The sequence below is a fragment of the Rhea pennata genome, chromosome Z (genome assembly GCF_028389875.1).
Source record: "Rhea pennata isolate bPtePen1 chromosome Z, bPtePen1.pri, whole genome shotgun sequence".
NCBI classification, from domain to species: Eukaryota; Metazoa; Chordata; class Aves; order Rheiformes; family Rheidae; genus Rhea; species Rhea pennata.
In genome coordinates this window covers 47717970-48294685 of record NC_084702.1, presented here as the reverse complement: position 1 = coordinate 48294685, position 576716 = coordinate 47717970, and the positions used below count along the sequence as shown (strand labels likewise).

The 576716-nt window shown below is 37.9% G+C and overlaps 9 protein-coding genes across 17 annotated transcripts in view; 5 read left to right on the top strand and 4 right to left on the bottom strand.

Annotated features, from left to right (window-relative positions):
- The window catches only part of KIAA0825 (KIAA0825 ortholog), a 250949-nt gene extending 190508 nt beyond the window's left edge, over nucleotides 1-60441 (bottom strand). For 2 of the 3 annotated variants that reach the window (XM_062599053.1, XM_062599055.1), the window contains exons 1-7: nucleotides 60289-60441; nucleotides 48793-48866; nucleotides 47427-47571; nucleotides 35660-35708; nucleotides 26812-26951; nucleotides 15423-15591; nucleotides 9675-10338 (exon numbers count right to left, since the gene is read on the bottom strand). In XM_062599053.1, the coding sequence (XP_062455037.1) occupies nucleotides 9675-10338; nucleotides 15423-15591; nucleotides 26812-26942 (964 nt within the window). In that variant the 5' untranslated portion in view covers nucleotides 26943-26951; nucleotides 35660-35708; nucleotides 47427-47571; nucleotides 48793-48866; nucleotides 60289-60441. The remainder of the gene's footprint in view (nucleotides 1-9674; nucleotides 10339-15422; nucleotides 15592-26811; nucleotides 26952-35659; nucleotides 35709-47426; nucleotides 47572-48792; nucleotides 48867-60288) is intronic. The other variant, XM_062599054.1, reaches the window with a different exon arrangement.
- Nucleotides 60442-60557: 116 nt separating this feature from the next.
- Nucleotides 60558-95623, top strand: SLF1 (SMC5-SMC6 complex localization factor 1). 2 transcript variants are annotated; one of them, XM_062599058.1, is made up of 18 exons: nucleotides 60558-60677; nucleotides 60837-60950; nucleotides 61086-61161; nucleotides 63080-63323; nucleotides 65588-65744; nucleotides 71115-71243; nucleotides 72675-72728; nucleotides 74992-75150; nucleotides 75726-75892; nucleotides 77295-77432; nucleotides 78112-78277; nucleotides 84673-84820; nucleotides 86940-87085; nucleotides 88744-88913; nucleotides 89383-89510; nucleotides 91492-91584; nucleotides 91981-92163; nucleotides 94629-95623. In XM_062599058.1, exons 2-18 carry the CDS (start codon nucleotides 60837-60839, stop codon nucleotides 95129-95131), a joined length of 2775 nt encoding a protein of 924 aa, XP_062455042.1. In that variant the 5' UTR covers nucleotides 60558-60677; the 3' UTR covers nucleotides 95132-95623. The 2 variants fall into 2 exon arrangements, with proteins under 2 accessions (XP_062455042.1, XP_062455041.1); XM_062599057.1 differs by having other exon boundaries at nucleotides 71112-71243.
- Nucleotides 95624-108699: 13076 nt separating this feature from the next.
- On the bottom strand, nucleotides 108700-379030 carry MCTP1 (multiple C2 and transmembrane domain containing 1). The gene is made up of 20 exons (XM_062599028.1): nucleotides 378437-379030; nucleotides 279794-279908; nucleotides 264224-264366; nucleotides 261363-261442; nucleotides 260698-260806; nucleotides 239713-239883; nucleotides 236714-236844; nucleotides 224374-224560; nucleotides 219599-219692; nucleotides 207459-207561; nucleotides 205232-205334; nucleotides 204782-204883; nucleotides 204360-204434; nucleotides 202373-202492; nucleotides 160842-160961; nucleotides 146256-146309; nucleotides 118325-118434; nucleotides 115585-115694; nucleotides 111853-111950; nucleotides 108700-110682 (listed from the first exon to the last, which is right to left on the bottom strand). Exons 1-20 carry the CDS (start codon nucleotides 379016-379018, stop codon nucleotides 110611-110613), a joined length of 2679 nt encoding a protein of 892 aa, XP_062455012.1. The 5' UTR covers nucleotides 379019-379030; the 3' UTR covers nucleotides 108700-110610.
- A 29652-nt stretch (nucleotides 379031-408682) lies between these two features.
- Nucleotides 408683-434922, top strand: FAM81B (family with sequence similarity 81 member B). Its single transcript, XM_062600028.1, has 8 exons — nucleotides 408683-408929; nucleotides 415171-415414; nucleotides 419490-419608; nucleotides 423773-423902; nucleotides 426575-426681; nucleotides 429225-429360; nucleotides 431606-431801; nucleotides 434503-434922. Exons 2-8 carry the CDS (start codon nucleotides 415250-415252, stop codon nucleotides 434604-434606), a joined length of 957 nt encoding a protein of 318 aa, XP_062456012.1. The 5' UTR covers nucleotides 408683-408929; nucleotides 415171-415249; the 3' UTR covers nucleotides 434607-434922.
- A 3625-nt stretch (nucleotides 434923-438547) lies between these two features.
- On the bottom strand, nucleotides 438548-488118 carry SKIC3 (SKI3 subunit of superkiller complex). Of its 2 annotated transcripts, none has more exons than XM_062599893.1 (42): nucleotides 488091-488118; nucleotides 487538-487647; nucleotides 486430-486527; nucleotides 485787-485930; nucleotides 484614-484705; nucleotides 483810-483885; nucleotides 481650-481790; nucleotides 479963-480061; nucleotides 479765-479873; nucleotides 478707-478847; nucleotides 476239-476340; nucleotides 473361-473494; nucleotides 472530-472616; nucleotides 472340-472443; nucleotides 472108-472234; nucleotides 470901-471080; nucleotides 469978-470102; nucleotides 469271-469524; nucleotides 467313-467415; nucleotides 466304-466480; nucleotides 465126-465270; nucleotides 464890-464968; nucleotides 464720-464781; nucleotides 464538-464594; nucleotides 463367-463435; nucleotides 462385-462459; nucleotides 461614-461755; nucleotides 460306-460399; nucleotides 459576-459653; nucleotides 458204-458328; nucleotides 457192-457315; nucleotides 454290-454508; nucleotides 453485-453557; nucleotides 452398-452451; nucleotides 452177-452288; nucleotides 450736-450864; nucleotides 449967-450088; nucleotides 447778-447933; nucleotides 444859-445011; nucleotides 442844-442974; nucleotides 440889-441012; nucleotides 438548-439425 (listed from the first exon to the last, which is right to left on the bottom strand). In XM_062599893.1, exons 3-42 carry the CDS (start codon nucleotides 486517-486519, stop codon nucleotides 439348-439350), a joined length of 4686 nt encoding a protein of 1561 aa, XP_062455877.1. In that variant the 5' UTR covers nucleotides 486520-486527; nucleotides 487538-487647; nucleotides 488091-488118; the 3' UTR covers nucleotides 438548-439347. The 2 variants fall into 2 exon arrangements, with proteins under 2 accessions (XP_062455877.1, XP_062455878.1); XM_062599894.1 differs by having other exon boundaries at nucleotides 486430-486524.
- Nucleotides 488119-488316: 198 nt separating this feature from the next.
- Nucleotides 488317-512173, top strand: ARSK (arylsulfatase family member K). Of its 3 annotated transcripts, none has more exons than XM_062600116.1 (8): nucleotides 488317-488560; nucleotides 492875-493004; nucleotides 495096-495255; nucleotides 500982-501264; nucleotides 505110-505281; nucleotides 506733-506957; nucleotides 509938-510054; nucleotides 510249-512173. In XM_062600116.1, exons 1-8 carry the CDS (start codon nucleotides 488429-488431, stop codon nucleotides 510527-510529), a joined length of 1500 nt encoding a protein of 499 aa, XP_062456100.1. In that variant the 5' UTR covers nucleotides 488317-488428; the 3' UTR covers nucleotides 510530-512173. The 3 variants fall into 3 exon arrangements, with proteins under 3 accessions (XP_062456100.1, XP_062456099.1, XP_062456101.1); XM_062600115.1 differs by having other exon boundaries at nucleotides 509938-510162; XM_062600117.1 differs by having other exon boundaries at nucleotides 509938-510143; nucleotides 510249-510371.
- An 8742-nt stretch (nucleotides 512174-520915) lies between these two features.
- On the top strand, nucleotides 520916-528389 carry RFESD (Rieske Fe-S domain containing). 3 transcript variants are annotated; one of them, XR_009961224.1, is made up of 5 exons: nucleotides 520916-521892; nucleotides 522772-522949; nucleotides 523040-523074; nucleotides 523620-524819; nucleotides 524984-528389. XR_009961224.1 is itself a non-coding variant. In XM_062600174.1 (4 exons), the coding sequence occupies exons 1-4, from the start codon at nucleotides 521815-521817 to the stop codon at nucleotides 523887-523889; spliced, it is 561 nt and encodes a 186-aa protein (XP_062456158.1). In that variant the 5' UTR covers nucleotides 520916-521814; the 3' UTR covers nucleotides 523890-528389. The 3 variants fall into 3 exon arrangements, 1 of the variants encoding a protein (XP_062456158.1); XR_009961225.1 differs by having other exon boundaries at nucleotides 523620-525064; nucleotides 525602-528389; XM_062600174.1 differs by having other exon boundaries at nucleotides 523620-528389.
- Nucleotides 528390-533348: 4959 nt separating this feature from the next.
- On the bottom strand, nucleotides 533349-541411 carry LOC134153921 (carnitine O-palmitoyltransferase 2, mitochondrial-like). Its single transcript, XM_062600491.1, is given in 7 exon segments — nucleotides 533349-533677; nucleotides 535459-536760; nucleotides 538397-538503; nucleotides 539282-539362; nucleotides 540795-540851; nucleotides 540853-540880; nucleotides 541117-541411. Coding segments are annotated over 7 exon segments (2199 nt in total).
- Nucleotides 541412-547572: 6161 nt separating this feature from the next.
- Nucleotides 547573-576397, top strand: RHOBTB3 (Rho related BTB domain containing 3). Its single transcript, XM_062599698.1, has 12 exons — nucleotides 547573-547580; nucleotides 547738-547963; nucleotides 554038-554230; nucleotides 556640-556791; nucleotides 558277-558388; nucleotides 560461-560826; nucleotides 564011-564123; nucleotides 565662-565773; nucleotides 569265-569438; nucleotides 571099-571265; nucleotides 572882-572978; nucleotides 576187-576397. Exons 1-12 carry the CDS (start codon nucleotides 547573-547575, stop codon nucleotides 576300-576302), a joined length of 1836 nt encoding a protein of 611 aa, XP_062455682.1. The 3' UTR covers nucleotides 576303-576397.
- The last annotated feature ends 319 nt before the right edge of the window (nucleotides 576398-576716 follow it).

The following is a 576716-nucleotide window of genomic DNA, read 5'->3' as shown; positions in this document are numbered from 1 at the left end:
ATTTCTTGAAGACCACACACCCACAGAGAAAACCAAAGAAAGCAAAGAAAGTGTTTGAAAGAAAGCATAAGAAGTGAGGAACCCTGTAACAAACTGGAGATGGTACCTATTTTGAATAGGAGTCCTCACAGGACGCTTAGAAGTGGATGTTTTTCTTCAGTCTTTGCTGAAAGAGCAATCAACTTTCTCATGAAATTCAACTTTGATAGGACTTGCATATGTTTCCCTGTCATCCATTTAGAACACTTGGCTGATAAAAGACAATCATAATTCATATTCAGAATCACAGTAAGTAATATATTTATTTTAATAAGACTAAAATTTCTTTAATATCTGCAAACATAAGAATGTCTGCTACTCTGTTCCTATCCTCTGTACAGGCACTCACAATGGAATAGTTGGGTGCCGCACAAATTGGTTCATTACATCAGATCCACTCTCTTAAAAGTAGATTGTTAGGAACTTTCAGCCAATCAAGAATTTCTATCAGGTGTTCATCATTCCTTTGTGTTGTCTACAGATGATATTATGTGCTTCCCTAAATAATAGATTAAAGCGATTCTGTCACTTTTGCTTCCCTTACCCCTTTGGAATTTCCAAGATACAACAGAGGCAGACAGTGACAGCTTTTGTTCCAATAAGAGAAAACACTCAGAAAACTACTTATAAAGCTGGAGTCAATACTCATATTTCTGCTTTCTTCCTGTTGATATTTCAGAACGCTAGTTAGGCAAAATCACCACCAACTTCTCATGAATATTTTTCCAAGGAATATAAAAATGAGAAATAAGTTTAGGCATGCAGAAAAAAGGGCAGACATTGCCATTTAAGAACTTCTAGAGAGATATGTTTGGAAATTCATAACCTTTTAACAAATATTTTGTAGACAGACTAGAACATTCTCCTCATTACAAATAAAGGATATATCATATGTCAGAACAGATGTACATGTATAGGTTCCTACCCACTACTGAGACTACACTCTTAAAAACATCTCATTTTACATGAGCTGACAATACTGTATGATATTACAGAAATTGCTGGACTTTCCTAGCATACAAACAGGAGGTCTGTATGTCATCCCACTCCTTGCACTCAGATACAAACATTTGGATCTTAGCCACAGGATGACCAATGGATGAACCTATTGAGGAAAAGGATTTTTTTTTTGAGGCCCACAACTGATTAAATTCTACACAATCCCCAATGGTTAGGGGTACTAAAAATCTCCTGAGGCATTAGCTGCTAAATTTTGAACTAAAGAAGTTTCACTGCGTTATAACAATCTTTATTTTCTGTTAATCGGAAAGACAGGAGTCTGTATTGCCTTGCTACATTCAGCAAATGTTGTGAAAAGCATTTTAAAAGTACCTAAAGCTTTATGCTGTTTAATAATTCACTAGATGTGGCAACTCCTTGACTGAAGATGGAGGTTTTCTTTTGTTTTGTTTTGTTTTTTAATTTCTAAGTCTAAGTCACTATGAAAAATATATGCATGTTCTAACTGAGCATCTGTTGGGTAGATGTGACACACCCCCAATTTAAACAGATGTGATGGCAAACCAAACTATTGTGACTAAAATAATTTTGCCCCTTTTAAAGTTATATTTGCTCTGTGAATGTGCATTTTATGACAAATTTCTCTGTCTTGACAGAAATCACAGCCAGGACTATCTAATTAACTTGTGCTTATATGGTAGTAGACATATATGTTGAAAAGACTTCCATAATAATTTTCTTTTCAATCAATACTGCAGGAGGCTCTTTAGAAGACATTTTTGAAGTCTCCTCTTATCTGCCATTGTTCTACATACTTTTCTTCATACAGCCATATATAGTGAAGTAAAAGAGAACCTAGCTTAATAATTCCCCCTCAAATTCTTTGTCACCTTTTTTTTTATTGTTAAATAGAGTATTACAGTATATAAATCTCAAACTGACCTCTGACCACTCACAAAATATCAGACTGGAGAGCAAATCACTTTCATCTTTTAAACTTGGGAGGAGAATGTAATAATTAGGGGGCATGGTGAGTTAAATGCTCTCTTCATGCTGAGGAAGAACACCCAGGTGTGCTGAGAAAGCAAAAAGGAAGATAATTAGTTGCTGTTTGCTAATTGTGGACATTTCAAAAGCAGGAAATATACCAAGATTGGAATTACATTCATTTCAGCTTCAACAGAATTCAGGAAAAGGATTTAAGTTCTTGATGGCAAATGCAAAATGAAATAACTTCATCAGGATACAGTAGTTTAAAAAATATAACCTGAAAAGACTATCAACAATTTCATGTTTATAAATATACAAATAATTTGGAAAGTAAAGTTAGTGTTCACTTATCTTTCAAGTAAACCAAACATTATGATAATAAAAACCTGAAATGGACATCTTCTCCATATGACAAGGAGTCAATAATGAGATTTCACTGTCAGTCTTCATGTTACGGGCTTAATAAGTGAATTCAAGCAATGGCTCTAAAAAGAAGGAAGGTATTCAGGCATACTACCAGCTTTGAAATTCTGTCAGTTCAATTGGCATTTCAGTAACTTAGATACTGTTATCTTACCCCCTACTATAAGCTTAAAAAGTAACAAGCTTAATGCTTTTGTAATCTTTACGAAAATGTCATTCTCCCACTAGAAACACATTTGTGGTCCTAGGGTATTATGTTCATGTGGCCTTTAAAAAAGTGCCTCTCTTTTTATATTAAAACTTCAACTCTCTATGTTCAAACAGATGGTTTTATTTTCTCTTCAATACTACCCATATTTCCATTTAATATAATTGTGCTGTAGAAATCAAATATAATACTTGCAAGGATAAGAAATAAACAATATGTGACAAAGAGGTTATGAAACACATTATTTCCTATATTAAATGCAAAGACATTTATTTTGTTTCCCCTGAGTAATAGGATCTTGTTTTGGCTGTCAGAATTTTACAGGTTTCCCAAGGAACAAAGACAACTGCAGAAACTTGCTTCATATCTGTATGTGTGTTGTTTTTCTATTCAGCTTCCTAGCATAAATTCCTACCAACATTGTTTGTTCCATTTTTTCAAAATAGTTGCATATCTCAGTATTGATTGCTTCATAATACAAAATCAGGGATTTTTTCTCTGGTATTTATAAAGTTAAAAAAAAAAACTAATGAAGACCTGGATTTTTACTCATTCTAGAAGTAGGATCATATGCAACTTTCACTGATATTCTCATGTTTTCTGCAAAGGTTATCTGAACATATAAGAGAGACATGTTATGAGTCTTAATTGACAGGTGTTTCTTCCCATCTTTCACCCAGAGAAACTATAGGATTTCCATCTTGCCTGTACAGGATATTGGGAAGAACACACCATACCTCCCCATGTACTGCACAGCTCAAGGAACCAGTAAGCACAAGGTCCCATTCTTTCCAGCAACTGCCCCATGTCTTGTTTCATACAGACCCCTGAAGTCCTGCTCCTATAAAAGCTATTTTACTATGTGCTCCGCAGAGTGATAAGACAGCAAAACAGAAGAGAAAATCACATTCTGAAGGAGATGCCCAATGGGCAGAAAGACAGATGAAGCACATAAGCTATTGTTATCATAACAATACAAACTATAGGTCCATGGAGATGAGCAAAGCAGAGTATTGTGGAGCTGCTGTAAAAAAATTTAAAAAGGTGGAAACACAAGGCAGCAAGCATATATAGTTCCAGCTTCTTATTTATTTTTTCCTCATAATGTCTTAAAGTCACCTTTTCAAGTCTGCAAATCTTTAAATACATCTCCATAATTTATTCTAAAGTTTTTGACTTCTAAAATACTTGATCCTTAGTAACATATTATAGATATAAGTGAAAATTTGCTTGTATTAATGCAAGGATCTGGGCAATATAATGAACATGAACTGGTGAGGCAGGATGTGAAACTGGATATTATAATCTCTAATCCATACGGGCCATTTTAGAGTAGGCTGCCTTACCAGCACTTCAGAAAGATACAACAGCACTTTTGGGGACAAAATACTATCAAATCAAGTGATTCCTATACCTTTCTCCTTCCTCCTAATACTTCTTCAAAGCCTAGTATTAACAACAGATAACAGATAAGATGATGGAAAAGCAATTGTAACTACAACATAAATATTTTAAGTCATCTGCTATAGATCTGATATGGACAGAAATCTCAACAAAGATGCAAAGACCTAAATATTAATTGCATGAATCCCAGTCTGCGATTCTTCAATTTCCAGACACAAACGGGAAAATAAATTATATTAAAGTTATCAAGCCCTAATTATTCCCAGACATGAATAACTGATCTTTTTTCATCACACAGTCACTAAACCAGCAGGCATCAGTGCTATTTTAGGCATATTTTTGATAGATAACAAGAAGAGCATAGAAGATTGGTTGTAGGCAATAACTGTGGCTCAAGAGATCACAAACCAACTGAATTTATATTAAATGGAAAGATAAAAGCAAGTCTAAAACTAAGGTCCTTCATTTCAAAGGGAGAAAATGATAAACTAAGGGAAGTAAAGCTATGTGCACAGGAACATAGAGGAGGAATCGGATTTCTTTAGGACAAAGGCAAAAAAATGAAACTCGTATTTTAAGTTAGACAGAAAACAAACTGTTGGGAAAGAGTAAAGATGAGTGACCTCAGAATGATTTTTCTTCACCAAGTCTTTTAATATAATCCCCCAAAGCTACTTTCATTTCAAGAAGCTACTCCAAAGCCTGTTTCTCTTCTTGCTCTCAACTCCACTGCACAAATCCAGCTACTCAAAACAATATTAGTCCTTCTATACAAGCTCAGATATATACCATTTTCAGATAACATTCTATGAATACAATATATTCTTTAGGAACTCATGAATACTTAAAGATAATAAACAAAAAAGAACAAAATAATTTAAATCAGAGTTTGCACTTGAATGTATCTTCAGAAGAACATGGAAGCTCTTCGAATTTTAGACGAATAAAAGAGTAAGAAAACCTTTGGAATGATGAGTAAAAGCTTCATATGTTGGGGGAAAAGTGCAAAAACTGAATATTATACAATGCAGATGAAGGTGATATAACTACTTTGTAGCTAAAAACCTTAGGCCAATAAAGACCAATAAAGATTGGAAATTATAAATTGGAAATTGAAAATTTTCATTTCAGTTTACTTCCACTTTGCAATATGTTCTTAAAACTAACCTGCTACTGATTTGATAAAAAAAAAGTTTTGCTGCCTTTTTAGAAGAGAATCTCATTTAAGAATTTAAAATTTATTATTTATACAAACATTTATATCTCCTAATAAAGGTAAATGCTACTAAATTGGAGTTCCTATTCTGTTTGAGGGTCTCTGACAAATATGCTACTAAATGCAAATAATATAAGTCAATAGGCATACTAAAATTATGCACACCACAGAAAAAGAAAACCAAGTGTCTAAACTTCATTAAATTTTAGCCAAAGGAAATTGATAAATAGGCTAATAAGTGTGTATATGTCTAAATATACATATAAAATATATATTTTCTCTCTCTCTAATTATATAAATAAAACCAAATGAAACTTTTCCCTAATACATAAAATTTGTATAATTTCATGCTTTTTAAGTTTCTTTGGCTGCTGTCTTATCAATTACAAGAGAGCTATTTCTTCATCTAAAATGGATAAAGGATTAAGATAGATCAGTAAAGCCCGATTAAACTAGCTTAACATTTCTGTAAACAAAGAAATACAGAAAAGGTTCAAAAGGTAAAAGTACAATCCACATTCAATAGACTTACTGCCAGTAATTTCTGAGAAATATCACAGTGGAAATTGAAGCAAAAAAATCACAGAGGATAACCTGAAGTAAACAACATCTGTCTGCATGATTCATTACATGCTAAGTATGTTAAAAAATATATAATAATTTTAGTATTTCTTGAACTATTGTAACATTGTATAAGCTTTTGAGAGAAATATATGATTAATATGATAGAAAGGCTGAAACAGCACTTTACAAAAAAGTAAGCAAAAAATATTTGGGGGAAATACAACCCTGCCTTTGTATATTATTTTAACATATTGGAAACATCGATATCTTGCTGAGAGTGCACAAAGAAATGAGGCAGATCCATGCTGCCTAACAATCCATTGCAATAACATAGCCCAAATGCTAACGACTGAATCCTCTACTGTTAAAGGTAGTAAGAGTCACTGATTTAACTGGGAACTGGATCAAGTTATAACACAGAAGCACCTGCCGCCACTGAAGTTGGCAGTCAAAGATGCCAAGTTCCAAAAAAATTTGCCTTTTTTCACATATCATTTTGCCAGCTTCTCTCTCAAATATGCTCATCCTCAATCCAGATAAGCAGTTATACAGATATTACAGTATATTGCAAATAGCTGTTCTAACAGAACAAGAAAACAAAACTGCTAACACCTTATTTCATAAATATCGTTATATATGAAAGATTTTAAAGATTTATAGATCTGTTAAAGCTTGTCATAAACTGCCTTTATTTTCCACACAGAAGGAGGTCATCCATATAAGGTTTTCCAAGGTTCTAACATTGTTTCATTATTTTCTGTTATTTTTTAATCCGCTATATAATAAGATAGGGGATGTATAGTATAATAATTCTTATGAAAAAAAAAATCACATTTCCCTGAGGGCAGACTTAGTAAATATATATCTTTTTCACCTTTGGGATAATAGTCCCCACTGAATATCCTAGATTAAATTATTTTTTGGTTTGACATGCGCTGGTTTGGTAGTTTCCAGAAGGCAGAGGTAATGTGCATCAAAAAATAAGAAACATATTGGTAAAACTGTCTTTCAGCTAAGAAAGAAAAAAAACTTCCCTTTCTCCCCTCTCTCCTAATACCACAGCATGCTTATACTTTCTTACAAAACAGAGTCTTTCCATAGCAAATTAAATATCACTGTCAAACCAACCATTAAAGCTGTGTTTTAACCTATGTATAAGTACAGAATTTCATTCTCAACTGTGGGAGTGCAACAAAGGTATCCTGGGTCTCATCAGAATTTAATGAGTTCCAAGCTGGAAAAGCCACTTGATTCTAAGAACTTATGTACAGTTACAAACCTCCCAAAATAGTTATTCTGTAGAAATTTTTCCAGAATGGTTATTTCAGTGTGAATTCCCTTATGAACACTCTGATTTTAAGAGAAAAGTGCCTTTTCTCAATTTATTGTACAAACATAGTACTTCCAAACAATTTAGAAAGGAAAAATCTCTTTCCAGAAAAGAATCTCACCTGTGGCCACTCATTCAATTAGCTATTCAATAATATCTCTTCGGTAATGATAGAAGTATAAATTTCAATTGAGTTGATTAATAATTCCAATGCTATAGGCTGTGACTTGGCCACAAAATGAAAAAAAAAAAAAAAAAAAAACACCTATGTAACTTTGGCACAACTCTCATCTAGTATTTTCCTGACTGCTGACTTCACTGTTACCACTTCATTGTTTGGCTGCCTTCAGTCTATAAATTCAGATTTTCTGGAACTGCTTGATTCCGCAAAAAAAACTAGTACGAGACTGCAGGTGAATCATGCAGCCCTGCCATACAACCCACCGAAGTACAATAATGTGAAGTATTATACAGAGAACAGATGTAGATATAAACATGACAGCTACTGAGAAGAAAGTAATTTTGAGGCTTATATTGTATTAACAAGCAACACTTCTAAATAAACTTTACAGGTGCTAGATGGACAGTTGCTGCATCTGAAAATATGACATTGAAAATAGTTTTAAACAAAATAAAAATCTTCTGTAGGATTTATGAAATAGAGAGAGAGTTTGAAAGTAATTGCAGTAAATGTCCTAAAAGTTAAAAGTAGCTCCTAATATTTACTTTGTATATTTTTCATCTGTCTTTGTTCTTTTGAATTTATAATAGAAGCATGCACCAAAAATCAGCCCTGATAAATGTGCTGGCACAAGAGCCTGCAAAGAAACATCTTGTGGCAAAGAAAATTTAAGCAAAGCAAGTAAGTATCTTAATAGAATGAATGACTACACTTTTCCTTTATGTAATACAGGAAGAGTTAATGTGTGTGTTTTTAGAGAGCCATCCTTATGGTCACTTTAATTTCCATATCTTATCTGTTCAAAGGATAATTGAACTTTCTCATTTTTGTGATCTCAGACTGAAAGAAAAAATAAGTTACAAATTTTTAGTTACCTTGCTAGTCATTTTCCTCAGATAATTCATACCTGAATTGTTTTACTGGCTCCTATCATGCTGTCTAACTCAAAGATACACTTGTCACCCACTTCATAATTCAACATTACTCTGACACTACTAACAATCTTTTCGTTCCCCACCAACATTGCATTCCACTAATTGTATCAGCTTCTCAGCTTGTCACCTTTTCACTTTATTTGTCTGCATGCCTTTTCTCTTACTTTATCTTTCACATGTTCCATATTCCTCTATCTTTCAGCTCCTGTTGAACAATTATTTTTGCATTTCTTCCAGAGGAATTTCTAGCTTACATTAACACACAGACCAATTTTTAAAACTCAGGAGAATATAATATTCTTCTGCCTAGACCAGGCAAATAATTACCTTACTCATCCTATTTGTATGCTGTACCATCCAAAGATTTTCTGTTTCTATATCTTTCATATGTTTCTAAACTTCTAACACATTCTGTCTGCAAACTACTTCACCTTTAGGAAGGTGTATATTTTAAACAAACAACTCTTGCACAGAGAACTGCTCAAAACTCCACATTGGAAAAGCAATTATGTATAATCATGCAATTAAGTCGTGAAAATTTCCATTATGTACATTTTCCTAAAGCTTTCGTTCTTGCCTTTGGAAATTAGCATGTCAGATTCACCAAAAGGAAAAAGAAAATACAGAAAATACCTTGTTGTTAATGTCTTTGCTACCTTAAATTCCTTAGAACATGAAATGACCATTTAGCATTGACCCTAAATTATAGTACAAGAATAGGAATTTCCTTTTAATTGATTTTTTGTGTGTGTGTGAATTAGAATATGCATAGTAATCTTTCTGGGCTAGCTCTGATATATGAGTTAGTGTTTACTTGATGGTCACATTATTACAGTGACTTTGCCACAATCTCATTTAACCTTCTGTCAATCGAAAAAAAAGTGGGGGCCTCAAAAAAGTAGCCTCAAGGGTGCGTGTGTGTGTGTTTGTTTTTAAATCAGATTCAATAGTTTTTCATCTATTATATATATCAGCAGTTGGAATAAGTTAGACTGAAAAAACGATTATAACATAACAATATTATCCAATGAAAGTTTAGCTCAGTTGGTTAGAGCGTGGTGCTGCTAATGCTAAGGTCAGAGGTTCAATCCCCGTACAGGCTACACTGAGGGTTGGACTAGATGATCTCCAGAGGTCCCTTCCAACTTACTGTTGTATGATTCTATGATAACAAGGTTTCTACACATACAGGCCTAAGAAAATTTCCCTTAGTTTAAAACCTTTTTCACCACAATTCTGACAGTCTATAATTCAATAGCAGTAATATAGTTAAAACATAAAGTTGTAATTAATAATCTCAGACTCTTCTCTCCACAGGCAATAATCAGGCATATTGGCAAAAAGTAGCATAATTAAAATACAAAAATATACAACCAAAATGAACATAAAATAAGGCTAAAAGAACATAAAATAAGGCTACTAACCCACAGCATGAACTGTTCCTCTATGCTTCTTTGAAATCTTGCTTGCCTTAACAATATGTAGAGCATTTTCTTTGAACTGCAGCTCACAAAGTCTTTCAAGGAGAACTGTCATTTCTTCAGTGATGGTATTGAGATAAGTTTCATTAATAAACGTCAATGATGAAGAAGGATCAATAGCTTCACTTAGTACATACAAATCCTCTTTTATCATTGTGCACAATGTAGGTATGGAACTTTGGTACCCATGAACCACCTTATCAAAATTTGTCTCACCACAGCTAGACAGAAGACAGTTCTGTAGAAGATCACTAACCAGTTTCTTCTGCATATTTTGATACTTGGTTAGGACTTCTGATTCAGGGTAAAGAAACAAAAGCTGCTGTATGCACTGTGTTTTAAACTGCATTTGTTGTTGTAAAGTATTAGTTTCTTCTTGACTTTGCAGTCTATTAACTAAAAATCGCCGAAGATGTAATCTCACATCATCCCAAAGAGATTTAACATCCATGGTTGAATTATCCTCAATGGCATGAACAGAAGATGTTAACTCAAGAGATGTCCCACTTGGAGTACAAGGAAACGAGACACCACACTGACTAGAAAGATCCAGAAGGAAGTGAAGTATCATTTCTTCTTGATTTTGTTCATTCTTGAGCAAGGTTTGCTAACAAAAGTAAATCAGACAGTATTTTAGAAATGTTTTCTTAACACTAATAAAATTAAAAACTTTGTGTTACGGCACTAATTATTTTAACTGCTAATTATCTTACCAGCAAATAAGAGACTGAAACAAATAGCTTCATAAAAACCAAAACTAACAAAGGCTGTTTTCCCAAGGATTTATGCCCCAATCCATCTCCTTGTCCACCAACTCCAATAAACCCATGTTCCTCATATCCTCAACCGCTTTTCTCAATCCATTCTAACCTACAATTCAAGGGAAAGCCATAAACAAACACAGTTCATTAGACAAATCTTAGCAGATGATGAAGCCTATTTATTGTAGTCCTTGTATGCATCTTGGAAAGAAAAGGGCATGAAAAATTATTTAGGATTTATTAGGAAAATGACAAGTTTTGCTCACAAAAACAAGACAGGAATTTATAAAAGTATATGTTGTTGCTTTCTGTGTTCTGGTTCAGCAGACAACTATGACAAAGGCTGTTTTAAGAATAGAAAAAAATGCCCAGGACCTCTTAAAGAAATAAAACCAAAAACTTGTTAAGGCTTAGGTCACATAGTGCAAGAGAGTATGGAGCTATGCAAGCTATGCAAGGTCAAACCTAGATGCAGCCTTATACAAAGTACCAACCTCAAAATACACTTCAGCTATACGGGTTGGAGAAGAAGGAAGCTAGCTAACAAAGCAGATGAAGCCACATGGATGCATAAATTGCTTCTACTTCATCTGAATCTAAAGAGGCCCTTCTCTCTCTAATGTCAGAACTCTGAAGCTGCTCAAGGTCCAAGAGGCCACGCAGCAACTAGAAGCTGTCTTTTCAAAGCACAGTATCTTCAGATTGGCTCAGAATGACATAAATTAAAGCTGCAGGTTGCAACTTTCTTTAATACCTATGAAAAAAATCCTCTGCATGAACAAGGTGTGTCTGATACATAGAAGGCAAAGCAGAAGTCCCATGGTTGGGGATACCAAAATGTTATTTCTTCTATCAGTGAAGAACTCTTGTCTGTTACAAGCTCATTTCCCACATCTTCAACATTTTTTCCTTTTGGAGGTTGACTTTGGTCACAGCCCTAAGCCCTTCAAGCTTTCACTTCTAAAGACTGCTTCCAGTCCTCCCAGCTGCACTACAAATTTCCCAATCACAGTTAGAATAAAATTGACTTAAACTGGTTGTACTGTTGACCCTAGGCTTCAGACACCAAGAAGTCTAGTCCTGGGATCTAGAAGTCCTTTCTCTTGCTCCCCGCCCAACCACTTCTCCCTCAGATCTTCCAACAGAGAAATAGTCAAGGCAAATCACTCTAGGGTAGGATTTATATCCTTTAACTGGGTCTCCTAGCTATAGTCCATCCTATAAAATGAGGCTAGTTCAGTCAACTTTTCTGCATAGAACTGCTGATTCATTTAACCTGAACTATTTGCAGGAAATGACTAGTTTAAATTTCTTCCTCTCATTCTGAAAGAGAGAAAAAATCAAATTTGAATATTGTATTGTACTTAACTGTAACAATTTCAAAATACAAAATGTTCAAGCTGCTTCTGTACCAACCCTTCTTCAATATATAGTTTAATTTATAAGAAATGTGAAAAAAAGAGACAAAATTTAGAACAAAAGTTTTTGCTGGCCTGTTTTGCTTTTTTTCACGCTTTTGAGTGAAAAGAATTTTCAACATTCAAATTTTTGTCTTTGTTCAGGCTGAGTTAAAACTGTTGCACTCTTATGGAACAGAACAATACTTTCCTACTGCCTTCTATTTTGTAGTGTTTCATGATGCAAATTAAAAAATAAAAGAGTAGCACCACATTATCTAATTCTGAACAAAAGACAGAGACCAGGACTGTCTTCCATTAAAGGAAAATGTTAAAAACTTTTAACATTTTCCTTTATTTTTCTTCTTTTCTGCATCTCCATTTCAGGATGCTTCATATGAAATTTTTGGACTTATAAAGAGGACACAAATATGGTAGTCAGAAAGGAAATTACTGGTCCAGTAGGTGACATTCTATAAAAGCATGTGCATGTGATAGAAATATGTTTAACTAGACAATACCTTATATCATATAACCATAGACATATATACATAAAGTTGATGTAATTTTATTATCTACTAAAGCACTATTAAAAGCAAAGTGTGTCTCAGTTTGTAAATTTTGGAATCCTAATCACTAACTACTCTATAGAAGTGCCAAGTCTCAATGTGTAGGCTTCTGGAGTTCAAAAGTTAATTTTTATGAATTATGCTCAGATATTCTATTCTGAAACAGAAAAACACAAGAGAACTCTAAAAGCTTTCAAACTGCTGAATGTAAGTCATGCCTTTTAATGATGAATCCAGAACGTCGTCTTCTGAGTAAATCTCTATTGCTATTTCTTAAGCTTAAGCAAAATTATTTTTATTCACCTATAAGAATCTAAGTATTATTTCAAGCCCCCTGGAACATAAAACATAGCACTAAAAATAGGAAGTTTGACATCATGGACTTGCTGTTCCTCAGAAAAAGAGGTGTAGTGATCTTTGAAGCTCTGAAATAGTTTCATCAAGTCTCTGAACATTGTCTATATTGAGATAGGCTTTTCTATTTGAAAATTAATCTTTAAAATAGTTCAAAAGATGATGCCAAGTCCATTCAAAATAAATATATCCAAAGTAGCATCCAAAGGTCTTAGAGAAGCGTGAAAAGTTCTCTCACAAGCCCAAAAAGTTAGTGACAATAGCATACAAGAAAACATTCATGTCTACCTGCTAGCTCTGAATCAATAAACGTACTATAAGATAAAGATTTTGTTAAGAAAATGTGTTTAGCTGCAAGGGAATTGAATGAAGATGTGTTCATGTACATATTCAGCTTTTAGATATTTAGCATGTATAGCATACAGTGATGAAAATTTCACACACTAAAACATTTTCAAGCTTCATGAAGAACCTCTTAGGATTTCCACAGGGTTCGCAAATACGTGAGAATACTAGGCTAATAATACACCTAAATGCAGCACCTCAGCCAATGTACATGCTGTACTTTGCACTATTTTTAAAAACTGTTTGAGCAGTTGAAAAGATAAACAAAATCTCTAAAAAAATAAATACATATAACAAGGCATAATAATGGATAGGGATATTGTTCTGAAATAGGTGGAGGGTTACTATTACTGAAGATGTATTAGATGATTACTTAATTAAAAGTTTGGAAGTGAGGAATTAAGTCAGCTGAGTAATTAATTAAATTCAACGGATGAAAATACACAGTGAAGAAAGGTCAGATTGTAATGTTCTCATTAATGCTGACTATGACTGCAAATAATTTACTGAAGAACTGTTTATGGAATTAAGGATTATCTACTGTAAGTGCAACTTGCTATACATGGAGTGTCTGCATTTATGTATACACTTTTCATTTGCAGGCTTATCTACACAACAAACAGGCAGGATTGTGTGATGAGAAACCATGAGCTTGGAAACACTAAAGTTCCAGTTCCCACACTCCACAGATGTTCTCCTCACCAGCCGTGCAGAATTGAGGCTTCTAGGCTTCTCACACTTCTGCCATTTGTATAGCAGAGCCAATCTCTAGGCTCTGCTTGCCTCTAAAGCCCACAAGTCAGATCATCATGAAGTCAGGATTACAGGCACTGCTATACACCTGGGAAGCTGAAGAGCAAGAAAGCACATTTGATTTTAGATATGCCCAAAGTATTCCTGAGATGGCAACATTTTGGTGTTTAACAAACAAATGCCGCCACCTGGTGTTCAGGTGCACAGCTTGACTAGACCTAGGAGAAGGATGAGCATAGGAAATGGACACAGGTAGCACATTGCTATGCCCTCTTCTGAGAGTGTTAAGCAAGGGTCTAACTGGACTAACAAAAGACAGCACCTTCTGGGATTCACTCAATTTGTCCAGATCCAGTAAAATGAGTCTCTGATAACCTTAGGAAAGGTGATTATTAACAGTAATATTCATACAGACCATCAGTGCTAGAAGAGAATAAAATAATTTTGGGGGTGTAAGCGAGCCAAACATGTTTCTATCTTCTTCACTGCGCGAACATTAATGACTTTATATTCATACAGATGACTTCATTATTTGACACAGCTTAAACTAACCAGTGCTACAGGTCACGCAAGTATCCAATGGGTTCTAGGGCAACTGGAAGGCCAATAGCCAGTTCCAACAATTAAAAAAACTGGAGGGTGATTTGATGAACTTTGAGTTTTACTCAAAGGCTAGTCCTGAAGGAGAAAATACTCCACTTACTTGAACGAGTTTTTCTCTGACAATATAGCCACTTTTAGTCTAAAGATATTTGTGTCCTTCAATTAAACCAGGAAATGGAAGTGACCCATAATACCAATCCACTGGATACTGTTTTTGCTTATTTATTTTTACATTCATACATATGTACATCATACACACACACACACACATACATATATATATATATATATAGTTTATGTAACTTGCTATCTGTCATTTATTGAGGTATCATCCTTCACCTATGTAGCCCACTCAATTTTACAGAATTCCACTTCCACATATGCATTCTAAGGTTCAACTTTTCAGATAAATTTTGGATGAAAATGTTTTCCAGAATCATGGAATTAATCACTGAAGTGAAACTTGATTTCTGGCTATGTCTGGTTGTACTACTTGCTAGTAGCTCCCACATTTCTACTTAGAAAAAGTTTGTAGCAAGTTAATGCTTAAAGAATGCATAAAGGACAATTATCTATATTAGATGCATTTAATTCATACTGATAGAACTAAAGAATCAATAGAAACAATAGGAGTTTTGGTGTAGATAGTAACTTCAGACATTTTTACCAATTTGTCTTTATAAAACAGCCCCAAGTGGGTCTAGTTAAGACATGATCAAAGGGAAATGTAAACCTCAGCAATACCTGCTGTGGACATTGAATAAAAACAATACTGAGTCACATGTTAAAATTTCTGAACTATATTCATTTCAATGAAGACTGAAATAAGAACACTAATTGACATCAAAATAATAAACATCTTATAACCAACCTTCCCAAACGTAAAAATATTTAGTAAAGAATTTTTACCAGGGTCCGAAGGAACTCCATCAGCTCTCTGTGGTCTGTGGAAGAAGGTTTGAGAGAACTAAAATTGCAGTTATTTAGCCACTGAAGGCAATCAGTTGTATTTTGTAGTAGTTCATCAGTACATTTTTCATTTATTTCTGATTGTAGGTCTTTAAGACACTGTTCGACGCTAAAAAAAAAAAAGACAAAAAACATAGGGTTTCTTTCATGCTATTTTTCATGAGATTAAACCATTTTATGTATTCCACATTACAAAAGGAAAAATTACTTCAAATTAATGTAGTGCTAGTTCTTCTACTAGATTAAGTTACTCTCACAAAATAAAAGCTGAAACTGTATAATTAACATTTAAATATAGTTGAAGTAGATTTACAATAAATTTCCTCAAGGACAGACATACCACACTCAGTAAGAAGAAGAAGTATCTCACTTCTCAAATAATCTTGTAGTTTTTAATAAAGTAGTTAGTGAGTAAGACATCATTCAGGACCAATAGGTCCTCAGTACTTAATTGGCTAAAGTAAAGAATATAAACTGAACTACCATATTCAAAGTTGAATGTGCCATTTAGCTTCTTCATCAGTCAGTATTTGTTTTATAGCATACAACATATATTAACAACCTATTAAAGACCCATTGACCCATGACAGAAAATGCTGAAAAGAATTTTAGAGACAGTTGCTGAGAAGGCACATCTTTTCTTTCCTGTTTTTGTCATTAGAATATTTGAATGAAAATAGTTTGTTTTCAAGGACCTGATCCCCTCCTTAATGCTAATCATAATCCTGTTTGTGAAACAGTATGCAGCTGGTATGCTCATTATTGTGATTGTGGTTGCAAAAGTCACAACTTAGGAACAACAGCATTTCTAAAAAGATTTTATTTCTGTTTGTATGGACACTAGAAAAGAACGAAATTGAAAAATCTAGAAGCAATCTATATGATGTCCTAAAGAATTTTTCCTTATCCATGAACTACTTTTTCAAAGGCAATATTGCCTTTAAGAAGGCAATATTCAATATTTTATACAGTTTCAGTTAGAAAAAATAGTGTTAACTAAATCTAGGTAGGTCTAGGTTTAATACAAGCTGAGCTGGCAATAAAACTGATACTAGTTTCATTTTACTTGAGTAGCTTCTATTCTCATAATGCAAGACAGACAACTAGCTTACTTCTTGTACTTCTAGTCAGGTCTCTATTTTATAAAGATGAAGTCTGTTTCCTTAACTGTTCTCTAACATTCTCAAACTTGACTAATTCTGATAAAGGTTGGAGAAAGAGAAGGGCAGGCAAGAAGATAATGATGATGACAAGACGAGAAAAGATTAGGAGAAGTGCAAGAGGGGAAAAAGAGGAAAGAAGGAAAAAAAAAGGGAAGAAAATTTGCAAAGCAAAGTGTTAAGTGTATTACAAGCGGTGAAGAAAACCCACTAAACTAAAAAATCTCCAGTTTTCAAAAACAAATGCAAGACAGTATTTTTTAAAATTCAAGTGTAATCTAGAATAATTTTGTAATATTTTTACTTAAGACGTCTGTATGGAAAGATTCATTTTCTATGACTTGTCATATTTCAGGAGAAAACTATTTTTATTAAAAAGGTAATCTGTTCTGAATATGAGTAAAATAGAGATTTCAAACACTATTAATGAATATCAATTTGTAACAAGAAATTAGTGATGAAAGGCCATTTTGCTTATCACGTACTGACTGTAATTTTTTCATTTATTTCAACTTGAAGTAATGTTTCAATATGTGAAAAAAATATATACTTATTTTTCTCCTCCTTTATTGAGTGATTTATATTTTTCCTTTTCCGAATGTTATGCAATGTACCCTAAATTCCTATTAGCTATTTACTGTCTCATTCTGATCAAGAGCAATAAAATAAATGAGCGTCGTCCATAGCTCTGGAAATTGAGTCTGTTAGTGTGAACTGACATTTTAGAAAACTAGTGGAAAAACTAACCAAATGATCACACTAAATTAAGTTCACTGATAAACAGTAGACTGTACTTTCCTTTTATTTTTAAGTTACATGCAATAACAAAAGAAAGCAGTATATTTTTTCCAGAGAATGATTTTTAAAATCCAGTGAATGCAACCAGTGAATCAATACATATCACCTGTGACAGGTTTTGCTTTGTGCTTTTTGTTTCTTTAAAATATTTGTGGTAAATAATAACCAACCTGAAAAAGAAAAATGCACCGACTATATATACAGAATGTAAAGGCAGTAAGTACGTAAGTGCTGAATGACAGCAACATTTTGGAGGGGAGATAAAAAAAAGGAGATTTTAGATAAACTGTTACCAAAATAATTGCGACTACACAACTTATAAAACATACTGTCTTAAAATAAGCTGGTCATTTTGAGCAGTTCATCTTCCATACTTAATTATATTGCTTAAGAATTATGGGTATCTTTGCTTTATGTTTAACAGACATGAGGTAAACTGCTCAAAGTTTATTACTCTTTTGAAAAGAAGATGCACATTTTATGGCTGCATCATCTTCAGAAACCAAATTCACTAACTGTAATAAACGCTAATGTATTTAAAAACTTTTAAAAAATTAAGAAGGCAAAGTTCTCTAAAATTTTCTCTATACAAATGAAGTCTTTTCAAGAAAATTCTGAGTATGAGTGAGTTCAAAATAAAGTGCACTGAAGCAAATATCTTCTCAGCAACAAAAGTCCTTATCAGGAGCACAAAGGACTTCCATGAAAAACAATCTCTCTCTGCCTGTGGCCCACTCAGTCTCCTGATGGCATAGCCCAGCCACGAATATCAGTTCTAAACTTGATAAAAGATTTGCATGTACCCTTTTAACTTGTGAAACCTGTTCCCAGGACTATGAAACTAAATGCCTTGTTTATACACCTTGACCCTTGGAACAGTATCAAAGGATTTTCTTGTGGCAGGCCGATGTGTCTTATTCAGTCATACTCAAGATTGCATACCTACAGATTACAGCATCGTGCATTTTAAAGGGTCTACTCTTGTCAGTCGATGTCAATCTGCTTCAATGAGGAACCAGTTTTTAGACTCATCTTGCCACACTATAACTAAGCTGTACTCTTCACAAAGCCAGATATTTTAGTAATTTGTCCTAACACTGATTAAAAGATTATGCACATAGATTTCAGTGTACCTCTGTATAGGTACAAACCATGATAACTATATTCATTTTATTTAATCCTTTTATGTCAATAAAATAAACATCAAATTTGGACTAAAACTGGTTTTCACTGAATAAAATTATTTTCATACTGTTTACTTACAACATGTTGTAACTAAGTATGATCTAAAACCATTGCTATTTCTCTAATTTTTTTTTGTCAACAATTAATATTATATGAACATAGTTAATTATAGATGCTTATTCCATCACATGAATTACATCGTTAAACATCTAGGAATTTGGTTACCAATGAAAAAGCATTGTTTATGTATGTCATCAGACTTTAGAAAGCATTCATTTTAATTAAAACACTTCTGCCAAATAGGATTAAAATTATTCTGATAAAAAGTGTAGGCTAGTATTTAAGCCTTTGAAATTTCATATTAGTAGAGTCAGAATGAGTCTTTGATTCCCATTCTTTTTTTATAAAAGAGTCTGTTTTTCAAATTTGCTGAAGTTTAAAAAACTGTAAACAAAATCTGTATACAAACATGATGGGAAAAAGCATGCTTAATAAATTTAATGAATTACAACGTTAATAGTATGATTATATAAAACCATAGTAAGTACTAAATTCCAATCTCTTTTACTTTCAAATAATCACTTTTCATTAAGGGTTAATAAAAAAATACATTGCTGTAAGTTCAGTGCAGTAAATAAGTTCAGATTTTTTGAATAAATGGAGGCATCAACCCAGACAATGTCAACTGACATTAAGCCTCTGAGATGACAGCATGCACTGTCTTAAAATCATGTGCAGTCAATATAAAATATGGTTGCACACATGACATGACTGTATCTACATTAGGCATCCAAGATCTGCAGGAAATCAAACATAGTTTTGTCCTTAAAGTTTTTTCCCTGTTTACTACTGTTAACTGGTTCTTTACTTCATATCTATGTTCTGTGAATCTTCCTTGAAACATCTAACCCTAATGAAAAGATGAGGCATCCAGTTTGTGTTTTTAGAGTTCAGGTACCAAAGTTAGGTGTTGCTGTACCTAACCTGGAGGTGCTTAACTCTTCTGTTGGAAATTAGCCCATTTGTACTACAGTGGAATGGCTCTGCCTGGTCAGACTGAAATCCACATGTTCCCAACAGCAGTCATTAGGAGATGCCAAGAACATAAGAACAGGACCACATATACCAATATTTCTCAGAATAGCCTCATGATCTCTAGCAGTTTGTGACACGATGACTTAGAGCACAGCTAGTGTCTTAGTATTTAATAGCCCTCAACAAATTTTTCTTCCATTAATGTTTCCCCTTTGAATTCATGGAATTGTGTAGTCATAAACAGAAAACGATAGTCAACAAACTACTAAATTAGGACTGCAATACAAAAGCTCAAAGAAAAAAAATAAGCTTTCCCTGTAGCAAAGCAATCTGAAAGTTAAGCTCATATTCTTTTTTCTAAAATTAATGAGTTTTCCCAGAAAGATACGCTAAGTCTCATACTAGGAATAGCTTGAGCCTCTGAGGGCACAACAATGATTACAGTTAGTCCTACTGGTATACCATTAGACCAATGAAATTGTGATTTCACTGAAATAGTTTCTCTTTCTTAGAGATGAGGTTTTTCATAAACTAAATGAAGTTCTGTTATTTCATCTGTGTCCACAGTAGGAGTGCTTTTCTGGTGTAGCATGTCAGTACTGTTTGGTAAGTAGTCTCACTGTAGAGAGATAGAACATTTTTTTCTTCAAATAGAGAACTAATTGCTCTTATTTATTAAATTAATGACAGTTTTTAGGAATAATCTCATTGTGTGGAGAGATTACTTTGAAGTGACTGCATCAACTGACAAACTGGGGCACCTTTGAGCTGCAGATCAAGCACTATAATGGAACTGATAGTATAAGCAATGTCACCCTGATACAACGTTATTTTGGAAAACAGTGTAAAAATGAAAGGTTGCTATCCCCATGTATCATTTTCTATTGCCTGTATGTAAGATGAAGGATGAATTTTAACTCCTTTCAATTCCTAACAAGCATTGTTTCAATTTATTTCATATAGCATACGGAACAGTTACAAAACGACAGCGAAACTGGTTAAATTTGAACTGCTCAAGTACAAACTGAAATTATCTTTAAACTTTGTGTCACTTAATTACACTTAAGATACTTGTAGCCATTCAGATCTCCTTGTAGAATCAGAGTTTACACGTCTTTTATTAAGAACATCTAGACTGTTTCAAAATTAGTTAAATAATTGTTCCTCCAGTTTTTGAAGACAGGCACTAACATAACACTACTTTGTTATTACCATTTATATTCCAAAAAAGTTTGACTTCTAAAAAAATAGGGCATTTTATAGAAAATTCATCGTATCATTTGGAAAACTGTCTATGTCAGAAGACCATGAGTACACCATGAGTAATAAGAGACCTCTGAGGGAAACTTATACCAGTATAATTTGCACAAGCATATTCCTTAGTATACATTCTTCCATGTGGAAGCAAACATCTTGTTCTATTTTATGAAAATTGACCTACCAAAAAGAAAATACTAAGAAAATGTCCCATGATCTACAGGCCATTGGTGAGGTCATTGCTGGTGCCTAAGCATTACTGTGTGTTAATAAACAGCAATTTGGCCACAAATATGACTTGGTTTTGGGTAAAATTTTTAAACTGCTAGATACAGTCTAGCTGAAAAATCATAAAGATTCATATAGGGAGTACTTTGACAACGGGATCTTGAATAGAACAAGAAATCTTAACAAAAATGGCTATTTATCATTTGTCATGTTCCTTTGATACTTCTGATAACTTACAGTAATACTCATAGTACAAGTTATTTGCTAAGATTTCTGAAATTCTGGAAAAAAAGATGACTATTATAGTTCTAGAACTATAACGTTTATGGTGTTCCATTCTAGTCTACCGAATCAGCAGCTTATTCTTTCTGGAATGCCTGTTTTCTTACTCTTATTAACCCAACCATATAAGCTAATGAATGCTTCCATCTATTTTGTGTTCTTTATAGTGATAACCTCAACAGCAGAGGAGAAACCTGGGAAGTAAAGCAGCTTTTGCTATGAATTGTGTTATCACCTAATATTTGTGTGTGCCTTCAGTAAGCATTTCACACTTCCTATCACTTTATTCATATTTCATATCTAAATTATATTCCAAAAAAACAGACCAATAAAAATGAAGCTAAACGTATTCTTTCATAAATGAAGTCAAATGTATTATTTCATATTTCATTGTTTCATTTCATATTCTTTTATAACATTATTTCATAAGCATATTACTTCATTTCATTATTTCCTAAGCAGCAATACAGAACTGACAAAAAGACTTAACTGCATAAACTTTACCTCTTTAGAAAAGTGCTGTTAAGACAAATATGTCTTGATACCTTTTTTAAAAATCAACAAATTCTTTAAAATATGAGTCTGGAAAAGTGGCAGTCTTCTTACAATGCAAGAAGCCTTGCAAAAATCACTTCAAATTCTTCTTATTATAACCTTGGACCTTACAACTTAAAACAGAGGAGCAGCCTCTGCTTCAAGGAGTTAGCAAGCTATTTTATATCTCCAATTTAGCCACTTAAAAACATATTCACTGACTCTATAAAAGAACTTTATATAGTTGAAATCAGAAATAAGTACAATAGTTATGAATTTGCTGTACCTCTACCAGAGAAACTTACCAACAATTCCCATATCAGAACCATTATTTCTAACTGAACCACTGCATATCTTTAGAATAACTTCCAATGTTATTTTAAAGTCTTCAGGTATTTATATTCACAATATGTAAGCTTTGTCTTGATAAGTTATTTCAGAAGACTGGTAGTGAAAGGTAGGAGTCTTTTAACTCCACTGACCTGAACATGACAGTGAGAAATAATGGGTAAAAAACACTGTCTTCTGTTTACTCATATGAAATGATATGAAATGGGATATTTCACAATGCAGTCAAAGATGTGATTATAGCTTCTGTAGCTGTGCATGACAGCTAACTAACTAGACACTGACATAATTATAATCACTGTAGAATGGAGTTAAGAATGGGTATCTACTAAAATAGTCAGCCTCTGAGGAGCTCTGTGCTGTCCCAGCTAGCAAGATGATAAGGAGCAACTACCCTGATCTCAGTAATCAATCATAACAAAGTTGACACAGACTGAAAGCGAATAAAATAATTACATTCCTTTTTGAGTTCAATTATTCTTTTCTAGCAATTAACACAGTGTAGGTGGGTAGACAGATACTCTTCTGATAAAGATTTTAGTAACGTCATTCTAACATCTTTAGTAAGTACAAAATTCAAAATTAAATACCACAGGAATGTACTTTTACAATAAGTAGGCAAAATACACACAGGAGAGTCAAAGTTTCTCTGAGAGCTATGATAACTCTTGGGCCCAAGTGAGCATTATGAACATAATGACCTCTTGTCTTATTGGCTCTATTTGAAAATTCAAATATTTAACCACTCTTTGAGATTTTGCATGGAGATCCCAAGACTTTGTTAGTTGTCCGGAATAACAAGTAAGTGAGGTGTAAGAAGAACGACAGATTCCAGAAAGGAAGAACTACAAATTTCCTTCAAAATAAAAATGAGAAACATACCTCCTGCAGCACAACTCAGTTTAAAATAATATGAGCCCTTGCATGCTTCAGTACTGCTGCAGGAGAACGGAATGCGACAGGAGCGCTTGGGAACCTATCTGACTCCTCTCTCACCCTTAATCGTGAGGTATGGATGCAGGGAGGTATTTCCAAGCAGGTATAGTCAACAGCCAGAGGAAATGGGAAATGCCATACTACCATTCTGACTGTGACACTTCTCAGATATTCTAAGGTTTGCAAGGTAAGGATCTTGTTAGTTGATCAAATAATAATTACAATTTATATTAAACAGTTAGGAGACAAGTTGCAATGTTGTAAGTACTTATTAGTCATGACTCTACTGGGGTCCTTGAAACAGACCATCACCAATTTACTCTTCTCCCAGATGACTGAATTGCTGTTGAACAGACAGAAAGTCAGGTTGAAGTGTAATAGACTGAGGTCAAATTAAGCCTCACAAAGATATAGTCTCCAATGTATTAAAGAGGTACAGTTATTAGTGAATACCTTTGTTGAATTCTGAGTTGTAATTCTGCTGCAGGAGACCTAGAATACCTTGCACCTTCCTACAGCCTCCTATAACAGCTATCACCACTAAAAAGCAGCCAATCACGCATTGAAGGAAAAAGCCAAAGCTGAACAAACAAAAAACTTCAATTACTAAAGAGAGTTCACTCTCTCAGTCACCTCTTTTTCTGTAGTTGTATCAATTACTAATAGCAGTATTAAAAAATCGGCTGAAATTTTACTTCTGTGGATTTTTCATAAATTCACTGTTAAGAATTCTTAAACTTCCATGTTAGAAAACAAAAATTCAATCTCTTTTGAAAAACAGTGTAAGTGAGGGGAAAGACCGAAGAGAAATAGCAGTCCTGATGAAATTATGAATACAACTTCAGGCTTTAGAATAATCTGAGCCTATTGTGGCACATAAAAACATAAAAATACCAGCAATGACAATGGTTTTGAGAGTTCATATTTAGCTGCCTCTATAAAATACTGTAAAAATAAAGTTGACATTTAACTGTAATAGGAGTTCTGCTATGTAACAGTGAATGAATGAGCCACTTACTTACTTCCTTAAAACTTAGAAATAGAACAATTTCCCACCAATGGCCTCTGTTTTTTTTTTTTTTGTTGTTTTGTTTTTTGTTTTTTGTTTGTTGTTTTTTTTTTTTTTTTTTTTTGTTATGCCACCAAATAGAATTGGTACAATACAAAACTCCAGAAGGTAATTCAACTGTTGGAAAGCATATCTGATTTGTCGTGTCACACAATTTTATAAAAGCTATTCAGCTAGAAGGCAATAAATGGGTGCTCTAGTGATTTACACACTTTTGGATCATAATTTTTTACACTGTTTTATTTTTAAAAATATATATATGATGTATACTATTATGTTTATTCTCTGTGGTATAATAAAATCATAAATCTATCTGATGAAAATAGATTTTATTCCAATTGCATCACTGTAACACACAGAGCTGCTCTTATCATACCACTTACAAAGATCAATGGTAACTTGAAAATGATTTCATTCCATACTACCCCTAATATATTAGCAATAAAAATACTCTTTTTAATTTAAAAGTCACATCAGCTGCTGTCCATCTTCTTTTAAACTCCTCTCCATTTCTGAAACTGACATATTATAGAAGCAAATTATTACCTAGTAACCACAGGGCTACTTTCTGCCTTTTCTTATGAAAATCTATCGAAAAGCTAGTGTGTCAGTTCAGCAAAAACAGAAAGTTCTTCCTGACATGCATAGCTGTGCTAGCACACCCTAATGCAATCTCTTGCTTTCTTTGGATAAAATACCCTTTGGGTCTTACAGAACTTATAGCTGAATGCCATTCTATTTGTAGGAATAAAATTATGACAGATGCTCACAACTTTCTTAAAAAAATAAATAGTTTCTTTTGTTGTGATAATACTCCTTAAAATGTTATTAATTGATGTAAAATACTATTAAAAGGAGCTAACAGCTAGCCTCCCTTTTCACAAAAAGTTCAAAAGTTTTCTCAACCAGCAGCATACATCTACATATATTCAAAACAAAAAAACCCCCAAAAATATTAAGGCATCCATCCCAAAGACTCATCTTGATAATTATCATCCAAATTTTCAGACTGGCTCAGCCTAGCAATGACAAAAATCAATTTTAGCTGGTAGCTGAAAAGGTGACAATATCTAGTTTATATATCTGCCAAAAATACTGATGCTGTTTTTTTCTAGATCTGTAACACTATAGCAACTCAAAACTTAAATACCTATAACTCTGTGATAACATCAGCTAAAATCTTCAAAGCACACATCAACATTTCACTGATATCAAAAGCTTGGAAACTGCAATATGAAATTGCACTACAGAGGGGTCTAAAACAGCATACCTCACAGGTATTCTCTATTACTGCAACCCTGAGATTATTACTGTCACAACTAAGCATTTGTAAACACTAAGTTTTTCTAAAAGAAAATTGTGCAGAAAGTGGGATATGAATAATACAAAGACTGAAAAATCTCTCAGCTTGGTACAACCAATAAAGTAGCAATTCAGAGATCACTTAAATCAGTTTTCAGCAAGGTTTATTCTTCCTTGGAAAGCTGTTTGGGAGCAGTGGACAAAGACCTCTCACAAGTTTGAGCTTCGTTAGAGTAATATTAAACCAGATGTCATCAGATGCATTCTCTGAAATCATACATTTGTATGACATGCACTGCTATACAAAAGCAATTTTTCCCAATATCTTATATAAAAAATGTTACTTGTTATATCTCTGAATAAACACTAACTTTTCCCAGCAGTGATTACTTTTCTTGCTTAAAAGCACTTCCACAGATGAAAGTGCTTTACAGATAGTAAAGAGTTCAACCACAAAAACTCCCGCTACTTTTCAAAGTGGAAAGAATGCACAGAAAGTTGGATGATTTTTCTATAATGATACAAAAAAATCAGAACAAACAAAGAATTTATTCAGTACTCCAGTGTTTCTATAGCATTGATTTTTATGAACCAATATGGAACAAAATAAAAAATGAAATATATTACAAAACAAATGCTAGTTAGAAACTCCTCTATTATAGCACCAACATTTCTCTATTATAGTATCAATATTTTAACTGAAAGACGTAAAATAATGGATTATTTAACAAATAATACATTTATTAACTTACTTGCTTTTTCTACTTTCATGAGAAATGTTTAAAAAACATTATGGGTACAAATAGTTATTTTGTGTAAACTCCTGCACCTCTTTTAGTGAATAAAACTTCTACCTCATAGCTAGACAAAATACAATTGCCATGGGAATACACAATTTCTTCTTTATCTATCTCACCTTCTACAATAATTCCTAAGACAAAGGCGTTCTGAAGAACTATTTAAAATAGAGTACTTTTTAAAATACCATACGGAGAAAGACTAAAGTGTGGAAATTATATGGCATTAAAAATGCGTTAGGTACTCAAATCATTATGGTAGTTATGGTGAAATCATTACTGAAATAATTATTAGAATTTTAACCTATAACTACAAAAGAAACAAGAGAACAGTTGTATTTCCTTCTAAACATAATGGCTTTCACTAATATTTTGTATATAAAGAAAATAACATTTACCTAGAAGAATTCTTCTTTATTTTTTCATCAATATCATTAAGGATTTGTTGAAACTCCAATTCTCCAGGGAGAACATTTAACAAACAGTCTAAATTGGAAGAATCAAGAGAATACTCTCCTCCCCACTCCATGTTCAGAATCTGTAAAATACATATGGAAAAAATGGTTAAATCATGAAAAAAACGCAGACTATAAGCACCAAATTATACAACATTTTGCTCCTTTGCAACATTTAGATTAATAAACACAATATATTTGTGAGGGATTTTAAAATCAGTGTTGAATAATGAAACTCTTCCTTCTGAGTAGAGTTCTGTTGAGGGATATCAGTAAAAAAAATACAGAGTTACATTTAATGATAGCTTACATTTTTGGCTTAAAAATGAGTTATCTTCCCCTCAGTAAGTACAGTAGGTTTCTTCATTCTATATTTCTTTAAGATTTAGGAAAAAAAAATCTTACTACAATAATTTAAAAATATCTAAAAACAGCAACAAAAAATGTATGTTAGTGGGTAAATTCATTTTCTATGTGTGTATAATTTTTCTCCATGGAGAACCTGCTTTCTGGAATTTAAGCACACTATTGCAAGTACATAGAGTCTAAAAAAATTCAGACCAAAATACTATAAGGTACCATAAAACAAGAGAGATAATCATGAAAATATTTACCTTGAGATTTACTCAACAAACGCTTTGTCAGAACACAGATGAAACTCATTATCCTATTCAAACTAAATAAGAAGGTAGATCCTAAGATTCCTTATATCAGAAGAAAACTATTAGCTGCAATTTAATTCTGCCTTCATTTTACTGATAAGAAAGAATGAAATTCATTTGACAGGCTGTGATGACTTGCTTCTGGAGTTAAAGAAAGATTATATAAAAATGGAAACTTCTCAGTACCAGTACATTTAATGTCTAATTATTAGCATTTATTAATATTGTTTCTATTGCAGTAGCAATCTGAGGCACAAATGTGTGCATCCAAATTGTTATAATGTTTGGAAAACAAAACATACTTTATTTACAGTACTGAATTAAGAAATATACTGTTTTACTCACAGGCAATATTATTTTGTGAAGTAAATAAAATGTTGGTCAGTCACGATTATTTCAATTTTTTTCAGACTATGAGCTAGAATAGAAATGACAAACCGCATATGCAATTTTCCATACAAGGAAATCTTGAATGATCATAGAATTCATTTTATTTACACTGTGGGCCAAATCTAAGTTATGAAAAAAATCCACCAGTTACTGCATTGCTTTTTTTCACATTGGTTTCATCACATTTTCACCAATAAATCTGCTTTCTGGCATCACTGAGCCTCCCCGAAAAACAGTACATGACTCAGCATTCAAATGTAAACCTATCAAGACTGTTGTTTTTCCCTCAGATATTGCAAATTCCCATTTAGAATCAAAATCTCCAAAAGACTTAAACACTTAGCTGAGGAGAAAGATACTAAGTGGTCACATGAATCTTCAGTAGTGGTGGCACGAATAACACTTTCTAACGCCAGTTGCTAGCAGATAACCTTTCTTTCTTCTTCAAGGAAATCCCTCTTTATTCACATTTTTGGGAATTTACCTAGAGGCGCTACTAGAAAAATGGTTTGAGGGTTTCTAACTGAACAGTCAAAACACATTCTCAGAAAGAACATCGGATTAAGATGCAAAGTCAAGATAACAGTGTTGCGTGAATACGAGTGTAGACCTGTAAGCAGCAGAACTGCAGATTTCTTCAGCAGAAGCATCACTACTGAGATCGTCTTAGTTCTTTCAAAACAAAGAGTTAGAGTCCCAGGGTACTGCAGAGCCTGAGTTAACAGCGTGATACTAAGAAATATTTTGTGGCTATATCATTTTCTGAAACCCTTAGCAGCTACAGAATATTCATTTCCAAATAATAATTCAAAGACTTCAACAGTTTGGAATGTAGCTGAAACTCGGGCACCCTTCTGGTTAAAAAGTCTGGATGTAAACCAAATATATCACGTAACACATCGAGGAAAGATCACTCCTTGAACATAAGATTCAAACTATCTTAACAGATGTTACTGCAATTAGAGACACTGTAATTAAAAGCAGAAGTAAAAAGCACTCTCCCAAATGCTGAAATAGTTCACTCAGTCGCTGGCAGAAAGACCGTATGCCAACTTGGGGAGATTCTATCACCAATGGAAAAATGGAAAAAGATTAAACAGCCCTTTAAGAAATCTTGAGATAAAAGGAATATTGAAAATGCAGTTCACTAATATATGATACTATTCATATTCAGTCACGGTCACACAAATTACACCCTTAAAAAATACGTCAGACCTCACTGCAATACCTTTAAGTCAAACCCATCTTTTATTTATCTATGCTTGCAGAACAGTCAATGTTTGGTGTAAAATGTACTGCATAATAGATACATGTAGTGGAAAAAAAAAAAAGCATTAGTGAATGATTTTCATAAAATAGTTCTGCAATCAAAATCTGTTAATATATACATATATCCCTACGTCTTTTCCTTACAGGTTAGCCAAAAAACTCCTGTGTTCCACACAGATACCAGTTACTGTTTAACAAATTCATCATATGAAAAAATCGCCTTGTAAACATGACAGCTTAGTTTTTATGTATGCATGCCTATAAGACTTCTATGTCATACTTGTTCAGTTCACTTGTCAAAACAAGGTAATTATTTCCTTCAGTCTTGGTTTATGGGGGAAAAAGCAACATTTGGTTATCCCTGGCCGGCCCCACGGCCCTGCCTGGGCACAGCAGGGCTGCGTCCGACCCGGCTCATCCCCACCAGCTGCCTTGCGCTCCCAGCCGGACCTCGGACCTGCCGGGCCACCGCAGCCTCGCCTGCTGCTCCGGGCTGGGTGCTCGCCTGCCCCGCTCGCCCCGGCGCCCCAGGAGCCCCCAGAGCCCGGCCCCAGGCACCAGCCGGTCCCTGCTGCTCCCTGACAAGCAGCAGGAAACAGCCCTCCTCCTCTCATGGTAAAAACTAAATTTTGTTTCTTCACGTTTTTCATCTTTGCAATGATACGAGGGAAGACGTTGATTTTGAAACTACAAATTCTTTGCAAGTTATTTTAGACTGTAATAACTTATTGCTTCTGAAAGGAGATTAATCTGACAGTTGTTATTATGCTGCATAAATAGTATCATTCCATCATGTTTCTACTCGCTATCACAGTAAAATATCCTATGTTCTGAGAAAACCTGCCTGAGAAATAATTGGCCTTAGAAAGCTGCTTCACATGTAACTTCTGAAGGATCCCCACCCATAACAAGTAAAGTTCCTTCCAAAACAAACTAAAAGCCCATTCGTCAACACTAAAATGATGCAACTGTCTATCTTTCTGGTGGCTACTTGAAATACTTAGGCTATGCACAAGGTAGCTTAAAAAGAAATAATTTTCAGGTCTGTATTTTAACCCACAGTATTAATGCAAGTTTACTGTAACAATTCCCCACACAAAACACGTCTAAAAGCAAGAATTAACTTTTGTCAAGAACAATTAAGTCCATTTGAAGAAACATTATGGAATATTCAAATTGGTATAACAATCATGTATTTCTTGCTTTTTAAACTCATACAGCATTTACCATCTAAGAGCACTTCTTGTTTAACCATTCTCTTTTTCCATGTCAATCAAAAGGAAGTAATCTTTTTACAGAAGTCCTCTATAAAATGATAATTAGTTCAAATTTAATGTTTCTCCATTCTGCTGCAAAAATTTCATAAACATAATTGTTGTGAAACTTCTCCATTACAAACATACATCAAAATTCCATGGGATTTCTAAGAAGATTACGTAATGCTTATACTTACTCTAATAAACATTCATTTTGAGTAGTTTTTTGTATGAACACTTTTATTGAACGTATACATGTATAATATACATGTACACATGTATAAATAACTGTATTTATAGAGTCATATTATACTGTAAAAATGCAGGTATATAGACACCTCATACTTTCTGACAAAGGATTTTCTTTGTAAATATAAATTATGAGTACAGTAGTATTTTGTTACACTGGGCAAAACATTACTTGGCCATCTTTACAGCACACAAATCCATTTCAGTTTTTCTAGTAACTTTGTAAATGTTGTCAGATTTATTTATCAAAAAATATGCAGTATTGATATTCATTTATTTTGCTATGGCACTTCAGCCAGTTAGGATCCTTGTTTTGACTTCGACAGGCTTCAGATATCACAGGATAGCATCAATCATGGAGAATGGAAGGCAAATATTGTATTATAGTTACACAAAGCTGAGGAAAAAAAAAACACCTAAACACAGTTTTAAAATTATGTTTGCCTAGAATTTCCTCTGAATCAATTGCTAAGTCTCATGGAAAATTAATTAGCAGGGTCCTTAGGTCCTTTTGAAAAAAATTATAGTATATACCTATTCAAGAAAATCACAGCAGAATTGAAGTAGTAAGTTTAGACACAGTTGTTAATAATGTTTGATTACACTTTGTTAAACATTCAACTAAACTTTAAACTTTCTTAGGCTTTCTAATGCCCTGTATACATTAATGCAAACTCTAAGTAAACCAAGAAGTCTTAGTTCATATACCATTTCATACAATGTAGATTGAAAGAGAGATTGGCCCACTGTCTTCAAGCACTATAGCATCTAGTTGAGCAAGCAGCCGTTGGTCTTCAGAAAGAAGAAAAAACACTTAATTGTTCAATGAAATGCAGAGGTAGGTGTTCATACACATCCAGTGTGTATGAAATAATCTAAAGTTATACAAACTTACACATAATCTAAACAGAATCCTAGTACTTATAAACATTGGTAGGTATTTAATGGAATCAACAATTTATGGGCTGCCACATTAAATGAATCATGTATACTTCAGTAAGAGGTCTAGATTCCCAATATTTCTAACCTATCAAGGCCAGAATGTGAGGTAATATATAACATATGTATCCAAGCAGGTTGAAAATCAACAATTAACAATCTTAAATAAATTAATCCCAAATAATTTAAACATAAATAGTTTGACATAGATTGCAGGGAATGAAATACCAAGTCTGTGATAGCCGGCGAGTAAGATAAAGGGTCAGTTATGATGTATTTTATATAAAAAGACATCTTCAATCTGGTTATTGACTTCCTGACTTGCTGAGGAAACAATTTTTTTGCTTGTATTATAACTTCTATTATTCACCACAACTAGATAGATAAATCAGATAAAAGAAATGGTAGACTGATGTTGTTTTGTTCAAATCACTGATTTTTTAAATCTGGAGTTGTATAAGCTGTATCATACGAGTTTACAACTCCACAATTAAAAGTCTTTAGAAAGTCATTCAACATTTCAACAAGAATACATGACCTTTCCTTTTATTAATTTCTTTCAGTTAATGTCAGTGCACTGTTGTAGCTCATTTAATACAAGAAACTTACTTCCAAATACTTAAAATACTTTTAATGTATTTCAAAATAACTTAAATAACTTATTTTGAATTTAAACAATAACATGCACATGTAAAATGCTAAAAGATGGGCAATATTTAATACATTTATTCATTTAACAAGTTGCTCTTCACATACATTATTATTTCATACTTCATGTGCTGCATAAGCATAGTCAAAGCACCACAGCAATCAAGTTTTCTGGACTGTGATTTTAAAACCAGTCTAATTATTTGAAAACTTATTTTAACATTAAATGACTTCTTTTTCTCCTAGAGATCTCAATCCACTTCTGTTCAAGACAATGAAAGAAAATTTTTAACATTATTTTAAAAAAGAGAATGTCAATATGCCTGTCATTTGACAACAGGCATATTGCAAACTGCAGAGGTTTATGTAGAGAGAATTAGCCAAATCATTGAGGCACTTTTGGGGATACTGCCTCTTTATATTACAGGAGATCTCTTTTTATTGTACTATCCTTGTAAAATGAAGGGGGATAAAAAAATTGACTACAAGATTTTTCATCACTCAGCTTATACTTCCAAACTATCATCTTTACTTTGATTTCCTTCATCTATCTTTAGTTGCACAACTGTTCCGAGCCGCTTTAAAGCACAGAAGATGTCATCTACAACCACATGGCAGGCAGCAACAGAGACGGCAATGGCTTGAAATAATATAATTCAGTGTGAAATTCCTATTGTTCTGGACACATCCTCTGAATATTTAAAGTTTTGTCAGAAAATGCATAGGACTTGCACAGGAAGTAAATTTAAAAATCATAATTTCTGGAGCTCTACTCTGACATACTAAGAACTTTTTACCCAATTTCCTGCAGTAAAATTCCTCTCAAAATTGTATCACTTTTAAAAATAAAGACTGCTAAAATAAAAAAGTTAAAATTTCCATCTATAGAAGAACATAAACTTTTTGGTTCCATTAGTGGTTAAGTTCTGTGTACAGGCAGGTACAGAAGATCTCAGTTTAAATTTTGGCTAGCCAGATTTCTCTCTCCCCACTTCCCATTTGATTTTCATATGCAGCTTTTACAAAAATAGTTCTATTAAAAAAAATCTAATGTATACCAAAAATAGTCTTTATGAGGATAGTGTTTACATGGGATTTTGTATGCTGCAAATAACTTTGAAACAAGTTTTATTAAAAATCTCTAGTAATGTGTCTCATTCAGATTTTCTGCATTTATTGTTACCATAAATTTATATTTAAATGTTAGTTTTCAATTTATCAGTTATTGTTCACCATAGACGTATCACTTTTTCCTCAGTAATTTTCATAGAAATTTTCTCAGTACTTATACTTAAATTTGTAATCATGTTGGACCCATTTTCTTCTAAATTCTGCTATTGTAAAAGAAGACAAATAAGGGAGAGGGGATAGTACAGTATATCCTATTATTTTTAATATTTCTGGGTTTTTCAAAATATGTTGCTCAGCCCTATTTTCCAGACATCTGTACATGCAAGAATTTAAAATGAAGATCCATGAATCCTTGTTACTGCTTCTTCTCCACTCTTTGAGTCACACAAAGTAAAGTGCTGAGAATATAAAGCAAAGGAATCAGCACTCCTTTTTTAGATTTTCTGCTACTTGTGATTGGTAAGAGACATTCAAAGACAAGGAGAAAATTCTCATTTGCATAAACTTAATCAAACACTACTGGTCAAAGGCAATGACTTCAAAAGAGGAACATGCCATCTGGATTTGCAAAGAAACTCCTAAGAGTTATTTCAGAAGAAAGCAATAAAGCACAACATAATTTCATAACCTTAAGGAAAGAAGAAATGACTATTTTCTGAGTAGCTCTTGAGTGCCAAAATTTCAAGAATCCAAATTTTTGCCATGGCCACGTACACACAAACACAGAGCATAAAAAAATGCACATACCTTAACATTTTTGCATGCATTATATTTCTATCCTCTTCTGCCACTGTCACCCACTAAGACTACATAGATTAATCTCAGTGTGAAATAGATAAGCTTTATTAATGATGAATGTTTAAAAAATTATTTTCAATTATAAATTAATCACTAATTAGTAGACTAAAGTATCACCAATGCATAGACAAGACATGCTTAGAACCCTAGTTACAAATACCTTCTTTATCTTTTCTCATCACCCTTTTTTTGACTAATGGTGTTTGCCAAGAAAATACATGATAACTAGAATACTAATTTCAAAATAGCATATGGAATTTCATTTATTTTCTACTGTTACAGCTGGAGATCATAAGTATTGAGCAAATTTTGCATACTGGTATGTTCAGGAAGGAGGACTGCATGGCATTATTTCTTTCTTATGGACAAGAATATAAGAAATCTTCTATGTATGGGACTACCGGTGCAGTCACTGAAAATCCTCTTTCCAGTTGTGGCAACAGGAAACGGTATTTAGGGAGAACATGCAGGTTTTCTCACCTCTTGTGATGTAGTAGAAACATATAATGAGAAGACAATATGTTATAAGCCCCTAAATCCCACTCAGAACTGTGCTCTCAAGAACATATACCACAGCCTTCCTATCTTTCCTGTCATTAATTTCTAAAATTACACAGATTTATAAGCAATGCAGTGAAAGAACTGATCTTGTAACACACTGTGAAAGAACATAACATATACTATTTCCAAGTAAAAACCTTGCAAATACATGGTAGATACTTATATACTAGCCTATAAAAGCCTTTTCTTTTCTTGTTTATTGGAAAATCCTCCATCCCAACATAATACTCTTTCAGAACAATGGCATTTAAAGCAAACCAATTTCAAGATCTTTCAGGTCTTATAGTTCAGTAAATCAGATACAGAGTTGTGAGAATTTTAACAGAAAATAACCTTCAAGTGAAACTGTTACATTTAAAAGGAAATACACACAAGTCTGTGACCATTGCTTTTAAATGGTAGGCTCCATTTCAGTCTGTACACTCTTGAATGTTCATTTTTGCCAGTATTTCTCAACTTAATGCTGAGTCTGAAAAATGTCAGTTTTACACAAATGAAATACAGAAATCCTCCCTAGAGACCTCTCTTGCATATGCACGCTCTTAAGACTTGTTTAGTGGTACAGATGTTACAGATTTTTTTTTTCCCTCAGAATATTATTAAAGCTTCTTACTAAATTCCTCGTAGGGTCATATGCAGTCTTACTGACACCTGTATACATGTCCACTAAATTCCCCCTTCCAAACACATTTTTTAAAATCTTCCAATTCTTAAATCAAAAGTTGGGATCAATATTTGCTGGCAGAACTTAATTTGCAAAGGTTTCATGCCATTTTGCCTAGTGCTTAACACAACAATAATGTTCATTAAAAATTCCTATATAATAGTATATATCATTAAGATATTACAAGGTAACAATCACATATTGTTTCTTCAAATTCTTATTACCTGTGATTTTCAACTTCAAAAGCACCTTTAAGCTCCTGCTTCTCCTTCCCTTAAAAACAAAAGAAAATACAAAGTAATGACACTCTCTTTTATCATGTATCTCTTTTAGCATATATCACTATATATGCCAGAGTATACATGATCTAGTATGTGTCAAGATATTTTCAAGCTTGCAAGATAAGGTCTTGTTTGAATAATATTCATCTGCTTGCTTCTTCCATACCCCAGGTCTAGGACCGGCACATCCATGTAGCATCTTGGTCAGTTTCCCATCCAAATCTTCAAAGCAATCATTTGATCAAATAAGATTTATTTAAAGAAATAATTTTCACCTTTGAATTCCTGAGAAATCTGCACTGCCCACATTCAAAGTATATCACTGAACTCATGATGAAATCCAGGAAGGACACAACATATTTTGGTTGAGAAAATCTGGTTACATAACAAATCTTAAGAGGATAAAGCAAGACTATAACAATCTTCAAGACATCTACATTGCCTTCCCTTCAGAAAAAGGCTTTTCACCGTAGCAGAAGTGACACAACAATGACATGCCACCTATAATAACATCTTCCTCTTCACTCTGTTTACACCTTTTGTTTTTTAAGGCACGCATATTTGAAGTGGAAAGAAGTTATTTCATGCTTTTTTTTTTGTACTAAACTCTTTGTTACTTAATATACTAACTAACTGCTTTCTCATCTCCTATTCCTCTACTTCAATTTTTGTGCTCTTGCTTTTCAACCTAGTTTCCAAAGAAAATGCGGCTTATGAAACCACAATGTCTGTGCATCTTTCTCACCACTGTCCCAGGCTTACCCTCTTTCCAGTTTCAGCCAAGTTTTACAGAGTGGTAGAAGCATCAGAGATAATTATGTACTTATAAATTTCACGAAAGTAATTAGACAGACAGAAAATAAAACCCCTGTAAATGACTGTGTTGAAGCGAATCAAAATTTGCAATTGACAAAGAGACAAAGGCTTGCAACATTTAAGTATCACTCATTCAAAAAGCAGTCCTATTTTCTGAAGCTGGAGAATGTGGAAAAGTTTTAATCATTTTTTGCTTGCATAACTCCATTTCCTAAGGTTTCATGTCATAATGCCTAATGCTTAACATGACAATATTAACCCTGCTTAACATGACAACAGATCCTTAACACAACCCTATATCCTTAAATGCCAGGCGCAGGAAGAGGTTGGTATTTGGCAAAGTCATATGACAGAGATCAATCCTCCTTAAGGGATCATGATGACAAACAAAGCTGGGTCCTGATTTCAGCCTTCAGTGGTAACAGCTACTACTTTCTGTGTAGACAACCTTTATTCTTTTGGATTTGTGTTACAAGGAGGCCTTGGGAAACAGGAAAAGAGAGAGAGAGAGAGAGAGAGAGCCTCCAAAGTCTCCTTTTGCAAAAAGTTTACCAGATGAAAGTGTGAGTAAGAAAAGATCACATTGTGACTTATGTAAAAACATCCACTAGCCAAGGGACTGCCTGGACATCTAGATAAAGCATTTGGAAACCACCTTACCAAACATAAGGATGGGGAGGTCTTTAAGGCTCCCTACTGTGTACTGTGGGAAAATTAACTGATTGCAACTGAATTCCACATAGGATGCTTATTTTTGTCAGATGAATCACATCTGGAATGTTTTAAGTAGGAAATACACCAATAGCCAAAAGCAGAAAAAAGCAGTTTGATGGAGATTGTAAGACCCTTTGGAACGAATTACACTAAATACGTTAGAAGTGGACTTAGTACTGAAGACCAACCTCTGCCACATCCAGGGGAGTCTCCTTGACTCCACTCTTCCTAGTACCAAAGGAAACAATGAGAAGGTATCTGTGGTCCTTTCACTTCTTCAGATGCATCAGTAACCTGAGCTACAAGTTCTGTGCTAACACTCATCAGTCAAAAGGCCTCATGAGTGACCGGTGGAGTTGAGGAACTCTCAGAACAGTCAAGACAGTGCTGTGAAATGATCATGAAAGATATTTCCTGACATCAAACCTCTTTGGAAAACGTCAGCTACTGCACTCAAAAGTGTTCAGCTGACAAAAAGGACATGATTAAATCCAGCGAGTTTCATCAGATACTTCTCAAACCCCACTCAGAATCTGGACCTAAGTAACTGGCACACAGTATACCAGTCAGAAAGATGCTTCTCCTTCAAATTATAGAATCATATCGCCTTCCTCTAAATTTCTGTTTCTGAATAATTTTTCCAAAAATTACTTTTTGTATCGTTGCCTCATGTTGCATGAGAATTTATTCAGAAACACAGATTGGGAGGAAGGAAAAAAATCAATTAAAAAATCAAGACAACAATATGAGGGTGTTTGCAGATTCTTCCTGAAGACAATGAAAAGATTAAGTGCCAAAACTGTGTATGATATAAGACCCATAGCTATGAGAAAGCAATGTGTGTAAGAACAGATTCATTGCTTTATATAACTGAGAGGAACTGAAAAAGTTCCAGGTGCACAAACCACTTAAATTTGTGACGACCAAGAGAGTTCAAGCAGTGCTGAATTTTATACAAAAGAAAACCGAGAACTTCCAGAAGGATAAAGTATCACATCTCTTTTGGTGGGTAATATTGTCTAAATGCTCCTCTTTTTTGGAAAAAATATAATTACCACTATGATACACTGAGTCCTAATTGAGTTATAGAGTGGCAGGCCTATCTTCTTCTTTATCCAGAGAGTTAACAAATAGAAGAATTACTTCCTCCACATGTAGGGATTTTTCTTCTCTGTATATAAAGCTAAATTTAGATTTTGCAAAGTATTAAAAGTATAATATGCAAATTTTTGAAGCTGTTCTTAAATCTCTAAAATCAAAACAATTTTGATTATTATATTGTAAATGTTTTGTCTGATAGTTTGCATATTAAATTGTTTTAAATATTCAATTATGCCTTCTCTCAAGAAATAATATTTGACTAATAATGTTCTCAAATTCCTTTTTTTTAAAAAAAAAAAAATTGAGGCACTCAGAACAGTTCATTAGACAGGACTACACTGAAATTTATACTTAAAGCCAGAAATAAAATTTTCCATTTGGTATTTTAATAATTGTATTTCATCTTCAAAATTCAGTATGATACCTTTGAGGACACTAGTTTTTTAACAATAATGACCAAAGATTTACTAAATTTGTCTTGCAAAGGACTTTGTATTCACTTTGTTCTTCATTTTTGCTCCAGGTCTTATATTTAAGATCTCTGTAACTATTTATATATTTACATAGATAAACATTCCAAATTTCAAACAAAAATTCCTCTGTTACGTAAGCAGTAGGGTACTTCTATAAAAAAATATGAATTTAATAAATCAGTAACATTTTGCAAATAAACATTTTATAAACAAATATTTACAAACTTTAAAAATACATAAACATTATATGAATAAAATGCTATTGTTCTCTCTCTTCAGAATCAAATATTGCCAGACTGCCAAATATACGAGTTGCTAAGGTTGTGAAATCTTTTAAATTCTACTGTGTTTCTCATTGGCTGTATTCTTCACATACAACTCCAATTCTATCAAGTATAGCCAGTTAAAGAGGCAGACAAATCCCCAAAATCTGAGGCCTGAGGGACAGCATTTTATTCTTATCTATCACAGAACATTATTGCAAGAACAAAGACAAATTGAATAAACAGTAACTTAAAGAATTATTATCTGTATTTTTTTTTTTTTTTTAGAAAGGTGACTAAATAGAGCAAGCTTAGGAAGAGCTTAGATGTTAGATGTTAGAATTCTTATTTTGAGATATATTTATGAAAAGAAAGGTCTATTTCTGTTTGAAAGCAAAATACAGTAAGTCACCTGGCTTTGTCAAAGTAAAACAATAAAGGTAGAAAGTGTACAGCTATTTTGCGTATCCTAACCTGCCATATTTACGAAAAATAGATACTAAGAAACAAACGGGAGGTAGCCAAAAAAGATTATATGTGGATCTGAAAGGGTACTTGCTACCTCTCAAAACATCCAACTGGTCTTCTACCTTGAGATAGCTGCTATATGACCCAGAATCACTTCTGAATGTCTTTTTTTTTATAGACAACTATGTACTCTTATCAAATATAATTGAAATGACTCTTTAAAGAAAGACAATATGATACCATATGCCACTTATCTTGGCTTCATAGACCATAAACCACACTTTGACAGCTATTGACCTACTTGTTTATTTCAATTTGAGCAAACAGGGTAGTAAGTCACCTCCAAAAACTGAATATATGACATGAAAAAGGATAGTTAAAGGATAGTTAACTTTAGCTAAAGACGCAAAGAGATAGGAAAAAAAAAAAAAAAAAAAAAAAAGAACGCTTGGAAAACTTTAGAAATACTTACCTTCATTATTTGGAAATCCAAACTTATTGTTCATTTAAACTTAACCCCCTAACCCAAATGTTAGTTCAACACAGATCATGGTATTCTTTGTGTTAAACAACCCCCTCCCCAAACTAACCTAATGTAATTCCCCAGTAACAAAAATTGTAATCTGAGCTCTAAATGTTTTTCTAAATAGTATTCTATATTTTGTGCTATTTTTGAAATTCTGCATTTGGAAGTATTTGTGCACACAAAGCATTTAAAGAATACGACCACTGAATGATAACATTACCTATGATACTGCATGGAGAAAGAGAAGCTAGTATGAAGATATGTAGTTGACATTTGTCACCATTTGTCCCCAGATGAAATTAATTTATTGAGGGTAAAAAAAAAAAAAAGCTTCTAAGTTGCTTCAAAGTGACTGGCTCTCACTTGTACACTTTTATACCATCATCAAAAGTTAACAAAAGGCTACATAATACGCAGCTATAACACAATGATGTTTACAATGGAGTATGTCCTGTCAGTGCTCAAAAGAGGTAAGTCTGTCTAGATGCCAATAAATGCTTGGCCATGAAATGGCAGATCAGCCAGCTTGCTTTTCCCTCTCTCAGGGTAACCCTACTTCTCTCTAACTTCATTACTGGTTTTGTGCAGGTGAAAAACTGGCTATGGCTGAAGTGTGCTCTATCACCTCCCATTTACCCTAACACCTGAATGCCAGTTCACAGCTACCAATTCACACTAGAGTACAGTGCGGCCTGTGCTTCCAGGCAGAGCACATCAACCTTCACCAATTTAAGCGGAACATAATATTTGCTTGCACTGAAAAGAGACATAAGGTCACTGAAATAGCGTAACTGGTGACAGCACATAGCATTTTAACACCACTAATAGCATAATCTGTGACAACGTACAAGCATTTTGTGCTGCAGCTAAACAGAAGTATATAACTGCAAAGGGGCTAATAGAGATTTGTAACATGGCTGCACAAATGGCTTCAGGAAAACATCTGCAAGCAGTCAATTCTGCAACAAAAGAAGAAAGAAGAAATGCAACTCAATCAGGAAAGATGTCTGCTGGAACCAGAATAATCCTGCAGAATAAACAGAAAAGATGCCTGGCAAAACCAGTACGGGTCTGTTGAGAGCAGATGAGATCCTCCCTTTCTTTCTGAGGAGGAGAATGAGAAGCATAAAACACAAAGTATGATAGAGGAAACAGAAAAAAGTCTCCTATTTAGGTTCAGGCTTTCACCCATCAATGAGCTCAAGCAGACCACCTCAGTGACTAAGACCTCCAAGGATCCAAGCCAACAATGTTAGCTATCCAGCATTAACTCTACGGTATTGTATACTCACAGATCATGTAAGATAAGCAAGTTAAGGACTAATTGTTCTAGTATTGCATGTTCCCGGCTGTTAACAATTAAGAACCAACCACTGGTGATGTGTACTGTTAATAAAGGCTAAATCAGTAAAGTGTTGTTTTAAAGTTTGAAACTGGCCTGATTTATCAGTTTTCTAAACACTACCAGTAATCTGTAATTCTCTAAATGATAAATATTATATATATACATACATTCAGTTGCAAGTGTCATGCTCTTGTGAGCAGAGCACAATTCCTAGTTCTGCTACACACTTCATATGTAGAGCATGAGTTGGGTAAATCACCTATTCCTGTTCTTTAAATTTGGTGACAGGAATGCTATTTCCTTTCTCCTCTTTCCTTTGTCCTACTTATATTGTGAGCTCTTCAGATTAAGGATTGGCTTTTACCAGGTCTAGCATCAACCACAAATGATGCAGGATCTCAAGCTGGTAGCTGCTATTTACTTCAGAACAGAAAACTGTAATAGTCAGCTAAACTCAATGTACAGACATTGATGCACCAAGTCTGGGCAATACTAGTACAGGCTTTTGCAACTGCAGAACTATACATTTCATTTCTACCACTGCCTACCTTCTTCATTACACTAGTGGTTGTTTGTGACCCATACTCCCTCCTCCAGCCAATATCAGGGTCCTGTACCCTTCTCTCACAAGAGTTCTGTCTGCTCCTCACTTCTACCTCCTCTACCAGGGTTCCCTTAACAGCAAACTCATATTGTGTGGCATTCCTTATTTCGCAAGTATGCAAACAATATGTAATCTCATTTCCTATGCTCATTCTGCTTACCACTTTTGTTGTGGGAGATGAGTCAGTCTGGACGCTAATAACAATACTGTGAAGACAGATGAAGATGAGAGACAGACCTTGTAATACTGGCAAGCATTAACTATTCAAATATTAATTTTTAGCCATGATGTTCTTTGAAAGATACTTGAAGTGATGGCCATTCTAAATAATGGCAAAGGCTTTCATGTGTCACCTGTTTTCCTCCTTTCAGTTCTCTAATTTCCTATAAAATCACTAAGACTCTCCCCGGAATATTGCCCCAAAATTGAATTCTTCACAAAGGGCTTGTATTCAAAAACAGAAAAGGAAACTACATTGAAAAGAGAGCAATCTTTCAAACTTGACTAATGAGATGTCATATCTTTTGCACTGATTTGCCTATTGTTCAAAGATTGAAAGTTTACTATATAACCAAAGAGATAAAACAAAGGATTAAGATTAAATAATACATTGTATATTCACTAGACACCAAAAGATGCATACCGTATGCAGCTAATGTATCTCCAGCAATTAAAAATTCAGCTATATGAATATTGCAATGATTTAAGTTTTTGAATTATTTATTTCAAAGTGGCAGAAAAGATCACTATTTAAAAATAACATGCAACATGAAAGTCATGAAAAATTGATGTGCAACAGACAATCTTTAAGATTTGAGCTCCCTTTATGCAAAGCTATTAATGCTAAAAATTTCCTACCAAAATTCAAGTCCTTGGGAAAAGAAAACTTATGACCCGCTCCAGCAATTCCTAACACTCAGTTTTATTCCCTCCGAAGTATACTTGCAATTGTATGAACTCAAAAAGAAGTATAATGTGGTGCTGGTTAAATCAAACCACAAAGGAAAAAAAGGAAATTCTCACCAAAGCCACTCCCTTCTTTTCTTCATTTGCCTCTAGTCTCTCATCCTCTGCCATACTCCCGCCTCTCAGATTCCCCAATGAAAATAGATGCTGGATGGCTTCATGTTAAGTCAGAAAAATCATCACTGTAGCTACATTTTACTGTATTTGCTGCTTAACATATCCCAACAGTGAATCTAACATTTAGAATCTATCATATCAACATAGTCATCATGATCCAAGCAGCAAATAATAGAGAGTGTCAGTGTCAATTTTGCTTTCTCACACTTCCTTCCCTTCACTTCATCTGATTTTAATAATCCCTGTCAAACCACAAACAGTCCAAATTACCTTCTTGACACAGAAGCTTTCAAGGAAGAGACAGAATCTCAACTTTCATTTAGCAACTACAAAAGCAAGCTGTCCAACTGGACAAATATTATTTCCACTCTTGACAATCTCTACACTAAAGCATGCGGTTTAATTTTAACTGAAGCTGCCAAGAGTTTGATATAAGCTTCTTGTTTAGTGTAGACTGACTCACAGGATTAGCAGACCAACAACTGTAATTGTGTTTAGAGAAGCCAACACTCCCAGCTAAAAGAGAAAAAGCCACATGCAAGAGATGACAATTGCATGTTATAAGGGAACAATAAACCGAATTAAGAAAAAGATTATAAAAATAATTTCAATTAAGTAGATCTCATAAGGTCTGTTTCAAGAGCAATTTACATTTCTAAGATAGACCAAATGGTAGCTACCAAGATGTAATATAAATCAAACTTTTAGGGAACACAGAATTTGTAGCTTCATCTACATGGGTGACAGTCTAAGAAAGGTTAGCATTTGACAACAGGAAATATGTTCAACGCAAATACGCTTCCACAAAAGTACGTGATCTGTAATCATTTTCCTCTCTGTTAGTTTGTCTTCAAAGCAAGCTTGATAACATAACTCACTACCTCACGTAGATCAGTTTAAAGGTAATTGATTTCTCTGATGAGGCACAGTATTGTAAATTAGCATTCTATTTGAAGTTTATGTGGATTAATCAAAGCAGAATATATTTTTATATAAAATATTTTCTTCACAGAGACACAGCACTCTCTCTAATCATCTAGAAGTCTATAGCTTCTTCGTATTTTTAATTACTTAAAGTTGAAATCAGGTTTTGAAGTGTTACTAGCTATAAAAAAGCAAAACAGAATAACCAGGATGATTCCCACCAGAAGACTCATGTTGTAAAATATTTGTTTAAATACTTCAAATAGCCTGTCCCATGTACAGGCCTATTAAGACTAAACAAAGCTGCTTTAAAAGATTCTATGGTAACTAGTAAGAATATATCAAAATAATAAAAGCCTATCTTTGAGAAATCCATAAAATCACTTTATGAAATAGAGAGGTATATGCCTATGTGGTGTTTAGCGTTCCACACCAGGAGAATTATGCTTTCTATTAATCAGAACGCAGGCCTGAGTTAAGGGCTTTTTGTTTGTTTTTCTTTTCAACATATTGGGATAACAGCTGGATCTCTACAATCCACCCCCTTTCAGGGTAGGATATCTTCCTCCTCGTCTTATTATTTTGCTTCCCTTCCCAGAGAAGGTAAGTCTTACCAGACGGTTTTTTTTCTCTTTCAGCATTGGCTAGCTGACATACAATTTTGATATTTGGCAGCACATTGATCCTACCATACTAGGTCTACATCTGATTTGACCTATATTATCTTTTATCCTATATACACTGATGAATAAAATCCCCTAGACTTCTGCAGAAGAGAGAAAAAGGACTACTAACATTTAAACTTTGGATGCTCATAAGGGTAAAGTAGGCTAACCAAAAGGTAATAGAGGATTTTAAGAGTCTAGCAGAAGTCTCTCTCTGTTACATATAACTCTACAATAAAAGTTTGCATAACGGTAAAGTAGGTTAGAAGATCATTATCAAAGCATCTTAAAAAAGAAGCTAACTGTAACACACAGATAGATGTTATTCTCAATTTTAATTAAAAGCACACTGATTTACGTTTCTTTCAGCAGTGTTTAATTCCAGCCTTAACTGTCCTGAGTTCCAGTTAACCAGCACTTTGAATCCAGAGAACTCACAACTGACGTCACCTAGATTTCTGCATTAAAAAGTTCAAATCACACCTCTTGTAAAAGTTACACTTTTCATGATTATTACTTGCCCATTATCTTACTGGCTCATCCATTTCATTCAAATAAAATATAATTCCTTATAAGAGGTCTGCTACTATATCTGCCTCTCTCACTTTCCCTTAATATTTCTCTCACTTTCCATATTTTCTTGGCTTTTGGGAAGCTGAGACTTTCTCCTCTCTTCCCATTCAAACTTTGACCAGAACATTCAGCAAAAATAATCATCAATGTTGACAAACGTGTTTTAATGTTTTGCTGTTAAGATCTAAAAGGATGAACAGGACAATCACCATTGCCTACAAACTTGGGCAAACTTGTCACTATTTACGAACAGCAGCAGCCTCTTATTCTGTGTTACCACAACACCTTACTCCCGGAACACACTTGTTGTTCAGCATCACATAAAAGTGTTCCCAGGTGGCCATTTTCTCTGAATGTTTCCTGCCACAGTCTCTGGACACACTGCAAATAGCAAACATTGTTCAATACCATAATAAAGGCAATACATTTAAAAACACTGTGGGCATCCTTCTTGCCTCAAAGTTTTTTGTTTAACTCAACCTTATCTGGGCCTGAACATATTTATTTTCCTGGGAGAAGCTAGAATTTAGGAAGCTGGACTTTTTTCTCCAGGACAGGAGTTTCTTAGGTAATTCATAAGCCACATTTAACGTCTTTTTTTTCAACTAGTTGCTTGGAGTGAGCCTTCATTTTCCTATTGTACCCTATGCATAATCTTCCTACTGTACCCTAGGCATAATCTTTTCCGAAAAGTTTTGTATCATTTTTACCAACTTCTGTTATTAGATGTTATGTCTTTATTACTTTGCAAGAAGTGCAAGTCACTTCTATGATGCTATAGATACAACCAATTTGTAATAAAGTAGTATTTTAAAAGAATATTTACAAACATACTTTGTGCACACAAGATCTGTATGACACAGAATCAGTAAGGTTGAAAGGGATTTCTGGAGATCATCTAGTCCAACCTCCCAAACATCTCCTGGTGCTGGTTCCACTGGGGCTTGAACCCAGGACCTTCAGCATGTAAAGCAGATGTGACAACCACTACTCTATCCCTCACAGTATCTTTGCATTGCCACTGAAGAAGAAAGAAAGAAAAATAAGCAAATAGCTATAACGAAAGGAATTTTCTTCCTCTCAAGGATCTTTTAAATGACAGATTGCTCTCACACTCCACTCTTCTGGGGAAAAAGTGTTATTCAAGTTGAGACATGCAATTCCAGATGAAAAAAGAGCACCACTTTGAAGTTCCTGGTCACAGGGCAACTGCAGACTCATGCAGCTGGCAGCTCATGAAAGACACAACCTTTTTCAGGCAAATTCCTCTATCTCTGTATGCCATGTGTGTATGTACAAGAATATTAATGTGGCACTCAAATGGGTTCTGCCATCTCTTCCGGGAAGATGCTGTGTAAAGAGTATTATTTCTAAAGTTGATGTTTGTGTAAAAAGATGGGAAAGGGAATCATATGAAAACATGTTCTCACAAAGGAAGACAAATCTCTCTTTGGAACCAGACTAGGACAATAATTTATTGTACAAAGAAGAAAGAATCAGCTGTTTTGTGATGCAGAAAGGAGTTCCTCCTCCCTACTCTCTTAAACAACTTCTATAAGGATATTATACGAAATTTTCTACTGCAGAAAGCACTTAGCCTTTGGTTTCGTGATTAAAAGTGCTAGTGTTCATAAATATCTTATAAAGGAACACCATGCACTATATTATTCCTTACATAATTACAAGCCTCAGATGAACTGCGTGATCACCCAAGTGGAAATACAGTGTAAACATGCATACTGCTTGCTTATCGCCATGAAATAATATTGAATTGGAACATAGAAATCTACTTTTTTTTAAAAAAATGAGGACAGTATTTAGAGTTTCTAGAAAGAAAAGGAGGAAAAATTCACAGATTAAAGAAAAAAAGGAATAAAAAGTGTTTTCTAGGGTCACATTAACATTTTAGCAAATTTTTTTTCCTTAAATTAATCTTATAGCATTTTAGAACTTTTGTAAAGCAAAAATTTAATAAACCATATAAGATTCAAGCTGGGAACTTATATTACAATCAAGATTTTTAAGGTTCAATCTATATTTTTTGTAATTTAACTGCCTAAAACTGAGCATAGTGACAGCTCTGCCAGAACACTCTTCAGAAGAAAAAGCTGTGATTAAATCTATTTTTATTTTAAGTATTCTACAGTGAACTTACCTTAGAGTTGATATTCTGTTAATCTGCAAGATTAATTATGCTTATCCTGAGCCAATGAAAAGTAGGTGCTTGCAAGCCAAGACTCCCTTCACTGGTACAACACCAAAAGCAGTGTGGAAGATATCATTAGTCCAAACAATACCTCCTGTGAAAAAAGTAGTTAATGGTATGTATTCTGAGTAAGGAGGAAAGAGTTCAGGGATGGAAAGGGGAAAGAGCATTTCCTGAAACAACATTCTTTCTTTTTCTAGATGAGCTGGTAATAAGTGATATTACAATATTGTGGCTCATTGCTGACCTTTGAACACAATTCTGAACCTTTAAGTTTGTCACAAGTAACAGATTCAGAAACTTTAGCAGTTTATGCCACAGGCTGACATAGAATGAATGACTGGATTTTTAATACCATGATATACTGAAATTTGCCTTTCAATTTTTCTTCTATCACAATGTCAGGAATAAGTTTAGTCAAAGAACTGATTTGGCTATATTCCTCAACACCTTCTACATCTGCATTACCTGACATAACTCACATGCTCGCAGTCAAATGGCATCTTAAGTATCAAAAACAATGTATACCCTACTATTCACATTTCAAATAATCCACTTCTTAATCTGTGCTACTGGGTGATACAGCTTCATAAACCACTTTTTTTCCTAGGACAATTACAAGCTGTTACTCGAGTCAGATTTTTGTACTGCTATGCACCAATGACAATGCAATAATAAGAGCAGAAGGAAACAGATTGATTGTGCCAAGAAAACAGTTTCATAGACCTTGAGAGAGAGGCCACATTTGCAGACCTTTTATTCATAAGGTCAAGAGGAATTATTTTGGTTTTCTGTATAATACGGAACAGACAGTATTGTAAAAATGTAAAATGTAAATGTAAAAAATATTAGAAACTGCTGCAACTAATGAAATACACAGTTATAATAAACATTTCAACAACAGTGGTCTTAATCAGTTCTAAAGCAACCATGTATTCCTTTTGGCAAATAGATACATTGTTCAGATTTCTTCCCAAATTACACTAACTTGCATCCAGATTTCTTACCTACCCATTTCTGCATAGTTACAGCCTGTAGCCATTTTTTATATCTAGTGTAAAGAGATGAATTTTTAAAAGTGTTAATCTGAATAAAGCTTCCTTAAAACGTTTAAGAAAACCTTAAAATTAAATATAGCATCAGTTTCTCTTGCATTTTTCCTACATTTTGTTCAATCAATAAAAGTTCACATACATTCTTGACTAGAACCTATCAGCATCTTCCTATAAACGTCATAGGTTTCATTCTATTAGAACTTTATAAGCATTTATAGCAATTCAATTTTGGAAGATACCCAACTTACATAAATACATACCTTTAGTCAGTATGTTCTCTGTGTAACTGAAACTGTCTTCAGTTTTAAGTTTTCAGTACTATGGAAAAGTGGCCCTATGTAAAAAAGAAGGTAGTAAAATTACCACTAAGTAGCATTTGAGGAATTAATATTTTCACAGATAAAAATTCCAATTGCTCAAGTATTACATAAAATTGCTCATGCAATAAAAAGATACTTCTTCATTCCAACTGATGCATAATAGCCAAAGTTCCAAATGTTAAAAAAAAAAAAAAAAAAAAAAAAAAAAAAAAAAACAGTCTTAGGGGCCTTTATTTCAGTTGATACTTTTTCCATAAAGCATGATGATTATGTAATATTTCATTTTATTGTTCCAAAGGTAGCGAATCAATGCAGAGAAGATGGGATGGGAAATTAGAAGGTCAGAGAATCTGTCAAAATAGTGTATGGCACCTATAAGAAATGCTTAGGTAAGGTCCATTCAGCTCAGTAGTTGTTTCTGAAGCTTTATAGAAAAGTTTAATTGAGACTAATCTATATTGAGGTCACATACTTACAGAATAAGCAATTTAGAGAACAAAAGAGATTGAAGCTCGAGGAGAATATTTTATTACAAGAGTTAGACACTGACTACTAAACCCACTATCTTTTGTGGATACCCGTGTAATGAACCAAATCAGGTAGCTGAAAAGTAGCTTGGCAAAAAAGAATCCTATTATTCTTATGCACCAGGCACTCACTCCATGCAAGCCTGTGTACCTCCATTTATTCAGTAGCTGTATAAACACTAATGCTGGTACAGGTGGGGAGGTGATTACAATGAGCGTCTGATAGAAGGCTGTTTACTTGGCAGCAGTGTCAGTTCACACTAGATTAAATTGACCAGTCCGCTAGGAAAATCATAGACCGTATACATTAGGCTTATACAATACAGACCTTGAGAAATCATCTCTACAAAGACTTGAAGGACTGTGTTTACGCACACATGCTGAAGTCTCAGAATATAAAGTTCCATTACGTTTAACAGCCACAAAATAGGAAAATGTATGTAAGAAATAACAGGAAGTATCCTATTCACCAGCTTTGGTTTCATAGTATTTTAAGTAATTGAAAAAAAAATTTTTACAAGGCTTTCTACATGTATTGAATTCTTGTTTTATTCAGTACTCTTTAAGAAGAAATGTGGTTCTTTCTGTGGAAAAGCCCTGGGAACTATTAACACTTGCCAGGGTTTTAGCTGTAATATCCCAGGCCTAAAGTTTCCCTAACTGTTTCCCAAAAGTTCTATGGAAGAACAAGCAAAAGCTAGAGGAAAGGAAGTTCAAAACGATTATGTATATCCCTGTTCTTTGACCAATACTTTTACATCTGGTTTTAAATGAAGAACAAAACCGGTACTTCTTGCATTGCTTTCATTACTTTTCTGAAAACAGAGAGTATGCAAAAAGCTGTATCAAAAATGACAGTAAGGTTGCAACTCCAACCTATAAAAGCCAAGAAATTTAAAGTTAATCTGACATTCAATCCTTAAATCATGCAATTGTGCTTCTCTTTTAAAAAGCAACAATGCAAGTTAATGACAAGTTGTCAGCCCTAACTTTGAATTGCCTGAAGTTTGTCATGGGGTGTTTGTGTCACAACCTTAATGTTATTTAAATGTAGTTTTTAGTATCTATTATTTAAAAAGGTCTACTTCACGACAGCAAAAAGCTTTGATGGAGTAAACCTCAAAGTATACTGTAGTGCTGGTATGCCACTTCATTAGAAGTAGTGCATAAAACATATGCTGTTGACAAATCTAATTCATTAAAGGTGAGGTAGATGCACTTTAAAACAACTGGCTGGCATCATTATCTACAGTTCCTTTTATAAATTATTCTTCTTTTCCCTTTTGACTGAACTTGTCAGTGTTCCCTTTTCAGATTGTGAATGTTTTTGCCTTAAAATTCAATACCTTCAACATGTTTGGACAAGTTAAATAAGTAGCGTATTTGCTAAAACTGAGATTGTAAGCAGAAACATTCACACTGATTATTTCACCTATATTAACTAATGAGGATCAAAATTAAGTAACAATGTATAAGAGTTTCAGCTTTATCAAACATAAAATTTAAAAATGAAGAGAAAAGGAAATTACAAAGTAGAGCAGAGAACCATTCTGGCAGCTTTTTGCATTGCCATTCAGATGACTTGGATTCAGAATTGAATTGAATTCTGCAAGAAAGGAGGAGATCAGGCACATCACAGATCTGACAGCTAGCTGACATACTTAGTTTTAAAAGGAAAAATTGCTAACTGTATTACTCAGACTTTTGTAAAAGCCAAAATTGGTGTAAGAGCTAACAAGTATAAAATTGCCCATAAATAAGTTTAAACTGGGAATTGAAGAATGGCCCTACCCATCAGAGTGGTGAAGTGCTTGAACAGCCTTCCAACAGAAAAAAAAAAACAGATACAATTTGTCCAAAACTAATCAAACTCCATCTTTGGTTATCACTGCCTGTGCAAATATAATTTTTTTTCCCTCTTCAACATAGGGAGAGTGAAGTCCTTCCAGTTCTAGATCACTATAGTTTTTAGAAACCAAATCACAGTGCAGGAGCTTCATTGAATCAATTAAAGAAGAAAAAAGAACATTTTTGAGGAATAAATATAGAATACAATACAGTTAAGTTCCATGAATCACATATTCACCAACATTCTAAATCACATTGTATGTAAGGCAATTAAGGGAAAAAAAAATCTTAATCAAGGCTCTTTCTGTAACATAATTTTCCTTTTGATTCCTTATGAAGTGACCAAATAGTTATAGAAATCTTTGCACAGAATGCATAATAATATTTCAGTATGGCTACACTCCATACATGTATTTTTCAGTGATTTGGCTGGACCAACAAAGAATTTTGCCTTGCTCAAGAAAAAATCCTATATAAGATATAATACCATCCTGAATATTTTTATATAGACATGTGTATACAATATTCTATATTGTCTTTTCCTTAGTATGCCAGATATTTAAAGATCTCGGTTTCATAAAAATTTGTATTTGATTTCAATATAAGCTCTGATAATATTCTAGAGAAAACTCTTTCCCTCAGGAAACTGTCTCCCTCTTTAGCTTGGTCATTGCTTAAGAAAAGAAAGACAAAATAGTTAATCATAAAAAAAGGTGCTTATTCAGTTCACAATACAACTGACAGCTATCTGGAAATTTCTTACACACTGTGAGCCACTTTCTTTGAAATTCATCCCACCTGATAGAGGAGTCTGAATCTCCTCTCCCCTCCACTGCCCCCCAACTCTGTTCTACCAGGCACCAGCACCTGCTGTATTTGTTCTTATTATAAATCTAAGAAAAGATCCATGAAGAAAGAAAAAGAAAAAAAAGTAAGTATTTACAATGGCAAATATTATGAGACAATCTGTAATCACCCAGTATTACTCCTGATCCTTACTCAACTTTTTTCCTAGCAAATGAAATGTCTTCTAATTTGCCTATCAGGGAACGAAAGCACTGGTCACCAGCCACTAGGAAGCATCACCAGTTTCCTAATTTCTAACAGCGCTTTCCCAAAGGCAACAATTTCTACATAAAAAAAATAACATACTCAACAGAAAATTTAGACAAATAGATGATAATGGATAGTACTGATTACATATATTAAGTAGCAAGTGATTTAATTATCTCCTACTCTTCTCTACTTGCAGACAAGCTGGCTCCAATATAAGACTTACCCTGAAAACTTAAAAGGTGAACATTTTGCCTAGAAAAATTTGGCACAATGGTAACTTAAATACAGAACCATCTCCAAACACAATTCATTTCAGCCTATTTTATTCCTACATGGATTGCAGCAAATCAGTTTCTTCAAAAACTCTAAAAGAACTGACAAATTAATTTACCACATTTCAATTAGCATCTATCTTCCACCTCACTGGAGTTGTATCACGTATGTCCAATATACTACATATCTGCTTTTCCTAATTAAAGTTTCCCCATTACTCCTCATGCCATTCCTTTTCTCTTAGTTCCATCTCCTACCAGACTGCCTTTACCATCCTGTGAGTGGAACCGTCATATTTGTCCAAGCCTTCCCCCGCTAAAACAAGGGGATAGCGAGCTGCAGTTGCGCAGACTACAACGGTATTTCCACTCCAGGAGACACCTCCTCAAAGGCCACCTGTCCATAGAATCCCTAGTGAACTGAATTCATACTATTTCACTTAAAACAATTTTGTTACTAAAAAGATCCATATTCTATTGACTGTTGCTACTAGCAACTCATCTTGCAAAGTCATTTCTTAGATTTTGTACCAGAGGCCTCTGCTCCCTGTTAACATTATAGAAGTAGGACCTGGGAAACGCGCTTTCCATTTTGATTGGGCAGTACAGCAGCCTAGTAAATCTTTGAGGATCTTTATGGGAGTGGGGAGACAGGAAAGGAAGAAAAATAAATAGGGGCAGCAGGGGTAACATTCTTATACTTTATGCTTATAGAAGAGCCCTTAATGCCTTATTTTGCCAATATTTTTTAAGGTACTGTCTCCAGCCAGCGATTTCAGCCCTCGCCTTCCTAACTTTCTGATCATCTTTATAATCAGTAATGCTGCAAGGGGTATTGTCAATCTCACCCCCCTTCTGGCAATGCTGGCACTCCAGATGAGAGAAACCTGCATCTTCAAAAACTTTCTACACTGCTCCCATTGCTTCTTCGGGAAAGGGAAAAAAAGGAGGAGAAGACCTTATCTGTATCACTGCCTAAAAGGACATCTTCTATGCTTCTGTGTGTCAGGGACTGACCGGCTCACCTACTTGCATCCACCCGTTCTACAGGAGGTCTATCTCCCTTTTCTACGACCCTCAGTAGTCCTCACCAATTCTCAAAATGCTCCTGGGACTCCAGTGAACACGATGGGATGTTATTGCCCTTTTCCTTGAAGGTATATTTCCTCATAGCACTGAGTGGTATCCCTGGATGTGAGAATGACTTATATACCTTATTCCTGTGGACGCCAAAGCCAATGAGAATCATACAGCAATACTTTCCACCCGTCCAAATCAATCAGTCTTTATGTGAAACTTCTTGTTCATTCAGATGAATTCTTCACAAGACTTAGTGAGTAAAATATAAATGGTGGATGCTCAGCATATGAAACTGGCCTGATTATCAAACACTCAAACCCTGTCTGAATGGCAATAGGTTATTACATTAAAATGACCTATTTTCTGCTATTAATCTCACAGTGGATTTTGAAGTTATTTTTGGCAAATAGTGTCTCCTTTGTGAACCTAATAGCCAATAAGCTCTGATAAAAACAAACAAACAAAAAACAATTAATACATTAAGTTCAGTTTAGTCCTGAATGCTTCTACCATAGTTTTTCCAAGACTCTGAAGGAATAATGGTATCTCAAGATAAGCTTGCCATTGCCAGTTATTTGGAATTGTTAAGAAAAATGAAGGTATAAGAAATATAATAGTTATCTGGAAGATCTACTGATGACAGGGTTGTCCCTCAACTTAATGTGAAACTAAACAATAAGAAGGAATCTCTGCAGTACTCTGTAACCCTCATCTGAGAAAAACAGATTACCCTAAATATCAAATCTATATGTCTGTTACTTGTATTTCACAATTGTCTAAAATCTTCCAGTTATATGTTGATAAACTATATAGAGGCAGAGCTGTAACACACTGTAGGGTATTTTGGTAATACTCACGCTCTTCTTGTATCTTTATTTTCTTCCCCATTATAGTTCATGCCATGCTTTTTTCCCTAACAACTTTTTAGTACTTTTCTTTTTTTCTTCACAATCATCTGCTTCTTTTGCCTACCCTCTCTACAAAGACAATAAATTGTTGAGCAGGTAAGAAGTATACAAGCAATAGGTTACCCCACCAGTTTTATCACACTTAAACTTATTTTCTAAGATCTGTGAGCCAGGGTTCATGTACATCTGCAATCTGAGGCATCAATTATATTCTTGGTAACTACCTGATAAAAAAATAGAGCTTTTTTCAAATTGCAGATAAGAAACTACTCTTGAACATTCTGAATATATACTTTCTCATTTAACAGTATACAATTACTAAGATGAATGTAATTAGGAAGCTGCCTTTATGCACATTCACCACTCTGTAGTTACTTAGGGAAGAATAATACACAAAAGACAAAGAAAACACAAGGGATGGAAAGGGGGGAGAACTTTGATGAAGGAAAAGCTATTGACCGTATCAGAAATGACCTCCTGCACAGGAAAAAATATTACGAGGTCAGTGAGGGAAGTAGGTCCATTAAGTACTCCAGGCAAGTATAGCTGATCTAAGTCAGAGAACGAGAACAGTAACATGATAAGAAAGAAAAGCCAAGCAGCCAGGGGTTGTTAGGCAAGGACGAGAAATTTGAATTTTATGTGGCAGGAAAGAGAAGTATTAAATGCAGAAGGAAACCAATCTTCTTGCCATATATTAAGAACAACTAAAAAGCCAAACTCCAAGTCATTAGTTATTAATGAAAGAGCACTAAGGAAGTTCACTTCACTAGTTCACTAATAAATGAACTAATGATCTCAAACTAGTCCTCAGAATGATGTTACTGCAACTGTATATAAGGCTTGCTTGGCATCACTGACAGAAGAGATACTGAACAAATTGCTGAACACCACTCTGTCATCTACGCTTGTTCCTCAGCACTGGCTCACTGACATACATTAATGGGACACGTTATCTAGTGATGGTCCACTGTAAACAGTGGAATGACCAAAGTGGCATGAGTTGGACTTGTATCACACGCTGGACTTAGGACTCACTGAGGGGAGAAGGAGATTAATTAGTGTCTTTATGGGAATTGGCATACAGGCAGGTAAGTGCAAGGGGATAAGATCGTTTGAGCTTATAATAATCAGAAAGAAAAATGATCCATGTAAGAAAAATGGTGACAGGAAAGAAAAACAATTGATACCTCCTGGAAAGGCCATAAAAGAAGATGATTTTGAAAGTAAATACAAAATTGTGCTAATCAAGTGTTTACATAATCAGTAAAGCTTGGAGAAAAAGCAAAAATTTTGCTTTTTCATTCCTATATTGATCAGCACATGAAAGAAACTACAAGTATGTTTACAGAAGAACCATTGTTATTAAGATGAAATACTCTTCTAGCCGTTCTAGCTTTAGTGGATATTTTGTTTATGTTACTTCTAATTCTATTCATCCCTTGAAAAGAATTTAACATTTTTCCTTCACTGTATTGAAAGCCAAAGTCAGTGCTTCATACTGAAGACAGTTATAAAATGGATTTAAAACATGGCATGAACTTAGATTTTTCTCCACATGAAGGCAGTGTGGAGACACATCATACTGTATTAGTTTTTATGACTAAGTTTTCAGTGTAGCTTCTGGTTGTTTTACCAAAGCTGTGATTACGAAGTGTTTGACCACAATTTTCCAACAGCACTGTGATTTTTATTTTGTCAAATTCTATCTGTGTAAGTGAGCATACACATCTATCCGCACACAAACACGTGCCAACACACAGTGCCAACTGTATAAAAGGCAATAGATGTGAAAAAAAAGCTCTAAAGAACCCATTTTAATCTGATAGCTTTAAGCTTTCCATTTCTGTATGATGGAAAATATTCTATGCATATAATGGAAAATACCTTCTAGCAGATTAAATAGAAAGTGAGATCATGTTTCACAACAGAGATTTTTATGCATGGATTGTACCATTATCACAGTTACTGCAAAAGATTACATATCATTTTCTACATAACAGGTCAAACTGCTAGTGAAGGACAACCTCCAGCCAAAACCAAGCCCCAAGTGGCAAAACAAAGCATAAAGTGGTAAAGGCTTGCAGAAAGAGTTCTGATATCTAAGGATAAGGTGCAATAGCGACCAAACTGACCATGAAAACACCACTGAAGCTTGGACAAAGGTAACAGCAAATAGTATGAAAGTGAAATAGCTAGCTATGGAAAAATGTAAGAAGCAAAATTTCAAGGCACAAGACATGGTTGCTATATGATTATATACCGTACATAAAGGAAACAAATTGTAACACAGAAAACCAGAACAGCTGAATAAAAAAGAATAAAAAAGAACTTTTTTTCTCCCTTTCTCTCACTAAGAAATGAAATTGAGAAAACAGCACTTACAGAAGTCTGAAAGAGATGGGCACCTGAAATACCAGGTAACCCTGACTGAGAAAGGGAAAAAGGAATACTTATTTCTCTGATCTTGGTTTCTTGAAGAACTGAGGACACTGGTGTTGTACAGTCATTTTTGACATTCTATAAAATGTAATTAGAAATTGTATAAATGAAGTATCATTTGTGTAGCACTGAAAATCATGACTTTTGAATTTTCTTCAAAAAGAAGTCAGTTACATGCTAAGAGAAAGCAAACGGAAAAATGGACATCCATCTAAAACCCAGTGCCAAGCAATGAAAACATAGTTTATAATGATGAGCAACTGCACTATGTATTTGAAAATCACTTAACAGGAACAAAGAAAGAGAGAGTTATTGGAGGAGAATACTCCAATTAAATAAGCTGCCTGCCTAGATTAACCAGGACTAAGATTAACTCATGTAAATAAAAAATATTTAATGAAGTATGACATATTTGGCTACTATTATCAGAGCACAAGAAGGATGGAAAAGAATAAGAAAAGATTTCAGGCTTATTATGAAAAATTATAGAGTGAGAACATAAATGAAATGCAAACTTATTAGACTGCTAAAATAAAGGTAACTATATGGTCTTCTAAGTTGCATTTCAATAACAACGTATATTAAAGTCAAAATAAATATGAATGCTTGAAATTTTAATTATTTTGATTCCATGCATATTGTTTGTCAGATGGGAAAAAAGGCAAAATAAACTCCAGAAAATATTTAATATGCATGGATAACAAATGACCATCATATAAGTATGTGACTTTCTCACTAGTAGCTAGTTTCAACTAAAGTGTTGCAAATACAATATGCATAAGCATTCCGAAGTTTGTTAAGAGTCAAATGACATAAAGCTACTACTATTGGTTATTAGTTAAGTCATGACTAGTACTTAATAGTAGTTAATAACAAACTGTTAACTTTAAAAGATATTAACCCCCTAACTATTCGAGCTTTATCAGAATAAATAAATCCAGAATTATTTGTTCCTGTGAATTGCATCTAATTCTTTTCTAGTTTGTAAATAAGAGAACTTTGTGACAGTACCAAAGAAAAAGTATTTAGGGACAATAGATTAAGTGTAGTCTAAACTTCAGATTACAGCCTAGAAAATTTTTATGAAACAAAAAAAATAGACACATATTTTGGATTTTCTGCACTCCAGTTAAGCAAATTAATAGGAATTCCTTTACAGTGATGGTAACTCAACAGTGAAAGTATGAAGGTGAAACTGGTACAGAATAGCAAATGAACTAATTTTCATTACCAACAAAAATGCAAGCAATATATATACACCCATCTGACTGTAAACATTCAAGTTATGTAATGACTTTTCAGTGACAATTATATTAAAATTTAATGTCAGAGCTGGTTGATTGTTGTTTCTTCATCCTTACATACGAAAATATGGTTGCAATGTTGATGAAGTGGGGAATATTACAGTAAGTACAAGGAAATCAAGCCAGACCCACTCTCACTGTTTCTTCTCATGTTGTCATTGATTTTTCATTACTTTATCATGTGGTTATTTCCATAAGAAATAAGTCAGCAGAGAAGATAAACACTTTTTTTCTGATTAGATAACTATTCAGTATGTGACTCCATGTCTTATATGTAGCATGAAATCAAAATGTCACTCTTAATTCTAAATAAATGTCACCATCTCTTTCCTTAGATCAGTGGGGTATGAGAACACTCTATCAGTGGCATCACAATACCAACTTGAGGCCAGGCAGAATTATCTTTCTACTTCGATATCTAGGGAACTCAGAGAGATCTAGGCTCAAGCGTCCATTTCAACCTGCAGTCAAACATGAGATGTCCAAAGCCAGACTTTTTTCCCAAAGACTATTTCTATTTTACAGCACTGATAAGTTCAAAGCATTGCTTGAATTGATCTAAGTTGCCATTAAAAATACTCAGCATTTGTGAAAATTTTGCCATATATATCTCAGTCTTAGGGGACTTAAAAATGAAACAGCTACCACAATGAGCATGAAGTGATTTGTCCACTCTCAAATATTTCACAGAAGGGGTGAAAGGATTATTCAGTTCTCTAAGGATACAATTCAATTATCTTTCTTTTCTTGAATCAGGATGAGTGCCTTCTATGTTCCAACTGTAGGAATAAAAAAATAAAGTATTCTACAGAGCCAATTTTATTCACTAAATAGCACTAACCCATCTTGTGCATTATAAATGACACAGGAATCAAGTTAAGATAATCACATCTCCTATACACAAGGGACCAAAATAAGGTTTCACAGATGATCTTAGTTCTGGCATTCCTAATTTTCTAAATTTTGAGTGCTTGATGTACAATCATAGTATTATTTTAACCTTTTCATGTAGCTTTGCAACTTTTAAACAACACTGAATTCCATCGTGCAGCTAGAGCAAATCTGAAGGTTTAGAAGGGAAGGAGGAATCTTTAGACTTAAAGACTTGAGGATCTAACTGTAGCAGCGGGTAGTCATCTTGTACGAGGATCAGGCATCACGCAGAACAAGGCCCTTTGACAGGAAGTTTCTCTGGTGCTGAGAGAAAAGGGATACTGAGGGCTGGAAACGCTAGCTCCCATTTCTGATTCTGAAAGACAGTCTGTTCGAGAGACGAGACACTTCGATCTGGATCTACTGCAAACTCTGCTTAGTTGCTTTGCCAGCTTCCTCTACCAAGTGAAGTCTCTTCCGTCTTCCATCACCCATCCCTATAAGAGGGCTTGCTAGTCTTTTAAGTCTGTTGAGCAACAGAAAACGGGTTTTTCAGAGGCAAAAGGCACATCTCAGGCTGTAGCAAGACGCTCCACGCTGGCGTGCTCTCAAGCTGCTGCTCTCAACCAGGCATCCCAGGCTTCCCCATCCCTGGCTCCGCACACTGGCAAAGCAGCGCTCCCGGCCTCGGAAGCGGCTCGCTGGCCGCGGCTCGCCTCCCGGGGGGCGGAGCGGAGCGGAGCGGAGCGCTACGGGGGACACGGCAGCCGCGCCGCGGCCGGGGCAGGGCCGCGCTCCGCGCCGCCGCCACGGCGCCTCCCCTCACCCCCGCCCCGCCGCCACGCAGCGCGGGGGCCGCCAACGGCCGGGCCCAACCGTTGAGCAACTGCGTCACCACCAGCCTCGCCGGAGAGGGGCTGAGCTCCCTCCTCCACCTCCTCCACCGCCGTTACACACCGCAGCGCCGCGCCGCGCCGCGCCCGCTCCGGCCCTGGGCCGCGCCGGGGCCTCTCATCGTGCGGCTGCTCCGCACCCTCCGCCCCGCTCGGCTGGGCTCCAGCGCCGGGCGGGCCTGGCCCCGGCGGGAAGGGAGGGGGGAGAGGGCGGCCCCGCCAGGGCCACTTACCGGCCGGGCTCCCCCGCGGCGCGCTCGGCTCCGCGCCCACAACCGAGCGACGGCGGAGCGTCGGTGACAACGGCCCGGAACGGCGGCGCCGCCACATCCGGGGGCGGGACGGGGGGAGGCGGGAGCGGCCGCGGGGCCGCCCGCGCCGGGGGCGAGAGGGGGAGCCGCGGCAGCCCGCGCCGCCTCCCCGCCGAGGAGATGGCGGCTCTTCCCGCGCAGCCCGCTTCCCCTGCCGGCGCGGCGCCGCGGCGGCGCCGCTAGCGGCGCGGCCTGCCCCCGCCCCCGCCGCGGTGGGGCCGGAGCTGCTGCACGGCCTGTGCTGAGGGGGCTCGGCCCGCCGCGACCTGCCCCTCGGCGGGCCTCCGGCCTGCCTGCTTGCCGCCGCTCAGGTACGCCGGCCGCGGCGGGTAGTGACAGCCCCTCGGCGGTGCGTCCTGCCGCGGTACGACCGGGCGAGGAGCAGGAGGTATTAGCAAGAGCATGAGGAGTTTCATAACGTATATTCTGTGCGTTTTTGTTGCCTTTTTGTTTTTTTTTCCTTTCAACAGATGGCAAGTGGTGGCCAGAAACGGGTAATCCAATTAACTGGATTTAAAAAACGAGAAAAAAAGGCACTGCTTGAATTGTTGCTCAAGCTGGACTGTGTTCTTATTGATACTAAGGTATTGCTTTATATAAGCTCCCACTGGTGAGAGAAAGCAAGAAAAAATAAGGGGCTGTGTAGAAGCTTGTGTATTAGTAGCCAAAAAAGTTAATCTGTTTCCAGTGATGTGTGTTGTGTTTTCCTTTTTTGTTAGAAATACAGAAATTGTACACATCTTATAGCAAAACAGCTTTGCAAGAGTGAAAAGTTCTTAGCTGCATGTGCTGCAGGTGAGTAAAAGAACTGCTGTAAAATTTCATCAAATCATAATATTAAGATAGGAAAGGATCTTTAAAAGTCTTCTAGTTACATATTTCCATGTCATGAACTGGCTGTTTTATCAGCACTTACTCTTGTTCCCTAAGCCTTGATTATTAGCAAAGCACTACGTTCAAATTTAATTTACTTTATATATTTTTTTTGCATTATTCCTAAATAGTTTTCATGTCACCTTCCTTTATTTGCTCCCAAACCAAAACTTCTGTAATCTGTCAGTTACATTGTAAAGTCATATTCCAAATGATTTAAGTGCTTAAAAATAGATTACTTGAAAAAGGGTGGAGGACATACACACAGCTATAGTTGGCATGGATTTTTCACATCAAATTCACACATGCCATTTGTTAGTAAAGATCACTGTCTCTAAATTTCTGGTTATTCAGCAACAGAAAATTTCAAGCCCTTACCTCTGCCATTTTACTCTAGTCTTTTCTCTTTTGCTCTTAACTCCTTGTGCCTTATGAACTGTCATCAAGAAATAGAGTAAAAGTTTACATGAGAAAAGACACTTTAGACCTAAAATTTATAATAATGAGTTAATATCACTTTTGGAGATTTAAAACATCTGGAGATGTTTTCTTTGCACTAAGTGGAAATAGCATATGTATTGTCTGCTTGACAATGCAAAACTATGTCATGTTTCTATGTTCATAAATACTCCTCAATACTACTTAATACAGTTAGTACTACTTAATTCTGGAAGAGGTGCTCTTTTTTTATAGTTGTCATTTGATGGTGGAGAGAGAGTGTTCATTCCTAATGCAGTTTTCCCAAGTATAACAATCTTTAATCTCATTTAGAACTCTCTGGAAGTAAGCATAAATACTAATAGAAACATTGGTCTTCATGGACTTCTTAGCTGACTTACTTTTTGAGACAGAATTCTTGAAATTAAAGTTTTTCTAACACACAGGTTATATGCAGCATGCCTTTTTCAGTCATAAATACACTGGTACCTATGCTAGATTATGTAGAAGTACCATCTGTGCTCCTTTTCTGAGACATTCTGCCAGTCAACCCTGCTGTTCTGTGAAACCAATTAGGTTTACACAATTCCAGTCAGTTTCTCTTACAGTATTTTCTGTAGGTAGTGTTTCAATACAAGAGCAAGGTACTAACCACAGCCCTTGACCTGAATCTGAGAGAAGGGCGAGACCGCGAGAAAAAGGGGAAGATTATTACAGACAGTATCAAAAGTGTACGTGCCAAAGAAGAAAGAAGAGAGGCGGAGCAGGTGGAGCCAAGGGAGGAGAGAAAAGGATGTGGAAAAAAGAAAGGAGAAAGACAAAAGTCTAAAACCATATCCCCCTAATATTAGCACTCACTATGCTTACTATGCTAGTAATATCAAGCATTTACAAAATACATTCATTCTTCTTTTTAATCATATTTAATATATTACTTCAGTTTACTCAGACTATACCTTTTGCAAAAAAGGTGATTTGACAGCATTATTGCATGTTATATAAGTACATCAAGTGTACATCAAATCTATTTTAGTACATTTGAAAGTATGTCAAATGATTATTAAAAATAAAGTGTCAAGGAAGATTCTATCTGGAAAGTTGCAAACTTATGTTTGCAGATTTTTGAGAAGACAGGCAAGTATTTTACCTGGGAAGGGTAAAGAGGTAGCTCATCATTAAAAGAAAACAAGATGATCATTTTCAGTGGTATTGTGAGATTTCTGATTTTAAAACGTGAAGAAGAGCCCTCTTGCAGTAGGAAGAAGTTTTTAAAATGGTACTTACAATTCCAGCACTTATTTGCACAAGAAAGGTTGAAGTTAATTTTATATTAGATCGTCAACTGATTGCCATTTGTCTACACAAAAAATCTTCTGTGGCTGACAGTTCATTTGCTTTTTAGGAAAGTGGATACTAACTAAGGAGTACATAATTAATAGTGCCGAAAGTGGCAGATGGCTTGATGAAACAACGTATGAATGGGGATATAAAATTGAAAAAGACACCCATTATTCACCTCAAATGCAATCTGCACCTAAAAGATGGCGCGAAGAACTGACACACACTAGTGCTCCAGGGGCCTTCCACAGATGGAAAGTTGTCCTCCTTGTTAAGGAAGGTGATAAACGAAGGGATCCTATTACAAGGTAGGAGAATATGTCTTAAAGCTGAAGTAATGAAAGATAAAGCTCTTATTATATAATTGAAAGAGTTTTTGTTCTTCCTTCCCAGTTAATTTGGTCCATAACAACCTCAGGTCCTTCAACATATGAACTGTGTTCATTAATACTCTTCCACACATTTTTATAATAGTTGCACACTGGCTTTAAAATCACTGTTTTTCTAGCTTGCGTTCAGTATAGTGTCAAATATAACACACACTGTTACATATTTGAATCTTAAGTAATTGCTTACAGGAACTTTCTTCATGAAACAAGGTACATATGCTTATGTTTTTTTTTATGAATATTCTTTTATTTTGTCCTCACATTACATTCAACTGGTAGCCAGAACAGGATAAACTGTATCATGTGGGTGGGTGACCTGAGCCAGCCATGAGCTACGTCTTACTAATCTGTTTCACATTCTGACTAACCTGATCTTTCTGCGTTACATCTGTGCAACAGCTCCCCAATTCTGACGCCCTTATTTGTACTGTAACAAATCTTTATGATGTCATGTAAATACAGATAGTACAGAAGGGAAAGGGCAAAAATATAAAGGAAAAACAGAAAAGGAAAACAACAGGAAGTGCAAGAATTTTGGGACTACGTTTATTTTTATTTTTTCCAAACTTCCTACATAGCTGGATTCCCTGATTTATGTGCTACACTGAATCTCAAAAAGCATATTATGTAAAGTGTGCTCCTGAAACAGAGCTAATCATTACAAGATGTTGTTGCTCCTTTCAGGAAGATACACTATCCTACTGTCCTCTGTTGAAATCCAAGTTAGCTGGGAGCGCTTCCCAAGTCTGGATCTGTGCACATTGTGCACACCCTGATTCTCTATGGGGCATGAGAGCAAGGTGTATGTCACAGATGTACAGGCAAGCAGGGAGATGCAGTGTATCTAGTTGATCATGGTATCAGAGCTTCAAGGTGCATCACAGAGTAGCTGTGTGCAGTTCATAAAAACCGAATGAGAAGTTGCTGAAGTTATCATCTTCTAATATTATCAACTGAAGACATCTTGAGCAGGCTATTTCCTTAGCTGAGTGGAAAAGTTTACTATATGCTGTCTTCCAGAAAGATTCATTCGTTCTGCTACACTTCTGAAACACCATATTTGTTTCCAATGAAAACTGCTTCTGCAAGTCCTTGTGATAGTGCCATTGAAGTGCTGTCTCGCACAAGTCTGTTAACAGTAAAAGTAACCTTTAACAGGAACTACATCAGCAAGACAAATGAACGGGGAGTTTTGTGGAAGGAATCTTTTTTTCTTTTTTTTTCCAAGCAGTTTCCAGATTAGTAGGATCCCCACTAGCATGGGGATCCTTTAACTCAGGGAGAAAACATTGAAAGGTGGGTTTTCTTTTATCTCCAACAAGCATTGCCTTCAGTCATGAAGGCCACTGTCACTTTGAGAAATGATTTTTTTTCTTTTTTTTTCTCTAATACTTAAAACAGTCTGTCTTTCTCCCCTTTTATTCTTTTCTTGCCATTAATCCCTAGTTACTGGATATGTAAGCGTATGAGGCCAGCATCCTTTTCCTTTTACATATCTGCAATTTGAAAAATGAACATATATTCAACAATTCAGAAGACCTCCTTTCTTCTTCCACTGTCTAGTCTGTCATCTTTTCTAAAAAATATGAATCATTGCAGCAGTACCTCTCTGGAATTTCCTCTGAGGAAACTTGCATATAATGTTGCCCCAAACATAAACAAATCTGTTTTCTGTGTATAACACTGAGTGGCACCAAATGCTGTAGATGACTTTAAAATGAAGTCAAAAAGTATTTGCAATGTGAAAATACCATGTTACAATTCGGAAAAGCAGTGTTCCACTTTTGGTAAACCACTTGATTTATGGCCAATCTCCTAATTGGAAGACCCACTAATTACCATCATGGGGAACATAATGTAATAAATTATAGCTGTTGTCATCTAAGAATTTTATCTTTGAAAAAAAATCCTCAGAGAGAAGCTTTCTATCAGATATGGAGGAGGTGATTTTAATTAATAGTGTTAAATGGTGAAAAGACATGTTCTTGTTAAATGGGTTCCTTCCTTTGCTCAAGGCTCTTAAGTGCCATTTTTATCCACCTATTGAAGGCAGTGTAATGTCACACACCTAGAACCCTTATTCTCTTGCACTTGCATGCTTGTAGTTTGTGAACATTAATGTAGCTTTAAGCAACGTTAATATAATTCAGTAAGTACATCTTTCCAAATATATATTTATTTAGGGTTCTAGAAGCTGGAAAGGCAACCATATGTTCATCTCAGGATGCAGGAAGAGATATTACTCATATACTCATCGATGATAAGAGTTTTCCTACAAAAAAGCATTTATTTGAAGCTCAGTATTACCCTGTGCAGTATATAGGAGATTACCTTTTTGAGGTAAGTAAAAAAAAATACTTAAAATTCATTTTTCAATAGTATTGTTAGCAACTTATGTCATCTTTACTAATTACTCTATAATATAGCATTAATAATAGAAAAGAATACAATCAATCTGGATGTTTTGAAATTTAGTTAAAAACAAAACAGCTTTCTAATAGGAAAAATTCTCTCCCCCAAAGCAATATTTTGATTAAGACTAGTAGGTATAACACCAAGGAAGAAAACTCCTGAAAATTTCTTTTTCCTCTTTGTACTCCTCCTTGGTTCCTACTTGGTGTTATTACAACTGGAAAAATGGTTTAGACTTCAGGAAGAAATCCCAGTAGCTCTTCCAGAGTAGTACATTAAAATAATGTAGCTGATCACCAAATAAACAGTTAGCTAGCTAGTCATAAAACACCAAAAGAAAAATAACAGATCATCTTCTATATTCTCTTTATTTTGTAATGATTTCGCGTGTGTGTGTATGTGTGTGTGTGTGTATTTATATATGTGTGTATATACACACACGACTTTTATACTGAGTTGGGCACACACCGTTAAACTGCATTAAAATAGTATCCTCATATTTTCATGCTTCCGTATCAGTTTAATCACTTTTTTGTGAGCCGATCTCAACTGTTTACCTTTTCATTTATAACTTTACAAATTATGCTAAAATATTAAGATTCAGATGATTAACTCAAAATATGTTTGCTAGCAGCCCTTGGCTGGGAAAAATTGGTGGCTGTAACATGAATTCTGTAAGGGAATACTTGGCAGCAGAAATTCACTCAGAATATTTCTATTTTGGGAATCTATTACAAACTATTCATCTATATTCTCTGCTACTGAGATTAATGATGCTAGAATGAAGGTTTTTCATTTCCTAAAATAGGTGTATGAACTGCTTGCTATCTGAGCACACCTTCAACTCTCCATTACTGTGGAGAGATCATTCCATACTTGTCGACAAGTAAATTTAAATAAAACTATTTTAAATAAAGGACCGTATATGCAACCTTATGAAAACTGATTAGCATGCCAAGGACATCTTTCTAAGAACTTCTCGTATACCAACAGACTGCATAGTGTAATGTTTCTGCATTTGTAGTGCTCTTGTCTGTGGAATCAGAAAGGTGTGACATAATTGTCCTCATTTCAGAAAATATTCAGAAGTCCTTAAGATTAAAAATCATATTTCCAGCAAGATGGAGTTTTTGGCTGGAATGACTTAGCCAGCTGAGGCATCCAGTACAAATTCAGATTCTTCAGTGTTAGGTTTACAATTCAGCCAAAATAGAACAGAAGTTAAATTCGCTGTGATCCAAAAAGACAAGACAAAGGAAGAAAAACAGCTTGATTGACTTTCATCCCCCTGTTTGAACTGATGAGGGGACATGCAACTCTTAAGTGAGTTTCCCGGTGTGTAGAGTCCCTAGAACTAGAAATTATTCTTACGATTTACAGACAGACAGAGAAACCTTATAATTCCTAGTCCTTTCCTCACCAAGACCAGCATTGTCTTTTCTTACAGACCATTTTGATGACCCTATGGAGGTTAATACCATGAGCCTGCTACACATTCTTTTTTTACTGTATACTTTCTTCTCTCCATTCTGGAACAGTAGTACAATGTTTTTAGTTTGAAGCATTTAAATCCAGGATTACTCCTTAGCTAAGGCACTCATAATACAGACTGACAAAAATGTAAGTGGTGTCATCAACACCCATTAATTTTAAAATAAATAAATGAGTAGAAAATTAATAATGGCTACAGAAGAGACAGGTTTTAATTTTAAAAGAAAGCTTGTCTGTAAAGGATCAAGAAAAATGTTACCGGATTGTTTTTGAACAGTGTCTACGGTTGATGGGTTTGTTCTATCTGAAAGGAGAACATTAAAGTACATTTTTAGATTTCACCAAACAAAAAAGTAAATGTTTCCTAAACTTCTACAGCTTTATAAGCTATATTCTTGTCCCCAAAACTGGTATAAAGAATGATATAAAGAGGGATTTAAATCCCTATATTCCACTTCCAACTCTACAGAAAATTGTACGGGTATTATTCAGTCCAGTCAATTCTTTATTTGTACCTTTAAATTTTTGGACTTTGACTTCTAGTAGAAGAATCTGCATATTAATACACTTCAGTTAGGACAGCCTTGCCATATTTTATGCTAACAAATAACGTGAAGCTCATTCCAGTCAACTGTAAAGATTTCTTTGTGGGAATATACTTGTCGTAAGATCAAATTTACCACCAAACAACCACCTTGTGGACTGACTGGAAGCTTACGTAATAGACGCAGCTTCCAGGAAATTTTAAATACTGACTGAAAGCCTCGAGGCCTTGGAGGAGAGGGCTAGGAGGAAAGGAATTTAATCATCAAAAGAAAAAGCCAAATATCACAAATGCTATTTACAAGCAAGAATAAACAAGCATCCTTTGTTTTTTCCATAATGTGCATTAAATTCATGTATACTCTCAATATTTTCAACTCTTCTGCTTGTTTCAGGAAAATCAAAAAATTGTTACTTACATCACATTTGTGATGCAGTAAAAGGTTTCTGTCTTTTTAGGTGTTATAGCAGACCAAGGAGCAGAGTCAAATGTACTACTCAGGCTTTCTGCATTTGTTGATAATCTTCATAGCATTTTGATGTGGAAGTACTCAAAGGACTCAGAAGATTCCTTTAGACTATGAGCTCCTCAGACTATGGGATGACTTTACAGTCAACTGCTAAATAGAAAACGTTACTTCTGTCAGCAAGTAGGAATTAAAGCTGGGGTTGTTACTAGGAGTAACATACTTAACTTGAAATCCTTTGGATTTTCCAGATCCAAAATGCAGAGAATATTTCCTTTCTGGATTTTAATGAGATCAGTAAAGCTGCTGTGAAAAGGTTGAAGGGGACACTGAAAAGTCTTAGTGTATGCATCCTGAGTAAATAATACACATCAACATGGGATCTCAGCCTACTGCTTATCTCTTAATGAAACCTCTTCAGGGAAACTATTCTCTGTATCACCTTTTGGTTAAGACAGACATCATGTTATATTTAATAGAGGAATGAATGTTAAGTATTTATGGCTATCTCACCTTTTATTGATCTCCATGAGAATTAAATGTTTCTTGCTATGCACCCTGAATTCCTCGCAATGTGATAACAGTGTTCTGTCTTAACTAGTTCATTAACTTGCCTTTATCTTTTTTTCCTAGACTTTACTAAGTAATTCACGTTAGAAGCAAGGAGAACATTAGCTTTCTATTCAGATGCGTCTAAAGAACTCAGAAAACTGCCAAGAGACTAACTGCCTTAGTCTCTTAAAAGGAAAAGAAAACATAAGCAATCAAATCACAACACTTGTCTAAATATATTAGGCTTTATCAATAAACATTACAAACACACTCCTGTCTCTTTCTCCAAGAGGCACTTGGCACATATGTCATTAGGACATAACATAGAACATTCCAATGTTGAAAATCTGTAGAGCTGATACTTGACTGCTACTTCTAGTAGAAATAAATACCCTCGTCCCTGCAGTATACATGTGCACACGTCATCTAAGGCTTTGTATCCAAATCAAATGTTGAATTCAGCAAAGCAGTGTTATTCATTATTTCATTAGAGCTGCTTATAGTCATTCCTTTTCACACTATTCTATCACTGTTTTTGAATGAACGCATTGCTTCATCTTTTCATTTCAATATCTGTTCATTTAATTTCAACCTCATAACTTCCAGTGTGAAAATACTCTTGAGCGATTGTCATTAATGACTTGATCCCATAAGGTATCCAATGAATTGATTCAAGATGTTAAAGCACATACGTGATTTTAGGGAGCTATTCTTAAATTTAACACAGACTTCGAATGCTTTGTTGAATGCATATTGGAATTTATAACATCTTAGCAAGACAGTACTGGGATACTGTATATTGTCTGACTGTCAGTATTTTTAGGAGGATGTTGAAAATAAAGCAGAAGTGCCACAAGAAGTAAAGACTAGTTAATGTCTCAGAGAACTTCTGTTCTACTTTGGTGGAAATGTAGTTGTGCTTGCCTTATCAGAAGCTATTTAGAGCGCTTCTCAAATTACCTAAAGCATTTATCATACTTCTGTAATGTGCAAAAAACTTGTTACTTTTTAAAAAATGTGTAGTTACCCATATGCCAAATATTTTTGTTTTGAATTGCACATTTAAGGGAGCATTTGAAAATAGAATGAAATGTATGCAGCTTTTGAAGCTTTACATTGAAAATCTCTTAAAAGCATAAAATATTCGTAGCTTGCTTCTTCTCAGTACAGCCGCCATTGTGTTTATTCCCTGCTATTGTTTTCCATACAGTACATGTGTCCCCTTTTGGATTTAGGTGTTTGAAGCAGAAAGGCCAAAAGCCACCCTAAGCAAATTTATTTCGTTGTATTTGTATAATGTCCTTCCACACCTACTCTGAATAAAAAATGGCCATCAGTACAGTGACTAAGGGAGATTCTTCAGCAATATCTACAGTTACTGATCACATTTTACACTTCAAGAGCAGACTACTTTTTGTGTGTATCTGTCTAAAACAATGATGATGCTTCATTCTTAATCTGTGTACATTTGTTGAAAAAATCATATATTGAACCTTACCAAAATGTATTGTTCTCATATTCTGATATAATTTTTAAATACAATTTCTAGTTACTTTTTAATAACAAAAATACCTTCTGGCTTTGCTGAGAGTCTTCTGTATGGAAGTGTGTCTGGTTTCAGTGTGAATTATAGAACAGTACTTGCTCATTCCCTGTGCTGAAGAAACAACTAGAAATGACTAGGTGGACTTAGAGATTAAATTACTAAAATAAAGAACTTACTTAAAAATTTTAAATTGCTAGTTTTGTTCATCCTTATAGACAAGAACTGAAGGGATTTTATTGTAATGGCCTTTATAAAATGAGAGTCTAGTCTTGGTCAAATTGATGAAAATTTGTATTTAAAAAATCCTTATTATACTTTCTTCTAATGGAAAAGGTTTTGGTTTTAGCTTTCTAAAAGTCCAAAGAACAAATCCATTATGGAAACTCAGATTGCATTTCAGTGAGAGATTGGGCCAAGGTTGGAGACAATTACAAAAATAATTATGGGGAAGCTCATACTGATGATGCCCATGCTAGAACTACCTACAGCATTAATGACTTGTTTCTACAGCTGTTTTATCTGGCATGTAGTGTCGACTCTTGAAAAATACATGCATATGCACACATGAATTTACAACAGGGTATACTGAAAGACTTCAGCACATAAAGCTGTTTTGGAGTGTTAGTTTTCTATGCCATTTGAAATTAAATTGAATTGATGATGAATTGAAATGATGATTTGTTTTGATCTTCACAGAAGGAAATACAAAATACTGAAGTTATCCAAATTAATCATTTTCTAGCTGCACAAGAAACTAAACAAATCACATCTAACATGCAGCTTGTTGAAATGAAAAATGCTGTGATAAAACACATGTATTTTGCTCAGGTAGGTAACAATTAGTTTTACTTTCTTAGCATAAAATGTAAAATACATATAATTAAATTTCTTTCATCATAGACAATAGATATTTTTAAAGTTTCTGAAATTCGGATAACTTTCTAGCCTGCCGTGTTTAATAATACCCTATTTACTACAATCCAGCATTAACCAAAATATAATTTAGAAGGGTAAATGGTAGGCATGGGCATGGGGAAGACTTGGTGGACTATTTGAAATTTCAGTGTAATATGTCTGATAATAGCTAATATAGTCCAACAAAATGTTATATCAGATTATAGTCTTTCAATGACTTGTCTGTTATCTACCAAAATTACACTAACAAGCTTTTAAAACCTACCATATCCTAGGGCAAGCAAACTTTCTGTTGATTCTTATGAATGTTTTTTATTATAAGTAGAGAATAAAGCTAAATGTACTCTTTAATGTTGACACATACCTAATCATGGTAAACATAGTACATTAACAATTAAAAGCATTGTTTCATATCTAGAAACAACAATTAATTGCTTTGAGTCAGGATATGTTTTCTCTCTTTGCTACACAGACTCTAAATGATGTTGTGTAAATATTCTGATAGGAGCTCAGTTAAAAAGAACAACATATAATTTTGTAACTGCAGAATCAGATCCACAATGTATATTAATGTAAGTTCTCATAGCAAAAGAATTAGAATTTCTAAATGCTCAGTGTACAGTATATAAAACCAAAATTAACGAGTTGAAGGCACAAGCTGCTTAAATATGCACCCTCAAATACTCCATGGTTTATCAATAACATTTTTATCAAGATCATAGCCTCCAGACCTTTAAAAAATAAATGCATCCCTAATTTCTCATATATTGTACATACAACAGGTGCACTACTTAGCAGATTAGTTTTTCTTCAAACTCTTACATGGATCTGAGTAGAAGGATTAATCATAATCCCTAGGACAAACTCTTCTAAAAGACTTTTTGATAATACATATAAATAAGTGCATAACAGTAGGCCGTAACTGAAGTTAGTAATACATTTTTGCACCTACTGCCATGTCTTCAGGTTTCAGTTGAGTTGCAAGATGAATCCAAAATTTATATTTTGTCATAGAAAAACTGTAAAGAATAAAAACATTTAGCATCTATGTAAGTGGGCGAAAACTAATAAAACTGTCATTGTGTAGCAACTGGAGCAAAGAATAAAAGGAAAGCTAAGGAGGAGAAAACGTGCCTATATTATTTTCCTTTTAGGTCACTAATCCTCTATTTCAAAATTTTGTGATCTAAATATTAAAAAGATAAATATAAATAGACTGCTATGTAGAATTTTTTGCTTGAGTTGCGCTTGAAAAAGAAGTTAACGTTCTTTGTTTTTATGCAGTATTTACGGAATATGTCTGTTGGTATCCAATGCACAGGTTGATTTTATCCTGTTTTACAGACTGTTAAACATAATTCTACTCAAATAGACCTGCTGAATGAATGCAATTCAGAGGTAAGGATTCTTGCAAAAACAGCCTGCTGTGTACAAGAAATTTTATTCTGAGGTTAGACGAACACACTTCTGTTGTGAAATTAGCTAACAAATAAACATTTTAAAATACTTAGATTATCTCATCAGTCTAATAAAATTATTTAAGAGATAAATAGAACTTCATTAGAATACTGGATGTACATGAAGATTTGTTCTTTCTTGCAGTGCTTTCAGTACTGGCCTCTTTATCATAAAGAAACTCTTTAAGTACTATTGCTTAAGAGAGATTTACCTGTTACTGTGTAGAAAAGACAAAAAAAATATGGCCTGATGCGATTTAGGTTAAATTATAAAAAGACAGTATAAAAAGACAGATCCTGATAGCATCACCAGATGAGGGCCAGAAGTGACATACTCATCCATGCACAATATACTAAGTTATCTTCACACATCTGAAATCCATGCAACAGAGGAGTTGTTCTTTGAGCCATTAAACAGTTTATGGTTGCCCTTTAGATGTGCTGTTTGCATATAATTAGCATTACAAAGGTATGAATGCCACCATTATTTCCAAAGGAAATAACATGGAGATTTTAATAGTGCATATATAAATGAGAAAATTGAAATAAATGCAAGTTGCATAATCCGTATGCATAAAGACCTGATTAAAAGCAAATTGTCCAGATGAGCAGTTTTATTTATCATTAATATAAGGCTGGTGTACATTAGAATCTAATACAGGAATCTCAGAAATTATATCTTTGTAAAGAAACCAAGTTCCTAAGGCGGACATGGTGCTATGATTTAACTATGATTATGCTTTTTTTTCCACAGGTTTAACTTGATCTCTTAAAGTCTTTAGTCTATTACTAAAACATTTTCGGAAAATACTTGGCTAATACAAGTCTACTCTATAGACCTCAAAACTTCAGTTGGACTTGAAGTTTGTGTATTTCCTTGATTTTAAAACAATTGGTAGAATGTCTTCAGTAGCTTTATGTGTAATGTGCATTAGAAGCCAAGTTTCTTGGCAAATATCCTGAAGTCTACAAGGTGTTAGAGACTAAAGTAGTAATAAATGTATGTAACCTTTTAATTCCCAGCAGTTCAATTATCTCCTTTCCCTGCTTCTGCCTTTCACAGTTTGGGTTCCTTATCCCAGTTTATTTGAACTTACCAGAGCCTCAGGCAGTGTTGTCCTGAGAGGATTCTGCGAATATATCTATATTGGCCTGGACACTTGAGGCTTGGACTTATATGTGTACCCAAACTTTTTCATTGACTATGCTTGTCTGTATGCTGGTTCTTGTTGGCTTCAGCCTACAGCAAAGTAGCTGGATTTCAAACCTAGAAATTATCAGGCCCCAAGAAGCTGTGCTCTAGTAGAGGTATGGTTGCTGCTGGATTGTACCTCTTGGCTTTTGCTTGAACCTGGACTAGAGAACAGAGGTAAATAGCAATGTAACTGAGAACATCTTCACTAGCTCCTCTTGCATATCAGTAATCTACAGAAATAAAGGTTTGGTAAGCTCAAAGTACAGATGATAACAGGGAAATTGCAGAGCAGATAAAGCATTTCTTGAAAGCTGTTAGATCCTTATGGGTCCTCTGAAAGCTTGCAAAGTTAAGTGTTTTGCTGTCATAAATGGCAGAGAGTAAGAGGGGAGCCCTGTGCTGTTAAGAAGGTCTTTAGAGCTTTGTAATACACTGGGATCAGTACCTGCATTATCTGTAGCATTAGCTGCTTCCCTGATATGCTATATAGGAATAGGAGTGCTAGGGAGATAAAACAGCTATATGCTTTATAGATTTATAATGTTTGTTCATAAATTATATGTTTCATAATTTTACATTTTTCTTTCATTTTCAAACTGTTCCAGTGGTGCTAATTATCTTACTATTCCAGTCCTCATGTACTCTGTGCATGTGTAGAAATATTAACACTTACTTCTTTGCATACCTTTCAGGAATAAATTACAGGTAAGTTATTGAGTGTGTAAATGTAATTTTTTTTTTAAGGTTAAGTATATTCAGATCTTCTGAGATGATAAGCACATTATGAAAGGAACTATCTTTTTAATGAAAACCCAGTTCAGTAAGTGAAGGCCTTCTAGATGACAGCAACTTACTGAATCTGGCTATAAATAGTTATTTCAATTCTAATGTGTAATGTTCTCTTGCCTTACTATATTACCAATATTTCTTAGAAATTTCATATTAGTTTTTGTTTGTATTTGGTCTGTATTAAACTGTTCTCTTACTTACAAAGATATTTTATTTTTAGATTAAAAATACTGACCTGTCCAGAGGTACCCTTTGTATACTCGAAGGACTGGTAGAAGAGTATTTATTTCCTGATGTAGTCACAGAACTTGCAGCTGGTCAAAAGTACTGTATACCCCCTGTGCAACTTCTTCATTCTCTTCTAGAACATGTCTTGTTGGTGAGATCTGAAGCTTAACTATTACAAATATTAAACCAAGAAATGGAAATATTATAATCTTTGCTACTGTCAGTGTATTTTCTGTTTTTTTTCAAGTGAAATATTAACTCTTCACTTCCTATTCATCAAAGTGTTAGCCTTAATGCAGCCTATAGTCAAGGGAAAAATTTAATCTGTTTCCTTTTTATTATTTATAAGCCATAGGAATATAGTGCTCTAAAAATTATGAAAGAGCCAGCCCAGAATTCTTTCTGCTGCTTTGAGAAACAGCATATGTGTGATTTTTTTTTTTTTTTAACTTAGTAGGCCACAGATACTGAGTTCAATTCAAGGTTTGTTCTAAGCAATGATGCTGGAATACCAGAGTAGTGCAAGCTGTGCTTGTTTTTGTTCTTTCTTACGGAAATTCTGAATTTTGCTGTTTCTAGTTTTGCATTAAGTTGTATGTTAATTAACTGATCATAATTAAATTTTGTCACTTAGGATTATGCGGAATGAAGAAAATGTATAAATTCTTAGTGATCATCAATCTTTGGCCAATATGGAGCCAATATTATTTTCTCATTTTATTACAGGGAAATACTGATGCAATATTTTCTGCTAAACTTCTTCATATTTTGTATCTTGTTCTCCAACTTGATCCTCCTTGGAAGTCCCCTTCTGTGTTAAGGTATTATTTGGACCTTCTTCAGTGTCCTATTTGTAAGAAAGGTACATGGTCCTTGATAGAGATGCTTGTAAGGTAAGAAAATTTAATGAGGTATTAGACAGGTGTTATTTTACTTCAGATTGGGGCAAGGAAGGATAGTTGGCATTCTGTTGTACTTAAGTCACTTTTTCACCTGGATAAGTTAACTGTACATGAAGGTCTAGCATTATAATTGAGGTCTGGACCTTTCATTATATGTTTCAGTTTAGCATGCAGGTAGAGGTGTTTATTGGAAAGGGAAAAAAAAAACCTATGTTTGCTTCTTCTGTTTTGTTGTAGAATGTTTTATTTTTGTATTTTCACAAATTAGAATAATTTATATATTAGTGCTGTGCTGGTGTGTGGGTGTCCACCCCTATATCTATCTATATGTAACTGTCTGCAGTTGTGAAACAACTTCCAATTTTATGTTGCCAAACATGAAGCTTCATATTATATCTTTTAGTCATAGCATTACAATTTTATTCAACAAGTCTTATTAAATTCTATGTACCTACCCATTCTATGACTTTGCATATGTCAACTGTTTGGGTTGCTACTCCATTCTTTACCTTGGGATTTTCTTTTTCTTTTCTTTTTTTTTTTTTTTTTTTTTGTGACTTCCTTGAATAGAAATTAATTCAGTTGTTCCTTTGGAAGAGGAGCTGTACCTCATCTTACTGCTATCATACCATCTTAGGCAATATTTAAAAACTGACATAACAGTGATTACAAATACATGACTGTAAACATGCTCTTAGTCTTCAAAGGCATTAAATATGAATCATTGTAATTGAACATTTAACTATTTTGATTAGGAACATGTCACAGGCCACTTGAATGGAAAGTAATTTATCGTATAGATTAAGCTCTTAACTGTGCTTACTGGCAGAATATGAACACCCTGCAGTTGTGTACTTGCTCTTTTGCTTGTATGTGTTCATTCCAATATTCAAAATCCTATCCAAAAATATATTCTGCACTTCAAAATCATCTGTATCTTGTTAGACAATTATTAGATGTATTCTGCACTGTATGTTTATACTATATTCCTGTCAAACAGTGTCTGTGTGAAATGCTGTTCAAAGGTTTATAGGAAGTTACAGTGTAGTCTATAATACTAGACTACCTTGTAATGACAGGATTTTTAAGAATTACTGTTAAATTCAGTAATTGTAAAGTAAATCAAGTAGAGAAATTTAACAGATAAATAATTAAAATTACACTGTAGATAAAATCTTCATCTACAACATAAAGCCCCAGTAGCAAACATAGTTTTTTTTCCTGAAAATTTGGCTTTAAAAACATAAAAGTTTGGCATTACAATGATGAATGTTGCTGGGGAGCAAGGTATTTACTTGTCAAAATTGTCAAAAGTTAAAACTACTTTTTTTGCTGGTAAATCACAGTATCATTTTAATCATACAAATGTATATTTTTTGTGTTTATTTTTCAGGTCCTGCCTTTATTGCAAAACTATTTGTCATGCAGTCTCAGTTTCAGAAAAAGTAGATGAACAGAGGATGGTTCACAAAACATTATTGAAGTTTTTCTTAGACTTAGTAAAAGCTGAAGTAGAATTTCTAACAAAAAGGTGGGGGTTTATGGGAAAATTATTTCTTACTACTTTTCACAGTTTCACATGTGCTTCTGTATGTACAAGCGAGTTGTATTCTGATTTTAGTGTGTCCCTAATAAGATGTGGTTCTCACAGACATGTCTTTGCTTAGAATTTCTTTCTGTATTTCTCAATTCTTAGTTTGCTTATTGCAATTTGTATTGTTTTTTTCTAATTGTGTTTTAAGGTCTCCAGCTTAACATAAGCTGTTAACATAAGCTATTATTTGACTATATTACAGGGTTCAGTAGGCATTTAATTTTACTCATAAAGCTGCATTTTTGACTTTACAATACAATTTTTCATTCTTTAAGGTAGACAAGCAGGAGTTTGAACCTACTGATATTTTAAAATATTTCAATTAAATGTTATCTTTTACTAGGAAGATAATTATCTTTAGTTTATGAAGTGTAAAAAATATTGTTTTTGCTCTGACTGTACTTCACATAATATTAGCACGATATTAGAATTCCTATAGTTTGACTATAATAGTCACCATTATTTTACTTATTATTCATCAGAAATTGTGTCTGATCTTTCTATACTTAAAAATTGCCAAACCTTTGTGTGTTTTGACAGAAGATGAGGTTCCTGTCTGGTAACTATAGTAATCAAAGTGGCATGAAGATTCAGGTTCTTTTACTTTCTTTTACAGTTTGTTTGAAGGGGCCAATTCACAGCATCAGCAAGTCATGCCACAGACGGTTCTTCTGAAGACCTTTTGGCTGGGAAGCGAAACCTCAGTGCTTTTTACCAAACACATAAATATTCTAGCCGATTGGGTCATACTTTCCCATAGAGAAATGAACAGAACAAATGATGTGAGTATGAATTTTATGCTATAAAATAATGAAGACCAACATATTTTTTAAAAGGCATTCCTTTGTTCGTTTCTTTGTGAGGAATTATCTGTAAGTACCACAGCTGCTTGTTATATCTGCCTTTTGTTGTGAAGCATGCTGGGTTTTGCTCCACTAAAGGAAATGAATTGATCCATAAGATTCTCATATTGATCTGTAGAGAAGAAACGAACTGGAGTCACGAGTAGCTTGGTGGCTACATTCAGATGTTCACATGCCCTTACCAGCAGGTGTTACTGTAGTCATTAGGGACACAAGCTTAACACATCTTGTCGAACAATAAGGTTTAACAGATGATTATCTTATTTTACAGAGATTGTATTCAGGAAATGTTGGAAAGAAAAAGCTAACAAAACAAATTTTGTTGTTTTCTACAGCTCTGCATAATTTGATTTTAATAAATGCCCCAATTTTCTTCTCAAGTCCTTTAGTTTCATTTGTTATGTTCCCTAGATCTTTTCATAAAAATGGAATTGAAGGCAACTTAATTGCTGTTCTGTGACCTGCTGACCAGCAGGACATTGACCTAAAAGATATCGAGTGTCCTCTATACCACCTCTTTCTTTTCAGAAACTAGAGGCCTTCTAAAACATCTTTGACTTCTAGATTCTCACATAAAACACAAACTTACTGCTGTCTCTCCGTTCTCTTTTAAATTATTGTGAAAGCACAGAATAAATAGGTACCTCATTCACTTTTTCAATACAGTAGCAGAACAACAATAGAAAATCAAGTATTCCAGAGAAAAAAGCACTTTCAGTATAATACCTGCTAGTTTTTCATTATGTTAAGAAAGCAGAAAGATTAAACATAATGACAGCTTTACTCATTTTACCTAACCAGACCTCCTACCTTTTTTGAGGGATATCAAAGTAAGCCATACTGAAACAGTGCTGTCTTTTATCCTTGGTCGAGATATTAAAAAAGTAACTAAAATTAGGCTTCTAAACCCATATTTGTATTTAAACAACCTACCTTTTCAAAGGTACTGAGTGCCAAGCAGGCTTATATTCAGTTGATTTCCATGGCCATTCTGCTTCTTTGGAAAATGAGATGGCTTTCATGTGTTTCCTGGTGTTGAGTCTGCAGTTTAAATTTAGGCACCATTTTATTTTTTCTATCATGGCTTCTTTTGACAAGTTCCAGCACTGTAGACCATACCTGTTTCATAAACTGCTCTTTATATAAGCAGAACAATCACTTGTGGCAGATACGATACAAAGTATATAGAAAATAAATTTACAGAAAGAATAAAACACAACATAAAGCATGCAGAAACTTACCTCTTCTTTAGAGTTTATAGACACACATATATATGCATGTGTGTGTATACATATATACCTCCTCTCTCTCTCTTTTTATATATATATATATATATATATATATATATATATAAAAAAATTCTTTCAGCACAAACCCAAGATTCCTGTGGCTTTTCCAGTTTAATGTATAATATCCTAACAGATATGAATTCTTGCCCTAAAATATAGTCCCATTATACTCTTGCCTGATAATATCTGTTATTTTGTACATTCTTTCTTACAGCCTTATTCTTTAGCTTCATATTTATATATTGCATTTTATTTTCCCTGGCATTTTTGGCAAAAGTAAATTCTAAAACAAAATATTCACCACATTTTCACTTGCAAAAATTGCCATTATCCCTTTTTGCACTCTCAATTTTGGTATGCTAAAAGTTGAAATACTGTGTTTTTTTTTTATTTTTATTTTTTTTCAATTTATACCAAGAGCCTCAGTTCAAAATTCTGGGACATAGTTGAAAAGATCATTCAAAAAGCCACAGGAATAGATCCTCCCCAGCTATGTAGACAGAAGTGTTGTGTTTTCTTAAATTTTTAAAATTATTTTAGAGATGCATAAATAAAAACAGAGTATTTCCATGCTATTAAGTATGGCATATTGGATACAAAATTTTCCTTCCTTTTTTCAGTTTAGGTGTATGATGAATTGTTACCAACTTTGCTTTTTAGAAGCTGTTTGCTTAAGAAGCAACACATTGACAATATACACTTAATGCCACTCAGAAACTGAATTAAAGGAGCTACTTTGGCATTCCCACTGCCTGTATAGGGAAAGAAATAAAGCATTTGGTAGTACAGTGTAAGGAGGTGACCATGTCTCACAGCTTACAGAAGCTTAACTTGTGGGAAGAAGCAAACGTGTTAAATGCAATTTGCTGAATTTCTCACCCAATTCTCCAGTGAAACTATCTATGAATAAAAATAGAAAAATAATTTCATGAAATGCTTTTTCAGGCATATCTAACACATTCTCATCTAAGTGATAAAAGTGGACAATTTTTATTTTAGTTATTTAGAATCAGATGAGAAGTTTCTTCTTTTATGTGAATCAAAGAGATTGCAACAAATCAGCACTGGAGAGGAGAGGAAAGGTAAAATAAAATAAAATAAAATAATTAAAAAACAAGCCAGAAACAATTACAGTTTCCTAAGTTATAAGCTCCATGGTGAAATGCTGAACTGGGTTGATCAGGTTTTCTTGCTTAAATACCCTGAGGATATTTGTTTTTTCAGATCTGTAATAACCTGTATCAGAAACAATGAAAAATAAAAGAATGAAGGACTATAAGGGAATAGTTACATATCTGGGTGCATTTGCTTTCCTGTGATAGGTAGGATTTCGTTTATCTTGAAAGTACCAGAATAAAATTAGTGACAGGAAATTGGATCCCCTCAGTCATCACTGTGTTTATCCGCTGGGACAATTTAGTGCAATAAAATTGATACACTATCCTTGTAGTTAAAAATGCATTGCCAAAGGACATGGTAGTTTTTCCATCACTTGAAGTCTTTAAATCAATATCAAATGTAATTCTAGAAAATAAATGGTATAGCTCAAAGGTAAATAATAGATTTGATATGAAACTCCTCATCAAGGGTCCTTGAATCAAAGCTGTTAATTGAACTTTAGAATATACAAAGGAACAAACAGGTATTCTGTTTGTAACAGCTTGAGTAGAATTCAATCATTGAATGACTTTTCACAATTACTTTGTTATAATTGAATATTATTTGAAAGAATAGTTCTGCATGATTTTAAGAGGTTTTTTTATGCATTAAGTACTACATTTTATAGTAATACAGTGGGTTTTTTAAGCATTTTTTAGGTAGTAAACCTTAGGGACAGGATCAGAAGTTTCTGAATAGTCTCAATTTTGGTTGATTGAAGTGTCATGTTCCAGTGACTAATAGTCTGACAGTTTATCTACATGACAGTGTAAACAAAATCCTCTCTTTTAAAAAGATTTTCACTTAACCTGAAATTGCATCTGTTAATAAAATAGCAACTTATGTTGTTTATACGAGTAATTTATTATTTCACATCCAGGAATAAAAGTATTTGTATAATGTTCTGAATATTGCTTTTGTATGTACAAAAAAGTCAGTTAGCCTCTGTAAATTATTTTATTACAGATTGACATTCAGAGATCACTTAGCTTTATAAGACTTTATTCTTTAAAATGTCACTGGAAATTTTGTCATTTGTTGATATTTTTCCTTTTATTTTAGTTTGTAGTTGAAAATACTAATTAAATTTCAGAAAAAGACTATGGCTGTAAAACAGAAAGCAGTAGAGTTGAAAAACAGAATAGACTTTTCTTTAGTTTTAACCTCTTTAGTTGAATAACAGGAGCTATTTATGTGCACAGTGTTGTTTTGTCATACGTGGTAGCAATTCCTATACTTAATGGAAAAGTTTTCTTTGTTTTCCTTTGTAATATTGCATGTCTTTTTATTCCTGTTTCTATTATTTTGTGTTTGAAAAAATATTTTAATATGTTAAATATATTTAAGATAGATACTGCTTTCAGTAAATTATAGCACTTTTCCTTATTTTAATGTTGAGCCATTTATTTCCTGATATTATGTAGAAGCTCTTGTTTATACTACTGTTGTTTTATTATAATGTCAACCAAAAAGCCTGTGCCAGTTAGCATTATCTGAGCTGTCCTTGTCAGTGTGTAGAGATACTTAGATGTGCAGACGTAGTTGCAGCTTGGGTATCAGCCAGATTTCGTCTGCAACTGTATTTCTGACTTTGTGAAACATCATTAATACTTGTTGTATTAGCAGTAGTTATTTCAATGTAATGCCTCAAGGTCAGGTTTTCTTTTCTCCCCTTCCTTGTATCTGATTTCATAGATTCAGTAAGACAATCTAGTGATTGAAAACCAAGAAAAAGAATTTTAATAGTTGGGCTCTACATCTGTAGAGCAGAACATCTATATCTGCCTGAGACTATATTTGTATGGCCTTGATCCTGCAACTTACCTCTGTTAAAATTCTAATTTGCTGCATTTGTGTAGATTATTTACTTCGAAGAACTATGGACAGGATTAAATTATTCACCAGGATTTTGCTGTGGGGTCCAATGGTAAAGGAGATATGCATACTTAAAGAAGTCTAAGTGCATTTTAAATTGCTTCTTTACTTTCTATTCCTAAATCTTTAGGAGGTATGGAATAATAAAGATTTTAAAATATTTAAATATTAGTTGAAAAAATGGTTTTAAATATTGCTGACCTGTCATATCAATGTTCTCAGTTGTTCATCATCAGATTCTCAGATCCCATAGTTCATCCAAAATGAATTATTAGGATATAGTAAAGAGAGAGGCAAACTAAATCAGTCAAAGAGTTAAATAGAACATGAGAAAGTACAGCTGGAAGGGATCTCAAACATCATGTAGGCTATCTAGCCTAGAGCCATTTCTCATAGATGTTTGTCTAACTAGTTCTTAAAAACCTCCAATGATGGAGATTCCACAGCCTCTCCAGGCAAGCTGTAGTAGGTATGTTTATTCCTTTTCTTTTGAATGACAACAAAGTCTATTGTTGCTGTTAATTATATGAACAGTATTTATGTAGGTTTTCCACAAATGGGTTTGTAGTTTTTCTATAATAAATCTCAACTAGCCATGGTCTCTGTTGCTCGTACGTATGTCTATTTGATTTACTGATGAAACTCAAACTGTTTCAGTCACTGGTGCTTCTCAGCTCCTGAGAGAATCCTATTAAATTATTTTAAACTGATCTTTGAACGTATTTTGTTCTCAAAGGAATATCAGAAAAACAATTCATTGTGATATTACAGCACAACAAAAGACAGAATAGTTCTGTTTCCTTTAAGTAATTCTGTAAAACCTCAAGTTGAGAGATAAGTACTTACTCACTTGTCTGTCTCTTGTCCAAAATTTTCTGTTGTCCAGTATGTCCAAGCATACAGTCTCTTCTACAAGAACACGTGTAGCAGGATTTAGCAGACAGTGAAGGGGCTGCGTGTCCCAGTAGCGATTTACCAGTAGAACCTTAGTTAGCTGGCTTTTAGCAACTGAATTTCATGTATTGCTACCATGTGTCACATACTCTTCCAGGTTACACTTCTTTCAAAACTACATACAAACATTGGGACTTTGCTGTGTCGGAGGAGTAACATATTTCAGAATTATGGCATAAATATTTCTACATTGTACATAAGTGTTGTGTAGCAAGATCCAACTTACCTTTGAATTGACTAACTCCAGTGCTAGCAACTGCTGCTCTATCCAGTCATTATTAAGCAAAATACTTATTCTGGTGAATAAACAGTTTCCTCTATCTCACAATACTTGTTAGATAGCATGTTAACAAAGAGCTGTATATTGTCTTGATACCTCCATAAGAAAATCTGCTATGATTTCTTTATTTGCGCATGGCAATTTTGTGCAAGTTCTGGGAAGAAAAGAATAAGGCTAATATCTATGCTTTGTTTTTTCAAAATATGTAGCTGCTAGTCCAGTTAGAATTTTTGATAGCACAAGAAAATTTCCTGCTCCCAAATACTTGGTTGCCAAAGTTTTTCTGAACAGAGGAATAGCACCTTGCATGCTTTCCCTCTTTTGGCACAGATGTACACAGCTAGTCATCACCAGGGCTTTACTTTTGTGATGATATCTTTAGAAGAGAATCCTAATAGAAGGGGGAGAATCAGATCTCTATACTAATAAAGCAAGACAAAAGGTTATCTAGCCTCAGTACAGTACTTGAACTCCTATAGTTAAGCAAAACCTTATTCAAAAAGAAAGCCCATTTTGTACTTCTAAGCACTGATTTCATTTTGTATTAACATGGCTGTTTGTTTTAGAGTATATACAATAATTTGTATTTCTCCAGTGCCAAATCTTAATTTGGCACTGAAGAAAGGCAACGAAGGAATGATTTGGCAATACAGTAGGATTTTTGTCTAAATGTATTCTTTAGTATTATTGCTAATTTATTACCAGCATGGATTTGTTGTATAATACCGGTCTATTAATGCTCTTTTTCTTCCTTTTAGGCTTTCAGACGTGAAATAGCTAATCTGTTAAATGCAATTCTTGGAACTGTAGTGGAATATTGGATCCTTTCAGGTTTCCTTATGGACAGAAACGTGTTTCGTCAAGTAGCTGATGATTTGGCACAATACATTGCCATTTCATGTGATGGTGAGTGTTTGAAATGCATCTCAGAGCATTTCATCAGATACACTAAAGTCCCAACTAAAATCCTTGATTTATGCTTAAGTCATATTTACCTTCTGTTGCAGCCATGCAGTCTCATGGTGTGATGTGTTTTTGTCCAAGCAACTATTTTGTGTGTGTGTGTGTGTGTGTGTGTGTGTGTGTGTGTGTGCACGCGCGTCTGTCTCAAGCAAAAACCAAGTAGTACAGGCCTTCCTTTTAACATTCAGTTAAATAAATCTGAATAGGTTTTAACGTTAAATCAATATTACACAATGTGAAAAAGAAAAAAAAAAGCAAGTTCTGCGGAGCTCAGTTGTCAGTTTAGGAAGAGATTTAAGCCTATTAATCATGGTAAGCCATAACTTGAGACACACACCTGAAGACACCTTAGTAAGGCCAATTCTCAAACAAGACTTTAGCTTTTTACTCCACAAACTCATTCTTCTTTGTTAAGGACACTTCAGCAGTAAGTCCAAAAGTTAACCTGGGCTCTCTGACCCATACAGACTTCAAATGGAGACAGTATCTCATTCCAAATCCTTAGATTGTTAGCCAAAGAATTTGGGGAGAGGGCTTGGGACGGGGAGTAATATGAATGTTGTATCACTATTCCTCCTGTCCGTTAAACAGGCTAGATAAAAATGAATGCCACAACCTAAATGAACCATCATTATCCAACATGGAACATCTTTTGGGGCATCTGTCCTTTCAGCAACTAGGGGAAGAGAAACCTAAAAAGGTTCCAAAGCTGTTTGGGTTTTTTTTTGTTTTGTTTTTTTTTTAATAAGAAATTAAGCGGAAGACTGTGATTCAGCTATTACACCTCTGTGGGTATATTGGTTTCAGTCATCATTTTCTCATCATTTTCCTCTAGAGGCAGGTGCAGACTTCATGTAAAAATTTGTTGCTTTTCCTACCTGGAAATTTGACAAGAACTATCCTGAAAACATTCAACAAAAATCTTAGTATCTAGACAAATAGTTGTACTCCACTCTCACAAAAATAAAATGATCCAAAGTATTATAGCCTGCCTTAGATCTTAAGAGGCCAGACCAGTTGGAACTTTATAGCTGAATAGAGCCCCTAGTATCTGCAACTATTGCAGCCTCTCCAAAGGATTTTATCTCTTTCATAAATGGGGAAGAATCTTGTGTGTGTATGTGTGTGTGTGTGTGTGTGTATATACATATGTATATACACACACACACACACATATACGTATTTATATACAGTATATAGATAGTAAGACTTTCTCACTTGCCTGTTCGCAAATGGAAAATGATACTCTTTAAGCTGTCCTTCATCCATTCAGAGCATTCACAAGAATGATCATAGTCTGATTATAAAGAATAAAGATTCTCTGACGAATTGATGATCACTGCCACTTAGTTCAGTCCACAGCACTTAAAGCCCAAAAAACTATTGCAAAATTCTTCTCCTAAGATTCTGTTAACCTTACAGGAGAAAACATCTATACTTCTAAATCTTGTTCTATTTTAATTTAGGCTATACAGTAGTTACAGAGGGAGTAGTTCTCAAAAGAACAAAATACTCCCTTAATATAGTAAAGACTTTCCTCATCTTCAGAGACCTTGTTTTCCACCTGTTTCAGTGACTATTTTGACAAAACACTTTTGCTAGAATCAAAATACAAAGATCAGCCTAAGAAAAAACAGCCATTCTGTTGCTTTGCAAAAAAAAAAAAAAAAAAAAAAGGAAGTACAGTACAGCAGACATAAACCTGATATAGGCCCACATTTTTCTACAATAGTTTCTTGTGTGTGCGTATGTATATTTTTTCTTTTTTAAAAACAGTGTGAAAGATTTGGAACATCAGAATGATGTTGAAATCTGCTTAAGGTCACTTTTCATAACTTTCCCAAATAAATAATTTCCTTCTCAAAATCATGATGCAACTTTTATATGATTATATATGATTATTTATATGAATATATTTAGAGCATTTTTTAGAAGTTCATTAATACAAGCAGTGTTTTGCCTTTTAAAATACGATGAACATTGTTTCAGAAACTGGACTCTTTATAAGATGATAACATACTCTGATTTTAAAGGCTTTTTTCCCCCCTTTGCTTTTATCCAGACTTTTCAATACATGAATTAAAATCGTTCATTTGTTCCATACCATCTCTCTGGCTTCAAATGTTTGTTGCAGAAGCAGTTTTTAAAAAAATATGTTTACAGAGGAATATATCTATTTCTACAGAACCTCTTTCTCTTCAGAAAATAGTAAGTAACTCTTGTACTCCTTAATAACCTAGCATACTTAAGTATGCAACAAGTAATAGATTCATAAGAGAATCTTGAAAAACATCTCCTTTTGTTGTGGTTTAAAGTCATGCTCGTTGCGTACATCTTATTCCACCTGTACAAAAACTCTACCACGTTTAAATTGTTTTACCTCAGATCAGGCTTCAAAACAATGGTAAAATTTTTCCTGCCAAACAATCTGTAATACTTGTACAAATTAATGTGTTTTCATGCAGGTAATGTGAAAAGTCACAGTGCAAGCTTTTAAAAATTATCTTTGATGTAAATACTTTATTGCAATATTACATTTATAATTAAGGAAAATTCCAAACATTGCATTATTTAACTTGTTTTTTTTTTCTTCAGATTTTTTTAAAGGGGTAATTTCTGTTATTCTGGTATGTCTAGGCAGTTAATTGATACAAGCTGTTATGATTCTGAACCACAGTGAATTCCTGTAAATTTCTTCTCTTGAAGATTTTCTCCTACTTGCAAACTTCTACCTGCCTTCAAATCACAATTTTGATAGTTGATGAGGAAATACACGTGATGAAAATTGTAAAAGAAATTCTCAAAAGCATGACTGCTGGCAGGATGCAGACAAATCAGAGAGAGGACACTGTAATGACGTGCCCTGACTTACAGTTACATTTCAGTAACCTTAACACTAATGTGTAACCACGATATGGAATCCATCACTGTTTCTCTATGACCTAAAATTCAGATGAAATCAAAGCAAGACAACTTTACACTTTCATACATTTTTCTAAACAGAGGTTTCCCTGAATTTTATAGGAGCTTATTATGAACAGAGATCATTTTTTATCATACATGATGTTTAACCACAGCTTGAACAAAAGACTATCAGAAGTTTAAAAATAAAACAGCTATATATCTAACATAAAGCCTTCTAACTTAAAGTTTTCTTTAAGTATCTTTCTTTTGACGTGGTGACATGTAATCTGCTTCCACTTCTGGATAATCATTGAATGAGTCCCCTTACTGAACTATTTCCTGTGCTTTTGCCAAACTGGAACAACTTATATGTCTTTGTAGAGACATATATAGGTGGATTGGAGCCTCTGAATTGCTGGAACGAAGCCAAAATATCTATGCCATCCTAGGTTATCCTAAGTGAGAGAGCACCTAAGAGGTAACTTGCTTATTGTCTACCCAAGGCCCACAGGCTTAGTCCTCATCTTACAGGAATGGTATTTCTTTGCCAAATTGCTCCCTGGATTTGGAGCAGAAAGGCTCGTAAATACTTCCATTAAGTACCTGAGAATCAGTTAGCTTTGCTGTAGGACTACAGCTGTCCAACTCAACAGATTAAAATTTTCTCAGCTGCCAAAAAATCCCGAGAGAAGCCTAGAATTTCCCACTTACTTCTGAGGCCAGCATACAAGAGTGAAATACTGAGTAAAGTATGTTAAACTAGCAATATAGTAAAGACTGCAGAAGACATTTTTAAACAATCTATATATGCAAACATCATTTAGGGATCATATTTTCAAAAACTTAGATAAAGCAAGCTGTGGGTGGTGGATGACTGCTTTATGTGAAGTACAACAGAAGAAATTTGACTACATATGAATTTACTGTATACATGGTCATTGATAATGTTCCTTTTGCAACAGGTCTGTTGCTATTTGCCTGCTTTAGGAGAGATAGGCATGTGTGAGACAAGGAAGATGGAGAAAGCAAAGAGAAAGAAAATAGGGCAATGGCCATGCCCTGAGTCTCAGAGGGCATTATTGATGCTAAATGGTGAAAAGCAGAACCAAGTCGAAGTGCTGCCTGATCTACCGTAAGTAATACCTATAACATCACCAGTTTTATTCTGCTTTGGGGGACAGCTTCTGACCTGACACATTTTTTGAACTTTATGTGACCTGTTTTGTTGTCTACAAATTACTGAGTCTGACAGAAAGCTCCATCGTAAACCTGTAACACCTATAGGCTGGGGTTCCCCCTTACCCTTCATCCTCCATATATGCAGACTGATGTATTTTCCCAATATTAAATTTAATAGAGACATAGAAGGGTTAAACCATTCATAGTATTACCTTTAAAAAAGTTAATTGTGGGAAGTGTACTTTTATTACTGTTTTTAATACAGTTAAAAGACTGAGAAATTACATAGTTAAGACATTTCAGAAAAAACTCTGAAATGCACACATCTGACATTTATATGCTCTAACAATATTAAGTATATATACAATATCTTAAAATATAATATACAGGTTTTAAACGTGTCCACTTTGCTGTCTTTTCAGTGAGTTATTCTTTAATGAGTGCCCTCCGTTAGCAAAGAAACTTAAAGCAGAAGTTAAGGTTTCATACGCCAAAGAGAATTGCTACCTTTTGGCTGAAGAGGTACATTTTTACAAGAAAAATATTAAAGGTATTTTATTATCTAATTTATGTTAAGAACTTTAAATGTGTAGAATCAACAGTTTCATGTTTAAAAATCTTGTCCTTATGGATGCTGAACTAAAATGACCGCTTATGTCCAAGAAATATTTTCTTATGATTCACGTTTCTTTTTTTCAATATCTGTTTGAAAGGAGGAATTGTATATATGGTGGAATAAAGCTGCCTTCTTCATTCCCCTCCCCCCCCCGAGATATTAAATACAGTGTACAGCTTGTGTGAGCTCATTCCAGTCCTGCCTGCCTTACTTTGCTAATCCACCTCAACCTGTGCTTGGTAGGATCAACGTCTTCTGATTTGAAAGTATAATTCAGTCTTCATCTCTTTCAGTCCTAGACATTTTGTGAACAAAGACTGAGGAGTATGCTATGTTACATAGCTGTGTTAAGCATATGGACTGTTTTCTTCCAGGCATTCAGCCCAGACTATGAAAGGCATTTGGCTTTTGTCTTAGCTATACTGGAACCCAAGTACCTAAAGAATAAAACAGCACTGCAGTAATTCATTTGGGTCCCACTTATTACACAAATTTAATAAAACATACTTTACATAAGGCTTTACCTGAACAGAATTATTTGCTGGAACTACTTTTTACCATCATCATCAGAAATTTACCTACATCATTTAAAATACAACTATATTAATAATGACACCTATGAGAAGACTTAGAAAAAACTGGCAAAAGCAAGCTATGATCATTCAAAAAACTATAATCAGAATTGTGTCACAAACACTGAAGGACATAAAACCTCACCCTCTTTTGGGATTTAAGCGAGCTTCAGTAACAGAGCCAGACCATGCATTTTTAAAATTGGTTCCTTTTCTCTTTATTGCTTTTGCAAGTAAAATTGATGTGAATTATTACATACTGACTTTTACAAAGAAAAGTGAGCTGAAGGACTAGGGCAAAAAAAACCTGCTTTTTTTTCCTATTCTTCCCCTGCCAAAATTGTAAGTAGTATCTTCTGCTGAAAAGAATGAGTATGGAGCAGACAGATTTACACAGTGAAAGTATTAATATAACAAAATATACCATGCTAATCTTATCACAAAGGCTGAGAGATTTAGCCTAAGATTTTTTTCATTTCTAAGAGGTTTGTTGCGTCATCTTTCACCTGGCATCAAGATTTTCCTCTGGCTCTTGTTCAAACCTAATCACTTAGTGAAAGCAAAATAGCATTTAGAATGGGTCTGAAGTTCTTATCATGCAGAGACTAATGGTATCTTTACCTATAAACAGCATTTGTCAGTTGCTTGCTGTTCAATTTTTCACACTTACTTCAGCTTTACATAGTACTAAGACTTGGGGGTTTTTATTCCAGAGGATTTTCTCTCGTCCCCCTTCTTCTTTTTTTTTTTTTTTAATTTATTAAGACCCTCTCATTTATTTCTCTCTTTCCCCCCTTCCTTGCTACTGTAGCCAAGTCAGACAGCCTATTGAGAAACAGCAAACCATCTGTTAACGGATTTGAAGTTCTGAATTATACTTGAGTGTGTAGAGGCACTCGTGCTTAGCCAGAAACATTCATTTGAATTAAGCTATAAATGCTGTGTAAAAAGAACCATACATTTTAACGTAGGTTCATGAATAAATTTAAGGGAGGGCAACTGCACTCTCAAGTTTTATTGCTTCAAAACCCAGTATTTTTGGTGTTCTGTGATCACTTGGTGCTTTTATAGTGTGATTGAAGCTTTAAACCTTGAACTGGGGGGAGATAATTCCTGTGTTAAACCTTTTGCAGTACAATTTCATTGCTAGATCTCTGGTGGAACAGAAGCTCTGTGGGTTTTTTGAATTTTCTTAAAAGATAGTTAAACAGGACAAAGGAAAATCTTACTCATTATTGAATTTTCTGGCATATAGCCAGGTCTCCTAGTTCCATGCACTTTGATTATTTTCCTTAGTTGCTATCTTGCCTAGTCTAGTGTAATCTATTAATTTTTTATGGTAGGCGAGACAGCCCTGCATAAAGCTTGCGTAAGAAACAAAGTGGAGAGATTGATTCAGCTTCTCTCTTCTCCTGGAACAGACATTAATGTTAAAGGTAAGTTCTTCATTTTCTCTACAAAACTAAAAAATTAAGCCAGATAAAGAACTAAAATAATATCTATTTGAAAATAAAGTTTACATTTATAGCATGAAAATTGTTTTAATTATTTTAAATAACACAAAATCAGGACTTTAAAGCAAAAATTGATGAAAGGCTAATTTATAACGCAAGTGTGTGGTAACGCTCATCACATTTCCTATTGATTTAAAAAAAAGACATTTAATTTTTTTCCAATGTTTTTCAATCAAATTTCCTTTTTGAAATCACCAACTGCCATTGTATCCATAACGAATATTAAAAAGTAAAGTGTTTTGTGGTCTAGTGAATTACAATATTAACATTTTAGTACTACTTCTGCTGTTTTAAAACTTCCCTTGATTTATAATTCAGACTATGCTGGCTGGACGCCTTTGCATGAAGCCTGTAACCATGGCAGCACAGTGTGTGTCCGTGAAATTCTGCAGCGTTGTCCAGAGGTAGACCTGCTCAGTCAAGTGGACGGGGTGACTCCTTTGCATGATGCACTGTCAAACGGACATGTAGAAATTGGCAAGCTGCTACTTCAGCATGGGGGTGAGTGTGTTTATGCTAAACTGGTTTAGGGAAATTATCCACTGTTCTGAGCCCATACGAAGTTCGTAGTGTTTTTCTTAATAGTTGCTTAAAATACAATGTTATTATAAAATATTTATTTTAAAACATTTTTAAGCCAGGCTGTTTTGGTCACAATAAAAATATTACTGTTTTCACACTATCTTGATCAGCTGAATATGAAATTAACCAGGATTTTCACATTTTTTTCCAATATGGTAATGTTTTTATTCTGCATTTTACACCATATGTATTGTAACTATATTCTCCAAACTCATTAATGAACATAAAGATTACCTAGTCACCAAGCAGTGCTAAGGATTTTCTTTTGTTTTGATCTATTTTTACCGTAGCTTGCAAAAATAGATCCTTAAATCTCTATATAATCATGTATTTCAACATAAATTTGTTCAGCATTTATGAAAATTAATGTGATGGTCTTTGAAGAACACAATCAGCTTGGCAATTAGTTTAAGAAAGGACTCTATATTGTAATTGTGATAACTGCTGTTTAGGGATAATAGTGGGAGGGATGCCTTAGTTTCTAAAAAAAGATACATTGCCCCTTAGAGGCAGACACATGATAAACATTTTGAACATATTTTTCCTTCAGTGACAGGGAACATGTATCTTGTCTTGAAATATATTGTATCAATATAATTAACATAACATGTTTTTTAAAAAAGCAGATGCAAAAAATGGACTTGGATATCAACTGCTTTTATTCGTTTACTAAAATTTGTGATATTCTTTCTGTTGACCTACTGTGTGAATTTAATCTCTGTGTATTATATCTCGAGTCCAGATTTTTTCAAAAAAAGTCATTTTGCATACAGCCATAAGGCAAAAGAATGCACTGTATTTAGATGGCCTATTAATTAACCTAGAGAAACAACATTTTATTGCATTCTTGGCATAAGATCTCTGTATTTGCAGTCTTCTCCTGCCCCCTAAAGGCTATTTCCTGTGTCTGTTGTGCAAGCACCATCTCATAACCAATACGTTCCTCTGCAGTTCTACCTCTCTGTTTGCTGAGCTTCAGTTCTGTGGCTCCCAGGTGTTTTATATATTTCCTGAACCACGTATCTGACCTGCGGAGCCAATACCTAGGCTCGCTTCAATCGGTCTAAGTGTTGCAGTAGCTAATACTATAGTAAGCCCAGCACCTCAACTGAAAACGGCAGTGCGCTGACGGTCAGGCATTTTTTTCGGGCTGTTGTGAAGAATAGTCAGTGGATGATCCTGTTGTCCTAGGGGAAGAGATCTACTTGCACTTGCATTCATCAAGGTTTTCTGGCAACTCTACAGGCTGCACGTACCTTTATCCTTGCCTTTGTCACACTCTGGGCTTTGGCCTGTCAAATAGCTGACAACACTTTGGTAGAAAGTGTGTTACACATTCAGGGTGTGTTTACTCAGCTCAGTAATTTAGAGTACATCCTTGCAATATCTTTTTACTCCCCCCCCCCCAAATGCTTCAGCTTGCAAGAGTTATTTATTTTACATAATCATAGATGGATTAAAAAAGTACTGCTGTAATCACTCTGATAAGGGGTAATATGGGGAAATACCACTTGTAATTAAAATATATTTTTGAAAATATATTCAAGTTATAAAATTGCATCATTACTTTATCATCAGAGCCCAAATTTTCATAAGATGATTTCTGCTGTGCTCTCCTATGGAAATCACCACTGTTGTTTGTTAACTCCTTTTTTTCTTACAGGTGTGGCATTCCATAAACTTATCAAGACATCTGCAAACTGTTTAAATATTAACAGCTCCATTGTACTAATAAAAAGGAAATACTAAAAAGAATCTAATATAATCTGACCAGGTTAAACATCCTACTTAATTACTTTGTATCTATTTATTACAGTGTTTAATTTTTGCATTTCAGAAATTTGCTAAGAACAAACTTTGTAACTTAGTTGTTGAGGGAGAACAGGATTTATGCCAAAACTGTTTATCTTGCTTGACAGCCTAGGACAAAGGCAGCCACACCATCCAGAAAGGTAAAATAAAGACCATCATAAGGAAATCCCTATAATTTGGAATCAGTTTCAGCAAATCTAGTTGCCTGTAGAACGTTTAATGAAATTCGACATCAGCAGTAACATTCAGCTTCTGCATTTTCTATATATTGCTGCTTGAAATTTTAGGATAAAACACATTTGACTGTCTTCCATTTCTATGTAAATAATGTTTGTCTTTCAATCAAGCAAAATCAGTAAAAAAAAATTAAGGTAAATATCATAAAGAAACTGTTCTAAACTCTACTTCTTCTAGATTGTATTGTAAATATGTGACCCATCAGTTGCATCAACCTGATTTAGTACAAAAAGGAATTTAAATGGACTCCAAGCTGCTGGCAAAAAACAACCCAAAATCTTGTTCAATTGCCAAACTGAATATGCTGTTACTACGAATGTTTGTTTTTCCTGCAGGACCAGTGCTTCTACAGCAGAGGGACTCCAATGGAAAATTGCCACTGGATTATGTTGAGTCCCTGCCAGTAAAACAAGAACTTTTGAATGTTGTTCATCCAGAAGAGACAATTGAAAGCTTCTCTGAACGCACAGATCAAGACTTCCACAGTCAGCAGATAGAACTGTGGTTAATTTTATTTAATAAGATGCTACTAAATTTTTGTTCAGTTTATAATCTGTCTTCCCCCTTTACTTTTGCTCTCAGAGACATAGTCTGTTCAAATACATTTCCAGTAATGGCTAGCGATGATTCTAAGTTGAAAAATAAATTTTCTGCTGATTGGCTAGTAGATACATATCTTAGAGAGCTAGAAACTTTCCAAAAGCTTCCACAGTTTTTTCAAGAAATACCTGCAAACATTATTGTTTTTTCTGGAGAACAGATGAAGGCTTTATTAGCAACACTGGAAACTATGGCCATGGCAAATCAGCTGTCTACTTTACATGTTTCTACCAATTAACTTCCAGGCCAATTCTGCCAGTTAAGCCTTGACTGTTAACTATTGGTATTAGGCTAACGTTATTTTTGTGGCAACTAAGGAAGTAGAAATTTCACAGCCCTACATGAAACTACAGTAGCACCTCCCATGATATCAGTACTTCCTCTAATGGAACCTGGAAGTGAGATGCACTGATTCAGTGCGTTTTTATAGCCCAGAATTTTCCACTGCTGATGCCTTCTAGGTCTCAGACGTATCTGGATGTCCGTGACAAACTCAGGAGGATGCTATGTCATTTGCACTACGTTGAACATTGTTTTTTCTCTCCTGGAAATCTTTCTTTGTTACCACTCCTGTGCCTTAGTCCACTTCAGCTTTGAAAGGTACCTGAATTTGACACCGTAATGAGCCATTTTTTCTTATGATACAAGTATATACCTACATATTTTAATAAATTTTAATAAAACTAATGTTCTGAATATCTATCAATAAACCAAATATATGGAAAAGCAACATCTATTTTTTTCTTATTCTGTCCTTAGGAATACATCTTTTAGAAGCTAAAAGTAACAACAGAAGTTAGTATATGTATTTACAGAATCAGTTTGCTGGCATTTTCCACAGTTTCTTTAATTTCCTAGAAATGGTCACGCAAAAGTGTCTAGAAAACTTCTGCCTGCTCCCCCAGCACTGCGGCACTCTCGTGGTCACGTTCCTTTGTGCAGGAACCACATTGGAGACAGGCTCCAATACTCAGGTGTTTTACAGAACTCCAGTTGTGACAACTGACTAGAGGTCCCAAACCATCAAGTCATCTTCCTCCTTCCCAGACTAGTGATGCTGCGAAGGGCTGGACTGGCCCTCAGTGCAACTTGTGGTATTATTGGCTCTGCTCTAACTCATGCTGGCTTGCAATGTTTTGATAAATTCATTACACTGGCAATCTGTAAAACGATCTGGTAATGTTCTTGGGATTCTCTGAAATAAAGATACTGGTGGAAGTAATGGCACAAATGTAGTTATGTTGGTAGGGGAATTTACAAAGGATTAGACAAGACACTGGGCATCAGATTCTGACGCTAAGTATGGATCTCCTTAAAAATTACACCCCATTTAATATTAGAATTTTGTTCTTCAGCCTATGAATACATGTAAGCTACAGATGATAAATCCTCTAAACTAATCCTCTAACCTAATTTAGAATTGTGTGCTACATATTCTATCAGATGGTCCTTTTAATTAGTTAAGAAAAAAAAAATCCTGCACTGTTCTTTAAAGGTATTGAGGCTCTTGAGGCAGCTGAACTGTATAAGACTGCTGCATAAGAAGGCTGGGAATGGGCAAGAGTTACATGTTCTGGAGAGCTCCTGTCGCACATCTCTACGGCAATGAATATTCTTGCCTTGCATCTTTGCATAGATCCGGGGCCAAATGCAGTTCAGACTAGGTTCTGAGAAGAGACAGGCTTCTAAGGCAAAAAGAGAAGAAAGTGCTGCTCTAGAATACAGATATTTCATTTTTTAATGGATTCAATAATGGAGTAGGAATAATTTAAAATCTTAGCCTTCAAAGGGAAAGTACTAATTAGTAGCATTTCCAATTGCAATTCTTCTGTAATAGCAATTTATAATATTTAAAAAAGAATCCTAAAAGAAAGGGTGTGGATAATAACTGCTTCTGAAATTGATGTTGCTTGACTAGAGGGAATAAGTTACATTGATGCAGCTGGCTTGCAGCACATTAAAACTTCCATTTAGCCTTTCTGCAGCTGAGATATATGATCTCATAGCAATTAATCCACTGAAGATGCTCAGACTGGTTTGGTCTTGGAACCAGATCTTCGTAACAAATATTCAGTGTTTATTACTGATTGATTATTGCTTTTATACATGCATGCAGAACAGCCTGCTCTAATAAATTAAAGGGTCAGCTCATAGTGGATTTGTGTCTGTTTGTGCACTTCTTAGTTTCTGCAATAAGATAATTAGAGTAAGAAAGCAATACAAAAAAAGTCTCTGTTGTGTGATATGAGATGGACTAAAATCAAACTTCAGTATTCCTTATTGCAGGGCATGATGAAAGAAATACTATCTACAGAATGCAAAATGTGCAGATAAATTGCCAATTTTTAAGTTTTCTTTAATTATGAACTAGAGAGATGATTGGGAATCAAAAATAATTGAGACTTGGAAAACTACAGCAAGAGAATGACAATGGATCTGGAAAGGCAAATGCTTCAGAATATTCATATCTATTCTTAAGGCAATATATTAGTGGTACAAATGAAAGCCACAAGAGCATTACTTTGGTCTGATAAGGAGACAATTCCATTAAATTACTCTCTAAGTCATTAAGTAACTTCCGTTAAGTTACTCTCTAAAAACACTTGCTATAATGTTGTTCAAGGGAAAAAAAAGGCATCTATCATTTATCTATCTAGTCCTTATCTATTTAAACTAATTGCAAGTACATCTCTCCAAGATACTGTAAAGAAAAGATCATATGCCAATGAACATTATTTATATGGCAAAATTAAACATTCAAAAGTTTGCAAACATCAGAATTCGTATTTCCCGTGTAACACTAACTTAAAGATTCAGTGGGTATGCAGTCCTTAGTTGGGTGGTGACACTATTTTTCCCTAATGTTCTCTCCCTTTGAGTAAGAATCACGTATTGAAAAACTCCCTGACCAGTCCCAAGTTACATGTTTCAGTTCCCATTTGCAGGGAGAGCCTATGAAAGTGATTTCGCAGCTCTTTTCCCCCAATTTCTGCATCGGAAAACTTTCTGGAGCTAGATCTTTCTACATCATTTTAGCATTTTATTTTTTTTAATCCAGCAAGCACCTTGTAAAGAATCAGAGTGCTTCATATTTCAGTTAAAATTTGTTGTGAAGCATCTTATTCAAAGAAAAAAAACCTTTTCCTGTTATTGCCTAGTTGCACTCTTAACAGAATTCAGAATTATGCACATACAGTTCTGTATATATTCAAGGTTGCAAACTCCATATCCTTAATTATCCTAAATATCCCTAAATATCCTTAATTATCTTAATTTTATGGTAAATAAGACCACAATGTACCTACACGCTTTATCAGGGAAAACCTGTTCTCTTTCAAAATAGCAAATCTCGCCTGTTAAATCACAATTGCAGTAAAATCAGATCCGGTAAACGTCTGTTTTTAAAGATAACCTTTTCTTTCTTGATAGGTAGACTATTTCCCACTTCTTTACTTAGTTAAAAACCAAAAAAGCCCCAAGCAAACAGACCCCTCCACTCGGCACACACCTTCTTTTCCTTTATAACCCCCTGTTTCACAAGCCCATGTGCTTCATGGGCTTCTTCATCCTCAACCAAACCAAAGTGTTTTTCCCAGGCATTTTAACAATTCTTTAGTAGTCTCCACTTTGTGCCCACAGTCTGGGAATCTCAAGTTTTTCACATGTGTCCAGACAGGAGCGTGGCCAGTAGTAGTCAGCTGCGCCACACTCGGGGGCAACAGACCAGCAGGTAGGAGCACACTGGGATACGCAGTCAGTAATTATCATGGCATACAAAGATGCTGCTCAAACTTCAAAACTTGCCAAGAAAAGGTTGCCTTAGCCCAAATGTCAGTGTTATATTTTCCCTGACACACACGTTTTTGTTACGCATTACAGACAGAAGCGCATCAGTTTACGTGCAAAAATCTCCGAGACATTTCACAGGACCCATTTTGATCCCAAAGGGTCTCACTCATTAGCAAACAAATCACTAATACCAGCATACTAAGAGCCTGGGCTCCAGGGCTCACCTACGATCTTCACTGATGCTGAACTACCGCGTTCAGAGAGGGCAGCATCACCGGTGCCTCGCGCAGAGCTCGCCGCAACCCTCCGGCTCCGTTCGCTGCTCCTTTGCGCACGTATTCAAGGGCCACGCTGAGCCGTTTTGCCTCAGCATCGTGCCAGGCTCCCGCGCGCCCAGGAGAGCCTCCTCGACGCAGGAGCCCGCTAGGCAGGCACGGCCCCGGCCCGGGCTCCTGGGTGCAACTCGCGCGGGCCGCGGTGGGACACGTTTTGTTCGCAGACGAGTCTGGGTGAGCGGCCGTCTCCGTCTCACCGCCTCCCGCGCCACCCGCAAACGTCAACGGGGGCGACCGCGCATTGGCACCGCTGGGGAAAAGCGCGAGGCTGAGCACCGATCCCACCACAACGCCGCGAGAAACCTTCCCTGTTCAGCGACCAGTCCCCACCGAGCAGCGCTTCAGATCTGTCAGACACCCCCCTTTTCATCTGTTAACATGCACATTAAGTAGTTTTATCCTGTATTAAGCATCAAAACTGCAATCCTTACAAATTCATAGATTTATCATATTTACCCAGACTTGAGATGCTGCCTCTTCAGGAAGACTGTTCTAACAGATAGCCTTGCCAAATATTCACCTCTGCTCTCATATTCAAATAAAGGCATCACTGCAAATGTATTTAATTTAACATCCAAACTTGTAATCTCTATGAAAAAGAAAAGGGGTTCGGGTTTGTCTTGTAAGCTGTTTTAGTAAGTCAGGATATCACTAGATACTATTCTAGTACCATAATTATGCAGTTCTAGAAGTGTAGAGCATCTCCTTTTAGGAAAAAGATAAGCTGAGTAATATTTAGTGGAATTTGTCCTGCAGGCAGGCAGGAAATCCTTGCAAAACAGATGAAATGTTAAAGCTACAGGACTCTAGTAACACTATCTGCATAGGCATCTGTGAACCAGGTGTTCTGAGAGCAGGATAAAATGCCTCCAAAAATAACTGATTAGAAATATTTAAAAGCTCTAAGTGCCTAAAGCTGATGATAACATAAAAAGGGAAAAACAGACTGTTTTACTGGTTGATAACAACATTAGGAACAACTATTACCTTCCACATTCAAAGAGACTGCTGGCTAGCGAGGGAAGAAAAAAGAAGAAAAGCAGCGCAAAAGTACTACGCAAGTCCAGTTAAGAAACTGAGATCCAACTTCAGAGTTCTTCTTTTAATACAAGTTTCATCACTCTTTCAGGAGGACTAACCTTACTGATGTCGGAAAATGGTCAACAGTCCTGAACGTAGCAGAAGTGAAAACAAAACACCGAAAGCCTGAGCAGTCAGCGTATACGAGTGCTAAGAGTGCCGACGCGGGGAGGTTTGCCTTCTGTGGCTTGTCGCTTACAAACAGCTGAAGTCTCACTAATCCGTAATTCTCATCTCACCTAAACGAGCAGGTACCACGTTTGCTAAGTGTCACAGTTTTTCAGCGGAATCACGTAAAGATTTCATTCTTGTCTAACGGCCAATGCACCTAAATTGCATTGCTCTTGTATTTAAAACTAGTGCATGTTTTGCTAAAATGTGTAACCATTTATACACCAGCTTAGCTAAGCAGTGATACTTTTGAAAAATGAACAAAGCTAATTAGTTTAATGCTTTTTTCTAAAAAAGAAAATCAAATGTTTTAAAAAACATCACACAAAATTGCAATCTAAACAGTTTAGCTTCTTCATTTGTCTCACTTGTCCATTCAGTCTTAAAATTTAACATTGGCTGTTTCTCACTCAGGCTCCAACTCCGGTTTTTCTACGGAGGTTTTCGTGTGCTGTCCTGTCGACCCTAACCTGCACGCGTACGCCCGTCGAAATTTTCCTCCGAGGACAAGTAAGATGCGGCAGCTCGAGGTGGTCAACCAGAGGCGGCATCCCTTGGAGCTTTTCAAAGCACGCCCGCCCCGTGTGGGGCGCACGCTCTCTGCAACGGCTCTCAAACGACTGAACCTCCTACGGATACCGGGCGCCTCGGTGGTAACGTATCTTCTCCATCAACCCCTTCTGATTTTAGGGGTGCTCACAGAACGTGAAGAATTACTCGTTCCCCCAAGGGTCTTTTCAAACTCAACACAAAAAAGCAGGGAGGGAACTGATACGATTAAACGATGGGTACAGTCATCCAAGGCTCTAGCACAGCTCTATTTATAGGGAGTTCACTGCCATTATTAAATTAAGGGTTTTTTCCTTTTTTTCTCTTTGACAAATCCAGAAAAATCCTTTCAAATGCATATGGTGCCACAGCAGCTATACGGTTTAAGGGACAAAGCTTTGATACGGCGTTACCTGGTTTGCCCATGGCGAATGCCGGCTGCTAGTAAAACTGAGCGTTTACCGGTCCGTCTGAGGGTGCTGCCTTGGCCTTCCGAAGGGGAGAGCATGAAAACTTCCCCTTTTGCAGACAGGCTGCAAACAGGTAAGCAGGCTGCCGTTTCAGATGTCCCCCTTCTACACACTCAAGCACCTTTTTTCTCAGCCGGTGCAGAATTTGGAAGTAAAGGCACGTTGAGTAACGCACGGAGCTGCTTGCACATCACTATCTCTGCAAGAACTACTCTGTGAAAATTACATAAACATTTATCAATTTAGTCATAAAAGCATTACCCTCGAGGCAGTCCTCCTTCTGCCTCTGCCATCTCTTGTACGAGGAATCTTGAATTTTCTGCATCAAGCTACAGCCGCAAGAGGACCAACCATGTAATTAGGTCCCCTCTTCCTTCCCTCCCCTCCATCTGAACAGCCACGTATCTAACAGATCATTCTTCAAGGAAACAGGCAGTGTGTGGTCCAGTCCACTATGGCTAAAAACAAAACAAAACCCGGGCCTCCCCTCCATCCTGGGCAAGCACCATGCCCACTATAACATTAAAGAAAATTATCGTCAGCACTGTCACCTCCCGCTAACTATCAGACCAAGGCCTTTGGGAAAGCAGCAGAGTGCCTTAAGCAACATGGCCTAAATGTGAGAAACGTGAGAAGTTGAGCCTGTTTGCCTGTCAGGTGCAAGGGAGTATTGTTTTCTGCAAAACAGAAAAATCTTTCTTATCTAGAAATAGGATGGATGGACGGAAGGATGGACGGAAGGAAGGTGTCCAGGCATCTACAGAGTTAATGTGCTTCGCACTGGATGAGCTCCACACTATCTGAGCAAAGACGCCGACCCTGGGCCGAGGTTCCTGCATTCAAGCACCTTTGCTCGCTGCAGGGAGGCACCTGCTCTACAGCTGTAACACGCTGCTGAATGCTGAATTCAGGGTCTGAGCAAACATCCCTTTCAGCTGCTGCCTCCTGGCTCTGTTAACACAGCTAGATGTTTTTCTGATGCAACAAGCCTAGAAAAGCTTTTACAATTTATGAGAAATTTACAGTATTTTATCGGACCATATGGAAACACGGTCTTTGTTTTAAAAGAGCTATTATGTGAGACTGCTTTTCCCATTCAGATTTTCTTTGACAAATGGGAAGTACAAAAGATTTTATGCTGCCAACGCCTCCGCATAACCCCTTGTTAGGATTTCAGATGGGAGGTGGGTGAGAGGATGCATTCAGATCTGCTCTGAACCTTGCCAATTTTTCTGCCTTCTCCTTCTTCCACCGTTCAAAAGACATGTACTTTTGAAGACCCAATCTACATTCTAAAAAAGTTCTCTAACGCAATGAGCTACTCATCCACCCACCAAGCTCCAAGCTATTCACATTTTTATGCTGACTTCCAACCAGGTAACAGGTTGCCCCTCTCAGAGGCACCAACTGCACTCTTGCCTGCCCACCACGTCAGTTTAACCCTATCCTCTGCCTTAACCAGACCAATTATGGGTTAAGAATGAAAGTTTCTTTCCTTATTTAATTGCAGAGTTTATTACACAGAGTCTACACACACCTGATGCATCTAGTTCTTCATTCGGTGGCTAAACTCCTGCCTTTGGTAATAGGCTGAACAGGTCTGAAATGAAAAGACAAGCTGTCAAACATATTTCACTGCTGAAGGTAAGGTCTGAGAAATTATTTTTAAAACAAATTATTTGAATATAACACTAGAATTTGGGTACACTTCTCATCATTGAATTTAGCCACCAGATGAGAGAATTTGGTGCGAGATGTGCAGTGTTTCCTTGTTGCATGGATATAAAACATAAGGTGAAAGGTTTTTGTTCAGCATCAAAGCTGAATACTCACCCTGTAGGGGTCTGTGCAAATGAACGAAAAAAAAAATATCAGTATAGGAACTGGTATTTTTAAAAGCTCAGAACTTGTCAGGTAGCTATAGCAGAGTGTGTCACATTTCCTCAACTGTGCATTCAAAGCAGAGAAAGAGTTTAATGCTCAGGGTGAGACAGAGAAAACCCAGGAAATTCTGAATTAAGGCTGAGAGTTCGTCCTTCACTCACACAATTGCCATTTTCTTTTTCTTTTTTTTTTTTTAATCGGTAATTTAAATTAATGCTCACAAAACGCAATAAAACTAATGCACCAGCCTGAGACAGGGCAGCAGGGCAGACGTTACACAAACCTCTTCATACGAACAGAATGGTGCACCTAATGCCTCATTTGTTATAACCCTGCTCTTCTAATCTTGGGTACTGTCAGTTGCACAGAGTTTCTGCGGCTCCAGGGATAGCAAACACCAAGCTCACAATTTCTCCTCTCAGTAATATGTGAGGCCAATTTCCTACCGACGACAGGTTGGTGCAAATGCACCGCATGACTCCGGATCCTCTCTTCACCTCTCCCTTTGCTTTATCATAACTTAAATCAAAAGGTAAATCGAAACCCTAGCTCTAAACTTCCTGGCATTTGACAGTTTCAGCATCAACCCTAAGTGTCAGCTACCTCAAAAAAAAAAATCATTTCTTTTTTAAAATGCCACTACTTGCTCTGGAGAGTGGCTGGTCAAAGTGCAGCCTCTGCATTACCCTGTAGAGAAAGAGGCCAAACCGCAAAAATCATAGCACTGTATTTAATTATAAACCTAAGACAAAGAACAGCAAACTGCACAGGAAAAAACACTTTTCTATGACGGAGAATTCAACTAACCGATACTTTGCTGCAATTGACTGCTTTGAATACAGTCCCCTTCACAAGCTACAGGTTTTCTGTTTTGCTATGGCTTTTTCTTAATTTTTTCCAAAATAGGATACCCATTTTGATACGATTTCTAGGCATACAGAGATACAAATTTCTTAGCTGGAGTACAGCAAAACTGAGAACCAGGAAACAGACAGCAAGATGCATATACATTACAGAAACAGTTAAACGAGTTTCAGAGAAGGATTTCCTTCCTTTTATTCCTCAAACGTGGATTTCTTGTATTTTTCATTTCTGCATTAACTTGCACGAGGAACCATTTCAAAACCTCTTGCAGCCGACCTGCATCCACCGCTGCAGTAAAACCGCACGGAGGACCAGAAAAGCTGCGGCCGGGACACGCAGCGCAGGCAGCGCCTCGTTCTCGCTGAGGTTCCCCGTAGAGGATGCTCTGCGCGCTGCGTCTAGCGGCACGTCAGAGACTTCAGCCAGTACGCGCTCTGGAAACACGATCTCCACCCATCCGTCTAAATACCTGTTCCACAGAGCCTGTATCTGACGCAAAGGCGAGACGTAATTTTTTTCCCAGCGCTTTTCCAAGATGCCACCTGCTCTTTCCAAACTTGCACGCTGCTGCGATGAACCGCTGCAGCTGAACTTTCTTTTTAGATTAAGCCATTTACTTTCAGAAAGTACTGCACAAAGACTTTTGTTCTTTAACGGAAACCCAGTCTTTTAAAATATTTCTGCCAGAACTAGAACTATATTTGATAGTCATTCAACTTCCAAGTCGCTTTTTTTTTTTTTAATTATTTAAACAATGGACTTACAAATACACCAGGCCTTACCTAGCTCTCTATTTCTCCTCCCCAATACAGTCTTTTAGGGGACCTCAGCTTTTGCCCAGCTTGGGGAATAGAAGCGTAGCCTAGAGAAGGAACTGCTTTAGTCTCTAGGGGCTTTTCTCCTGACCAAGCCTGCGAACGACGACTCCTAAAGATACGAGTAGGACTCCGTACGTATCTTGTTACGTATCTCAAGGCTAGCAATCTTGGGGGCAAAGAAAAAAGCTTTTTGATCTTGTTACCATGTTTGTTTAGGAGGGAGAGGAAAATCTTCCTTTATGTAACACCGCAAGGACAGACCCGCACTTAGTTAGTTTTTAAATGCAGACTAGCGGAAGCGAGAGGTGGTCAGTGCGCTATGTAAACACCAATCGAAGGGGCCACTTCTGCAGTATTACAGAAACAAAACTGCAAAAGTGATCCTTTAAAGGAACGTCCTAGCACTTGTTTCAGAAGCTAAAAGCCAGTTTTTCCACTTACCCGTCGGCGAGAGGGCGGCAGAGGCTCAGCGGAGCGCGCGGGCCTGCCGGCCCAGGCGGTGCACATCAGCGCAGCGCGGGCTCCCGCAGCCCCTCGGTCGTGCCCGGAAGGCGCTGCGGCCGTGTCAAACCACCACCAGCACGGGCTAGTTGCACCTCGTGCCTCCTTTCTTCCAGTAATACCTAGGAACGGCCTAACATTGATGGCACAGCAGGTGTTTGGTATCTTCATTTTCCGTTCGAAGTTCTGAGACTGGTGGCAATCCTGGCGACACCCACTAACGCACGCTGGGAAGCGCCCGAGTTCCAGCTCACGTTCTCTTCATTGCAACTGTTCAATACTTAACACTTCAGACAAATTTGACCATGTTTTGGCACTAACTGTTCAACGCAGTTGCCTCTTCTTGCTTGGCTGCTTTTAGCCGGGGATGCTTCTTATGCTTCTTTATCAACTGCAGATCTAAAAGTTTTTTTTTTTTTTTTTTTTTGGTAACATTCATTCCTACAAAAAGATCACAAGCAGTAACGAACAATTACGCAGAGTAAACTTTTTCGGAACAGATCTTTACGTCAGGCGTAGCAGGTCAAAAAACACCAACTTATTAAATGGCTCCAGAAAATATTAATCAGCATTCTTTAATCCAAAAGACATCAGCGATCACTTCTGCAGCCTTTTCTTTAATCATTTGCTGTAACTTAATTAAAGTCCAACTGGGAAAAAGCAGTTTTGATTATATTAAATTTTGATTATATTAAAAATGCTTATTATAAGGGTTCCAGACTTTTCTATTATGCAACATGAAACAAAAAGAAGTTTTACCATTTAAATTTTATTCTGTATTAGGACTGACGAGAAACACAGCTGTATTTTTTTGCCCTCTTAGCAAAAGGATTCCATTTAAACCTGTCAGAATGCTAAACCGGACATTCAAGATACATTGATGTGCAATTTGTCCAATTCAAAATATGGCTAAGATCTTACATTCTGAGCATTAAATTCTTACAGAGCAAAATGAAACCATCTTTAAGCACAATTCCCTAAGCAATGGGTAGTTAAAAGATTTATTTTTTGCACAATGATAGTTTCTGGAAAATGTTTTTTTTTCAAAGTCATTACTTTATCTAAAAAATCTTCATTTCAGAAACATACCTTCTTGATTGATTACTGTGATAAGAAATGGGAAACTTCTAGTGCCCCTTGCAGCAAAAAGGATCTAACCTCCGATCTGACAACTTGACCTATACTTGTTCACATCTTCTGTGGCAGGCAACAGCTGTGCAACATGATTTTCTTTTTCTTTTTTTTTTTTTTTTTTTTGAGGGGCTGCTTTTAGGGGAACAGATGCGTCTGGCCAACTGAGGCAGCTCTCCATATTTTCAGTGTGAAGAAAAATGGAGAAACTGACAGTTTAGGAGAGCTAAATTAGCTTCCTAGTATGAAGGACTCTCTTAAGATCTTCTCTTTCTCCACCAAGCGAGCGTAGAGGGAGACCATGTCCTCAGGGTCAGCCCTCCTTGGTACCCCCTGCGCCTACCTGCACTTGCCTCGGGCTGTTCCTCACCCTCGTTCCTTCTGCGTCTCCTTCAACTCACTCACCAACTGTATGATGTTTTCAGCTGGTTGCATTTCACCCACTTCTGGAAGTGAAAGAGCACAGAACAGTATGTTTTTGTGAAACCTCCACATTCTTCCAGGTTTATGTCTACAGAGCCTGTTCTATTTGGCAGCAGTAGATTTCTCCTCTCAGGAGTGAGAAGACTCTGTGATTAGGCAGAAGGCAATGTAAACCCAGAGTTTCACACTGAAGAAGCCCTCTAATTGCAAGTCTCTTTCACTCTGAAAGCTTTGGTTTTTCACCTTTGCAAGACTTCAGAAAAATTCTGGAGGAGGCGGCATTTGCTGAAAATTAGCAGTCGCAGGATTTTGGTGGGGGTGGGGAGAGGAGTTGCCAGCCTGCCTTCAATAGAGGCAGCTGCGCGGCAACTGGGGAATTAGCCCAGCTGGGAGAAAAAAGTTTGTCTTCCAAAGAGAAGCAGGCTCAGAAATGGGAAGAGGCTTGTGTCTGCCTGTCAGCAACGACTCCTGCAGCTGAGTAAGCGAAGGAGGTTTAGGTGGTAAGTGCTCTGCTGCTGCGAGATGGGGATCTCCTGCCGCTCACGGGAGTGCCAAAGGTTTCATCCCACCTTGTGGGCCTGTTGTGGGATTTAATGCTTATTTATTAGAGAAAGAATTTTTCCTCTCTCTCCTTGCTTTGTGTTGTTGGAGAATCCTGGAACAAAATACTCTACTGCCAAGTAGTGTGTTTGCTTAGCAGATCTAAGAGCTCCTCTTGCCATCAAAGCCCACGCTCGGAGGGCCCGCATGAGCGGACACCCTGCTTCAGTACACAGCTTTGTAATTAACTCCTCATCATCCCACCAACATTTAAACTGCAACAGGAAAACGTACTTTTGTACTCCATGTGGATTTAAAATGCTAACTACAGCATAGTAACCCTTTCGGTTAAAGCTCACTGCTACTCTGACAAACATTTATCTGTTCCTTGCTACAAGGTGAAACCACCGCACGCGAGCTCTGCACCCTGAGCTATTAGCGGCAACGTAACTGGAACCCCAAACTCCTCAGCCAACCAACCTCTCGCAAATCCGTGCGCTTTCGCACTTACTTGAAGCGTGGACCAAAATTACGTTACTCGTTTTCAGTAGATCAGAATGAAGTTCTTTAACTTTCCTCTCCTGAAGCAAAAAGTTTCTTGATAACGCATTTGCATTTTTTTTCCTGATTGTTGATGAATGGGCAAGTTGCCTAGGAATATGTCAGACAAATTTAACAGGCTTAGAAATTAACTCCAGAACTAATCAAGAAATGGAAGATTCATTGAAATATCTACAGTGTTATGCGGGACTATCTTCTAAAGAGGCCTCTCACACAAAGCAATATAGACAAGCTTCAGATACTGAAAATGGGTTCGCAAATTATTAAAAATGTGATATTAAAAAAGACTTACTTTTTGGAGCTGGAGAACCATACTTAATCAAAGTGCACTCTTAGTCAATGCTGCTTTTGTGTGTTACATTATCAGTGAGATCTACTCTGAACAATTAAGGCATTAAAGTAGTTTAACTATTTTCAAAAAAAGATCATCTCCCCTTATCCCCTCCACTTACATGTTTGGGGATTAAAATACTGAAATGCTACACACAGAAATACAATGTTTTCATTCACTTGCCTTCCATACTTGGGCATACTTGTGGAAAAACGATAGCGTAGGACTTCAAAGAAAAAAAGCTGCCTAATACCTAATGTACAGAGATGCTTAAAACTATGTTTAATGCAATAAATGTATATAACTCAAGACATTATCAAACTAAACATTTGAAACTTAGTACAAAAAAAACACAACAGGAAATTTTACACAGAACAATGGATAATATTTAGAAGGTACAAGGCTTGCAATATATCAGAAGGACTTTGCAAAATTGACAATTGGGAACAAATATTCACACATTGTCAAACAAAGTTTTTTTTAAAGCAAAAAAAGGCTCATCTGTGATTCTGACTTCCTCAATTTTATGTTGCTCTTCAGGCAACAGACAGTGAAAAGGTGGGTATGACGTAACCTTTGTAAATAAATTTCTGGAAAATCATGATCTAGCAAAAGCATATTTAAGTCCAAGACTTTCTACAGAACATTAATTGGATTGGCATTCTTTCAAACGTACAAACAAATAGATCAAAATAATTGTAATATAAGAAATTAGTTAAAATAAATTCAGAATGATCTTTCATGAGTAATGCATCCAACAAATAATTCTTTAGTCAAGTCTGTATACATTTGCCTGCAAAGTATTTCTAAATAATCTTTTCAAAAAGTATTGTTAGACTGGTGCAATATAACTTTCCCAGCAATTGCAACAAATGAAAGGTACCCCACAGAGAACAACAGGAGAAATTTTTCTCTTGAGGGTATAGTCCTGCAGTTCTCACTTGGGCAAAACCCCCCCCCTTTGATGTCATGGGGAGCTATGACTAAGAGCTGTGCACAGATAGTCTCTTAGGAATGAATTTTCTGCTCACTATGGGGGCAGCTGGGTGTGGAACTCTACATGCAGAAATATGAGAATATATCTTTAAGGGGTCCTATGCAGTGGCCATTAAAACATTTGAAATGTAAACATTCATTCTGTATGTTCCATTTAACCTATAAAAAATAATGCAGTTTCCATGCAGTAGGGCACAACTGCATCAGAAGAACTGTTAACATTATCAGCTAAGGAAATAAAACTGGTGTATCAGTTTTAGCACAAAAAAAAATTGCCTTTTTTTTTTTGTCTATACTATATTTCACATTTGGTAACAGGTAAAATGTTCCACCATAAGCATGTTAATATGATCTTGTGATTTGAAAGCAAAAATATTTTCTGCAAGATTTCTGTATTAAAATAGTTATGTGCACAAAAGGTATAGATAGCCTGACACCCAAAGCAATATGGAGTTAGTTTGATGGTACTTCCATTACAGCAGAACTATGGACTCATTCACTAAACTATGTAGTACAAATTAAGATTACTGGTACATATATATATATATATTAAAAAAAAAAAAAAAATCAGATAGGCAATCAGTTACAAACCTGGCAGTATTTTGAGAGAAAAAGATTTTTAAGTCTTATAATGGAATGATTAAAACATCAGGAACTTCTTTTGGGAGCTCCAGTAAAAGATTTGCACTTGGTGTGTTCATTAGCTTATAAGCAGCCCTACTGCACAGGAATACATTGCACCAGGAGCTAATATCAGGGTCTAGAGTTCAAAAAATCTCCTAAAACTTAAGTGCAGTAGGTTCCACTACACTGTATTTCTGTTGAAATGTATAAAACATAGAAAATTGTAATGGTGACATACTGGATAAAAATATTAATGTTCACAGATAAAACCTGACTAGTTTTTTTGAGTCAGATTTAAATTTACATCTTTTGCAGATTTAATTGATATGATTTGAATATTTAAGGTATCTTTGACCATCAAGTAACAGTACATATTTACCGTTTTACACTGATTCCCTTAATGTGTTATGCTATTTCTAACTAGGCTTTCCAACAGCAAAGCCCTACTGGAAACCTTGATCAAATATGTCTTTACACTCTAAGTATATATTCAATGAGAAATGCCTTTATACAATATTTACACATTCTCTCCATTAGATAAAAAGGCAAAATAAATAAAAAGCTTAAAGAAAGGAAATGCTGCTTAGGCTGTAGTCTTTTGCTTTTATCTTCTCCCAGCAGATGCTAGTCTCTTCAGTACATGAAGTTGGCTAGCCAGGATTGTTTTTCTTCCTCTTACTTGGGCTGTGACTGGTATCTTGTTTCAGTTCATGATATTGCACCTGTTTAAACACAACATTCAGAAAGAAACTGGTCAGGTGGCCACTTGCTAGGAAAAAGAAAGAAAGAAAGAATTCTATTTTTTTTCCCAAAGCAAAAAAAGAGGGGAAAAAAATAAGAAAAGAAAACTCTTGTCCTGCAAGCTAGATGGAATCTGCAGCTGCGATGCAACAACAACAGAATGATAGATCCAGAGTAAGAACGGAAAACAGCATTAGCAGAATCCTGCCAGGAAATCAAACAGCGTGCTGATGTAAACTTTTTAGAAAATCTTTTTTTCCATGAGATGTAACACAGAAAATAAACAGTATCCACTTTAAAGACTTGGATGAATATCCTTTGCAATCCGTTTCTTAAAAATACATTTATTTTCAAAGGCCTACCACAGAGGGATCAGATTCAGACTGGGTATGTGCACATGTACCTCTTATTTATGCCAGTTCTGAATTGAAACCATCAGCTAGAAATATGGAAAATATATAATCTTTGTGATACTGGAGGTGATTTATCTGCACAGCGTATCTTAATGCTTACACCTTCGCATGAGATTGTGTACTACAGTATAAAAGCTTATAATTCATAGCCTGCTTATTTTTGAAGGGGTTCCTGATCACAGGTGAAGTGTGATCAAAACAAAGATCTTCATTAGGAAAAAAAAACCAAAAGTTCCAGCACCTTGTCACAAGAGAGCACAAGTTCTGGGCAAAGCAGCCTGCCACTGACCGCCCAAGTGCAGCTCCTTCCCTTCACCTCCGCCCTGCACATCCCCATGGGCTCAGGCAGAGCACTTCCGACAAGAAACCCCGGCAATGCCTTATTCCAGTGATACGCACGTGGTCCCAGGAGGATGGCTAATACAAACCTCAGCACCCACTCCCATCTCCCAAATAGTTGCCTTTTTACTGATTGCCCCGAAAGACCTCAAAGGCATTACTGTGGCAGTAGCTAATTCCTTACTGGCAAAAAGTATTACAGACTCCTTAAGTTTTACAGACTATCCCCAGCTGGAGTTTTAATTTCTTCATGCCAAAAAATATAAAGTCAATATAAAGTCAATATAAAGCCACTTCTTTAAAATTAGTTTAAAAAAATATCAGAAAATCATGATGCCATATATTAAAATATATATATTAAAATAACTACTTTATGGACACTTTATAAGGTATACACACCACTTGCACATCTGATGGAACTCTGGACAGAAAATCAAGTAGCTCATTGTTATCAATTGCATATGGACTTCGAAGCTTCTTTGTAAATTTATTGATGCCTGCAAAAGTGAGAGTTCAAATGTTACTATCATCATCTTGTTAAAATACGTATTTCTGGCAAAATTCTGAGAAAGATTTTAAGATCCATTTCAAAGTCTGACATTAGCACTGAATTAATGAAAGAATGAACTGTAAATTCAGTCTCTATGCTGATGTGGTTTCCTCTGCTTCAAAATGCAAACCTGCTAGCAACATATCCAAACTCCTGTAATAGTATTTTTAAAACACATTTTGACTTCAGGCTACATTTAGAAAAGAAAGGGGTTCTTTTTTTTTTGGAAAACAAAACTTGTACTGGCTTGGTAAGTCTCTAAACATGTAACAGTTGCAAAAAGGAAAGGAACAATGTGTATTCCATCTCTGTGGTGGACAGGACAAGTAATAACGGGTTTAATTGCAGAATGGAAGATTCAGGTTAGATACCAGAAAAATCTTTCTGATGTTAAAGACGCTGAAGAACTTGGAAAGTTCTAAAGTCTGTGAAGGCTTTAAGCAAAGATTATACAAACCTCTGCCAGGGAATGACAGATACAGATGATCCAACTGCAAAGCAGAGAAGGGCCAAGATACCTTCTTTAGACATCACAGTCTTATAATTATAATTGACAGTGTTTAAAAAAACCAAGACCCAACCCTCCAATTAAGCTAAAACTAGATTTTTAATTATACTTGTTTTCATATCATTACACACCAGCTCAGATTCATATACTTCTCATGACAAAACCTAGTGTGCGCGCTATGTGAACACAGATCTAAAACATCACCAGGAATGCTACAAATCACTTGATTCTCGAATGAACAGAAGAAAGCTGGCACAATATTTGAAAACATGTAGCTGCTGTTCTGTGTAATTTATCCAGCCTATGTCAGAGAAGAGATAATTCAGTTTATGTTCCAAAAAGTCTTTGTTGCTTAGGTCTTTCAGGAAGTTGTAGAAAGGACATGAAACTTCAACAGTCTGGATAACATCCCTGGTCTCCCAGAGAATGATTCTTAGCTGTTCTGTAAGGATAGGAGATGGCTACTATTCTTTTATCCAGCAATTAAACAATGAGTACTGAGAATATTGGAGATCCAAACACACTTGTTTAAGAAGATTCTTTATATCATCAAGTTACTAAGAAATAAAAAGTTTACCACACTATTTACTGAACATGGCCACCAGACCAGCCATTGCGGAATTCAGGAAGAGTCGATACAGTCTCACCTTATCCCTTCCTGCTCACAAAGGAGGGAAACAGTTACCACATGAAAATAAATGCACGAATAAATCAAGGTCAGGGCTCAAGAGAAGAGAACAGCAAAATTGATAAGATGGTGACTACAGGAAAAGAAAAGATGACAAGGAGATTAGGTCCTTTCTCAAAGCTTGACATTTTTCAGATTAAAATCATTTTCTTGATACTAGTTTCTACATTTAGCTATAGCAGTTACCAGAACGCAATATTGTTTCAAACGAGATTAGAGTGCAAAGGTTTTTCCTACTCTACTGGGGCCAATGTGGTATAAATTCAAGGACCAGCAGTCTACCCAGGGAGAAGAAGGGTTGGGAGGGAAAGAACCAAGAGTCTGTTGCAACAGCAGGCTTAAAGAAGCAGTCCCTATGGATGTACAGAAGACAGACAGCTTTACATATGGCCAGCCATAGCACGGAGGAATTTTCGTAAAAAAAACATCTGCCTTCCCAAAGAGCTAAATGGGCAGACACAGCTAGAGAACAGCTCAAAGTTTCCTACGGATGAAAGTCAAACAACAGAGATCACTTGCTCTCAGATGCAGGATACGTGAACAGGATGAAGAAATGAATATACACTAGGGAGGCCAGTAACATAAAATAATGGGGAAAACAGGTACGTATGTGTTTGGAATGTTACATTTTCAAGGCAGTTTCCTAGGCTGAAGGAAGAGTGGCTCAAAGCTACACACAGTATTGTACTGCTCTGTGTTAATGCATTTCATCCCTAAGAAAATTTGGAACCCCACCTATGCAGTACGTGTCCCATCTCCAAACAGAACACAAAAGGAGAAAGACGTATCTAAAGAAAAAAATCCCTAGACACTAGCTAAGCAAGAAGTCATCTAAACTGAAGTGCAGAAGAAAAACGTGGAGATGGACCCTCTTATGAACATAGGCACTTAAAAGTCGTATCAATGACTAGCTAGATAGCTTGTGAGGTGGGGGAAGAAAAAACAGTGTGCATGAGAGAGAGCATGAGCATGAGCAAGATGCATCTAAAACACTTAGTCATTATGCTGTACCCATGGTCCGGGAGGTGCGGACTGGAGTTTAAGAGTCTGCCCTACCTGAAACAGAGACTTGGACTTATACTTTTGTGGGAAGTCTAATATCTCCAGGGGTATTGTAGGCTACGTGTCTTTTAATGTAACCTTTCAAACAACAGTGCTGATTCTATAGTTTTGAGGGTCTTGGAAAGGTATTATAAGCTCAAGTTCTTGCATGAAACCAAGATGTATGAGGCCAACTGTCCAAGATGCCAAGTCTGCAAAAACCACTAGAAAAAGGATATAGACCAAGTAGGTTAAAATTCTGTAAAACAAAAGGCCTATCATATTTTATATGCTAAGAGGAATGCAATTTTGGGAACAATCTAAGAGGTTGTGTTGGGTATGGAAAATAAATAAGACAAGAAAAGACCCTAAGCCCGCATATTTGCTTCTTCAGTTCTATAGATTTCCTTTCTTGGCCAAACTCTCCTTATTATTCCCCTCCCCATTTTGTATATTGCGTTACATTTATCTGTAGAGACTCTGTAAGAATATTACTGAGTTATATCTAAAAAACACACTGTCCAAAGTCAGTTCAACGAATTTATGTTGTCTCTCACACTCAAAGGTTTTTCTGTCTTCAGAAAGAAAATCTAGTCACAGATTTAACTGACACAGTTCTCTTCAGAGGTTTACACTGCTGAACAAGGGTACAGCTGCTAGTGATGCAGAACTGTATTAAAAATGAACAAATGAGAACTTAGAGCATTATTTACAACAGATGTGCTAATGGTAGCTGTCTAAAATCAGCGTAAGGAATAAATATAAGGATAACTGGGGGGAACTTAGCTCAGTCACAACATATACACCCCTCCACCCAACCCCCCCTTCCCCATCTCCCCGTTTCTGTTCCTCATCAATTGGCCAAATACCGCATATAGCTTTCTGTCAGACTAAAGGTGACCTTTTAAACAGGTTTCTTGTTGCTAGGTTTACATACACTTTCAAAAGATAAAGTACTGCAGTAAAAAAAAGGTATATTGTCCTAAATGCACTATATAGATTGAAACGCCTCTGTTTGTGTATAAGTGGTGAGAATAAATCAGAGTAATATCTAGACAAAGCTACACTTTGATATATGAAGAATCTTCATGGCTCCATGTTTATAGTATGATGAAGTCTCGAATGCCAGCCAAGAAAAATGCATTTTGCAGGTGAGCTTAAATCTTTACACAGTTGTGATTTTTAACTAACCTGTCTGTTTCCATCATGGAGCAGCTTCATGACCATAAATACAGAAAAGTACTGACAATATAACTCATCCCTTAAAAAACATTTTTTTCTAAGTGGCACAGAGAGTTAAAAAAAAAAAAAAAAGAAAGAAAGAAAAAAAAAGGCTTTACTTACCCCAGACAAGGACAATGTATCTCAGTGGAATGAAATACAGGATGATTGTGAACACAGAGAGGGCAACAATTGCCAGCCAGCTTAAGAATGGGACAGTCCAGTTGAATGTACTAAGTGAAAAATTAACATAAGTCAGAACACCGGCCACCCAAAAGAGCTAATAAAAGAACAAATAATGAGCAGGCAGGCTATAGCTCTGCGAAAGGGTGGAACTACTAGCCTTCACCAGGGAGAACCAACTGAAATCATGCGTGAATATACAGATTGGGATAAAAAGAGGGAATGACATAACATCAAGTACATTACAGATAAAGGGAAGAAAAATTGCATCATTCTAGACGAAATTAAAATACGTAAGAATTATGTCTTCATGGACAAAGGAAAAGAGAACTTCTGGGATCCCATCAGAATTTCAATGCATTGGCTTTCTAGAAAGGTCTCAGATTAATATGTTAATAAGAGTCCCAAATTCTACACTGTGATAAAAATCTGCTGATCACCTCATTTTGCAAAGGCTGAGGTATGGGCAAAGAGGAAGTGCAAGCTAATGAGTCTTGAAGCAGCTACACTGTGGTTCCCCAATCTCTGTACAGAGAAGAGAAAAAAAGTCAGACGGCCAATTTGTGTGCATCTCAGGGGAACTTTGGTTAAAGGGAGCTTGGCAAAATGGGATTATTCCATACAGGCACCACCATGCCAAAGGTGTCCTATGACATTTATCCAGAAGGAGAACATGGGTTTGGCTCCAAATAGCCTGATGATACCTTTTAAGGTATTACCATTAGCTACATAACCCAACCACATTGGTTAAATTATTTTGGCTTCTCTGGCTGAATAATTGCAATTATCTGAATTGCTGGCCATATTTTTCACAGTGAGCTCTGGCTTCCTGTATTTATTTGTCTTTTTTTCTCCCCGGCAATTTTGACATGGCTCCAGAGTGAACATTATGTTAGTGTCACTTGGTAGAGGATCACTCCCTTTCTCCTCAGGAGACACCTGCTCTTTTCCCTTCTTCTGCATGCATTTGGGCTGAACAGAAGGTTGAGGGTCTGCTCGTGTTCCTGTGACTCGGCTCTGTGCGATGGATCACAGACACGCCATGTGTGGGAACACTGGCTCCTCACTTAGCAAACCTCCTTCTGTGCTGTGTTAGCACAGCACTCAGTACACGTTTCCCATTATAGTTTTAGGAACAAATTACAGAGATTTATAGGAAGATTCAGTCTCACTTTGTTTAGAAAATTGTATCACTCATCTTGTACATAATAGAACAAACTCTACATTCAAAAGGCACAATTAAAGGAACTTAATCATCAAGATGACTTCCACGAAGAGCCTGTTGATAAAAGACTTGGTTCACAGAGAGGCTCATCCTGCTTGTTTTGAAAACTCATGCACTGTTACGTGCTTACGCCTGCCTCTGCTGCTGCGGTAAGGCCTGTTTGGAAGTACCCCTATGCGAACATTTTCCCAGGTTTGCCTGTTACGGTCTTTGCCCTTAAATGCATAAATGGCAACTTTCTCTTTACCCTGACTCTGATGTGCATTCCCCTGCTGACAGATTAAAACACAAAAAACAAACAAAAGGCAAAACAGGTTAAGAGATTACACTCATATTTCCTGTAGGCTGACCTCTAGCCAACGCATCAATTTCCTAAAATTCACTTCCAGGAATATTTATTTTGGGGCCGTACCTTCAGCACGGCCTACAATCCCATAAATATGGGATACCAATATATATACATTGCACTGAGCAGTGGAAAAGACAGTTGCCTTTACAGACGTTTACAGATAATAGCTGAAACAAGCAGGAACGCACTGCTTTAACTTTCCTTTAAGATGTGCTGAGTGCCTCAAAAGAAACTTTACAGCAAAGACTCTTGTGAAGCCGTTCTAACTCGGTATGGCTCCCAGGTCAGCTTTTTGCCTTCTCTTTCTGCTGCAGAGGAAAGGAGGTTGCGAATTCACTGCTCCCAGCTTTTCATCTCGAGAGGCTTTGCGCTAGGCTTTCGGAGGGCAGAGAGCCAAGTCAATTCTGTCCCTGTTTCGGAGCTGAGAGAATCTTTCTGGAGCCTTTCTGATCTCAAATAATAAAATTATTGTTTGCTGACCATGCCAAAAATATACCAAACTTCCTGCCCTAGGCCTCATAGTTGCTTTCTCATATATACTGTAAAGCTCACAACCTCTCTTGCTTAAGGTTTAAATTTTTTGGTGATTCTTATTCCATGTATTAGGCATTATAAGCTACATATAATCTATGAGGAGAAGTTTTGTTAACTTACATGAATAAAACATTTCTGGCAACAGAACATACATACATCCTTAAAATCTGAAACCTCTACGCAACTCTGCTTATTTCCTTTATCAAAACTTTGCATTTTTTATTATTACTTTTAAATAATTACTGCTGTGCCTCACAAGAAAATTGTGGTCTTTTTTACTTCAAAGCCTCAGTTCTGACTTTTTTCTCCCCAGTTAGTATATTTCTAAATTCCAAAATTAATACGACAGGATTTTCAGAGAACTCAGGGCTTTCAAAAAGCAAAATAAAGAATGATGAGTTTTTAGAAATGAATCATACAAAATTGGAGTCCCTTCCTCCCCCCTTCCCCCCCCCCCCCCCCCCAAAAAAAAAAAAAAAAAAAAAAAAAAGTCATCTAACACTTTGCACCTCAGCTTGGAAAAAATACGAACAGCAGAGAGCTAACCCGCACCAGTGTGTCTCAGCACTTACTTCTTTATCCTTTCTCCAAAGGAAGCCACTTCATCAAGGACATTCTGGACACTGACACACACCTCCTGGATGGCATAAAGTTTATTCATAAATCCTTTTTTCTCACTGTCCTAAGGGAAAAAATAGTAGCAATTGTGTAAAAAGATTTCTAGTCGCAGCAAATATGCTATGTATCTATCAGTTAAGTTTCAAAATTGCACGTTATAGATAAATCTAAAAGTCATTAATAAAATTGGCATTCAGAGATTATTTGCTTGTCCTTTAAACAGTGCACATTGAAAACAAAGATAGCTTAGCACACACATTTAGCACCGCATAATTTCATTTGTCATTACAATAGTTTCTAAACACGTATTCAATAATGCAGCTCTCTGGCCTGAGGTGGTTGAAGGCGCCAGCAGTGCGTGTTGCGCACGCTTTCAAGGGACGAGTCAAAAGACAGGGGAAGAGCCACTTTTCGGGATGCCCCTTCTCGAGCTGAGGTAGGCACCAAGCAGATGAATGCACCTCTGGAAGCACTGAGAGCAGCAAAGCAGAGGCACGTCAGCTCCTCAGGGCACGGTTCCCTTCGCTCGCTCAGCCTCGGTACGACGTTTCCGCCTCCCCCGCTCCGCCAGCCTCCGCTGGGCCCGAAGGCTGGGATCAAAGAGGGAAGGCCGGAGGCGCCCGTCCCGGCACGACGCAAAGGCGCGCGGCTCTTCCTGGGTTAGCGGAGCTACGCCACTTAGCCGGGCAAGGAGAGATGCCGCATTTAGCCGCTCCTCTCGCACTCAGGCGGTCATTTTAGGGGCTGTTTAGGGTGCAGCAGCACGCCCGGCGGGCCTCCCTTATCCTATCCCCCCCTAGCAGCAGGGCATTAGGCTGCCCCTAGTCCACCCGCAGCGTCTCCGCACCGCTCAGATGCAGAAAAGCTGCTAAATACGTGTTTAAGTTGTCAGACATACCCGGCCCTCTATAATCACTCTATTCCGCCATTCGACTCGGCCAACCAACACGCACTCGCTCGCTCTCCCTTTTTTCTTTTTCATTAACATTCAAGCGCATGATATATAATATGCATGAAACACACGTGAGGTGCAACTCCAGCTTCCCCACAACGTGTTTAGCACAGTCTGCGGTTCTGAAAGCTTACAAACGCCAGCCACTGAACCACCGAAAGATGCCACAGAGGTGGCACTGTAGGAAGGCATTTCATTATCTCCTTATTTATCCAGGCTTCTGCGTGCTATTGGACTTTTATTCACAAAGCCACTTATTCATGGTAAGGTAAAAGTCTAACCGTAATTTCATCTCTGTTAAATATCAGGATCCTTTTTTCAATTTAGAAAGTGTTTTTCAGAAATCGAGTGATCAAGTGAAAAGCAGGAACCGCTCTCATTTCGATCTCTTCAGGGGTCTCTGATAGCTTTGCGATGGGCAAGTGTTCTCCTTTCTGCCAGCTCCAGCTGACTCTGCCTCCTGGAAGAAGCGTCTATCAGAGGAACAGAAGAAGCCAACACCATGCTGGCCAGGGACACGTGCGCCCTGTCCCACTCTGACAGTCTATTCCCTGTCCCCAAAAGCTTTCTGTTTATCTCCTAATTCAATCAGTCTGCAGCATCAAATCCACACAGAGCCAACAGTGCTCTCACAGAAATGCTGTATTTGACAGGTTTAAAATCAGGCATCACAACAGACAAAAATGACAATTTCTCTCGATTTTTCTCAGATTATATGCAAGTCAGAAGTTCATACTCAACATTTCCAATGGACTGGTGCCACATTATCCTGCCTAGTTTGATTTTGGTTGGTGTTTTCTCAAAATTAGAAACAGAAATAAAAATAACCCAAGATTATCAAAGAACAGCAAAATACATGATTAAAAAAATTAATATTTTGCTGTTTCAAGCCACACACTGCAACAGTCTCTATAACTGGCCCCAAAACCCCATACCTAAGAAACTGGCTTATATTGCACTTCATTCCTCTTTTTTTTTCCTGATGTTCAATACTTTATTAGCAGACAGAATATTGGTTTACTTATTTTATTTGTTTTTTGCTTTCTTTATAAACCAGCTTGGGTAAGGAAAATATCATTTAATCATCCAAAGGTATTCTAGCGATACTAGCTCTGCAACTATATTGTCAAGATTTCTTCTGAGGATCTTAAAAGCATTTAGCTGCTACAAAAGACAGATTGGCTATAAATAAACAATCGACAGGGGATAGAGAGAGAGCGCGCACGCGCGAAACTATTTCCAGTAACTTGGTGCAATTTTAAAAGCCAAATACTTCAGAGATAGCAAAACATTCACAGTTTCTCTGGGAACATGAAAGACCTTATGCTGTTGGTTAACAGTAATAATCATCTATATCTCAAAAAATGTTTTTGGTTTTGAAAATGACCGTAACCACAACCACTGAAACCAACTACATCCAATGTCAAACATGCACCATTGTATAGTCATTTTTGAAGTTATTTCTTAATATTGGTTTCATTCTTGAAGCCTTGGCAATGATAGTATTATTGGCTTGCGGTATGCAACTTCCTAGGTGGTACCGTATACAGCCAGTGTGTTTCATTTATGTTTATTTGTACTACTACAAAATCATCAGGAAAGAGAGAGTGGCTCTATCCACTCATGTAAAACGCATACTTCCAGCACTGGGAAAACAGGAAAATAATCTGTTTTTTAATATATTAGTAGCAAGCAACTGTGAGCTGTACAGAAATCACAAATACTTCTCTGCTTTGGCAGTACATGCAATTTTTGTCTCTTCAGTTTAAATTCATAGATTCTGCCATCTCTGTAAAGCTATCTTGATTTATAACCAAATTGTGTGAGAAAAGAATTGTATCAGTGTAACAAAAACAGTACTCTTTGCAACATCTCCAGAACTCAACAGAGATTACTTTAAGAGGTCCTGAGGCTGTTTTTCTTTACAAATATTTTACAAGACAAACTTGTACCTTTTTTGAAAATGCATCTGTTTTAAATCATTCTCTAAAAAAAAAAAAAAAAAAAAAAAAAGAGAGAGAGAGAAAGAGAGAAAGAAAGAGACAGAGAAAGAATCATTATTTCCAGTCCCCCCCCCCCACCTTCTGAGATTAAAGAAATTTGTTGACATATTCTGAAGCAGGCACAGACAAAATAGCACAGGAAAGAGGAGGCGGTCAGAAAGATCAGGGTTTGGGCTTGCCTAAACTAATTCCACATGCCCTGCAAGCCATTAGCTGTTTTTTATTTCCTGCTCCAAAGATTTGTGGAGAAAATAATCTGGGCTAGGGAAAAGCTCCACTTATTTTCTTCCAGCGAGATGCTGTGTTAGCAAATACAACATATGAGCCACCTTGAGTGAACCAAGGTTCTTAATAATCCATTTTTCAAATACTAGTGGTATTTCCTTTCCAAAGGACGATGGGCTGTGACTGGAATCAGTTTCATCATTTGTACAGCTACAATTGCCAAGTTTCTGGAAATAATTGCCATTTAAATACTAGATAAATTTATTTACAAAACTAACAACAGTTTTATTACTATTTGATTTCCATGATTTGTTTGTTTGCAGGAGGCTTAAGGTATCCGAAAAGCAAGATGTTTGCTGTGGGATGACTTTAAGCATAAATTGTGAAAGCAATGTCAAATTGATGTTGATAGTCTGACTTACAAAAGGGAATGAACCCAAAGTAAAGACTGAGATTGTCTCCTCCTCCTACTTCATAGGAAAGTGTAGACTACAATTTGATATACTGCTTGGCCAATAATAATACTTAACCATTGTAGACTGATTTTCAGCCACAACTAGATTTTACATTTGGGAAAACCAAGGCAAAATAAAACAAAAAACATGCCCTTAGACTGTATAGATCTAGTTCAAAGGAAAACCAGAATATAACCCATATTGTCTCTTTATTCAGTGAGCTATGCTTGTGACACCACGATAAAACAGGGCCATTTAGAAGAGAATTACATCTCTAACCCCAAATCCCTCTCTTCTTTGGGTTAAAGTGCAATTCTGAAATGCACATTTCAAAAGACAGGGAAAGCAAAAGAAATAAATAAGCCAGACTCAAAAGTAAACTTTGCTGAAGTTATTGGAATTAGACCAGTGAAAAGAAACAGCTTTAAGTGAACAGTGACTTTTTTTTTAGTACAGAAAATAAAGCTCTGAATAGCTTGTGGTAGGTAACTGTCCTATTAATAACTGGTAAGTTGGCGATAAAGGCACACATCATAAAAACAAAAATCATAGAAGAGTTTTGCCAAGAATAGAAGCAATTTTTGACTTTTAGGAGATACTGTTTGGGAAAGATAGAGACTCCAGATGGATCTTCCAAAAATATCTTTCGTCTCCTGAGCAAGTATGATAGAGCACTTCTGTACCAACAGAAGTGACTGAGACACAGCCTGGCTCGCTTGTAATAGGTGCAGAGAAAGGAAGGACACTTAGCTGTCACCAGCAGTATCCACCAGGTATCCGGTAAGAAATTGTTATGGCCCTGTCACTTGGCTGCAATGAAGATGTATGTGCTATTCGTTCCTCGTGTCACACTGGACTACCTGTGGCTACATAAATACAGGCGCGCAGCTATCAGTGAGGAATCGCTCTTTTGACCTTCTGCAACAAACCCATAAATCTCTATCAGTTGAACAGAAAAATATCTCAGTGAGGAAACCATAGCAAATTATTTTAACTAATGTAACAAAGCAGGACCCTCTAGACCCTACATAGCAGCCCTTTTACTATGCATTCATGCTAACTCTGGAGCCTACTGTTCACTTGTGTGGGGTGTTTCTGAATCGCTCTTCAGAGTGGAAAGCTGGGGCAGGCTTGGAAGCAGAGCTGAGCCACCCTTATGGAAAGCGGCAGCGCTGCCTTCCTTGGCCACGCTCACGCTCGCGTGCCTTGGAGACCTCTGCTCAGACACGGACGAAGCAGACCCAGAAGCGCTGGGGGGAAATGCATTAGCCCTTTACTGGCAGAAATCGTTAACATCTCTCCGGGAGGGCAAGCAGCCAGCTCCTGTTAAATACCATCCTGTGGTCTGGCCACTACTCAAAAACCTGTCACCGGGGATTAATGGCCTCACCAATTACCTCCTAGACTTTAACCTCTGATTTCTGGGAAGGTCACTAAGAGCAAGCCAGTAAGCCAATAGTATGTCAGCTCAGGAGGCACTTCATCTCCTCCAGTTCTTCTGAATCCCTATCAAAAGGCCTTCAGACTTGATGATAGATACACAGGTAACTTATTATCTTAGCATTTTCTCAAGGAAATGGAAAGGAGTCAGACAACCAAGTTGACTTGGGAAGTGTGATCATAAGGTTCAGCTGATTCGTCTAGAAGACCATGAGAGGTACAAAGAGTGACCTACAATTGGCCTCCTCCACTACGTCTGTAATGAACCAAAAGCGTTAGGTTGTTTTAACTGCTCTTCCCTCTTGACGGCTGCCACTTGCGGAGTACTGTAACAGTTCACTCTTGTCACTCTTTAGCACGGGAAAACTGTTGTGGAGATAGTGAAAAGCTCTCAAGGGAAGTCTAACGATTTACGTAACCCACCCTTCAAGGCAGCCAGCCAGTAACTCTTTGGGTTCTAGACTTTTAGTCATTTTAAATAGCGACTGACTATATGCCAGAGAGGCAGGTACTAGAGTATTTTCTCCCAAGAGCATGACCAAGAAAAAGGCCTGGATAGTACTTGCACGATCAAAAGTAGACTGGCATGATTTAACATTGGACATCAAATCCTAGGGTTACATTAGATAACCAGAATTGCGTCTTTAAACTGCGGACTTGACTCCTGCATATACTACCTGGTACAGCCCCTTCAACGACTGCCTTTTAAAAGACCATCAGTTGTGTTCACAAATGCTAAATATTTCATCTCTGAAGTCTACCTGCTAACATGGGTCTTTACACGTACATTTTACCACAGAGAGCACTGCATGTAGACAAGGTCTAAAAATAGTTGGTCATGCCCAAATGGATATCAGCCTGAGAATTTCTAAAATATGGAGAACACCACATAATTATTACAACAGTAGTGCTGTACAGAGAAAGTGATATTTGTGGTTGTCATTATTAAAGAAAGAAGCAATAAAACGTTATTGCCTGGTGAGCATGCAATATTTAAAACAGCAGAAAGTAGGCACAATAGAAACCATACAAACATGCGGACGAAAACATTGAAGATTCACTGTTTATGAAGACACTATGCCTGTGAGCATGAATATTACAACAATCTGTTCTGCCTCAAACATACACTGAGAGTTGATAAAAATCATTTTGAACCTTCTGTGACTTTTTGGCATGACTACCTATATAATGAATTAGACTTTTTGTGTGTAATGAACTGCTGCAGTGCTAGAACGTAAATATAAATTCAGAAAAAAAAGGCAATTATATTGAGTGGAAAAAAAAAAGAACACTTAAATGGCAATTCTTTAAGTGAGGATTTTTTTGCCAGGGCTTTTTATTTTCCCTAAATTCCACAGTATTATCCAATGCTATTTATGTCTGTCTCTTCCTGATTTTGCTTTCACTGCACATTTTAATACAGTAAAGATAACTGTTCAGATACAATAAAAAAACCCATGAAGGCAATGGTGCCAATTAATGGAGTGACATGCCATTCCACTGCAAAGCCATCTAATGGGAGAGTAGGGTGTAGGTGAGAAAAGGACACATGACAACAAAAACATAAATTTAAATATAGAAGAAAAAGAATTAAGTATTTATGCAAGATATTGTGTGGTTAAGCACTGGAACGATGAGAATCTACCAAATACATTTTTCTTTCCAGCTTGACAGTGATCTTCTGTGACCTCCTCCGTTATATTTCTCTTGCATTCAATCATGTTGATGTCACCTGACAAGAGCTAAAGAAGAAATCTCGATGTATCACCCAGTGGTTGTTTGGGATAGCTAATCTAATCAAAACACAGTCTCGAAGTTCGACTAACTAAAAAATTTTGACTGTGTTTTAAAGTCATCTTTGTAAATTCCAGTGGTTCTGGCACCCTTTACTTGTGAATGGCTGAGAAGACATTGACCATAATTGGTCTCTATTTGCAGTAAATGCAAAACTGCAATTAACATTCATTAATGTATGTGCTCTTCAAATTCTGGTCTACTATGATCTAATGTGAGAGAAGATGAATTTAAAAGTAACATCTCAAAGCTCAAATAATGAAAAATAGGCAAGAAGAATGCTTGCTAGTTCTTTTCGGAAGAAGAGTTATTTTCTCTAAGAATGGCACTATTTTGCAAGAGCCTGGAAAGAATGCAAGGTGAAAACAAGCTATACAGGCTACTATGAAGATTTTAAGTTCAGGTAGGGGAAAAGGGAAAAAGCAGGAGAAGTCAGAAAGGGAATGATGAAGGATTGTGGTTAATGAAGCACCTGAACTTTGAGATGCTTATTTAAATCAGACCTACACATTCTTTGTTTACTCTTTACCAGCATGAGAGCCTCATCAAAATAATAAATTACTCTGTTTTGAATGTTTAAAGTAATCTAAAAAATTGTCTTTCAATAAACATCTATACAGCTGTCAGTGATCTTTATAAAAGGAAGATTATGGTGTTCTGCTGGAGTTAACACTCATTTAAAATTTCAGTTGCAGTTCTGAAATACACTGGCTTGAATGCAGCGGACTGAAAAGTTAATTTGATGTTTTAGTGCACCCCTAGAACATAATTTTCATTTTCTCTTTGAAAACATTATGATGACAAACATGCTCTTGGGCAGAGGATAAAAAGTAACTACTCACGATCACCTCTAAACAGAGTTAGGACACTATCTCAGAGCCAAAGTATGTTTTCAGATTTACTTTACTGTCTCTGGAAGTTTCCCAGTCCTGTGTTGACAGGATATTATGATCTTATAATTCTTATATAAGTCATTCAACTAAACAGAGATAATGATTCTACACTAAGTTACTGGCTAGACCTGGCAAGCTTAAGAGATATCTGTTGCAACTGCTTCTGCTGCCAAAAGATCTGCATCTCCAATGCAGCACTAAGACAGTAACCTAAAAGATGACACCACGATAGATAGCTGAAGCACAGCAAAGAAAAGGGAGACACACATTGATCTAAAATATGATTCAGCAATATAGCCTTAGATCTCCATCTTAGAGTTATTGTGAACTACTTTCTAACAGTGTCAGTATTCCTCCACTCTTCTGAAGGAGAGGAACATTATCTTCAACAACTACCTTGAGTCAGACATTTAAACTACAGATTATTAATATTGCTGAGATGAGTTTGCTCCTTCCCTCCTTTGGTTGAGCAAGCTAAAAATTCCAGCTTCTTTTCAATCAATGCTATTGCTCTGATATTTCTCTCTTATGTTCACTGTTATTAACAGTATGGTTAAAGTAACCATACACAATTTTGCATTCCAAAATTCATATGGTTGCGTGTTGGACTGCTGACGTTTTTGGTTCATAAAAACAAAAGAGGTTTCTCCCTGGAAATTCCCATACCCAAACACACATACACATATCAAATTACTTGGGTCTGGTCACACAGACTATGGAGCAGAGGAACCTAGACATGCCTTTACCACTGGTGTTTGCCACCCAAACAGTGCTCTTTGGTGACTATCAACCAAACGTTTTTGGCCACTTAAGAGTCCAGTGATTTAATGCAATGACAAATTGTTATGAAAAAAAGGCAAAAGAAACTGTTTTCTCAAGGACACTATTTGTAAAGGGCAACCATTCAGAGACTTGAAAATAACAGGCCAGAATCTCAGCTGATGTATGCTATCCTGAGGTCAAGAAAACCCAGATGATTTATACCAGTTAAAGATCTAATCGTAAAATCTGAAATACCTAATTGCTGTCAAGTACTCAATGATTAAACAAAATTCCATTTTTGTTTTTGGGGGGTCTAATTCTTAGCTAAGCTAACAAGTATACGTTATCTGAAATCTTTCATTCAAAGTGTGAATCTATAGCAAGAAGGATGAAAATAGTAATATGTGAGATCTGGTCGACTTCATTCATGAGAGGCTTGTGTTTAAAGAAAATCATCTTGAAAACAGTTTGGGATTGAATCACAAAGCAGTGCCCGAGATGATGGCTATGAGACCCACAAATGCTCCAAAGCAAAAAGCATAATGCTATGATCATGCCAGCTCACAAGAAATCCTATCATTTCTAGAGCAAGAAAGATTAAGTAACATTCCTAAGATAATGCAGATATATACATTTCAAATGGTAGGTACAATTATTCCAGGAATCTATCAAATAAGTGTATTGAAGAAAGCCTTTCAAATATGTTGCTTTTTTCTAAAATTCCCCCGGATAAAAGGATGTAGTGGGCAAGGAGTGACACATGAACCAAAAACTTTATCTGTGGTCTCTTAGGAGAAAGAATGCAGAGGAAAGCTTGAAAAGGCTCCACTGTTGATTTTCTCTGTATCTGTTTATTTCACCGAAATGTTAAGGAAAAAGCAGTCCCTCCTAATATATTAGAAAGTTCTGAAATTTTGGACCAGATCTAAATCTAGACCACCTAGCAAAGATGCTCTGGGGCCATGAATATGCAAAATCACAATGTAGGGCAATTTGTAACAATGTTATCTTGATGTCTAGCCATTACAGTAGTCTGTTCTACATTCATTTTAAATACGCTCCAGCATGTTAATGTCTCAGAAGGAAAGGAGCACATATTTATGCTGGACCACAGTAAAATATACTCTGACTGAAAACTCTAAGAGGTGTTCAGGATTTGTATTACAGGATACAATACAAGAAAGAAAGAGTTGCTCAAAGGCAACATCTTTTACAAAAACATCTTTGTTATTTCAGAAAAACAAACATTTGTAGCTGAAGTGAAAGCTGTATACTGTATGCACATACCTGTTACTTTACAATAAAAGATGTAGAAAAAGCTACTAGCTTATTCGCAGTCATCTTACACAAATTTGCTTTTGAGAAACGAAACTCACTTAGTTGAAACGATAATGAATGGGGATATTTTAGAGGAAAACATGTAAGCAAACTACTGATAAAATTACATACAAAACCCCTATGATTAATGTGATGTTGGAATAGTAGCTGATAAAATAAGTGGCAGGAAATACCTCTTTTCTTTTTTTTTAATTCTTCAGGCAATATTAACTTGACATTGACTGCTCATGACATGGAAAACATACTGGATCAGAGATGATACTATTTATATTAAATCCCAAGCAAAGAAGAAAAAAGCCAGCTGAGATATCTAATTTACAGAAGATAAAGAACATGGAATTTATCCGCCTTTCTAACGAAACAAACAAGCAAACAACTTTATCCAGTCACTGTGTCACATGCATTTCCCCACTCTACTTTTTTCTCATCATCTCTTAACTTCCACATTGTCATCTGAAAACTTAGAAGTACCAAGACCCACAAATACACAAATGCTGGAGGAAGAGGGCTAGGAAACCTGCAGGGACTGAAGAGCTTAACAGCAAACTAACAAGTCATTGTAGCTTAACACTTCAGAGTGGATCTTGGGCATTAGGAAAAGGAATGCATGACACATGACTGTACTAGCGGGCAAAAAGGGCAATCAGCAGCATTTGGCACTTGAAAGGAGGAAGAAAGAGTTGGTGTTCAAAGCATGATGCACTGCTGGAAGTGGACCCTTTTGAGCATAGGGTTACCTTCAGGATAGAAAATAGGGTATCATACAGACAAAGACAGAGCATCTTTCCCTTCCTAAATCCCTGATCCTTCCCTGACATTTTCACAAAAGCCTTCACAAATGCCAGAGATCCATGTAGGATGACATCAGCTTCAAAGGTTTGTTCGAGCCAGCTGTTTGCAGATGCCTGAGCGCTGTGCTGCCTCCTGTTTCTCCAGTTCTGCCATTGCCATCTAATTGATGGTGTTACATAGTGCATGATCTCTAACAAGGTGTGATCTATTTAGAATAACCGATTTTATTCCCATAGGCTTTTTTGGTAGAGAACACAAATTAGTCCTCCATATTAAAAAAAACAACAACAACTTTTTTCTTCCAAAACTCATTGCTCGTTTAAGTGACACTCACAAAAGAAACCACCACCAGCCAGAGTGCAAGAATTCAACGACAGCTCTCATCTTCAACTTTCAGCAAACACTTCTTGTATTATTTATTGTCTAGTAAATAAAGTTTAAATGCTTTTCAGCCTTGCTTGCAAACTTCCTACCCATTTGCAGTCCAACCACAGCAGGGAATAAAGCTGCCATCATACAACGTCTTTTTTCTCCTTTGTGTGCCTGCTTTCCATAGATTTCATTATTTCTCCTGGATCTGCACTCATTGTCATATCTAGGCCACAGCAATACTAAGTAAACAGGAAGAAGGTTTGTGAAATTTTTATCATCCCTGAAACAACCGGTTGGGAGGATATACTGTATTCAACCTTTTCCAAAGAAAACAAGGAAAAGAGCAGGTGCTATTCCTCTAGAAAAAAGATCTACGCTATTTTAGTCTGACAGTTTGAGATGAAGCACACAAACACTGAGATATTTGGACTTTGTGGCATAACAGTTAGCAATAGACTGCAGAGAGCAACTGCACTGGGTTAAAATTTGTGAAGGGCCAAACGTACAATACAGATAGATAGAAATACCCAGACTTCTGCTAAAGTTGTTTGCTATTAAACGCATGCCAGGATTATTTGTGCAGGGCATCAGATGGGGGAAATGCCCATACTCCTGAAACAGAGAGAAGGGTCAACAGCAGAGACCAAGAGAAAAGTGCAAGCAGAGGTCAAAGACGTACTGAGACTTCCCAGAGCATCTTTCAAGGCTTCAGAAAACTGTGGTTCAAAAGCATCCAGAGCAAAAGGGCAGTTCCCTATTTGTACTAACTCTCAATGGATTTTTCTTCCACGAGTCTGTTGAATCTCCGTTTGAACCTACACAAGCGTTAAGCCTCTGCCCCGCAGTCAGTAGTTCAGCTATTTCACTGCCAGCTCCATTAGAGTTTCTGGGCAAGCGCCATCCAGCCCGGAGAATTTGTTATTGCTCATTTTGATTTGTTCTATAACGTCTTTTACCAATGCACTGATTCAAAGCAGATCCTCTGTCACAACCCCTATGGGAACCTCCCCAACTCTTCCACAATGAACAAATTTGCAAAAAATTAGAAGTAAAGCTTAAATACACGGCCCTCATGTAGCATATTTTTAAATGTTCCTGCTCCCATATGTAAGGTTATCTAGAAATTTCAATTTATGACTAAATTTATTGAAACATTTTAGAATATAAGAACAGCCCAATCAATATTGTAAAAGCAAATGATAATTTACATTTTCTTAGAGAATCTTTTATGAAGTCTCTAAAAGAAAAAGGGTATTAAAATAACTCCTAAGTCAGGGGAAAGAGGTAAAACAGCACATATATTTCAGAAGATTAATAGTGAACTATCATAAAATTTGGTACTAGAGCTGATGTTATTTAATATATTTATTAATCCACATCAAAAAGAAGGAAGGCTGGAATGACAAAATTTATATGCGACAGAATTACCTAAGGTGGTGACGACAAATTTCTGAAGACTGTAACAAAGTTAGATGAATGACTAACACTAGTAGGTTAACTTCACTTAATGCCACTATAACCTAATGAAACATTTTCAGCTGAAATACTGAATCCAAGTCAAAAAATAAAGGTTAAAAAAAAGAAGATCCAGAAAAAATGGAGACTGAAGCCACTGAAATCATGAAAATTGCGGAAGAAAAATAAGACAATGAGCAATAAAGGACTGGGACATTTTAATTTACACAGAAGATGAACAAACATAATCAAGACATACAAAATAACAAATGGTTTAGGGAAAGTAAACTGGGACTCCTAATTATTCTCATATGGAGTTAGTGTGAAATGTTGCATGAACTTGAAAAGGCAGCAGAGGTAAAACCGATGAAAGCAAATTCTTTCTTTCATACAACATGAAACTCATTTGTGGAACTTGCCGCTCAAACAGCGTTAACATGAACAGATTAATAAAATTAATAGCAGTATTAAGCACACATATGGACACTTCCCTGTGAAATAGATATCAAAAGAGTAGGTATAACAACCACCCTTCACTTGAGATAAAAATATGACAGTTAAAATCGGTCATGGAAGTAAAACAAAAAAGAGTCTCCAGTCAGAACAACAGAATAAGTTACTATGAAAGTTAAGCATATGCAACACACATAAGCTGAAAAGCTTTTTACCTGAAATACTTGCATATTTGTCAAAAGGAACCAGAGTCAGAGGAGCAGTAAGAGACCAAGAAATCAATAGACAGAACCATGGAACCACAAAGTCTCTTCTTTCAAATTCTTCTTACAGGGAAATCAGAACTTCCAATAGACTTGCTAAATGAAGACCATCATATAAATATCTTCCAACTCTGGCACTAATTTCTTCTAGTAGGAAGAAAAACTCTACTTTCGAAAAACCGTTCCCAACCCAGCAGAATAAATGGTTAGTTTTATCTTTTTTTTTTTGGTTAAGGAAATTGGAATTAAGAAAATGAATGACATGCTCGTTAATCAATCACACTGAAAGTTGTATCCTAAGACCTATTTTGTGTTTCCTTCTCTTTCTTCTGCAAATCCACGCTTTGAAATAGACTGTATTACCACATTTATTTTATTTACTTATTTTGGTACCATTTTGATTATGGTTGTACAATAGTATGGATGAAAATAAAATATTTAAGAGAATATTCACCATTCTTGAGAAGCTGGGGGGAAGGGGATCAGAATATCTTCCACCCGTTTTCAAAATGAAAATCACCTCTCCTGAAAACCCCTATGATATATACAAAAATATGATAGTATTTTTCTTTGTTTTGGATATTGTCTCCATGATTTTTGGATTATGATTATTTGGATTTTATTTATATTTATTTACATGATGAAAGAGCTTAAAAAACAGTTCCTTCCAGTCAATGCCTCAAAATTTAGTACGAATTTCTTTCTCATCCTAAAGTATTGAGCTTTACTTTCACGATGACTCCAAGCTTTGGAGAAGCCAGTAGTCCTGAGTTTACAGCTCCCACACAGCATCATACCGTATCGCCTGAGCCCAGAAATTTCATTCCCTTTGTATTGAATTTAGCTCTTTTGATTCCTGCACAGTGGAAAATACTAATTCATGCAGTGGAAAAATATTAATGTAGTGCTATGGAGGGAGGGAAAGGGAGGGAATTCGCTAACAAGGCTTATTCAAAAACACCAGAGTGTAGGCTCTAGGAACATGTAGGGAGCAAAGGATTGGTCTGCGGTACCTGGAAGCACCCGGGAAATCCTGGCATGGTGCTACGCTAACGCAAAGGGGATGTGAGGAAGTCCCCTTGGCAACCGCAGCTGGCATGGTCTGACTGGAGACCCTTCAAGGGCTTCATCCGCAATCGCTCCCCACCGTGGGCACAGGGACCAAGCACTTGATTAGTGCAAGCATTAATATTCATCCGTAACAAGATTAATAATATTATTAATTATAATATTAACAACCATAATTATTAAGACTTCTTTTGTTGTTGGCTCTAGGAAAAGGAAAGGGGAATGGTGGCACCAGAGTCAAGTGGGCATCAGCAGCCTCTAAGAAGGAGCCTACCTTAAAGTAGGGGGCAGAAAAGCAGGTAGCTACATCAAAGCTATTATTTAACATACCCTTCCATACATTCATTTCTTTCTAACGTTTTTATTTGCTACTTGTATGGCACAAAGTCTCTTGGCTGGTTCCGAGATTATTATCACTTCAGAGCTGTTGTGTTGAGCTTTCCCCTCCTCATCTTATCTAAAATTACGGAGCAAAATGCAAGTCTCTTAATTAGGAAGGATTTATATTATTAAAGGAAAGACCTAAATTATTCATTTGGAATATTATTAGAAAGCAATATGTTTTAATTTCATTCACATGTTCAATTTTCCTCATTGTTACTATAAATGTTACTTTCAATAAAAAAAAAGAAAACTCAGCCGCAATTTAAGTAGTTTAAAGAGAAATCTAAATCTGCAAAATGACAGGGATGACTGAACTGCAAATTATATATAGTTTTTAGCACAGGTATTTTAGTACATCTAATCACAGTTCCAGTTTCCCTCTAGAGTGTAAAAAGTAGGAAGAATTGTACACAAGATAAGGAGGGAGAAGGAAGAAAAGAACAATTTCCTAAGTGCAAAAACATTTGAAAGTACTAATAGAAGGCAAGCTAGCTAGCATATGGAGGGCTCTGGCCATGCTTCCGCGAAGCCCAATCCTCCTTGTAGGCTTTTGTCAGGCAACAGCTCTGAAGAACGACACTGACCAAGCCCAGAAGAAATGCAGAAAGCCTGCGAGCTATTGCCACCTCCGAAGGGAAAGAGCCGCCCCCACCTCAACTCACCACCTACAGCGTAGGTGCCCCTTCTGGGGGAGAAGGAATATTTTAACAGCACCATGGAGACTTTGGTTTTTTTGTAGGGTAAAATCCCCTTGACTGCGGGCTCTTATTTTTCACATAACTTTTTGAAGGAAGTACAGTTTTTCAGGTTCAAAGTGTGAAAATTAATTCCTCTAACTCTTTGTCTTACCGGGGAGCTGACAGGAAGTACAGGAACAATCTGCAACGGCATGCAGTAATGAATGTAGGAAAACAAAACTGAACAAAAATGCATCTTTTACATTTCAAAAACCTAGTATCAGTTTTGAGACCAATTTTGGTTAAAAATAATCATCAGGTTATCATCATACGGAAGCATGCATGTAGACTTCAGTTCTAATAGTGACGATGGGCATAGTAAACCTCATTATCTGCAAATATTTTGAGGCTTTTAAATAAATAAGGGCATTTTATTTTGGGCAGCACACACAACATACAGTGCTCATTGACATCAAACACACCAAGGGTTCTCCAAAATCTCCCTGCATTTGCATCAAAATCTACAGAGCCCTCATCATGATGTCCTGTGAGCTTCTCTATCTGAACATGGGAATAGTCCTACATGTTTGGCTACTTTTTTTTTTTGTTTTCAAGTCTGATGTATTATTTTACCAAGAATAAAAGCAGGGGGTGGGGAGGAAGAAGCCATTATCATCAGGATCAATCTCCTCGTCATTTCTGAAAATGGGAAGCAAATTTTTCTCAATTCTTTCAGCACTTATTTTGCCATGAGTTTTGAAAAATAAATGTTAGTAGAACAGTAAGATTGTTGGATAATTACATTAATAGTTTAAGCATCGCTATTTCCCCAAAATAGTCTCCAGAAATTATCATGTCTCCTTTGTAACTTATTTTTTCCATTTTCGGTTCCTGAAAACATTTTTATAGGATGTCCAGTATCAGATTGGTTTTAAATAATTTTATCTCCCTCCTCATATGGTAGGGGTATATTGTTTCTCTGGCATTTTTTTTTTATCATTGTTAAATTTGTAGAAACCCCTTTTTATTTATTCCCTTTGTGCCTTTTAACTGATTAATTTGTCCCCTTTCTGCTCTCCTTGACCTCTTCCCATAGAAAGCTCTAATCAACTGTATAATCTAGTTTGGCCACAAATTCTTTTTTCATTTTCAGTACACTTTTTTTAAACCTTGGATTTTTAAGTAGTTTCTCATGAACCTAACATAGATAGGGTATTTCTGAATTCTGTTCCACCTAGAAGAATTATGAATTAACAGAGATCACTTTGGTTTTCTGAACTTTAATATAATTTATGGGGGAAAAATAATCTCTGATATACTGAATTCTATGTACTTGGCCACAAATTCCAAATTGCTGTGTGTATTATCTTGGAGATCGAATTTGGACAAATTCTATCTATACGGTTGAAATGCTCTAGAAATGCAGAGTCCTGCAGGAAATTTGCTTGGGAATTCTTCATTGATTGTCCTCACATATCTAAGGGAAACACAACGAAGTATACAGCCATTTTCTTTTTTTCTTTCCTTTCTGCCTTTGCCAACCTTTTTCCTCTGACTCACTCCCCCTATACTTGCTCACATAAAAGTCAACTGTGCTGTTCCTTATCAAACTGTAATTTCCTAGAACTATTAATATTTTTGACAAATGACACCATTCATGGACTTACTATCTCCTGGAGTTTGGAGCTCTGCCTAGCCAATGCATGGGAAATAAGCAGCAGAAGAAATGCTTAAAGAAAAGAGACAGAAGAGAAAACCCTTTTTTTTTCCCACTATTTTTTCACTATTCAAGTTCTAGACACAGTAATAGACCTATGAATTTTAACAGTCAACTGAAATCACACATTAAAACGTTCACATTTCGTATTAAAATGAGAATGAAGAAAAAATATCTGTAAAACTTTGCTTTGAAATTTACGTACTTCCATTTGTTAATGACCTAAAAGCATAATAGTAAAGCTTTTTTTTCCTACAAAATCTGAAAGAAAAAAAAAATCCATTCAAAGATCTGAGTCATTGGCATCAAAATGTAAATTACAGACCAGAAGTGTGAAGATTTGGAATGGGGGGAGGTCAAGGGGGTAGAGAGTGGGGAAAATTAGTGATTTTACTCAAACCTTAGAGAGAAGGAAAAAAAAAAACAAAAAGGAATAGCAAATGAAGCTTCTTCCACTGTTCTGACAATAAAAAATAAATACCGTATTGGTAGGAAAAATTTTTTAACACTCCAATAAAACCTCCTTTTCTACTTTTTAGAGTTACCCTGATTTAGTTATCTGAAGAAATACCAGGCTACGTTCTACAAACCACATCAGATCTTACAAAATGTTTTACTTGTTCTTGCTTTTTAATTCTGTCATGCTTCTAGCAAATGATATTTATTCAATATCCAACAGAGTATACCTACCTGTGGTGACATCTGAGCATCTGAGTACATACGAAATCTCTTTACAGAACTGTAATTTGGAGGTATAGATATGCTGAACTTTCCCTGTTTCTCTCTCAAGAAAGGGCTCCAGGAGTGTGACTACATCAGCAGGCATGGACTTGCTCATCTGGACTATCAGCGTTGCACGGTTTCTCATAGAACTTTTGGGGGAGGCTTCCACAGCGAGAGGTGCCTTTCCTTGACTTGTTGGCTAGGAAGTCACTGCACGACTGCATTTGCAGAGAAGGTTGATGGCAAGAGCTGTATGAAGATTTGGTAAACCATGCCAATTAGGAGTGAAGTAATATATATCATACACAGTTTGGTCTTTTGGGGGGGTTTCACTAGAGCTGTCACCCAATTCCACTGTCCTAAGTGAGATGAGTCACTGAAAAAGCAGATGTAAAATGAAAGGATCTGAAATGCTCGAGATCAGAAGGAAGAAGGAACAGTTAAAGATGGTAGTTAAAGCTCAAGGGAGCATAAAAATCAAAAAGATGAGCAGAGACAATCAAGCTCCTGAGTGAATACCTTAGTAGACCTTTTTCTCTTGGGGTGGCAGGGGACAGGCTGGTTGACTACGGTCAATGAATGAACAGTCCCTTAAGTCTTACTGCCACCAGAGGAAGATGCAGTATGAATCAAACCTGCCATATTTTCCTTTCAAAGAGAGAGAAAATGAGGGTTTTCTAATGGTCTCTACCTTACGGAGGTAAGATGCAGACTCCTCAAATATACTGTCTTCAAAAGATTAGTATTACAAATCTTAAAGTTATTGTTGTTTGCTTAGTGGGCTGTTTCTTCCCTTAAACACTATTAATTGAATTCTTGTTTAAATTCTTTTGAAAAGCACCTTAAATCTTATTTAAAAATCAACTTTTACTAAGCCTCTGTAGTCCCTCTCCTAATATACAGATTATTGATTTGCAAACCAATAAAATCTATGAACTACACATAGCTGCGATCTGAATACTCTGACCATTTTTGAAATGTACCGAGAAAATTTCACTAGAGGAAAAAAAGAACTTCAGCATTTACAGGAAATGCTATTTCCATATTCATGCACTAAGACTCCAAAATTCAGCAGAGAACTTGTTTAAAAAAAACATTGTGTAAGAACATATCCTTTCTGAATCAATACATACTGAAGACGATGGGGAAAAAGGATTATGCTGCATAATAGATGTTTTTAAAAATTTAGTAACAAATCTGCTCTTGAGCTATAACACCATATAATATAATTTTTGATAATGCAACTTTAAAGCTCCCCTGAATAGACTATAAGATCTTACTTTTTAATGGAGTGTCCAGAAACTACAACTATTACTATGTAAAACATTCCTCTATTAAAATGCATGGCTGTATATTGTACTTCAGAAAATAGCTGACTAAACTTTTTCTTAATCTTCACTATATGCTATGTATTGATCTAAATATTCCGGCAGCATTTGTGCTTTCAGACCGGAAAGGAAAGCAGCCCTGGACTTCACAAAATAGACAAGAAGATGCTTTAGTGTACACAGACACACAAATTTCAAATTCCACTCTAAATTTAAACAGTCCAACCATCAATTAACCGTCTAATTAGCAGAAGAGAATGTATTGCATAGGAATAACATCCACTTTCCCCCCTGCAGTTACTGGTGTTTAACATTTTGATCAAACAATAATTAAGGGCCAAAAAATAACTTTGCTGTGCTTAACTTTAAATCACAGTTAATGCCACAGTTAATGAATTAAAGGGATAACGAAACACCGTCACATACACCAAAGGTAGACGCAATTGCAAAGTTTTTTTTAGTGTAAAACACCAAAAAAGCCTATTTGTTGACCAATTGATTTTAAGCTACTATTTCTGATTACAAGAATGTTTCCTATTAGCAATGATATTTTCACTTTTTTACACTATTGAAGAAAAACAGAATGTAATAGTTAGTAGTTTGATAACATAAAATACGTTCTCCACGTCCTAGACTTCATTACTTCCAAGACTTGAGCAAACTAACACAAATAAAAAAGATGGGGGCAGAGAAGGAAAACAGGAGAAAGGAAGGAAACAATACTTAAATATTTAATAAATTTCTCCCTCTCTTATGGTTTTAGAAATGTATGAAAATAATCCATATTCATTCTTCAGCTCAATTGCTTACAAATAAGTTATCTATAGAATCAAGTAAATCTGTCAGCTGTGCAAGTTGACTTCTCCATGTGCTATCTTGAGATAAGCAAGCCAGTAATATTAGATTTCCACTGACATAATTGTGCATGAATTCTGATCTGATTTACTATTACGTGGTGCAAAAGGTGACACATTCTCTTTAATACAGCCTATTAGAAAAGGAAAGGAATTGCTCGTGCATGAAATCTGAGGAGTTTGATTGAACGACTGTGGGACTTTGAGGTCAACTCCGTGGAAAAGTAACTTGGCTCAACTACCCCAGGCACTAAGCACTGTGACAAGCAAACTTAACACCCAGCGTAGTTACTCAGTCAGACAATCAATAAAAACATTACATTATCTGACTGCTACAGCTGTACGTTAACCTATTGCATTACCTCGTCTGTTCCCAAACAAGCCAAACACGCATTTACTGCTCAGGCAGATAATACAGATACCACCCCAATCCTTATGTCCCATTTAATACTAAGCCAGAGTGCTAAAACTACTGTATTGTTTTTCCATTTGTCACAAGTTCTAATTTCAAGTATATCTAAACTGTACACCAAAGCTACACGAAAAGCGTCACAGAGGCGGCACAGCCCACGACTTCAAGGTACGCCAGAGGTCGGGTCAGCTCTGCGCGGACGCCTGCAGACGACACGAGTTCTGCGTGTCACCTGTCTGTCTGGTTATTCTCAGGTCTCTGCTAACCACTGCAGAGGAGGTAGATACTCACAAAAATATTTTTTCCATATTGAAAAGCAATATATTCTTCCCTGCACTTATGCTTAGAAATGTACAGAACTGTTTCAATTGGAAGTTCCCATGCTTAGCGAATTGGCTCCTAGGGCAGTGCTGGGGGAACACCTGGAAACAAAATTCCTGCTGGAAAGTCTCTAGGAATCTAAAAGTATCTGCGAATTAGGAGCTGCATGTCCTAGAGCTTCTGCTGGGAGGGGTGGAACGAGTCACCCTACCAGAACAGAAGCATATTTGAGGCTTTCTGAAGGAAATTTATTCAGGGGATAAAACTACCATGGTAAACTGCCACACCTCTGGAGCTTCTATGGTGCTTACCAGTAGATGTATAAAACTCCTACCTATAAAATGAAAAGGAAGTAAAATGAAGCTAATTATACGCAGCACTTGTCCATAAGTTTCACTGATGCCAAATTTGCTTCTCCGGCTGCTAGTTGACGAAGGCTCAGTAGCCGCAGCCTCTGCTTTCTGTTATGCTGAGTTCTGTCCTTGCGCTTGCTGCTGCACAAAACCAGGTTTGTAATTCCATTCCACATTTATCTAGAGGGAATTTTGTACTTAAATTCTTTGGCATGGGCCAGTTTCATTCAGTCAGGATTGTATTTTGGCTGGATGATCTATCCAGCAACCTCTTTACTGGATGTAAAACAGATTCCCAAATCAACATTTATAGTAAACAGTATGAAATCTTCTACTGACATATCTGTACTTCAAACAGCACAGAATATATACACATTGTTTGCAAACTCCTGCAATTTGTTTTTCTATATTCTCATGTCTTATTAATGGCAACCGCATAAAGCACACAAATGCCCAATCAACTGTGCTGCCAAATTTCTGTAGTTCAAATCACAACTTTTTTTTTTTAAAAAAAAAAACAAATATTTCAGTGAAGTGGAAGTCACATACCCAGCTCAAAGGGTAGGTACTCAGTTGTGCTGAGCTGTGAGCCTCAGCCGCAAACCTCAACTGAGAAAGCAGACCACGATCTGCCTCCCGTTTTGAATAGATCCATGTTGCTGTGCATGCCATAAGACTTTGTATTCTCACTTAGCGTTACCTTCTGCCAACATTTCATTCACATGGACTATATCACTTGCATGTCTCTCTACCAGGGACTGAGTCCATCCAGCACTCATCCTTATGCTGCCATATGACAAACTATCTCAATTCTTCTATAAGGTTTCCAAAATTGTGCCTTACCATGTCTCTGCTTTTGGTAGGACTTGGAAAAAGAATTGTTCTGTACCGTGGACTTTGGATTGCCCTGTTTTTTCTGGAGGTTCCTGGATAGCAAGTTCAAAAAGCATCTAATGCAGGTATTATGGACTGCTCTTTGAAAGGCAGAAGAGAGAAGTATATAAATAAATAAATAAAACTTAAAGAGATATTCAGGTGTCTGACAAATACTCAAGTATCGGTAAATGCCTGTCTTGCTTACAATCACAAAAGAGGTTTGTTGCAGTAGCTAAAACAGAACTCAGGTCTCAGGGCTCTGTGTGAAAGTGTGTTTAAAAATTCTGATAGAGAATGAGAAGTGGCCCATTCCTCCTGCTTTTTTAAAGCTACGTAGCAACTGAATGCCTTTGGAACTATGGAGCCAAATGGCCTGCACACACAGAGAGGTTTCCAAGAGAGCCCAGCAGTAAAAGTTCTTGCTCTTTTCCTTCAGTACTCATCATTTCTTTTCCTAGTCAGAGAAGATCATACAGGTATTTTTACCACTTCCATTTTATAAACTCACTTTTTGAGTAGCTAGGTTAAAAAAAAAACAAAACAAAAAAAAAAAAACAAACAAAGAAAAAAAAACCAACACTTTTACTTGTCTCAAAGAACTCCAATCTGTTTAGTTATATTAATCAATAATATTAAAGAGAGAGAAAAGTGCAGGGCAAAATTATGTTGCATTCCAAAAAAACCAATACAATTAAGACATACTCCTCATTTGATTAAATAATCTATTCAATTATACTTGGATTACTTAATAAATGAAGAATATTACCTGTACTACATCAGTCACAGATAAAAAAATTACACACACGAATGATTATAATTCATTCAACAGTTTATAGACCTACAGTCCCCCCAGAGACTATCATACACACATATCCTTGAGTGCCAGACTTTGGATATAACTCTCAGAGATTCTGATTTCACTAATTTTGATTTAACTCCAGTAATTTTGATAACATTTCAGAACTGCACCCAGGTAAAGTAATCTGACTTCACTAAGAACAAAACTTCTCAGAAGGCTTTCCAAGTTAGCTGTCCGCAAAGGTACACCATTTGGTCATGAAGCACATTCGATGCCCCGTACCGGGCAGGATGAAAACTGCTTTTTCATGCAAGCACCTAGGCAATAGGCCCACACAGTCCATGCAAATTCCAGCTAACCAGCATCAAGAAAATGAGCTCAATGACTGAGAATCAGGATGATCCAGTGATCAGAAAAGAGCATCAGTTGCTATTCCAGTCTACAGGCTGAAGTAGTATACCCCATCACCCTATGCTATGATTACTACATAAATCTTATGTCCCCTATTGCCCAAAGCACAGTGATCAAGTGATGACCAATAGAAATAATTAAATTTAGCCAAATTGTACTGAGAAGTTTCTCTGTCATTCCAGCTACATATTTTTTGCAGCTTGTTCTATTGTAGGTTTAGTTTGATACATACATATAGATAGTCTAACTTACTTTCTTTCTTTTTTTTTTTTTTTTTTTTTTTTTTTTAAAGGAGGACAGCATTTTTATATGCAGCTACAAATTTAACTGGAAGCTGTTATTAGAGTCTGCATTTACAGCTATTATGTAGGTGCTATCCACATGTAGAATCTAAGGTACAGATATTCTTCATTTCAATTCAATTTAATTTCATTCAATTTCTTCATTAAATTCTGATTTTTGTTTTTTTTTTTCCCCTCTATTCCCTCCACTCACTCCCTACTTTATTGATTTTCTATAAGGCATTTATTTTATAGAAAATAATTGCCAGTACAATAGGATTACAATCTTCTCTTTAATACTCCATGGTTTTGTATTCTGTATCAGAGTTATCTTTCTTTCTCCTCATGATCTATTCGTGGTAGAAAATGCAGGGCATGCTTCTGAGACAAATTACAAATGTATCTTGGCTTGAAAACAAAGCTAGTACTTCTCAGCAGAGATGATTACAAACTTTTAAATATATTTTAATTCGACTACATAACATTATAAAATCTTTGAGTTATCTTGGAAAAAAAAAACTGACTGATATCTGCTAGGAATTTTTCAAATAATTACAGCCTAGACAGAGTAGCCAAAGGTGCAAGCTATTTTAATATTTTGTATTAATAAAATATTGTTACTGTTAACAAGAAGTTAAAAGAGCATAGTGCCCGTACCGTGCGTCTTCCACCACTTAAATCTGCAGTATTAGTCACTGGCTTGATTCTGCGGCATGCTGTGGGCTTCTCACAAAACGCTGAGCTGGAATTCTTTGTGTTTATCTGAAATCTCATGTGGAACTTGTTCAAAGAATAAAGCTATGTGGGAAGCATTATCTAAATTTCTTAAATGACGAAGAAAAACCTTTATTATATGCATACATTATGCACATTGACCACTACATTGTTATTACCTAACTGTAAAAATCCATTTGATAGTTTGTTGATAACTTGACTTCATGTAATTTAACTGACCCTTATTTGCTAAGGCCTGTATAAGCCAGAGTTTGGAAGGGAGCCAAAAAAAGAGAGAGAAATCAGATTAAACTGTAGATCTGTAGTTGGCATAGGTTTAGCAAGCAGTACAGAATATACGGAATGCACAATCTCATGCTATTTCTTTGAAACACTAGCATTAAATTTATGAGAAATGCCTGAACCAAACAAACTACAGCATTTTTTCCAGCTCTTAAAGACATAATATGACAAAGAAATGAAATTAGACAACAGCAGTCCACTATTAAACACCAGTTGACAACTGAGATAACAGGAAGTATTCTTGCCATTTTAGTTTTAGTCATATTGCAATTGAAGACGAAAGTTCGTATTCTCTAGCTAAAAAAACATCCTTATGACCTTAAATCTACAGTCCCACCTACCCTAACCACAGCATGGCATTAAAAAAAAAAAAAAAAAAAAGGTTAATAAAACACAGACCATTCTGATGAAGCAAATAATATACCGATTGCTATTGATAAAATGTATTACTTTTACTAAATACCTACGTTTGAATACTTATCATCCTCAGTTTATTACTTCTGAACTCTGCAGTTCGGGAATGTCAAGAAACAGTCCTCCATCACACGTCCCCAAGCCCCCATCAGCGCGCGCCCACACGGACCTCATCAAGTAGCCCAAGAGCTGCCCTTTCACTGCGAGTAAGTGACTAATATCTAAGCTGGCTCTAAAGAAAGACACTTTTCATAATCGCCCAACAATCTGCTAAGTGAAAACATATGGGTAGGCTTAGGTAAAGCCTGCCAGGGGTCTTTACTGAATGGGAAACAGGTGCTCCAGTTTTGTGCCATGGAACACCCCATTTACCGTTAAGTCCAAAGGTTACAGGACTAATAGCTGCCTTGCGGTAATCAAGGAAAGCAAAGACACCAGCCATGGTCAAACATCTGGGACATATTTTACATACTTGCAACATATGCTTCAGTTTCAATTAAAGTGAGGCTTTGGCACATTTATTAATCTTTTTACTTTTATCACATAAGAAGACCCATTGACCTGACTTTTCTATTATACCATATGAAAAAACAGAGAAATAATAAAAGCCAGAGGTCACTGCCAGCTGGTATTACAAAATGTGCATTTCTTTCCTCACAAAGCTTCATTCTGCACAAAGCTTTAGAAATACACACACACATGAACTAAAATAATATGAAACTGTGCTCCTTCTATTTTGATGCACAGATATAAAAAGAACAGCAGTGGTTAACAGAGGAGGACTGAGCATCAAAAAACCCCGAAACACCAAAAACCTCACGCTAACAGAACTCTAAGGAAAAACATGCAGTCCTAATTATACACTTAGATTCTACCATTTAGCTCAAAGCAATACAATGCCCACTCCACGGACTACTGAATGTACATGGTAGCCCATACATTTTTATTAAAAAAAAAAAGTTACTTTCCATTCAAATGGGGTTTTTGACAGCATATTAAGTTATGAGAACTCAAATGAATTGTATTAATGAAGATAGCTTTGAATTTATAAAAGTCAACCTAAACAACTTCTGCATAGGAAGATAGCTTTTAAATATTCAATAAAAAGCCTCACTGAATACATACGGCAATCTTAAATATTCACTTTTATTTAACCTTGGTAACTATATCCAAAGAAATGTTAGAAATCTGGCATCAATTTCAGAAAGCTAAATATTAGATCAGAACATTAAAACCCAGAGCGCTATTTCTGACGGGGTATGTTTTACTGGGCATCTCTTAATAGCCACAAAATACGGATTTTTTTCATCCCTATCCCCATTCTCCCTTTTATGGAGTCTGTTTAGCAATTTCCAAAGACAACTAAGTGGTAACTAAGTAGGCTGGCTTAAACTACAAGCAGTGAAGCGTTGTTTGTGAACTAATCATAGTTATTAACATTTCCAAGAATACACATACCGTTGGGATGATACTCTTGCACTAGGCTCTAATAATAAAGCAGGAACAAGCAAGAGAAAACGGCCATAAATGGATGGCAGATCAGTGTTTATCAGAAGAGAAATGATGATTCAAAGCCAGCATGTTGAGTTAAAATACAAGCTCTCCACAGCTACATGACTGACCTTTGCAATAAATCATATATTTTATTGCCAGAAGTGTATGTTCATATCATTTAGTGTTAAAAACCATCACATACGTGTTTTGTAAAAGGAGGTTTTGTTACTACAGTGTTTGCTGATTCTGAAACGATGTAGCTAACGATTTAAGTGATGTATAGAAGAATTCCACATAATATCTTTCTGTCAGTTGTAAAATGTTTGAACTGGTAATGGAATGAGGAAAATACTCATTTTTTTATCATCTCTCAAATCTTAGGTGTTAGCTAACAGAAAAATAATCATTCAGGGATTAACTAATCATGGTGAATTTTCTGACATTTCAAATGCTGCTGCCAGCATATGAATTCTTACAGAGGTATATAACTGTACATCTCAACTAGAAACAAAGGTCAAAGGCATAAATTAAGATACACTGTTTTTCTCCTCTCAAAAAAAAAAAAAATCATTGCTTTATTACAACAGAGGTGGGGAAACATCTGTGAAGGTCAAACTCATCTGTATTTTAATTCAGAACTGTTGTAAAATTATCTTTTTTTTCCTCTCTTTTCTTTCACAAATATCATCTTACTGCTAAGAAAATGCCAGAAACAACAGGGTTATCTTCACTGTACTTGTCTCACCAGAAAGCTGTCCTGCCAGTGCTAGCCATTGCTTCAGTGGTGCAAGGTCATTGTAATTTCTTTTTTCTGGTTCTTTCCCTCTCCCTGGGGGACAACCAATCCAAGCAGTCCCATAGCTTGGCTCAATAAGACATGGAAAACGAGCTGTTATTTACTGTGGTTGCAATCCTCAACCCAACCAGCAGCCTCCAAACTGTACCACATTTTCTCAAATAGCTGAATGATCTGCAGCAGTTTCCCGGCTTGCTGGGCCACAATGCCAACTCCAAACCAAGTGGACGTCTATGAGAATTGTGATTATTTAAATGTCATACAGAGTGCAAAACATTTCAGCCATTCCTCTACCAAGTAATTCTTTGAAAATTACAGACGTCAATATCCCATCTTTAACCAGTATGGAGTTGCTATTTTTACACATTTCTTCCCCTAAAGTGCAGCCCTATCTGTAATACTCAAGACAGGACAAATTTTTGTCCTTCAAAAACAGTTGTCACTGCAGTTATCTTCACAAGAGCTATCAAGCTCCAGACAAGTGGAATTATTTTTGTTCCTGGCAGAAAAAATACTTGACCCAGCTCTGGACCAAGGGGGGAAAAAAAAAAGGCAAAAGAAAAAAAAAGGAAAAAAGATGTAGCAGGATTTATAGACCTCTATCCTTTCCTGCAACACACAGTAGCATTGTTAGGATGATAAACAGCTCTGTCCAATTTTCTGGACTAAAACACTTCAACTCCTTTTTTAACTGTCTGTAAAAACAGTGTCATGTCTAAATTCTCCCATCCCCAGGTACCCAAGTGCTAGGAAAGATAATTACCTTGTCATCTCTGTCATCTTCTTCTTCCTCGTCCTCTAGCATGTCCTCCACTACCTGCAGACAGAAACAGTAGTAGTTGTCATGATTTAAAAAGGAAGAGTTTTGTTCTGTCAATTGTAAACCTTTTGTAGATGAAAACTTTATTAACATTTGAAATAAATGCACAGAAGAAAAATGTACAACTAGAAAAAACACTTGATCTAGAGAATCAAATTTAGGAAAGTGTTACAGCTTTAATTGACCTATATTAGGGAATTATATACTGAAAACGTTGCCTGTAAAAAAAAAAATGCTTGCTTGACAATTTAAGTATTTAAAAGGTAGTTCAAAATTCAAAGTATGATAGATTTAACTAAAGGAATCTTTTGTCAGCTGTACTGGTGGGTATACAGTACACACAAATGCTTGCTTTAAATTTACTGATACCTGGAGAAACATGCAACTTTTTTTTTTTTTTTTTTTTTGTTTTTTTTTTTAATAGATTTGCCAATATTCACCAAGAGATTTTTGAAGAATTCAATGCCAAGAATAAATTCATACTAGCTTGTCTCTTTATGATCTGCAGTGATATGTACCATACGTTCCACTATTTTCTTAATAGTGATTTTATACAAACTGTGCATCTTTCTGCACATTCACTGCTAACTGTAGTTACGTGTATGCATCAATGCATTTCTTCCATCTAAACAAATCCATTTCAGTCTAACATTCTGAAATACATAAATATATACATGATTCTTTTTATAAGTATTAACAATTATTAATCACAGCATAAGCATGGAATGAACCACTACTAAACCTACTTTACAGAGAGGAAATGACTTTCAAAAGATGGTCAGTGGCAGATTCAGACTTAAAACTCAAAAATTCCTCTCATAACAGTGTGATCAAAGCCTGCAGCCTACCCTATGGGGAAACTTCTCTGTTAATGAAATTGAAATAAAGTTGTACCTCTTTATACAAGATAAGAATATGGCTCTCTATATTATTATTATTTTATTAAAATACAAGAACATCCATAATGAAACTGAGCAAAGATCCACCTAGCCCAATGTTCTGTGAATGCCTAGCAAAAAAATGTATATTACATGTTATAAAATATAAATAGTCAAGAAACTATAAACTCTTCGATGCAACACATTAACTTTTTGACTTTTTAGAATAAGTTTCCAGCAATTGAAATAATACTTCCTTTTTTTTATATAGGTGAAGGTACAAATCACCATTCAGTATCATTTTAGTGTACCTTGTCATTTAAAATAACACATTAAAATTATAACTTTGTAATTTCTCCCCACACACAGCTGCACAGATATTCCCATCAAATTCAAATCCATGTGCAAGCAATAAAGAACTTTAACACTATCCAAGGGCCAAATTCAGAGTGTAAAAGAAAAGAAAGAAAAAAAGAAAGAAACGAGTAGGGAGATAACACAATGCTGAATATCAGTTCAAGCATCTGGCCTTTGGAATGGCAGGGCTGGATAACCATCAAGAAGATCCTAATTAGTCATGCTACATGATCACACGCACGGACAACTCTAAACATGTACATTACGACTTGATTCAACATGCAAATAGGTCACCCTGCGTATGTGTAAATCAACTGCATAGGGCAAAAAATACTGAAGTCAGTATCTGGTTTCAGATGCTTTTTTTTTTTTTTTTTTTTTTTTTTTTTTTTTTTTTTTGAATTCAGTAATACACAATACACTAATACACTTCTAACGAACTGAAGGACTGGGAGAGTGAGGAGTCAACACTATTTACTTGCTACTCTGTTCTGGAGTTGAGAGTCAAAGAAACACAGTGAAAAGCAAGCACATTCTCTAGCTCAGCACAAGGAAGAAGAATGGCCCAAGCAACCAATGAAAATTAATCCTGAACTTATTCCTGCAAAACAGAACCATTTCAAGAGGCGTATGACCACACCTTCCGCAACCTAGAATGGTCTCTGACCTGATACTGGTCTTTACGGAAAGAACGCAGGTGTGAGCCTCGCCAGGCTGTAGGAGGAATCGGACCTGTGTTCTAGCTCCCTTTCTGTAGAAAGACAGACATTTTCATTTCCCCATGCACCTGCTTCGTCTTCAACTGCTTGCTCCTGTCCTCTCGCTGTAGCTCACTGTCTTCTTAATTTTGCAGTTCCAAGTGTTTGTGGAGCTGAGATATAAACTACATCACTGGAATTATCAAGGTATTTTTTCCTAAATCTACTCTAAAACTTTTAACTCGGATCATTTCAGCAACCCAGTTTACAGAACAGCTCCAGAAACACTTACACGAGCTCTACTGATGAAAGGGTGAACTGAGAAGAGAGAATGAAAACAAGCTGTTAAGGACTGCAAAGAGATGGAAACCTTTTAAATCAGTTTTGCCTCACATGCACCAGTCTCTAATTACATCATTTCATGACTAAAGCCCAAAGTATAAACCTGAATCAGTTGACGCCTACACCTGGCGCTAACTAAACTCAACAGGTTTCTTACTTTTCCACATTAGTATCCCCCAGACATTTAAAGATCTCTTCTATGTACACCCAGAAATTCCTAGTCTTGACAGGATTGAGCAGCAGAATGCTTATCCCACGTTAGTGCTAAAGTTAGCATGGAGACAATTAGATGAATCGGAAACCTCTAAAAACTGTTGCAAATGATGGCACCTCACTGAAATCACTTACACGACAATATCCATTCTAAACTATCTGGATAATAATACTTCTAACTTGCACTTTTTTCCTCTTCTAATGATTTCAAAATACTTTACGAGCTTTTAGAGTGGCAAAATTTTAACTTGTTCAAAGACACAGAAAGTCCTTTGAAATCCCTTGAAGCCAAGGACTGAGCCTCGATTTACAACTTCTCCATTCCATTTTTTTAATTCAAAAGCTACCAATCTACGCTCTTGTTCCAGGTTAGACATATCATCAATCTCATTAAGCTTTAGAGTATCAAATTGTCTGGAGAAGAAATCTGAATTCAATTATTGCAGCAAAACAAAATATAGTAGTATTTCCATGTCTAAGAGGTTTAAACTGTTCTTTAGAATAAATGATATAGTCTATGCTTTCACTCATCTTGAAACTCAAAAGGAAGAGTTAAAAAAATATATATTGTTCAGACATAATGATACAATAATACAATTGATTAAACCACCAAGACCAAGTTACTTCAGTACTTTGTTATACAAGTTAAACAAGGAAAATAGGTACTTTATAATCATATACTCTATGAAGAACTGGTATGCTGAAGCCACCGAAGTACAATCTATTTTTGCAGAAGAACAAAGCAAGGGTTTGCAAGATGGGTACAGTGAATCTGAGCAACAGATTTCAGTTTAACATTGTACTTAGAATACCATAACAACAAAAGACCACAGTGGATTTTTTTTTCTGTAGTTCTGGCTTGCTGCTATTCAAATAAACTACATGTGTGCTGTTTTGGTTTGAAGCAACATAGATAGTACAGTTATTCAGATCTCTACATCAACATTAAACCTTTTCAATGGAGGGAGGGAGAAAGGAGGAAAGGGAGGGAAGGAGGCAGGGAGGGGGGAGCAAGGGAGAGAACAGGAAAAAGCACATGAAGATAAAATGGAACATTAGAGTTATTTTAATAAAAGTTCTATGGCAAAAATCTTAGATTGCCTCTAGAATACTCACTCTAAATTATGCCTTCCGATACCTTGCCTGAAATCAAGTAGTATTAATCAAACAAAGGAAGGGCACTGGGGAAATCAGAAAGATCTAATGCAAGCAGTTAGAAGTGACATGACCTTCTGTAATGTCACTTGTCACAGACTTATATGCCGCATACTGGTAGAAGGTCTTGAAAGAACCTGATTCTTGGTACTGTTCCTTGAATGTAATACTAATACAGATGACATTTCAAAAAACACACGTAGACAGCCTCAAATACGGCATGGCAGCTACTTCATGGCCAAACAGTAAGCAGATGATGTTCAAATATTGCAAAATAACATCCTCTCTGTGCAAAATAGTCCTATTAAAAACTAACTGATCAGAAACAGCCTACACTAATTTGTACATAGTGCCACTGTTCTTGACCCATCCCACCTTCTTTGAAGTGAAAGAACTCTGTCTATAAATATTGTATAATTCATACATACTACCGGAGTGATTGCTCTGTAGCAATGGTAAATCAGATTACCAGAAGCAGCATAACCATCATCTTTGCATGATGGAGAAAACCATATACCAGTGGACCAGAATGCACTCCTGATAACAAGCTGACAACTTGTATTTATCCTAAAAATGATCTAGTAGTGACTAGCTATTTATTAATTACGTATTACAGGATAGCATTTTCGAGAAAATAATTCATTTTGACTTCAAACATCAACACCTGCAAAATATGGTTGGATTCTAGTTATTTACCAGCATCTTAAATCCCAGTTCCATGATTGTATGTGATTTTAAAATACATCCTGAATCTAAACATTCCATGCAAAAACAAGACACTGGCACTTAACAGCATGATGAAAGTGTCTTTTCTCTTACTGAGTACCAGCCTGCTGTTTCTGATACATAATGTGCAATCACCAACTCGCTTCATGATTATCTTCTGTTGCAATTTCTTTGGCTTATCCTGCTCAGAAGATACTTTCACACCTTCATATGTTAACCATACCAGATTTCTGTTTTGCACTAATAGGCAAAATAAAAAATTAAGGGAGAGGCACTACTACACTGCAGATATGCCTGTTTGACTGCTACACTAGTATACATTTTTTTTATTTTTAACATTTTTATTAATGGCTCAGTTTTGTAAAGTGCATAATGAACTATTATTAGTGTTCCTCCAGATTTGCTTATATTTTACTGAATTTAGTCCTTCAGAAATAGATGGTTTCAAATGAAAAACAAAACACTTTCTCTGCTATAACATGTTACAATGTCAAACTCTGCAGATATTTGTATTTTCACATAAAGATTTTAACATTCAGAAGCTTTGGTGAAATAAAAGAGAGAATGAGATTTGGGTCCGATTTAAATACATATTAGAAATGTAAAGAATGTGGTTAGAATTGTACTGTTCAGGACTTTGGATTTCATTTAACTCGTTTTGTCTGGACATAAACTGCACCATATGTTTGCATGTCACTCAATTTACAGTGTTTATGTGTAAATGTAATATAAAATTATGCATTGTGTGTGCATTAAGAAGGATGCATAAAACCACTCAGGCATTTTCAGCTCATTTCTAAGTGTTCAAGATGAAGCAAAGACTTCTGTCATCAATAAGGCTCTTATAACTGTGTTTTTGTGGTCATTTTCACAATATGATGCTTCTTCTGCAGAATTGCTGAGAAACTATACACAAGATACAACTTAATTAAAATGTTGTCCACCTTTTTAATATTGTATTTATAGAAAAAATAAAAATCATATGAACAGATTCCAATTTAGTAGCATAGTATATGTGGAATGCAGCCAATTCTGATTTATACCATTAATATTTTGACCTTGGAGTATTTCATCTGCAGCAATCATCAAGATAACTGAACCACTAGATGTAATAATAATTAGCATGATAAGCTTGCCAGTAAGGTTAAATATATTGAAGTACGAAGACAGCAGACTAAAAAGAAAAGCATTAGTACTTTACTGCTAAAATACTTCCTGATTTTTACAGACGCACTCAAATACAATTATTTCTTCTTACAGAATGCATTCTGTTAGCTTATTCTGGGAAGTGCTCATGTTGTAATTTAGTCTGATTCTTAATAGGAAATGAGACTTTAATATGGCTATCAGATGCTTTTTGGTGCATGCTACTGATTACATGTAGTTCTGTAATATCAACAACAGAATTTTTATTTGCAGTATAATACGTTTCTTGGCAACATGCATGGGCAGTAAATACAGTTTATTATACAAGAACATGTAACCTCTTTCCTGTTGTCAGCTTTATATGCCCACAAAATTCAGTTGCTAATGTAGTTAAGACTAAGTCATTTTTAACAAAAAATGACCTAAGTAGTAGGATTTTTCACTATATTTCTTTCAATATTTGGTTCTCAATTATTTTAGCTCTTTCTTGGATTTACACAATGTACTACGAACTGAATATTAGGTGTTTATTTGAAGTATGTCTCCATCTAAAGGCTTCAGTATGTACTGTACATTCTTGAAAAATATCAGATTTTTCTGGCTTCAGAATGCTTGATTTTTAATTCAGCAGAACAAAAAAATATTCTTTGCTTGGCTAAGTACCAAGAGAAATTTTACTATTACCAGTTTGAGAAAGTAACACTTTCACAAAATTGTCAGCTAGCATTCTGAGGCAAAATCTCATGATAAAACAGCTTCCTATGTATGTCAACAGTATAAACAGATAATTCCTCGTTTTCATTTTGAGTATGAATTGTCTTCAGCTACTTCTATGATTTTAGAAGGCCAAATACCTTTCTCATATAAAACAATGTTTATTCAAATAATTTTAAGTTCGTGGGTGTGACAAAATCCGCCCAAAGTTGGGGCTGACGAGCTTTTTATTAGGAGGCTTTTGTGTATGTTATTTGATAAAGTATATAATACACATATTATTGAAATTTTATATATTTTTTTAAAATATGGTAGTGATACATTTTGACAAATCTATCAACACTGCAATGCAACTCTAAAGTCATTACTCCGAATTAGAGCATTCTAAAACAAAATAAAACCAAACCAAAGCTGAATGTAACTACTGCAGGACTATGAGATTTTTTTTTAGCTACAAACTAAACTGATCTCAGTTTACAAAATATTGCTTACTTATACAATCATTGCAGCCTGTCAAATCAATCTTCTTGCCATGTAAATCTCAATGCAAATACAAAAAATGTTTCTCATTGGAAAAAAAAAGTCTCTATGTACAGTGCACTATAATTTTATTTTAGATACTGATGATACTGCAAGAATTTATTTGAAGTGTGGCAAAACTAAAAAATAAAATAGTGTGGCAAATTAAAAAAATTGTTTGTAATAGAAAAAAATCAACTTTTTTAGGCAGCAAATGTTTAGAATAGGATTTGGGTTTTAGCGTTTTGTCTTCAAGTGACCAAATCCAGCCAGAACAGTCTCATTCTGTAGTGCAATTTTTTATGCCATTGGGATGAGAACAGCTGGGTAGTTCTAGCAAGGAGTTAATGTGTACCATCATACCATATGTAAACCTCTGAAGCAGGGGATTATAATTGCAGCACAGTCTCTTTAACTGCAGCACCACAAATAGCCAATTGCAATATTACATTCGATTACGTTGCAGAAGAGAAATGCTTCCTGCCTAACTTATATCTTCATATACTGTACTGTGAGATTGTTAAATTAGTGCATAATGCATTTAAAATATTTATAGTACCAACATTTAGTTAAATAACCTTTATGTAAGATTTATGTTGATTTGTTCATTTCTCATTTAATGGCAAATTATGAAGAGCATGTTTCATAAAGATAATTCTCCATTTAAATTCAGCAGGCCATTAAATATTAAAATTATGTTTCTGATGCAATCTAGAGCAAATTTGTCCAGCTTCAGTGATTATTTGCTCTCATAAAAATTAGACTTGATTAATAAAACTTAAACGCTTGATTAAGCCGACATTTTCATGTTTCTTTCTGATCTGTTAAAAAAAAAGCCCCTGTCCCATAGCGGGGCAGTACGGTGAGTTTCTCCGCCCTCCCTCATAGAGAGACCACGCAGCTGGATGAGGACAGCAGTGGTTCTCAGCAGGCTACTTACTCTCCTGGCACGTGTTGCCCGCGGTCCTGGCGTTCCGAGAGCATCCAGACCGAACACGCAGCCAGACGACGACCTGTTTACAAAAGCCTTTCCAACTTATCTTGCTAAGGATAACAAAAGGAGAGCAAGTTTGCAATTCTGATTAATTTGGGGAAAGCAAGGAAGGCCGATTGCTTTAAGGAAACCTCGTGTACTTTCCTGCACGGCTCAGAGCGGCGTGCTGAACGCCATCTGGCTCACGCAGAAACAGAACGAGCGTCACTTTCTATTCCGAGTGTGCAAAACCCTTGCTGTATAATGTTGGAAATCGTTCTATAAAAGCAATTGGATTTTCCTTACTTTCAGAGGTATAATACATTAAACTAGTTTTACATATTGTCCTATGTGCAACTCCTTTCTCAAGCCCTTACGTTTTGGAAAATTTGTTGCTGCTTTGCTGTTGCTATTTTATTGAAGGCAAAACTTCTCAGCAAAGGAGGCCCCAAACTGAAAATCAAGGTGATATTCCCAATCTAACACCTCTGTGAAATCTTGGGCAAGTGACATATTCCAACCTCTCTCTAGCTACACCACGAGAACAATAATACTTATTTTTCCTACAAATTCACAGCGAAAATTTAGTCCACAGACAGAAATCATTGCAGACTGCCTGGCAGAAGAGACATTGGATTTCAAGAACATGCACACAAAACAATTCCGTACAATGGATCGGAAAATGTTTGGTGTTTTTCCTATATTCTAGCTATGGAAATCCTTTTGAACTTAGAGCTTATGGACCCTGCTTCCAAGCTTTAAGTCAGTAATGCAGAGAAACACACCGAAAGCAACACTGCCTTGTAACTGCATTTTCAGTTTGCAGAAGAACAAGTGATTAGAGTCAAGTATTTTCTTGGTAAGATTAGTTTATCTACACTTTTTAATATATTTATATATGCACAGCAAAGTAGCACTCTGCTTCAACTGGGAGCAGCAACAACTCTGTTGCCTTGCCCCCAGTGGAAAATGATTTGGACTGCAATCGTAAAACCTCTTGTAACTGCAACTGAGCTGGGGTTGCACTATCAGCTCACGCTCTTGTCACACCTACCACCCTTCCTTGAGGGAAAAGGGAATCAAATGAGATGGAAATATTCATATGCAGCTTCCCCTCTCCCCCTTTATTTTTCTTCATGTTGTAATTTCTAGAACACAGCATAAAGACAGTTGAAAAAATCTGAATATACACATACTGATTTTTGTAAAAAAGTACTATGTAAAAGCCAGATACTCCATAACTTCATCTTTTTAAAATCAGAGAAAAATCCTCAATTGCCTTCTGATAAACTAAGTGAATAGTACTCCAGGAAACTAAATAAAAAGTACCAATAGAAACTGGTTAAAAACTCAAAATGAAGTTATCTTTTATAAAAGTTATTTTTCTTCCGTTCTCAAGCTTTAATTCTAAATGTGTCCAGCTCTACCTTTCAATAGAAACATACACTCTAGAAATTTAAGTCACCAAAGCCTATTTTGCAAAAAATCTTCAGTGAAATTAAAAGACGTATTGTACCATATTATATCACTCTTACAAGATTAATATTATGTGTATACTCTGTTATACAGACTTGTAAGAATTTGTTTATGGCACATTAACTTCCAGCTGCTCACCATCATTTTCTATGCAATGATATGTGCAACTTGAAACTTCAAGAGGAAATTAGCTATTTAATATTTCTTTAAATGCTCTAAGTATTAACCATAAATGCAGGATATGAACTGATTACATGTCTTCTCCACAGGGCTATCTATGGCAGAAGACACAGCTAACTCTAAGCATGTGGGACCTCACTAAAAGTGCCTAGCTCAAGTCAATGTGACTGTACTCAACAGATGATGAACAAATTGCTAATTACTCAGGAGTGCCAAACTCTCATTTGACAGAATCACTGAATGGTTGAGCTTGAAAGGGGCCCCTGGAGATCATCAAAGCAGGGGTAGCTAGAGCAGGTTGTTCAGGACCGTGTCCAGTCAGTGTCCAAGCATCTCCAAGGACTCCACAACTCCAAACACATTCCAGCATTTGACCATGCTCACAGGAAAAAAGAAAAAAAGAAGAAAAAAAAACTCAATGTCCTGCGTCTCATGCCCCGTCTCTTGCCCTGTCCTTTGGCACCACTGAGAAGAGTCTAGCTCCATCTTGTTCACACTCTCCCATGAGATACTTACACATATTCGTAAGATCATCACCACCATCCCAAGTCTTCTCTTTCTCCAGGCTGAACAGTCCCAGCTCTCTCAGCCTCTCCTCATATAACAGATACTCCAGTCTCTTAATTGCTTTTGTGGCCATTTACTGGGCTTCAGCCAGTACATCCATGTCTTTGTTGTACTGGGGGAACCCAGAACTGAACTCAGTGTTTCAGATGTGTCTCACCAGGGGTGAGCAGAGGAAAAGGTTCACCTCTTCCTTGACCTGTTGGCCATGCTCTTCCTCATGCAGCTCAGGACACTGTTGGACTCCTTAGCTGCAAGGGTACATTGATCAATGTTCACATTCGATTTGCTGTCCACCAGGACCCCTACAGCCTTTTCTGCAAAGGTATTTTCCAGCCAGTCAGCCCCCAGCCCATACTAGTGCAAAGGGTTATTCCTCCCCAGGTGCAGAACTTGCCATTTCCCTTGACTGAACTTTACAGAATTCCTGTCAGTTCATTCCTGCAGTCTGTTGAGACCCCTCCAAATAGCAGCACTACCACCTGACCTATCAGCCACTGCTCCCAGCTCTGTTACGTGGAGATCTGAAATCTCCACTCTTGGTGGAGATTATTATTTCATTAGGTCAGACATCTAAAAGTATTGTTATAAAGAAATGTATTTACGTATTACAGGTAATACATATATGAACATACGAACTATGTTATAAGGATATGGGTAGTGTTTCTTAAAGTGAAGCAAACATCCACAGAGAAATAGTTAAGTAAGCTTCAAGTAAAAACACTCTGCAAATGTTCTGCAAAACCCAGAGGAAAGCATTAAGAATGCCATTTTAGTTATTTTACTTAAGTTCCTTGTTCACTATTGAAAGAAAATATTCATTCTGTGATTTTCTACTCCTACCACATGACTCAAAGCCAGAAGTTCATTCATTTTAGATCAGTTCTGATTCCTACAGATTCATTCAAAGGGAGCCCACTAAATCTGTATCTAGCTTGCTCCTCCTACGCTTCCTGTCTATCACAGGCCATAAAATCTCATCCAGTTACCCCAATATTTAATGCAAGAATTTGTATTTGATAAAAGCATAACTTTAAGACAAACAACAAATCTTGATCTTAATCTATGACAGATAGGGAATCTCACACTTCTCTTGTAAGTTTGTGCCAGTGTATGACCAAAACTGTGATGATGATCAATCATACAAAGTCCAACTGAATCCTTAAAAGAAATAATGCCATGTATGCTTCACTTCTCCCTAGACTTTTCCAATAGACTTATCTCCCACAACTATGTATACTCCTCCTTGTCCCAACCTCATTTCATTTCTATTTCAAGTAAGAACTTGCATGCACAATTTATGAGTCAGAGTAAGCAGCACAGTAATCATCCTCATGGTTAAATGAGCAGGAGTAGCTCATGTTATGACTGAATACCTCAGATGATTTCACATTATTCCACAAGAAAGGAAGTTCCAAAATACTTCAAAGATCCTGATGCCTGAGAGGACAAAGCAAATGATACCTTGGTTGTAAAGATATTCAAATAAAGATGAGTTAAGACTCGTTCATCACAGAAACTTAGTGAATGATTTCACTGATCTGCAGAAGAGTGCAGTCTCTAATGCTTCAACTGATTATATGACTGATATTGTTATCTAGTATGGTTACTACAATGGAAAAGAACTCTTCCAAACTACTTTTGAGACTGGCAATTTAAATATTTTCCATGCTTATGAGGCAAGTCTGAAGTGCATACAATTTTCAATTAAGTTTGTCTCATGTTAATAGATTAAAAACAAAACCAAACCCCAAAATATTTATTTTTTTGTCTTATAACTTGAGGATTTCAAAGCAACTTCTAAAAACTGATTATATCTCTAACTTAAGATAAGTAGTCAATGATTTTTCTGAGGCACACAAGAAATCTCTGACAACCTGGGAATAGAATCTAGATCATCTGAATTCTAAGGCAATCTCTAGCCACTAGAAAACACTGCTTAATTAATTTACTTAATATTTACACTCCAAATAGGAAAACAGAAGTATTCTAAATCATTCCTAATTTAATGACACTGCGTTAATGACCTGATCTTAGGACTTACAATATTACTAAAGATTACGAGTTAATTAGAAAAACATCCAGCAAGTCTACAAATTACATCATAGCAGACAGATGCTAACCATGATGATAATCAAACTCAATTCATTAAAAATGAGGTCTCAGCTTACTTGTTATAAACCAAAAACTGTAACTAGTAGAACAAATATAAAAAAACAGGGAAGAACTCTATTGGTTGATAAAGTTGTATTGAACTTAGTCCGAAACAATCTTAGTGAGAGAAACACTTTTAGAGCAGCATTTGGTGTCCTCATCAGGCAGCCCATCAATAGCTTCATTATTCTGTTAGAAAAGTTGTCTGACCCAAATAATCTTTACATGCAGGAGGTATTTTAGAGAAAAATGAAGTACACCCCAGCTCACAAGTGAAATCTCTCCTTTCACAAGAGATTTCAATTATCCATAAAACTCTCAGGCTGAAAAGCTTTAAGAGCTTCAGGAAGCTAGAGGCTAAAGGCTATGATTTAAGAAATGCATCTTTTACATCTTGATTGCAAATCTTAGATTTTTCTCCATAAATGTAACAACCTTCGCGGTTTACCTTTGGGAATATCTCTAGCTTCCTCATACTTAATTTTAGATGACTCTAGGGGTTACAACAGTCTTAGTGATGTGGACAGGTAATACCGATGTCAGGATCAGAGTTATATCAGTTCCACTCATCACTAGTAATTTCAGTTGCTGGACATTAGGGTCATAGAATCATTCAGGCTGGAACAGATCTCCGAAGATCTCTAAGCTAACCACCTGCCTAAAGCAGGGTCAGGCATGAGGTCAGACCAGGTTGCTCTAGGCTTCATCCAGTTGGGTCCTGAAAACCTCCAAGAATGGAGGTTGCACAACTTCCCTGGACAACCTGTTCCTCTGCCCATCTGTCCTCATGACAAAAAAGGGTCTCCTTACATATCCATCTGAATGTCTCTCTTTTCAGCTTATGCCCATTGTCTCTTGTCCTCCCACTATGCACCACTGAAGAGCCTGGCTCCATCTTCTTGATAACCTTCCTATAGGTAGTAGCAGCCTGCTATTAGATCCCCTTTAAAACCTTCTCTTTTCCAGGCTTCTTCAAGACCAGTTCCCTCAGCTTCTCCTGAAAGGACAAATGCTCCAGCCCCACTGACCATCTTGGTGGCCCTCCACAGAACTTGCTCAAATTTATCAACATCCTTCTCAAACTGAGGTGCCCAAAACTGGACATTATCCTAGATGCAGTCTAGCAAGTGCTGAGTAATTATTCCCCTCAATCTACTGGCTATGCTCCTATTAATGCAGCTTGGGATGCTGTTGTTGCTCTTGGCTGCCAGAGCACACTGTTGGCTCCCATTCATCTTTCATCAAGATGTCCTGCTCCTTTTCAGTGGAGCTGCTGCCCAGACAGTCAGTCTCCAGATTGAATTATTCAACAGGCATTATTTCCATTGAACATTCCCCCTGGGCAATAGGGTTATTCCTACCCAAGGGCTGGTCTTCTCATTTATCATCGTTGAATTGTAGGAGGTTCCTGTTGGTTCATATCTCCAGCTTCTCTAGGTCTTTCTGAATTGCAGCCCTGCCCTCCAGCATATCAGCTGGTCCTGCCTCATCTTGGTGTCATCTGCAAACATGACAGAGTGCACCCCATCACCTCCTCCAGGTCACTGATAAATGTTCTAAACAGGACAGATCCCAGTACAGATCACTGTGGTACTCCACTCGTTATCAACGTCCAGGTAGAGTATGATTCATTAACCGCTACCACTACTCTCAGAGATCAACCATCCAGTTTTCTTCTCATCTAGATATCCATCCAGACCATAATGTCTTAGACAGCACACTGCTTTTGGAATATGAATATTGAATCTAACATCAAGTTTACACGGCTCAAGAGTTACACATATGCAAAACCTTTAAGCTGCCTGGATACTATAAAATTTACACAGCACAGAATACAACTTCAACTTTTGATGTATACTTCTGGAAGTCTGAACCACACTTTCATTATTAATAAATATCATATTAGCAAATGTTTGTTACTTTATATCCCAACTATATGCATTTATTAAAATACATTAAATGCAAAGAAGAAAGAAAGAAAAGGCTTGTATTAAGATCACTGAGCGTAACATGACACTGAAAAAAATGATAAATCCAACGTGATACATTTTGAAACTGTTAACAATTTCGAATCACTTTAACCTTGAACTTCAGGAAATGAATGAAAAAGTGATATGCACTTAGCCATATACAACCACTTTCAAAGAATTTGTCTTCTCCTGACCAGTAAGCCTCTCCTCTCTTCTCCCACACAAACCAGATTCTGAGGATGGTACATGTTCTACCATAATTTTAAATGTCATTTTCAAGAAAACAGACACATTTATTGGACAGCTGGAGAAGAATTAAATTGCAGGTGGGAAAATTGTCCATCAAGCATCGTGAACTGAAACATTTTCTAAAAAATGTCATATTTAAAAACTCAGTTAAAAAATTTTATCTCTTAGTTAAAAAAGAAAAGGACATATATGTGCTTAAAGTAGAAAAGACTTACTGTATCGTGTTGCCTGTTATCTTTCCCTGATATGATCAAGAAGTAGTTCCATGCCAACAGCAACAAGAAAGCCAGTGGTATCATGTAGAGCTCAAAGTTCCAAACCACAAAAAGAAAAAGCTAAAAGACAGAGGAGAAAAATGTGATTCAACACTCTACTACATTAACTCTTATGCATAGTTAAGATCAATGAATTAGAACAATTCTAAACAAAATCCTCTCTCCTTAGGCAGGCAACAAGAACATTTGTTTTACTATTTTGCTGACTAGCCACTTACCTGTGTAAAACAATTGCTACATTTTTTATTTCTTTGTACCTTAATTCTTCTGAAAGGAAAGCTGATGTAGTGTAGCCTAACAGCATTAATTGTTCTCTGGTGAAATAATGTTTATGTGGACAAAATAATACAAAATGACATAAAAATAAGATCACAACATGATAAAGAAAAGGTTGGATAATTTCTATAGATTAAAATAATTTGTTGTTCCAAAGAAAGAACTTAATTTTTTTTTTAGTAATGTCACACAGATGAATAGAAGATGTAAACATTACAATGAAAATCTGAAAGATTCATTTGTACAGAAGACTCAAAAATCATAGTAAAACAAAGTCTAAACATTTGAATAAAATGGTAACACAAAAATGACCACAGAACCATAGAAAATGGGATTAAAAAGAATAGTAAGAAGCTATTCAAGGCTTCTTTGAAAAGCCCTTTGGCCCTTTGAAAAAATTCGATTGTTGAATTTGTAGTATTTCTTCAAAATGTCCTGAGCACTCTTTGATCCACGTCTAGGGGCTGACATAAGCATGAGCTGGCTATATATCCCAGGGGCTGCTCTCTTGCACTGAGCCCTTGGAAGCATGGAGATCGTGGTCCAGCAAGAAACTGATCTTCACTGCACACACCACTGCTCTGTGCCACGGAGCTGTGAAAAGCTTGATACTGTGGACTTCTGTCTCTGGTCTGTCAGGCTGGGAGCTAGCTCGATAGCTAGGCTGTCAGAGCCAGCTTCTGACACCTCGAAGTTGTAAGTATTTGTCAGAGTCCATAGCTGTCTAGCAGAGACGCTTCCAGGGAGATACTGCTCCCTGGTGATTCTGTAACAAAATTATCGATTTTTCAGGAAAAAAAAATAAAAATATTTGGACTTAGGTTCAAACTAAAGCCATTTTGACATCCATTTTTCCCCCACAAACAAGAAGCCCTGTGTTTTAATCACCTCTGGTCATAATATAACTTGGTTTATTTTCCTCTCATATGACAAAAGTCAAAAATGAAAATATTATGGTAAATTACACTATTTACCACAGCTGGACATACACCTACTCATTCAAATACTGTAACTTAAGCTTTTGAGTATTTTTGGCTTTATTATGTTTTTGGTTTTATAACCTACTAAAATTAATGAAGGTGTTATGTCACAGAACTAGCAAACCTAAAGCAAAACCAAGTAAACAAACTAAAAATTGACACATTTTGCCAAAACCAATCATCTAGATGGATATAAATTTGAATAAGAACAAAATGTCGATTCTGATTATCTTTTGCTGTGAGGATTTCTGTTTAGAGTTGAAAAAAAACCACTTACCAAATACAAACATCCTCATAAAAGAAAAAGAAAATCAGTATTTTAAGAAATCTACTATCTCAAGATCAGCTAACCTACCTTCCCTCCCCTACTTTCTATAACTAAGTGCTTTGTATCTAGAAGTCTTACGAAACTGCAAGACAAACATGAATACTGAAAGAATTGAAAAAGCTGTTTGTGTAACATACACAAGAGTATGTTACATATGTGTAACATACATATTGGCACTGTTAACAGTTAATATTTCATTTGAAAGAAAATTTTGGTTTTTAGGTTATTTAGTTTCAGAGTAAATTTGTTACAAATGGTAATGAAAAAGAAGCAAACAACAGTTCACAGAATTCTAGAGTTCTTCTAGGAGCTTGCTCACTACTGCTTTCAAATCAGTATCTAAAGGGATTTGATTTGGTATATTTGATATAGCCAACCTAAACAAAATTCTAATCTCAAAGGAAATGCAAAGAATCCTTGCATCGATTAACCCCATAAATGCCCTACATCGACGCTGAGGTGAGCTCTGAAAGTTGGTGAATAATATCCAACAATTAGAAAATGGATTCTAGAGACTATCTGTCGAAAAATACCAATGCATATAGCCTGCCTTATGTTCCCATTTTAAATTTGGTTAAAAAGACGTAAAGAAAATTTCAGGTAATATTCAAACAATCCATGGCTCTAGGGAAAAAAAAAACCCAGCAACCTGGGGAGATATTTAGAAGTGTCTAAGTCCACCTCCTGCTCACAGCAGGGTGACTAACGAATTCAGACAAGGTTGCTCAGGGCTTTGCCCAGTTGCATCCTGTAAACCCCCAAGGATGAAGGGAGACTGCACAACCTCTCTGGGCATCCTCTTCCACTGCTGGACTGTCACCAGGAGAAAAACATTTTGCCTTTTGGAATTCTACTGTCTCTCATTCTTCCTCTATTCACCTCCGTAAAGACCCTAGCTCTTCGCAGGAGCATCTTGTCGGCATGGGCAGGCTGCTGATAGGTCTCCCCAAAGTGGTCTCTTCTCCGAGCTGAACCAGGCCAGCTCCCTCAGCCTTTCGTCATCGGGCTTGTGCTCCAGCCCCTGACTACTTTGCGGTGACTCTGCTAAACTCGTTCAAGTGTATCGACATTCAATACTTTCTCAAACTGGCAGGGAGAGTGGAGTAAAACTGGACACAGTAATCTAGATGTGATCTAAGGAGTATGAAAACAGTGACAGAAAATTGTTCATCTAGAAGGATAGACAGGTATCAGAAAAGGTGCCAAAACAGAATCTGAAAAGCTCTGAATTCACAAAAGTTCTTTAATTCTCTTTAAGACTTGTATGGACATACCTTTTGAAAAGATGGACAATACACTTGCCATCTCCTCTGAATGATTTCTCTGACCTGCCAGCTTCATTTCCATCTAGTCTGGCTGAATTTTAACTGGTTCCTTCTTTCAGGCACCTGTCTCAGCCAGGCACTAGGAAAACAAGGACTCTGTATTTGCAACACAAATGTGATGCATGCTGTGTGAAACTGGCACAGTGCTAGCACCACAAAGTGAAATTGCCTCACTATCTCCCCCAGAAGCAAAATGCACTCACACAAACACACAAGGGAGAAAACAAACAGATTCCCCATATTAGGCAAAGACTTTTAAGTAAACATAGCTACCCCCAAAACTTGTGCAGAACAAGAAAATCCCGGGGCTCAGTTCTTATGCATAAAGGATCTTACAGCTAGGGGGAGAGAGAAGAAGGGAAGCTGTATGCATGAATCTATTCCCTCAACTTTATTTCATCCACGAAGGGGAGGAAAGCTACACATCCACCCATTAAACAAGTAGAGGGAGAAAAAGCCGAGCAGAAAAGCACAGGAACAGGTACAAAAGGCCAGTTCTGGGACCTGCCCATGCCTGTAAAGCATCCAGTGGAACATGGATTGTATCTGGTATGATCTCTTTCAAAGGAATAATGGCTCTACTCAGTCTAAAAAAGGATCCTCATCACTACTGAAACAAGCCAACTATTTTAAGGGAGAAGTGGGAGTCTCAAAGGTTACAGTTTAATATAGCTGCCATTTCCTACACAGAAAACTGTAAGGGAGGACTTTTTTTCTTCCCCCTACCCCGTGAGATCAAGATTTTAAGAATCACAGGCATGAACTGGCCATTTACAACATCACATCAGTTGATACTCTTAGTGAGAGACACATGCATTACTGATCATTCAGCAAGACACATGACACTATCCCTGGTGTACAACACTTCAAAAAATAATTTAAGTTGGAATATTGAATATCCTATTCTTTTGCAAACTACAGTATATTTTAAAAAGAAATCTCATCCAAAATGATTAACACTTCCTACTGTTCAGAAAAAAAGCCTGCCCTTTCAGACTAGCAGCTGTGGATCATTAGCTTTCCAGTGATGAGATGTGTTTGATGAGTATTTTTCTTTCTAATTAAGAGATGAGATTCTCTATCTGACTCCTTCTTCAGACAGAAGTGAAGAGAAAGATTTCTCCCTATGTGGAAAGGCAGTATTCTACAGAACAATTATTTCAGATTTCTTTTTATCTACCTCCACCCAGTTTCATTTCATTTTTAACAGAACCCTGTTTGCACCCACAGACTTCACAGTATTAACCCTTATGTTTCTCAGTTCTTTTTCTTTTGCTTCTAATTTTGAGTGGAAAAGAATATATAGAAAAACTGATCACCCCACACAGGAGATGCTGACCCATATTGACAGGTGCAGAAGAGACCAAAGTGCAGCTGAAGAGGGAATGCTGCAAGTTGCATCTGTTTGAGAACTTCCCAACAAAATTAGAAAATACTCTTTTCACAGAAAAGCCCAGATTCAATGAAAGTCACAAAACTGAGCATAAGATGCTTCCAGCTGACATATACAGAGCTTTCCAGGACCTGCAGCCTCAGAGCAACCTTGATATGTGGATTCCCTTGAGACAAGGAGCAAAGGGGACTTGACAGCATTCCCGCTCTTAAGAGTCCCGTGGCTTCCAGTCTGAAAGCCTAAGTAAATGAATCACCTCGCAAGTCCCAAGACTGACACAGGAACCTTGAAATTTGCATTCACAGTACCCACTGTCCTGAGCTGTAATGCGTTTAGCAGTACAGTGAGATACGGCCATTCCCACGACCGTCACGTCACACAGTGCATGCCACTCATACTGCAGCCTCCCCTTCAACATATGGCTGCCTCCGTTCATTTTTAAAGAGGATTCTTATAGCTTCATTTATATATTATCTATACGCTTGCATTATATGCATTACCCAGCTCCTGATTACCCTGGAAATTCACAAGTTGGCTGTATGAAGTTTTGGCACAATCACAAAAAGAGCCTGTTTGCAACTCCTAACACTACACTCTAATCATAAGATCATTTGTAAGATCATTCACCCTTTAAGCTTAAAAGGACAATAGCGTGTCCCGATGCTTTGTCCCTTGGATGTATTCTCAGAAGACTAGAAACACTGAAAGATAACCCACATATCTGCATGGTACAGACTCTCAGTTAATACTGCAGGTTTAAGGCTCCAGTAAAATTCTGCATGGTGTTTACACTGTAAAACATTGAAAAATACATTTCACTGTACCTTGAAGTGCAGTCAGGAATCTCTCATTCATTAAAAAAAATTAGTCTGCTGCTTCCAATTATCATGACTCTGCTTAACTTGTGTGACACTTTATTTTTTTTTAAAAAAAGTATTTCCTCTAGCTGCATTAAATTCCAAACACACTAATAGTATTAAAGTAAACATTTATGAGAATCCATATGGAACATAGTGCCCTAAATTAGGTACATCTGCAAGAAATATGCCTTTTGAACATATTTTAAAGCATTCTCCAACATTCTTTTTTTTTTAAGCACTCTTACAATTTCAAGTCCAGTCACCTAAGTGTCAGTAAAAGGTGAGACCTGGAAGGTGTGAGTCTTAAATACATTATCTACTACCGTCTGAACAGACAGAAGCCAACTTGAAAACAGCAGCAGCACTGGTCTTGTAAAAAATACAGAAAAAAAAATCATGCCATTCCTGGGTATGTTATTTTGACAAATCTCTAGTTTAACCTTAGACAAATGCTGGTTCTCCTTTTTATATTGCAGAGGCCTTGGCAGTCTGAATAATTAGTATTCTTGATCCTAGAAGAACATTTCCTTCAACTCAGAAACAAACTTAAGAGATTTCCAGCATTTCCTCTCTTTTTGCTGGAATAATAAAAGAGCAGTCTAGTTCACTGTAATTTAGATTTTGTCTCTCATCCTCTCTACTTATTCCATGTAGAGCAAGAAAATGGAGATACCTTCAGACTAAAAAAGAGTAGTGAGATCTTAACTGACTGGACTAATTACTATTTTAATCCCAGTCTTGATAAGGAAAATTCCTACTGAAAAATTTAGAGCAGCTCTAGCTAGAATACTTCAGTTCCATACCTAGATGAACACCGAACAAAAATATTTTCATTTCTTGCTAGGCATGACATTTCTGCTCCTGTTTTTTTCATGTTGATTACATGCATGATAAACTCGTGGTTTTACTACACTTGAATTCTTTCATCTAGAGATGGTATAATAATTATTAAAGAAGCGACTCTGACAATTAGATACGATTCACTTCATGTATTTCAACCTACGTCATTTTTTGAAACACATCTATAGCTAAATGGACTTACTCCACCTGGACAACCTCCAAGATGATACTATCATCCAGTCATACCATAATGTATGCTACCTGATTCTTGACAAGACTGTCAGCTCCAATAAAATCTTCTAGTCAGAAGCTTGAAAGCTTTCACTTATTTTATTTTTTTCCTTTTCTACCTACAACTTGTACTGGCATTTCACATCATTTTCCTGAAGTCACAGATGAAAGTGCTATGACTTTGCTCTAAAAATGCTGACAATTCCAAGAAAGTGAACCCCAGAGCATGAATATAGCAGCATTTTAAACAGCGCATGAATTACTGATATTAAATTCATGCCACTGTTTGTAGTTTCACATAGCAAACATTAGGTGGAAATAAAAGTGAAATACTTTTGAAAAATTCTGTAAATCTTTATAAAATGTTGAGTCTCTTGGGTCATTTTTCCCTTTCAGTTAACAATTTCTGAGCTGCATTAGTAGAGCTGCAGAGTTAGTGGCCAGGTTGAAATTAGAAAAGCAAAATGTGGTTCGCTGAGGCCACCACCAAACACAAAGCTTATTGCCATTCTCAGCTGCAATTCCACTCAGTTGTTCTCTCAGACTTCTAAAATGCAGACAAACTAAGAGAAATTGATATTTTTTTCCCTATGAGCAGTAACATCTGGTATCAGGTGCCAAATGCCCTACTAGGATACAAAAGATCAAAGGCATGCCTGAAACGGGGCTATTAGGTTCATCGAACCTTGTCCCTTTTTAGTATTCCATTTTCTCCACAATATCCAATTGTTTACTGAATGACCCACGTCTTTGTTTCACCAACATTACCTAGAAGGCTATTTTACACATTAATTATTTTCTAAGTAAAAAAATGCTTTTAATGCCAGTCCTCAATTTGCTTTTGCTATGCCTTTATGTATACCTTTTAAACTGATTTACCCTTTTTAGTATAGTTCTGCTGAGAGGGGTAATCACCAGCTATAAGATTCAAACCGTTTTATAATTCAAAGTGTCTGATTTTAGTTTGGGTTTAAAAAAAAAAGCAGTATTTTAATCCTCTCCCCACCACACATGCCTTTTCCATTTGAAATCAATCAAGTCCTTCCTAATTTTAAAATTCCTTAACAACTGCCTAACATACTTAGAGTTGAACATGCCATTTCATTCAGTAGCACCATACTACAAAAAATATCATTCTAAAAAGTACATTTCATAGCACTTTAGAGATATTTTTCAACACACAAATCTGTATCACAAAATCCATGTTCATGTTCTGTTTACAGAAACAAATTGGAATTTGGTATAATTCTCCTCTATTACTATTGCCTTGATATAAGGGTGAGAATATTGAAAGTAGAAATATCTGTGTCATTTTAGAAGCAAAATCTGAAGTGTTGGCTTTGAAAGTGTAAAATCACAACATGGATCATGCTTAATAACTACAGGTATTTTTGTAATGAATTCCTCCCTTCCCTCCTCATAGCTTGGGTAACTGAGCAGTGGCTGAAGGGCTTTGAACTTGTCTCTTCCCAAATTCCTGCAAACAATATCTATTGTCTGTCAAGAGCCATCACTATTGGTTAAGCTGAGTTCAGAGAAAAGAAAAAAAAATACTGGGTTATCTTCTTCTTCAGTTTACTAAGCAAGGCTTTACTTTTGATTTACTGTAGTCCAAACTAACAGAAAAGTATCAGAGCTTTTTATCCATACTGTACAAATGCTCTTTCCAAATGATGTGTTTTTGTTTATATCCCATACTGGATTAGATTCATTCTTTCATCATTGCTCGCAGTCCCTTATTCTCTGTCCATTTTTGTATATGAAGGAAAAATCATTCAGCATTCTCAGGCAAGAATGAAAACACTAAAAAAGCCCCATCATAACATGCCAGAAAACCACCATTACCCAAACACTAGAATATAAATACTTGCAGACCTGCTGAATGTGAATTACTTAAACTTAACAAATGCTTATGTTCTGTTTATCTTTGTGCAAGGAAAAAACTAAACGACCATCCCCATCATTCAATTACAAATAACCTTTGTATCCTAATGCTTCATTTTTAAAAGTGAAGTCTAGTCCCTGAAAAGTCCTGAGGCTGTAGGGAAATCTAGGTTTTGCCAACTGTTGGTCAGAAATTAAAAGGGTAGTAATGACATTTAAGTTGTGTAAATCAGGATTAGAGTCACTTGTCTATGAGGAACATGGGAGCAGTCTGTGACTTCCAGCAGAGACAATAAAATGCAAACATACTGATTCATATTTTGGTAAGCTTTCTCATGCTTGGAACAAACAAATACCTATAAAAAAGCAAAGACACTTCCGTAAATCATTCTGCAGTCTTATTTCACTAACTGGAACTGTACTGCCCTTATTGCATTGAAGACACTCTGAATTAAATTTTCAGTTAAGGCTAATCCTATATTTTGTTTCCACAACTATTTGGGGACAGCTGCATCCACAAACTGGTTTCTCTGATATCCTAGAGATGTCAGCTGCTCATACAAAGAATTCCTCCTGCTGAAACTGTACCTTCACTCAGAGCGAAAAGTAAGGTTGAATCAAGTAGTCTTTCTGCTTCTTCCATTTTCTTTCTGTTCTTAAAAAAAAAAAAATCTGATTTATTTGGGGTTTTTTTGGAAGGAGAGGACAGAGACACAGTGGAATAGGCTGATGCAAGAACCATCAAAAGGCAGGATTGCTGCTTTTAAAAACTACAAAACATCCCTTCGTTAGAGTGCTAATACAAATACAGTAGACAAATACAGATTTCTCTAGTGATTTCTTTAAAATATATTAGGTTCCCTCTTGAAAGGTGCCACTTGTCATCAACTATAACTTGATATCAAGTAATTTAGTGTAATGTTGGCTTATTTTCAATTTTAAAGACCATCAATCAACTTTAGTGAGCTTTCTCTGCTGATTTTTATGCTTCTGATTGATGACCCATTTCGTTTTGGTTTTCTGAAAGGTCTGGAGTATTGGTACAACACAATTATACTGTATTGTAATTATACATTATATGGTACCATACAATTACAATTATAATTGTAAAATAATAAATAAATAAATGTCCAAGAGTCTTTCACTTTTGATTGTCCTGCTTTCCTTAAGTATTTATTCCTCAACCTTATTCAAAGTAGGAAAGCATCTTTTCCCCGCTTTTATATACTTCACTGTAAGTACATCTTAAGGAATAATAATATATTTCAGATATCTTAACACTGTTGCCCAATTTGTCTTGTAATTTTCTAATTTTCTCCTTCACTGATCTCAAGACTTTTCCCCACCACTTCAGTTCTGAAAAAAACATGCAGAGTTATGTTTAGCATCTCTAGCCATGTATGCCTGTTTCTATTTGCAACTCTAATATTAATCCAGAGCTGACATAACTGGTTTCTCTTCTCCTTCAATGTTTTACTCTATCTTTCCCCATAGGCATCATGTAGTGAGTCCTTTCCCCCCACCCTACCTCGACTGATCTGGTTAAACTTACTTAGATACTAGAGATTTCTCTATGTTCGTATACAAGGTATATTTTTCTTCGGTATTTACCAAGTCTGTTAACTTTCTTGCATAGAATAAGGCTTGGACTGTAGAAATGAGAAATAAGTAGGGAGTACTAGTTTCGACTTTAGAGCAATGCAGCTCTAAGTGTCTGAACAACCTGAATTCTGTAGTAAAAACACTGCCCCTGGGCCAAGCCCACTGAGACAAGCAAGTATTTTTAGTTCCCTGGAAGGATAGCTATAATTATATCCTGCAATGCTTTCTTTAAACAAAATGTAAAATAAAACCCTCTGAATTTGTTTTAAGCTGCAAGCTTTCTTTAGAAGACTAAAAGAGATTCTAAGAAAGCCAGAGTATGTCCATGTCTTTCTATGTAAAGGTGGAAAAAATGCAATATAAATTGAACAACAATAACTATTATTAACATAAACAATATAAACACCAAATATTTCAATAAGATAAATACTATAAAAGTTAAAATACAGTTCATAGAGTGCAAGGTGTATTGTACATTTTCAATTTGAGACCATTATTATTGTAAAACATACCACAAAGGGATGGAAAGACAGGTATTAATCCCTTTATGAATTAGTAGCAACAGACATGACTGGGATAATAAAATAAAAAAAAAAATAAAGAACAACTAATCTATTTACTATTGCACCACCACTCAAACGGCTGGATGACTTTAGTTCTTTGTGCCTCTGCTAAACTTCTCTGGCATTCAAAACTCCCTTCAGGTGAATCTCAATACTGACATCAGATTCTTACAGCATTTCTTGCAAGAACAAGAAATGGAAGTGAAGTATTTAGTTAAGATATATGCTAATAAGCCATGCTTAATGATGGCTAGTGCACTTTTATTCTTGTAAGGAGATTCTCTCAATATCCACTTAACTGGGGAAGCAGAGATCTGATTTATTACCCTTCTCTGTGGGGAAAGCAATGGAGGAGATGCATATCTGCTCTTGAAATAGAATGCATCGGAGAGAAACCAAAGGTACGACGCGAAGAAAAGAGAACGTGAAGCGTAGACTTGCAAAACAGGAAAGTGACTTCTTTTTGTTAAGAAACTACAGAAAGAACCTGATATTCTTGCTAGAGTTAAGTAACAACTCATATAAGATGCTGGAAAAATAGAAGTGAAGACTGAAAGAAAAAACAAAGGTGGACAACATCCAGAAGCTCACAGCAATAACAATAAGCTCTGTGGACACCAAACAAGCTAGGTAGGGCACAACTCCTCTAAAAGAAAGATGTTTTCTATGAAAAATACCATGTAATCATGCAAGCTGACAAATCTGCACCAAAAAAAAAAAAAAAAAAAAATCTGAGATTTTTAAATCTGATTTTTAAGATTCACTATTGTCAGCTATATTGAGAAATGAAATCTATAATTTATAATGTAATTTGTCAAGGAGAACAAATTCAGAAAAAAACATGAGTTACTTTCTTATGATCCTAAGTGGAAAACTGTGCCCTACTGATTTTGCTGAAGTAATGCTACCACAGGGAAATGTTTATTTTCATGCTATTAAAAAACAAACGTGCCCTTCCAATTGCTTCTCTGTAATAAATTGAATTAATTTTGTATTTCCAAAACTATATTAAATCATATTTATCACAGGGAGGTGTGCCCTGGCAACTTTCCTGTTGTTTTTATAGTATTTTTCCAGCCAACAAACACTGCAATCCAAGCTCTCTCTCTTTACAGTCAGCTTTCTCCACGCTGTATTAGCCTGCAGAAAGCACAGCTGTGCACTCCAAATACATGATACTTTACAGAATTTTCCTTACCTTTCAGTAGTTCCCTGTTTCAGCAACATTACACTTAATTTATTTCGATATCTGTCACTCCAACATGCTTAGTCATACTTTAACATAGAAATGTTCCATATCTCTAACAAAACCATTTTTTGAACCAGTAACATCAAACTTTACTAACCAGTGAAGGATGCTGCATTTTATAGATGCTCATTTCAAAGCACCTGCTTACAAAATGAGTAAGAGAACATATTTTATTGCTACCTAAAAAACACTATGCCATCATTCTTGATAGCTATTGCTACATTCTGAACTTGCTTTTTTATTTATTTTTTTTTTTAATGTACCATACATACCAGGGAGAGGAGTATTCTCCTAGAAGGGACCACACTCTAGGATTAGACATTTCACAAAGTTAAGTGAGCAGAACTTCAGACTTGGAATTCCTATACATTGCTCCTAAACCTTAACAGCCTACTCATTCTCAAAATTTTTCAGCCAAATCAAAGCAACTGAATAAGGTATTACAGAAGCTCTCATGACTAAGTTGCCTAATACTGGCCATTCTAAAAGATTTTTGCAGTTTTTAAAGAAACTCTAATGCATTTATTTAATCATAATGGGTCTTTGAAATTCAGCAAGAAGTCATCCCTAGGGCAAGAGGAACACGTTTTCTTTTTCCAGCACAAAATCACGAACATTTAGTTGAGTTACAGACTACTGAAAAATCTCACTTCCTTATTCTCTTAAGCACTCTTAGCATGCCAAAATAATAATGACAATGAAAATCCAAGACTAAGACTTGGCCTTGTCACTCATAGTGAAAGCAGCTGAAGTATGCAAGGTATAACTACCAACAGTTTGCACATTAAGATGCAAGGGAGTAGACTTGAGGTCTGAGAAGGCAACCTTTCTTCTGGTGTTACTCTTTGTTCTCCAACTACCTGACCTCTTCCTAAGCTTTTGTTGACAGAAGGGAGAAGAAGGCAGGGGCAGTTTTAGCTAAAATGTTCAAAGTCTTACAAAGCATTGACTTATCGTGTTGAAGTAGATCGATGGCTTACGGTATCAGGAACTCCAAAGCTGCAACACAATATTCTATCGCTTCAGCTAACACTGTACAACATAATAGCAGTACTTGGCTGCTGTCTTCATAGAAACAGCATATGAAAATGAGCTGTTTTGCAAATGTTCATCATAGCCATTTTCAAGATCCTCAACTGGCTCTAATTGATATACTTCTCATATTGTTCCCTTATTTTCTACCTGTTCTGCCTTCCCTCTCCTGCAGGAGGGAAGCTGTGCCCATTCCCCGCAACTGTGTTTCACTTAACTGCTCTCTCCTCTCTTTCTCTTGTTCTTGCCTCTCTTCTCTGGTTCTGTTACGATGCTCCACAGAATCTTAAGTTGTCCCTTTCCCTCAAACAACATCCCATTCTTACAGGATCTCATCCCATTATTCCACATCCCTCTTCCTAACCTCCAAAAAACCACCCTAATTTCAAATCACAATTCTTACTCCCTTTTCTTGCCTGGACAACAACTAGAGGAGCCCTAAGAGAACATGGGGGATTTTCTCTCTCTCCATTCCTGCATCTGGCTTTTCCCCATACCTGCTCAGGAAAATCATTTTCAAACCTTGATACTTCAGGTTGGAGCACAGACGCTACTAGTAGAGAAAAGGAACATATACAAGAGCTCGGTAGCCAAATTCAGAACGGATTTTAACTTGTATTTCTCAGCACACAGACAGTGTAGTTTTCTAGAACAGGCCATTCTGTGTCACTACTCAGGCAGAAAGTAACAAGCAAAATACTGATAGTACATGATGCTTTTTAGGAAATCATGGAAAGTTTAAAAAGGCAAGAATATGTCCTCAAAATTACTGAAAGTATTTTAATGTGAGCAAAAATATGTAATTTTCCTACTTCTCTTCAGAAGCAAATGAACTACATTACTACAATGGCTCAATGAAAAGTTTCCACCGAAGAATTTAAAGGTTGACAAAGTCAAACACAACTGAAGAGATTACAGGTAGATCCTAACTGCAGAAATAACCCATAATAAATATTAGGCAGAAAGAAGGTATTCGGGTGTATAACCAGAACAGGAACTGAGTTATTGGAAAAATTCTCCATGGAGATCAAAGTTAATCCCAAAAGCTCTCTTCCTCATTAACAGCTTCACAGCAGTACTGTTCATCCAAAATAGAACAAACTATCCAGAATCTTTTCTTATATTCTTATATAATCTCTTATATTCTTACACTATCTCTTTTTATATTCTCTTGTTGTATCTTAAAAGCAGGCAACTTCCAAGCCAACACACTAACTCATTCACCTAGAGCTTTCAGTTTTTCCTTTGTAGCTTTTGGTCAGCAAATCTTTCACTCAAAGTCTCAGCTGCACTGTGTGTCAGCTCCGGAAGGCACTTCCTTTTGGGTCTTTGAAAACCTGCAATGGGATTTAACTAGAAAGGATGTATTGTTGTCTGTTTTTACAGTTCTTTTTCTTTGAAATATCAGTGAGGTGGAAAACACCATAGCTGGAAGAGACCTGTCATGGCACCAGAAGAAATATATACCAACTGGCAGCAGAAATGAATGAGCCCCAAATAAAGAGATTACATCATGCACATATCTTACTTGTATAAATATAAATATGTATTTTCATTATGCAGTATGCATTTCCCTATTCCATTTTTAAACCTTTACATAGGTACTTTGGGCCATATATGGCATTTAGTGACACCTTTGTCAAGACGAGACTTCATTCCTTGGAACCTCATTTCATCATTTACAACCTTACACAGTTAAGAAATGAGACAAAATAAAAAAGCCCCCTCTACTACTTTGCACTTGTTCTGTCCAAGTATAAATGATGTATTTACTCCTGTCAAAAAAGAAAATATTTTTCACCCTACTTTATACTCCCATTTTTCTAGGGGTGCCAGAATACTTTGTATTGTCTGGGCTTTCAATTAACCAGGAGCAAAACAAATCAAAGGCAGCAACCTGTTTGGTGCTTCGTGAAAACACAGACAGTGCTAAAGCTGAAGGAAGATTGTTCTCTCCATTGTTCTGACTTTGATTTGCAATTTCCTCAAACGCAATGGCAGGACAAATGGTGAAACAGATGGCAACACCCTCCGTTCTGATGAGGAACAGTTTTGCCCCCATCTATGGCTATATATGGTGCAAAGCAATGAAAAAAATCAATGGGATATTCTTATCTGAAAGAAACGTACAGAGCAACTCAGAAATTAACACAAAACAGTTTTCACGCTTCCCAGGCCTTGGGCTAGTTTAGACCAGGCCTGGAGACAGCTTATGCTAGCTTTTTGTGACTCTGACGTCCATGCCAGCAATCTGGCAGAGAAATACTGGGTACAAGGTTCAGTACATCCCTTTTTGACAGGTTTCACAAGAATGGTGAGCAGAGTGGCTCTGCACCAGCAGGCTCTCCCCCAGGCTGGGGTCCTTCTCCTGACCGCCCACGCTAAGGACAGCTCCGTACTCAATGTGTACTGCAGAGGACTCTGGCCCTAGGGACAAGCTGCGCCGCACCGCAAGCCCAGAGCAGAACAGGTGCGTTGTTCAGGGTAAGTGCTGATAGAAAAAAAGGTCACGTAAGATCGGGACAGCTACAATCCTCTAAGCAGCGTGTCTAACTTCCGTAACAGCTCTACTCACACCATTAAGTCACAACTTTCTAAGATTCAAGACAGCCATGCCATCGCTACAACCAACTGCACTTTATATATGTTTTTTCTCTACTTCCTCACCTTCATTCAGCGGCATTACATTAAAGAGTAAACGAACAGAAGAACGAACTACCAGGCAGTTAAAGGCCTCCAAATGAGTTAGGAACAGTGTGAAGTATGAGAATTAAAAAAGCCTATGGCTTACATTCGAAAAAAACATTCTTAAAAGACTTTGCAAGACATCTTTCTACCATTTCTGCCAATTTTATACATAAGGTTGTTTCTTTATTTCTTATTTCTTTTGCTTCATTAGAGCATCCTTTTTCCCCCCCTCAATACGATTTCCTAGTGGATAAGCACGTATTAAGAAGTCATGGGGTTTTTATTTTGATGTTGCATTAACAGTTAACAATTGGGTAGTCACTTTTGGAACCTTGTATAAACACAACAAGAAACATACTACACAGATGTGGGTAAACAGACGAAATTCAAAATGCGGTGACAAGGAATATTGCTGTTTTACCTTCTTCTATGAATTCTAAATGCTTTTTACCATGCTACAGGCAACAAACCTCTGAAAATCTGATTGAATATTTTCCCTCAGGCAGTGGTTAAGAACAACCACGCACCAATTGATTGTGTTTCTTAAAACTATTTAATTATTGTTCAGAGTGCTTTAGCACCATTCTTTAAATATTTGCATGTATCACCCAAAATCTTTCATCAAGTCCTGCTGCAGTGAAGTACACTACAGTGAAAACATTGGAATAACTTTACACTGAAGATTCATCAACAAAGCACAGGAACAATGTTGGATGCAGGGAGTAAAATCGGGATACCGCTACCCCACAACTATACCCCCCGACTGGGAGTTACAAAATCTGGTTCCCTAACATGCTCTCTCCTGTCCTACTGATCTTGCAATCTGTACTCAAAGATGGTAGAAAAGAAACCACGCATATAGCTTTTGCTATGAAAAGCTGGGACTTAGGAGAGATGGGGGGAAAAATTGCCAGTAATAGTAGAAGCATAAAATCCTTAACTCATAGCAGTTTCAGATCTTGTAAAGAAAGCCCTAGCGCAAGATGTGCCAAAGCAGCCACCACCACGTTCTCGAAGGCCTCGTGCACACATATACACGAGGCCTTCGAGCACATATCCAAGAAAACTGGATAACCTCTTTTATCTCTGCTTCAGAAGGACGAAGACTTGCTCTGATTGCCAAGCAGGCTATGTAATGACGAGACAGCATGCCGCGAGTGAGTTATTCACCTTAACTTCAAATCATTCAGGACGTGGATATACCTCAGTGAGTCTGTACTGCCTAGAGCACTGCTTCTCAAGCGTTTGAAATGAGAGGCCATTTTAAGTTATCACAGTTTCTTCCAGACTACCACGCAACCTTATCATCAAACTTTTAAATACACACCGTTTAATATGGATTTACAACTGGAAAGCACTTTCTATGGAAAGTGACTACAAATTATAGTTTGAGAACTAGCGGCTTTGCAGGTTATTATATAGCCCAATAAAAGATAAAGAAAGCAAGGGAAAAAAAAAATACAATCAAAAAAGAAGGAAATAATAATGAAGTAAAAAGAAGTAATGTTAGTAAGTATAAAGGTGATGGAAGTTGTATGTATTCCTTATGCTTTAATGCTCATCAGCCCATGTAGTTACAAAAATAATGTCAAAATACCATCCAGTAATTTATTAACTCTTTCCTTCTAGTCATTTTGTTACCTAGCATTCAGTACTACACTAATGGGGTTTTATTTGTGAATTAATTGACTTTAAAATTAATTGACTTTAAAATGAACACAGTATAATACGCTATGCCAAATCAGCTGCTATTATGAGGCACTTCAGTTTTCTTTAACATGACTTTAGTGCAGGCAGTGTTGAGAGGTAGAAAACCAGAAATTTATAAATATGTATTTTGTAACTATAACTATGTTTTAGCTATATCTCTCCAAATGAATAACAATTTTGTTTCTAAGAATAAAAAGAAAGACAATTGGTTGAATTATTCCTATAGTGTATTTTTAAACTTGAACATATTACTATTACTTTTACAGAATTTTTTCTCAAGCTCTGATGGTAATCTTTGAATATTTTAGTAGGTGGGTGGTTTCTGTTGTTTTTTTCTTCTTCTTCACACCACCACCATGAAACTGTCATTCCTACTTCAGAAAAAAAAAAAAAAATCAAAAAAGCAGAAGTTTTCTAATAGTACTCTGACACACACACACACACAATAGTATGATGATGATAGTTATCTAAACCCACACTGCAACTTGAACTAAAATGAATTGAGAGAAAGAGGGAAACATTTTCTTAACATACATGTGGTATTCAGGTAGACAAGGAATTCCTGAAAAGAACCAAATCAAATCAAAAAATAATCAAAAATTTGAATACAAAAGAAAACAACTCTTCCCTCTATAAATGCTTTGCTTTACTTAAAATCTCTTTCAAATCTCTCTCCACGGTTTTTAAATATCCATTTTAAAAATAGTCTTAAGGCCGATTTTTGTGCAACTGAAATTTAAACCTACAAACATGCATAAGCAAATGTTGGCTTTACAGAGACCAAGTAACAGGCATACATCCCGTCTCCAATCTAGGAAAACGATGCAATTCTTCCTTCTTGTAATTCCTTTCAGAAAGATGCCTGTACACACGTGTATGTGCATGAAAGCACATGCATAGGAAGAGGAGAGGGACCGAGCATATACTGTACCCTCGTCAGGCAAGTCACTTTTTATTTCAGCACCTATGTACAAATCTCAGTGTCTAAGGGCCCACAGCTCAGTTACTGCCTTTAAAATGCAGGGAAGAAAAGAAAAAAAAATTAGTAACTCTTCAGCTACTTCCAGCCCTTCCAGAAGACTGTAGCACCAGGGAGAATTCATTTCAGTCACGAAGATTGTGACATATCTGCAGAAAGCTCTATTTGCAATTGTCGGAATATCATTTGCTCTGACTACGCCCGCTTCAAACGTCAGAAAACAAAAGCTTATTTTCGATGCTTCCATGTGAAAGCATGAAGCCCCCAATGCTGTAGAATTATTTTCAGTGTCAATTTCTTGCTTATCACATTTTCCACCCTATCTATTTTTTAGTATCTGATAAGTCTCCCTGGGATCTAGATACACCTCTGATAAAGAGCTGTTTGATGACTGCATTCTCAACAAAGCTTTCTTATGTACATTTTATCTCCATGTAAATACACAAAAAAGGCATGAAACATATTTACAAGTATAGGTGTCCCTGTTGTTATATTCAAACACAAAGTAAATGTATGCATGCACTCGTATACATACAGTGATACAATGGGATTTCCATAGGGAAATGCGAAAGTTATTGTTAAAATGTCTGTCATCCATGTAAGAGGAACAGAAATGAGCTGGGCATTAAATTTGCATACAGCCCCAAGCACAGAGGTTCCTCTATGTGCAGCGTTCTCCGGTTCTTGATGATGGGCATATCTGGCAGGAAGATTCTGTCAGGATTAGCTCAGGAAAAAACACCCCCAAGGAGATAATTTGAAGACACACTGAGAATTTGCCTCAGTACATGAAAATAAACACGAAATCCACTGCAAACTACGCACACTAAAAGTTACCGCAAACACTACGCCACACACCAGGGGATAATCTATTTCAGCTAATTAACACACAGCCATGCACAACACTGCTGGAAATGGTTGCCACTTAGGATTGATTTAGGTCTTGCATTGCTTAAATAGACTTGGAAAGAAAAGGTCTTAAACATTAAGACAGGAAAAAAAACCAAAAGGTAAAATTAAAGTAGCTGTGAAATAAATAGGCTCAGATTCATTTGATGGCTTAGCTTCATAGACAGTAGCAATACAATGTTACAACATTATTACTGCTTTTATAATAAATACCAAAAGGTACAGTGTCCTTCTTGATTTTAACCCTGCTGTTGTCAAAATCAATCTAACAATCTATGCTCCAAGGTACAAATCAGGATTTTTTTTTTTTAATATACAAAACTGTGTTAATAAAGCATGTTTTTAACAAGACTGGCAGTTGAGGTAGAACTTCTCTTAAAATTTAAGGAGAAAACAGATACATACTAGAATGTATATGATTTTGTTCTTAAAAATTTTATTACCAACATGCAGGGGAAAAAAAAAAAAAGCTTGAACTGAAATCACCTCAGGTAAGAGTAAGAAGTATTTCTCTTCTTCCTTCCTTCTCACTTCTGCTAACCCAACCCTCTTTTCCTTAGAGCTTTCCTTGCTAGGAGAGAAAGCATGATGCTGCTTCATCATACCTACATTCTTAACACACAGATGATGGAAGGAACAGCATACCGTATCAAAATCAGGACAAGAAAGCGCATCTCCAAATGTTCATAGCTGCACATCACGTTTAATACTTTTAGTACTCTTGAACAGTATCTGAAGTTATTTCCAGAGATCTTAAGCCCTTCCACGCTGGCACAGTAACATAATTAAAGTTACTTTATGGTCAGCTCACACACATCATTGAAGGGAGGGGTGAGGAAAAAAAAATTTGCTGAAGATTATTACTCACCTACCCACAAGAAGTTGAAAGCAAGCACCAAAAGAAACCAAAGAGTATGTTAGCTCAGCAACATTATTAGGTAAGATCAAGACGGATAACAGAAGGAAAAGTGAAGCGGTTTCTGTAGCGCGCTCAGCTGGGCTTGACTTTTCTCACATCATGGTGCTTAAGCCAGTTGCCCTCTGCAGAGGCACAGCCAGAGTTTGAGCCAGCCAAGTTTGACTGCCAAGTGCCCAAGCATCTCTGTGTGGTTCAGCAGCCGCACGCTCGAGATCTGAAACGGTGATTGCTGTCCTGCCAACAGCGTGGGCAGGCAGCACACTTGGGCTTGACCGTAATCCGGAGCCCCAAGCAAACAGGACAGAAAAACATGCCGAAGTGCATTAAAGAGAGGGGAACAAGACTATAATACAAGAACGTGAATCAAATCTAAATACAAACAATGAGAAAGGGTATCTTCCAATACAGACATGTAACCCCCAAACTGAAAATGAATTCCCAGTGTCCAAAATGGCAAATTTCAGAATTCGCTAACAAAATCACTTGTGAAAAGCACTGGATAGATCACAAGAGCTTCAGTGTAATTAGTTAGCAAGCACTGTTATGAAACTGTCCCTAAGTAAGAGATATCTGAACATATGGATGCAAGGACTTAACTATGCAACTTCCCCTTTGGAAAGGAATCGTTTCCAGGTGGTACCGAACAATCAGCACCCAGCTAAAACCTGGCAAAGGCAAGGAAGGAAGGTAGTTGTTTGGATAATGCCTGAGCACTGCGTACTTCCAACCGCATTGACCCTGTTCACCAAAACTATTACCCCAGCAAGCAGGCATCGTCTATGGTAGCAAGGTAAACACGCTTTAGGAATATTTCCGGAGACAAGGGCCAGACTCCACCTACTGTTTCCCAAGTGCCTCTGTGGATCTAACGGGAGCCAGCAGGAAACACTGGCCGATACGCTTTTATCCGGTAAATTTAGTCCATTAGAACTTGGGGCCAGGCGGGGACCAAACATGGACCTCCTGGGATCATGCTTAGTACCACCACTAGACAGTCCTTCCATTTCACTGCCAGCCGTCTTTCGCTTCCTCTCCTTCTCTATGTAGTTCCTAACAACTATTGACATTTGCCTTTTTTTTTTTTCTTTTTTCAGAAAATCTGTTATTTCATCCTAAGCGGCCTGAGAAAAGAACGTAAGCAACAGAACGAATGATGCCTTCTCAGGTGGTTGGTTGCAGCTAGTCATGGGGGGGGAGAAAAGCAGCTGTTCTGGGTAACTAGGACAAAGGGAAACTGATAGTTTTTTTATTCCTGTTGTTAGCAGGAAAACAAAATAGAACTTTTTGTTCAAAAGACAAGCGATCCTTCCAGTAAAAGAGAAATAACAGAAGGATGGCTCACCTAATACCTTCAGAGAAGCAAGGGTGAGAACTAGAAATTTTGAAAAGGCTGTTCTGCTACTTACTATTTCATTAACCATGTTTATCCTTAATACTAAAGTTACTTAACTTACAGGCTTATTTCTGTTCCTGCAAGTGAGTACTCTAGTGGTACAGAAAGAAAGATTGAGTGGCAGATTCATTGACTGGTGGCAGAAATTAATACATTTCACCTCAGAGCAAAATGATTACTCTGGTCTGAGAGCAGAGGGACAGGAAAGTTTTAACGTGGTCATACTATTGACTGGTTTTCTTTTTGAAGACTTCAGATTAGAAGAAAATTCAGTAACTACCAAAATATTTTAAAATGGGAACACTTGAGGTTTACTAATTAGAGTAGGAAGGACTTACTTGGCAAAAAGGGGTTTTTTAATTTCAAGGTTGCAACTGCATCTTGGGACTCTCAATCAAGCCTGACTAACTTCTGTACGAACACCAGAGACTACCTGGAAATAGGACAGGAGCGATGTAAGCAAGGTCCTTCGCTGATTAACTTGCAATTACATATGAGAACTGTCAGGTTTCCAAACAACATTTTTTTTGTTTTCGAAATACCTGACTATTTTACACTAAAGGTTGTTAGTAGATTTCTCACTACAGATGGGTGAAAAATCTGATGATTTTCGTTTTCTGGAGGCATGAATAACCTGAAAAGGTCTAGCTACTTCAGAAGGCAAAAGCTAAAAACTAAGCAGTGTAAGTTTACATATCACTCTAAAATATTACCACATTAAAATCAAAGATTTAGGCTTATAACTGGCTGTAATTCTCTATAACTCTCTTTAAGAATTTTTTTATTCTTTTATACTACAACTTGAGGCAATAGCTTCCCAACACCAGAAAATGAAAGTCCTTGACTAGCCAGGAAAGTATCTTACAAATGACAGAAATTCAGATACTGGTAGTAATCTAGAGATAGCCCTTCTGATGTCAGAAATCTAGAAATTGGTGCAGTCTAGATCTCATCAACACTGATTTTAAACTAACTGAAGGTGTCATTACCAAAAATGTAATCCTTTCCCTCCTAAAGGGCTAAAGGAATAGTTACCAGCAACTTTATCTAAAAATGATACAAACTAGGGAAAATTCAATAAAGTCAAATCCTGATGTAAAACTAGCCTAATGTGAAGAGAATCTGGCCTCAGGTTTTTCACATCACAAAGTAATACTAGTAATCCCCTGAAACAGTACTTCAATAATGTTTATTCATGTCAGATTTCAAAAAGAAAAATACATTAAAAGGAGGACCACAATACTCAGTGTCTACTTTGTGAAAGCTTGTGATTGCATTCCAATTTTTTCCTTAGAAAATTTGATCTTGTGTCTTGACAGTGACAAATCACCTGTTCTTTGCTCAGTGGACCTTCCTGATAATAGAAGATATTCTTCCCCAAGAGAAGGAATATTTCAGGTAAACACATTCACATGGACTAAGTCTGCCCTTTACTGAGAAAGGGTTTGATCTAATTGCTTGAATGTCATCAAAAGACAGAACATCTTAAAATAGATTATCAGGTAAATTTTAAATGACTACAAACACTAAAAATGCCTCTTTTTGTTAAATTACTTTTCATGGTATCTGTGATACAGAAGTTTTACATCACCCTAATACCCCATGCATGGTGAGAGCTATCTGGTATTCATACCCTGAATAATTCCTGGAAAATAATTAGTTCACTTAAGAAAAAATAAAAATAAAAAAAACAGAAAAATGGGGTAGGAAGTCAAAATTGCACTACAGCAATTTTAGCATTATAGTAGTTTTAGCATAAGTTTATCAAGAGATGTTTTATTCTCTCTCAAGATTTTCTTTTAAGTTTAGAGGAATATAAAGTAGCATCGTAACTGTATTCCTCTACGATCTTCCTGCCACAGACCCAATAGATTTCTACCTACTGCTATATAACTATGAAAAGTTGAAAAGGACATCTTATAGCATATCATCCTTCAAATCAAGTAGTTAAATACTCTTCTGTCACATTTTATGTAGTTTTTTTTTCTTGTTGAGAATAGAAATATAGAGAAATAAACACAAAGAAAAAAAAATGACCAGCCACGTCTGTACACAGTTATTTCTTGTTACGCAAATTGGTAACTATATGATCTCTGTATCAAATATCCAACACAAAGACATGTATCATCACAAGCACATAACAGAAGACTTGCAAAATAAAACACTACTAGAACAAGTGGGGTTTTTTTGTTTGTTTGTTTTTAATCTAGAGACAGAAAAGCCTCCTTTTCTCACACTAAAACTTTTCCTTCCCCTTTCTAGGAGTAGCTGCCTGTGTTTGACAGAGCTCAGTGCTAATGAAGTCCTCCACCCAGCCTGCTCCTTCCCCCAGCACCCCCGTGCTGCTGCAGGATGACTCCCTTGGTCCAGCCACTTGCTATGAGCACCAGCAGCCTTTCGACTTGGCTCCTGACACTGGCAGTTGAAGCGGGGCCTTCAAAAACAGGTCAGCTCTTCTTGTTAACCATGGCTGCACCCGCCCAGGCAAAACAAGGAGGTTTGCATCTTATAAAAATCGCAGAGAGCAGCAGTGTGTGTGTGGGGGGGGGGGGGACGACACACGACTCTATCTGCGCTTCTTTCCTCTATGACAAAACTGCATTCTGTTCTAGGAAAAAAAGAAAGGCTGGAAACTCCGATAATCTGATCGGGCTGAAAGGCTGATAATCCCGAGGTTTTTTTCTTTTTCTTTTCTTTTTTTCTTTTTTGCTGCTACAGTGATTCAAGAGTTAGTTCCCTCCCACCTGCATATGACTTTGGGTGTTCTAATATACAATGAAACATTCAGATAATATGATTAAAAAGGAGTTTGTTCATAGGAGGCTCTCGGCATACAGCGCTCATTTCTCAAACCTTCAGTCCACTGAGAAAACAATAAATTTGTACATTAATAAGAGCTCTGTATGATTTTTTTAAAGCTTACTTAGCAAATTCCAGCAAAATTAAATACAGTCTTAGCCAATAAGCAAATAAATAAAAGAAAAATGATGTGCATATTAGGTCTATTTTTAATGGCAAGTTACAGGAATGTAACTATCCTCGGTGCTTTATTGTCAGATAATGAAATAGAGTAAATGTCAACGTTTTTTTTTTTAGCATACCATAATTGTGAATTAGGACAATAATCAGATCTTCTTTGGCAGTACCAATTTAGTTACTAAGAGAGTAACAAACCTAGAGACATTCTGCATTAAGCAACTCCAAAAGAAAAACTCTCATTTTAAGAGAAGGTGCACTACTGCTGGGCTGTAGAAACAGAAGCAGTGACATTAGCAGGCACGTACCGAGGCACAAGTAATAAAGTTAAACTCTAAAGATAATTTGCAGGATAATCTTCTAGCTGAAAACTCCTAGATTTAAAAGTAATATCTATAGTAAATCTTTTGCTACTGTATAGTCCAAAACGTTGAAAAAGCAGATAAAAACACCACCAGCAAAGGGTAATCGCCTCATATGGACAAGGAGCATTCTGAGAAAGGCTGATCCTGCACTGCAGTGACACTGCAGTGAAACTCGGGCACCATCGAGCCAGGAGAGGACAACTCAAAGGATAGCTGCTGACTCAAATAAACATTGCATCAAGTCCACAGTGAAAAGGAGGAACAAGAGCAAAAGAAGCAACTGAGAGTTTGTTTACAGTCATAGAATTTGCCTTGCTGATGAGCTGAAAGAGATCAAGTATCACCGAGTTTGCAGAACAGAGAAGAAAATGTTATACGTAATTGTAGAATTACACACATGTATTAATACCTGATGGACAGTCTGTTAAAAGAAATAATTACAAGGTACCTTCAAGATTCCTCATTACAGTGTTCTGTTGTGCCTTTCCTCTACCAGTTCCAAAGAAAAAAAAGGATATGCTTAAGATAGAAGTGAATTATAAGGCCAAACAACGTAATGTGTAATCTTTAGGCTACTGTCTTAAGATCACAGATTGTCATCAAAGTCTGGAAATTATGCAAATAATACTAGTTACATTTAGAGGTCTGCACAAGTAAAGGCTTCCCGACCTAAATAGTGATTGTGTCTCAGAAAAAGCAGTGTCTTTTGTGATGCAAGGCCGCTACCTACAGGTTTCACTGGAGAATGACACTCGGGAGATTAGGGGAGAAAAAAAAAATCCTATTTTTATGAGAAAATAGCTAACATTAGCATTATTAAATTAAATCCTTATTAACTTCAAGGTAAACACCATACGTTACATTGAAAAAAGTTCTTTTTTTTTAATCGATACTCTTGAAGGTTTTTGGTTAATTCAATTTAAGTCTTAGACTGGTGCAGATTTTTTTAAATCTATATTTAAATTATTTTAGTATCATAAAAAATGCTCTTTTTTAATCAACAAGAAAACAACATCCAACTCCTTCTAACACAAATTTCAGAGATTAAGGTGACAAATAATTTTGGCCCTAACTGTTTAAAGATCACAATTCAGTGCTTGCACTTGCAAATCATTAATTTTCTGACAAGAAATATTTGTACCCCATAAAAATATTTCCATCCAGTATCCATATTATAATTGATACTCCATAGAATAATCACATTGAGAGCTATTTGCAAAAGCTTAACTATAACGGTATTTCCAAAATTTTTAAGATTAAGAGATGCTTGGGAAGCTTCAGGAATTTATGTGCATGTTTTTTCTTCCCTAAATCTTTTACCTGTTCCTTTCTTTCTCTGTTCAGGTCAGATATAACAAATAACTTACACATGATTTGAATTTGGTGGAACAGGCTCAGATTGTTAAGTCTTCAAACCAGGGGCCATGTGATGAGCCCAGTATACCAAAGATGCTGCTGGAATACAAACAATAAGTAAGAACAGTAGTAACAGCAGCAGCAGCATTTTCTTGCATTTAATGAACTAAGACTCAGGCAACCCATACAATACAAGTATGTTCTGGCTTTTGTATGAATTAGCCACACTTTTTTTTTTTTCTTTTTTTTTAAGAAAAAAAAAAACATGTCCTCAGGTAGTATAAATATCAAAAAAAGATGAAGATTATTAAATGCATTTTATATTACAGAGTAATAACTGAGAATTTATTTTTCCTTTCAGATACAGAGTTCAGCACTTTTGTATTTAAAGGCTATATTTTTATATCCACAGCGACAAAAGGACATCAACCTGTCAAAAGTACAATTAAATACTTATTAATATCACTACAATGCTATGAGAGGGAGTATTTTAAAATGAGTTATTTCTGTGCCCATTTGTCCAACTCCTGAATACCTTTCACTGACTACATGTGAAGATATGCTTCTATTTGCTTCAATTAATTATGGAATTTAAAAATAGTAATCCAGTGAGCTGGAAAATGCATTTTTTCTCCTTTTTTTTCTTTCTTTTCTTTTTTATTTTTTTTTAAAGAGTCCTAGTTGTACAGAGCATAAGATCCAAGCACATTTCTGAAATAGTTAGAACACATTATTAACTAATTCCAGCTTAGTTAGAAAGAAGAAAAAAAAGAAATAAGATTTAATTAAAAAAAATTGAATCCCAGGAAAAAAACCACACTATTGATCTATTGATTCTAGATATATTATAAAATAAAAAATATTCAGCAATGATAAATAACTTCATTGCTTTTCTCTCAGGTAACTAAAATACATTTTAGCGGCAAAATATTTTGATCCTACTAATCTTGTTACTGATTTTTAAACTCAAACAATTTAAAACATTCAATTATTCACAGTTTTCAGATGAAATTTCAAGTATAGCATTATCAGTTGTTCTTTTCTCATTTTTAGAAACTGTAAATTGTTTATGTTATTTTAATGACACTCTCCTATATATAATAATATAATTACATCACAATTAAATGAGCTCAATTCTATTTTAATTAAGGAGATAATCCTGAATCATTCTTTTTAATAGAAATGTCTCACTATAATTAAACTGTTCAGACGACGTGATAATGAACATTGAACCACATAAGCTATAACAGTACATTCATAACAAATTTGCCCTGAAATTAATATTTAAAAATACTTTATGCCTCCTATATAGTTGTCTGTAAATTATTTTAAGTTGCCTTTCCCACTGATTGAACTTATTCATATTTTATTTAGTTCTCCCTATTTTTAATTGTGTCACAAGCTCCACGAGCACAGTCAGTGGTGACACTCACAGGTTGCTAGAGAAGCATCAATAAAAGGGAAAGTTCCTACTAGTAGTTTCATTAGGCAACCTAAATTTTAAACCACATGCTCAAATTATTATTTACTTGTCTGGGATAAACTAATGTAGCAACATGGAATCTCATCTAATATTTTAGAAGAAAAGCTTTTTTTTTTTTCCTTCAGACTTTCTAAATCCACCACCAATATTGAATTCTTTCTAAAAATGAGGATGGCAGGTGATTGCAACACCCTTATGTTATGGTCAAAGAAAACAGTGGCCTGTTGATTACTGTAAAAATATTTCTGATTAAAAAAATAATAAAAATAGATCAGTATCACGCAAATATTCTTTATTTTGCTGAACAAATGAATTTAACTTGTAAAAGTTAATTGCCATGCTATAAATCACAACTGACTTAACATGCAAAAGAATTGCTAAGTATTTTTACTTTGTTCTTGTACTGTATACGTGTCCTAACATTCATTTCCTCCTTGAACTGCAGTAACATTATGCTGCATAAAGTTTCCATCAGGAAAACTGCTGTCCCTTTTTCCTTTGTACTTTTTGCCTGAAACGCTCATAAAGTTCTTCAAAACACTCATCAAAACTTAAAAGGCAAAATAAAAACGTTTCCTTTATGAAAGCTTGCTGACCTTGACATCATTCACTATTTAGAAACCCATAAAAGAACAGATAAGAAATATATGACTCACAAATTATCAATTATGAAAAATAATCTGAGGTAGAATGCTGCCCTAATGCAAAAAGATGGATTACTTGTCATAAACCAATAAAGCTTTTATTTGCGAATCCAGTATCTCATTTCTTCCCTTCGTGTTGGGAAACTTAAAATGATTTTTAAACTGCATTAACTTAAAAAAAAGAATGCATGTATCACCAAGGTGAACACAGAGAATACCTCCAGAAATAATCTTTTTTTTTTTTTTTTTTTTTAACCCATTCATAGCTTAGCTCCTCGTAAGCTCTGCTGCGTTACTACACGACGCGTTATTCAGGTACCAGCTGTAAAAATCACGTCAGCAGAGAGGAGCTTCCCGAGGCAGCAGCTCGCGAGCCGCGGGGGCGGCCCCGCGTCCCGGAGCGCGGCCGCCGTCACCGCCAGGCAGCCAGCAGAGCTTGACCAGCCCGCCCCAAAGCGCTCCTCAGCCCCCGCGCGAGGGTCCTCGGGGCTCGCGCTTTACTGCGCTCTCTGTAATCTGGGGAAAGCGATCAGTTGGGTTTTTCCTCCTTGCAAGAGGAGATGCCTAGAAAATAAAATGAGCGCCAGCCTCGGAGTACTACGGTGCAGTGTCATCAGCTGTCGAGGGGTTACCTATGAAAAACCCCCTCGCCGGTGATGCAGCAGAGAATTCATTGCTTTCTCCGACTGGAAATGACAGGATTGCTCAGATCAGGAGATAAAGCAAGCTGAGCTCTCTTTCCATCCTGAACTCGCAACCCCCCCCCGGCTCAGGCTGCTCATCCTCTCGCCTTCTCCGCAAACTGCGGCACCAGCGCTTGTAGCACAACGCGATGGAAAAACCAGCGGCAGGAATGCCGCTGATACACCTATATGCAAGGACAGCCAGGATGACGCTGCGTTCTAGTTTAATGTGCGATCCCCATTTCACAAACGACTTTTGCTTTGCCCGCTTCAGAATCTGCAGTCATCTTTGGCTAACTAATTTTGGTCCAATCGAGTCAAGACATCCAATTTTTCAGCCCTGTCAGCTACAGCTCATACCTATCCTGCATCGCGAGAAGCAGTTGAATGATTTAATTAAAATAATTTAATTTAAATTAGGCATATTAGCCATTCTAAGTATAGGAGCAGCAGGGCGAGTTCAGTGAACCGGAGGCAATGAAGCATGCTAAACAGAGATCCCCCGGTTCAAATCCTGGGTCAGACGCTCAGTGCCTGCTCTCAGAGCGCCTGGAGGTGGCTTTCGCTGCTTTGGGGAGATCGGAGGCGCGGGCTTGCGCGTCGGGGGGGATTAACTACGTTGTCACTCACTAATGACAGCTGCCAGCTGATTAGAAACCACATTAAGTTCTTACCTTTAACTTCCCTGAGCGGTAAGATCCAACTGCCATAACTTGCATGGGTTTTTTTCCATCATAAAAAGGAAAAATAAAAGAATATAAGAAAAGCAGGTTGCATGTTTGCTACCTAATCAGAACGAAAGGGAGTGAACAAGCATACAACGGTAAAAATGAACTTTGATAAAATACAATACCGTGGCTGATTTAGACCTACTTCATCAGCGCCATTTGCAAAGGCTTAGCTCTTCTAGACGTACAGGAGAAGGGTTTTAAACAACTAAAATTATTATTTTCTCCTGTCAAATGTTAACAATTAAGACTCAATCTATACAAGGTAAATCTTACTTGAGCATTTTGACACATTCTTCAAGAAAGCAGAACATGAGAAGAACAAGGCCATTATATCTATTGTAAAAAGGGAAGAAACAAATCTTGCAACAAGCGATCCGCATAGTCTTTATTTGTAATCGTTCACTGGGTAGGCTGTTAGGCAAGGCAATATTCGTATTCACTTCCAGGGAACTTAAGAGTTTTGGCATATTCACCATATAGACAGAAACCTTTCTTCTTCAACAGTACTTTTAAGTAAATTCAAAACAGATGCTTAATGCTAAGGCTGTAATGAAAATATTTCCTTTGCAACCTACAGCTCTGATAAGGCTGCTTTCAGAAATATAATGGTTACATATCCCTTTTAGGGCTTTAACAAACCCTTATTTTCTGTCTTGCATTCTATACAATGTAGACTCTATTTGCACCCATTCAGTACTAAATTACAGATAAAGTTACAGCAAATTTGTTTTCTCAGAAAAGCGGTGAGGCCTAATATCCCTTGAGTAATAACAGCCTTGTCTTCCTTTCAAAAGTCGGACTAGAATAATTTTCTCCCAGAAACAAACGCTGCTTCTCATGACAATAGACCTGTTCTTAAAGCCCTGAATGGGGGACAGCTCACTTTGCAGGTGTTCAGGGAGAAGGTAAGAGGGCACTTGACCCTGGTGGACAGCTCTTGCTGTGGTAGGTAACTTCAGTGCAGGCTCTCATCCCATTAGACTGCCTGCCAGACTTCTCAAGTCTGAATAAGTGAAAAAGTAATGCTCAAGTGAATCCATAATTCAGAGAGATATATCCTGTTCATTCGGATGGAATCAAAATACCTAATAAAAACCTGAAGCAGCTTTAGAACAAAGCAAAAATGTCTTACGAGGTTAAACCACCACACACACGCCTCCCCCTCACCCCCAGTGACTCTCGTATGTGAAAGGAATACTCGTATAAGGACTTATCAGTGTAGCAAAGAGATTTTCCAAATGCTTTAGCTAATAGACTGTGATGAATAAATATTTTTAATGTGTTTCAGTGGAGTTGCACTAGGGAATATTAATATCCAATACTCAAACCACTACTCAGATTCATTTCAAGTTGCAATGCTAGGAACATACTGACATGATACAGAACACTCAAAATAACAAGTCAAAACATGCTCTAAAAAGGTTTCATTAGTTACTTCCTCTTTAAAATGTATCACTAAAATGTTTCAGTGTTTATCTGTTACAGTATTAAAACACCATTCCTGAAAGATGGAATTAAAACATTTAGGGATTTAGCATTGAGTATTGTTAACGTGGCCTTACTGTTAATCATTAACTTGGGAAAATTACATTGTGTTTTATATACTAATACTATGACATTTTTATTAACTCATAATCTCTCTGCTAACAGTGGTGCTTTAAGCAAGTAATAATTAAGATGGCAGCAAATATTAAAAACACCTACTTTCAAATTCATCAGTCCTGTTAAAGGACTACATTTTTTTCTGGCACTAGATCTTCTTTAAGGAAAAAGAGTAAAAAGAATGATGTATTTAAGACAAAATAGTTATTCTTGCTTTACCTAAAAGTACATTTAAATAGTCATTAACCATATTCCTTACAGCACCGATCACCCATCTTCAAAGGAATTAGCTAACCTTAATTACCAAAAATACATCTTTCTCTGGCAATTTAAGAATTTGTCATTGGGAAATAGAGTTCCAAATGAGTATACGTCTGCCTCTGGTCCGAGATAAGGATGAGATTTTCCGGCTCTTTTATAAATCAGAATCAGAAAAAAGGTATCTCAGAAAGAACAAAAATATGATTCCCGCTGACTTCATTAAGATGAGAACAATATAGAAAGGAGAATCTCAAACTAAACACAAACACACACATATACCAGACATTCATATACATATAGAAATATGTATATGTATGTATACATATACAACGACAAAAACATGGCAAAATGGCAAAAAGCCATGCATTTGTACTGTCGTTGCTACTATTAGAGATTTGGCTTCAGTTTTCTATGTTTACCCCTCAAGTTATGATTTACAAGAGAGATACTGAGTGTAGAGGATCACACATATGCACTAACACTGACTTGAGGTTTTTTTTTTTTAAATCGTAGCTTTCCCAAATATACAGTACCACTTTCCAAATATACAGTACTGATGAATACAAAATATATATGCAGTGTATCAAAACAATTTATCTTATTCATATTTCTCTACTATTTTTTTTCCTTCTAATGGGCTTAGAAAGCGTCCGTCTGTTCATTAATGAGCAGTGTCTACTTAAGGAGGCTAGTCAATTAGAATGGGAATACAGGCCTGCCTAATCACAGCTACTATACAGTTGTGGAGAGAAAAATCATGTCTACTATTCAGGCAGTACTGCACACTAATTGCCCAAGAAGTTCCAGTTGCACAGTACCAGTTATAACACACAACTCTGCAGTGCTAACGACAGCTGAGAGCGCAGTGGTCAATCTCAAACCCGACTACGTTATGCCAATATCTGCTTTTTCAAGATAGTGGTTTCTTTCTGTAGTGTTTGCATCTCTGGAAAGCAGTTGGTATCTTGCAACCTCAGAGCGACAGTAATTCTGCTGAGGTTACTCGTGGAAACGAACAAAACCCTGAAGATTTGCTGTGCAGTTGCAAGTCTACTCAGTATCACGTGCAACCATTTGGCTTGGAGTTATTAGTTGTTCTTTCTCTTCAGTAACAATTCTGATCAGAAATTCAGATTCATTTCCACTGAATAACTGTTAACACTTGGATTATTTTGACTCGGCTAGTAATCTGGAATAAATAAAATCTACCAATGAAACGAAAATAAATTATGCATTTGCTAGGTCTTCTTTAGTGTAAACAGATTTTGGGATATAATCCCTTATTAATTTTATTTTGTAATTTATATAGCTAAAGAAACTAATAAAACGGTTGTTTATATCAAACCAGTGGCTATGAGGTTTACAGGCATTTTGTTTCAAGGTCAACTGCAATTCTACTTTCCTGCAGAAGGTAAATCACTCAAACATGACACTTGGTAAAAAACTAACATTCCCCTGTAGTCTGGAAAAGCAGTTTCATGTATTGAAAAACTACTTAAACAACATTGTTTGGTGCAATGACAGTTAACTGAAAGGATCTTTGAGGCAGTTTTTCCGGCGTTTTGTACTGCTGTGACCAGTAAAACATGCACGTGCGCAAGACAGGCCACCATAGACACCCAAACTTTACCAATAACGCAACTAGGGCAATGCTAGGATTTTCCTCTGTTGGTTTGGCCCCTTATTTAAGAAATTTAAAAGCAGTCGTTCTCACTGAACTGTAATCTTCTCATCGAAGCCTCATCACCAAGAACTGCAGCTGCTGGCAATGGACAACAGCCAAGAATGTCCAAGGGTCTCAGAGAGCAAAGGGGGGAAACAACGTGGACGGGTGGTTCACAGAGGCATCAAGGTAACTATTTTATACGAGAATGGCTTTAATCTTAGGTCTTCAGATATGGAAAACAATCTGTGAGGAAACAACGCTTAACCTGACTACTCTATAAAATAAAGATTATGCTACTAATGTGCTGAAGAGCTCATGCCTAATTTAAAAGAATAAATGAAAAAAAACCAGCACTTCTGATCTCTGTAAGTATTCTTCTGCAACATCATGCTTCCGGGGTTTCGCACTTGACACACAAACATTATGACAAGCAAGGGACAAACTACTGCTTTTTTCCCCATATTTTTGTCAGAAAGAAGTTTCTCCAATTGTGAAAAAAGAAGTTTTCTTAGTCCAGGTCTAAGTGCCCAGTTGCTTCACAGTACTTTCCCACGTATGTTTTATTGCAATTCAGGTGAGTCTTACTGTATGAAAAGTGCGCCGTTTGCTGAGGAACAAGGCAGAAGGCCACAAGGAAGGGAAGAGCAGAATGACACCTGCCAGTGTCTGAACGCAAGGAGCTACAAAGAGCTGAGCAGCTACCGACACCACCATGGGGCACAGCTTCAGATCTGAGAGAGAATGTCTCGTACGTGCCTCTTCCACTCCCATTTCCTGCTGTCCCAGGAGATACAGGGAATAGATTAGTCAGTCATGTTTCATGCCAGTTCTGCTAGTTTGGGCTGTCATACACCACAAGCAACATCACCTATCACCATTCTCCTGTTATCGCCAAAGTTCGAAGAAAGTTTTCAAGCTCTCTCTGGCCCAACCTGATCATTTTGGAAGTGGGACACATGCAAACCTCTTTTACTAAAATTAAAAAAAAAAGTAGAATGAAACTGCACAGCAAATTGTACTACATTAGGCCTATGCCGTGCAAATTCCTGGATAAGTTTTGCTGTGGTTACTAAAGGTTATTTTTGAGACTTTATTTACAACATCAATAAAATCAATTACTGTTAGTCATACAGCATGTACTACAATCATGGTTTTATAGCACTAGCAGGAGCAAAACATGTTTTAAGTCTTCTTTTCTGATTAATAGCCTGGATTACAGTTTCTACAACCCAAACTGAAATTATAAAATGGGGTGTTAAATATAAACAGGACAAACATTTTAATTATATATATTTGAAACATTACAAAGCTACCTTAAGTGCTTTCTCTCAAGTAAAACTGAACATATTGAAAATTATTTCTTTTTTTTTTAATTCTTCCACTCAGCCATTGTAGCTTATAGTATCACCTAACATGCACATACTTACTATACAAGCAACTATTATACAGAGATAAGCACACTGAAGATTCCTTAAATAGTATTAGGAATAAATCAGTAAACTTCATTTCTGTCTTATAACCTTCTTGCATGTTTTGTTTTCAAAAGCTTGGAAATGCTACTTCTCTGATTGATTGTCCTTAGTTTAGCTTCTCTCATAAGCATACTATGAATCCAGTTATTGTCTTTTTCTCTATTATACTGAAACTCTTTATGAAACATTAGTGTATATTAACTTCTGAATGTTCCAGTAAAATCAGCATTGCCAATAATCCTTCTGCTTCAGGGCAGACCACTATAACACACACTGCTGCTACAATAAAAAAACAACACACTCGCTTTGTAACCTGATTTTACACGTTGGTTCTCATATGACTCAACTAAAAGAGGATGAAAAAGTAAGATATTTTGTAATTCACCCACATACACTATTTAAATAACCGAAGTTTAAGCGGCTAACATTTCCTGCAGTGAGAGCAAAACAGAATCTCAGGGAACCCCACACTGGCAAGGTACAGAACTACGTTTTCCTCAGGACACCGTTACTAAACAGTTACCCAAATCTGGTATCATTACTACCTGAAATCTTCCAACTGCCATGTTTTTTGCTCAGGAGAGTTTTGGACAGTGCGAGTAGGAATAGGCCACGCTTGCTCGTGCCGCCTCTCCTCCAGGCGCGCGGACACCCGGCGCCAAGCGCAACCCGCCGGTGCCCCAGGCCTCCAAGAACGCCCGCCGAGCAGCGGCAGCATCGCGGTAACAAGCCTGCCCTTGTCCTTCCTCCTCCGCATCCACGTTAAGCGTGGCTAAAAGCCAACAAAAGCCTGTTCCTATTTATTTCTAAGGTGGCCTACCTGAGAACCAAATTTTCTTTATTTACCTATGATACAGCACTTAATGTTTGTGTGAATTATGGTAATATAAAGTCAACACTTCTAAATTCGGCTTATCACAAATTACACTAGCTTTTTCTCTGACATTTACTCTCTGGGTGTTGGACTGTTTACAGCACATCACTAATTTTCTGTCATTGGGATCTGTAAATTTTATTTAGCATTAATTTTATCCAACCAAAGCACTTCCATTTCCCCTTACTTATAATCCTGCATAAGTGTATGTGTATAAGACCTTTTAGTATATTAACCTTCTTTCATTTCCTACAGTATCATGTAAAAAACTTTGAAAAGCAAGTACGTTCAGCGCACAGTTGTTAATTTGCTAATTTTGAGAAAAGGAAAAGTATCTAGAATAGATTTACAGGTAAAACAAACAACTAGAAAGCAACTCTAGTGCCTAAAGATAGAGCTAGCACCATTTTAGATGCCCTGGAGCATCCAAGTCATCTCGTTGTCTGCACAGTGAGAGCAGATGCAGTAGAGAACCTAAGACGGCCCCTGTGCCCACCTGGAATGGCAGCTGAAGGGCAAATAGGACGTTCTGCATTATCTAAAATGGCAGCAGCTCTGTGCTTAGACAACAAAGCACGCTCCTACACTGCTTTAATAAATATGTATTTACTCTAAGTTAAAGTAATTTTTTTAAAATAAAACACTAGAGAAGAACATTAAAGGTATAAATACTGTCCACACATGCAAGCGCACAATATGGCAAATGTACATTGACCCAAAACTTGGCACAGTGCTGGAGTAGACATGGATTGATGAGATCAAGTATTTCCACATCAGTATTGCATCTTGATGGGTGTAGTAAGCACAGAGTTTAAGGGCAATTGGTGCTGGTGTGTTCTTAAGGTGTGAAGGGTGGCTGATAGATCCTGGTAATATATGATTGTGTGGGATCTATCAGCCATGCATCCGTTCACTTTCTATTGTACTTTCCAAAATATGGCATGGAGTACAGCGAAGTGTTGCAGAAAGCTCCCATCCTACTGTATTTCTCGGCAGCAGTCCCACATTAGTTCTGCTGGTTCATGGAAAGTCAAGAAAGTGGATTGAGATGCTTGTTCTTTTTTTTGCCTGTTCTACTTTTAAAAGAAGAAAAGGACAGCAGCCTGGCATAGTACATCTCTTTCTGGTTGATGAAGACACAGCTGACAAAAAGCTGAAAAGACCCTTGCACACATGTGCCTTGCATCAGAAATGGATTTTGTACCTGGCTTTGCCACTGCCGTGTCACTCTGCCTTTGCAAACCTCTCTTTTGAGAGTAGATCGTTTTGACAGCAACAGGAATTTTTAGAAAGCATTTTTTAGGATATGAGAGGTTTCTGCAGCCACTGTAACAGTACCTCCTCCAATTTAAAATTCTGGACAACAGGTGGCAAAGATGTACCACATTTAATCTAATGGACTGCCTCACCCAGGTTTAGTAAAAAGCAATTTGAAGATGTTTATATGTTATACCCTCAAAAATGGCATTGACAATGGAAATATCTATGAGCTCTTAAAAATACCTGCAAAATACCTGTTATCTTGCATTTACCGTACATTGGGAAAATATTTAATAATCAACAAGCACACTAGCACATTCACACTCCTGACAGTACCATATCAGCTCACTTCCAAAATACAAGCTTTACCCTTCAGCTTCTGGCAAAAAACAAAACAAAAAAACAAAAACAAAAAAGAACAAAAACAAAAAAACCCCCACCTTCCAAAATATGTAGCACTGAACATTTTCCTTAACAAAAGCTAAGCTAGTTGGCAGAATTACTGTCTCATTTCCTAAGAAAGACCATCTTTTCTTTCTTTTTTGCTTCCTTTTTGCTTCCTTTTTGGTTTCAATTAATTAGCATCACACCACTTCTAAATGGTTTATGTACAAGAGAACTAACACTTAATCAAAGGCTAGAGAGACTATTATGCCATTTTCACATATGAGTTGTGTAACATTAGAAGCCAAAGCGAAGGTGAGTTAGACCTGACAAATGACTTGGATGCAGGGTGAGTCATTTTATCAATATTTCAAAGCCCAAGAAAGAAAAATATTTCCTGTGTACACACATGCACATGTATAGAAATATTCAGAGAAATAATAATAGTAGGAAAAGAAGAATATGTTTATAGAAAGATTTAATTTGAGGAAACTGAAAAGTATGTGTCCGATTGGACAAAGGTACTTTGCTTCCAAATGAGAAAGGAAACAAGTTTATTTTATGAGTAACAGTTAAATGTTCAAGCAGGCAATTAAAGTGCTTTACTGAGGCCATTTTGGGACACCAAATACTTTGAAGATTAGACATTCCCTCACATGTCATGTTCAATGTTCCTCTAAGTAAAATATGTGGTTCCCTTTAGTTATTCAGTTATGAATTGTGCTTTAAAGGCAAGGGGACATCTTTGGTAATGCACATCTTAAACTTTTCATTAAACTACCAAATTTAAATTCTACCTTTTTGTGCACTCTGACATTTTTGTCTGGCATTTTCATTAATTTTGCGACATACATAAATGTAGCTGAAATGTTAACTGATCAATACTTTGTCTCTCTCATGTAGCACTAGAGCGAAGCTCCCCAAGGACCACGCAGCAGTACAGAAATTAAATGTGTAAAATATCAAATGTTAATGTTAAACACAGCAGCACTTACTGTATAACGACTGAAAAGGCTAAAAGAATTCCAAATGGACAGATGGTAGCACAAATTATCTACAATCACATTTAAAGATTAAAGTTTGTCCCGTAAAATAATTCATTGACTCATGTTGAAGTGTGTCCTTTTACTGATAGCTCAGTTGTCCAATTATTTCTGTGCTCATTACGGTGAGAAATGACAGTACTGGAAAAAAGAGTATACACTTTTTTCCCCTCTACATTGCACCCACTGACATCTGCAAGAACACAAATGTCTGGTCAAGAGGCTGATGGAAATTAGGCCCAATTTACTAGACATTTCAGTGCCCACAGTCGATTAATATGAAGAAAAAAAATCTACTTTTGCATACTCTAGCACAGTTCTTATGCGTGAAACATACTGTATTAATTACTGAATTAAAATCTCTACAAAAAACCTGTTAAATTACCTAAAGATCTGTTTTAAATACAGAAAATCAAATGAATTTATGGCAAATGCTCTCTCTATAGATTCTGTTCTTTTCATTGTGTTTAGGTGCTAAAGAAGCATAAGCATAAAGAGGTAAGACCCAACACACAGGGCTATTTATGATACAAAAATGCAGTTTTGGAACCGAAACATTAATTTAACATTATTGATATTCACTGCCATTAGTTAATAGAAAAGAACAGATAAAGGAAAGAGAGGGAGAGAATACCAAATCTCCTGATATTTCAGATCCAAGATCACATCATTCTAGACAAAATCAACCCTTTGTTTCATAAGCTGTTTACAAACATTTTTGAACATCTGAAAATAAAGCCTTAATAAGTGTCACAATAATGTCAAAGCCCAAAAAAAAAAAAAAAAAAAGGCAGTCTTCTACTGAGAATTACTGAGGCAAAAAATAAAAAACAGTCAAAACTTAGTTATTCAGTTATTCAGGTAAAATCCCAGTGAAGGCAATGAGGTTACAAAGTACAAGAGAGACTGGTAATACACTGTTTAGTCTAGGAAATGCATAATCCAGAATGTTAAAAACTTAATTTCCAGGTCTCTAGACAGAATGTGCAACAGCAGTGGTTGAGCTGATACCTTCTGATATCTTTGAGAAAAAAAAAATGAAGGAAAGGCACCATAATAAAACTTTAATAAAGCACTTTTTAGACACACACAAGCTCTGGAATATAAACAATCAACAGGCCATTTCAAGGGAAGCTATCACTACTACTAACATTGTGACTATCCAAGAAGAATGACTTTAATAAGAGCTGTGGTGAGCACTTCAATGTGCAAAGAACAAAGCAGATGGCTGTTTCTTATTACAGAGTCACCACATTAATCAAGGCTTTCTGTGGGTTTCCAGAAGTAGCCTTCCCCCCCCCCCCCCAGACTTCTCTTATTTTATTAGCTATGACCATCTTTGCAGAGTTGTAAAAACTGAGATAGTCTGCCACAATTTTTTTCACATGCAGTCTTCTGCAATAGCAGCTACATTGGAAAGTAAAGACACAGGGTGAAGTGAGAAGAAAAGGGTACCTGTGATTTTAAGACTAAGAATTTGGGGGCAATACAAGATCTGAAAAATCAACCCGAACATACCAACTTATGTGAAAAGGCCATAAATCTGCACTGTGATGTCATTCAATGTATATCTTCAAATCCACTACTAGGAAAGAAGAACCGAAGTTTTCTACTGCTACGTTATTCTTTAGGCTGCCTACAGAGCTGGAAACCTACAAAACGGCCTATTTCTCCTCCCCTTTCTGGCACTGACCTTTCACTGTAACATTCTGTAATCTCTGGTAGACAGCTTCAAGAAGAGGTACAATCTGTGTAATACGGAAGAGATGAAAATGATACATGCAAGTTCTGCGTTATTACAGAGCCTATTGAATTCCAGCACAACCTTAACACCAGCATAACTCAGTATTACACGTGCAAGTGAATCATTCCCAAGAAAGATATTTGATGTTTTGGGGACACATAATAGCTACGGAACGCCAGAAAAAGCATCTAAAACCAAACTTCCACTGTCTTTGCAACCATGGTAGAAGCTCACACAGATGTGGCTTAGCTAACAAAAACTTATGCTACAAATGTTTTGTTGGACAGAGGGATGCTTTGATCCTGGGAAAGGGTAACGAAGGCCAAGTTGACAAGCACAGGCCAAAATTCCTCACCGGGCAAGAACACACCTTTGAAGTCACAGCACTGAGGCAGACACAATGTATCTCTAACTAACCCAGAGCAAAATAACTACTAAGAGGAAGCCATCAAAAAGAAAAGCGAGCCTAAGCTTATACAATTAGAAACAGGTTTCCGCCTCAATGCACTGTAACGACAGTAATAAAGTATATTCACTACGGCTCAAAAAAGAGATCTGTGTTACGTACTTGCAAGTATCTGTTATGACACTGAATTTGTTCTATGATCAGAAACAATTATGATTTAACAGCATCACAACTTTTTTCGTGGCCACAGTAGTGCTCCAAGAGAAAGAAACCATTTCAATTGCCACAAAGAACAGGATGTCATCCCATTTCCCTTTCTTCCACTGATAACAGATGAGTGTTTCACACACATATTAAAAACAGAACTGGACAGATGAGCATTTACTAATCCGAGCAGTAAAAGCAACATGGACATTTGAGTAGAAGCATATGTAGAAACATTACTGGAAACACAAGTAGAAGTTTACGTGAAACAATGAGACATCATCCCTCTAAAATAAACAGCAGCAAGTATATTTACATATTTGCAGATAATCAAATTACTACAGATATCAATAAAAGCTTGCTTGTATCCTTTAATAGGCTGCAAGAAGTTTAACAACTCACTTAGTACAAATTAGGCCCTGCTAGGAGAAACTTCCTGCGAAACAGCATGACTCATTGAAGGTCCAAAACATCCAGATTTTGCTGCTAAGCCAGGCAGCTCCAATGCCAAGTTTGATTTCTCCAAATTTCAGGCACTTGAGCTTTGAGGACCTCAGCTAGCAGCATCATCACCAAGCTCCTGCTGTAATTACCCCAAGTGATACTCTTTGTTGGCCATATATATGGTGGTGGATACGCTCGCAACTTCAGTATTTCAGCCAACTTCATAAATTCAGATGTTCCAGAAAGTGTATTCATGCATACTTTTTTACCCATAGTGAAAAATCATACAAGCAAAGTTTGCTCGCACTTACAATTTTTAGAATTTGTTTTTTCAACCAAAACTATTAAATGTCTTCTGTGCTTCTAAAAAAATTATTTTAAGTGGTCCACTACAAGTGAACCAGACAGAAATGGACAGAAATAAGGAGCAAGATGATCAAGATGTATCTATAGTTTGTCAACTGTATCACACACTTACCTATTGTAAAATTATAAATTAAAGCAACTTTTTTTTTATTCCTGTGACATTTTAGACTTTTTTTTTAATGTGAATAAAGAAGATCTGTGATATCTTCATAAGGCAATGACATAAAATAACCCTCCCCCCCCCACACACACATGCACACTGGATTATTTCTCAGCCTAGAACACAAATACGTTATGACGAGATAAAAAAAAATATATATATATAAAGCGTTACAAAAGATCATACCAAAAAAGCAGCGAGACTTCTCGGGGGTGAATCCCAGTCGAAGCAACTGTTAACGTAATAGGCAGCATTTATGAGCACCACGACACAACGCTTCATGCGGATAAAGTTTCTTAACAGCAGCTATGAAAAAGATGAAAAAATGGAAATATTTTAAAACAGAAAAAGCTTCACAACAGGGTCATGCTTGCAATATTGCCATTCTTAATTTGGGTAAAGACTGAGGAAATAATGCATTAAGTTCTTTAGCTCATAGATTGAGAATAATATTTTAATATTTTAAAGACTTGGAAAAGAGTGTTTAGTTAGCTAAAAAGGTCATTTATCCTTTGTTGAATTGCATTCTAAACGATAAACGAATTGTCTTCATTTCTGGAACTGGAGATAAATTTTAAAAAGACACTTGCAAAGTTTCAAGAATTACTTTTTTTTATTAAGACTTCAGAATTTTATTTATTAAACAAGCAAGAGGTTTCCTGTTCCATAGTATCTTGAAAATTCTCATCTTTCTTAATAAAAAGATGCTGTAGGACACTAACCCGAAACTATGCCAGAATACTGCTCTAATCACACTAAGATCACCTATATCCATTACATCCATTTTTTCCACCATTTGTAGCAAATTGGTCTTCCATGATGTCTTTTTGATCACCATGTGTTTTACAGTATTTAAAGCAACTTACTGCTTACATTTAGCTCTATAAAGTTGAGATACAAAGGGACTAGGTTTCAATTTTGGAAGAATACTCTTAAATCCTCTAGAACGGCAATAAACTTCAATTCATCCAAATAAATGAACAAAGCAATGAATCATTTACTAGACAGCACACAAAATGTTAGATAGGAAAGACACTTTCAAATTGTCAGAAAATTTGGCTATTTTAGAATGCTGCTTCATCAGTCATCTGTAAAGATTCCTTTACTTAGTTTAAGTGGTCTTGGGCTGGGATATTCTGTGCAAGCTGATATCAAAAAAACAAAAGTGGGTATTTAAAGTTTACCACTCTTGCCATCTGCAAGAAAGCACAATGCCATTTTCTATTATGCAAGTGGGGAAAAGAATGAATCTTGAATAAAAGGCCTTCTTGTTTCTTGGTTGGATTATGGATGAAAAATGCAGCTCTAGTAGCTGCTTTACTTGCAACAGCGAAGAAAGGAACACTCTGCGTTTTGAATTCTTTTTAATGAAATAAATCGGACAATGTACATAAAATTCATCCAGCATATAATTTAAATTATGCTCACGTTTAACGGTTCATTACTACTTCTATAAGGGTGCTGCAAAACATGAAAAAGTTTTAAGATTTCTGCCTTTCTACTGCAAACAACAAAAATCCTGTTCCCAGAGTCCAATCAAAAGCCCAGTTCTCCCCAGATAAAACACCTCACTCATGGTATGTAATCAAATTTAAGGAGAGAAAAAGATGAGATGTGTGTTTAAACAGTTTTTACCAAACTATCAGAACTCTCAGTGGCAAAAATACCTGGGGGAAGAGAAAAAAAAGGTGTGCTGTGGGGGGGCACAGACTTCCTACGCAGGTGGCTCTTGAAGAATAAACAAACTGTTTCAGTTTTTTTTTCCACCTGAGTCTCAAACCTTGCTCAACTTATTTAAAATTTGGCTAGAAGAATGCTGAGAGCCTCTCCACCCTTGAAAAAAAGGGAGATCTTTCAGGTGAAGGTTAACAGCAAAAATTTATGCAAGACTTAGTTTACATGCACCTGTGCTATAATCTGATATGTGTGGAACCCAATGGTTTCAACTGCGTTCTTATTCACATATTTCACGGAAATCAAGCTGCAATTTGTAAAGAGGAGATAGAATAAACCCCCGTATTTTGTTTCTGTCTTTTCCTATGTATCATGCATTTTTTTTAAACAGGTGATGGAAATGTTATTCTTTACCTCTAGCAGTCTGATATGAGATATTTAGATGTGCACGCTTAATATTAAGGCTTTCCAAAAGGATTAGTGTTTCCTTGCTCTTTACCTGTTTAGACAGTCTGTTTTCCTCTTCAATGTACTTCTGCTCTTTGGGCATTAAGGTTCGTATGCTGGCTTTCACCTATGCATTAAAACGTATGTCAGTATTTCAGGCTCGCTTGTTAGTAAGTAACACCACGCTATTCAATTTGCGAAAATTAGGAAGTTTCCAAGTCGCGGCTGCCAAGCCGACGAGGTTTCAGCATATACACGGGCAGGAGCTGCTATTTCTTACATTAGCAGCAATAGCCGCGGCGGCAGCAGCAACAAAAAGAGCGGGTGTGCCAGGCAGCGGCAGGCAGTATTCTGCAGCGTACGTCAAGGTTTAGAGAAAATGAGGAATGACAGAAATTCTCTACAAATCAGGAACAAAAGCTTTCACGAAACCAAACTCTTTAGCGGTACAAAAAAGCCAAAGTTAAGACTTACAGCATTAAAAATCACATCTATTTCAAGATAGATGACCCCCTTTGTTGGCCCTGTCAGCTGCTTGTTTTTCAAGACGTAGGCTTTCTGTTCACCATTTTGAATCTGCAGGAAAAGGACATGACAGCCGTCTGTCTGGCGGTCTCCGCTGAATACCCCCCGCCGACCTCCGACCCCCGGCTGCCGGAGCTGACAGCGGACCCAAAACAACTGTGGCAAGCCTGACAAGTACCTGTTCATTACCAGGGCCCGGTCTGTCAGGAAAAATTAACTATCATGGGATTCAACATGGCCGCGAATTGAGGATGTTAAAAATTTTAGTGTTCTTATTACAGACCTTGGTGGAGAAGTGACAGACACGGAGCTGCGATTTTTTTTTTCCCCCCTTTTAAATCCCCCCTCCTTCAGCAAGGAAAATACAGAGCAGCAGCGTGGCAGGTGAAAGCAACTTACAGACAGCAGCGGTATAGCAACTTTGCCTAGGAAGTCGGCGCTGCGATCGCGGTCTTCATCATAAACTGTCACTTCAAGAACCGAGTGGATGTCTTTAATATTGCTACAAAGGAAAAGGTATGCACAGAAGAGAGGAGGGAGAAAAAAGGAAAGAAAAAAAAAAAGGAGCATCACCTATACAGGCAGTTATCAAGGACAAAAGCATATAAGGTTAGCAAAAACAGATACCCATGTGCTTTTCCCAACCAGAACAGAGAACAGGAGTAAATAAAACGACCCTCAGCACAACCAAACGCTTTCTAAGCGACAGAGCACCTGCTCTGCCCGCGACGCTTTGCCAGCAGAAGTTTTTAGGAGGACGATTCTTTAAATCCCCTCCCTGGCGCGGGTGCTGCGCCTGCTGCGAGGAGCGCCGGCCCAGAGGAGCACCGGGGATTTACGGAGGCAAGCAGCAGGGCTGAGAGCCATCACCGAGCATCCCTCAAACGCTGCCATCCTCGCGGTAATTCTTACCGCAGATCAAGGGATATCTGGACATCTATAAATGAAAATAATTTACGAGCTACTTGAGGCACATCCTTGGACTGAGGATGAGCTCTCTGATTTCAAAATCCTGATCTAATGCAAAATATACAGCAGCCACACTACAAGAAATTGGGAACAAGCAGTAAGAAATGATGTATTTTTCAGCTGTTACTGCTTTTCACCTACACGCTATTAAACACTCCACCACTTTGCAAAACAACTGTCACACTGCAAACTAACAAGTGAAAAATCCATCTTTCTCATTCAGAGAAAAGAAACAAAATTGTTTGAGAGTACTCATATTTGATCATATTGCTAATGCAAAAAACACAAATTGACAGTTCAACTTGAGTAAAACACGTATTTCTAGATGAAACTGCATTTCAAGCCCAGAATTAATGATCAAATTTCAGGATAAGGAAAATAGTCAATGCAAACATATGTATTAGAGGGGGAAAAAAACCCTCTCCTTGAAGGTCTTTCCAAGTTTTTCTGTTTGATTGCCTATTAGTCTTTTGTCCTCTACAAAAACATGCAATTCCTTATGCAGAGAACACTGGCGAGCAGGGGAGCTTATAGTTACTGGCTCTCTTAGTAGATAATTAAAAATACATTAATGAAGAATTTGGTGTGCTTTTGCAGGTACATAAATGAAAACTCTGTTAACATGCTAATGAGAAGTACAGTTGTTGTGGGATTCTTCTTTTGTTCTGAATTCATTCCTGAGAGACCACTGCGGTGTAAGGAAAGCTATGCTGTACACATCCTGTTAGACAGATGCCAAACACGTGACTGATAAATTTAGAGGAAAAAAATACAAAAATTAAAATCAGACACTGTTTTGAGATCAAGAGCAGAGCATAATATTCTCATTTATGACAGGCTAAAATATACACAAAGCTAAAACTTCTGCTGGTTTTACTGTGGACCGTTAGCTGATTTTAGCAGCAGGGAAACCTGCAGCTGATCAGTTTTCTACTTGTTCATGTCATACTGCAATCAGACAGAAAAAGAGACATGCAAAAAAGAAACAAAAGGAACATTTTATTTGTAGGAAGACTTTTCTGGCTATTTTGTCAGAGTCTTTTACTGTCTTCAGAAAAACAACTGCGTCACTTCCCAATAAACTGAATGCTTAAGTCTGCTTTTTATCCAATAGCAGTATTGCACTATTATCACACTGGATAGTATTGTGAGAAGTGCAGTTGGCAAATGAAAGGACAATGTGCAAAACACAAAGGAAGAGAATCCATAAAAATATAACAGCATTTAATTTTTTTCTTTTTATATTTAGCTAATGCTCATTAAAATTAATAATCACATTATAATGAAGTTCATAACCTCACGATACGTTTTTCCCCACAAAAAAGACTTCAAGACCAAATCCACTGTAATGAGCTCTCAAAACTCTCGCTGAAGCTCTCTTTTGGAATGCCCAGCACTTCCCATTTCCAGTCTCCAGAAACACACGTTGTTTTTCTTTTCTTTAAATCTTTTAAAATGGTACCTTTTCTCTCTTTTTTTTTTTTTAATTTAAACCTCCCAAAGCATTCAGCTATTTGATTTAGAAATATTAGTATGTCACTGCAATACTACTTTTGAATTAGCAGTAGTATGATTTGCACACATATCCTCTTCAAAAAAAAAAAAGAAAGAAAGAAAGAAAAAATAAAAAAGCACTCCACAAAACCCAAACACCTACAATGTGAAGATTTTGTTCCATTCAGGATTGAGGTTCTTGTAGACAGTATGTGTCAGCAGTCTGTCATTGTTCAATTCAACTACACAAAATGGATCACTTTTACCTGCAAAGACAGAATTCGGAATAAAATGTGTGAACTGACAAAAGGCAACATGAGCAAGCTTTAAATCAAAATTAGATTTTTCTTCTTCCAAGCTACATTGTAATTCACACAATGTCCAATAAATAAATGAATAAAGAAACATGTAGGAAGGTATGTAGGAAGCACATTATTCCACATTTGTAAAAACATCACACCTATAATACTTAACTAAAGATTATCCCTACACATTTTATGCTGTACAAAATCTCTCCCCCCCAAATCAAAAAGCCTTAAAGACACTCTATACCTCACAGAATCATATAAAAGCCTAAGACAAGAGAAAATGGAAAAGTACAATTAAACAATAAGACAATTTCAGCTGGAAAGACGGGCTGCGGTCCCAGCACAGCAGAAGCTCAAATATAGTTGAGATCTCTATCCGTTGCAGCACAAAAAAGTGGCTTGGCATATATTTACAAGAAGGTCCCTCAGATTGAAAGTCACAAGAGGAGAAAGCATGAAGATGCTGCTCTGGAAATCTAATATATAGATAATCGAAGTTGTATCCCTAGACTACAGACGGAAATTTGTTTGGTTTTCTGTCTAAAGAATAAGGAAAAGAAGTGGGGGCGAGTCCCCAAACATGAAATAAATAGCTTATATCTAATAATAAAAGATGAACAGTGCACAGACACCAGCCAAAGGGAAAGCAAGTGAAACCATGTAGACAAGAAGTTGAGGGATAAGATTGAAAAGTTACATTCAGATGTTTCTTAGATATCCACAAGGCCAAGGTTTGTGGTTGGAAAGCAGAAGAAAGGAAGCAGATGTGCAAGTCTCTTGCATAACATTTTATATGAGTAAACAGAGAAGTGAAGGCATAAAGGACAAGACTCTATGAAACCCTAAAATCTACTGAAAGGAGAAAAAAGGTGTCGTGAGGAAGACCTGAGGAACAGCTATGAAGGGTGGAGCAGGTAGAAAGACAAGGGGAATGATGGGAAGACATTTACAAAAGTCAATGAAGAGAAAAATACGCAGTCTGGAGTAAATTATGAAATTGTTATTTCAAATTAGGACACTAATGACAACGATAATTGTTGGGGAGCACAGAGAGACGATGACCCTCCTTTCAACTATTCTGATTTCTACTGACAATTGTAAAGCATGACCTGATGCTGCATCAGTCATTTTGTATCCTACCTATTAGCAAACCAAAACTGATAGACAAACAGGTACCTGGCAGGTAAATTTAAACAACGATGATTCTCCTAGCCTGTCTGCCTTTCATGCCTGCTTACACCTCTGTCTTTGGCACAGAATAAAAGTGTACGTATTATTTTCATTTAAGGCTGCAAATATATTAGTACAAAGCTGTGAAATAAACTGCTACTCTCAGAACCCAAGGGAACTTTGAAGAAAGGTTGCAGCTGAACTCCATACTACAGAGCGGCTCCTCCTCGTCTCTGGACTTTCTCTGGACAGCAAAGTGTTTGAATGTTACTGAGTACACTAAGCAATTGTATTTCACAATGTCTTCATTTCTGCTGTAATGCTATGTCACACATTTTAAGAAGCCATAAATTCAGTAGCTCAATGGGGCTACATTAATGATATTAGAAAGGCATGTAATTTGTATCATACCTTATACAAACGACAATGAAATCAATATTTAGACAAAGCCACCAGGGGTCACGTCTTCTGAACTGCAATATTGATTCAAACTACATCAGAGGTTAATGTGAATATTATTAACTTTAATGATAAAGAATAATTGTTTTAAACACATTGTGAATTACAGTCAGTAGATGTTTGCCTTCTCTAGAAAACTGCATACAGCTGAATCATTTCTATTAAACTTGAAAAGAATTAATCAGTCACCAAAGATAGCTATATCATGAATCTCAATGTTTTCCTACTTCACAGTAAGTCTAGAAGGTTGTAAGAAATTATAATAATTCATGTTTATTCAGGTTTCCTAGGTTTCAGGATTTGAAAAGAAAACACGATAGATACAATTATGGGGTAGAAGTGATATAGAAGGTGAGCTAGGTCATATTATTTTACAGCCTTTTTCTTTTCTTTTTTTTTTTAAACAGTATCTTCAGCCATATTTGCATGTGATTGTACAATGTGATTTGTGCTTACTAGTTGTATACAGACACAAAGATTTAGACACTGCAGTGTCTAAATGCCTTTTCTGTAAAAAACGGGAAAGTATTTGATAAGCTGTTTTCAGTATCAGTTGACATGCACTTTTTCAATGACTCATCTTAAAATTTTATACAGATATCCAACCAGTTAACAAATTAAGTGTATCATTAATCCCAAAGGTCCTTGATCAAACCAAGGACAAATCACTTTCAGAAAGATTCCCTTCTCTCATACTCAACATTTCAACTCTTTGCTCTCACTCCAAAAAACAAGTCGAAAACAATTCAAGATTCATGTTGACAAAAGGAAATATTGTGAAAATACACAAGGAGAGGCCCAAATATTGTGCTTCATAAGCATGCGCTTCCCCACTACATACATCTCTGCTAAGGAATACTGCTTTTACCATTTGAGTAGGCTACAAACTTTGCATCTGGCCATCTCCTCACTATCCTCTACAGGTGCTTTCTCCAGTGCTAAAACACTCATAATTAAACTGCATATCTGAAAGACAAAATGCCTCAGCTACATGCTCAGGGCTGTACTACCCTATTCAGCATTTGCTCGACCCAGTGGCTCACAGCCTAAAGGTCCCTTCCTTTTGAACCTGCATGAGTGATTTAGCATCATGAGGCTGGGGCCGGTGAACCCCTTCTTACTGCGTTCTGCCAGAGAGTGGAAAAATCGTACCTCCTACAAATACAGCATCACCTCCAAACATACTGTATGTGCAAACGTTATTTGAAGCTGGGTATCAAGCTAAATAAGTAACCCAAATACAGGAGCCAGAAAGACAGTATCAGAGCAATGTACAAGTATTTGGTGAAACTCTAATCCATTTGTCATCTTTCAATTTCTCATTATTTGGAATAATAACTATAGTTTTAACGCTCTCTGACAGCCATCACCTGCACACTGTGAGAGTATTTAAAGCAATGAGACCACTTCTGATGAAAGCCTGAAGGCAGCACCAAAATATTCAAAGTGTCTTAGATCTCCTTAGTCTCTAGCAGGATCAAGGAAATCTACAAACTTACCTTTTAACATATATCCATTACTATGCTATTCAAAACCAATATCTTAAAGTATAACACGTTCTAATCAAGCCAACCTCAGACAACTTCTGCCTAGTTACAACTGGCATTTTCAAAAAAAGATAAATTCTTTCACTCATTTTTATATTAAAGAACTATGCTTGCTCATAAATGTATGTGATGTCCATCTCAGAATTCAAAAAATATATTTAAAACTTTTCCATTAAAATTGCCCTGCCTAAGCTCAATTATATTGGTCTAAACTACATTGTCATCAGAAGTATGCCAGTCCCTGCAGACTACATGGATGCTGCCACACATATCACTTACTGAAAGAAATTCTACCGAAGTCCATGCACCTACTGTGGTTGCTCTAACTGCCTCCTCTCTCTGAGCCTTTTCTAGGCCTCCCAACTTCTCATCCGACAACTCAGAGGTGCTTAGCCTCTCTATTGACGAGCCAGACTGACAAATTTAATCGCCCTGACTTTGTCCCTAACTGTGCGCTCAGTGCTGTACAAGAACTGAGAAGACAACCACCCGCTTGAGGAATTCACACATTATCAGCATGTTCCAAGCACCACTGAAATCAGCACTTACAATTATGAGTAATCCCATGACCTCAGTGGGACTAATCAGACTACTAACTATTACACCTAGCACTGTTTGAAGGAATTTATAAGCCAAGTAGGCAATAAAACTGGTGAAGTACACCTTCCCTCTGACTGAAATCAGACCTGCCGTAAACCTCAATGAGAAGTAAAACAAATCTCATTAATCCATCCTGTTGCTCTAATGTCTCATGCTTTTTAGATTCTACTTGTATAACCCTAACGGCTCCTGAAAGGACAGAAATAAAGAGCTAGTTTAAATAATACTTATGATAATCTGGAAGAGAAATAAGCTTCTCTTTTGACTGATTCCTCTCGCCCTTTTTAACCATTATTCATGACAAAGCCGAACTGTCTCAGAACATTATCAGGTATTGTACCTTGTAATATAAGCTCCCATTAAAAAAAAAAAAAAAAAAAAAAAAAAAAAGAAAGAAAAAGAAAAACTATATATCTGTTGAAATGTTCCATTTTATTCATTATGCCACCTCTTTAATCTAATTTAATATATATCCTTGTTTGTGTTATATTGTACTTTATTTCCTCTCTAGGCAGTCAGCAAGACGGGAGTGCAAACTTGGATTACTTTAGTTAGATCCAACTAAATTACTTCATTTAGATCAGCACTATGTACCTCACATGGCACAATATACACACATTAATGAAAGCATTAGACTTCCACTTGTCACTTTAAAACCATCAGAACTGGCTCTCTGCTGAAGAGACTAACCAGGAACTACAGAGATCTTATTTGTTGTCTGCTTCAACACTCTTGAAGTCCTCCACTGTCCAAGAAGTCCTTCACAAAAGAAAAATTTCTGGAGCTCAGAAGTTTGACCACTGGTGTAAGTTTTAGCTTCTGTAAGGTATACCATAAACAACCAAAAAACCAACATTCCTCCCCCCCAAAAAAATGTGCTAAACTAGTGACAATTTTGAATTGTTTTTCAAACTATTTAGAAAACCCAAAAGACAATTAAACTCCAACTGCCACCCAGTTTTAGCTTCTCGAACAGCTATAGTAACACATTTTGCTATGTTTTACATCTGGAAAAGTTTGGAAAAGGACCCTTGATCAGCTGGTTCACTATGCTGAAACTCATTAGTAAGTTGCTCAGTTTAGTAGCTTGTGACTCTTCAAGTACTGATGTCCTAGTCCTGGTAGAAATCTACATGACACACCGATCTCAGAGCCACATGTCACTGGAGTCCATTTCAACCCATCTTCCAGGCTAGATGTGGGCTAGCTTCTGTCCAGAATGCCAATTCTAGTTGGCAACAGAAACACCAAAAGTTTCACTTTATGTCAAATTCAATTCCTAAAATTTCCTTTTTTCATGAAAATTTCCACGGCATTTGACTGATTCAGATACTAGTACCTTTGTATACCTACACATACAGATTTCATCTGACTGTTGGAATTGTTGAATTGCAAAATTACTTTTTGCTGCTGGTCAAGTTAAATGGTCATGTACTTCAATACTCCCTTCCATCAAATTCTAACCCAATACGGTGAATTTGTCAGAGAACACATACTTGATTCTTAGTATATTGTCTTCCCAGCAAAAATTTTTTTGTTTCACTTCTCCCAAACAAGGACATTAATTCAACATAATTGCACTTCTGCACTCACTTTCTATTTACAAGCAAATGGGAATTTTCCTTGGTAAAAGCCTACCATAGCTTAAATTTAAATTTCTTGCTCACTGTATTCTGTGTAAGTATTCTGATGTCTTTTGTTCTCAAACACTATTAAGCATATGCACATCTCCAGAAAAATGCCTATCAGCTGTATAATATTATCCAGTTAATAGGTTAAAAGAGGAGACTTGAATAAACATATATACAGAAACATACACATTTTATGCAGCAAGATGATTCCCTGTGCTGCACTGGAAAAAAAAAACTGTAAATAATTATTAGCATCATGCTTTATTGTTTTCGATCTTTGTTTGAAAATCCAGTTTGTCAGAGAGAGAATAAAACAAAAACAAAAAGAGCATCAGTCATCCTCCAAGGGCTCTTATTTTCTTCATCAGAGCTGCCATGGACTCTTACAAGAAACAACCACATTCACTATTGTTCTTCAGATCAGATCCAAGCCGATAAGCATATGGTTGAACCACCTGTGCTCTAAAAAACCTCCTGTAATTCATGAGGATCAACACTTGCAAGGGAAGACTAATAGCATAGGGCTAGCTCCCCAGGAGAGGAGGAGATACTTCTGCAGTGGCTATAAAAAGTGCTCATTGATTCAGTGTATGCCCATACACACAAATCATTTCCTTACGTTGTTTCTCCAGCAGTTTTCTCGACGAAAGGAACCCTATGGCAGGCTAAATCTAGACTGTCCCTTAACATTTACCTGCTCCTGGTCTGCTCATAGAGTTATATGAACTGACAGAAATCCAACTGCAGACTTTGCTGGATTGTGAACTGATTTTAAGCTGATCGTCAGCTCTACTCCAAACAAAACATTACACAGATTTTTGCATTACTCAAATTACACCTCAAAACTGAACTACAGTCAGAAAGACTGATAAAACTTTTTGGATAGTTTAAAAATTTAATAGAAGAATTCAATTCCACTTCTAGTTTGTGAAATCAGTTTCATAAAGTCACGACTTCAAAGTTCAACCTGGTTATGAAGGCTGCAATATTGTTTGAATATTTCATAGGTTATTAAGATTCTGCCTGACTGCTGCCCGTTCCTGTGCATTATGGAGCTAACTCCCCACAGCCAAAAAATGCCTTTATTTGGCGGGGGGAAGACAAGACAGCCAGTTCATGACTCTGGGGGGCAGTGCCACTCATGCAGACACTAATGTCACTAGCGTTGTTCCGAGCTCGCTGCCAGCCAGCTGCCTGCGACAGCGCAGGCAGGGTGACCTTTGGCCACAAGGAGGAATGGCTCAATAGCATGAGAAGCCGCCTTATCTAATGGATTAAGCACAGGAGCCAAGCCAAATGCCAGCTTTGACAAGGACTTGCTCCGTGGGCCTTCGCCAAGCCAGTTAACCTCTCCTACTCCTCCATCTAGAAGATGGAAATGGTAATTCCTCTTCTAACAGTGTTGTTGCAAGTCGCAACAACAAGTCGCAATGGTTTAATTTCATGAACGTTCAAGGTATCTTATCAGGCGATCCAGGGCAAAAATTATGTTCGACTCACTTCTGTAGAAAATATATAGGAAAAAAACATACAAGTTGTTAAACACAAATCATTTAGTTAGATCCATAATTCTGGCTGTGGCAGTTAATCAAAAACGGTTTTTAAAACCCGGTTTTGCCATCAGTAATTTAAAACCACAGTTTTCTTTCAAAGAAGTGTAAGTTTTTGAAAAAACAATTACATACCAGACTGATGTCTTCAGGTACCTACACAGATAGGATCAAGTGAGATTTTTATCCACTGTAAAATACTGCCCACCTACTAGATTTGGTTATTTTGTGAAGATAATTCAACTGTATATTGAAATTTGCTTGCACTAATGAACAGCGCAAATTACCTTTAGAGTCATATTTCTAAAGGGCTCTAAATTGCTTCAACTTTACATGCATAGATGTCTAAAACTTTCTGAATTTAACATTTGTTTACATCACTGACACTTGATAACATCTGAGGAACAACTTCACAGACTTTTTACAAATGTGGTATTAGGTTATCTTAGTAGAACAGATTATGAAAAAAATCACAAAGTCTGCACGCTTAGTCATCTTGTTATCTTCACCCTACTTTCAACCCCTTTAATCAAAATTTTAACACGGAATTTCCTTAGAACAGAGGCTGAATTCCACATTTAAAACTCACAAAGAAAAAAAAATCTCTCTCATTTTCTGTATTTAGTTTCTGCCCTTAAGAGGAGGAGACCAGGACGAAACCTGAAATGCTTTTGATTGTAAATCTACAGATCACTGAGCTCTGTAAGAAAACCTGCCTTATACTCCAGGCTCTGAAATCTCAGTACCCCCCAAAACACAGACAACTGGTTAATAATGAAGTCAGAAATACAAATAAACCTGCTTCTAATGAAGGCTGGAGACACAGTAATCAAAGTGTTAAAAATTCATTTCATGCATATCTCATTTGCCTCTCGGCTGATATTTATCATGTACTTCTGTGAGAAAGTAGAGGCCTAAGATGCTCCAGATAAATGTCTCAATTAATTGTACAGAGGTAGCCCTCTTTGAGCTGAACCAGAGCTGTGAGCTCTTTATTAAAAGCACTATTCTGTAGCCTGTAACCTTGTTCCTTGACTCCTCTCTAGTTTCCAATTTAAACAAGTCCCCATGCGGCCCGCTCTAAAGGGCTTTGTCTCCCTATCATTGTTCGGAGCGCCGAGGCATCCTGGAAGTGTGAAATCAGACCTCATGAGCTGAACGGTTCCCCAGGGAACGCCGGACCGCGCAGAAGGTCAAAGTCATGGGCCGGACCATCTGAAAGCGCCTGATCGCCGGTCTGTGACACAGCAAGTGGGTGGGGGGGAGTGGGAGAAAGGAGCAAGGGGACTAGAATTGAACACATCTTAATTAAAGCCCACGGACAGCAAAACAAACTCTTTTCTAGGCAGGCTGCTTAGATTTTGCTCTACTAATGAATCTGAGTTGCTAACTATCATTCTTCAAAATAACAGAACTTTCACTGAAGTTGGTAGAAACCTGTAATATCTTTTCTCATCGTGCTTTCTTCCTTCAATAACCTGCCATCAGTAAGGTGACAAGTTTTTTTTGTTCCTTTGTTTGTTTGTTTGTTTTGGGAAAAGATGAATGTGTCTACAGCAATAAGGGAGGCACAATCATTACCTGTTAAAACAGCAGGCTTCTACCCCGCCCCTCCTATATGCAGCTTTTCTCCAGAAAGAATTCATTTTTACCTGACTATTGCTTTCACTGGCACTATTTTGTTTGTGAAAGGTTTATTGCTTTCCAGAACTCATAGGGGGGAGGTAAACAGAGTATGTATTAATTTGAGAGGTCAACTGACACGACGAATCCACTATACTTTACGTTCTACTACCCAGCTAGAATATTTCTTCATTTAAAGTTTCACTGTAGCATATATGCTACAACGTCAGTGCTTTGCTAAGAGCTGAAGTCTTCAGGAAGACTGTACGTCTTCCAGGGGAACCACAAGCAAGTGGAAGAGAAATGGAGCAAAGTGAAAATAGAACTTCTTTCAACAACAGTTTTATGTGAAAAACAACATTGCACTGAATAGTTAAAACACAATAGAAGATTTAAATGAAAATTTCTTCTCAGGAAAAAAAGGAAAAGTAAACAGCACACTCAGTATTCCTTCCATTCATTCATTCCACTTCTTAGATTATAATTTCAAATAAAATGAAATATACTTATTTTTCCAGGAAACGACTTTTGGTGTGATCACAATCTGCAAAAGAATGTAATTTTGTACTGCTGAAAGCCCTAAAATTATTTTTGATTGATGACAAGAATTGTATGTTGGAGGGATGTTGTTATTTCAGGGGAAACATCCTTATAAACTAGCTAGTTCTTTTAAAAGCCCCAGGCCTGAAAGATGCCCCTTCTTCCAGGTCTCCCTGAAACCCAGGCTAAACTCCAAGCACCTGCTGGAAAAGCTAGTTTCCAGTTCTTCAATGGCTACCCCTTTTGTAGATATCCTTACAAGCAGGCTGAACAAAGAGTTTTATTTTGCTTTTCTTCCCCAAATATTTTTCATTTTTCAAGCCTGGTTACTGTGCACTTCAACAGCACCCAGGTTTCGCAGCAGTAGTGCCCACTTTCCCAGGCCGTGCAAACCTGCCCACAGCTCTCTGAAATATTATTTCAACGCACGTGTATGTGTGGGAGTTGCAAACTGAGGCCTTAACCATCACCGTTAATCTCTCCTCCCTTTTCCCCCCCCTCCTCTTTTTTTTTTTTTTTTTTTTAAATCTGTATTAACCTTAACGATTTGAAGTGCACTGTCCAACTCTGGGCTACTGAGACTGAAGAAAACACTACCCTCAACTATCAACAGTTTATTAGGGGCTTAACTGAAGTGACCTACTGTAGCAGTATTCAGCTGAACAAGGCTACGGGCTTTCTGCGGGAAGGAGAAGAATTGAGGGTTTCATTAAAAAGTAATTTGTGCTTTTTACTCTTTCATTCAACAGGCGTCTCAATTGCTTTTTATTCACACAGTGTTAATACAGTGTTACAATGCTTCTCAATGAACGTATGGTAACAAAGGAAAAATTTTACTTCTTGAAAGGAAAAAAAAGTCTTTGCAACTGTAGTAAGATTGATGACTACTAAAAAGATTATAGAAATCTTTTGCCGCTTATGCTTAATGACGGAATATTATGGATTTTTTAAAATCCATTCAGCCCAAACTAAAAAATTTTGATTTATCACTTCATATGAAAAAACGCCTGGAAGTGAAATGGGATGGGCTCAACAGACAGGAAACAGAGCAAATCACACAAGTACCATACAGGTGTTTCAGCTGCTTTTCCAACTCAGGGGAGGGCAAAAAATTAACTCTGAAAAAATGATATATCAAGAAGAACAAGCTGGTCCTTAGATTTTGCTCACCTAAGCAATCCTTAATCACGTAAGTTACATCACCGATGACAGTACTCTCCACTCATACTAATAAGTATTACTCATCTGAATAAATGTAGAGGATGAAGATTTATATAATCTTCAAAAATGTGCTTTATTGGCAGGATTACAAATCAACAATCACCAAATAACTACTTTATTACGCGTAATTTCTAAATACTGCTATTCAACTTTTAATCTGAAGATGAATTATCCATACATGTCTACAGGTTACTAAGAACAGCTATAAATTACTATGTTAGCTAATAAAAAGCCTTTGCTCTCTTTTTGAAATACCAAATACCATCATCCAAGCTATACAATGATTTCTGTAATGTTTGAAAGGCACAGCCTTTTTAAAAAGCACTTATACTGTATGAATGCTTTTTTCTTGCTAAAGCAAAAAATATTCAGGAAAGAGGAAGGTACAGCGTGTTCTCCCCAGTCTTCCTGAACATTATTCTAAATGCACCATCTGAAAATTCTGGTAGCTCTGTACATCTTTAATTGAATCAAACATATTTCCCCCCAAAATTTGTTCAACCAGCACAAATGACATGTTGATCTGGAAAAGTCGAAGCCTGAACGAGGTCAGGGACTGAATTATCCCATTTGCCCCTGAATAACTTAATCTCTCTCTCTGTTCAGACCACATTGATTACAAGGTCAAAGCAGAGTGAGGAATCTTTAGAAGCATTTCTCCAACCTTCACCGAAAACAGAATCTCTTATTCCGCGTGCCAAAAACTGGACGATCAACTTCAAGAAATGTTTGTCCTGTTACCTTTTTTAAAAAAGAAATAAAAAACCCTATTCTCTAATATTTACTCTGGTCTACACAAAACCATTGAAAAGTGAGTAACTTGCTATAAATTTACATCCGCTCCAGTAACAGAACATTTATGTCCAAACTGCAGTTAAACCAGTAAGATTAGCATAGATTAAGTATTTTCTCTTTTTAACTACAGCAGTGATGGCTATTTTCTGACACAGGACAAGCTCATTTTGCTTTCAGGAGATAACTTGGGTATTTCTGAAGAAAAGAAGTGAGTATGGCTGAAATATTTTCTTTATTTTAAAAAAGCAAAATATTAGGCTACTCACTTAGCTTATGTATTTTAAAATATAGAATTTTAAAAAGTGCTTTCTTATTTCCCTTCCGAAACAGACAGGCATTAGTTACAAGAAGTTTTGCATTCGCTTGAAATATTTGAAACCAAAAGCAGCCTTACAAAAAAACCAAAAGCAGCCAAAGCCTTGGCAAGTTCCAAAAGGTTATTCTGGCAACAACTTTAAAGCAGTATATGAGCCTATCATCTTTCCTTGCCTTATCCTCTGGAATCCAGCTTGAATTTTGATAATTTTGTATATTGCATCTATCAGAAAAAGACATCTTGAATATCCATCTCATGCAATGTTTTTGCAGCAGGACCACTGATGGAGAAAACAGTGTATTTCTCCTTTCTCAAAAACAACCTATATAAGGACCTGTTAGCATTAGAATGATTTGCTCCCTTGTTTACAAAGGTTTTGTTTGTTTGTCTGAGGAATTTTTCCTTAATGAGCAGGTGATGAGACTGTGCAAACAGACAACGGTATTTAGTTGAACTGCTGTTTTAAATACCTTTCTCCATTTTGAAAAATGCCCAGTCTTTTACGGTAGTATTTACTATCTCAGAAACTAAACAAGTTCTTGCCTGTGACATCAGCTGCCATCAATGCTTCGGCTCTGATGACCTTCACCTGCAGAAATCCCACGTCCTTTATGTTATGGAACATTCTCATTAGACTCTAAATAACAATAAAAAGAAGAATCATTCTAAACTGCTGAAAAAAGGAAAAAAGGAAAAAGAAAGCAATATTAATTCTTGTAACTTCAACTTACTCAGAAAGAAGTAGAGCACAAGCGACTAAATATAATGCTAATCTTAGTAATTTAATGCTAAACCTCTAATAGTACCTATCTGTACAACTGTATATCACAATTTTAAATGCTGTCAGCTTATTTAGAATATTAACATTAATACGAACAATCACATATTTGCTCTCTGAATACTTTTGTGAAATCCATGTTCCTCACATCTCCCTCACAATGGCTCCAGAATATTCTGAATAATGATTTAGGGCATCTAATTTTTTGTTGTAGTTGATCAACATATGCAAGCATTTTATGTGAACGATACATCTATCAATAAGAGCAAAAATAATCAGAAGAGAATACTAAAAAATTATTAATTTTCATAATAATCCCATGTGAAAAGATTAAGAAATCCAAGTGCAAGAAACTCTTACAAGTAAATCTTTTCCTCCACAATTAATTTCTGCAATAGGCAGGTATATTAAAAAATGGAATGAAAAAATTAAAAGATATGCAAAAAGAGTATAACAACTTGCATTTATTCATCTTATGAAGTTTTAGAAAGCTGCTTTGAAATAGCATTCTGTTGCTGCTGTTTTTTTCCTCAAAAACCTAAAAGTAACATTCTCAGGGGGTTTGCAAGTCTTATTCACAAATGTTAGCACTTACTACCTTTACTTCTAAGTATTTTAAAATCTGGACTGGCACATTTAATGCCAGTGGCCTTTATGAATGTTCTCAGGCAAAGCAAGTGAAACCTTTTCCACTGTTTTTAATACGGTCTAGACTTCCAGAATATGCAAACATGAGGTAAAAAACCAACTCAACAATTCAGAGCTTTGTTATGAGAACAAAGCTGACTTAAGTAAAATCAGAACAACATTACTGCTCTGAAAAATCAGTGTTGCTGCTTGAATGTAATTTTAAATGTTAAGTTGTTGGAAAATTGGACATATCTATTCATAAATAACATACTCATTAAGGTGTTGGACATGTGTTCTTGTCTTACTAATAAAAAGATAATTTTAACAGTCAAATCACACACTGATATTAATTTCACAAGCCTCAACTAACTACTTACTATTTACAGTGAAGGTCTGACCTTGGTATGCTAAACTGCAGAAATCCAGTTACATGTACTACCACACACTCTGCATATATACAAAGATAAGCAAGCATGCTATCACAGGATAATGTTTAATCATTTTTAATACGTCTATCATCTGAAATGTGGTTTTCAAATACTGATGGTCAACTTTAATCAGCACACACTCAACCCTCCACTTACAAGCTGAGAGTGGCAGAGGTGATGTTACAGATAACAGCGGTGTTTTGATTCAAATGTGTGTTGGCACCATCTCTCATTTATTACAGTAATCAAGTTTTGGAAGCTTCATATCAGAGCTGTTACCATAATACAGATAATTCTCCTTTAATACCCTCATGGAGGTGACGGGATTTCCAAACGGGTTTCCTTACCATCATTTTTGGAAGCTATTTTACTTAAGTATCCCAGCAACTGAAACAAACACCAACCCACCGAAGGAAAACAAAGCAAAAACCAAACTACGGCAAACAAATGCCCCTTTTCTGCAACGCTGTACCTTTCTCTTTTCTCCATATTTCATCCTGGTAAGCTCTTTCTGCCAAAAGGCACTGTTACTGCATTTCACTTCACTACCTTTATTCACACCCCACAGAATAGCTATTTTTGAACTTTCAGTTTCAGCAAGTCAGCTGATTTAGATTCATTTACTGCACATTGTCACAGTCAAGACTAGCGAAATAATATACAATGTTACTATAGAGATTCTGGGAGAAGCAAATTACTTTAATACATTACTCTAAATACATAACTTTAATGATTTAGCAGACGATATTCTGACTTCTTTCTTATGATTTAGCAGATGATATTCTGACTTCTTTCTTATGATTATTGTTGAAGGCCTCCAAACCTGTACGGTTTCTGAAGCCTGAAATTTCCATAGCAGAAGAATCTGTGATTTGCAGTGAATCTTTTCAGCCCTCAATAGATGGGAAAAGATTGAAATGCTCTGGAGATGAGTCCTCTTTATTTTTTTAATGAAAGGCTGTATAATATATTTTCTGTATGGCTGCAGCAGCAGCTGTCAGGGAGAGCATCTCAGTTCAGCTCTATTATGGGAGAAGCAATACCCCATCCTATGGCATCGAGATACACTGAGGGGCCAGTACTGATTGACAGCTTGTCACCATGACGTCTTATTCCATCTCTGTTATGGAGAAAATTAATGTCACACCACCAGCCTTATGACTCGCTGTCATCTTAGAACTGCTCACCTTTTATCAATGCTCTAAATAACATTTCAAGCCCATCGTCTCACGGTGGACAATCTGGTCAAGGGACATTAAATCGGATGACTGTGAAATGTCATAATAAAAATGGAATGCTAACAACTTCTTTTCTAAACTAGCTCCTCTGGTTTTTAAACTGTGACAAGGGGGACCGCGGGTTCAGCACACCCGTTCTGAAAAGGTCACACGATCTCCCTTGGTCTGCACCCATTAATGCGCCCCCCTCCTCACCCCAAAAGGAATTAATCTTTTCAGACAATTGTGGTAAAATAATGGTTCAAACAGTAATGCCTGTTTAATTTGTAAGGCTCTGATGTTCAGCTACAAATGGTTAAATGACAGTAATAGAGTCATTTTCCAAGGCTATTTGATCTGATGGCAAGGTCAGCTCATTAACTGTTTTTGGCTGCAGAAAGGGTGCAAAATACGTTTCTCAAATGGAGGCTAGTTTTTTTGTTTTGTTTTGCTTTTTGAGGATGACCCTCCCTCCCCAATATACAGTCACTGAGTGGGAACAGCACATCTTGCTAATTGCGTATCATTTCTTTGTAGCAGTAGAGACGTACAGATGTAAATTCCTAAGATAAACCAAATATCCGTGATAAAAATACTATCTGAATTTTGTTAATCTTTGTTGTCCTTCTGCTGCTATCCACAGGTCATTTTAATAAAATAGTGCAGTTTCTCAGAAGGTACCATCAATCTTACAATTTCCAATTACACGTAATGATAAATTTCTGCTTTTGCAACATGAACATTTTCCAAAATATTAATATATGCATTTGAAAACATTTCTGTATTTTCTTTTTAATAAAAAGACTCACAGCAATGAGTACATAAGAAACGGATCAATCTCAAACCACATAATTATGCTTTACATTAGGGAGGAAAAATAGAGAATTTAGGAAACGTGAGTAGTAATACAGAGCCATAACATGTTTCTATATTGCTACTAAACTATCAAAACCATCAGTATCGCTTGACTTCCATCGTATCATCACGCACAATAATCCACAGAAATACAGTATTGTTACTCTTGGTGGAGAAAAGTGTGTCATTTCAAAAATGGATCCACCAGAAATGTATCATATTTATAAAGATCAATTCTGACAACCACAGCCTGTCTTGGTGGATACCAGAATGTGAAATAATTCTCTTAATTGTAATTATTTTTCAGACATGGTGCACAATACCTTAGCTCTCAGCTGATTTAGAAATATAACGTTTAGCCTCACTAAGTCACCTCTATTAAACTGTGTTTATGATAACACTATTGGTGTATGAGTTGTACAAGCATTAGCAGACAGCTGATTCAGTGGAGATAGTCAGAATAAATTTGCTGAAGCGCACATCCTGCTAATCTGTTTGAAGAATATTGTACAGCATTAGTACCAGCACTTCATGTTATCTGCACAGCCTGATAAGGTACATCTTTATTAAATTCAGTTATTGAAAGGATGTCAGTCATGGAATAGGAATATTTTAAAATCAAAAAAAAAAAAAAAATTAAGCAGCTCTTTGTTAGTCAGAGCCTGGTTTAATGGCTGAGTGTCTAGAGAAGCCTTTCTAAACACCTGGCAGCATTGTACAATAAAAGCTTTGTAATTTTAAGTGGAAATAGCTTTCCCTCTCCCCACCCCATGTGTAGTGAGACAGTTACGTTTAGTGATTTAGGTATTAATAAACGCTGGAGTAAGAGCTCCCCTCTCTGTTGCTTTGATAAAACTACACAGACGCTGTGTAATGTGAGGATGCTGGGAAATAAAAATAATTTGCTTCAGAATATTTTAAAATGGAAATATTACTTAAAACAATCACTTTCACAACACAACATACTGCTCTAACCCCTAATGCCTAGTTAAAAACGAGCTTTCTTTCCCTTACTATGCACTTAAAAAAACATAATAAAAAAATAACTGTTGGCATTTCAAATCAGCTGGTAAGAATACTCTCACTAAAAACTACACAGTTACTAAATAACACTGCAGTTACTTTGCACTTGGCAAGAATAAGCATCAGAAGTCTGTAAGGCAATAAAACTAACTTCGTTATCACATAAATAAAATAGCTGAATTACTATGTAAACAACAGCTTACAGGATAAACAGGGTCTGTAAACTTCCTGATGCTACCTATATCAGCTGCAAAAATATTAATAGCTAGCTTAAATGGTTGTCCCTGGGTGAGTGAGGGAAAAGTTTAGATTTTTTTTCTCTGATACTTGTTAACTACTTTCGTAAGGCATTATGCAACCGAAGGGCAAGAGAAAAGAACTCCGTACATATCTCTTCAGTATTTCCTCTCGCTCTTTCTGGTCCTCCAAGGAGTTGACAGAGAGGTCAGAGATACTGACTGCAGCTGAGGCTGTCAGAGTGACCAGCAGTACCAGGCATCCCTCGCCCTCCTCCAGCGGCATCTCCAGCTTGTGAGTTTGTTCTTTACTTAGAGCCGACAGGTCAACCTGGCACCTAGAAACAAACATTCCCAGTCAGCACGTGGGTTTCTTCACAATATCAAACAAGAGCATATTAGCTTACTTCCTTTTCACTTGGATCCAAAAAAAAAAAAATAAATAAAAAAATAAAATTTAAAAAAGTAAATTAATTTTCTTCTTCCTACTTGTCCTTTTTTGTTGTTTTCTATAGTAACAACTCACTGTGCTGCATGTTAACAATAAAAATACTTAGAAGAATATACAGACTCTAGAGATAGTTATAGCTAAAACCCATTGCTTGAGCCTCCCTCCTCCTCCCCCCCAAAAAAGATTCAGATGCAAATTTTATTTTTTTCATCATTCCTCTTGCATAAACATTAAGCATAACGTTCGGCGACTGTTTTTGAAACCATTCATCTAACAAGATTAAAAGCATTCCTTTAGAAAAACAGTGTGGACTTCACTGTGATGGAGTTAACGTGACTGAACGTGGGAAAACAAGGCTTGCGTGCCACCCAAAAGGCTAAACTCTCTTGAAGCAGGCTGTGCGTGGCTCAGGGTCGAAGTTTTATGCAGGTGTCCAGTATAAAATTTGACACTGCCAACTTCTCTATATAACAAGTTGTCTCACTTTGTAATCAACAGGGATGACTTGTATTCTCAGGAGCAGAGTGGCTGAAGCAAACTGGCCCTGCTTGATCCTTCCCTGAATAACTTTGGCTGCATGGGCACATGCACTGCGTGGCTACACCATACATTGGACTTATGGAGAACGGCTCTGGGCATGCAGGCCAGCAGAAATAGCTGTGCAAGTGTTGACACATCTTTAAAATGAAAGAGAAAGCCAGAAAGGAAATTATTATTTCTTACAAACAGCTGACCGTAAACTTTTAATTGAAACATGAATACCCTAGGGTCAGTAGTTACATTATGCATACCTTGTTTAATATTTTTATGCCTATATGTCATAAGTTTAAACTTTCCTAAGACTGCAGCTCTGAACATGTCCAGAAATTCAACAATTGTTTCAAATGAAATTTCGCACCTTGTAAGAATTTCTGTGAAAAAGCACCATTTACAATACAGCCTCCTGCTACTTACAGCCTTCTCTATTAATATTTTGCCAATTAATCACCCCATGAAAACAAAAATGAAACAAAGAAACAAAGTAAACAAGTATATTTCACATAGGGTTAGCTCACAGAATGCTCTAGTTTTAACATCAATTATTTAATGTGACAAGCATGCGTTCTGTATGCTACTCTCACTAAGCTAAATATCTAGCAAATTCCTTTTTATAAAATGTCAATTGATTTTGAAGAGAAAGATAATGTGGTGACCGCAGGGCCAATAAACTGAGAAAAAGGTGGCAGACATGAATAAATAGGCATTTAAGGACAGGAAATAGCCAATTATGGGAATAAATGTGGCCTCGTAAAATGGGCACTGTGCTATCACAAGCAGATTAGATTCGCTACAGGATTTTTTTTTTTTTAAACATTTATTGTTTGTTGTGTAGTTGTCAAAATTAAACTACCGCAAATCTCATAGTTGCAAGGTTCAATTATTTCACAAAGAAAAAATTTTCTAACTGATAGAGCTTTCTGAGTTTAATGCTTACCTTTAATTTCAAACTCTGGATGGTAAGGAGTTAGAAATGAAACGAGTAAGGAAAGGCTGAAGTTGTTGCTGTCAGTGTAGACTCATGGTCAACACAAGTTCAGTACGTATGTATAGGCTGTAAAATTTTTGCTTAGGCTGCAGTGAGGAATATATAGCTCTCTTTAAGACAGTAAATGATGTATATCAAGCATTCAAAGGTGGAGTAGGTTAAGAAGCAAGCCCTTAGTGTTAAATATTCTTCAACAGTTTATTTCAAAATAGACACACCTCAAAAATACCTTTCTGGAACAATATTGCTGTCTTGACAAATAATCCTTAAAAGACTCAGTTTAAATACTCTTAAAGTCAGTAAAATAATTAAGTCTTTATGAAGTAGTCCAAACCTTCCCAAAAAGGAAAAACAAAAGCCACCGTCACTCCAACCAAAAAAAATGGTACATGCATGTAGATAGCTTCCTCAAAAATATTGAGTGTAAAAATACAGTGATTATATCAGAACTACAAGCTCCAACTTCTTAAATTCCTGAAGTTACAGTACTCTTTGCAACATGAGTAATCCACGCTGTTATTCAGTTTTGAGATTGAAAGGAGAGAATTGCCAAACTGACAATCCAAATTTACCTGTAGTCCACGCACTTTTCCTATAGCTATATATAAAAGAAAATCCTAATTGCACCATATCTAAAATATGCACTATGTCTCTATCCTGCTTGATAGATTTTCTTGAACAATCAGTCACTACTTTGCTATTTCCTGAAACCATACAATGTGGGTAGGGAGTGATCTGAAAACTTTCGCACAGAAAAGCCTTACTCATTTTACAGGAAAACATCCTCCAAACATCCCTCAAATAATTTGATGAAAAACCGAGATTATTCCATTAAGAAATGTCACCACTGCGCTTAATGGAAATCTAGACTAAGTGTCTCACTATCCTTAAAACGTTAGGTGAAAGCACATCTCTCATCCTGTACTACGTCCCCTGCTCTGGGGGGGGAGGCAGCACCTCCTAGGAGATGCAGCCTGCATGTGCCTAACTCGTGGAGGATGCCGGGGCTCGAGGAGCATTCGTCACGAGGCAAGCGCCTCAGTGGCGCACGCACTTCAGTCCCAAGAGCAAACACTCCAATTTACAGACACTAAAGGAAAAATTGTGATTTTCCCATTACTATAGGCTTTCTCCTGGGGGGGGGGGGGGGGAGGGGGGAGGAAGGGGAGGAATAGTTTGCTCTTTCACCAAATTTTCCCATTAAAAAAAAAATAGAGTTCTTTGGTTAGTTTTATTGCTTGCTCTCACCAGATCTTTGCATGGGACAATAACATCAATGGAAATCTGTTTACAGTGAGCCTAAGCACTAATCCTGTCCCAAAACTGATGACCTCTATCATCAATTGTAGAAAGCCACAAAATTATTTTATGGATTAAATTTCCTCACAAAAACTGGAATTCATAAAATACTTAAAAATAAAACAGTTTCAGAAAGTTCAAACTGACAAGACATTGTTTTATAATCAAGATAGAGATGGAAAATGCTACATATAAAGTCATACATAGCTGAGATGATGGACTCAATATTCCCCCTCACTTTTAAGGAAGAAATATTTTGAACTTTGAAGCTTTAGCAATGCTGACTTTTATAGGTAGTATCCTAGTCTTTAAAGCAGAAAATACACCTAAAAACTTAGTGGTAAAGGGCTTGTGATTATGCGGCAATGGCAACTGTTGTGTAGTTGACATTTCTGTCCCTTTGTCACAAGTATGTTTGATCTCGTAAAATAAATATTACTGTGAATTTTCTGAAGTTATACAGATACAAAACATGGCTCATAATTTTGCTTTCCCCAGAGAAAAAAAAAAAAAAAAAAGAACTTTTGCAGCAGAACAGAGTGCAGACACCTTGAAGCTTCCATGGGAAGTGAAAACAGGGTGATTACACTGCTTTTTAAAGATACCTTCCACTGCCTCTTGACCTTTCTGCCCCAACAACAACTTGACGAAGAAAACTACAAAAGAGAAGTGATATTTCAAATAAAAGTCAGGCAGTTTACCATTTTTCCATTCCCATCTCCACTCTTTGATGAGTCCACGTGGATATAATGACTTAAAATGTATTATACTTATTTTTTGTAACTGCAAAACTTTCACAAAGTAGACACTTCTGGAGAAGCTGACTACTTTCATAAAGCCTCTGTAGGACAGAGCACAGCTGCAGCCACAGACTCCTCTCCTTTAAAATATGGCCTTAAACATCTGCCACCTCCAACTATTTCCATGAAGAAAAAAGATGTCTTGAGTATGAAGGCGAACTTGCATGTTACCAGAAAGTGGTGCAGAACAAGCAGGTGGTGGTAGAAACCTGTCTCGCATCCTCAGCTAAAGACCATGAAAAATCATAGCCATTTTGAGAAGGCTATGGCTTGCCTATGACCCAAATCTTATTGAAAACAGGAGATAGTAGTGATTTTGGGAGCATTCAGTTTCGTATAGAATTGCTATTCACATGCTGCCGGTCAAAGCAGTTCACTGTTGAAGACAGATCAGTATGAGGAATTATAGCAAGAGCAGCTGTTAACTCTACAGATGGATTTTTAAGCAGAGCTATAAATCACATTTCAGTGAATATTAATTTTTAGTGAGTATTTAGTTTCAGTATTTTGCATTATTCTGCTACTGAGCCTACCTGCACACTGCATGGTCCTTTCAGAGCACATGTCTGACAGCATGACAAATTCTAAGAAGGAACAACGGAAAAATTGCTCTGTCTAGCTGACAGATTCAGAAAGAGAACCAAATATACGTCCTCCCTAATACCAGCTCGGCACGTGAACACTGTCAGGCACCAGGTTTGATATAGATATTTAGGTCTTGATACATTATAAAGGAGAAAAATCATGTAAGCTCCTCAAGCTCACATGCTGAAGTATTATAGTAAGTAGCTGCAGAAACATGGTACAGCTTCCAGAACGGAAGATTTTCAGATTTAAGGGGAATCCACCACTTCCTTTGAAAATGTGTTCAATGTGTTAATCACCCACACCATTAGAAATATATTCCTGATTTATCTCCAATTTGAATATATTGAATATATCTGGCCTTAGGTTCTTTTTATGCCTCTCTCTACTAGGTTAAAAAAAAAAAAAAAAAAAAAAAAAAAAAAAAAAAGCCTTCAGCACCCCATATCTTGTTCTAGTGAAGGTACTCATATACCATAATCATATCTCTTCTTGATCTTCTTTTTGATATGTTAAACAGATTCAGCTCCCTATATATTTTTTTCCCTTGGAACACATTTTCTACAGCCCTCAAATGACTTTTTGTAACTTTTCTGATCCAGTGAGATTTTCCTGCAACCTTTTTAAAGGGTGGAAACCAGAACTATATGTAGTATTTTATGATCAGCATGTGTAAGAGGTAAAAATCACCTCCCTCTCTAGTTCTAACAGAACTGGGAATGTAAGACCACTTTGGCACCCTGGTGAAATATCTTTGCTAATGAATGGCTTACAAAGGTAGCAACATGACATAGCAGGCCTCTTAAAAGCCAGGTGGCCAGGCAAGGGAGAGACAGCCGATAGCTAGATCATTTTCTCACATGACAAAATAAAGCATAAAAGAGGAATTGGCACAATCCTAAGTGATAGGGACAGAAAAGCACCACTTGGCTACAACCCAGGCAACTTAATTATCATCACGACTTGTTTAAGACGACAGCCTTTTAACTCCACTACAATCCAGGTCCATGCCGCTCCAAAGGATGCCAAGGAAAGGGAACTGTGCAATTCTGCAATTAGAACAGAGCTGGACGTACATCAGAAGTGAAGCACGAACTGCTGCAGTTTGTGAGACTCCATATCCTTCATGGATACCCACTGTACAACGTTCCAGTAAAACCAAAAAACAAATGGTGAGGGAAAATTCTGCAAGGCACTGACAGATATGGCTCAAAAAGACAGACTATTATAATGCGAGGTTCTTGGAAGAACTCAATTTGAGAGTGGCATTTATAAGCATAAAGATAATGAGAAAGAAATAAAATTACAGACTCCACACAACGAAGGGCCTTAGTTCTCTCAAGAGAAGTGGGTTGGTTCTTTCTTAAGTCTTTACAGAGGTGACAGACTAAAAACCAAGAGGGCTCTCAAAGACTTGGAGACGAGGACTCAGCTGAGCAGGAGACAGAGGGTCACAAGACGCATCTATAAATATAATCCGGTTTGTGCACAGTACTCTATGTTTGAAACTAATAAATGAAGGAATTCTAGCAATTCTGCAAAATTATGACAACAACTTTAACAAAAGTTGTCAAAAATAACATATCTGATAGCACAAAACTAATGAAGATTAGTGAGCTAAAACTGACCCTTTTTTACCTTCTAATGAAGTAGCTGTGTCATTATTAGAAACAGTTAAAATGTGCAGAGATGGAATAAATATGGCTTGGAAAATCTGAAGGCCAAATTTTGAGACGTACTATTTGCATCTAGCTCTCTTTGAAAACAATCAGAAATGGAGATGGCTCAGCACATCACAGGATTTGTCAACGTGGCAGGCCTGCCAGTACCATTTTTAGATGTTAATGCTCCTGGCAAAATCTTCATTTTACGCAGAGACTTGCATCTGCAATAATTTCACTTCAGTCATCAAGTATAATCAACAAACTATTATACACACAAGCTGTTGGTTACATGCTTGTCTGCGTTTACACAGAACTACTGTGTAACTCATGTGCACACAGCTCAAAATCCAAATCACAACAGGATATTATCCATCAGATTTTCAACTTCAAAAAAAATAAGTTGTCTTTCCAAAGCTGCCTTGGGATGCGGAAATCTTCAAATCACATGTGAAAAAGTATTTGAAATACCACCATAATAAAATATTGCAAGTTGATAAAACTTCTACATTTAGTGATTCCAACATAAAGGCTGCACACAGACCTCCACAACTACTACTCAAAAATTCTTCACCAGGCAACGATATTAACGAAAAAAAATACTATCAGTGTTTTACTAAAATTGCATCTCCACAGGCAGCTCTAGAAAACAGACCTACAAAGAAACATTAGCAATAGCATATTTAGTGTCCTTCACTTGACTTCACACGCATGTTGGAGAACTGATACACAGCTTAAGAGCACGACTCAGCTCTTTGCTGGTAACATTCAGTCTCCCATAGTGAAATTATACAAATCTGAACTCAGATATAAATATTTTTTTAAAATAATCTCCTTTAGTTTAGAACTTTGAGTGATGTACATTGTGCTTTCAGATAATAATGAAGCAGTATAGTTCTCACATTGCTTCTATTTACGTGCAGCCCTAAAAAAAGCTCTACAGCTTTATTATTATGAAAAAATTATTAGACCAAATCTAACAGATTAGATGTTAAAAATGTAAATACTTAATTTTCAGTGTTTTAACTTTTGGTTTTCATAGCATCTATTCTAACAAGACAAAATTAAACAAATACTATACAGTGTGTACCCATATACACACACAAACAGGCTGAATTATAATGGCAGTATTCAGACTATAGGACTTTCAGTTTTCTACAGATATAATTAATACACAGCTCTAATGAAAACATAATACACAAGGTCTTCTTCTTTTGCACCAGATAGGAAAAAAAGACAGTAACATTTATATTTATAAATGTTGAAAAATTTCTGATGAAAACATATAGATAAAGTCAACAGTAATCTCCTGGCATAAAATATGAGTAAGATCAATGTCATTTTAAAAATAAACATGCACTTTTCATACCAATTAAATAATGCTATAAATCCTGCTGTACTGGACTGCACATGACTTCAGCTGAATAAAAACTGCATGATATAGGATTTACTTATCCTGTATGTTCACAGAAACAACTTGTTCTCTGACAGCACTCATTCTTGGCAATTTATTGCAGCTGTCAGCAGCCAATTTGTTCAGATTACTGCTATGCATAAAGGTGTAACAATCATGAGGATTTATTAGCCGATTACTGTAAAGGTGACAGTCCAGATCGCCTTCGGAAACAGGGATGATAAGAAAGTTAAATAATTACATCAAGATTAAAATCATTTCACCTTCATTTTGGTCTTAATATTAGCTACCTAAACTTACTACCATATATGCTTTCCATCACAGTAGTCTATTGACTCAGTATGGAAGAGGAATGATTTACTTGTAAAAAGCAAACATGGGAGTATGTGAATATTTAATTTAGCCAAACTGCACAACATACACACGTATATACACACGTGCGAGTATATCAAGCATAATTATTACACCCATATTATGGGAATAATTCTAATTATCAAGTGCTATAATGGCTAATACTGTGAGTTCACATATTCATTTGAACTTATCGAGGCTGGTGCTATGAAAGTGTTGGTGCTTTCCAGAAAAAGAACTAGACTACCTTGGACTCCTACATATCTTTGCTGCTTGGAAGGTTTTAGATTCCACTCCCCTCCCCCGCCCCCGCCGCCCCCTTTTTTGTTTTTTAAGGTCTTCAGAAGAGTATCAGAATTTGATCTCTCACTCCGTTCCTCACCACAATTTCAGTGCAGAATTGCACTTCTGGTCAAGCCCAAGGTTTTCTCATGTGAATCTGCACATCATTCGAAATACATTTTTCTTAGCACTTTTGCATTAGGTCTTTTCTGGGGGAGAGACCTGCTGGCTTTTAAAATGCCAAAATAGAAACCAAAGTGGTTCTAGGATTGCACATTTTTAGGGTACTCTGAGAGGGAAGTTCACCATGTGCTACATCCTTTCTACTCACACAGATGGGAGAACGCATACAATTCAAACTCATATGTAAGGCTAGATGGAAATCCAGAATGTTAGGTTAAGAATGGAAATAAAACAGTCAGCATCACACTTCAGAAACTGTCAGACTCATTGGGTTTGGGTACCACAATGAACACTGAGCTATATGCTAGTTCTGGGAGACAGATCTTCTTCATGCCATGGAGAGCACTTGCCATGCTGTTACTCTCACTCTCTTAATACCTTCCTCTCTCTTATAAGCCACCCTTCCACTTCCATCATCCTGCCGTCACAGAGTCCCCAAGCCAGAATCTCACTTGCATGCCTTCAGTCTATTCTAAAAATCTTTCTTTCATCTTTCTGTCCTTCAAAAAAGATCCCCAGCCCTACCCCTGACAGATGTAGTCTCCATGTCATATTCTGTACTTCATCCTGGTCCCGCTACCAGGTCCCAAAGGGCCCACAAAAAAAAATTTCTTTCTTGATTTCTCAGTTTCTGTCTCACTGAAGCGCAGTTGAGGGAAAATATCATGCCAGGAGAAATTACAACATTCTACTTTGGAAGAAAATCTGTAAGTTACAGAGTTCAGCTTAGAGAGAGTATTTCAATTCCAGAGGGCTTCTGATGCCCTTTACTGCAAGGTACCTGGAGGTCTGTGAATCTTTCACCGAAGTATCCTGATTTGCAGGATAACATTAACATCTGCTAACATTAGAGTTCAAAGAGTTTTCAGTTCCCACCCTGCAGCTATGACTCCAGATCTCACGGCATTCAAGATCACCACTGGCCTCTGACCCAACCTAGCAAGATGTCAAACAGGCAGCTATTAGAAAGCTGCACATCTTTCACGACAATTTCATCAATACCACTACAAATGGGGAACAGGGAAGCTCCCTTTCTGCCTCCTCACACTCGGTTTGGAAACTCTGAAAGTTTTAGAGCTGGTGTTCTAACGGAGACCTTCCCCCAGCTCCACAAAGCAGCTTGCTATTGCCTATTTTCACATGAAATTCTGTTGATCTTCACATGTGATCTGTGAATAGATGAATATGGAGCATGCAAAAACAAACAAAAAACCCCCCAAACCCCAGCGTGGATGAGAGATGAGAACTGGCCCTTAAACAAACTTTTTTATTCTTTTTCCTCAATTTAGTCCGGTGTTTCCTTCAACAAGTAGAATCTCTCCAATCAAGGACAGCTTCTCCCTAACCATACTTTGGGCAGTTTCTTAAGAACAAACTCTAACATTCATTTAATAAAAATCTTTCTAAATAACTGCTACTGCCTAAACTGTATTCAAGAAAGTGGGAAATTCACAAGATGATGAAAGGGATTATTCTCTACCATTGAGTCCTGCTAGAATACTATCGGGATGTCTTTCGTTTCCCTCCTACAGCCTTATTATTACCTTTCTTGGAACTTGAATCAAAACATTCCATTTTTTTTTTATGTGCCTTGAGTGTGCCACAGACTTAGTCACAGACAAGAATTCAATTATATTTTCAAAAAAAAAAAAGCAATACACGTTTAGCATATCCCCCACTTACGTGCACAAACAGAGCAAAAGCAGAGGGTCTGCAATCTGACTGACTGAACGTATGCTGTACTAGTCTATGGGATGATTATATTCTAGATGTGTTGAAATTCCATGCATATGTGAAAAAAAAAAATCCGATACTTCCAGGACCTGATGGATCTACAGGTCATATGCTGGGCATCAAATCATTAGATTTGCTGTGAATATGTTACACTGTTTATGTATACATCTCTCTGGAAGATTCCAGCTAGAGATAAGGTGAATCTAAAAAAAGAGGTGTAGCTACTTGAATCAATGTAAAGGCTGCAACTTTAAAAAGTTACCCCAAAAGTATCTGCAGCTTTTAGACACAACCTCAAAACGAAAAACTGGGGAAGAGTGATATTTACCCACAGTGACTAGAAAAGAATAATCAGGCAGGGGAGAATATTAAGACCTATTTTTTTATTCATACTGAGCTTGACAAATAACAAATTTTTTCATGGACAAGAATTTGTTTGCAGGTTGCATTATCCAGAGATGGCACCTTATCTCTGGATAATGTAAGGTGAAATAAGAGGATATCTAAAAAGATATGCTGCAGAAGTGATTTTATATAGGAAGGCATAGAACCTATTCCTCCTGAAGAAAAGAAACACATTCGGTGGGCCCAAATAAAACACAGAAATCGGTCATTATTTGAAGAATAGCTTGCTGTTACTAAAAAGAAATATAATTGAACTTAAAACACTTTTTTTTTAAGGTATCAAAAGAACTACCTAAGCAGCTTATACGTAACATACGTCACAAATTTTTCTTCTCGTTTTCTAGTTTCTGATTATCTAGATCTGAAGTTCCTTGGAGCAAAGACTATTTTATGTAATGCTCTTAAAAGTACTTTAAATATACTAATTATAATTACTGATAATAGTAATAATGTAAGTGCTACTTTGATGAAAGTGTTCTAAAAAGTTGCATGTGAAAATTCTGAATCTCAATCTTTTGGCAAAGAAGGTTAAAGATGAACAGAAAATAGAAACTAATTCCCAAGGTATATCACATATTGACACAGTACTGAACCATTATGTTGCTTCAGAAAAATAGTTATTGTTACCATTTGCGCTAACTGAAATCAATAAAGAGACAAAGATGTAAACTCCAAATACAAGCTTATCACCCCACCATCAAATTTCATTGTATAACACAGAATCCTACTGAGTATACTTTTTAAAAGTGGTTTTGCCTGATGTCAAGGTCATTTGTTTGCCAAAGAACGTGAATCTATCCCGACTTCCCATGACTTATGGTAGGAAATAAATGCAACTGGTCTAACCTGATAAACAAAGCCATTACTCTAAACAGAAGCAGAGGGAGGAAAAGATCGGCAGAAACATAACCACACTGATATCAGAAGTGTGGGATTTTCATTCCAGTTTCTACTGCAAAAAGTAAGTAATTCCACTAACAGTATTATGTCCTAGTGAAAGCACCCACGACTCTCTAATATTCTAACAATCAACGTTGTGGATGGATGCGTATCAATGAACAAAGTACATGTGATATAAGCACACCTCTAAGCTCTCAAAATAGTGCTGAGCTTGCACAGTAACCATAAACAACTAAGATCGGGGGGGGGGTCTTCCCCACTAATTCACAGCTAATGCAAAGGTTAAAAAAAAAACATGCATTTTAGCATCTATTACCTGCTAATGCAATAAAGTAGAGCAGAATCACACATATTTATACCATTTCCTAAATGCTGAGAAAGATTCCCAAGATTCACTTTCCTGTGAATAAACTAGGTGAATGATCTTATTTCTTTGTATGAAAAGCTTGTGCAGAAGATTCTCATTTCCTTTAACAAGCAGATCAAAGAGCAAGAACACCATTTTGGTCTTACTGGCATATTACAATACATGATATTTATCTCTTCACTAATGCAGAAAACGTTGCTATATGGAACCTCCTGCATCTTGATTATACCATTAAATGTAGGATTTTCGTTTTGGAAAACGAAAGCCCATCAATTGGTAGAATCTGCCACCTACTGGTCAAGCAAAAAACTCTTTTACACCATTAAAGAATAAAACCAAAGCACCAAACTGCACTGATACTTTGTAAGTCCTTCCTCCTCCCTTTTTTTTCTTTTTTTTTTTTTTTTGGGGGGGGGGGGGTGGGCAACAAGAACAAATGGTTGTGAAAAAATACTTTCAATGGTTCAATGGCAAGGCTCATTTCAATCATTTGCTCTCATCCCCAGAGAACTAAAAGGCTGTAATTGCACAAACCTGCCAATAAAATCATCCCTTTTGCCAGCATCTTTGTCCCACACGGTAATATCAATAATTCCACCTCGTTCTTCATAAAGATGAAAGTCAAACTGCTCCCTCCACTGAGGATTCAAAGTTTTTGGCACAATCTGAAAGAACAAAAAGAAAGTCATACTGCATTGTGCAGGCATGCTCTTTCTTGAATGGTAAAATTGATCTTTAGTATTTTTGCAGTTTATCTTAAGCAGTGAGAGTTAAAAAAAATAATAATTAAAAAAGGACTATCGGTCAGTTCTTTCACGCCTTTCTGATTCATCAGCAACCTCCAAAATCTTGCAACCTGTCACCTTCAAAAACCTCCAGAAAAAAAGAATTTACCCTGGGAATGGATCCATTTTTCTATAGAATAATTATGCCCTATCTTGAGTGACAGTTAGCTACCAGGTTATCTTTCTCAGCCAAAAGGAAAACAAAGCACCCAAAATGACAAGTAGATAGTGACTGAAAGTATTTAAACAGAAACAATTTGATCTTCTCCTCTTTCTACAGCTACTGTAATATTGGGAAAAGGAAGAATTCAACTTTGCTGTGGTTGACTTTTTACAGAAGAATGGCTTTTAAACTGCATTGCACTCCCTTTTCTGTATAATTTAGATAAAAGTAGCCTTGGGAATCGTTTTCACTCCAGTTACCTCTGGCAAAAGATCTAAGCCACGGTTGGTAGAACAGAAGGCCTGCAGTAGCAGGAGCCACAGCACAGCAGCAGCAGGAGTCACACCTGTCCTGAACAAGAACACAGTCGGCCCCAGAGCCACCCAAAGAAGCAATCACTGCTTTCAAAGTCCACCAGCTCCACTGGCTTGAAAAGTGGAAAAATTAGAAAGGATTAAGAACCAGAAGTACTACAAAAATAAGTCCTGAAAGTATAGGCATCTTCATTTTGATTGGTACATAAAAATGCGTACAAAGTTAGGGTTTTTTCGAAATGAGTAACATCCATCATAACACTGAGAAAGTTTCACGAAAAAACAAACTAAAAAACCCACAAACGAGAATGGCAGACAAAAATCTACTATTATTGGTAGATAATTGGTATTATCTACCAATTGAAAAATCTGTCAGTTAGTCCATATGCATTCTATTGCTTTTGGTTTGCTTTATGATTAAAAAAATAAAACAAAAAAACACTTTTGACTTTTCCTGTGCAGTAAATCTTTAAGTTAACCTTTACCTTGCTCAGGTTAGTCAAAACACACAGTTACAAATAATAGTTCTTTCAGTATCACTTTTTCAAAAGCATCTTTGCTCTATTTCAATCTGAAAAGAGCATCTTCTGATTGTTTCCAAGATGTCTGAAGTGTATTTCTTCAGTTTCTCTGCAATACTGTTTGCCTTAAAATGTCCTGTTGAAAAGCACCCATGTGAACACTTTAAAAAGAATATTTTCTTCAGAGTTCTATAATCCAAACAACGACAGAGAAACAGTGACCAATCTCCTACCTGATTTTGAAAAAGAATAAAAATATAAACGGAAGTGAAGAGGAAATCTTGAAGTGACTCCTTTGCTGGCCAATTCAAACCCAGGACAGAAACTAGAATCTGAATTAACATCTCTCTTCCCTGAAATTTAATACTAGCGGCATACAATTTCAAAAGCCAATTTAAACAAATTTGTAAAGATGCATTAAAAGCAATTTGTCCACTTATATTTGCACTTAAAAACCCTATCTGAAACCAAACACAGCGATTGCAGTACTGATTGGTTCACTTGCCTAAGTGAAGGTGGCAACTAAACGACCCTCCCCTCCCCCCCCCAAAAAAAGATCAACTTTAGCAGAGGCATTGGATATATGTGTTTTAAAAGCACCTGCCTTCCAATTAAAATCCGTCAGTTTGTTAGGAAAAAAGTATAAAAAAACAAGATTTAAAATTTTAAAAATTAAAATTAAAAATATATAAAAAAAATCTGTGTACAAATAAATTTAAAATGGCAATTAGGCTGTCTTTTGTCCTGTTAGTAGAGGAAACTGATTGTTTTTCCATTATGCTTTCCCTCAGTTAAAAAAAAAAAAAGGAAAGACTTTATTATCCAAGGGGAACTGGACAGTTTATGAGCAGTGTGTGGGAATCAACTATTCCTCCATAAGTCTAACTTCAGATTAGAAGACCTAAGGATGTCTCACGGGTCTAGGCAAAAGTAGGCACCTAAATGCTCATGGCCTCTTCCTCACTTTGCCTTTCCTCCAGCTCTGCAAAACCACACTGGCAGTCATGGCCACTGCGAGAGGAAGGTCACACGTGAGCCGTGGTCCCAGCACCTTCCAGAAGCAGAAGTCAGCATCGGCAGCCTCCTCCCTCCACGCACACGACCAGGGAACTAACCAGACTCGCTTCAGAGAGTGGGATGGGAATTTCTACTGGACAAGGTCAGCCTTTGCCCCAGTGGGATTTTACATTTTCCCCAGATCTTCAGTGATGAGGCAATTTGCAAACCAAACAGCAATGACAGAAATTAAAGATACCAGCAAGAAAGCAAAACAACTCTCCACGACTATTTTCTCCTTGATCAACACCCTCCAGCTGGTGCCCAAATACATATACATAGCTTTAATGAGGCTCATTGCAAGGACACAATGAGAAAAGTGGGAATACAAACATAAGCTTGGAGGATAAGAACATGCAAAGGATCCAAAAGGCTACGGGCATCAAACCATCAGAATCACTTTAAAGACCTACACCAACACCTTGTCCAATGACCACGGACACTAGACAGAACAGTCAGTCTGGAAAATAAGCTCCCCCCGCCCTCCCTTCAGTCCTACATTTTCCTGTATAAGTTTATTATTTTTGTTTATACTGAAACAGAAAACAACATCTAAGCAAAACTCTAGGAGCTTCAGCAGCTAACTAACATAACAAACCTTCAACAGTATTTAAATAATCATGCAGGCAGAAATCACAAACAGAAGCAAAACGGGCTTCAAATAACTTACAGTTCAGGTCACAGTTAAAATTACCTTGCTCTTGTACTTCTGGTGTCCCAGCCGGAACTTCACGTAGGGATCACTCAGCCCGTTTGCATCCATTGCCTTAAGCTCACGACCTTCTATTAAAGTAATGCTAACTATACCCCTCCATAGCTGAGACTTTCTGTGCAGATCTGAGAGACGCAAGCTCTGGGTCTGAAACTTTAGGGAATAAAAACATAGATTTAGTTAAACAAGCCTACATGTTTCCTTTGCATTTTAATGTTCAAGTTTTTATAGAAGTGAAAGAATCATCTTAACCCATTTTGAAATAATTTGACAGTACATATGTGAACTACATCATGAAGAATTATTTGGAGAGAAATCAAACTGACAAATATGCAGGTAATATCACATGCTGCTTTTGCAAAGCCAAGCAGCACTAATGCTGCTCAAGGAAACGTTTGAAAAAATTATTTTGTCTGCTTCACTTCCTCCTCTCTGCCTATAGAGCCAACAACATTATAAAAAATTTTATGAGGTCTCTTTTATTAGCTAGGTATGAGTGAAACACACACCCAAACCACTTTTATTAAAATAATACAAACCCAGCATGACAAGTACAGAACCAGGAAAAAGACAGCAATAAGCATTCAGAACTCCTGTACCACATGGCACCGACTACCTGCAGCCCCTAAAATCACGTGGAATTCGCAGAAACTGCAAAGAAAATGGAATTAACGATCAACATACTATTTCAACGTTTTCACAGCAGCATTTTGCTGAGTCTCTCTTCAACACGTGATAAGCAGAACTGCGAGGAAACTTGCAGACTGTGAACTCCCGCTTTCAGGGTAAGGAAATTCTCCCTCCCCCCATACCGCTGCCACAAATAGCAATCACATCCAACTTGCTACTGAACCTGACCCTAGCCTCCTAAACATTAACTTGCAGACTAAAAATTTGGGAGAAAAATATTTTTAGCTAAAGTTCAAATGCTGTTTCACAGTGCTGTGTTATTTTTCACATTTTATTTTTAATGGCGCACAGACCCAGGAAATCCACGCACGCTAGTATCCCTCAGCTTGCTGTGATCTTTGAGACAATAATCCAGCTGAGCTCGTAACATGGACTTGCCACCTGATCCAAAGAAGAGGGATGCCACAGAGATGATCAAGAACAGAGACTCCAGTGTTTTTGACAGGGACAGTATATGCCATACTGCATAAAGGGTCCCAACAGCACCCAGGTAAGATGCTTTCTGCCTTGGTGCAAAGGAGGACTAGACTATTAAAACAGCAACTGCAAAGCAAGGGATATCAAGAATTCTAGTAATCTTCCTGTGTCTTTATCAGTAGACATTTGATATACACCAAAGCCAGCAGTGGGACAGCAGAGAGCAGAAACCCTGTGAAAATTAGGGTACAAATGGGAAAGAGAAGAAATTTCATTTACAACACGGTATCATTATTAAACTTGTGAATATTTTCTCACCACAAATACCTCTTAGTAGGTAGGCTAGAGTCAACACTTCTGAAGACTTGTCCCACGAATAAGTGGTAGGGTTTTTTTTGTTGTTGTTCCAGTTTCTTAGATAGTTTAGAGTAAAAGAAAAGCTGAATAGTAATTAACCAAAACTAACTCTGCCCTGAACATAAGGTGATGGGAAACTTAGGTTGATGAGTCAAAATGAGGATCAAGATACGTTTCGAAAGAGAGTTTATACTGGAATAGAAGTAATGGTATAGTTGAGACTTTGGGTTCTGCAAAGAACATGTAGTTTTTCTTTGGAGCTGAGTGGGAAAACCAACAATTTCATAGTCTCCTTTAGGATACTATCATGTAATTTGCATTTACTACTGTACACGCATACATGCAAGTAGTACATACAGTGCATGTACTACTGTCCATGTACTACTAGCAGTAGTTTGCATTTACTGCTGAATTCTTTTAAAGAAAAACTTCCCAAAACAATACCAAGCATTACAGTATAGCTCTATACCTCACTAATCACAAATGAGGCAGTAAATCATTTAGAGAATACACCTGATCCAAAGTCCATATTTTCAACAGCCCTTAAAATAATTTGCTGCATTACAGCAGCTGCCACCACATTAAAGTATTGGTTTTTTATGACCAGGAGGGAGTTTCATCAACCAAGATAATTTACATACGAGGTGGCAGGGCAAGATCTAAACGATCAAGCACAGAGTGTAAAGTGATAGATGGGTCAAACAGGAGTTTACAAGAGTCAGGCAGAAAACCTGAGAACAAACATTCATGTTTTCTTTGAGAAAGCCCTTTTGGGCCACAGCCAGATCTGAACAGCTTACGACACGCAAAGAGACTGTTAGAGCCCACTGGTATGTTGACTGACAGTAAAGCTATAAAATCTAAATTTCAGCCTGCTGGAATGAAGGAAGCTGGCTCCTAAAAGTAAAGTGGTATGAGCTAGTTGTTACCGTTTCTTCTTTGAGATTGGGAAATTTGGACCATAGTGGCGCTCTTTTCTCCCCATCTTTATCGGCAACACACATACGATCCATGAAAAAGCAAGTTGCAAAAGGAAAGCCTACTAAAACAACAAGGCAACAGCTAGCTGGAGCTAAAGCTTTTGAGATATCCTGGAAATGAAAGACAGGCTGTTTTGCCTTCTCCAAAGCCATCCTTTATCCTGAGAAATTACAGATATTGACATGACCCCTAGTTTCATAAGACCATTTTCATAAGATTTTAAGGCAAATTTGCCAAATAAGCTGATAAATAGAAAAAAAAAAAGACAGACTTCACATTGTAGACTTCTTTCCCTGTAAATTCACTGCACTAGGTTACTCTGATACATTTTTATAATTATCTAAATATTCTTCAAAAATTCAGTCCATACCAAGTTAGTTATAATGCCAGAAAAGAGAACACTATAGTAAAATGTAGAAATCTACACAGATCTTTCCAAACTCTTCCTATTAAAGAATGTTTCTTGAGATTAGCTCTCACACAACTTATTTCCCTTAGAAAGTAGGCAGTGCATATAGAACCTGGCTTCACTCTGCTGTCTCAAACAAACAAAAACGTAACGAAAATGCATAGCTTTTAATTCCTCTGGATATAGGTGGAAAGTTAAACTTAATAATAGTTCCATCTGGAAATGACCGTACTATCTAATTCATGCTCCAATTGTAGAAGAAGCAAGGTCAAGATTTCAGGTCACAACTAGCTGTTATTAACATGATATTATTATTTACAATTATGCACTTATATTACATATTATATATTCTATTTGTATTTATATTGTGCATTATATTACAATTATGCACAGAGACTCTCACCTGCCATATTCTAAACCAAAAATAAGGCAGTTTGCATACTGTGAAGCATTCTCTCTCTAAAAGGAAATGAGAATTAGACTTTTGAAAAAAAAAAAAGTCTTTCATGTCAAAGGATATTCGAAACTGCTTAAGATCTTTGCATACCATACACTGTCTGATCTAGTCCTTCTACTATAAGCAACATATAAAAATAATAATTTCTTATCTGATAGACCTAGCTTTTACTTGTGTTCCAACTATTCTGTTTACATGCAAGGTAGTGGGAAGGCTAGAGATACAAACAGCAAAAAAACTCTTGACATAACAGTGGAATTGCTACCTATATTAAATATGATTAATAGAGTTAGCATACAGTTGCAGAGCCAAAAAATGACCTTGCAGCATGGCTAATATTCTGTATACGGTCACACACTACTGGGTAACATGTGCATCTAAACCATCTAGGCTTAGCCGGAACATAGATGTCATTTCTAGTTCTGGGTATTTGTTGCACATTCCTAAAATCAGACTTCTTCAGCGGCGCCCGCTGCGGGACACAGCGCAGTGAAGTCTTGTTGCCTTTCAGGAAGGCATCTTGTCAGATGGACCAAGGCTTCTGCACGGTGTCTATGCCCTGCACTCAAGCTGTGAACTGGGCTTCTGTTTTATCCCCCTTTGAGAGCCAACGCTGCAAGAACACACTCTTAACGAATGTTCTAGTCACCACCACTTTATTGTTACTTTCTTCAAAAGAAGAGTTAATCAGTACTTTTGAAAATCCTACAAGTATCTAAGTACATCTTTAGGTATCCAAGTAACCTTTGGAAAACCTAGACCAAAGCGAGTTAGAGAAGCCTCGAGATCTGTCCTCTCCAAACCTACCTCACCCTTTCAGCGATGAACCTTTGCGCTGTGCAAAGTTCCACCTCTTGCACTTGCACGTCTTTGTGCCCCCGCGGTGACGGGAGCAGACTCTGCTCTTACTACGCCTCCCTCTCGTCACACACATTACCAGGACATGCTGCTACGTGCTACACTAGAACAGAAACTCTCTCATTCAAGAATAGTTCAGCAGTTAAGAGCTGAAAGAAGCTAACGGGCACATATTGCTTCCAGGGAGTAATTTTTCATTTATCTTGCTAGATTACTAAATTGTCTGAAATTAAATGCAACAATACATCCTCACATGATTTACTGCCTAACACAAAAGAGATTTCATACCTACTTTGATAAAGACACTTTCCCTTCTGTCATGAATACATCTGTGCAACTCCCTTAAAAATACAGAGTACCTATGGGTGCAATTGAAGACAGAATTTGAAGAGTGTACCTAACACAAACTTTTATTTAAAATAAAAGTTCTAAAAATTAAATAATGCAGTTGTATGACCTGCAGAGACATCCCTAAAAGTTTTTTTTTTTTCTGGGAATCTTTAAATATCAATCAAGAAAATAAGATGAGAATAATACTCCTCTCCCTTGTGAATGGTTCAGCACACATACAAATACAAAAGAATGAAACAAGACCAGCATGGTAGAAGACTGCTGAAATTCAAGTCAGAATTCTTCTCCACAAACTTCTAGGATGCTTGCATGGCTTGGACAAAGTCTTTAGAATAAAGTTTGAGAATGTCAACAAACACAGCTGCTTCTACGTACCTTGCCTACTTGGGAGAAAAAAAGTCAAGGGAATGTCAGATGCATAAAACTGCATTCACAATACTTTTCCTCTATTGAAAACTACGTAAAGAATAACACTTGGAGAAGTCAGCCACATATGGACCTTAAGTTACAAAATGATCTTCAACAGGATAATAAGATTCTTTTAAAGGTTTGCTCTATTGTGACTGAATGAGTTTCAAAAACTAATTAGTACTGACAACTACCATAATAAAGAACATTTATCTTAATTTCCTACCAATAACAATTTACAACTTTAGGATCTACAAAATGCAACATCATATTAATACTTAATTCTAGGGGAAATGAACTTAATCGATTCAGAAGCTGAGAAATTTACAGTTTTTAAACATGTCAGTCACGTTAAACCTGGTTTAGGATATTTGCTATAAAAACTTGATATCGTTGCTATAATACCAATATTAAGATAACATTGTAATATTTGTAATAAGAGCCCTTTTTTTGCAGTATTTCATGTATTGTTACGGTTTGCAAAGTCCAACAATTGTGCATTCTTTGTAAGTGCTGGGAAAGCTAAAAACTGCATTTACTGGAGCCAGCTCAGGTGTAATATGATGAAGGTGGTGACTAAATCAAGAGGAATTGAAGCACTCACTGTGCCTTAGATTTCCTGAAAAAGGACAGAAACATTTATACAAGACAAAGATGCACTGGCAAGAGATGCTGTGTCAGCACATCCCTAACCTTCACCCTTCTCTTCCTCCTAGTAATTCCTCTTGGACATTATAGCTGCTCTACGTGAGTAAACTGATCTCCTGCTGACCCTGCTATTGCCTAGGATGACCATCAGTGTCACCACTGTCCCAGCCCAGAAATGAACCGGACGCAAAGTAGCACAGTGGCTTCCACGACTTAATGGGCTCTCCCTGCGTTTTTGCAATCACGAGTGTGAACACAGAAAAACTCTCACTGAAATCCTACTCAACTGTTTTGATTGTTAACCACATTGGCTGTTATCTTTCACATACATGTAATGCAAATACAAGCCTCACCAAATATTTGCATAATTTTTATAACCAGATGTCTAACAGCTACTATTTGCAGGGGTATCTGTTCTGACATCTTTTTTTTTTTTTTACTTCTATTCCATTATTTAGTAGATTTCCTTCAAGCACTATTTACTGCTGCTAAATTGACATCCAGAATCTCATGGCTCACACAAGCAAGAATCTTCTCAATCATAAAATATTTTTCTTAAAAACACAGAGCAAATAACCCCACCTCCTATTCTGAATTTCTACACAGCTTTGATTGAAAGATTCTGATTTGATTGCAAATTCCTTCAATTAAGAAATACTACACAACTCTATGCTTTCATTTACCACTGCAATCCTTAAACTACGATCTTGCTATTTTCAATTTCTTCTCTACTCAAAAAGCATCTCATCCCAGTGGAAAAACATTTTTTCAATTTTAAAATAGTAAAAATGCTTCATAAAACTTTTTATATTAAGAAAAGACAAATCAGTGATCACTAAATATTCACTAACTAAATATTTCAAGTTAGGCACAAAAGTAATTAGACCATAGCTTTGGGCATTTTAGTTTGTGCAACTGGGACAGGCTTCTTTTAAGAAAAGCATATAAAATAAATTTTAAAAATAAGCAGCAATGAGGAACTGAAAGCACATGATATTTAACAACATTTTTGTTTAAAATGTAATTCTTCTCTTCAAATATATGTAAAATTTCTTCTAATGTTGACTAAAATCTTAACAGTAATCTAAATGCAAATTAAAAATTACTGTAATTCAATTGCTGTATGCAGTAAATATACTTTTATCATAAATTGTGATTAATTGAAAGTAGCTTCTCAGTTATGACTTCCAGATAAAATGTTTTTACTCTTAGTTTATACATAACCTATTGCAAACTCAGACTCCATTTCTGAGAAGAATAGATCTTTTGTTCCTACTGATCAGTCACATTCTCAGCACATATTAATAATCTAAAGTAAGATTATTACATTTAATTTAGTGTTCTTATATTTAGAGTCCTAAGCCTATCCATTGATATAACAAGACATTTCTCCTCCAGAATATACCAGAATACTATGGTTTGATGAGATACAGCCAATAAATGCTATGGGTCTTTTCCTCCCCCCCAACTATGTTTGGCTAAAGAGGGCAAATCATTTGTTTCTCTCCTTGTCCTTAAATTAAAGCACTCAAAAGGTTTTACTGATGTGTTCTTAGTGTGCCATTAGTGCAGCAAGTTTAAATATGCCCTCCAGACTTAAGGTCTGGTCCTGCCTGAATTCAGTCCAAAGGCAATTCTGTTTAAGATGTAAAAGACAACAGTAGACCCTTATTCAGCTGCAAATAATTTTTAGTTAAATGAGCAGTATTTCTGACAGAGCTTTCTTAGCATAAGGCTCTGTCTTCATTAAAATTCCTTTCCTCAATTAATTATCCTTACATAGCAAAAGATGGTAAAAGCTAAACTTATTCCTTTGCATACAGATTGTAAATAAAGGTACTGAGCATGCCGACTGGATATTTGTAAGAGTAGGATTTACCAAAATAAGCTATTTATTTGGGACAGTACCTCACTTACCCTCCAGCTCAGCTGGTCAAAATTTTTCCAGTTAACCAGCTTACCATCAGGAAATGCTGTTCAGAGAAAATCCAAATGCTATGCGAGAACATGCCGATTGCGTCAGCGCTTTTAACGGGAACGGGGAATACAAATAACCAGGTTGGCCCATCTTCCTGGCTTTTGGCTACCGGTCCTCCTTTCCAGTACCCACAGGCTCACGAGCTCATCGGCACACTGCTCAGCGAACACAGGAGCCGTACGAGGTCCCGGGTTCTTCACTGCACCCTTCACCTCCAAGCTGGCAGCTAGGGAGGACAACAGTTGCCTACGAGGTAAGATGATCACACGCCAAAACTACACTCGCTCTCACGCTGGAAGAGCAAAACTACCACCGAGACACTGGCCTTGGTCACTCCCACAGTGCAGCCCTAGAAATTAAGCCAGCAAAAAGGGAGGACATGTCGACAACTGAACCAACCTTAATTTCTGAATGCGTGCCTACCTGAAAACCCAGAATGAGAAGACACAGGGGCTGCACTCTCTTCTTAATTACAGAGCTAACCATGGATATTCTGCTTATTTATGTAATATGCTACATGCACCCTACATAAAATCAGCTTGGCTGATATCATCCCTTGGTACACTCATCTTGGACCGTGTGTTTTGTTTTCCTGTGGAGGTTCTGAGATGAAAGCCAAACAGGTTTGTCACCTCTTTTTTCTGGGAATGCGCAATAACCTCACATTATGTAAAATCTCTTTATTTTACAGCACAAGCTGGGAGACATAAAGCACCTGTAAACATTATGCAGAGTTTCAGTCTTCTACAGAGAGGCTTTCTACATGCCTTTCAGTTATTAATGACTTAACATCCAGCAACAATTGCGAGTAAACCAGTCTGACCAATAACTTCACCTGACCTGTTAATTTCCCCCATTTTCTCACTTTCCATTCTCATTTTTTCAGGTTACAGTGAAACATTACTCCAAATACCATTGCTATGTTTCCTCTTACATGCTATTTCATTAATACTTGAACATTACAAAATTCTCCTCCAAATTAAAAGAAAGTATAATTTTTTCATTCCAACTCTAAAATGCGTATATAAATTGTGCCCAAATCACTGCAATAAAACATATCCATCCGTGCCTAGGGAAGAGACTAGCTTAATTTACATCATGGGATGTACTGTGAGGGGCAAAACCAGCTCTGATGGAAATGGTAGTTAAGCACTGGAATCGACTCTCTAGGGAGGTTGCAGAATATCCATCACTGCAGATTTTTATGGACAGACTAGACAAACACCTGTCAAACGTAGTTTAGCTACTGTTGTTCCTGCTGGAGGGTAGGAAGACAACTTTCAGGGTGATAGTCTTATTCTCTGTATTTTTCACCTCTGTCTTACACACGGATTTTTAAATATCCAAGACACCTGAAATTCTGGGAAATGAGGTTCGGTCTGTTCACCACCGCACTCTGCCTTGCCATTGGCCCCATCTCCCTCTTTCTCTCTCTCAGACAGCCCTGTTCCCTTCCAAGGTTAAACTTCCAAAGCAAATTATATCCATTATCCTTTGGTAAAATAGCACCATCTAAAGCCACTATCCCCTTACCCTCTCCTGAATTAACTTCCTGTAAGCATATAACAAACTGTACAGCAACAAAAGAACAGATGATAAAATATTTACTATCTTCATATTCCTCTCAAAAGAGTCCACCTGCTCTGCAAAAAGAATGTAATGTTCTTTAAAAGAGAAAATCTCAAAGAAAAGGCTTCTGCTTAAATTAAATGAAACAAGAATTGTCAAATGCTGATAAATTTACTTGGCAACTCTTATTAATAATAATGAACTGCATATACCTGAAAAGCATAACATTTTACTCTTCTAGAGAGAATACTGTCCACAAAGTCACTCACTAACTAGAAGTTAACGACCATAAAAATTTTGATGTTTCACAACAAAAAGAAACATTTTTGTTTTTTAAATGCATGCAGGCTCTTCCCCATCTCTGAAGTATAATTATTGTTTCATTGACCACAAGTCTGCTGTTTATCCTCCTGATTTCAACACCACTCCACACTATGCAAGTGCTAGAAGCAGTAAGCTTTTATCTGGAAGAAAAAGGAAAAAGCTGTTGGCAGTGAAGGAAAGACAAAAAAATACCTCAGGAAATTTCATCATGAGAAGCTAAGATTAAGAACAAGCAGGAAGTATTTAATTTAAAGAGAACGTCTTCATTTCATACAAGGGAAAAATACTACATTTAAAGGGTCTCATCTTTCCTCTGTCATGAGCTTTAGGATTAATAATGGTAAAGACAGTTTTAAGTTTTTATTTTATTTTATTTTATTTTATTTTTTTAAGACAGCACTGCACTGAACATAATATACAAATGACAAGGAGATAATAATGTAATAATGTGCATTTCTTATTCAGTACTATGCTGCCTATTTTAACAGGCTCCCTTCCCATATCTTTTCATTAGCTATTAAGAGTCTGTGCTGTGCAGAAATAGTAAATAAGGAGTTAGAATTGATTTTTTTCTAAATGTTTTCATAAGGAAGCATTAACAGGACATTAACATTTTTCTTTCAAGAGTAAAAGGGAGAAAACTTCTCATTTCATCTGTGCTGGCTCATGCTAGAAGTAGTAATGTCTTCTTTCTCAAATAACTTGTAATTTGAGGATCCTGTAATGGAAATCACCACAAGCAGCAGCACTATCCACCACACTGTCACAGACAGTGTTGACTATGAGTACTGCTCTGGCAAGTTTGGGCATTTTTGTACTCCTGCTCTATTTAAAGCACAATGTAACAGTGTTTGATCAAATTAGATATGGTATCTAGAAAATTTGGAAAGCAATACAGATTTCTTCCCCCCTCCCCCCAACCAAATAGCAAGAGCAGTCAGTACAGTTGCCAGGAACTGCCAGGAATGAAATGAAAGAAATATTAAAAAAAAAAAAAAAAAAAAGAAAGAAAGAAAATTCTTCATGGGTGGGAGAAGCCCAGCTAGAAAAACAGGTGAAGTGGATGGGCACAAAAAGAAACTTCCATCCCATTAAAGGGTTTATAGAGAGAAAACAGGCTGCAGGTCATAACCCAGGAGATATAGCAAGTAGAGAGAAAAGGCTTTATCTTAAACAGGATAACTATGTACAAACAAAAAACTTGTCCTAATGAAAAATTGTGCTGGAAGAAAGCAGAATAGGCCAGTTTCCATACATGAAGTAGAAAGTCCATTTGCACAGATGAAAGCTTTTCTAGTAGCTGCATAAGAAAATAAAAATAAGAAAGTAAGAAAGTTTAAAAATCTTCTATTTGACTTAAATTTGACTTCTATTTGACTTAATCTGCTAACCTACAAAATATCTAAGGAATTGACCCCTAAACCTTAGGAACAGAGACATGGACACATGGAGATTAGTTGGTCAAACCTCCAGTTCACAGATACATTCATAAAACGTTAAATAACCTACTTCCCTTTTGACATGAGGTGTAATAAATCTTACTACAGAACAAGTAGTAATCATTCTTCAAACTGCTAGAAATTAAGCTACTACTTCTACCAGACTACTCAGGAGAAGTCATTCCTGGGAAGCTGTCATCACTGAGCAGCAGTTTGATTCAGTCCAACATCAAGATTGTGGCAGAGGAAAGCAGTCAACTGAGGCAGAACAGTCAACTGATGGCAGAACTGAATGCAATTTGTAATCTCCCACCAAAGCTGATATAGTCTTTTTTGTTTGTTTGTTTGTTGTTGTTACTGTTTTTCATAGTCTGTTGGGAATCCCCTTTTGCTGAAGACAAGAAGGTTGATTTTCTTCATAGGACTGACTTTTAAATCGCTGAATTTCACTTTTGCTAGATTCAGGGAAAGGTAAGTTGTCTCTCTGCCTGAGACAGTTTGAGTGATCTATCTCCTATTAACTTTTATCACAAGGATGATTGTAATAAAGCAAACAAGAAAGGGAAAAAAAATCATCAGAAGTAGAAAACATATTAGTGCAACACCACTAGTGTTGTGCAAACACAAGTTTACACACAAAATAGGTAAGATACATAGGTGCATTTACCTGGATATTTCATGAGCTCCTAACTTAATCTCTAAGGTGCACACAGGGAGCAGAATTTGGAATAGAAATTCAGAATTTGGCCAAGTAATTTTTCATATGTATATGAATACTGTTGAGATTTAAGATTAGCTACCATTCATTTTACAGCTATTACTCAGGCTAGATGGAACAACAAGCAAGTAATGCAGATCACGAACGCCAGTGATGCCATACTGCTCTGCATAATCACATCTCAGCTTTAGGCTATATATGCTACAGAAAAGCTTCATCTGTAAAATCCTATTAATAGAAATGCCATTATAATGACTTTGGAGAGTTAAGAGAATACATTTAGGAAGTTTTATGAAGATATCTACAAATAAAGACTTAAATTTAATACTCAGTTTTGTCAGCTTTCAGAAATGTAAGACAAATATTTCCTCAAGAAAAAAGGATCTCACATAGGAGGTTCTCTCTATTATTTAATAGGATAAAGTACCTGTTTCTAAACGTCTCTTAAATTTGTCAGTGATGTCTCATGTAATATTGACCATCCTGCACTGTAAGCACAGCACTTTTTTTGAGGGCATTCTTCACAATTAAAAAGCTTTAAAACTTTTTCATTTGTTTTAATGACAGACATTCAAAGATTTGGAATTCCAAGAGACTCCCACAGTAGAAGGGAGCAGATGACAAAGGTGACTTCAATAATAAAACAATGCAGTTTATCACACAGTTCTGTAGTGTAACTGAGAAATATCATCAAGAACTTCTGTTGATACATCATATACTTTACATACATATAGTATTCTATTTGCATTGCATATGTAGGTAAAATTATGAATTTAACTAAGAGAAATGTCATATTTAAATTCAGACTTTTGATTCTGTTGTCAAATCTCCCAATATGCCTCTCTTTGTGAATGGCAACTATTGAATGAAGTGTTATCAAATGAATGTAACAAAAAATAACACATACAAGTAATTCAACTGAGTAGTTCTGAAGAATTCCAACTATCATTTTGTACCACTCATTCAGGATTATCAAGACTGACAACTGCATCAGTTACAAATAAAGTATGGGAAAATTCTTCATAAACTAAGTTTACAACTATAACCCCCAACCACGTTCAGAACATCAGAAGTCAGTGTATCATTTGCAAAATGTGAAACAGCTCTACACTTCACCAGTCCTGTAACTCTTCATCCACTCTTCAGAAGTTCAAGCATCTTATGAATTTCAGAAAAACTTGATGAACAAGTTATTATATGTTCTCCAAATATCTTTTTATTATAGATTTCAAAAAGGAAATGGAGATTAAGTACTGCCACATATCTCATAGCCATTTCGGTGAAAACCCCATGTGGAACCCAAGAATTATTAACCCTGCTCTCTCTTTTCTTATAAAAAATAGCTATAAAATATTACACAAATACGTCAGTGAACCGAATGTTTATTGTTGACTTTCCATTTAAATTTGTACATCAATATATTAGAAAAGTAAATCACTTGTTTTACAAACTAAAATCACCCTATATAGCTATTTCATTTTTTCCATTCTAACACTTACACAATAGTATCTTAGAAAAACTGATCTACCAATCAAGTTGAGGTCTTTGAGTTAGCTGAATGCTATTTTTATTTACACAAAGAGAGCTGAAAAAATGCTCCAAAGCAGCATGACAGCAGTAGGTAAGAGGGGCCAGGAAACATTGTCATTATCTTCTCAGAAGCACATACAGGAAAGTAAAAATGAACTGTATTCTACCATAGTCAAGCTCCCAGTCTAATCCCAGTGAGAAGAAACACACACTTCTACAGTGAGATACTAAATGTGCCTCAAGACGTATCTAAAGAATTGTCTAAAGCAGAGGCTGGGCTGGATTTCTTAAGCACTTTACTTTTGGCAAACCTGGCTACTACAGCTCAGGGTGTGCATGTCCCATGACGACGGAAATTTATCCTTGAGAACCAGTCTGAAAATTTTGACACACACAAAAATTCTAACTATTGACAGTAAGTAGTAATAGGACAGCAAGAGTGACCACTTGTCAATAATTCTTTATGTTAACACTAGGCTTAAAAGAAACTGTATAGATATGACAGATAAAGGTATTTGAAAAAGAATTAGGATACCTTTACCATTTATTAATTGAAGTTGCTGGATGACTCCAAGATAGGCTAAAATGCTATAACAAAGTTCAAGGATTTAATGATTACATTACAAGTTCATCTCGACTGTCATACAAAACACAATTTGAAAAAGAATAAATCGTTTTCCACAAGTTTTCAGTCCTAGAAAACATTTGGTAAAACATCATAGTTGTTCTTAAAAAATGCCAGAAGACCATATGCTAGAAGTTACCTTACTTGATCTTTTCCAACTCTTCCTCATTAGCATTGTCTGAAAATAAAATAGAGCGTTTTAATTACCTTTTACTGTGAAATACAGAAAAGGAGGCCAACTGTCTTCCAATGGGACAATCCACATTTAACCACCACTACAGCTGAAGCAGCAACACATACACTCCAATCACAACTACACAAGACTGAAATCAAACCAGACAACTAGAAGCACTGTTTACACCCAGGCATACTTTCTGGGTAGTACGTATTTCTTATTTCTGGAGGCAATGCAGTAATGTATGTGAAAATGTATTTAAAAAAAAAAAAGAAAAAGGCAGAAGTAAGCAATGAAAAACATCAGAAAAACTACTGACAGTGACTTACATTTTGAGTGATACTGTCAATAATTGTTCTTTAATATACTCTAATTCTTCAGAACACTATTGTTTAGTTCACCTGTGTAGTCACAAAGTTTAATCCTACATAGGGATTATTAGATGACATACTTGTATCTAAAGCTTTAAGGTTACCACTGCTACATAGGTCCACAGTAATGAAAATAGTTGTATTTTTTTTGATTATTATACCCATGGGCTACAACAAAATTCATACCTTAAGTTCAATTTCTAGAATTTGAGTAAGCTTTAGTTTTTACTCGCCAAAAATAATTCTAGAGCCAAGTATTGTTAAATAATTAGATTTATTCATAGCTATAAACATTCAAGACCAGATGACAGGACTGTATCTACTGGATGACTGAGGAAGAGGAAGGCTGCTGTCATTTCACATGACCTATAACAACAAAAAAGCTTTTTCTCTGATTAACACCACCACCAACCACCACCTTTTTCATAAAAATTGGTGCTGGGTATGTGGGCAGGGGAACAGGTAGCCCTCCAGTATCCTCCTTGACTGCTGGCTACTAGGTCCATTTGAACTACTCTTTCTCTAGGACAATCTCTGGAGGAGGCACATCAACATTGAACCTGGTGCTCCCCAATACTGCCTACTGAAACTCTGCCTAGTCTACCAACTTCTTTCAAACTTCCTTCCTTTGCCCTGGATAAATGTCCATGACAATTGCCTGTGCTTTATTTCTTTTGATAAAGTTCTTAATTTCTGCAGTTATGTTAAACATTTTGATCACTTCAGTTATATATCATCAGAGAACACAGAGAAAACCTGTGTAATACAAGGTTTTGTATATCGGTGGGTTCACACAGACTGGTGGTAAGGTATTACATTTACTGAAATTGATGTTATAATCTTTTATTAATGACACTTTTCATTTTCCAGTTGTCAATTTATGAAGCTGTTATACTTTTCTTGACTCTTAAAAATAAAACACACCAAAAAAACCACTCCAACAACACAGTAGCCTATTACCCAAATTATTTGTAAAAACTTGGCACTGCTAGAGATAACGCTTTGTCATGCTGGCATGTAACGTGTCCACTGACACGGATTCCTAATCATTACATAAAACAGATACACCAGTCAAGATGGACACGGACAATTTATCTGTGAAAACAACTGCTGTTTAAAGCAGTGCTGTGGAAATGCAAAGAGATTAGTTTGCACAATTTAACAACATTTAGTAGCCCCTGCTTACCCTGAGCAAGAATAAATCAAAGGGCATTAATTTCTGCTGCAACTTCTTTATCTCAAAAATAAGCATAACATTTTATTGCACTATCGCTAAAATACTTTTGGGTTTTTATAATTGTAAAGCATACAGAAATTTTACATCTAAACACAGCTTGTTGGGAGGAGAAAAACAATTACTTTGTCAGAAAGCTTTTGGGCTGCCCTGAATAGTTAAAGCCTAAAGGCTCAAGTTCTGCCAGAAGTCAGTGATAAGTATAACACTGTGACACTGGCAAATGTACAAAGATACTAAGTGTTTTAAAAAGCTGAAGACATTCTACTCATTTTTATAGGTAGAATAAAAGAGGTATATAAAAATTAAGTAGCCTGAGGTGAACAGCAGTCCTTGGACAAGAACTCAGAGTTCCTCGGTCCTATCCCAGGACCTGTGTCACCTACACTATAGCATTTCCCGTTCTTGTAGATGCTTCATCCTACACACCTACAAGTCAGAGCAACAAATTCAGCTTCACTGGGATTTGAATCAGACTGTAAGGAAGGAGGCGAGTTTGGCCCAAAATCAGAATCAACTACATATCTAATATTATTTCAGCTTTGAGCAGTTAAGTTTATGTAGTAGCTATGGAAACATATGACTGTACTGTTGAATGCACTGGCATTATCACCAATTATAGCAGAATAAGCCAAAACAATCATAAGTATCCTTAGAAGCCAATAAAATAAATAAACGGCATAGAACAGACTAAGATGAATGACCTGCATGGAACTATTTCATACAGAAATATTCCATGCCCAGAGTCCAATTCTGTCATTCTTTTTTTCTATGATATTATTATTCTTTTGACGGATAAAAAAAAGGTTAATTACATTGTAAGATTTAAGACAAGCAAACTGCAGCATATTAATGTTGTTAATATTTTTACATGAAGCAAACAAGTACTAAGCATCACTTAGGATAAATGATTTAAGGCATGAAAAAATAATCCAATGAATTTTATTCTCATTAAATAGCAACCTCTAAGTAACATTCATATGTTTCATTTGCTCCCTTTTCTATTTCTCAAGCAGCTGGCAGCTGTAGAACAGTAATTCCCAATCTCTGCTCGCCACAAGGCAACTGTTCTGATCAAGTAACTGTATTTCTAATTTCCATAGCCAAGAGTTGGAAAATACTGTTCTAGAGAATATATGGGAGACATGCAGCTCAAATGAACTCACTGTTACTCTGCAAGTTCTCCAGTGATGAAATCTGTGCACTGAATTCTGCTAGGGAAAGAGCCAAAAAAAAAAAAACACCTTACATGCACTACAGCACCAGTGATTACAACACAGAACAAATCTGCAGACATCACATAAACAGTTTTAATTGACATGCACAGAACTACAAACGACACATTTGCATGCATAATACAATACGTATTCAAAAATAAAGATTAATAGAACACAATCTGTATTTAAAAAACAAAATCAAACAAGCTTCATTTGAGCATGTCTGAAAATTTTAAATCATTATACTCTTTAAAAAGAGTAATTAATGTAAAATCATATATACAGTACATCATACACGTCTTTTAGAATTAAAGTTAAAACAGTGTATTTTTTCTAGTTCTCACATGTTTTACATGTTTTAAACTACGCATATAATCATATACTTTTTTTTTTTAAGGTCTTCTTTGTTTACATAGGTTCTCTAAGCTATCTGTGCTCACAAGCAAAATCATTAATACCGCTATATTAATGTAAAGGACAAGTATTAACCAGACAGCAAATGGAAATAAATTATTGGAACTAGTGCTACTGTAATTTACTTGTGTCAGGCTGGATTTTGGAGGACAACAAAATATTATAGTATCATTGCTACTAAATACTAAAGGTGTTCTTATTTCTGTATTTGCATAAGAATAATTCAGTTATGAATTTTGAATCCAATTTTATTAAAGTTAAAAAAATTAGCATGAATCAGGTTGTCTTCACTTCAATAAAATTCAAAAGAATAAGAGATCTTTTCATGTACATGGCTCAACCATGCAATCATATTACAAAATTATTAATTTTACATGTTGTGTGAGTTACATGGGTATGTCTTTACAAAGGCATTAGGTTGAAAAAGGCAAAGTTATTTAGCAAACAAGTTTTTATCTTATGAAATACGACCTTTTAGCAACAAACTGTAAGGAAGAACATCTCACCAGTCAGCGTAATGGAAATCTGCATCTCATCACAACTTCCTTCAGACGGATAAGATACTCTTTCATTAGTACTGCTCATTTTTTAAATTATTTGCCATAGCACTGCAATTTAATGGTCTCTCCTCTTTCTCAAAGACAGGGAATAATATACACTAATTACCCCCCCTTCCATTTTATATCATTTCACTCCATGCTTCCAGCTAGAATATCTTAATCCTCCAACACAGGTGCTAAAAGCCTCAGTATTTATCTCACAAGGTAACCAGATGCATTCTTCTGCAGTACACAGCTACATTATTCTGACATATCAACAAAATGCATTCCTACAAGACTTGCTTTTCATCTACACCCTAATCCTGAATATGTAAACTCCAAAAAGCTCCCAACCTCTCCAATTTAAGTAGCTAAGGATCTTCTTGCAAAGTCCAATCTGCATCACAAGCTTACCAAACCATACGTTCACAAATAGCAAGTTTTGTTCACGAATGGCTGAGATCTGCATTATTAGTACAGAGCTGCCCAATATAGAGGGTCACATTCAATGCTACTCTTATGCTAGAACCATTTGGGAAACCTAAAATTTCTTCGGTTGATGCTTCCCCCCCCCTTTCCCCTCCAATGGTCTTAAGAGGCATTTCTCAATTTAAGTATATGAAATACAAGTTCTTTAAGTACAGCAATGGATTTCTGAATTCAGCTTGATTAAATTTAACAACTTTCCACCATGTACATGACAATATGCACAAGCAGGTTAGAGTTATCCACTGAGCAAGTTAAAAATTATTCAGAAGAAAATGTATCTGCAAAATATAGCTGATGAGGAGTATCAAACCAACAGGATTTAAGAATATTGTTAGGCTATCAGGGGAAAAAAATGCATGTAATCTGGACACTTTGCTATTTCTTGCATTCAGTAATTATTAAAGTATATTTAGAGGGACTCACAATTTTTTATATCTAGCCAAAATATATCTCAATTGATATTATTTAAATTATGGCCGATATACAGAGAGCTGAGTAGAAAAGAAGCAGTAATAATTCAAGCAGCACATTACGTAATTTGGGAATGTAGGAATTACTTTAACTATTATTTTTTATGGTCCACATTTGCATAGCAGTAAGTACAGGCAAAAATTAGACTTAACCCTCTAATAGAACATTGGAAAATTTATTCATCTCAACTATATTAAATTTAATCAAAACTATACTATTATAAGGCATTTTAAGAACAACCAAGGATAACAATTTAATTGGAGTGATATATCTTGTAATATGTCTGCTTCCTAGAAAGCAAATAAAAATCTAATAAGTAAATTAACATGCGACCTGAATAAAAGATATTTATGCTTTGAATTATTAAACCCATAACACATTTTTATGCAGCAAATCAATATTAGATCAAAAAATTTTGTAGGTCATCTTCCCCTCACAGGGATACAAATTCTTTAATTCTACTGGAATTCTTGTGAGAACTGTTCTGATACACATAACTGGGAAGATTGAGTTCTAGTAAGAAATACAAAACTTCAGATTAAGAATCAGGTACTGAATCTTGAACATTTTCAGAATTCAGTTTGATATAACAGCAGTTTAAATAAAAAGAAAAGCTAGTCACTTCAGGTAAACAGTTCAGTTTACTAAATAGAAAACTAACAACATATAATACTGTTAAACCAATTATTCCTCTTATTCTAATAAGAGGCAACTGGGTACACAAAAGGTTGCATCCAGCAATTCTACACACTCCCACAACCTCTCAGATTCAGGTACTGATCTGCTGAATGAATATTCCTATAGGAAAGATGTTACTGCAGTGTCATAGTTTGATTTTTTTCCCACTGTGATTTTCTTTAGCTCTCTACATAATAGATTATAGTCTTCCTTAACACTAAACAGCACAGTATCTGTCCTATCCGCACGATAAAAAGAGGGAACAAACCTACTTCTTCTGTCCGCATTAATGGTTGCCTGGATAAAAGCATAATATTTCTTGGCCTCACGACCTTGGATTATGGGAGGATAATGCCAAAGTAGGTGGGACGACAAGGCTATTACCAGCTGACTCAGAAAGGCTGGTTTTATTCAAACACAAAGAAAAAAGAATAGTGTAATCAAATATGTTTTCCAATTTAAGCAATAAACACTCTAGTGATGCAAACTTGCAAGATGTTGTTCTTAGTTGTTCAGATGAAGTTATTGCTTAAAGAAACAATAATACTTTTATTAAAAAAGTTTCCAGGATATTATTATCATCTTCCGTTATTTTTGAAATGTGAAAGAAGGTTAACAGATGAGAAAGCCATTTCCAAAACTCTAAATCTCTGTCATGCCAAATACCAAACACCTAATTCCAATAATCGACTTAATTAGAGCTAGTAAAAAAGCAGAAAAAGAACAATACAACAAACCATTAATCTTCCTCATGTTGGGTATTCAACAGGATGATGTGTCATACTAACGATCCATATCATCAACATACATATAAAACCCATATAGCTGACCACATCGTATTTACAGAACAGAGACTGAATTTGAATGGAGAATTTCAGATTAATATTTTTTTCTTGACTTTTCTGATACCAAAGAAATCCCAAGTTATTTTACAACCTCTGAACAGGAGTCTGCTGTATTTCTACCATATATGTGGCCACTACTACTCAAGTCAAAAGTCAACAGAAAATGAGTAAAATACATCCAACTAAATTCAAAATTCATCACAACTAACAAGACCTATAAAACTGGAAACTATTTTCAGTAACAATTAAGCAGCTAAGAAAACTAAGATTGATGAAGGAATTACAACAAACAGGAAAATGTGCAATTTTATAATTCGGAACTGTTCATAAAATTGCAAAATGTCAAATAGTACTTCATTGTTAAATGCCAAGAAGCAGAAATACTACTTTTCTCAAGTTTTTCTTTTCAGTGGGGAACAGGATTCAATCATTTGTATCTGGAGACAGCAGCACTAGCTCCAAAATTCCTTGGCAGTAATAAAACTGGTTTATTGATGTTCTTCCACATTAATCACCAGCATTCTCCTGCAACTGACTTCACTCGAACTGCTGAACACTTATATTCAGTCTAGATCCCTCACTGCTAGCATACAGAGGATCCAATTTGAAGCAGATTAAGCATGCTGTACTGTATTAGAAATACTGCTTAACACCATCTTAAGAGCTAAAAAATCAAACTTGTTTCAGCATATTTGTTTTACTCTCGCAGCAGTTTAAATCATCCAGTCATAAGGGCCACAAGATTGCAAACAGTTGTGAAAACACTTAAACTTACTACTTCTCGTTGTTCTTCTCTAGGAGCCAACAGAACCGATAACAATATACTTCCCAGATCATGGTCAGGGTAGCGAGGATCCTTCAGACTCAAGGTAACCTCTGTTTGCCTACAAGACAAAAACATAAGCACGTATTTTGATTTCAGGTTCTCACATAATGGAATTCTGAATCATGAAAACTAATGGAATAAGCATTTATAGAAAGTTACTTGAAAATAATTTCATAAATTTAGCCTTATGTCTACTTTTAAGAATTACAGTCTGAATATTCATAAATAAATAAATATTAAACAGCTACTCTGTGCTAAGTACTTATACACACCGAAGTAATTAAATCTGAACTATAATATTAATTTCAATTAAAAGAGAAGAAAAATAAATTAAACAGTAGGTGTTAAAGCTGTGAATGAAGACAATAGAGAACAGGAATAAAGTGGTTACAAAACCAATCTCGCTTTAGGCACTGTCACAAAAATTTTTACACAATCAGTTAATATATTGTTAAAATTACACTAATTCTCTAAACCTAAAGGGTTTTTCCTCTGCTAGCTTTATGTAAAAGAAGTTTATTATTTTTATGCATAATGTTCTATTTGCAGTTCTACAAATATGAAATTAGCAGACCACCATAAGAAATTACTCCATGGGCTTGTTTGTGCCATACCTGTTTAATTCTAATGAAGTAAGATCCAAAAATGCTGAACCAATAAAGTCATCTTGAAGTCCAAAGTCATAATCAAAGACCTAAGATGCACAGGAGATGAAAGCATTTTCCAGTATTAGTTCTATTTTCTTCCCCTCTCTTTTTTTTTTTTTTTTTTTTTTTTAAAAACCTCATGTATGGTTCTTGAAACTCAATATCCAGAGCTAAACTACATTTCCCACACGTTAAATCAGGCCTAGCTAAAACTAAACTGAAATTTACTGGCTGCTAAATAAAGTTTGAAGCTTCTTTTTTAAAGGTCAGAACATGCGAAGTACAGACACATGGGATATAATACTACTATTTGATGGAAACATCAATTTTATAACAAAAAAAAATTTTTTATGAACACAGGCATTAAAAGAAGATAACCTAAAAAAACAAGAAAAGTAAGAAGTGGAATCACAGATTTGTAATGCATTAGTTGATACACTAACAAGTTTTATAAAACACAAGGCACAAGGGCAGCATATAACTGAAAAAGTAGATTACTGTAGCACTTGCATCAGTATTAGGAATGATAAAATTGCATCAGACTAACTTTTGAAGATTTTATAAATTTCTAGTTTTTACAGATTGTATCATCTAAGATTAAAAAAAAAAATCATGGATATATGCAGGCAGATATTGACATTTGTTATTCCACTATGAGAAGCCTGCCTGCTAAGTAGCTACCAAGTTAAGAAAGCATCCAGACAAGCTTGCAGAAATTTAGACAGGAAGCTGTGACTAGTACGTTGAATGGTACCAATAATTTGAGATGGATTATGCCTTCTCAAGTCAGAGGGACGAACTGATTTAGGGGCGGCTTTTAGAGGGAAAGAAACAAACAAAAAAAGGAAAAAGCAATCAAGAAAAGTAATGACATGCTACAAAAATCAAGAACAGGAAAATGTTAATTATCAAAATCAAACTTTCTGAACAAGTTAAGCTCCGTGGCCAATACTGTCATGAGAATTTCTGAGAACTGGAATATACTTTCAGCTCTAAGCAGGAGCAAGAGACACTCACAAATAGCTAGTAATGAGAATATTTAATCAAGATGTGGCAGCCTGTATTATGCATTACTGTATAATGGAATCTCTTTTCCAGGCAGTTAAAACTGCTCGTCTTACACAAATATCTTAATATGCACCAGCTTAAGACAGAAGTAAACAGCAGTTGCATAGCTCAGTGGTTACAGCACTGCTGCGGGACACAGGATCGAATCAAAGTATAAGGAACGTAAGTCCCACATATGCAATCTACCTGAGCGCATATGCTCAGGGTTTTGATATCTAATTATCATTCTAATGTGGAAAGAAAACAAAAGGATAAAAAACTCATCTTATGTTGCAAAATAGAGTTGTTTCTCCCCATAAAAATCGTCAAGTAAACATCAAATGAATGATTTCAGCTGAGTTAGTATAGCTTAATCCTGTCTTAGAATACCTGAATAAGCTATGATAATTTAAATATCAGATGGTGCAGTCAGAATGCAAACGCGAGTATTTACATATTATATCGATGACACATTTCCTTGAAAAACCAAAACTATATATTCCTTTTCCCTTGTGACCTTATTGGAGGTTTTGGGTATAAAGAAATCAAAACAGGCAGCTACGGTGTAGCTGCGCCTCTTTGAATCTGCTTCCCTTTTTCTCAGTCCTGGGCGCATACTAATTCCTTCAGAATTGCTCAGAGTAATACAAGCAGTAAAGTAATAGCAAAGAAATTATAGTTAATTTTAACAGTTTCTGATAATGATGCACATTATCTGGGCAGAATATATGAAATCACTGGATGAGTCTGCCAATACAGAGACATACTCAAAGACCTTTTCCTGTGTCATTGATCTAATAACAGTTCTGTAATTCTATATTTTTGTCATCTATTTCAGATTCAGATTAATACTAACATGAAGCATTATATCATTTCAGACAAATTAAAAGGAATATATAGGTATGATCTAATTTTCTAATATTTCTCAGAAAACTATCGATCTATGTACGTTCTAATTAGCGTAAGACTAAATTTTTTTCCCTACAAAAAATTCAATCCTGAAAAAGTTATCTATTTTGTTTTATAAAATTACTGATCACTTTTGGAAACACATCACCATAAGACATTTGGGTTAGAAAGTGATTTTCCATTCCAAGCCTGTAAAACGATGACCTGGATCTTTTCAAGTTCAGGGACTTCTACATTCCATTTCAATATAGGTAACTGCAAAATATTAGGGCATTACTACTAATTACTTTGTATACTGTTGGCCTCTCTTTGATTTAAACTAAAGCAACTTGATTTTTTTGAAGAAATAATGCCTCTCATGGTAAAACCGTCCTCACTTGCAATATACTCAGAGCAGTCAAAAGGAAAAAAAAAACACTAAAAAGCAAATATAAGCAAATATATTGTGCTCAGAGTATAGATTATAAAGTTTGTAGACCAAACAAGAATTGTGTGATTAGTTCTCAAATTACTCTCAGTAAAGATTAGCTTTGAATTAGATTATGCTTCATGTCAGAATTATCAGAATCATGCAAACATATTTCTACAAATAAAATGAGTGGCATCAATATGAAACAGTTTTGGTTTTCTCCCAAGAATATAGGAAAAAAATAAAATAATTGTGGCCTGAAAGAAAGAAAAATTCTTGTACTTACATTATTTCTTTAAAAATTCTTTCATCATTATACAAATTTACTTTAAGTTTACCCCAAAATGCTATGGTATTGCAGTATTACACAATAATTTTTTCAGTGTACAGAAATTACAAAATGTAAAATCTTTCAGTAACTGTTCTGTTGTAACTTCACAGACAAACTAAGCAAGCGTCTCACCTTTATATACAAAGGTTCTCTGGTATGATCTATAGGAATGCAAGTTTTTTCTTCCCACACAGGATTGAGGTTCTTGTGTATTGTCTTACTTCTAAATACCTCTTTTCCTCCAACTTTGAATTTGACATACGGATCACTGGTTCCTGTTAAAAACAGGTATATGGATACAGCTAATTACATCTTTTTCATAAATTAACAGAAAAAGAGATTAAATTATCTTAAACAGAACTGAGTGCAACCTTTCCTGATTGTCAAATTAAAAACAGAAAGAACTAAAATTTTTGTTTTACTATCACATTTTGTTTTACACAGTGTGATTACTCAGGTAATACCGTGTGCAATACAGATCACAAAAGTTAGATTGCAAGATCAAAACATAGAGATATGTTTTCCATATCTCTAATTATATTATGTCTTCAAAAAGGGTCAGGAAAACACTAGGAATGGTTCCACTGACGTGACGACTGTAACTCCCACCGACGTTACTGTACCCGGGAATCTCACTTCAACCACGAAGACTTCTCACAACGCTCTCGATGAGCAAATTCACTTCAAGTCGCTCTGCAAAGTTCACATACACCTGCTGCAGCAACCCGAACTGCAGGAGAGGGCAGGAGCTAAGCTTCCCAGCACAACTAAGTAACAACTTACTACGGCTAGAAGGATAATCCCACTGAGAAACAGAAACGTTAAAATTGGCATGAACAGGGAGCGGATAGGGAACATCTGGGTGTGAAAGCGTCAAAGGGAACGGCTGGCAGGAGGAGGACTGCAACACGGGCACGTGTTGAGGGCGCCCAGATTAGATCCAGGCACGCATCTACATCTGCTTCTGGAGACAGCCAGACTGGGAGAGAAAGACAGTAAGGGAAAACCTTTCACCTACACAGAGGTGGAACACGACAGAGAGAGAAATCACTGCCAGCTCAGGTACGAAACGGCATCTCCAAAACGTGGTCACCACATCCAAACCGTCACGTAGGTCCATCCTGTAAGAGCCCTGGGGATGCGAGGGGGTCTCGCCGGCCAGCGCCCCCTTCCCTCAGGAGGGGTCTTGGACAAACACATCCTGGTGCTTGTGAGTGCGCGAGTGGGAAAGCGCAAGCTGAAATCAGTTCTGCTCTGAAACAAGCTCGCTTTCCCCTCCGGCGAGGTTTCGCGTGGAGATCTGCTACGGTTTTGCTACCACGCTGCAACACGGTTTCCTACAACCGGACCTCAGCTCAGGCCTGCGTGGACTAGGGCTAACGCGTGGGAAGAGGGAGGACGGCGGGGAAAGGGCCGAGCGCGCAGGAGGGGACGCGCCTCCGCGGTGCGCGTCCGGCAGTCGGGCGGGCTCCGGAAACCAGCCACCAGCCTCCGCTTCGATCAGCGCGTCTGCCGGCTTACGCCAGCGCCGCTGCTGAAAAAAGCAACCGCGGGCCGCTCCTCCGCAAACGAGCGCTCCCTTCCGCCCCTTCCACTGCCTTCCCGCCGCGTGCTGGGGCGCGCGTCTGGGCAGCCAGCCGGTAAAGTGGATTAGGGAACTGATCCAGCTGAGAAATGCAGTTACTTTGCAGCTGGATGGGTTCCTGTTTCGAGTTTATCGTACAGCTACAAGGAGCAGTAGCTGTGCCAGCTTCATTCCTTACAACGCTGCCGCCAAAGGAGGAGGAGGAAGACTACTGATCTATTCCTGTGTTTTTAAATACAAAAATATAAGTTGCACCTTTAAAAAGCTGGGGAGAAAATTCAAACTAGTACCTTCCCTAAAATGCCAATTGATGCGATTTTCCTTTTATGCAAGTGAAAATCATTTCATGGGAAGTACTGGATGGAATTCACACTTTACTCCTGTCACTCTCCACAATCATTATTTTCCAGTCTGATTGATGCAAGTCTCTTAAAATAAACATAATTCATCTAACATGAATAAAATTATGTTTTCATGAGTAATAGCTAACCTATGAGGCAGAATTTTTTCCCATTTTTAACACATTTCTCGAGTTCCTCATATTCTAGCGGTCTGTGTTTACATTCACACCAAAAAGCAGTGAATGCTGCAATGTGCTTCTAAACGGGAAGCCCGGTAAGACCGGGCCTCTCTGCACTATTTTATGGAGCCACGAGATGTCACTACTCCTTACCTAAAAGCACATATCCTATTTCAACCTGTAGCTGTGGAAAAGTGGGCTCTTGCATTTAATGTGGTTACAGTCACTCTCCTGTATAATCAGTCGCTCATTTGTTTGGTCCAGCAACAGAAATGAGTTGAATAACTTGATCCTTAGTTCTTCTAGGAGCCATAGATTAACTTGCCTTTCAGCAATACTTTTTATTCTGCAAGCTTCACAAATGTAAAAACCCTTTTTGAAGTTTGAGATCAACATAAGACACTGTTGTGCAATATATTATACATATAATGAATATTTTAAGATCAAGATGTTAAGAGGTTTAATACTGATTAACATGTAAGTGTCAAATTTAGTAGAAGAGTGGGTCAAATGTTAGGTCCACTTGAAATAATCTTGCATATATACTGCCTTGGATCACCATGCTGTAAGTGCCAGAAATGCAACCATTGAGAATCTTGATTTAAAATATCTATACTTTTAAAAAGTAAGAACTCATTAGATCCATTTAGTTAGAAACAATATGCTCTTCACAGGCCTTTCACCATGAGGAAGAGAGAAAGAGGAGAAGGTGGGAAAAAACAAACTCCACAGCCATCTAATCCTTCACTAATACTCGGCAAACTTGATACAAACCTTAAGCATGGTCTTTTTAAGCATCAAACTCAGTAGTCAACTCAACTTTTTTTTTCCAACCCGTGACTCCCCAGAGTTCAGACAAAGAACACCACACAAAGAAGCAGAAGCCTTTTCTGGAGCAGATCTAGAGCATTATGTTTGAGCAGCAAGGAGGGCAGAAGGAAGAGCTGCACAGGATCCAAACTCAGTCCTAGGGAGAGGTTTCTACTGAACAGCATCAAGCCACCTCCAACACAGCTCTGGGTCACAGGGTCTGGTGATCTAACGATACACGTGTATGTCCAGGTATACACACACACACACAGATTTGTATTTTTTAGTTTTAAAAAATATGAACAGTTCAGTTTATATATGCAATAGTTTCGCTCTTTTAAAAGGGGAAAAAAATCAGTTTACTCAGTATCATAACTCTTAAAGTGACTACAAGTTCATCACACAAAAACAGAAGAATTCAAACACCCTTCAGAATTAGCCTTGAATACCCTGTCACAGATTCCTCTAATTGAAGTCTCAGACTTTTAATTGGTTTCCTTTTTACTAAAGGATATCAGTGGGTTCACATGATTCTGGTATATTAAAGACTAACTGTACACAGGCTTGTCTTAGCTGTAGAAGTTAAGAATATAGTAACATTCCTGCCTTCATTCACGAGTTTAAAATCTTTCTTTGGAAAAACCACCCCATGAGATACAGCTATTTGGCTGACAGATCATCGCTGCCACCGTAAAGGCGATGTGGATTTTTCTGCACACGGTGGCAGCCTCTCTTTTCCTATGAAACGGCAGCACAGCAGGCACCTGAAGATGCTGCCAACAGAAGCTAGCTGCAGTACCTGCACCCTCTGTTACTTGATCCTGTAAAAGAAAGAGCCTTCCCAGCCTGCAAACCAAACTCACCAGCGCTCAAGGAGGGGCCACCAGACCACGCGGGGCACATCCTCTCGCTGCACGCAGGCGTCACCTAAGCTGCATTTTGTTTTGCACGTTTAGGGCACAATTAGGTCTCTTGAGCAGACACAGAAGATGATAGAAATATTTTACTGGAAATACATTCAAGACATTTGTTAAAATTAATACTAAATTCCCTTCCAGAGGTAGAGAACCATGGTAGCGTAATTAGAGTGAAAACACAACTAAGGCAAATTTAGTGAGAATAACTCTCTGAGAAGAGCTGAGAAAAAGAACGTAGGAGCTCTGTAAAGTCTAGACTTTCCCCTAACCAAGTTCCTGAGGCTTCACATCAGGCCTTCAGCATTGCTAGGCTACCTGTTGGACCAACTGTTTTTCCTTTATGAAGTCGTATTTAATGTAATGTGATAACCTGCTAACCAAAGAAAATCCAATAAAGTACCAATAAGCACAGGGATAAATGCAACCACAAGACCAAGCTGTGAACGTGAAACTGTTCCCCCTAAACTGGTGCCAATGAGAGAAGGAGGATAAGGCAACCTCCTCCGTATTTCCCTAGAATATTTTTGTACTTAATGTGAAAGAAACTCCAATTCCCAGCACATCTGAAAATCCTCCGCTGAAGAGCTACCTGTAACATACGCAATGGGAACTAGACATCCAAATCCTAAAGGCAAATTTTAAGATCTTACACTGAAGAGAGAAATTACAGGCAAGAGGTATTCATGCTATTATATAAAAAACAAACAAAAAATCCAGTAAAACTAATCATAGGTGAACAACATACAAAAAACAGCAGCCTTTTAGCCCTCACTTTATCTTGTACCTCACATTTTTTAAAAGCTTTTTTTACATTTTAGGAAAACAGTGAGTTAGCAAGTGCATTTATTACACAAGTTAGTTATTTTACTAAATGCTTCATTACTTAATACTAAAAATTTTACTAACCATAACTAAATGCACCAATTTTTCCACCACTGCTATCTATTGACTTATTCAGAGTTATTCAGAATAACTTCTGAAATTGAATATAAAGCCATGTGGGAGCCTTTTCCAAAAAAAGAAGAGTGACTTTACCCCTAAAAGCTTTTCCATAGTTCCATCTATAGATGCTCAGCACTGCCCAACTAAAATTCTGCTTTTAATTTTAGGGAGGGTTTGAGGGAGAGGGGGCCTGTTTGGTGGGGTTTTTTTGTTTGTTTTGGTTTGGGTTTTTTACAGTTATTTTCACAGACCTTCAGGTACAATTACTAAGCTTTTAATTTTCTGCCTGTGAACACCTGGTTTGCAGAAGAATAAGGAAAAGACTTCACAACAGAAGGAAGAACAGGTCTGAGAAACCGATCTTCTTCCCTGCTCCCTAAGGCTCTAGTCACAGGGAAAAAAAAGCAAACTGGCTCCTTACGGTGCTGCTTGCAGGTAGCTATCATGGCTGCAAAATGGGTCCCATGGACACAAGAAGGTCTGCACTTACCTCCACCAAGCCAAACACGCTCAACTTAGGGAACTTTGCTTAATTTATTGCCAATTAACACAAGCTTTTAATTACTGATTCAGCTACTGAGAAAAAATTAAGATGACAATTAAGCAAATATTTAGGTAAAAACCTTTCCTGCAGCGCTGGTTCCCCTGTGGGCCTCCATCCTTAGTGGCCTCACTGCCCCACCATGGTTCCTCCTCCAGAAATGGGCCTCTTCACATGCCCTCCTGGACCTCCCCTTGTGCCTCCTGTCACGTCTCCTGTGCCTCGCCATGTCCATCTCCTGCCCCAAAGGCTTGCCTCCATCTTGAACACCTCTGAGTGGCGGTCTTGCCTGCTCCCCTGCTAGTGGGGGTTTTGGGGGGCAATGGGGCATTTACAGCAGAGTTGGAGCCAGCTGGTGCTGGCTGTGACCAGCCCAGGACAGCTCCTGACCTTCTCTCCACCACCGAGCACCCCTGTAGTCCCACTACCCAAACCCTCTCTGTGCCCCCCTCCCCAGATTGCCTCCCTGCCCAGGTGCTAAGGCAACTGCCAGCCTCCTCCGGAGGCACCTCACGCACGCCCAGTAAACGCCCCGCACTGTGAATTGCGGGCACAGTCCCTGCTCTCAAGGGCTCACTCATACGCAAGGCAACACAGCTCAGCGTGCCCTGGAGCGGCTGGCTGACGCTAACCCGCCGGTGCTACCTCAGCCCTCCATATCTCATACCAGCACACATGAGGGAGGCTGAAGCTCCCCACGAATGGGCATTCGCAGCCACCACCCCAGGGGATGGCGTCTCCACACTACCCAATGGAAAATATCTTCTGTACTTGCATGGAAACCTACCTGCTCAATCCTAGCCCATGGTTCACAGACACCTTCTGGGAGTCTGAGGACATCCTGCCTCCCACCACACACAAACACTATCACCAATGCATTAGTAAACTCACCAAGTTCATAGTTGCATGATTCCTCACATTTGCAGTAAGCCCTGAAGCTAGAAGCCAACATCAAGAAAAGCTCCACTGAATCACAACGAGCATTCAAATAGGGATTAGGAGGACTCTCCAGCATCCAAATCCCACTCATTCATCTTTCCCCAAACATGCCCATTCTGCTTAGGCTCCTGCTTAGCCAAGAATTAATGATAATGTTGTAGAGGCAGGGCAACACCAGTACCCACAGGCAATGACCCAGGCTGCCACGTTCACAGGATAGAGGTACCTACTCAAGTCAAATCTGAAAAAGAGCGTAGCGTTTGGCTCAACTGTGTTAAACCTCTGAGCATGCCACCTTTCCGTCCATGGTCATCAGCGTGCCCCGAAGCACAGACATGCATGAAGTTAACAACTGCCCACATATCTGACTGCCCTGAAAGGTTTTTTATGCTAACAGACTGTCATTTCCCCTTCTTTAAGATGACAGACATAAAAGCTTCCTGAAGCTTTAGGTGATGCACTTCAACTTGATTCAGCCTAATGGTTTAAATAGATACAAGCTTTAAAAAAAATTACCCGAAAGTCATCGTATCTAAATAGGACTTGCTGTTGTACAGCACATATGAGCAATATTACAGGAATATTATAACACCAGGTAAAAAAGCAATAGCTATGCAAAAAATATGGGGGAATGGATTTCTTGATGATTGCAAACATGCTGGCAACACACACTTCTAGAAGCAAAAGGCCAAAGCATGTTATTAAACAGTTCATTCCTGCTGAGAACTATAATTAAGCCTCTGTCACGCCCTTCTGTTATTCTTCTATTTTACTTTCCATTTGGAAATGCTTCATTTAATCTACAATTATTAGCAAAAGGAAGCAAACAGCTAAAGGTGTAGCACTAGAGTCTAGATTGTGAAAGTGTCCTATGTACATTGGGATGATTGACCCCATAACTATTCCTTACAGTCAACCCTATTCCTCTTTCAGATCTCCTCGTACCCATTAAAGGAACAGAGGCATTGCTCAAAGAACAACTCCTGAACTTCCCGTGCTTTTGCACTGCCTAGTGCAATGAGCCAACAGCAAAAAGTTGGCTTTAATTCACCAGGTAGTAATTCTTTGTGGTTCAGATGACTCAGCTACCACTGCCAAAGCTGAGACTTCCAGAAAAGGAAGGGCAGTAACCCATTAACTGCCTACCATCTCTGCACATACATCTGAGCTTTTGTTCATCCTTAATACACAAGGTTTTGTTCATCCTTAATATACAAGGTAGCCTCAACCACCTTCTCACACAGGACATTATTAGATTGTTTTTTACCTGTAGTTATCTGATCACAAAGTAACCATTATATAAATAAATCTATTATAGAAAAACTAATCAGGACATTCCTTACATCTTTTTTTCTGGGCTACAAATGTTAATTATTTATTCCATGCTAACTATATAGGATCATAGACATGTAAAATAACTTCGAAGTCGTATTACCTGCAAAGTTTAACCGTTAATAAAAAAAAAATCTTGGTCTAGTTTGGTCCCATGCAGAATTCTCTCACTGACATCCATTTCTTTTCCCTTCTTTCTGACTCCATACACACACATTCCCTCAAGTGTTTTAGCCTCCTGCTAACTATGCTACACTCCAAGGCATGAAAATATTGGGGGAGAATTCTCATTTGAGTATCTTAAGTAAAACACCTATCTGTTCAATAATATTTCACATAACTTATATTTCCAAGTTCTAATACAAGAGCCTCGCAGCTAAAAAGAAAGGTAGCATTATCCACTCAAGTCTCCTACAAGGGATACTTATTATTTCAAATGATGCAGAGCACTTCTGGACTACCTAATAGCCTAAAAATGAAGACATCAATTACAAATTCACAGTGCCCATCCACATGGATACTACAGAATGCAGAGTTCCTTTCCTCAAAAAACAACAGGAATAATTAAAATTTTAATTATTTGGTGCCAATTTTTAAAAAAGTTGGCTGTAGCAATCACATCTGTTCAGTTTTCTTTTAAAGACTCACTTCCACTCTAAATTAATGTAGCTTAAGCACCGTGTTTCAATGTAGCCCACAATACGCGGCTTTGTTTAATAAACACTCAGTAATTTAATAATTTAATAATTATTATGTTTGTGAAACAGTAACATAAAAAAGGTATAGTATTTGACTGCTGTGGCTTAAGCATACTAAGTAGCCATTATTGTCATACGTTTACTGGCAGTGAACCCAAAATTCGATCTGCCCCATTTCAGAGAACTGTCCCACGGATGCCCGGTCCTCTGAACTCGTTGTCTATTGTGTCAATTACCCCTCATGCTCTATTCTCACCTGCCTTTCATCAAGAAGTTCCTGTTGAATATCCAACATTCCCAATCCTAGTTAATTAAAAGAAAAGAAAGAAAAGAGGTACAGCCCCTCTCCCATGCCAAAAAAAACATGTGGCATCTTATTTTGGGAATGTCATTGCAGTAAGAGATTACCTCAGGAAGAGAAGCAAATGCTTTTTTAAAAAATTTCTTTTTCCAAATGTAGCAAAAGCTTCTAAGTAGATTAAATGTTTCAGATGGAACAACTAGTATCAGTCCTGCATCTCATCTTGAAGTAGCTATTAAAAAAAAAAATGTATTTCAAATTAGCCAGCAATATGAATTCAGAGTAGATTATCTGAATCAAACTAAACTTCTTTGTAGACACCTGATATAGAATTAATATCCTTAATTAAGACCCAGCATAAAGGTCACAGTGATCTGAACCAGATGGCTGATACAAAGAGAAGTAATGCCATTTAAGTAATTCACTTAAAAGTGAATTTAGATTAATTTTCCTGACTGTTCCAATATTAAATAACTTTTCTTTTAAGCATTAACTTTTTATGAGGGCCTTTTTTAAACTAGATTATTCCCACTGTCTGCTGCGCCTCTGCACTTTCTAGCCTACAATGAATCTGCAGGTCTTACAAGATTAAAAAAGTACAATACGCATTTAACACTTCATTTGAACTTGATATTCGCTGCATATGCATTCCCACCGAAGTCATGTGAAGGAGACCCTACACTGCCAGGAAACATCCACAGAAACTGAGCATACAAAACAGGCCTTTAGCTAGCAACTACATTAAATTCTTAGAACAGTATTTTAATTTATTTTCTTACTTGCATATACTCATCTAAAAAGAACAGATACAGTAATAGTGTTATGTGTGGCTTTGTATTCCTGAAGTTGTAAGACAGAGAGGTGTAACAGCCCTTCTAAGGACTTCAAGCTAACAGACGAGATCCTTTTGTCTGAATCAGAGGATGATGCAGAAGTCCCAAGCCAAGCTGTTGGTAGCAGTGGTAAGTCAGCTTAGGCTACACTACTAGTAAAACCAAACAGCGGTGCTACTGGAACAGAGGGGACCACTGACATGCTATACAATTCCCTCTAGCTAATAGAAAATCTGACCTGTCTTTTTAATCTCAGCATCAATTCCCACTGTGATGGTCCACTCAGGGGCATCACCCAACACCTGACACAGATTTCCACATTTTCCATAGCAAGGATGGGGACTGGGTAGGAGGGGCAGCATATTACAGAAAATAAAAACCCAGTACAGTTGTCATGCAGCAGCTACCCCATAGCCACCGTGATGAACAGAAGTATAGGCTTTTTGCCAGTTCAAAATTTGTAAACCACAGCATTCTAATTACACATTATATGCTTATGCATTACAGGCTGCAGTTGACTTGAAAGCCTACGAAACTTCCCACCTCCTTTTTCAGTACCATGAAAGTATTCTTGCTTTATCTCCATTCCTTTTTTACTAGTGGAGTCAGACAACTTAAATCTTCGTGGAAATGTTTACAACTTGGAAAGGTACCCCCAGTTCACATCAATATCTATAAGATGATCTAGAGATGTATTCAGGAACATACATGTTTCTTCTCCTCTCATGCTTATTCATATGTTCTTTAAAAGCAGAAGCTATTAAAAAGGAATGAAAGTTTAGCCTCTACAAACATCACCAACAAAAATTCTGCAGTCTACAATGTTAGCATCGCATTCCACTTATCTAGAAAAAAGTCCATTTAACTGCACAACATAGTGTTGTGAAATTGAAGTGAATATCAAACAAGTTCCTACAACACTTGAAGGACAAGTAACATGGCAATGAAACCGAAGGATGGGAAATTGTTTGAGATTCATTATTGAATAAATGCAGTTACCGAATAATGAATTCTGTGGTGCATTCACCATGGAAGAGAAAAGGACGGAATACCTTTTACTCACTTAAATCAGACACAGCAATTTCTAATTGATGGTTAAAAAAAAAAAAAGAGAGAGAGAAAATGAACACACATGAAGATTAAAAAGCTAGAGCAAAAAGAAAGCTCTCTAGTGTTATTATTGGAATCTTTTGTCAGGCAAACAGAGCACATTTAAATTATTTTTATTCTTTCCAAAACAAAAATGGAACCACAGTTACAATTTTCTAGCTTGCAAGGAAAAAGTTCCATGAGAATTGACAAGGAAGAACTCGAATACAGATAGAAACCTATGTCATGCATGCTTTGAATTAGCTGTATTGGTTAACTGTTACTCCTACCTCAATAAATCCTAACACATAGAAATAATGGTAGTGCAATAGGAAGCCCCTCCACATTATATTCTACAAGCATCTTGTGGTGCCCCTACAAGACCAGAGGGGAAAGGCCTCTGGCACAAATTTGGGCTCATCTACACTGGATTGCCACCACTCAACTCAGTCCTTCCTTTCTTGCCAATCTCAGGGTTATATCTCACATCAAAGTCTCCGGATTGTGCTACTTCTGTGAAAAGTGAGGCTCTCCAGGTGAAACAAAGTAAAGTTTTGTACTTCAACTGTCTGTATCTGTTTTTTGACTATTTCTATATGCTTAGATTATAAATGCAGCATGGAAAGGACTGTCCTCTCTATAAGGGTCCATGAGGCCCTAATTGGGACCTGACAACAAATAAATAAAAATACAAGCTTAGGAAGAGTTTTAGATCATCTCAGAAGAAATACAGCAGCCCTAAGTTTGAGGTTCTGTGCAGTCCAGTTGAAACTTGAGGATCATATTACAGAGAACAACATTGGTTTGGTTTTCCTGGGTTGAAATCAAACTCTGAGCACAGTTGTTACTGAAATCATTTATTTTTAGACAGACTAGCTCTGAAATTTTATGGCTACAAAATCTGACACAAAATAGAGGCAGTCTCAGGAATGCAGTGTTTTGAGTCATCTGGTTTTGCCAGGCCTTAATAACAGATTTTTATTGTTCTTAGCCAGAAGGGTTATTTTCCAATCACTGCCATCTTTTGGCCTTTAGCTTATTTATGTGGCAATTGTTATTCACCAAACTCTATGTAATAAGCAATTAATAATATTGACGATACACAACAATCAAACAGGGAATATTTACAGTAGCATCAATAACCTCTCCTATTAGCAAAACTTCAATTTATTATGAACGCTGACATGAATATGACCGTAGGAAATCAGGCAGAAATTATTACAGCAGGCAAACGTCATCCTAACAGATGCCAGAATACAGTATTTTGAGTGAAAATAAGCTAACTTCTTAAAATTTCCATAGTTTGAAGAAGAGTTGATACTCCCAAGCAAACTGATTTAAAAAACCTTCCTGTGTGCATATTAGGTCACCACCACTCTCACATCCTGGTGTCCTCCATGAATTCTTTGAATTTTAGTGCTTGGCTTTCAACATTTAATGAGTTTTTTTACTATAGTTCTAGTGTACGATAACATTATTACATGGTTCCTAATAGTAAAGGACTTTTGCTGGGTTTATTCCTAACATCTTTTAAATAAAACATCCTGTAAATATTTTTATACAGTACAAATGCCGCATGCACTATGTCCAAACAGCTACGTGAATTTTACCATAATAAGAATGTCAACCTGTTATTTCTGGTTTCAGCATCTTATCCTCAGTATCTCCATAATTAAGAAACATAGCTTTTAAAAAATTATTTCTTCCAGGCATTTACACTCCCTGGAGTTCTTAAAAATATGCATTATTAAGTATGTTTCTGATTCAAATAAAACTTAATATAATCCCTTTGAAACACATTGGTTTAACATTCTTACAGAGTCTGCCTTATAAATGTTTTCATCAGTTACGGAATCTTGCATATTATTTCAGTTCTAAATATCAACACAATTGCCATCTAAAACCTAATCATTTTTGATCTCCTTTGTATTAAATACTGTTCAAATTCAACACTTACAATATTGAAAAATATATATAACTATTAAAAAACATATGTAACTAAAGAGTTATTTTGATGAATATTCTCATTCAGTGGCATAACAATACTGATCTAAAAGACCTTTCAAGAATAACTTAGCTTCTGGCTATCTGTTTTACATACAAAGGCTTGGAAAATGTATCTTCAAACCTAAGCATATGGCTTCCTTTAGGAAGGGCAAAACTAAGCAGATGTTATAAACCCATTTAAGGTCACGACAGTATTTTGCCAGAAGTAAACACGTAAACTGTCTTACCGCAGAGCTGAGCTGCAGCTAGCGCATCACAGCACAATGGTACTTGGATAGAAAGCTGGATCAACTTTAAGATAGAATTTCTTGTAAAGATAAGGTTAAAATAAATAATTGTATTTCCTTCTGTCATAATGCACAAACGGGAGCACAAATATTGCCTGTGACAATGGCAGCTTTTAAATTTCCAGGATTTGAGAATGCAAATGCAAGATGTCGGTCCTCTCATGAAGAAAGGATGTTCTGTTCCTCTTTTGTTAGGATTATCAACACCACTATTTATCAACTAACAGTCATGATTAATGCAGGCCCTGCTAGCAACATAAATACAGCTGCAATGTTTCTCCTTTCCTTTTAAGCATGCTACGGTCTCTTTTTTGGGGGATGAATTTGGGGAAAACAAGTTTGCAGAACATTCAAAATATAAGCATTCAAGTTTGAATTCCAATACTGCAATATGTTCAGTAGCAGGTTTTTGAGAAGATATGTGGAATTTAGTTAAAACACACAAGAACAGAAAGCCAAAATTAAAACCGAATTCTCTTCCACCACATACAGCTCAAGTATTCCTTTAGAGTGAAATTCACGGTACTGAGAAATGTCAAGTCTCAGGCTTTAAGTAGGGGATCTGGAAAAAGATCAGGAGGAAAGGGTTGTTATGTTGTTGTCTTACAGTACAAGACTTCCCTGAGACAGTTCTGTGGCAAAACACTCAACAGTTAGTTTTTAATATCTAACTTATAGTCTTACAAGCTCCATTTAACATTTGGATTCCTAAAGAAGCTTCCTGTGGACTGTCCCATAACTACTTTCTGACTTGTGACGCCTAATAGGAACCCTGCTGCAGCTGGAGCTAGTGGCACAGAAACACCGGTACTGGCTCTTAAAGCAGGTGCCTACAGAAAAAACAGAACAGGTCATGCATACATATCACCTCTCTCAACATCCTCCTAGACGCCAAGGATTTGGAGCAGAGCGCGAGAGAGGATTTAGACAAAAATGACTTCCGAAATCAACCATCTTCCTCTCACACTTACTATTCAGCAGCTATCTCAACCCGTTAAGCGCCAGCCTACTGGCCGCGAAGCTCCCCAGACCCCAGGTCTGCGAACACTCAGAATTTCTCACTCCAAGCAGCTATGAGCAAAAGGGAAAACGAGCAGGGACACAGCGCAGGACAGCCACGCCATTCAGTCACAAGTGGATGGGTCCTAGCTTGGGTCCTCCATACAAAGTACTGTTTCTGGAAGCAAGGTCCTGGGAGCACAGTCTCAACTCCGAGTTTCTGCAGCCTGATCGCTTGGGAGCAGGAGGGAGCATGTCTGCAGCACCCCACCCGGCCTAAAGCATCTTCTGTACTTTCCTATCTAGGGATAATTTTGGAAAAATGGCAATGCACATTCTCCTTCCTGACAGACAAACTTAGAGCAACTTGTTAAAACATCCTTTTGATTGCTGAGACAGAGGGCTGAGCTTTTTCAGGAGCAGGAAAAGATTCAGAAAGGGGGCAGTTTCAAAAGCAAAACCAGTACTTGCTCAGTCTTTGGAAATAAGCTTGTAGGGGTCCTACCACCCAAAGAGAATTACAGGCTCCTAAACAGAAGGACAAGTACGCAATCCAACTCTAGCGTCTAGGCTCCAGGACTAACAGACACTGAAAAAACTCCCTTCTCGTGATGTTTCCTCACAGGTAGTTCGAAGAGATTTCCTTGCTGCTTGACTGGTAGGCCTTTGAATTGACCTTAAAATGCTTAACATCTTACATAGTACACCTAGTGTTTCATTTGGAACCTCGGATTCCCCCTCAAGCAACAGATTTCTTATCCTGTGTTGATTCTAGGCCTAGGCTGTTTTACCTCACATATGAATCATCACATTTATGATCGCATTTTTATTCACTTTTAAATATCATGAATGATGAATATAAATGAATTACAACACCTGTCATTCAGAAACCAAGCAAGTTTCATGGATGTGCCTCTAGATCATGAAGCAAAAACATCTGGGTATGTATTTTTAATTAATGTCAGGCAAAGTTTGCTAGGATATCAATCCAGCCAGAGCAAGAACATAATAATTATTCTTGCAACTGTGAATATATTAAAATTTCAGTTTCAAGGGCATAAATATGGAGTAATTTCCCACTAATGTAAACATGTGCTCCAGGTTTTTTACTGCTGTATTTGAGATCTGAACTTGGCCAAGTAACTCCACCAAGTTAGTATTGAAAGTTCTGTACAATACTATTTTTACAGTTAAAATTCTACTATGGCGCTCTCTCTCACAAGGAATATATTATAGCAAATCCAAAATAAACTGTAAGTCAGATTTATCACACTCAGCTTGCAGTTCAGGAAATGGATTACTGACTGATCTACTTTTAAATATAAACTGCAGTTGCACATCCAGAATCACTAAGGACTGCCAACCGTTTTCCTGTGGGTCAAAACACCTTTTTAGGAATCCTTTGTGTCTAAACTACAGTGTGCAGCATGTATTTCAGCGCAAATTATAAAATATCAATCTGATCAGCAGACTGACCAACAGGTAATGACTGAATTCATCATATATTTTGTTGGTTGTTTTTTAAACACATCTCCATTATTTACCAGTTAAACAGTCAAGTAACAAAAGTAGCTAGCAAGCAAGGCAGCAAAAATCTGTTCAGTTAGACTATCGCACCTTTTTTACAATGCAATAGTCCTAAAAGATAGCAAAATTAGCAAACAGTTGGAATAAACCATTATTAACTAAAATCTCATTAACACTCCTGTGTGGGTTTATATAGCTTTAGTTCCTTTTACTCAGTGCTTCTGAGAGAACCTTTACATAATTTTAAGCAGAGTTTAGCTAACACACTTGAAATTCAAATCTTTCTCTCTCAAAATTCAAGTTTATATGAGAATATTAATCAACGAACAGACGACTTGAGAAATACTGAGGCAATGTTTACCAGCACACACGTACCTCCACGATCCCGTGCTGCTAAATTCTGTCCTCTTCTTAAAGTAATGTCCAACTGGTACATACCGGGATCCGCAGAGGGAAAATCTGCATTACTAGTTCCAACTGAATTTGTTCTCTAGAGAAAGGAAAAAAAAAATCCAGTTACTGATGTTCCTGAAAGTTTCAGGTAAGGTATATTTCTTCCTCCGGTATTTGCATTTTGTGGAATTTAAGACACAGCCTTCAGGAACACAAGCCTGTCCTCAGCACAACCACCCCGAGCATCGAACCCACTAATTCACATATCGCAGCCATACGCTCCTGGTCTGCTGGAGTGGAACCAGGAAGGCAAAACCTACCTAGAGCTTACACTCCTACTTGGAGTGGTAACTACCTGTACTCTCAAACCCTCTATGTAATGGTAATAATCTAGGCACTGAATAAACATCTCTCTTCTGGCTATCCATAAATGCATTGTGATTTTTCCAGCTACTAGATTACTTTGTAAAATGTGTGTTTTGCTAGAGAGTTAGGGGAGAAAGGGGGGGGGGGCACATCATTAAATTCAGTTGTAGCTCTTCATTTGTAATCTGTGCCTTCTTAGCTTGAGGAAATGGTTCCTGTTTGCCAGGGCAAAGACAAGACTCCAAAAGCAGTTATTTGTATAAGCTGTAACTTGAAAAAATAAATAAAAAGCCAGAACCAAAGGAAGCTTCTGGACTGCATGTAGCCAGGCTTCAGTTCCACATGACAGCAGAGAGAAAATAATTTCCTGGTATACTTTTGGAAAACAGGTCTTAATACATTCCTTTATAAATGCCTTCTGAATACACTTCTTGCCTGAAACATCATATTTAAAACTAGAATGGCTATGTCTATTATACATTCACAGTATCACAGAAGCTTCATATATTACACACATGCCATCACCACACTGTTTCATGCTAAGATATAAATTTTTAAGACTAATACTATCAATAATTTATTAAGTCCTCTACAAAGCAGGGAGGGAAGCAGTGATAGAGACATCTCAGAGAAGAACACAGGTCCTACACTACTCCAAGAAGACATTTTTCTTGTATTTCTCTTCCTAACTCTCTCCTCCTCCCACCTTAAGGGTAATAATAAATCTAAAATATTAACAAAAATCACAAAATAAAGCAAATTTAACACATGCTTTAGCCTTGTATGTCAGAGTCATGACCCTGAGCCTAACATACTACCTTCTGTTGCAACACACACACTGCTGGGCAAACCACACACTGACATGCTCATCAGTTCCACAGAAACAAACTTCCTTACAACCACTGCACTTGAGAATAATTTGGTTAGCTTTGATATCTTCTTTTTTTGCAGGGGAGGGAGGCAGAGGGTAGTAAGGAAATCTCTCAGTATTTATCTTACAGTTTTGCGGTGCCTTGGTCCTTTTAAAGTTTAACTGTTAAAGCAAGTCTGAAATTATCGTGAGACCTCAGGAGACTCCCACAGAAGTCACCCACAGCCTTTTTCTAAGTAAACATCTCCTCACTCATCGTCTTGCTTTTTCTTTTTCTTTCTTTTTCCCCCTCTCTAATGTACTGACCTCAAAGAGATACAAGGCTGACAATAAGCAAAACTGAAATTCCTCCCTGCTCCTGCCAGTCCTCATGCTCTTGCACAGCCAGAGCATGTACAAGACCACGCTGCCCTGAGCCACAGCCTCACCCGAGGGCCAGGAACAACTCATCAGGGCATTATGCAAGAAGAAACTTGGGTTTGGGAGTAAATAATGAGCACTGAGATTTCCTCTTTCCTTCCTCTTTCTTGTCCTTCTATATGAGCTTGCAAATATAAAAGAAAAAAAAAGAAAAAAAAGTGCTCTCAGCCCACATTTCTGATCTCCTCCCCGATTCCTTCCCACAGCAGTAGCTGCACCAACAACAAAGCCAAACAGCTGTGCAATTTTACAGTAAATCCAGTACTCCTACTGTGCCAAGTATTCACTGGTCAGAGCACAGTTTCAACTCAGTCAGGAAGAAAAATGAGGCCATTCTGCAACTGATGGGATTACTAAAATCACCACCATTCCCACACATCATTTTTATAGTTCATTAAAAACACACTGTGAAACAAAAATAAAAGTTAGAGTTATGATGATCAAGTCCTAAAAAACACTTTGACATATGCTAGTGTTCTGGTTGATGGCAAGACAGCAAAAGCTGAGGAACTTCTGAAGTAAGAAGAACTAAACCTCTTTTTAGCTCATTCAACCTAATTTCTTTACTCCACAGGTAAATAACCAGCTGTAAGAAGTGAGTGCATTTCAATACAAACATAAAAGAGGATTCTAAATATTATTGGAAATGTGCAGAGATTATTAACAGCATGTTATACAGGCTATCAACTGGCTTTCTGATTAACCACTTGTGCTTCAGATGGGACTTGCTACTGTTGGAGTTTGTCACATAGCAGATTTTTCCCACACATATGATATGACTGTTTTTAACTAGTATGTAAAGCTTCAATTGCAGTTATCAAGATTTTGATTCGGATAAAAGGTATTGATGAACTGTAGTCGGACTTTGCATATCTGTACAAATAAGTACAAATTTAAGATCATTTCTGCGGAATACAAACATCACTTAATTTAGCATCACATCATATATGTACACATTTATATGTCAATGTCCTGAATATGACTAGTTTACAACTCCAGGACATTCACTGTGGAGTTATAACTGTGTACAATGTCCGTCTTATCTTTTCTGTGAAAAGGTTACAGAAAAAAAGATTAAAGAAACCTTTCAAGAATCAAATACCAACACTGACCATTTATACCTTCAGAACAAGTGGAATATTTTTATTGCAACATCTGTACTAATTGCTGATTTTGTCTGAAAGCAATAAAAAAGCAAACTACTTATTTTCAGTATCAAACCATTTACTTTTGACAGCTTGCTAGATTTCCTTCTGCAAACTCAAATAGATGCACAAATAATAGCAAAAGATGTAAGCATATCAACATTTTTAAAGTTTTGGCATACATAAGTACACCTCCAATTGCTTGTTTCAGTTGAAGTACTAATCCAGCCCGGCAGCAAAGGAAAGCAAGCCACTATCGGTACTGACAAAGCAATCAGAAGAGATACAGCCAGGCTACATTGGTCATATTGGGATGGAAAGATCTCAGTTTGCCACCATCCGTTCGTTCAAAGCCTATTACAAAATTTCACATCCCTGTAGTTTCACTTTGAGACTAAGGTAGTGAAACAGGCATAAAACAGAACAACCACCAAGCCCCCTTCCTCCAGAGTGGTCAATTTATGCTTGAGTAAAGCAATCACAACTTATTTTTGCACACTTCATCCTACCCCCCTGCTCCCTCAACACAGGTCATCATGCCCCCTTGCTGCATCACGAACTGGAAGCTCTTGACCTGGACTCTGCTCCATGAGAAGTGGCTGCTGCAACCATCTTCTAGGTTCATCATGGTCCCTTACAGTCACAAAAGTTCACCTACACACAAGAAATAGGCGCAGGGATTCAGACTAAGCTTTTCAAGGACTGAAGAAAGTCTGTTTTCTTATTTCAGTAAGAACTGACAAGTCTTCTCTGTTTTCTAACTATTTTTCCTCTTTTGACTCATATAAGTATTTTGCCTCAAACTCTTAGGTTGTTACTTCTGTGAAAATTAACATTGCGAACTACCATTTCAGAAAATTAATGCAAGTAAAAAAATTACAACATGGTGGTAAAATCTGGTATAAATAGAAGCTTCAAAAGTACGGGAGGAAAAGTTTTTAAATATATTACGAAAATTGTCTTGCCTTTATCACATATAAAGTTTAACGTGTTTATTCATGCAAATCTGAAAGCTAAGTCCACAGAAAAAGAATTTTTTCCTGACTGCATATAGTCATCTCAGCTTATTTGTACTAAAGCACAAGAAAAGCTTTATTCTTCTGTGACCAAAAGCACAAAAATTCTGATTTTAGTTCAGTGACTAAGAAAATATCAGAACTGTATTCTATATAGTCCCTAATACCTTGAGATAAGTACAGATCTTTTCTGACAGTTTTATTCTTTGCAACAAACAGAGGATGAGGACTTGGCAGATATTTCAACGGAAAAATATAAAGAAAGGTGGGCAGGCTTTTCAAAAAAAAAAAAAAAAAACTTTCAGATTTTTCTTGAAAACAGCAAAAATAAATTGAGGAAATTCTTTCAAGACATTTGTAACTGATCTTGATTTACAAAATAACTTGTTTTTCAGTAGTGAAGGTACAAACCAGGGGCAACTCTTTTTGACATGTTTCCAGAAGTATCTTTCCTTGCTGCATGGATTCTAGTAACCATACTAAAGAGAATCACTGAATATAAATACAGTATCAGAAGTATAATTACTCATCAGGGACTCTACTTGAATGAAGCAAAGAATTTGCAAGCGGCAATTAAAATTGGATGTCGCTGATTTGATCTGAAGAAAACACTTCCAAAAACTGGAAACTAAATTCATCCTAAGCCATATTCAGGTCAAGTCTACACTCAAAAACACGGAATACTAAGATTCTTCATTACAGACACTTCTGAAGTCTCTAAACAAAACACTGTCTTTGTTCCTTTAAATATGTTTTCTTGTACCATGCTTGGTCTTAATAAGTTTGGGAGGTCAGCTAGTCTATTCCCATGTATAATCTATATTTTCTTTAGGTAGATTCCACAAAGAGGCACTCATTTTTGAGTCTTAACATTTGCCCAATTTATTGTAAAATGTTAGGAGCACGGACCTAAAAAAGTAACTTGCCGTTGACATCTCTTGCCGATGTACTGATATCCCAGTACAAAGTTCAGCACATCCTTCATACAGCTGCATTCTCTTTTATTCTCTTTTACAGACCTATTCCAAATCTACTTTTCAAAGCCAGACTTTTATATTCAAGTGTGTTGAGATCCATTCATGCACGTTAATTTTTACTAAAACTATAACTTTACAGCTAATATACTGTCCATGCAACCTCCTAACCTCAGCAGAGACGCCCACTGCATAACCACTTATAACAGAATGAGATGCAAAATAACGACTGCATATACTTTTTCTGCAATCATCTCTCCAACTAGATAGCTAAGCATCTTGGAGGCTGAGAACCTTAGTCTGCCTGGAAGGTGCCAATTAAGGAGTAATTTACTGTTTCTAATTTTGAACATGATAAAAAGTAGTCTTCCATACTGGAAATACGCATAAAACTAAGGTTGAACAGCTGGAAGGAAAAAAAAAAAAAAAATCATACCTTTTCTCCTACACTGCAAAGCCAGAATTCTTAAATGATACTTTAAGATACTCCTCCACTTGTCATAACTGATTAAACTGTTTAAGTACAGGGAAAAAATTAACGGATGTTTTCCTGAGTTGGGAGCTCTAATGGCCAAGAACTTCAAAATTAGCATTCGTGTTACTGATGATCCATAATGAAGAACTCCACACTGGGAAGGGTGACTGAAACTGAAGTGTGGTATTACAGGCCACGATGCTAAAGATTTCAGTTCTTCAGAATGAGGCTTTTCAAATTTCTAGGCATATATTTACTGCTCAGACCTGTCAATAGCTTAACAGAGGCCCCAATGATTAGAGCCTGCTGGTACAGAAGTGCTATTGTAGGTCTACTGTTCTTTGACCCCATCCTAATAAACACACGCAGTTCCCAGGAGGGAACACACTTGTGGAGTGGGATACAGTTTACAAGGAAAAGGAGTGGTGGCTTTTTGGCAGGAGAGCAGGAGCATGCCCAGTTCTCTGGTGGTAAACACCACTGTTCCCTGGGCAATGCCTAACACAAAAAAGCACACCTGATCTTTCAAAGAATGAGCAAACCGCTTACATTTCAGCTCCATCACTGGCTGGCATAAGATGAAAAAAGGGAGGAAGTAATGTGGTCAGAAGTTCTCAAAAGTGTCTAAAAGCTTGTCAAAATTGAGACTGTACAGTATCAAACTCCTTAAGAATCTACTGGAATCTTGTACTAATTTATCACATATTAAAGGGGAAGAAATATCTATTCAAGACAACAAAATCCAAACTCTTGCTAATTTCCTAAGTAAAAATGAATCCTTTATGAGCAGCAGTATCCACCAGAGAGAGAAGTGTTCTGCAGCGTACATATCTGCTTAGGGACTGGCATTACCAAATGCCAGATAAAATGGAAAAGTCCTTTTCAGTGAGCATTACTTAGTGCCTTTCTGGCAAGCATCAGAAAATGACAGGCTAACTTCCAGCCTCCAGAATAAACCTCTACTGCCATAAATTATTAATCAGGGTCAGAGCAAATGAAATGAAATGCAGACAGTTTTCAAATAGAAAGTCAGTCAGTAGACTGGTGAAGCAAAGATGAAGCTCTTCAGATAAGCCAATAAAAGATGCAGAATGTTTTCCCTTAAAAGAATTATGGCTTCTTTTCTGCTAGCAATCTTCAATGATAGGTTCTTTTCAATAATCATAAAAATAGTAAAATAATTTTTAAAAGTTGAAATTGTTTCTTCAGCTGTATCTTAAAATACCTGCGTTTCTAGGCAGTGAAAAGATGCTTAACCTTTGATGACTCCTGGAAGCTTGCCCACTGGTTGTTTATCAATTTTCCAAGGTGCCAGTGGTTGCATTCTTTGAGTTTGTATTGTATGCATCTAACAAGCACTTCTTCTCAGCCTGCTTGACAAAACAGTCACATATTCATGCCGATAAAAGTTGTTTTCTAGTCCTGACAGGTTTTCAACAAAACACAATCGAAGAGAACTTCATATATTGAAAAGCGTGGACAGCCAACAATCTCAGAGTGAACGATTTCTTAGGGCGAGTATCAGGCAGCGCAGCGACTCTCTTTGATCAGTCATGGAAGATCTTCCAATTGCTTCCAGCTATAGGCAATGGGCTGTTACCACAGCTTCATCTGGAGACGGATGAAGAATTGTGTTATTAGCTGTTTTAGGCCTTGAATTTCTTAAGTGGGCAGCTTATGTTCAAGACTTAACTCTTCTGAAAGATGTTTCCCTTCTCAGTTCATGAGAAGATACAGTTCTGATTCGTTAATAAATTTGGAAATCTAGTCTTGTAATAATGACGCCCAAGGAGCCCCAACTTTTTAAAAGCGTTGAGAACTAACTACTCCCAAAGGACACCAGTGATAAGAATACATATATGAACCCATATATGAACCCTTATTTATTTACCAACTCTCCTTTTAAGAAACTTTTCCAAGCATAAGAGCAGCAAAAATAACACACTGTCATTTTTCAGGAGACAACCGTTTGTAATGTCCTGTGAATTTATATTGTTAAAAAAATTCTGGTCATTTCCTTAATGCAAATAGTGTCATCATCACAAAAATAAGCACAGTTCTCTGAAGATATGTTTGTTTTAGCATCTTTGATTAAAGGGTATCACTACAGTAATATAAAGAATTTCCAGAAGCAAATTAGTTCGTGAGCACCAATAAAGCCAGCATCATTCTAACTGCACAGGCTAATTACGAATGGACAATATTGGGAAATGAAGCAGAAGTAATGTACACTTAGTACCACTGGAATAAATATTCCCATCAACTGAGTTGATGCTAGCCTAACAATAATGCCAAAACCAAGCTGCAAATAGCCAGCTTTGCTGAAGTTGATTGACATAAGTGACAGGTTACCACTAGAAGGGATCCGTGGAATATGCAACTCTGGAGGACTAGTACCAGCATTGGTGATAGGTGAATATTTTCTACATTTCAGTGTATATGTTACTGATATAATCTAAACATTGTCCATCTTTTTAAAATAACTAATTACCACCATATTATTCAGCCTCCCTGAAAGCATATAGGAGTATTACAGTTCTCGGTCTTGCATCCAGACTGGAACAGTCACTGCCCAGACAGAGCGACCACTGCGTGGAAGAGTGGCTAGGGAGAACTGAAGAGAAAGACACTCCTCCTCCACACTCTACCGTAAATTTGATCAGACCATTCACAGGTAGCTGTTCCTTATTAGTTCATCCCAGATCCACCCTGCAGACAGTGGCTCACATCAGGCTGGTTAGAGAGGCAATCGTCTACAGCGCAACAGGCATCTTGTGTTGCTGACAGTTAAGCTCACAATGAGTTCCCCAATGGGCAACATAATCTCAACTCCAGAATTCGATAAAATAAAAATGGAAGAAAAAGCAAATCAACTGACTGCTAGCTACAAAGTGTTAAGGAGAGCAGAAGATACGGACTTGGAGAAATGAAGTGCTTTGACTCAAGCTCTAGCTATTGAGAAGGAAATGGCTTACGCTTAGGAGTTATTTCTTCCTGTGTACCATCAATGGATGCAAGTATCTCCAATTTTGCCTCATTCATCAAAGCTGATTAGGCAGTTCTTCAGTTCAAGTGGACTGGCACATAGCCAAACAGTGTGGAACAAGAGGAAGAACCGATCTTCTTCCACAAGCAGACAGCTTGCTAAAAAACTCATGGATAGTCCCAAATAATCAGGGGCCTCTCAAATTTCGGTGGACTCCCAGAGGAAGGGCTTTCTTTGCACTGTTACTGATACACTTCATTTGACCTAGCTATGTGCAGTGGTTTTTCCACCTGGGTTAATCCTTTCAAGGAGGATCATTAGAACAGAATAGGAAGTATTCACGGCAGTTTGGTCAACAGTCTACTGGGATTTTTTGCAGGATCATTCCTTCTAATCCCATTCCTTATCCTGCCCCTTTTTTCCACTTTTATTTTAGAGGGAAATTGGGCAAAAATTGTTGATAAGAAAAACCTAGAGTCACAAGGGAGGCAGATTTGCTCTTAGCTCTGGAGATGCTAGAAAGAATAAAACTACCCTTCATTAACTACTAAGTTAGTATACTAAATAAGGTGCGTAGTATTCCTAGGGCAAATTTTATCATCAGATTATTCATCTTCCTTATGAGAAAAGTTACCAACAGAGTATCTTCCACAGGAACGTTGATTTGTTTACTGGCCTGTCTTATATTTACCAGAATCTCTCACGACTGCTTACAAAATAAGCATCTCTAAATAAAATCTTAAAATACACTAAATATGTAAAAGACTGATGAATTAGAGAGTTGCACTTTAAAACATATTTCAAATATAAAATAAAACCTCAAATAAAGCTGTAAAATGTAAATGTAAATATGTAAAATAATTGTTCATGACCCCTGTTTATTTTTCACAAGTTCATTTTTCACTTTTAGCAGGTCACTTGCAATTCATTATATAAAATGTATTTTATACATGCGCACGCACGCGTGTGTGTGTGTGTACGTGCGCACACACAGAATAAACAAAGTGTCTGCTGACTTCAGCTACCTCTTCTCAAAGCACTGTTGTACCTTCCAGTTTTGGTCAGGCTGGTAAAGCACTGCTGCCGCTGGTATTCAGAACAGGCTTGCTTTCTACCCTCTCAAGAGCAGATGGTTAAGACATGCATAAACACTGAATACTTCAAAATAAGCACATTTTATGGCATGCCTTTACATTGCGATGCTCCCATACACTAATTTAACCCTTTCTCCCTAGACACTCCAGTCTTATTTTCCTGTAAAGCAATCCATTATTTTCAATGGTAGAGAAAGACATATTGCATATTGCTATATTAATATGAAGTTGCTTCCTTGATAAAGATCTAACATACCATGGTTCCTAAGTAAAAATAAAAAACAGCACCAAGTTGTCAGAGCTAATTTTTACATCATTTAGTCAGTAAGTATTGTGCAAATATTTACATTATCAATTACTTAACCCCCACCACCACCACCACACACACTAGCCACAGTTCCAATAAGTTAACAGCAGGAAAAAATAAAATTTAAAAAACACCTCTTAATACAAAATATACTCCATGATCATGTGTTACTTTTTGAGAAAACACTATAGCTGTAGGATATCCATATGTCATGAGATCTTCTGCGCAGACCATATATGATCCATAAATCTAAGAGACAATATGACAGCATAAGCATTTTTTTTTCTCCAGTGGAGCAATTAAGTAACAGATTCTCTAAGGTCATTAAATCAAATTCATTTCCAGTGTAATTCTAGTCAACTTAATGTATTTGCACCAAGAATAAATTTGCTTTTAAATTACTTCACAGAATCTTAAAAAGGTCTTTAAATTCACCCCACTTAGAAAAATCCCAATAGTATAATCATTTTCAAAAGTGAAAAAAAAAATCTGCTTCTGTAGAAGAAATGGAAAGCATCATGAAACAAATTTGATCTGATTTTCATCTGGGCAAAGTACTCAGTTCCCAGGACGATAAAAGAAAGAGTACTCCTGTGCCATTTTAGTTTTAAGGAGGTTACTGGAAGTTGCACAGGCTAAGTACATTTTTGCAAGCACACATGAACTTGCCCTTCTCTCTATGTGATGCACCAAGTGCCTGTACGAAAGGGAAACCAAAACTGGTCTCTAAAGGGATTACACTCAGGTTCCTTTTGTATTCAAAAAGAATGTTAAAAGCCTAAAAACATCATTTCTTGAAGCATTAAAATCATCTCTGCACTTGCTTTTTCTATTTTTACCAAAGACTAAGTCTCAAGCACGTATAGCACTACCTGGTTTCTGACAGCTAGCGTTTCTGTTACCTCCAAAGAAACTCGCAATAGTCAAGCACAGACATCCTCTCCCTGGCCTGAAGAGTGCAGAATCACACCGCAAGCTCCCTCCAACACTGCACACGAAGGATAACTCAGTCAGGAACTGGAGACAGGCGTCACATCCATATCAAAGTAGGACCTAGGAACGATGAGCTGTCTCCATTTCAAAAGGAGATAAATACCTGCAGCCAACCTGTGCTGTATTCATCACTCCCTCCCTCCTGAGGACTCATCATCACTCGCTGTGGACTACATACACTGTCTGCATTTTCACAGCAGAAAATCATACTAAAATATCTCCGATAAGTTTATCCTTATTACTAATAATAAAGAATACACACACAAGTAACTCAGGTTACTCAGTAGCAGTTTTATAACAGGATTATAATATAAACCTAGTAAAATACAGCTACTGGAACACAGCACTGGAACTATACTGAATTAAGATACAGTGACAGAGTTGCTATAAAACAAGACTAAACTGATGCTAAAGGAAACTTCCTTACTGCTTTTTGCACTTGTAGTTCAAAAGATAAATGTTAGAGGACAACCCTAGAATATAAATTACAAGTGGCAAAAATATATTAAAAGAAGATTCCAATGTCAGTAAAAGCTGACAGTAAAAGCTAGATTTAACTGAGCATGCATTGCCTAGATACTTAGATATTTTCAGTTACTATTAAAGAATGAAAGTGTTACAGCCATAAAATTATTTAAAAATCCATAAATCCCTAGACAGAATTTGAGTATTTGAGAGTAACGGGGAAGAGGGAAGGGCAATCTTCAATCAAGCCCGTAAGCAATTTTGTAAACAGATGTTTCTGTTAACCCAGAGAGCTCAGCATGAGAATGACAAAGGTGATACAGCCGTACTGGCTTTTGGAGACAGAAAGCCTCCTTATTCTAAACTAGAGCCAACACGAGGGTGCCCAGAAGCAACTGGGGCTACTTGCTCTCCATTACCTTCGATTTCTGTACATTTTAAACTGAAGAATTATTTTTCCTCATTCTGTATTATCCACTGAGGGCATGCAACTTCCATCAAAAGCATACAAACCCACAGTTTTAAACTACCTACATTTTGAAACATTTTAAAGCAGAATGCATTTAACGTTACATCAGAGCACGATACACTTCACAAAGAAACCAAATTCCTACCTTATCGCGTGCAAACCGAGAAGTTCCTTCCGCTTTCAGCTCTCTCAAATAGTGTCACAGGAGGGAATCAAACATCTTTTGCTGCACAAAGATACTTGCAAAGCTAAACTACCCTTCGGAGCTGACAACCTGCTCAGCAACACCGCTCACTCCTGGCTGGTGGCAACAGCTCTGTGCAAACAGCCCTCAACTACTGCTACGAACCGAGTGCTACTCGGAATGAAAGTAAGATGAAGTCTCGATACGCGAGTAGGTTTCCACACATATTCGGAGGAAATGACTCAACTACCTCCGCATCTTTAAATGCCGAAAACTGCCTCCTTCCTCTTCCCCCAGTGCAGAAGATAGCACACACTGCAAGGTTTGGTTACTTGTTTATTAAATAGTGGCATGAACCAAATATGAAAGATTCACCTGCGGAGCATTTAACTTCAGAACAGCCACGCACAGGTTTTTTTTAAAGAATACTTGAAGTGGGGAAATAAATATTTGTTTTAATAAATGAATACATGTTTGTTTTATATAAATGAAAGAAAATACATACTTTTTTTTATCTCTTCATACTATCTCTGAAAATATTCTGAAATTAAAAAACAATATTCAGACAGCATCTAATATTGATCTCTGTACGTAAACATCAGAGAAATTTCTTTTTGGTCATTACACTCACAGAAACACCAGAAGCTGAAAAAGAAGGAATCAAGACGAGAATTATGAAGTGAAAAATAAAAGAACAGTGTAGATTTTATTTAAATGAGTCTCAATATTCACTGCTCTAACCAAGTAAGTACAAGTATTCCACTGATAGCTGACAGGCATCATTATTTTCATGGCATTAAAGTCTATCCAGTTTTACATACCTTTACTATGACATTTAACTGGATTTCTTTAATTTTTCACCCAGAGAAAAAAAATCTCGTTTTAATTCAACTTGAACCACTCCTTAAAACCCCTGCATTTCTTTTACACTTTGTGGTCAGTTCTATTTCTTTAGCATCTCTGTATCTCAGACCAGACTGTTTCTAATATAAAGGATCTGTTTTCTAAATTTTAGTTTGCCTTCATCAAGCATAATCCTCCCCAGCAGATGAGAAATTAGAACAGTTCTGAAATGCAGATTCTCTTCCTGCCTCCCCACTCTTGTAGAGGCCACTTGATCATTAGGACACCCTCTTGGATTGGCACAGTTTACAGTGGAATATGTCAGTTTAATTTAAAAATTCAGTGATGTGACTTTGAAGTACTGGTTTTAAACGGTATGGATGGCCAGAAAGCACTCAGCCTGTGGCCAAAGACCCAAATCATTTCTCTTATGAAGTCCTTAGGGGGGAAAGAAACACTAAAATAACTGTGTTTATATAAATATATATACACATACATCACTCACGGGCCTAATGAAAATCCATTAAAAGTTCCAGGCTGTTCCTCAGTAGAACCTTTTGACAAAAGGAAACACAGTTTGGCACAGTTATTTACTTCATATCAACCACCTGGTCTCGTACGCAAGCTGGCTACAAAGTCGGAACAGTCCACCTCTCTTTCTTAGATCAGTTTATGACTTCAAAACGGTGAAGTTTAGTATGGTTTTGGCACTCGCTTCAGGAACAACAACCACCAAAAAAGGTCCAAAAACCCCACAGCCCTAAGGAAAACAGACCAAAGATCAGATTCTCTTAGAGAACCAGGCAGTGACTACAGGTCCCGAAAGACTTGGATCATATAAGATGCACTAAAATAATACATATCACAGGAAATAAATGTGGAAGAAATCTCAAAACACCATCACTCGCATGGCACGGGGGAAGATCAGTTACATAAGATATTACTGAAATACCTGAAGATAGCTTACATTTTGGCAGTCTACTTTCAACTACTAGAAGTAATGCAACGAGTACAATATCTCCTTTCCCTACTACAAAAATATGCTTCTCTATAACAGCAAAGTTTTATTATAAGTAAACGATAGGCAGCAATGGTTTTGCTTTTAAAATAAGGATCTGTACAGCTTCTCAGGCTTCGGCTTCATACATGTGCCCTTGCATACATCACTTAACCCCTCCACGTCTCATTTTCCATCACTGAAAGCACAGTAGTTAGTCTCCCTCACAGTACAGATGACCAGCACAGCTCTCAGAGACTGCTGTGGAGGGCCCACAAAAGGAACAGGAACCCTTGTTATCTCCCTTTCTCATTTAACAAGGCTGCAGCTCCAGAGAACAGTGAATTCATTTTAGTAGCACATGTCACTGTTCTCACCTAATGGCCATTTCTAAAGAATCTCCTATTTTCCAAAATGGAAAAACAAGCAACAGAGGACAAAGCACTACAGAAAGCAAGAAAAATTAAGCTTTGTATTTGTTTTGTTTTCTTAAAAAGTAATGCCATCTAACACTGCTGTTCGTCCTCAAAATTATGAGGGATAGTGCTCCTAACTAAAAAACACTAAAAGATACACTCTTAAACATGGCCAAAATCCTTCTGGGCAGAGCTGTGTGTGGAAGTGGCTGGAAAGATGATGAAATAGCCATTGCCTTTTATGAAGATAAAAGGCACTTGGCTGCTCACAACCTTAACACCACACTGGAACGGAGATGCCATTGACAGGGACTCCAACAAGCTCCTTAATTTTGCGGATAAAATGGGGGAGGGAGAGATCACTAGCTTCACCCTCAGGTCCACCCTTACACCAGTAATCCTGTCCCAGGTACCCCCTTCTTGGTGGATACCTCCCAGCTGCCTCCCCTCCCACGCCAGAACTTGTGGGGCAAGCATTAGTGGAGGCCACCTGCACCAAAATCCACCCTGCCTGGCCGAGAGGTCTATGCACAAGCCATCCCAGCCTCCTGCCACCTCCTCAGCACTCCTCGTGCATCTCCTGGTTGCTCATGCCAAGGGCTTCCCTCAAAGCCACTCATCACCCTCTCCTCCATGCCAGCAAAGGCGGAGGAGAAGGAAATGACTATGCACTGAAAAATACTGTCCTCAAGTGCTCAAATAGTATTTGAAAGAGAGCATATTATAATGAATACCTTGCAGTACTCTACACAACTATGGGAGAATGGGAAGTTATTTTTTGGTCTCAGTTTTCTCCTTTTCAAAGGCGCCTCTCTCCTCAGTTTCTAAAAGCAGATGGCAATGTATTGTTATGCTGATTAACATTCTGCAAATTTGATTTTAAAACCATACAACAGAGGATGAGAAATCAGCTATTTTACTACTTGCGTGAAGCAAAGTAGTCTCAGAGCTCTCTGCTATGAGAAATTAAGCAGCAGACAGTGAACCTATGATACTGAGTAAAATGTTTTTAAAACACACAATTTTAGCTGAAGTTCTTAAACTCCAATCACTGTCTAAAGACTATCTGGAAATTTCAGTTAGATGACTGCTTTTGAAACTGAAATTAGAAGTGTTTTTACCCACCCACAGCTGGACATATTTAAAAAAAAATCAACTTTGATTAACCATAATCTAGTCATCTGAATAAAGCACAATGGTTAAAACAGTGTACATTAACCTGAAACAGTGGAACAACTTATTTCAGTTAATACTTAGAAGATAGCGATGTTACTTGCCTGCAGAAAACGCAAGAGCTCCATAAGCAGCATGAGACTTTCAAGAATTTGTTGCACAGCCCAAAAGAAAAACATGAATTTTGGTACCTTTATTCTCCATTTAGCATTCTAAATTAACTCAGAATAAATGAGATAGCTCACAGTATTTGTATGTTAAGGGACACATCATTTTCAATACACGAAAAGATTATAATTGTAACACTAAAATAACATCCAGTTGGAAGAATATATGCATATTGCATTCAATACTAGAAGCAGTATATTTGCATTTCACCTCAAGAAGAACTTTGCTTAAAATGAGTTAGCATTTTCTTCTCTCAATTTCCCAGAATACAAATACTTTTACTACTGATGAAAGTCTAATCTAATCTCTTACAAGCAAATTTAGCACTATCTGAACGCAACAGAGCTGCCTCTTCACAGTACAGAACAATTTTTCAGACCACTCTGCTTATGGTACTGAGAATCCAGTTAAGGTCAGTACCTCTTCATCCCACAGGGTCTTTAACTTGGTAACTGAGAAACAGAACAGTAACCATAGACATTAATGATAACAACTGACAATAACGAGAGCAGAACTATGACATAACTACTGTAAGTGATTTATCTCAGCTCAAACTACTAATGCAAATTGCCCTGTATCTTGACTAATGCCTCTGAGTATTTTCTGCTGCCTAGAGCAGTGGCAGCACACTTCGCTCTGTATTACTTGCATCTGCCCACATGAACCATTTCTGCAGATGAAATCAAATACGCTTCTCTCAGATATCGAGTTTCCTACTGAAACATAAGGGGAAAATAAAAAACAAAATGAAATCTCTACTAACATTATTGATTATGTAGACCTCTTAAAGGCCACCAGCCTTGTTCACACGGACCACTGAGCAATCAGCTGGTACCAGTTGAAAAAAACTGAAAATAGTCGTTCCTAGTACACACAGAACTCTTGGAAATAATTACACTAGCCCTGTCTGTTGCCAGCCTGCTTCTCAGAACGGTAACCACACAAGTGAGACGTTCCTTCAGAGCTTGGAGACTGGAGTTCTCGTAACCCTCCTCTCGAAGCCCTGGAGGAGAGGGTTTTTCTATAGGTAGAACTAGCAAGTCTGGAGAACATTTGTAACATCACCCAGGGATGATACTATCAACTGCACACACTTCCAGAACTAAGCTATACTGGTATGCATCCCACTGCATATACTATTACACTGCTAACAAACAAGTGAAAATGCTTCTTTTTATAGGTCATCCTTGCAAGAACAGCCTGGAGCAGGGCTAACAGAGAGGTCATAAAGCAGTACTTGAAAGAGGAAGATATAAGCACACAGTGTTCAGAACACGAATACCTCTGAAAGGACTGGGGTAATCACTGCAAAGAGACATTGACACCGTCCCAGTATCCTTTGCCAGTATGTTTGGGGCACAACTTGGTTTAACTTCTGCAGCAAGCACACTTACTCAGCCTACGAAACAATAAACTTCACAGTAAATCTTTAAGACGTGAGGAAGATTTAAATGCTTGGTACAGTTCAGCCAGTATACTGAATGGCAACATGAAGACTGCGGGAGAGGGGAGGTGGGAAAAAAAAAATAGGCAGCAGCTTTGCTAATTTATTTTGCTTTTCACATGACTAATGTCAAGTTTACAAGAGTCATCTGATTCTCTCCAATGTATAAGTACTTAAAAAAATTGAAACTCCACAGTGAAACAGCAGTTCTGCTTACCTACTCCTCTAGTAGAGAAAAAGCCTCTTTTATTATTCAGTGTGGGAACTGGCATCCACTCGCTCTTTGCTAATTTGAGAAAGCATATTTACATGCCAGATACAGGGAACCTGAAACAACGACCAGATGCCATAATTTCTCTGCCAAATTCATGGTTTGCGCGTGTCTGCAGGTAAGCGCTCCCTCGTGATCCAGTTTCAGAAACAAAGATACGGATGCCGCCTTTAAAAAAGGAAATTATCAGAGTCTTTCTCGAGAAGTGCCACCTACTGAGAACTGACTTCCTCAGCCTGGAGCGAGCCTGGGAGACTCCCGGGCGCAGGGCTTCCCCGCAGCGCGGCGCAGCTCGCTCGGCGCCCCGCCAGCCCGGGAACCGGCCACGGAGCGCAGGCGCCTGTCGGGGGCCACGGCTGCTATTCCGGACCACGTACACACCCCTTCTGCGGCCGCTCTTCAGCGCGGGAAGCCTCCCTCCGGAGGGTCCTCTGCCTCGCTGGAGCCTCGCCGAGAGGCCGGCGCACGGGACCCGGGTTGCTCATCACGGAGGGCAACCTGCAGAGCCAGGTGCACCTCAGCTGCAGGCAACGCCGAGGTCCGCGCCCCCCACCTCACCCAGGGAAACTCGGCCGTGAAAGCCTGCGCCGTCGCAGCATCAGCCTGAGGCCAAACTGCACGAATTCAAGCTGGTATCTGATAGGCAAGAAACAAAAACTGACAAATATTCAAGCCTACATCCTACCAGCTAAATGCCTCCAGCATTAGTAAAAATACTTTACTCCGCCTTACCCGATTATTAATAATAGCCTTTCCATCGCAATAAGATCAGTGGAGATGCCAGAGTGGAAAACAGACAGCTTTGGAAACTCTTATGGGAGACTGTCAAACCATGGATCTGCCTCAAAAGCAACTGCATGCATTCGGTTCGTATATAATTTTGGAGGATCATAGAACCATAAGGCTGGAAGGGACCTCTGGAGATCATCTAGTCCAACCCCCCTGCTCAAGCAGGGTCACCTACAGCACGTTAGACAGGGTTGCAGCAACAAGGACACCCCCCCTTGCTGAAGCCCAGGTTTGAACCAGGGACCTTTAGATCTTAGTACGTCTCCTTGGCTAGGGAAACACTTAAAGACAGCTCACCTATTACCTCTTAAAAACCTGTAACTAAAGTATTTAAGTGTTTAGAATAACAGCTCCTGAAAGATAACATCAAAACCTTTACCTTCATCTTTTTACATTGCCTCTTATCTGGCAAGGTAACAAGAAAAGAACTGTTTGAAGACCCTCTGGCTACAGCCTCATTTTTTCCAGGCAATTCAAGCCTGGGTTAGTCTTCCTAACAAAACTGATTTTTTAAAAAAAGAGTAATAGTTGGTGCATAGAAAAACACACATTCAGGAAAGAAATAACAATGCAGATACATACACACACATACATGTGACATTACATGTGACATTACATTATTTAACATGCTGGTTTCCCAAGGGCTTTAATCTTTAATCAAAGTGACTGCTTTGTTAAAAATGACAGGATAGTGCATTTGCTTGCCCCCGAAGGTATTCGGAAGCAGCTCATTTCAGCAGAACGGGCTGCCGCGCGCAGAAATGCTCACAGGTATTGCCAACACACCCGCCGGCCCACTGCTCACACGCAGAGCTCAAACCATATGCACTGGAGGCTGTACAAACTGCGAGTCTCCACTGCAAACCCACACAGCGATTTAAAGGTTTGCTTGGGTTTAGTTAAGGTTCTTTTCCAAAGCAGCTTGTTCACCTTAAAGGACTAAATGGTCAAACGGTGGTAGGTCAGGGACAAGGGCAGGCAACCTGACCAGTTTAAGATTTAGTCACCTGATAAAATCGCTCCTGCTACAGTACAGGTGAACCCATCAATTTCTAGGTTATAGGCAGGCTGTATACAAAAAGCTCACCTTGGCTGCTCAATAGAAATGACAAATTTAGCTACTGGACTATTGGCCATTTGACTTGGACTATATTCTGTTCCAGACCTCAATCACTACGAATCAAATACTGTACTTTACACTTCTGAGAACAGGGAAGTAGGATTTCATTAACTAGGAAGTTCCATCAACTTCAAGAATCTTTTTTCAGTAAATGGATTGAAAAAACAAATACCATATATTTCATTATTAGTTTGGGTGGTTTTTTTAGTAAAAGAATTATATCTATGATGATTTGATACTGATGGAATATTGTCAAAGAAAAAAATGGTTAAACTGTAATTACCATGTTTATATTTTAATCCACAGGAATTAATTCCTGTAGATTTATGTATTTCATTTATCTTATTACTGGCACATACATCAACCTGTAAAGAGTCATCCCAAGATGACATCTGACTTTAAACCCACTGAGGAAAAGTCAAGCTAACAGAAGCTGTATTATTTCTATTGCTTATATAAAAAGGAGTTAATAGGCACAACCTACAGAGAGGCTGACGCAACAAATGTGCGTTTTGAAAATCAAATGGAACTGCAATTTCTCTCCTCTCCAAAAGATACTCCATTAAACTAATCTTTTCACAACATGGGGTAATTTAAACTGTATACAGTTCACAGAAGACAGTAAAGAAAATGCTATGTAAAAGCACATTCCTCCTGAAGAAGAAAACGGAATTTTGCTTGAACTGGAGAATGTGCAAGTTATGCTGACACAAATATATTATGAACGGATGCACTCTAGTAAGAGGCTCCATGCCTAAGTTACGAGAGACAAAAGAGTACTGAAACCTCTTCTTCTTGTCTCACTTCCTAGGGAAAGCTGGTAAGAAAAGACGACATCTTGCAAACTCCTGCTGAATCAGGGGGTTTGACCAGCAAAATGCATTCTGTTGCATTCAAAACTCAGGCCCAGAAAAGCTGCTGCTGAGAACTACTGGAGTTCTATTTATTTATTCAAAATAAATTTACTCGTACTCAATTAAGAATTGAATTTCACTGACTATCCTGGAAACATTCCTCAGTTTAGATGGGCAGACCTGCTGCAACATCATCACTTTCACAGAATCATAGAATGGTAAGGTTGGAAGGGACCTCTGGAGATCACCTAGTCCAACCCTCAGCGTAGCCCTTACGGGGAATGAACCCGCAACCTTGGCATTAGCAGCACCATGCTCTGATCAACTGAGCTAGGCCTGCTTTTTTTAACTGAAGATAAGAACTTGGAATAAGGGGACTCTCTCAGGATATGGGACTGGTTCACACCTCCTCATTTTAACCATTGAAAACAAAGTCTGATTCAAGTGCAACTTCATAGGTTGCGCATCTTATCAGGTGATTTCTTTCTTTGTATATGTCAGTCTTTCCTACTGTTTAAAAAAGTCATTTCAAGTTGGGGTATAACTTTAATTTTATTGCTGAGGGTACAGCTGAGATATGGACTGAACAGCTTAGTTGTGACTGAATCCCAAACCAGAAGAAAAAATGCCCACAGAGAAGTATGACAGAGGCCACTTTTGCTATAAAGAGGTCATAGTAAAAGAAAGGAAGTCTGTGCTAAGTCGAAGAATTGTGAAGCTATGCTATAATTACTGAAAAATAATTCAAAACTCAGCAATTTTTAACTAAACTGAGTATTTCTGGATAGGTTTCACTTTACATCAGTGTCTCCCAAGATGCTGACTACATATTTTCTTTCTTTATCCTATAAAGATCATAACAATTGTAGGATCATCTATGTAGTTCCATATACAGCTGAGAGAACAGGACTTTTGACACTCAACTGAACACACCTAAAATTGAAGTGAAACACTTTAATTTGTACCCTTTGACATTCAGCTCCAACAATTCCTGATAAATGAAAAAATCTGGAGCAAAAATTAATAGCAATGCCCATTTTTCCCTCCTCAAGCATGCCTTTATATGATTTAAGGTATATATTATTGTCAGGGGGAGGGGAAGGCATAAATATGACTGCTGTCATATGTATAATATGACATTTAAAAAAAACTATTTCAGAAATTCATTTTTATGAATTTTTATTTATATGTACCATATGTTGTGTGTCAGCTACTTGCTGCTCATTCCCAAGTTAATCCTAAAAAGTTTAGTCAAGCACAAGTTTTCAGTAGCTTTACAGACTCGTATTCAGATCAGTTTGTAGAAAACACCCCCCATGGCCATCAATTATATTGCTTACAAATTTAAGACAAAACAAACATATTTCTTGAAGTGATTAAACAAACACTTCCCAAAACACAAATCTTGTTAACGTAAGAGTTGCTCCTTTGCAACCCTTGGCTTTATAAATGTGTACTTTGTCCTTTATTGTCTAATAAAACAGTCATCTTCAGTATATCAAAGATATGACTACCATGAAAGTGTGCAGTTAACCTTCAGGACTTTCCTTTTATAACCACCACAGTGAAGAGGATGAAACCTGGGACACAGCCACTTCACAGAAAGGACAAAAAGCTTTAGAGTAAGTAATTTAAAATTCATAAAGATATTTCCTCCAAATTGATCTAGCACTGTATTTTAGCTTTTGTATTAAAGACTCTCCTTCCAAAAGCCTAAATTGGACTGTGGGAGGTCTTTATAAATAGTACCGCACCTTATATATCGTATGTAAGTAAGAACTGGAGAGGTGACGCTTTTCCGCCGGCACTGGATGACAGAAAGGACTGGCAGTTTCTCTCTTTTTGAGGGAAAGAGGTGAGATACCCTGCAGAAGAGGTGCTGGCCTGCGACTTCCAGGAGCACCTCTCTGATGTATGGCTCCTCAGCCTGTAGAGGTACATGATTTAAGATGTTTTGGGAAGTTTCTCACAGAGAAATTCAGTATTAACTCATTATTAACTACTACTAACTTGGTTCTATATGCTTCATCATAGCCACCTGCATTATATGGAAGGTCTACCTGCCTAAATCTGGGTTGTAATTTCTGGTATCACACTAGGCACATACAAGTGAACCTTGTTAAAAACCATATTCAGTTGCCAGTATAACCTCTGGGCACTTCTGAAATTTACTGTAGGTATTCTCAGGCACCTTTGAGAGCTTCAAAGGCTTAAAATCTAACTACGTGCCTTGTTTAATTATTGTTAGAAAGCTCCAGTACAAAAAAAGCTGCATCTTCTGTCCATTACCTACTTTTAATGGACTTTTAGATAATTCATCTTAGATTGTATAGAATACAAGTACAAAAACACAAAACCCATGTAACATAAAAATGTACTTTGTGCTAAGCCTTATTCTTGAAAAAGGCAACGTGCAGTTTCTCATTTTAGTAGATTGCACATTTTTATTTTCAAAGAGTTTTCCCATGATTGCCTGTATGGCTTTTTCTTCATTTCCATAATGATTTTTTCAAACAATCAGACAGCAGAATTTATCATGAGCTTGGGGAAAGACTAGACACAAGAGGTTTCAATAATTGAACAGACTGAGCAAAGCTTTGGTTTGCTAGGACAGCCATTCCCAGTCCAGAAACTGGAAGAGAAGCTCCTTTTCTATTCACGTGTAAAGGCATTTATGACACCTCCCCAGATATTTTATCCCAAAAGAATCTATGCTAGATGTACAGCGTTTGTGTAAATACAAGTAAGTAAAACAGACTGCTAGAGACAGCATTGAATCAAATGGCAGCCCGACTGCTTTCAAAACAGCTATTGAAAGGGCACCATATATTTTGTTCAGTGGAGCACTGCGGACATTTTTTAGAAGAGAATAGAGATACAAATCCTCATCTGCCACTGAAGTAGAACACCTCAGAAAAGCATCATTTTAAAAGGCTGCATTTTAGAACTACATTTTAATTTGTTCTTTGTAGGTAAGAAGTAATACATTTAGAAGAAACATTTAATCTCAAAGAAAGGCAGAGATGACTTTTTACTTAAATAAAGCAAAAAAGTCAAAGCTTATCAATCTACCAATCATTTACAGAATTGCTTCTGAACGCGTACGTGCACACATTTGCATCTTTTCTTAAGACAACTCCAGATTACTTGGAAAGAAAAGCATTCCTGCCTCATGCTCAGTTTTCATCTTTCCTCATGCTCTAATTAGCTACTTAATTTAGCAAAGTCTTAGAATGTATGAATGGGCCAACATAGGAGTTGCTTCTTAAGCAAAACATTGGTCTGTCCATCAGCATAAATACAAGCCTGCCTTTTGACCATGGAGGAAAGAATTCAGTGGGTCTGGGAACAGGAGGAGAAGGCAGCAGCAGGGGGAAAGCAGCTGACTCTAGACCAGCTATTTAAGTCTAATCTCTACAAAATGAGATAAATTCCTATAACCTGGGGAAATGGGAAGGAATGAGAACTATGTACATACAGCGCGACCACAGGCAGGTAATTCAAGGATGTTTTATACTTGTATCTGACATTCTCATAGAAATCACTTGCCTCCAAATGAAACTTGACGCTGCTGAGAGATGTGAGACAACAGCAATTTTTTTGAAGGATGAAACAGAACTAGAAGCATGGGAGAAACAATAGGGTGCTAGCAACCCTTGAAAGAAGTCAGACAAAACCACTACTGTACCTTTCAAAAAAACCCATAAAGATACGAACATTTCTTAAATGTTGATTTTTACTATAGCAATTAAAATTAAGACCTTTCAGAAAATGAATATCCTGAACACATTGTAACTAATGCTATTTTGTAAGAAGCATGATAATTCATATTATTAGTCAGTTTGCTCCACAAATACCAATTAGACCAAACCCAGAATACTATTTCTGTATTCAAGACAGAAAAAGAGGCCCATTTCATCTCCTAGCATCTATGATTTAAAATAAGTTAATTTTCCCTATTTTCTTTTAATTCACACCAAAATGCAATTTTTGTATACAAATTAGTTCAAACATCTGAACATAAAATGTAAAGCTGTTGTTGTGTGTACTTCTCCAAACATTGCATAAATACTGTGAAACCTGCAACATTTTCAGCAACCTGGAATAATGGAGAGTTAGCAGGAGGCAACCACAGGTAGAACGCTGACTGAGCAGATGAAACGCTTTGGTTTAACTAGAACTCATACTGGTCAACTATGCAAAAAACCACCGGTCTCAGTGCGAACAGTATTGCTGACATACATAAGAGCAAGCTCTCTAACACTATGAAGTTTGTGTTAATTATGTGACAGTACTTACAAGGTATTCAGCTTAAAAAAGAGAGTAACAGGATTTGCAATTGCTGCATGTCTTTCTTGCACTACAAATTGGGGGCGGGAGGGGAGAAAAAAATATATCAGTATAGCAGTGCAGGCATACAGAAGCCACTACTGAAAAAAGCACAGTTTTAACATTCTCTGCTCAATGCTCACACTGCAACCATCATCTCTCTCAGGATATTGTCACGTAACCTTCACGTCAGAAGGACATCTCATCTAACAAATACCTTAGAAAAATTATCAGTTCAAAATATTAAAATGCTTTGTCTCCAATCTGTTTTGTTTTCAACCACAATGGATTCCAAACCAGTATATGTGCCTTGCAGACAACAAAATCAACACTTCATAGAACACAGGAAACAGTGGTCTAAATGCTTCTTAAATAATATACCACCCTAGGCACCTTGATGGAGCCATTAGTGAGCAAAAAGAACGAGCAGCGAGGAGATATTTTGTCTCTATTCCAAATAGCACTGAGTATTTTCTTAGAGAGGAAACCTGAGCTCATTCCAAAGTTGTGTTGGTTGGCAGAAGGTAGTGGCTTTATGGACTGACGACCACAATGATGAGCAGTGCTGGTCACCAGAGCTCCGACCCTAAATCACTTCAGTCCACCGTGGCGAAGGGGTCACACAGAGGACGTGAGTAAGGGTAGTCCAGCTTGGGGTCACATTCTGCAGAACAGAAAGTTCTGCATTCAGTACTCATGCAAAGGGGTACATTAGCTAGGTTGCGTATAATTTACTATAGTCTCTGGGAAATTTGGGAGCGTACAAGAAATCCTTGAATAGCCAAAGAGAAAAGGAGAATGTATGATCTTAACCAGCATAATGTAAGAAAGGAGACCAGAACAATCCTGTTGTAGCTAAGCCTAAGGAGCATATATAGACCAAACCTCTATGACTCGTTTATAGTTACGGAAAAGCAACTTAACTGTTGTTTAGCAGTCTTTTTGATATGTTTATGTGACCTCCTCTAAGATTGGACACTGCTCAATTAGGTAATGCTTTACTGGCAAACTTTTGATGTGCTTATGTGACTAAATTCAGACAGCTTCCCAGTAAAGCATTACCTAATTGAGCAGTGTCTGACCTTAAAAGAGAAGTTTTGTTCCTGAGTAATGAAGCACGCACCAATGTAACAACGGTTTCATGTTCTTAAGCTACAAGACAAAACATCTAGCCACAGGCTACAAGGCACTGAGAAAGTGGTAGTTGCAACACGTGACTGAAAGAAGAAATTATGCATGCTAATGCAAAAAAAATACATATGAGAGAGAGTGTGAGGGAGCTCTTCCTTCTTCTCACCCCTTGCTTCCTCAGGCCTCACTGACCCTGCACCTATATGATTCAATGCTATCGCAGCTGGCAGTACCCTGATCCGTTTCTGTTAGCTGCTCCTTCCAGGAGCTGCCTCTCCGGCTGCCTGGCTGTGCCACCAACTCACGCTGGCACCCACGGGGACCTCAGCCACCATGCGCACGCCAGGGCAGACTAAGTGTGGCTGCTCACCCTGGCCACAGTTAACTGTTCCTCCATCTGCTCATCTCTTCCCAGTGGCCAAACTTGCTCAGCGTTGACCAGCCACTCAGCTGGACTTTGGGCCAGATGTGGCGTGCAGGTTTCAGGACCGTACACACGCAGAACGCACGCCAAAAACCACGATGCCACGACCAAGGAGCACACAGCGACATCCACCTCTTCCTCCCTCCGAAGAGCCCAACATACCACATATATTAAATACATTTTTAGTGCATCATATCACATATGCTATACTGTTTATTGTCACCTACTAGGTGCTGATTACTTTCTACTTGGTTAATTACCATAACCAAATGTGAAATGCTGCTTTAGCCTGGTTTTGGTATCTGTATCAAGAAAGACTGCTTACTCCTACTCGTTGTCTTAGAAAGATGAGGGAAGCCTTTTTATGGTCTTGCCAGTGACATTGCTTTCTCCTCCAAAGCAAGGGAGACAAGAAGGGAAAGAAAAGCTACCAAGCCTAAGCTTTTCCCTGTGTCTCATCAGAAATAAAGCACTGATCTAACATCTAGGAAGTTTTCCTAAGGGATAAAACAGGAAAGGGGCACTGTCAATCCCTGCACAGCAGATTAAAAATGATTTTTGACAAATCCAAAGCCACTGTGGTGGATTTCAAGTTTTCACAGGACAGAAAAAAAAGGTTAGCACCAATCCTTTATGAAGCGTCTGACAATTTTTCATTTTCTAGCACTTCAAAAATAGATAGCTGGATGCTAGCCAAGCAACAGTAGAGACAGGAAAAAAAAAAGAAGAAAGAAAACCCACACCCATAACCCTGCTACTAGAAGCAAGTGTGCGCCTTACAGCAACTGAAGGGAAACAGCTCAGAAACAAGCCAAATGCTGCAAGAATCTTTCAGTCATTCATCAACTACATATTCAGTTTCACACAACTTCTTCTGTCTGAAGGATTAATCAGTCTCTTAGATTCGTGGCAACAGAAGCTTAACATGGATTCAACAGTTTGCCTCCCAGATGGAGAGGGTACATACAGTAGGTAACTTAAAGAGAGCACACTGGCACTCCACAACTCCATTTTGTAAGGATCAAAGCAGCTAACATATGAACACAGATCCATTTTGTTGACAAAATTATGGATTCACATGGATACGAGCATCTTCGCATGCTGCAAGTGTCCAGTTCTGCAGTAAGTTACGCATAGGCAGATGTCAAAGTCCGCCTGTGGAAAAAAGGGTCTCCTCGACTACAGCTTATCGAAAACAAGAGACTGCAGCCTGGAAACCGCCCGCGCTGATTTAGTTCTGAGGGTGCTAAGAAGCCACGATTATCTCAGCAATTAGAAGCAAGCATCCCTCACCACTCTTAGCCATTAGTGAAATCTTAATTTATTACACGCCACTGACTTCCTCTTGGGGAAGCAAAGCCAATAACAAAGCTACCTCCAAAAGAACTATTTTGGATCATTATTGAAGAGACTCAGCAGTCTGGCAGGAAATTATGTTCTACACTTTCACAGTACTTTTTATACTTCACAATAAATATGTGCTAGGAACTTTCAAAAAGATCGTACAAATTTTGCTTTGATATTCCTAATATCTATTTCCATTCTCTCTTTCAGGAAGACCAGTCCTTTTCTCCAATATTTTACGAAATGCAACAAAACTTGTATCTTTTCCACTGAAAATAGTCACTCTATGTTAACAAATAAATTGTACCTATCAGAGAACTGTGTTGCACAAAGCCTCTATGTTTCATTCCTAAAGTAAAATGTACCTATAAAGGCAAAGTGAATCAGTGAAATGCTATCGCCATGGAACTATTAAAGCATCAGAACAGTTTGTCACTTAAACAATTCTCAAATATATTTTGAAGTTTGGAGCATTAAAAAAAAGCAAGATGGCTGCACTTAAATTAAGATTCTGGGCTCCTTTTATTACATGTAGTTAAATTTTTAATACAGGGAGAAAGCTGAATGATAAAAGTATGTAATTTCATGTCAAGAGTTCACAAGATTATTGTACTAGAACAAGCATGAACATGTAAGCAAAATCATAAAACCCCAAAATATGACAGCAGTCTTAAAAACGACTTCTGGAGACAAACCAACACGTGAGTTTAGCTTATGCATATAAAACCATAAGGGCAGGCATGAACACACACATAATTCACCTGGTATATTTGAGTGGCACCATATAATTCTCAATTTTGAGGTCCAACAATTGGTTTTATATTGGAGTAGATCTGCTGATTTATCTGTTGTGTTTCAGGGACTTTTTTTGAAAACTATCCTATGTTATTGGTAACCTGTTCATTTGCTATTCCTTTTGTTACATCTCCCCTAAAATAGGAGATTTGGGGAGAAACTCCATCCCAATATTCTGCGATTGTCTATCTCAAAATTGCAGGATCAAATATGAGCAGATTGCACTTCTGTGCTTTGTTAAATTTTTTCAGATAGTGGATAGAAATCATGCATTTTTAATTTCTTCAGATCTGTCTCATACTTGCAGCCCTGCAACATCACTTCATAAGCCTTTGTAAGCATCTGGAGCTTCATTTTCACTATGTTTGACTCAGATCACCATTAAGCATCTCTGTCAATTCTTGGCAGATACTCTTCAAGCCATTTTTCAAGCTGTAAGTAACAGTGAAGATGTACACCTACAAAGCTGACATCTCTAAGGTACAGGAACTCCTAGTTTTCATGCTCTTTTCCTGCTCTCTTCCTCTTAACAGCAATGCTTCCTTCACTTTTAGAAGAGTTTATAGAATAAGGCTAAAGAGAAAGTACCCTTTTTGCAGGATCCTCCATGCGCCAGCAGGTAAAAGTAGGAAACAGTTATATGGGAAAGATACTGATTTTTATACCTAATTGCTTTAAGCATTTTTCCACCCTGTATGATAGTAAAGTCTGCAAACAATCTTACATGCAGGGAAAAAAAAAAAATGTTAAGCAGAATTTGTCCTTAAATCAGTTCACTAATGTAGAGGAGTATATAGTGTAGTAAGTGATCAAGGAGTGTCATATTTTTAAGAATATATCAGGTGACAAAAACCTCAGTTCTTTTCCTAAGAATCTTCCTTATCTCTTCCTAAATTTCTTCCATAATTTTCCTATATATCTGGGATGAGAAGTCATGACTATAATTTCAGTTAAAGAAATTGTGGAGGGTCTCTTGTACTGAATAGAAAATGCTAACTCATACTTGGCCTATCAGTACCCATTAGAGAAAAAATGCTTTAAACTTGCTAAATAGGAAAAAAAATCTTCTCATGAAGTAATTCTTAATCATTATTATGCTTCTTTTTCTACCCACATCCCATTTAAGACAGATATTTTCAGTCTCTAAGAAACCATGAAGAGTGATCATCAGAACCTGTGATTGCTGCCTGGCTTCTCCCCCACACTATACCCTACACCGTGCTTCCTCCACCGCTCCTTGGTGGAGCGGTCAATGACTCTACCAATGACTCTAAGTCAATGGTCCTGAACTTAGGTGGTCCAGCAAGGGCCAAACACTGAGCTATTGGCCAAGACGCTAAGAATGCTCAGGGATCACCAGCTATAGATGCTGCCATTTTAGCAAATGAAGTCAAAACATGCACACACAGAACCCAACATATCATGTAATTCCAGTCCTTGTGGTTTTAAGAAGAAAACCTCCTGCAAGCCAGGCACAAAAAAGTCACTATAATGTAAAGCTAAACTCAAAAGTCACACAAAGATGTCACATCTGCTTCAACAAAACATACGTGTCAACATTAACTATTCCACTGATGCCTCTAACAGAAATGCCGCGCTGGAGCGACAGCCTATTCACCGCTGTCAAAGTGACCGGCTGCACTCTTCTGTTAGACTTTTGGCAAGGGAAATTAGCAATTAAATGCATTCTTTCATCTTCCAAATGTAAAGATTTGTTTTGAAGAGACAGAAGAAAAAAAATCTTCCCTTGCCACCACATCTAAAACCTCAGTTGCTGCCTTGGTGCATGAGGCCTGTACTTCCTCTTACTAAATATAGAGCAAAAAGCACATACATACTGAATTATGAAATGACAGTATTATTCACATTTAACTCAGCAAGTAACAGGCATGCTGCTTCCAGCTTAACATACAAGAAAAAGAACTTTGCACGGTTTTGATTTTGCTGTCAGGTTCTTAGAAGGTCATGAACAGTGCTGAGACAGAAGCTTTTCCAAACCCTTCGCACAAATAATTGTTTTTAAATGTTCAGATACAGTACAGTTCTTATGAGCCACAGCAGCCTATGCAAATTCTGAGAAGTACCCTCAAGTACAAATTACTTGAGTATTTATCAACAGTATTTTGTGGTAATTATAAAAATGTGTGAAATAAATTTTGGATAATTATGAAAACAATGCTGTGATTGAAGAATTAAAGATCTTTAATTGGGGCGGGGGGGGGAGTTCACCATTCAATGTTAAATTCAACATAATTCAAACACTTTCAGTCCTACTATGTTACTAATTTCCCTTAAATACAGCACTTCTGACTACCTATTCTTCAGTCACAGCATTGTTTTCATGATTATCCAAAATTTCATACATTTTATAATATTTATGATTGTTTCTACATAGAATAAATATTACGAGGCAATTAAAACCTGCATTTTACAAAAGCAGATTTAGTACAAGAAATTGTCTGTAAGGGAAAACTGTAAATGACTCATGAAACAGCAGGAAGCAAGCAGAACGCTGATGCAGGCAAATAAACACTGAATCAAAGCAGTATATTAAGTCCTAAAGAAGAATTCGCTTCTAAATCATGTCTTAATAGCATGTATATTAGGAAGTGCGAGACAACAGCTACACATTCAACAGTAATAAATTTGTTTTGAATTACTCTCCTTTACGTATATGCTACTGACTAAGTTACAGAGAAGCATTTCAGCTGTCATTAAAGTGACATAAAATTGCAAATCATCTCAGTTGCCCCAAACTTACAGCCAGGACAACTGACGCGCGATTCTCGAGCAAACTGCCGAAAGGCAGCCTGACACCAGCAGAGCTTCGCGGCCTCGCTCTTGGGCTCCCGCCCGGGCCCTCCGCAACGCCCCGAGGCGGGCGCTGCCCGGGCGGCGCGAAGGCAGCCCCGCCGGCACAGGGACCTGCCGCAGGACGCGGAGCTGGAGATGGGCCACGCTCCAAGACGAACGCCAGGCCAGAAACGCACACCAAAGCTCCTGGTGCCCCTGCCACCAGCGCCAACAGCGAAGGCAGCAGCACGCAGCTGCTCGCAGCTGAGCGGTCCCCGTCTCCAGGGACGGTCATACTTCTGAAAGCCACAAATTACTCTCCTTATAAACCAAATTTAAAACAGTGTAAGTAGCAAGAGGTAGTAATTACTCACTGCAGCATTAAGGCTCAGCTTTTTGCATCTCTTAATTAGATGCTGCTAAAAATATAAACTCGTCATGTGAGAACAGAATTTAATAACCCCCAACTCAAGAGAGTACAGGTGGCCCAATTCAAAAATAAGTAAATCACTGAACCCAACGCACTGCTATTAAAAATAGCACTACTTTCCCTAGCACTATATCTTGATACTGCAGGAGTAGCAGTGATTCTAAAATTTGTATTAGGTACAACAAATTTATCACAGATGAAAACAAGTGAAACCCATCCAAACTCCCAAAATGTTTTTAATCAAGAATATGAGCCAACAATAAGAACACTTATAATTCAAGAAGTAAAATGACTTCATCATTAACTCCTTTCAGAGAAGAATGACATTTATATATTTATATGCAATCAACTTCTTGGCTCAGTTGGAACTGCAGTCTCAGCACAGTTCATTGAAAATAAAGCCACCTTTGAACTATATGGTTTTTAATTAATCGTTTTACCCCTACTGCAACCTTTGATTAAAAGAACACTGCAACACAAGAAAAACTTCTTTAGAAAGACACAGGTGGTTAAAGAAACATCAAAACCAGGCAGTTAGATTTGAGACTATTTGAGTACTAATAGATGATGACAGTGAGTAATTTTCTATAACATACTTTTATTTCTTTCCTGTCTTTATCATCCATATTTTTCCAGCCAAGTTCAACAACTAGCAAATCAACATTTAAACACAAAAAGCTCATACTGGCATGTTGTAGCAATTAAAAATAAAAATGTGAGTCTAAGATATGTTGCCTTGCTTAGTTTTCCTATTAAAAATTCTGATTTTATTAGATGGTAAAAACAGAATTAGATAAGTAAAAGAGGCAGAAAGTATTACATAACACAAGACTGTCAGAAAAGAAATCTTATATTCACTACTGATTATTCCAAAAGCACAAATTGAATTACACTTGTGATGAAAAGATGAAATCTCCTTAATTCATTTATTCTGTACAGAAACCTGTATCATTTCTTCTGAAATAAGCTTAACTTGTAAATTATACTGTTAATCCATCAAACTCAGAGTAGAATAGGTACAGTTTTATAGTCATTAGGGATTCACTTATAAAACTGACAATCTGGCACAGTTTGTACTCAGCATCACAGGACAAACTGGGATGAAAGTTGAATCATACGGAGAAGCAAGTTCAAACTGAATATAAAGAATCATGACAGCACAGCAATAAAAGGACACTAATTTTTTTCAATATGTGGTTGAACTCAAACAAGTATATTTTGTTTCAGCACTGTCATCTTCAGGATTGCACATTATAAGTAACACATACAAGACTACTTTCATAAGTATTAAAAAGACTATGGCCACAATTCTGGAGTGTTTTGATTCAAATATACATTTCAACACACCTACACAGAGTCCTTGGGAATCAAAGACTGGCTTTAAGACTTACCTGTGTACAGTAAATTGCAAGAATAAAATCGTAAGGGAAGTTGTTCACGGACAAGCAAAGAGGGAAAAGGGGAGAATGGAAGCAACACTGCCAAATCTGATATATGAAGGCCTTTGGCAATGCAACTAGCAGTCAAAATTGAACTTTTTCAGCTGAGCACCTTCAGATAAACATATAAAACAAATTAGTTTGTAATACAGACCAGGCGGGAAATTCTGGTGTCTCCCGTTACATGGGGAAGGGACAGTAGAGATGGAATTTGCACGCTGTTCTGCTTAGGAGTAACTTTTAAGGTTTTATTTCAGCTGGAAGTGTGTTTTTTGAGCTCTTACGTGGAGTATTACTTGTCTGTTCATAAAGATCACATTGGAAGCTCCTGCAATACCTTTATGGATTCAACTACATCTTTCACCTTGTGCGTTTTTGCTTTACTTTGCATTCTTTTCAGGTGTAAGTTACCTATCACCAGGAATTTGATGTGCAACAGAACGTAATTCATTTTGCTCTCCCTCTGACACACTCTCCAGTATAAAAAAAAAAAAAGTGCCTGTTTAACACATACAAACCCTACATAGATTCATGACCTAGAAAGAGAACACAAAACCAGCACTTGCAATATTGTGGACAGGGAAAGAGAACACAAAACCAGCACTTGCAATATTGTGGACAGGGAAAACCATAGCACTACCATATTTGTAAAATATTCACAACTAATAAATTGTCTATATCTTCAATATTCTGTAAATAAGATGACTCAAATGCCTTATGGGAACGTACTTTTATTCTTGAGAAATCATTCTTCTAATCACTACCTTACTTGTACTAGCTCAAAAACACCATTTGCCGTGTTTGGATATAGTCTTCATTCTTCCACTGATGTGATGCAAAGCACCACAAGAAACAAACCCAACAACAAAAGGCTATTAACCACTGCATAGGAAACATTCAGGACCATTTTTCTAAGCATCACTTCATCTAAAGCTCCCTGCTGACTCAGGGAAATAAAGTTGCAGGAGGAGGAACAAAAACCACTCCTCTCTCCACAGCAAACCAGAAAAACCTGAATTTATAGAGCATTTGCATCAGTTTCCATTCTCCAGAAGCAAGTATCAGCTTTCCAGTGCTTCAGTTCTGTGTTAGTAGGTCAGGAACTGCTCGGAGAGGAGATTTCATAGTGTTCTCCAGAAAAGCAAGCCCCAACAACAGCATGTTTATCAAGGTCTCAGTCCTAAAGGGACACAGAATATAAAACCTTTGTGGCAGCCACTACTGCTCTGGCTCTTCTGCAGCCCTAGCTTTTCACAGATTATTTCTCTGGCACAACATCCTCACTCCTCAACTCTTTTCTCAGTTTCCTACTCAAGACAGTCTAGAAGTTTTCTTGCTTTATTTTTTTAGCCTACCTTCATTCTCCTTCAGAAAACAGACACATCCCACCGCACAGAACAAGCTCAACAACAGCTTCCCGAAATATTTAAAGCTGAATATTAGTCATTCATCTGCTTCTCCTTCAAACAGAAGTGGGCATTTGTTCTGCACCCAGGTTTCCATATGGACTGCCTCAATCCTCTCTACCATATTCCTTTACCCTCAACACCATCTGCTTCTGATTAAACTAAATACCTTACTCGAGATTTTTTGAGATCAACCCTTAAAGAATGAGGAAAATAAAAAGGACTCAGGTTTACTCACTGACCTCAGTAAAAGACTGTTCTCATTTTCAGATCTTTCCTTTTCCTGTTATATTTCCATAAATGCCTTCAAGATGCTGTTCCTCAACAGAAGCAATAAAACACTATTAATTGTTAATAAACTTTATTGAAGAAAAAAAAATATACCTATTATGTTAGATCCATCTGTTTCATTAATGCGAAATGAAAAGGTTTAGAAAAGCCACTGGCTTTCTGTATGGATGTTCTGCCTGGCTTGATTTATTACTGTCAACTTAGGTTTATCATACAACAGTTAACCTTGAACAGTACAAAATATGCACCAAAAATACACCCACTATGAAGATGGATAACTAATTCAAATCTTATTCTAAATTCTCAAAACCATCCTATTGAAGTCCTGGTGTGTCTCATTCATTTCTCATGGGTGAAGAAGACTGATTTAGTAAATAGGCTAAAGCTTCAGAGTGGATGCAATCAGTGTGCCAGACAAAAATATATTCTGTGAAAAAGCGATTCTGAGGTGTTTAGAAGAACACTATGAAAGACGTTGTAATAAAGATAGATATAATGGACTGTGGCAGGAATCCTCAACTCAATCATGTACTTCATGTATATCCTGCATATGGGAAATATGAACTGTTTCCTTGTTCCCAAACTGACAGGAACAAGGCAGGAGACAAAGATACATTGGGGCAGTACTCTTCATAAGAAAGCACAATATGCTTGACAACCAGACTGCCATCTGTACACCAAAAACATCTGGCCCAGAAGCATATTTGCATTCTGAGCTTTTTGAGAGAATTCATGGACAAGCCATGATGAGTATTTTTAGCCATGTTTACTCTCAATTTGCAGTACAAATACACAGAAAAGCAAGGAAACTTGTATTTTGAGCAGGATTTTACTAGTATTAAAAAAAAAAAAAAAAAAAAAAAAAGGAGAAGGGAAAAAATAAAAGAGAAGATAAAGTTTCCCTAACAGATAATCTGTTGTAGAATCTTTCCTAATAAGCCCATCTTGACAATGAAAGCTGTATTTAGGAAATGGCATACAACACATCTTTGAGTGTAGCTTGGTTAGGCAGCTTGTCTAGAAGAGGTTCCTATCAAAAGCGTATGAACAGCTGCATTTTTTTAACCATTTAGAGAGCATAAAAGGCAGGAAAGAAGAGACTAGTCTACGTGAAAGGTGTCTCCAAATTCGTGAAACAGTGTTTACACTGAATGCACAGTTCACTATGCAGCACTGCTGCCAAAATTTAGCAGAGAAATATACCATTCCCTAAACTTCAAAATACCTAAAAGCAACACTACGATCAGAGCAGAAAAACACCTTTTACAGAAGTAAGGGGTATGTATATCGTTCTGTCCCTTAGCATGATCTGAAACATGATGGAAGAGCCACAGCTGGTGACAAAGGGAAGGGTCAGTGGCCTCCGGCAGCTCGATGCTTTAGCAAAGTAGAGGAATAGCTCATAGGACAACTGTGGACAGATGCTTTCTTGTCATTGTTCCTCCCATCTGAAAAAACATTTAATCCTTTCTAAAGCAGAGTGTCCTCCATTCTGGAGGAGTATTCTGCTTTAGAAAAGGGATTAAAAAATACATATTATTTGACAAGCAGTTCTGAATACGTTCTATGCAGTACTGCACTCAAGTTTTCTGCTTCCAAATGAGCTTATAAGACTGTTGTACATCTGTGCTCTACTTATTTCTCCTTTATTCTACTCTAAATTCATTTCATATTTCATGTGAACGATGACATTATTAGGAGAAAATAAATCATAACAATAGATACTGCAATTTCAGATTAATATAGCTGGGCAACGATCATCTGACCCACTGGCTTACTGCCTTCGAAAGCCAGGCCAGAAATTTTTCCTGGCTTCTTCATACAGATAAAGAAGAGAAAAGATGATACATTTGATTTCCTCTAGGAAGAAAAAGCAGTCACCCCAAACCACCCCCTGAAGTAACTCAGTGCAATAAGCAGAGAGCAGCCCTTCCAGGATGCCCAGTATATCAACAGCACTTTATGACATATAGCACTGAGTTCACAGACTGAGCATCATTATCAAAAGTCTGTGGCCTTGAACATCACTAGAAGATTAAATTTTCACTGTTGCCAGTAACCTCAAAAGATATGTACAGTGCAAATAACTTCACCTCATAATTGTCACGTATGCTATTTTTCCAAAAATACATGGATCTGTAACAGATCTGTTATCCTTCCTTGTTACCTCCTCACCCCTTCAATTTATAGCAAAATACCAAGCTTTTTTTTTTTTTTATTGGATCACTTGGACAAAAGTTGCTGATTTTGATGCTGAATTCTTTTGTGTGTTTTTGAAATCATGCTAAATTTTTTAGCAAGTGAAGTGCTAATTTCATATTCAAGTTTGAGGCTACCTATGCTCAAATAGACAAACAGATAATTCATCTGCAGCTGTTTTAAGAACTGTGAATGTTAGTAACAAAACAGTGAACCCAGTTTATCTCATTTACAACTTTCTCTTTTGTAGTCTAATATTTTCAGTTGCAGTATAGACCAGTTTAGGGCCCATTTTTATGTACTGCATAAACTTCATTCATTCACTTGAATGTTCTTCTTGATTTTAGACACAGAAAATATCAGTAGAATCAATACCTTTTTTTGTGAACATTTTATCTTCACTTGAAAATTTTCTTCTTTAACAGTCTGATACTGCAAACATCACCTCAGGAAACAATTTTAGTCAAAGGTACAGTCTCTTCTGGGTGCTAGAAGGTGCAGCGCTGTGCTTCAATGCAGGAAAAAGAAGAAACAAGACCAAAATTGCAACGCAGTCCTCCCTCTAAGCTGTTTTGGAGATGTATGAAATCTTCGGAAAAGAAAGCCCCAGGAATTAGGAAAGACAAGCATATAATGCATCATCTGAATTGTTATGTATTTAACTAAAATACTAGCACAACAACTTGATGTATTTTCAACAAAAAGTTACTTCTGAACAAGATGCAGGACTCACGACCATACTATGTCAAATACACAACAGCTAAATTATTTAGCTAATAATGAAAATCTAAATTATGCTGAGTTATGCAGAACTTGGAAAAAAAAACATGCCAATTTTAAGGAAGTTAAGCAGAGGCTTAATGTCATGAAACAGAACAGTCTAGGAGTGACTTTCAAGATCATGATAATCCAGAGTTATAACAAGACATTTGAGATTTTAACTGATAAAACAGAAAGGAAGGATTGACTGGATAGCATATAGAAAAGGTCAGCCTAACTCTAGGACTACTAGGTGTTTTTTTGTAAAGCAGATTACACGATCCATATCTCTTTAGAGCATACTGTAAACAACTACCATGAATATGGTTGAAGGAGCTGGCAGATGTTATTGCTAGGCCACTCTCCATCATCTTTGAAAGGACATGGAGAACATGGAAAGGTGCCTGAGAACTGGAAGAAAGCCAGTGTCACTCCAGTCTTCAAGAAGGGCAAGAAGTGGGACCCAGGAAACTACAGGCCAGTCAGCCTCATCTCCATCCCTGGAAAGGGGATGGGACAGCTTGTTCTGGATGTCATCTCCAAGCACGTGGAGGAAAAGAAAGAGTGATTAGGAGTAGTCAGCATGGATTCACCAAAGGGAAATCCTGCTTAACCAATCTGACAGCCTCTTGCAATGGCATGACTGGCTGGGTAGGTGAGAGTAGTGGCTGCTGTCTACCTTGACTTCAGCAAGGCTTTCAACATTGTCTCCCATAACATTCTCATAGGTAAGGTCAGGAAGTGCAGGCTAGATGAGCAGACAGTGAGGTAGACTGAGAACTGACTCAACAGCAGAGCTCTGAGGGTGATCATCAGTAGCACAGTTTAGCTGGGGGCTTGTAGCTAAGCAGCGTCCCCCAGGGGTCAGTACTGGATCCAGTCTTGTTCAACTAATTCATCCTGGATGCTAATTCAACTAATTCATGACCTGGATGAAGCGGTAGGAATAACCCCACGTACCAGTACAGGCTGGAGGCTCACCTGCTGGAGAGCAGCTCTGCAGAGAAGGGCCTGGGAGTCCTGGTGGATAAGTAAACCATGAGCCAATGTGCCCTTCTGGCCAAAATGATCAAGAGTATCTTGGGGTGCATTAGGAAGGGTGTTGCCAGCAGGTCGAGGGAGGTGATCCTGCCCCTCTACTCAGCCCTGGTGAGGCCTCATCTCGAGTACTGTGTCCAGTTCTGGGCTCCCCAGTACAAGAGAGACATGGAGCTACTGGAGAGAGTCCAGTGTAGGGCTACAAAGACTATCAGAGGACTGCAGCATCTCCTCTGATGAGGAAAGACTGCAAGAGCTGGGCCTGTTTAGCCTGGAGAAGAAAAGACTGAGAGGGGATCTTATCCATGTCTATAAATATCTTAAGGGAGAGTGTCAAGAGGATGGGGCCAGACTCTTCTCAGTGGTGCCAAGCAACATGGCAAGAGGCAATGGCCACAAACTGAAACACAGGAAGCTCCGCCTGAATAGGAGGAAAAACTTCTTCACTGTGAGGGTAACAGAGTACTGGGACAGGTTGCCCAGAGAGGCTGTGGAGTCTCCTTCTCTAGAGATATTCAAAACCCACCTGGACACAATCCTGTGCAATGTGCTCTAGCAGGAAGATGGGACTAGGTGATCTCCAGGGGTCCCTTCCAGCCTCCACCATTCTGTGATTGTGATCTATGTAACAATACCAGAATGCGACTTCCTAAGGAACACAGACTTCTCTAGCTGCATTTTAAATCATCTACATCTCTATTTACTAGCGACATTCTTTCCTCATAGGAAAACTCATTTGTAGCTCAGTTCATTGCCATGTATTGCCAGGCAATGCAACTGAAATGCAAGCATTTTCTTCACTTTCTAATCAAAAAAGTCTCCCATTTTGAAAAGGACAAAAAGAAACAAAAGAAAAAATAATAAGGAGACTATTTTATAATGTTTCAGAGAATCAGATTATTTGTAGTTGCAATAAGACTTAACAGTTTAGCATAGTTTAATATATCCAAGGGCATAAAAATTGGAAATTGTAACAGTAAACATGCACTGCTAAATATGCCTATCAAAATTTTAGGTTACCTGCAGACTTTATGGTATTTAGGTCAGCAAGGACAGACTGCACATTCACAAAGCAGGTTGATCCAGCAGTGGACCAGGGAACAGCCCCCTCCTTCTCTTACAACTCCCTGAAACCCCATGTACTACAAGCCACGTTCCCTCCATATCTAATGCTTCTGAAGCACAGTGATTCAAATTACACCTGCTTTGTTAAAAAGAGAAAAATCAAGTAATGTAATACCTTTCTTCTCATTAGCGAAAGAAAGACATTTTAAATAATTCAAAATTTGCAAGTAAATTATTCTCGTCCTCCTATCACTATGCAGCTCTAAAACGTTAAATGTTACAAGCAGGCCCCATTACTCAAGGCAAGCATTTTCAGGGCCTAGCACTATATACATGTTTTCTTTAATAAATGAATACATAAAAAAACCAACATCTCACCCCCAAAAGGTACTAAAATACAAAATTCAACTCTCAAAAGCAGGTAAGCACCAAAATTAAATGCTTATTAAAAATATTCTTTCAAATGTACTTCCTGTTGACTGCTATCCGGTAGGCTATCAATAACTAATCTTTCACAGCACTATTTTAATGTCACAGAATCCCGTGATGAATGATGGTTTTGTTGCACTGATTTCACAGACAGGATCTTTCTGGGACAATGAACGCTGTAACACCAAGCAAACCACAGCCAGGCACTTCAGCACCCAAACAATACAAAACTCACTGACAAAAGGGTGACTTAACATTAGATAATCATCAGCTTCCAGAACTCTGTGACAGAGTAAGAAAACAATACATTCTCCCTGTCCACATTTAAATATCTCAACCTTAGACCACTGTTCTCTTCCTGAATTCTCTCATTTACTTTCATAACTACATTTGCTGAAGAAATGGAGAGAAGGATTTCTAGAAAAGCATCATTCATAGCATGCCCAATTCATTCCAAACTACCCAGTTTGTCTTCAGCAAGTGTGTCATGATATCACAAGAAGCAAAAAAAAATTTAAAAAAGCACATGATCCTGTATCTAAAGATAGGATAACTCAATTTGGAATGCTTGACTGAAATTAATACACCTTCACTTTTTTAATATTATAAAAACTAAGAACATAGTTGCATAACATACCATATTTTATCACATCTGTCACCTTCATGTACAATTAAGAGCTGATCAAGTGCTTTTTAAATAGTATATTCTGTGCAATAACTTCAATTGCCTATTATTCAAATAAATGCTTTTAACCTAAGATATGCTGTTAAGTGTTTTACTTCTAACAAGTAATTTTCAGCTTTGGAAGTAATACTTGATGCTTAGAGCACTCCAGTTACACACACACATACACACACACGCACACACACGCACTCTCTCTACATATAGATAAATACACACACACACACACTTAGAGCATTCCAGTTACTATAAAAATAATTAGCTAAATCAAGCAGTAGAGGTAAGATGGCAAGAGTGTCATTAACATTGCAGCGTCCCATTAATACACACTAATGCTCAAGTACTTTTAGCAAGCACTGCAAAATCTATGCTACCTAAAAGTCATACACAAGCCTAGTACTCTATTATTTTTGTTTCTACTAATATGACTATATTCTGAGGCCATTCCTGACATAAATCAGGCTTATTTGATCTCTGTGGCCAAAAAGAATTAGTTTTCAATCATGCCCTTCCTCAAGGGCAAGGCTCTGAAGGAGCTACAAGATAGAGAAGTGATTAATAGAAGGTCTGACAAGAATGCTTATCCAAATGCATCCAGGGATACAATAAATCGCTTTAAAAAAAAGCAGTGCATAGCACTCCGCTAGGAAGTTATGCGCAGGACTATCCCCTCAATAATTGTCAGCAACCACTTCTGCCACCACAACTTGCACTTTCCCTTTTTATAAGCAGGCTAGCCAACTTGCTCCTCCCCTAGTATGCAGACTTGAATCTCCAGTCCATCATAGATGTTTGGATGGCCCCACTAAAGCTGAGGAGGAGGAGGAGGAGGAGAAGGCTTTTGGCAGATGAACACTGTGCGGTGTTCCCCCGGCAAGGTGAGGCGGTCACTGTTCCAGCAGGCCATCTCGTGCGCTGTTGGCACCACGAAGGAACAGGAGACAACCGCTGTTCAACTGGTCCTGCAGCTAGAGGATGCTGAAGCTGCTCAAAGCCAGGCAGGTGCAGATGAGGCATGACATGTGTGTTCTCTCTCCTTTCCCTTCAAGACCAGCGATGACTTATTACTTCCTAGCACAGAATAATCTCAAAAAAGGCCAACAACTTCCTCTCTACAAAGTTAATGCTCTTCTCCTCCATCCTCAGTGTTTCCACTACTTTTTAGCCTATGTTCTTTGAACTTCTTTCAGACCGTTTTTGTTTTCTTAGATAAAATGATCCTGCTAGCTGTTGATTATCATTTAATTCTTTCTAGAAGAATACTTTGGCAAAAGACTGGGTTTTCCAGCCTTGCAAAAGTAGGTAGGAACATGAAAAAAGTTTTATTGTCTCACCTCTTGCTGCTCATGGCAGAATATAATCCATTTTATGTGCCTTTCGTGGTCCTCTGAAACGTGAGCTCAAAGTCTGGGAAAGTTCTAAAAAAGGAAGGACAGCATGGCCGGACTCATCATACACCGTGCAACCAGAATGGGAGCAACCACCACTAGAAAATCCAGCAAAGCAAAGCAGCAACAAACCAGCCAACCAAAATCACAGGAGGACACAAAACAGTCTACGGAAATGAAAAGTTTTTTGCAAGATTACCTCAGTTACTGAAATCAAATTAAGAAAACAAAAGTGAAAGGAATGATAAAACTTGGTATTACAGAAACTCACAGATTACAGACAGTAAAAACAAAAAAGTCCCCCCCAAACCCACTCTATACTCTATATTCCTTAAAAATAATAAAAATAAATATAATTTAAATTACATAATCTTAATCAAAAAAGCCCCAAGTTCTTAGAAAATCCAGCTCATTATATTTTACATATACTGAACGAGCTCTATTTTTATTTTAAAAACTTGGCTCCTTAAATTCTCATTAGTTTCAAAGAGTCTCTTTCTTGGACTCCAACAATTCTATAACTTGTGTTAAGTAAAATGTCAACCAGCATCTGCAAAGGAGGTAATCATAATTTTTTCTTGTCCCTTGTATTTTGATCTATATCTAGAATAAGGCTATCATTTATTATTTTTCAAGTTTTTTTAAACCGATGGCACTGAGAGCACCAAAAAAATGCAAGAGAGTGCACTGCAAATTCCTATACACAGTGAAAACTCTTGTCCTAATCTAAAATGCATTTGTTAATCCAGTTTTTGATCTTCCTTAAAATACACTATTTGAAGAAACTGGTTCTGCATTTCCAATCACATCCAATTCACTTCCCCTTTTAAGGGTCCTACAAGGAATCTCAGGAAAGACTGCTGCCTGACCGGTCCACCGGAAATACAGTTTCCTCTCCTCCTTCATAAGCTCCGTCTGCACCCAAGTGCACACACCTTGCAGTCACTGCTCCCCTCAGTAACAACATTAATCTGCAGACATGGGTAGTTCAGGGACAGCTGGTGTCTTTAGAACATCAATGGTGCTTTATGCTAGAAGCCCTATCAGGAGGGCATGTTAGCATTAAACAAATTAAAAATTTCTTCCAAGCATTATAGCTGAAACTCATTCCACAGATTAAAAGTTTCCTTAAGTTTCTACACACCTACAAATGATCTGCTGGTTTATTCCCCTTCCAATCTTCTCCAAAATGCTTCTCCCTCAGTTACTACACACAAAATTCAGAACAGCAATAATACTCATCTCCTCATTACTTCCCACTGTATAATGGGTTTGCATTTAATGAAAAACTAGAGTCTAAAAATAAAAACCTATCACACATTTATGCACGCGCACTGATCTACAATATGTCTTAACTCCTAGGAGACCAGTAACAAGTTGATGTTCTATTGAAATACACTCTTTTGCTAACCTAGAGCAAATATTCTGTGAAAAATACTGAGATAAAACTAAAATTGTACGAGTACTGCATATTATACTAAAAAAAAATGCAACATTATTGTAACTAAAACACAGCCTCTATGCCAGGTTACATTAGCTGTTCTGGAAGTTCGTAACCTAACACTGAAGTGACTAGAACTGGTATTTAAGTTGAAGTAAACTAGTTTTAGAAATAATACTTCTCAGGCAAGAGAAAAATAAATAGGATCCTGTAAATATTTTTTCCAAGAGTAATCTTTGCCAGGATTTGAATACCTTATCATATCTCCCATTTAAGAAGTTGATGAATATAGCATGGCTACTAATTCTATATCCATAGTTGCCATTAATACCACAAATAATTCTAGTAGAGATCCTAATTGAAATGGTGGCCCTCACACATTAGGCTTGCAACTGTAAGCAGATTTATGAAAACATTTCACCCTCGCCCTTCACAAAGGATATAGCAAAGAATAAGGTATTACAGAAATCTACAGTTTTCAAAGCAAGCAAAATAAATGAAGCTGTTTTACTTAATAAACAATTTTTTTAAAAAAAGTTTTCCCTTCCTGGCTCAAGTTTCAACGGAATCAAACACAACATATTACGTAGCCTAAAAAATTCAGAGCAAAAACTCATACTTTTCAACATCCGTCTTGCAGAGAGCATAAAATGTTTCTAAGAATGGCACAGGATTACAGGTCAGTAGCTTACAGCCATGATAACGTTAAATAATACCTAAAAACCACCAGGAAAAAAGCTCATGTTCCCACATAGTAACTTTTAAGTATTATTAACCTGTCAGCTAAATTAAAAGATAATTTTGTATCCTCTGTAATAATCATCACCAGAACATATAATTTCTCTGGCATGTTCAATATTTCATGACTGAATATTAAAAGTGTATTTTAAGTTTACCCTAACTATGTTTCCTACCTTTCAAATAAGAAATACTGCACAGCGGTCAGCACCGCTACCTGAACAGAGAAGCTGTCTCCCATGTTGGATTCAAACGCACACAAAAGGCAGCCCTGCCCAGGCAGCGCAGATTACGTTGCGGTAATGAAGCAGTAAGCCAAGAAGCACGCAGAGCCACTCGGCAGATAAGATGATTACAGCCAGATTTAAACGCAGTCGGGCGCAGCGGGCAGACTGGATTGGAGCCTGGCATGCCTGGTGACAGCAGCCGGGGAGTCACCTCCACTCTGCACTTCACACTGCAGCGAGCCTCCGCTCCGAGGAGGCTCACAGATATTTCTCGCTCTAATTATTCACTCCCAAGCCCCAACTGGAAGTAGTCTGATTGTGCAAGTAGTTGATCCTATTTTTAAGGACCTTAGTTCCACTCACTATGCACCCTATGATAGGTTCTTCTGCCCCCCCTAAGAAACCTGCAAAATTTTCTTTGAGCATCAAAGCATGAAAGTATACAGATATAACAAACACCACAATCATTAGAAAGCCAAGGAAGGCAATTGGAGATGCTTAAACGAATACAGTGGAAGGAATTGGGAATCTGCACAAAGAGAATCATAAAAAGAAAACAAAAATACATTTTAACACAGCCAAGCTTATTTTTCCTCCAGTGTTTCATGGAATACATAACCCTGAATCAGTTCACATCTCCCTTCCACAATGTAAGAAGAAATTTAAGCACCTCAGAATGGGATTTCACATAAACTGACAGCTAAGTGGCAGTCTGCCTAATGGTAGCTGCTAATGAGAGGGCAATTGCTTAATCTCCACCCTTCTTAGGGAAGGGAGCATCTAATCCAGTGGTGCAGGAAAGCACCTGTCATGAATCAGGATCCAAAGCTTCAAGCTGACACTAAAGTTGAAGGGAAAGTTGCTCCGCTTCTCTCCCAGTAGCATTGTCTCAGCTAAAATTATTTGCCTGAGCAACCAGAGATTCTTGCTTAAATCCTTCCTGTTTGAGAAACTTAGACCTCTAACTCAGATCTCCAAGGGAACCTCAACCTATCAATATAATAAATAATTAGAAGCACCCAATCCATGTGTTTGCACCAAGCAGTCCAAGTACAAAGCCGTAGAAAGAAACCAAGCAATTGTCACCTCTTTAATTAAAGAAAGCCTCTTCATTTGAAAAAACTCTGCTTTTCTAAAAAACAAAACAAAAAACCCTACACACAGAGGCAATTCACAACTGACACGAAGTTTCATTTTCAACTCCTGATTAATTAAAGTCTCAGATCCTGAAAAGTCTTTTTTCCTTAATTAAAGCAGACAGCAACTAACAAATGCAAACATTCTTCCTCTAAGAAGTGAAGGAGTAAGGAAAAGCTTGGCCTTACCAAGCTTATTTCAATCTTCACTAAATCAAAAGATAATCACTGTGCTATAACTTTATAACAATTGTAAGGATGTCAGCAATGTCTCTTTTGTCAGGGAACAACAGCAGCTGACAACTTTGAGTTAACTTAAGGATGTGCTCCCACAAATATTCAGGAACTTTTACAATAAAAGGTGTGAGGGCAATAGCACACGCTGACATAAAAATCATACTCTAAGAAATTAAGCTCTGGAAGATGCGTGTCAAGTTTTTTTCTACTAAAAAAAATCAATCCACAGCTCAAAAGCACATTGCTGACTGGCTCTTTCCATGGAGAACACAACAGACATTGAGGAATTGTCTGTCTCATAACACTGAAGCTTCTAATAACACTTCGACTAACGTGTTAAGCTCTATAACATCTTACTTCAGTGGGTCCCTAGAAGCCTGCATATATTTTTATCGTTCATAATGTGCCCTACTGGTTTCTCCTATTCCCATGACTTTCACATAGGGCTCTGCCAGTAATTGCTGCTCTCTCGCCTCTCAGCTAATTACATTCTTCCCCCCAAGTAGGGTTCGGAAAGCTCTCATCTCCTGCAACAGCAGTTTCATTGACGAATAGAAAATACACCTTTGAAAGGCAGCTTATATGTTCTAGTTAACAAAACTTTAGTCAGGTTGATTTCTACACTCCAGCACTTCAAATAGGTTAGTCTAGATACACCTCACTCTCTGTATCTGCTCAGTGGTGGTGGCTGGGTTTTTCAGGAACCCTGTCCTGAAAAGCAAGCCTGAAGTACATTGGGAAATTCTGAAAAAAAAACACCCAAGCAATATTAAAAGAATCATATTCCCTGGGAGCACTAACAGCTTTAGAAATCTACTTCTATACATCTCACCCAGCTTAGGATACACATGTCTAACCTTTGGATGCGTTATCCAGGTTCGATGGGAATTCACAAGGCTACATGAGAACGTACCACTCTCGCACTTTAAAGGAGAACTGCAGGAGAGGTAACACGGAAGGTTTCTGTGCATGCTAGAAGAGTATGTCAGAAAGGCAGGACACCTGGGGCCCACAGAAAATTCTTGGGGGTATTTGAGCATCAGATCCAAACCAGATTCAACATCTAAAGATCCTAAGCACTTGCATCGGCTATGCGAAAAGGACAGAGCACCCGGCAGCAAGGTCCCCTCAGTCAGCTGTACACAGCAATGACTGTTTGCAAGCTAGTCTCTCTACAGATAAAATACAAGCATATACAGAGATAGGAGGCCTTTAGAAACACTGACATACTTTTTCCTGAGGTCAAGCAGTAAAGTTCCATACTATTAGTAATGGTGGGCTCAACAGGAGATGACAGTCAGCCAAATTACTTGATACTGGTACAGCTCCTTTTCTTCATCTACTGAGAAGTATTCATTACTGTAGTAATGAATAACACTCCTGTTATATTTCTAGTGATTCACCTGGTTAGTGGCTCAGGAAATGGCTAGTTTTCCTGTGTTTTCAAATACAAGTTTGATGATGAGGTGATCCAAACTGTCATGTTCTCATTAAGGGCTTTAATTGCCCTCACCCTGTCCCACCGGACCTCCTCCCAACACTGCATTGGCTGGTGTGAGGATCACCACCATCTGCTTCCTCTCTGCGTCCCACTACGTGCGAAAGGTAAAGCTCTCTACTGTCATCTCTAGGTAGGTAAACTCTTCTCAGGAGTACAGCAAGGGTACTATATAATGTTCTGGCTAGCTTGCAATAATGTTAAAACAAGCAATATTCACTTACCTAGGCAAAACTGCAAGGCTTAGGAAAGACTAAGAGGCAGGAAGATATCCAAAGAGATGTTATCAGCAATTTAATCAGCGGGGGAAGGGGTCTTCTTCAAATAGAGATGACACACTTGCATTGTGATGGACTTATCACAGATGTGTTTTGTAATGAGCTGTTTAAAACATTTGTCATACAAAAATAAATTTATACTTCTCTATTGATGAAATGCATATGTAACACTGATGACTCAATTAGTGGGCAGTAAACATATAGTGAATTTGTTAATTTTATAAGAGATTCTTGGAAGGCTGAGTTCAGGAAGACCTAGCAGCTTTTCATATGAAATAAGAAAAAATAAGAAAACATTAAACAGAAGATTCCTGGCAACTGAGTATTCTAAAACTCACAAAATAGAAACAAAATGGATTAGAGAGAGAACACCAAAATACAGCAAGTGAGACGTGCTCAGCAGAGGTGAGGTTTGAAACTGGTCAAGTCGAGAGCGCGCAAGATATTGCCCCTATATCCAATCTCCTTCAGGATTTTTTCCTTTCTCAAGCAATGAATCATATCAGGTATTTCAAGGTCTTCATTTATAACCCCAAGTCTCTGTTTTCATGTATATATGAAACTAACATAGAATTATTAAAGTACTTGCTCAGACTGTGTTGTTTCCGAAAGATACTGAAGAGAAACCAGTCTGCCATATCAGCTTGGAGAGTCTATTAAATATTCAGTTAACCTAATTCCTGAGAGAATGTGAATTTTTAATATAATTTTAATTGTACAGGAGTGCATTACCTCTCTGCTAAAATTTTTATGAACCACTCACTTTGAATATATAGATGATGCATTGTTTATGAATAGACAATTTCAAAGTACATTACGTACCTACGCATTTTAAAGATGATTTAATGTGAACCTGACACACATAAAAGTAATTTTAAAACAGTTGCTATTAACTATTTAATGAGTAGCCCTAGCAAGGGAATAGGTTGGCTTTGCTATTTCCAATCCTTTATTCCAGAGGCAAATATTTAACTAAACGTAAGTTGAAAAGCAAACTAGGTACTGCCCAGTAAATGCAAAAACACGTACCACAAAATTGAGATGAACTACACAAAGAGCAGCAAATGCTAAGGACTGTGATCAGACATTTTAATACCAGGTGCCTCTGATATTCAGAGTGTTTAACCTGAAGTATATGATGGACCAAACAGTAAAAAGGCTATAAAATCTGATTATGTTTCAGAAGAAAACAATAGACTAATTTTAGCAATATATTCAATAAAATTTTAGACAATTTTATTTTTCAAGTATGTATGAAAATGATGGCATAAACTCAGCACTGAAATGTGCTATACTACTGCTCTATTTTCTTTCCAAGCAGAAAGAAAATTAGGCCAGATTCCTCTTTGTCTTGAAAAAATCTCCATGGAAAAATCTCCATGGATCAATGGAGAACTACTCATATTGCCCTATCAGGACAAAAGCAATCATGACAATCGTAGTGAGAGCCTCCAAAATATTAGGGGGAAATCAAAGGAACTGGATGATACATACACATCAAATTTTACAGATGTCAAGACACTGGAAAAGATCATACAATGGCCATTTCTGGGCCACATTTCTTAAATGGTTCCTTTTAGAGTTCCTTATAAATAGATCTACCTGCGAATGAAACCATTCTTGAAACAAGCTGTAGATCTCCAAAATCCATTAGTTCTTACACATAGGGGGTTGGAGAGGCGGAAGGGGGGGGGAATAGGGCAGGAACCGTTCATATGATGTCTTAATGTATTTTATGGACAAGATATTTAATAGAGAAGAAAATAAGACTTTAGAGCTTCCTGACAAAACGTGAAGACTCTTCTTATAGAGTCTCTTCTTATAGAGACTCTTTATAGAGAAATCATGTGCTCCCTTATAGCTTTAATCTGCTTTGAACAAAAGGAAGAAAACCATTGGGTTTCTTAACACGTTAAAGCTAAGTCATGCCTCTTACCTAGACCGTGTGCCTTGTGCCTGATGTTACACATAGGATAGCGATACTTCTGGTTTTCCTTGAGAAGGACATTGAAGGATACTAGAGAATACAGGGCCACATGTCCAGATATTACATCGTTTAGACACATACTTTTAAAAAAACATAGAACTTCCATTGTTAGGTTTCACAAGTGCATTTGCATACAGGGAAAGCCTTGAACACCTGGAAAAAAGGGCTGGTGAACAATAATGCCATGGAATACCATGAATACCATGAATTACTATTCATTTCTTCTACATGATAGTTTTAGAGAAACTACATCATCTACGGTAAGGGCATTCTTGATGATGATTTCCAATCACCTCTAAACTGCCTTCTATAAGCCAGAATAAATTTCAACACTAAAAAATGCCAAGTCTAGATGGGGTGCCAGGAGTAGAAAAAGTGACCACAGGTTACACTTCAAGATTGAAAATTGAGTATTCTGGGATATCTTTATTTTGCCTTTACTTGTTCCTGGTTTTAACTCTTTACCGTTACAAAAGAAAAGAACTAACTCTGTAGGATGTTACTCCATGCTTTCTGGTGTCTGTTAAGACTTCAGCAATATAATGCTTTGATCAAAATAATTCAGATAACTAATAAACCTGTCCTACTTTTTTCATAAGACATTCAAAAAGATGATAATGTATAAAAATAAGATTAATTCAGTAAGTTAAAATTTGAAGTTTTCTTCCTAAGATGATGCAATCTCTATAGAGAAACAATCTCTGTAGAACAATGCTCATCTAGTCATACATCAATGTGTCTTAGATCATCCCCTAGTGATCCTGCTACCTATACATATACACAATCAAGATGTAAACTAATGACAAATCATTTTTGGTAAATTAAGAAGTTTTTCCATTATGCGAATACCTAGTGTAGCACTGAATGGAAAACTACAAGGATAACTTTCAGAGTTCATGTCTCTGTGCTTGAAGACACAGGAGCAAACTCTCACGTTTGAAGAGTTTGGAGAAGTACCTAACTTTGAGTGTTTTTCTGACAAAGCAGCTATCAAATGCATATCCTCTTAAACATATGTACTAGCCCCAACCTGGGCACAAATTTATAAAAATCAATTCAAGGAATCTGCCTAAGACGCACTATATATGGTATAATTCATTGTACAATATAATAAATCCAGGAAGCAGGATATTCATTTAAAACCATCGCATTACAAACCACTGAAACAAATGCCTCAGCACTCACAGTCTATGAACTTGGCTCTTCTCAAATGCTATTTGTAAATAATGGCCATTTGTGTGTGTGTTTGTGTGTGTGTGTGTCATGGTTACAATAAATATCATAGCAGAGCGTGGTTGTGCTCTAATTAAGGTTGAGAGCTGTTCACTGTTTAAAAAGGTTATTTTAAGTCTTCCAAATCCCACGTGCTTAAACTGTTGCACCTCAGTGATAGGAATAATGCTTCAATTTTAGGATGATTTGATTTAAATTTCAGATATCATTTACTGCTTGTGCTGTACATTACAAAAATACCACCTAATGCTCCTAATATTTTTTGAATACACCTTCTTCAGAAGTTATTCTGCACAATAACTGTATCAAAATAATTAAAAATTAACAGATCAGGAATCAAAGTAGACCTCAGTCTCTCTCCATCCTGAATCCAATAGCCTCTACTTTACTAATTCAATTCAATCCATTGGGATTGAACAAGAAAGTAAATTGAGAAGTGGTAGTTACAGCTGGTTGAGCTGCCACTGATGGCACAATACAGGCTCTCTGCCCGAAAGACCACTAAATGAAAACTGGCCATTTGTTGCGATTTCACACTTCAGCCATCACCCACAACACGAGGGTAGTGGTGATCCGCACATGGACTTCCTGAAGAACAACTAACAAAGCTCTTTAGGTACAATTGCTGCAGGTGTCAGGGATCTGTTTTTAATTCATTGGATGAAGTATCAGAAAGCATATCAAGAAGAATTCAATACAAAAATCATATGGATTTAAAAATAGGACTTTGCTATTCCTGCAGAGAGGGAACCACCTTGTTACAGTTTGTGCAGAGCCCAGCAATGTGCACTTGTTCCTTGGCATTACCCCAGTTCAAGAAAACATGGGGGTGGGGAGGGGGCAACTTGTAGTAATGCTGGAAACAAAACTATTCCATATCAAGACATTTCTGGGGAGGAAGGGAGGGCACAGTCGCACTATCAGCTGATCATCAGATTCTTGGCAGAGCTGAGCGAGCAGGAAAACCTCCTGTCAAAGCTAATGATCAGCCAGTCTTTTAAAAAGAGACAAGTAGAGCTTGCCTTCTTCAGCTTAGGAAAATATCAAGTCTCAACCATGTAAAGTGTATCATTATTAACAGCCATTTAATAGTATTTGTTCTGTCTAAAGCGCAGAAGGAGGTCTTTCTTGTGCTTTAAAGTACTTTTGACTCAGGTATGTAAGTTAAATGATTAAAATGTTACTTATTTAAAATCTGTTCATTTAGGTATGTATTACAGTCAGTCAAGTGTCACACTGACATCAATGAAAAGGACACCGCAACTGTCACTTTTTTTTAAATAAAAGAAACACCAGAGAAATGGCACATATAAGCAATTCAGCTTTTTAAGAAGAACACTCAGATGTATTTAGGCATAGATGATTCATTTATCATTTGGAGAGGAAGGCCCTTTAGACTTGATCAACTTTAACATAAAATGTAATTTACCTCCCCTCTCCCTCCCCCCAAAAAACAGTGAGTGTCGTCCAATTCCTAAGTTCTAAGGCACAACAATGAAAAAAAAAAATAAACAGCAAAAAAAATGTGTACAAGTTTCCCCCAGCCCCACAGACCTTAGAACTCAGCATGACTATTAAGTCACCCATGGGAGCTACAACACAGAAATACATGGGCCAGTCACTGCACCCACCACGTTGTTTGGCTAAAACAGATGTTCTCTGTGTGCAAAGAGATAGCAAGTCTGCCACAACCTTGGTAGTTTGTTCTAAAAGCTAATCATCTGTATAAAAACGTGTTAGGTTGGAGTTTTGCAGGCCTTGCATAACAGGAACTCGACTGACTGACAGGCTTGGATTTACGTAATGTTGTAGATGCAAAGACAACACTTTCTCCCTTTCCCCCGTTTCTCTCTACTAACAGTCTTTCAGGGGAAAAGAGCCTAGTAGAGAGATCCTTCTGGTCTGCCAAGGTACTGCCCTGCGTTACAGTCATTCTCTACCCTCCTTTGGGTCAGCTAAGCTTATTGAATTCTAAGGTTTTCTCTGCTTGGCATTTTCTTCAGTCTGCAAATCATTTACATGTCAGCACAAAACTCAGTTTCTCAAAATCTTTCTAAAGACACAGATACTGCCTGCAGTACTCCAACATCCAGTGAAGCCACATCCTCTCAGAGTCTCAAGATCACTATACATCACTGTGCTGCCGTGTTACACTAGCTTCTCTGTTTCTGGCCAAATCACTTGTAAAAGATGATCCCTACATCCCTTTTATAATTTCTGCTTTCCTGGATACCATTTCTCATGCCTCAATGTATAAGCAAACACTAGATTTGACTGCATTAAAAAAGTGCACTTGGTTTGAACAAGACTATATTACAAAGTCACTCTGCATAGCCAAGCTGTCATCTTTGCCTTTCTGCAATCCATGTCATTTACCAATTTTATTAACGGCAACTGTTACTTGCTTCTACGTAACTCAATGAAGCGTTGAAGAGCAGTGGATGGGATGCCTTGAAAACCCACAGCAGAAATATTCCTAAACCAGTGCTGCTAGACAACGACTATTTTATGTGCAAGTCTATTTTTAACATGACTTTCAATGATATTGCGCAGCACAAGTATTTAGTTACCATTGTGCAGTATTAGATCAGCCCCCTGCACTGCTCCCACGGGCATGAAAGCAGCCGCCTTAGCCTCCGCCTCAAATCGCCCACTCCCGCCCTCAGCCCAAGCTCACCTGCAGCCAGGGCGAGCTGACAGATCCTCCTGGGCACCTCCTCTCCCTCCCAGACCGGCACCATACGGCCACCACGGGCCTTGGCTGCTCGCAGCATTTCACTGCGCCGATTCGGTGCTGCTCGGGGATCTCCTCCGCACGTGCACGTTCAAGCATAACAGATGACATTGCGAGATACCTCCTGGTGCATTAGGAGGAGAGGACTGGACCTTTCACTATAGCATCAACATTTCAAAGGCACTTTAGGCAGATACTCCCCAACTGAACGAGCACTAATAATCCTTTTGTCGATACACTTCAGATCTACGTCAACAGGAGCACAGTTACGAACTTCTGCTCGCTCTGTGACCATCTACTATATTTAAGCATGCCAGATCTGCAACATGAAACCACTGAGTTCGTCTGGCTCTCACATTGAATAATACATGGCAAGAGAACTGTGAGTCAACATTTGTCTTTGTCAACATTATTTTTCACACAGGTTCTTCTTAAAGGTATTTGGTATCTTTGTGTTTCAACAGTCACTTAAACCCACTTAATTAAGACCAATTTCTCTCCAGGATAAAAATGAAGTTGTAATAAGCTACATTACCTATCACAGCCTACATTAGTTATGATCTGTACTGAGAAAATATTCTAATACTCATAGTAGAAAATGTTACAGGCCAGCAATATCAGATTACAAATCCCATTATTACACACCGCACATGCATACAAGTTCAAAAGCAATCTATTGCAGTGCTTTACAGAAAGCTGCCCTGTCCAAAAGATGTTTTTCACGATTCATTGAATGCCTAGGACTAACACTTACCAAAACAAACTGAAGCCACTGGCTCTGCACAATTCAATTAATAGCTCAACCCAAAACATAATTTTTCCTCCTGTACAAGCATAGGCTAACAGGACGTGGGGAGCAGCCTAAAACTACCCAGGAGAGGCAGGGGAAGGGAGAGAAAGACTACTTAGAGGCATATATTTCTGAAGAAAATATGAATGGGCATGCATGCACAGACATGTATTTCTTACACATGCAGAGTAATAAGAGATATAATTCTAGTACTAAAATCCCTATCCCTCACAAATAACCTGAAGAAAAGAAAAAGCTAAAAACATTCCATTAAGTTGAAAAACTAACAAATCTCAGCCTCCCATGAGAAAGGTGAGCTCAGACCTATAGGAACGTGTACCCTGAGGACATCTAGTAAATAAATAAAACTAACAGTCAAAATCCTAGAAATGTTTCTGAGATTAATCTCATTTCATCTCCTCTCCAGCCATACCATCCTCAGGAGGACTGTGTTCCAGAAACAGATGTCTGGGTACAAAGCCAGCAAAACTCTATGACCCAAAAAAAATCACCTGGCATGAATCTGAGAGAATGTCCTTTAGTCTAGTAACAAGAAGCTACAAACAGATGCTACCTATACAAAATTTGCACAGGAATTATAGTATCCAGTAACAGGGCCATTCACATCAACCTATGAACATTATAATAGAAAATTGGACACACTAACAAAAAGACTAAAATAGATGACCAAAAAGCCACGAAGAGTCCAAAGCAGTAAAACGCACAGTCATTTTTTGGACTAGTTCACACTAGTTAGACCTGACAGTTCTGCGTATAACAAGCTTCTAAACATTTTCCAGAATTCACATCTTCCAATATATAAATAAAATGCAAATCACAGTAACTACAAGAATCTAAGACAAAAAAATAGTGTTTCAGTTGACTTGCTTTCAACAGTAAAATGTAAAACAAAAGTAATCTGCTTGTTCTACTAGACTCCAAGCAAATAAAAGACTGAATAAGTAGTAAATTTGCAAGCGAATTTAAAAGACCAGTTCATTTTCATATATTCAACTCCCAGGTACTTTTGAATAGTTTACAAGGTGCTTTAATTTTAAAAAAGGACATTTTGATGAACAGTATGAATTCATTTAAGAATCTAATTCAGACTTACTATTTCAGAAATCACTTTACTGACAGGTTTCTGTATTATTTCAGACATTTTTAGAACCATTTCCATTTTTGAAAGGTAATTGGGAACAAAGAAGAGAGCCAGCATTTACACAAGCAGAACCCGACATCCTACGACACCAGCTCTGCTTTTACTTTCACAGGGCATCAAGTAACTTAAGCTCTTCGTGAAAGCTCCGCGTGCCACATGCAGCTAGCTCCTGCGCTGCACGCGCAGCCTTATGTTCACAAAGATTTCAACAGGTTCCTGGAGAACGCTGTCAGTAATCCACTTGCTGTTCTCACTGCGGTGGATGTTTACAACAGAAAAAAAAATCAATTACTGATGCTTATTAAAGTGCTGCTAGAGTACAACAGTTCTGAAACTGTACACATTACCAGTTTAAAAAAAAAAAATCTTCTTGTTCACTTACTAATTGCCACTGAAAATAAGCAAATGGAGGTCAGATAAAATTCCAGTACGGGCAGCACACACGCTTCAGAAGAATTTACAGCTGTAGTTTCAGGAGTGATATTAGCATTTTGTTCCTTAGTAGTCACAAGGAATAGTCAGCTCACACCTATAATGGTTACCTGAAAAACATTTGAAATATTTTCAAGAACTATGGCTATCATACAGTAAGTACAGCTTTCTCTTGTGAAAAGTTAGCATTACTTCATTTTACTAATTTTTACCTGCATCTTCCAGTGATGAGGAATAAAAACCAGCTATTCATAGCTCCTGTTAAAGAATTTTTTTCTCCCAAAGACTTCTGATAAGTTTAGTTAAACAGAAAATTAAGATGAAGCATGACTTATGTAATGCTGTAGGATTTTTTTAAGAACAATTACATAATGATACAATTAAAACAATGATACAGTTTATTCAACGTATATCAGTGTTCCAACAGATCTCCATCTCCTTTTAACATGTTTTGTCCTGCAAGGAGGACAAGAGTCAACTGAACAACTCTTCATCACTATCACTGTTGCGTCTTACCCATATAAATGGGATGTTTGCAAACAGGGAAAATACGTGGCATTATCTCTGAGTTTGCTTACTGGATTAGGTATACTGTAAGAACTTTGATTTTGACAAATAAAGGTCTGGCTTAAAACCTGCCTGCTTAATGTTACTACTTCCCTATCAGATCCCAGTATCTGCAGGTCAGCAAGTTACCCTCTTCTCCCTGTCCCTTGATGAATATGAAGCAGCTGCTGCTAGAGCACTCACCCTGCAAGGCTGCTATTCCAGCTGCTCAGCAATAGCACAAGGAGTGGTATTTATATGTCCAAGATATCCACATAACAGAGTAGCATTCTTCACAAAGCAACAAAACAGCTAATAAAAACAGGGAATCATCACTGAAAAGGGGGAGAGATTTAGGGTGGATTCTTTCCAACATCATGCAACATCTGGAGAGCAGTTAAAACTTCTTCTGTTGTGACATGCACAAAAGATGTACCTCAGGTACACATGTACCCCTACATGCAAATGTAGGGATGTATGTGCATACTTCCATAAGTATTTTGCGAGATTGCACATCTGCAAGGGTCAAAAATTTCTCAGAAAAATTAAATCTAAACATAACCACATTAAATTACCTAACTGCCAACCTTATACGCTATAAAATATTCATAGGTTAACAAAGAAATGCTACATGCACAGAGATTTCTTCCTATTACACTGTGAGCTGAAAAAAAACCCTACATTCTCTTTGCATACCAATCTTTCTACAGGAGACAGTTAAACCCAATATATATCCATTGCTGAATACCTTAGAGTCTATCTCTCTGCAGCAAAGACTTAAAGAACCCTTGGAAAGACTGGAGTAATTGCTATGGAACCAGAGCACCTCCATACAACTCCATACGCACAATGCGTATTGTAATCACCCATCGTCGCTACTCACCGAAGTATTTGAGACGGATAAGAGAGGTGCTTCATTTAGAGATATCATCAACCTAAAACTTGCAAAAAGTCTCCAAGTTTAAATAGCAGAGAAACCACAGGATCACTCTGTTAGCAAAGAATATTTTTTTTCTAGAAAGATTTTTTATTTTTGCTTTATTCTTAGAACTTGGCTAAATGTCTGCTCTACAGATACCTGTTCCCAGCTATTTGACAGAATTCTCAAAAATTTAATAATAGACAATATAAATATAGTAGACCGAAATTATTAATGTACTTGGTCACTGTAGATAAAGAACATACTTTAAAAGCAAAATACAACCTCCTGACTACATTTTTTGCACAGCACAAGAACAAAAATGTAAATATAAATTAAGAGCCAGGATCTGGAATGTATCTGCTTTCGGAAATTGATTTTGTAATACAATGTCAGTTTATTTATGAAGTAATAACATACGTACGCACATAAATGTTTTTTGTAATATTCTTACACTAGAAGAGGTTATAGACTTCTTTTCTGGAACTGAATATCAGCATCACTTTAGAGCTAGTACGTAATTTCTATTGAAGAATCATTTTAAAGGCTTTCCTCCCACTACTGCATTACTCTTAGTTAAAATATATTTATATAGAAATGCTCTAATTTTGTTATGAAAATACATGCTGCACATTTGAACACACGCACTTTTCCTAAGTGCTTCATATTTGTGAAAGGTTACTAACTAGACTTTATGCTTAACATAAATGACTTCTAAAACAACACTGAAAATACAAAAATATTTGTTTTCAGAGCATGATTATACCAGATTACCAGAATTCAGTATAGTTCATATCTGTTCATTATTATTTATTCAACAGAACAGAGATTCAGCATACACCTACCGGCTTTGGGTCAAAAATTTGCAAGGTCAAATACTCTTCTGGGAGCAAAGAAACAAGAAGGGCCTGCTGTTCTCTGGCACCTGAATGCAAATACATGAAACTCCTTCCCTATATAATTATATACATGCTGAAGTATTTTACTGGACTGATGTCACAGTTGTAAGAAAGCTTCTACAGTGGAGGATTTACATAAAGATTCATGTAAAGATAAGCATCTGGAGATTCTGAAGTCCACTGCCTAGTCCATTCCAGACAACCAAGTAGCACATTTTTACTGCACTGCACTTCAGGTAACAGTACACTGCAAAGTTCAGTGTATATTACTATTTAAACAGTAAGTTACAGAGCCAAGTCTCCTAATTTTGGCTTGAATGCCAGTAGTTTTTAAGCTGTGATATGCCTTGAAGGGGCTGGAGCTGGTTGAGATCTAACATAACAGCATTCAACGAGATAGGCCAAGTGGGGAATTGAGTTTAGCCCAGGCTGAACAAACCAGTAAGGGAATCTGGAGCAATACTCATGCTAGTTAGCCTATGCTGAGATCCTCACTGTTGAAGCTATGATAACTGATAGAGAAATTGGTGGTTAATAATTAACTCATGATTACCACCATGACATTGATGAGTAAGGCACACTATTATCATAGAAACAGAAGCAGAAAAATATGATTTGTTCAAATGATTTGAGAGTGAGTGACAGGATGCAGGTCTCCCAGCACACAGATTAGCACCCTACCCACAGAACCCCATTACCTGCTAACAGAAAAGCCTTCATGTTACTTGAATCTACATAAACAACACAGGCTTAACACAATGCAGGAAAAGTGTAGGAGAGAAGATTCAAAAAACCTCAAAGAATTATTAAATTACTAAGTTCAAATGGCAATACATACAAAAACAGTCTAATAGAAAAGCTCACACGGGAAGTAATCAGAAGCACATCACAATTATTTTCTTTTACCTATTTAAACCATTTGCTCGTCTTAGCAAGAAACTTGTCTTCGTACACGTACGTAAAGCCCAAAAATCACTTCTGGAACCATACATCTATTCATGTACTTTCATAACACAGCTGCCTCCTTCTTCAGTTCTGCAAACTGGAAAATACTTTTGCTTATCCTGTAGGCAAAAAAAAAGCAAGGAGTAGCTTGAGGCTGTAGAATTAAGATTTACAAAAGGTACTCGCAGCACGGTTTGAATGTGCCTTGAGAGCAGAGCAAGCACAAGCTCTGCTGTTTCAGCGCTGTGTGACAAAGCAACTTACTAAGTTCTGGTTGCTCCACCACGACTGTGACCTTCAAATAAGCTAAACTTGGCAAGTGAGCTAAAGAGCCCACCTCGGAGAGGGAGTTCGGACACAGTGCAGCCTTGTCACGCGATCGATGAACACGTCCTACAGAACTGCTGTCCTGAAAATTATCTTCTAGAATATCTAAAACTTCTGCTGGAAATAAAACAGAACACCAACACAGCAACTGATGTCCCTGAAAAAGCAGACATATAGCGATCAGTTTGTATTTCCATTTCTCCTAGCTGGCAAATAAACAAAAATAATACCTGCAGTGCTGAGCTGATGCAAAATTTTATTTCCAGAATGCGCACATGTAGGCAGTAATACGCTCTGCCAAATACAGCTCTGATTTTCTGCTACAAAATTCCACCTTACCACATTTTTATCAGCTAATATATATATATATATATATATATATGGCCATTAGTAGAGTTACAGAAGAGTTATGGACCGTTACCTTTTCAGTAAACAGATGACTGCGCTCTGACAGATCAGTAAAGCACTTTGGCCTATGCCTTGATGCCAAACGCTGCTGAACCAGGCCCTACTGCCATTTCTTCTGAATGAACAGTTCCAGGGCATTTTTTCAGATACATATCAGCGCTTCAGAAGTACCACAAACATTTTTCAACATCTAAATGGCACTGATATGTGAAAAACACTAGCAGATAGGAACTCAGCTTGTGTAAATCTGAGCCAACAGAAATAGAAATTTAAAGTAGATGGAAATGGCAGTGGAAATTTTTATAGGTGCTAACAATTTGCAGCAGGTCTGTTTTTCTTACTCAAGTTAACAGCCCAGGCTTCAGGGCCCCAAATGGCTTCTCAAATTCTAAGTTCCAGGACTCATTTTTCTTCTCGATCTGCTTTTTAAAGGCATTAATAGAAAAAATTCAGAGACAATTCCACTCTTTGCTTTTAAAGCTTGGTTAGTTTCCTTTCTGTTGTTTTCTTTGGTTGTTTTTTCTACTTGCTGATCTTAACAACAAAAACTTTAATATTAAAGTTCTCCCAATGAAGAAGAGTTAATTTAGTCAAAAAATTGTTTTGCAAAAAGATCAACCTCCTAAAATATTTAAAATTTTACTCAAAAAGCTTCTTTTCTGGTAAGAGCTTAGAGCAAACAGCCAGGTTTAAAATCATTTCTCTTTATATACACCTGTGCAAAATAACTCATCTCTTCTAACAACTTGATGTTCTGTCAGTATCAGATTTTATGATCTTATAGGTTTTGGGAGGTTCAGAAACATTATTGGTTTTAGAACTCCTCACTAAATTTTAGGGACATAATATCCAAATAACCTATGCTCTTGGAGTAAACTTTTTTGCTTGTTCTTTCAAATCCAAGGAATTCAGGAAGATGAAGTGGTAACAATTTTGCCTCCTAACACTTAAGAAAAATGCTTGAAAAAATACTTTTTTTTTTTTAATCATTTTTCCTCTCAGGCATACAAGCTATTACCACAGTTCACACACTTGTTTCTAGGCATTTGTTTTAAAATGTATCAGTTCTATTGATTTTATTTCTTCCAGAAGTTTAATAATGCACAGTAGGTATAACAGAATTTTCCAGTCCTCAATTTTATCCATTTTCCAATGCTACAGGATACAATCTGCTATTAAAGGAAAAACTCTTCCTGCTGTCCGTTCAATAAAAGTAACCATTCTTTTACTTGTTCTATAAATGGCTTCTTTTTAACTCTTGCAGCTAGATTTTTAATAGATTGTGGTAGATCATAAATCAGTCTACTGACTTCTCAAAAGTCCAAAGTTTTTTTTCAAAAGCCAAATATCTTCAACAGAATTAAAACCCCTGCAAGCAAAGTAACAGCATATGATTTTACTATTCTTTTATTCTTCCATTTGATTTAGGTGAATCTTCAGTATGTCCTACTCCAGTAGCTCTCCCTTTCTAGTAGTTTGTACAGTGACACTATGATATATCCTATTATGTTATCTTTTCATATACATGAGTTTATATAAATAGTATAAACATCAAGATTTTAACTTTCTGAAACCTTGAATTCAGTTATTTTTGCCACATTTTGATCTTACAAACTCTAAATTGAAACTTTAAAAGTTTACAGCTCTAATTAGTACAGAGAAAGCTAGTTTCAGTAAATCTTCCCGCAAATAGGTAGTATTCTTCATTACTGAAATTCTGTAATTTCTTTCTGCAGGGAGAGAATGAGCCAATACCTAGCACTGCCAGACCAGAACATCAAGACCCCCATATTCATGGCAAGGAAATAATTCATATCCTGGCTGACAAAAGAGAAGTTTTGGTACAGGAGGTTTTCACCCACTTTCGGCAGGGATGGCTTTTCTTGATGTTAAAAACCAGAATTCACTCCCTCATGCCACATTCAGGACAGGGGCAGCTGCGCGAGCACCTCTGCCCCGCGGCTGGCCCTCGCCAGCGATCCGCAGCCCGCGGCTCCGGCCAGGCTCCTGCAGGCAGCGGCTCCCGCCTTGGCCTCTGCTCCCAGGCTGAGCGCCCGCTCCGGACAGACGCTGCAGGGACCACTGAAATACAGCCAGGCTCCCAACTCAGTCCTCTCCAGGAGGAAGTACTCCTTCCAAGCAGTACCACTTCATGCTTTCCTTGGCAGCAGCACAGCAAATAAATTCCAACATCTGCTGATCATTCAGTCTTTGGTCTCTGCAATAGACCATCAGCCTAAATATTTAGCTAAACCATACTAATTGCAAGTTTCCATACATAAAGAAAGCGTCATTAACTCTAAGGGCAGGGTCTCCACCGTGCAGATGGAGATCTACTGTGGGTAAACTGCTGACACACAACCAGGCGTGGGAATGGGGAAGCTGCTTATGAAACGTGCATACGAGCCCGTTAATCCATACACAGACACCACGTGGTAAGTTGGGTTGAAACTCCTTTTCTAGGACAGAGCACAAAAAGTCATGACTGCTTACTCATTAGATCAAGTCCAGGCTGACAGGAACTAACCAGTATTTTAAATCAGTTATCTCACCCTATTGCTGTCTAAACATTACATTTTATCATCTGCTGAAAGGCAGAACACACAAACACAGTTACGACATGAAACAGGCATCTGGCTGCGAACGTGGCTGCTCCATGCACACAGAGGCAGATGAAGCCCCAGCCACGTCCGTCAGAGAGGCAGGTAACGCTGCCAGCACGGACAAAAGTTTTTCTTTCGCATTCTGGCTCAAGAACAGAACGTGTTGTATTCAAGGTGACTAATAAACATCATTCAAGGTGACTAATAAACATCAGCTTGTTTTCAAAAGGTCACCACATGTTGCTGCAAAACTTCTGCCTGGTGCATAGCTCCCAACAAGGCTAAACCTTGAACTTGAGGCGTTCAAGCTCTGTTGCTTTTGCTGGAAGACTCATGGGAGAAAACAGAACTGCTGACACCAGCCATCCAGCCTCTCCATCCTTGCAAAAAAATGAAGCTCGAGGCTACAAGGGCACAATTTGCAGGGAGCCCCTAGAAAGCCTAGCCACACAGCATGCTCTCTGGCACTACGACACTCGCCTGGAAAGACTGCATTACTTGGCACACAGACCAGGGAATACTTTCCACTGCTACCCTCTGTGCCTTTTCAGTGCTTCATGCTAACAGATTGCTCTGTCTCCTTATCTCCTTTCTATTCTTCCTGCCTTCTATATCTCCCTTCTTTTTTCGCTCCTGAAACAATCTCCATCATGCAAAAAATAAAAATACCCCAGAACCTGCAAGCAAACAAACAAACAAAAGGTCATCTAGGATAATATTTCAGAGACTTAATAAAACCTTAAACTGCAGTCCAATAAAATCTTGAGTTTAATTAAAGACCTTATTTAATTAAATTTGCAATTGTTAAAAATCTCAGTTTCTCAAGGGCTTTATGCAAAACTGTAAAATATAATCACCAGAAACTGGTAAAGTGGATTTAAACAGAAACAAACACTACAGAATGACCTCATTTCTACCTTTTTTGTGTAATGAATCCTTCCTCGACTCCTCCTTTATCATATCAAATTCCAAATCACGCCATACAAGATCTATTTCACTGCCCTTGGTTAATATGTGCGTAGCTACAAATACAGTTGCCATAACTTTGTAAGTGGTATAACAAAAAGAACAGAATGAACAGTCACCTATAACCAGAAATGCCTGAATTACCTGAAATTCCAGACAATGCAGTTTGATCTATTATGCACACTAGAAACAGTTGGAATACTTTCAAATTGCATTTTGTGAAAGCACAAACAGTCCACCAGGACTCCTTTTGTCCATTTTGACAAAGTTCTCCTTGGAAAGTGTTCCCGTCTAGATACGTGAGGGGAAGGAACAAAAAACTGGTGACATCCATACAACAGGTGCCTCGAACGTAACAAACGTGACACAGTCCAAGAGGAAACGCAAGTTTGCGTACGAGACACTTTGCTACGATTCTCCTCGCCCTCCAAGTCAGCAAAGGACTCTCCTCGCCCTCCTTCCTGCAAAGGTGGCACTGCTAACACCTGCTTGCCATTGTAATTGAGCTTATGATTTGTAACGGGTTTGTATCACAAGCAGCACACTAACTCACATTAGCGAATACAAATACTTTTCGCTTGATAATCAGCTAACCTACGTAATGCACCCTGAGCTGTGATACGGATAGTTCCACCTTGTACCAGCATTGGAGGAGTCTCTATCCTATCCCCACTGTGGAGGAATACACATGTCCCTGTGTACCTTACCATGCCACAACAGCCTCTTTTTCTAGGTGGACAGAGTGAAGCAAGAGCCCCTTGAATTTATGTACCCACAGCATAAAAATAGTTAGGCATATTCATGAATACAGTGAGTCATATTCATGAATATAATACCGATGTCTTCCATATTCTTCACACTAGTATACAGCAGCCAAAGCCAACTGTCACCTTGCAAAACATGACAATTATTTTTTTAGTGCTGCAAATAGCATACCAGCATTTATAGAAAGCAACCAACTAAATCCGGCTTCATGGTCATCCTCATTACTCTGTCAACATAGTGAGGTGTACGCACACACACAAGAAGGGGCATCCCATGAAGTATCTGGAAAAAATACCCCTTAATGTATAGCTAGTAATCCTGAAGTGAAAATGCATCAGAAATCGCAAAGGAATCAAAGAAATTACGGCAAGAGAAAGAGAGAAGGAATTATTAGGACTGGCAAACAACACTACCTGCAGAAGCACAGCCTGAAGAAAATCTTTACACACTGGAGAGGTCCACGTGGAATTCTACATGACTATTTACAGGCCAGCACAAAAGATGCTTGAAAATTGTCTCATATAAAAAAATATATAATTAAACAGCAGTGAGATTTACTGATCCCCAGCAGAGGCACTCGTGAGCTTTCTCCACTGCAGGTCCAGGTTAATTACACAAACTAGCTTAAATACCTTTAATAAACAACATTTAGTGCAGATCTTTCTGAAGGAACTGAGAGAACAAATTCACAGACATGACAAGAGATGCAACTTTGAGACTGGGCAGCGCAGATCAACCATGGGTAGGTACCTCTTAAAGTAACCACTACCAGAACAGCTGCCCAACTAGCTGTAAGCCCATAAAACCCTTCAGAGATTTTTGTATGTAAAGACAGAGAGACAGGTAAAGGTTTAAATCATCTTAGTAGCCTTCAGCTTTACCAATTTGTACTTTTTAAAAAAAAAAAAAAAAAAAAAAAAAAAACTTCTGAAATTTGAACAAATTCAGATAGGTTGGATCAAAAACACCAAGAAAATACAATAATATTTTGTTAAACAAACAGCTCAAATCCAGAAAGAGCAGCATGACCCAAGCAGTTATTCCAGCTGACCCGCCTCATTAAGATATCTATTTTGCCAGTTTCAATTACAATATACACAAAAAATTGCTCATGGCCAGCTGGTATCAACTAAAATAAGAAATATGGTATTATTTTCCTTTTTTCCACCATGTGAATAATCTATTAGTGTCTGAGAACATCTGAACCATATCAGCCTTGAAAGGAACAAAATAACACAAACATTTTTGACTCAACAGAAACAGGCAGTCCAGAATCTGGTGCTAAAAATTTGGTAATTTTACATTGTTATGTCTGAAGAGAGGTTTTAAGATAAATTTTTATTTAACAACAACACATTTTTTGTCTGCCGTTTCTCTGTGCTTCAAAATTAGTCTATACAAATACCCAAAACAACCTTGCTTCACAGGCACAGAGGAGAATGGTAGAAGACTGAACCATACATCCTTTTCTTAGGCCAGTCTAGAATTTAACATGTATTTTCATAAGCAATCTACTCAATTATTAAAAAAAGAATTCAATATTTTAAAAAGACACGTTCATTTATACTGGTTAGACTTTACCAATTGTACTTTTGGAATAATAAGTATGCAAATATATCCATTTGTCAAATAGGTCACATCACACTGCAAAGATTAATCTAATTACAGGTGGATTTCAGATTACTGAGGCATCTGGATTTTGCTAACAACTTAACTATAGTTAGTGTGACAAACTAATATAGAAACTCAGCATAATTTTTAATAGTATTCAGCAGCCACAAACCATGAAAAGCAATTCCTTTGTATATAAAATCATCAAGAGCTATTCATCAAATAAAATTTAGTAACAGTACTGGGTAAACAACAGTGATTTTACCAAGTCAAACAGAGAAAATTGAGAACGTAACAGTATAGATATTCCTCATTATTAATTTGGTAGCACAATCTGATAATCTCCCTAACACCAAAGGCATCTCTGTACTACAGAGCCTTCGCTACACTAGCAGAGAGCCATTTAAAGACTCCTGACAGCTTTTCCGATGCTCCAGGGCAACAGGAATGAGAAGCAGCGCTGCGTGACAGGGGCAGGCTGCAGGTAGGGGGGACACAGATACACACACTACAGGAAAGTATAGCTGAAATGTATCTCCAAAGTGTCCAAAGATGCATCTTCACATTTTAAGGAGAAGCAGCCACAAGCAGTAGCTTGAGGAATTTGCTTGTTCTACTGAATTGATTTCAGCTTCTTAGGCATTCTGCTCTGAAATAATTTTGTCGAATTCTTCACATATTCAGGAGACGTTGAAAAAATTAAAAAGCAAATTGGTGTATCTAAATAGCATAAATTATATTATGAAATATTTTAATTACTTATACAGAGTTTATTAGATTATTTGATTATGAAAAGCACATCACCATCACTCAAAAGTTAATATGAAAAAATCACCTGCTGCTTAACTTCATTGAACAACAGGAGCAGCTCCAACTTTCCAAGGTTCTAAGCAAAAGAAAATAAAATGATGGCTCCAGCAAACCTCTTGCAGGTAGAAATTCATCATATTCACACACCATCATCACCAACTCTAATCCCATAGCTATTTCCTGTTGTTTCTTTTTTTTTTTTTTTTTGGTGGTGGTTTATTAGTTTCATTTTTTTTCTGCTTGTTTTGTTTTCAAACTCACTGACCAGCAACCAAACCCCTTTCCTCATCAAGTGCTGCTTTCCCAGAATAAGCGGTGAAACTGAGGTTGCTGAGTTCTGAACTGGAAAGGGAAGATAAGAAAAGTCAATCTTAACACTGCAACCTTCAGAAAGCAGCACCATGGGGGGGGAGGAGGTGCACTGGTCACTATATCACCACAAAACATTATAATTGGTTTGTTGAATTTGAAAATATGAAAAAAGCAAGCTCAAAATAACATACGATAATCAACAAGTAATTTTCAGATTTCAAATAAATTGAAAATTTAATTTGCTTTCCAATAAAATGAACTAAGAAGGTAGAGACAACTACTAGAGTCTCATTTTAAGTTCAGTAAGTTAAACATAACTAAATAAAATACAGTTCTTCCTCAAGAGAAAGAATAAAACGAGAAGCATAAATGATAACATCTCCTTAAATAACTTGTTTCAAAATATTTTAAAATTTTTCATTTTTCTTGTTTTTTACAAGTGTATTCACTTATAAAATCGCTAGTAACATAACATTTCTCTAACATATTAAATTTTTCCAAGTAAATAGAACACATCGGATCTAAATTTGACAAACAAGAACCATACCACCTTGAAAGCTTAAGATAACCTGAAATCCTTCAGCTCCACAGCTATTTACCATGATCAGCAAAATTCCATTCATTCAGCCCTTGGCATAAACATGCACCATAGCCTATGGGATGATTTGTAAAGCTTTCTGAAGCTAGAATATTTGGTTATTTTCCACTGTCTGAAGTTCGAGCAATGATCAAGAGTGAGGGGGAAAAGTACATTAAGGCTACACTGAAAAGGAGTTTATCAGTCACTGTCCTGAAAATAAGCTCCCTTTTCTTCTGGGTTCCTTAACTTCTTTTAATGGAGAATTGCAGCTCTAAAGACAATCACTGGCCCCTCTAATCTCTTAAAGTCTGTCTATGCAAACACAATATACATACCAAAAAAATAAATAGCACATGAACAGAGGGAACATTTTGCTTGGACACATATTGAGATATAAAGGCCTTCCTATGTCTCCAGGATGTCTGATCACCACGGAAGGGCATAGGAAGCGATTCTGCAAGCTTCAGAGAAAGCAGCAAGCAAGAGTGAACATGAGCTGCTGGGCCTTCTCCTGCTCTCACTTCCGCATCAGCCACCCGTTTACTCTCCTGAAACGGAACAGGCAAAAAGTTTGTCTTGCTCAGCAGTTCCTCCTTCTCCCTCTTGTCACAGATGTACACACCAGTAATCATAAATTTCTGACTTACTGCAGCTTTTAGTTGACATACTAATTGACCTGTGAAAACATCCTCAGCCCATCACAAATGGAAAATAAAATTTGCTCTAGTAACCTCACTGACAGCAGCTATCTGTACAAATCCCCTAATTTTGCAACAACATAACTGCTTGCAAAGTCACTGTGATTTTTTCCATATACTGAATTTGACATTTTTCTTTAGGGTGCTTGTTCTGCTGGGTGTTCCCTGCACTTCCAAGCATATGCACGCAGTACTGTCATGCTGAATGATGATACATGGCCTCAACAAGGTCCTCTTTGTTCCACAGGCAGCCACAAGCCTTGGTGCAGCTGCAAACATGATAGGAACATTTTATTTAGTTAAATGAAAGAGCAGTTAGATTACTTCTTATCCAAAACTGAACACTAGTACTCCGGAGACTGATGACAAATGCCACATCATGAGACTGAATGCAAACACAAAGCTAGGAACTCATTTGGATGCAGCTGTACATCCGTGGCAGAAGCAATCATAGAAACAAAGCCAAGGTGACAGCCAAAAAACATTTTGGAAGAGTGCGTGAGTGTGCATAGTTCTCTAAATTAATGGATCATATTAAAGAAATGGCTGACTCATGAGTTTTTCTTCTAATGATCTACAAAGGCTCAAAAGCCATTTAGAACCATTCAGAGCTAAAGAACAGGAAAGTTTGTATTACATCAGATTTTTAAACCTAGTATCTTAAAGCTGAAGAGAAGCTCAGGCTAGAAATTTAGACCATTATTTCTCTGGTGCCCACTACTTCTGGTTTACCAGAACCTACTAACTACATGCTCTGAATTTACAGTACGCGTCTAGACTATATACAGTTTTATGTAATGCTATTAAGCGTTATGTGTGATCCCTGAACTACGTATCATAAATTTGAAATGCAATGGCTACTTTAGCCCTGTTAAAGGTAACTAACCTGGCTGTACTCTCTTCTAGATGTTAAAAAACAGACAAACAAGCGGAGAAACAAAATTCTGGCTCATTGGCTACTTCACTGCAAACTGCCTACATGCACACACTCATCCTGCTAATACCCATCCACAGACAAAGCAGCTCACTTCTTTCTCACAAAATATGTGGAGAAAGATCATAAGCAAAGGCAATTATCAAAAATAACTAATGAGTTGCAAGTTTATACTCTAATGTTTCAGTGTAGTCTGGGGAAATGCATCCCCAAATCTACATTTTAAAGATCTGAAGGTTTTTTCCATCCAATTCTACCTTGGAGTAGAACATAAAACAGAGCATAATACATCTCAAATCTAGGAATTAATGCAGGCAATTAAACCTTGCAGGCACTCAAAACTTGTCTAGCTGTGTTACAGGATGGTTAATTATATTTAAGAGTCTTGAATGCTCTGATTAATGTGACAAATAAACCCATTATTCACTCGTATTATTTGCACAGCACTTAAGTATGCAAGAAACTTAGCAAGCACAGAGGTAAAATATAGGCCATTTGATAAACATCAATTTTGTTTTTTAATACTGTGGTGGCATAAATAAATTTATCCCTCTCTTCCCCTCCTCTTATCCCACTTCAATAAATCACTCTGGCCTGGCCAGTTTTATTTTGGTTTCTCTCTTGTCCCTTCTTAATACAACAATTCTATGCGTTAAGATAAACCAACCAAAAGTTTACAGCTAGCACTTGGTTAAGAAATACAAACTATACAAAGAGCGATAACAACTCTAGAACTATAACATTCAGAACTTAACTGGCTCTCCTCTGACCTTTTGAACATAACCATCTAAGTTTCCTTCCACTGTCTATGGATCAGGATGTGAACCTTGGAGCCCTGAAAATACCTTCATGTTAAAGCTGCAAATGAATCAAAGATCTGGACTGCCTGAACTGCTTCATCTCCAAGGCATGGTGCAGTGGTAGCTGTACGGATAGCTAGGAAGCCAGAAACCCTCTGCATATGCTAACTAGAAGAACAGAAAACCTCAACAGGTACATGCGGACTTAATATCTGCTTCCTCACATTCTTATTTTTGTTGGAACCATCTCAGCTGTGTCTATGTTCAAAATTTAAAGGTTATGCTTAATGATAAGGTTATGCCTAATGACAAAAGGGTTCCTATTGCAAATAGTTGCAGAAAAGGTCACCTCATTCTTCCTTTTGTTCGTATTCCTTAAATGCTTTTGCTTGCACACTTACTTCACTTCATATGTAAGACTCTAATAAACAACATTTGGAAAAGACATTAAAACATCTTCAGTCTGTCTATTCACATTTATTTGCATAGTACACTGTGGGACTTTTCTATTGTACCATATGGAATCATATTTGACAAATTTGTTCAGTGTTAAGGACACCTCAGTTTTGTCATGGGTCTCATCATATTCTGATCTTTTATTTAGAGCTCCTGTAATCCATACATCACAGTGAAATATTAAATCTCAGGGTAAAGAAATATTTCTTTTTTAATTACAGAACTCTTGATTCTGAAGACTGAGAAATTAATGTTTCCTAAAAGCCAAAGAGAAGCCTCAGAATGCACACAAAATAAAACATTTTTCACTCTCAATTTTAAGCTTTGAATTCAAAGTGTGACTCATTTTTGAACACTCATGGATGGCAGTATAATATTGCAGTACAAGATCAAAGCATGATTACCATTTTTAAATTAGTTCTTAGCATGCTCAGTGCTTTAAGTGGTTACTACAAGTCTACATGTACCCCACAACATGACAACACTTCTGCTCCATGTGTTTCCAGGTAATTGTCTGAAATGACTTCTCCCCAGCAACTTACCTGTTTCTCAATGAGAAAAGTTGTGATGCTCTTCAATTTATGTAATGCATGTGTTTTAAAAGCATATGTTCTTTTCTTGTAACAGGAAGAAACTTTTCAGCCTGACAATTTTCAGCATCACTGACACAGAGAAAATGTTTCGACTTATCTTGCAAGTACATACAGAGTAGCTTGTCCACAGGCCAGCAGCCTTCATATAAACAGTTACAGGTTTGTATTTTCTGGGGGATGGTTTGTTTTCACAAAGTTGTTTTCACAACTTTTAAATAGAAAGCAATTTCCAAGGCCAGATTCTCCTGACTGGTAAGCTGAACATCTTACAGAATCTGGCAGACTAAGGATATATAGGTAATTTTACACCAGTTGTAAACTTAGCAGCTCTGGGCCAGCCACACCGTTGCTCAAAGCTGCCATAAGACCAAGTTACACCTCGATTTCTAGGACAAGGAGAATACTCAGCAGGGGTAGCAAGCAGGGGCTACTGGGAGGTACAGCTGTCTAACATATATATCTTTTTCTCTCTGAAAACACCTCTTGTACACTATAGCTCTAAAAGCTGATAGCATGCTTCTGCAACACTTAACACCCAGGAATTCCTCTTCCACACTGGGAATTCATTAGGAACTGGAAAGGATCATCCCAACAGCCTGACTATTACAGTAATGTAAACCAGCAGGCTTAAAGCCTCTAAAGGCTTTAATAAGAGTCATCGTCACAATTCCAGATGAGTAAGAGTATTTGTATCAGTATATAGATTCCTCCAAAAATGAGGTAACGACAATATTAATGTGAGCAATGTTACAGATACTTTAGAAGCATAGCGATAGGATTCTTTAACCTTCTGTTTCAGTTTTTATTTACTCAGAATATACTACTAGAGCCATAAGTATCCTACTTTCCTATAGGTGTGTCTCTACGTTCTTATTTCTTCTAAAACCAGCCTCTAACATTTTGAGAAGCTCTGCTGTAGATAGGTGTCTCTGGAAAGGAGCAAAGAGTTGACAATATACCTATGAGCCTAAAGGAAAGAAACATGGTAATATTCTCTCTGCCTCTTTTTTCTCCTGTTTCCTTTTCTTATACCCATCCCCTCTACTTCTCAACAAGGACTTTTTCATAAGTTCTTGCAAAATATTAGATCTGGTCAGAGAGACCATGCCATGCCGTATGTAAAAAACAGCACTAAGGTAACTCTGACCACAGAGCAGGAGAAATATCATTCGGTTCTCCATAGTAAGCACAAGAAAATGCCTAAAATGCCTTGACAAAGCAACACAGGACTGTGTAAAGCACGAGCACTCCAAAGATTTAGACCAAGTTTCTCTTTTTTCCATTGTAAAGCAGCTCTCCCACCAGCCCCCCAGGCCCAGGTATGGAAGTGTCCACTCTCTAGGCTGGCCTTGCACCAGCCCCACTGCACTCCTCTGCCCTGCTGCAGGCTCCCCAGGCATGGCCCTGAAGCCTGAAACTCCAGCCTTCCTCCAACCACACCAGTTCAAAATGAATACACTCTTCACAGAGGTGCTGGGAAAGATGGTGGACAGCCAAAGAGACAAAGAAGAAAGAAGGGAGGAGGAAGGCCAGAAGAATTTTTTACCCATCTCTTTCTCCTCACCCCTAGCCATATCTCCACTTCTTCCCTGCCTCCCAGGGAGGCCTGTCTCTACCAGAGGATGCCAGTGTGTGAAAGAAAATAAAAGATCATACATGCTAGAAGCTAGCACCTTTTACACACAGAGACCCCTCCTCCTTCCTCCAGGCTAACTGCCCTTTATGTGAGCAGCCCTAGTGAGTGCAGCTTCGGGAAACACAGAGCATGGGAAAAGGCACCCGCTCTACTGCTACAGCAGCAAGCCCTCCTGCTTCCCTCTGCTCTGGGAGGGAACTGTTAGGAGACGGCAAACGACAGCAAAGTGGGCATGGAAGGCAGCACCTACCTCTGCAGAAGTGAGATGCTGTTCCACTGAAGTATTTCTATGAAAACGAAAAGGAAAGCTGACGGCCCCAAAGCATTTACTACCTACCAGGTACTGTTTCCAGACAGAGAGGTGTAGCCATGAAGGCAACCCCAAGAGAGCAGGTTAATTACCAGCTCCATCGGAGCACATCGCCTCTGTACGCAGCACTTCATGTGGTGCCACCCACTGTGGAGGCGATTTTGCAAACCATCATGTTCTGCCTGCCACCCTCCTGTCACTAGATTTCTTTTTCTCATGCTACACTATGTTTTAATATACTAATTGGCAACTAACGCTGATCATGCGGACTCAGAAATGCCAAACCGTGCTCCTTACGAGCATCACTGTCCACCCCTGCTGTACAGAAACACTCTTCAATCCTAAGTGAATAAACAGTGAAAAATACCATTTAGAGAGGATACTATTTTAGGGCCAAACAATTCCATTTGATCTCCTGGAGAGGACAAAGGAGGTTTGGAAATCACTCCTGAATCCCAATCCTTTGGAAAATCCCTATCTGTCCTGATCAGGAAGCAGCCATGCCACTGAAAGCCTGGCTGCAGCTTGTACTCAAACATGACATCAGGAAGCTGCTCCAAAGGCAACTTTTCTGACAGCAGATTCTTCCTTCAGTACACAGAACACATATGTTGCCACTCACCATTTAAAGCTTATGATTAGCTGAAGAATATGAACCACATTGTCCATAAAACCTCTCATTTCTCTCCATTACTGTGTGGCCTTTCCACTAAGCTGTTGCATTAAAAGACGCCTGCAACCACAGGTAGCACCAAGGACTGTTGATTGATCTTTTGGGCTAACATTTCAAGACAAGCAACAACACCTTTTGGAGAAATTATGTAATTTCCTAAGAATAAAGGACTTTTTCTTTAAGCAGAAATACTGTCTAACAATGACTATAAACTGTGCACAAAATCTTTTTTTTTTTTTTTTAATGAACTCTCAAGTCAGACACACCTGTATTTCAGTACTTATAGTGGCTTGATTTTGGAAATTCAGAGTATTCATTCAGGCCTATTCACAATGTAAGTTGCTGAACACCTCAAAAATCACTTCTCTTATGGAAGTGTTAAAACATGGACATTAGAACTTAAGTGAACTACCCTTATTCAAGAAGTGTTTCAAGTCTATACAGGTATTACAGTTTCATTCCATCTCAGTAAGAGAATGTGTAATACACCACATAAAAATAACCTTTAACAGTATTTTTTAAATCTGGTCAGAATACCACATGAGTGTACTTGCTGTAATGCACATAATATTGTTTTTCTTTTAATGTATCACAATATTTATAGCTTTTTGGTAGAAATAGATTCTTAGTCCAAGGTAAAAATAGTTATTGGTTTCACAGTCACTACTAAAAAAAGCCATTTAGCATCTCTAAGGGTGAATAGGTAGAGACTCTGAAAATCATTCCATTGGAGAAAAAAGTACAGTTTCAAATTTTTACTTATTTTTCATTTTGTCTTCTACAATCCATTATAAAATTGCATTTGCCATGTAAATGTTATTCTATCAGAGTATGTAAAAAAAGAAAATGTAATCTTTAGCATTTATTACTTGCAAAATTTAGCTTTGATACACTAAACATCTGATTTCTCAACAAAAAGAAATAAAAGATCTATGATCCCAAACTCTACATTGTGATACAGTATAACCATACTCATTAATGAGCATCATAATAATGTATAATGCAAGAAAGAAAATGAAAATGTAACAAACATCACAATCTTTACTCCATTAAATAAAAAACTAAAGTATCAAATTAATTTTAACAGAGTACAGAGAACAACATTTCTTGTAATTCAGTATTATAGAACTGGGACATCTTCTAATATGAAATATTAGAACATTTCAAATCATCATAACTGGAAAAATTACCTACCTTTCATTTGATAGTTTATAGGTTCAGTATAATCAATCTCTTAATAACACATATAATAGCAGTTTTTAGGTCACTAAAAGTTTTCCAGAAATGTAAATAAAAATAGAATTTTTTTTTTTAATGTGGTTACTAGGCTTACTTAAGTAGTCTGGGCAACCTGTTCCAGTGCTCCATCACTCTCACAGTGAAGAAATATCATATGACATTTTAAGTTCTTAAAAAAAAAAAAAAAAAAAGACATTTTTAATAGGCTGTTCACACCTTAAAAGAAATGAGGAGGAAGAATAAAATGATTCTTCAGTACACTTCATTTCAGCAACAGCTGTAGTGACACCCAGAAGACTAAAGAACCAATAAGTTCCATTGAGTGGAAAAAGTTCATAAAAGAGAGAACAGAGATCCTCTGAAAGATTAGGTTCTGAAACTTTGAGAAGTAAAATAATATTGTAATTGGTGGTTAAAAAATATTATGAAGCTTAAATGATTATAAAATTCAAAAAACATGACTGTTGTCAAACACAAGTTATCTACAAGTGATTAAACTATTTTTCTGATATTTTTAGATCAGCTTTTCCTTAAGAGTCAAAGCCCTTTTCCAGGAGCTTTGTAATAAGCATTCACAAAGGATTAAATTAGGGAGATCTTCTTCAATGTTTTCCATACCAAATGCTTACAGTTCCCCCAACTGCTATAAAAAATAGCTCCAGATCAAAAAATACGCATGGCTCCTTCCGTCTACTGCGTTATCATCATCAATAGAAGTTCTCACAGGGAACAGAGCGATCTTTTTCCCCACTGAAATTAAATAACAACCAACATAAAGGCAACTTCTTCAGGCCAAATTCTGCCTGCCAAGGATGCAAGACTGCCAGCAGAAAAATCTGCAGGCAGATGGAGATCTCCTTGGGTTAACTTTCTCCTCTCGCTTTGTTTCTCAAGACAAGCACACCACTACATTTCCTGACATAGGTGCTCCGCATCAGGGGGACGATCCACAGGCAAGGACGAAGGTGTGCAGCAATACAGCACTAGGTTTCTTGCTCTTCAACTGGAGGAAAACAAAAACAAAAAAAGGTGCAGAAGCAGCAGCCCTGCTGGCCTGAGCCTAAACACATGCATTTCTTCTGCAACCAGGGAAAAGGAATTTGCTCCAGCTTTCGAAGAGATTAACAGCAGCACATTATGGGCTGCTATCTCTCTACACCATGGCTGCAAACCACCTCATCAAGAAGAAATCTCTCCTAGAAACAGTAAAACAGACAGGAACTGGAGAACTGGAGAGAGATCGGTAGACAGGAAAATAAGAGTTTGGTTCAGAGTTCAGATGCCAGGCCCACACATAATTGAATTTTAATCTCATTTCAATCCCTTAAAACAACATTCTTGGCTCCAGTAACCTTATGTCTGCATACTGAGGATAGTCCTGCCACAAATGTCTCCATAGAAAACGGTGTCAGTTTGAATCTTGAAAGCCACCAGCCAGCCTGAACAGCTACTGGCCGCAGCCAGCAGGTCCCAAACCCTGCCTGCTCTTCCCAGTTGCTATTGGGTTACAAAGGCAGATTTACTGAGAAAATCGCTACATCACTGTTCTCAAAACTTATCAGAGTTCAGCATCTGCCGGTTGTTCCAACACACCAGCATCCCCCCGGGAGCTGACGGGGCTGCGCTGAGAGCAGGGCTTGGGGCCGGCAGAGGATGCCTTACCCCGGTGCCCGGGGCAGGCACAGCGGGCCGTGTCCGCCGCAGAGCGCGCCATGAGCAGCAGAAACACCACCAAAACCTCTCCCCGGGCTCCCCCAGTCACCGGATGGGCACTGAACTTTATCAGGATGTAAAAGGGCACGTTCTGAATTCTGTCAGTCATGCGAGGCTGGCAGCCTTACATAATGCCAGGGACGCGGAGAAAAGCGGCTTCCTCCAAGTTTCCCCAAGGGCAACGCAGATCTACTCTAGAAAGGAGAATAAATCAACAATTCACGAACATTTGTTGTTCGTCAGCCAGCACTTGGCTTGTCACATATTGCCGTTTTCCTTCAGTTTCCCCTACTAAATCACATTAGAACACAAAGGTAAATACAAATATTGTAAAGATTGCTTTCAACATACAAGCAACTGGAATTGCCATAAGACTGTTAATCAAGGTTGGTGAGGCAGTCTGATAGTGCAAATAAGGCAGACTGCAACATGTTCTCACCATTAAAATGTAATGCAAAATATACCGAAATTGGAGAATGCAGGTAGTCAAAGGAAAAAGAATGCTTCGGCCAAGTAGCCAGCTGTCCACACAGACGCGCTGCTCGTGAAGCAAGAGGGGGGGAAAATGTGAAAGGTTTGTTACAGACATCCACCTTTTACAAACACTGAATTGAAACACATTAAAATGACAACTTAAACAGGTTGCCTTTGGCAAAATCCTTTAGAAAAAGAAACTACTTATCATGACAAGGCAAGCTTCACTTCATGGCAAATATGATTAAGTTGTACAGGATCTGCTACCTAAAGCTCTACTTTCTGGATAATGTGCACACACATGAAGAATATTGAACCATCACAGCTCTCACGTCCTGTTGGTAACTGTTCTTACTTGTATGAAGAATTACCCAGTTAGACAGCTAACAGGTAAATTTGTCCTCATTTGTCATTACCTTGTTACAAAAATAATGACTCCTTTGAAAGAGAGATCAGAACCGCATTCTAGTTTTATTCTTTTTGAATAAACGTATTTTGAGTACATGAAACAGACAAGTCTCCAGCATTAGTAACAGAATAAGCACATATGGAAAAGCTTAGCATGAATTAGGTGAAAGCTTTGACTGTTACTTGGCTGCCTGGACATCTGATGATGCCAAGTATATACAGCAATTCCTAATAATGCTCTTCAAGGATGTTGTAAAATAAAATACAACTTCAGTACATTAAACAAAACACTAAGAATGTACAAAGGAAATGGATTATTTCACTTGTCTCGTAAAGTGAATTTGAAAGGTAAGACTGCTCTTTGCTGCAGCCAAACATTGCCTTCAGCACAGTCTCCATCTTCTTGCCAAGAGGCCGCTAAAACGTAAAAGTATCACCTTGCACAGCATGGTGAACTGAGATCCCTTCTATAAGCTAATTCCTTCTGCTTTATTTGTATTAAGCACACTTTAGAAAAAATACAGAAACACTTAAGCAAGTCTTAGTATCCGTTTTAATAACTGGTGATAGACTCACGTTTATTTGGTCTATGACCAGTGCATCTGATTTTCTTTCTGCACAGTAGCACTCCTTTAAAAGCAGAGAAAATGACTCTCTAGAAAAAACTTGAGGTTCAGAGAGGCAAGAGACGTTAATTTAAACATTTTTCTGTTCAGAAGACTGAACCAAAGTCTTCCTAGAGGACAGTCTCTACCTCATAACACGAAGGACAGGGAGGCAGACATGACCAGATCTTCCCCCTTTCCCTCTCATGATGTAAAAAAGAGCTTGTCTAAGTCTTTCATAGGGAACCCAATCTTACTGCTTATGGCAGCGCACTGGCTCTGAGACTGTTCATCAAAACAAGCTCTTCAGGGCACTCAGACCCAGGTCCACAGTATTTTTAGGTCCTCTGTAGGTTTAGACAGCAGCAGGCTGCAGTGCCTGCGGATGTGCACAGAGGAATATAAGCATCCCAAGTGGATGCTTATAGCATCCATATCCTCAGAGCATGAGTGAATTATACCAAACTCAGGCCAAATCCTGAGCCATATAAACTGTTTATCTACCTTACATGCCACAGATATATATCCATTAACACCAGCTGAGGACCTAATCTTACAGAAAAAAATAATTGAGTAATAGAAGCAGTCTACACCAAGAATAGTAATTAATATATTCAAGTCAGGTGTAGAAGGGAGTTCTTTAACCTATGGTGAATAAGCAAAGGAGCTTAAAATTCAGAACAATTAAAAAGCTAATTAGCTTTTCTTCGATTTCTCCTAAAATGGTATTGCTCGGTCTCATCTGACTAGATCAACCACACAAGGAAAGAAACATGTGGAACTCCACATAAATAAAGTCTGTCAACAACTGTAGACCAGGAGATTACCTGAAGTAAAGCTCCAAGCTCACAGCAGTGGCACAGGACAGGAACCTACTAAAATAGGAAGACAGCAATTTCCGCATCTCACAGAATAGGACCATAAGGAGGCAGAGTATTTTACTGAACATGCAACTTTATCACTTCTACTACGTTAGCAATTAAAAAAGGGGGGGGGAGAGAGGGACTAAAAATATCAATCATGTATATTAAGCAAGTATTCTCTTGGATATAAACATACATTTGAAGCACTCACTATATTTTGATATGGATAAGCCACACCAGAGGTAGCATACACCAGCTCAGAAAGTACAAGCAAAGGAAGGTAAATCCTATGCGTACAAAGGAGGGAGGGGATGGGAGATCATCAAGACAGAGTAACATAATACAGGGAATCAGAGCCAAGCAGCTTCCTTGGTTATCAAACATACAGAGACTCTGGAATAAACATTTTGTGCATTACCTGCACATGTGTATCATCAAGTTGCTACTAGACTTCAGGGGAAAGACAGGCTATGTTGTTTTATTTCTTGTAAGTAATCCACAGCTTCCATGTATGAAAATATTGTACCTTCCATTTCAAGCTTCCCAACTTCTCCTCTAAGAATATACACTAGAGTCCTTTGTTTTAGTATATTGACCACATGACGGACAGTGATATTGAAAATTTCAGCTATTACAGTAGCACACCAGAACAAAGGCTACAATTATTTAGAAATAAGTGATATGACATTAAATACAATGCACATATTATAAACTAAAAAGCAGACTACAAAAATAAACCCTGTTAACATTAGCTTGGAAACATAATGAGACAACTTTTTCTGCCATCCCACGAGTACAAAATAGGCCAATACAGGTGAGAACTGGTTGAAGATAGATTTCAGATATCACATTTTTGAAAGCCTTTGGTTGAATGAGGTCACTTCAAATTCCTGACACAAAGTAAAGATGACACTGTCTAAGTAAATCTGGTTGAGGGAGACAAGCAGATCATGCTTGGTTTACACTATCTCATGTGTCTCCACAGGCACTTTGGATTTTTTTGAACTGAGTTAGTTGACGTTATGGGATTTGATGCTACTGAAATTCCCACCTTTGTATCACAAGTCCTTATGCATTTTTTTCAACTGAAACAAAACATTCATTCTATCAAATAATATTCTTGGTAACTTTTTATCTTAAAGTCATGTCTTAAAACTTACACACACAGAGTTGAACTCAGAGCAACTTGTATACAATGCCCTGGCATCACAAAGATGGTCAGCATCTCTGCCGAAGTGCCATCCAAATTTAGACGCACAAGAAGTCTGTATTTTAATTTCCACAGGTAAAATCTTCCAGACAACTAGGTTTCAGTTACTCAAGGTGACAGAGCTGTTCTGAACCCCAGTCCATGTTCAACCCCTCTGAGGACTGTTGTGGAAAGCATTTTCTTACCCAGTTCCTCAGGGCACACTGACAAGGCAAGGGGTGCCTGTCACATGTCTACCATTCAGAGCCTCACAAAAAACAACCAGAAGGTAACAATTCCTTTATACATACACTGTAGAACAATCTCATAGTGTAATTGAGACAAGTTCAAACACATCCTGTTCTGTCTAATTTGGAGGAGAAATTTAATAAAGCCTGCTATTGCCAAGCTAAACGCCTCAACTATCAGACTAAAGTCATGTGGGAACCCTCTCAATCTCATAGAGCTGACTTTCCTCCCTTGCATTAAATTCAGCAAATTTGTGGCCATTAAGTAAAACTAGTCTGCTAGGAAACACACCGTGGAAGAAATGTATTTGCTTTCCAGTAGCTCAAGTTGATTAACTCACCCAGCAGCCACCAACTTGATCCTACAGAAAGGATCCATAACCTGAAGGTCAATAGGAAGGCATAATGAAAGAGTATACCCTGAGCCCAACTAGAAAGTTGCACCTCCTGGGTTGAAGCTCACTTTTATACCGTCCAGTTTCAAAATAACAGACCCTTTCGGAAGATAGGTCATCTTTCAAAGTAAGATTCAGTTGCCCTTACTTTACCAAAACATTCATCATCATCTTAGCAAGACCCTTCTCATCTTGAGGGAAAATTCTGGCATATTTTCCATGTATCATATTTCAGTGACAGGCAAGGAAGCAAATTAATCATAATTTTACATGAGAGATCACATATGTTGGTTTCTAAGTAGCTTCCTTAGAAACAGTAGTTACTAAACAGGGTAGAGGCTGATTGTTTGGAACTATCTCACCATCCTCCTCTGCGTTCACTCACGACCGCAGTTCTAAACATTTTTTTGAGGTTACACCTCACCTTAAACTTCTTCGGACAGCTCTCATTTAGTGTATGTTTGTGCCTCATCACCTAAGTAATGACACAAAAATCAATTATTTCAGTTTAAAATTAAAAACAAAAAGTCTGCTGCACTTTGGCTAAAAGCTTTTTTAAATGGATTTATGGATCTGCCAAGACACTAAAACATCAGTTACCTAAATATTCTCTCCCCTAACCAGTAAGAAAAAGCTGTAAGTCTAGTTATTCTAGGTGCATAACCACCAATGAAATCATATTTTTTAGGAAGTGCAAGGATTCCCCCCCGCCCAACTGCAACCTCTTGCTTATAAGTAGACTACGTGAAGCTCATGCTGTCATGCCTTGGCCATTCAAAAAGCATGGTTCTTGTTTTGAAAGGAATCGTACTGGAAAGCTCATCTGGGGGCAGGAAAGCTGCTGAATGTGGAGAGTAGCTTATCCCTAGCCCAGGCTCTTACCTGTCTGATTTTTTTCTCTTGGCATTTTACAGAAACATACCTCAGAGGATCTCTGTGTAATATACCTGAAGAAATTTAAGAAAAGTACTGATAGATCAGCGGGGATCAACATGCAGGTCTATTTTTAAAGTGATGTCAGTAAAAAGGTGAATATAACATTCTTGGGAAAAGAAGTCAACCTCTACAAACAAACATTTTACATGTATAGATAACCGGAATAGCTGAATGACAATATATCAATTTTGGACCACAAAAAAATAGATAAATTTTCCTCCCTCCCTCTTGGTATAAACCTACTCCTACAAAATGGAGAAAGCTATAGATTGCTCTTGGGGCTTTAGCAGGGATAGAGAAGAAAACTGAGGTGGCTTCTGTCATTTTTTAAAATGGTTATCAATTTGAAACAGACACTACAATCTGAGTGCAGATGATTCTGATGATACAGAATCTATTTCCAATCTATAAGAAAAGATTAGTCTGACAGGCTACTCTTTACAGTAATTACAACAGCATTGCAAAAAGACAATCTTAGACATCTGTCAAAGAAGTACAAGAGATTTCTCTTCATGCTTATTGCTATAATGGCTAACCCAGTTATAGTCTTGCCTTTCACATTTCAGAACCACTTGATCAACACATTGCCCATGGTAGCACAACGTACAATTTTTCTGTAAGAACAAAAAACCTGAAGGAAGTGGGTTTTTTGGTTTTTTTTTTTTTTGGGTTTTTTTTTTTTTTGATGCTACAGTATCACTGGGAGCTAAACACTTTAATGTATTTTATACCTCAAGGCATTTCTTCCATTACAGGCAATCAAGCAGCACAAATAAACAGTAAGTGTCACTTACAGCAGGTTAGCCCTTTCTGATACAGGAAAAAAAATAAAATACTAGTTTATTCTTATCCCGTGGGCTACAAAAACCAGTAAATTCCCAAATGGGGAAATGACATTGTTTTTATATTTGTCTAAGCAAACTAATACACAGTAGATTGAGAACAGCAACTGACATTTAGCTCTATTTGGGAAAGCAATTCTTTTGAGAGCCTACAAAGAACTTTATTAAAATGCTTGTCTTACTTATGACTAAGTACAACACACAGCGGAAGCCCCAAATCCTGATGAACAACTGGAATCAAGCTATTTTCTTGCAGTTGCCATTAGCAGTGTTTTCACAGTTTTCTTTATGAGATATTCCATTTTTTTGATCAAAATTGAAGATAAACTATGAAATACAGCTACAGGTTCCCATCTGTGCAACGTAAAGAAAAACTGATTATTTCAGTTAAAATTTATGATGCAACAAATAAATCCTCTATCTGGCATTTCACATCCGATAACCCAGCCAACAAGAAACACACTGAGAGGAACAAGTAAAATTGGCTAACGGGAATTAAAGAATAATCCGAGATTTTGCAAAGATTAACACATTACCCCTTAATAGCCATTGCTACTTTTAAACAGAGACATCTACTAGATACCAAGTGTATATATGATATAACATAGCACAGGACAAATTAAATAGTCTGCATACCTTCCACAAGATAGGTAAATATTCCCAGATTATCAGTTAATATATTCAACTATTTATGATCAGTATATATACGAAACTTCAACTAATAAAAATTGCCTCCACTTTTTAAAGATGCTTTATTTAAAATAAATATGTATTTATGTGCCATTCATAGTTTATGGCCCAAAATTCGGTTAACAATGCGTTGCTACTTTCTCAAATGTCAGTCTTCATTTTTAATACTGAGAACAAGGATAATGGCCAGTAGTTTTACTCTGAAAGTCACTAAAATATCTCAGTCTTAATCCCAAGTACAAAGTCTTCAGCAACATACTAATAAACCTCTCTGTATTTTACAAAGAAACTCATGGGTCATTTTTGCCATGCTCCTGACAAATTCAGTCAATAAAAAAATGCCAATTCTTCTTTCTGACAAATCCCAAGTGCTGAAATATTGAATTTAACATGCACTATATACAGCTGAAAACTGTTCCATTCCCTGATAGATCCTACCTCAGCCAGGATGCCCTAGAAAGCCTCAACGATAGAAAACCTCTCCTCTCTCTTTTTCCAAGAGCCTTCGAAAGGACAAAACCTGTCTGTAGACCTGGGCTGTGAAAGGCAACTGGCCAGTAAAATCTGAAGGCTGCATGTATCCCAAAAAGCCAGTAGTGACACAGTAGTGCAGCCGTCCTGTATTCTGGCAACATGGTGCCATCTGCCAGCACACTCTCTTGCAACAATGCAGTCTGCAGTGGTTGAATAACTGAGCGACCACTAATGACAAGAACACAGATATGAGACAAAGACTGAAAAACTACTGATGCTTTTAAGCACTGCACTACTACTGTGCTATTATTAAGAAGATAACAAAATCCAAAACAAATCATCCAGAATGAGTCCATTACAAACAAAGATTAAACAGTACGATGATTGCCTTGATGGTGAAGCAGCCCCATTCCATCTGAATCTCTTAATGGACAGACCAAGGAAATTACCAAACAGCTACCAGAAGTCACCAGGGAAACCACAGAACTTTATTTTGCCTCGGCCATTAGGACAGAAACCACTGCGCTGATGAAGAGGTATGCGAATAGTGCAGTAGCAGGGACCTCTGCCTGACACAAAAAGAGACACTGTTGATCTTTCCTGCACGCCCCGTGCCCTTCAGCTGATTCTCCCCTCCCTCTCCCGTGCACACACTAACATTCACACTGTTTTCATCTAATTCCAAAATCAAATCCAACCTGTTCTGCTGAACCCAATTTCCCAGCAACAGCTGACAGCGGTCCTCCAGACCAAAGCATCTGCCCGTGATTAGCCATCTTCCCTTGCATCCCGAGAACAGCAGTTATAATCCCACCATCACTAGCCATCTCCTTTTTCATCATCCCATCTCCTTTTTCATCCATCAGCCTTGTCACATCTCTCAACAGCAGTACAAGTAACCCACACCACATCAATCAAATCAGAATGAATCAACAGAATGAAATCATTCTTCTCTGCTAAAAAAGGACTGAGTGACAGAGTAACAGACTAACTGATATCCTTTTCCATAGAAAGGGATTTGTAAAGTTTGAGTAACTTTGTCTTGTATAGCTATTCTGTTTCAAAATACTTTGTGTTGTTTACAATACATGTCTCCTGAATATCACCACTTCTCCAACCAGTAACTCGCCAAACTTTAGTACGACTGTTCCAGTGTTCGTCAAGGAAATAAATGTCATGATCTCTATCCTTACAAATACAGCCCATATTTAACCGTAACTGAGTGATGTCAACATCTTTTGTTCTCCAGTACCATTTACTGCACCAGAAGTGAACAGAATGCATCACTGTGCACAGCCTCTTGCCTTCACATCACGGGTATCTCTCTTCCTCGCCCTTCTACTGGCACACAACTGAGTCTGTACACATGCCAGCCCCCCCGCCCAAGACATCCAAAGCTAGCTCACAAGAAGATATGACAGTGTGGAGGAAGTGTTACGCAAGTATGGCTAAAAGGCCCTGCTGAGGATGTTAGCTTGGCAGAGCGCTATACTACTGTGAATATACTATTTTTGGTGCTTCTTCTTAGAGGCATCCAGTGTAAAGATGAATAAAAGTTATTCCTTTTCTCTTAAGTATTTTAAGTCCCTTGTAATAACAGGCCTATTCTTGCACTCTAAGAAGCTTCTTCATCTATAACAAAAGCAAATGATATCAAGATTTCAACAGAACTTATTTCAATACATATTATGTGATAATAGTTTACTGGCAAGGTGCTGATGATATTTTTTTTAAACAGCAGAATCTCTAAATATTGTACCATCTCACTTCTGTGCTTTGTGATCACCATTACAGAAGAATAGAAGTATGACCAGGAAGAATGGTCAAGTATGCCTTTTAACACTTTTGCCTTGTTTTTGTTAGTTAATGTTTTACCAGAAGTATGGCAGGTCTTTACACAATCATATTTAAGAATATTAGCTAGAAAGATCTAATAAATTCAGTCCTAGCCTGTGACTCTGAAACTGCCAGTGGCTTCTGGCAATATATGACTAACTACAGCTTGTATTATTCAACATGTTGCTACAAATAGACCTGAAGTTACTGTTTGTCTGAAAGAACATCATGATAGAATACTATCAAAACCTATACAGCTGAGGTTAACTATTTGGCTTCTACACATCTGAAATCATTTAACAAGGCTTGAGAAATGTGCTATCCTTCAATGTAACACCTCTTCAAGGGCATTCATTTTCTTTCCCCCCCCTCAAAAGTCTACTTGTATGTACTATTTTAGAAACAATTTCTGCTAGCACTTGGTACTCATAGGAAAAGAACAGAATTTTCTCAGAATCCATAAATTTTAAGAAAAATTAAATTTCTCTCACAAAGGAAGCAAGAATTTGGAACCAAAATAAAGCAGCACTTTGCATACTGAGAAAATGCTAAAATGAAGTATACTGGAAAAAGTAGAAAAAAGTATAATTGGTATAATTCATGATACTGCAAACACTATCACAGAAGAATTTTAAGGATGATTCTTATTTCATACTTCTATTCTTGATTAGCATTAACGTAAGGAGCTATCCGAAAATAAGGAAGCTATTCTTCAACACTAGTTGACTAAGAAATATTACCTTTATAAGAGAGTATAAAGAAATCTATGACATATAGCAATTCTAGATTAGATGACTAATAAACTTTCAAAGCTGAGGATCCCATTTTCAACATACTGAAAAAAAAATAACAGACCTTTCTAAGCCATTCACGCCTATAACATATCATCTGGAATCCTGTATGCAACATGCTACATGCCGGAACATTGCTGCAGCCTCACACCAAATGTGTCTTTTTCACACAGAACCATGTAGCCATCCACCATATGTTTCTAGTCTGAAAGCCAAGCAAGCGAAGCATCTGAAGAATGCTAGAACTGGCAAAGAAAAACCACCTACAAACCTGTGTAGATACCACTTTACAAGGAAAATCCTGTCATTCTGTGGGCCATTTCAGAAATGCAGAACCACTATGGTCAGAACATATCTTTCTATTGTTTAACATTAACTCACTCACAGAAAACACTGCAATATAAATCTCAGCACTGCAATTGCAGGGGCAGATTAACTGTTACCCTACATATTGATCTACCTGTGCCAGCTGAATCTTAGATACAAATTTTAAAACAGAAAATAGATTAAAATTTCTAATTCTTGCAACTCAGTGAGTTTTCTTATGCATCAGACAAAGGTCATATTATGCATATACATGTTTCTATTTCCTGACTCTAGCAGATTTCCTCATGGTACTAATAATGTTTTCTTTAAATTACAGTATCAAACCAAATTGCAACAGTTGATTCTTATGACATCAAGATTAAAACACTTTTCACATTAATAATATATAGACTAAACAAGAAAATCAAAACCATTATCAAATGTTAATAATGTCTAAAAGTTAAGAATGGAATTGTTACAATTGTAACAGCAACAACAAGTCTGTGCCAAAGGGAGACAATAAGCTTTCTACTGCATGGATAAGAATACCCTTGAAATCAGAAGTGGAAGCTTCATTTCTTCTCTTCTAACAGACTTCTATAATCCTTTCTGTTTTTCATCAACTCTGAGAACTCCAAGATCTGTCTGCTGCACATGGAGTTTCACTGGATAACCAGTTCTCGCTCAGCAATCACAAGTCATTGTTTTTCCTGCTGGAAGCAACTTTGTCCCTACTCTCTATGAATTCAGAATCATTTGCCAGACATCAGATTAATTTTTTGAGTCAAGGCTTAAATGAGTATATAGAATTTCCTACTTTGGGGGGGGGGGGGAAGGAATCTAGCAGCTCCTAGAACGTAGTTATGTTTTCCAGGTGGAACAGAGGAGCTTTATCATAGCTGAAAACGAAGTCTTGTCCAAATCGGATGAGAATCAGTTCCTGGGAAAAGTCGCGACTTCTTTCCCACCCATTTTGTCTCCCTGTAAGCACAGACAATGCAAACAAAAGTACAGTTCAACCCCTACCTTTTTAAACTTGCTCTGTTTCCAGTTTCCAACACTAGGTCAAAAGGGCTTAGAAAGAGAACTTCTCTCACAGTTATCAATAAAAGCCTTAGTTATTTTCCTTCTCTTGTTATTATATAAACTACTGCATAAGTCACATTAGTTAATGCAGCCAACAGAAGAATTCCTGGGTTTTCTTCCCTCTAGCACAATCCGTAAGACATTGGTATTTTTCCTAAAGCTTAGCTGCATAAAGTATCTATTAGTAGTGATCGGGCAGCCTAGCTACTGATTTAATAGCACTCTCAACAGAGGCAGAGATCTGATGGGTAATTCTCTTATGTAAGAGATATGAAACAGATAGCAGCTCACACAAGGTAAGAGATCAATCAGGATATTGATTAATTGCAAGGGACTGAATGCCTTAATTGGATATACTGCAAAAAGAATCTGAGAGGCACATTCATTTTATGTTATTCATTAAGTGTTTGCAGGCCTTGCAAAGATTATTCTTCTTGGCTGGACCTGCTCACCTGCCAGTGTCAAAAGCCCAGCAGAGCTGGTCTGAGGACTGAAGGCCTCCCAACCAAAATCAAAACCAAATGGATTCTACCCATAGCATGCCTGCCATTCAGACTAAGCCAGCTTCCTTACATAAACAGCACTCAGCTTTTCTCCAGAAAGAATCTAATCTATCTGATATCACATTTCATGACTCATTCTTGCATATGATTTTCTTGAGAAATGGCTGTACAACCTCCACAGAAAAAGACAGAGAGGACAGTCAAAGTTTATACATTACAGCTTTTTAAATCATAGAAGTATCTTACCAGTATCAGTGGCTAAACCAGCAGTTACAGAAGTGGCTAAATTTGCTTTGTTTTTCTTGAAATAAACTGACTTCTTCCCCCCCCACACACAAATTAGCAGAGAAAGGAGGCTAGAGAAAATTACAAGGTTGTAAAGATTTACACACACAGGAATGCAGTTTGAAATATACTATTTCATTCAAAAGCACAGGTTGCTGCTTCTAGAGTTTCTTACAGCAATTTCTGATCTCAGTATGATGGAAGTATAAATGGAAAAAATAGGAAGGGTGTGACTTCAAAAAATAAAAGGATCTCAAAGTAAGGACAGCCAAGAATCACAGAAAATACATGCTGAAGAAAAAAATCTGCTCACAGATAGTTCATATTTGTCAATATCAAAAGGAAGAGACAGTTCAAGAATCATTGCAGATACTTTAATATTCTGATAGTCCAACAAAAACATTTTCTAGCACTGGAGTTCCATTCTTACTGGTGGCAAAAGCTCTAAATGTTTTCTCCTGTGCCTACAGGTGAATTACCTAGGTACATTTCTGAATGGCTTCAGCATTATGCAAACACAGCACTCATTTAATCTGTGAAAAGACACATTATCAGAATAGCCTTTCCACAATCCAACCCAAATTTTTGCTCTATTTCACTTCTTGAAAAAATCCTAGTGACATCAAGTATCAAGCTGGGTTGGGTCAGTATGAAAATCACCTATCTCTGTAATGGAGGAGGAGGAGCAGCAGCAAAGAAGCAGCAGGAGAAAGCTAAGCTGATCAAGATCCCCTTTACAACAGTAGCGGATGGTAAAACCACCAGCCATTTCCTCCAGGAATCTCTCCCCTTAGGGGACATAAAAACATCAGGATTTTGCATTTGTATAACCCCAAAGATGAGGAAGGTGAAGAATTCTGTCTACCCCCCCCCCACCACCACCACCTCCTGTGGCCACCAAATGCATGTATGTTTTCTGACAGGACATCCACTGCACGGCATTACCAGTTCCCACAGAAAAGAGCCCATCAAGATGCTCTTTTAACCTGGATCTTCAGGTCAGAAGAGCTTCACCAGGCACACAAGCCATTAGGACAGGGCCTTTCTGTGGTAGTGTTTACACACAAGCTCTAACTTTTAGTGTTAGATCATATCTTCTGGAGTACAGCATACTGGCCTGTAAGGAAAAGTACATTAATAAATGAAGAATTCAGGAGCCAATGCTAGGCACCAAGCTGTCACACTTGGTAGTCAATTTAGCAGTTAAAGGCTTCCCCTGCTGAGGAAAGTGGAAACACGTAAAATATGAAACACCACAGAATACCTACCAACAGCCAGAATCATAGAATGGTAAGGTTGGAAGGGACCTCTGGAGACCATCTAGTCCACCCCTCACCATAGCCCGTATGGGGAATGAATCCGCAACCTTGGCATTAGCAGCACCACGCTCTAACCAAGAAGTTTTATTACCTTAGGTATCAGTGATGCTAAGTCTCAGCATAAACTTGTTTTTATGGAAAAAGTATGTTCTAAACATATACCCTCATTTACAGTGCCAAATAATCAGCAGACTGCTATCAGTGTTAATGACTGGAAACTCTTATGAGCAGCCAAAGAAAACATCTATGACAGAGCAACTCTTACAGATTCCCAAATCATTACTCTTATAAACAATGCTTTTGTTAAAGTTTCCGTATTTAGTCTATTTTTTAAGAAAAACAGGTTGAACATCATATTTCAGTAGTTAGCTTGGGTATTCCCAATTCTATGCATTACAAAGCCATTTTAATTTTTAATAATAAGAATGAAAACCAACATTTTCTTCAAAGGCTTTCGATTTACCCAAATAGCTTTATGAAAAAGGTGTAGAGGCAAATACCAAAGCACTCTGAATAAATAAAAATTTATCAATCACTTTAAAAAGATGCAACTAGGGAACTATCATGGGAATTAATTTTTAATGTAAAGTGTGTCCATTTTTGTTGTCCTTTGAAGAGTCAGAATTGCCTAACATTGGAGATTGCCTCATATTAGGACCAATATAGCAACATTTAAGAAAGTCAAGAATATTACATAAGGTCATAAACATTACAGAAAAAAATCAACTATTTGAAAGGAGTCATCCAACTGTTTGATAGATAATTTCAAAATATTACACTTTCACTGCTACAACATCACCTGCATTAAAGGTCAAAGATGATAAGCTGTAGCCTATGAATAACACAGAGATTAGGATACTTCAGTAAGACCTCCAATAAGTATCAATTTACATTAGAAATAGTAAGATTTAATAGATGATACTCTGAAAGTACTGAAGCAGTGCCTAAGCAGAGTATGGTGTACACTGCTCTCTTCTGCTTCCTCACTGAGATACAAAACAGAATTAGTCATTTCAATAGCATGACTACAAATATCTCATAGCTCATACCATATGGGACAGGCTTTATCTCAAGGTCATAGCTAAATTCCCAGTCAAGTGACTAGAATTACTGACAAATATCCCAGTTTTGAAATACCTCTATATCCAGGTCCCATTTCTTGCACTTAGAGAGTGTGAACCTCTCAAAATTGGATTTGTTGACAGCAGTGATCTATCAAAGCCTCTGAAATAACAAGCCTCTGACTTGACAGCAAAATAGGAACTCCCTCATCAACAAAGCTCCGCATCTTACCAGACCATAGTGATCCTTTTCCTGTATGTTTGATACAGCTTACCATTTCTCCACCATTACAGAAACACACAGACCATAGATCACTATTTTCCTGAGCAGAATACAATCTCCAAATAAAATAAAACCCTGCACTGAAATGAGTGTGGATTAATTTCCAGTTTAGATGAATTAAGTGTACCACAGCTAGAAGTCTGGAGGATTTCTTCTTTCTTCCACAAAAGAAGAGGAAGTCCTTGTTTTCTTTTTAAAAGCTTGCAGCTTTAGGGCTTATATTATAGTTACCTATTTAAAATGCCCTAAAAGATAACATTTAGAGAGATCCAGAATCAATAACAGATTATGGAGGAAAAGCTAAATTTAGCCTTCAGATCAATGAAGAGTTCTCAGTCATCTTGCCAAAGATGAGCAATTCATACAAGAGGAAAAAAAGACACTTGAGTTTATTAATAAGTTAGTACCATATCATCAGACAAAACAGTTAAATTAGAACTACCTACAGAGCTAGATTCTGAATGGTAATTTTAAGACTGTGCAGACATTTTTTAAAATAATAAAAAGTACTTCTTTTTGCAGTAACATAATAGCTGGTACAAAGTCTGATTAGTAAGCATAATAATCTTCTGCATGTAACATTTCAACATGAGAGCAAAAAAAATTTTTCAAGATTTCTTGAAGAAAAACTCAAATTCCATAGCTATACTGAGGTGTTTGAATTCAACAGAATTCAGTATACTAAGAAGTACACATTGGTAAAACTCTGAAATAATAAGCATTACAGTTTTGACACACAGTCACTTAAAATGACAACTGGAATGGTTAGTTACCATACTTATGCCAAAGGTTATCACCTTACAGTACAGTCACAGCATAGAAAACAAGCACCTTTTTTGTTGCTTCAGCACGAATCTGTTGCAATTTAACTTAAGTCATCAGACCATTGGCTAAAGCGATTGAAGGAGTTCATGCATCTTATTTTGCCAACTGATGCAGAGAAAGAACAGTGGAAGCATCTTAAATTTATGTTTGGGGATTTACCAAATGAAAAGGAGAAGTCAAAAAAAAACGGGTTTGTAAACCCTAAGGCTATGAGGAAATGTCACTGCTGTCTACAGCTATCCAACAGAAAGGCAGAGAGAAGGTGGACCCAGACTCTTGCCAAAGGGGCACAGTGATAGGACAGAAGGCCAAGGATACTTTTTAGAACATGAGAAACTGTGATTAGATATAGGCAAAAGCTTTTTCACCAAGAGGCTGGTCAGAGACTGCACAAAGAATATGTAGAATCTCCATCACTGGAAATGCTCAAAATTAAGCTGGGCAAGTCCAAGTGACCTGATTTAACTGGATCTATTTTGAGCAGGACTAGACAACCTTCAGAGTTCCCTTTCAAACTGTTATTCTATGTTTACATAAGAATTTTCAAAATCTTTATTCTTGTACGTACCTTTGTACAAAGAACTTCCTCTTAAGAAATGCTCTTTTATCGTTACTGACACTAACAATCACAAAAATTTGGTTATCACCAAAATAGCAGTTAGCAAATCTGGGAGAATTTGGTCAAGATATCTGCAAAATTGCAGATTTAGAGACTGGCAGCTCTGAAGATATCAATACTGTTCCATCATTGACATGTCCTATCCACTAGGTATTATCCTCATCACATTCTACCTGATTGTTCACATGTAAAGCCATTTGAAGTAGAAAGAAAGGAAAAAATAAATAAAGCTTAAACAAGCTCATGGATTTAAAAAAAGGGGGGGGCAAAACCCCCCCAACAATTGTTGTTAGTTGGCTTTAAAATATCTGTGGTTCAAACATCTAACCCAGAGGATAAATGCTAACTGGCCAATTTTGAAAAATGATGCAGCTCACTTTGAAAACCCTGGAGAGAATCTTTATTTAATTATAAGTAGAGGGTATTCAGGATGTGATTAAATACAATTCTGCTGTACTATCTCTTGATTTTCAGGTCAGCTTATACATACACTGTATTAACATATTGTGAGTTAGGAGATGAATTAAAACCTGAAAGAGCACGAGAAATAGATTAAAGTGCCTGAAATTGCTCAAAAATAAATCTTTTAATGGAGGAGGAAAAAAAGCAGGAAACAGGCCAATATAGAATCTAGATTCATCCCTCGATAAAATCAGATGAGTAATTAAATACTTGGAGAAACAAATAGCCTTGAGAAACTGCAACAGCTTTTTAAAAAGAGATGAAGTTCAGGAATAGTTTGTTTGTTTTCTCCTTTCTTGCTAAATCAAATTTCTATTAACAAACTCAAGGCTCTTCTGACTCAGCTTAAGCATTCACTCATTTACCTCTCCCCTTCTCAGTTGGTTAGAGCATGGTGCCAAGGTCACGTGTTTGATTCCCATATGGGCCACTCATTTGGGGGCTGGACTAGATGACCTCCAGAGGTCCCCTTCCAACCCTACCAATTCTATAATTTAGGGGGGTTGGACTAGATGATCTCCAGAGGTGATCTTCCAACCTTACTGGTTCTATGAACTCCATGATTCTCAATGGTCTGACTCCCAAAAGAAAGCTTTCTCTTTCTGCCTAAAATTTTGCACTCAGTACTCCCAAATCATGCTCCAAAGATCTGTGCAAATCAGCAGTCTCCAACCCTTCCTGCCTTGTACTGGCATCATCTCAGAAAAAGGTAAACCTTGAAAGTCAGAAGTGTTCAATTTTCCTCATCACCTCTGCTTTCCCCAGTACAGTCTCTTAGTAATTTAAAGTACCAATTAAGATTCCCTTGGGTGATGTAATCTATGTAGCTTTCTTACTGTCATTTTCTTGCCTTCCCTCCCCCCTTTATTCTTTTGTCTACGTAAGCTAGGTCTCTTACTGAAATGTGACCTGCGACACGTGTGAATCAGACCAAACAAGCCACATTTTTCCCTAGTGTAACTTCATTAACTTCAATGGCTTTAAGCCAGGTATAGATTTATTCCAGTATAGACAGCTAAACATGCATAGTTATGTCAGTCAGGTACTTCGACTGGCTCTATATCCCCTTCTGCATCAAATTCAAAATTCTGCTGCTTGCTCTTCAGAGTTCTCACAGCTCCGTCTCTGCTCCTGTCTCATCACTACTCTTCTAGCAATTTAATTCCAGCTTCACTTTCTTCCCTCATTACAAAGCCTGGCTCCTTACCCTGAATGTGCAATCTCTCTTCAAGCGACCTCTCTCATTCCTGCAGACCCTCTCACCTGCCATACAGCTTGCTCTTTTATATCAGCTTTATTGAAAAATATTTTACTGAAAGAGAGCAAGAGAACAAAAATTATACAGACACACACAAGAATTTTTTTAGGCCTTTCTCAGCATCTCATTTATCTTGCATTATACTGTATTATACATAACCTAGACCAATGATATCTAACCTCTGGCCCTAAAGACCCTCAAACATAGGCCTGAAGGGTGCCTTATTAACTAAGCAAATAGTTTCACATGCAGTCCAACTAGTGAAGCTTCACTTCCTACAGCTGTGTCTAATGGCTGAGCTGCAAATCCTAGTATTCCCCACTTCCCTACAATAACCCAACTGCCCTACGTCTCTTATTTACCCCTGTAGCTGACCCAACCAGGAACCCAAGACAGAGGGGAACAGTTAAAAATCCGCCCCTTCTGTTGCTCATTTGTTTGTTTAATGAATTGGAAATAGAATCATTAAGCTGAAAAAGTTGGTTGCTACTATGCTACTAAACCGTGATCCTGCAATGAAAACTGCCGGGGAAACGTACGCAGAAGAACAGTTCTCACTGCAGAATCCAGACCTCAGCTGGTAAACCTCTCATCAGGATCCCACAACTCCCTCCCTAAGTGCTATTCACTTCTTTGGTGCCATCACAAGTAGTACATATTTGGATACAGATCGTTTGGACCTAGGGAAAAAAAAAGTATCATTATTGATTAAAGATGATATATCCACACCCACATTCACACCTATGTCTTTAACGAGGATGATGAAATACTTGTAACTTAGTCTAGACTTCAACAGCATTATTTCCATCTCCCTGGTTTTAACTATATGATATGACAAAACACAAGTGGCATAAAGCCTTCTGTGCAAAGCTACACTGCATATTCAGGATAAAGGCCAGGCTAGCACAGGGACTACTGTGTAAATCTGAATTCCTGGTGACAAGAAGATGCAATTTATAAGGGGTGAGTGAAGAAAACATTGCTGTGTTGCCTTGGGACATGGTAATACACTCAGCCCCCAGAAATCTTGCAGAGCAGCCAAATCCTTGGAGACCTGCTGCAGTCTCATGCCTGTGAAACACTGCAGGAGTACCTTAACCCACAGCTCCTTGAGTATGAGGGATACATCCTGCAACTCTCAGCTATAGAAAGGCAACTGCAAGACATTTCTAGGGTTAAGAAAGGTTTAGCCAAGCCAACCTGCCACACTGCTTTTAACAGGTAGCCAAAGTATAAATATGGTTTATTAGGATGAAGAAATCAAAATATGCTTAAACAAACATAATCCTTCCAGCTTCTAAAAGCTATCTCCTGCCTACAAATACAATGATACAATACCTTCTTCTCCCTAAACAATTTAAGGTTTAAGAAGTATTCAAGCTTCAAAAGAGAACTAGATTAGTTTTTACTACTGACATGTAATGGTTATTTTGTCCATAACACCCTACCCCGACTGTTGGTCTGTTCTTTGTACAAGGTACTAATCCTGTTCACTGCATCAGAAGCTGTTCACACAATGCTGAGGAAAACAGGTCTCTATATAATACTTGCCAGGTTAGATGCGGTATGGATATACCGCACAGTTCAAACTTTTAAGTTAGTTCAAATTATCTTTAAATAGTTTGATTAAGCCAAAGGAACATTCCAAAGTTAAATCCATATAGAGTAGTGCAACTTACACTAGTTATTTTTATCAAAGTATGAAAATCTTCTCATTCACCACACTAATTTTTGCTCCTTTTCCACTTATCACAATTGTATTATTTTAGCTTAAAATCACATGAAATTTAACTTCTCATCAGACTATATTCCCCTCCCTCCCCATTTTCCTTACAGTGCTTGTTAGGTATTTTTGTGTGCATATTTGCTAAAAAACATCAGAATAAATACATCAACCAAAACTTAAGAAGCCTTGTTTAATTCTGTTCTTCACAATATAGCATTGACTTTAAAAAAGTAAATAAAATGAGGTAGTAAAGCAATACTCTGCCATCACATTCAATCTTTCTCCTTCTGCTTTCCTCAGAACATCAACTGGAATTGAACATCTTAATAGAGGCACTTACTCTGAGGGTCTGGGCTTAAAAGTCTGGTAAAATGAGTTTGAAATAACTTGAATTGTTAAAATTCATGTTTTACTTAGAGGCAGCACAGATTTTTAGAGGTGTCTGTATTCCTCTTGCCCAATGAATCTCACACATCATAAGCTCAAGAAAAAAAAAACTACTTACAGACCCACAAATACGAAATAAAATTATCCAAAAGCAGAACATTGCTAAAACTAAAAAATGCTTTAAAATGTACTCAAGATTTGAATGAAATACAGATGCAAGCAAATCCTACTGTCTGCTTTCAGCTGAGGATCATAACTGTTCAATATCATCATTGTGGAAGTTTCCCACCTCACTGCTGATTTAATGTGCTCTTAAATCTTATAAAACTATTGCTCTCAATGTCAACAGCCTATAGCTATGACTAAGGTAAGGCAGGAACCCGCCTTACTGAGCTGAGTGTACAGCATACAAGCACACAGACAACTCCTGAATTGTACTGGAAACTTTGATCAGTCATAGTGGAAGATATTTGCTCCATAAGAGACCACTGAAGACAGATAAAAATGAGAAGAGCCCAACAGTGCTTTAAAATTTGAATATCATTTCCTTCAGTATGGTGAAACTCAATGAAGCTGATGAATTAGGTCAGCTTTAGTAATTCGGGAGATTATACCTTTAAGGTTGAGGAGAGCAGAGGACTCACTGCTCACAGAATAGCAGGTCAGCTGTTTCAGATCACCATTTTGAAACACTATCATCACCATCATCTGCTCTACAAATCCCACCAACACACACAGGAAAAAAGCTTTATTTAATATCAAAAACATCAGTTTTGGCATGCAAGCACAGCCCAAGTTAATACTGTTAATTGCCTGAAGAAACAGTCCAGAAACCTTGTCAATTAAAGACAAGAATTAGAAATCTTATGTCCTACTTTGTTTTGATTACTAATACTCTTTCCAAACGTTATGACTGTACCTTGTTTATGAGAATAATCCCTCTTACAGGAAAATAAGAATTGACATGTTTCATAAATATACATGCTGTTCCCTTGCCAAACACAACAGCAAAAGAATGCTAAAAAATATGTTTTCGTAGGTACAGTAGCTACGTTGCTAGCTACGGTAATCTCTTAAATAGAAGAGCCTGTAAGTTCAGTCGTAAGGTGCAATACACTTGTGGACTGGAGGTCTGACTACTAAAGAGAAATACCCTCTTTGTAACTATCACACCAATATAATTCTACATCAAGAAAGAATGACCTAAAAAGCTTATAAACATGTTTCAGACAACAGATAATGGCAAGAGCTTCAACTCAGCATGGTGCTTATGATCAAAACAGTTCAGTGGGACCTGGTTATAAGATCAGGTCTAGGTCCTAAACTCACAAAGACAGAGAAGATGAAGGGGAAAAAAAAAGAAAAAAAAAGAAAGAGTCCTGTTGACTTCATTTCACCTCATCTGAGCAGAAAGTTTACAAGACAACACAGAACCATCACAGGCTGGACCATACCCACAGCTTACATAGCTCTGGGAGAGGGAAAATATATATATACATAGAGAGAGAGAGACAGACAGACAGAGCTGCTTTTTGATGCTAAACAAATAAAGCATGCCTTCTAGTTGTTACTCATTTCCCCCAAAACTATGATGGAAAAAAGACAACATGTATTACATATTAGTCAACTATTTCTGCAAAAAGCGGGAGACTGCTTAGAGTTGCACTAGCTCCAGAGTGACTCATGTGTTTTGAACTTTTCTTGTAGCAAACCTCTTCCAGGACTCGACAGTCCTATCAACACGAGCCGCATCACTAGACAGCACGAGCGACCGCTCTGCCCCGTGCTCCCCTCCAGTAACGGGGGGAAACGGCTATTTCACCAGCCTGAAACGACAGCAGCATGCGAGAAGCGCTCGCCAACACTGCCGGGCACGTTCCCCTGTCCCGTTCGTGCAGGTATCATTTACTGAACTTGTGACTGGTGCTCTGCAAAGAGAGGAAAACGAGCTCGCTTTTGGATAAGCGAGCACAAAAGTGTAAGTTCTCTGAAAAAAAAAAAAAAAAAAAAAAAGGAAAGGAAAAGAAAAGTAACCGCCCAGAGCCAACAGTGGGTTGTTGCAGCGCCGGGGAAGCTGCGAGCTGGAGAGGCTGAAGAGCGCACGCCGGCGCCCACCTTGGGCGCCCCGCCGCCTTCTCCCCGCGCGGCGTGGCGGCGCAGACCGAGGAGGGGAGCGGCGGCGGGCAGCTGCCCCCCCCCCGAGCCCCGCGGCCGCGCGGCGCCGCCTGGCGAGGGCCGGGCAGGAGCCCGCGCGCCCCCAACGGCCGCAACGGCCGCGCTCGCGCCGCCGCCCCTCCCCCCGCCCGCCTCACGGAGCGGCGCCGGGCGACACTCACCGCGCCGCCGCCGCCGTCCTCCGCCGGCGGCTCCCTCCTCCTGCCGGCCGTGGGCGAGCCCTGCAGCAGCTGCTCCAGGCAGGCGGTGCTGGGCAGCGAGGAGCTCTTCTGGTGGGACAGGTGCGCGCCGGGCCGCCGCTCCTCCTTCCTGCCCTTGGGCCCCTCATCCGCTGCGGCCGGGCGGCGCGGCGGCGGCCCCTTGCCCTGGTGGAGCAGGTGCTCCCGCAGGCGGCGCAGGGCGGAGCCGGACTCGCCGCCCGGCTCCAGCGGCTCGGCCGCCGAGCAGCACAGGTTGGGCTGGGAGGACGAGAAGACGCGGTCCAGCACCTGCTTCCTCCGCCTGAAGCCGCCCCACTTGGCGCCGGGCGGCGGGTCGCCCTTGCCGGGGCCCGGCGGCGGCAGCGCGGCGGCAGCGGCGGCGGGGGGCTCCGCAGTGCGGCGCTCGGCTGCCGCCCGCCCGCCGCTCCGGCCTTTGCCCCCCAGCTGCAGGTTCCTCCAGAGCCGCGCCTGGAAGGACACGGCCGGCTCGGGCTCGCCGGGCTTCTCCGCCGCGGCCGCCCGGGGCTCCTTGCTCGCCTCCATCCTCCTGCGGCGGCGGCGGCAGCAGCAGCGCCCGCCGGAGCCCGGCGCCCTCACTCCCGCGCGGGGCCGGCGCGGCGCGGCGCCCGCCGCCCGGGCACGAGCGCGGGGCTCCGCCGGCGCGGCCGCGCCGCCCCCCGCTCAGCGCGGCATGGCCGGGGCGCGGCGGCGACAGCAAACCCCTCCCCTCCCGTCCCGTCCCCTCCCCGGCGGCGGCGCGGAGCCCCGAGGCGGAAAGTTTTGGTACCGCGGGGGAGGCGGGGTGCGCGCAGCCGGCGCAAAAGTTCCCGCAGGTAGGCGCGGCGGCGGGCGGCTCTCCTATATATATAGGGTCTCCCGGTGTACATACGGGGAGCGCCGTGCGCGGCCGCGGCTCGCCGAGCGCCGCTCTGGGAGCGAGGGGTTTTCCCGAGGGACGGGCGGGGGCCGAGGTCGCGCTGCTAACCCGGTCATCGCGCACCGGCTGCAGCCCCAGCCCAGACAGCTTTCTGCAAAACACGTGGGAATTTTTTTTTATTTCGCAGCTCACCAGGCATTCTGATAGTTTTTTCATTAAAAAAAAGGGGGAGGGGGAGTTGTGAATAAATACATTGCCTGTTCCCTCCTGACATTGCACAGTACTTGTAACCCGTGCATTGCATTTTGAATATTTAATACCACCTTAATTTTCATTTTTTAAATGAAAATAATAGCCAGAGAATGATTTTAGAACAGGATTCTACATTCGTGAAAGGGAGCAAGGCAAAAGAAGTATATCTTGCATGTAGTGACCTGTATCTTGAGACCCAAATGAGAAATGAGCACATCGGCTAATTTCAAACATCACTTCCTTACGCCACCAGGGGTTTGGCCACTTATATTCTGCTTCAGCTTCCCCTCAGAAGCTTGCGACTAGGTCTTTGACAACATGACTTTTACTGGACAGAAGAGGAAGAAAAATAATTAAAAGTACTGAGATAAATTAGACATTGTCAATCACCAGGGTCTTTGGAATTCAATATGCAGTACTTGAGGAAAATACAGACAAAGGAACCACTAGAGATTATTTCTGAGAAGTCCAGTCAGATAAGTGACATTTCAGAAGGAGAAAAAGCTGAACATATTCATAGTTCATCTATCACCCTTCTCCTGCCCCTCCCCTCAAAGAAAAGGTAAGAAAAAGAAATGAAAAAGGTGGGAAATTAGATTAGTCAACTTGTAAACATAGTTTGATCCCTGAAAGTGGGTACAAGTTATTAAACACCTAAAAGCAAAAGCACCAGATAGCAAATTTTAGTGTATTGAGGCTTGAAAATAGCTTATGAGTCTAAATTTCTGAAATGACATCTTTACATCAGAGAAGATGTGTGCTGAAATGGAACCTCTTTAAAAGGTTTCCTTTCTTGTGAATAATGGATTTACTCAAAGAGCAGGAATCAAAGGAGTAAAAGTAGATGAATTTGGTTCTGTGTTTATACTGAGGGTAGTTAAGCCTATCTAAAGAAGCATTTTAGCATCTACCTTGTGTTTTACTCTCTTTATTTTCATATTAGACTGAAATAGCTGTAAAATAAGCAGCTTTTCAAATGAAATGAGATTTCTATAAGGGTTGTAGAAAAGTGAACGTTATTCACAGAAAGCCAATAGGCATAGAAAAAATACAACACTATATATAGAGTAACTGCTTATTCGCCAGAATGCCGAAGTACACTCAACTTAGTGGCTATTTAAAGGACACTTATTTTCGTCAATGATCACAGTTTCCTATAGAAAAAAAGAAAACACCAAGAAATGTTATCTGCATATGTATTCAAAGCAACTGATCTCCTGAGTGCAGTGCTACATGGAAGCTCATCATCTAGATGGTGAAAGCAGACACAAGGTGCTCTGCTGAAGATGAGTGTTTTTAGTGTAGCTTTTGTTGCATTTTTGTGGCATCTGCGTTGAGTGCATACACAGAACATGCACACAGACATTTTTCCACAAAAATCATCATAATCTTTAAATTATAATTGTGTCGTCATAATTGCCAAACTCTTCTCATTCGTGTCCATTTTATTCAACCAGAAAGTAGAATTGCTTTTAAAAGAAAAAGGTCAAAGTAGCTTAGGCTGTTTAGTTGCAGAAGTACTCATTATCCTGGGGGTAAAGTGGATTTAGGACCAGAAGGCAGTATATGGCAACACTGTAACGCACAGAGTGGGATTATTCTAGCATTAATTCAAATCAACTCGCCATAAACAGCTCTATAATAAAATGAGTCATTCTGCACATTGAATTCTCTGAGCTATATTCTCTTATTAAATTTGAATCTGAACCTGGCAGAAAGATCACAGCAAGACTTCAAGCAACGTTAAAATGGAAATCTCAATTTTAACTAAGAGTATGCATGCAAAACCTGTAAGACTAGAAGTTACTCTTCACAAAATATATAAATAACCCTTTAGGCCTTTGGAATGAAAAAGGATAGCTGAAAAAGTTTCTTCACAGCTTACTATGAGCAGCAATGTTTTGTAACTTAAAACAAGGAATGATTCAGTATCTCAAACAAGAGACTAAGGAGATTTATAGCAGAGATTTTTTTTTCCCCCAACTTATCAATTATAAATGTCACAAAGGAAGAATATTTTCTGAGGAAAGCAACTATCAATCTTCTCAGAACTGTATTTGATCTCTTGATAGATATTATTATGCTAATCAGTCTAATTTAAACTGATAAAACAAATGTACCATTCAGTGGTAAGCACTGTGCTTTCTATAATATTTATTTTCAAACACTGGTACAAAACCCCAAATCTCTCCAGTGACTTAGACCAAATAAAAATCTCTTGTTTTGACATGGTTATTTCTTGAAGAAAATTTGTGACAGCCTCACAAATGGTAAGAAGCCATCTATTCCTATGATATAGTATCCAGCATCAAGACTTAGCACTCCCTCTGATGTTAGCAGGCTTTTTTCCCCCTGCAGGTCTCCTCCACTGGATATGCAACTCCTTTTCCACTAGTTTCTGAGGTTCTGGCTCATTTTATTTGGGGTTAGTATTAGTTGTAAATTGTATTAATATTAGTAGTAAATTACAAATTTTAATGATTTATGAAGCTTAATCTACATTTTAATATAACATTTTTAAAGTGCTCTCCCCTCCTTGCCTTGCAAAGTCATTCTTCCTCTATTTCATATTCTATCTGTGCTGTTTTTATAAGATCAACAAATACAAAAATTTTCTATGTCCTTAAATGCTTGTAAAGTCATCCGTACTTGTTAGTATTAACTGTTGTGGGCTATGCTATTACTCTAACCTTTATTTGCTATTATGACAAGAATTTTTGCACAATAAAATATGTTCAACATTTGTTCTTTTTTGCTCCATGAAACATCTCTCCTTCAGCCTTTTTTTTTTATTTCTATATTGTAAACCTCATCAGTTCTTATGTTTCACAACTAATAGTTACAGCGACTTTTAAAGTTATCTTTACTGATGGACTAAAGTAATTTTATATTACTACGAAATTCCAAGTTAATAATCTGTTAGAGGAATGGGCAAATATTGAAGCGCTCCAGCACTCCTCATTCTTCCTTTAGAACAGTTTCTGATGTTTCCTTCAATATCTGTCCTGGTTATTGGGTTCGCTCTATCGCCTTGCTCTTTCTGATCTCTCTGAGCGCTCCTTCCGAGGGGCCTGGTTTTTGGCCTTTGCCTGGCTTTCAGGGACATTACACCACTTTCTCAGACCAGGACCTGTGTCTCCATAACTGATGCATCTCTCCAGATACAAAGTTCAGGCTTATTTCCTTCCTTTGCAAGCACCATGGCCACCAAGGTGAGAATCCTCTTAGAACCAGAATACTGTTTATTTTAGCATTAGCAACAAGAAACAGAAAAGGGAATTTTAAAACTACAGGTATTCCCTGAAGTCATCTTATCTAAAATATCATCCATCACTAAGCATCTCGTCCTTCAGACACTACCCAGTTCCCTCACCACCTTAACATTGTATAACAGTTTTATTCTTTTTCATTCTTCCCTGTTTAGACTCTTTGGTCAAAAGGAGCAGCTTTGTGAGTTCTCTTAGATGTTAAGCATCTAAGCGGAAGATGTTTCAAGTAAATGTTTCTGGCAGCGTTCTTTAACAGCTTTCAAGTTTCTGTTGAAGTAAAACCAATGGTGAGCCCTTTTTCTCCCTCCCTTTCCTGGTCATTCTTTCATGTTGACCACCTTGACCCTATATATGGGGAACAGTCCAGTAATGAGTACATGTATTATAAATTAGAGTTCTGATTGCTGCGGTATCTGGACAATTTGATCATCTTCACAGTCAAAAAACTTGACCTATTTCTACTACAATTTAACAAGTTTAGAAAGACTAATGATTTTTTTCCTTAAAATTTCCTTGTATTCCTCTGCTCAAATTCATCTCCCCTCCAAACAGCCTTTTTGTTTTTGTAACCTCTGAATATTTTAAGATAATATAAAGCTTTATGATTGTTTCCTATTAGCATTACTCACATTTCAGACTGCCTCCTGATTCCACAAATGGCCCTGTAGTCCTGTGACACAATGAGCAATTTCAATTTCAGTTGAAATGAAAGATTTTGGAGGACTCTTCCTTTCCCTTCTCCATCCTAAAACCTGCATTAGGAGGAGTGGGAAAGGAAAACATTGATTTAAAAATTGTTTGGAGCCTATATATATAATCTGAATCATACTGCTTTTTTTTTTGCTTTTGTTATTTCAATCACTAGAATGTCAAGCTCCTTTAATTATATTTTGTCATACAAATAACTTCTTTGGTTCCTTTTTTTTTTTCTGGAAGGATTTTGTAATAGAGGAAGCAACCTATATAAGTGTCTGTTATTGTTCTTCCTAATTTTTAATATATGACATCCACCTGTGTGTTTTGCAGGTTGTCCTTTCCTGCAGAAAATCCTCTATTTACCATACTGATATCTGGCACAAAATGCAAATATCTCATTTCTCAGACTTCATCTTTTTGCTTAGTCTTTTGTTATGCCTTACATAAGCCCAGGCAATTAGTGCACTCTAAGTAATAAGCAATACCTGGTGACTGCTCGAATGCTGGCATATCAGTCTGAAGCATAATTATATCAATCCATAACATGCATTTGGTCCAGCTTCTTGCTGGATTTGAGTGATTTGTACTGTGTCTGTTTATCCCTGTTATTTGGCTTTAAATAGATCGCTTTAACTCATATCAGCCTGAACATTTTATGATCACTGTATACTTAGCCCTGGATCTTTTTTGTTTATATATCTGCTTTTTATTTCCCAAAACACTTACTTTTTCTCCTGAACTACTCTATTATTTCCTATCCAGGCAGTATCTTGGATCCAGGCTAACCAGGCTTTTCTAAACACTGACCAGTATTCTGCAGAACTTTCCTTTAGTTTGTAAGGTTTTTCTTCTAGCAAAACTGGTGTCTGTATTTCTACTGCTATTGTTACATACAGAATTTCTTGGAGCAAGGCTGAATTTATTAGTCATATTATACTGCTTTTGCAAACTATAAATCTGGTCTTATAAAGCTGACTGATCTTGCCTCTGGGTCATATTTTTTTAAGCTATTTCAGCGTTTCGGGACATAGAAAAATATCTGGAATGAAGTTTTGAAGAAAAAAAGGGCTTGATTCTTAATTTCCACTGAGATTTTTAGTGCCTATGTTGTCTGTAAATTTAGCCTTTTTCTTATAACTGCCTATCAAGTTGCCTAAATAAAAGAATAATCAGCAGCCTCCATACTTATTTTTTCTAATGTTCTGGCAGTATTGGGAATCAAAAGAGGTTTCTGTAGCTGTGCAACTGTCCTGTAATTGAATATACTCTAATTAAGTTTTTGTTCTGATGTATCCATTCAATTGCAACTTTGACAGCCATGTTCCAGGCTTTGTGGATGCATGTATCAAGCTGCAGCATGGGCTATTTGCTCTCAGTCCCTTCCATCAGTCCTAGAGTAATAATATTTTTATGGCAGCCCTAAAGTTCCCTTAGTTATTATCGCTGATGTTCCAGAGCTGTAATTATTTTGCAAACCTCAAAGTCTTGCTCAGTACTAGGACCCGTTTGCATAGCTGCCAATAGTAGTTTATTCATTTGACTGTTCTGTACTATGAGCTTGTTATGTTTTTCACATTTTTCCGCTTTCCAAAATGACTTTCAACTTGCCAGAAGTTGCTAGCGCCATTCACATTCTGGCTAGTGAATATAGCTGCAAGTGTCCTTTTCGGTACAGGTTCCTGAGTTTATTTCCATTCCTTTTTCTGCTCCCCCCCTTCTTTGCATTTTTCAGGGCTGCTGATCACCTAATTCTGGATGAGCATCCTACCTATAAGGCCATCTGCTGCTACTCTTTCCACTGCACCATTCCCAGGTCCCTTGTGACTGCATCAATCCAAACTTAAAGCACAATTTGTAAAAGGCAGGCAGGCAAGAAGGAACTGTTGCTACAAACTAGATCTTCATGACCATCACCTTCACTGAGACAGTGCTGTCATGCTCTTCCCTGGCTCCTGGTGATTTCCACATCAGCAGTGAATTCAAGAGGAAAAGGGAGAAACAGCTATGAGTAGCTTCTGTCCCCACAGATTACAGAGAAAACGTAGTTGCTTTATGCCTTTCCTTAACTCTCCAACGTTACACAAATGCTGTTGCGCCAGCTGTGCTGACACAGCAGTCAACATGAGCCCTTCGCCCTGAGCACCGCGCAGATGGGACCATACGCACAGCCAGTGGCAGGGATGCACAGCATGCTTGCACCCAGCCCCAGCTCAGGGTGGCCAGGGGAGAAACATCTCTCTGCCTACCAGGGTGCCTCAGGTCACCCCAAGGTGAGCAGGGCTTGTGGCTGAACAAGCCCATGCTATACGCCTCGCTGCAAACAAGGAATCAGCCTCTCCATCCCCTCACCTGTTTTGGGCACAATATGGAAACCTTGTTTTTCACAGTTGCATTATCACCTTGTCATCTCCTCCTTGACAGAGGAGGAAAGGTTATTTCTTTTCATACCCCAGCACTGGGGGAGCTGAGCCTCTCTTCTCAACGAGCAGCTCTTGTAGGTTGGGTTGGAGGATTTCAGAGCACGTCTACTCCCTTATGGTCTTCCATCTGTTTTCATCTGCTTGTCCACACTTGGGTTCCCTGTCTGTAGCAGAGATTAAGTTTGGGCTTTACAGGAAACATGGCAAGCTACAGAGCTGTCTGGAAGACAACAGAGAGGCCTCCTCAGGTGCTGGGACACTCAGAGGTCTGCTAATTCCAACACAGAACCTGTCCAAACAAAAACACCTTGAAGAAGTTCACATGGCATCAAGTGCAAGACTGACAGACCTTCAGCAGTATGCAGCGGTATGATAGTACTGTGCTTTTTCTGCTGTCTGGTTAGATTACCCCAGTTTTGCTTTTTCCCCAAATTGCTCAGACATGTTCAGCATGTTTGTCATTCTGCAAATCCAGTAGTTGTTCACTACAGTTTATTCTATGTTTCTTGCACTTTGAGTTGGAAAAGATAATTTAGGAAAAATAAGAAAACAAGCATCTGCAAGATGCCTGCATTTCTTTTAGTAATGAAACTGCAATGAAAAATGAATGCATATTGAAATATATTCCAAAGAAAGTGCATATATTTTGTAAAACTGCACTGCAAGGATTAAGATCATAGCTAGTAACTCTAAGTGTTAAGAATGCATTTTTTCCATGAGAAGTAACTGATACACAATTGCATTATGATTTGCCTTTCTTCAAAGTGAATATGGTATGATTTTTTGCTCTTTCTCTACTGTGAAGCTTAATCATTATATTGGTGGTATTTTGTATATTTAGTCTGTCTTCTGGCATTTGAAGAAGATTTTTACTGTTAGCTCTTTCTTAGTTTGAGGTTTTCCCATAATTTATACTTCGATCTCCACGTGAATAGCGTTTGATCTGAGAGGAGAATGTCTGCTGACTCATGCAATGTTTGTGAAAGTAACAGAGGTTGGAGGTGAAAAAGGGTTTCATCATGCAAAAAATGCCTTTCTTCAACACCTTTTTGTGTGAGCCACAGCTATATTTTATTCTAATACACTAATATATATAAAGCTTAAAAAAGAAATCCTACTTGTCTGAAACTTCACAGCCTTGTGGTATTCTTAAAGTAGAAGAAACACACTTTCTTTTTAACCTAAGGTTAGATAACAGCTAAACAGAGATTTCACTTATAAATCAAATCCTTTCCATACTTAAAACTCCAACAAAAATCTGAGAGCCCCATTTAGGAGTTAGCACTGGTTAAATTAACATTTGAGGCGATGCACACAGTCAATTCCACGTTTCTGCTATACCAGAGGAACATAAGAATTTTCTGAAAGAAGTATCTTGAGGCACTGATCATTTGAGGGATTGAAGGTGAGATACTTCATGATTTTCAGAATTTCAAAGCTGGCTTGCCCAAAACTGTAATAAAAGAACCATTACTACCTAAAGATTATTTTGACCAAATAAAATGAATGGCTTTACTCAGCATTGGCTGTTCCTTTAAATAGTCTTTGGATGCTGTTCCCTCAGAAGCATTTCACAGAGGAAAAAAGAAAATGATACCATTTCTGAACTAGCGTGGGGATGACAGATAATCATCTCAGGAAGTCATTTTCAGATTTTTTTAAATAAAAGATTATTTCAAAAGATCCTATTAGAACCTGCTATGAATCAAGCAAACAGGTTTTGCCTAATTTTGAAATTCAGTCAGACAGGATTCAGAAGTATAGCTCAGGTTCAAATATCATTAAACTTATGTTATCCTAGATGAAGAAAATGAAACAAGAGATTGAAACTTCAGTGTTCCTGAGGAGGAACGTATTGAAAAGGGAATAGAGAGTAATAAGACTGGAAAGTAGCACAAAGAACCTCTGCTAAGATTTTAATAAGAAATTAAAAAGGACAGGGGGGAGACAGAATGAAAATACTGGGTAAGTTAGGGAGTGAGTTTCTAGGAAGAGGTATTATAAAATTAACATGCATCTTAAACACTAAAGTTACTAAGTGAAGTCACAGCTAACTAACATTGCTTTTACCTTAACTATTACAACATCACTGGCAACTGCAGCACAGAGGCAGATGGAGCAATTTCTTACTGTTAATTCCCCCTTGCTTCTGTGTGGGAGAAGAGACATGAGCACATCATCCCCACACAAGCTATCATACACGTTGGAAAAATACACATACACATTGGATCTATAGCTCTACAGAATAGACTGGTGTTTCTTAATATGCAAAATTCAATGGGCTTATTTCAAGCCTTGCAAAAATTACTCTTTAAAAAAAGCTGTGTGTTCATATCTACAAGGAAAAAGACTTAAAACTCATTACTCTCACGAATCTGAAATGTATTTTTTGGATCTGTTTGGTATCATATTCTATAGCCTTCCACATTCCTCATGAGCAAAAGATATTTAATCTGATAAATTAGTCTGATTTTACTGGATCAGGTTTATGTCTACAGTATTCACTGGAGACATAAAACACAGTGGCAGACAAAAGACATCTGATGTAGATATAAGTGTTGTGTGGACAATCTTAAAAATATGTTCTCATGTTCATTCTACTTTGATTAAAAATCTGTATTATGCTGACAGGATTCGCATGTACAAACAGGTAATTAGATATCTAACCACTACTGCTTGCATCTGTCATTTAATATAAACCTTAACAGACAAATTAGAACCACACATATTTTCTACTTAAAGAGAAACTGCAATAGAAAACAACACGAAAATCGTTCCTTGTGATGACCTAAGTTTTTCCTTCAGATGATGCTTATGTTCCCTACTTCTAATTTAAACCATATCAAGTTTATTTTAAACTCACTCCACTTAGAATGAACAAGGGCATCTAAAAAATAACAGATATTTGCCTTTTATATAATATTACCTACTACATACTTGATCTTGGGTTTTTTTTTCATTAATAACTTCAGTATGAAATCCATGACAACATACTGTTTCTAGGCTTCATTTTTCAGTTGCTTTTACCATATCTTTCTTCATGTCAGCTTTTTCAAAAGTTCATAGATGCATTTATTCACTTTGTATGGCAGAAGAATTTCTGCCTATCAAGAGGAAGTAACAAACCTTAAAGGTAAATTAGGGTTGAGTGAAAAAGATATATTCAAAATAGATTAAGTGCACAGTAATTTGTAGCCAATGATTTGAGTGCCAAGTGCAGTCGAAGTGCCATCTGCTGCACAGGATCCTGCACAAGCCCAGACAACACTGCTTTGAGATTTTGCAAAGGCTTCCACAGCACAGAAGCCAGATGGTGAATCCAATGTTCACTGACAGACAGATTCTCAGAGCTGTGAGTGCAATCGCATCTTTTCTGGGTACAGCTTTACATTTGGATTTAAAAAAAAAAAAATGACAGATGCACGCAGCAGTGACTTAGTCATTAATTACCTGTTCACACAGGCAAGTCTCAAAAAATGTACAGAACTAACAGATTATTATTTGTTTGTACTGAACACTGCATTGAAAGTCTCCCATTGAATGTCTGCCAAATAATATTTGCACACAGTTTCGTTGTACATACAGTTATTTGTACTTTTCAGCCTCTGAACTGGAGGCCACATTGAGAACTGAAGCCAAGAAGTGCAAGTCAGAGCTCTGAAAAATGAAGTCGGTGTTTAACAGAACTGGTACAATTCAGGCAACAAGTGCATAACCTTCTCTCAGCTCCCATCTGACTCAGGAGGACCACTTCTTGTGGGAAATGGGGGACTTTGTAGCCCATTGTAAGTCCCATCAGCAGTCTGTTTCTCAGCTGAAGTCTGATTTTTTATATAGTTCACATATGTATGTGTATTTAAGTATTTAATACCTCTGAATGTTAGAATGATTTTGTGTTTAGTATCTCTTCTACAGCCTATATCCTTATGACGGTGAAAATACATTTTGAAAGGGGTAATGTTAGTTTTATACAGCTGAAGAAAGTAACAACCTCAACCTTACACCAAACAAATGCATTTCTCCTGCTCACCATAAGAAACTGCAATATTACTCCCAAATGCTCATTACCTTTTTCTTGAGATTAGGCATGGCTAATTTTCCATCAAGCAAAAGTCTTCAATAAGCCAATCTGTGACAGGAGTGACATACAAGAAATGGAATCATACCTGTGTTAAGTCTCCGTAGTCTAACACGCAAAATGCATGCATTGTTTTTCCATGCTGAGCCCAGAGTATGCGCATACTATAGCTGAAAGCAATACATTCTCGTAGGAGCTTGTTTGCGTCAAGAATCCACAAGTTCCTGGTAACTGTACAACTATCAGTAAGCAGTTACCTTCTAAAATACAGTTGTTAAACAGGAGTTTTGTCATATGCAATCAAGAATAGGTGTACTTGCAAGTGTTCAGCACCTGCTTTCCTTGATGTGTCATTAAAACATCAGCTTACCCTTCTTAGTACTCATTACTGATCACAGATGGCTGGTTGTCAGCCAGCGCTATCTTCCTGTTTCTTACAATAAAGCTCCAACAAATGATAAAAAACAGGAAAAGTGCCTGTACGTGTAAGCAATGTAAGCAACCGTTGTAGATACTATTGGTCTATCAGATTTGCAATTAAGAGAGCAAGATTTGTACAACCATGAGTAGACGTGAAACAACTCTTGTGTTAAATTAGGCTAAACTTGAAAGACATTTGAACTTCTAGCTGAACAATTTTATACACTAAAGAATGCTACAGAGCCTCGAAAAGCAGCACCCAAGTTTTACTTGGAGTTTCTGGCCCGCTCACTTTTCCTGGGAAATCAGGAAGCATCTCACAGCTGGACCAATGCACCACAACGATATTGCTTGCACATGTCTGGCATTGCAGTAATTCCAAATTAGCCACGGTTACTTTACAGGAAGTGATTTGATATCTTTATAAGACAATACAATTAATAGGGTTAGCGCTGTCCAATGTTTTCCTTATTCATTTTGCATAACTAAACAACAGCATGCAAAACGTAAAGCTGTTTACCACTTCAAAACTCATCTTCTAGCCTTTCAGAACTCATGTTGTCTCTGGAAGCCAATGCGGATGAAAAACCTCCATATAGCTGATGCATTCCAAATAAAAAGATTAAACATGTGATTTTCTGTCTGTATTTTATTTAGGAAAAACAGTATCAGTTTCATTCTACCATATTAATTTAATAGATAGCTAGTTGAAACAATATTTTTCATAGGCTACCCTTTTCCATCATATAGACATTAATTGTTTAAAGGCAACAGCAAAATATTCTGTTTTTATGAGACGTCCTAGATCCTCAGATAAACTCGAGCAGCAAAATGGACACGGGTGGAACCGTTGCAGTTTACACCGGAGGAGGGATGGAGCCTGTGTCTGTACTCAGACTCCCTGAACTATCACAGGGAACATCCTGATGCGCGTGATGATAGCAAGCTTTATGCAGTGAGCGTTCATAAGACACGCACAGCCCATCATGGTCACCTGTCAAGGCAATGCAGAGTGGATGACAAAAATCGGGAGATGCTTGCATCAGTTAAGGTTTAGTGAGATGTACTAGCCAGAGGCTCCAGAAGGAGAGTATGGTTCCAGCTTGGACCGTTGTCTCCCTAAATAAAGACAGCAGAATAAGAGAGTCCATGACGTACAGTCCTCATCAGTAAGATGTGCAGCATGAAGTAGAAAAGTGTTCAGTTTCTTTCATAAGCATCTATCTGACATCGCTGTCCTACTGGCACCTGCTCCACTTTGTTCCATAAATAGCATAAAGTTCTTAAGGGCACTTAAGACCCGAGTGCAAGCTTTCCATAATAGTTTTCACCTTTGCGCTAAACAGTCCACATTCAAAAGTGAAGCTATTTCTTAGTCTATGCAGATGCTAAATAGGCTGTTTTCAGCAAAAGTAGCAAATATGCAGAGGAGTCTCATAGCACTAGAATTTCTACTGCATGAGATACAGTTCAGCAACACGGCTAACAAGCAATAAATTGGTTTTCAGGTTTATTGCCTAGAAGGTGCTTAGGCGGTGCCTGTGATCTGGTAGTGAGGGGAGCGCTACTGAAGAAGGGGAGGTAGCCAAAGGGGAGGAGTTGTCCCTCTAATCTGGCAGTGGCCTTGTAATTCAATTCAAGCACACTGATTTTCTGCAACATGTACAAGCTATTTTACTTCTAAAGGTACTAAAGAAAGATGAAATGTTATCAGTTATTCAGCAGCAGGGAAAGTATTCCCAACACTTTTCTCCTAAGCTGAAGGACAGCATTCTTATTTTGATCAAACAACTAAAAAACTGTTTTGCCTAGAAAGTTATGATCAGAAAGCTTCACTTGGAAAAGCAAAATTTTAGAAAAAAAAAGTAGCGTAACTGAAACAAGGAGTTACTAAATTTTATATATATATATATATATATAGCTTTGCAAGATAATCTGATTTAGTAGTCTGTATTAATGTCATCTATAATAGAAATATTCTCAAGTCGGGGGGGGAGGGGGAACACCTTTATTTTGAAGCACAGAACTACATCTTGAATATGCCAAATAGCATAAGGAAGGTCTCTTTTGCTAGAAGTGCTTACTATACATGTATATACACATGCAGGGGAAGCCCAGAGCTCAGAAGGGTTCAGCTGCATTTTCCCCACTTAGTATTACATTTTCTGCCATATCATTAGACTTTCTACTGAACTCCACCGAGTGACAGAACTGCCATCTGATAGCTGGGTCTTCGTTGCATTGCACAGGAAATTCTGGATTTCTCCCCTAGAAGACACTGCTGACAGTATAGGCTATTTACAGTAGGGCTTGGTCATTATGCAAGAAGTAGGTGGCATTTAGTCCTCTTCTAGGACCAGCTGAGTTTGCTGGCACTGCACACAGTTTCCTTAGCACATCTTGTTACCGGCTCGATGAGGATTAGACAGTTGCTGCTTTACTCGAGAGCTCCCTTTTCCACCCCTTGCAGTCTCTGCCCGGGGAGAGCGCTCTCTTTCGAGGCGGGCATCGAAATAATCCTTCCCCGCTTCGACAGGACGAGCCGCTGCGCAGCATCAGACTCTGTCAAATGGACTTGTTTCTGCTGCCCCTTTCCGCGGGGCCGTGGGACTGCGGGGAGGAAAAGGACGGGATATAACACACGTTCAGAGGTACTCGGTCGTGTCACAGCCGTGGCTCTGCCTCGCGGCAGGACGCGCTGCCTCTGCGGCGCTCCAAAATAGCGGCCTTCGGCTGAGCAAGCTGCCCGCTTTCATCCTCTAATATCCCATGTCTCTGCTGATGGCACGCTGCAAGTGCTCCTACTGCCCACACCACTCCTCCCTTATCCCACTCCCACTAATCTTTTCCAGCACTGTGATTACTCCCTGCCTTTTGCTGTTTATTCCTTCCTTGGTGTTATTTCACATCTCTCATTCACTCTTTTCACTTCTAAACAAAACACACACGCCACAGAATTGCCTTTGCCTTTCTATGTCAAGCTAAGGAAAAAGTTATATTTAATTCAGAGCTACAGTCTGTCGTACCAACTTTCAACTCTGAGCAGCAGATTTAAGAGGTTTACAGTGTCAGAACACTTTAGAGAATATTATGATGGAAAATAAAAGATAAAAATAAGATTAAAGTAAAAAAAAAAAAACTATCAAAACTTATGTTTCCCTCCTTGCTTACAGTACATAGGAATTTAAAGACATTCTTACAGAGGATTTTTTCTTTTTTAAGGTTTTGACAGAAAAGTTTCCCCTTGATTATTTATTCTCCAGTCTTAAAAGTATCTTTGAAAAACTCAGTCATCCGTGGGAAATAGAGTTACGTTTAATGATTTCTCTTTTGTAATGAGCTATATTTATTTACTTTTTTTCCCCTCTCAAAGAAGTAGTAATAAAATTTGACCAAAGAGTAATTTACTCAGAAAAATAAGCTTAAAATCATAGAATCAGTAAGGTTGTATATTCAAAAAAAGCTTGTGTATTCAAAATTAATTTGAATGTGTTCAGATAAGTTGTCATGTTAGAAGATGGTTGAATATTGCTGTAAGCCATTTGGAGTAGGTTCTTAATAATCAACAATTTTCACAGAACGTGGTCCCTATTTCAGGAATACATAATATTCAAATTGTATTTAGAATACATGTACAGATAATTACAAGCAAGGACCACATGTAACTGCTGTGATATTATTCTTCTTCGACTTTTGACCCTTGGAGGGTGTTTGGGGTACACTATTTAGAAGATTATGTGAGGAAATATTCCATGACATGAATGCCTGATCATTTTATCTTAAGAAATGTAACTACACACTGACAAATACAGATAATTTAAGCATATTTCTTCATTCTGTGCCCTGTTTCTTAGCAGGAGCAACATAAAGCTATTGCACAGATGGCATTGCTAAAATCCAGGCTTAAAGCACCAAAGAAGCAGCTGCCTCATTGTGATTTAGAAAGCTGGTTTTGTGAGAAAAGCCTAGGTTATAGAACAAAACAGAGAAATCAATGTACAGCAAAAGGAAAGTGCAAAGCGACTTGTTTCAAAGACAGCAGTTTCCAAAAAAATTCAAAGTGCATTTCCACTAAGGAGCCCAAGGCACAAGCACCTCCACTGGGCTCCCACTCCACAGCCAAAGCTCCCGGGAGCGCACAGCGCCGCATCCCTGCGGGCTCCCCCGTCGGGGGACGCCTGGAGCGAAGGCTGGGACGGGGCCCCGCTCCCCTGCAGCCCCAGCACGCCTCCTCGTCAAGGGCCATTGCAGCTCAAGCCTTGCCTGTGCCTGCGCCTGCCCAGAAGTTCAGCAGACCCAAGGCATTTCCCTTCCCAAAGCTCTCATGCAGGCTCCACACGATATGCCTGCAGCCGTGGCAAAGGGCTCTCAGCACAGAGCACCTTCCCCTCAGCTCCTTCGGGCGGTGATAACACTACCCAGTGCTAACGAGAATGACCCAAAACACCTGGGGGGTGGAAGGTGCTGCGTGCCAACATCTTCCTTGTCTGAAAAATATCCCCTTGGTGGGCTGTTCAGCTGGCCTGAAAACTGCTTAAGGAAAGATGCAATGCAAATAAGAAGGAAAAAAAAAAGGTTCAGAAAACCCCCAAGCACTCCTCATCGCTGATGGCAGGGACTGGGGTGCCTAAGGACTCACAGATGCCCCCCAGCCTGCTGTGCCCCTCACCTGATGGTCTCCAGAGCGCGTTAATCCACGTGTTTCTGCGACAGCCTTCCCCTTACGATTTTAAGCAGAACGATTAAACCAGCTTGTAAAATCCATGCTTGCCATGACACGCGCCATCTTTATTTTCACATTAAGAAAGACTGCTCACTAGTTTCGAGAAAAGGGGCTCTCGATGGGTATAAAGGCCGCACTCCACACGGGTATTCGGAGGTTTGCAGCTGGTCTTTCTAGTGTCTCGGTTTCACGCACTTGCTCGTACTCACGGCTTGGTATCGGCACGTGTTTCCAGCGGACAAGAGATGTGTGGAGTACAGCCAGGAAAGGGGTTTTACCTGCTTTTAACGTTGAGCTACGTAACAAATCGGGACGCGGCTCCGTCTCCCGTTCGCTTTCGCTGGCGTACGAGAGGGCCGGCCTGCTTTTTGCTCCGTTGAAACGGGGGTTTCTCGACGTGCAGCAGGTTTTCCGGCGCCGTGCGCGGTTTGGTTAACGCTGCGCTCACCGCACGGGGATGTTGAGAGGCCGAATTAATTCAGCGTCAGGTGGAAAACGCCGGGCAATCACAACACGTCGCCGACAAGCGTTTTGTCTAAAACTTGTCCCTCAGGACACGGACGACGTTTTATGAGAAACGGGGGGAGACGGTGACCCCGCGAGAGGGGCCCGCGGGGCGCGCCGGCGGACCGGGGGCCTCGCGGCCCCGCAGCGCCGAGACCCGCGTGGCCGGGGCGGCAGCCGCGGCCCGCTCGGCGCGGGCGGGCGGCCGTCGGGGCCGCGCTCGGGCCGCCCCGCGCTGCCGGGCCGAGGCGAGCCGGCGGGCGCCGGGAGCAGCAGCGCCGCGGAGGCGCTGCCCGCGGGGGCTTCCTGCGCGCCCGCTCGCGCGGGGCAGCTCGCGAAAACCTTCTCGGGCGTCTCGCGGCGTTCGCCCAAAATATTGCCGGATTTTAGCTCAGGACCCGATTTTCCCGTAGCGGGGTCTACGCATCCGCGCTCGGTTTCTCGCCGCGCACGCCGAGACCAGCCTGCTCGGCGTCTCCGTGGGCGTGCGGAGCGCCAGCCCCGCGGCAGAGCCAGCGCCGGCAGGGCCGGTGTTTTGCAAGGAAGGATTGCCCAGGCGATAGAGAGGTGCTGAAACAAGCATTCGTTTAGCTCCCCCCGGGTAAGACAGAGGTTATAAACCATTCTGTACCTGGAATGTATCAGTGTTATTTTTATTTTTACGTGATTTTCCATGCTTATCTTCCCAGCTTTGGAAGGTCTCTGTCAGGCGGTAAAAAAATAAATAAAAATAACGTAGCCCTCTCTGCTCTGCTTTCAGCCTGGGGCTAATTTGGCGGCAGCTACCCCAGACCCGCCTCACGGGAAGGCGGCGGGGCTCTGGCGGCGAGACGTCCTCGCCTCCCGCGGCGCTGGGGGGCTGCCGGCCCTCGCCGCGCGCCTCTCCTCCGACCCGACCGGGGCGGAGATTTCGAGGGCCGCCAGCGCCGTGGCCCTCACGGGCCCGCCAGAAACAACCTCCCTTTTATTTCTCTGTGTAACGGTTTCACTGCGAAGTCGTTTGACGCGTGGTAAATAGATTAAACAGCCTAGATTTTAGGGAAAATGTACTGGTGAGACGTCTTTGTGGTAACGCCTACCAAAACATCAAAAAGTAATAAACACCTTCATCTGCACTGACTACATTAAATTTTAATACCTGCAGCCTTCTGGCCCTCATAAGCAGCTGATCTGTTATCGCCAAGGACTTAAATGTTTGAAGGAATGTTACAGAAATGTCACGTCACTGGGAGAGCAAATTATCTTCATTATACTGTGTGTTATATACTTCATTACACTTTTTGTATAATCAAAATATTTATATTTACAATCTTTTCTATCAATTGCAATGAAAATCTATTAAAAATAGAGAGTCTTCCAGAGGGACTGGTTGCAAAGCAGCAGAGCTGAACGTGATTTTCATAGCAGCTTTTTCTTCTTCTGGATGATATCACATAATTCTTGTTAGGCATCACTATGTTCAGCCAAAAAGCTTGAACTATAAATGGAATAACATGAAATCAATCCCAGCACATTCAGAGGTGTTTCCTAAAAGACTCCAACTCTCAATCTTGAATCGCGAGGAAGACTGATATTTTTGCCACCCGTGTCTAACTCTCGTATTTCATATTTCTAGAGCAGGGAAGGGCTTTGGTAGATCTTGTTTCCCCGACCTTCATCCAGCATGAAGGTAATGGGCAAAGTTTCATCTTTTGCTCTGGCTGCTTTTCCTCTGGTGTTGGCGGGGTCGAGGCAATGCTCCTGCCTTCTCATCTTTTATTTTTCTCCTTTTCTTTCTCCTGTTCCCTTTTTCATTCTGGACTCTGTGCTGCAGTTTTCATCTAATTCTGATTAATCTCTTGGCAATAAAATATTGTGTATTTTTGATTTTAAAATATTTTTTAAAAATATATCTGATTTCTGCCAGCAGCTCTAAACCAAGTTGCTCTCTTCAATTACATTACAAGAAACATTTCTTTGAGCCAACTCCTGCTGCTTATTCTCTAACAAAAAAAAAAAAAGAAGAAGAAGAAGAAGAAGAAGAAATAAAGGCCATTCCAATTTGAGGGGATTTTTGTTTCGCTGGAGAGACGCAGGGAGCCCGGAGAGCGCGCTCACCTCGACAGGAAAAGCCGGCAGAGCGGTCGGCGCTGCCGGCAGAGGAAATGCCGAAAAGAGCCAAGTCCGAGCGAGACAAAAAATATAACCGGCAGCGCATTTACGTTTCTCTCTACAAACTAAAGCATTTTCTCAATCTCTTTCTCTCACTCAGAGGAGATTTTACTTCTGCAGGTGCATAGCGCAAAAAAGGTTTTCCTGCCCAGCTACTCCAGAGTCAGTACTACGGAGCAGAGGCCACTGTGCATAGCTAAATAGGGGCTTTACTAGATTTTATATGCAATATAAGCCTTTGCATAATTTAATCATATGATAAAACAGCTATATTTCTCCAAGATTATTTTATAGCGGTGCTTATTTAATTATTATGCTGTGGTAGGTGTGCTAGTATATTTAATTAAATTAATTGAATTTAATAAATACCTCTGTAGTGCTCAACACTGAAAAATATTACAACAGTATGTCCAGCTAAGGTAATTGAAATAGTATTTCCTACATACATAACAACCTTCAGCTAGGAAGCCATAACATTTAATTTGAATAGTTATCTAGTCATTCAACAAATAAGAATCAGGAAAAGAGCACATCACCCAATACCTAGTAGTCTTACGTATGGGAATAGCCATATTATCATGCTATCTTTCTCATGTAAATGTCCTGGACTGCAAAGTGCTGAACAGTCTGAAACTTTGTAGTGCACATTGTATATGCACACGTACAATCTTCTGCGGCGGCATCTGTGCTCCCACTGACACACTCTGCTCTTGCATTTTCTTAGCTCAGCATGTTCAGCCATAAAAGAGCATCAGGTTTTTTGGCTTATGATGGCAAGAATGACTGCATTTTACATTTTGTTAAATAAAAATAGCAATAATTTTAATTGCATTTAGAATGTGAAAAAAAAAATACGTCTGAGTTTGCAAAGCAGCTCTAGAGTAATGGGCCTGTCCTAACTGAAGCCAAATGCAAATACTTCCTCTGGAGCCGTTGAAAGCCTGATGCTTTTCAGATGCAAGTAGTACCTTTGATCAAAAAAAAAGTAAGTATCCACAAGCCTTTTAACTCCCACTCCGGTCTCTTAAGTGATCGCAGACTGTACACTAGTGGTTCATGAGGACAGTCTTCTCTTCTACGGGACACTTACCTCTTCCCCTGCTCCTCTGCAGGCCACCTGCTTCTGGGTTCAGCTGCACTATCGAAGTAACAAAGTTGAACTAATAATCGTTTTTAAAATATTTTTCCTTGTCATTTAGCAAAGCTCCTAAGAAGTTGCTGCTGTCCTTCACACCTCCTTTCTCACCTGTTCCACTGAGTCTCCATTTCTAGGCTAGTAAGCGTTCAATATCTTTGGCGGGTTTTGCTGTTCCAGGATATTCTGTGGTTTATGTCTCAGTTTGCACAAAACTCAGTCCCAGCTTTGGGCTAGCCATAGTATATTTATCGAGTTTAATCACTGTGTGCTTTTGTGAACTTTGGACTTCTTTCACCAAACCGGGACCTCGCTTCTCAGGTCTTCCAATTTCATGAACTAAAAATAACACAAGAAGAATTTACCTAATAAATGTATATGTGTTGCTACTAAAATGAATATTAAAAGTTTGTATTTGTACTTTTGTTCTTACTAGTTTGCGACTCGTTGAGCTATTTACATTGATAAAATTGCATGCAATCCAGGTTGGTAAAAATAAAGTATTAACAGAAATCTAATGGAAAGAATAACAGAAAGAGTAGAAAAAAAGATTATTTCCGATACTAAGATAAAGCTCTGCAACAACTTATTAGGAATGTCAGAGCCATACCAAATGATCACCATAAATTCCACAGAGGCAGAAATATTTTACAGAAATAGATACTATCCATCAGGCACTTATCACTGTAACATTTAAACATTTTCCAGTACCAACAGATACATGTAAAAAAAGTCCTAACTAACATTTTTGTCTACATTCCTTTTCCTCTTGGGAGAAACTATAAGAAAAATCTCCCAAGGTAGGAATCAGCTTTTTTTTTTTTTTTTTTTTTTTTTTTTTTTTGATGATGATGATATATCAGTAACAAGTGTTTTACTCCACAGCAAAAATGATGCCTTTGAACTCTTACTACAGCTACTTAGAAGTAACTTAAGAAAGCTAATCCTTTAACTGTATATTCTAGTATAATTTACAGGCTTTTTGGTTTAATATCTAACTGGTAATTCATTTTCTCCTTAATTCTTCTGCTTGGGTATGGAATTTATGCCACTTGGTTTGAGCAATACAAATTTTTGACCTGGAAGAGAGCCCAGTTCCATAAATAAGATAACTTACTGTTATAATGATTCACTTCAGTCTTTTCTTATGCTCCTAGTTTCTTATGAGTGCCTAGTCCTGGTTTCCCAGTCAGCACGTCTCTTGTTATGTTGTTGTTAACATTTTCCAAACCCAGTGGGCTCCACTGGGAGAGCTACAAGGTCAGGACTTATCCAAGGGAGTTTATATGCTTATGGTTCACCTAGTACTTCTCAGGAAGGTTACTGCCTGATGAAAATCCAGAATACAATAGCTATTGCCATATTTTATAACAATTTTCAGTTATCTATCTTCTTTGTGGATTCCCTCAACAACCAAAATACTGGCTTTTGGTTAGTTTTCAGGTGCTGTCTTCAACAACTCTTTGATTTTGCTCTCTATCAAAATATATTTCTTCAATGTTGGGAATACAGCTCAGATTTATTCCATGTGCAAAGAAACAGGAACAAAAAAAAAAAACAAAAAAAACCCAAAAAACTCACTTCCTCCTCTTCCAAGAGCCAAAGAGAGAAACTATTTGTGAGTTTCTGCTGATTCTCGTTTAAGAATTTCTGCTCTGACCCTTTATTTTTTTTAAGATGATTGCTCTAAGGCCTTTCTGCTCTCACCCTTATCATCCCACCATCGACCGCTATTTGTAGCGCCTCTGCAGGGTGTTGTTACTGTGAAAGGAATATGTATATAATTTTCCTGCCTGAGAAATACATTAAATCCTCTACTACCTGTAGAGGTGCACAGAGAGTCTTGAAATAAAGTCCTGCAAAATGCCCATAAATTATTTTAACTCTTTGCTTAAAACAGCAAGTCTCGTGCTCGTTATATACCTTCCTCCCCCTCCTCACCCCCAACTAGGGGTGAATTCAGTGTTTTATTGTCTTTTCTGCTCATAAACTTTTTCTGCAAAGTTTGCTACTGAATGGATCTGAGCTTCTAACAGTAACTAGCCTTCGGCCGGGATGGTAAATTAAGCGATTCCCTTACCCCGGGGATGCTGCTTCCTATCAGCAACAGATAATGAGCATTTGCAGCTTCTCTTCTGGAGAAGCCCTAACAGGTTATCGCAACCTACAGCTTCCCACAGGACAACCAGTTCCCAAAACCTCGGGGGCTTTTCAGATGAATGGGGCACCCGTCTTTCTTTCGTGCCCCAAGGACATTTTGGATCTGGTTCACCTCTAGCAAAATTAACGGCAAAATGCAGAGGCAAGTGCTAGAATAAAGCCCGGGGCTCTGGCAGCCAACATCTCCTTCTAGTCCCTACAGAAGGCAGAAAACATGGATTTATTTCAGCCAGCAAGGTTGATTTTCACACCATCATTCCCAAAATGGGTGCCGTGAGAAAGGATTCTCACCTTTTCCAGAATTACCCTTAAGGCTAGTTAGCACCCAAATTAAGATGATGGCTTTGCACTCTGTTTGCATCACGGCACCAAAAAGGACCAGCACAGAAGTGAAAACAGGGGCTGGCATATTCAGTATGGAGATGTTTTGACTGTGCTCGTGAAGCTGTCCAGTTGTTACCAGATATATTATCTCTAACAGTATCATAGAAGGATTTAAATTGATTTATAATTTGTTTTCTCAAGATAAGATATTGTTTATGCTCAGAGATATTTCCTTAAAGACCATTTATTTTTTTCACACAGTTAGCTATTCCTTTTGACATACGTCTGCAAAAAAACAGTCATTTCCCATTTACAGAAGCATCGACCAAAAGGGAAGGAATTGTCATTTTGCATTTTTGCATCTTGACATTATCAGTTCTACGTTGCACCCTGCACATCCACCTTATGTGACACGAGCAACCCACTGGGAGATTTTACTGATGCGGAGAGGGCTGGCCGCGTGCTTCTCTGACCACATACGCCAAGATCGATTTGTGTCTAATCCCTCTCTGCGCGTACGGATATTCATAAGGACACACAGCGCGTACACACCCCCGCTACCCTTACATCCAGCAGCGGAGCGATCACGTTGCCACCTGCCTCCCGGCTGGTCCAGCTCGGTGTCCCAGGTGCTGTCGGTCCGGCTGCAGCGGTGCTCAATTATTGACCGTCTTTGGGCTACGCTAACCACAAGCGGATTCAACGAGCCCATGGGCGTTAAGGGACCGTGTTAGGTTAGGCAAGACCCACTGCAAACGAAGAAAGACAGCAAATAGTTCTGCTAGACCCTCCGTCCCTGCCCTTGCAGGTCCTCGGGCTCCGCTCTGGGAAGGACGGAGCTGCCTGCGTATCCGTGGTCTGCGGAGCCAGTCGGCCCATTGGGGTTTGACGGCTGGTTCCTAAAGGAGTGGAAGCCCTCAGGACGCAGCGCCGCAGGGCTCTCCTTGGTCGAAGTTGAACACGGAGCTGAACAACACTTAGCAGCCGGAGCAACCCTGCGCCGCCGGGAAGGGGGCTGTTCTGGGGCAGCCCGAGTCCCCGTCGTGAGCCTACGGAGCAGGAGGGCAAGGTGCGCGTTGTGCCGCTGGTGAGTGGTGGCCTTCGGCCGATCCCCAGCGCCCCTCGCGTGTGGTGCCACCACCCCTCGTGTGGTCCTCTCCCAGCGGTGAGAGAGAAAAGCGACTCTCAAGTCCACCACACGTCCCTAGGAGAGATTCAGAGATCACAGCTTGTGCACAGTCCCCTGGATGGGAAATCGCAGAGAAACGCACCCACCGCTCCTCAGCACACTTCCTCACTGGAGCAGGCGGCCGGGTTTCCTGGAAACCACAGCAAACACAAATCTCTTGGCAACAGCCATCCTGGAGGACTGGGGAACTGGTGACCTCTCCGCCTGGCTGCTTCTGCTGTGACATGCTAAGGAGGCAAGTTTGGTGCACATTTTCCGGTTTTTGCTTTGATGGAAAGCGTTTTCGCTGCTCCCAGGGGACAGAACTCCTGAGAGCTGAGCACCAGGTATATTTACGGGTTGCTTGCGGTTTTTCTGAGCTGCCCAGCAAACCTGCAGAGCAGCTGCTGGCTGCGTGGGGAGCCTGTGTTTGGTATCGCTTGGGTGTGTACCCTTGTTTCCTTGGCAATCGCCTTTGGGGCTCTGGCTGTTCGAGGCTGAGATTAATGGGACTAAATCTGAAGTCTCAAAAAAAGGGAAGCAGAAACTATCAATCAGTTTTGGGGTGCACTGTGATCCCTAATTAGGGAGTGCAGTGATCAGGAAAAGTTCTTTGGCTTTCCTGGGACTTTCAGTTGCCCCTATCAAAGGGACAATTTGGTGCTGTTGTGGCACTGGCACATGATTTATAACAAAGTCCCAGTCTGCAGCTCTGTTATTCTGCTTATGTTTTCTAAATCTTTTTTTTTTTAATTTAAAAACTTGTATATTAAATTACTATTGCATAAGATGGTATTACATATGTATCACTGGCTTGGACATTGGACTTCCAGAAACCCTTTACAATTGCTTTTATACAGAGTCACAACAGTGTGCGTTACTGAGTTTAATTCATGCTTTCATAATTCGTGAGGCAGTGCAAACGGCGCACTATAGACTCTTGTGTGCTATGGTTATTTATTATGCTTGCTTGTTAGCAACATTAGAAGAATGTTTATCATTCAGTCTAACTCTTAAGCATCTATACAGATTCTTACAGTATTGAAGGCACCACCGTATGGGCCAAAAGCCCATGACACTGATTTTTGACAAGGTTGTGTCTGAATCACAGACTCTCTTCCTGGTATATGTGATTTTTAACCATGACTATTTGTCAGTTTTACCAGTCTGGATAGTCTCATCTTTGATGTACTTTCTTTGATGTCAGCCAGTGCATTTTCCCGTGTTTACACTATCTAATAAAACCTTTCATTGCTGCTCTGCTGGATTCTGCTAGACTGGCAGCCCTGGGACTGAGGGCCTCTATTTATCTGCATGACAGATAGGGCCTGGAAAGCCGAGGGCCCGCTTCTCATCACAAGTCCATCACTGTCTGCAACCTGCCCCTAGCAGTTCGGCTTTCATGTCCTCGATTCAACCCAAAGAAAGCTGCCCCAAAGCCATCGGTGGAGTAGGAGCAGAAGTAACCCCCACGTGCCTCGTGGCATGGGATGAGTGAGCTGTAGACCAATGCTCGTGTGCCAGGGTTGGGGCATAAACACTTTCTCGGCACCCTCGTACTCCCAGACCTTCCTGGAAGGTGCATGCTTGCTCTCTGGGTCCGCCACTTGGAGAGGCTTCAGCTAGACAAAGGCAGGTTTATTCCTCCTGGATTTCAAACCAGATACTTCTCTAAAAGGATAAGCTCTGCTTTCACACGCTCTTGAGTTTAATAGTGTCGTTAAGGTGTAGGAAAGAAAGGCTGAGTTGATATAGACAGCATCCCTGCTCCGAGAAATGCCTACAACAGCTTGTGGGCACCCAAAGCCGACCTAAAGCTTCTGAACCCATCTCTTGCATTCAAGCCTTCTGCAATGTGGGGCTAGGGCTGAAGACCAGAGCTGCCCGCCCCTGGCAGAATCACACAGGAGCCAGCACACAAGCCCTTAGCACCTCGTCTCTTCTCCTGCTGCTTTGTTCACCTGAAAGCTCAAGCCTGGATACTAAACATACATAAACACACTATCGCTCTAAGTCTTTAGTTTGCCTGGCCTTTTAAGTAATCCCAATTTCCAGCTTCATTCTGAGAGTTTTTTCAGTGGTTTGATGACTCTGAATGTGCCAGTATCTTCAGAGGTAGCAACCAGAATAAGGAAGGCTCTGTTTTCAGAGCATCTCAGGGGATGCTCCTCCAGAAAAAGGAAATCCCTGAAAGGTGTGAGGGCTGGAGAGCTTTGCGCAAGCTTCTTCATTCAGCGCCAGGGCTGTCACAGCCAGGTGGCATGTTGGGGATTTGCAAACACAATACCTCACCCTAACCAACACAAAAATAAGCCCTGCAGTTCAATTTCTTAGAAAAGGTAAGTTAAAATATTTGCAAACAGCACCTTCTCAGACCCAAGCAGAGCCAGGCAGCTTCAGGCTGCCAGAACCAGCTAGTCAAAGTGCTTGCCAGTATTAATTATTTTGCTGCCTTTGCCTTTGCAAACAAGGACTAAAACTGGCACCAGTCCAAGTAAAAAGGGAAAGTTCTTGCAATTACACAATTAAGTACTAGTTGAACGCATGTTCTTACCAATACTGCAGATTTCTTTTGAAGAACTCGCTATATTAATATGTTCTGCATACATTTGAACTCTCTTAGAAGATTATTAGGTGCAAGTGCCACCAATTTGCTGTGGTAAAAGAGAAAGGAGAGGAATTGTACTGTTAATGTTAGAATTTTGCATGTGACTGGACAGACATTGAAATGTAAGGTTTGGAATCTACTTTTTGAGATTTGATCCCACATCAAAACATAGGTCAAGGTCAATTGCTTAATGTCGTATCCTTCTGACTTTAGGCGCTGCAAGATTATGGGATGACATGTTATGCAGGAAGTCCAGCCAGTTGATTGTAGGAGCAGTGTATTAAAAATTAAGAAAGATGCAAGCGAGCTAAGGGATGAACCAAAAAAGTGCAGCTTAGAAGGGAAAACATGTTCACGTACAGGCTACAGTTTCTCTGCTGCCTGCATAACATAATATTGGAACTTTGCATGCTTTTACAGAAGCCGATCACAAAATCACATGGCCTAGTGCTATTTTTTCCTGCTGTCAAATGGTTAGCTCTGTACGCTCACCAAGTCTCCACTGTGTGAGGCCTCCTAGCCTGGGTTTAATTGAAAAAGGAACGTGCCTGCGGTTAAATGTATCAAAAACCTCCTGCACACCGCCAGTTTGGCTGCCCTTTGCCCACAGCCTCTTCTCTCTGGTTCCAATATCATGTTCTGTTTGTCACTGAGAAACAACATTGAAGAACAAGTGAACAACCCCCCCAAAATCCCGTTGCAGCACGAGCAGAAGCTGCTGCGAGCGCTGTGGTTCTGGGGTGGGATACGCTTCCTGGAGGACGGCAACCCTTCGCCGGGCTCCTGCTCCAGCCTGTTTCTCGCTGCCCGAACGCCGCCTGCGCGGCCGCGTGCATCGCCCCCGGAGCCGCGGCTGCGGAGGTGCCCGCGGGACGGGGCGAGCGGGGCCGCTGCCCCCCGCGCCCTTTGGGGAGAGGGTCCCCGTTTCAGAGGCAGAAGAGGCTGCCGGGGGAATCAGCCCTCCCCCCCCCCCCGCTGCAGCTATAGCACTGCATTTTCCTTTATTTTGCTGTACATCTCATTTTAAGGGGAATCATATACATCTTAGTTGCGTGCTGCCTATGTAAGAGAGTGTCTATTCAACAGCTATACAATTTCATGCCTATTTTATAGTCTCATTTCTCTTTGTGCAGAAGCCTTAATAATGATTTATTTGATTAGCAGCAGCTATGAGCTAAGTGCTCTGTAACACATAAAATAAAAACCAGCTAATAATTCATGGGGTTTATATATACATAAATTAAAAAGAAACTGCTTTGCAGGTTTTTTGTCTGCTTGTTTATTGCTGCCAGGGATAGTAATTTAGAAGAGAAAGTCTTTAATTCAATATTCTCAGACGTACCCCACTATTTACATCCATATTTGTATATGGACAACAAGAGATGAGTAACATCACTAATCATTTTCTTCAGCTCATTACTCAAAGAGCAATATAAATAAACTCGGCTCGCCATCCTGGGCTGCTCGTCGATGCCTGTGTTAATCCCGCTTCGGGGATAACCTGCCGGTACTGCGACACGCGGTGCCGGACTGCCTCGCGCCACCGGTGCCGCCCCAGCGCGGGACGAGCCGGAGCTCAGCCTGGAGGAGAGGTTGTGCCGGGGAGCTCCTCGCTGCCGTCCCCCTTCTACCCCCACGACAACAAATCGTCGGGAAGGGCCGAATGCTCCGTACGGAAACGCTGTCGGTCTCGGCAGGCCGGTAACGCGCTTTCTCGGGGCCTCTGAGGCCGCTCCAGAGCTGCACCCGACAGCGGCCGCGCCGCGAAACTGCGGCCCCCCGCGCCGGAGAAGTTGCTGCTGTTTGAGTCTGCACGGCAAAACGATGCTTCGGAGGGCGCCGCCGCCCTCCCCGAGCCTCCGGCCACGCGGCTCGCCGTCTCCTCCGTGTGCCTTCTGGTTAGGGCCACCGCGGCGGTACGAAAGCTGGGGCACACCATGCAGCGCTTCGGACTGCAGAGAGGCAGGGGGCATCGTCCTGGATGGCTCTTGGCTCCGCTCCGTCGATTGCTTCTACTAGATTGCAGGGGCTTCTCTTTCTTCTAGAGTAAGAGCTCCGTCACTCCCTCGGCCTTTGCCTCCAGGCAAGAAGTGTCTTTCCATGCTCCTTTGAGAGCTGTGGGGCGTGTGAAGCTGCTGCCTTCTGCTCATGCAACCCTAAATGTCAGCGCCACTCACAAGCCCCCCCATCACTGGACCTGGCAGGCAATTGCCTGAAGGGATCTTAAATGGGTATAGGGACCTTCGGGGATTTTTGAGCTCCCAGATAGGCTTGTGCATCTACACACTCGCATATTCATGCTCGAGCTCCCAGCGCAGTCTGTGTGGGCTCTGACTTTGCGCTTCGCTCTAGCACCGCCAGGCGTCGAGGCCTTTCCATTCCCGTCCTCATGCATCGGACAGGTCCACGTTTAGCCTCTGCAGTGGGGAGCTTCGCTTACAACTCTGCTAGAAGGATCGTACCGACAAGGAAGATGAAATCGTGGTGCTGGCTGGGTTCCCAAAGAGGCCAGCCAGCAGACCTAACACCAGCAGAGCCCGAACTGCGTCCTGCCGACGGAGAGCAGCTCCTTCGCAGGCGCCTCGCTGGAGCTCCGGCGCCTGCCCCGGACGCCGGAGCTGTTTCCGACACACGGTCCCTCCACCATCACAACACGTGAAGTCACGGCCGCACGCGCAAGTTCTCTCTGCCCGGCATCATGCGGTTTCTGCTCGTGAAATACCCAGTTCTGAGTTCACGTCTCAAACATCTGATGTGCTAATTTCACTAACTGGGAGATCAAGCATCAACCCTTCTTAAGATTTGGATGCTGGGGTTGTTTCGGTTTGTTTTGTTGGCTGAGGTATGACATTTTAAGCTATCAGCGTTGGCGGGCGCAGCTTTCGGAGCGGTTTGGTCTCGTGGGCTCCCTCGCTCTGCACCGTGCCTGGAACAGCCCTTTGCGCGCGCACGATGCTGTGGATCGCTGCCGCTGCCGCTGGGAGGGAAAAGAGGCCTTAGACGAGGCGCCGTCAACTCTGATCTTTCTGCTGTAGAAACCTTTCCCACGCTGAACTGTGGGAAATGTTTGTATTACTTGAGCCAGCGGGGAGTTGTTTAAGATTCAGCTCAGCGCATTGCAATAGCAGCCGTACACAATTTACGCAGTAAGCTTCTGCAAGGTTGCGAAGGCTTTTTAAAAACCTATGGTCATATTGCTCCAGTAAAACTGCAACCTTTCATTCTGTGCGGCCAGATTAATTATATGTTTCCGATAGTGCTTAAAATTAGCCTTAGTATTTTCTTTTTTAAAAAGAGCTTTTACGTGACAGATACTACCCCGATCCTCATGGGGGCTGGAGCAAGCCACTGTTGGATTAATGGAAACGAAGGGATCACTGCGATAGTGCACCAAGGGCAGAGTGACCTAGATGAGAAGTGCAAACCACGCTGCTCCTAACAAGTGAACGTTTTCAGGACGCAAGGTCACGGTGAAATGCCAGTAGGTTGTTATTTAAATCCTGCTGGGATACAGATCTCAAAAAGCCAAACAGAGTAAGTGATTTATGATAGATACGGCCGCATGAATGAATTCAGCCACGTGGCAGCCCCTGCTTGACAGCAGCAGTTTTTCAGATGTAAAGAGCATTTCTGCTTCCTCAGCCCAGCCCCGAGACGCCCACTGTGCCGGTGAGTCGTGCGGCAGGAGCCTTGTCTGTGCTCGAGCGCCGGGCAGGACGCGGGGGCGGCTGGCGAGGGAGGCTCACGCCGACGGGAAGGTCTCCGTGCCGGGCTCCAGCGCCAAAGGCAAGCTCTCCTGCTGCCTCATGAGCACCGAGACCTTCTTCTCCTCACACCCCTGCGGCTCGGGATGGTGGCAGCATCCTGGCACTGCCTCCACTCCCCCACCACGAATTTACCAGGTGGCAGGTGAGGATATGGTCCACCCTGAGCTCCACGGCAGTCCTGCTGACGTGGATCGGTTGGTCCCTCCTGCCCAGGCGGGTCGGCACCGGCAGCCGAGCCCGTCCCCACGGAGGGGCTGGGGTCCGGGCTGCGGGGCCTCGGACGCCCACCCGGACTGCCCTTGTGGGACCGCGCGACTCGGAGACCTTCGGGGTCAGAGCACCGGAGCGTTAACACGCTGCCGCCGCCGGGGAGAGAGCGCAAACTCCCCCGCGACCCAGCCAGCGCCGCGCCACCGGGAAATAACCACAGCACTAGCTTTAACGGGGATTAAATCAAAAAGAAGTAGGATGGAAACCCTGGAAAAATTAAATGTGGCATGACACTGTTACTGTGGCAGCTTGGGGTCAATCCAGAGGACAATTTATGAGCAAAAAGTATAATCTGTGCTCAGATACGAGATACATTTTCTCCTAAGCCCCTATCAGCAACTCAACCAGAAAAAGTCCGGATTCCTCTTTAAGCCCCATCCTTCACTGCTGTCTGCCAAATATACAGAGAAATGGGGACGGGTTTGCAGCTGCAGAGAACATTCAAGGTTCGCATGAGCTGAAGGTGCATGTTGATTACCCACGGCCGTGAAGTGCCATCACGTTAGATTATTCTTTTTCAGAGAACTGAGGGAACAACTTTAAGTAATGGAAAATTGATTAACTGCCCTTGATGTTACATTTATAAATGTTCCTGCTTTGAGTTTGCTTGATATTTTCTTGCAGTTTCTTTAACCCTGCAGGCCACTAGCTTAAACTTACTTTCCCAAAGTTAGAACTGCAGCTGTGCCATCAAAATAGCTGCTTGGGAAAAGTTAAGTCTCACTGACAAAACAGTGAAGCTATACTAGAAGCAAAAGATCCTCTCAAAAAAAAAAAGTCCTTTGAGTAGTAACAAAAATAGAAAAAAAGAAAGACAGAAAATCCAGGAAATATAGCATCCCAAAGTATTAACCCTAAGAGAATCTTTTCTGCCCTGACATGCAATCCTCCTCAACACTGTAATGCTGCTGTTAACCCGCTTTCCTGGGAAAGTGAACCCTGTGCGACCGCTCTGCCTGTTAGGCTGCCTTTCTTCCTTTGAGAATTTTGGAATCCCTTGGACATTTCAAACGGATTTGCTGGAGGGTTAGTGATTTCAAAGATTTGAATTTCCTGCAAGTTTCAAGAAAATCAATAGCCACGTAAAGATGCAAATGAGCTTCGCTGCTCATGGAAAGTTTCCAGTGCAAAGTCAGGATCATTTATTTTGCGTTATTTGGTGTTCAGTGATGAATAGTAAGCACAAGTACAAGCACAGCCCGCCATGTGCTGTGTCTTGGCTGGAGAGGTGGACAGGGGCCCAGATTACCCCCACCTACCTTTTAGTTTGTTTCTTCCCGTCATCATCTAGCCCCTCGTGCCCTTTCTAGCCTTAGTCTCCAGACCCAGAATGAGTTGTTGAACTCACAGGTCTTGAGCTGATGCAAAATGTTGCTATTTGGTCTCTAATTCAGTTAATCCTATCTCCCCCCCTCATATACTTTTCTTCTTTTAATTATTTGACATTTGCTATGAAATGTCACATGGATACCCGAGCTCAAGGTTCAAGGTGTCTTCTGGTACAGAGCTGAAACAACCAGCCAGTTCCTTGTGGCTCTTTAACTCTTAGCAGCCTGAGAACTGAAATTGCAATGTAATATAGCAGAGCTTGTCCAAGATCATGGAGATCTTGTTCAGTCTACTTCCCTCTTCTGTTCCTACTAGGAGATCTGCTGGTAATACCTGGATATCTGAGGCCACTAACGTGGTATCCTTTAGCACTTCAGCTGAAGAATAGAGCAGGTCATTCTCATTGGCACGGAGCCACAAGAAATTGCTCTGGCTACCAAAAGCATCCTGAAGTGTGTAGGAGCAATTGGTGTGAAATACCTTTAGTATATTAAATCCCTGGGATCAGAAAAAATTCTTGCCTTTCTCACTTAGTAATTAATTGTGATTCATAATAATATTTGATGTGATTAGAGTAGTAGTTTGCAGGATAGTTTGTAACACACACTCAGATCTTTCAAAGGAGATCAGTAATAACCCAAAGTGGCCTGGAATTCTTAAACTAATATTAGTTCTCCCCAAGCCAAACAGCTCAAAGCTACAATTTTAATTTTAAATGAGAAAGCCAACAGGGTTAGTAGCAGAAGTTAATTTCTATAAATGATGGATCCAAATCTTTGGCCAAATCGTCTCATGGTCCTGACAAAGGATCCAGGGTGTTTTATGGCCCTTATTACGCATATGAGCATTCAGAATGACACAAACTGACAGTACCCTCAGCAGAGGATGATTGTTGTCAAAGTCTCACAACAGTGAAGGAGATGTGTATGGAAGATGACACAAGGTATTCACCTCCAGTGCTCCCAGATGTCTGCATTTAGAGAAGAACTTGAAATTCACCATAGGTTGCTTACCATCCAGCAGTCGGCCCGGGGTGTAAGGCAAGCAACATGAGAAGGCTCGGTCAGGTCCACGGGGTTCAGGTGTTGACTGTAGCAGGTATCTTGCAGGCTCAGGCCCTTCAAGGGGGAATTGTGATAGTAGTCCTGACAGTAAAACTTTTCATTAGTCAGATGAGCCATTGCTTGGTTTTTTTATTAAGATTTTTTTTCTTCTTTTCCTAGAGTCTTCATTGCCTTCTCAGCTCTGGCACTCACTGGACCCCTTGGAAGCCAATCTAATTTACTAACCCAGCAAAAAACTAATCCAGCCAAAAAGGAACGCTTTTCTGCTGGGCTAGCAAATGGAGTTAAATCGGGGAGGAGTCTGTTAGGAACTCATAAAAGTATGCAAAAGGAGTGGGCAAACGACTGGGAAGTGGAAAAGAGAGCAGAGGAAGGAGAAGGAGAGAAGCAAGGGAGAGCAAGACCTGCGCTTTTTGGTCAGGGGAGTCCCCGGGATTAGCTCAGTTACCCATGCAACCCACCTCGGGCTTCCTGTGGCCATCTGTTCAAGCGAGAGCCGTGGGCAGCCGGGCATCCAGCTTCAGCCTTCAGAGCTGCTGACCAGCCTTTCCAGAGGCCCGGGGGCCAGCCCGTTACTTCTGTTTGTCCAGCCACTTTGGGTCCCAGTGTACAATTTTGTTTTGGATTCTAGTTGTAAAATGCAACAACAGAGAATACCTTCTTCAAACAGAACCATTTTTTTTATATGCAAAAGGCAGAGTTTAAACAACAAAAACCTGTACACGTATTCTCTCATCTGCACTGAGTATTTGACTCATGCAAGCTAACAGGGCTGATTTAGCCGTGGAAATTCTCTCCATTTTCCTGCAAGCTAAGCTTCAGTCTGTTTCTTTTCATACTTCTCTTCCCTTACTCAGTGCCTCAAACTGTGACTGTTTCCAGCTCTTTGCTGACAAGATCTAACTGACAAATATTTGAGAATTCAAGCTGCTGTTCTCTTCCTTTAGGCAGCTCCAAATTCACATTAGAGTAGCTTTAATTCGAAAGCCTTTAAATGGCCTTTTTGCCAATGTGCACTGTGGAAGGGTTGCTGTAAGCGCATGGTAGGATGGGAAGAAAAAGGATGGAGACATCAGCAGCAGCCCCAGAAGCACCAACTGAGAGTCTAGAGGGCCCTGCTTCATGACAGAATAATAACTCGAAAAGTTGCATCTAAGAAATGTACTAGAGATACAGGATTGGAAGTTACGCAGGAGAAGGGAGGCTTGAGAACAAGTGGGTCTATCTGGATCATACCCAGCTATCGTGCTGAGGAGAAGTCTCAGGCTGGGCTGTGTCAGACCGCTATGTGTGTTAGTAAGTAAACAAAGAATTCTGCCACTAGTAACTGTCTCTTACTTAGCAAGTTCCTGATATACCTCTCCATGATTTCTCCTATCTGTCTTCTGTGCATTTCTACCACTAGGAAAATCAGGGTGCGGAGTGGTGAAGTGACCCAGCAGAACAGCTCAAAAACAAATCCATGCATGTCCACACATGCAGGCGGACTTGACCAGGGTAGGCGTGATGTGCATCGCTCAAGCAGCTCAGGGGGGTCTTAGTAGGCTTGGAAGAGAATTAAAAATTGAATGTACAAATGTGATCAATGAATCACCCCATCGGTCCTGCATCTGATGGAAGCCCATCAGGCTGCTCAGCATGAAAATGGCTGCATGGGAGATAAAGGTAGAGCAGCCAAAGGCGATGAAGTTTCAGAGATCGTATATTTAACAACTCTGGCTAAGGTCTCAGGCTCAAACGAAGTCATTGCTGCTGCATAGTAAGTTGCTGTACACCAGCAGTTCTGTGGTGCATGTGGCTGTCAGTGTGCACGTTCTTGAGCCACAACAACAAGTGCAATAGGATAAAACTTATTTTAGAATTACCTTAGAGTATGTTGAGTTAAGGCATCCTGGTCTGTATATGCTGTGGGCTATGATCGTGCTCATGGACAAGTCAGGTAAGACTTGATAACCTCTCAATCTGCAGTAACAACATCATGAACCTAACTCCTGAGACTGACCATGTAGGTCACACCACTTAAATAGTCTTAAAGAAAAAAAAAAACGGTTTGTAAGAAATGAAATGCTTATAAATACTAAAAATAAAAAATATGTATTATAGACACAGTTCACTTTCAGCCAGTGACTTCTGCTGTCGCTAGTGGAAGAGAGCACACGATCTTAGCTGGTCGTTTTGATATTTGGAGTTTTTAACCAAGAAGAGATTGAAATTAAGAGTTCAGATCTTGTTGCTACTTCATGGCTGCCAAAGGTTATGTTTACTTTAAAACTGTAATTGTACAGACAAATGTAAAGCAGCTCTTGGTACACAGCGACGTAAGGCAGCTGTAGAACATCATCACAGCCCATATGGCTGTAAAATTTGTTGCAAAATATCCTTAGGCGCACTTCAGTCATTAAACTGTCATCTTTGCATTTTGTGTATTGATTGAGTAGGGCAGCTGAACTCTCTTCTCCTTTCTCTTCTTAAAGTTATTTTTTCCTCAGAACTTTTATTTATAGCAGTCTACGACTGGAGATCAGGAGCAAGCGTGTCCGACTTCTTTCCCAAATGACAAGCTGAGTGTTTTTCTTCATCATTAAGTTATGGGCTTTAGGTGAACTGCTTGATGAAAGGGTGCTTCTTCTGGCATAGAGAACATAGAAAACATGCCATTGAGGTTAAATTAAGGCATGAAACATAGCTTGTTATCTGGATGCCAGGCAAACTCAGGGTTCTGCAGTGATTAAACCTCTCTGGGTTTTTCCAAAAGATAAACATCAACCCTAGTTTCTCTCAACCCCCAGACTGTGCCTATCTATATCTAAATTAAGCTTCCCATTGTACCCACCATACAACAGACCCGTACGACATCCTTCCTCCCTTCCAGCAGGGACATATATGTGGTTTCACATGAGTGTATTGGTGCTGCTGGCCGGCTGCGTTTGGCCCCAGAGGGCAGCCAGGCTGGTGCAAAGCCCGGGGGAAGCGTCCGAGCAGAACGGGGCCACCCGGCAAAGAGGCGCGTGGCTCTTCCCGGCAGTCGACGACAGCGTCCGTGTGGGAGGAAGAAGGGGAAAGAAGCAACGAAGCAGCCTGCACGCGCAGGGCAAGCGTGCATTGAATCACCCGCTCTGTCTGCGAGGAAGCGGTCCAAAGCCAAGGGGAAGAGCTCTCCCCAAAGGTGGGACTGCTGCATGCGCGGAGAAAAACCGCTAACGCAGCGTCTAGGTGGGTGCCCAGACAAACACCGCGTTAAGCATCTGCGGAGGTAGATGTTGAGGATAGAGAAAGTCATTGCTCTGTTTAATGAGCTGTGTAAATCTGCTGACTTGATATGCATCATAGACCAGTTCTGCCTCAAACACGGTCCTATCAGTTCTCATACAATCAAGGAAGAAACAAAGGTGAATTTTCAATTCCATTGAATAGAAAGACATGAAAATGGGGATCATGATCACAAGTGCCATTACACAGGAGGCTTTTGGCTTTTGACAGGAGAGAGACTTCCCTTCCTCCTCATCCTAGAAATGGGGTCCACCAGCTTGAGGAGCGGTTATCCAGGCAGGAAAGGACCATGGCTCTTCTCCTCAACCAGGCTTCCCAGGTCAAGGACGACCTGGTCTCCTACCTCCGAGGACCTCAAGGGGACCAGCGAGAGGAGCTGGCTGCCCAGCAGCTGCTGCAAAACTATGTACAGGCTGTTGTGGGTGCAGTTAAGCAGCTCCGCCAGGATGTTCAGGTAGGTCGGCCTTCCCAGCATCCATCCCTCCCTCCCTCTTTCTCATTATTCTTGTAGTTCAGTATTTAAATGGGACTAGGAAAAACAAAGTGAAATAAAATAAGCAGATTAAAAAAAAAAGATCATTAATTAAAAGGATCAGATTCTATTAGCTTTCACTTCTGTTGAAGTACAGGAGACTAAGTCTGAAGAAGATACAAAATAAACTGTACTTTCATCTAACAGCAAGCTCCGGATTTGATTTTACTTCTTTCTTTTTTAGACACAGATGTTCTACTGCTTTGCATAACTTCTGTATGCAACATAACAAATACTGTTGAAAATCTTTGCTAAGCTCAATTCAGACTGGAATAAAGGTTCTGGACATTTGGACCTTTTTTTTTTTTTTTTAAAAAAAAAAACAATAGAGAAGTATGTCTATATTGGCAATGTATGAGATTCTCTTTCCCAAGGAAAGAGAATTGATTATTTGCTGTTATTGTGAGGACAAACATCAAGTTTACCAACACTTTGGGGCTTTTTTTGGACAAGGGTGCAAAATATAAAAATATCATTAAAAAAAAAAGAACACATTCTAATGTTATTTGTTTTATCCTTTGAAGTGCTAAGTGCTTGCCAAATGCCACTAAGTTCACAATATTTTCCATGTACTTGGAAAAGTATTTGAGCTTCTGTGTGTTAATCTTAACAGACATGAAATCACAGCTCACCTGAAATTAATCTGAATGAAAATTGGGATGTGTGCTCATTTTAGACTGGTTTTATTTTCTGCATTTTGATACTAAGAGGGTGTTTTACTAAAATTAAAAAAAAAAAAAAAAAAAAAAAAGAGCCTGTGATGCTATCATCTCTGTGAATCTAATCCTTTCCCTTGGTTAGAAATTACTCTTTGTTAAGTCCTAATCTCAGGTGCATGTTTGCTTTGTACTTCCCGGTTGTGAAGATTTGATCAAAAGAAGAAGCACGGCTGAGAACTGGCAATCAAAGTCACTAAAGAATTAGAGAAGGTCTGACAATTACTCCTGGCACAGTTAAAAACAAAAACAAAAGAAAACAAAAAACCAAGCAAACACTACAGTGGCTGAGCAACTGCTATTTCTCAAGCATTTAAGTTCAAAAAAATTTGTATTTTTCATGAGCTCTATTTAAATTTTAAACAGAAGACAACAGCATTTTCACACAAAGACTGAAAACTATTAAAAATCCTCCAAAAATAGAAAGGATCAAGCCTGCTGCCACATTCGGTCAGCTTGCTCAGTACAGAAACTTTGAGGCAGTGGTAGCAAGTCTGCGTAAGCTTGCACTGTGGTGATAAACACCAGCCTTAGCTGCGTGCTGCTTCCCTGGGCAAGACGCAACCACGTCCTTCTCCACGGAAGTGCTCCTCCGCCACCCCAGCCGTCCCCAGGGCTCCTCTCTGGGCCGCTGTAGCTCAGCCCTCCTCAGAGGCCAGATGTTCTCCCTGATCCCCATCTTCCTCTAGGGCACAAAATACCACCTCAGCTGTAAACTCTCCGTGGCAAGAGTCACCCATCCATTCTGCATATATTCCCCACCAAATGCAATGAGGGCTTCACCCAAGGCTGGAAACTAAGGGCATTGCATCAAGGTGAGTCAGGGGCATGGTGTCGAGTGTTAAATTATCCAAAGGGAAATAGGAGTCACTCGTAGTTCAAATCCTTCCAAAAGTGGGAAGACAATTCTTTGAAAAAGCCTACTTTGAGAAAGACTCTGGCATACTGTTGCCACCAGGAGAGAAGCTGAACATGAGGAACTGGATCTATCTGAGAGCCACAACATAGTCTGGGCGGCTGCTGCTCCGAAACATCAAGATAAAGCAATTACTGGCAGGTGGAAAACAAACAAAAAAAAAGCACTGGAGACGTCATTCATCATTCTGCTATAGGACTGGAAATCACAGGAGAAAAACATCAACATTAGAAACTGGGGGCAGAGGGGAAAGGGTTTAAGTGCTTAACATCTCCTCTCCAATAATAATTATAAAATAGTCGTGTGTAAGTTACAGGACTGAACACGCACTAGCGACCGAATACGACAGGTGAGATTTGCGTGCATGTATCTCTGGTGAGCGGGGAAGGTAATGTCGCCAGGTGCTGGGGGAACCAGCCGAAGGACGAGACTACCGATTCCTCTCGATAAGCAGCTGCTTTCCATCTTAACGAACGAGCGTCTCACGCTGCTTGTGCCAGCGAGAGCGCGGTAGTCGTTCATGCCACGTTTCTACCTTTGTGCCGTTATTGCATCCCATTCGCACTGTCAAATACACTGCAAATGAGTCATCTGAGCTGTGCAGTGCCTTCAAGCCTTTGAGGATACGAGTTTCCAACAAAGAACAAAAATAGGGATGCCTGGTCACAGCTCAGCATTTCAAATGCCAATACTCAGTGTGCACACGGACCAGAACTATTCGGATGTAACTACACAAATGACTGCTTTTAATTAAACCTTACTCCAGAATTGTTACGATTTTCTCTGCTCCCCTATGCCCCGCACCTGGCAAGTGCTAGAGCTAGAGCATCTCCTTTGGCTGAAGAAGTGGGACTGTGAGGATCTGAGTGGCCTCTGTGGTAGGGACGTTTGCTGGTGGTGAACGCACGTGGAGGCTGCGCGTGCTCGCGCAGCGGGAAGGAGGTTGTGGGGCTGGGGCAGGAGGAGGCAGACGACTCCTTTGCTGACTAGTCAGTGACTAGCTGATGTGCCGAAGATGCCATGAAGTCGTTAAGCCGCCCCATGATTATATTCTAGCTGCCCTCATGCTATGGAGAGACCACGCCACGTGATCTGTCCTCAGACTGTGCAGCTTTACCGATCTGAAATTGCCATATGAAGGGCAGCACGCCTGGGAACTTCCCAACAAATCCAAAAGGATGCAAATTCCAGCCGTTCCTAATTTTGTAATGCCTGCTCCGCACTGCGCCAAAGAGCTGGAAGCTTGAGACACCTGCTGCTGTGTTCACGCAGTACGGGAGCTTTCAATACGCCTGCCATCCCTCCTTCTCCAACCTGCTCCTCAGCCGACACGGAAATACTCGCTCCAACTCCGCTGAGCAACTAAGGCAGGTGGTGGGAACCGCTGCATTGCCGGCTGCAGGGTGGTGAAGAGTTTCTGAAGCGATGGTCCAATGTGCCCACCTAGGGAACCAGCAAAGTCTAGGCGAGCAGGGGCTTGCTTAAACCCAGTTCGATTATCCTCACACCGTCCTGCAGCCTACGCGGTAGGAAGAGCCTGTAGGACAGGCAGGACACGCAGTGCAAAGCTGCTCACAAGACTGCTAGGGATCTAGCACTAGTAACATCCCCTTTGCAATGATAATTTTGCCAAACTTTAAGCATTTCAGTTGAAATATTACCCAATATTTGTCTCTCCTTTTTTTTTTTTTTTTTTTTTTTTTCTGATTCACTTAGTGTGGACCATTTCAAATAAAAAGCCAAAAAAGACTCTATTTTGCATAATTATATGCATTAAAAAAGGTAAAAGTTGTGCTTCGGCTGGTGTGCTCTGCAGTGCTGAAATGCGCTGAAATACCCATTCCAGGCCTCTCCTCTCAACCTGAGCACCAAAATCAGCAGATTTTAAAAATCACTCTGTCCCGTATCCATCATAGGGCACACTAACCCTGCAAGGGCTTCTTAAAATTAATGTCTGTGCTCCGTTCAGACTCTGTCCCGACGAGCCTCCCCAGAGGAGCCTGCAGGGTGGTTGCCTGCTCTGTCCTCCACTCAGATGCTCAATGCTGCGCCGTAAATTGGGTAGCAACGGGGGTAAAACAACACGTTAAATGACTGCTGGTACTGAGCCTGCCACCATGTGCTTGCACCATGGGCAGGTGCCTTCACCCGAGCCCGAAGGCGCCCCGCGCTCAGAGGTGAGGGAAGGGGCGCTAAGGACCTCGCCACCGCGCGCGTGGAGCACACCGAGGGTGGCCCGCAGCGTGGCCCCACGGCTTTGCATCCTCGCTGCCTGGGCAGACCGTGCTCAGGGTCTGCCCTGTTTTGAAATAAAAGAATGAAAAAATGTAAAACCAAAACTGGATTAATGGGCTTGAATTTGCAGGTTTTGGAAACGCAAATAAGAACAAGGGATAACGCCACAATAGAAGCTAACTTTGCTGTTCAAAGTCTGGACCGTAAATGCATCCAAGGTTTTGGAGACCTACGTGGAAGAGTGGCAAGGTAAGGAATACCTAATGGACACGATTTTCATTTCTGCCAGCCTGTTCGTGTAAAGTATGAATGTACTTTGCACTTGTTTTGTATCTCCTTTTAGAGCCAGATCTGTGCCTCTCGTTCTCAGAGTAAATGAGAACCAAGTTCTCCATGTTAATGAAACTATTAGGTTAGTGTGTGTGTGGGGGGAAACAACTCTCATCTTCCTATTTCATTCTTCATCACAAACTTAACATTTTAGAAAATTTCTTCTACAGCCTGGCTAGATTTTACCTGAAGTAATTATTTCCTCCTACTTAAACTCTCCTGTTGTTTCAGTAAAATATGGCATAGAGTTATCTTTAAAAAAGTAAAGACGTTATCTTTGCTTCCTCTCTTGGAAAGTCAGTCTTGTCAAGCAAACTTGATTTCTTCTTTTGATGAGATTGAGTTGTCATTGGTACAAGTAGTTGTATGTATGTAACATACATAGACTTCTGTAGGGCACTTAGTAACACAAAATGCTGTAATTAAAGCAAAGACAAAATAAAACACTGCTGTGTAGTATCAAGAGAGTACACAGACTGAGAACTGTCTGAATTGATACATCAGAAAATGTAGTCACTGAGGAAGAAATTCCCTGAACTGAAATGTTTCTAGTGGGGTTCTCCAGAGACTGGTCATATGCTTTTCACAGATTTTGAGTAATTCAGAAACACACATAAAATCACTGCTATTGAAACCTGTGGAGAAAACAAGAGTTGGTCAAATGAGAAGACAGAATTAGAGGGTAACCTGGATTATTGGCTATGGGGCCAGTCGAAACAAAATGCATTTTATACAACCAAATGAGTGTTAGTTCCACTACTGAATGCTCCCTGAAAAACAGCGAAAGATTTAGGGAATATGGTAGATAAATAGCTTATCCTGAGCTCTTGCAGTGATGCAGTATCAGAAGTGCTGGGAATATAATCTTGCACAAGAGAAGCAGAGGACCGGTAAGTGGGAAGATTATTTTAGCTCTATATATGGCGTGGATGAGACCGATACTAGGATACTGGTTCTAGTCCAGAGTCTCCCTTCTGAAATGAAAAACTTGATATGGTGTAAAGAAGAGCTGCAAATGTGATGGTGGGACAAGGAAAATTTCTGGCTGAAAGAAGTATAAATCTATGTATAGCTTTTATATATATACATATATATATAAAAGAATCCAGAGATTTCTTCATTTTCATGTATAACTACAAAGAGAGAGAAAGAAAATGACAGGGTACCACAGGACCCCATCTTAACTGCTGGAGAAAGGCCCAAGAATCCAAAGCAAGAAACTGAATGCAACACATTCAAACTTGGCACAAAAAAATTCATGAACTGGTTGGCCTTTCCCACTGGGACAGAGGGACTGGAGAAAGGAAGAGCTCAAAACACACATATGAAATTGCACATATAAAAAGATTGTGAAGACACCAAAATCATTGTCACCATATTCTAGAAACAAAATCCTAAAGGAAAAAAAAAGAGAGCGAGAGAGAAAGGAAAAGAAAATGGCACATTTTCTAGCTTCGTCAAAACATACTGATACTGCGGTGCTGGAGCTGGCTTCCTAGTCGCATTTCAACAGTCATAAACAGTCATATAGTCATTACATATGAATAATTGTCATTAGACTAAAACACAGTGCAGTTTTATATGATTCATGAATTGCCAGCACTTTCTCATTTTGACTGCTACTGAAGTTTCTCTGTGGAAATGCCAAGCCTTAACGGGACACCTGCCTCCAGCATGGTGGTTCAGAAATGAGCCACTGAAAACTGAAGAAATACCATTATAATGATGAATGATATTTTGATTTTCCACATTTCTTTGATCTTTTTTTTTTTTTTTTTTTTAGGATAAAATATTTCTGTGTATATTAAATAAAGCCTGGAGTGGTTGGAGACAAAGGTACATGCTCATATAATTTACATTTTTTTAATTAATGGAAATCTTCCAAACTCAGACTGGCAATGGCAGCTTCCCTCTTGATTTGTAGCCTTGCCTTAATCCAAAACTAAAATTCTGTGCTTCTCAGGGCAAAAGGAAGGTGCAACATAGCATCACACTCTCAAAAGCTCTGATCACTTGACTCTTCAGAACATGCGGTACTTCATTCAACACAGTCTAATACATACTACTCCTTCCATGACTTTGAAGGGTAAAGCTCCTCGAATATACAGAAGGAGGTTGTATTCCTGTCTTTAAATAGATGTGCTGGTATATTATTAGAGGCTTTTATTTCTTTACACTTTTTATTTTGTATGCAGCTCTCCTAAGAGTGTACTTTCTACACCTTTCCTCATTCTTCTTCACTATCATTTCCACACTGTCCAGCTTCTATTTTATGTGATGACCGGAAAACAAAGATCTCACCCTGTGCTGTTCTTTGTGTCCTGTACGAAATATCAAATTAGATCAAGATTTAAGTAAATCACAAGTATCCCTATTCTCTTCAGGATAAAAACTACCAAACTGTGCATGCAATAAGCATGTAGCTACTTTACATAAATAATAACGATGATATTATGCATAGGGATAAATGGGCTAGAAGGAGGCCCAGGACTTAGACATCAGCTGGTGAGTAAAGGCCTGGTATGCAAAGTGTACCAGGTCTCCTGAGGCCACAGGCCACTGCTTTAGCCGCTGGAGCTACCCAGTAATACAGAAATAGTTGAATTAACCCAGTGATGCAAGGCTAATTCTCAGTCTCTGTGGATGATGCTTTTAAATCCTCCGTTTTTAAGTATTCTCTATATCCAATATTTAAGTTGCTTTTTCACTCTTGTAGCTGAAATTATGTCATCTTACTGATATAGATCCATTTAATCCTCTCCCTTCTCACACCATTTCCGTATTGCAAAGTTTCCCAATTGCTGCCTTGAGGGGGGATTTTCTCAAGCAGAGGGAGGCTCCAGTTAGCAATAAACCTTGTATCTAAACCAAAAAACTCATTTCGGTCGTATGGATACGCGTTCTCTTCAACACGTTTCAACTAGGCGCAGACAAAGCGCTGCTGCGCTGCGCAGCACGAAGCCGAACTGGAGGGGCGCCGGCTTTCCGCGGTCCCGCGAAACCAGTGCTCCGGGAGAGCCGCGGCGCCGGGGGCAGTGGTGGCGGCGGCGGCACGGGGGCGCGGAGGCGTCCGCACACCGGCGCCAAGTTGTGCCTCCCGGCCAGAGCGCAGCAGCCGGAGCACAGCTGGAGCACAGCTGGAGGGCAGCCGGAGGGCAGCCGGAGGGCAGCCGAGCTTTAATGAACAGTCCTGCTCTCTGTCTCCCTCTCAAAACCTGCATTTCGCCATTTTAGCTATTTTATAGTAGTTTTTCCGGGTGATAGCTTCTCTTGATCCGAGCCCCGGCCCGCGTGCGAAGTCTCTGCAGCTTGCCGTGGCGTTTTCTGGTTCCCCTGACGTGGGGCTCCGTAGGCACATCGCAGTGCCTGCGAGCTGTCGGGAGACGGCGGGCAGCGGGTCTGTTTGAGCTGTCACGACGTCTCTGTGGATCTCTTACCTGTCACCAGCGCTGACTTTATTCTGAGCGCTCTGGTGCTTTGCAGCGTAATCTCTCTGACGTTTTATAACTCAGTTCTTCGTCTTACTCAGCGTCTATCCTGTTATTTGTATTAAGCTGTTGCTTACGTGGTTGTACTAAACAGCGCTACTTTGTGCCCTCGGGCTGCTTGATTCAACAAGCTCCTTACACAACCTGCCAGCACCGGAGCAGGCGGTTGCTCTGGTGGGGCAAACGCTGCAGCCCGCCCAGAGCCCAGGGCTCTTCCAAGCGCTGCTTAGAGAACAGCAAGGCCTCTTGCCCGTCACTGCCCTAAAATTGATCTTCCTCAACATCTGCTTCCGACGGGAGGACGTCAGAGGCGAGGACGCTCGCTGCAGCGACGTGCCATCCCAGCGCTCCCGCGCTTCCGGCAGTAATGCAAAAATCGCAAGCGGTAGGAGCTCAGCTTAGCCGCTCGGCTTGTCCAAACGGGGCGTCTCCATCTCCACTGCCGCGAGCCCAGGCGGCTCCGGGAGGAGGGATCGGGTCAGACAGCAGCACACGGAGACCCACGGCGGCTTCCAGTTATAAAACCTCTGTAAGTGTTATAATGCAGATTTTCTTCCCCCCCCCTCCTTTTACTAAATCTCTGTTTCGATTCTAGATGTGAAGCAAGCATTGCAAAATTAGCTGGAGACATCCATAGTATCAGGCTCGAGGCCCACAAGACTGATAAAGAGATTTATGGCGTTCGCTCTGCCCTTGAGAAGTCCGTTAGCGATTTTGAGAAGAAGGTAAGTACAGAAGCCTATAGCGAAATACCTATTGAGCAGACACTACACTTAATATATGTTTCCTTTCCAAATTTGCTGCCAATATTAATGATGGATACAACATTTAGACAATTTTTTTAGGATTTGATTAATTAAAACAATTTTCCATGATACTGTAGAATGGTAGTGATGTTTATAATACAGGTGTAAGGTAATAACAGATAATAAATGTATTCCAGGATCTGGGGCTCCTCAAATCATAAATGATCCATTACAGTTTCTCAATATGACTTGTAAGACCCTTGAATCAAAGCATTATTCTGTATTTTAACTTCATCTGGAAATTCCAGTTGCCAAGTTTGAAGGTGATGGCAGGGAGACATCTAGCAGTACCTAACTCCATATGAATTTTGGCAGTATTTCAAACACTTTTGAGATGGTAATGTGTAAACAGTTTTTAAAAAATGGTATTTTCAGTGAAAGTACTTTTTTCTGCATAGAGTGTGTATGCCAAGAGGAAGTAAAAACTGCTGCTGCACATGATTCCTTATAACCGGCCTTTCTCTGTGAGAGGTTTACTACATCCAACAGCAGCTTTGGAGCACTCAGCCTCCAAAAGCACGGGGAACTTTAGCAGAAATGTTTCACAAGAATCCGGCTGCGTTGGAAATTTCAGTTTTCCAACCTCGCAGAGCGATAGCTCTCTCCTCCTGTCCCAAACTCAACACCATCTATCTCTGTCAGGATTGAGCCTGATTGTAGATAGAGGAGATAAAATTTCCTATGCCTTAGTATTACATTCTGGTATCAAATACAGTCTTATTGCTGTAATTTAACTGCATCTTCTGCTATGCAAGACATGGTTCCAGTCTTTTTTTAATGTTTTTTAAACCTTGCCTATATAAACTTCCTCTTTTCCAAAGTAGAATTACTCATGACAGACCTTAATTGAAGATATTTTACCAGGAATTCTATTATAAGGTTCTGTTTGGACATCTGTCTCCAAGAACACATTATAAAAACCCGTTTTTGTTCATTTGGAAGTGGAGAAGGGAACAGGTGTGTGTCAAAATCACATCAAGCAGTATGCAAAAGGATGCAAAAACAAGTCAGGGTAGACATTAAGCAGGAACAACCTTTCTCAGCTGTAGAGCAGAAAACTATCTGAACATGGTTCTAAGAAAGGAGCACAGGAACAGGTTTCTGGAAAGGACTCGTCTCTCATTGTAATGGAGAAGTAGCAAGTCAGAAAAAGGCCCTCCGTGCCTTGGGTCTGATGCTATTTCCTAATTGCCAAGAGCGTTGCAGTTTTCCTTGAAGAGCAAAATTAAGGTCTGCAGTGGAGTCAGTCCTCAGTAGCTCCTTTTGGAGGTCACAAGCCAAGGCTACCAAACAGATAATGGCATCTCTTCCTCAAGGTGCTTTCCATTCTTGTAGGGTATAAAATCTCTGAAGAACAGTGCTGAGATTTCACATTCTTTCTAATTTATTCTTCTGGGGTATGCAGGCCAAATCCTGAATCCTGACTTCAGACTGTCCTTTAAGATCGCTTCTCTATGAAGAGCGCTACAAGCGGAGAGGTTACACAAAAAATGTTTTTTAAATGCTTTTAAATCTCCTCTTTCTCTCAGCACTCAATCTTCAGTACTTGGATGTCTATATGCTCTTTAAATAGTGAGTGCAGATGTTGTCACATTTACAGTGCTCTCAGACCTCTCCATCGCTGCTGAGCCTCACTGCACTAGGAGCCCCCCGCATCTCCCTTTCTCCTGAATTAGGGTGTGCAAAACCAGATGTGGGCTCATGATGAACTCTAAATATTGGAAAAAAACAAAAAAACAAACAAAAAAAAACAGTTTTCCAGCCTTTCTTGGGAGAAGGGCAGGCAGCTGCCAGGCCACAGCTGCCAAGGAAGGGAGGGCAATGGGGCTGGCTGGGCACACTGGGCTGGGTTTCAGGAGGACCGGAGGTGCTGGGCTCCACAGCTCGAGTCTGCGAGGCTTTCTGCATCCCTGGTGAGGTCCCTAAACCACTCGTTTGGGTGACTGAATTGATGTTGCTTCCTCTCACCCAAAAAAAGGAATGATCGCCTGAAAGGGAGCAGCTCCAACAGGCAAATTGTGAGAGCACCACGTATGTGGGATATCCCACCATCTGGGCAGAGCGATGCCGTGCCGTGTTGGGGATATGCATCTAAGCCTGAACTCCCGAATGGATGTCTGAAGGGGGTCTCACATACACCACCTTAGTGCTCTGTGCACAGAAACACTTGATATTCTGGGTGAATCCCTCTTCCTTTCTATGCCATTTGGATTCCATGAGGTGGCAAGGCAGCTGAAAAGTTGCAACACGCAGGCTTTCAAAGATTTACACCTTGGTTCCTACATCCTTGGTGGAGATTTGAATGGTGCTCAGGGCTTTGGAGATCCACGAAGTGTATGTTAGCCCATCCACAATTGCAACTGGCAAAACCTATTTCCACAAGGACTCTGACTTGAGTAGGTCTCACAGTCCTAAAAGCCTTAGAGACTCTGAACCTAAGTCTCTAATTTTCACTGGATGAAATTATTTGTGAGAAGGTAGCTGTACCTTGATGTCAGCTGTTTTTCCCACTCTCGCAGTCATGATGCATACTTATATTTAAGTGCTGATGGTCTGGCTCATAAAAGCATTCTCTGTTGATTTCTCATTAGGTCATGCAGCTATTAGGGAAGATAGAGACTTCCAACTCTGATCAAAGCTCAAACTTAAAGACAGTCCAGGGAGATCAACATCACGAATTGCGACTTCTGGATTTCAAGTAGGTGATGGAGGGCTTTTCATTACGATAATTCGCCCTGAATGCTTTTGTGTGATGAAGGGGTTGCCATGGAACAGCAAAACAAACCTGCCAATTAACATTCATTCAAAACACTAAGGGAAGGTTAATGAAAATCTGCGCTACAAAATAATGAAAATACACCATGAAAGTATATTGCCTTGAAAACTAGTTGTTAAAATAAAGAGGTGCTAAATGCCGTTCTGTAAGAAGAAAGGTATGATACCAATTAACTTTCCACACTGAAAAGAAAGGCACCAAATTGAAAGCTGCTCTCTACCTTTATAACTGGGGCTGGTTTGCTATGTGCCTAATGTGCAGAAAGGCATTTCCTTTAGGTGCCTTCCCAGGCATGGGGCACCGTGGCCGGCGCTGCTGCGGGAGGGAGGCAGGCGGCAGGGGCAAGCAGTGGGGCAATCTCCCGCTCCCTTGGGTTGCGGCATCTGTTTCTTACTGTACGGAGCAGAGTTTTCCTGTTCTAGCTGCAGAAAGTACTTCCAGGGAATGAATGAAATTTTCTGGCACCCATATTAAACCCATCTCAGCATGGACAAGCAGAGTCAGCACAATGAATTTGAAACTGAAATACAAGAATCCTGCAACAAAAATATTCCAGAGGCAACAGCACCATTCTTTAAAATATTGGTTGAGCTATTCGAACCAAGACTTATCTTAATCAAGATTTTTCTCTCTGTCTTATTAGGAGTTAAAAATATACATGAACATTAAGCAGAAAAAAGTTCTTACCAGGAGAACAGGAAAAGGAATAGGGATGAATGGGGAAAAACAGTTAAAATCAGAAAGGAATGGAAATGTGGAAAAGGGGAAAGACAAAAAGACAAAAAGAAATGGAGACAGAGAGCAGTGAGTGATGGAGATGGAGGCAATGTGAAAGGACCAAGAAATAAAACCAAAATAAGAAGAAAAGAGAAATAAAATCAGGCTAGTAAATCAGGAAACTGGAGAACTGAATCGAAGCAGCAGCTGAGTTTCTCAGAAGTTGTTTAGACCTTATCAAAAATGTCACCAAAATTTGGAGGCTTGAAAAGAGATGGATTTCTGGACCTTGAGATATACTCACATTCTGTCTTTTAACATAAATTCCAAAAGATTCATTTACTTAAAGTCGAGATTTTCTTCCATTTAATATCATATTATCATATATTATCGTATTTCATTTTTTAAAAACTTTGAAGAAATTGGACACAAATCAAACAGCAGCTGCATTTTCTTTCTTTCTCTCTTTTTTTTTTTAACCAACCACACAAAATTTGATTTTAAATCTTTGAACAGAGGGGATGATCAGTCCTTTCCTGCTTGATTAATTTATCTTTAGCCATTGAAAGATGGACGTGGGAAAGCGCCTGGAAATTCACAGCCATTGAGCAGAGCGTACGCAACCTCAGGCAGAGCCCAGCACTTACCATGAGCCTGGGAAAATTTATGCCGACTATGAATGACAAACCCTACACTCCAAGCTTTTGTTCTTAAAAAAACAACAACCCCCCCCCCCCCCACAAACACATCTTAGAACTACTACTAAAATGAGTAATAAACTGGTCTGAAAGACTGTTTGTATATGAGATCTTGATAAGACTTTGGCAATAACATTTAACATAGAGAAATTAAATTCTCATTAATGTCTTGTTTCCAGCACTTACAATTACAGCTGATAATTATCATTGTCATGAGACTGATGCAAAGCTGTATCAGTCACTGAATAACAAAACTACTTTCACTAAACCTCCATTGGAAAAATTGTATGTTAGAAGTAATTTAAGCATAAAGTTTGGTGAAAAAAAACCTGCTCTTTACCTGTTGGTTTGTACCCTGACTGAGGCCCAAACAGTCAACCTGTAAGTCAGCCCAAACACAATTCAAGTGGTTCTTGTTGGCATGTAAGCGTATGTTAGAAATTAGTACAACTGCATTAAAATTTACCCTGAAATGCCTACAGCCAGGTCACATGCGTAAGTGTGAACATTTAAATCTGTGACTAAGACTTGGACCTAAATCCAAGTTGCAGGTTGGATGCGAGCAGCCCTCACCGGCCTCTCAGGTGCCCAGGGCTCATGATTCCCACCTGACCGCTGCTCCGAAGATGCCTGGCAGTTCGCTTTTTGCTGATGGACTTGAGCTCACAAACTCCTTCTATCCTTCTGAACTCCATTTTCCAACCAGAAGTGATTTTGCTGCTCTTCCCAACGTCCTGCAACACAGTTAACGTTCAATAGGATTCTATTGTTTCTTCACCTGTTTTGGATAAAGTTAACTCAAATGGAAAGTTAACGGGTTTTTTTTCAGCCCTCAGATATTTTCCTGTAGTAGACCACACTACAGGAAACCCATCTTGGCACATAGGTACAGCTTTTCAAGTCAGGATTGCTAAAACAACTGAGCATAAGGCTTATTAGACTGTTGAAGCGATTTGAGATAATTTAAACAATCTACGCAAGTGACTCAAACTCCCCCATGCTCCTGACTAAACCTCAGTCCCATTACTAAAATAATAACAACAATTTTAGGTTGACAAGTGTTCTAAGGGACTTCAGAGATCAAATGCAGAGCCAACGGAAGTGGATGGAGATGCAGCTGACAAGGTCTGAGCAAGACCAAGCCTACCAGAGGAATCAGCTGCTTCATTCAGTGGAGGAGAGACTGGTAAGACCTCTTATTTTTAGAGCTGACCACGTACACTGGTAGATATCTAGTCCTGCCAGGACCGGTGACAGCAAGCAGCTCCCCTGTAATGCTGACCTGGTGAGGGATTTTGTGCTAAATTGCGCGCACAGAAATCAGATCTATGACAGCAACGCAGTCACACCAGAGTCTCAGGACATGGCCAGCAAAACAGTGAGGTGGGGAAATCACATAGTTGTGGACTAATTTATCTTGGGAGGGTCCTCTGGCAGCAGTGGTTCACCTCCTCGCTCAGACAGGGCCCGCAGCAAAGGCAGCCCAGGTCCGCATCCAGCTGAGTTTTGGTTATCTCCAAGGATGGAGGTTGCACAACTCTCTGGACAATCTGGGAAACAAAATCTTAGTACGTCACCTTTTCAGGTCCCAGGAAGCGCGTATACCCCTGGCAGAGCAAGTGACAGGCTTTCTCGTTCCAGGAAACAGCATCGCTGGTGAACACTGCTAAAATCTCAGCCGTTGACAAGCTTAGGGGAGGAAAAGATCTTCTATGTAGATTCTGCCAATGTTTAAATATAAGAATTTCATTATTATACTGCAGTTCATGTTTTCAGATACAGCAGAGTTTAGATTCCATAGCAGCAGCAAGCATTTAGCACAGAACCAATATGTTTTAATTAATTCCTTCACAGCATTGAAAGCTTTCTCCTTTGCTGCTTATAGCTCACTCAGCTTCAGAGTTCAAAACCTATTAAAACATTATCACTATGTCTTACCATGAGGCTGAAGACTGCTGATCAAAGATCAAATTCAAAGGTGATTCAAAACCAAATTACTACAAAATGCCCTTGAATTTTAATTTTTAAAGATGAAAGCTGTCTAATGATCTCCGGTACTCACAACAGGGAAGACATCCATAACATTTCAGACCTGTCAGCCCTTACCTTTGGAACAGGTTGCCCAGAGAGGTTGTGGAGTCTCCTTCTTTGGAGATATTCAAAACCCACCTGGACACGATCCTGTGCAGTGTGCTCTAGGTGACCCTGCTTGAGCAGGGGGCTTGGAATAGATGATCTCGAGAGGTCCCTTTCAACCTCAACTACTCTGTGATTATCTCCAAGCCACTGTTTGAATTCACTTCCTCTGCTAATACAATTCTGGTGCTAATTTACAGAAAACATCAATGCACGTGATTGTTCTTTCCTAAGGGAGACTGCTGCACCCAAGAATACAGTTACTAGGAGTTAAAGCTTTCACAGCCATCTTTAAATAGATTAAAGAGTATATTTGCACTTCTGTGTACGTTCACGCATACCCACACGGCCACACATAGTGTCTTTTCAACAGAGACGCAGCTCAGGGCCTGGGAGTTAAAGAACACAAATGCTGGGGACAGACAGAGCTGAAGAGGGGCTCCTAGGTAGGAACAGGAATGCTGGTGGACCTGCAAGTGCATGCAGGTGGCAGGAGCTGGAGGTGCCGGGGGAGCTCGGACAGCAGCCGGGCTGTTCAGGGGGCCGATTCGCACTTGGCCACCTGCACCGCCTTTCAGGAGCTGCAGCCTCAGAGCACATTTCCACCACCACCCTCAACCCTATTTCGGTTCAAACCAAACTGCACCCCGTTTGCACACACGGTCCTTCTGCATGTCCCTGGGGCCACACAGGCAGCTCTGCTGAGCAGGAGCAGAGATTTCACTGCTGGCTTGAAAGGCCTCGGTGCAATGTGAAGAGCAAGAAAATGGCAGGCAAGCATGAAGCATGTGTACGAGCCGGCCTCAGAGGTGCCTTCAGGAGCTACAGGGAGCTGGGAAGAGGGAAAGGACTGCTCAACCACCAGTCTAGTTACACACCTGATCTAAGGCTCAGGCTCCCTGTTCATACCAGTGACAAACGAGGATGTGCTGCTTAATGCTTCAGCCCTTTGGTGGCTGAGGAGATGGTGTCTGAGACAAGCACATGACAGCAGCCTGAAAGGGGTCCTCCAAATTCCCGGTATTTTGTTGCATAGTGAAATATAGAATCATTAATTAAATAAAAAGACAGAAAAAAAAGAAGGAAAAAACAAGAAGTGTGCCTTGTGCTAGCCCATCCCCGCTTTTGCAGGGTATCTGGTCCTCTGGGGGTACCAGACCTCACAGGCATTTATTCAGTGCTGTTATTTATGGGGATTAGGAAACTAATTGAACTCATGGTTGCCACAAGGCAGTTTAATGGTGGCTGTATAAAATGTTTTAGTATACACGTGTTGATACGTTGCCTATTTAAAGGAAACAGCAGAAAAAAGACTGGAAGACAAGCACCTACTTCTGTCACTGAAGCTAGAAAGAACAGACAAACCACAGATGTATGAAAAGCAGTTGAAGCAGATGAAGAATGAGGAAAAAACTTTGCACGCAAGAATCACTAGATTTGAAAGACAGATCTGGAATGAGCTGGAGGAAATCCAGAATGAATATAGATCAGGTGAGGATGATCCTTCATTTAACTTATTTCTTAAATGAGTTTGTACAGGACTGCAACTTGCTGCTGCTGCAGAAAATACTTTCTAGGAAAGTAATAAAAAATATTAAGATGACTATTTCTCTCTCCTAAACCCCATTTACAGGGGTGTTAGTTTTCAGCAGCTTGGTTAGCCTGCTGGTCAGTGCAAAAAGCCATCATGATTTTCCCACGCTGGTAGCTTTCTCTTTCCAAATGTCTCCAGGTAAGATCATTTAAAAGGCAATTTTAGAACTTGCTTTCCAAGTTTTCAAGAGCACCTATTTCTTCTATCAGCAAGGTCACCTTCATTGGGAGGGGCAAGCTTTTGCCTTTTACCACAGGTCCTGCTGCCGAGATCCTGTTTTAGTGGTTTGAGATATCATCTTCATCGTTTCCTCCTGCCTCTCAATAAACAGTATCCGGAGATGAAGGCACTGGGATGCTATACTATGTAGCCCAGAAATAATGCAAGTGAAAACAGGAAGCATTTAGCTCACGTTGCTGAACACCCAGCAGCTCCTTCTTGTGGGAACAGGCGTCTTGAATGCAATGCACAGAGCACAAACTGCTTTACCTGCTCAGAGCTCATTCTGGCTGCCCATCTTCCAGCAGCAATTAGAGAGGCTTTCACCTGGCACCGAGCATTGCTTTCACAGGGAGGATTTGCCCTCTCTAATCTGTCCTGTGTCACTCAAACTTAATCTATTGTAATACCTTCTACTTACATGTGATAATAGAAGCAAAACGGACATGTCAGCTTCTCCAAGAGCCAGTCAGCCATCTCTTGAAGAAAACAGATGGCTAGAAATCACTGAACAAGTGCTTTGCGTTTTACTTGTTCTCACTTGGACCTCAGGAGTCTGGTTCCCTTCTCCAAAGCAGTCTGCGATCTGGGACCCCAGCTCTTCATTTCAGTTCCAGCTCCATCACTGCCCACAGTCCCCTGCCAGCCCTCTTCCAGGGCTGTAAGAAACCACGTGCTGCATCTGCTAGGGTCTTTGCAGAGCATGACACAGGAAGAGCTAAGAGCTGGCTATTGCAGAGATCATCTGAGCAAGTATGAGACAGCATGTCAAAGAATGATGTAGCTTAAAAAAAATAGAATAAAAGATTCTGGTGCTGAAAGGAGAGAGATTTTAACTTCAAATTCCCGCCTGCAGAAATTAATGACTGAAGAGATCTGTTTATACCAAACTTTGGTCATGCTTGCCTTTGCACTTGCATGCTCCGATTGCTCTTTCCCATGGCAATCCTCTAGTACAGTCCGACCCAGAAAAGGGGGGAACAAGGCAGTTTGAATGGCGCAGATCAGTAGGAAGGCAGAGGCAGGCGACAGCCTGTCTCAGCAGCTGCTTGCACTCAGCATGCACTAGCACCTCACAACTCGGAGCCCTGCTTGGGATTTATAAAATTCTGAACCTACACAGCAGTTTGGCTGGGCAGGCTCTAGGCCACAGCAGCGACAAAGTTAATCCATATTAAACAGCCATTCTAAAAGGAAAAAACATGTCATCAGCTGTCGTGTCATCATGTAGACACTTCCCCCCCCCCCTTAAAACGAGGAGAATTAGTTGTAATCTGCTCTTATAGATGTTAACTTATTAGCAAGCAAACAGCCTGTGACAAACCGGACAAATGTCAGATGATTACTTTGTAATTTGAAAGTTGTTGTAGTCTCAAAACAGCTAGTTAACAGCTGCTTACTATTCATTTTTTTCCCAGTCTGTCTTGATAATATTTAATGTCTGATGGCCTTTAGCTCTATTTTAGAAAAAAGTCAGCTCCCATCTCTTTCTTGTTATATTCCTACAAACATACACAGCAGGTGTAGCTGAGTTCCCATTCTCCCAACAGTGTACAAAACCAGTTCTCCTAGTAGTGTAAAAAAAAGTAGTAAAAAATAGTGTCTACCTTGGATGAAGTGTAATTCCCATTTACACATGCTAGTACTCTTGGAGATTCCTGGACAAACCTTGTTACCTGGTAGGCAGACTGCAGATCAACAGCGCTAATATCCCATTTCCTGAAACTGGCCATTCTTGTGGTTTTGTCACCGCTGTCCAGTCCCCGGTGTATCCGATTGCAGACGCAGAGTCTCCCTTGGCAAGCCGCCAATAAGCACATGGCTGGCCAGGGGAGCCCCGAGGCTGCAAGAGGAGCACAGGGTAATGCTTCCCACTTCCACTGGTCCCATCGACATGTCACCCACCACACAGACCTGTAGCTACAAGAGTAGCGCTTAAGCACATGAACAGGAACAGCGCATGGCTTTGACTCCAAATAAAGACTGTGGACTTAAATAAAAATAAATAAAAATAAATAAAAATCAATGCTTACTGGAAAAAAAGAAACACTTTAAAAACCATCAGTACTCTTGGCTCTAAGAAAAACATGGTAGTGTCTTTACTCCAACACAACACAGATCTGATACCGATTGCAGTTTGCGGCTATGCGCAAACGTGCTTGGTATTGTCCAGTACATTGGAAGACAGGATTCCTATAGCTTAGAATACAAACTCCTACTACATATCCACAGCATTCAATAAGGTAATGAAATAACTAGATTGGATTTAATATGCTCGGAATTAAATGGTGGTCAGAAACCTTCACAAAGAAAAAGTAGAATCGCTTAATGTACTGAAAGCAACTGCTACTTAATTAATTCTTCCTATTCTTATACTAGGATTTCAATCCATTCGTGAGTCTCTGGAGTTGCTCAAACAAATACAGAACACAAAACTGAAGCTTGAAAAAAAGAAAATTCAGAAAGACATGGCAAACATATGATGCAACGGAACTCCCAGACGTCCCCACCGCAAGAGCAAGGCCTTTACCAGCATTTGCAGGTGTGAGAAGCGACCATGCTTTAAAGAACAACAGAAAGAAAAAGGTTTCGGAAACAATTGCTTTTGCGCTTCCCTATCCCTGTAGGATGTTATCACTACATATCATGTTGTGCAGCCACAAGTGTAATGGTTCTGCAACACCAAAGATCTTTTCATGTCAATTTTACAACATAAAATAGTCCAGTGTAGAGGAAAAAAAAAAGCTTAAGGATTGATTTAAAATTTGACAAGCAAATTTCATACAAAGGTATTCACGTTATTTCAGGATTTTTTTTAGAAATCAGTTGTAGAGTTCTAAAGCACTGTTAGCCCAGTCTTACCCTAAACTGCATTGGTTTTAGTTTGGTATGAAGATTGAAGTCAGACCTAACAAATTCCTACAGAACTGGTAACAGAATATGTACTGATGCATAATTTTGATTGATTATAAAAAAAAAGTTTCTGGATCAGCAAAAGTAGTTAATAAAAAACAAGTGACAATGCAAGTTAATTATCAAAAGCCGTGTTATTAAGAAGGTCTATTTCTCATCTTTTCTGCTTCACTGAAATAAGTTCGCAGTAACACTCAAAATCACATCTCACTGTGTGTTTTTTTTTTTTAAGAAATAAAAAAGATCAGGAAGGAAAATTATCTGGAAATTGAAACAAACTCATGAGTCTAGGGTAAAATGTACGTATCAGTACTTTTTCCCAACAGATCTAGAAAGGCATTCCTCAGCCACAAGGTAAAACAAGATCATCGATAACAGAAATGTGAGTTTCTACAGTTGAACACATTTTCAGAAAGCTTAATACCATCCATCTTCAAGAAAACAAAATTTAAGAGTACTCATAATGCTCCTATTACAACTTCTTGTGCTTCTTATTCTACAAAAAGACAAAATTTCTCAAAACTACAGCTTTGCAGTGGCTTCTCTGAGAATCTAGACCAGCCCAGCATGACTACTGAAACTGGACTGCTGCAACTGGCACGGAGCTCACCTTCAGCATTTAGCCACGTTCTTCTCACAGTGAGGAACTCTGGTATGTTAAAATTCCTCCAGTGTGTTAAAAAAAAATAGTCCTAAAACCCACTCTCTTCTTATAACAGAAAAAGCAGCAACCAAAGTCAAAGAAATGTTTGCATTTTGGTTGTGGCTAGGCTGAGGAACTAAGTGCCCTTCAAGAAGAACTCAATGGGAAAGGCTCCCAGCTTCAAGAATGCTTTCAGGTCAGATCCATGTTAACCACATTTCCTGCCAGCAGCAGGAAAGGAGCACACTGGAATCCTAACAACAGGCAACAGTTTCTGACCTATTCTGAATCTATAGTTTGGTCTCACTTTATGTTCTGTCTGTTATGAGGTGCCTAATGCTCACTGTAGATTAAGCCCAGTGTCTTTAAGTCTGCTAGTACATTCACAGCGAGACACCTGGGGTGCTGAGCAGCCTTGCAACCTGCCCTCCTCTACTTCAGTCTGGCCACTCTTACAGATTTTCAGCCCAGAGCCTTAGCTGCCAGTAAAGCACTAGGTAGTGCACCAGTGAAGCTAGATGGTACAGCTTCACTGAGCCACGGTCCAGGAGACGAGATATAGGGCTGAGGAACATGTTTCTAAAAGCACAAGATGTCATAAATCATCTGAAAGAGGCTAAGAAATCAGAATCTAACCCTGGAACAGAGAAAAGAGGAGAACTATTGCTGCATAATTATTTGTCTGTCTGTTTATATGCTCTGATGCCACAACCAAACATTGCTTTGTCTAAGTTCTGATGTGTATGATTATACTACGAGGGCTTGGAGGCATAATCACAGATTAAGATAACATGAATACACTTGGAGGTCGATATTGTTTAAGTGATTTCATTGAATTAAGTAGTTATTGCACTATTTACCACTGCTCACTGTGACCAAACCTGAGATGATCCCTCTCTCCACTGAGAACCCTGAACAAATTCTGTTTGGTCAACTTAGTAGAAAGCAAATTCATCCTGGATCACATTCAAATGGGCTGCAGGATTAGGGATGTAACTTTTCCTTGTAAAGGTCCATTTGTGCAGCATTGGAACAGATTTCTAGAACTTCATATCCATGAACCAAAAAAATAAAAAATTGAAGTTGCTCATCACGCAAAAGTATCTGAAAAAGAGAAGTATACATTCATGTTTTTGATAAACTGTTAGGCAATACTACCTAAATTGTATAACTACTTACTGTAGGTAGATAAAAATGATAGTAAAATGAGCGGCTCAAGAGCTGAACAGAAATTCAGCAAGAGAAATATAGAAGACATACTTATTTTGAAGAGATTAGCATACCTAGGCTATTTCAATCAAAAAATTCTCAAGAACAATCTTGAGATTGTGTCATGTTTATATAAGAGAAAATACAAGAAGTATCACCTTATCTGAAGTCATTAGAAAGTTCTGTCTTGGAACATAAAACACATTATAACTGGGGAATTAGTAAGAACATTAGTAAGAACCAAAAATATGGGTTTCCAGTTAGTAAAATGCATAAACCAGCTCTCAGCTCTCCATCTCAGTGATGCTTAAAATTCAAAGTACTATAGAAAAACACATAAAGGTAAGCTCCACATTAGTACAAAATATGTCTTATCCTGTTCTGCATGAGTTCACACATTTTCTCAGTAGTTCAGCAGGCCTTCTGCAAATGTTGATTTTATAGAGGCTGTACATTATTCAAAATAGAGGAGACCAAGGTTTTTACCTCACCATTTCTTGAATTTCACAGAAGCTTCAATTGAAGCTCATACTCCCCGTACACTCTTTTCACTGAGTATGTGGCAGAGAGGTATATTCTTTCTGTAAGGCATATAAGGTGACTTTGGGCTGTATATACAGTTATCTTCTTCAAGGAGTTCACCACTGATCATATTAAAAACAAAGTAACTTCATGGTCTTCTGAAGAGAGAAAACACAGTACTTTTTTTTTTTTAAATACACAGAATATTCACAGTTGACAGTTACTTAGCTGGCTTCTCTAACCCCATTATTTACTCATTGCCCTAGGCATTAGAAAACGTTTTAGGTTTAGGTTACAGAATAAAGTATAGTCTAATAGTCAGGTAAAAGCATTTCTGTAATGCATTAGCGAGGGCATGCAACAACTTACTATGCAGTCATGAGGCTAGGGCTGTTGGCTCTCTCACCACCAGAGTAGGCAGCACATAAGCATCAAAAGCATATGCAGTGATACGAACTATAGGCTGCAAAAATTTTCAAGGCTATAATTGCAGCAAGCTGAAAGAGTTATAGCTAATCTTGGGAGTCACGAGTTTGGCTTCTGCAACATTTCTTTTTTTGGGAGTTACTAATAGTTCAAGACTATGCGACAACAGGCTGTGAAGGGAATCACAACTGCGCTATATTTAATATAAAAAAAAAAATTAAGGAAAGGTATTTCGCATTCAGATGGGTGGGAGAGAAAATATGGGAGACAAAGAAGGACTGTTACCATTCAGACAGCTCACCTCCACAGGGTAGCAAACCCAGACTACTGAGCTTAATTCTCCTGTTTAAAATAGCAGTGGCAAGCTTGCTGCTCTTGCCTGCCTTCCTGGATCACTGTGAGTGACTGCTAGCTGAGACAGACTAGCAGAGGAGCCCCTAGATCATCCCACTTGTCAGCTCAGCAGCTTGCTTTCTTTAAGCACAACATAACTGGTCCTGAAAGCAAATACATGCTGAATTCAGTAGCATGTTGGAAGTGTCCTTTCTCCTCTGTAATAAGAGGTACACTGAAAATGTCTCAAAGCCATCATAAGATTTTGGTAGACAGATGGTGGCTTTAGGAAATATAGGAAATTTTAAACCAGGAATGGACAACTGTCTTGAATCTGTTGTCAACAGCTTGAAAATCACTAACAGTAACATTAGCAGATTAGGATCATTTCTTTATTCTTTTATTTTCATGTACATAAAGGGCAAAATAACATCACGTATTAAGAACTACTGTCATGATTCACCCAATTAAGCAGTCAGCAGTAGAATTATCAAGACATAAATAGAGCTTGTTATACACATTTTTATATATGACCCTGTCCCTGATGATCACAGGCTTTTCTTGATGGGAATGTTAACTGAAGCCAGTATAGTCAAGAGGATCCAATACACTGTAATACACTGTTGTGATTAAGGGTGGCTAACAAAAAAAAAAAAAAAAAAAAAACTAGAAAAAAAAAACACCCCATCCTATAAACTTCTTCCAAGTGGATTTGGGAGCCTCAACTACAAAACAAAATACATGAAAGAAATATGCATTTTAATTTTCTGCAATATCTGCAAGAGAAAAAATGCTTTGCTGCTGTTTGGCTATTAAGACTCTGTTTGAAAAAAATTAAACGTAGAAGCTTCAACTCTGCATCACTGCCAGCGCAGCTAATATTGTTGTCCTCTGTGTGTGAGCAAGGGGGAAATAAAGAGAAGAACCCCCCATTGCAATAGCACTGCAATTTCAGTGAGGAAGGAAAAAAATAATCGGGGTTTTCTTTTAAAACCAGGAGTTGTTTTACGGTAGACCCCATGTCAACAAATAAAGAGAACAATTTGCTTTTGTTTAAAAAATGCAGTTGATGCAACAGAGACAAAAAACAAATAAAAAATGCCCAAATCACACATGTTCCTGGAGGATGGCCTGATCAAACTGTGTAAATGGAAGATTTTTACTTGAAATAGTCCATGCTAGGCACTTGCTGACAATTTCTTGTTTAGTTCCAGAGCTCTAACATCTCCATTGGCTTTTGCATTTTCTACAAGTACCTGTGGAGAAAACACACAGAACTGAGAACTTCATGGTTTTACTGTTCATATATTACTGCCCGTCTCAAAAGCATTTTAGTTTCTGCTATGCAGTTTCCTTAAATATTCAAGTAACTCGTATGTCCAGACAGGAAAAATATTCAATATTACACATTGCTTGCTCCAACATTAAGCTCTAAAATTATAGTCACTTGCAATGCACTACAACAGCATCATTTGCTGCTTGCGACTGAGAAAGTTTGACAAGCAAGTTCCCTGCTGGCAAAGAAATAAGTGGAGCTAAAGGAGACCTATCTCCCTGTAAACGCACACTGGCCTCCTGCAGTAAGTACATTCACTCCATTTTGGCGGACAAATTTGTATATTCTGTACACCTAATTAAACAAGACTGCCAAAATTTTCCTTCCCCTCTCCCATCTGATTTAGATAAAGTCTTTCTTAATTTACTTCCCACAACTTGTACTTGCAGCCTTTCTACTAGTCAAAATAGCTGCCATGTCAGTCTAACGTTCAGACACGCCAGAGGCTTATGGCATTTCTTGTAACTGCAGTAACATTATATATATTAAAAAAAAAAAAAAAAAGTAAATCTTCACTCTGGCCATTATTTTTATTGTACCCACTGGTAGAGAGTACAGATGGCTGCGCACAAGCAAGAATAATGAGATCACACCAGGATCATCAGAACTCATTATTTCTAGCTCTTTCATGGACCTCTGTGACTGCATGTGCATTTTTGTCAGTGCTGAGCCCACTTGATGTTCTACCTCCGAACACATCTTATTACTGATTCAGAACCTCACTAAAATACAGCTGTTAATCTGGGCAAAAGTACTCATTGTACCAGTGGCAGAAGTCCAGAGATCACTAGTAGAGAGTATTAAAGTTTGAGCAACAAAATGATTCCAATTACAAGATAAAAATGAAAAACCTTAGTTTGCAGCATGTGAAAGAACTGTATGAATTTATGAGTTTGACCAAATACATTTGTCACGTACTACGGCCAGGAAATAATGTGCAGTTACAGGTATAGTATATATGTAAAGCACAGAACCACTGCAAGCTCCTGTTCAGATCTTCCAGGTCAAGGATACCATACCGTTTCCAGCCAATCTAGAGAGAATTAACATTTTCTTATTGCATTAACATGTTCTGACACAATTCTGATAAACTGGTCCTCATGCCTACTGAAAAGACACTTGTGAAACTTTTTCCAAATTGGATTACAGAAAGATTTTACTGTCGCTTTTCATTACTATTGTATGGAGGAAGGGAAAAGCTTTCAAACAAACTGGATGCGATTTTGAAAACTGAGTTAATTTTGCCCATGTGGAATCCTTAGACCAGCAAACCATACAGCAAGAGAGTTACAGTCCCCCAGGCCTCCCTCCACTCCATTTCAATTTGAAGCACAGTATTTGATGGAAATTGTCTGAATTTCTGTATTAAATTGACTGACTTACATCTATTAATTCATAATCATCTTTGGCATACAGATGTTGCAGAAGGTACCAGCGTGCAACAGATACTATGGTTTCTGGATTCCCAGGCTGATACACCAGTCTTTCCAACATTCGACGAGTCTCCCTAAAAGCACAGTGAAAACGTAATTCAAATAAACTGCAAAATTTGGCTGACTAGCTTGCATATAGCTTTTAAGACCTTGGTGATTAAACCAGAATGCCTCTGTAGATTTTTTGATCTTAAGATTTAAGAAGCCCATATAAGCAACAATAATCAAAAGTAACATAAAGGAATGTCCTTGTTTCCATACCTCCCAAGAAAGTAAGAGAGGTGAGCTGCATGTTCCTTTGTTTCCTATGTATCTGTTGCTTTTCACCTACAATGCTCAGAAATACTGCCCCCACTGTTATGTTTAATACACGACATGCAAGTTAGGGCTTTAGCTAGTAAGCAACCCAAAATCAGATTGAAATAGCAGGTATTGACCACTATGATAACATCATAAACCTCATGCTGTCTGTGCACTCAGCCCAACATCTGATTTCCATGGGTGATCTGCTTAGCAGTATAACAGATATTCTACTATTTAAGAACTACAAAATAAATCCTTTAAAGACGGATGTTCCCATAAGATACAGCTACAAGAATAAGAGTTTTATTAATCCCCAAATAATTTAGTGTTACACACAAACATATTTAATCCAGCACTCACAAAATTTACTGCAGTTCCTGTAATACACAACAGAGGCAAGATGTGAAATGGTAGAAAGGAGGAGAAATTTAAGTAGAATGCTATGGAGAGAGTATTCTATTTGGCTGATACTGTCTTGCTGCCAACTCATACCAAAGACTTATTCAAATTCACCACCATGATGACAGAAAGCTGGTAAAAAAAGATCAGCAATTAAGTCTAAAGATACAGCATTCATTCACTGGTGCTCCATCAGCTTTGGCTGTTGTTTCAAGAATTCTGTCCTTTGTAACTAAGGTAATTTTCCATTACATTGTGATTTAATGGGCTGTTGAGAGACTGCACCTGTTTTTTGTTTCATTATTTTGAAACATATAGCAAGACCAAATAGATCTCGGGATACATCTACTGTTTAAGGAACTGAATACCTTCAACTGTAATAAAACTGATTTTAATTGGTTAAGCGAGTTTTTGGTCTTTTTGTTTTTTAATTGACAATGGCCACATAATCACATTAGGATGCTTGTCACCTTTCTACAAGCCCACAGAAAAAGTGGGCAAACTCAGACTCCGGAGAAGCTAATGTCTTTGAAATTTTTGCTTAACTAGAAAAGCTATGGAAAATGGAATGTTGCATTTTTCTTGTTCAGTAGTTTTTACCTGTTTTTTGTTAGATATTTCTAAGAACACAAACTAGACTTAAAACCAAACTTACTAAGTAAGAAGCTCCAAATTCTCTTCAAAATAAGATACCTTTCTCTCCTCCCTCAAAAAGCCCCCATGAGCACCTCCAGTTGAATAACCTTCAGCTATTCAGGATTAGATGTGAAGCCCAACGAAGTCCAGTTTGAGATCAAATTGGATCCCAGCACTAGCTAGAGTACTGATACTTGTTTCCATCATGCTATTTAACAGCATCTCAGAAAAATGTGCACTTGTTGACTGTAATTTACTTGGCTTACATGCTTTATATATATGTGTGTGTGTGTGTATATATATATATATATATATATATATATAAAAAAGTCAAGAAAAAGAAAAAGTTGTCTTTTCTCTTGATATCTTGGTCATCTAAAAGCTTATGGAGAAAGGGAGGGAAATTCTGCTGCTTCTTTATCCCCTCATCACCAAACCTCACCCCCTTCCCTTTTAACTGCTACTTCATTAATTCTAATTTTCAATTTTCCTTTAGCTCTTGAGTTATATCCAAGCATCTTACTTTTAGATAATGTGTTCCTTTCAAACATAATAGATTATTCATACCTTGCTCCCATTTTGCGATTATACTGTAGTAGAGCTTGCAGAAGAGCTGCCAAGGGGCACGAAGAAAGTTTCATGGCTTCAGTTGTTGCCTCCTGAACCAAGGATGGCCAGTGCTCATTTGAGACATTAGCCTATAATTAAAACACATACAAAGATCAGAGGACTTCATTGTAGCTTAAATCAGTATTTGTTTGCAGCTTCCTAGCGAGTAGGTTTAATTCAAGCTGTTCTGTGTTACGTAAAATATTTTGCAGGTTAGTAAGAGATTTCTTAAACAAATAAACAAAACCAGAGAAACATACACAAACCACATATGCCAGAAGGGCCTGGAAAAACTACATTAAGTATCCTCAGAGCTGCCTTGGGAGCATTCCGCTTGCTCATTTATGCAATTTTTTGCAATTTACGCAAGCTTTTTATTTTTTCCATACATGTCTTAACACAGGGCTTGAGTTAATCACAAACCCTTGTCTGCTCTTCATTTTGTAAGTCTTCATCCGATACAAAAGACTATTCTAGAGTAAGTACAGTTTATCCACAGAAATGGCTAAGGAATGAGAAGTCTTATGAAAGTAAAAACCAGTTCCAAGACAGTAATTTAATTACTTAATGGAGCAACTATTCAGCAAATTATTACATCTTTTGGCTTAAGGAAAACTTATTATCCTCCCTGTCAGAATAACATTTAGTTTTTTTGCAAAGAGGTACCCATGTTTTTAGGTGGACAGATAACAGGGACACAGGCATTTTTGAAACATAGAGCTTTCTCATACCTGAGCAAGGTTTTGATCAGGCTTTTACACGTTTCATTAAACCAAATACAGATCAAAGACAAGCAACAGAAACCCACTTTCAGCCATTCTGCTCATGCGAAAAGTACTGAAGAGGGACGGTTAATTTAATAGAATTATTTCATACTATGTTTTTTCTATGGTTGTAAATGAAATTTCATACATTCCCAAGCAGTTCAGGCCAGCATCTGAAGGGGCGGTATTAATTCAGTGAAGAGAATACACAGAAATACCTTGCAATCTGCAGAAACTTTTGCAATAACAGATTTAGAATTTATTTGGCAATGGGGAGTATACCACTAGGAAAGGGACAGAAGAATCGTGAGGGGGAAAAAAAGAACTTGTCTCTACTTGAGAAATTCTGCCTTTTGAAGCATATGGCTTTCCCTCTTGTGAGAAGGGAACTAACTTGTCTATGCTCAGGGGGATTCTTTTCTCACCAGAAACAGTTTTGCAGCTTTACCCTCAGTAAAACCACCTTTTCTTAGGTAACCACTCAGGATATATGGGGTTCCTTTGCCTGATCTTGATTATAGCTGTTAAGTCAGCTGACAGTTAAAGGATATAAAAAGCTGTTAGTCAAGATCACGGCAATGTCTGCCTTTTGTATTAGGCTTTAAAGAAGCCTGCTAGTGCACTTCAAGTTTCTAGAGAGACAGTGCTTAAAAAAAAATAGACGCTCTCCGTTAATTTAGTTACATTCACCTGACTCTTCAGTGCAAAGAGTACAGCAATTTTCCTTATTTCACAAGATTCCCTTACATTCTCTTTACACTTCAAGGCAAGGCACCTTACCTAAATATGGCCATATAACAAAATTACTTGAAACCTGAACAAAGTATCCAAACACTGCTGCAGTAAAAAGGTTTATTAAAACAAGCTGCCTGAATTAAAGGACAGAGACTTTAGAACTGAGTCAATTTGGAAGATCACACTGAACTTGGTGTTAGAGAAATAAGCTGTAGTGAAAGTAGGTTTTTTTTTGGGGGGGGGGGGAAGTGGGGGGGTGCACAGTGGTTCTAGTTGATTTTTTTTTCACAAAACCTTTTCTACAGAGGAAGATTCTAAAAACAGTCCACTGTACTTTGAAGTCTTAGTTTATTCTCAAGTTGTCATTCATAAAATAAAGTCATTGAAACATAAGTTTCATCTGGAGATTACAGAAGCCCTACATTATGCAAACTCATGTTAAACCATATAGTTACATAATTTTGATCATCCTACCATGCAGATTTCCAGTGCAAGCATAGCTAGCCTGAGCAGACTGGATAACTTCCCATTCCAGCTGCCCTGCTGTGATGCCAACTGCAGACTCTTTCTGTAACACATCTCCGCTGCCACCATCATTCTTTGGGACTGATATACTTTTGCCAGCCACTGAAAATAAACAGTCACAGTCAGTTAGGGAGCCACCAAAATATGCATCTCATCAGGTAATACCATTTAGTTCAATTTATAAGAGTGCCACAACAAACTGTTAGCTAAAACACAGCCACCCCCCCTCCACACTCTGTCCTATATTCCAAAAACATACCGCCCTGCAGGAAAATGTAGTTTCCTGATTGCAGAGCTGGCAGGGCACCTCACTGCAGTAACATTTCATAGTTCTCTTGACCATTCATAGTCAGCTATTTGATAGCTGTTTTAATCTGGAGATTGGTCATAGATGAATAAATAATGTCGCTGGCTTTGTTAAAGTCATCCTTCAGACTAAACGAACACTGTGGGGTGCCTCCTTTGTCCCCTAAACTTCTGTAGAAATGAAAGGTTAAAGTTTCTCCCCTTGAATAAACGTTCTTCCAGCCTACCTTGAGCAAAGTCAGGAACTTGCAGACATTAGAAGTTGCTGTCTGAGCTCAGATAACTGGTGTAGATTTAGGGCTACACCACTTTTGACCAAAGCAGACTCATGCTGGAGGAGCTACACGGGGCAATGAAAGCAGGCGTGCAGATCTGCAGTTTCATGCTTCTGCCAGTTCTGCCAGCATAAACTGTCCTGGGATCTCTCACAAAGATAAGGAAAAGGATTCTCGCTCCTCCCTCATTAACCCTGTAGCCATGCTACATTTATCAGAGCAGATGCAGCCACAAGTTTGCAAATCCCTGACATGTGCATGAAGATGTTCCAAAACAAATAAGCCACATTTAGAAATATTCTTTACTGGGTCATCAGGCAAACAAAAAAACTTTTTTTTTTTTTTTTTTTTTTTAAAAAAGGGAATCCTTTTAAAAATCCTTTTTTTAAAAAAAAGGATTCCCTTACTTTAACAAAGATCATTAGATGTTTTCTACCTCAGGACTGCCCAGCATTAAGAAGGGCACAATTCTAAGCACTTTCTGATGCACAGCAGTTATTAAACATTAAGTACTTTCTGAAGTTTCTGTTCTATTAGCACTAGTGAGACTGTGCATTCTTGACCCCAAGCTGCAAGACTTTCGTAAAGCATCCATTCAGGATGCTCAAAAGACTTTACTGGCCTCAGTACTTTGCAGCTGGAGACATCTAAAACTCAAGATGTGAAGGAGAAGGGAGAAGAGGATGTTCATTAAAAAATAAACAGCAGCAGCCCTAAAATGCCAGCTTTTCACTATTTTCCCTGTAAGCCATAGCAAAAAGGTGGAACAGCCATCAGGAAAGCAGTTCAGCAATACTCCTAAATGCTGCAAGAGAACTATTTAGACAAAAGTCGAGACTTATGCAAAAAGTTAATGGCCCCTGTAATTTAATAACACTGTAAAGCATCACAACAGATACTTACAAGCAAGACAAAACATTTACCAAACCATTAAGAAGTTTAGAGCCAGAAAAAAATGAAAGCCTAGATCTATCCATTATGAATAAACATAGCAGCCATGGAAGCTTTTCCAGGATATCATCCAAGCCCTGAGATTAAAATATCTTCTTTAACCGAGTATCAGAAAGGTCTTGCTCAAAAGAATCTCTGCTTTAAATCTTGGCCAAAAGTAAAACAACCTCCCTCCCCCCCCAAAAAAACCCACACTTCATTTTCTTTTGCTGCTTGTGAGCAAGATGACAGTTGTCCACACAAGGGATGCTTGAAGAAGACTGCTTAAACACCTAACTCCATTTTCAAGATTATTACTAAAATAGAGTACATAATCATCTCTCTCTCTCTCTCTTTCACATGCCCTTGCATTTTGCAAAGCCGATTTGAGCAAGCACTGTATATAGCTAAGGAGAGATGAAGTCTCACAAACCATGATCTGCAGTCTTATAACAAGGGAAATAACGACCACTTCAGCTCCTTTCTCCGGTCTTTTGGCACTGAAATCACTTTAAGGAAACTTAACACAAAGAAGTTTTTACTTATTCAGTAAGCAGGGGGGAGTATCACATATGCTACAGCTATCCAGCTACATACAGGGCAACAGCAGTTCATGGAATTTTTCTACACATGCTGCTAAGATTAGCAAAGGAAGATAGTAACTGTAACTAACAGCAACAGTTAGAAATGTATATGTGGCGGGGGTGGGAAGGAGGCAGAAGGGAGACTTACTGGTTGGTATCTGTGAGACAGTCTTCTCAGATCATCTCACAGAAGCAACATGAACCAAGCTATAGCATGTTCTTATTAACTAGAAACAATCACTTGGGATCCTACAGAAGGCAGTCGGCAAATACTGCTTTGGGATGTCTTTTCTCTTCCTCGCCCCTAGCCTCAACTGACTCAAGAGAATGAGACACTTGATATCAAGAAATTAAGCAGAAAGATCAAGAGAGACTTATTTTAAGTTTTCATTCCCTGAAAAAGAAAGCACATATTACTGTATTAGGAAACCATTTATTTCTATCTATTCTTATAGGTTATGAAACATTTTACTAGTTTCTGCTCAGACTGCCAAGTCACCGATTCCTAGAGACAAGCATCAGATGTTTACTCCTAAGTTCTTACTTCTCTTACCTTTAAGTAGTCTCCTTCTTACCAACAGTCTTTGTTATTTCAACAATTAAAGAAAATTCACATAACATTACAGTTTTATAAAGAACTGAATATGAGCTAGCTTCTCTCTCACTGGCTGTCAGTGGATGAACAAAAGTAAACAGTGAAACTAGCCCACTCTGCTCAGAGAGCTCACTGAACAGGCCAGCATACAAAAATTGAGGAGAGAATCCAGACTTACCTGCCAGGCTGCAACTGTTGAACTGGTCATGACAGTCTTGCGAAGCTCCTCCAGGATGGTATCTGGAAGCTGTTTGTGAGACTGCAACAGCTGCTTACACTGAATTTGTCTCAAAAGCAAGAACAGACCTGGGTGCTCTGGGTACCTTTTTAAACCCTAAAAAAAAAAAAAAAAAAAAAAAAAATCAAATCAGAACTCTACAAGATACCAGAAATACCATTTCCCAATATCAGGAAACACTTAAGTTTCCATGTGCATCTTCACAGAAAACACTGAAAACGTTCCCAGGACACTTGCAAGAGTGTGTTTTTCTCCCCCTTCTCTGTACAAGGGGTGGTCCAGAAATTGATACATGGAAATGTAAGGGCTTTTTTTTCTCCTCCTATTCCCAAAATACATATGAGATCTACTTTAAGTTTTGCACATGTCCCACCTTTAGAGGCTTCTGAAAGATAGATAGGATAATGGTAAACCTGTACCTTTCTAAGAAAGGAAAGATGAATAAACCCTTTGGTTCTCCCCTGGCTTCATGATCATTATGAATTTGCGGCTAATAAAAGCAAAAAAGCTGTCACAAGGTTAGAAGTGACCTTGAGCATTTCCCAAGTGATTTTGGTTCTCACAGCTAAGGTGCCTTATTCTCACTGGAATAAAAACATTTTACTAAACATCTGTTCAGTGACAGCAGATAGAGTTTACTTCTTAGAACAAGTCCATCCAAAAGAACAAAGCCAGAAAACCAGTCACCTGTTGCTTTCTTCTTCTCAGGTAAAAGACTCAATATTTCTGCAAATCACACTGTATTCTAGTTTACCTGTTCAAACCAGGATACATCTGAGAATTCTAGCTCAAATGAGTTTTTTTTTTCTTTTTTTTTTTCTTTCTTTTTTTAAGACTACACTTACACTTTTCATCTCCTCCCATCTCACCTTTAAACAAAATGTATTGCTTGGGGGTTCTTAACAAGCTTCTTTTGTGGAAAAAAAAGCACATATGTAAGAAAGTTTATGACAAAAAATATTCTGGAGGATTAACTAATCAGAGATACGGCATGAAAGCCAATATAAGATGCAGGTATTTGCTGCAATTTTTCCCCATTAGCAATTGTGAAATTCACATTGCCTGTCTCAGACTGAAGACAGCAGATGCCTGACTCATCACCCCCAGTTGCACTATTTTCTGGTAATCTCAAGGCCAAAACTGTTAATAAGAGTTAGCAGTACCAGAGAGTCCGATTCCTTGTTTCTTCCCAAACCTCTGTTGAAGTTTGACTGACTCTCTTCACACCAGACTAATTATTCAGCCAATAAAATAAATAAAAACTAACCATAAACCAACCCACACCACCACCCTGACCTATCACTACATATATGTGGAGATTCGCAACTCTTGTAAAGATAAGACCGGTCAGTAGACAGGCTGGTCAGAAAAGTAAAACATCTCCTAGCAAACAAACAGAGGAAAGTATTCCCCCCTAGAAAACCAGTATCTTTACTGCATCTCATTTTTAGGATTTAACTCCTTTCCCAAAGGACATTTTCCTTTGCGAAAGTAAGTGACGTGTGACTGAGTTCAGTTGTTACTTTGCTCATCTTCTGTCAAGTCTTCTACATGTGAAAACATGAAACAGACCCAGATACATATACTTCAGGCTTGCTAACACAATAGTTGCCAACTGGGTTGACTGAAGATTTCTTTTTAAATCATTAAATTGGGATTTTCTTTTTCTTTAATGCTATCCTTAATGACTTACGCAAGTCAATCTTCTTTCTGTTTGTAGTCAGAACTGAATTTAGGCTCTGAAACAGAGAATCAATACAACTCAACCACAGAACAAAAGGCAGTTCACTTTTCTGCCAGTCTCCTACCAGGATATGAAGCTTTGAATTTCTGTAATGTTTCACTCAATACTAGGCTACTGAAAATAGGCAAGAAGGAGAGACCAAATTTTGCTACAACATGACATATCTTGCTTGCTTCAACTATTAAGACACTTTTGGTATTGCAGACAAAATAATCATCTTGGGTGTGGAGCCGGTGGGGGGGAGAGATGCACCAACAACCACTGCAGTTAGCAGCTCTCCTGGAACAGACAGTTGCTAATTCAATGATTGCCTTTTTGTACAGCACAGACAAGTTGTAATTTTTATACAATACTACCACATTCTGTCAGTATGCTGCCATCATACCTTGTTACAAAGTGCTTCAGCTTCTGAGATCCTACCAGTCTCTTTTAGACTGGTAATAGCTTGACACAGAGACCAGTCTTCAAGAGTTTGGATGTAATTAGCTGGAAGGCTGTTCTCTCCAGCTGCAAACATAGATAAAACACTTTACTGAATATGCTATAGCACCATACTATGTCATGTGCTCTAGACCTAGTAAGGGAGAGCTCAAGAGTCTATTAGTCTGACAGGGCTTCCTTCATTAGCAAGCACAACAAGAGATGATAGAATTAAAAACAAGAATGGGCAGTGGAAAGCTAAACATTAAGAATTAATATTCTGAATAAGCAAACAAACATGGAATTTTGTTTGCAAGATGCTAAGGACCTCAAGCAAGAGTAAGGTCTATTAGTATGGTTTATCCCTCTACTGAAAGAGTTAGACGATTCATGGAGTATTCGAGACTTTTTTTCGGTAAACTATTCTACTGGTCTGATACCTTCATCCATTCATTTAGGTATCACTTCAGAAGTATTATCTCAAAAAAGCATTTGAGGCTTTGGGGGGCAGGAGGAGGAGGGGGGAAAGGGTTTGGGGAAGCTACGATCACATTAATTAACCCTAACTCTGACGACATGATTTAGTACGTTTCTGGGAAAATTACAGTTACAGCTCAAAACAGTACCGCGAGATTCTCAGATTTGCTTCTGAGCTCTGAATTTCAGAAGAGTATTGCAAGCTTAGTGCATTTCAATTTTATTTTTTTTAACTAAAAATTTTTTGTGTGTCTTACTTTTGGCTGAAATTGTAGATACGAGAGTCATCTCTAGATCTGTTTGCATTGGCTCCGTGTTGTTTAGACAGCCAATAGTGTTTTCAGCATGACAGGCTGCCATAAGCACTGCCCAGGCAGCAGGATTATCTAGAAGGAGAGAATTGTTAAAGGGAACTTGTGTCTGTTCTTAATGCATAGGTATACCACTTATAATGATTTTTGCCACACAGAAAATACAGTTATCAATGGAACCACATATTGCATATAAGAGATAACAAGAAGGAGGCAAATAAGTGAACTAGATCTTACATCTGCTCAGCACACAGCAGCAGGTAACTATTTGCCACTAACAGGCAAGACACTTCAAATCCTAAGACAAGGATGCTGCTTTTAAAGCCATCTAATAGTTTTTTACATGGCTACTGCTAAGCTGCTCTGAAGCTGCCAGCTGACTTCTGACTATGCAGATTAAACTCCATTATCATTTTTATATATACACATATATACATATACACACACACATATATACACAGCAGCAGCAAAAAAATAAATCCCAAGATACCACGATCCACAGTGTTCAATCACAGACTCAGCCTTGTCCAAACACCAGTATGAAAGTTAGGATGATCATGGATAGGTGCCTGCTTCTCACATCAGCTAATTCAAGCTCAGCATTATCCTGACCTAGCCAAGTCAGGAGCAACTGTGATTGAAAGAATCCAGCTTCTGTAGTCCTGAACTATACAGAGCTCATTCAAAAAAAAAAATCAGCCATGTAAGTTTTCAGTTCTAAGATTATGAAATTTGTTTGGAAAATAAAACAAGGTTTGAGGATCTTAAAGTAAAATGTGAAGGGTAACGTTTGTGAATAGTTGTCACGTGTGCACCTGTGAGAAAGAAATTCAAGTTTTTTTAATTTGCAACCCACATTGATGCATCAGAGCAGTTAACACTGCAGAAGGAACAATGTTTCAGGGTATTTCACTTTCAAGTGCTACTTTTCAAAGCCTTGAAAACCCTAATAGACTTGCTCTTTATACATTTAACGAAGATCATCATTTAACTAGTATACTGTAACAGAGCATTTCAAATCCAAAGTCTTAACCTAGATGAATAGATCTTTTCTGCTCAGTGTAGCACACTGTCCCTGAAAGAACTTTTTCTTGGTCTAATATATGAAATAGTTATCTCTTCTCCTACTATATGATAAACAAATTGCCAAAGTTTTCAGAACAACTGTAAAACTCTTCTTTGTTTTTTTTTCCTCCCTTGCCTGGTTTAATTCAACAGGCCTAAAATTAGAATGACAGTTAGAAGTTCAACTCCAGGTATTCTCCACAGAGCATACAGGTGGCTGATCAATCCAAGGGAAAGCACATTCTTTCTTTGGGCAAGAGGTTTGTTTCTAATAAGAAAACAAACAAAAACCCATGCTAGTATGTTGGAGAACAAGAGCAACCTGGACAGAGATGGATTGCCTTTTGAATATTCTTCAGAGGATTGTTTTTCTGATCTTCTAATGAGTGACATCCTGCTGCCAACTGATTAACTGCAATGTTCAGCAGAACTTCCTACAGAGAACACAAAAATCATTTTTAGCAGTCTACTGTAAATGACCAGATGGGATTTGTTTTAGGATCATTTATGAAATTAAGTCTGCATTTCAAGAGAAATTCAAACCTTTCCATGGTTTAAATCAAGCGCACATGCAACGTTTCCTGCCACAGCTCCCCCCTGCAAGATAAAAAAAAAAAATTAAACAGGTTAGATGACTGACAAATGCAGAACTTTTACACAAAATACATAGTCAAGACTTTTTTGCCGGTCTTAATCAGAGATACAGACTAAGTTTTTACCATTGGACATTTCTCTTCTCTGAAGAACAATCTAGTTATAAAGAATTACAAAGAGTTATTCAAGATTAAAGCTGTCTTGCTAGTTTCAGCCCCATATAGAAAGGAATTTGTTTTCAGGTGCTATTTCAGTTTGGATAATTGCCATAAATTGAGACAATGAATGTTTATTTGGAAAAGAGCTAATAGTGAGCACAAAAGCAGGAAAGAAATATTAGCTATTACAAAAAGTGATACTGACTAGACTAGCCAAATTAACACACAAAAATCCTATAAAAAAATAAAAATTTTTTTTTTTTACGGACACACATACAGTTTTCTTTTTAACCACTCTGGGCTCATTCCCTGTGAAAAAAAGGCTAATGTGATCATTTCTGGGATGACATACACATTTTGAGGTTACTGTTTAACATGGAGGCGTCAGCCAGAAATCAAAAGTACTTTTATAAGTTTTTGAAAAGACAGAGAGAGAGAGAGAGAGAGAGAGAGAGAGAGAGAGAGAGAGAGAGAGAGAGATTCTAAGCTTGTATATCTACAAGTTTTTCTTAAGAGCTTTTAAGTCCATTGGGGGATCCTTGTATCAGCATACGGATGTTATCATCACTGCCTTGTGCAGCAGGGCTACAAAGACAGCAAGTAAAAGCTCTTAAATAGCTTTTTCCTATTGGAATAATGAGTAACTTTCTTCTGTAAGTTTATTTTAAGTAGATAAAGGATTACTATCCAGTGAAAGATGGAAATAATTGTGTATGCAACTTACTCAGTAACTACTTGTATATGTAACCTGAACTTTTCCTGTTAACTAGTGAATGAACTTGTATTGAGGCTTGTCTGTTGTCTTCTGGTTAAGAAACACACACATAGCTTTTACTCAGGAGGTAAACACCACACATGTATTATAGAAATGCACTTACTTTTGCATTTTGTGGCATATACAGTGGAACTAGTCGAGACAGAAGAGACCAAAGGGCAGGATTATCAGGGTTACTGGGAAAAGAACAAGGTTATTAGACTTCCCAAATTCCACATGAATTTGGTCTTCTGTAACTCTGTATGCAGTTGCTATAAATCCCAAATGTATTTTTTTCTATTAAAAAGAAAACTCACTGTGGTAGCAAATAGACATAGACAGTGATTTAAAACACACAGAGTCAACAAAATACTTAAGTTATACTTCTAGTTAAAGAAATGAAGTACACTATATGCATATCAATTAAATATCTTGTCCTCCTAGCCTAAAGAAATAAGGAATTTTAATCGCAGTTTGGGGAAATGTTCTACAAACAGGACAATTTCTGAAAGCACCCAGAGAGAGTACAGGGTGCTGCTTGCATAAAGGCTTTGATTAAAATCCCCTCTCCCCTGATGCCTAGGTTAATCAGAGCACATTTAAACAAGGACTCTTAGCTGACAGAATGAACTACCCCAGAGGCCATTAAATAATAGGTAAAAGTCCTACACCTTTTCTAGGTTGAAGGTTCTGCTATCTATGGTAAGAACTGCTTTTCTAGAATAGCCAACTTTATCTAACAGTTTATCTAACCAAACTAGAAACAGAAAACCCCAAACAAGTCATTAAATTTGGGCAGCCTGACCTAATAAATCAACAGAATTTTGTTTTTCAAGCATGCTGCAAGTGAGCAGAGGTTTGCTTACTACTCAACGTTAACAAAATGATGAGTTTATAAGGCAATTTAAAAAGAAATACAGAATACATACCTATGAATTGCTTTGGAGACCTGTCTCTGGACCTCCACATTTCTACCTTGCAATGCATAAACAGCAGAAGTAATAAGGCATGTCTCGTAAATGCTATCTTCCCCTTTGACATGCTTCAATAATTCTTTTAGTGCTGCTGTTGCAAGTGTAGCATCCTGCTTCACCAGTCCTAACGTGCACAGAGCCTTCAGACTTTCTGTACTGGGTTCCTTTAATGAGCTGTTGAACCAGAGGGAGGAAAGGAGACAGGTCATTGGAAAGCACAAATTAAAACTTTGTAATATTACAGTGTTTGTTACTTCAGAGACCGCTTGCTCCTATATATGTGTAGTAAGATCATCTGCAGAAGACCTGATGAGGAGTCAGTAACTGGCAGAGTGCGCGGTAGCAGGCCCAGTGTATGAAACTGCACACTGACCAAATTCCCATCTGGACCAGGAATGCGTATTTTGTTTTGTCAACAATGTCTTCCCAGACAGTAATCTCTCAAGGTTAGTACAGCTGAGATAAGAAAATAGTTCTAGTAGACTTAAGGGGCCCTTAGGATACAAGGAGTTGAGTCCCACCTGGGCATCAGACCCACGCATCTGATCCATGCCTTCAGCAGCCTCCCAGAGCAACCCCTCCGCATGGTTCTCGGGGCTCCCCACGCAGCTTGGAGTATAAGGCCTTTAATAAATCTATCCCGTTTAACTCCTCATGAACTCTGAGTGTCCCTCTTCACCAGTATCCAACCCTCTCTCTTGCCTGGCTTGCAGTCACAGTATGAACTCTTAATTTATCAATAGTTATGGTATGCTAAATTAATGACCTCTTTACAGGATGCTGGATCAAGCTAGATCAATATTCTCGAGATCTTAGGATAAAGAAAGAGAGCAGTAGTTACGTAGTATTTCAGCACTCAAGCTCACCAACTATAAATATTTGGCAAGAATCAACACATTAGTTGCCCTCATGAAGTACCCATAAAATGAATGGTAAGAGAACATCTAACACCAACACTTATATTCTTTTCTTGAAAAAGTCTGTACTTTTAACTAGTGCTAGTTGCAGTGTTCCTATTTACAACAGAAGTCCAGACAGAAATGAGCCTCTTATATAGAACTATTCTTTCAATTAGACAGTTTGAAGAAAGTAAGGTTTGTTTACATCATGATTTGTTGTAGCTTAAAGGTAGTTTGAGCACATTTTCCACTATCACTTAAAAATGAATCAGCATTCATTTCATTATGAGAAGCCATTTAATCTTTCATCAATAGTATTCAACGTTTTAAGGAAGAACTACTAGACACAGTTCAGCAAATTATTCTGTGTAGGTGGAAAACTCTAACTCAAGTAAAGATAATTCCTTGAACTTCAACTCAAGTTGTTGTGAAAACAAAGACCAAGCTCAGTGCAAAACAACCAGAAACAAAGATCTTAAATGGTGTACTAATTGGAGGTATTCTTACACCAGAGGTAATTCAATTGTCAATAGTAAATTGCAAAACCATTTTAAAGGAGGCAAATAATGAAACAGTATATGGCAATAGTTGTTATTTAGAGTTAAATAACTGCCATGTGCAAAACATAATTACAGACTGAAGTGCTGCCTAGTTTCATTTATCAGATGAGTCTTAGAAGGCTCCTTTTCAAGTACCTGATTATTACTTTTGACTTCAAATAAAAGCAAAAATGTAAACATCCCATTCTATGCTTTGTTTTTAGTTCCTAGGAAAAAAAACCTTAAGAGTTGTTAAATGCAAAATTGAATAGCCAGCATTAAGTCTCTTATATGGGGCAAAGGCACACCCCTCCCATGATTAAGTACAGTTACTTTATCATATTAGCTATAAAGACATAGTCATTACCAAAATCCCTATGCCAAGCTGGCCATGAGAAAATATTAAAAGCAGCCCCTTGTGCAATGCCCTGCTCAAGCCCGTTAGACCATCTGGCATAAAATTTCATTATCTGTCTGAATAGAATGTACGGTTATTTTTTCTTGTTACTGAAATTCCACTGTACACTTTTGCAGCGCTGTGCTTCAGATCTAAGTCTAGACAGATTTACTTAGTGTTATTTTCTAGAGCATTTATCACTTTTTCCCCTTTAAAAACAAGTGACTAACATTGTGTAGGAAGTTCTTATTGTTGAAGTTTATGATAAAAATAGAGCTCTGCAGTGACTAATAGGATGTAGGAAATATCAGCTCCCCAGCTATTTAATCATCAGTTACGCAGGATTTAGAGTGTACTAGGTCATAGACCTTCACCACTTCAGTAACTTTGGGAATCTGCTGGCAAGACAGAGACAGTACAGCCAGTACAGCCAGAGATTTGCCCTGAGACACTGAGATACTAGACCTTAATTCATAGCTACCAAGAAATTAAAATGAGCCAGGGGGCTTTAAGTCTCCGGAGGTCTGAAGAGAAAGACATTCATGATGCAAGTGAACAACTGAAAAAGGTCTGCTTTGCTTCATGGGGAATTTACAAGACTGTTCTCATCTGTGATGCCTGCAACAAATTTTTTCTGGAAATTTCTAACTATTTAAATTTTTTTTTATTAGCCAGGTAGATTTCTTACAACTAAAGAACATAAGTATTTCCTAAAGAGTAGTACACTACAAGTTAGTATCATCTTAATGATAAACCTACTAAAGCTAAATGCCGAGAAATTAGACAACCAAACTGCTCAGTCTACCAGCCTTTCCACTATATAGTGCTTTTTAATATAGAATAACACACAAGCCCTAAAACAAGACGGATAGTTAGCACTGACAGGCTTTAGGGAACACTATCCATACTTATTTCTATTTCACAATACTAAACACCCATCTGAGACCCCAATAAAAATGTAGCTTTAAGAACTTAGTAGTACAATCAAACATTATACACTGATTATTATGCCCTCCACTCACCATTTAAAAAGCAGTGTCTTTGCAGCATCCACTTTGTTTTGTTTATATTCTATTATTGCCAAGGCAGTCATGATATGGGCTTTATCTTGTTCAGACTCAGCAACCGACAATGCTCTCTCATAGGCTGGTAAAAAGTCAAGATTCAGAATTTAAGTAAGAGAAAAAAAATACAACGATTACAAAGCCTCTGGAAAGGCATGCTATTAGAATGCTTATACAGAGAGGCACTAATTTTAGATTCACTAAATCTTCACACCAAGTGCACCTCAAATCACAGATAGAAGACAAAATGTTGACCAAGGGCTTTGGGAGAAACCATGTGTTAGAAAATGCCAAATTTAAGACTGTTTAGAGTCTGGGAGCTGTTTAAGATGTAGCAAGTGGAAATAGATCTGAAAAACAAAACAAAAAAACCCAATATCCTTACACTGATTTAGAAGAAGAAAAAGAATACCATTTAAGAATGCATCTGTGATAGTTTACTTAGGAAATTGTACTTGGTATGGTCACACAGAGCCCCAGTTACAAACTGTGGATTATTTAAAATGTTGAGCTGGCTGCTCCACTGTGAGTACTTAACTTTTACACTGACAATTCAAGTATGCCTTTTTGAAGCCTCAAATCTTAGCAGCACAGAATACAACAATATAGCATTTACATCTATCACTATAGAATGTCTTGAACAACAAATTAGTCTCCTATCTAGAACTGATTTTTCCAAGAAAAGTCATTCCATTTGAGACCAAGGGAAGCTTAGAACACAACAGTTCAATGGATAAAAATTAAATACTTAAAATGAAGAAACATAGCTTCCATTAGTACATTAGAATAGCTCTAGCAGCCTGCTTAGTCTAATGAGTCAAATAACTATGGAAGTTTTATTTTACTCATGCATTAAGGAGTGAAAGAGTGCAGTGAGCTGAGCTGCAACTTGGTTAGTTAGACAAACAAATTTGGCAGTATTAATCTTGCTAAAGCACCTCCCAGTGCCTCAGATTAGGCAGATGCTTACCTTTAATACTTTCTTGTAACAGCCCCTTCTTGAAGTAGGCTAATGCTATTCCCACAATGCCATCAAACTCAGTTAAGGGTATGGATGTGTAAACTTCAATGGCCTTATCATACTGGCCAATGGCACTGTAAAAACAAAAAGTGTCACTGGTATGAAAGATAGAGCAACACCTGCTATGACTCAAGAGTTGTCTATCCAGTCCAGTATTTTGTTTCCAACAGCAGTTGTAAGCAGATATATGGAAAAAAGCAAGACTAGGACAAGAACGTGTAACATTCCTGATCCTCCTCCTCCACCAACTACTCTCCCAGATTATCTTGTCACAGAAAGAATAGTGAAGAAAAGCCCACCATCCACAAATAGCTATATGTAATGACGTCACTTCATGGCCAACACAGTGAAGTAAAGAGGGAGTGGGAGAAAACAGCGAAGGTGAAATACGAAGCTTATAAAAGGCAAATCAATGTAGGGAGGCATGTGTGCGCACACACTAACACCATTCTTGTTCTAAGACTACCACTGAAAAACTTATATAGGATTGTGTTCTTTAGAACTAATTATTACTTATCAGAGCTTTATACTTGCTTAAGTTACACACAGGAATCTCTATGCATACAGTCTGGATCTGAGACTATGGGAAACTGAAGAACCACTTCTAAGATCCTTCTTAAAGTTAAAAGATTAATGATCTTTGGAGGTTCTCATCCTAGAAGATCTAGTGTCATGTATCTGAACTTAACTGTATAGGGAGTGTCCTTAAGAGACCTGACAAAATCTAATTAGCAGAGCTTGAATTATATCGAAGAGCAGTCTGAAATCTTTATCTGTATAGATTTGTGACTCTGTTTCCTCAGGACTAGAAGAAAATTGTGAAAGAAACTTAGAATTCTAAGTAACTACATCTTTCAGAAGAAAGGTCACATCCTTGCACTTAACACCTCTACCTCATATGCTTCATGTTATACTGGTCAATACAAATTCAAATAGCAAGTAGAGAAGATTGCTGATCAAGGTTGGAGCAGCTACTCCACACAAGCTAAGACTAGCTGAGTACAGCTCCATATCTAAAGTATGGAGATCATAAAACCACTACATTGTATGTGAACTATGTCAAGGTGTTTAAAGATCAAACTCAGCAAAAAGAATCACTGATTTGTTATAAACTGTCAACAGATACAGCAATTCCTTGTGATTTATTTTTATATATGCTACAGGTCTCTGGAGCACCCATAAAGTTAAAACTTGTCTATAGTTAAAAATGGTTGGTTACTACATTCCTTTCTACAGCTTTCGCCTTTTAGCCTCACTCATGGTTTACACCACCGCATTCACTACATTCAAAACTTAAGTTAAGAGTTGAAATAATACTTACCACAGCGATCTGCCATAGTTTTGCATTGCTATATTATATTTTTCTGTATCTTCAGAGTTTTTCAGCAGTGAAGCAACCCTTGAAATAACCACAATTACAAATAACTACCATATGACTACAATGCACGTATTTTGACATTTGTTCTCAAAGCAGAACATACAAATGTGTTATGCAGAAGTCTTTTACTATACTAATTAAGCACAAACAGAGCTTATTTTACCAAGTTTTAATGCATCAGCAAACATGTTCAACAAACACTATTTCCTTCACCACCACCACCTCCTCCTCCTATATGAAAGGGAGAGAGCAGGAAAAAACAAAATCCAATAACCTATATTAATTAAAATGATAGAGAGACAGAAACTAAAACAAAAAGGAGGCTGCATTAAAACAGTCCCCATCAATGACCTCAAGATTACATCAGGGATCTGTTTATAAAAAAAAACAAAAAACATAAAAACCCCATAAATCCAGTATAGCAAATTAACCGATTAGCCTGATAAGACAGACACTCTGCCTTGGGACACCTTTACTCCTCCAGTTCTCCATGCTCTGCATTCCCGTATAACATCCTCATAACCTGCTTATAGTACAGTTAACTGGGATGTACTTTTGAATTTAGAAAATAAAGCTTATTAAAGGAAAAGAAAAACCTAAGTTTTTCAGCTGGTATATGGAAAAAGAAGTTAAGGAGCTTCTATTAGTAAACATCCCAGGGTATACTGTTTACCTCTGATAAGCATCCGTTGCCTGCCTTTTTAGATGCAGATACTCATTCAAAAAACCAAGCATCGTGAAAGCAGATGCATCGTCTGGAGTTCTTTCTAGAAAAGCACAATTGATGCCATAGGAGAACATGATCAGAAAGAGCTGTGAAAAACCATTAGAAACAAAAATGTTGCTACATCAATGCTACAGTACATGTGTGTGTATGTGTATACGCACACACATATATACGTACGTATGTATATATATGTGTATATATATACACACACACACACACACACAGAGCACTTTGCCAAGTGCTTCTGTAAGTTGCTCACTGGAATCATTTTGACAGATTGCATGCAAATAAAGAAGAGAGAAAAACCCACAGCCTCAGGCTAGCTCAGAAGTGTTTCAGATCTTAAGACACAGATGTCATTGACAGGCCCAATATATTGTTGTCCAGTCTGCAGTGGCTTAGAATTTTTGGAATTAAATAATAAAATACTAGTAGAATCTTAAGGTTTATTTTCAATAGTACAACTTTGTAAAGCTTGTGAATAGTTAAATCACAGATTTGTCAGTTACCATCCCACTCCAGGGTTCACAGTTCTCCCCACACTAGAAAAGGTCAGACAGGCCCCTCTTGCAATCTCTTTAAGAGTAGGGGTTTTATAAGCAGAGAATAAATTCCTACACTTGTTTCATTTTAAGAGCTTGCACCTTATTACGTAGCTCTCAAAAATCAGCAACAGGTTACTAGTCAAAGAATTTACAGCAACAGATCAAAGAAAATGTACACTTGCTCTATCCATATTCTTGGCTAGACAGACACAAGCCTACCCTCATAAGAAACAGTTCCAAATCAGTGTGGCCACCCAAGAAAAGCTCTAGTAAGACACTGAATACTAACACAATGGTGTGTGTCAGTTAATGAAGTTATACAGCGCTCAGGAACAGGCTTATACCCAAACAACATGGCATGTGGGCAGAGGAGCTGGCATGTATCTGTGCCTACCCATACAGGCATACCCAAAGAAAATCTGTTGCCAAATATTTGGTGACAAGTAATAAAGTTTTGGTTCTTGTTTTGCTCAGGCTTTGAAAAAAAAATCTAAGGGAAGAACATGAGCGGGAAGACTGAACTCATATCACTCTCAGTAAAACTGAAAGAATCAATAGCCTATCCATCCTATTTTGGTTGTCAATTTTACAGTTCCCAACTCCGTCAGATTACTCTTTGCCAGAAATAGTACAGACGCATTCATTCATTCATTCTGAATGCATCTTAGTCAGGTTTTCAATAGTTTAATGAGGCATTTAGGCTACCTACCTGTATATTTGCTCAAGACCACCTGGGCTGCTGGAATAGCATTCATTTGAACAATGTTGTACAAATACAGTTCAGTGTTTCTGTTGCTTTTATCCTGCAGTGTTGAACATACCCAGTGGGCATAGCCTTTTGCTCCTTCAGTCTCAAGAAACAAACAAAAATAGGAGTCACTAAAACTTCTTGAGCAACAGTGAAATATTTAAAAACCAGAATTGTTACTGTAATTTTTAAGGCAGTCTCAGCTAAAGATCAGGGTCAGTGTTTTCTCCTCCTACATAACAATACTAAATGAAACTACTGCAAACACAGCTGTGAACTTGCCACTTGGGCAAGAGAATTCCCACATTAACATATCACAGACCACACTACTGCAGAGATAACAGGTGAGAAGAGTTAAAATGAGAATGTAAAAGTCAACCACTTGTTCTTAGAACTCAGGATACAGGCAGTGTCTTTGCCCTCTCCTGGAGCAGCTGAAATTTACACTTTTGATTTCTGTCTAGTTCTGCTGAACATCAAGAATGCATTTTCATGACTTGTGAAGCAGATTTCTCAGACCATTAAGATTAAAGCATTAAAATAACTGCTTGCTTTAGGGTGTCAGAGCAGGCCAGGAACAACATCATAAAATCCAGACAATTTCATCTGGAGTAAGACCCTAACTGTTCCATCATTGAATATATGCCTATTAAAAAAAGAAAAAAAAACCATCACCTAAGTAGAGAGAGTAGGTATTTAGAATCTTCAGGACAAGACAACTATTATACTTACATGCATACTAAGTTCAGTTGTGTGCCTGAACAGATCCATAGTATCATAGCTGCCTACTTTCTCTGCAATAAGAGCCTAAAGAAAATTAAGAGTTGCTGTGATCAGGTTCGTCAGAAATTATGACATTGACAAGAAGCTCTGAATACATCACTTTAAACACATCTTAGGTTTTTAACATGAAGACATTTTCTTTTTCATACCCTCTAAGAAAAATATTATTTAAAACCAAAAGATGAACAACATCAAAGGGAGCACAAGCAGTCTGTACTGCTACAATACTTGAAACTTAAGGTCTTCTGCTGCTACTTCACATTCCTCAGAACAAAGGTTTTCTGTCCTATGTTAATAAAATCTGTAACTATATCTGATGGGAGCTGAATTTTGACATGTGATGGTGCTAGTTCTTCCCCAGAGTTCAGTTTGAAGTAGATACCAGCAGATCAGCAGTGTGGGATTATAGAGGGCATGTATTGTGATCATAAAAGTACAAATCACAGGGTATTTCTGCTTATCATTGTCAGATTATAGGTGGCCTAGATATCAGTAAGATCATATCCAATCTACAGTACCGGGGCGAGGGGGGGATGTGACCTAAAAGAAGAATTAAGCAGTGCAAACACTGCACTTGCGATACACTTCAAGCTTCTAAACTAACTACTAAGATAGTCAGTCCTCTGTTGAGAAAGCTTCAGAGCACAGAGCAACATTTGTTTTATACTAGCTAGTTTCTTACAGCATCAGCCACATAAAAACATTATACAACGACAGCTGACCTTTCAGTAGCTTTCCCTACACAACACTACAGAAACAGAGGGTCCCATGCACCCCCGGAGGAAGGGGTTCCCTCTACTTAAAAGCTTAGATTTAATTTTTAGGAACATGCTTAAGTGTCCATGAAGGTAACTAAGCTGGAGTCTAAATCTTCTCTACTTTGTCTAACAATTATTTTTGGTGCACAGTTTTATGATTTCTCATGTCTTACCTGCCCTATCCAACACATTAAGTAGGAAGGCTCCAGAGATTGGGCTATCTTGAAGGCTTCATGAGCTTGCTGTAAAATCAAAGATAACAGTTCTATTGAACTGTCTGGCATGGTAAGAGAGTACTGTTGAGTATACACAACTAAGGATATGCAGTAATGGTTTTCATGGACAAAATTAGGTCACTGATAAAAATACCTACTGTGCCACAGCAAATAACAATGCATCACCCAGACAAATTAAAGCAATTTAATCTTACTGAAAAACTCTTTGCAAGACTAAAACTCCCTTCTCTTCCAAATCCACTTCCTCCTTATAACAATAAAACCATTTAAGCTGCCAAACTAACTGTTAGAAAAGCTAGCATTTTAAAGCTAGGCTCCAATTTTGGAAATTTCTATTTTTTCCACGAAAACATAGATAAATAAACATCTTTTCAAAGTTGTTAAGCTGATTTACCATCTGCAAGTGATGTTTTGCTCTGGCTTGCATATGGTCAGAGTTCTTCCCTCAATGCAGCACAAGGTCAGCAAAGTCTTAGCATTAATGGCCTTACAGGTAAGTAATCTGTAGGATCAAATTATTTTTCTTAAAAATAATTCTCAGTCTGATCACCACATTTCTCACATCAAACAATTTCAAAAAAAGTTCTGTAATTCTGACCAGCAAATAGGATTGAATGTAGTTTGAGCTGCATAACAAGTCTGGACTTAAGTTCTCTGTAATTTTTTCTCCAGAGAAGCTCTGAAGGTTACATAGAACTATAGAAAACCATATGTTATGCTGGTGAGAAGAAAGTGACTACCTATAGGAAACTCAAGAATTGTAAGTTCAGTTTACTTGTGATTTGCAACAAAAGAGTTCTTCATACTTGGTTTGCATTAGTTTGACTAACTACAGTCCTTTGAAATTGCTTTTCAAAGAACTGTATGAAATAAAAACTGTCTCAGCAATTCATGAAAAGGTTACTCAATCTCATTCTCTACAAAACAAACATTTAATTCTTCTGTATGATTCAGGTCTGGTACAGTTGTGTATTTTATTTCATACAAAGGAAGCATATTTCTTGAATCCGAGAAGGATGCTCTCACTGTTTGCCCATACTTCTGCTTCCATATACTACTTTAAAAAAGTGAAGGGGAGCTACATCTGAAAATGAGAAAAGGGAGTTACCTCAATATTTCCAGTTGCTAGATACAAAACCCCCAAGTTGGTCCAAGCAACAACATTCTAGACAGAAGAAATAAAGTTAAAAATCAATGTATTATTGCTATATTCAAAAATAATTGCACACTAGCAGGGAAAAAATTTTAAATGCCCACTTGAAACAGATGGTAACTGCCTACATCACTTACAATTTGCTCAGCTTGAACAGACTTGATGAACGAATGTTGAGCAAGAGCATAATTTCCAATAGCTGGAAAAGAGAGGAGAGTTAGATGTAACTGAGTTTTATGAACAGCATTAGTCAAGTTTTCTTCTAATTTAGGTTATTATGCAGCTAGGGGTTTTACTGAAGACTCACCACTATAGGAAGCAACTACTCCAAGTGCATTCCAGTAAAGATGATTTTTGCTGTCAAGCCTCACAGCTTTTTTGAGACACTAGAAGAGAATCAAGTGTGAATTACATCAGTAGAAGAGCAAAAATTAAGATTTAATGGACTTGCTTATTCATAGACTTAGATTTCAACTGAGGACAAAGATTATGCATAAAGACAAAGCTGATGGACCATATAAAAAACACACACAGAAGCAATACCTGTAAAGATTTCTCTAGCAGTTCACTGATCTCATTCATGTCAGCACCCATTGCTGTTAGGTGCTCTGCTTGTCGATAATAATTTATTCCTAGATCACACCATATGTTAGGCAAAGGCATCAATTTTAAAGCTCTGCCGTAACACCTACAGAAACATGAATCAGAGAAGCATTATTCATAGCCTTTCTACATGAAAAAAAGAAAACTGAAAAAATATTGAAAAATACAAACCAAGTAAATGTGCAAAAATATAAACAAAAACAGACAAGAACAGAAAGTCAATGACAACTAGACAATTATAAATGAAGCAGGAGTGAAAACTGTCTGAACACTGGAGTGTTCTTTGTTTGTTTATTTGGACACTCACCTTCACAGAATCTATCCTGGTCTCAAAACAGTCTGCACTGCCCACCAGTTATGAAGACACGAACGTATAAAACATCAAAACCATGTTGGGTATAGTATGTACGTTACCAATTAAAACAAACATCACATATGCTATTTTAGTCATCCAGGAGTTAATCAGACTTCATCTAGGAAGTATGTTGTTTCATACAAATCTTTGAAAAACAACCTCAACAATTTATCAAGAGGTTATCATGTCATAGTAGAGATTTACTAAGCAGTTGTTTTTCTTGTCTGTCTCAGCTTACACATCCAATAGGACAAAGCTCAGAGGGAGCCACAGAAGAGGCTACAAGAATCCTCTAACTGTTTTCTATTGACATGAACTTCCAGGGCCAGGAACAAGGAACTTCTGGTGTAATCTAGATCCAGTAACTATAGTCAGAATTGATGACATTTTTATAAGAAAGCTTAGAGTATTATCTTGGACTTTGATAGTCCTGGGAGAACTAGTTAGCAACTACTGCAAATTCTCCATTTAAAAATGGAACAATCTGTTGAATGCCAGGCAGGATGTAGCCACACTCTTGCGATAGAGGCAAGAACAGCAGGCACTACATGGCAGGGCTGATATGAATGCTGGCAACCCTGGAAACATACCCTGAAATGAGTGGTGCAATTTGGAAGAAGCGTAAGGTCTATCTATCCACCTCATAAATCATCACTCAGCACGCAGGTGCCAAAAGCATGTGTTTCTTTTTGGCTCCTTCCAGTCTAGAATACTTGAGACTCTAGCAATGTGCACAACTGCACTCAAGAGTAAAGATTATTACCTTCCTCCCAGGCTGAGCAGCTCGCTTTTCTTTAGCATCTGTTTGTCTGCATTTTTACCAAGTAGGGATCCTAGAACTTGAACATTCACTTTGGTTGGTGAAACGACATGTACAGTAGTACATGTATCTCCAAGCAGTTTCCAGAGGGAAGACACATCAGGACGGCACTTTGTTGCCCTGTAAATTAATGATTTTAAGCAAACGCAAACAATATCTGTTCTGACATTGCAATGCCCTTTTCTGAAAAAAAGTTCATCACTTTAAAGAGTTGCACAATTCCAAATTTAATTAATCAATGAGCTGTTTGATTTCTGAATTTAGTTTTCTTCTTATTTAAGTTTTAGTTTTAAAAAGTCAAAAAATATCTAAAAGGAAAGGAGAGAAACAGAGACAGACAGAGACTACAACATGCCTGTGTATCTCAACTTCATTGGGACAAAGAGCCATTTCTGAAAATTAGTCATTATCTAGTGGCACATCAAATAACTACACACACTTTTGCATTTCAGAGCATCATCTTATTTATTACAGACATGCGCAATTTTCAGAGGCTTGATGGACCCTCTCCTAAAAGGGGCAGCTACACCAACAGTTAACTTAAGAGTACTAAAGCAGTTCCGCCTGGAACAAAGAAAAAGGAAGGGATGAAACAACCTCCTCTCATCCACTAATTTCAACAGGACACCTCAACCCCAGTCCCAAACATAAAGGGTGACAGCTGAAGAGAAGTGTGCGTGATTTCACACTTGTGCTATAATCAGAAGACTCGGTATCTTTAAACAAAAGATAGAAAAACCCTAAGCTCTAACTATCATTCACTCAAGCCGCCTAAGACCAAAATGCATCATTCAAACCATTTTCAGTAAGTACATGCTTTTTTCTAGATTAGAAGCTTGGTCCATTTGATTTAAAGTTTAACTGAAAGCCCCCTGAACATTAAACTCTTACTCTTCTGCCTGCCAACTCACAAATCCACTGGGAATTAAATATTTTAATACGTAGTACTAACCTCGTAAAAAATTCAAGAGCCTGCTCTATGTAATCCACAGCCTTCCCATCAAGATATTTATCAAGGGCTGATCTTGCCAACATGAGATAGCATTCACCAAGTCCTGAAAATTAGACCAAAAGAAAAAAATCCTCTATGAAAAGATGCCTGCACAATACTGCTTGATAAAGGCAAGAAGATGGGAGGGCATAAGGCCGGCTCAGTGTTCTTCTTTATGTAGATATTTATTCCTTGCATATACTATGCCAAAACCAAAAGACTCAGACTCTCCTGCTCAACAGACTTTGCTTTTAACCTACCCTGACAAGAGTGAAGTGTAGAATAATTTGAGCACTAGAATAAATATAGGTCATTTTTAAATATATAATATATATATATATATACACCCTATTAACCCTATTATTAACCCTATTTAGTTAAGAACTTTACTTCATACTGAAACGATTCCAATTATTAAAAGGAACTGCATCTAATACCACAATTCTTAGCATTCTGGAACCAGTAAGCTACGTCTTAATTTATACTTTTGCTGGCAATAGCCATCATTCCATCTTGTAGTAAGTTACAAAACACAAGTCCCTCACATTCTCAGTATTTATTTTCAAACTTCTTAAGCTACTTTGCCCACACTATCCTGCCTTGTGCCTACATGAACTACTGATCACTGCAGGTGCCATTTTCCTTCATGAATTACAACACTGTGACAAACACAGCTCATTCAAACTAGCTGGCATCATGTTTTGCTAGTATCTTGTGTTGCCCCCATTAATTACTTGTCCTTTCTACAAAAAAGTCCCAAGATCTTGATCTCTCCAGAGGTCAAGCAGCTCCGTAATCTAAAAACAAAACAGATTGTTTCCTATAGTTATATATTAAAACTATGGTGCAGCAGGCACAAGACAAATACCTTTTGATACACCTGCAATTCTCTCTAGTTTCATCATGGAGTTTTTGTCATGTCACTTTACTCTGGCATATCCCAAGAGACAAGATTAAAAAGGAGAAAGCAGAGGGAAAACTATCAGTAACCTTCTCGGACGAGAAGCTTTTACTGGTGCAGTACTACCCCAACACTGCTGATTTAGTCTTTCAATATTTAGCTGACATTCATCCAAAAGACAAAAGGCCTTTTACACAATGAAAGAAAACTCCATAACTTAAAAACTAACACCTGTGTCTAGCAGGGTGCAGTTTCTGTATGAGAAGCAACTAAATTGTAGAGTTATTTAGATGGATGTACAGAGTGAGAATGACTGAAGACTAAATGGCATACAGAATGTGAGCAGAACAGTTATTCACTAGCTATCAAAATTTTACGTGCTCCCAGTGTTATATATTGCGAGGATCATGATTAAGGAGGAGCTCCTGTTCCCCCTTGCTCCTGGCTACATACTACAGACACCCACCTACGGCCACCTCTAACACTTGTGACTCTCCTCTGGGGAGGTTACTGCTATTTTTAATGACTTGATGAAACTCACAGAAGGGTCTGAATTGCCAGGGTTAAACCCAAGAGGTGAGGACTGCATAGTCAGGAGCAGCAGCGGATGAGCACAGCCCACCTTTTGGAAACTGCAGCCTGGCTCACTGCCTATTAAGCCATACACAGCTTTTGACTACTTAAGTGGAATTGCAGCATCTTTAGCTGGTTTCCACTTTGCATCTTCAACTTCTCTACCATCTGGCTTCACAGTCGCACAGAAATAATCATCTTCTGTACTTATCTGAAAGAGAAATAAATCCTACACATCAGGATTTAAGAGCTCTTTAGATATCTGTAGGTTACTATGCACTAGCTTTTATTGCAAGCAGCTCATAGTACTCTACATATCCCAAACCCAATCCTACTTTTTCACATAGGCAAACCTCAATACCTCTCAACAAGCTCTTAATGAGACTGAAGCACTACACTGCGAGGAAGGAGAAAGAGTTAATATTTTCAAATTCAGACATATTACCTTTCAGTGCAGGTACGTACTCTTCGGTCTTTTTTAAGATTTGTTGATAGGTAGCTATAGCATTTTCGTATTTGCCTAGAATCTGTTCAATTGCTGCAGCTCTGTAAATGCTGTACACAAGCTCTGGGTTCAGCTCACTGGCCTTTGTGAAGGATTTTAGAGCCGTTGTGTAACTACCTCTGCTTAAGTAGGCCTCCCCTAGAGACTCCCAGCAGTTGGCATCCTTTGGATCAGCTCTGAGAGCTGCCTGCAAACTGAAGATGTCAAGATATGAATTCATTTAAATAAAATGCACTACAATTTAACAATAGTAAATAAATCTTTCCTTGCATTACATACTCTCAGGACACAAACAGAAACGTACAATTATACAGAAGTTTTAAACAAGGCATAGTAGCATTTTCATCCTCATAGCACATATTATACAAGTTTAGACACTGTACCTAATTTTGGCTCGTTATTCAGTGCTATACCGTGCTTGTCTATGATAAGGCTGTCACCAAGCTCATTAGCACAGAACATTGCTATGGTGAAAACACTATGTTGTGCTAATTCTGGAACTAGAGACAGATGCAGCTTGCTCACTTCCTATTGTTTGGTAAGGCCATCCTATAATTAGTTAATTCATTTTCAAAACCTGCTAAGATCAAAGACTGTTTTACTGGCACTTATAGGAAAACGTTTAAACCAACTACTACTTCTCTTACTCAGTCACCGCTTGTGACGGCTGACCAGTTCTCAGGTAGTAAAGTCCACGGTGAAGCCAGGCCCATTTTGCTGTACCAGCACTTGCTTTTTCGGTTACCTCATTTAAGATTGACAGAGCAGCATCCTAACAAAGCACCAAAAATGCCAGGTTAGTACACATCTATCTGTAAAGAATAAAGTTGATGTATTAGAGGTATTCCTCTGAAACAGTAAGTCATTAGTCTGTCTAATCTGTTAGTTACTACAAGGAAGAAATGTTAGAGGCTGTCGTTTTTTTTAAAAAAAAAAAAAAGCTGGCAGGCTTGGTGGCACAATTAAGGAAGAAATCACATCTAAAGACATCTTTTGCAAACAGACAGTGGCTTCCTGCAAAGTTTTGTAGACAATTTTTAACTAGAGAAGGGTACAAGTCTTTGCAGCAAGTCACATACTCAGTCTGATTCTCCCAGATGTTCAAGCAGTCTGTCAAAACATAGCAGGCTTTCCCACTTTGAATTATTAAAAAGCTAAGAACCATTTTTACACAATGCTATGTAAGAAATTAAAAAGTTCTGATGACTTTGTACTTTTTTCCCCCTCAAAGCAGAAAGAAGGTGGAAGAAGAAAAGTGGCACAAGTCACACATGAAAAGAAAACTTACTGTCTCTTCAAGTTCTCTGCTGAAAAACCCTTCCATCTAAATCACATTGAACACACAGCAGTGTTCTGCTTTACTCCTCCACTTGTCTCCCAAAAGAGACATAATTCAGAATTGAGGCATAAAACTGAAACAGGCCCAGCTATAAAAACTGCTAAACAATGACAAAACACCTGTTTTCAGATCCTATCCTCAGATATAGGAGAAGCCTGAAGTGATTAATCAAAAAGTAGGAATAACAGAAAAACAAAACACCAGTAATCCAGGACTGTGAATGTACAATACCATGTCTCCAAGTTCCACGCTCAAGTCTACAGCTGCTATTCCTGATTCTTCATCAGTTTCATCTAATTCAAAAGCCTTCTTATAGCAGCCTCGAGCTCTACTTTTGTCTCCAGCAATGTCTCTGTAGTAGTTACCTAAACAGCAAAAGACACTTCCCAAGTAGCTGTCCAATTTTGCAGCCTATAAGGAATAATATGGACACAATTTAAGAGTGCATTTCAAAGGATAACAAATATAGAACCAGAGATAATTACTTGTACCGTCTCTGCTTATCAAGTTATTTAAGCTTCTCCCTAATTCATAGAATATTTAAACCTTGTTTTAGTATTCCTAAGGTTGAGATTTAAACATCTGCAGAATCTGCCAGAAATTTCACAATACAAAGCTTTGTATATGAAGTATACGTAGTACTAACAAGCCAGATGGGTTGGGAACAAAGCAGTTCCTTACTATACAGCATATTTTGAGTTTTTTCTTTTTTTAAGGTATACTTGGCAGATTAGTTTATACTGCAGAAACCCACAGCTCTCAAACAGCAGAACAACAACTTTGACAATGAAAAAAAAAGCTCACCTAAAATAGTTTAGAATTAAATGTTATTCACTTCAAATACACTGTTCAGCGCGCTCTGTTTTTATCAAAATGGAAACAGTAGGCAACGGTTTGAGATGCAAAATCCTACGACAAAGTTATGCAGTGAGTTTGCAATCTCTACATTCATGCTTCATATACTTGCACGTTCCCAATAACGGTGTCAGACTACATCTTTTCTATTCACATTCTTAACTATGTGCAGAGAAAATGCCACAATCAAAAACCAAAAAGATCAGTAAAAGCATATGAATTGGTGAATTTTTACAGACTTATTTCCTTGGATTATCTTTGAAACTTTAACACTATCCCCATCTTTCTCCCTTTCTCCCTTTTGTTCAATTTGTATTTTGGCCTCCCTATTTCAAAACACCTTCATGTCCACCTATGCTAGACATCTATGGGGCCTCGACTCTACAGTCCTACAGGAAGGGACACTGAGAGAACAGTCACTGTATTTGGCTACATCAATGGCCAAATGAATTAGGTGAAAGGAGGGAAAAAGCAGGAAGACTTCGAGTTATTGCATAGCTCATTCCAGGTAGCGTACTTTCTGTAGTTGAGTTCTGATACAAGAAAATGCTAATTCTACATGAATAGTTAAAAAAGATTTTACCTTCAAGAAGTGTGTGAGAGCTTTTCCTTTGTCTTTTTTTGTCTCATCACTCATGAACCAGTACGTGAGCCCCAGGTACTGATGATACTCTGCAGTTTCAGCCTTTCTTTCAATAGCATTTTGAAAACTAAGTGAAAGAAACAAAGGCCAGATCAGACAAACTCTCAAAAATTGAAACCCACTATATTCTATTCTCTCCCACATACCCCCATAAGAGAATCAAACACAATACCTTTTTTCTGCCTGTTCATAGTTCTTTTGGGAATAATGGATCAAACCCTCAAGAGCATGGGCCTCAGCCAGATCAGGGTGGGACAACAGAAGCTCTTGTGAAATCTGCAAAAGGACATTATTCTTTGCTATTTATTTCTGTACGAAATTAAAAGTTCTGCTAAACTTACAGCTTACAACACTGTACGAACCTTTGAAGCTTGATCCATTATACCTTTGCTCAGATAAGCTCGACCTCTGAAAGCTAGAAGTACTGGATCACTGCTTGCATCCATGATCTAGAAAACCAAATAACAGACACAAATTAAGTTATTCTCTTTCCAGACTAAGAAATCAAAAGTATTCAAAGCAGGCATACTGCATGACAATAAGGACAGAGGAAAAAAAAAGAACAAATGGGAAAAGAAACACAAAAACCACACCATCAAACACCCAAAAACCCCACCACTTAGCTTTAGATAGGAGACTCTTGAAAAGCACTGGAAAGAATAGGATTTTTGGTGGAGAATAGGTAGCAGAGGATAGAGAACACAGACAAAGCTGTATAAGTCTAAACATTGAACAAGGACAACAAGGACATACACTAAACCACAAAGCATTAACAGGGGGAAGACATAATTAAAGCTTTAAGCAGAGCTTGCTGCTTTTCCAGACAATCTTCAAGTACCTCGCTCTTGCTTAGAGCGAGCAGTACACAGAGGACAGAGGAGCAACTTTATAACCATAATTCAAATAAAGACAAAAAACAAGCTACAGAACAAGCAAGCACCCAGGAACACTCAAACAAGACAGGACAAGGTCAAAAGGGACAGCTTTAAAAATTAGAATGGCCAGTAACAAAAAGGGGTAGCAAAGCCTACAAACAGAAAAGGACAGACTGTTTTCTCTACCAGAGCTGGTAAAGAGTTGTCTAAATGTCACAGAAAAAAAGCTGTGTATTTCTTAATACACAGCTTAAGTTCTTAGTGCATAAAGCTTAAGGCATGTTTTTGTAAAACAATGTTTTTAATCAATGAAAATACCTGTTCAAGTGCATTAATGGCCTCTTCTGCAGCATCAGCATCAGCTATTTTAATTAGAGCCTCTGCCTTCAACTGAAGGATAAGGCTTTTCTGCTGAAGATCACAACTCTCAAGAGGTCCAAGAGTTTTGAGAGCTGTTGGCAAGAAAAAAAAAATCATCAAATAAAAATGGAAAAGGAACAATAAAGAGGACCACTGTTTCCAATACTTTAAAAATCTTAACTTAAATTTTAAGTCTAACGGAGCACCACTTAAGAGTTAATTTTTTGTTTTATTTGGGCTTTCCCCCTTATTTTACAGAAACTATTCTGTAAACTCTCTACCCATATAATTACAAAAATTCAGTCAATTTTATAAAGGTGCTCTCAAACACATAAGAGGAAACTGAATGTTTTCTAACTGTTGTAGTATTGTAAATTGAATGCTACATTTTTTCAGATCCAAGCTCCAAAGAAAAAGCAGCTTCTCAAAAAAATAAAGTTTACATTTCACTAGTTAATGAAAAAAATGTTACCATTAACATCAAGAATTTAACTTCGTACTTGCAACTGTAGTATGGTTACTTCTCCAATAAACAGTATAATCTCGCTCATCTCAGAGAACGAGGACATCTCTGTTGAGCTTGAGCACTCTTCAAAGGCAAGTGCTTGCTGAAAAAACTCCAGTTAACTTTATTTTCACATAAAATGAACTTTTGTCTAACCTGGTATAGTTAATCCATTCTAGTATCTTGCCTCTAACTGCAAATATCTAGAATAGTGCAAGACGAGGGCAAGTATATAGTAATACCTCTCCAGAATTCTCTCACTTTCCACCAACTTGCAAATCAGTGAGTTCCTGAGGCAGAGGTATTATTTCCCCACTTAAAAATTCCTGACTGGTTTTCCTATTGTGAATTTCTCCACTCATTCTTTGGACTCCAACTTTCAGCATCCACAGCATCTTTTAGCAAGGCACCCCATAGCTTAACTATGCTTTGTTTTAAGAAACAAACATCTTTTGTTCTGAGCCTGCCAGCTTTTAGTTTTATTTGATACTAGCCAGTTCTTGCATAGGAAAAGAAAAATCTTGACCTCTATTTGTTCTGTTCTATTTATCACATCCTCTGTAATTCCATGGATTTCAACCTCATCTCTTTTCCAGACTGAAAAAACCTATTCCAGGTTCTGATATGAAGCAATTTCTATACCTTTGATCATGCTTGTCACCCTTCTGTTAACCTTTGTCATTATTTCTGGTCTTATTTCTCATTCTGTGAGTGGTATCAAAACTGCACACACAATTGACCATGCTGTGAAAGTCCTCAGTGCAACTACATGTTGATGTTCTATTTCACTAACCATCCCTTTCCTTGTAATTCCTAATATTTGACTTGCCTTTGAAGCTCCTGCTAAGCATGCAGGGGGAAAACGAACAGTCCTAATTTTTCATACAAAATGTCCTTTGTCTATTGCAGAGAGACATTAGGATAGTTTTATGAGAACATTTCTTCCAACATCTGCATGATTTTGTATTTACAGCTATGGAATTTCATCAGCTACTTTAAAAATCTAGTCACCTCCTCCAATAATCTCCTTTAAAATTTTTTAGTCAGCACTACTGCATCAGCAGCAGGCTCAGTGAAATTATTCAATATTCATAATGGAATAGAAAAAGAGGAAGAATAACACAGTCTCAATGAAGATAGCATGGAGACCTCTTTCTAGTGCGAAAATTGACTACTATTATTATACTGGGCCCCAGCTTCGAACTTACTTAAAAAAAAAAAAAAAAGAAAAAATCAAAACCGCACAAGACAAAAAAAAAAAACATTCAGTGATAGGACTCTACTTCTAAGGACACTACACAACATTGGGTTAAGAAGTTTTGTAAAAACCTACCAATTACAACTTGGAAATCAAAAGTAGACTGTATCACATGTTCCTTACCAAATGCTAATAACTTCTTCAAGGAGATCTAAAAAGGAACTTCACTTTATAAAAGTTATGTTATCTATTCCCTGGAATCATTTCTCTACATTGATTCTCCAATTTTACCCTTTTAGTTTTCACTAAGTTGCCCATTAAACACAATAGACTTACTAGCTTGTAGTTTTCCCAGATCTTTCCTAGAACCCTTCTAGAAGTTATGGTCATATTAACTACCTTCCAAGACTCTGCAAACTTAAGCAAAAAATTACATACAACAGTCAGCACTTCAGCATCTTTAGGATTCCTACGTGAATAGTTCATAGTCTCCCAATGCATATTTTTCTCATATTTGTTCTGTAGCAACTTCTACTAATGCTTTAATCTCAGACAAGTCCATTGATTGGATGTTAAAGTTGGGCAGATAAAATCCTTACCTTCCTCTCTAGCAATGACTACCATTATTTCCAGAGAACATGGATAAAAAGTTAATCTCATGGTAAGGTTTCTAAAGATATTGTACTGTGCAACATCTCTGTGTTTCCCTGTATTTTACATTAATCTGATTAGAATCTTACTTTGGAAGACTAAATATGAAGTGTATTAGACCAAAAATTTAAGATACTTGTACCTGTGGTCCCAGGCAGTTATCAGCTGTTCAGCCCCGTTGGTCAAAGACCAGCCAAGACCATGAGAACAGGCAAACTTTTTAGATATTGCCCATCACTTGGCTTTCCGGTTCTGATTAGTCATATATCAACTCTATCCACAAAAACTAAGCTGCACAAGGTGTTTTTCAGCTATCATAAACAACAAAAAAACCGCAAAGACATTAGAATGAGCAGTGAGACTGCAAAAAACAGAGGACTACATGTGCTGCTAACTCTGATCTATCATGCAAAGGCTACATTGATGGAATTACGTAAAATGCTCTACCCCTGCATCTGCTTTTCCAATTAGCAAGCAGTTACCTTGATTGCAGGACAGGACAGCTTCTTTGTGTCTGTGCATTTTCATCTGTGTCTGTGCCAAATACCACCATGCTGCTGGACAATGGCTAGTCTTCTGCAAACCTAAGAGAAGAAGAGTTAAATAAACAAAGCTGCTTAGGGCTGCAAAGATGCTGTTGGTGGTAGATGCTATACTGTCATCAAGAACACTATCACTGGATAATCAGAATGAGACTGGCAGTTAACAATTTGAGTCTTATTTTAAAACTGTTCTTGACTTACATGCCCCCCAAACTAAGGTAAAAGCCAAGAAAAATTTAAGCTTCTGTTGCACTTAGTTTTGTGCGTGTTACATTTTATCTTCAGAAAATAAAGAAAAGATGATAAAGAAATAGAAAACACTGGCCTAATGTGCACTTTGATTTCAAAAGAAATCAATCTTCAGTTTATCAAAAATCAACACTGAAAGTCTGCAGACTGCTTCATAAAGTTTTACTCAAAAAACTTAGAAAGTAGAGCAGTTCAGGAACGTTAGCCAAATTTCAAGTGTATTCTTAAACATGATGAATGTTTTGACAAAACATCCAATAGTTTTGTAAGGCAGAGGTATTTGACTTCCACAAAAGACTTTTTCCCCCTTCCTTCTAGATGCCTGAACTTTTGTTTCAGTTTTTGTGCAAGACACGACATTTCAGTGTGGGAAAGCTACTGAAATAGTAGCTTTAATATTATTATTATTAAAAATAGCTATATATCCAAATTAGAGAAACAGGTTATTATTATTCAACTTACTCATCAGTGACCTGGATGCAAGGACAGACTGCACCCTCAGAAAGTTTGCTAATGATACCAAGCTGGGAGGAATGGCTGACACACCTGAGGGCTATGCTGCCATCCAAAGAGACTTGGACAGGCTGGAAAGCTGAGTGGAGAGGAACCTCATGAAGTTCAACAAAGCCAAGTGCAGAGTCCTGCACTTAGGGAGGAATAACCCCATTCACCAGTACAGACTGGGGGCAGACCTGCTGGAAAGCAGCTCTGCAGAGAAGGACCAGAGTCCTGGTGGACAACAAATTCACCATGAGCCAGCAATGTACCCTTGTGGCCAATGATATCCTGGGGTGCATTAGGAGAAGCTTTGCTAGCAGGTTGACCTCCCTCTCTACTCGGCTCTGGTGAGGCCTGGAGTATTGTGTCCAACTCTGGGCTCCTCAGCACAAGAGACGCATGGAACTATTGGAGAGTCCTGCATGGGGCTACTAAGACGATTAGAGGACTGCAGCATCTCCTCTATGAGGAACAGCTACAAGAGCTGGGCCTCTTTAGCCTGGGGAAGAGAAGACTGGGGGGGGGGGGGGTCTCATCAATGTGTACAAATATCTGAAGGGAGGGTGTCAAGAGGATGGGGCCAGACTCTTTTCAGTGGTGCCCAGTGATAGGATGAGAGGCAATGGGCACAAACTGAAATACACAAAGCTGTGTGAACATGAGGAAAAAAAATTCTTTATTGTCAGAGTGACAGAGCACTGAAATAAGTTGTCCAAGGAGGCTGTGGACTCTTGGAGATATTCAAAAGCCATCTGGATACAATCAGGGGCAACATGCTTTAGGTGACCCCGCTTGAGCAGGGAAGTTGGACTGGATGATCTCCAGGGGTCCCTTCCAACCTCAGCCATTCTGTGAATCTTACTCTATCCCTTGGAAAAGGGAAGTAAAGTATCAGAATCGCCTGGCTGATCCATGATTGCTTATAACCCAAAGACTTCTATTCCCAGTTTTCTCCATAAGCCTTTTTTGCCCTGGTCATGTAAGACAAGGATTGAACATTCCATGGGCAGAATGAAAGTGGGTAGTCCTATTTTCCCTAGTATATTAATGAGTAATTTTTGCACAGTTTTGTCATTTCAATACAAGCAACATACATACTAACTTGTAAGTCAACGTTTACAGTAGCAGATATGGTAAAAAGTCCTTTATTTCTGTTTAGACACCCAATACAAGTGTTCACATATTTACAGTAAATAGGTCTTAAAATGATATACTGTAAGTTTATAAAGAAGTCTTTCTATAGAAATGCAGTGATGTTCTATAGAAATGTAGGAGTTGTATTTTACTTCATAAATTCTCCATTCCTTGATGCAGTTGCTATTGCTATCTTTACTACTTCATCTAGATACTTTCCAGTAACAGTTTGATTAAACAGGTTTAAAGATGATAATAGTGCAATACCACAGAGCTGACTGCGACAGCAAATAGCAACAATGGACTTCAGAGATCTGAATTTACGTAACTATTCCTAAAGCTATATTTAACAAACATCTAAATCCTAAACTAGTCACAGAGCTGAGTATTCTTTTACAAGCTAGTGGGTCTTTTTGTTACTTGCAAAAGAACATAGGAGGTACTTTAACTATAAAATCCCCCAAATATCCACCATAACAAAGCTCTTGGTCAAGTTGGAGTATCTATACTTGATATTATACCTTTACCTTCAGTAAGGCTCTTAACAGCCTCTTCATATTTCCCTTCCTGGAGGCATTTTATACCTGAACCAATAATGCCTGGACCACTACTTGAGTCCATCTCCAAGAGTTTTGAAAAACAGTGCAAGGCCTCTTCAGTGAAAGCACCTAGTTTTAGGAAGAGAAATACTTTAGAGAGCTGTGGATCTAAAAAAGCACAACAAAATAGAAGTCTGCAACCATGCAATGACACACCTTATCTTCATAAATAATTTCCTTAAAAGTAACACTTCTCAATTGAGCTTAATATTAATTTCTTTTCCAGACTTGGGGGGGGGGGGGGGGGAAAGAAAGCCAACTTCAATTTTTGAAGCCTTCAAAGAAAAAAAACAAATGAGTGGCTACTTTTGAAAACGCAGAGGAAGCGTACAACATTAATGCCATGCTGTTCAGGACACTCCTGAAAACAGCAATTATACACTCTTTCAGATCCCTGCAATACTGAAAAAACTACACTATTTTTTCCTCAAAGGCTCTTCTTCTCTTTAGAACAAGCATCTAAACAGATTTGTTCATTCTCTATTCACCAGTTATTCTTGTAAAGAAAGTTTTGTTCATTTGTTTGTTCTTTTTACTTTTTCTTTTTTTTAAAAAAAAAGCTGACAGGCTTTTCCTGTGTCAAGAATAACCTAAATGTAGCCCTTCCTCATTCCTAAAGTATCGATTAATGGTCTCCACGGTCTCTTCAAAGCTAATCTTCGTTTATCTAGAGAGACTGCTTTTAAGTTTCATAAGGCATTTGTCCTTTGTGACTTCATACATTATCAGAATTGGACTTAACTGAGTATACATGTTTACTTATTTAGAGACAGCATTAAATTAGAGCCAAGAAATAGCTAAGCTATAGAAAGCTAAGAAATAGCAAAACACTTCATTTGCAGACAGGTAGAAATATAGCACAAAAAAATTAAGCAACATACTTGCATGGTGCCTTGAAAGGGAAAAACTTGAAAGATCATGGTCACAAAAGTAACTATAAAAAGAGGTATTTTAAGCCAAAAAATATCTAAAACCATCCTACTCACCTGACTGAATAAAGTGCAAGCAAAGTACTTCTAAAGGATAACTCACAGTAGGATACAAAGCCATCATATCATCACAGGTCTTCTTCAACCTAAGTGTTTCATGAGGAAACTTGAACGGGAAAACAAAAACTTATGTGAATTATCAGATGTGGAATATTATGTCTATCTGCTGAAGAAAACAGAGTAAAGAAATCTTACTTTCGACAAACACTGAATAAAGTCTTTGTAAAGGTTTTGGTGCTCTTCACTGGGAACACTGTCAGAAGAGTTCACTGCATGTTCAAACGCAGTCAAAAGCTGAAATAAGAAATAATTAGGAATGCAAAAAGCAATAATCTAAGAACATGTTATTCTTCACAGTCAAATGCAAATTTTAACACTGTTATCTGGATACTACTCACGAAGACTATACTCATAGTATGAGTAGAGAAAGTTACAAAACAATCAAGTTTCATGTTGAAGTAGTACTCAGATAGGAACCAAAGCACATTAGTCTACCTGTATCAGATGAAATGGTAGTATCCCGTTTCATAGCACAGGATAGTAGAAGGAAAAGAAATTTGTAGGAACCTAGATTCTTCCTTGAACCTAACATTCCATCCAAAGGTGGACATGGTACCACAAAACCTCATTTATTGCCTATGCTTTGCTGTCAGCCTTCCTCACACTGCCCTGAAGAAATCTAGTGTTTTATTTCTTGACCTCTCTACACACATGGAAAATCATAAGCTCCATAAAACATGAGCAATAAAGCAAGCATGACAAGCAAGAAATTGCCCACAGCTTGTTAAAAGTGAAATGCTGAAAAGGAAGTTGTCTTCAATCCCACATCTTTCCAGGTTCAGGTATCATATTCTGAGCTGCAGAAAAATAAACTAGAGATTAGAAAAGAAATCCATTCCTGAAGTCTGATAAAATTTTTTCCAAAAACCCTTTCTTTTTTCCCCTTTTTAAAATCAAAAACAAGAGCAGTGCTGCAAGCAGCACCTTTTTGCTATAAGAACTCATAATTTAGAGCACTCGTCACCTCAGAAGGGACAGAATCCAGAATAATTTCCTGTCTGAAATTAATTTCAATTTATATCTTCTACTGTTCTAGAGCATGGCTATAAATCAAATTGTAGAAGAGAAATCTCCATCCTCTCTGTTGAAGCAACTTTGTTTTGAAAAAACACAAATAAAACAAAATTAAACTTCACCTCCAGAGAACACAAGATCAAAAATTTATGATCCTTCCGTTTGTAAGCTCCCACTTCTTAGGAGAATGTCAAAACTAATTGGAACAATCTAGAGAAGAGAATTTAAACCCAAAGATTGCCTGTCAAGATAAGTACCTTAACCTCTTTGAGCTTCTTACAGAAAAATTCCCAGTGAGGTAGGAAGAAATGAAAAACTAGTGCAAAACTACCTTCTCAACCTATGTGTGCAATAGGGAGTTACTGTTTTGAAGAATATGAACATTCTAGACTCTGACAGAGCTATAAATATGCTAGCAGCTGTTCTGTTCAGCCATAACAACACAGTGATGTTTCTGGTAACATGTAGAAGTAGAGTTAGGTGTCTCTGTGTTACAAAGTAAACCTGGGCTTCTATACAATTTAGCTGACAGTTAATGAAGGAGCTCCAGAACAACCACTTGGATTTAGGTACCTTATTTCACCTAAAGTCTATTTCAAGGACCTGCCCCTCTCTAGAACTGTTTCTGTTTCCAAATGACTCAGAAGTCAGAAGGTAAAGGAAGTCTACATTTTCTTGAGGATCTTAGTATCACTGGAAGTTAATGAGAAACACAGTCATAAGAGTTGTACATTTTTTAAGGCTTCATATAAAGTATGGCTTTATTCTATATGTACATATCTAGATGAGTAGGATTGAAAAATATTACCAATTGCTCAGTTTCATTATCCTGATTTTGTGTTCTGTCTGTCAGTAACTGGATCATCTTCTTCCAAAGTTGATGAAGCTCTGCATTATCTGCACCTCCCTCCTGTTTTATCTGTATAAGTTTGTTCAATGTTCGAGCAGCCTGTCAACAGGACACAAATGAATCACGGTGTAACACTTTCAAAAACATGAGGGGTCTGATAGGAGCTTTCCAATTACTGTCAATTCTAAGCAATGAGTTTCAGCTTTCCAGATTAAAAGGCAAAACACTATTAACAGTGTTTGGCAAGTAGGATTAACAAGTTACCAATGTATATTATTTTGAATAGTTAACAGATATCATATGTTAAATACTACTATATTACTAATGTATTTCAACTTCTGCACTTACATTTGCATAACATACCACTGCAAAGAAACTCCTGCACTATTTCTTGAAAAATTCAAAAGAAAATAGAACAATCATAATTCATAAACAGAAAAGGGAAGAATTCAAAATATTCTGACCTGCTTCTTGAAGAGCCAGAAAGCCTAGTGCCAGCCAGAGTAGTTAAGCAACAACTGGCAAAAGTGGCATTTTCTATAACAGGCTGAGAGAGAGTTACACAGAGGTTGTAGAAGGGGAAGCAAACACTGGATGATAACACGAGTACACCAGTAGTTTAAATTTGCCTATATTAGAGTAAGCTTTATGCTAAATAGTAACAGAATACCTTGAAAGAAGCTGTGAATGCTGGTGAAGTCCTTCCTATGGCATTTATCAAATATACAGGTGGGAAACATGCTGTAAACAGCAACAAATGAATGAACTAGTATACCCTGACTAGGAGAGAGCAAGGAGCTTGCTTACACCCTACAGCAGGCATCAGGGTGACATTCTGAGTCACTATCAGGATTTACTCACTTTCTGATTAAAACAACAATAGGTCTGAAAACACTGCATAGGGTTCTCTGAGTGATCACTCAGATGTCTACCTTCCAAGACACTGGAAGGAAGGAAGGCAACACCGATAGTACGAATTCTTACTCTAGTTTTTGGAGGAAAACAATAAAAATAGACCTAGACAGTCTTGTAAATTATGTAAAGGAGGAAAAAAAGCCCTGTCAGACCTAAAACACTAAGAACAAAAACACAGCAGCAATACATGCTAAAATTTCAGCGTAGAGACATCAACAAGACCTAGAAAGAGAAAGCAGGATCCTGAAGCCTAACTTGTGGTTTAGTATGGTACATGAATGGAATCTACCTTTGTATGCTAAATTACTAACGTTGATTAGTTTTAGCAATTGGTGGACAAAAAAAAAAAAAAAAAAACAAAAACTTTGGAGCTAACAAATAGTCCTCAGGCTGTTAATACAGGACTCAAAGAATTTTTCATTTTCCATTGCTGGAAGAAAGGTAGGAGGGGGAAGATGGTACAGTGTAAAAGTATATACTGCCTTGTAAGAAAGCAAACTTTTGTAAGAGTAAAGAAAGAGGAAACAGCCTAACTGCAAGAATAAGTAACCTGTATTACTGCACGCACAGTAGGCAAAGCTGGTGTCGAGCCTCATAGCCATTTAACAGCTCCACTTAGTGGTAAGCTGACAAGGGCCACTTATTTCAGCAGTAGTCATTCTGACATGGACTTTGGCAGTGCTAGGTGGGCTGATGCCCTGCGACCAGCTTTGCCTCTACTTCTCATTACGTAGAGAATGCCTGTAGCTAAGCCACAGGCAATTATGTTTAGGTTGTTGATAAATCCTATTTCATGCTATGGCATGCAATATCGGGACAGTCTAGGAAGGGATGAAGAGCTAACGAAGTATCTGGAGTTGTCTAAACTAGACAAAGGATACCCGGCTCACATGTAAACATGCATTTGGGATCGTGTTTGTGTTGGCTTCCAGAAATAAAACAGGAGAACAAAGTTGCACCCTTTTCTTCAGTAACGCTAACATCCTTTGTCAAGTTTTGTCAGTTTAATGGATTGTCTCCAAGTCTAGTAAGCAGTGGAAAAGAAAGGCACATCATTTAAATCAGTTACGCCCAGCTGTGGTCCACAAGGAGACCATAAGTAATCTGAGATCCAAAAAAATTGAGATTCCTAGATGAAAAGCAATTAATTCTTACAAGAAATATCCTTCTGATCAGTAAAGAGAAAGTAAATGAGTCACCTACCTCTAAATATTTCTTGTCTTGATGATACAGCTCCACAAGCTTGTTACATACATCACACCATTTCTGCTTGTCACCACTAGAAAGGAAGAATAAAATTCCACACAAATAAGCTGTTTAAGATTTCCAAGACAGAGTGAAGCATCTTTCAAATCCTGTCAATTAAGCTTTAGTAAGTTAAGCTTGCCAAACAAATCTTTACAACAAATATCATAGATACCCTAAAAAAGTTTGCTTATTGCTACTTTAACTGAATAGAAATGACTTCAAGGGATTTTATCGTTCTTTCCGAGCTATTTTGTTGGGGAGGGAACCCAAACCCCACAACACTACAGTCGACTATGGGCTCCAGTGACAGTCAATGAGAGTTAGCTGTGTTTAGAATCTTATCTATATGAACTAGATGACTCATGTAACATGATTCTAAAGCCACATAAAAATAAGCCTACTTATTGACAATAATGCAGATTATGAACCATTTAACTGTAGTAAGTATTTCAAGATAGTGAGTTTAAACAGTGGACATTGGATAACATTGGAATTTTCTAACCTGCTAACAAGGTACAGTTACTACAAAAGTTTTTCCCTTATTAAAAGGCACAGGAACAAGAACTATTTCTACTCCAGCTTTACACTACAGAAAACCTGAGTAGCCAACTCTTATTCTTTCATATGACAGTTTAAAAAGAACCAACACTGACGGACTATCGTGTGCATTAACTATGGCATTCACTGGATTTTTTTTTTTTTTTTTTTTTTGAAGGAACTAAAAATCTTAGGTTGAATTGTGGTATTTGATATCTTTACCTTTCATAGAGTTCCAAGAGCTTTTGGTAAACATCTGCTAGGTCTCCCTTGACATCTGTTTGGTTGGATTTCTCATATAAATTTGCTAACCCCTTTAAAATAAAGCAGATTAGATCTTTCAAAAAAGAAGTAAAAGTTTATGTACACAATCGTAAGTTAAATTTATATTGCAGGTTCTGCCTACAAAAAAGATTTCAATGCTTTCAGCAGGATCAAGTGCCAATGCACAATCTCTGAATAAAATCTACGTTGGGACTTTCTGTATAGCCTTCTGAATCTACTCACTTTAAGTGAAAAGCTTGCCTCACTTTCTTAACTGATACTGAAAACTAATTGAAACTTGTATATATTACATAATCTTGCTTGCATACCAGACAAAACATAATAAAGCACACTAAGTCATATGGTAGATGCTTTATATCCAAGTATTATACAGCCCTGTAGAGTAACAAAGACAGACAGAGCCTGGTGGCTAAACAACTCACAAATTTTCAGTATGCCTTGAAATCAGGCACCAAGAGCTGTACTTAACGTTTTATATTGAAAATACAAGAAACCTTACTACATTAGAATACACTGGATTTTGGTATCTGATAAACAGATACTCAACCTTAGGCTTCACAAGTCTCCAACAAATAACCATACAATGTTACAAGATGTCATGTATACACCACCCCATGCACAGCTACTACAGATGTGTATTATTTTTCTCTATCACAGTGAAAGGCAATAACACAATTCATTCCATACCAGAAGCTGGAAAAGTAAATCATAACATGAAATATTTTCTCCTCTACGGGAGAAGCACTGTCAAGTGTTTCCTGAGCCATGTGCATGGCAATTCACACTGCTTCTATGCATCAACAAACTTATTATATGTGTTTTAATTCTTGTGCTTCCTAGCACATTTCAGTGTTATCTCCTCTACATAGGAAGTACAGCTTACATTTACTGGAGGTAAAGATTGCCCTGCTACACACACTACCTTTGTCTTTACTATGGACACGCAAATAATCAGAACTTGAACTACTGTGAAGCTTCACTAGTACTAGAAAGTTTTGCAGAACCTGAAGAAAAGACAACGCAAATCTTAGCTTTGTTTTGTTCCCATATTTAGCTCCATAACAACACCTTTCATGGGAGAGAATAAAGCTAATTCGAACATAAACATACCTGCCATGCTAGTAACTGGTTCGGTTCCAGTTCAGCAGCCTTCTTATATGCTCCTTTGGCCTGATCCGGCTGCTCCAACTCAGCAGCCGCCAGGCCAATAAATACCCAAGCATTGTAGTTATTTTTCTCTTGCTTCAAGACTGTCTAGAAACATGCAATTTTAAATAAAAATAATGAATAAAACACATCTTACAGATTCATGTACCAACTTTTAGTAATAAAGTTTTGTGAGTTCTTCTGTACAGAAACATCAGGAGTTAATATATTTTTAGTAAAAAGCTAAAAATTAATAAACTTTAGTTTTTTCATGACAGCAAAATATCATATTTGAACTGCTCTGCTAATAACTGTAACACAGCAATTAAGGCACTCCTGTTGAAATCTTGATAAGAAATAGATTTTTATCACAGTTGCCCTTAATATCCTCTATTCCACATGTAAGCAAATGCAAAATGGGAGAGAAATGGAGCTTGCTTGTAGGCAAGCAAGAAGTGTAACCAGTTGTCAACTATGCTACAATGACAAAAATTATGTCAACAAGATCCTCCACACTTCCTGCATTACTGTACAACTGTAGAGGGAAAGGAACAGCAAACACATACAAGTGCAAAAATAATTATTTTCTAAGTAAAGTATTAATTACCTTGCAATGCTTTAAGGCTTCTTTATATTCTTTATTTCTTATTGCATCTCTAGCACTCTTCAATGCTGCTTTTACTTCCTTACTCGACATTGTGGCTACTAAGTAAAAAGAATACACAATCAGCTCTTATAAAAAAGATATTGCACTCAAAGCATCATTTCTATCCAACTACAATTACATAGAAAGAAAAAAAGCACTCTAAGGCAAGATTCTTGCAGCAGTTACAGGTACTACATCTGCACAAACACAAGTATAGTGCAACAGGCCAAAACACATACAGTGTGATCACTTCATTAAAAATTCCTGAAACAAGTAATATGGTTAAAATGCGTTAATTACACTTAGACCCAGCAAAGAATTATGTCAATATTCCAAACAGTTAAAAGATACAAACTAGTTACCCCAGAGTACGATTTTAGTTCAAGACAAATTCAAATAGTACAAGAGCTGTTATACGAGAGCCACCTTAGATTCAAAGAACCCTGGCATACGAAAGACACTGGGTACGCGGTTTCTTTTAAAGCAGGAATTCCTAAACAGTGATCTGTGCTTAAGACATATCATTCTGGGCCTGTGCTCAAGAGCTTCTTAAGAAGCGTGTATGCTGTGGATGTTCTTCCATGCTGTCTCCAGCAGTATTATTGTCTGCCTGACATTTATATTCAGACGTGGGCCACAGCTACCCTCTCCCTTCACACACGTTCATGACAGATCCTGCTTCTGATCACTGATGCATTGTCATTTCAGGGGCAGGGGGAAGCATTTAAGGATAATTCTAAGAAGTACTCATGATTACAAAGTCTGCTATAGCCATATGCTATTTTGATGCATATGTTACATAGTCCAAAACAAACTTTAGAAACTATACAAACACCATGATCATGGCTGTCTATATAGGGTAAGGCTAAGATTGTGACCAGTGCAGACACTGCTGAGATTGAAGAAGTGACAAGCCAGAGAACAAGAAGTTTTTAAAAAGCTGAAGAAAAAAAAATAACGTAAGAGTGGATCAAGAGCCTAGCATAAAATTAAGAGGGAAAAGATAAAAGAAGGTAGCTGATTTTAAAAGGTGTCTTATAACCTAAGAAAAAAAAACTGAGAAGCTGACATGGCTCAGCAGTTCCTGAAGATCAAGCTGCCTGCTCGCAGGGAAGGGGCTCCTCAAACCGCACCAGCACAAAGAAACACGGAAACTTCACGTCTGAGTTCCATTTTCACCTACGGAGAAAGCCAGAAGCGGCGTGAAGGCGCGCAGAGGCGCCCGAGAGGAGCTTCGCCGCCGCCGCCGGGGGCGAGCCGGGCGGCGCGGCAGCTCCGCACCCCCCACCAAGGGCGCTCGCGTCTGAGGGCGGCCAGGGCCGCCGCTGCCCGCGCATCGCGTCGGGGGAGCCGCCGGCGGGACGGTGCGGAACGGCGCGCAGGCACCGGCAGAGCCGCCGCCGCCGCCGCTCGCCTCGCCACAGGCCGGAGTGCCAGGGCTGCCAGCAACGGCCGCCTCCCCCTCCTTCTCCTCCTCCTCCCCACTCCGCACGGCGGCCTCCCGGGCCCCTTCCCCACGGCGGGACACGGCGGGCCGCGCTGCGCCGCGCCGCGCCGCGCCGCGCCTCACCACCCGACCGGACCCCGCCGCGGGGCGGCCGCCGCCGCTGCTGCCGCCTCACCCGCCGCCGCCGCCACACCGCGCCGCCTCCAGTGCGCAGGCGCACGCGCGCCCCCTACCCCGCCCACGGAAGCGCCCTGCTTCCCCCCGGGCAGCCGCCATTTTGCCAGCCGCGACCGGCCTCCGGGCGCTGTGGGAGTTGTGGTCCGAGCCGGCCCCTTCCCCCGAGGCATGCTGGGAGCTGTAGTCCCGCAGGGCGCGCCGGGAGCTGTAGTCTGGCGGGGCGAAGGGCGCAGCAGGCGGCCGCGGCCCTGTGAGGGAGCGCTGCGGGGGGCGGGCGGAGGCGGCCAGGCCGCCCTCGGGGCCCCGCTTCCTGCCCGCCCTGCCGTGAGCGGGGCGATGCGCGGCGCGGGGCCGGGGCCGGGGCCGGGCGGCCTGGCGCTGCTGCTGCTGCTGCTGCTGGCCGCGGGGCGGCAGGCGGCCGCGGGGCAGGCGCGGCCCAGCGTGGTGCTGGTGGCCTGCGACTCCTTCGTGAGTATCGGCGGCGCGGCGGGGCGCCGAGGTGTTTTTTATCGAGTTTTTACTTCGAGGAAAGCCTTGCTCTCTGGGTGTCATCCCAATCTCGCCTTTCTGTTAAATCCAAGCTCCTTGTTTTCACTTCCAAGGTCTTTTATATCCCATCACTTCTTATTCACTGTTGAGAAAACATCACTTAGCTCCCTGTCAGCTCAGGGTGCCGTTCTTGATTACACACTTAAGAGCACTTTCTTGCCTTTTTTCATGTTGCTTCTCATTCTTGGGATCTATTCTTCCCAAATACGTGGGAAACACATTTAGTATCCTTCTTCAAACCTCTTCTTAAAATACTGTTTCCCGTACTATCAAAGATAAAGCAATAGCTTTTGTATTATAACTCCTTATTTCCTTTCATTCCTCTTCACTGCATTCTTTGATTATTGTTTTATTGCGAGAACATAGGCTTTCTTCACTTTCCAAAGTAATGTGTGATCTTTTTTTACATGTTTAATTTTCTCCAAAATTTCAGCTTTTACTAAAATTGCCAAATTCATGATAGTTTTGATTTGGGGAATTTATCAATGACCACTTTGTTTCAAGGAGCAGACAAATCTAAATAAGGCTCCAGTATGTCTTAATATACAGGAAGACTCTCATGACCATCTTCTAGGCATTAGTGGTATCTTTGCAAGAGTGACTTGATGCAACTACCTTGTATATTTACTGCTGTAAATATTCCAGTGTCAATTGTATGTTCACTGCTGTAAATATTCCAATGCCAAACAAAGGATGTTTGTCTGTGATGTTCTGTACAAGAACAATCAAGAACAAGGTGCCATTTCTGAAAGCTACCTACTCCACAATAGATGCTTGCCTAGTGCATGGGAAGAAGAAAAAGTTAAAAGATCACTGTGTTGCAGAAGTTTTTGATGAGATGGGTGGTGGAGGCAAAGCTGGTTAAACATTCTGATCGCATCTCCAGTAAAGAACAGGCAGAGCTGCGTAAAGTTGAAACTAGCTGATAGATTTTCTGGAAAAGAACCTTAAGTCCTGCAGGCTGTCAAAAGGTATGACAGCCATTTGAAAATGTGCCTGCATTTGTTGTGATTAATGCTATGTACAAGAGACTCACACCTTTGTTTTCTGGGATTGTTTTAAAGTCTGTATGTTCCATCTATCTTGTACACATTTTCAACCTAGAGCTTCAGAAAGCCTTTGAGGAGCTGGAGCATTTTGTTCCAGCCTTTCTCTCAAATATGTTTTTAACTCTGAGAATCAGAAGATAGAAGGCCTCAAAAGTTCAAGATACCTCTTTTTATTGATACTTGACTATGTTTGGCTTGCAAAGCAGTGCCTGCTTCGTAGAACAGCCATTTTTTTGATGTTAAGTCTCATACCAAGCACTGTGCTTCTTATGAGGGTTGGTGGTGGAATCTACTAGCTGTAGGTAGTTCAACTCTGAAATTGCTACATGAGATTGACTGAGTGATGATGGGCAGCTGTCTACATACTTTTGCTTGCAGTAGAGCTCAAGTTCATGAATGAAGTGTGCTTGCTTATGTTACTTCGAATAATTCCATTAGCTCAGGTACTTCAGACCTGCAAGTCCTTTGCAGTTCTTAGAGAATGATTTTCCAGAAATAGCTTTAGTGTTTTCATCTTCTTAGTCTCTCACAAAAACTTACTACTTCCACTAGAGAGACATGTCACTTGTCTGTCCTGTATCAAAGAATTAACTACTGAATCCAGCTGTTCAGACAAATCTTCATTTTTTGGAGAAACATGATTATCTTGCTGATAGGAATGAAAAATCAGTCCTGTACTTTCTAGAGAGCACTTCCAGCCCAAACAAAGTTCCCTTCATACTCAGTGATATTACAGATTACACATCACGTTCCATGTTACCAATACCAGATATTATAGATTACTTTATTTACATGTTAAAATGTTACTTTATTTACAGTTACTTTATTTACATGTTACTTTATTTACAGTTTCTCCTGCAAAGTGCTTGTGCTGAGATGCCATTTGTAGTATGTAGCAAAATTAGGTGATCAGCCTTGTATTGTATTCTGATCTGCAGTGAGAGATTGCTGTATGTTAGTCCATTGCAATATGATGCTTGGATGTCACTGTCAGCTCTACTGATGACAAATGGAGTGATTTTCTCTACTGTGTTATGTTCTCCAATAGGATATTCTGTCAGAAAATGAATTGAGAGCATTGTTTTCCTCTACTCACAGTCTCTGCTTTGAACTGTAAAGAATGCAGAAAATAAAAGAGGGGTGACTGAGTGGCTAGTGGGAAAATGAAGTGGTCATATTATAACATTAAAATATTTTAAATGATTTTTTATAAAATAGAATAATTATAATTTAAATATTTCAGTAATTTAAAACAATTATTTCTTACTGTAGAGTACAGTTATGCTGCGCATATCTCTGTAATTGCTTTTTCGAAACCTTGCCAAATGTGACTATATAGTATTCTTTCAGATTTTCACAAGGAGTGTATAAACTATCAGTTCTCAGAATTCTTATATGCATCTACCTGTTTTGTTCTAAGCTAATAGCATTTTCTGTTGTCTTTGGCATTTTCACTATGACTCACATGCTAGAGAAGAATTTGCAACAGTTTTAAATGTTGCATTATTTTAAACGTAAAATTTCATAGGTGTTAAGGCCCTGATCTTTCATCCCTTGAGACTGTACATGTTCTTTAAATTTTCAAGTAGATAGTTGAAGTTCTCCATGTGTTTCTAGGTAGAGACTTCAGTGAAGCAGTCAGGATGTTTTCTTGAATAAGACTGCCTATTCAGTATTAAGAGAAAGCAACTCCTTTCATTTGCTTTTAGCCATATCTGCTGCTTTTTGGTTATGATTTAGCAGGAGAAAAGAGGTAAAGTTAAATGTTTTCTGCTGAAGATGTAATATCTCACTAAGTAATTCTTTTTTTCACGTTTTTCACATTAAAAATACAGCAAAAGTCACTGTGCAAGATTCTGTATTAAAAGTCATATAATGATGCTTACTGGGTCCAGCAGAGATCAAGAACCCATTGTGTGAAATTAGGCTTGCTCAGTAGAATATTTTTTTTAGGCTGTGTGTGGGCATAAGTAAGTTACCAAAGAGTAACAGTCAGCTGTTTTACTGTGTTTTTTGATATGTGAACTATTCTCCCTTAATAAAAATAAAATAATTTAAAGTAATTAATAGGATGGTCCACTCACTACATGAGGTAAGAACTTATCTGTTGGCATTTATGGTGCAGAGGCTGATGTGGTGATTTGTACACATTTGTACATAGTCTTTGGTACAAATGAGCCACTAGCTGGTGAATTTGTAGCTTGAGTTTGATGCACTCCACTGCCTGCCTACTTGCTTTTGAAAACTAAATGCTATGCAAAACACAACCTTTAAGCTACCCATACTTTAAGCTATTCATGCTACTGTCACAAAGGTAGGGGAGGGTTACTCAGATGCTTAGAGTTGCTTGGGAGATCTATTAACGTCTTTGCAGGTGCACTGTCAACAGTCCTTTCACCAAAGAGTAGTGTAGTTTAAGACTGGCTGAGTCAAGACATGTTATTGAACCAAGGTAAGAAATACAAGTGATGGAACAAAGACAGTGACCTAAAACAGGGCTGTGTGCCTAGTTTCCTGTCATTTTCAATTTTATACTGTAGAAATGATTATTCAGAAGTTCTGAGGTTTTTGTTTTAAGTCATTGATTTAAAATCATAGCTAAAGAAATGGATAAAATGAAGGGTCAGTAATGTATCACAAGGGAGCCATTGTAGACTGTATTTCACCAGGAGAATAGCCTCCCTTCAGCTTGCTAATCATTTTTCTTGAATGTAGTTTGGAGTAAGTTCACAGAGGCGTGGTGTGGAACAGAAGAACAGGGATGAGGAACATAATTCTGTCGACACATAGAAACAGCCATACATGCCAGTACACAAGTCTGCATCAGGATGCTGTATGACTCCTTTTAATTTTTTACCATGTCTATCACTGTTCAATGCATTGTGGTAGAATGCTAAAGGAGAAACAGTTCCTGCAAAAGTGGAGCTTAGAATGCATATAGCAATACAAAGGAAATAATTTTATTATGAAAAAGTACAGTTATCTTTTATAGTTACATTTTTTAGTGAGTAATTCATTTCATACTGAATTAATGAAAGCCTTCTCAATACTTTTTTTTCCATACTTGAGTAGAATTGCCAGCATTTCAGTAATACAATTGCTGGGTAATGAATGTGAGAATTACTGTAGGCAATTATTTGGGTAATGCTGCTTACATTGACTTTTTTTTTCTATTTGATTACAGGATGGACGCTTGACATTTTATCCGGGTAATCAGACTGTGGCCTTGCCTTTCATAAATTATATGAAGAGATATGGCACCATCTTTCTCAATGCCTATACCAATTCTCCAATTTGTTGTCCTTCCCGTGCAGGTAGAACCACAAAAAAAAAAAAAATCATATGAAAGAAAATGATAAATTCTTGGACTTGTCAACTTAAATGTATGCTTATGGTGGGCGTACATCCGTTTTGGGTCTTTTTGTTTTGTTTTTTAGTAAGACCCGGATTTTTCAGTGTGTTTCTGATATACAGTCTTCTGATATTTGGGCCCTTTCTATCTTCTACTTCTCATGCGTCTTCCTTTCAACCTTTTATTTTTCTTTTTCCAACTACTTCTGAGCTCCCAAATTGCTTTGCAACTTTTCTGAAGCTTCAGTATTTTTAAAAAAATCTTCAGGATTTCTATTGAAATTGTCAGTTTGCCTGCTACAGTGCTGAAGCTTCATTCAGAGCTATTCTCCCTTCCCAGTACAAAGGTAATAAATCTCTTTCCTGTTGTCAGGAAAATGTATTAAATAATAACAGCAGAATAAGTTAGTAGCTTTTAACAGTACCTTCCAGTGACATTTATTCCAAACACTCTGTTAAATACATAATGTATTTTTCAGTAGCTTTAACTGAATACTTCAGTATTTTTCTTTACTTGCTGCAATCAGAGTTAGTGCCCTATGTACAATTCCACAATAACAGAATTTTGCTGGAAATTTAGTAGGAAGCTATGTTCTTGAGTCAAAAGTTACATCTTAAAATATTTCTAGCCTTTTTAGTTGTTGCAAAGACCCTCCAGATGTGAAGTAAATGAAATTTCATTTGTAGCTAAAGAGGAGATCCACCTTTTTCTAATGCCTGCATTGGAAGAAGCAATCTGTCCTGACTGCAGCAGAAACACGCTGTCAAATCTAGTGTTGTATTCCATTTATGCAAAACCTAGGACCTATTTTTATTTCTCAGGGTCATTTTTTAAGTGAGCAAGATTATGTGAACATGTTGTTGGTCTATGTGTTGTTTTCTCATTAGTGATTTTTGAGCCAGTTTCAGTTGGTGAGAACAATAATCTCCTGTTAGGTTATTTAACTTCAAAAATTTTTGTGAAAACACCAGCTGTCACTCCCAGTGGGGAAGAGAACTCAACAAATCATCAGTTCTGATTAGTGTTTCAGATGATCCATCAGCATGTTCACGACCACCGGTCAGTCATCATAAGTATGGCTCAGAACCAGTGGGGCATCTCTTGTTTACCTAGTAGCTTGGAGACCTGCAAGGAGCTGAGGGTATGTCTATTGTGTAGAGGTCAGAGATGATAGTAAAAGAGGAGGTGGCCAAGGAGGATTTGGGGTTGATCTGAGGTCTTGTTGTGGACAGGAGGTGAGGAGAGAAAGAGTATTGCCTTGCCATTGTATGGGATTACACTCTTAGTTCTTACAGGATATTTCCGTTGCTAATAGAGTAGCCTAGTTTCGTTTTAGGATTCTCTTTGACTCTAAATTATCTTTGTGTATGTGTGTGAAGTGTAAACCATTCTTGACCAGCTGCAAAGAAACAATTTGGGATTTCAGTGAAATAATTTGTCTTACATTTCCTTTTGGTTTCATTTCTTAATGTCCTCTCCCTTAATAATTTCCTTTGCTTTAACACTTGGCAGTGAAATAGATTACATAAAAATAGTAAAACTGAGAACATGTAATATTTATATAAATAATACATTCTAATTCTCTTCACAAATATACTTAAATTTAAATTCACAAAAAATCTAACTAAAGTGAGGGGAGACGATGCTCTGAAGCAAATGTAAATATACTACTGTTTCATCAGGATCTGTACTACAGTGGCATTTTTTTTTCTGCAGTCAATAAGCATATTTCAATTTCATATTTCATATTTCCTCATCTATAGAGAAAGCTTCATTTAATGACTGTACAGCATCCAGAAAGATGTTGTTCCATGATTGAGGGGTTTTGGGGATTATTTAATAAAGGTTATTTGTTACTCATATTGATGATGATAATAAGATTCAGGAGATTAGAATTTTATATTCCCTTTTCTATTGGCTCACAATGTAAACTTTTACCTTTAAAATAACAAGAAGGTTGCCATTACCAAGTATGTATGTATATATCTTATTTCATCTTATTTTAGATGGAATGTACCAATTGTGCTACAAAAAAAATCTTTTCTTTTTCCAGCTATGTGGAGTGGTCTTTTCACTCATTTAACTGAATCTTGGAATAATTTCAAAGGCCTGGATCCAGATTATGTAACATGGATGGATCTCATGCAGAAGTATGGCTACCACACACAGAAATACGGGAAATTAGACTATACCTCTGGACATCATTCAGTGAGGTAAGCAGATAGATTATCCTCTTATGGTATGGACAGGAATGAATAAATCATGTAGTAGTTTGGCAAGCGCCTTCTATCTCTGATTGAAATGGTAGTAGCTTTTATTTTAGAGGAATTATATTAGGAACCTAGCAAGGCTCTGTCCTGCAACTTTATGCAGAAGCAAGCATATCTCATGCAGATGCACTTTGTCTTTTACCTTTATCTGGAAGATGAAGATCAAAATTGTGGGTTTGCCCAACATGAAAGAAGGCTATATTTGATTATTGGTATTGCTCACAAAGGAAATGCATAAGCTGTTTTTGCCTTTCCTTGAGACTTCTTAGCTTGTTTATTTCAGCAGTGTAGGAAAAGCAGAAAAGAAAAAAATACATAATAATATTTGAGTGTTAAATCTACAATCACAAAACATAGATTTTTTTTTAAACAATGGTATATATTACAGGTTAGTAATTAGTCGTATGTAGCATTTACATACTGCTTTTTTATCTACAAAGTACTTTATAAATATTACCCACTTGAGAAGAAAGTTAGTTGCCTAAATTAATAAAAACTTTTCCAGTTTCACATGGTAAAAAAAAGAAAGGCTTTTTTTTCTGTTCTTTCTTTTTTTTCCCCTAAATGTCAAGTCTATATTGGAAATAAGGGATCATTCAGCTACAGACTTGAAGCAAAAGCTTATGATGTTCATGTTTATTTCTTTTACTAAACAGTGTATATATTTAAGTACTCTAATGCTTCCTTGTTGTCTCTGTCTACACCTCTGCTTAATAACTTACTATGTCAGCTATGAACAGATGAATGCTCTTCCTCAGGTCTTTTGCTTTAGAATCTTATTTGAAGACCGAATTATCCTTAACACTTTTTCAGTAAGAAGCAGTTAAATATACAACAGTCATATTTTGATTCTTTGTGCTTGTTCGTATGAATTTCTTCACTGTGAGAGTGATGGAGCACTGGAACAGGTTGCCCAGAGAGGCTGTGGAGTCTCCTTCTCTGGATGCAACCCTGTCTAACAGGCTCTAGATGACCCTGATGAGTGGGCAGGTTGGACTAGAAGATCTCCAGAGGTCCCTTCCAACCTTACTGATTCTATGATTCTATGAATGATAGAAAACTTTCGGTTGCTATCAGCGAGGAACATAATGGAACAGTAAGATGAATGCTTACAGTTGTTTGTGTTCTTGCATGTTAAAGATGGCTTGTTGTGAATGCTCCAGGCATTTGTGCTGTTTAGAAGAGTAGTTGATCTTAACAATATAAGGTTGTTAAGATCAGCATAAGGTGATGTGCCTATTACAGAACCATTCTATGAGAAAGCAGAAGGTCAGATTTTGTACTATTTAGTAATGCAAGACAGAAGTGATTCTGTGGGTGCATCGTTCTTAGGCATTCTAGCACAGTCTTTCAATAAAAATTACCCTGGAAAATAAAAATTATCTGCATTATTGTACAGACCCTTGCACTTTTCTCTTTCGCAGGGAAAATTTCATGTTGTCTAAATGGTATAGCATGCACTCACACTGCTCTTCACTGGGATAGAACAAATGTCATAACTTTGAAATGTTTGTCTCTAAGTCACTCCAGGTTTAAAAAAGGAGCAGTTCTAAATAATTCCAAAATGTCCTAGCTATTCAAATGATTACAGGAACAAAAGGTGACACGGAAAAAAGGTCGGTCACACATAAATATGTGGATTCCAAAAACCTTCCTTTCAGTCATCTGAGCTGAAGACTGTAGAAGGAGTCTCACTTCAATACAAAGTATCTCAGGTGGAGGGTGCGAAGTGGAAAAAATATATAGTGCTTAGTACTCAGCAAAATTTTATTATATTGGAATAATTTTTTAAAAAAACATGCAAGACTATACAGAAGAGGAAGGTAATTTTTATGTTGTTTAACTTTCTAAGTTTGTAGAATCTGCTCCCTCACAATCTCATACTCATATACCTACTGAAAAAAACCAAGATGTGTGTCCAGGTAGTGTGAACAGGGTTACTTGCATGTGACCAGACAAGACATGCCATCTGATGAGGTCTTGGTTTGTTTCCTGGTTTCCTGTTGATCAGCAATGATGAAGTGGGTTTTTTTGGTTGGTTGGTTGGTTTTTTTTGCATAGGTCTTTAACACCCATTAGGAGTAAGAAGTTGGTTTAGTGTGATATTTTGCCTAGAAGTCTTGCTTACTTCATGCTTCAGGAAATTTAGGTTCCTCTTTTGCGGGTATCTTACTATATTCCGTTTTGTTATTGGAATAGCAGGAAGAGGAATGGCAGGTATAGTGCGCTATAACATTGTTGCCACTATGTTACTGGAGTGCAAGATCTGCAGTAATCAAGTAAACAAGTGATCTGCAGTAAGGTCTCAATGCTGACAGCATCTTCCTTAGTGTTTACCTGTTTTACTGCTGTTATTCATGTCCTTGGCTACTGATGCATGCCATTGCTTTAACTTTACTCATACCTATTTCTTCTGGTGCTTTCACACTTTCATGTTTTTGTTCATACCAATCTTATTATTTTTATTACAAATCTCTACAGATTGAGAAATAGATTAAGTCAATTCAAGGTTCTGCAAGAGTATAAAAGCATCAGTATCAATGGAGTCATGACCGTGCAGTCTGATTTTTCTCACTCTGCAATGTATAGATTTATCTGCTGTAGTGATGGGGTTTGAGTCGCACAAAGCAATGGATATGTAGGTCGACATCCACCAGCAAGGTACAGGAAAGTTCATATCTGTAGTAGAAGTTCTTATTAATTTTGTGCAGTCTTAGATAAGTATTGTGACATCTTTCAAATTGCAGTCATATGATAAAACTAACGGGCTTTGTTACTTTCAAGAGTCAACTTTTTCTGTTAAAGGAAAGCTACAGTTAAGATGTAACCATATCATCACATAATGTGACCAAATAGTTCTTAGTCTCATGACTAATTCAGTCGGCTGAATTCATAGACACTTCAAAGGTATCAGATACTGTAAAGTATACATCCTTATCCTAGAGTAGCCCCTAATGCAAATTTTTGATTATGTTTTTAACTTGCCTGTCAGTGAGAGTTTGAGATCTGTGCTTAACAAGATTAACCCCTTATTTTGTTACTTGAATAAATGTGGGTTGAGGTTGAGAATAAACTAGAACAGATACATGGTTAGTCAGCCCTTCTATGCCTCCAGAAGAGGAATATGGAAATGGGAGCTTACACGTTTTTCTTTCATTTAAAAAATAAATACTGCAAATAAAATTTCTCGGAGAAAATGTACATCTCATTTCTAGCATGGCATCTGTGCAGACATTAAAAATCCTAAGTAGTTAATTAAGTAATCTCTAAATAGTGTGGAATAGTTATAATGAAGGTTTTTGTTCATTGATGAAATAATTAGAAGTGTCCTTTTGTTTTAATTTCTTGTTAAAAAGGAGACTAGCAAAGGGAGATAGAATGGTTCAACTAGCATGAGATGGATGCTAAATTCAGTGGACACCAGCTTGTTCCCCAAAAAAAAGTGATTTGGCGACACACAGTACACAACATTATCTCTTTAGAAACTTAACTTAAATGAATTTTGCTTAAAGAGCAAAACCACCGCTCCCTCACCTGACGTAGATACTTTGATTAAAAAAGAATTGTTAACTTTCCTGCTGCAATATTAAGTTATTAAGTTGTGTAGTTGTATGGCATAAATAGATTCTGCTTTTTCTTAAGCTCTTGCAAATAGTGCATTGCAAAGACAAATAAATTCTCTCTTTAGATATGGAAGTTTAAATACCTTCAAAATAGAAATACATAATGAAATATACTAAGTATCCATTTGAATGTGACTTATTTGTAAGATGATTAATCATAGCTGCATGATTAATCAGATTTGAAGAAAATGGCTGCTAGGAAATACTTATAAATACATATAAATGTACATACTTACATACATAAAAAGAAAGATCTAGAGCTTCAGCCTCCTGACTGTTGAGTATGTGAAGCCTCTGCTGCCTATCTGTCAAAAAGACTCCATTTGTCCTTTTGAATGTTAGTGGCTGTCTTCATGTAAGAATTAAAATAGATGTAGGTGTTGACTATCGTAGAATTATTTTCACTTAGATTAATAACAGTAGTAATTCATTAAGCCTTGTCTTCATTGTTTAAACATTGTTATTTTCCCATCCTTTATTTCTCTCTGGCTTTATCCATTCTATGCTTGTTATCTTTGGAGTACTGTCTGCTAGCAAAGGAGATATGATTCCCCTTCATTAGAGTTGGGATTCAGTTTTGAAGATTTTAAATAACTACCTGTCAAGTCCTTGCTCTTTCTGTTTAAATTCAAAGATTGAATTTAATATTGCCCCCTTTCTTCGCCCCTCCACCTAGTCTTTTGAAGACATGTATTACAGCATATCTTTTTCTTCTCCGCTGCCTGAGGATAACTTTTCCTCCATGTCTGTGTTGCCCCCAGAATGGGGGAATGGTCTGAGGCTTTTTTTGGTTTGCATTTTTCTTTATTTAGCTTTGTCCTGACCTCACTCTGAGTAGATGATCAGACTAGTCTGTGGCCTAAGTAATGTATTTCTCTGTATATATCAACATTATGACATCAGAAGCAATTTGACATATATACACACAAACCTTTACCATCATCTGGATTTTTATATTTATCAAATATATATTTATCAAATACATATATATCTCTGTTGGTGGTCTAGCTAATTAAATTTGTTCTGAGTAATTTGATTAAGCCTGTTTATCTTGAAAGCGTGTGTACATCTAAACAAGGCATTAAAACAATAAAATATGTTTTGTTGCTATAGATAATCTTGGTAGTTTTTCTGGAAATTAAAAGTATACTGGTAAAATTCCTGTGGGGATGAAAGCAGTTTGATATCTTTAAATACTGATAATGATGTGTTTTAGTGAAAGTACATGATCAAATCTTGAGCAGTTTCATATTTTCTTTTATCATTTCTATGGTGATATTAAAATTGCCATTTTAAATGGAATGTTTCTTTCCAACTTTTGTTTATGGCAGTTTTGGTGTTATTCACTCTGGCAAAGAAATAAGGACATCTGCAGCTCAGATTTCTGAGTGTTTCAGAGAGGCAACAGTTGTAATGATATTAGAAAATCTGTTCCAAAAATATTTTATCATTGAAGTGATGTCTTTTTATTCCCCTTCCTTTCTCCCTAGACCTTTTTTTTCCCTCTGTTATTCCCTATTCTTGGTAGTACTTATTGACTGCATCAAAAGGAATTGTACAGGATAAATCACTCTTACAGATTTTTGTCCTGAGTGATAGTGTTTAAAAAGCTATAGAAGTACAATCCACAAAACACATATTAGTTCTAAAGGCAGCTACTCCAGGCAAGTTAGTTCCCAAAGGACTTATTCGAATAACAAAAATCCCAGGCCATTTACCAGATAAATGGCACGTGAGTCAATGGCAAAATGTGGAGTAAGGTCCACAAGATGCGGGTGCTATTTCTGAATGCTATTTTACAGAGGCGGGAAGATGAACCATTCTGACATGAAATTATAAAAAAGAAAGAAGTTTCAGAAGCAGAAAAATATGACTAAAGCTATAAATATCCAATAACTATTGATTAGCCTAGTAAAAATGTCCTTTGTATAGAAGTTACAAATAGAATGCAGCTATGTTTGTATGGAATTCTTAGCTCTTTTTACTTGGAGGAAGAGAGAAAAAAACAGTTTTCACTGAATATGTATCTTGCATATTTATTTTTAGTAACCGTGTGGAAGCCTGGACCAGGGATGTTGACTTCCTGCTCCGACAAGAAGGGAGACCCACGGTCAATCTTACTGGTAATAAGACGCATATGAGAGTGATGGAAGCAGATTGGCAGACCACGGATAAAGCAGTAAATTGGATAAAGGAAGAAGCCATTAACTTTACTCAACCATTTGTTCTTTACTTGGGATTAAATTTACCACATCCATATCCATCACCTTCTACAGGAGAAAATTTTGGATCCTCTACATTTTTAACATCTCCCTATTGGCTTGAAAAGGTATATGAAGATGGAATTTAAGTATAAATTCATTTATATGTATTATAAAAAGTATTTTATTCCTCACAGGATAACTGTTTTTCAGGTCAGACCCAATTTTCATATTTCAGTTCACTGTAAGAAATATTTGGATGAGATACTAGATTTCCAATTTAAGACTGAACAAAGAGAAGTGAAGAATTTCTGTTGGTTATGGGAAAAGAAAAGGTCTGTTGGCAGTAGTCACTGATTCAGTAAAGAAATTTTTGGTTCAGAGGCTAGAAATATATCTTAAACTATATACTAAACTATGAAATAGTTGCTATATTCAGTAATGGTCTCAGGTTCATTGTTTATAACATATTCCATTCTCTGATGTTATATGAAATCAGTCTGTCCAACTTTTATAGTGAGAGATTGACTTTGCCTGGACTGTTAAGCCAGAACTTGAAGCAGTAATGCAAAGTTTAAATCTGTCTTTTCTGTTAACTGCTTTTCTTGCTAGTCTAACTTTTTTTTTTTTTAGAATGTAGAAAAGTCCCATTATTTCCATATGTGCAAAGCCAACAGATACCATTCCATCCCGAAGGAGAAGTAAACATTTTAAATCTGTGTCTTGTGTGGTCCCCACATGCCCTCATCTGTCACAAAACTATAAACAGATGACTACAGCTTTCACTGTATAAAAGTCATTAAGATTTTTCTGTAGCTGAAGAACTGAGAATTAGGTTTGAAAAAGACTTTACACTTACTTCAAAAAAACATATGCAGTTTATATAACTTTTTTGGCCTTTTCTTCTTGGGGAACTGCAAAATCTATTTATCTAAGTGCCACAAAAATACAGATTTAGCAAAAGGAAATACAAGTTAAGGTTGAAAGATGTGGGTTCTTTTATTCTAGCAGTGGTTGGAAGTTCGTGGAGAGAGAAAGAGCATTAAAGAATAATCTGGTTTTGCAAAAAGCAAGATCCATGTTGAATATTAAGGAAAACTTCCTAGGTGCTAACTGCTAGGACAGGTTTCTCTGGAAGTGGTAGTACTTTCTTTCAGTGGGTTTTAGAACAGATTAGCTATAACCTCTCTGACAAGTTTTTGTTAAACTTAATCTAGGTCAGGTACTTGAACGTCTTGGTTTCTTGATCTCCTTTCCACTACTATGTATACATGTTTGGTTACATGAACCACATGTTATCATTTATTGACCATTTGCTGATTCTACTGGAATGTCTCTGCTCTGGAAGAAGCAATCTTTAAAAAAAAACAAAGATCAATTTCATGGAGAAATTTGAGTGCAAGGATGAAGAACTTAAATTATATGTTTACTGGGGACCTAATAAAGAGTGGAGTATCAATGTGGTATGTTTATGAAACCTTGTGTTGCTAAGCAGATGGTCTGCTGCATTTTGCACCAGCTGGCACCTTTCTGCGGCATGTGGCTTTCTTCCTAGATAGGAGTTACAACAAGCAAGCATAGAGATTTCATGAATCCTTAAAACTAGATCCCAGTCTGATAGAAAAGGGTTCATCTTCTGACCAGTCATGGATGGAGGTAGACACTTTTTGCAGCCATTGCAACTTGAGCAACTAATAAATACCATTTGAGGAATCTGAAATGTGACTTAATGTATCCAAGGACCTTCAGTGTTGGGAGGATGTCTGAAGCAGTTGTCTGCAGTCGTTTAATCTTGCTTGATTTCTTTTTGTAGCCAATTTCCTGTAGGCCCTAAGGAAACTTTAGGTTTAGTATGTCTGTTTTGAGTATTACAAAGCTGGGTTCTGTCACTGTGTTGTGGGCACTTCAACTCTTGCTGTCTTGCCAGCTGTTTAGATGACTTGATGTGCCTGTTGGGTAACTCAAGAGAGATCGACTATTTTGGGAGGTAGGGCTTTGTAGGTATCGGAACATGTGGCCCAGTGCAGTCAAACGTATCATATGCTGCAGAGATGTACACACTATGCATATAGCTGTCCAGACAGCTCTTAATTATCCATATCAGAGACACAGAGATTGCACCTGCCTTTGGACAAATCCACATTCAGTTCAGCAAGGGTTGGTACTTTAAGTAAGTGTTACACCAGTAAATGGAGGATGTAATGCTTTTAGGGTCCACTTGGATCTGAGTATTTTTGTGCTGCACAGAGCCATGTAGACATTAAGTGCCTTAGTTATTTAATCAGGGAGAAGCACTACAAATGTGTGGGGCCAACCCAAGCACGGAGCTATGCCTGCAGTCCTGGGTGTGTGCTGCCCAGACACCTGAGCTGCTGCTGCTCTATGTGAAATCAGCCTTGGTGCAGGAGTACCAGTGCTGTCACAGCTGAGGTTTCCTGCAGGACTTGGGACCAGCATGATGGTGTGAAGCGGGAATCTTTATCTGAGCTCCAAGCATAGTATTCTTTATCTTCTACTACATGAGATATGCTAGCATCACATTTCTCAGGGATACAGGGGAATTGAGTATATATCTCTGAAGAGGAAGGAGTGCTGTCTTTACCATGTCTGGGTTAAAACCTGTCCTCATGCAGATCTGGAACTGGGGTGTGTGATAGGTAGGAAAGTTGGGATGGAGACTTCGATCGTCAGCTGCAGGGTCAGCTAGAGCCTGGAGAGCCCTTTCTGCTTCTGATTTCTCACTTCTGAAATCACAGCTTTCCTACGGGCATGAAGCGAATCAAGTCGGAGCTCGATACAATCCCTTCCTCTTTTGTATTAGATTTACACGTTCAGTCAGCATATCTCTCACAGCAATATGAGTAATTTTAGCAAGTAATATCATTAGAGCCTGTGAAATATCTTTCCTGTAATACTTCATTAAAGCACAGAAAAAAAACGTAGTGTAGCTTTTTTGGGATTATATTGCACATTGTTGTAAATACTTTTGTGTGTATCTTGATACTTTTTGAGTTTCTCAGTACTTTAAAGGGCAAATACCTAGTGTTTTTGATTTGCTTATTTATCAGAACTTGCTTCTACATCGTTATAGTCTTGGCTTCAGCTCTGATTATTAGAGAAGATTTTTTAGAGATAAATGAGAGCAACAGGTGTGCTTTTATTATTTAATAAAGTCATTTTTCCATATTAAGATTACATTCTTTTCTGCTTTATAGTAATCTGTACTTTAAATCTGCAAGTTAGAAGCTCTGTTTTGCCTAGGCAAAATACATGTGTTATAGTTTGAAACACTAAAAGCTAGTACTTAAGCACACAAAACTCTGTAAATACCAGTTTGAATATACAAATCTAGCATTACATGTAATTGAATGGCTCCTATTTTTTAGTTTCAAACTCATTTTACACCTCTCCTTTATAACTAAATAGCTTGACCTCTTTAGAAACAAATAGAAATGTATTGGAAAATTGGACTGTCCTACTGAGTTCTTTTTATCAAGATATCAAGACTTTCACTCGCTCTTCTGGAGACCTTCCCAGTAAATTTCGTTGTTGCTCTATAGGCTCATATAACATCTAGTCTTTTTTATACATATGGTTCATAGTTATCCTTTTATGAGGCACTATGCCAATACGTCTGTAATTACTCTGGAGTACAGTTCTAGAAAATTGTTCTGCAGCATCTCTTTCTCTTAAAAAAGATATCAGCTGGCAAAGCACATATTTCTGGCTCCTAGCCTCAGTTTCTAGCTGATTTTTATAGCCCTCCTGTCTAACTAAATGACTTGGTACCTGTGAAAACAGAAGGAAAGTATGGAGGAGATAGCAGTACTATGGAACAGATAAGCAGCTGGTGTTTCCTGGACCAGAACTTCAGTATGGTTAATTTATACTTTAAAGTTTTTAATTAAATGTGTTTATAAAAAGAAATGTTTGCTTCACTTCCTAAAGTAATTTAATTTTCACTTATTTTTAGGTAACATATGAAGCTATTAAAATTCCCAAGTGGTCTTCTCTTTCAGAGATGCATCCAGTAGACTATTATTCATCTTATACCAAGAATTGCACAGGAGAGTTTACAAAGCAAGAAGTGAGGAATATTAGAGCATTTTATTATGCTATGTGTGCAGAGACAGATGCCATGCTTGGTAGGTAATGTTTCATAATGCAGTGGGATTTTTTTGTTGTGTTTTGTTTGGTTTGAAGAAAATACTGTTACGAGGTTGTGGAGTCTCCTTCTCTGGAGATATTCAAGGCCTGCCTGGATGCAACCCTGTCTAACAGGCTCTAGGTGACCCTGCTGAGCGGGCAGGTTGGACTAGAAGATCTCCAGAGGTCCCTTCCAACCTTACTAATTCTGTGATTCTATAGTATGGTGGGTCTTTTGAAATAACAATTCAGATCTTGCTTAATCAATCTATATGATAAATAACAGGATAGTTTTTAAGGCTATGTGAATTCAGAGCAGACTGAAAAGTACTAACAAGAAAAAAAACGAAAATAAATGTAAATTTTGAGGCCCAAGTAGTTTCCTTGGAGACAGAAGTCATTTGCAGAGTTTGATCATGGAATGGATGACTACTACTCATGGATTAAACAATAAAGTGAGCTTTGGAAGCCTTCCATGTTAGGGTATACCAACATATTAGTGAAAATTAAAAAGAAAAAAATAATTAAGCATTCAGAATTCTTCCTAGTTTGTTTTAAGATCTACATATGTAAAAATTATAATGCAAATTGGTCTTAATTGATAGTGTTTTATTTCTTAGTTCAAGAAATGACAGTGAAAGAACAAGATTTTATTTGCATTCTAATATGAAATTCATGAATAAATAAGCTAATCTTTTAGCAATGTTAGAAGGATTAACTAATTGTTTTAAAAGATACATAGGATTATCTTTTGCATTTATGAACGAAATCATAAATGGGAGAAAGAGATCAAAAGGGGTCTGGTAGGCTTGAGGGAATGAAGATATTGCAGAATAACTCTAACTAGGATTTAATTCAGCAATGTATTTTAGATTGGTAACTAGTCTCTTTAAACAAGAATCATCTCAGTGAATTAACATTAAAGATGTGTAAGTGTTTTGCTTAATTATTGATTTCATTGATCCTGCCCCATCTTCCATGCATAAGCATAAGGCCTCTTGTGGGGAATTAGGCACAGGAAACAGAGACATCTGCTGATTCAGTACAAGGACCCTCAGGAGTCCGTCACACTAAATCTAGTATCCTGACTTCTGCTGCCCTGTTTTACTTCAGTTGCATTAACTATCTATTATTAGTTTTGATGGAAATTATCCATAGGTTCATGTAGCAAAAACACATCTCAACCTCTGGTACATCCTCGCCCTTCAAAATTTTTACAGCTGTTGTTCCAGCTTCCTCCACGGTTCACTGGGAGGCAGACCTCTGCAACCTCACTTACTACTACATGTTTTCTGGACTGGAGTCTTTGGGCTCTGCCTTCTACACCAGAGAGAGGAGTTTCAAGGCCTTTGAACAGGATACTTGAGAGTTTGCATGCTGCTCTGAAGGTATACAGAAATTTAAAGGAATATTTTGAACGTATTTTTTCAGTATCTTTTTCTTGTTGCAGGTGAGATTATTTCAGCTCTGAGAGATACTGGGCTTCTTAAAAGAACAATTATCATATTCACTGCAGATCATGGAGAACTTGCTATGGAACACCGGCAGTTCTATAAAATGAGCATGTATGAAGGAAGTTCCCATGTTCCTCTTTTAGTTATGGGGCCAGGCATCAAACAGCAGCACCAAGTATCAAATATGGTATCTCTTGTGGATATTTATCCTACTATGCTTGGTGAGTCACATTACTTCAAATGAAATTAAAGTTTTTGCAGTTACTAATTATTATTATGCATCTGTATTACCATCAGAATTAGGTCTCTACTTTCTGATGCAAGTTAGAAGTACTAACACAATCGGAAATAACACTTTATCTGAGGAATATGCATTCAGATTAATATAAAATGCAAAAAGTGGACAGGAGAATTAAATAAAGGAGCTGAAGATGTTCCTTATCACTGTTACTATTCTCAACACTGTTACTGTTCTCAACACAATTACAGAGACTGACTAATTATTTGTTAAAAATCTTTGTTTAATGATCCTATAAGAATCAGACATACTTTAGAAATCAGTAATCCTTACTATACCTAACAATTTACTATAGAAAATACACTGTAAGTGCATCCAGAGATGGGTTTAAAGCTCAAAGGATGTTAACTTTATTTATCAAAGAAATTTCCTTTTTAAAGGGTCATGTGGAAGAAACGTAAAGATCTTTCTATAGAAAATAACAATTGACCTGGGCAAGCATAATAAGATATAAGAATGGGTATGTATTGGTTATGGGACAGAGAATCAAATAAAAATGACTGACATCAAATTACATAAAAATAGATGGAAATTACTTTTTAAGAGTGAATTTCTGAACATCTCATAAATCATATAAAACATCAATCTAATTGAAAGTAAGTATTAGGCCATTTTATGCTTTATCCAGGATTTTTTAGGCTACTGATCAGAAAAACTGTCTCTTTAAAGCAGTCTTCAAAGCTCTTTATTTAAGAAATGTCAGGTGTGCACTGCACTGCAATTGCCTGAGGGAATTTGATGCAGAAGGTAAAAATGTACTTCTGTAAGTAAAAGCCAGTGAAGAATTCTTTTGTATCTTCTTGTGAAGAATCCTTTTGTATCTGCTTTTAAGCTGTTTCCTAAAAGTAAATAAATTTATTTACCTGCCTGTCCTTGAAACTTTCAAACCAGTTGGCCAGTTGAAAATAACACAAGTGGCTTTCTTTTTCTGTTCCAAAATCTGAGATGGAACCTGTAAATAAAGGAATGTGCCCCAGATATGGTCCTTATATAAGCTGATGGTATCACACTTAAAGAGTTAAAATCTCTCTCTCCTGATTTGTGCCTTTTTGCCAAATAACATCTTTGATAAAGCGATTTGCCATCCTTCCTTTTTGTCTCTCTCTCTTTTTTTTTTTTTATTCTCCGAGAACTCTGTAAATTCTTTCCTTCTGCTCTATCTTCCTGTAATCTGAATGTCAAAAAAGCACATAAATCAAGGTGAACAAGAAAACATGTAGAACCATCTCTATCAAATATTAACTCTTCAAGCAGCATGCTAACACTCACTAGTGAGGAAACAAACTGTAAGGTTTTTTTTATGATAAATGTAATCGCTTTGCTTTGCATTGTCTCAAGGCGACATTTTCTCCTAAGACACTATCCAGAGGCTTTGCTGAAAACTCTCTCTCTTACTGATCTTGAGGTTAGCTGCACCCATACAAAGTGTAGTACAGATATTCAGGATCCCAGCAGAATCTGTGTGATACAGATAATTAATCCAAGAGTGCTTAAGCTCCCCTTTTTAGCAGGTCATAGCATAACTTGTCCTCCAGATAACACTGGCTTTGTTGGTCTTTATGGAAGTACATTTGGAGCTCCACTGGAGAAGCTGGAGCTATTGAAGGTACCAGGCTGGAAAATTTTTGCATTTGAAAAATGCAGTGACTGCAATTTATACCATTACTTGTGTAGGATTTCAGAAGAGGAAGACATATATCCCTTTTGCATTTGTTTAAATTTAGTATGTATTTGTTCAAGTTTTTAGCCAACACACTGGAAGCTACTGGGTTTATATGTTACAGATCTTTCTACTGCTAACTCAAATGCAGCCTTAAAGTCTTTTTATTTACTAGAACAAGAGCTAAAGATTAATGACAGCTGTATATACTGTAGAACAAAACAGAGGAGAAGTAAGATATGTGCTGCTAAAGGGAAAAAGTCACCTTTGGGCAATCTATATGCACTGGATATCATTGTAAAAAGTGAACTAACCACTCTTCATAGAACAGGAGATAAAATACTCCACAGTCCACTGCAAAATGGAAAAATTTGAATGACTAAATGGTATGTTCAGAAGGGTGATTAAAATAGTAGTACTTTCGTACTCCATTTTTAGGAAGCACCGAAGTTTATGTAACATGGGTGGGATTCTCAACTATGCTTTCTGGAATATCTCTGAGGGATCTTTGCAAACTTCTGATATTGACCAGATCTTTGGGAGCTAGAGACGCTTGCCCTGTAAGTTGATACAGGGGGCCTGTCCATGTTAGAGCATCTTCCAAGGGCATTGAGTAGGCTGTCGTGTCATCCAGAGTGTTCGCTGTATGTGCACTGTACTGGTATCACCTATGATATCATCTTTATCTCCAGCCCTACCACAGAAACAAGTGGCCTCAGTTTCTCAGTTTCCCTACCTGGAAGATGGTAATAACTATAATGAGCACTTTTTGTAAAGCATTTTGTTACTCAATGATGAAGAATGCTCAACAGGAACTTAGCGCACATACTATCAAAGTAATGGTTGTGCCAGGTAGATTCCATATCCACGTTAGATATGGAGCTTTTAAGGTTCTTTATGTCAATTTATTTATCCTACCTGAGGAAGTCAGAGCAGAAAGGAAGGGTATGAACCCATGAATAAAAAGACGAAGAAGCACCATTCATCACTGATAGTTTTAACATCAGTTTTAACAAATATCAGTTTAACAAAGTTGATACTGCCTTTGGTAAAGATGGTGGGCAAGTCCCTTAAGGCCTTTTTATTATTATTTACAGATCTTTGGGTTCCTGTGTTACCAGGGGAGAATGATTAGAAATGCATGTTTTATTTTTGCAGCAGAATTGCTGTTCAAACACCTTTACTGTTACATTAGTCTCTTTTTAACTGTGCTAGCAGTTTGACTATGTTTATCTTTGCTTAGATATAGCAAGAATTCCTGTCCTGCAGAACCTCAGTGGATATTCTCTTATGCCACTGTTACTTGAAATGGCAGAAAATGAAGTGTCATCTAGAAGGCCTCGGCCCCCGTGGGTATTAAGTGAGTTCCATGGCTGCAATGCAAATTCTTCCACATATATGCTCCGAACTGGCAAGTGGAAGTATATCACATACTCAGATGGCCATTCGGTACTTCCACAACTTTTTGGTGTGTTATAGCTCATTATATCCTAAGTGACTGATTGATTTACCTAAACATAAATTGGCTCTTAACTGGCTTTTTGTTTCTTCCAGACCTTTCTGCTGATCCAGATGAGCTAAAAAATGTTGCCATGAAATTCCCAGTAGTTGCACATTCCTTGGATAAAATACTTCACTCTATAGTAAACTATCCAAAGGTTTCTTCTTCTGTTCACAAGTATAATAAGAGACAATTTATCAGTTGGAAACAAAGTCTGGGTCAGAATTACTCAAATGTTATTGCCAACCTCAGGTGGCATCAAGACTGGTTAAAGGAACCAAAAAAATATGAGGATGCAATTGACAAGTGGCTCAGTCAAAGGCCACAAGAATAAATAAATAAGATATTGACGCTATGCAAAACAACACAGATTTAATGAACAGAGGCTATGAAAGCATTATGTATTTGCAATAGTAATGCTATATTTGAAGTATTACAGTGTTATATAAGCTGTTTAAGGAAAAATGCCCCCCCAAAATTCTATCTTAGAAAGCCAAAAGCATTCTATATAACTAGCCAGCTCACCAAATGTAGATTGTACCAGATGTTGTTATTCTATAACATTTAAGTATATATAGGAAAGACAGTGGATAAGTATAAATTATATGTATGGAATATTATAGCTTATTGCAAAAATGCACAAAGTATTATGCATTAAAACCCAGTAGGAATTTGCATTTCTAAGGACAGACTAAAGGAAGGACTGCAAAATTTAGTGTAGTGGGATACAGATTATAATGAAATGTGCTGGAGCTAACTTTGGTTCAAGTCAGATTCTAAATCCATAATGAGTATACATTCTTCCCCCTTAGAGAGGCTGCAGAGGTTAAAAATTTAATCAAAAAGATAACAGCTAGTATTGATCTGAACATAAATGCAGTTTAGTCGAGCACTTATCATGTCAGCATTCCCATCAGTGGTTTTCTGTCCTTTCAAGATGTGCCTGCTAATCTCTACATTTTGGATCTGGTACTTACAACTTCCTAGAATTTCCTAATAGGCATTGTTGACTATTCAGTGAACATGTTTAAGATGAAGAGGAAATTGGTCTTACTAATGGAAAATAATAATGATAAAAAAAAAAGTAACCAAACCTGTGACTAGAACTGTTCTCTGAGTAGTGCTAGTGTGATTTGCATAGCATAAGACAAAAACAGAGTGAATAAATCCCCATTCTGCTATTTAGATCCTGCAAATAAATGTTATGAATGAGTACAGAAATGGAACCTGAAATATATACAGAGGGGATACTACAGAAGCTTGAAGAAAAAATCATCGTAAAAAAACTGTTTTTCATTTTTCCAGGGATGTGACAAAACCAAAGCAGTTTTTGGTAAGGTAAGATTTAGCTAATAACTCCAACTTGTATTTAATGAAATACATACTTGTAGCAGCACTTGCATTTGCTTATTCTTGAATACAGGTGTTGCTGCTATAGTAACAACTCAGAATGACTTTACACTTCAGACCTAAATGCTATCTGGAATCCATAATGAAATACTCAGTAGTAACAGTAAGCTAGTAAAAATAATATTTTATGATGGCTAAGCACTGTACATACATTTTGTAAACTACTTGCTGCACGATAATTAGGTACATATTTATGTGTATTTTTATTTATGTTGTACTTTTGCAATCATAGAATATGCAGACTAATCTTGCACTACTAACAACTATGTTAGCATTTTCTCATTTTCTTTTTGAGCAGAGAACAAATTAATAATGTAAATAAACCTTTAAGCCCTGTAGTACATGATTATAATTCTTGCTAAAAATGAGTTCAGATGGAATCATTTCAACATAGACCACATCTTAGCAATGTAATGTAAACTAGCTGTGAATTGAAAAAAGAAATATACTCATGTGAATGCTCAGGCAGCAAGAAAAGGAATAAATTAAGTGATCACTTTCCCAACTTCTGGACAGAATGCATTATATTGTTCAAAATACAGCAAAATAAAATTACTGTAAGCCTCTAGTGTGTGTGCACCTCTTTTTTAAATGATTGAATGTTCAAAGAAATTGTCAGTGATGTGGCCATGATGTTATCTTTCTCTAAAGACTTGAGCCTTTAAAATACACTTTTCAATAAATGTTAGGCTCACAAAACGGCACTTTGTGATACTCTGAAGTGGCTGCATTTTTTTTAACACCTTCCTACCATAAACTCCAGTTAATAGCTGCAAGTTTCCAGATAATTAAGGAAATGCCAGTAATGTGCTGGCTAGGACAGCAAAACTAGAATTTCAGGAGGTCGGCTCCTTAAGCGGGTGGTTTGGTGGACTGTGAGCTAACTAGTAGAAGACTGTGATTAGATCCTAAGTCAGTATATATCTGGTCTAGCACTTTTCTTGTAACTGGTCGTCTTAAACTGTTTGTTTAAAACAAAAACATTGATCTGTTTGTTAAAACCAAAACTTGGTCTGCCATAAATTGAGTATGTATTATTTGTTTGTGCATGAACCTTTGTTCTGAAGGATTAAAAAAAGGCAAAGGCATCCTAATAAAATACTGTATCAGTTTGCAACAGATAAGCAACCTACTTGTATTGGTACAGAACTGAACTATTTTAGTTCAAAACAGATACATTTAACAATGTGGCAATATTCAGTTACTCTGTTTTCCTTCTGGTAATGCATCTGCACTATCATAAGGCAAGTCAAATGAGGTTTGTAACACAGATTTGGTGAGCTAACAAAAGGAAGAAAATCTGTTCCTTGATCACACTAAACAAATTATGCAATATTAACATTGAAGAGAAACTATGATAGGTTCAAGTGTATTTACATAAATTAGATATAGTCAGGTTAACAAATTTACTTAGGCTACTAAAGATATAGGCCTGAATAGCTTTTGAACCTTTATGATTACCTTCAGGAACTCACAAGAGCAGATGAGGTACTAGTGTACTGAAGGATAGAAATGGCAATTATTTTTGTATATACAAGGTCCTAGAGGACACTGAAGTGATAAGAAGTTGCCAGTGTGAATATGCAAACAAATCACATCAAAATAATTATCAACCTTCTTTGTCAGAATAACTAGACTGATCGGCAGGAAAGAAGCAGTAGGTATACCTAATCTTTCTATGCAACTTTAGAAAAAGGCATATCTGATCTTATTTTTAAAAGCTGCAGAAATAAAGTCTAGATAAAAGTATTGTGAGGTAGGCGCACAACTGGCTAAAAGCTAATTCAGTAGTAGATACTCAAAAAGTGGGAAAGTAGCTGAAGTAGGTTCTTTGAAATTTTGATCTAGCACTTTGCAGTGTTTTTTATAAGCAGTTTGAATGCAGGAGTATACATCAGGCTTATTAAATATGTGAAAATGCACCCTAGGAGAGCTATAAGCAGTTCTGAAAATATGCTAAAACTCAAAATAGTCTTCGTTAACTGGAAATATGATCTGAAATCAATCAAATAAAATTCAAAATGTATTTGTTAAAGATCATAATAAAAAGGAAGGGGAAAACATAAAATGGTGAACAGCTGTCTAAACTGCAGTGTTGCAGGGAAAAAAAAAAATGTCTGGAGATTGTAGCTAGCCAGAAGCTGAGTATGAACAAATAGTATGATGTGGTGACAGAAATAAATATCATCCTAGGATGATTTACAGGAATATTGACACAAGAGGTAATTATTTTGTTCAGCTTAACACAAGTGAATCCTTAGGGTATTGTCTCCAGTTCTTGGCTTTGTATTTTAAGACAGATGTAAATAGCCAAGAAGAAAATAATACAAATAAGAGATTTGTGAATCATATTAGTATTAAGTTTGTTTCACCCATCAGACAGAGAAACCTTGGTAAGTCCTCAAATATGAAGGAGGCTCAAGTAAGAAGATGGCAGATCCCTGTCTCTGAGAGTGGAAAAAGAAATGTCTTCATTTTTTCAAGCAGAGTTGTTTTGCTGAACTATCTGGATTTTTTTTTAACTGTAAGGATAGTTAAACATTAAAACAGACTATCTAGAGTAGCTATGGAAACTCTAGCCTTGGAATTTATTAAAAATAAGTTGAAAAAAATACTTGAAAAGAATAGCCAAGGTATGTGGGATTCTGCACTAAAGCACAGAGCTGTACCAAGTGCCTCCTTGATGTCTTTTACAGCCCTTCTTTTCTGAATGCTGGGTGGTAAAGCTTAACCATTATTTCTTTCACTGAACAAAGTTCAATCCTACTTACAAAGCACACTTTCTGTTTACCCACTATTAAAACCCTTTCAGAGCACCAGTAAGAATAGATGTGAATTATTATAATAAGGTTCTGTAAAAATATCTGTAACACAAGCTTACTGTTTTGAAAATGATGTCTCTTTTGCAGGTGAAGCCCAGTTAAACCTAGCTGTTTAGGAGGAAACTCGTACAGTTTGAGATGCTACAGATACTTACTGGATAGATCCTGATAAACTTGACAAGTAACTGAGGCACAACATGAGCACATAGTAAGCAATAGTATTAATACATGATACCCACAGAAAAGAGTGAAGCAGTGAGAAAAGGTAGCTTTTTGAGGATTATTGGATGGGTTGGTGAGAGCCAGACATACAACTTGGATATTATGAGCCTAAGTCCTAATGCTGTCACTGAGAACACACAAGAAAAAGTCCTGCTGAAGACCCACTGAAACCCTGAACTGACATTCCTCTTTCACCATGTAATTAACCTTAATGAGAACCTAAATGTACACAAGAACTAAAAAAATCTATTAAAAATGCTAACAGCTGCAGCCACTGAAATCTATACAAATGGTCACACTATCACTAGTAGTGCCTGTACAGTAACCACAAGCAGAACCTTTTGGGGAGAAACACACTCATGCAATCACAGCATAAACAGCTGATGTTCAAAACTGCAACTGCTCAAGGCTAGCAGGGTGTGAATCAGACTGTGAACCCAACACAGCAACCAGAGCCAGAATACCAGCTCTATCTTCCCACTCAGCAGGTTCTCAGGGAAGGTCTTGGTGAGAGCTTCCAAGGTCTGACTGTGGACGCTTAACCAAGCTTCTGTCTCTAGATAAAAAGATTCTTGCAGTTATCTGCTCAGAGTTTTTAAAGTAATTTTTGTATGTACAAGCTGTCATCAACGTATCAATAGTATTGGTATGCATATGCTACCGGCTATAAACATTAAGCATGTTTATACATGCTGAGCTCTACAGAAACTGAACCTTTGTATCTCAAAAAAAAATCTAAGTTTAGTTTTTAAATTAATCTGTAGTGCCAACATGACAAAAAGTATTTAGCTGAAGTGGCTATAATGGAAATCTTGAACAATGGAAGAATGGAGCTAAATGAGAAGGAAATGGTCTCAGTATGGTATTCCTTCATTGCTCCTTGTTACAACAGGGCAGATATTAGCAAATCTAAAAATATTTTAAGGATTTCTGCTGTAAGACAGGGTATGTTTTGTGCATGTACATGCATGCCACTGCAATGTACCCCTCCAGCCCCCCACTCAGTCTGCACAGATAATTAACTAATGCAAGAATTTCCACCAGCCTGCCTGAAACAAAATGATCACATTCATACTTTGTACTGGTTTTAAACAACAAAAAAGTCATTCCTTGGGATCCTGATTGATTTTATTTACGAATAAAGTATCACAAAAATTCACAAGGCTTTGAACGAGAACCACATTCATGCAGTTCGCATAGCAACAGCCATCCTGCCGATTCTGCCCTCTTCTCTGAAAGCATTTGACAGGCCTTTGCACCAAACAAGTAGGACATAACAACAACCCTCTTAAAGCAGTCAATGCTAAAGGAACACGGGCACAACTATACCGCAGATAAAACGCTTTGTGACACATGATCCCACCCTGACCCTTTCCATTTCCCATTTCCTGCCCAGAGGACCCCTGCCGCGCTCCCCACATTTACACCTCCCACACAAGATGCGGTGTCTGGGGCAGAAGCAAAGTCCCGGGGCCGGGGCCGCCCCGCCGGCAGGGCGCCCATGAAGCCCGCCCAGGCCTGCGCCACACGCGGGGCCGGCCCGTGGGAGCAGGCGCCTCGCTGCGTGTCCGAGGAAGGGCCGTGGCGGCTGCGGCCCCGCCAGGGCACGGCTAGCAGCGGCTCTCGGCGACGGCACCTGCCCGCGGCGTGGCAGACCCCGGGGCGGCGGAGCTGGTGCTGCCTGGCGGTGGGGTGGCAGGCCCCGAAATGGCGGCGCTGGGGTCGGCGGGCCCCGAGATGGCGGCACCCAGCCCTGAGATGGCGGCGCTGGGGTCGGCGGGCCCCGAGATGGCGGCAGTGGGGTCGGCGGGCCCCGAGATGGCGGCGCCCGGCCCTGAGATGGCGGCGCTGGGGTCGGCAGGCCCCGAGATGGCGGCAGCGGGGTCGGCGGGCCCCGAGATGGCGGCGCCCAGCCCTGAGATGGCGGCGCTGGGGTCGGTGGGCCCCGAGATGGCGGCAGCGGGGTCGGCGGGCCCCGAGATGGCGGCGCCCGGCCCTGAGATGGCGGCGCTGGGGTCGGTGGGCCCCGAGATGGCGGCGCCAGGGCTGGCGAGTGCGGTGTCGGCGCGGGGGCGCCGGCGGAGCCGGTGCGGGGCGCGGTGGGTTGCCTGGCGCCGCAGCTCTGCCTCGAGGCCGGGGCAGCAGCAGGCGGCGCCCGGCCCCGCGCCGCAGAGGCCTCGCTGCAGGCGGCGCGCCCAGGGCCGGTGGCTCTGGAAGAGCAGGTAGGCGAAGGGGTTGAGGGCGCTGTTGGCCGCCGCCACGATGCCCAGCGCGGCCAGTGCCTCCCGCGGGCCGCGGGCGCCGGGCCGGGCGGGCGCCGAGGCGAGGCCGAGCTCCAGCACGCAGCGCGGCAGGCGGCACAGCGCGAACAGCGCGATGAGCACCAGCGTCAGCTGCAGCGTGCGCGCCCGCGCGCGGGGCATCCCGCAGCCACCACCCCCGGGCAGCGGCCCCGCGCGGCGCCGCCTGCTCCCCGCCGCCGCTGCTGCCTTGTGCCCACTGGCAGCCCAGACGGCGAGCAGGATGCGGCCGTAAGCCCAGCAGAGCAGGCAGGCGGGCACCACGAAGCCGGTGGCGGCCCCGTAGGCGGCGTAGGCCAGGCCGTGCCAGCGCGGCAGCTCCTCGAAGATGCTGCGGCAGCGGGGCCCGCCGGGGCGCGGCGCCGGGCGGAAGACGAAGGCCTGCGGCAGCGCCAGCAGCGGCGCCAGCAGCCAGCCCAGGGCGGCGAGGCGGCGGGCGGGCAGCGGCGGCCGCGCCGGGCGCCGCACCACGTGGTGCCGCTCCAGCGCCAGCAGCACCAGGACGTGCGCCGAGGCCAGCGGGCCGCTCCGCTGCAGCAGCGGCAGCAGGCGGCAGGCGGCGGCCCCCGGCGGCCAGCCCGGCCCGCGCAGCTCGGCCGCCAGCCGCGGCAGCAGCGCCAGCCCGCAGCCGCAGAGGTCGGCCAGCGCCAGGTGGGCGATGAGGAAGTCCATCTTGCGCCGCCGCCGACGGCCCCGGCCGCAGCAGCCGTAGCAGCGCAGCCGGCACAGCACCAGGCAGTTGCCCAGCAGCGCCAGCAGCAGGACGGCGCCCGCCGACGCCGCCCGCGCCCGCCGGCTGGGCGGCCACTGCCCCCCGGGGGCGGAGAGGTTGAGGCTGCCTGCCGGCTCCGGGACGCTGGAGAGGTTGGGCACGGCTGCCGAGGTGCTCAGGCTGAAGGGGTCCTCCATGGCTCCCGCGAAGTCCCGGCGGGGAGGGAGGAGAAAGGAGAAGGACAGCGCTGCGCCGGGCGGCCCCGCTCCGCGCCTCCCGCCAGGCACAAACTTTGTCGGCAGGCGGCGGCGCTCCCCGCGCCTATATAGGGGCTCTGCCCGTCATGGGGCGCGGGGAAGGGGCTGCGCACCCCCGCGGCCAGCGCGCTCCCCTCCCAGCGACCGCCCCCCGCCGGCAGCCCCGCGCCTTGCCCGCCGCCCCCCTCCAGCCCCCGTGCTCCCTCCGGCCTCCGAGCGGCGGCTTTCGCTCGTGTACCTGCAAGGGCGAAATCCGCGCCTCGGCGGCAGCGAGCGAGCCGGCGGCGACGGCGACGCCTGCGGCAGCGGCGTCCCGTCCCGGCGCCGAGGTGCTAGCCGCATGGGCGCCAAGACCAGCCGCGCTGCGCCCCGCTCCGTCAAAGCCAAGCGAGGCGAGGCGAAGGCTGTGCGCGCACTCCGCTTGGCGGACGGCGTCCTGTTGCGCGGCCGCGGTGGGCAGCGAGTACCGTCTGCTGCAGGAGGCAGCGATCGCACTCGCGCGGCGCTCGGTGGTGATATTTTTATTGTCTTATTTTTTTTTATTATTTTTTTCCTCCCCAAGCACATTTCGAAGAATAGAGCAGGAATTAGCAAAGCTTGTATTAATGAATTACTACTCATGAAATGAACTGTGTTTTGATCCAATGATGAATCCTTCTGCTACACCAACTCCCTTTTATTGTAATTGCCACCAGATGGCACTTTGATGCAGGGATGCCTCCATCCAGCATCTTATAAAGTGACTCAGAATACATTAAAGAAGCCAAACTCTTTAAGAAAATGTTAAGAAAAATCTAACTAATTTGGAAATCCACTTAAAGCTTCGAGGGGAGGATAGCCTTCCTCTTTTTGATCAAAATGTTTTAGATTCAGTTCCTAGATACTTAGGTTCATTGCAGGAATTCAGTTGTGCTTTGCCATACTTTGATAACTAAGTAGCTTGGGAAAAATTTGTCGTTTTTACACGTTTATTTCAACTGGCAGATAACATTTTATCAGTTCCACTAAATCCAGGAATTAAGTTGTGCTTAGTGAGCCACATTTTGGTAACTAGGTAACCTGGAAAAAATATTTTTACATTTTCATTAGTGATTCCGTACATTTGGTTTCCAAACATACTATTGCATATATTCAACGTTCTAAAACCATGTGTTTTTAAAGATAGATAACTACTCATCTGGGGCAGTATAGAGAAAAAAAAAGGTACTCTGCCTTGCCAGATGTTCTAAGTAAAGAGATCATTGTATTGATCCCAAAACTTAATTTACACTACCTAATGGCGTTTATGCCTCTAATTATGCTAAGATTATTCCGCCCAAGAACACAGGAATATGTATTTACGTTGCCACCGCGGTTAGGTCGTTGGTTTCCGTGAAGCTGAACACGGCTCATCCACTCCCTTCCTGGCAGGGTGAGGTCGGTTCCGTGAGGCTGTACTGTGCCATACTGTACCTGAGCACACCTGTTTTTTCAGGGCCGATGACGGTTACTGCATGTGATGCCGAGTTTACACTGAAAGCTGTCGGGACGAGGGCTGCCAGTTCACACGTATTTGCAGTGCGGAGAGCCGCCGCGCCCTGCCCGAGCCTGACAGAGCCGGCGCTGCCCCTGGGGGCGGAGCGCGCGGCGCGGCCGTTGCTGCCGCGGTGCCCGCCGGGAGCTGTAGTGCCGCTCGCCCGCGCGGCGCGCCCTCCGGAGGCGGGCGGCTCGCCCGCGCGGTGGGTGTTGGGAGGCCGGCGGGGCGGGGGCGCGGGGCGCGTGCCGGGGCGCGGGGCGCGGGGCGCGTGCCCGCGCGCGGGGGCGCGTCGCCGTGAGAGGAGGGCGGCGGCGTCGGTGGCGGTCCGCGCGCGCCGGGGGCCGAGAGGGCGTAGGGAAGCCATATCTGGGCATTTTTGGTGTTAGTTTAACTCTGTTTCGTCCCAGCCGGGCAAGGGACCGGCTGCTCCGGCACTGCCCACCCGCCCCGGCGGGGCTCAAGCCCGGCGGCGGCCCACCCGCGGTCTGGAGGGGGGAGGTTGGGTTGGGGCTCTAGGGTGTATCCGAGCAGCTGTGCTTCTCCTCGCCCCGGGCGTCCCGGGATTGTGGGCGAGACGTGCGTTGGGTGCAGCACTGCTGCGCCGCTGGGATGCGGCGAGGTCCGGCGAGGTTTGCACGGATGGTTGTGCTTTCTGCCTGCTGTTTAAACAGAGGGATTTTTAGCTTGGTTAGTGACCTGGAAAAAACACAATCAAGCAAAATGGATTTTTTAGTTCACCTTATGTAGCGTGTAATGAGAACTACACTTTCCAGGGAGCCCTACGAGGGCAAACAAAACACCAATTTCATATGCTTTTAATAGGTGGCTGTTTACTTGCTTAGCATTTCCATGGTTAGGGCCTAATGCCATTAGTCCCGCGGTTTCGGGAACGGGAGGGAAGCAAGGGCCGGTCTCTGCGGCAGGTTCCCACCCTCAGATGGAGCGCTGCAGAAACGGCATCACACCAAGGGCTGAGAGTTGCCTGCTGGAAAAGTGGAAAAGCCTGTAAAATGAAAACCAGCTTGGAGAGCTATTAGACTTCTCTTCCATAATGTCCTCCTGTCCACCCAGGACTGTTCAAGTTTGAAATCTCTCCCTTTTTGTTAGTACTTCACAAGTATACTTCCACTTCATGGGTAAGAAAGTGTCCAAAAGTAAGCTTTCAATAAGACAGCCTAGTTGCAGGTTTTTCTTGCTATTGAGTCTTCTTCAATTGCCCATCTTTCTTCAGGGAAGACAGTCTTCTGCCACAGTGTTTTTTCTTAAACTCAGGACTGCATTCACAAGTACCTGTTGCCTTGAGGGCTTTGTTCTGGAGGACCTGGTTTTGCTGGGGCTGTTGTTATACAGTTGGTTGTAGATAAACATTTAAGTCTTTACATCTCAGTCTACCTGTAAAATGAAGCAGTTTGCTATTATTACTTGTTGCAGTTAATAAATATGGGGTGCACAACACACTAACAACCAGGTTTCAGTCTTGGGCGGCTGTGTAATACATGCATACAAATGCAGGCTGGTTGTAGAAATGAACACCAAATGAGTCCCTCACTAAATGAACCGGGGATTTGGAGCTAAGTGTTATTTTAATACTGATTGGGACATATCTACATGTCTATATATGTAATTTTTTATTGGTGTCTTCACAAAAAATGCAGGCACCTGTATTTTAAGGTTCTGGCCAATCTGGAAGTTTATACACAGAGTTGGCCAAAAGGTGATACTAAAAATTGGGAGTTTCCTATTCTAGGTCTTGTGATTAGATTGCTACATACTATGCATATTTTCTACAGAAAATAAGAAAAATGTGAATATTGGATAGTTCTGTGAGTCTGAAAACTGGTATTTCACTTTCTAGGAAAGATTTGGTAGAGCTAATTTTTTGGTATCTAGAATACAAAGAATCTGTACTTACAGTTGATTATGTATAAATCAGAAAATCACTGGTCTTGAAAATAGCACAGTATTACTTATACTGGTCTTCCTGATAGAACATCTTATTAGGAAACATGTAGTTGTTGAGCCTGAGTACACACGGGAATGTAATAAATGATTTCTAAACATGGTTTTAAATTCAAGTGACCCAGTCGGTGAAAGGCAGTTGTGGAAGTGTTGCTTTTAAAGAGAAAGGCAGTATATCCAACTCAGAGCTGTGCTAGTCTGTTATCGCAGCAGCCCCAGATCTTCTCCCCTGCTTTATCAGTCCTGGCACAGTTTACTGCGGCCGTGCTGAGCCTTGCGTAAAGCTTGCTTTTTTATGTTGTTGGGGCAAGCTACTATCACACACAAAAAAAGCTCTTTACATAAAGCAGCACTTTGATAAAAGCTGCTACGCATGTGAACAAAGCAAGCCTAGGTGTGGTGGGAATACTGAAGAGAGACAATGTTGGAACTCATTATTCTGAGCCTTCATTTCTTCATGTGTTTCCTCATCTCTGTTGTGATCTGGCGTGGATCTAAGGTACTGTGTGGCTTGCTGCATGACTGAGAAGCTCTACTACTCTTCGTAACTCTTTGCCTTCTTTGCAACTTGAATATTGTTTGTCTGCGGTTTGTCTTTACTGTCAGTGTGTACAAAGATTTCTTTCTTTAGCCTGATTTTCAGGGGAAGTGAGGGTAATATGGTTGTGCTATGAGTGTATGAGGGGTTCCAAAGTAACTGGAACACAGCCGCTAATTGCAACCAAATTTGAGAGGAAGATTAAAAGTCTCAAAGACAGGATGTTCATACAAGTTTTATGATAAAAGAGGGAGGCTTACTTATGCTCCCTGTTGAAAGAGGGAGCCTATTAGACATTTGAAATAAGTAAGGGGAGAAGGGGAAAGGCAGAATACATTTACTAAAAAGTCCTGATTTGAGTGGCCCTTTTGCAGCCAATGTTTTTACTTTTTTATCAACTTACATCAGTTCGTATTTCTAGCCATATATTATTTAAACAATACTGGATTTAAATGCAAATGCTAATTTTTACATTTACAGCAAATGCGATATTTTACATTTAGTGTCCTTGTATTTGTTTGCATATAGGTTTTGAGAGAAAATGGTGATTAAAGTGTAAATAAACAGATTTAGGAATTATCTTTCTTTGCCTCGGGTATCAGTTTGCAACAGTCAGTATTTCCAGTTCCATTAATGAACACATTGGCTAAATGTTTTTATCAAACTTCTGTGATTTATTTCATGTGCATATTGATAATCTTTTCTGAAAATTTCTGTTCCTTTCATGTTACATGTAAGATGGATAGTGGCCATTCTGTGACTAAGGCATCCATTCTATATGTAGAAATCCAAATATGAATTCTTTTATATTTATATTTTTTGAACTTTTTGCATTTTCAGGACATAGATTTGCACAGCTCGAGCAAAGGAACAGTTGAAATGGAGCCTGATGCTATATATGTTGGTAAAGAAGATGACATAAAAAAGTCCCAAAGAATAACCACGAAGGTCAATGACAGAGAAGTAGTCATTTTCTACCATGAAGGGAAATTTTATGCTATGGATGCTCACTGCTACCGTAAGATATTTGCACATATGATGTTGATGTCATAACAATTAAGCCTAAAATTTGTTACATAGTTTAATATCATTTTCTACTATGTTTTAGATGCAGGAGGTGCTTTACATCTTGGAGAAATAGAGGTATGTAAGCATAATAAAAATAATGCATGTAAATGTAGTAATTTGAAATCTAATGTATTTTTGAATAGTTTTATCTGAATATAATATTGAAAGAAACAGGCATCTATGTAAGAATAACATTGCCTATCACCCTATTTAGGATGACATTTTATACATTTTTTATCTCATGAACCTAAAATGAAGTGAGAAATAGGGTTAGAATATGATTCCTGTTACTGTATGGGTGCATCCCATAGTGGTAGAGTATTATTATTAGGCAGTCATACTATGAACATTGGAAGAAAAGGCTGATACTGTACACTTCTTGGACATAGTTCTCCAGCACCAAATGAATTACCAGTCCAGTTTGCTACTGAAATGATGGTGCTCTTAGGAATTGAACCTTATATTCCTGCATGAATGGTGCAGTGCAGTACAGCTAAATCACTAGGCGTATCTTTTGACATAGAATATCTTCCAAGGAGAGGAAGAGTCGGAAGTCAGTGACTCAGTGACTCACTTTTCCTCTCTTTTTTTTTTTTTTTTTTTTTTTTTTCTCTCTTCAGGATATCAATGGTCAACCATGTATTATTTGTCCTTGGCATAAGTATAAAATTACTTTGGAAACAGGAGAAGGATTATATCAAGCCATAAACCCTATGGAACCATCACCAACACCACAGTGGCAATCAAAAGGAGTGAAACAAAGGATTCATAAAGTTACCATAGACAATGGAAATGTTTATGTGAGTCCTCCAGATTTGTCTGTAAGATTTGACTCAGACTATTATGCTGACAAGTACAAAAATAATGGTGATTTCACTATGGAAAAATAAAGCAAATTGCAAATAGCAGAAGTGGCTGCCATAAAGTAGAATCCTGGTGAATGTCCCTTTGAAGAATCATTGTCATCAAATAAAAAATTTAACATGGCTGTAAAGATTGTTTCCAGATGAAATTCTAATGGTAAGGTTATGTTAAAGCATTGAATAATGTAGAAATGAAAAGATAAAAATAGAAGCTCCTATATTCTCAGAACTGACTGACCTTGTGCCAGGGAAATTTTGCTCTTGCCTTTCAAAAAGATGTATGTACAGCAGACTGCTTCATAATACTTGACATTTTAGAAATCTAGAATTTGCTAGAATTCTTTTAATTTTCAGGAGGCAGAGTAGTATAGAATATTACTGCTTATAAAACACATTGAAAAGTTTAAGTTAAATATATGGTATAAAGGTTATGTATGTGTATATATATGTATATATGTTTAACAGTTTATACTTATAATGCTTTCTGTATAAGTGACATTGAATTTTCAAACTTTTTAGATATGCAAGTAATCTCTGATCTTTATTAATCTAAAGACTCAGATTTTCACATAGAAAAGTACAATATGTGAACATATTTTACTGTGCTTCTATATGCCTATTTGCATATCACTACTTTGGTTCCGTAGAAGTACTTGTTTTCTTCTTCCTCACTGAACTCCTTTTTGTAGTACATCATATAATGTCACCAATACTTATCATACATAATTCATTCTTCCTGATTCTATTGCTGAGTAAGAAAGAAGCTGTCGGTTTTTTAAAACTTATCTTAAACATGTTCTTATGCATTCATTTTTTAAAAATATGCTTTCTCTTTAGATCTAAAGTTTGGTCTCTCTGTGTGAATTCACTGCATAATATCAGATAATATCAGATCTGCCCTGATAAGCCTGCTCCCAGGACAGAGAAAGTTTTCCTCTATGTTGTCTTGCATGAAAGGTGGGTTGTGGGCTGAGACGTGGTAGAATCTCCTACCCAGCCCACGCAGTCAAGAGAGCTGCTTCTAGTTTCACAGGAGATATTCTGTGAAAGCTTAGCATTGGCCTGGAATGCTTGACCTGTCTATCTATTAACATGTCTGCATCATGGCTTCAATTTTGCAGAGCGCATTTTTGGTGTTTTGTAGCTGTTTGCAGAAATCCTGTGTTACTCAGGTTCAGTTTCAAGCTAACTGGTCTTCCTCTGTGAGTTTCTTTCATTTGTTTACTGTATTGTCTTAATGTACGAAAATAGTAAGCAGGTTCATGTTAGAATCATTTTTCATATAAATATATTTGAAAGTACTGAGGAGTAGTAGAATATCAAAGGAAAACATCTGTACCTGATTCATCACACTGAAAAAAGTCAATCAATTACCAATTTATGTTACTATATGAAGGATTCATCATGTTTAAATTTAGATGTCTGCACCTGATTGTTTCCCCTTATATTGGTTTTGTAGTCAGTAGAGAGAAACTGGCAACTTTTAAGATTACCTATTTCTAAGTTTTAAGGTAAATCTGGCCTATTTTTGTTGTGTATTTTAGAACTGCATCATAGAAATGCATTCCTTCTCTTTCTCTCATGGGCCATTGAATCAGCTGGTGCTGAGTAGTTCAGATGTAAATGCTTGCCTTCTGTTAGATGAATCACATCTTGCTCCTCTGCTAGAAACTGCTGTTATTTTCTGGCCAGTTTTGTGTAACTTTTTTGTGTATTTTTCTTTCTTACCCTTCTTGCAGCCACAGTGCAGATGGCAGGGAGGTAAGGAAAGAAAGTGATGAAGTGATACCGCTGCTACTCCAAAGGACCTGGAGCATACATTGCTTCGGGTCCTGCTGAGGGTGAGGGGATACTGCTTCCCTTTCTTCCCCTCTACTCCACCTAACTTCACTTGTAATGAAATTTCAACATATCTTGTGCTATTGAAAATCATACATCATAGAAAAATATTGTATAGTCCTCCAATATACTCTCATTGATTTGTGTGATTGCTATGATAGATGATTTCTTTTGTTTGTTTGAGGGTTTTTTCCTAGTATAAAGAAACTTTGGGGACATTATGGTAACAACAGATACGGTATTCATAAAGACTGTAAAATATGTGCAGCTCATATTAAGCATTCAAATAGAGCAGCAAATAGCTCACAGTCTTGCCTGAGCTGTGTTCAGAACTGCAGGTGCAGAATGAGGTGTGGGAATACTATTGCTAATTTGCTTTTCAAAAAGAAATTCAGGAAAGCCTTGCTTCTGTAGAGGGCACACATAGTGACTTTCTCCATCTCTCTCCTTCTTATCACTGCCATTTTTAGTGTTTTATCTTAAGGATTTTTCTTCTTGAACAATGTATCTTATTTTTAATTTTTCCATGTACAGCTTTAATAAAACTTGTCCACTTAAATTAACAAAGATACAGTTTAGTGTAAGAAGTTATGATTTTAAGTAGGATGTTTTTGCCCATTTGACATTCAGTACAATGCTAGTAATAGGAAGTTTTACCTCCGGTTTCATGTGCATGTTCATATTAGTAGAATAGTACTCAGTCATTTGCAGCAGTGAATTTTCTAGCTTAAAATCCAGTGAACTGCTTGATCATACGCTTACTGTTAACCATGTGAAATCAGTGGAATTTCATGTTCATGCTTAAGTGCTTTGATAGACCACATTTATTAAGTACTTTACTTCTATAACAACTACATACAATTTGCAAACTTTTTAAGAGATTTTGCTTTAAAATACATTCTTATTCACAGAGAGATGGCACTTACTTAATTCTAAAGTTTGTCAATCAGTTCGTTTTTCCCTCAATTCTCTTGTTGATGGTCATATAAAGAATAGAGAATTATTAAATTAAGTGGTTTTGGGCAAAGGAGGGAGAGTTGACTGGCTGATAGGCTTCTGTTTTTTTTGTCAGCAAAGAAGAGAACCTGCAGCATTTTAAGATAGTTTTGGCAAATTGGATATTTCTTTATCTAACTTCCATGATAAAATCATGCTCCTGTTCAACAGCTGCGTAAAGTACTAAAAAGGTTGTAACCAGATGATGTGGAAAAAATGCTAGAAGACAGATTGTGATGACTTCTAATGTAAGAAATAAAAATATTTCAGTTGCTTGACAGTTACTCCTCCTAATGTCTTTTCAGAGCAGTGCTTATGCTTTTCCAGAGTCAGGTACAAGCTATGTCTCACTTTGTGGCCCAGGCCAGCTCCACAGTATTGTATGGCACTTCCAGAAGTGCATGGATTAGGTGCTTTACCGTTGGCCGCGTATCTCCAGATTTGCTTATGCCACTTTTACTAGAAAAGAGCCATGTCTGCATGCTGTCTTTTGTCCTGCCAACCTACTTTTTTTAGGCACAATTCAGACATCTTCACACTAACCAATGTACTCCTCAACTTGGGAATGTTTGGTGACGTATACATTCATGTTCAGTTCCTCATTAAATATACTGAAATATTAGGCAAAGAAATGGAAAAGACTGAGGCTAGCTGGAGAAGGGATCCAATAAGGAGATTAATAAGAATGGGTGGAGAGAGAATACTGAGGGAGCTAGGATGAGAGTGCTGAGACTGGCAGAAGTAGGATGAGGAACTGAGACCAAGTGCAAAGAAGTTAGGAATATCAGGGCAGGTGATCAGTTGGCAGGTAAAAAAAGAGAAGATGTTTGGAAGTCATGAGGGAAATTTCAGAAAAAAAACAGCAAATGCAGCAAAAGATACTTTAAGAGCAAGAAGAATGGGGCATCTAGGACTATCTGGGGAAACACTAGTAACAGTAAAGGAAGATTGGGACACAGCTATTTGAAAGCAGAGACTAACAGATGAATAAGGATGTGAGGAATGGTTAAGTTAAAGGGGGTGGTATTGAGATGATGTTTAAGGGACAGTGAAGAGGTAGAAGGAATAGTAGTTGTGGACAAGAGACCAGAAAGTCATTGGCTGCATAATTTAAGCTCCCTGTAGAGATGTGTTAATGCAAAATTGCAGAAGTTATTCTCTAAATCATTCAAGAGAAGTGTTTTGTTGGCGATAGTTTTGGGGGTTTAGTTTAGTTTGAAAAATGTGCAAACACCATCTGTTTTCCCTGCATTAATCAGCCTAGCAAAGAACAGAGAAATGTATTTTATGCTTTGGCTTGAAAATTTTCATGATGACTCTGCAAGACATTTAAGCTCTGTAAGCTACTTCTAAAAGCAACTTGAACAGAATAAACAGTTACATTTATTCTATCATGAAGCCACCTCTTTGAAAAAGCAAGATAAAACCTAAGACTGCAGCTATTCTGCTTAGCCCGTTAATGACTCTTACTGTGTGAGATGAAGAGAGTGCCCTGATGGGCATCGACTGTGGTGCTCGAACAATGGGATTGTTTTGATGAAGGACATGCTTGAGAAATACGGTTTACTATTGCAAACTCTAGTAATTAAAGCATCAAAGTTTATGGAGGAAAGACTATTCCAGAAATAATTGTCTTATATGAAAGTTATGGTAAGATGTGTGTTATTTTATTAAAAAATTAGTTGCAATTAATTTAACTATTAATTAGTTGTGATTAATTTTTCATTTAACATGAAAAAATGGAACTATCATTTGTGGCTTTCCATGATCTGCTGGTATTTTGCTGAGGCTGTGATGGACTAAGGACCCAGGCAACACAAAGACTGTTGGTAATGTCTTTTTTATTAAGCCAACTGCTGCAGGGGGGAAAAACTACTTTTTCAGCACACTGAAGTAGGGCTCTACTGCCTGAAAGCTTTTCTCATTTTTCCATCTATGCGAGTTGTTTAAACAAAGATACTATCACTGCTTGCAAATGACCTGCCTTGACTTGTGTTGACACCCAAGATACTGACACACCCTGTTCCCATTCAAGTAATAGGTATCAAATTTTTATGATGCTATATTCTTAATAGCTTCAGAAAAATTCTATGCTTACTGATGGCTCCAGGGAAATAACATACTTTTATACCTGCTGTTTGGCCCAGAAAAGCATAGAGGAACAGCAGAGTGGTAGCCCTCTCTGTAATTGTTTTATTGCCTTTCAGTATTCCAAGTTGTGTACTGGCTCAGCATCCAAAAAAATGGCACTATCATCTGAATTTAAAAAGTAGTAGGTGTTCAGGATGCTTAGTACCTCCCAGGAGGCTATGTCACCTTGCAGTGCTCGCTGTATTTTCCATGAGACTCAGCATCCTAAGAAAACCTGAACCTCACTAATAGAAAAAGGTGCACCTTGCATCATTTCAGTGGTGCAGGTGTTCATGTGAACTTTTATCATCAGCTCAGAGCATAAAAGGTTTGATAGAGCATGCTAAGCTGAAATAGTGCTTGATCTTAATTAAACTCATGTAATGTTTGACTCTTGGTGATTTTATCCATTTAAAAAAAATTAATAACTGATAATTGGTTACTACAAGGACAAGCATATTAGAAATGCTTGAACAGTAGAGGCTAAGCACTAGTATTTAAAAATGTGTGCTATCTCTGTGCTCGTCTCTAACCACAGTGGGCTTTGCTTCTGTCACTTAGTGCTAGCTCTAACAGTAATTATCTGTTCACTTTTGTGGTCATGTTTTACTAGATGCTTCTTTGCTGACCACAATGGCACTGTTAATCTGCTTTGTTTCCTTCTTCTTACTCCAGACCCATTCTTTCTGGGTAACTTATGAGATTCCTGCACTTGTCAGTGGACTAGGCTGGGTGAAAGGCCCCTGTTTTCTCCTGTATTACCTGCTTTGTGTACTGAATGCTTATTTTTCAGTAGAACTGTTTATATTCATACTCTATCTAGCACAGAAGTAGCAGGTGCTTGTTCTCCATTACTATTGTCCCTACAAACAACCCTCAACTTGAAGCTTCACAATAAATTTAATTCCTCATATTCCTTCAGTTATTATTTTGTAGAAGCCTGACTTGTATATAGTAAGTCAGTAACACTGCCTCACTGCCTCCTCTACAGTAACAATTCTGCTTTTTCAGAAGTTGTATCAATCAATCCTTTTGTGAACAAAGTTACAACAGTGAAACTGAAGCAGAAATTAACATTTGACGTGTTCAAAAATTTTGCATTCTAGATGAGGATTCCTCTAGAAAAGACTACAAGTATTGAAAATGAAACAAAGTAATTCAAAATTGATTTCTGGCATTTCACCAATGCCAGTGCCAGCTCTTCGTGCTTTCCTTTTACTACAGAGAACTACATAGATTAATTTTTTGGATTTTCTTTAGTTTGTTTGAATACCATTTGTCTGTAGGATAACAACCCCATATTTCTGCATCACAAAATGGAAACAAAGTTCCTTCAGGCTACACAAAATATATCTGATTTCCTGTGTTTTTAAGTTAAAGAGATAGAAAAACAGAATGGTTCTAACTCCCTGTCCTGAGATTTTACATGAAGAACACAACTCAGTTTTTGCCCTTTTGCAAAGGGCAGCAGTTACACTTTCACTATAATAATTAGCTTTTCCATTACTTAAGCAATGACATATTTAGCCACTTCTTATATGTACTTGGCTGGGTGCCAGAAAGTTAATGAACTCCCCCTGAGCCTGGTTCTTCACAGTTATTCCCAGAGCTTTGTAGTCTGGGCTCTGCAGGGATAGGGGATCACAGGCTACAGTGACTACCAATGAAACCAGTAAATCAACAATCTAAAGTCAAATGGCACCTGCTATAATTATATTGACTTAGGTAGTTGCCAACACCAGAGAACAAAGCTAGAAATGTGTGTGGATAGTCTAGGTATTCCTTAGATTCCTTTAATCAGCATGTTTCACTGAGAGTGTTTTGATAGCTGTGTGGCAAGGCTAGGTAAAACAGAGGTAGGTAAAGGAGGAGGAGGAGTGTGTTCCCACTGGTCCCCGTAAGTCCCATGACAAAGTAGACGCAATGAGGACAAATAGCAGTGAGACTTTTTGCCTGCTTGTTTGTTTAGAGTTGTTGCAAATGAAATAGTGCAACTTCAACTTGGGACCTCTGACAAACCCAGTGTTTAATGTAAAACAGGATACTGCAACTTCCTATTGTACCTCCTGCACCAGGAGCAACGTGAACTGCAGTAAGGAATGAACACCAGTAACAGAATCGCTGCTGACATCTTTCACACACTGCCCATCTCCCAGTTTCCCTTGGCCCAGCGAAACAAAACAATAGAGGGCAACATGCCAGAGAAGCAACAAAGTTAAGGTTGTTAATATCAAAGTGGAGGAACTAAGTTTCCAAAACAGAGTTCTCTTTGGAAGATCTTTTTAAAAACATTTCAGAGCAGGCACTTCTGAGGAATTAATTTTAGTTTTATCTTTCAGAAAACGGGGCATGTTGCTTACTTACCTGAGATGGAATCTTAAGAGTCTTAGCAGAACACTTTAAGGTACCTGGGAATGCTACTTAGCCACAGGATACAGGCTTTAGTTTTCATTAAGCGTTCGTTAAGTTACAGTATGTATATATCAAATATATATTTTTTTCCATGTAAATATAGCTCTAACTGCTAGGCTATAACTCATGGTAATGAGGTAGTTGCAAGATAATTTCTTCATTCGGATGTCCATCTTTTAAGAACTGGAAAACAACACTCAATATGTAAACACAACACATAAGGACACTGTAGCAGCTTCAAACTAGTGCCTTTTTATAAGGGCATGACTTAGTAATACTGCTTTGCAATAGTACTTTCATGTTGCTGTAAAACACAGTTTTAATGTATTAGTATCCCATTGTGTAAATATACACAACTCATTCTCTCCTAGGATTATCAACTGGAATAGAAGAGTAGTGTCTCATACCATCTTTCTTCAAATATAAAACCACAGCCGCATTGCAGTTAAGAGACAGAACTTCTGGAGCAACATAAAGGGCTAAGATTTTTACAGGATATCTTATAACAGGATTTAGGAATCACAGGCTGATCCCTTATTATTCCTTGCTGATACAAAGGCAAGTTTAACAAAAGTCAATAGGTGAATAAAGACATAGACCTATATACTGTTTTTCAGGATTAAAGACCTAATGTCCATTAGTTCACTTCTGGATTTACATGTTTAATATTATCTGTTAGAATTACTGAAGATTCCGTTTTATCCTAATTGGTCTATATGTAATCTATGTCACGTTTACAGAGTATGCCTTTGGAACAGGAACACCATAAACTGTAGTACAGAGTTTTCACTGAAGAACTGTTGCAATTTTCTAACGAGATAAAAGGATAATGATCCCCATTAGTCCTGGCAAATGAGGCAAAAACTAAAATCAACTGTGCCTGTTAATTTTAGTCCCATAACTGAGTCAAGATACCAAAAGCCTGGTTTTCCAGAGTACATAGTAACATACAGCTCTTTTATATGAAGAAAAAGCTTCTTTCATCGGCTTACATAAATTCTAACATAAGGTCTCAAGAAAATGAGAAATATACAATTAGTCATTGCCAATTAATTTTTTTTAAGTGACTTTTATGTATTTAAAAACTCTAACAAGGAAAAAATTCTTTATTAGTAACTGGAAAATTTTCACATATACAATAAACTTACACACAAGCTTTAAGTGACACTGCACTATATACATTTGAGACAAGAATCCTTTTAACATTATCAGCATTTATAGGTGCTATTCCAAACCCGTGCTACAACCTTAGTGATACAAACTTGAGAATGCCTCTACATCCTCAATTCCTCTTACTCTGAGATATAAAGAGAGAAGTAAACCACTAGAGGAAAAAGAAGAAAGGTAGTGATTGTTCATCTAAGCTACATAAAGACAAAGGCTACTTAACGGGAACTGGAGCATTACATGACGATCACCATACCTTTAAATCTCTGAGCAACTCCAAGTCTTGCCCAGAACTTCCAGTTTCATGGAGCTTGATTTCAGTTCTTTGCGAGTGAAAACCTTGGCATAGTATCATTCCTACATTCCTCTGATGCAGAGTGTTGTAAAGGTATGAATTGCCCCTGCAGAAGTTCTGGAAGAGAGACACCATTTTGTGAAGTCGAGACAGTCTGATTTTAGTGGAAAACACGCTTGCTCAGAAAGCCAGAAGCTGCTGTCTTGTGTCCAAAGACTTAACACATCTTCATCGAGGTATAGAACAATTAAATTCAGTCAGCAAAATGTCTTTTCTATGCTCAAGTAGGTAAACTTTTATATAAAACCATGAAAATGCAGGTTGGCATGGCCAAAAAAAAGGGGGGGAGGAAAAAAAAAAAAAACCCAGGGCAGAAAAAACAGACAAGTTTACATCAACTGATGCTACTACAACAGAAAGATTGGAAAGGCTAATATGAACACTGAAAACAAATGAACAAGAAATAACAACATGAGATCCATCATAACATTTTAACATCACTCTGCTCATGTTTCCCTTTTATAATTAGTGTTTGCATTTGCATTTTCCAGTAATAATGTTCATTATTGTATTTTTAAATTCTTTTGCCATTATTTTTAATAATCAGAAGTTACTCGAAAAACAAAGTTTTGCTATCATTTATGGTATTACATAAGAGGTCTTCCTTCTAAAATATTAAAAATGTCATTTAAGCTGTATTCAAGGCATCTCAGGAATTCCTGAAGTTCTTCATCTAAATAGCTAGTTGCATTACATCCTAACCAATCATCAGACACATGATATCCAATTCCAAAGCCATCTGATACTACTGGCCCAAATCCACCAAGATTAACTGCAGGACTTTGTAATGTACTAGTTGAAATTATATTATGATTTATTTTCTGGTAGGCGGTGTCAAGAAAGAAATCAGGCGTAGGTTCACCTCTGGACACTGCAAGATGTTTCAATGCAAATAAATGGCGATCAAATCCATTTCCTAAAAAAACACAAAAAAAGAAAATAAAAGACCAAAAATGCACAACCTGTTTTAAGACCTCAGAATATATATTTTCCTAATTCTGACGCAATATTATTCAAAGATTTTCTTTAAACTGGTAACAGGCAAATACCAAAGCTAAAATAGCTAGAACTGGTACTTTAACACTCTGGTATTTCCCTTTTAGTACACCAGATAATAAAATACATAGGTTAATAATTCTGAGCATCTTATTAGCTGTAATGAGATACCTGACACATGTGATCTTAAACCTTTATTCAGGTAACAAGACTTCAACTGAAGTCAACAAAATGTATTTATTCAGCATCAGATACATATAATTTATATAGATGCCAAATTTAGACAGCCAGTTCTGAAAGTCTGGGTTTCATAATGGAAACAAAAATTTACATAACCCCTCCTGCTAGCAATTTCACTAACGCAGCTTCTTTTCCACCTCCTGCATTTACGAAGGCAACAGATTAAAACAAAGTGTTTTTTCCAAAATTTTTAGATGAATTTTCTGAAATGAGAAATGCACACAGTTCTTCTCCATGGGCATCTGGATAGGAGAGCTGAATAAAATTCTGCAGGTATTTCACTGTGTAAACCACAGTATGGAATAACGATCACTTTTTTGTGCAAGAGAATAAGGTTATTCCAAATGGATGATTGCTTTGGCATAGCTTTGTTCTACAACAGCATTTACCTATGGAGCTATTGAGGAACTGCTATTGTTAAATAGCTAGTGAGTAGTTCCTCACAAAAAAAAAGATGAATATTATAATCTCGTTACTTATTTGACACTATACAGCTAGTATTTACTTTTTAAAATTACAAAAATAAATATGGATTGGATTACCCCTCTGAAAATTAGTATTCTAATAAAAATTAACTTACTCCATGAACTTTTAAAAATTCTCTCAGTATCTTATGCCAGCTTTTCTATCCTTCAACTTCTTTAAAAGTTGTCTTAACTATCTAGCTATGATTCTTTACCTCACTTCATTTGGGGTGTTTTTTTTTTTTTTTTTTTTTTTTTTTTTTTTGCTCATACATTGCTGTTGCTTTGCTGTGATGGCGGTCCATTATACTGTGTTAAAGTAAAAATGACTTTAAATTCTAATCCTCACAGAGCATTCTAAGGGAGACCTAGAAGGGAGATACATATGGAAACTGATGCCTTTTCTCATTTTCAGTTATTTTAAATGTTCCAAACTGCTAAGAAGTGAATACAGATTCTACGTGCTAAGGTAGAGAATTTCTTTATTATTTTTGACTATTAAAAATTGAAGTCTTATCATTGAAAAATATATGGCAACTGAAATGCGGTAAGGAAAGAACACTGAAAAACTCAGAATCAGAAGAATTCTTCATTAGACTTTTAAACCCACCTTTCTTGATAACAGTTTGAAGAGAGCAATATAAACAAGGAGTCTTTGGATTTAGGGTCTCTAGCTTGATATATTAATGTATACCGTGTGTACGAACAGTTGTCAGAGAGACTAACACTTAAAATCTGCTAGGGAATAAGGGCTGACATTATGTTTTTTAGGTAAAATCCACCCATAAAACAATTTCAAAATTTCTGTGCAGATTTCAGAGCAGCCAAAAGGGCAGAACACTGATTCTTGAAGCATCTTTCGTAGTTTGTTTGTAACAGCAGAAACTGACATCTGGACACCTCCTTCCCATTACAATGGGTCTTGGGAGGCCTTCAAATACCAAGAGAATCAGTAACATTAATAAAATTTTAAAGACTTCATTGGCATGGAACTAACCTAAGGCAGCTTCCATTTGCAATCGTCTATGATACTTTGAACATTCATCAATCATATTTCTCAGTTCTGCTACACTGCGTTTACCTCTTTCTTCAACAATTGCCTGTGAACACTGTTTTGTGAGCATAGACGTGGGTCGAATGGTTTCTGTGCGTCCGTGTTTAAAAGCAGCAGTACTACATGCTTCATATGAAGGAACAACTTTTCCAAACTGTCGATAAAAAGTAATCTGACATGCAAGTTGAAAAATAGCATCGGGACTCATCCTCTGTTTTACAATATATTCTTTCCCGAACTTTTTGAACTGAAATCTTTTCATGGACATTTTCTTCTTCCTTTCATTAAACTTCTCATGTGCAACATGTATAGCAGATTGGATTGAGTCATTCAATTTAAACTTCAGTCTCTCACATGTTATGACAGTAGTTTCTGTAGACCTAGAATGTGGTAAAAGAGCTGGGTGCCGTGTACTGTTTCTATAAACTTCATTTACAAAACGAAGAACTGCAACTCCATCCCCCCAAGAATGCTCAAAGTTTATTCCTGCACGGCCATCACCTGTAATAATCAGACTAAAAGATTTATCAAACCAACGATTGAAGCCATTTCCATGAAGCAAGCAATGGGAGAGCTCATTCTCATCCTTTGGAAAAACATTATCTAAGCAGAGACAAAATATTGCACTGTCGATTTTCTTTAAGTTTTCTTCATTACCTGCTTCAAGAAGTTGTTGTCTTACTCTCGCCCAGCTATTCCTGTCTTCAGTGGTCAAGTATGATAGCGCAAATTCAGGTAAACTGTCTGCCTCTTGTATAATATAAATTAAATGAGCCACAATTTCAGATGGATGCAGAATATTATCAACAGAATCCAACACATCAAAAACATAAAAGTGTCCATTTCTCATCACTAGCAAATGTCTTGAGCATTCACTTGTAAACAGTTCATCTTTGTTTAGTTTTGGAATTCTGGAACTTCTGAAGAGATGTTTATATTGTGACATATCTAACGGATATGCATTTACCATATATGCTCCATACCATGACACAGAGGTTGGAAGAAGACGAATAAAGTTTTTGAAGAGCCTACTCTCACTCCACTTGGGGTTTCCATAATATATATCTGGCCTTAAATAATTATTTTTTAGAGAGTTCAGAAATTTGATGGATGATATTATCAGATTTGTTGCTCTTACCAACTGATTGTTGTAAGCTTCTCTTGGATCAGGAGTTAAACTAATAAAAGGGTTGAAGTTCAAAACAACAGGTTCTCTAGCAGAAAGATACATGTTAAACCAAGGATCTACAAAAATAAGATTAAAACTCAATTAAATCCCAATTAACTATCTGAAGAAACACATCATATAAAATATTTCTATATAGTAACTTGTTACTTTGATGACACAGCTTTAAATTTGTACAAGTCTTTTGACTGATACAAAGAATATAAAAAACCTCATGAAGACTGAAGCTTTTACAGTAAGTTCCATTTATATTTTTTAGTTTACATTTTCACCACCGATCTCTTTTTTTTAAGCCATGTTTTCATGTAATGAATAGGATATAAGAGGTAGGCTCATCCAGTAAGTAACTCTGCTCCTGGAATTAGAGCAGGAGTTATTTTTACTTTAGTCATGATGCTCTGTATCATTTCGTTTTGAATTCACTTAAAAATGCTTTTGTTAAAAAGCATGAGCTATACACACCATTTCATATAGACTTCACTAAACACTGGCTTTCAGAAGGGGTAATTAAGAGTAAGATCAGAATATTCTTTTCCAGCAAAATACATTTTTTGGTCAAAAGTAAACTAAAGGAGAGATGCAACAATAAGAATAAAACTATTTTGTGAGAGTGTTGTTGAATGAACATTTTTTGTAAAATTGTTTGTAAATTGTTTGTAAAATACGTAGGGAAACATTTACACCTAAGATTTCACAAACAAAAGCCATTACTGTTAAAGAGAAAACACAATTGATTTTGTTCTTTGTTATTTGTTTACATACTTCCTTTTACTTTCTTCCAAAGATTTATCTCTGTGTGGACCTTTTCAAACATCATTTCCTTACTTTCCTATTTTTATTGGATGACAAAACATTTTTTTTTTGATAACCCTTTGAAGATTTCTGTGGATAACCTACACTCAAGACTGTAGCTCAAGTTGCTGCCAAATATTTAATTGAAAATCATGATCTAATTTAAGACTCTTCACTGTGGAAAACTGTACAAAGACAACTGATGATTCAAATTTAACTCCTTCCCAACAAGAACCTCAAAATTTTTTCTTGAAGAAAGATTCTGATTTTTTTTTTTTTTTGTAAATGAGAAGGAAAAAGCATGTCAAATTTGTGTCTCCTTTTATCTTTTAGTAGTATTTACTATTCATCCTCACACTGTAAATATATCAGAGCATATTAATGATTAGAGCCTTATTCACAGTGCCTCTTAATTGTAAATAAGGTGAAAATAAGGCCTTTGCCTTTACAAAACTGATGCTATTTATTGTATGCTGTTTCCATCTTCAGTTTTAGACTGCAGTGTGAGATCTTGTATCTCAGAAACTGATTTTCATGACAGGATCAAAACCTAAATAATAGGGTCTGAATGTGATTTTTGAAAAAGTATCGTTTGGTTCTTTTTTAAGATTTAGTAGAGAAATAGTTAACATTAGGAGAAGAAGGGAAAAAAGAAGACATATGGAATTTAAACAAAATGTTATTATTTTGCATTAACAAAACATGATGTTTTACTATGAGGTTAATAGAAGGGGAAGAGATGGAAGGAAATTTATGACATGCTTCAACATAAAAGCCACACTTCAACATAACAGCCACACTTGCCATGAAAATGTAAATGCAAGTAGTCCAAAAGCATGGCTAGACAGCTTGTTGATTCCAATTTTCACTACACCTCAGTAAGATATTAAGTGGAAAACAAACCTGATATATAGCTTGTATGTGTGTTCTTTTCATCTAGCTTAACCAACTCTCTGTGCAGGCGCTTGCCAGCTCCTTTTTCAAACTCCTTGACAATTCTTTTGGTATTTCTACAGTATTGAGAATAGTACATTATTACAATATATTAAAATTCCTCTTCTTGCTTATTTCTTTAAATGATAATTTTTTGCAAAACAAAAATCAAACCCTTAAAGCTAATCTATTCTCATTGGCTCTGAGCAGAACATCTTTCATGTTGACCAGTCTGGCATTCTGGCTTCATTTTTAATTGCAGCTACAATACAATTAATAAAGCAGTGGGCACTGAAGCAAGTGCACCACAAAACATCAAATCCTAGAAAGTCAGTTACCTCTAGACCAATTACAAATGCAAGGTAATCTGAGGTTACATTTACCTATCTCAACTTAAAGGAAAAAGCATATAGGCAAAATACTTAAGGATTTCATGGACTGAGTCAAGACTGCAACTAAAGCTTGCAGAACTGGCATTTGGAAATATCTTCTCACTTGAAAATTTAGAAATTTGATGTGACCTGTCAGAGTGCTTTCAAAGATGATTTTCTTTTTTTTTAAATTGCAGATGTGCACTTTAAGTAAAGTAACAACAACAACCTGCATTCCCAGAAAATATTGTGAAAATAAAAAGTGACACTGGGCTTAGAATGTTTGTCACTTCTTAAGAGGGAGTGATTGCTAGCCTAATTTCCAAAGTAAACAAAGCTTTGACAGCCACATTATCTGTATCTGTCTGTCTGCCAGCCATTAGTAGTGAACTTTGGCTATAGTCAGCTGACAGTGAAAAAGCCTCAAAGTCTTAAACAAACTAATTTTCATTTATATTCTTTTATCATATACCACTTCTCATACCTGTATTGTTTATCATCTAACAAAGGTTCCTGGGCAGCCAAATACCGCTTTAGAGTATGCTCCAGTTTTGGAATAGGTAATCTGGAAGTACAGAAGGCTATTAGATGAAAATTAAGTAATTTTCTATTGATACGAAGAAGGACGTAATGAAAAAGTTCAAATCCACAAGAAACATCCTGTCCCGGCACACAGCTCATCTGTTCTCAAACTATCTCAGTGAATGCTGCTGTTGTAAGAGATATGTTGACAGCAGACCAGGAAAAAGTTGGGAAGCAGTGAGAACTAGAAGGAAAATTAAATAGCTGTAAAATCATACCAGAAGTAAGAAGAAATAGTATCAACAGCCCACTTAGAAGCATAGGTCTGAACTAGACCTCTGAATTTTTGAAAACCAGAAGAATTTTTTAATAATAATGGTCATCAAATGACCACTTGGAAAGTATTTAAGTTTTGCATAAAGACAGCTCATTATTAACGTTCCCTGAAAACCTATGACATTGATTGCTGAATAATTTTGTTATGCATATACTACATAGTAGATTTTTTTTTATTTATCTAGGTATAATCTTTTATCCTTAGTTTTCTCTTCTTACAGCGCACATCACCTCATATTGACTGATATTAACAGACTATTTAATAAAGAATATTACCTGCACCCATGTAACATATTTTTAGCAACAAAACCTAGAAATCTTATACATTACTGAAGAAAACTCTTGGCAAGTGAAGGACAGAGCTTTTGCAAAAGTGTATTATGTAGTTCTGAGGCACTTCCCTCTGTAGAGTTCATGTGCTGGGTCACTTGGTCTTAAGCGCTTATCCAGGGGATCATAAAGTGGATTAAAATGGTCTAGAACTTTCAGAGTGTGCTGAACATAAGCCATCTCTTCCCTGACCTCAGACTACAGCTGTTTCTACTGGAAAAATGGTCCCATGCCTCTGTAAGTATGTTGAGGCCACCTACACAGCAGAGACCCGCTGAACTGTGTGTACCAGTACTTCTGTTTCAGCCATCCTTATCTTTAAGGATAGTTTAGTTCTTAAGTTTTATCTTTAAGGATAGTTTAAGAAGTTTCCCCACCTCTGGTTCCCTAGCACCCACTCCTTTCTCACTTCACTCGGTGACTGCTCCAAAATCACCTCTCCCCACAGCTCAGCATCAGCAGAGCAGCAAGCTAACAAGCAAGGAGAACGTGGCCCGAGGCCCACGCTCCTGCCACCTCCATAACAAGGTTCTACCACGGATCCTCCACCAACTCCTCGGAGAAGGTCAGCAGTCGGGATCTCCTCACAGCCTCTTTTTCCTCCTCCTCACCTCGCAGCCCTGAGAGCACGAGTGGCCTTACCACCCCGAACCGGCCAGGGAGGACGACCCAAGGAAAATGGCCCCCGGCGAGGGGGCCGACCCCAGCACGCAGGCCCGGCGGCCCGCGGCTTCCCGCTGCAGCAGCCGCCGCCGCCGCCGCCCCGCGCCGGCCCCGGCAGGAGAGAGGGGCGAGCCCGCTGCCCCCACCTGGGCAGGCTCTCCTGGAAGTGCATGGTGGGGATGGTGCTCCTGTGCACGAAATGATGGTCCGTGTCCACCTGCGAGACGATGCCCTCCGTCATCCCAACACTCCGCCAGTACGCGCGGCACCCCGCCGGGCCCGGCCGCCTCCGCCAGGCGCCCAGGCCGCGCAGCGAGCCCGGCCGCAGCATGGCGGCGGCGGCGGCGCGAGGCACGGGGCGGCGCGCGCCGCGCCACGCCGCGGCCGTTAGCGCAGCGCCGGCGCGTGCCCGGCGCCGACCGTTAGGACCGTTAGGCGCCGCCGCGGCAGGTGGGCGGGGCGCGGCACGTGGGGCCGGCCGGCAGCGAGCGGCGCGGCGCGGCGCGGCGCGGCGGTGTGGTGTGGTGTGGTGTGGTGTGGTGTGGTGTGGTGTGGGCATCGGCCCGGGGTATCTGCGTCTTCGGGGATGTCCGCTGCACGCAGGTAGCTGGAGGGCTTCGGGGTCCCGAGAGGGTGCCCGGGGGCAGGAGGCGGCTGGAGCTGGCGGAGGCTGATGCTGCTCGTGGAGCATCTCCTCCTTGGTGGCTGTCACCTTGGTGTCGCCCAGGTCTGGGGGGCTGCTCTGGGCTGCTCCTTCCCCCATTGCTCCGGAGGCTGGTGACGGGAGGCCTCCCTTGCTGAAGGGGGCTGCAGCTGAGCTCTGCTGCATGCTCCGCTGGGTTGTGGGCAGCACTGCGGGACGAGACTCACATGGGCTTCGAGTCCTGGAGTCCTTTGCCAGTAGAGTGGCTATCTGGCTTGAACTAGTTTTCTAAAACCTATTTTTCTCTATTGTGCTTGTTTCTGTTTCTAAAACAATGACAAATAAATATAAACCTACTTTTTAAATATGTTGACCTGTGTGGGCTATAATAAAGTCTATAATAAAGAACAAGATCGAAGAAGTGGATAAACACAGTCTTGTTGGGAAGGAGTCAATGTGGCTTCTGTAAAAGGAAGTTGTGCCTCACTAACTGCTGGAATTTGGAGGAAGGGCAATATGTGAATAAAGGGAATTCTGTGAATATAGTAATCCACTTTCATTTTCAAAAAGCCTTTGACAAGCTTTTTATAAGCTTATTAAGCTTTGTAAAGAAACTAAGTTGCCACAAGATTGGGCAAGAGGTTGGTTTTTGAACTGAAAGCTGCTTCAAGAATGCAAAGTGAAGGATAGGTCTTAATGGTCACACTTCAGAAGGGGGACAATTCATAGAATAATTCAGTTTGAAAGGGACCTCTGGAAGTCAACCAGAGGTCCAGCCTCCTGCTCAAATCAGAGCTAATTAAATCAGATTGCTTAGGGACTTGTTTGGTTTGAATGCATTCAAGGATGGAGATTCTACAACCATACTGCAAATGTCCTGTGATTTGTACTAGTTTTGTTTAATGTCTTCATTAGTGACTTAAGGAAGGTAGTGAACAGTGAAATCTCCAAGTTTGTGTATGACACTAAGTTTTTGTTTTGTTTTGTTTTCAGGTAGTCAGATGCTGAGAAACTCCAGAAGGACCTCACAGTACTGAAAGATTGATAAATGATCTTTGGTAGATAAATATAAAATGATCAAGGGCATGGAGCAGCTGTTTTACTCAGAGAACCTAAAAACTGTAGGGCTCTTCAGTTTTGGGAGCCAAAGGCTGTGGGGATTATGATTGAGGTTTACAAAACTGTGAAAGTGGTATATGGTGTAAAGGTGGAGCTGTTATTCACTAAGTCTTGCAATCCTAGATTTAGAAGCCACTTGATGAAACTAGTAAGAGATAGTTTATAACAGATGGATATTCTTTTTACCCAGGGAGCTGTAAACTTACTGGCCTTGTTTTCCTAGAAGGTTCTGAGGGTAGACAATACCAGCATGCTGAAAAAGGGATTAGACAAGTTTACAGACAACAGAGTGGTAAACAGAATTATGGGGCTATCCTCTTAACTTCCCTAATGCAATAGTTGTGGATGCTGGAGGACTGTGAGGGGAATGGACTTCAGACCGGCTCTTAGGCCTTCTTCCTTAACCAGCCTATCCTGTAGCTGCTGTTGAATACAGTATTACATTAGATGGAATAGTAGCTTGGTTTGGTAGGTCATTTATTATGTCTTTTTTTTATTCCATTCAGATGCATGAGTTGGCACACTGAGTTGGTACACTGAGACTGTGGTTATCACTGTTATCATTGACATTGGATCTGTGTACTCCGGATTACCCAGGACTACTAAATTGTAGTACACGACTGTGTTTTATGTCCAGTCAGCTGATGCAGCTGATACAAAGTTAACCTGTCAATATTTTTAAATGACTTTGAACAAACAGAATGAATTTATACTGGATCAATACATTGCATCGTTTGTGGTGATGGTTTTGATACAGTATTGTTAGATCAGAGTTTACCAAATTGTTGAACTTCGACCCTGAGGGTTGGACGGACAGTGAGTTCTGTCAATGAGTTGTTGTGCAAACTCTTGAGTAGGCTCTGGCACTTAAGTATGTAAGTGGAACTGTGCTTTCAAGTCAGATTAACCCTACAAAGTTTTCTTGGCATGGATGTACTGAAAAATATTAGTAACCCTTAACAATATGCTCTTGTTTGTTTCCACTGTGCTTTTGTTGGCTTGAATTTGACAGAATACAACAGCGACAGAAAAACTCCTTTTGTTGGTTTATGCTTTATCTGTGTGAGACATCTTGGCTGTTAGAAGCTATAGCAACAATCTCTGTACTATAGACAAACACAAATAAAATCAAGCCTAAGAAAGATTCTGTTTTGTGTCATTAGGAGAAAACAACTCTATTCGCCAATAATATTACTGTTACTTGAAGTAATCTTCTGTCTTCTTTTAAAAACAACTTAAAAATTTACCTGTCCTAGAACAATAAACTTAATTTATTGTGTATCCAAAGCTGTTAATAAGGTTGGGAGAAGCTCCATGAATCAACAGCGTTAGAATTAATAAATGAACACAGAATCAATGAATTAATATACAGAATCAATGAGTAGATAGGACTGCTGACAACTTTGATTCATTTGTGAAAATAAGGAATGGTTAGTCATATTTGAGTCAGTGCAAGTAAGACTACAGCTTTCATAGTGAGGAAATCCTTTTCACTGACTTGGCTGTAGTTCACTCCTTGCCATAGAAAATGACATTACCCTTTTGTCAGCAAAGACTAGATTCTTTTTTATTGTTTTGTCTCAGATAGTCACTGGAAATCTTACTGAGAAATCATTTGAAACAATGTAATAATGTTCTAGTATTAAAATGCATGAGATCAAATATGTCATTGTTTTCTGAATCCTGTCAAAGACTGTCTCTGTTTTCTATAATTTTGTCTTTGTGTGTCAGCAGTAATGGCAAATGTCTGCTGGTTGAAGTGTTTGCTGATCCTAGGATGCTCAGCCTCCAGATTGTGAAATAGGAAACAGTCAAGCAGTCTTTTATATTTCTGTTCTTTTAGTTAAACAGTCTTTTATTGCTTTCACTTGTAGTGCCCACATAACTGCTTGTGAGATAGAGGTGCTAAGCAGCTTCTCACTTCATGATGTTTATTGCAATGGAACAGTTAATTTTTTTTTTCTTTTGAAATTCATTATGTAATCACTCAGCAATGCAGAGGGAAAAATGGGGCTATAGACCTATTTACATAGAAGAACAGGCAGTATTTGCATCCTATTTTCATACTTATTTTTAAATATTATGTTTTCTGGTTGTTAAGTGTTACTAACGTAGTACAGTGTTTTAATCTGGAAGCTTTAAGTGGTGTGCATCAGATGAGATGAATCCCACATTCACTATTTGCAGAATATACTGCCCACAGAATTAATGCTTCTGGTAGTTCTCATTAGTTTCCCAGATGGTTCAAGGAAGGACTGAGAGGAGAGTAAGTGTTCTCTGACTCTCCAGCTCTGTCAGTACTCTGGGCCTTCTTACTCTTTGGGCAGGATTAGGTCTAGAACTATGGGCTGTGCCATTTAGAATTGGTATCAATCACTTTCTCTGTGATCTGCCTTATCTCCCATTTCAGTTTCCTTCTTGGTGTTCCAATTCAATATGTGTGTGTATAAGTATCTGTCTATCTCAGCTGGGGAACTGGAGCTGACCATGATGAACTAGAACACTGATAAATGAGGCTAGTTTTAAAATTTAAAACAAAGCTTTACTAGACTGGCATTTATTAGCAATACAGTCTTTGCTAATAGTTCTTGCACGTTATTCATCATTATCACTATTACTGTATTTTAGTTCTTGCACACTGTCATTATTACTACAAAGCAGTCAGTCTCTCATGTTTCTATGCTAAATTAACTGTGAGTATGAAATACCACAGAGCTGATGGTGTAAAGTTAGCACTGATTGCTCCAGGCTTGATCTTAGTTGTTGAAATGGCCAGTCTTGAGAGCTCTTTGACCACAGGAATTGGCACTGAAGTAGGTGACTTTTTTCTCTCCATTCACCCCTCCCTCAATTTAGGATTCTATCCATTTATAAAACAGATGAATTTCTAGACAATTCTCAGCACTTGGCCTCTACTCCTTGGCCTAAATACTGAAAGATGTATTTGAGGTTAGTTTCCCAGGGCTCTGCAAGTGTCTTAGACTTTTTCTCAGCTGCTTCCCTGCCTGGCCGGCTTCCCCTTGTCCCCAACACTGCTTGCTTAGCTGATTCTTCATTTTTTAAAGCAAGAGTGGCTTTTCCCAAGCTCTCAAGGTTGTGCTTTTTCAATGACGAGTAATTGACCATAAGCAGGCTATTTGTGGTTCTGGGATTTCTGCTTTCAACCTGCGCCTATATTTTTCATGCCTTTGCTGTTACCCCATACTTAGATAGTGAAAGTTATTACCAAAGTCCAGTTCACACAGCAGCTTCTCATAACACGTTGATAACAAGCCAAATGGGACAGGAGCGATGCCTTTCACAGTTAGCATAAAGCTTGTGACTTGTTTTTACTGGGCAACTGATTACAAGAATATGTATACAGTTATAATAAATTAGTATGCTTATATTGGGACTCTTTTTAAAGAACTCTCAGAGAATATTCTCTCATTTTCAATGTTTAGTCTATTACAAGCCCCAGTTTCTCTGCTCAAAGTTAACATTTCCAAGGACTGTATTTATTCCTCTTTTAAAAGTATGTTAATAGACCCAGTTGAAGGACTATGTTGGCTCTAATGCATAAACCTATTTACAGTGTTCGGACTCTACTGAAGAATTTAAATGCAGAAGGCAACACATTACAACCTCAGGATCATCTGAGGAAAAAGCAGTGGCTTCCTTTGATTGCCTACTCTTGTTTGAGTCACCTAAGAAGGATTCAAGATTTTTTTGATTTTTTGTTTCTCCCTCCTCCCTCCCCCCCAAAAAAATCAAAAGCACCCCATCTGTCATTAGTTTTTTAGTTTTCTAAGGAAAGCTGGATTGAAAATTGGTAGAAACTGGAATGTGGTAAAACACAAGAAAGGGAAATGACTGTTAATAAATGTTTTATTTGGTTTGCTTTACAGTAAGTCCTGTAGTATTTAAAACAAAAAAGTTAAGAAATACTATTTGATTTCATTAGCATATATCAGATATTTATGCTTATGATTTTTTTAAATAATCCACCTAATAAATACAACATAGTTATAAAACTTCAGCAATAATACCAATTAATATTCTCCCACATATAGTTTGTCATCTTACTAATAGTGGAATAGTACCTTTCTAAGAGTATGGATTGTTGCAAGGCAAAGGTCAGTCTGTTAATTATTCTGTTGATTTTTTTATCAAGACCTGTGTTAAGTGAGTTCACATGATTTAGTGGCTTTACTTGTAGGATTAACAGCAGAATATACTCACATAATAGGAAGTGTTCTTTTGTCACATTATATACCAGAAGTATTTTGACTCTTTATTTTTAATTCTAATGTGTATAGTGATAGCTCATAGAGAAGATGCCATTTAGACTGAATTTGTTCAGAGATAAAATTATATTTATAAAATTATGTTTATTTTATTATAATTAAAAATTGTCCCTTTGAAAAGAGTGTTTCAAAAAGCAATATAACTGAAAAAAGCGAGTATTTAAAAAGTATCGACCTAACATTGAAAAATGTAAGTATTATTAAACAAAACAAAGATTGAATTAATTTTAAGACAATTCATTACTGCACATTGTTCTCTTCTTTAACTGAAACTGACCTTTACGCTTTTCTCCTGCTTGGTATGGTTCAGCACACTGCTAATGCAGATTAGTTGGCAGTGATTTTCTTTATTTACGTTTTTTTTGTGCAGCAGCTGTAGAAGTGCACCATATAAATGCCTTCAGTGCAGTCAGATACTGCTTTGCTGAAGTGCCTTTGTCTCTTTTTGCTGACCTGGCTGCATTATGTTGGTTCTGCAGAAATGTCGAATCTCCCTCCCCATTGCGTGTATTACGCTCTTAGACTGAGTTTGCTGACGTCAGGATGCAATGGCTGTAACTGAGCTGCCTGCTGCTCGTTTTACATGCCGTATTCACCTACAGTAGCAGCAGATTAGCACAGTAGCAAACATTTGTGCTCTTGCTACTGTCACATGCAGTTGCATTCGTTGACTTGCGGGGGCTGAAGCATTGAGCAAGAAATTAGAACACATTGCAAATACAAGAGGATATGCGACAGGAATTGGAGGTTACATCAGTGAGACTGAATATGGAAACAAACAAATGAAAAGCCAAGCAAGCTGAAGATTTATAATGCAGGCAGCATTTCCAGGTTTCTTTTCCACTTTGCTCTCACCCTGCTGTTGGATTTGAGATCATGTATGTGTTCTGCTGTTGATTACTGGGGGTGTTATAATCTAATGAAAGAAGAGGATTCAGAAGGATTAATATGTTTTGATCTAAAGGTATTTTTTTCTTATCCTTTTTGTTGATCTTTGTTAACACTGCTATGTCTTTATTTCTTATGTATCTCTTATTTTAGGTCTGTTAATATTGTAGCCTTTGGAAATGAAAGAGATGGATTTTCTGAAGACAATCAGCAGTCAAATCTGATCTGGAGCTATCTAGGGAGAAGTGCTCTCATTTCAGAGACTGAAAGCAGTTTATTGCTGAATTCTGCCAATCACATTAGAAATCCAGTTCTTACTGAATATCAAGCCTGTGTATTTGGAAATGTCAGATTGGTGGTACATGACTGTCCATTTTGGGTAAGAGATTGTTCTGAAACTTATTAACTGGACTTGACAGTGTAAGCTGTCTTAATTAAATGAAAAAAAATATTTTTATTTTGAATGGTTTTCATTATTCTGGGATTTTAGTCATGTTTTACTCATTGAAAATAATAAAAGCATATAAAAGGTAACTAAGGCAAATACCAAAAATTCTCTGAGGAGTATAACAGAATGTTCCTCATTTACAGGCCGATGTATTTCATATGTGTGATGATGATATTTTCATTTTGTTGTTTAGTGAAAGCTTTATTGAAAATAATCCAGAGGTAAACAAGAACTTCTTTGTGAAACTTGAATATAAGCACTCTTCAACTATTTATCTATGACAATAAAGCAGAACATACATTTTTTTTTCAAAAATGAAAAGGGAATTAAATTTCCAACTTTGAGAAATGACAGCTATTATAATTTACTTTATTGCAAAATACAGTATATGGAGTCATTTTATTTCTGTTATAATAAATCATCACATCTTTACTTACCTTCTGATGTAGAAAATAATGTTAAAATGATTTTGGCATTGTTCCATGTTATTAACACTCCTGTTAGTAAGTGAGGCAGCTTAAGTATGAGCAGAGCAATGATTACATAAGAAGTGACATTGATCATCTGAATGTGTTAAAACATATTTTAATAAGTATTTAGTTGCCTAATTTCATGCACTCTGCTGAGTCCTTGAGGGCTATTTCTTCTGAGCTAATTTAAGGACAGATTTGCATTTTGTAGCTGTTTATATCTTACCTGGATTAAATCTGTATGGTTAAGGTGAGATAGTCCTAGGTGCAAATTTGGTAACTGTGTGCACTTAAAGCTGTGCCTCAAGCGGGGCAAACTGCTGTTCATTGTCTACACAGTTCCTTTTAGCTATCAATGCGGAAAAGCAGAGGGATGCATATTTGCAAAATATTGTCCCTCAGGTAAGCCCTTTTGCATAGGGTGAATAGGTGAGCCCTTTGGTGAGATAGATTGTGGGTGAGTTTACTTATTTTTCCTTTTTGATGCTAGAGGAACGTTTCTTTATTTTGCCACTGTGTGTATTTATGTCAGCCCAGAATGCTGCCCAGCTTTTTGAGTCTAGCGTTGGTCTAAAGCTCAAGTGTGTTGGATGAACTCTCCTGACTATCGCCCCAAGTTTATGATATAGGGCATTTTACTGTGTACCATAGGATTCTTTGAAATAGATGTATTAAGATCTTTCAGAAGTTCCTAAAACGCTCATGCACTGGTGTAGTAGAAAAATATAACAGGTCTGGAATGTGTGAGGAATGCTACAACAATTGCATTGCTCTCAAGAAAAGCAACACTATCATAGGTTCACATTCCTTTGTAAGCCTAGGATCACCAAACACGGCTTCCAAACACCGGTATTAGGAAGCAAGGCTTTTGACATCTGTTTAAGTCTTCATCTTTCCAGTGTCAGGATTGAGATAGCAGCCTACTTCTGCAGTGATTGATATGGACTGCTGAAAAATGATTGTCCAAGATGACTACATTTACTTAGTGAAGCAGTTTGATTTGGCAAGTTCAGCTGTGGATAATTTGTCAGTTTACGGTGCTGTAGAGAATGCTGATTCCTGATGCTGACTATGGAGAAGTAATGTCTGACAGCTGTTACGGGTAAATATTGGAGAATGGTATTTACAACCTGCAGTGGGGCTACCTGCACAGTTGCTCCATTTCCTCCTCCTCTTTAAGAACTGTAAATATGTTAACTGTCTGTACAGTGTACTATTTTCTTTGTTTTTGCTGGCCTTAAAGAATTAAGAGAATTCATGATTCCCAATATGGAAAATAATAATAGTGTGCACACCATATTTTGAGAAAATCTCTTTCCCAGTGACATTTAAAGAGTTCAGGAGAGAAATGTTTTGTTTAGGGAGTCTGTTTATCATCTACAGAGATGACATGGAGTTTTAGAGATAGTGGTGGAGCATACTTTTCAAAACCTGAAGGCAGAATGCCACTGTTTCCAAAGTCACTTTGATCTCAGTGTATCGAGCATTGAGTATGTCACTATGGCCTGCTGTATCCTGAACTATGTGTATAAAGCTCTGTGCTGGTATGTTCATATGGAGTGGGCAGATACACAAATGGACAGATTTCTTAGTGATTCATACATCTGGAAAACATTTTGACAAAAGGTATAGACCTAGGCTGAGAGGAGCTGTACAGAACTGAGGAAACCATTTGTGCTATTGTTATTGTTGCATATTGTGATTTTAATGACAAATTGTTGCTAATTCATGCTCTATTTGTGGTGGTGTATATCATGCTGAACTAGTGTGTTCCACATTTTTTTTTTTTTTTTGCAAACTTCAGTATGGGGGCTAGTAACTAAAAAGGAATAATTTGCAAGATTAATTTCATGAATTGCTTTAGCAAGAATTGGTTTATTTAGCAAAGTATATCAGATTTGACAGCCATGGAAGCCGAGGTGCTGTTTCATTGGCTTGCATGCATTTTACAACCTCAGTTATTTTACACTGAATTTTGTTCAGCTTGTGCAGTTTACAAGTGTAAACTGCAGAAAAATTCCAGGAAAATTCTGTAGCTAATGGCAAGTAAATCTTGGTCAACTTCAGAAAAAAATGTAGCATGGAAACTATCATTCATGTTTTGATTCTTTTAATTATGCTGAACAGTGGGCAGCGGAATGAAAGCTTCACTTTTAGTGATACTTCCCAGTTATGTTACCTCTCTTTCCCTCCTTTTTCTATGGCTTAGAGTAGTGCTGTATGGACATTAGGATGTCTCAGTCCTAGATTGGAGTCTACTGTTTTTTTGTTACTTCCCTCCCTCAACCCCCATGAACCATCTTTTTCTTTCCCATGGCACAGTACCTCAAGAAATTTGCTGTTTTGCCCAGGTTCATAAAAACTTTCCAATTTGTAGAGAACCTGCTGCCATGATCATAGCGTACTTTTACTTTTTCCTCAGCAGCATCCTTATGCTCAGATTCCTGGCTAGGCTGACTGGCCTTTGGCCTCTTAGCATGTCTGAAGAGAAAAGAATCTGATCTTCTTTTTATTTATTATTTTTAGAAATCCACTCATATTACTACTTCATTATATAACTATAGATTGCAGCTTTTCGTTGTTGGTATGTCATCCTTGCTCATTTTAAGGCTTGACTATCTGCAGTTGGCATTTTGCAATAATTGATTGTATCCTGTTATTTTCCTTACTAGGAAAGCAACTCTAACCTCTTTTTTTTTCTTTTCTTTTTTTTTTTTTTTTTTTTTTTCAGCTCAGCCTATTAAAAATACAAATGTTTTGGAAAGTCCAGAGTAAAAAACAAATGTGACTTTTCAGGGTTGTAGTATGAATTGCTTTGATTTATGAAGAAGATACTTATATGCTGTGTGTTACTTAGCTAAATTTCTTGAGAGATCTAGTAAGTTACAGGGAGTACACCTACAAAATTTGTATTGCCAACTAGTGGAAGTAACTGATTAGAAATTCTATTGCCTGACAAACTTGCAGAGATCATTTTCAAAGAATGGAGAAGTGTTGTCTGAAAGATTTTTTTTTTTTTTGGCCAAATCCTGCTGTATGAGAACTAGGGGACACTAAGTAAAACTTGTAGATGACTTAAAGCAGGTAAAAGAAAATATTTCTTTATACAGCAGGTAGTTAACGTCTGGAGCTTGTTACCGCAAGAGTTTGAGAAGGCGTCTGACAGGCTCAAAGTTGATGAATTAATGGAGAATGAGTCCGAAAATGGATTCTCGTCAGCTTTCTGCCTTTTCAGCAGGTTGTCTACATGTTCTAGATGACTTTTTAATATTCCTAATAACAGCAAGTTTGGATTCTGTAGAAGTACAAGAGGAGTGGAACTGAGAGTGTGGACAGGCTCCTATATTCTCCCTAGAGAGTATCTGCTATTGCTACTGTTGCAAATGAAGTACTGAGTTAGAGGAACCATAAGGGCATTTCTTACATTCCTACAAACAGCTTTTAGAAGGGGTGTGGGTATTGCAAGAGCAGAGCAGATTTCATTGCGATTCTAAAAAGGCATTCATAAATTACTTTTAACAATAGAAATATTGTCCTTTGGAGTAGTCATATGATTTTGTAGGGAAATCACATCTCAATTGCTTGTCAAGGCTTTTTAAACTTCAGTCCTTGACAAGTATGATTTGCTGATGGCAACACATGTGCTGAGACATGTGTTCTTAAGATTGTAAAAAAAGAACAAAGCTTTTTTTTCCCTAGTAAATTTTGAGAGGAAGCAATAAGATTATAATTAAAATCAATAAGGTTGGAGGACCCTTAAGGTTTGACCGTTAGTTGTGCCATTAGTTTCTTATTTTGTCACTAGTTTTGTCAGTGGCTGTCTTGGGAAGTGCATAGTGCCAAGAGCGGGAAGTGATGAGAAGTAGCTGCTAGATAAGTTTCATAGATGGTGTCTGGAAACTGAACTGTTTATCATCTAAAGAAATCCCTTCCACTATTTTTGCATGAAAACTGTCTTAAAGGTATAAGCAAGATGTGTTTAACTTGGCTAAGGCTCCAGATGTTCTGTCTCCGTGATGTGCAACCCCTCATTGTCAGACACATTTTCAGAGAATTTTCCCAGTACATGAGCAGTAATCTAAACAAACTATTGCAGATTTGCTGCAAGATGAAAATAATCACAGTAAGACCTCTGGGAGCACATCTTTCAGATTTATGTCTGCAGATGTAACATCCAGAACAAGAACATCTACTAAGGTAATTTATAGGAGTGCCTATTCTGCTTTAAGCTTATTTCATGATTTAAGTCTTTGTAGAGACAAGGCTTAAATTGAGTACAAAGTGCACTGACAGTCTAGACAAATATTTGCCCATTGATATACTTCTGTCAAGTTAGCATTCCTTTAAATGTAAGAGTACTGCAGCTAATTCACCACAGATATGAAACAATGATTATTTTGAAGTGATGAAAAATATCTACTCTGTTGAGAATAAAAGCCACTTCACTTGCTGATAGCAATTCTTTTTTATATATTTTTATATATGTATATATATTTCTGCTTCCTATCTTTAATGCTTATTTTTGTGATCTGTTCTTCACAAATCACATTGCCCTCCCTCCCCCACTCTACCACTGGACTTTGAGTTTTGTCCTTTTGTCACTTCTTCCATGCCCATTTATTCTCATCTTTTCTATGTTTTGTTTATATCATTGCTTATTTCCAGTGTCATCTTAGCATACCAGTGCTCTGTAGTTTCCCATCATGGTCTATAGATCTGTTCTGAGATAGGTTTGAGTTCATTTTCAGTTCGCTGGATCAGTTCTAGATTTCTGTCAGAGTTTTCAATTGACTACATTTACAAAATGATGGTTTGCTTTGGTATTTATGAACTATAGTCAGATAAAGCAGAAATTGTGAAATTACAGTTCTCATGCAAATTGCAAATATACAAATAATAACTGTTACATGTAGATGGAGCGCAGCTGTATATTAATTGAATACAAAATAATTTTAAAGTGTAAATCTTAGTTACAGGGCAGATCAATGAAAGTGAGTAGGAAGTCAAGAAAGAAAGCTTAAGGGATTAAAATCCTAATGCTGAAGACATTAGCACTTGTTACTGTATGAAAACTTTTGTGAAGCAGAGAAAAAAGATTCCTAAGTACATAGCAGAGTTCTGTGAAACCCTCTTTCTAAAATATTACGACAAATTGTGTTTTTTTATGAATTGCTGCAAACCTCTGCACCTGAATTTGCTTTTATTTTTCTTAATAAAAACATTTGAAAGTTAAATAATTAAAACATTAAAAAATTTTCCATGGAAAGTATATTCTTAGATAAAAACTATTTCTTCTTTTTAACTTCTGAATTATTAAGAAACAGTTTATTATTTATTATACTGTGTAACTTGTTCTCCAAACAAAAAAAACTATAAAGCACAAATTCTGCTCTTTTCTCTGTTGCTGCTCTTCAAATAAGAGATTGAACTGTCCACTGAAGATGCCTCTGTGAGGTTTTGTGTTACAGAATATTGAATGGTTGGTGTTTTCATTTATAAACAAGAGGATTCTTGATCGGTATTTTTTCTGTTTAGGATATATTTGACAGTGACTGGTATACTTCTCGCAGTCTCATTGGAGGAGCTGATATTATTGTGATTAAATACTCTGTCAATGACAAGACTTCATTTCAAGAATTAAAAGACAGTTATGTCCCAATGATAAAAAAAGCACTAAACCACTGTTCAGTTCCCGTAATAATTTCTGCTATTGGTGCAAGAAAAAATGGTATGTATTCAATCTCATGTAGTAAACAGTAAAAGCATCATTTGGAAGTTAGTTGAATAGTGAATTTCAGTAGAAGCTGATTATTTTTTCCAAGATGCTAACAGAAATAAATATTAGTATGCCTCTTCCACAGTCTGTCAGAATGACAATAATGTGTTAATGTATTACAGTTCTGGAAATTGGTGTAGTGATCAGAACAATATGCTTTATTAACACTGGCCATGAAAGGCGTTGTGCTTTGACCTCTACAGTGACTCCTCTTGTTGAATCATACACTGGAATTAATTCTACTGCTTTAAATTTACAAACACAAGTTTGAGAGTATGAGACAAACTCTGTAGTTTTGATCTGTCTCTAGTCATTATCTCTAGTATAAGATATCTCTAGCAGATGAGATTAAAATGAGATCCATTAGCTTGGAGTTACTGGAGAGGAGGATAAATCATCTAGGATGTGGTCAGAAGAATGAAATCACTTACCCTATGAATGGATGTTAGGCTAACAAACACAAAGCACAGTGTGCTGCCATATTAATACAGCTGAACTGTCATAGTAGAGTAGCTATGGTTTAGCTGTGTGTTAATGGAGTGTTCTGTCCAGGCTGGTTAGTAGGTCTGACGTGAGTACAATGAAAATTACTTTAGAGTAATTATATACTTAGCACAAAGGGGTTTTTGTTCTTTGGCTTTTAATTTTTTCTTAAATAAATACGGACATCATAGTTATACAACTATGGATAGTTAGTCTTAGAACTGACAGACTGAGTGGGCTTCAAAGTGGTCCACTAGTGACTGGCACAATTCCCATGAAAACCTGTTTGTGGTTTAGATAGATATTAATACCTTTGGTCTGTTTACATCACAAAAATAAGCTTTAAAACATACCAGATACTGATAGAACAAACACACAAACTTTATTCTGTACTTTGAAGCATTTTATATTGTACTTCTGTTGATTTTCAAGCAAGTCTATTTAGTCATGGGGTCCGATTCTTCTTTTTAAGTTTTTTTTTTTAGGTTTTTAGTTTACTTCTAAGGCAAAATGATAAATGTCAAAATGGAACCTATGAATTGTCTTGTACTTTTAACATTTGGCTAAAACAAGTGTTTCTGAGCATTCCTCCTGCTATGAATAAGGGACAGGATTTATAAAATGTAGGTACAGAGATTTATTTTGTAACATGCAAATAAATATTAAGCTATGTGAAATGTATCCTCTCTGGACATAATGTTCCATTTTACCAGGGTTTATTTATAAATTTCTTTGGTCAGTGACCCAGAAAGGACTGTTAAAGAATGCTCTAAATTAATTTCTTTTTCTTTTGTAATTCACTGATAATGGTAAAATGTAACTGTGCTGTCTTATACAGTAATAGTAAATATGCCATTCTGATGGGATTGACATTATGAAATCAATTAACTAATGTTTTTTTTCCCTCAACTCCTCTTCCTTCTTACACCTTTGCTTTTTCTTTCAAGCATATTATACCACCAATCTGACTGACTCTACTATTGGTATTTTTCCATTTTTTTTGTTCTTTGTCTTCCTGTTCAATAATCTCATTGTGAGAGAAGTCAGTATTTTCTGATCATAGTTTTGCTACTGTTTCAGTAGACTGCTATGCACACACAAAGCCTTTTTCTTTGAAGAGGTATGTGTGAGCACAGCCATTTGTTCATACAAGCTATCAGGATGTTAATCCTTTGTAGTAGCGAATGGTGCCACCAAAGGAAATAGCTGTGTTAATATATGTTATACATAGTTGAGAATACAGGGATGTAATGTAAAATATGTATTTCAAAGCATGCTCATAGCTGTCAAATTGCTAGCAGCATCAAGCAAAGTTGTGTCAATGTGACTCACGTTTAGATTTTTTTTCAGTTAACTAGGAGTTATCTTCAAAAATATATGTTTTAGGATAAGAATTTATATATAAAATGTGTAATTAAATCATATTCTATAGTATATACATGACCAGGACTGTAGTGGCAATTTATCCCTTCCATTATTTTATGTACTTCCTCCATTGACAGGTAGTAATAAATAATCTTAAGGATGCCATTAGTGAATAACAGCACCTACAGGTTTAAAAATTAAAGACTAATAAAAGACATATAAATATAAGCATACTTAGAATGCACACCAAACCTGAATTCCAGAAGTCCTGCATGACTTTTCTACTTTAACAAAATTTAATTTTAAAAATTGCTAATGTAATACAAACTGATTTTGTGTAGTAGTTAATATTTTTAATTAATTACAAAGAAGTTATTTTGCCATACTCATAGATTTGTTATGTTTCTCTTTTCCTTTTTTGTTATTGTCTAAATAATACATCTTTACAATTATTTAGAAAGTATTTGGAATTATTTAATGAAAACAACTTACACAAGTCATTTGTTTTCTCAGAAGTGCCTTGTACATGCCCACTGTGCACTTCAGACAGAAGGAACTGTGTTACTACTTCTGAAGGAATTCAGCTTGCTAAAGAATTAGGAGCTACATATCTTGAACTGCATACTCTTAATGACTTCTATATACAAAAATATTTTGGAGGCGTGGTAAGTGAGAAATTGTAGTGTTATAACTACGGTATAGAGCAAGTCTTTCTAATAATTAGTTCAAATCTTGGCTTCAATTTATAACATTGTAGTGCAAATGGAAAGTATGTAAATAATGCAATTCCTTAAGTGACCTCCAGAGGTCATTTACAATCTGAATAATCTATAGTCCTCTAATATTTTTAGATTTTTATTGCTCAATCTTTTATAATTGTTCTACATGTACAGTGAGAATGTTAAAGTGACTGATTTTTTAACGTATTCCTGTAGTTGCTTCAGTTACAGTAATTGAGCAGTTTAGAACCCAGAGTAGAACATGCAGTCACTTGCAGTGAAGTTGAACTAGGCAAGAACAGCAAAGGTTGTTAAAATGCATCATCTATGATTAGCTCCTCCCCCCAGTGTCACAGTCCTGAAAACAGGGAAGTCTGCTGTGCAGTTTCTGACCTAGTCTGTTAGATGTCTTCTGAATAAAATTATTTCTGAACTTTATACTAATACCTAATTTTCCATATTTTGAGATAAGTTCAGCATCTTGTTGAACCTTACCTTTACTTTCAAGGTAGCATTTGGGTTTGAAGATATAAATGTAGTTTGTTTGGCATAATAATTTCATATCATCTTTACTACTGTTGTTCCTGGTATATAGGTACAGTGTACGTTGCACGGGATTTGACAGTAACTTGAAATAGCTGGCACAAACACTTGGACAATCTTAATTGGATCCATTTGCTTCCACTTAAGAATAAGGAATCCACTCAACATCTTGTCCAACCAGAAGATTATTTTAGTTTTTATAAAGCTTTCTCTACACTGTAATAATACCTAATGTGATAAAAGTGTTTATCACATATGTTAACTAGAACTGAACTACCCTTTATGTTCTCTTTGCTCTTGTAAAACAGATCATTTCACCTCAGGTACATTCTTATTATAGTGATCATGCCTGTCTTCTGCTTCCAGTAAAACAAACCTTGGTCAAACACATCACATTTTAATGTGTCTTTGTTAGAAGATAGTTTAGCATTATTTAGTAGTGTTGGTTATTTTCAAATTGAGGACATTAAGTACTGTTTTATTATTTCCATCACTTGCTCCTGATCATTATTTATCAAGTCTGATTCTTTTCTGTAATTCTATAGCTAGCATCTACTAAGCTTAGTAAAGTGACTTTATTTCTGGTCATCTACTAAGCTTAGTAAAGTGACTTTCTTTCTGGTCACATACCTGTCATTTTTGCCAAGATTAAATAGAAGAGAATTAATCATCATCATTTGGAATTAGTAGTCTTTTAAATTATGCTAATTTCAACTACATTTAGTACCTTCCAGTGATGAAGAAGTACTAGGACTCTGATGACCTCGATTACTGTTCGTAACGGCAGTAGCTTCAGTTTTGTATATAATACCCACTCATTATTCTTAATTTGATTTAAGCTTGTTCTTAAATAACTAGTAGTTTTTTAAAAAGCACTTCATGTTTTAGCTGGAATATTTTGTGATCCAAAGTTTGAATCAAAAGTCATCTGAAAAAATGAAGAAAAGAAAAAAGAACCAGAAGTGCCATCGAATTAAACCACCTCAGCTTGAACAACCAGGTGCTCACTAATATCTGATCTCTACTATATTGTTTGTTATATATATATATATATATATATATTTTATGCAAGTAATGTTTTGTCAAAGTTATTGTGCTCGGTATTATCTGTCGTCAGCTACTGTAGTTACTTTGCTATAATTGCATAATCTTTTAGTGATGCTTTATTTTGGGAGACTTTTGTAGCAGTATGTAGCATCACAATGGAACTCTAATATATTTGTGCAAAAATCATAGCGATTTTCTGGTCCATTTGATGAAAGAATCATAGAATCATAGAATCATAGAATCGATAAGGTTGGAAAGGACCTCTGGAGATCATCTAGTCCAACCTCCCTGCTCAGCAAGGTCACATAGAGCATGTTAGACAGGGTTGCATCCAGGCGGGCTTTGAATATCTCCAGAGAAGGAGACTCCACAACCTCTCTGGGCAACCTATTCCAGAGCTCTCTCACTCTCACAGTGAAGAAGTTCCTCCTCATATTCAGGCAGAACTTCCTGTGTTGCAATTTTGTGCCCATTGCCTCTTGTCCTTTCACATGGCACTACTGAAAAGAGTCTGGCCCCATCCTCTTGACACTCTCCCTTAAGGTATTTGTAGACATTGATAAGATCCCCCCCCTCAGTCTTCTCCAGGCTAAACAGGCCGAGCTCTTGCAGCCTTTCCTCATAGTGGAAATGCTCTAGTCCACTGGTCATCTTTGTAGCCCTTTGCTGGACTCTCTCCAGTAGTTCCATGTCTCTCTTGCACTGGTGAGCCCAGAATTGGACACAGTATTCCAGATGTGGCCTCACTAGAGCTGAGTAATCACCTTCCTTGACCTGCTGGCAGCATTGTTCCTAATGCACCCAGGATACCATTGGCCTTCTTGGCCACAACAGCACAGTGCTTGCACATAGCTTGTCCACCAGGACTCCCAGGTCCTTCTCTGCAGAGCTGCTTTCCAGCAGGTCAGCCCCCAGCCTGTACTGGTGCATGGGGTTATTCCTCCCTAAGTGCAGGACTCTACCCTTGCCCTTGAACCTCATGAGGTTTCTCTCCGCCCAACTCTCCAGCCTGTCCAAGTCTCTCTGAAATGCAGCACAGCCCTCATAGTGTGTCAGCTGCTCCTCCCAGCTTGGTATCATCAGCAGACTTGCTGAGGAGGCACTCTGTCCCTTCATCCATGTCGTTGATGAAGATGTTGAACAGGATGGGACGCAGTACTGAGCCCTGGGGAACTCCACTAGCCACAGGCCTCCAACTAGATTCTGCACCACTGATGACAACCCTCTGAGCTCTGCCTTTCAGCCAGTTCTCAATCCACCTCACAGTCCACTCATCTAACCCACACTTCCCAAGCTTGTCTAGGAGGGTGTTATGGGAGACAGTGTCAGAACCCTTGCTGAAGTCAAGGTACACAACGTCCACTGCTCTGCCCTCATCTACCCAGCCAGTCATTCCATCAGAGAAGGCTATCAGATTGGTTAAGCAGGATTTCCCCTTGGTGAATCCATGCTGGCTACTCCCGATCACCTTCTTTTCCTCCATGTGCTTGGAGATGACATCCAGAATGAGCTGTTCCATTACCTTTCCAGGGATGGAGGTGACGCTGACTGGCCTGTAATAACAATGTAACGGCTGTAATAACGTAATATTATGAAGTAATAGTTTTAATTTACTGTAAATAAAACATGGGGGAGGTGTATTTGATTTCTAAGTGTCTAATATGAATGTTCAGTGAAAGGATTACTGACAGGTATTTAGTCCTAAATATGCAGCTGTTTTTTCTCACTCTTGCTAGAAATTCGCTCAGAGCTTTTAGGCTTGGTAATCATTTCTTTTAAATATAAGTGCCTAAATAGGTTTTGTAAAATAGTGGATATTGTTTACTAAATAGTTTAGTTCTACTAACTAATTCCATTGTTAGAATATTTTACATGTTAGAATATAAACATATTCAAGCAAGATATAAGACATTTTCTTATAAAATATTTTCTTTAAAAATTGGTTTTCATTTGATCAGATGTCTGGGAAAAAATGTACTATACTTAATACTTACAATTTACAGACCAACTCATTATCTTTTATAGAAAAAATGCCAATCTTAAGAGGTGAAGCCTCGCATTATGACTCTGATTTACACAACTTGCTGTTCTGCTGCCAGTGTGTGGATGTGATATTTTACTCAGAAGACTTAAAGAAAGTAGTAGAAGCTCACAAGATCATTTTGTGCTCTGTAAGCCATGTCTTCATGTTACTTTTCAATGTGAAGAGTCCAGCTGATATTCACGATTCTGCTATCATACGGACTGCACAGAGTCTCTTTGCAGTGAACAATGAGGCTGTGTTTTCAGTTCCTAGCAGTGGCTCATCATGCAACCCTCCAGTAAGAGTCATTGTTAAAGACTCCGTCTTCTGTTCTTGTTTGTCAGATATTCTACACTTCATTTATTCAGGTATCCTGTGAGAATGGTTCCAGCTAATTACTTCTTTTACAGCAAATGTGTTTCTAAGGTGTATGTCTGTTATCCTGAGAAATACACTTCTGACAGGATAATTTTTTTTGTGCTGTATTGCTACATCTATTTATCCCTTGTGATTGTTAGGAACAATGTCTAATTGAAAGCTGTCTTTCACCTAAATTGCATTAAAATACATGCTTTTTGCATATTAACTATCATATGAAATGCAATGAACAGAAATTAAATGTGATATTTTATTTAACCCAATCCATAAACTACATCAAAAACACTTAAAAGCTTTACCAACAAAATTTGAAACAGTTTATGACCTGAGACCTCCAAAATATTTTAAATAGTTGCATGTTCTAAATATGCTGAAGAGAATGTAGGGTTATTTAAGTAAAACTATTAAGTGCTTTCTCTTCCTGATCCTGTACTACTGAAAAGAGGACATCATTAACTGGCTTGAGTGCAGGGGACTAAGATAAAATGCATATGTCTTGCTACTAATTAAATACAGGCAGTGACCTCACCTAACTAAAATTAATTCTAACTGTTCGTTAAAACAGTTAAAATATTGCCTATTAATCTTTGGGTGAAAGAGGTTTTTTTTTGATAGAAGTACCTTATATTCTTAGATATTCTTAGAGATGCATATATAAGAAAGCATACTTAACTCCTGTAGAATGATACCTACCTGACATATGAAAAGAATTTCTGCCTTAAACTCATTTAAGGGTAACTAAAATGGACATAGGCTTGTGAAGCCACAGGGGAGGCTTTGTCATCTTTCCATTACAGTTTATATCTTGAAAATTTCCTGGTTAGTACTTTCAAAACCAGTGTTGACCATAAAGAACAGATGCAGTGGTTTGTCTGGTGTAAATGGATATAAACCTAAATTATTACATAACTAGAGGATTAAACTTGACATTTTATTGGATGAAAGATAAGTGCATTATCTTCATCGACTGTTGTTTACAAACATTACAGTTGCTACCTGGTATATATTAATTTCACTTTTGTTTATGTCAACCATTACCCAAACAGATGAGAAACTTTGTGTATGGCATAGATTAAACTCTGGTCTGAGTCAGTTTGCCATCTGATGGGAATTGCCCTAAGTCATTGAATTGTTTGGTACATTTGAGGGATGACGTTTGAGGCGCATACTGAGAACAGATCAGATCAGAATAGTGTCACTGTTTTGAGCCTTATACTGCCATTACATTCTGTTTATGAGATTATAAAAACTGACCATCCATTCTGTTTATGTAAGAGCTGATAGAGCTTAAGGTGTCCTGTGCTGTATCATTTCCTGAATGCTGTTTCAGTCTTTTGTATCACAGACTGCCTTGAGAGCTATGCTAATTAATAATGCTTATCCTGAACTTTATTCTGTCTCTGAATCCTCCTTATTACAGACTTTTTGACCCTATGAATGAGGACTGAAATAAACCCCATGTGTATCTGACACTTAGTTCAGCAAAGAGTATAAGCTTAAACTATGGTGTTTTGTAATCTGTTTCCTTGTCTACTGTCATGTGAGTTGCAGTTAACAAATTTGGTAATAATACATATTTTATTTGCTATCAAGAAATTCTTGACAGTTTGGGCTAGATTCTACTCCAAGTCAACAAGATGCCTTCTCAGGCTATAAGAATAAATGTATTCTAAAGCTGGACAGCATGTTCTGTTTTGTGGAAAAAAACATTGGGAGAACAAAGAAATCACTGTAATTTTGACTCTGAAAACAAGAAATTCCATTGCAAATATGCTTTTCTTTCGTTACTGATATTCAGTTGTGCTGTAAACTTCTCTGGTTCAGAAACCTCTTGTGTTATGTAAGCAGTAATACACATACTGAAGAATTCTGATAAACAGTGAGATATTCAGTATTTTTATTAAATGTCCAACTGCAATATATAGTGACTGAGCATGGAGGAATCACAGAAAATGATTCTGAAAGCAAGGGAGCTGAGGATTGCCTTAATCTTCCATTCTGTAATAGGGCAATTTTTATCTTGAATTAAAATGCCTTTAGGAGAGCATGATCACACAGTTGATATGTCTCCTAAGGATTATGTAAAAGCTTTAGATTCTTTTTCTTTTTCTCTAAAAATCGTTCCCAAATTTTACATTGTTATATGTAGTATTTAGTATTATAGTGTTATATGTAGTATATAGTATTTATGGATACTTTACCATACTATCCTAAAATTCCCCAGAGAATATTTCAGGGCAATCAAATTGTTTTGTTGTCTTCTTTTTTTTTTTTTTCTCCTAACATCCGTGATTTGTACAATGACTTTTTTTCCTCTCAGTCTATTCAGCCTCGCAAGAAGCTTTTATTGTCTGTAGTATTACCTTTGTGCATTTGGTACATAATTGAGACATGAAATGCAGGTTTAACTTTCTTGTAGAGTCAAAATGAGAGAAAGCTGCTTTGTAAAGGAGGATCCAGTGGCAGTTTAAGTTAGCATGATGATCTGTGAACAATAGCTGAGATGCTAGCACACTTAGATGTTTGCCAGCAGTAATGAGGCAGTAACTTCCAGTGCAGCACTTTTTGGCTACCTTGAACAGATTCAGCAGCACTTATTTAATGGAGACAGAACTAATAGATTCTGGTAGAAACATCCTCCTTTCCAGGTTTTATCCCAGTGTTTTATTAAACAGCTGATCACAGATATTCTACTAAAATGGAATTATTTATAATACCGGATATTGTAAATTATAATAATGTTATTTAATACCAAATATTATGCTCTCAAACAGTAGTTTTCCTTTAAATGCTCTTGGTCTTTTTCTTAATGGCTTTGACTAATTTTAGGTGTTCGTATTTCTAATGTAGTCCAGGACAGCTAGATGCGTTTCTTCTCTCTTCTTCCCCAGTGAAATTAACATGTCTGAATACTCTAGAGAGCGCTGAAGGTCTAAGTTCAGACATACTGTCTATACTTGGTAGAATCTTTGTAAAAGTCATCACCAATTTACTGTGAAAGTTTGATCATGGCAGAATTGCATTTTTAACTTTCTGAGCATAAAGATCCAGCTGACAGAAGTGCTAAAATATAATTTCTGTAAGAACTGTTTGGAGCTGATGTCATCTTTCTTCTGCCTGCTGAGTCCTGTGCCTATTCTATTTATAAATCAACTTTATTTGCTTTTGTGACAGGTGCTTTCCAATGGGAACAGTTAGAGGAAGATATAAAAAAGAAGCTAAAAGATCCTGAAAAAACTGAACATGTTCTTGAGAAAGTTAAATGTATCCTGAAAACTCCGGGGAAGGTACATCTAACTCTTCTGTGGTAACTTTTAGTATTAGTTAGTTAAGTTCTTAGAAAATTATTTTGTAGACATTGTTTCCTTTACAGTGTTTATTTTAACTTTATTTTGATTTACATAATCTTTTATTAACAGTGGGAAGCTCATATGCATTTACAAAATAGAAAGAAATAGATGGTGATCTAATGTGCAGAATTAATATAATATAATCAGTAAAAAGCACATAAGTAGATCTCATAAAAGGATTACTTACATTTCCTGCTTTGCACATTGTCTGACAATATGATTATGTTTTACTAATTCTCATGTGATAGAGACTGCCCAGGAAAGCTTTACTGTCCTGGATATATACCCCAAAGCTTTGCTTTTGCAGTAGCTTGGAAAAGATGGTTTCTCTTATAAATGTTGTGATAACATATTCAATTCAGAAAATGACTTCACAGTAAAATGTAATTTATGTCACATTGTGCTAATAGTTACATAGTAGAATTAATTTAAACAGCTATTTACACGTAGAACTACAATCCCTGATACTGTAGGAATTGTACAAAATCTTTCTGTCAATTTAAATGGGAAATAGTCTGTGACTGTCTTGAGAAATCATAAAGATCAAAAGTTACTTAGCTGTTTTAAGCTTCTGATCTTTTAGTTGTAGGCTTACTAGTCCTCAGTGTCAAAAACTAAAAGTTCAAAAGATTGGATTTAAGAAGTCCTGAAAACTTAAGTCTGAGGGTTTTTTCCTTTTGTGTTTTCTTCATGTCTTCAGCATACATTTATTTCACATTTAAAAGTTTTTATTCAAAGGCATGAGAACTAGAAATGAAATGAAATGAAATGAAATGAAATGATAGAAATGATTTGCTTGGTAACATTAAATATTCATTACATTAAAAAGATTTTTACTGTTTAAGATTTAATTCAACTTCATCTGGGTTTCACTTACTATAATCTAGCAACATGATTTTGATATTGTTCTTTTTATGTACAGAATGATAGTTTTAAATTCCTTTTTTTAATTAAGAAAAAAATAGAAAAAAGTAACTCAAAATAATAGGTTTTGAGGCTCTCTATTTTAGTATGCCCACATTATTAGAAGTCAATAGTTAGACCTGTGAATTCCACCTGCATTTGTGGCAAACAATCTCAAGGCTTGTCTAGTAAGAAACATGACTTCTTGACTGCCTCGAATTAATAAATAGCATTACTGTGGAGGAACTGTGTGGCCAGAGTATGGGCAGCTCTGGCATACTGCAGAAAGGTGTGTGCCTAGATCTGCACAACTCAAACATGGATGTAAGTGCTCTTCCTACAGTGCCTCCAAGCTTGAGTTTTTACAGGTTTGTGCCCAAACAGTGTCCATGTGAATAATGTTTGAATTTTTCAGAATTATGTGCATGAGAGATACGGTTGAGTAGCATTAGCAAAAGAATGTGCAAAGTGAAAGGGTATTGTTTAGTTTCTCCATATAAATGATATCTAAAAGTCATTTATCCTGTGAGCAACTATACATGACGGTATTTTATTAATAATTTATTTTGCAGCTCAACAATTTAAAGGACTGCAGATCTCATCAAATAAAACGGTTGTGTAATACTTCTCTCAGGCTTTTCTTTAATACACCTATGCTAGCTGATGTCATCTTCAAAATACAAGGTACAGGACATGTTTTTGTTGCTATGGATGCATCTGTGTATCCAACATTTATCCTCTCTGTAAGAAAGTGGAAAATGGATCTGATTGTATTTTCTGTTGCATCTTCATTAAAGTCAGAATTAAGAAAATGTCTGCATGTATTAATAATTGTGAAAAACAGTTATTTGCTTAGAGGTAATGCTGTTCTGTACTGATACTTTAGAGCAGTGTCCACTTGCAATAAAGTTTATTAGGCCTGAGCTTAATACAAATGCCTCTACAAGTGACATCTGCCTTTAGGGGAAGACTTTGTGTCCCTGTAATCCGTGCGTACTTCTGATTAGTAAAGTGATGCATCTAGTGCAGGAAATGCTGTTGCAACATTATAGCAACAGTGTAGCAAAGCTAAATGAGAGATGTCATAATAGGGGATGGATGATGATTTTAATTTGTTTTTCCACTCACATTCTCATGTCTACGTGTGCACAAGTACCCAGACGTGTGCTAGTGGTCTGTCCTCTTTCAGGCTCCAAGATGCATGTATTCAGGCAGTCTGGTCTAATTTCTTTGCAGTGACAGGACAAGGAATGCTGGCAATTTTCTCCTGATCACATTTCTTGCATAGTTTGGTTGGTGCTGGCTTTAGATGTGCCTTTCTGTACCCTTTAAGAAGCTGACAGTGATCCATTTCCCACCTCTGTGTCTTTAGGATTTATTCATTGTCCTTTTTCTCTTAACCTTTCTAATCCTTAGAAATGCACTTAGAATGGGCAGGGATTTTGATGAGCTGCTAGTTTGAGGCCATCAAAATATGCTGATTTTATTGCTCTTGCTTCTACCGTTTCCATGGCTAGGCATTTGCATATTAATCTTAACATTCTTATTGCAGTTCTCTACAGTACAGCACTCCACAATGCCTTATGACAGATGACTCCTTATGAAAGCAGCCTTCATCCTTGTAAATGCCTGCATTATAGCTGCCTACCGCTTAATACTATAAGTGTGAAAACAAACATTTAAAATGTTTTTAAAAGATCTGTTGAGAGACAGTAATAAGTGTCTATTCTTCTTCATAGCTAGGAGCAAAATGTATGTTAAAGTGATTTGAGGGGGCAGAGGCTAACCTAACTTAGTTATTTACTTTTTCCTTGAAATCCTTTTGCATTTTATTGAGTAAATTCCAAATTGGAGAGAGATAGCCAGGATTCACTGTCTTCATGCCACTGAAATAATCTAGCCTTCTACACAGTTTAGTATCATACTAGTGTCTTTAGGATAAATCTACCTTGTTAATTTAGAGAGGTTGTTGGTGGAGTTTCATAAATCTGCTTACAAAGACTGCTAAGTACTCTTTGGCAAAAGTACAGGAAGGAACCACACAAATGAAACTATTTGTTGTTCCATTTTTGTCTATAAAGAATGTACCAATACCAGAGTGTCATGGATGATTATTCCAGAAATTAAGTGCACTCACCCTTAAAAATAAAAAGAGAGACAGAAGAACAGCATTGCACCCTTTGAATGTGTGAATGTGAACTAAGAATGAGATGTTTTTTAAATGCTAATGTTTTTCTTGATTTGCCCACACCCAGCCTCCATGCAGAAATAGTCTTTTAGGATTAGACAATTGTTTAATTATTTTCAGCTTTAAACCTCAGAGCCAAATATGAAGCATTAATCCCTCAAAAATAAGCACATGGGGACAAGCAGATTCTTTTTAGATGTTCTGTTTAATATGCAGGAAAAACAAAAAGACCTTTGAAAAAGAGAACAAAGTACTAAGACTGAGTTTGATGACATAAACAATTCAGCTCAGTGTCCCATTCTTGAAAGAGGCTTTGTGGGAAGTTGATGAAATTGTAGCACCACTATATATTTTATAGAAAAAAATTACTGGTTTATGAGTTGACATTTATTTTTAAAAAATGCATATCTGCTCACAATTTTGACTGATTGGTGATTCTCCTAAGTGTTTTTTCCTACTTCATCAATCACAATAATAATTATAATAATTGAAATAATATAATAATTATTTATTAATTCAATTAATAAAATTGAATAATTGAACTGAGACAAATTGAAGACTTTAGTCTTGATCCAGCAAATATATTTTAAAGTCTGGGTCTAATTCCTTGAATACTGGGAGTTTCTTTGATCTTCTAACCTACAAAAGTATTTGTGTATCATTAAAAATAGGAGCCCATTAAATTTGTGTAAGACTCATAATGGGTTTGAGCCTTCTAATGAGTAGGTGAATATACAATTGCGTGCAGATAAAAAAACGCATGCCTATTTTGTATAAATTCTGTGTTACACAGTGTTCGTATAACATATATATAAATATACAGAAAACTGTTTACATGTGTTTTCTTTATATAGAAATATATAAATTTTGTATGCAGTGTAGACAAATTGAAAGTGGAAGCAAAGACAAATAGAAATGGAACAAAAACAAAAAAGTTGACAGATGCCTTCAAGCAATTAGCTGAATTCAGCAATTAGCTGAATGTGATTGAGGAGGAAATTAAGACTGGAATTTATATCCGAGTATATATAGTATCTTATATGTCAGTTGATCTGTTTATTATAGTTTTTATACTTTTTTACTATTTGACTGTAAGTTCTTATTCTGTCGTTGGCTGCTGTTCTGTCTGCTGTTGATTTGGTACTTTCTTGTATAAAGGATTGGATTATTGAATTTAGCTGGACTCTGCAGAAGACCATGTGAGCTCAGAGAGGATTGGCAGTGTTAGACTGATAGATAACATCTTAGATTGTTATATTTTCATGAAAGGACTGTAGGACACCTACTACACTGGACTGTTAATCTTATTAAATCTTTGACGTTTTGCAGTAAAATAAATGATTTACTTATAAATATTACAAAATGGAATGATTTATGGAATAGCCTATTATTTGTAAGAGAACATCAAGAAATTCCTTTTGAATAAAATACTTAGATAAATTTTATTGACTTAATGATTTAATGGAATTTCCTCTGTGAAAATTTGCCTTTCTCTATTTTCTGTGGTTACATGGATGTTTTATTTCTAGAACACTACTCGCATTCATTACCGATGGCATTACTAATGAACGTGAATAATTCATATGCATAAGCATTTACAAAGTTGTGTATTTATACACAAGGACCGGATGTTGAATTAGTATAAACTGCTGTAATTCCAATACTATCAGATATTATGCTAGTTGACATTTACCCTATTTAGAATACCTGCTGTTGGGAGCAGGGTATGTTAATAAATTGTATTTCTTTTTAAGATCTAATCTGTTAATGTGCTACTTTTGTTTGCTGGTGGCTACAATGTGTATGTAAACACTGACTGGTATAAAGTGAATGTGTTATTAATAATCTATTTGATATTTTTATTTCAAACACTCTATAAGATAATTTTAAATCATGCTCAGTGATGTGTAAGACTTAAATGAACCTTAATATTAAAATCTTACCATCTATGTAATTTTATCTTGAACTTTTGTTCCAAATCTTGCAGGTGCAACTGTACCAGCCCACAGAGCAGTTCTGGTAGCTCGCTGTGAGGTAATGGCAGCTATGTTTAATGGTAACTATCTAGAAGCAAATAATATTCTGGTTCCAGTGTATGGGGTTTCCAAAGACACTTTCCTCTCCTTTCTAGAATATCTCTATACCGACTCCTGTTGTCCAGGTAAGCAAATTTAAAAATACACATATATCTGTTACACATTTTGCCCACATTGGGACATGGAGAATGAAGGGATAGAGACCAAAGTAGCAGTATCTTTCAGTTTCCTTTCTTTTCTTGTCCCCTGATAAGTATTCATCCTTTGTGTAAAATGTTAAAATACAGAACTTCTCCCAGTGCACTAGATACTATAAACTCACTAGAAAGCCTGCTTTACATTAGTGGACATATTTTTGATTAAAGATCTAGCATAATCTGAAAATATTGGTTGAAAGCATTTGCTTCATTGAAACATGGCAACATTTTCTTGTATGACCTGCCTCAGGAAAGAGATTTTTTTTTCATATTTTACAAATAAAAGATTTTTATTATTCAAGTAAAATCAACAAGCAGTCAGTACAAATATCACTAATAAAATACTGTAATTATCTTTTGCTTACATAGCAAGCCTCTAAAAAATCTATAACTTTGTTTCTGGTTCATTCTATCTTCTAGAATTCTCTTTTCACAGCAGAAAGAATATTACTTTCTAATCTTAGTTCTATGTTTTATTTCAGAATTGTCATTTTGTTTGGCATATATTTTGTTAAGTTTAATATAAATAAGTTTAAATCGCAAAAATACTTTATATAAACTGATATTTATGTATAAAATCAGAAAAAATATATAAACTAAAGTATTTGACAAGAATAATAGAGCTAAAATAATTTTAGTTTCTTAACCGTTGTTTTTTTTAGTAGGAAGAGCATCTAAGTACTAAATCTGAAATCTTATTTCGATTCAGATAGTTTTCCTTTTATGGAATGAATGGTGGTGTGATAAATATTTTTGTTTTTGTATTCTTTTTTAAATAGTTCTACCTTGCTCTTAGGTTTTTCATGTTTCCTTTTTTAAAGCTTTCTAACGTTTCCTTTTCATTAGTTTAAATATGCAAACACTGTATCATGTTTTTTAAAAATATTGTTAAGTATATTAAATATAAATATATTAAAAAGTAGTTCCTCTTAGATCTTATTATTCTATTTTCTTTTATGTATTTTATAGAGGTTTCTTTTTTGAAGGAAAAATTAGAAGGCTAAATCTTTTTATTACTTATCACTCCTTTTAAATAGACCAGCAGCATTTGACTTAGCATCCTTAAGATATATATGACTTGTCGGGGCCCTGGCTATTTTACTGCAAGATAAGCAAAAGTATATGCACCTGGGAAGGGAGTCGACACAGCACTCAATTAGAGACTGAGCAGATACACCTGGACAATGCTAGTCAACCAATAGCGACGCTTTGTAAAGTGCGTGAACACGTGAGCCTTCTGAAAGGATATATAAGCCAGATAGGTAGAATAATAAGGTGGGATTGAACTTGCATCACATTGATGTGTGTGTTCTTTCCCATCTTGCTGAGAATGGGCTGCGGCAATGACTAGTTAGTATATAGGCTACAATGTATTACACTTGCCTTCTAAAAAGTCACTAACTAGCCTTTTCCCGTAAGTTATATCGTTTATCTGTTAAAGTGATGCAGCAAACACGAACAATATAAAAGGAGAGGATCAACAGCAGTTTGATTTTGTGTACATTGTTAGAAGTTTCTATGGAAAGTGATTTTCATCATCTTGTCAAAAAAATAAAATAAATGTAACTTATATTTTGCTGTTTTTCAGCTAGTATTCTCCAAGCTATGTCTCTCTTGATTTGTGCTGAGATGTACCAAGTAACAAGACTCCAACATATTTGTGAGCTTTATATTATCACCCAGCTTCAGAGTATGCCTAGCAGAGAATTGGCATCTACAAGACTCAGTATTGTTAGCTTGCTTAGAAAAGCTAAGGTACTTACTTTTTACGTAAGACTATTACGTGAGACTATATATGTTGATTCTAAATCAAAGAGGGTTTTTTGTTTTTAAAACATAATTGTTAAGATTTTTAAGATCTTATTTCAAATTTCAAGGACAAACATTGGTATATTATCTTTTGATTAAAGATTTTGGGTGTCATAAGGATGGCTAAAATATGACCTGATGAGACTTTTGCAGCCTTTCATTTCTTTAAGAAATCAAAGCTTTATTGTAAGATACACAGTCATAGCATATTCTGTCTGATTTTGTTCATCAAAAAGACATTGGAGTAATTCACCTTAATCATAACTTCTCTCAGAGATGTAGGCAACTGAAGGTGCACTACTTCCTTTTTTGGTCAAGAAGAAAACTATGTTATGTCCAAGTAACAGAGAAGATCTGGATTGGATAGAAAATAGGGTGAAATATATTTTAAAAAATGTTACAAAAAGATTAGAGGCTGCAAAATGATAGAAAGAAAATAAAGACAGATTTGCGAGAAGAGAAGAGAAGAGAATAAAAACTGGAGTAATATTTCTGAGAGAATACTGTTAAGAGAGTATCTTAAAGAAAGAGAATGAAAGAGCAAAACCAACATGCCATGCTCATAAAAAGGGAATAAAACAACTCAAAATTATTGTATGTTGGGAAATGCCTTACTTAATAAATCAAGTGTTAATTTATATTAACAGATTTTTTTTATCCTTAAATCTAAACCCAATTTGGAAATTTTTGATTGGTAAAGCAAGCAAAATAGCTGGTATCTCCTTGTTTCTGAGACTTCACAGGAGATAGAATACAAATTTAAATACTTACTGGGTTTTTCTCTTTGTAAATGCATTATAATGATTAGAATGTCATTTGTAATACAGTGCAGATTTTAAAAAATGTTCTCATTTTGTGCTTTTATTTCAGTAAATGTGTAGACATTCCCATGATCTTTCCTTCACTGGCAACACCATATAATTACTTACCAAATTTTTAAGCATGAATATCACTGTGTTTTGTTTACTACTGTTTCAAAATCCACCTTGAGATAAATAACTTGAGCATAATATGGATGCATACTAAAGCTTTCAGATAATTGCTGCCTAGCTCTATAGGGTAACACACGGTTTCAATTGCCACATTTCATTGCCTCTGATTCCCCAGGTGAGAGAAAGCTTTACACAGCATTAAACTGTAAGGCTGTGAGAGGACTGAGTAGTGCAGAACCTAATTCATACCTAATACTAATCAGGATCCAAAATCCAAAACTGAGTATCTGACCTGTGTGGCGCTCCACCCAGGTGGTGTTTGTATAATAGTCCTAAAAGACTCTTGCCAGTATTAAGCAGCAAGAATCTCTAGCACAGGGGTTAGGTCACACAGCTAGGGGAGGGGAGTTTTAGAATTCATTCATGGGGCTGCATCTGTTTACGTATTTCCTTCAATGACTTTTTCTTCTTTTTCTCTTACTGTCAAAACTTTATTTAATAAACTGCTGTGTTGACAGTTACAATCCAAAATAATGTATTTTGACATGTGAGCTATGCTAGTTTTTTTTCTCGCCTACTTTTAGACCTGATAGTATTCAAATGTTGTTTGTATTTCCTTTCTTCTTGCAGTTTCACAATTCTGATTGCCTGTCAACTTGGCTTCTTCATTTTATTGCCACTAACTACCTCATCTTCAGTCAAAAGCCAGAATTCCAAGATCTTTCAGGTAGTTTTTCAAATATTTTTTTAAAAAGAAATCTTTTTCAGTTCTGTTTAGATTAGAAATGAGATACCAAGTAATGCTACTTCTACGTGAGGAAATGAATAAGACTTTTTTAGGATATACAGTCTAATCCAATCCAAAGTCATTCTGGGCCAGATAGTAGTCTACCAGCCTACTGTGGGAGTAGCATATGACACACAGAAGAGTAATATAGCTAGAGATGCATCCACTTGTCTTTTGGTTCGTATGCTGATGACCATGTTCCCACTCATTATTGAATTGGCTAGGGCAGTTTGCTTATCATATTTCAACTCTTCCATCCCTTTAAGTATAGCTGTGTTTTATTTATACATTCGACTCAAGATAATGAGTTACTTCTAATAGTTTCTGTTTAAGGTATTTTTTTAGGAAGAAGATAGGTTTCTTGTGGTATTCTCCATTAGATCAAGTAAATAAATCCAAGTTGTTCCAGAGAATTGATATTTATTTTCTAAAAGAGAGTATATTTGTTTCCTGACATGTAATTCTAGAATGTTTTGCCATCTGTCTGAGAGGGAATGTCTGTTTGGCACTCTGATGAAGGTGATCTCAATGAATGTGTCACTTCTGCCTGGTGGTAGTATTCAGACTATTGATACTGAGCCAGTGTCTTCAAAATGGAATTTTCTTATCAGTGGGCTGATTCAGTCCGAAATATGTTAAAGGTCCTCTTTCCTCATTTGCAAGGCTTGCATATGCATGGGACGACAGATAACTTTGCGATTGTTTGTTATGAACAAAAAAAGGAGAACTGGGTCCTCTTTGCTTTGTTCTGGACATGGGACAATTCAATATTATCTACCTTTCAGTGGTTCATCTGCCCAGCTTCTGAAATGCCCATTTTATAAATGAGAGCTGGATTGCAAATCTGGATTACAAATGAGAGATCAGAAAATCTGTGCTGATGGATGTCAGCTACAGGTGGGTTCAGTTCATGTAGGACTTGGTTTGCTTCACTTCCGTGGTGGCTCAGATGGTGGATTGTGTTTGAAAATGCTCTTTGGTAACTTTCTTCCTTCAGAACTTTGGTCTCAACCCTCTCAAGGTTCTCTCTTAAAGCAGAAGGGTTTGGGTCTTTCAGTCTGGTGAAGGTTTGTGTGGCAACTGTCTCTGTCTTCCAGCTGGGGGGATATGGGACCAGATACTCAAAGGCTTATAGATTCCTGCAGGTCTTGATGTAGGCACAGCCACTTATTTTGCAGTTTCCCAGCATGGTACCAATTTTGTGCTGGCTTTTTTCATGGGATTCTCTCTCTCCAAAACTTTAGTTCTTGCCCTGTCTCTTCTTATCTGGAAAGGTGGCATCACTTCTGTCAGGCCAGTACATGAGATTTGGGCTTTCATAGGTAACCTCTATTCAAAAGATATTCTGTGTTCGTCAAGGACAGTGTGTATCTTCATGCTCATCTTAAATTTATATCTTGGTGGTGCCAAATCTCTGTCAGGCAAGAGATTAATCTTTCGATGGTTTTCCTAAAGCCTTATATTTTTAGGGCCGGAACTGCTTCATAGTATCAGCAGCAAGAAGGAGCTCTTGTTTTCTTATTGCAGTTTCATACCCTTTAAGAAGTTTGTTTCTTAAGCTGTTTGTTTCTACTGTGAAAAGTTCTAAGAGCTCTTTTGTTTCCATACAGGCAGTTATCCAGATGGGTATCAGGTTGCATATGAACCTGTTACGAAACTATGAAAGTGATGTTTCAGATAATGATCAGAATGTGTTCTAACACAGCCCAAGAGACCTAAGGGATGAGTTGTACAGTATTTCCATACTGAATATTTGCTGTGTGATCACTGGGAGTTTCCTCCAAGCTTTCAACATTTCTGAAGCATTCAGGGCTGATGCAGAGTGGTACTACAGTTGTTGTTTGTTTGATAAAGTTTTTTAAATCTCCATCAGGTGACTGTTACCAGAGTAACTATTTGGAATCAGCCTCTGGAAGAAAGCATGTGTGGATTCTCTCAAAGAAAAAGAGTATCTTCCCAGTAATTGGTGTTCTTTGAGACATGCTATCCGCATTCACATTAGTCTGCCCTTTGCTTTTCTTTGTTCTCTGAGTCTCTTCCAGATGATTTTTCACTGAGAGGTAGACATGCTCTACATCATAGACCTGGCAGTGGGCAAGATGGAGGGAAGAAATAAAAATGCATATGTAAATACGTGTACATCATGGAAAAACATTCTTTTCTGGTTTGTCAGGACACAAATATTCTCACAGTTAGAATTCAGATGCAGAATATACTTCTCAAAGAAGAGCAACTATTGGTAGGTGACTTTGCTTTTTTCATTAAGAAGGATTTTTACTCTTCATTTCCATTATCATGTCAAATGTCAAAAAGAACAATGATACATGAGGTAGGTGGTGATTTCTGGAGTTACTTACTTAAAGTTAAAATCTTCAAGTGCAACTCTGCAATTTTCATAAGACAAATGAAATAGCCTGCCTATTGCTGATTATTAATGAGTGGCCTGTCTCCGTCAATTCTCAAGCTACAGGTCTCTCTACTGTCCTTTAATCTCTGTTCCAGTTGGTCTGAATCTCCCACCCCCCCCAAAAAAAAAACTAGGCAATTGCTGCTGCAGACTGATTCAGAAAAAGCTGGGATATGGGGATGAAAAAGCATATTTTTATAAAGTCAAATAGAATTCACCTAAACAGTATGACTTAATTCTGCTATATTTTTATTTTGTTATTTGTATTTTATTTTATCAGAAACAAAAACTTGGAATCAAAAGACAAAAATCTTACTAAATTCTTAATTAGCTTCTTCACATTGCTTTTTGTAATGATCTTGAGACAAGCCTTTGGCACACAGATTGAACTGCATTCCTTGGTTGTGTTGCAGCATAGAAGAGCTCTCACTGTTGATTTCCTGATTATCTTTTGTGGATAGAGAATATGCGCCTCTAGAATGATCTCTTTGCTCTCTTTAATGTGTATTGTATTCATTTTAAAAAGTACCTTATAGTAAGGCTTAATAGCAAAAGAATATAATGTAGAAAGTTTTCACATTGTATGCAAGACCTAAGTAAGATGGACTGCACTTGTCTGTATCCGTTTATATCCTTAATATTTTTAATATTTTTAAACCTATTTTAAAATATTTTCTGAGCTTGTACACTTGTGTCTGTATGTTTGTGTACTATGTTTAATTCATTTATTGCTTTCTTTAGTGGACGAGCGCAATTTTGTAGAGATGCACAGATGGCCCTCTGATATGTACCTGAAGCAGCTTGCTGTTTACAGGAATTATATCCATTCTCAGAAATGCTATTGCACAGTAATGTAAGAAGACTGAACATACTCAAAGTATATCTCAACTGGGAAATTTCAGATTGAGAATTATCTAAAATACAAAAATCACATCAAGAGCAAAAATAAATACTGAACACTGTATAATATGCTGTATTGCACTTACTAATATTCTTTGCTTTGATAATAAATCACTTTTTTTCTTAAAAGAGTGATAAATGTATCATGAGGATTTATTTCAAACATGAGAATTTCACACTCAATAGGATTAAACCTAGTATGGGACTCTTGCATAACTCATCTGTAACTATCCATTTTTCTGTTTCCCCTTTCAGTTTCCTTACTGCTTATTTTATTGCCCTTTATGGTTATTTTCAGCTGCTAAGTTGTCGAAAACGGATTTTTTTTTTTTTGAACCTTGTGTTTGGCCACAGTATCAGTGCAAGAAAGT

Bases quoted from the DNA above. Each gene is read 5' to 3' on its own strand.
- SLF1 (XM_062599057.1), top strand. From the start codon at position 60,837: ATGGCAAGTGGTGGCCAGAAACGGGTAATCCAATTAACTGGATTTAAA. The intron at 88,914-89,382 runs GTAAGTAATACC...CTGTCTTTTCAG, and splicing joins GAAGTGCTGCCTGATCTACC to TGAGTTATTCTTTAATGAGT. The intron at 92,164-94,628 runs GTGAGTGTGTTT...TTTTTCCTGCAG, and splicing joins GCTGCTACTTCAGCATGGGG to GACCAGTGCTTCTACAGCAG.
- MCTP1 (XM_062599028.1), bottom strand. From the start codon at position 379,018: ATGGAGGCGAGCAAGGAGCCCCGGGCGGCCGCGGCGGAGAAGCCCGGC. The intron at 279,909-378,436 runs GTGAGTGTCGCC...TCCTTTCTCTAG, and splicing joins AGGACGGCGGCGGCGGCGCG to AGAACAAATTCAGTTGGAAC. The intron at 239,884-260,697 runs GTAAGTTTAAGT...TATTCCCTAAAG, and splicing joins GAGAAGAACAACGAGAAGTA to TTTCAGACCCAGAGCTTGCG.
- FAM81B (XM_062600028.1), top strand. From the start codon at position 415,250: ATGGCTCTTCTCCTCAACCAGGCTTCCCAGGTCAAGGACGACCTGGTC. The intron at 415,415-419,489 runs GTAGGTCGGCCT...TTGAATTTGCAG, and splicing joins AGCTCCGCCAGGATGTTCAG to GTTTTGGAAACGCAAATAAG. The intron at 426,682-429,224 runs GTAGGTGATGGA...CAACAATTTTAG, and splicing joins TTGCGACTTCTGGATTTCAA to GTTGACAAGTGTTCTAAGGG.
- SKIC3 (XM_062599893.1), bottom strand. From the start codon at position 486,519: ATGTCGAGTAAGGAAGTAAAAGCAGCATTGAAGAGTGCTAGAGATGCA. The intron at 479,874-479,962 runs GTAAGATTTCTT...TTCCCGTTCAAG, and splicing joins TTATTCAGTGTTTGTCGAAA to TTTCCTCATGAAACACTTAG. The intron at 463,436-464,537 runs GTAACTCCCTTT...TTGATTTTACAG, and splicing joins TAGCAACTGGAAATATTGAG to CAAGCTCATGAAGCCTTCAA.
- ARSK (XM_062600115.1), top strand. From the start codon at position 488,429: ATGCGCGGCGCGGGGCCGGGGCCGGGGCCGGGCGGCCTGGCGCTGCTG. The intron at 488,561-492,874 runs GTGAGTATCGGC...ATTTGATTACAG, and splicing joins TGGTGGCCTGCGACTCCTTC to GATGGACGCTTGACATTTTA. The intron at 510,163-510,248 runs GTGTGTTATAGC...TGTTTCTTCCAG, and splicing joins GGTACTTCCACAACTTTTTG to ACCTTTCTGCTGATCCAGAT.
- RFESD (XM_062600174.1), top strand. From the start codon at position 521,815: ATGTTGGAACTCATTATTCTGAGCCTTCATTTCTTCATGTGTTTCCTC. The intron at 521,893-522,771 runs GTACTGTGTGGC...TTGCATTTTCAG, and splicing joins TGATCTGGCGTGGATCTAAG to GACATAGATTTGCACAGCTC. The intron at 522,950-523,039 runs GTAAGATATTTG...ACTATGTTTTAG, and splicing joins TATGGATGCTCACTGCTACC to ATGCAGGAGGTGCTTTACAT.
- RHOBTB3 (XM_062599698.1), top strand. The intron at 560,827-564,010 runs GTATCCTGTGAG...CTTTTGTGACAG, and splicing joins TCTACACTTCATTTATTCAG to GTGCTTTCCAATGGGAACAG. The intron at 565,774-569,264 runs GTACAGGACATG...CAAATCTTGCAG, and splicing joins TGTCATCTTCAAAATACAAG to GTGCAACTGTACCAGCCCAC.